This window comes from Pteronotus mesoamericanus, unplaced genomic scaffold (genome assembly GCF_021234165.1).
Source record: "Pteronotus mesoamericanus isolate MK-2021 breed Mesoamerican mustached bat unplaced genomic scaffold, CSHL_Meso_final contig_27, whole genome shotgun sequence".
Classification (NCBI taxonomy): domain Eukaryota; kingdom Metazoa; phylum Chordata; class Mammalia; order Chiroptera; family Mormoopidae; genus Pteronotus; species Pteronotus mesoamericanus.
The window spans coordinates 19558732-20066267 of NW_026555115.1; the positions used below are offsets into that span (position 1 = coordinate 19558732).

Here is a 507536-nt window from a genome sequence, read left to right on the forward strand (position 1 = left end):
TCTGCAGAGCAAAAGAAACTATCAACAAAACAAAGAGAAAAATAACCGAATGGGAGAAGACATTTGCAAATAACAGCTCTAACAAGGGGTTAATTTCAAAAATATATCTCAATTCCTATCAAGATTCCAATGATACATTTCATAGAATGAGAACACACATTTCAAAAATGTGTATGGAATCACAAAAGGTCCGCAAAGCAACAGTGATCCTGAAAAAGAAGAACAAAGTTGGAGGAATCATGTTATCTAATATAAAACTATACTACAAGGCCATAGTAATCAGAACAGCATGGTACTGGCATAAAAACACACACATAGATCAATGGAACACAATAGAGACCCCAGAAATAAATCCATACCTCTACAGTCAATTAACATTCAACATAAGAAACAAGCACATAAAATGAGCTAAAGATGGTTTATTCAATAAATGTTGGGAAAATTGGACAGACTTGTGCAAAAATATGAAACTAGACCACCTCCTTACACCACATACAAGAATAAATTCAAAATGGATCAAAGACTTAAATGTTAGACCCAAAACCATAAAAATCATAGAAGAAAACATATGCAGCAAAATCTCGGATATTGCTTATAGAATTTTTTTTATCAGACATATCTCCCCAGGCAAGAGAAACAAAAGAAAAAATAAACAAATGGGACTATGTCAAACTAAAGAGTTTTTGCACAGCAAAGGAGAACATCAACAATATAAAAAGATGACCCCAAAAATGGGAGAACATATTTGCCAATGCATCTGATAAGATGTTAATATTCAAAATTTATAAAGAACTTACAAAACTCAACACCAAAAAGAAACAACAACAAAAAAACCTATCTAATTAAAAAATGAAACAGGCAAAGGACTTGAACAGATACTTCTCCAAAGGGTATAGATGGTCAATAGACATATGAAAAGATGCTCTACAACACTAATCATCAGAGAAATGCAAATTAAAACCACAATGAGATACCATCTCACACCTATCAGAATGGCTATCATCATAAATCAAAAAACAACAAGTGCTGGTGAGGATGTGGAAAAAGGGGAACCCTTTTGCACTGTTGGTGGGAATGCAGACTGGTGCAGCCACTGTGCAAAGCAGTGTGGAGATATCTCAAAAAATTGAAAATGGATCTGCATTTTGACCCAACAATCCCACTTCCGGGAATTTATCTGAAGGAACCCAAAACACTAATTTGAAAGAATGTAAGCACCCCTGCATTCATTGCAGCATTATTTACAATCATCAAAATATGGAAGCAGCCCAAGTGTCCATCAGTAGATGAGTGGATAAAACAACTATGGGACATTTACACAATGGAATTCTACTCAGCTGTAAAAAAGAAGAAAACTTTACCCTTTGCAACAGTATGGATGGACTTGGAGAACATTATGCTAAGTGAAATAAGCCAGTCAGAGAAAGACAAATACCACACGATTTCACTCGTATGTGGACTCTAATGAACAAACTGAACTAACAAGCAGATCAGAGACAGACTCATATAGAGAGAGCAAAATGACAGCTGGGGTGGGGTAGGGGGTGGAGGGATTGAGCAAAAAGGAAAAAAGACCCACGGACATGGACAACAGGGTGGTGATTGCTGGGGGAAGAGGGAGATAAGGGGTCTAAATGGTAATGGAAAAAATTACAACAAAGATTAAGATTAAATATATATATATAAATCATATATATATATATGTATATACACACACACACACACACACACATATGACAACTCAACAAAAAACAAAACAATTCAATTTAAAATAGGCACAGTACCTACAGACATCTCTCCCAAGAAGACATACAAATGGCTAATAGATATATGAAAAGATGCTCAACTTCATTAGCTATAAGGGAAATGCACAATGAGATACCAGCTTATACCTGTTAGAATGGCTATCATCAACAAGACAAGTAGTAAGAAATGTTGGAGAGGGTGTGAAGAAAAAGGAACTCTCATTCACTGATAGTGGAAATGTAAATTTGTACAGCCATTATGGAAGACAGTATAGACATCCTCAAATAATTAAAAATAAAGCTACCATATGATCAGCAAGCTCTCTTCTGGGGATCTACCCAGAAAACTTGGAAACATTTATTCACAAATATATATGCACCCTTATCTTCATGGTGGGCAAGACACAGAGACAACCAAGGTGCCCTTCCCTAGATGATTGTATAAAGAATACTGCTCAGCCATAAGAAAAGATGAAATAATGAATTTCTAACAACATGGATTAATATTATGCTAAGCCAAATAAGTCAGATGGAAAAAGACAAAAATTCTATGATTTCACTCACATTTAGGATATAAAACAAAAAGCAACAAAGGAACAAAACAAACAGACAACAAAACAAACTCATAGATACAGACAACAGAATTGTAGTTACCAAAGGGACAGAAGAATGGAGAGGAGGTAGAAGAGGGTTAAAGGAGGTCAAATATATGGTGATGGAAGAAGACTGGGTGGTGAACATACAATGCAATATATAGATGACGTATTAATATTATTGAATTGTACACTTGAAACATAATCCTATTAGTAAATGCTACCCAATTTAATAAAATTTTAAAAAATAAAATAGGCCCTGGCCAGGTAGCTCAGTTGGTTAGAGTGTCATCCTGATACAACAAGGTTGTAGGTTCCATCCCTGGTCAGGGCACATACAAGATCCAATGCATGCATACATAAGTGGAACAATAAGTTGATATCTCTCCCCGCCCACACTATTCCCCTTCTTCTGTTTCTTTAAAATCAATAAATAATAAATGAAAAATAAAATTTTGGTTTTGGTTTAGGTTTAGTTTTAAGGTTAGTTTTAGGGTTCAGGTCAGGTTTACGGTTGTTTGGGCTTAAAGCTAGGTTATGTGTAAGATTTTGAAGCAGGTCTAGATTTATACAGAGGGTTAAGATTAGTGTTAAGATTTATTTTTAGGTTTTGTCATCAGGATTAGTTTTAGGAATAATGTTCTATTTAGAGTTGTGTTTAGGGTTAGGGTTATGTTTAGTTTTAGCATTGGGATTATTGTTAGGGTCAAGAGTAAGGTTAGCTTCACAATTTTAGAGTTAAGATTAGAGTTAGCATTAGGGTTAGTTTTTGTTTTTGTTTTAGGTTTAGGGTCATGGTTATGGTTAGTATTAGTTGTAGGATAGGAAATAAAATTAGTGTTGGGTTTAGGCTAAGAGGGAGGATGACAGATTTAGGTAAGGACAAGGTTATGTTTAAGGTTATTCTGATTAGGTTTAAGGTTAATGGTAGGGTTAAAGTAAGTGTTAGAATTAGTGTTAGGTTTAGGATTGAGTTTAGGGTTAGGGTTCCTTTTAGGGTTTTGCTTAGTGCCAAGGTTAGGTTTAGGGTTTGGATTAGGGTTTAACTTTAGGGTCAAGTTATGATTAGGTTTAGGTTTAATGTTAGGGTTATATTTAGAGTCATGTTTAAGGTTAGGATTAAGATTAGGGCTGGTTTATTATGTTAGGGTTAGGATTATTTGGGTTAAATTTAGAGTTTCCATTAGGGTTAGTTTAGGGCATGTTAGGTGTAGGGTGTTGGTTAGGGTTAAAATTAGAGTTGGGATTAGTGTCAGGGTTAGGATTATGTTTTGGGTTATATTGAGGTTTAGAGTTTAGATTAAGTTTAGGGTTTGTTTCAGTGTTAGTATTTAGAGTAAGTCTTGGGTTCAGGTTAGGGTTAAGTCCAGGGTTAAGTTAGAGATAGAGTTAGGTTTCGATAAGTTAAAGGCCAGATTTAGGTTTAAATTTAGAGTGAGGTTTAGTATTTGGTTGAGATTTAGGATTAGGGTTATGGTTAGGGACAGGTTTGGTTAAAATCAGAATATTGGTATTAGAGATATGGGTAGTGTGTTACATTTAGGGTTAAGTTTAGGTTAGGAGGGTTAGGGGTTTAGTTAGGGTTTGCGTTGCGGTTAGATTTTGGGTTAACATTAGCGTTGGGTTTAGGTTTATGCTTAAAGTTAGGTTTAGGTTTATGGTTCAGGTTGGTTTCAGTATGGGGTAGGGTTAGGGTTAAGGTTGTTAGGATTAGGAATAGTTTTAGGTGTGTTAGTGTTAAGGTTAGAATTAGGGTTAAAGTTAATGTCAGAAAAAAGTAGATTTAGAATTAGGTTTAGGGCTAAAATTTTAGGATTAGTGCTATGTAATGGTTATGGTTACGATTATAGTTATGTTTAGTTACAGGGTTAAGGTTAGATTTAGTATTAGGTTTAAAGTTAAAGTTATGGTTACGAGTTTGTGTTAGGGTTTAGAATTTTACAGTTAAGGTTAGCTTTAAAGTTAGGTTTAGAATTAGGATTTGGGTGAGGGTGAGGGTTAGGGTTAGCTTTACATTTCGGTTTAGGGTTAGAATTCTGGTTAATTTAAGAGTTAGTTAGGGTAACCCTACATTAAATTTAAGGTTACAGGTACGTTTAAGGTTCAGTTAGTGTTAGGTTTAGGATTAGGTTTGGGGTTAGGTTTAGGTTTAGATTTATAGTCAGGATTAATTAGGTTTATGTTTATATGTCAAATGCTGGTGAGGACGTGGACAGACTGGGTCACTTACACATGGCTGGTGGGAATGTGAAATGGTATAGCTATTCTGGACACCAGTTTGGCAGTTTCTTAAAACAACACAGCTCATTTAAATTAGAATCCATATCATTTATTTTCTAAATAACAGATATATGTACAGAAGCCATTTTATTTAATAAACTAAATTTACAGTAAAAGCAGGGAAAGACAGAAGAAGTGAAATAACAGAGAATTTCAGAAATATGATTCTTCAGGTTCCTGCCCCTATCATTCCCATTCCCAAGATCATTCTTGCATTCCTCTAAGTGCAAGGGTCCCATGAGAATATAGTGACAATATAGCTGATTACTTATAATAAATGCTGTTGCCAAAACATTTATGACTATGAGGTTCCAAAACTTAAAAACCAATGTGATTCTGGATCACGTATTTGACTTCTTTGGGGTTACCCATTTTGACTGATTTAAACCAGATCACCTGACTTTGTCTATTAAAAAGATGATTCTGGGACCAGATAGTACCTGGTGTGTTTTGGGCTTTTAATTCTAATTCAGAAACATGATTTAAATTTCAAAAGGGGATTCAGAACCCTCTGGGGGTAGAGTCAAGCCTTTTAGGCCATCTCTGGGATGACTCTAGAATCACTTAAAGTTGAAGACCCCCAGAGACCAGTTATATCTCCACTGAAAGAATTATAAAATTGTTTTCAAAATCCTGGACTAGATTATTTTTCATTAGACGTGTTCCCAGTGTAAGTCCCTTGCGGAGGGGCTATTTCAAAAGTTTCTTCCCTCATGCACCATAATGTTAAGTGACCTTAAGATTCAATCTGTTAGTCACCTGCAGTCAAATACACAAAAGCTGTGAGTAGAAAGCTAATCTAAATATGTGTACTTATGGGTATGTATCTCTACATAAATACAAATGCCAATACATAAACATTAAGAATTTTAAAAAAGAATTAAAGATGGAGGAGGACTGAGTGGAAGTCACACTGACCTCCTCCCAGGACCAGTCTGGAATTACAACTGAATTGTGGAGAAATAACCTGGAACAAACACTGAACAACAGCAAGAGAGGAGCCTTATAACCTTGGACAGACAGAAGAATCAGCTTTATCAAAACCTAACTGGTAAAGAGTGCAGTAGAGACTCAAGAAAGTGGGTGAGGCGCCAGTGAACGGCAGCGCCAAAAGGATATTGAAATGGCCAGTTGGAAGAGTGGGGTCTAAACCATAAGCGGGGATCACCAGCCTACAGCACCAAAGCCCAAAAAGTACACAGAAAACAGCCAGCTGCAAAAAGCTGCAGGGTTGCTCTCTGACAGAGACAGGCAGCTGGAGACGCAAAGAGCCATTTAAAGGGCCAACGTATAAATTTTTATTTGCAGCCACTTACCCTGGGCTTTGGCAAAGGCAGGGGCAGAGTGGGCTAGAGACACCTGAGGAGAGACTGGGGAAGGAGGCTTTGGGGAGAGAACTGAGAGGGTAGATGGTGGGATCCTGATGCTGACTCTTCCCCAAGATGGCAGTAGCCATCTGGTTCAGGCAGAACACTTACCTGAGCAGCAACAGTGTGAAAGGACCCAATAACCCTGCTCCCAGGAGGGACTAACTCCGCCCTGTGGTATCTCTAAGCTGGCCTGCTGAGTGCAGAGTGACTACATTAACAACCACAGGACACAGTCACAGACAATAGATTCCGGGAAGTCTCAAACTGACTGCCTAAGGTCACACAGGGTCAACTCATCTGACATCATAAGAGGCAGATCCAGAAAAAAAGAAAAAGGGGTCTCCCACCATAGAAGTTCACACCACAAAGTCAGGAAATCAAGACAGATCAATTGAAGAAGCAGAAGCAAAAAAGAAGAGTCTCATAAATAATAGCAAGACAAAGAAACACCCCCCCGTTGAAGGGAAAGGAGGATCCCCAGAAAGAGAACTAAATTACATAGAGGCAAGTAATCTATCAGATATTGAGTTCAAAACAATATTTTAAGGTTTTAAGGAAGCTCGATGAGTTCAGTGAACTCAAAGAGAATTACAAAAAAACTACAGGGAAACTATGAGGAACTTACTGCAAACTATGTCAGCATGAAAAAAAGACATAGAAACTATCAATAAGAGACAAGAGGAAATGAAGAATACCATTTATGAATTTAAGAACACAGTAGAAGGAATCAAAAGCAGGCTAGATGAAGCTAGCCTACAGCGAGCAGGAGGATAAGAATGAAGAGGCGTTTAGGGAAATGCAGGACAACCTGAAACATAATAATATCCACATAATAGGGATACCAAAAGAAGAAGAGGAGCAAGGAATAGAGAACCTGTTTGAAAAAGTAATGATGGAAAACTTCCCTAATTGGAGGAGAGAAAAAGTCACTCAAGTCCAGGAAGCACAGAAGGTCCCATTCAAGAGGAACCCAATGAGGCCCACTCCAAGACATATCATCATTAAAATGGCAAATATCACAGACAAACAGAGAATCCTAAAGGAAGCAAGGCAGAAAGAGGTAGTAACATATAACGGAGCCTAGGTACGTCTAGCAGCTGACTTCTCAAGAGAAACACTACAGGCCAGAAAGGAATGGCAAGAAATATTCCAAGTCATGAAAAGTAAAGGCCTGCAACCAAGACTGCTCTACCCAGCAAGGCTCTCAGTTAAAATGGAAGGAGAAATAAGGAGTTTCCCAGTCAAAAGAAGGCTACAAGAATACACCTCCACCAAAGCAACACTGCAAAATATGCTAAAGGGACTGCTTTAAGGAGATGAAGAAAAAGGATCTATGAATCCCAGTTCCTTTCACAGTCACCAATACTTGATATTACCAATATTTTTAATACTTAATCTGATTGTGACAATGATGTATTCATTGTTAACTTTATTATTGGTTGAAACTAAACCTGTTTTTGTAGATTTCTGCCAATTTCTATTACATTTTAAAAAAACGTTAAATGACTTTTTGGTATTTTTTATCCATTTTTTGATTGAATGTTTGCAGTTTTCTCCCTAAAAACCTTTTCTTCCTATTAACCCTTTTTTCCCTATTAGCCATTTTTTAGATGTGTTGCAAATACTTTCCTATTCTATTATTTGTCCTTTAACTTTTTCATACGTATATTACTATATAGTCTTAAATGTTTAGTATGGTCATATTGTCAATATTTTACTTTATAGCTTCTGGGTTTGAATATGTTACTTCAGAGTAAGAAAAATATTACTTTGTATTTTCTCCTAAAACTCCTTAGATTTTGCATATTGATTTTTAGCTCACCTGAATATTTTTTATGTGAAATAGGGCTCTGTATTTGTTGTATGTCTAGTAATAGTGGTCCATGCACCTTATTTGTTGAATAAGCCTTATTTTCCCCATTTATTTGAAATATCAATTTAATCATATATTACTTTGTTAGACAGATATATACATTTGTTTCTAGAATGCTCATTTTATTTCATTGATCTACTTGAGCATTTCTCTGCTGGTGTCATATTATTTTAATTGCTGAGACTTTATAATGGATTTAAATTTTTTATTATTTTATAATTGACCTTGACATTTAAAAAATAAATAAAATCAATCTGCATTAAAAAAAAAAGAAAGAAGGAAGGAATTCCTACCTTTTGCGACAACATGGATGGAACTGGAGAATATTATGCTAAGTGAAATAAGCCAGTCGATGAAAGACTAACACCACATGATCTCACCTATAAGTGGAATCTATTCAACAAAATAAACTAATGAACAAAATAAACCACAGGCAAGGAAACATGGAGCAGACTGAAAGTGACCAGAGGGGAAGGGGAAGGGACTAGACAAAGAACATGTATGAATGACCCATGGACATGGACAACAGAGTGGGAACTGACTGTGGGAGGAGAGGGGGACAGAGTGGGATGGGTGAGGAGGGCAAAGGGGGGAAAATTGAGACAACTGTTATAGAATAAACATGATTTAAAAATAAAAAAATTAAGAAAAGGAATTAGGGCTGTAGAGAAAGATAATAGTGATTCTTGCCCCCATCCCCGGAGTCAAAAAAAAAAAAAAAGAATTTTAAACAGGATGAGGATTTCTAGCTCCCATAACAAAGCAGTCCTTCGTAATTCAATAAAACGTTTTACTTGCAACAAATATAAGCTGCTCCCTATCAACAAGGATAAAATGTATATACAAAAAAAAGAAAGTTGCACTTGTAAACAGAATAAAAATTCATCCCCAAAATATAAAGGCACAGAGTTAAATTCTGTGGAAGTAGATATGCTTTCAGGAAACTTCTGGTCATTCTGGTGGAGGCTTATACAGAGGCAGATAAAGAAAGTGACCACCTCCTTCGCTCAGAGATGAAAAGGAAACAAAAGACAGATCTTATCAAAGATGATCTGCAAACGACATTAATCTCATACTGAAGTCATAAACCCACTCAATCAGACCACAGAGGATGCAGGCATGGGGGTGTGGGTGGGTGGATAAAAACAGCAGGACAATTACAATGAGATTTTTTTTTTAAACCTCATTAACCAGCAGAATAGAAACACTACTTATTTTACTGTACTACCATCTCTTTTTGCTAACAACCACTGCCCAAGGTAAAATGAGGCAGAGAGAAAAAGGGTACTGATAGACACTCCTCGTTCACTGAGCCTTTAATTTTCTTCTAACAGTCCACATCAGTGGTTCTCCACAGGGGGCAAGGGGTGATTTTTGCTTCCCAGGTGGACATGTGGCAATGTTTGGAGACATTTTTGACCATCACAGCTCAGGGGAATGCTACTGGTCACTAAAAAGTGGAGGTCAAGGATGCTGCTAAATATCCTATATAGCACAAAACAGCACCCTAAAACAAAGAATTCTCTTTCCCAAAATGTCAATAATGCTGAGGCTGAGAAACCATGTGATGGTTGGATATAAAGAAGAAAACAAAAATCAGCAGTCTCTAATATAAAAGCAATTAATGCCACTTTAAGAAAGATTGTAACAGGAACATTCTCCTCCTTAATAAGATAGCTATAGACCTCCTAAAAGTATCTGATAGATCCATAATGGGAAAACAGAACATGAAAAATATTAGGACACAATGTTTTACTATTTCAAATACTAACATACAAGTAAAAAATGAACCTGAAAAATGGAAAGGACAATTTTTTTTGCTCAATTGATTTTGATCGTCACTGTTTCAACAACAATAAAAGCAAATGTGGCCACACTTCTGATTTAGGTCAAATCTGACAAAAGATTTACTAAATTGTGTCACTGAAACAGCCAGAAATGTTAAGAATAAAAGAGTAACTTCTAGACTATCACAAAAATTAGCCAGTGATTTTTGAGATGCTCAATTCCAGTAAGAGATATTCAAAGTTATTTTCCCACATTATCTAAAAAATACCCTTTTTGTGGTTTTATGCTGAGAAAGAAAAACGTGAAAAAAGAGATGAAATAAAAACTTTTTTTGGTATTTATATTACAAGCCAATATATGCTAACACAGAAAGACAGAATTATTTCCTATGAAATCATATCCACTGAGAATAAGACTCTATATGAAATAGTAGAACAACAGAACAGCTTTCAAAAGATTTTGATGATAGAGCCTTTAACTGGTCACTGAGTTTTGTGAAAAGGACATAAAAAGAAAGAACAAAAGAGTAATATACCTACATAATGGTATTTGACTTATTACAGTAAACAAAACACCCTAACATAACAAAAATATTTCCAAATCTTAATTAATAAAGTTAATGTTACTATATATGTGCATTTATGACTCCATCAAAAGAATTAATCATTTAAGAAGGCAATTAAGCACAGTGAAATGGAATCGGTAGAAATGCAATTTGACCCCTAATTCTATGAAATCTCCCTCTGAAACAGACATATATGATAGCATATCCACTTCTGGCTATTTATCTGAAGAAATCCAAAAACACTAATCTGAAAATACATATGCATCCCTATGTTCATTGCAGCATTATTTACAATACAAGGTATGGAAGCAGCTTCAGTGCCCATCATTAGATGACTAGATAAAGGAGATGTGGTACATGTGAGTACACTATGGAATCCTACTCAGCCACAAAAAAGAATGAAATCTTACCATTTGCAACAACATGGATGGACGTAGAGATTATTATGCTAAGTGAAATAAGTCAGAGAAAGACATATACCATATGATTTCACTTACATATGGAATCTAAAAAACAAAACAAATAAAACAGAAACAAACTCATAGATAGAGAACATTTTGATGGTTGCCAGATGGGAGGAGGGTTGAGGGGTTGGGTGAAAAAAGGGAAGGGATTGGGAAGTATAAATTGGTAGTTACAAAATAGTCCCAGGGATGTAAAGTACAGCATAGGGAATATATAGTCAATAATATTGTAATTATATGTGTGGCTCCATATTATTGTAATAATACGTGTAGACTAATCAGAGTGATCGCTTCGTAAGTTATAGAAATGTCTAATCACTATGCTGTACACGTGAACTAATACCATATTGTATGTCAGCTGCAATTAAAAAAACACTTTTAATGTGACAATATATCATTTCATTGAGGAAAATACAAACAAAATTAGAAAATTCTTCTTTTCAGGTTGTGAATAAGACACATTAAAGCACAATTCTACCAACCTATTTGTGCTTTCTTAATCATCTTGTTTGTTTCTTTGTTTGTTTTGGAGAGGAGGATGTTGTTCCTAAGTCAAAAAAAAAAAAATTCCCTGTAACAGTAACTTCTTTAATTACATTATTATTAACAGCTAGCTATAGGACTTTATATGATAAAATCTGACCAATTGGGAAGTAAATTCATCATTGCTGCCAATCTAAAAGGAACCTAGCTCAAACGTAAGGCAGGGCAAGTAACCTGAGAACAGGTTGTAAGGTCATCAACTGCCTTAAGGCAATTTTACTCCTGGCCAGAAGATACTCACTACTCTTACTCCTCTATATTACTTCTGTCGAAAAAGTTGGAGAGTAGAGGTGTCTCTGCCCCTCTCTGGGCATCTCTGGCTCAGTGGCTCTAGGACAATCATTAGCATGAACACCCTTGGTCACTTCTGTCAGCTACCCACTGCACTTATCTCATAGAGATGAGTAAGACAGGATGGAAATTAAAAAGATACCTAAGTTCTGTCAATTAGGCACTTAATAAAAACAAATGATATTTATGCAAACATCTAAACAGCTAAGAAAGATAAAAAATAGAAGGCAAGATTTATATTTACTGCCTGCATTTTGTTTAAAAAAAGTTACGTTATACCTTAGCCAGAAGTTTTTGAAAGAAATGCTATTTAAGAATGAAAAGATAGGATGTTCTTGTTCCTTAGGAATCAATACCCTTTATAGTTTCATCAGCTAAGATTATTTTCTTCAGTGTTTTTAACACATAAATAATACTCAGATACTGGTTAAACAAGAAAAAAATGAAGGCAATGCTTTTAAACCCAATAAAGGAAAGAACTAATAAGCCTGTCTGAGAATGGACTTACTGAGTTTGTATTTGGATACAACATGAAATAATTATGGCTTTAAATCTAAAATATTAGTGTTTTAGAATTCCACATTTCCTCAGTTATCCTTTCTATTTTTTAGCAATATGAACTTCGAAGAGTTCACTTAGTTTTAAATAAAGGAATATTTTCCATACAATTTTGGAACAAAATGTGAGTGGTCTTGACCCAGGACTATTGATTTGAAGAGTAAACAATTATGTTCCTATGTACCATTAACCCAGTATTTTAAAAAAAGAAGACCCATATCTGTCAAAATATAGTTACAAATGGTTAATATCCTTTGGAATTCACTATAAAACAGAAGATAGAAAAGTTCTGAGGCACTGCTACCTTGTAATCTTTCCAAGGATTTGGGTAAAAAAAAAATGAGGGTTTTAAAAATTTTGTTTGTTGCTGTTGTTGTTTCCAAAAAAGCAATGTTTTTTTCCTCAGGTTGCAAAGCTCATTTTAAATCTCCTCTCAGTCATCATTGTGTTGGTGTTCCTGAGCTCTGTCTCATCTGTATGTGCTATGCCTTGTTATACCAGTGCATGGAGCGCTTCACTGCTTTAACCCAGTTTTCCATACTCGTCTCATATTCTTGCCAGTTCTTCTGTGGCTTGAAAATCATCTCACTTTGCCTCAGTTTCTTTAGTTCCTCCTTGTCTGTCCAAAACCCTATAGATGAAAAAATTATTCTCAAATTTTGAAGCAAATAATGAGTCCATAAAGTTTATCCACAAGCGCATGTGAAATGGTGCAAAAGTACACAATTATTAATCTAAAACACAATCCAAAGTATTGTGCTGCTTTTGAATTTTGTTAAATTAACTATCCAAGGGAATAAATACACCAGGATTTTAAAATCTTTTGGTTTCTAACTATCAGCTTTATTTACATGTGGCAGGGCACCGAGTCATTTCTAGAACGACCACCCCCTCTCATTTAATTTCATGATTTGTTAAGAAAATAAAGTAAAAAATAGTATATTTCCTTTCTATAGAATTAAAAAACAAAGATAAATTAAGAATGTATCTTGAGGGAAGAGGCAACTCCTTAGGACATGCATAAAATTCAAAGTTGGTAATTAATAGAATAAATAGTTTCTTTTGCAAACTATTGCATTTCATACGTTACTTAAATTCCTATTCAAGATAATATTGGACGTCTAGCATATATTGTTCTTTACAAAGAGGATCAGGTGATTTATAATAAGCAGCAAGAAAACACATAATTATGAAGGTAAGTAGTCTGAAATGGTAAAGGTATCTTGTTAATAAACTTGGTACATACTCACTCTGAAGTACTTAGGAGACAAGGCTTTGTGAAGTACACTTTCTCCTACCAATAAAATTGACACATAAAATTCTTCTAAAATTTTCTGTCAGGTCACATTCTTTCTACTTACAAAGATAGGATTTTAGACTCTGTATTTAAAGATATTAATAGAAGTTTTAAAAAGACTAAAAATAGCTTTAATTAGTATACTATAGTTAGGTAAGTCTAACCATAAAAACAAATATGTTCTTAAAACCTTTATTTCCAGTATTTATTATTTACACTAAGGCATATATGTATTTTTAGTCATTTTATTAAATATGTATTGAATAGACCCAGTTTCTGAGTGAATTTTGAAAATACAGAGAACATACATAGCCTTCAGTCTCAAATTTCTGAAAAAGAAGCCATCTAACCAGAAATCTCAGCTGTTCTGAGAAAGTCAAACTGCTTCCCTATAGTTAGTGAAGTATCATAGTACAATACTAGAAAGGCTTGAGATTAAATACAAAGTGAAGTAAATAAAACTCAAGCCACTCTGTTATGTGTATGGATAATCGGCAAGTGTTTGTTATTTACAGTATTTTAAGTGTTCAAGAGAATGTGACATATTTATTCTTATGAAGTGAAAAGTATAGAAGAATTTGATTCTTATGAATAATAAAAGAATTTTATAAGAATTTGATTTACTCTAATTATAAACATAATTTATTCATTTTGCAAGAACTGTTTAAATACATTAGATTTTCCTTGTAATAGGTCTAAACTTGCTCAGTTATGTGTAACTATTTTTAAAAGCCAACTAAATTAAAATTTTAAGGGTTAAAATATACAAAAACCTTTAAATTTGTAAATGGAAATGATCATTTAAGGGAAAGTTATTTTCTTAAACTTGAATTATGCAAATATTAGTTAAATGAGAGTGATTGTAATAATTTTATCCAAATTAACAGATTATTAATAGAATAAAGTTTAAGTTGAACTTACCAAGATTTCATGCTTTTTGGATTTGTAACTTGACTACACTAAGTATCAGCCTGAAATTTTAAACTTTAAAATATTCTCCTCTGGCCCTGGCCATGTGGCTTCGTGGGTTGGAGCATATAGTCCAGGGCACTGAAAGACTATGGGTTCGATCACTGGTTCAGGCACATAAGGGAGGCAACTAATCGATGCTTCTCTGTCTCTCTGTCTCTGTCTCCGTCTCCCCTTTCCTAACTCTAAAAGAGTCAAGGGAAACATGTCCTCAGGTACAAATGAAAAAAAAAAATTCTGTTCTGCACAAACACTCCTTCCTTTCACACAGGAACACAGGTATCATCCTGCTTCCTAAGGAGCCCCTAGCTGGCCTCACACTTCCATTCTTTACCCCTCCAAATTAATCCTTTCACTAACTGTCAAAGTGATGTGTTCAAATGTAGATCTGTCCACGTCCCTCTCCTGCTTCAAATTCTTCAGTGGCTCTCCAGTGCCTTGACAATTAAGCCCAAACTCCTCTTTTTGAGGAATCCACCACACCTGGCCCTCTGGGTACCTGCCCAGCCTCCCTCTTGCTCTCATCATATATCAGCACTTAATGCTTTTCCTGCTGGATAACTCACCTTTTACCTTCTCCTCAGCTAGCTGCCTGTTAGCCCCTTCAAAACTGAGCTCTTTGTTGCCTCCTCTGAGAAGTCTACACCATAGCTGTTTGCTGGTTTTTCACATTAAGTTTAATAATCAGTGGACTTGTCTGTTCACACCAGAGATTCCCATGTAGGGTCTATGTCTTTTAAACTGTATTTCCAGCAGTGACTGTCATGTAGCAAGGTGCTCAACAAATGTTCAATAAATAAAAGGAATGGAGTTGTTTCCAATGTCACAGTTTACCGGGAGACCTTGCCGTGCTAAAGACCAAAGCAGTTGAGAACGAACTGTCCTCACCTCATTCCCAGGACTGAAGGAATGAAGTAAGGCTGAAAGAGGTGCTGAAGACCCACCCACAAAGAAGGTCAAGGGCATATTTTGTGAGCCAGGTGCATATGTTTATGGAGCTTAGTGGACACCAAGGTTTTCCAGACTCTCTCTGTAACTTTATAGTTTGGAAGGAGAAATGCTATTCGTAAGAAATAGTTTGCAACACAGCTCTCATTTTGATAAAACCCACACATACCAACAGCAAGGCCAGCTAGAAAAGCTGCACCTCGGCAGGACATATCAAGGTGGATGGGTCTGTCTATATCCTCATTAATCAGGTCTGAAGTCATCTGCATTACAAAACTGTTCTTACAGACTCCTCCATCTGCCCTGTGGGGAGCAAGATATCCGAGATAAATTACCACAACAAGAGCATACAAATATTTTTTAAGGATCAAATTTTTTTTAGACCTTTGGTTTTACTTTTTAATTCCAAAATTATACGACTTGCATCGACCTGAAAATAGAGGACTTTATTAAGTAATCTTGAAACATTTTTTCTTATTCCTGACATCAGTTTTCCTATCTGCTCTGCTTGTCCTGGGACTAGTTCAAAATAGGCCAAGTAAAGTAAGCCAACAGAAGAATTCATTTGGATGCTCTAGCAAAGAAAATGTGATGCTTCTGTGCCAAAAGAATAGCCACACACGCAAAAAAGAGATTTTAAAGATTTTTATAATGTACATATGGGTGCAAAGATCCTCCCAAATTCCATACTGTGTTATATTCTCCATAAATCCAAAATCGACTTTCCTGTCTAAATTTCTATGACTAAGAAGTTTGTTGCAAAGAAGCTAGGTTTAAGTTCTTCTTGAAATCTTGAATAACCATATGATGAAAATGCTAATAGCAGCTACCACATACTTCTAATTTCAAATTAAATCTATTAGAAACAAGTTTACATACCGGATTTTTGTTACAGGAATATGGATCTCTTTCTGCATCACCTCATATAACTGTTTGTTTCTAGTTAAAAAAATAAGGTAACCATTTAGAGGAAATTGAAATCATAGTAATTCTCTATTTTTTTCTACACTTGAAAACCAAAACCTGTGGTTTTATTTACATTATATATAATGTGTATATATTATATATTCATTATTATATTTAATTTAATAATCAACATATAATTGTATATCTATAATTTTTCTATATTTACATATTTCAGTAATTTAATAATTTAATTAACTTATATTTATATAATAAACATTAATTTATTAATTAATGTATAATAAATTTAATCAACTTATATAGCTAATAGTTTAAATATATTTAATTATTGTAATAAAATTTATATATGTAATTAATTTAATAATTAATATATAACTATGTATGTATATATGTATATATAATTATATATATAATATGCAAAGAAAGTATTTAAGAAATATATTATGCTAACTAGAAGTAGATAACAGGTGCTCAAACAAGAGGCTCAGGGCCTTGTGCTTTTCACTTTGATACAAAAGAGTATAATTTTTATTATTGAACTGAGTTTCATCTATAACAATTCCTACAAATAAAAATATAAGGCAAGCATCCATTTAATAGATAGCTACTAAGAAACATGCCATAAATAACATCTAACAGAATTCACCAAATGTAAAAATAATCATTTCATAACCACAGGAAATTTTAAACATTAAAATGCTCCATATCCACAACAGGCGCATTCTTAGTTTTAATGAACTACACCTGCCCCATCACAAAAAGAGCACAGAAAAATATACATGAAGAATAATTCTGATGATTTAACCTTTGAGTCTCACAGAAGCATATTCAAATAAGATACAAAAACCTTTGAAAGTCCAAAGTTTGAATCCCTAATGCTTGAGAAATTGGATATTTTAAAAAATCATTAAATTGCCCTGACCAGTGTGACTCAGTTGGTTGGGTATTATCTTGCAAAACAAAACGTCTCCAGTTCGATTCCCAGTTAGGGCACATGCCTGGTTTGCAGGTTCAAGAGGCAACTGACTGATGTTTCTCTCTCTCTCTCTCCCCCCTTCCCTTCTCCTCTGTCTAAAAATAAATAAATAAAATCTTTTTAAAAAATTAAAAAAATAAAATATCACTGTATTTTCAGATACTAAATCTAAGTGGTACTGGTACTACTTAGTATGAAAAATAAGAGATGCTACGAAAATTAGCAGTAAGAACATATTGTGTCAAATACAGTATGAATTAAACTAAACATATAAACCCTTAATTAAAATTAAGAAATTTCCAGTTTTAAAAATCAACAAACAACAAGTGCTGGCGAGGGTGTGGAGAAAAGGAAACCGTAGTACTCTGATGGTGGGAATGCAGACTGGTACAGCCACTGTGGAAAACAGTTTAGGATTTCCTCAAAAGCTAAAAATGGAACTGCCTTTTGCCCCAGCGATTCCACTGCTGGGATTATACCCTAAGAATCCTGAAACACCAATTCAAAAGAATATATGCACCCCCATGTTCATAGCAGCACAATTTACAATAGCCAAGTGGTGGAAGCAACTGAAGTGCCCATCAGTAAATGAGTGGATCAAAACAATATGGTACATTTACACAATGGAATACTATACAGCAGAAATAAAGAAACTACTACCCTTTGCAACAGCATGGATGGAACTGGAGAGCATTATGCTAAGTGAAAGAAGCCAGGGGTGAAAGACAAATGCCACATGATCTCACCTGTAAGTGGAACCTAATCAACAAAACAAACAAGTAGTAAAAATATAAACAGCAACACTGAAAGATAAAAAAAAACTGGCAGTAACGAGAGGGAAGGAAGGAGGGGGGTCACGGGGAAAAGAAGGGAAAGGGTCAAATCAAGGAACATGTATAAAGGACCCATGGAGAAAGCCAAAGTGGGGGAGGATTGAGGGTGGAGGGGGGCGGGGGCAGGGGAAAGTGGTGGCGGGAAGGTGGAGACTAATGTATTTGAATAATAAAGAAAGAAAGAAAAAAAGACAGAAGGAAGGAAGGAAGGAAGAGAAATTCGCAAAAACAATTTCCAATTGTATAGAAATTAATAAAAGGAAATGGCAAGATAAAAATGGTGGAGAAAGGAGTTTAGTGCAGGTTTTGGTACCTGAAAGCTATTGACTCCAGTATTGCTCGTACAAGATGGTATTTACTCGTGGAAGGCTTCAAACCCATAAAAGAGGCACATGCACAGGGGTCATTTAATGGAACCTAAAGTAAGAGATAGTAAGCATAAATTATTATTGTTCTCAATTACATCTGTAGACTTTAAGACATATATTGTACAATAAGGACATGCCCATTTTAGAAAAAAAAATCCCTATTAAATAGTTTTAAAATAAACAATAGCCCCAAAATATATTAAATATTATGATAACTTTTAAACAGGACTTAAGCAAGTTTGAGTCACTGATACCAGACTGAGCTGATCCTTGTGTTTGAGTTCATACAAAGGAAAGGAACTAGCTTTATAAATGAGGGAAATGAGAAGTAATCCTGGTATCCACGCCACCTCCTTCTCCAACTGTAAAGTTTCTACACTGAAGTTGTTTACTAAGTAGCTTTTTGATGACATAAATTAAACTCAAGAAAAAGAACAATAATGCAAAAAAATGTGTTTTTCAGTGTCATAACTTACACCCACTGTGTTGTCAGACACTCAAGTTGAGATCCTCAATTTCTTATCTTATAGCCTTATTGCCTAATATGAAAAATGACCCAGCATAACATCTGTCTTGAAAAGAGTCAAAATCTTGAGCTGGATGTATTCATCAGATGAAATTTGTATTCATATTTGTATCCTCAGAAGTAACAGACAATTCTGGGACACAAAACAAAGATTCCTGCCAGAGCTTGCAGTCTCGTGGGGAAGCAGACAGTAGAGTGCCAACATATCTACTACTGTAAGGTTGTGACAGGGACATGCAAGTGCTGTCAGGAACTGATGGTCCGTAGAAGAACACCTGCTAGCTTCAGAGCACTGACACATCCCCTCTTTACCTGGAACACTTCTTACTGCCTCTTCTCCCAGTTAATCCTACTCCCCTCCAAATCTATACTCAGTTTCCTCTGGGAAAGCTCCTGACCCCAAGCACCAGACCACATCTCCAATTATACATTTCTACGGGAGCCTCTAACTTCCCATCATATCATGTGCCACAGTTTATAATTACATATATTTGTGTGATTGTTTATTTAGTACTGTATTGGGCCCTCCACAGGGGATCAATACACATCTGTTGATTGATAACACATTTATTGACTCAATTAATAAACTATGTTTCTTATTACTTAACTGAAGAAAATCTACACTACATCCTTTCTTTACTGTAGCTATGATTTTTCCTCCTATTGTGAATTTATCTAGATCATTTTCAAATTCATTAACATCTTTTGATGATTCACTTAGTAAAAGTTGATTTACTCAGTAAAGCTGGTCTATATCAGGTGATGTAATCCTGCAAAACAAAGATAGGTCAGACTCTGCCAGTTCATTTGGTCCCTACTGTGCTATGGGGTTTCTTTGCATAGAAACCACTTCTTCTGTTAAACTACATAAACTCCTAGAATAAATGGCCTGAAATCGTTTTTGTACAAATAATTATGAACATAGCTTACCATTAATAATAGCTCATTTGAGGGGCAATAAAGTCCATAGAAACCTAAAAATGTCTTGATAGGTTACAATGTCTCTCTATTCGTTAGTCCCAGTGAATCTCTCTTTGGGATGATATGGTAGAAAAAAACACTGGGAAGGTTCTTTCTAGGGCCTGGTCACAACTAGCCAGGGCAGACAGCTTCTAGCCTCACCTCCAATACGTCATTACCAATCCCATTCAGTAAGCCTCACAGAGTCATCAATTAACCAAGAACAGCAAGACTTGGCCAAGCTCAGTTTGGCACCCTAAGCAAAAATAGTAGACTCCTGCCCAGGGCGCTGACTATTTGCCCCCAGCAGGCCCTTGTCACCACTGAGATGTCAGCCTAACCTGCTAGGACTTGCAAGATGGTTAATGTGAACCTGTTTTTTGTCCTAGACAACCTAGACCCTAAAGCACGTTCCTCTCGCACCTATTGTGTACTTCTGTCATCATAGTATTTATGCTCTACCATGAACTGGTATGGCAGAGTGCTTATAACATGGACTCGAGTCAGAACGCTTGGACCCTAAAATCAGATTTGCCCCTCAGTAGCTGTGTGAGACTGGGCAACTGATTTAACAGCTCTAAGTCTTAAGTTTCCTGATCTTCAGAAAGGGATAACAACAGTATCTTGTGTCTTGGTGAGTTACTGAGGAGTAAATGAGATAATGCATGTAAAGAATTTAGGACAGGACTGGGGAAGATGGCAGCAAGATAGGTGGGAGCTGAGCCCACTTACTCGTGCATCCAACTGGGACATGTAGCCGATCTTCCAAAGAACAGAGTGAACAGCCAACAGAATCCCAGCTGACATGAAATTTGGAAGCCAAAGGTTACAGAGGACACTTAAAAAGGGAGGGTAAGGAGATTTTGAAGGCCGACGGGAAGGTCCTCAGACCGTGCACTGGAGACCGTGGCAGCCGCAGGAGCACTGGAGGAGGGCCAGGTCAGTGACTGCGACTTAGCGGCTTCCTCCCCTCCCAGAGCAGGGAAGTCACAGACCCGCGCCAGGAAGGACCTGAACACTTAAAGTCGCTGAGGGGGTAAAGAGGCAGTGAGAGACACACAGCTGGCAGCATACCCAGGCTGGGGCAGTGCTTGCTGGCTGGAACAGTACGAGAGAAATCGGGGAGCCAGGTGACTCCTAGAGCTGGGAGAAGAGATGTGTCGGGATTGGCCTTGACACAGATAGACTCTAAACTGGTCTGAGAGTTGGTCTGTGTGGAAAGCTGGGCGCTTGTTAGGAACTGCAGGCTGTACCCAAGGAGTCTTCTCTCACAAGGGGTTTTCAGCCGCTGTGCAAGGACCTCGCATGCACAGGAACTTTACATGCAAAGGGTCCTCATGAACACAGCAGCCGGGACAGCGAAGAGGAAGGAATGGGGGCACAATCTGTTCCCACTCAGGGTGCCTCACAGATTGATCAAAGTGGGGCAGCAGGGGCTCAGAGAGGAAGCAGCGCCCAAAGAGACTCCATTCAACAGGGGAATTGAGCTGCCCTGCAGGGACTTTGTGTGTGCTCAGCACCCAGGCCAACAAAGGTGGAGAGGCGTGACATTCAGGGTACCTCATGGACTGATCTAAGGGTTGTAAAATGAGGTGGACTATCAGTGCCGGCCTGGCACATAGGAGCAGAGTAGACAGTGCAGGCTGCCTAGTGCTCTGAGGGTGTGGGCTGGAAACTGGGCACCTGTGACGATTGTAGCCCAGACTGGCCCCCATCCTCGAGGAACCACAGGAAAGGAAAAAAAACAGAGCCCAGCCCCACTCTGTCTGCCCACAGGATCAGGGGAAACCTGCAAAACCCACTTTGCAGGTTTAAAGTTAGCAGGAGGCTGGTTCTCTTTTTTTCAAGACTAAGACAGTAAGACCTGGAGCTGCCAGAAAATCAGAGACAATCCAGAAAGAAGTCAGAAGGTGAACACCAACAGCTGGGCCAAATTTCACTTTGCTATCCTTCAGAATATGCATTTTTTTTAAATTTCTCTTCTTTCCGTTGAATTCATTTTTTTGTTTGTTTGATATCATTTTCATTTGTTTTCTTTATTCTCCCTTTCATAGTGCATTTTAATTTTTCTTTCACTTCATTTGTACTCTAATAACACACTACTCTTGGTCTTTTACTTTTATTCTTTTTACTCAGTTATATATTTCTTACCATACTATTAGTATTCCAAATCCCACACAGCACCCTTCCCTGGTCTTAATCTGCTTTGCCATCTTCCTGAGCTTTATAACTGTTATGGTTAACTTTATTTTCTCACATACCATGCCAAGTTTCTGTCCCATACTCTCACTATTTCTCGTCCATCTAACTTCCCATAAGCACTCTGCTTTCTAAAGTCAGTTAACATTCTTTTTCCCTTCTAATAAGAGTGTTATCTCTTTTTCACCTTTTATAAAAAGTGGCTGGTTGGGTAAAATATCACGGTTATTGCTGTACTTCTCCAGAGGAACTCCTATTTGTTCACTATAGTGAGTAAGGAATTTTATCTCATTGTTTCCTCTCTCTTTTCTCTTTCTTTCTTCTTTTCTTTCCCCTCTCTTTCTTTTGTCCCCTCTCTCAACCTGGGCTTTACTTCTTACTCTTATTATTTTGCTTCTCCCATCCTCTCAAAATCACTTTTCTTTATTGTAGACATCTCATATTCACTTTTTACTTTTGCTCAATATTATTATTCCTGTTCCACCTTCATTAAATTTCATTCAACTGTCGTTGCTATCAACCTTGCTGTAAATTTTCCGCAATTTTGCTCCCATTGGCCCAGCACCTTTTCAATTTCACTTCAAATTTCATGGTATACTCTTCCCCCTTCTTACCCCGCTGCTCCTAGAGCGCTTTTGTGTTACACTTACATTGTAAATTTTGCTCTCTCCCTTTCTTCACCTCAGTTCTATCCCAACTCTTATCAAGTCTTCTCCCTTTTACCACACAACAGCATTTTTCCCTCTTGTAGTTATCTCGTATTCCCTTTGTCATATCACATAATATCGACAATCCTTCTTCACGTTTATTAATCTCATTAGTTCTCTTGAGGTTGAGACAGCTGATGTGGTAGGGGGGTTCTTTTTGCTGGCGTAGGTTTGGTGGTCTGGTAATACTGCTTTGTTAACCAACACCTGTACAACAGCACATAAGACATGGTGGGAGTTGTGAAAAACAGTAAACCCACTGGAAGGGAGAACCCACCAACAAAGGAGCCACAAATAGGTAAAGCCCAAGTACAATAAGAGAACCCAAACATATGGAAGGGCAATCCTAGAGCATCCAGATGAGGAGATCAAAGAGACCACAACACTGGGTCCCACAGAACCCCTAGCACAGAAGTTCACCCTATGAAGACAGCTGGCACAGCAGAGGATCTGAAATAGCAGAAACAAACAAAAAGAGTCACCTTAAATGTGGAGACAAAGAAAAAATCTGCAATTGAAAGGAATGGAAGACTCCTCACTAAAAGAGCTAAATGAAATGGAGGCAAGCAAACTATCAGGTATAGAATTCAAAAGAATGGTTATAAGGATGCTCAGGGAACTCACTGACAACTACAAGGAACTTAGTGGGAACTACAATGGCATGAAAAAGAAGATAGAAACTATAAACAAGAACCTGGAAGAAATGAAGACTACAGTACCTGAATTTAAAAAAAAATACACTAGAAGGAATTACAAGCAGGATGGATGAAGCAGAGGACTGAATTAATGAGCTGCAAGGAAAGGTAGAAAGAAATACCCAAGTAGAGCAGCTGCATGAAAAAAGACTAAAAAAGTATGAGGGTAGCTTACAGGAACTGCAAGACAACATGAAATGCAACAACATTCAAATCTTAGAAATACCAGAAGGAGAAATGGAGCAAGAGATAGAAACCCTGTTTGAAAAAATGACAGAAAACTTCCCTAACCTGAGGAGAATCAAGTTAGTTCAGGAATCAAGATGAACCTAAAGAGGTTTCCAAGGCACATTATAATTAAAAAAGCGAAATTTCAAAGACAAAGAGAGAATCTTAAAGGCAGCAAGGGAAAAACAGGTAGTAACATACAAGGGAGCCCCGAAACACCTAGCAGCTGACTTCTCAACAGAAACACTACAAGTCAGAAGGGAATGGCAAGAAATATTCCAAGTAATGAAAGGCAATGCCTGCAACCAAGATTACTCTACCCACCAAGGCTGTCATTTAAAAATGGAAGGTGAAATAAGGAGCAAGACAAAAGAAGGCTAAATGAATACACCTCCACCAAACCAGTACTGCAAGAAATGCTAAATGGTTTCTTTAAGAAGAGGAAGAAAAAGAGTGAGAGAGAGAGGAACACAGGTACAAAATGGGTAAAATGGATAAGTACCTATCAATGTTAATGGATTAACCTTAAATGTTAATGGATTAAATGCTCCAAACAAAAGACAGAGGGTAACTGAATGGATAAAAAAATATAACCCACACATATGCTGCCTACAAGAGGCCCACCTAAGAACAGAGGACCTAACACAGACTGAAAGTGAAAGGTGGGAAAAAAATGTTCCAAGCAAATGGACAGAGAGAAAAAACGGGGATAGCAATACTTATAATGAGACAAAATAGAATTCAAAACAAAGGCCATAAAAAGAGACACAGAAGGACACTTCATAATACTGGAGGGAAGAATCCATCAAGAAGACATAAACATTATAAACATATATGCACCCAACATAGGATCACCCAAATATATAAGGAAAATCTTGGAGGGCTACAAGAAAGATATAGACAGCAACACACTGATAGCAGAGGATTTTAACACCCCACTGACAAAAATGGATAAATATCCCAAACAAAACATCAACCAGGATATTGTAGCATTGAACAATACCCTAGATCAAATGGGCTTAACTGATTTATTTATGTATTTATACACATGCGCGCGCACATACGCACACCACTTTTCATCCCAAAGAAGCAAAATACATATTCTTTTCAAATGCATATGGAACAGTTTCAAAGACAGACCACATGATAGGACACAAAACAAGCCTCAACAAATTCAAGATAACTTAAATCATAGCAAGCATTTTCTCAGGACACAAGGTCTGAAGCTAGAAGCCAACCTCAAGGAAAAAACTCAAAAACACTCAAATTCATGGAGATTGGATAGCATGCTATTAAACAATGAACAGGTTAATAATGAGATCAAGGAAGAAATCAAACAGTTTCTGGAAACAAATGAAAATGAACATACAACAGTTCAAAACCTATGGGACACAGCAAAGGCAGTCCTGAGAGGGAAGTTCATAGCAATACAGGCTGACCTAAAAAAGATAGAAACGTTTCAAACAAATGACCTAACCCGACAGCTTCAAGAACTGGAGAAACAACAACACACAAAGCCCAGAGTAAGTAGAAGGAAGGAAATAGTAAACATAAGAGCAGAATTGAAAGACATAGAGACTAAAAGAACAATTCAAAGGATCAACCAATCCAGGAGCTGGTTCTTTGAAAAGAAACAAAATCGACCAGCCTTTAAGCAGACTCATTAAAAAAAAGGGGGTCGGGGAGAGGACCCAAATAAATAAAATCCAAAATGAAGGAGGAGAGATTATATCTGATGCCACAGAAATACAAAGGATTGAAAGAAATTACTGCAAAAATACTATATGCCAAGAAATCTGAACACCTGGGTGAAAGGGACAAATTTCTAGAAAAATATAATCTTCCAAAACTGATTGAAGAAGAATCAGAAAGCCTGAACAGACCAATAATAGGTTAGGGAAATTGAAGCAATCAAAAAACTCCTGGCATACAAAAGACGTGGACTGGGGGGTTTCACAGGAGAATTTTGCAGAGCATTTAAGAAGACCTAACCCCTATCCTTCTCAGACTATTCCAAAAACTCCAAGAAGAGGGAAGACTCAAAACTGTTTACGAAGCCAGCATCATCCTAATCCCAAACCAGATGAAGACACAACAAAGAAAGGAAACTACAGGCCAATATCACCGATGAACATAGACACTAAAATCCTCAACACAATATTGGCAAACCACATCCAGCAATATATTAAAAAGATCATCCACCATGATCAAGTGGGATTCATCCAGGAGATGAAAGGATGGTACAATATTCGCAAATCAATAAACATATCACATAAACAAAAGAAAAATATCATACAATCATATCAATAGATATGGAAAAAGCATTTGATAAAGTACCGCACCCATTTATGAGAAAAACCCTCAGTAAAGTGGAGTAGAGGGAGCATACATCAACATAATAAAAGCCATATATTAGAAACCTATAGCCAACATCATACTCAATGGACACAAACTAAAAGCTTTCCTACTCAGATCGGGAACAAGACAAGGTTGTCTGCTTTCATCATTTCTATTCAACATAGTATTGGAAATTCCAGCCACAGCAATCAGGCAAGAAAAAGAAATAAAAGGCATCCAAATTGGAAAGGAGGAAGTAAAGCTGCCATTGTTTGCAGATGACATGATAGTGTACACAGAAAACCCTATAGACTCCACCAAAAAACTACTTGACCTAATAAGTGAATTTGGCAAAACAGCAGGATACAAAGTCAATATTCAGAAAATGAAGGCATTTTTGTATATCAGCAATGAAATATCAGAATCAGAAATCAGGAAAAAAATCCCATTTGCTATAGCAAAAAGAAAAACAAAGTACCTAGGAATAAACTTAACCAAGGAGGTAAAAGACCTGTACTCAGAAAACTACACAACACTGAAAAAAGAAATTAAAGAAGACTCAAATAAATGGCAGTATATACCATGTTCATGGATTGGAAGATTTAACATCATGAAAATGTCCATACTTCCCAAAGCAATTTATAGGTTCAATGCAATTCCTATTAAAATACCAATGAAGTATTTCACAGACATAGAACAAACATTTCAAAACTTTATATGGAACCATAAACAACCCCAAATAGCTGCAACAGTTTTGAGAAAGAAGAACAAAGTAGGAGGGATCACATTACCTGACATCAAACTATATTACAAGGCCACTGTAATCAAAACAGCCTGGTACTGACCTAAGAACTGGCACATAGATCAATGCAACAGAATAGAGAGCCCAGAAATAAACCTATGTTCAATTAATATCCAACAAAGGGTGCAGAAGCTTAAAATGGAGTAAAAATAGCTCCTTAAACAAATGGTGTTGGGAGAGCTGGAGAGCTATGTGCAAAAAAATGAGATTCGATCACCAACTTACAACATACACAAAAATAAACTCAAGATGGAGAAAAGACTTAAATATAAGTCATGACACCATAGGAGTCCTAGAGGAGAACATAGGAAGGAAACTCTCAGATATTCCAAGCAGCAATATTTTCCCCCAGAGCAAGGGACATAAAGGAAAGAATAAACAAAAGGGACTTCATCAAAATAAGAAGCTTCTGCTCAGCTAAAGAAAACATCAACAAATGAAAAGGGAACCAAATGTATGGGAAAATATATTTGCTAATGATACCTCAGACAAGGGTTTGATCTCCAAAATATATGAAGAACTCACATGACTCCACTCCAAGAAGACAAACAATCCAATTAAAAAATGAGCAAAGGACCTGAACAGACACTTCTCCAAGGAGGACATACACAGGGCCATAGGATGAAAGGATGCTCAGCATCACTAGCCATCAGAGGAATGCAAATTAAAACCACATGAGATACCACTTCACATCAGTCAGAATGGCCATCATCAAGAGACCAACAAACAACAAGTGCTGGCTAGGGTGGGGAGAAAAGGGAACCCTAGTACACTGTTGGTGGGAATGCAGACTGGTGCAGCCACTGTGGAAAAGTTTGGAATTTCCTCAGAAAACTAAAAATGGAACTGCCTTTTGCCCCAGTGATTCCATTGCCGGGATTATAACATAAGAATCCCAAAACACCAATTCAAAAGAACTTATGCACCCCAATGTTCATAGCAGCACAATTTACAATAGCTAAGTGGTAGAAGCAGTTGAAGTGCCCATCAGTAAATGAGTGGATCAAAAAACTATGGTATTTTTACACAATAGAATACTACACAGCAGAAAGAAAGAAGGAGCTCCTACTCTTCACAACAGCATGGATGGAACTGGAGAATTATGCTAAGTGACACAAGCCTAGTGAAAACATGGGATGAAAAATACGGTATGATCTTACCTTCAGCGGAATCTAATCAACAAAACAAACAAGCAAGCAAAATATAACCAGAGACTCTGAAATAAAGAACAAACTGACAGTAATCAGGGTGGGGATGGGGGGAGAGGATAACGTGGGAAAGAAGGGGAGGGGTGATCAAGGAACATGTATAAAGGACCCATGGACAAAGCCACAGGCAGGTAGGATCTAGGGTGGGAGGTGGTGATGTGCAGGGAGGTGATAAGCGGTGGAGGGAAACTGGAGACCACTGTACTTAAACACCAATTTTAAAAAAATGAATTTAGGACAGAGTAGGAATTCATAGTAAGGTTAGTTACTAGTACCATTTTTTTTTTTTTTTTTACCAAAACCCTTCCCACTACTACTTTCTTTATAACCTTTTCACTGCACCTTCTGAATACTTCCTTCTATTGTTAAATAAATTCCCCTAACCCTCAACAAATTCTGAGAAGCTCCCTCCACTTATTTTATGGTTGCTGTAACAAACCTGGTTCTGGGCTGGACAAATGGCTTCAGTTGTAGCTAGCTGGTGGACGTTCCCAGGCTTTCACAGCACAGGGACCAGAAGGAAATTATACTAACCTCTCCAACCACTCTAGGCCACTGTGTGTCTGCTTTAGCAGACATTTCCCTTCCCCTCTTAGGTCCACATCAACATCATGCTGTATTTCCCTTCACCTTTCCACTGCTCAGACATTGCAGTCACCCACAGAACCAGAGGTGGCATTCGCAGCACTTGCTGGCCACATCCCCTCCTAAGGAAACTCTGAATTCACAGGCCCTGTTTTCTCAAACAGCCATGTGTCATGCCCTAGTTCCACTGCCACTGCTATGACTGTAAGGAGTCAACACACCTGACTCAAAATCTGTTTAAAGCTTGAAAAAAGAAGGTGGTCCTACAGATTCCCTCCCCTGGAAATCTGAACTAGGAAACACTGAAAAAAGGACCATTAATGGCAAAAGGTGGAAAATGTACACACATTTACAAATTGCGAAGAAGCATAAGGAAATAATGACAGTTAAGTAGAAGTTATGAGGAAGAAAGGATACAGAGTAAAGCTGATAATGAGAAGAGAAAAGGAGACCCACAGGGAAGCAGGAACCACAAAGAACACTCAGAACTGCAAAACTGTTTTGTCGACTCTCTTCTAATCCCAGTCCTCAGGGAAACGTGAACAAAGCAGCTCCCCTGATGGGGGACTTGAGGAAGCCTGTTTCTTACAAAGCTAAGAGTCCTCACTAAGGCAGGACTTATCCTTTGAAGACTGGTACTGGGCACACAGTCCCATTCACTCTATTACTGCTACCATCACAGTAACCCTAATGTCAAGTACACAGCTACAGATTCTAGATCTGATACCTCTCATGAACACCCTCCTTGAGTATCCCCCTCCCCAGATCACAGCCCTGCTAGAGCAAAGCCACCACGACTGCACCGACTGATGCCAGCCCGTGGACTGCCTGATGCTCCCACACACCCGTTCCCTGAAGTTGCTGCCCCAGACACCCTCACTCTCCTCCAAGTTTCTTCAATGACCCTTTCTTAGTGGACTTTCTTGAGAAATTAGGCTATGAGGAGCCTTTAACATCCTGCACTCCTTTATCCATAGCTGTGACAATATTCTAAAAGTATCACAGATACCTGCCCCTTCCTTCCTTCCAGCCCTCTATCCCTCGTTTTCTCTAGTTACTGTTATAGGCAGCTTATAGGCCATCTTTCTCTTCTGTTCCAAACAGCTTATCATCAACACACTATTATTGTTTGAATTAACTTTCGGTTTCCTGTTAGGACTTTCATTTTATATTGGAAAATATTGGGCTTTGCAGGATTCCCTTACCCCTCCCCATCCCAACATTCTGCCAGGCTGCAATCATGACAGAACAGGGACATTTTTGTTATCAGTATGAAATTTAAAACTTCACCTGTAATAGTTTCCCCTAATCTTTTGGGCTTCAGAAATACTTAATTTTTTTATTACAATGATTTTTACAGGTATATGAATTGATGGAAAATGAAACACAGAGTTTCCAAGATATAGGCACTAAGTTTACCAGCACATTTTTAAAAATCAAAAGAATTCACAGTAACCTAATTAAATCCTACCTTCGCTGAAAACTATGCACCTAACCTTCTACCTTAAACTTCAATCACACAAACCTGCTTCATTCCCACTTCAGCCCTGAATGATACTTCAGTCACTTCACATCATCCTGAAGAGGGAGCAATGCACTCTCCATAGGCAGTTCAGAAACTTCAGAATACAGTATATAAAAGAAAATTATCGCAGATATTAAAGTAATTATCATTTAAAAATCTAGTTTGGGGAGAATCAAGACGGCAGAGGAGAAAGTGAAGTCACACTGACCTCCTCCCAGGACCAACCTGGAATTAGAACTAAATTGTGGAAAAATCGCCTGGAACAAACAACTGAACAAGAGCGAGAGAGGAGCCTTGTAACCTCAGAGACAGAAGAATCAGCTCTAGCACAATCTAACTGGTAAGGAGTGTGGTACAAAACTGAGAAGGCGGGCGGGGCGCCCACAGGCAGCACCAGAAGGATATCGAAATGGCCAGTTGGATCCCCCTGAGAAAAGCAGGGTCTAAACCAAAAGCGGGATGTTTAGCCCACAGCACCAGAGCCCAAAAACTACACAGAAAACAGCCAGCTGCAAAAAGTGGCAGGCTTGCTCTCTGCCAGAGACAGGCGGCCAGAGATGCAAAGAGCCTTCTATAGGACCAATGCAAAATTTTTATTTGCAGCCTCTTACCCTGGTCTCTGGCAAAGAGGGGGGAGAGTGGGCTAAAGACACCTGAGGAGACACTGGGGGAGGCGGCTTCGGGGAGAGAACTGAGAGAGTAGCCGGCAGAATCTCAGTGCTGGCTCATCCCCCATGCGGCAGCAGCCATCTTGCTCAGGCAGAGACCACTCGCCCTGAGCGGCACTAGCATCAATGGACCCCTAACCCCGTCCCCAGGTGGGATTCCACTGCTCCCTGTGCACTCGAAGCCACCTGCTGAGTGCAGAGTGGCAGCCACAGACAGTAGATACCTGGCTAAAGGGAGCTCAGAAAGGTCTGGAGACACTTACAGAGAGACTAGGGACGGAGGCTTTGGGGAGAGAAGGGAGAGAGTAGCTGGCAGGATGCCAGTGCAGACTCCTCCCCCATAGAGCAGCAGTGTGAGAGGACCCAATAACCCTGCCCCCAGGAGGGATTCCATCCCACCCTGAGCTGTCTAAGGCGGCCTGCTGAGTGCAGAGAGAATAGATTAACAGCTGAAGGGGACAGCCACAAACAGTAGATTACTGGAATTCTCCAACAGACTGCCACAGGTCAGACAGGGTCAACATCTGACATCATCACAGGCAGATCCAAGAAGAAAAAATGGTCTCCTACCACAGAAGTTCACATCACAAAGCCAGGAAATCAAGACAGATCAACTTAAGAAGCAGAAGCAAAAGAGAAGAGTCTCACAAATAATGGGAAGACAAAGAAATACGCCCCACTTCAAGGGAAAGGAGGAATCCCCACAAAGAGAACTAAATGAAATAGAGGCAAGTAAACTATCAGATACTGAGTTCCAAACAACAGTTCTAAAGAAGCTCAATGAGCTCAGTGAGCTCAGAGAGAATTACCAAAAACTACAGGGAAACTATGAGGACCTTACCGCAAACTATGTCAGCATGAAAAAGGACATAGAAACTACCAATGAGAGACAAGAGGAAATGAAGAATACCATTTCTGAATTGAAGAACACAGTAGAAGGAATCAAAAGCAGGCTAAATGAAGCTGAGGGCCGAATCAGCAAGCTGAAGGATAAGGTAGAATAAAGCTCCCAGGAAGAGCAAGAAAATGAAAAAAGACTCAAAAAGAATGAAAGGCATTTCGGGAAATGCAGGAAAACCTGAAACGTAATAATATCCATATAATAAGGATACCAGAAGGAGAAGAGGATGAGGAAGGGATAGAGAACCTGTTTGAAAAAGTAATGATGGAAAACTTCCCTAATTTGGAGAGAGAAAAAGTCACACAAGTCCAGGAAGCACAGAGGGTCCCATTCAAGACGGACCCAATGAGGCCCTCTCCAACACATCATCATTAAAATGGCAAATATCGCAGACAAACTGAGAATCCTAAAGGAAGCAAGGGAGAAACCGGTAGGAACATATAAGGGAGCCCCAATACGGCTAGCAGCTGACTTCTCAAGAGAAACACTACAAGCCAGAAGAGAATGGCAAGAAATATTCCAAGTCATGAAAAGCAAAGGCCTGCAACCAATACTGCTCTACCCAGCAAGGCTCTCCATTAAAATGGAAGGCGAGATAAGGAGTTTCCCAGACAAAAGAAGGCTACAAGATTACACCTCCACCAAAGCAGCACTGCAAAATATGCTAAAGGGGCTGTTTTAAGGAGATGAAGAAAAAGAATCTATGAATACCCCATTCCTTTCTCAGTCACCAATACTTGATATTACCAATATTTTTAATACTTAATCTGATTGTGACAATGATGTGCTATTTTAATTGTTACTTTACTATTGGTTGAAACTAAACCTGTTTTTGTAGATTTCTTGCCTATTGCTATTATTTTTTAAAAAGCTTTAAATGACTTTTTGGTATTCTTTATCCATTTTTTGATTAAAGGTTTGTCGAACTTTTTTCCCTAAAAATCCCCCAAAAGCCCCTCTTAACCATGTTTTAGATGTATTGCAAATACTTTCCTATTCTATTCCTTGTCCTTTAACTTTTTTTATATGTATATTACTATAGAGTCTTAAATGTTTAATATAGTCATGGTGTCAATATTTTACTTTATAGCTTCTGGGTTTGAATATGTTACTTCAGGGTAATAAAAATATTATTTTGCATTTTCTCCTAAAACTCCTCAGATTCTACACACTGATTTTTAACTCACCTGAATATTTCTTGTATAATGTGTGAAATAGGGCTCTATATTTGTTTTACTTCTAGTAATAGTGGTCCATGCACTTTATTTACTGAATAAGCCTTATTTTCCCCATTGATTTGAAATATCAACTTAATCACATATTATATTGTTAGATATATTCCATTGTCTCTATAATGCTCATTATACTTCATTGATCTACTTGATTACTTCTGTGCTGGCATCATGTAGGTTTAATTGCTGAGACTTATAATGGATTTAATTTTTTTTAATATTTTATAATTAACTTTGACATTTAAAAAAATAAATAAAATCAATCTGCATTTAAGAAAGAAAGAGAGAGAGAGAGAGATGGAACTCCTACCTTCTGCAACAACATGAATAGAACTGGAGAATATTAAGCTAAGTGAAATAAACCAGTTGATGAAAGACAAATATCATATGATCTCAACTATAAGTGGACTCTATTCAACAAAATAAACTAACGAACAAAATAAACCACAGGCACGGAAACATGGAGCAGACTGAAAGTGACCAGGGGGGATGGGGAAAGAGGAGAATGGTGGAAAGAAGGGGAAGGGACTAGACAAAGAACATGTATGAATGGACACGGACAACAGAGTGGGAACTGACTGCAGGAGAGGGGTGGGGGTGGGATGAGTGGAGGGGGGTAAAATGGTAAAAATTGAGACAACTGTAATAGAATAAACATAATTTATAAATTAAAAAAAATAAGAATAAAAATTGAAAAATATAAAAAATAAAAATCCAGTTTGGAAATAATGGTATTTTTAGAGATTTAAAGCATTCTGATCTAATTGTTTTTCACCAGCTTCTAAATTCTCTGATCCAAACTTTCAAATTTTGAACTTTTTTGTACCTTATTTTTTATAATACAGTAAGAAATGGACTAGAAGGAAAATTTTATTTTTTGAAAGGAAGCTATTTAGAGTGGGATTAAAAGGTCTGGTATAAGTTTTCTCAAAAAGAAAAAGATAAAAAAAGAAAATTTGTTCATAGTAATATACCTGAAGAATTTTTTTAAAAAAATCTTTGTAACAATATACTAATATTAAAGGTAGTATCACAGGTCTTTCAATTAAATACAGTTAAATATTACAAAATCAAGTCTTTTATGGGACTCACTTTCTGATTAGACAAAGTTACCAATACTCTATCACAGTAAGAAATTTGGATTTTTTTAAATTTAATATAACTTACTAAGAACTGTAAAATACACACATACAGATGTGGGGAAAGGCACATATATGTACCTTTCCATTATTTTTCTAAATCTCAATGATACACTTTCTCTAAGCACTGATATATTTCCCTCCACTGGGAAATGGCTATTTTGATCATGATAAAATAATCCTAGGTCTGCCCTGACTGGTGTGGCTCAGTGGGTTAAGCATCATCCTGCAAACCAAAAGGTTGCTGGCTCAATTCCAGTCAGGGCACATGGCTGGGTTGCACATGGCTGGGTTGCAAGCCAGGTCCCAGGTTGGGGGTGTACAAAAAGCAACGGATGGATGTTTCTCTTGCACGTCGAGGTTTCTTTCCCTCTCTTTCTCCCTCCCTCCTGTCTCTCTAAAAAATATAAATAAATAAAGTCTTTATTTAAAAAATACAATCCTAGGTCTTATGTAAAAGTTCTATGTTAAACCTGCCAACTTTGATTTCCAAAGGGATGAAGTTCTAAGCAAAAGCCAGATGAATTTGCTATGTTCTCTGATGGAATTCACACTGTTAAACCATAGTTACTCAGCCCTAGAATGTACCTTTCACTTTAGTTCTGTTGAGTACCCAAATTTTCGGGTAAGAAAGTGGCAGGTACATAATTTTAGGTGTGGATATGAGAACAGAATGTTTAATTACCATTAAATATTTTTTACTTACCTGCAATCCACTAAAAGATGGAACAAAATAAACTCCTTCAGAATCTTCCAAACTTTTGGCCATTTTTTCAGTCTCAGCAGCATCTGTGAAAAGATCTGTAAACACAAAAACAAACAAACAAATAAAAACTCTAAAACAAAATGAAGGGGTTGGCGAGGGACATAGAATTATGTTATATGACTAGTGTTTACCTGCACCCACATTTATTATAACTTTAATATGAAAGGTTACTCATTTGAAAGGGCCAACACAAAGGCCAATCTGCTCTAGTACTGTCTGGGCCTCATTTTCAGAGCGCATGGAAGGGGCAAGAGAGACAGAGGGCACTCTTAGGCTGCGTATCCAGCCGGCCTTACTTTTCTCTTTAAGGATATTCATGTTGTTTAAAAATATCAATTCTGTATCTTTTTTGGCATTAAAAATGTATTCTCCTAAGGATAATACCCATTCCAGTTTTCTGATGAATATATCTTCTGCCTAGAATAATAAAGAGAATCAACTGAAAAACTACCGGATCTACTGCTCAATAAGGGTCAGGAACATATAGATATATCAAAAGTAAATATTTTAAAAACAGAAAACAAACAAGATCTAATTCATTTAGTGTGCTTTTAACTGATATTGATATATATATATCTATCTATATATATATATAGATAGATATATATATATCTATATAATACATACAGGAAAATACACAAATCCTAAGTGTATAGCTCAATGTATTTCCACAGTGTGAATACACCCATGTAACCAACACCCGGATCAAGATACAAACTTCTTTGTTACCATGCTTATGAGATTCATTTGTTTTGTTACCAGTAGTTGTACTTTATTCATTCTCACCCCTGCAAGGTACCATTGCATGACCATACACAATTGATTAAACTATTCTACAGCTGATACGCATATGAGTAGTTTCCAGATTTGGGGTAATATATAGTTGTATGCCTTCTTTTGGGGGGGACATATGCCTATATTTCTGTTTGCTACATACCAAGGGATGAAATTCCTAGACCTAGGATCTTCATATTTAGGACTAGCTTTAGCAGATACTGCTATACTGTTTTCCAAAGTGGTTCTACCAATTGAAGGCTCCTCTCAGCAGTATGAGAGTTGCAGTTATCGCATACTCTTGCCAACAATTGATACTGTTTTTCATTTTAGGTATTTTGCTGGTATTATATGATGGTTTGGATTTGTATTTCTTTCCTTACTAGTGAAGTTGCAATCCTTTTCATTTGTCATTTGGATATCCTTCTTTGTAAGGTAACACCTGAATGAGCATGTGGGACTGACAACATAGATCAGGTGAAAGAGCTCAGAAATCAGTCATAATAAATATTGCTGGCTTTATACAGCCTTAATTAAGTTGCTTTTATTTTAGCATGTTTTTATTCTTATAATGAAGAATTGATAAAATACAAGAAGTTTAAGAAACATTTATATTAAAAGTCAAGTTAATGAGGACCAATCAATAATTATAAATTTTACTCAAAATGACACTTATCAGAACCATAAGTCACATTCACTTGGTCAAAAGGTCCAGATAACACATCAAAATGTCTGTAGCATTTTAAAAACTAATATTAAAAAGAAAACATTGGTTTTGAAATCTATACTTATAAAAAATCATGTTCAAATGTTTAAATTTTTTAATCAGAATGTGGAAAACATACTAGATGGTTGATTTAAAGAACATTTTTGGTAACAGATGAAGATAGTTCAGCAGATTTTTCTTAAGATTGTTGAAGCTGCAAACATTGATTTCTGAACTAACAGCATTTTTTATAATAAGGATACAGATACAGATCAGCATCATTAGATTATGTAGCACAATTGCCTGAATATTCTTGGAGAAAAATAAATTGAAAGTGATTATTAAGGAAAAAAAAATCTAGTTTATCCACATTCTTCACTGATTGTTCCATTCTGGCTTGAAGAATTTGTCCAAACAATCTTCCACTTAAACTGTTCTTAAATGGATTTATTGATGAAGAGTCTTTTGGGGTAAATAGACTTTATTCTGTCTCTCCCACTGAATACAATAAAGAATCCTGGATGGAACTCAGGGACACATGATCTGAGAACCAGAAGAATAACCCAGCAGGCTGGCAGTGGAACTCTAAGTACCACCAAGCCAGCAGAAATTTTCCTGCTTTTTTACTTCCTCTGCTATAGTCTGGCCTAGACTCAGGACAGCCTGAAATCAGAAATGTGGGTCTATATACTGGGTACAAATAAGCCTCCTCTTTCTGGTCTGAGGAGCAGGAGTAGAACAGAGAGTGGGGAAACTACCCCATTGTGTGTGTGTGTGTGTGTTTCATTCTACCTGAAAAAGGGGGAGGAGGGAGAGAGAAAGAACAAAAATAGAGCTTCAGGGGTCATTAGGAAAATGTCTAATATTTCTATCATTTAAATTCCAGAAGAAGACAAAGAATGTACTTCAGAAAAACTATTTGAAGAAAAAAAATGTCTGTACTCTTCCCACAGAGAAATAAAATGAAGTACTGATACATATAAAAACATGGGATGAATCTCAAAGCCATTATGCTGAGTAAAAGAAACAATCCCAACTGATTATATACTTAATGAATCTAGTTACTGTATATGATATTATGGAAAAGGTAAAAGTACAGGGATGGAGAAAAGATTAAATTGCTGCCAGATTAGATTGGGATAGGGATTGAAAACAAAGGAGTGTATAGGTAACTTGGGGGATGGTGACAGTGTTTAGTACAACAGTCACATTCCTGATTGTGTTAATGGTTATTCAGTCTATATAGTTCTTAAAACCAGTAGAACTATATCCCAAAATACCAAACCAAACACAATCACTATAAATATATAGATATAGTATGTGGATAGATGAAAAGACAGATTGAGTATGATGGTGGTTTCACAGATGTATATTTTGTCAACACTCACTGAACGTTTTAAAAAGGTGAATTTAATTATATGTAAATTCAACCTCAATAAAGTTGATTTAAAATTATTTTGAGAGGGGAGGCAAGACAGCAGAGGAGTGAATGGAAGTCGCACTGGCCTCTTCCCAGGACCAATCTGGAATTACAACTAAATTGTGGAAAAATCACCCAGAACAAACAACTAAACGAGAGTGAGAGAGGAGCCTTATAACCTCAGACAGACGGAAGGATCAACTTTAGCGCAACCTAACTTGTAAGGAGTACAGTAGAGGCTGGAGAAGGCAGGCACAGTGCCCACGGGCGTCAGCACCAGACGGATATTTAAATGGCCAGTGGGATCCCCTTAGGAATAGTGGGGTCTAACCATAAGCAGAAATCCATGGTCTACAGCACCAGAGCCCACAAAGTACACAGATAACAGCCAGCTGTGAAAGGCGGTAGGGTTGCTCTCTGACAGAGGCAGATGGCTGGACACACAAAGAGCTATTTAAAGGGCCAACGCATAAATTTTTCTACGCAGCCACTTACCCTGAGCTCTGGCAAAGGCAGAGCCAGAGTCTGCTAGAGATGCCTGAGGAGAGACTGGAGACAGAGGCTTTAAGGAGAGAACGGAGAGTAGCCAGTGGGATATCTGTGCTGACTCCTCCCAAATACGGCTCAAGCAGACCACTCCCCTGAGCGGCAGCAGTATGAGAGGACCCAATAACCCTGCCCCCAGGAGGGATTCCATCCCACCCTGAGCTGTCTAAGGCGGCCTGCTGAGTGCAGAGAGAATAGATTAACAGCTGAAGGGGACAGCCACAAACAGTAGATTACTGGAATTCTCCAACAGACTGCCACAGGTCAGACAGGGTCAACATCTGACATCATCACAGGCAGATCCAGAAAGTAAAAACAGCAGTCTCCAACCATAGAAGTTCACACCGCAAAGTCAGAAAATCAAGACAGATCAACTTAAGAAGCAGAAGCAAAAGAGAAGAGTCTCACAAATAATGGGAAGACAAAGAAATACGCCCCACTTCAAGGGAAAGGAGGAATCCCCACAAAGAGAACTAAATGAAATAGAGGCAAGTAAACTATCAGATACTGAGTTCCAAACAACAGTTCTAAAGAAGCTCAATGAGCTCAGTGAGCTCAGAGAGAATTACCAAAAACTACAGGGAAACTATGAGGACCTTACCGCAAACTATGTCAGCATGAAAAAGGACATAGAAACTACCAATGAGAGACAAGAGGAAATGAAGAATACCATTTCTGAATTGAAGAACACAGTAGAAGGAATCAAAAGCAGGCTAAATGAAGCTGAGGGCCGAATCAGCAAGCTGAAGGATAAGGTAGAATAAAGCTCCCAGGAAGAGCAAGAAAATGAAAAAAGACTCAAAAAGAATGAAAGGCATTTCGGGAAATGCAGGAAAACCTGAAACGTAATAATATCCATATAATAAGGATACCAGAAGGAGAAGAGGATGAGGAAGGGATAGAGAACCTGTTTGAAAAAGTAATGATGGAAAACTTCCCTAATTTGGAGAGAGAAAAAGTCACACAAGTCCAGGAAGCACAGAGGGTCCCATTCAAGACGGACCCAATGAGGCCCTCTCCAACACATCATCATTAAAATGGCAAATATCGCAGACAAACTGAGAATCCTAAAGGAAGCAAGGGAGAAACCGGTAGGAACATATAAGGGAGCCCCAATACGGCTAGCAGCTGACTTCTCAAGAGAAACACTACAAGCCAGAAGAGAATGGCAAGAAATATTCCAAGTCATGAAAAGCAAAGGCCTGCAACCAATACTGCTCTACCCAGCAAGGCTCTCCATTAAAATGGAAGGCGAGATAAGGAGTTTCCCAGACAAAAGAAGGCTACAAGATTACACCTCCACCAAAGCAGCACTGCAAAATATGCTAAAGGGGCTGTTTTAAGGAGATGAAGAAAAAGAATCTATGAATACCCCATTCCTTTCTCAGTCACCAATACTTGATATTACCAATATTTTTAATACTTAATCTGATTGTGACAATGATGTGCTATTTTAATTGTTACTTTACTATTGGTTGAAACTAAACCTGTTTTTGTAGATTTCTTGCCTATTGCTATTATTTTTTAAAAAGCTTTAAATGACTTTTTGGTATTCTTTATCCATTTTTTGATTAAAGGTTTGTCGAACTTTTTTCCCTAAAAAATCCCCCAAAAGCCCCTCTTAACCATGTTTTAGATGTATTGCAAATACTTTCCTATTCTATTCCTTGTCCTTTAACTTTTTTTATATGTATATTACTATAGAGTCTTAAATGTTTAATATAGTCATGGTGTCAATATTTTACTTTATAGCTTCTGGGTTTGAATATGTTACTTCAGGGTAATAAAAATATTATTTTGCATTTTCTCCTAAAACTCCTCAGATTCTACACACTGATTTTTAACTCACCTGAATATTTCTTGTATAATGTGTGAAATAGGGCTCTATATTTGTTTTACTTCTAGTAATAGTGGTCCATGCACCTTATTTGTTGAATAAGCCTTATTTTCCCCATTGATTTGAAATATCAATTTAATCATACATTACTTTGTTAGACAGATATATATATTTGTTTCTAGAATGCTCATTTTATTTAATTTAAGTATTTCTCCACTGGTGTCACGTTGTTTTACTTGCTGAGACTTTACAATCGATTTAAATTTTTTAATATTTTATAATGGATCTGGACATTTAAAAAATAGATAAATAAAATCAATCTGCATTTAAAAAAAGAAAGAAAGAAGGAAATCCTACCTTTTGTGACAACATGGATGGAACTGGAGAGTATTACGCTAAGTGAAATAAGCCAGCCAGTAAAAGACAAATACCACATGATATCACCTATAAGTGGAATCTATTCAACAAAATAAACTAGCAAACAAAATAAACCACAGGCAAGGAAACATGGAGCAGACTAAGTGACCGGAGGGGATGGGGAAGGAGGAGAATAGTGCAAAGAAGGAGGAGGGACTAGACAAATAACATGTATGAATGACCCATGGACATGGACAACAGAGCGGGAATTGACTGTAGAGATGGGGGTAGGGTGGGATGGGTGGAGGAGGGTAAAGGGGAAAAACTGAGACAACTGTAATAGAATAAACATGATTTAAAAATAAAAATTTTTAAAAATAGTATAGGAAATGGAGAAGCCAAAGAACTTACATGCATGACCCATGGACATGAACTAAGGGGGTGAAGGTAGTGCTGGTGGGAGGGGGTTGTAGGGTGGAGGAAAATAAAGGGGAGAGAAAAAAAATGGGACACTGTAATAGCCTAATCAATAATATATATATATATATATATTTTTTTTTTTTTAATGTAATAAGTCATTACACCAGATCAAAACTCCTTGGGTGTAAAACCAAAGATGCTGCCTGGAGTCCCTAAAGTCACATCCCATGAGTAAGGTGAAACGTAACTGAGGCTAAGAAATGATTTTTAATTCAGTATAAATGGGAAAATGTCTGTCTCTCACCTGCCCCTGCCCACTATCTGCTCACCTGCTATAAAAAGCTTTATGGTTAAAAATGGTTAATTGACTTGATGGATCCATTTTTTCCCTCTGCCTCTCTACTCTCTGCCTCAATTCAGTTACCTCTCTCTCCTCTAAACTCCCATTTTTTTAAATTTGAATATTTCATGCATTGACTAAAGTTGTGTACGTTCCCTCTGTTTGTCAGAATAATGATCCCTGCGAATGCCCACCTGCACATCCCCATAGACTCTGAAGATGTGTTAAGAACCTTGAGATAGTTTCCAGAATTATCTGGGTGGGCCCAATCTAATCATGTGAGTCTTGGGGAAAGAAAAACAAAAACAAAAACCAGAATGTTTCCTGGCTGTCATGAGTAAGAGGAAGACATCATTACAAAAGAAGGGTCTGTAAAATGCAACTTTACTGGCTTTAATGATTGAGGTAAGGAGCCATGAGCCAAGCTAGGCAGACAGCCTGTTCTGGAAGCCAGAAAAAGGAAGTAAATGGATTCTCCTCTAAACTCGGTAGAAAGAATGCAGCCCTGGATTTTAGCCTGGTCAGACTTCTCACCTCCACAACCGTAAGACAATAAGAAAACACACACTTGCCTTCCAATGGACTGTAAACTCTTTGAGAACAGGTGTCTTTTTCTTTGCCTCATAATACTTACTCAGTGCCTAATACAAGGTAAGCAATGTGTCGATGTTATCTTAATCTTGTTTCTCCTTTTACATCTGTATCTGTAGGAGCCACCTGTTATGCTCAGTTGAACTTGGTCACCTTCCTTCAGGGTGCTTTATGATCTTAAATAGTCTCTGTTTTCTTTCAGGTCAGGCTTATGGGGTTGGCAGGCAGTGAGAGATAAGGAAGTGAACACCCTTGGCTCTTGAGTTTGAGTTCCTCAAAGTATGAGGAAGATGAGGCCTCTCCCCTCAGCTTGGACGAAACAGTAGTGATGTCCACTGTTAGCAAGCTCTCCCAGGGCTGAGCAAGCCAGCTCCTTCTCCACTGCTGAGTGGATTTTCTCTTGGCTCAAGAGGCTGGTTGCAATGGAGAACATCTAGAGGGTCCTTACCAGGATCTAGCATTTTCACAATAGCAGACAGGTCCACAAAGTCAATGTTTGCACTCCAGGCTCCCTACATGTCTGGGTTCCACTCCAGCCTCAAGGGTGAGCCTTGCTCAGCTTACTGTCTGTCATGCCAGCAGGACAAGAGGGAGACAGGCCCCTGTACAAAGGCCCGCTCACTAGCAGTGAAACATGCATATTCACCACCACCTACATTAGTTCACATTTGAGAAAATGTTTATCTCATCTCCTCTAATGAGGGAGACTGGCTTTTTGGGGAAGATACCCAGAGAGAAGGAACAAGTTCCCAGTAAACAAGAGTTCTGGGTAATTTAAATGTGTGCTGAAGTCTTATCGGAGTTGCCTGAGGCAGGCAGATGTGACCTGTAGCAATTAAAAGTGGCACTGCTAGGGAAAAAATGTCCCTTGACTCATGCTACTAGAGGACAGCAGAGGTGGAAACTCCCTCAGTTATAGAACAGAAATAGGGACTTCCTTCAGTGCCCTACATAGGTCAGTTAGGGCCTTCCTCACTGGTTCTGTCTGCATGAACTGCTCTTTGACCAACTGCCTCTCCCACCTTCTCCACTTGCACTCTTTCTTCAGGGCTCAGTTCCAACATTACTTCTTTAAAGAAACCCCTGATTCTCTAGGGGTTTCTCTGTAGACAAAGCCCTCTCTTCAGAAAGGTATCACTGATCCCACAATTATGTCCTTCCAGGTGCTCATAATGTCTATAACCTCCATGAGGTCAGGGCTTGACTGGTATCTTAGCATGTTCAGTTCTAGGCACGTAATGAGCACTCAATCACTTGTTAACTGAAAGAAAGCTGGAAGACATAAAAATATTCATAAGAGTGAGATAGTAAAACAGAACAAAGTAAAGGGGAGCAGAAATGAGCCAAATTAAAAATTAAGAAGATGATCACATAGGGACCCAAATGTGGAGGCCAAAGGGAAAAAGAAGTGAGAGAGAACTGGACTGTGTGAAAAAGATTAAGAAAATACACCAAAAAATCAAGATGAAACTGGTTTAAAATAGCTTTTATGCCTGAGTCTGAGTTGTACAACCCAGTAAAGACATGGAAGGAAGCCCCACTCAGTGAAACAAGCTCAGCATATCATACAAGGATACAAAGGCTCATACTACACACCTTCAAGGAAATGACAGTTACTCAAGCTCTTACTTACTGTGTTTCTCCTGAATACATTGTAGTTATACTTTTAGATATACCCATTAAAGGGAATTCTCAGAATAGAAAGATATTCAAATAGATGTTGACTTTTTGTATGAATTTCAGACAGACACATACCAGTAATGTTTAGCTATGCCAAGCATTCAAATTTTAAAGTAAATAATTCAACTCTAAATTCTCTCTCCCTCCAACTAAACCAACAATTCTGTGTTCCTGCCAGAGATGCAACTGGCCTTTAGTAGGGTATTGTGCCTCTACCAGAAATCACATCACTTTTCTAGGTCAGGGCCTTTTAGCTCTATCTCACAGAAAGGAGTTTTCATTACTTGAGAATCACAACAGAGGAGCCTCAGCTCCGATGGGTAGCGAAAATGGTTCTCACTGACATATGCATGTAATGTCATATACAACTCGAGGCTGATCTTTTCTTAAAGATGAACGTGAAATTATTCTGCTTTTTCTTTGCATCTTATGAGAAGAAATAAAATTAATAAAAAATATAACTAACAGAGAAGAAATATATAACCTATAGTTTCTATTTCAGAAAATCTAGAGTTATCTAAAGATACACATCTGAAAAATTATAAGTAAACTTGAGAAGAGTTAAGTGATAAAAAACTTTGAAATAAAATTTATTTCAATAAGTAATCTTACACTTATCATGTAGATGAAGGCTTATAGACAAAGAGAAAAAAAAAGAAAGGAAGAAATGGCTTGGCATTTTCCTCCTAGAGTATATGTTTTCTATTAGAGTATAGTATATTTTTGTCTTTAAACTTATCAGCTAAGTTCAAACAGCAAAGTAGAAAGTCGGAGCCTGCTCCATAATTTAATCATCAGAGAGTCATTGTTAATACTTTGGTATATAACGTCTCACAACTTACGCAAAAAATATGGTTGTGTAATATACAGGCTATTCATTATTCATTAAACAGTAGCGAAAAGGAGGAAACAACCCAAATGTACATCAATTGATAAACTGCAATACAGCTATACTATGGAATATTATTCAGCAATAAAAAGAAATGAAGAACTGGCATATACTGCAACAAAGGCAAACCTCAAAAACATTAGGCTGAAAGAAACGAGTTACAAAAGACCACATATTATATGATTCCAACCATACAAGACTGTGGTAATGGTTACACAACTCTGTGAAAATACTAAAAAGATTGTTCATGAATTGTATCTCAATAAAGCTACTTTTAAAAAAGCAAAAAATATTTACACAGGCAACTGCTTCATCCCCTTTTACATATGTCCCACTATATGGATACACTGGCATTTACTTATCAAATACTTTATTATTAGGTAGGAAAATATTTCTAATTGCTGCATTAAACACCCTTGTATGTATATACTTTTGCACACCTGTCTAATTATTTCTTTAGGAAACCAAAAATAGAGCTGTGGACAAAAGGCTGCATTCAATTATATTGCCTGATGGTCCTCAAGAAAGGCCATACTAATTAATATTCATTCCAATGGAAAACAGTATTATTTTCTCTACAATCCCACTGATGTTGAGCATACTGAACTAATTAAACTCTGATAATAGATGACATCATTTTTAAAAGTGTATTTCCTTGATTATTTAATTTAAACAGCATTTTTAATCATTTGATATATGAAATACTTATACCTCCGTCCTTGTTTTTCATTATCTTCATTAATTTTTCTGACACATGCGACACATAGTTCTCACCAATATTTCTTTTAATTTTGCTTTATGGCATCTCTCTCCATACACACTCTAATATTTTATATACTTAAATCTATTCTTCTTTATCTTTACGGTATCTGGCTTAACACCTAGCCTTTTACTATCCTAATATCCTAAAAATAACATTCTGTATTTTCTTCCAGCATATGGCAGTTTACTTCACATTTCATTTGAGCAATCCATTCATTCCCTATTGATCTGCCATCCTTTAATTCTGGCCTGTGCCATCTGTGTACAGGATGACTTACCTAGTTGTTGAGCCCATTTTATGGCAGTACCAGTGTCTCCTGCATTGCCTTCAGCTAAGCATACAACCTCTTGCCCAATCTTCCACCCAATTAACGGATAAAAGCCTTAAAAACAAACAATGTAATTAATATAGTAAATAATTCACTGGAGAGTCATCTACAATGGAATAATTTAATTAACTAAAAAAATAGCAAAAAATCCGTAAAGTCAGAATGCTTGGGGTCAAATCCCAGTCTTCTTTCCTTTACTGGCTGTGGCCTTAAAAGTTTCTAACTTTTTAGCCTCAGTTTCCTCAGCTAAAATGGTCTACCTCAGAGAGCAGCCTCAGAGAATAAACTGAATTAATACATTTAAAAAATGTAGCACAATGCCTGGCATATAATATGAATAAATATTAGCTTTTATTAGCTTTGCATATCAATGTTTCTGGAAACACAGAAAGAATATTTTAATTAAGAAATAAAAGGTTATTATGAGATTGGTTTGGTTGAGAACTGTCTCATCTATTGCATTTATCTGGTTTCTAAACAAGCCTCCTAGACAGAAACAATCTCATAGAATGATCAACATTTTTTTTTATCCTCCATTTTCCCAGTTAGAGAAAAAGGAAGAGCTTTTGGAAGCCATCCTGGTGGTTACACAATCTAGATTTCTTGATTTATATGTCCCAGGATTTCTCCCATTAGAGAGAACAAATTCTTAAAAATTGTCAATAATATGCAGGGATCACTAGTTGAGAACTATCACCTCCAAAAAAATCACAAAAAGAAAAATAATTTCTTACATATAAAAGATATTTTAGAGACTTAGAAAGATGTTTAAACACATATAACATATTAAAAGCAAATTTTTGGAAAGCTAACCAAAATACCTTAATCCTTCTAAATTTTCCTATAACATCTCTCTCATTTTTTCTGCTTTTAATTTAAAGATAAAGGGAAATGGGGATTAACTGTCTCTAAGAATAATAATGAAAAGTATATTAGAGAATATCCTTAACATACAATGGGAAAATGGTATCATAAAACTTAAATATGCAAAAGTGATATTTTTATTAATAAAGAGGATAAATTCTAATCATTTACCTCCAACGTTCTGCTGAGGGTTATTTCCAGTATTAATATCCAAAAATGTCCCAGTTCCCATAGTTAATTTCACATCACCTGTCTGGAAGCAGCACTCTCCAAACATGGCTGATTGCTGGTCGGCCACCTGCCAAAAATGTTCAAACATAACAACTTTGGGCCCTTAGCATGGCCCAGTTCACTGTATCCCACTGTCTCAGTTAATGTATTCTCATGGTTCAGCATTTTCTTCTCTTTTTCCCTTTTCCTTAAAAAAAAAATCTAGAGAGAACAGGGAGCAGTAACTATAGGATAAGAGTCTCTCTGGGACTAATATTGTATGGATAACTGATGTGCCTCAGGAATTTTTAGTGGCCACCCTACTTCATGAGTTTTAAATATTATAGGAATAATCTTAGAAATAAAGTCAGAATAAAAATTATGCAGAAAAAAGACCAAGATTTTTGTTAACATCTTACAAGTGGTTTCATTCATTAGTCAAATAATTGACCTCACAAATTTGTCTTTTGCAAGAGTGATAAGGGTATGCTTAACTACATCTATCTACCAACCATACATTCTGTTAATACAGTTAAATGTAGATACATATTCAGCAATATTTTAAAGACCCAAACTTATCACTCATCTTCCTTACCAATAGGTAATTCTTTCAGCCATACCTTAATCTAAACCTGAGCCTACCCCTAGATCAAATAAGACTGATCCTCTATAGCCCTGACTCGTGTGGCACAGTGGGTTGAGCATCGTCCCACAAACTGAAAGGTCACTGGTTCAATTCCCAGGCACATGCCTGGGTTGTGGGCGAGGTCCCCCGTTGGGGTTAGGGGCAGGTGAGAGGCAACTGATGTTTCTCTTACACATTGATGTGTCTCTCCCTCTCTTTCTCCCTCCCTTCCTCTCTCTCTAAAAAACAAATAAATCACATAGATAGATAAAATCTCTTGGTGGCGGGGGCGGGGAGAAAAAGACTGATCCTCTCTAAATGACCAGGAATTTGTAACCTGGGAATTAAATTCCCTTCCCCTCACTTTTTTCTGCCACCTACTGTGGCAAATGCCCATCTAGGGACAGACAGTCTACACTTTTTGCTTAAGCCATTACTGGTAATCAAAGGAAGATCCACACAGCCTCTCAATCATGTGGTAAATTTTTGGGATTCTCCAAGTTCTGACTCACTCATCCAGAGAATAAGAGTATAATCAAGAAAGAACCTTCAAACACCAAAACCAGGTAATTGTTCACTCTTCCACAAGCTTCTCTACTGCTGGATGCTGGCTAAGGATTTATGAAGTGTAAATACAACTTACTTCTTTATTTTAATTGCCCTATCATTATTTATGGTTACATTGTATAAAATATAAACTAAGCATTGGCTCTATCAGTATTTTTTTAATCTCAAAATATCAAATATAAACAAACATTACTCAGAATACAACATTTTAAAAAAATTTAACAGTTTCCTGAAGAACAATATGTAGAGAAGTCAGTAAAGGTTATAAAGTGCTTCCATGATGGAAGATTTGCCCAGCTGTCCCCTTCCCAGAATATAGAATACACTTCTGATTATATACAAGGTATTTTTAACTTAAGAAGAGAAAAGATACTTTAATTTTACTCTGCAAGAACCTTTTTTTGTCTCATATCTAATCCCAACTATTCATGTATATTCATTTACTTTGTACTATATAAGGAGAAACCCTCAAATAAATTTTCTACTTACCAAGGCCATTATTGGTATAGGCACACCAAGTATCTCTTCATCCACTGATCCAAAATTGAAGCTTCAAATAAAATTTATTTAAAAGTAAGTTACAGCCCTAGAAATATTAATTTTAAAATTCAGGCAATTGTTTTTAGCATAAGCCAAAAAGTTATATAATGTATGTTCATAAAGGTACCCCAAACATGTAAATTGAATACTGTTTAGTTTTAACCAAATGCTTTTTCCTCACCAACACTAAATGAATTCAGGGACAATTTTGTTGGTTTCTATGTCCAATGTCCACTATTACCTTGTATCTCTCACGGGAGGCAGGAGAGAAAGAGGTATTGAAAGCAGAGAAGTAATTAGGCCACTCCAACACATCTGAACATAAAAACACATCATCAGAATCCAAGTTAAATTACACAAATATTGACCATTCAAAAAGGATGAGAAAACCTTTACCTCATATGGGTCAAAAAGTCCAGTTGTACTTGCATTTGAAAAATCTGTGGCAAATTCAGAACCTAAATTTACATTGGAAATAATCTTTTATTATCAGATAGTATCAACACCTATCCCTAGTTTATAACCTAGACCAATTTTTGCCTGAAAATTTATTCCAAAATGTATATTTCCAGTGCAAAGTATCCAAAGCAATTTCCCACTTAATCTTCATGAACTTTTATAACTTACAAAAGCACTTTCAGATACATTGTCACGTTATGATCCTTAAGTTTAAAAATGAGGAAGGGAGTTCATAGATGCAATGTAATTGCCTATAGTTATACCCAATTACAAAGTGGGAGATATGGTACCGAACACAAATATTAGTAGTCTTGAAAATAAGACTGTTCCTTAGTCTTATATTTGAGGTTTTATCACAATTTTAAAATTACCCTCCTCCTCCAACAAATCTGGAATTAATTTAGCTTTATTATAGTATGTACTTTCTAGGGTACCAAAGGGCAACATGCCTGGTATATAGGAAGAAAAAAAAAGTAATGTTTACTATTTTTGGGTAAATCATTTCTATCAGTTACTTGAGATACATTCTTCAAATCATCTTTACCTTTTGTGAGCTTATGTAACAACCAGGTATCAACAGTCCCAAAGCAGCAATTTTCTTCTTCAATTGCTTTTTGCACCTTGGAAACACAACAGCACAAAATCAATTCAAAAAGGCTAAATTATTAGGTACACGATTAAGTGCCAATCAGTAAATACAATATAATCCCATTTATGATAAGTATTAATATATACATAGAAAAAAAAAGTAATGGTTCTAAGCAATTACTATGGGATATCAAATGGTTTAGTTTTAAACCAAACCAAAGATGTAAAAGACCTGTACGCAGAAAACTATACAACATTGAAGAAAGAAATTAAGGAAGACACAAAAAAATGGAAGCATGTACCGTGCTCATGGATTAGAATAATTAATATCATCAAAATGTCCATACTACCCAAAGCAATTTCTAGATTCAATGCAGTCCCTATTAAGATACCAATGACGTATTTCACAGAAATAGAACAGACATTTCAAAAATTTATATGGAACCATAAATGACCCCAAATAGCCTCAGCAATTTTGAGAAAGACAAACAAAGTAGGAGGGATCACAATATCGGACATCAAACTCTACTACAAAGCCACTATACTCAAAACAATCTGGTACTGGCACAAGAACAAATTCATAGACCAGTGGAACTGAATAGAAAGCCCAGAAATAAGACCAGGTCTATATGGGCATCTAATAGTTGACAAAGGGGGCAGAAGCATCAAATGGAGCAACGACAGCCTCTTCAACAAATGGTGTTGGGAGAGCTGGACGGCTACATGCAAAAAATGGAAATCGGATCATCAGCTGACACCATACACAAAAATAAACTCAAGATGGATAAAAGACTTAAGTATAAGTCACAACACCATAACAGTCCTGGAGGAGAACATTGGCAGGAAACTCTCAGATATCCCACACAGCAATTTTTTCACTGATATGTCTCCTAAAGCAAGGGACATAAAGGAAACAATAAACATGTGGGACCTCATAAAAATAAGAAGCTTCTGCACGGTGAAAGAAAACATCAGCAAAATGAAAAGGGAGCCAACCATATGGGAAAATATATTCGCTAATGATACATCAGATAGAGGTTTGATCTTCAAGATATATAAAGAACTCACTCGACTCCACTCCAAGAAGACAAACAATCCAATAAAAAATCCATTTTTTATGGGCAAAGGACCTGGGCAGACACTTTTCCAAGGAAGAGATACAGAGGGCCCAGAGGCATTTGAAAGGATGCTCAGCATCACTAGCCATCAGAGAAATGCAGGTCAAAACCACCATGAGGTACCACCTCACACCGGTCAGAGTGGCCATCATAAACAGATCCACAAACAACAGGTGCTGGCGAGGCTGTGGACAAAAGGGAACCCTAGTACACTGTTGCTGGGAATGCAGACTGGTGCAGCCACTGTGGACAGCAGTGTGGAATTTCCTCAAAAAGCTGAAAATGGAACTGCCTTTTGATCCAGTGATTCCCCTGCTGGGACTATACCCTAAGAACTCCAAAACGCCAATACAAAAGAACCTATGCACCCCAATGTTCACAGCAGCACAATTTACAATAGCCAAGTGTTGGAAGCAACCTAAATGCCCATCAGTAGATGATTGGATCAAAAAACTATGGTACACATACACAATGGAATACTATGCAGCAGAAAGAAAAAGAGAACTACTCAACTTCGCGACAACATGGATGGAACTGGAGAGCATTATGCTAAGCGAAATAAGCCAGGGGGCGAAGGACAAATACCATATGATCTCACCTAGAAGTGGAACCCAACCAACAATACAAAGATGCAAGGAAAATAAGACCAGCAACACTGAAAGGAAAAGAAATCAACAGAGACAAGAGGGAAGGGGGGGGGGCGGGGAAAAGGAAAGGAAGGGGAAAGTCAAGGAACATACAGCAAGGACTCATGGGCAAAACCAAAGGGGAAGAGGTGAGGGAGGGAAGGAGGGAGGGGGCAAGGGAAAGTGGTGGGGGGTAGGCAGAGACAAATGTATTCGAAAAAATAAATTTAAAAAAATAAAAATAAAAAAAATAAACCAAGCATGTGTTGCTTTTGTGATGAAAGATAAAGTATATACACTTTTTTAGTTCGGACATACAAATATCTCTAAATATAAATAGCCTAAAACAGGAGATGGCACACTATGGCCCACAGGTCAAATCCAGCCACTTGCCTGTTTCTGTATAGCAAGTTAGGAATGGTTTCTAAATTTTTTTTTTGGTTAAAAAGAAAAAGACAGAGACAAGAGTGGAGGGGGGGGGCAGGGAAAGGGAAGGGAAGGGGAAAGTCAAGGAACATATAGCAAGGACTCATGGACAAAACCAAAGGGGAAGAGCTGAGGGAGGGAAGGTGGGAGGGGGCAAGGGAAAGAGGTGGGGGGAAGGCAGAGACAAATGTATTTAAAAAGTAAATAAATTAATTAAAAAAAAATAAAAAAAATAAAAAAAAAGAAAAAGAATAACAAGAGTACTTTGTGACATATGAAATTCAAATTCAGTGTCCATATTAAAGTTTCAGTGGAACACAACCATGCTCATTGGTTTATGGATTCTCTATGGCTACCTTTGCACTAAAATGACAGAGTAGTTGTGACAGAAACCTTATGGCTTTCAAAACCTAAAATATTACTCCCTGGCATTTTACAAAAAATATTTGCCAATCCTTTGGGTAAAGCATGCCAAAGGAAACAAATGTATCAAAACCTCTTTAAACTAGCTAATAGAAAAACTGAAATGCTTGTTAGGATATCATTAACATACTGGAAAATAATTTCCTAAGTCATAATTTATCACCTGTCTTACTTGTCCTTCAAGACTAACATTTCCTGGCTTTGCTGATCCAGCACCCTAGGGCAGTCTTCCATATAGCCATTATTGCACAGCATCATTATTTCCCTACTAGACTCTAAGCTCCTTAAGGGCATTCATATTTATAACTTCAACACGTAAGAGGGTTTCTGGCATATAGCAGATGTTTAAAAAATGCTTGCTAAATAAATGAGATAAAAAGAATAACAAATGGAGACATTTAAGATGAATTATATTTTAACAGTGGAAAGAATCAATAAAGTTGAAAATGCATGACATGAGTTTCAGAAAAAGAGGTCGGTTGTAGATTACTTATACCAAGTATGTTGAAGAGTCCATCCTAGTGTTACGTCACGTAAGTACAGGGTGCTTAAAGTGATATTGTATTCAAACTCATACTTAGAAGTTGTAATTCTAAAATTCATTCAAGATTAGACAAAGGTTAATCTGTATTTCAGTGAGTAGCACAATGCCTGCCTGGTAGTAAGTTCATTTGTTCATTCAGAAAATATTTGACAGCCAGGCCCTCTGATAAGTAGTATGCCCTTGTAAGACTAGGAGGACATAGAGTAGATATCAGAGCTTCCTAACATATGAGGGTAAGATCAATCCTCCTTGCACGGGGTCAAGACTTCAAATGGCACGACCCTAGGAGTGAGGCTCTCACAGTAACTACAACTCAGCTTTGAATCATCTCAATCATTAAACTAGATTGAAATAATCCTGGAGCCTAAAAGAATGAAAAAAACAAACATAAATCCTATCCAGAGCAAGACAGCATTATGTTAAGGCACTCATTATTTCTACACACAATTTTGCAAACACAATGTCTAGCTCATATACACATGCATGCATACGAATAAGTAACCAGGTTCACCAAACTCATTAACTTTTATACATTAAATATGTACAGCCTTTTGTATGTCAATATAATTCAATAAATTGGTTTAAAACTTTAAAAAACCAATTAGGTAACCGGGCATATGAGGAAAAAAGAGAACATGGAGAAAAAGACAAAAAGGAAAAACAGACAATCCATGAAGGCCACAGATACTGCAGTAGTCATGGGCTTTTAAATACGATGATAACTATGTAAAAAAAATCTAGAACTAAAAAATTTAAAACTTAATGGATGCATTTTAATAATGCATTAGAAAGATGTGAAGAGAAAACAGATTTGGAAGGTAGATTAGAAGAAAATACCCAAAATAAAGTACACAGAGACAAAAGAATGGAAAATATGTAAGACAGTGAGAGAGGAAGAAAATTCAGTGAGAAGGTCTAATATACATGTAATTGGAATTTCAGAAGGAACAAAATAAGGAGAATGAAGCAGAAATTACATTTGAAGATAATGGCGGAGACATTTTCAAAATCAACAAACAATATCAAGTAATGAATTCAAGCCACACTAAAACCCCCAAGTGTGTGACCATACCTAGATAAATAAGTACATAAAATGTGACACACCCAGATAATGAAATACTAATCAGTGATAAAAGTGAGCTATCAAGCCACAAGAAGACATAAGAGAAACCTTTAATGCATATTGATAAGTGAAAGAAGCCAGTTTGAAAGGTTGCATACTATGATTCCAACAATACAACATTCTAGAAAGGGCAAAACTATAGAAACAGAACATCAGTGGCTGCCATGGGCTCAGAAGTGAGAGGAGAGGGAAGTGAATACGTGAAGCACAAAGGACTTTCATGGCAGTACAATAATTGTATATGATACTGTAATGGGAGATATATTACATCAATACTAATAATAATAATGTGCCAATCTTGGTTCATCAATTCGAACAAATGTACTACATTAATGTAATATGCAAATAATAGAATAAACTGATGGAGAACTGGAAGAGAGGAACAAGTACTTTCTGCTCAATGTTTCTGTAAGTGTAAAAATTCTCTAAAAATTAAAATCTACTAATTTATAATGGACAAAGACTTACTCAGATTGTCTATATCTTCTTGACACATTTCAGTAGTTTGTGTATTTCTAGGAAATTTTCCATTTTACCTAGGTTATCTAATTTGTTGGCATATACTTGTTCATATTATAGCCTAGTTATGCTTTTATTTCTGTGAGGTTGGAATTAATGTTCTTTCCTTCATTCATAATTATAGTTATTCGGTCTTCTCTTTTTTTCCTTTGTCAGTCTAGCTAATTTTTTTAAATCAGCTTTTGGTATTCTTGGCTTCTCCAACTGTTTTTCTATTCTCTATTTCATTAATTTTCACTCTAATCTTTACATTTCTTTTCTTATGCACACTTAGGGTTTACCTCATTCATCTTCTTTTAGTGTCTAAATTTCATATCATTTTTAATACAGTCTCTATATGTAATGTAATCAGATATGAATCTCCACCTAAACACTGCTTTCTCTTCATCACATTTTGATATGCTGTGTTTTCATTTTCATTCATCTCAAAGTTATTTTATAATTTCTCTTAGGAGGTCTTCTTTTACCCATTGGTGATTTAAAAATGCACTGCTTAATTTCCACATATTTTTGAACCTCCCAAATTTCTTTGTTACTTATTTATAATTTTAATCTTTTGTGTACAGAGAAATACTTTGTATGTTTTCAGTCTTTGTAAATTTATTCAGGCTTCTATTATGATATAGTATATGGTCTATTTTAGACAATGTTCCACATGGACTTAAGAATGTATATTCTACTGTTGTTGGAGTTTTCTATAAAGGTCTAGTTAGTTTATAAGGTTGTTCAAGTTTTGTCTCCTTGTTCGCCTTCTCTCTAGTTGTTCTATACATTATTCAAAATGGGCTACTGATGCCTCTAACTATTACAGTCAACTTGTCTATTTTCCCCTTCACTTCTGTCAGTTTTTGCTTCATGTATTGAGGTGCTGTTATCAGGTGCATATATGTTTATAATTATTATATATTTCTGATGGATTGACCTTCTTATACTATAAAATGCCTCTGTCACAAGACTTTTTAAGAATTGCCTGATATTATTGTACCATTGCCATTTAGCTTCATATGCTTACTATTTGCATCATATATCTTTCCACTTTTTTGTTTTTTTATTCTTCACTTACAGTTTACATTCAAAATTATTCTATATTAGTTTCAGATATACAGCAAAGTGGGTAGACAATCATATGCTCAACAGAGGGATCACTGCTTCCAAGTATCCACCTGTCCTATACCTATTTATCTTGATATTATTGACTATATTCCCTAACTGTAATCTACTCTGTGTCTATTCTGCAACTACCAATTTGTACTGTTTAATTCCTTCACCTTTTCAACTTGACCTCAAACCCCCTCCTCTGAGAGCGATGTCTGTTCCCTATTCTATAAGTCTGTTTATTTTGTTTCTTTGCTTGTTTTGTTCATTAGATTCCACATATAAATGAAATCATATGGTATTTGTCCTTCTCTGGCTGGCTTATTTCACATAGCGTAATATCCTGTACGTCCATTCATGTTGTCCCAAAGAGTAACAGCTCCTTCTTTTTTATGGTCAAGTAGTATTTCATTGTGTAAATGTACCACAGCTTTTTAATCCACTCATCTACTGATGGGCACTTGGGGTGCTTACAAATCTCTTTATCTTTTAAAGTAATGTGTTTTACTATCTCTGAAGTCACAGGTGTTATTTACTTAATGAAAAGAATTAGTATTTAGTAATGATATACAGAGCTGAGGTTTTTCAAATCCCGCTCCATATGAATTAAAACGTGAGTGTGTTGAAACAAGCTTTTTTAGTGTTCTAGAATGAAAGACAGATTGAGGACAACCAGTTAACTCTTCAAGAACTATTTTCCTCCTAGATTTGAGAAACTTGAACAGCTGTGGTCAGGTAATAAGCTTTATATGCATTTCTTCATTACAAAATGTTTATCTGCAGGAAAGCATACGTTACTCAGTACATAGAGTCAAAGGCTCCTTTCTTTTCAAGTGTCTTTTTTTAATCATTTAACTTTTTAAAAATTGTTGTTCAACTACAGTTTTGTCTCCATTTTCCTCCACCACTCTCCCCTGCCCCACCCACCCCCACCTCCTACCCTCAATCCTACCCCTTTGGATTTGTCCATGGGTCCTTTATACATGTTCCTTGACAACTCTTCCCCTTCTTTCCCCTGTTATCCCCCTCCCCCTCCCTTCTGGTTACTGTCCATTTGTTCTTTATTTCAATGTCTCTGGTTATATTTTGCTTGCTTGTTTATTTTGTTGATTAGGTTCCACTTATAGGTGAAATCATATGGTATTTGCCTTTCACTCCTTGGCTTATTTCACTTAGCATAATGCTCTCCAAACCTTGAGTACTGTAAATTACGCTGCAATAAACACAGAGCTCCATATATTCTTTTGAATCAGTGTTTCAGGTTTCTTTGGATATACTCTCAAAACTATAATCACTGACTCATAAAGAATTTCCATGTCTAATTTTTTGAGGAACCTACGCACTATATTTCCCATAGTGGCTGGCTACACCAATCTGCATTCCCACCAAGAGTGTAACTCCACATCCTCGCCAACACTTGTAGTTTGTTAAATTTATTGACGATAGCCATTCTGACAGGTGTAAGGTGATATCACATTGTGTTTTTGATTTGCATTGCTCTGATGATTCGTGATGTTGGGCAACTTTTCATGTCTGTTGGTCATCTGTATGTCTTCTTGGAGAAGTTTCTAATCAGAATTCCCTACTTTTTTAATTGTGTTATTTGCTTTTCTGATGTTAAATTGTAAAAGTTAATCAGAAAAAAAAACAATGCTAAAATGTCAGAATTGTACTGCCTATGTTTTCTTCTAGGAGTCTTATAGTTTTTGGACTTACATTTGAATCTTTAATCCATTTTGAGTTTATTTTTGTATATGGTGTAAGGAGGTAGTCTAGTTTCATTTTTTTGCATGTACCTGTCCAATTTTCCCAACACGATTTATTAAGTAGACTGTCTTTAACCCATTGTATGTTCTTGCCTCCTTTGTCAAACATTAATTGACCACATAGGTGTGGGTTTATTTCTGGGCTCTCTATTCTATTCCATTGGTCTATATGTTTATTTTCATGCCAGTACCATGCTGTTTGGATTCCTATGACCTGGCTAGTAGAGTTTGATATCAGGCAGAATCATACCTCCAACTTTGTTCATCTTTGTCAAGATTGCAGAGGCTATTCAGGGTCTTTTGAGGTTCCATTTAAATCTTTGGATATTTGGCCCTGGCTGGAGTGGCTCGGTGGATTCAGTGCCGGCCTGCAAATCAAAAGGTCACCAGGTTCAATTCCCAGTCAGGGCACAGGCCTGGGTTGTGGGCTAAGTCCCCAGTAGGGGGCACATGAGAGGCAACCATACTTTGATGTTTCTCTCCCTCCCTTCCTCTTTTGGGAGGTTCAAAAAACAAATAAAATCTTTTGGAAAATAAATAAATAAATATTTGGATATTTGTTCTAGTTCTGTGAAATACACCATTGGTATTTTGATAGCAATTGCACTGAATTTATAGAATGATGTAGGCAGTATGGATATTTTAATGATGTTCCTCTTCCTATCCATGAACACAGTTTATGTTTCCATTTATGTGTATCTTTTTCAATTTCTCCAGTATAATTTTTCCTGTACAGTTATTTTACATCCTTAGTTAAACTTAATCCAAGGTACCCTTTTTATTGTTACTGTTGTTGCAATGGTAAATGGAACTGTCTTCTTAGTTTCTAATAGTTCACTATTGGTGTATAAAAATGCCACTGATTTCTGAATATTAATTTTGATCCTGCTACTTTACTGAAATCATTTATCAGATCTAGTAGTTTTTCAGTAGAGTCTTTAGGTTTTTTTATATACAGTATCATGTCATTTGCAAATAAGTTTTACATCTTCCTTTCCAATTTGGATGCCCTTTCTTTCTTCGTCCCTTCCTCCCTTCCTTCCTATCCTCACCTGAGGACAGACTTATTGATTTTAGAGAGGGAAAGGGAGGGGGCGAGTGAGGGAGAGAAACATCAACATTTGCCTCTCTGACACTTCCCAATTGGGACAAACCTACAACATAGTCATATGCCCTGACTGGGAATCAAACCTGTGGCCTTTTGGTTTACAAGATGACACTCCAACCAACTAAGCCACACCAATTAGGGCCCTTTTATTTCTTCTTTTTGTCTAATTGTTGTGTACTTGGTTGATTAAGAGTAGGGAAAGTGGACATTCCTGTCTTGTTCCTAACCCCAAGGGGAATGCTTTTAAATGTTTCCCATTGAGTATGACGTTGGCTGGAGGTTTGTCATATACGGCCTTTGTTATGTTGAGGTATGATCTCTTTATTCCCACTTTACTGAGTTTTTATCGTAACTGGGTGCTGAATTTTATCAAATGCTTTTCTGTACCTATTAATATGATCACGCAATTTTATCCATCATTTTGTTTCTGTGGTATATCACATTTACTGATTTGTATGTATTTTAACAACCCCCCATCCCAAGAATAAATCCCATGTAATCACAGTATATGATTTTTTGATGTATTGCTTGATTTTGATTGGTAATATTTTGTTAAGAATATTTGTATCTATATGCACCAGGACAGTTGGCCTATAATTTTATTTCTTTGTAGTGTCTTTATCTGGCTTTATAATTAGGATAATGCTGGCCTAAGAAAATGAACTAGGGAGTCTTCACTACTCCTGAATTTTTGGAATATTTTAAAGATAGGTGTTAATTCTTCTTGGAATGTTTGGTAAAATTCACCTGTGAAGTCATCTGTTCTAGGACTTTTTGTTTGCTGGGAGTCTTTTGATTACCATTTTGAATTCATTGTTTGTAATCAGTTTGTTCAGATTTTCTGTTTCTTATTAATTCAGTTTTGGGAGATTGTATGTTTCTAGGAATTTATCCATTTCTTCCAGACTGTCCTATTTGTTTGTTGTCATATGGTTGTTCTTAATGTTTTCTTACAATCCTTTGTATTTCTGTGGTGTCCGTTGTTACTTCTCTTTCATTTCTGATTTTATTTTTTAGATCCTGTCTCTTTTTTGATTCTTGATTTCTAGTTAAAGACTTATCAATCTTGGTTATCTTTTCAAAGAACCAGTTCTTGGTTTTATTGATCTTTAGTAGTATTTTTTTAAGAATTTACAAGGGGGAAACCCCGTAAAATGGAATTTATTTATAAAAATTATGTATTTATTCTTACATGTTTAAACTTCAGTCACTTTCAGAGGACTCTCCGTTTGATGCAACACACCTATCAAGGTGTTTTTCCACTGCTCAAAACAGTTTTTGAACTAATCAATTTTGATGCCTTTTAGTGCTTCTGTTGTTTTTTGTTTCACCTCTTCCACATTGGCAAGACATTTCCCTTTGAGGACTTTTTTCATCCACAGAAACAAAAAAAGGTCACTTGGAGACAAGATTAGGTGAATAGAGAGGGTGGGGCATGGAGGTCATGCCATGTTATGTCAAAAACTGCTGAACACTTAGCGTGGTGTAGGCAGGTGTGCTTGTAAATCACCCATCATGAAATGGGTAAATATGTTGAAAGAGTCTTCCAAAAAAATTCACTGAAGCCAAATGCAGCCTCTCACAATGCCAGCAGGTACACTGATACAGATGGGTTCCTGGAATATTCACCTAGTGGGGGAAGCATGTACTACAAGGGGCCCACTCTCCAGAAGGTAATTCCAGTTTTGAGGGGGGTTCCCCCATCATATATCACTTATTTCCACCCTGATCTTTATTATTTTCCTCTTTCAACTCACTTTGGACTTTGGTTGTCAGTCCTTATTTGTAAGGATAGGTTGTTTGAGATCTTATTTCTCAAGGTAGCCGTTATTGCTCTGTATTTCCCTCTTAGGACTGCTCTCTCTGTGTCCCATAGTTTGCGTTGTGTTTTCATTTTCATCTGTTTCAGGGTATCTTTTGATTTCTTCCTTGATCTCATTGTTAACCCATTCACTGTTTAGTAACTTGTTATTTAGCCTTCACGTTTGTGTGGTTTTCAGGTTTTTTCTTGTAATTAATTTCTCGTTTTAAACTATTGTAATCAAAGAAAATGCTTGATATGATTTCAGTCTTCTTGAATTTATTAAGATTTATTTTGTGTCCTAACATGTCTATTCTAGAGGCTGTTCTATGTGTACTAGAAGAGAATGTATATTCTGCTGCTGTGAGGTAAAATGTTCTAAAAGTATCAGTTAAATCTATCTGGTCTACTGTGTTGTTTAAGGTTGCTGTTCCTTTGTTGATGTTTTTTGGGGGGGGGTCTGGAAGATCTATCCATTGATGTCTATTGGGTGTTAAAATCCCCTACTATGACTGGATTACTATGGATTTCTCTCTTCATGTCCTTCATGATTTGCTTTATATATTTAGTTACTCCTATGTTGGGTGTATGTATCTTTACAAGGGTTATATCCTTTCATTGGATTGATCCCCTTAGCATTATGTAATGTCCTCTTTTTCTCTTATCACCTTTTTTTGAAGTCTATTTTATCTAATAGTATTTGACTACCCCAGCTTTTCTTTTCTTTCCATTTGCATGGAACATTTATTTCCATCTCTTTACTTTTAGTCTGTGTGTATCCTTTATTCTGAGGTGGATCTCTGTAGATGGCATACATATGGGTCATTTTTTCTTAGTCATTCAGCTACCCTATGTATTCCGATGGGCGAAGTTAATCCATTTACATTTAAAGTATCACTGATAGGTATATATTTATTACCATTTTATTCTTCATAACTATGTTCCTCTTTTTTTTTCTTTCTTCTTCTTAAAGAAGACCCTTTAACATTTCTTGTAATACCAGTTTGGTGGTAACAACTCCTTTATTTTTTTGTTTACTTTGCATGGGAAGATCTTTATTTCATTTTCAATTTTAAATGATAGCCTTGCTGAATAGACTAGTTTTGGTTGTAGGCCCTTGATTTTCACCACCTTGAATAATCAATGCCAATTCTCTCTGACACGAAGTGTTTATGTTGAGAAATCAGGTAACAGCCTTATGGGAGCTCCCTTGTAGGCAACTAACTGCTTTTCTCTTGCTACTTTTAAGACTCTCTGTCTGTAACCTTTGCCATTGTAATTATGCTGTGTTCTTGGGTTCATCTTGATTGGCCCTCTCTGTGCTTCCTGCACAGGTGTAGGGGGGCTGCTTTGAGTGGTATCAGGAACTGCAGTCCTGCACAAGCTGGGGCCTGGGAGAGGACCCGCAAGAGTTTGCTGGAACATTGGTAATGCAGAGATAAGCAAGACCTGCTAACTCTGAGGACCCCCAGGGGAAATCAGACCTAGAAGTAAATTACACTCTTCGAAGCATGCTTAGTTTCTCCTTCAAGCTCTGTTAATATTATACCAGATAACCAGTGCAAGGCTGGGAAAGAAATTTACAAAATTCCTGGACCTGACCCAAATCCCACCTGGAGCCGTAATGTTTGCTCATCTCGGACAGGAAGCAGTTCGGTGTGTTCCTGCCATTGTCATCTTTAAACAACACCTATTCTCTGTCATCTTAAGCTACCAATGTAATTAGATTATCTATACATTCCTGCTACCTATTCCCCACTTGTAACCCTCTCAATAAAAGCCATTGAGCTCAGGAGCTCGGGGCATTCTCCTTGAGAGAGAATCATCTTCCCCTTTCCTTGACAGGCAAATGGTGTCGGGAATGACTCATTCTTTCATCTGGAGCGAACTGGCGGATTTCACAAGCCAGAGTCCCCCATACACAGGTGTGTCTTTTTCCTTCAAAAATTTAGAAAGTATTTGGTCATTGTTTCTTCAATAAGGTCTCGATCCCTTGCTCTCTTTCTTCTCCTTTCTGGAACACCTATGACATGGATGTTGCTATGCTAGACATTGTCCCAGATGTAAGGTCCCATACACTTCCCTCACTTTTTTTAAATTACTTTTTGTTACTCTACTTGGGTGTTTTCTGTTATCTTGTTCTCTAAACCACGGATTCAATCCTCTGCTTCATCTAACTTGCTGTTGATTCTAGTGTATTCTTTAATTCTGATATTGTATTCTTCATTTCTGACTGGTTCTTTTTTATGGTTTCTATGTCCTTTTAAATGCTTACTATCTATTTAAATTCTCACTGAGGTCATTCATTCTTCCCCTAAGTTCTTTAAACATCCTTATAACCATTGTTTAGAACTCTGCATCTGGTGTCTTGTTTGCTTCCATTTTATTTAATTTTCTTTCTGGGGATTTCTCTCGTTCTTTCATTTCAGTCATGTTTCTTTGTCTCCGTATTTTGTCTGTCTTTCTGTTTTTCTCTCTATGTATTAGGTAGATCTGCTATGACTCCCAAACTTGTTATAGTGGTTTTATATTGTAGGTGCCTTGTGGGTTCAGTGGCACAATCTTCCAGATAACCTGAGCTGAGTGCTTCAGGAATGTCATTTTTGTGGCTTATGTGAGTACTTCTCCTGTAGTTGAGTCTTGAATGATGTTGGCCTGTTCGTGAATGGGCTTTACCCTCATGCTGGCTATTAGGATTGAACCTGACCACACTGTATGAGGTGCTGTGGGGGGCTGCCCCCTAAGACACAGTTATCCAGAGCAGTGTCTAGTGCCCACTGTGATCTCCCTTTGGGTGTGCCATTTGTGTCTAGTTGAGACGTGCTCTAGTAGGATCTGAAGCACACCACTGGTTTTGTTTGTCCTGGGTCCCCTTGGGAGGGATTCAGGTGCAAGTCGATGTCATATGCTGCCTGTAACTGGCCTTGGGCTTCCTGTCCGGAACTATCAAGCAATCCACTCATAGTGGCTGTCTCTACTGGGTCTTGGTACACATCAGAGGAGTAAAGCTGTATACAAAGATCAGCTTCCCACTATCTTCCAGAAGGCATGCATGATAGGGCGGGGTGACTGAAGTTCAGAGGGTAGGTCTAGTGAATCTTGGGCTTGGGGACAACACAGTCAGGTATTCAGTGGGGGGAAAGTGGCCCCTACCCCACAGCCGTACCACTCAGTCTCTGCCTGAATCTCTGACCCTAACTACCCCAGAAAGAGTGTACAGCAGGTTCAGCCTGGGTGCAGTCAGCCAATCCCTCTGCGAGATGTGAGCCCATCAGAGTGGGGCCACAGGGAAAGAACAAGTCAGGACAAAAGAATAGAATAAGTGCATTTCCCACTGGGGGAGGGGCTCCAGTAGCATGCAGGTGGGGATGAATGTCCCCTACACTGGAACTATATAGATCAATGTCTGTCTGAGTCTCTGCCAAGAGTTTGTTAAAAAATATTGCACTGAAAGTCCCAGTGGGGTGCAGCCAGCAGACCTTTCTACAGGACTCGAGCTCAGCAGGATGGTGCTGCCAGGAGTTGCAGGACTGAGCTAGTGCTCATTCCAGGATGGTGGTGTAAGGATATGAGTGCTCTACCCTGAGAAATTGACATCTGACGGTGGATAGGGACTCAGGGATCTAAATGTTTGACTCTCCAAATCTCTCCTTGAAACCACGCCATCCAGATCTTCTGTTTATGACTCTTGTATGCCCTGACTCACCTTCCCACTAACAAAGCCCCATGTGGGTGCCCGGTAACAAAAACCTGTGTGCTGGCCCTCTAAGAGAGTGCTTGGGTTTCTATCAAAATCCCATCTCTCTTAAGTGAGCAGAATCCCCATTAATTTTCACCTCCAGATGCTATGCAGGTGCCTCTTCCCAGCTCCGGTGCTCTGGGTTGAGAATCTAGGTATGGGGTTGAGACCCCTTGCTCCTCAGGGGGATCACTGCAGTTCAGATATCCCTCTGGATTCTAAACCACCACATGTGAGTGCAGGGGCCAGCCCTTTCCATGTCTCCATCCTTCTTACCAGTCTCTATGTGGCTTCTTCTGTAGAGTCTTCAGTTGGTTATTTAGGTTGATGAGTCTTTAATTTAGTTGTAAATCTGGTTTAGTGCTGTGAGGAGGTGAGTATAGCTTCCACCTACTCCACAGCCATCTTGGGATCCCATTTATTTTTAACAAATTTGTATTTTTTTCCAATTTGAATTGTTGAATCTAAAGAAGTATGTCTTCTGCAGACAATATATAGCAGGGTCCTGTTTCTTATAATCCAGTCTAAAATCACAATGAGATACCAGATACAAGAAAAGACTGATAATTATCAATTATGATGGTAAATTTAAAAAAAAAAGTCTCACTCACTGAGGAGGGGTATGCAAATTGTCAAAACCTTTGGAAAAGTATTTCACATTATTCACTAAAAGTGAAGATATATACACATTCATGCCCTAAAAATTCCATTCCTATATGTTGATACAGCAGAAATACATTTACAGCCCTGGCCGGTGTGGCTCAGTTGGTTGGAGCACTGTCCCGTAACCGAAAGGTTGTGAGATTCAATTCCCGGTCAGGGCACATACCTATGTAGAGGGTTCAATCCCCAGTCCGGGAGCGTATGATCCCCGATCTGGGCGCGTATGGGAGGCAACCAATCCATGTTTCTCTCTCACATCAATGATTTTGTCTCCCTCTCTCCCTTCCTCTCTGTCTAAAAGGAATGAAAAAATGTCCTCAGATGAGAATTTTTTAAAGTTAAAAAAAGGAATACATTTACAGGTACATCAAAAGACAGCATTATTTGTAATGGCCCCAAACGAAGTAATTCAAATGTACATGAATAGAATAGAAAAATAAACTTTGATAAAATCATATATTGAACACTAAATAGCAATGTAAATATAAATAATTTACATACAACATGCATATATTTCACACATACAATGTTAAGCAAAAGTAGTCAAATACAAAAGAATAAACACTGTATGGTTCTGTTTATACAAAGGTCAAAATTATTCAGGTAAAACTAAACATTGTATTGAGAAGGAAATATATAAATTGTAAAAGTAGAAAGAAAATGTAATACACAGTATTACAGTGTTGTAGTTCTTCATTCAAGTAGTATTACACAGATGTTTGCTCTACAATATATCACTGAGTGGCACATTTTTGTTTTGTTCATTTTTCTGTATGTGCTATGGCTCACAATAAAAAGGTTTTACAAAATAAACTGAGTAAAGATTCCTTGTCTTCTATCCCAATATGTGGTAAATGCTTAATTTTCCCTCAAATAATCAAATTACTATCCTTATTCCTTGAATCTTCCCCAGTCTCCATAAGCAAGCAAGCAGGCAAGCGTGCGCGCGCGCGCGCACACACACACACACACACACACACACAGGCGTGCGAGCACACACTTTTCTTACCTCAACCAGGTTCTGTAAAATCCAGGCCAATCTCAAAGAAACATGCTGGGTTGTGAAAGTGAACAAACTGGCTGCTAAAAATCGTTTACTTCTAGTGAAAAAGTGAAGCATTCGGCAGGAACTGTGTATTAGCTGTTTTAAAAAGTTTTAGGAAAATACATTTAATAATGGTGTTTGATGTTTCCATATTAATTCCATACATATGCAAACAAACCCATTAACAAACATGTTATTTAACTACTTATTGAATGTCTCAGGACTTAAGAAAATCAAGTAGGCTCAACTACAAATAAAAATCTTTTAAAATAACTATTTTCTACCTCTTTCCCTATTTTTAACTATGAAAGTAAAGGGAAAGAGTCAGAGAAGAAGGCTATACTGATTTTTTTTAAAATGTTTTATTATTTTAATAATATATTGTTATTATTTTTAATGTTATATTTTTAATCAAGTTAACATTAACCCAGGAGCAATTTCCACTACTCATTAAGTAACTAAAATTGGGATCCATAATTTTAATACTATCTACATTTATCTAACGATCAAATTTTAAATTTACTTTTTTACTAAGTATATTTTATTGATTATTCTATTACAGTTGCCCCATTTTTCCCTTTACTGCCCTCTGCCCAGTACTCGCATTCTCCCAGTAATTCCCCACCTTAGTTCATGTCCATGGGTTGTACCTATTAATTCTTTGGCATCTCCATTTCTTATACTGTTCTTAACCCCTTCCCTCCATCTATTTTGTACCTACCAATTATGCTTCTTATTCCCTGTACCTTTTCCCCCTCTCCCCCTCCTTGCTGATAACCCTCCATGTGATCTCCATTTCTATGATTCTGTTCCTGTTCTAGTTGTTTGCTTAGTTGTTTTTTGTTTTTGTTTTTTAAGTTCAGTTGTTGAGAGTTGGCAGTTTGTTGTCATTATACTGTTCATAGCTTTGATTTTTTTTTTCTTAGATAAGTCTCTTTAACATTTCATATAGTAAAGGCTTGGTGATGATGAGCTCCTTTAGCTTTACCTTGCCTGGGAAGCACTTTATCTGCCCTTCTGTTCTAAATGATAGCTTTGCCGGATGGAGTCATCTTGGATGTAGGTCCTTGTTTTTCATCACTTTGAATCCTCCTTGCCAGTCCCTTCTTGCCTGCAAGGATCAGTTGATAGTCTTATGGGAACTCCTTTGCAGGTAACTTTCTTTTCTCTTGCTGCTTTAAGATTCTCTCTTTATCTTCAACCTTTGGCATTTTAATTATGATGTGTCTTGGTGCAGCCCTCTTTGGGTCCCACTTGTTTGGGACTCTCTGAGATTTCTGGACTTGTATGTCTATTTCCTTTGCCAAATTGGGGAGGTTTTCTTTCATTTTTTTTTCAAGTAAGTTTTCAATTTCTTGCTCTTCCTCTTCTCCTTCTGGCACCCCTGATTTGGATGTTGGTACGTTTAAAGTTGTTCCAGAGGTTCTTCAGCCTCTCCTCATTCTTTTGAATTCTTGTTTCTCCTTTCTGTTCCAGGTAAATGTTTATTTTCTTCGTTTTATTCCAAATTGTTGATTTGAATCCCAGCTTCCTTCCCTTCACTATTGGTTCCCTGTATATTTTTCTTTATTTCAATTTGTATAGCCTTCATTTCTTCCTCTATTTTGAGGCCATATCCAACTATTTCTGTGAGCATCCTGATCACATGTTTTGAACTCTGCATCTGATAGGTTGGCTATCTTAGTTCTGTTTCTGGAGTTTTGGTCTGTTCTTTCATTTGGGTCATATTTCTTTGCCTCCTCAAATTGGCAGCTTCCCTGTGTTTCTGTTTATTATGTAGAGCTGGTTTGACTCCCCGTGTTGGCGCACCTGTTACATTGTAAGGGGCAGAGCCTCAGGTATTCACCACAGCGGGGCAACCAGCTTCCCTGCTTTGTGGCACTGTATGTGGGGGAGGGGTCAGAGAGGGAACAATGCTGCCTGCTTGACTATTGCCCCATTTTCAGTCACTTCCCCCATTTCCTGCAAGTGTCAGGTGCCATTACAGCTGCTGCCCTGGTGCTGATTCTCTGAGTAGCTGGGCTTGTGTATGTTCTAGGACCCTGTAGGCCTCTCAAACAGACCCTCTTGAGAGACTAGCACTTTCTTTCATTCACAACCCCTGCTGGTTTTTACAGCCAGAGGTTATGAGGCTTTATTTCCTGGCACTGGAATCCTGGGCTGCACGGTCTGGCATGGGGCTGGGATTGCTCACTCTCCAGTTGTCCCTCCTGGTTTTTATACACTGCATGCAAATATAGGACTACCAGGTGTTCCACCCACCTCTGCCACCACCTGGCCACACATCCCCTCCACCCCGGTTGCCTCTGTCCACCCCTCCTACCCATCTTGATGATGTTTCTTCTTTAACTCCTTGGTTGTCAGACTTCCATACAGTTCAATTTTCTGACAGTTCTGGTTGTTTTTTGTTTTTAGATTGGTTGTTATCCTTCTTATGGTTGTGCAAGGAGGAGAAGGGGCCAGTGGAACATATCTACATATGCCTCCATCTTGGCCAAAAGACCTAAAATTTACCCTTAATAAGCAAAATCTTTAATTTAAAAAAGCCTTATACAGAACATAAGCTCTGACTTTTAAAATTTGTAACACATACTAAAAACAAAAACAAAAACTAAAATCCTTATCCCGCTACCTACTACAAGAATTCAGGGAAGCAGGGTATTGGGCTCTGGCGCTGATGCGGCAGGGGACTGCGGTGCTTGCTTCAGAGAGAGCGGAAAGGAGGGAGAAAGAGAAGGAGAGAAACATCGATGTGAGAGAGAAACATCAGTTGGCTGCCTCTCACACACCCCCAACCAGGGACTGGACTGCAACACAGATCCCAGCGGCAGCAATGTTTCACTTCTTCAGGAAGCCTCCAGAGTTGAAAACACCCTCGACCCCAGAGAAAGAGGCAGATGGGTTTGTCCTTTTAGGAGGAAGATGGTGGAGGAGTGAATGGGAGTCACGCTGACCACCTCCAAAGACCAAACTGGAATTGCGACTAAATAGTGGAGAAATCACCTGGAAAACAATGAAATTATGACAGAGGAGAGGAGCCTTGGAGCCACAGACAGACAGTGGATTCAACTCTCACACATCCCAACGGGTGAGAAGTGCGGTGAAGGCTCGAGAGGGTGGGCTGGGGGCCCACGGGCACCAGCACCAGAGGGACATTGAAATGGCCAGCTGGATCCCCCTGAGAAGAACAGGGTTTGAATCATAAACAGGGACCCCTAGACTACAGCAGCTGAAACCAGAAAAACACACAGACAAAACGCAACCCCGAAAAGCTTAGGGGCGCTCTCTGCCAGAGACAGGTGGCTGGGGATGCGAAGAGACATATAAAGAGCCAATGCAAAAATTTGCAGTAGCAGCCGCCGTCCGTGATCTCTGGGTAGAGGCAGGAGCAGAGTGGGCTGGTGCCTGGGAAAAGATTGGTGAGGAAGACTGAGAAGAGAACTGAGACAGTGGTTGGGGGAGCCCCGGTGATGACTCACCTCCCACTCTGCAGCTACCATCTCGCTCAGGCACAAGGGAATCAATTAACCTGCCTTTTGTGCGCTCTACACACAGCTTGTGCGCATGTGGGCGGGGGGGCTAAGTGCAGACAAGCTGGATGAAATAGAAGATCCCTGGCCAAAGGGGTCACACAGCTGCACAGAGAGCCTTGAGGAGAGACTAGAGATGGAGGCGTTGGGGAAAGAACAGGAGGAGGAACCGGGCAGTCCCAACTCCTCCCTTCGGTAGTCTCCATTGTGCACGGGCAGGCCACGCCCCCAAAGAGTCAAAAGCTGAAAAGCACACAATAGACAGCCCAAAACCACCCCGTGCAGGCAAGCACACACACACAATGAGTGGCCTGCGAGGGTTGGCCAGCGCATGTGTGGACCCGCGACTGTCCGGGCTGGCGAGGGCTCCTGCAAGTTGACGAATACTGGGCCTGCGAGTGCACAGATCTGCAAGGGCAGGCGTAAACCGTCGCGTGCACGGGCCCGCGAGTACAGAGCGCTCTGCAGAAATAGTGGGTCCTGGGCCAAAGGAGTCACAGAGATGCCCAGAGACCCTGGAGGAGAGACTGGAGACAGGATTAACCAGAGAGTCCTGGAGCTGACTTCCTCTCATTTCCGTAGTCTCCATTTTGTGCAGGCAGATGACGCCCCCAAAGAGCCAAAAGCAAGGAAAGCACACAATAGAAGACCCTAAACTGACCAGTCGCAGGGCGCCCACCGGCACGGGCGCCAGACGAGTAAGCGAGGTGAGGAGAATAAGCGCCCAGTCAGGCGGGGAATCCTGCCGGCCAGGGAGTGACTCAAGGAGCCGGCATGAGAGTGCAGAGCGATCCACAGAAATAGTGGATCCCTGGCAGAAGGGGTCACAGAGCTGCACAAAGCAGAAGTCAGACACAGACAGTAGAATCCTGGAAGGCTCAAACAAACAGCCCAAGGTCATATACGCTCAACAACTGACATCATCACGGGCAGGCCATAAAGAAAAGGGGGAAAATAAATAAACAAACAAACAAACCTGCCTACTACCATAGAAGTTTAATCCACCAAGTAAGGAGATCTAGACGGATCAATTGAAGCAGAAGCAAAAATTAATTAATTAATTAATTATTTAACTACTGAATAGACTCTCACAAAAATGGGAAGAAAAAGAAGTTTCCCCCAAATGAGGGTAAAGGAGGAAGCTCCACAGAGAGAGCTAAATGAAATAGAGGCAAGGGAACTATCAGATATTGAATTCAAAACAAGGGCTCTAAGGAAGCTCACTGAGCTCAGCCAGCTCAAAGGTAACTATGAGAAACTGCAGAAAAACTATCAGGATCTTACAGCAAACTATATCAGCCTGGAAAAGGACATAGAAACTATCAAGAAGACACAAGAGGATATGAAGAATACCATTTCTAAATTGAAGAACACAGTAGACGGAATCAAAAGCAGTGTGAATGAAGCTGAGGATCGAATCAGTGAGATGGGGGATAAGGTAGAAAAAAGCTCCCAGAAAGAACAAGAAATGGAAAAAAGACTCAGAAAGAATGAAGAGGCATTTAGGGAAATGCAGGACAACCTGAAGTGCAATAAATCCATGTAATAGGGATACCAGAAGGAGAAGAGGAGGAGCAAGGAATAAAGAAGCTCCTCAAAAAAGTAATGATGGAAAATTTCCCCAATTTGAGGAGAGAAAAGGTCTCATGGATCCAGGAGGCACAGAGGGCCCCACTGAAGAGGGACTCAAGGAGGTCCACTCCAAGACACATCATCATTAAAATGGCAACTATCAAAAACAAAGAGAAAATCCTCAAGGCATCAAGGGAGAAGGAAAAAGCAACATACAGGGGGGCCCCCGATACAGCTAGGAGCTGACTTCTCAATGGAAACACTACAAGCCAGAAGGGAATGGCAACAAATATTCCAAGTCATGAAAAGGAAGGCCCTACAACCAAGGCTGCTCTACCCAGCAAGGCTCTCAATTAAAATAGGTGAAATAAGGGGTTTCCGAGACCAAAGAAGGCTAAAAGAATACACCTCTACCAAACCAGCTGTACAAGATATGCTAAAGGGACTGGTTTAAGAAGATGAAGGAAAAGAGTGAGAAAGATAAAACACAGGTACAAAGAGAAAAAATGAATAAGTTTCTATCGGTAATAACTCTCAATGTGAATGGATTAAGTGCCCCCATCAAAAGACACAGGGTAGCTGAATGGATAAGAAAACATGACCCACACATATGCTGCCTACAAGAGACCCACCTCAGAGCAAGACACCTACCCAGATTGAAAGGAAAGGGATGGAAAAAAATATTACAGGCAAATGGGCAAGAGAAGAAAGCGGGAGTTGCAATACTTATATCAGACAAAATAGATTTCAAAACAAAGGCCATAAAAAGAGACCCAGAGGGACACTTTATAATACTTAAAGGAAGAATCTATCAAGAAGACATCAACATTGTAAACTTATATGCACTCAATACAGGAGCACCCAAATATATGAGGAAAATCTTGGACGACTTCAAAAAAGATATAGACAGCAACACACTGATAGTAGGGGATTTCAACACCCCACTGTCAAAAATGGACAGATCTTCCAAACAAAACATCAATAAGGATATTGTGGAGCTGAATGACGCACTGAATCAAATATACTTAACTGACATATAAAGAACCTTACATCCCAAAGAAGAAAAATACACATTCTTTTCAAATGCTCATGGCAGTTTTTCAAAGATAGACCACAAGATAGGACACAAAGCAAGCCTCAGAAAATTCAGGAAAATTGAAATAACACCAAGCTTTTTGTCAGACCACAAGGGCTTGAAACTCCAAATCAACCTCAAAGAGAAACTTCAAAAACTTGCAACTCATGGAGACTGAACAGTAGACTATTAAACAATGAATGGGTCAATAATGAGATAAGACAAGAAATCAAAAAATTTCTGGAAACAAATGAAAATGAACAGACAACAGTCCAAAAACTATGGAACACAGCAAAGGCGGTCCTGAGAGGGAAGTTCATAGCAATACAGGCTTACTAAAAAAGAGAGAAACATTTCAAATAAAAGACCTAACACTACAACTTCAAGAACTGGAGAAACAACAACAAATAAATCCCAGAGCAAGTAGAAGGAAGGAAATAGTCAAGATTAGAGCAGAACTGAATGACATAGAGATGAAAAGAACAATTCAAAGCATCAAGCAATCCAGAAGCTGGTTCTTTGAAAGATAAATAAAATTGACAAGCCTTTAAGCAGACTGATCAAGAAAAAAAGGGAGAGGACCCAAATTAATAATATCAGAAACGAAAGAGGAGAAATAACAACTGATACCACAGAAATACAAAAGTTCGTCAGAAACTATACTGAAAAATTATATGCCAAGAAATTTGAAAACCTTGATGAAATGGACAAATTCCTAGAAAAAGATAATCTTCCAACACTGAAGGAGGAAGAAACAGAAAGTTTAAACAGACCGATAACACCTGGGAAAATTGAAGCAGTAATCAAGAAAATCCCAGCACATAAAAGTCCAGGGCCAGACAGTTTCCCAGGAGAATTTTACAAAACATTTAAGGAAGAGCTAACTCCTGTCCTTCTCAGACTATTCAAAAAATCCAAGAGGAGGGAAGACTCCCAGACTCTTTTTATGAGGCCAGCCTCACCCTAATCCCAAAACCAGATAAAGACCCTACAAAGAAAGAAAACTACAGGCCAATTTCGCTGATGAACATAGATGCTAAAATCCTCAACAAAATATTGGCAAACCGCATCCAGCAATACATTCAAAAGATTATCCACCATGATCAAGTGGGATTCATATCAGGGATGCAGGGATGGTTCAATATACGCAAATCAGTAAGCGTGATACACCACATAAATCAAAGAAAAGACAAAAACCACATGATCATCTCGATAGACGCAGAAAAAGCATTCAATAAGGAACAGCACCCACTTATGATCAAAACACTCAGCAAAATGGGAATAAATGGGGCATTCCTCAACGTAATAAAGGTCATATATGAAAAACCTACAGCCAATATCATACTCAACAGGCAAAAACTGAAACCTTTCCCACTAAGATCGGGAACACGACAAGGATGTCCGCTCTCACCGCTTCTTTTCAACATCGTAATGGAAGTCCTAGCCACAGCGGTGAGACAAGAGAAAGAGATATAAGGCATCCAAATAGGAAAGGAGGAAGTAAAGCTGCCATTGTTTGCAGATGACATGATAGTGTACATAGAGAACCCTGGAGAGTCTACCAAAAAACTCCTCAACCTAATAAGTGAACTTGGCAAAACAGCAGGATACAAAGTCAACATTCAGAAATCAAAGGTATTTTTGTACACCAGCAACGAAATAGAAAGAAGAAATCAGAAAAAAAAATACCATTCGATAGAGCAAGAAGAAAAATAAAGTACCTAGGAATAAATTTAACCAAAGACGTAAAGACCTATACGCAGAAAACTATACAACACTGAAGAAAGAAATTAAGGAAGACACAAATAAATGGAAGCATATACCGTGCTCATGGATTGGAATAATTAATATCATCAAAATGTCCATACTACCCAAAGCAATTTCTAGATTCAACGCAGTCCCTATTAAGATACCAATGACGCATTTCACAGAAATAGAACAGACATTTCAAAAATTTATATGGAACCATAAACGACCCCAAATAGCCTCAGCAATTTTGAGAAAGACAAACAAAGTAGGAGGGATCACAATATCGGACATCAAACTCTACTACAAAGCCACTATACTCAAAACAATCTGGTACGGGCACAAGAACAGATCCATAGACCAGTGGAACAGAATAGAAAGCCCAGAAAGAAGCCCAGGTCTATACGGGCAACTAATAGTTGACAAAGGGAGCAGAAGCATAAAATGGAGCAATAACAGCCTCTTCAACAAATGGTGTTGGGAGAGCTGGACGGCTACATGCAAAAAATGGAAATTGGATCATCAGCTGACACCATACACAAAAATAAACTCAAGATGGATAAAAGACTTAAGTATAAGTCACAACACCATGACAGTCCTGGAGGAGAACATTGGCAGGAAACTCTCAGATATCCCACGCAGCCATTTTTTCACTGATATGTCTCCTAAAGCAAGGGACATAAAGGAAAGAATAAACAAGTGGGACCTCATCAAAATAAGAAGCTTCTGCATGGCGAAAGAAAACATCAGCAAAATGAAAAGGGAGCCAACCGAATGGGAAAATATATTCGCTAATGATACATCAGATAGAGGTTTGATCTCCAAGATACATAAAAAACTCACTCGACTCCACTCCAAGAAGACAAACGATCCAATCCAAAAATGGGCAAAGGACCTGGGCAGACCCTTTTCCAAGGAGGAGATACAGAGGGCCCAGGGACATTTGAAAGGATGCTCAGCATCACTAGCCATCATAGAAATGCAGGTCAAAACCACCATGAGGTACCACCTCACACCGGTCAGAGTAGCCATCATAAACAGATCCACAAACAACAGGTGCTGGCGAGGCTGTGGACAAAAGGGAACCCTAGTACACTGTTGCTGGGAATGCAGACTGTTACAGCCACTGTGGAAGGCAGTGTGGAGTTTCCTCAAAAAGCTGAAAATGGAACTGCCTTTTGATCCAGTGATTCCCCTGCTGGGACTATACCCTAAGAACACCAAAACGCCAATACAAAAGAACCTATGCACCCCAATGTTCATAGCAGCACAATTTACAATAGCCAAGTGTTGGAATCAACCTGAATGCCCATCAGTAGATGATTGGATCAAAAAATTATGGTACATACACACAATGGAATACTACGCAGCAGAAAGGAAAAAAGAACTACTAAACTTCGCGACAGCATGGATGTAACTGGAGAGCATTATGCTAAGCAAAATAAGCCAGGGGGCGAAAGCTAAATACCATATGATCTCACCTAGAAGTGGAATCTAACCAACAATACAAAGATGCAAGGAAAATAAGACCAGCAACACTGAAAGGAAATCAACAGAGACAAGAGGGAAGGAGGGAGCGGGGGCGGGGAAAAGGAAGGGAAGGGGAAAGTCAAGGCACATATAGCAAGGACTCATGGACAAAACCAAAGCGGAAGAGTTGAGGGAGGGAGGGAGGGAGGAAGGAGGGGGCAAGGGAAAGTGGTGGGGGGTAGGCAGAGACACATGTATTTGAAAAATAAATTAAAATAAAATTTAAAGAAAAAAAGAAAAGTAGATTCATTTATCTAAAAAAGTAAAAAATAAAAAATAAAAAAACCTTTTGGCGTTTGCTTTTTTTACACAGTATAATTCCCTGGAGAGTCCAAGTTGTTTTTTTACTGCTGAGTTGTATTCAGTGTTATAGATAATACTGCCTATTGCAGGACATCTGTGCTTTAGTTTCTCACTATTACAAATAAAGTTGCTACAAACATTCATGTACAGAATTTCGTGTGAACATAAAATTTCATTTATCTGGGATAAATACCTGAAGAGTACACTTGCTAGATCGTATGGTAATTGCAGAGCTTATAAGAAACTGCCAGACTGGTTTCCAGAGTGGCTGTATGTACCATTTATATTCCTACCAGTAGGATATGAGTAATAAGACATGTTTTTATTATTTTAACATCTTTGACATTAGGATACATTTGAACCATTAATTGTATCTCAGTATTATGTCCTAATTCAACTGGCAGGATTTTTTTCTTTTTTGGTGGTACTTCAAATAGCAATTTTATAATCAGTATCTTCTTAGATGATCTCATTTGTTGATTTGATTACTTATTTGTCTGTCTCCTTCCACTAAAAGGTAAGTTTAAGGAAGGCAAGGATTTTTCTTGCATTATTCACTCTGTTTTCTCAAGGCCTAGCACATCTTTGGTACATAGAAGGAACTCAATAAATATTTGTTAAATATATGAACGAAGGTATTAATTGTTCATATGTTGACTAAAAGTGCTAGTGTTGCAACCCCTAATACTTTTTGTGTACCTTCCTTCTCCTCAGGTATCTAAATTTTAACAGAAGATCCCTGAAAGATTCTAAATCTAATTTGTTATAGAGAAAAATGTAATATGCTTCTATTTCATTTGAGGCACTTTTAAACATATAACAAATCAGAAGAAGGACTTTGAGTGGCCACTTCAAATACTTTTAAAAAGTATTATAATTTAATAAATAATATAAAATATAAAGAAATACAGAAGGTTTCAGCACTGAATAAATGAAATGAAATTAGAAGCATACAAACTTTCAATTTTAAGATGAATAAGGTCTGAGGTTCTAATGTATAACATGACTGTGGTTGATAATACTGTGTGTATAACTGAAATTTGTTACAAAGAGTAGAACTTTGTTCTCACAAAAAAAGTGTTAAAAATTAAAATGAGGCTCATTGTTTAAAGGAAAAAGTTAAGACTGAAAACCTCCACATTTTGATTAGTATGCTAAAAGTGAAAAAAGTTAATTCATATTACTATTTTTAAAATAAATAAATCAAAATCTTTATATTTATTTTTTGGGGGGTGGGAATAAGAGAAAAATGCAAGAGTGGGTAAATTCTCCGTAAGTGAATATTGATAAAATATCAGTCTCAGAGTTGAATTGTCCATTTGAATTCTTTTTTTTCCCCACATATACTCATATTTCTTAAGCACATTTTAGGAGTATAGGCAAAACACTTTATAATATTATATTTATTCTACAATACAATTCAAATTGAATGAAAATACTTTCCAATATCAATGTTAGGCCTTAAATACTTCTTGAACATTTTGCAAGTTTGCACAGCATTTTTAGTTAACGCATTTGGGATTCAAAACATTGCTTTTTAAATCACAAATATTAAGTCAGTTGGCATTTCATTTGGCTTCAAAGAACAAATATATATAGTAAGATGGTAAAAACATTTAGTGACAAAAATAGATAACTGTTTCATTTTAAGAAGGAGAATGGAAAATGGGCAAGATCATAAAAGCTTTTCAGGCTAGTCATTGGGTTTCAGCACGGCAGGATGAAGGGCTTCGTTTTAACCATATTCTTCACATTCTTGAGTATTTATGTTGAAACCTCGAATGTATAGTAACAATTCTATACTCTTCCAAAAAAGGAAGACTAATAAACCTTTCTGATTTGCTTAAGCGAAAGCTGAATAAGGAGAGAGATTTAACTCTGGGAAGTAAAAGCACCAAAATATAGCTTAATTAAGCAGAGAAGATAAGTTCAAAAGCATAAGATTTATATTCATGAACTTCTTAAGGGTTATTTAGTTCAAATTAAAAATCATAACAATAAAAAATAAAAATTAGCTGCAAGCCCAAGGCACAGGACCCAACAAACTTCTGGGAACTGAGAAAAGCTTCACATCTGCACTGGGGTAAACTTAACAGCTTCCCTGGGCTAGCATTCCTGAAACCACACCACAGTGGCCTCAGCGCTGAGACGCCATGAGCTAACAGCTTACAGAACTAGGAGGATTGCAGAACCAGGGATGATACCTCAACAGGAATGTTCTAATTTAAGCTTACAGCCCTAGAGTAACGTCAGGATAACTGTGAAAATAATAACATGGATCAAGAAAAAATTTTTAAAGGTGAGGAAGAATAACCCTATACTTGGGAGATAAAGCATACACTGCGTATTTTTAATTTTTTGTCCATTTAAAAAAAATATTTTTTCAAATACATTTGTCTCTGCCTACCCACCACCACTTTCCCTTGCCCCCTCCCCTCCTCCCTCCATCAACTCTTCTCCTTTAGTTTTGTCCATGAGTCCTTGCTATATGTTCCTTGCCTTTCCCCTTCCCTTCCTTGTCCCCCGCACCCCCTCTTTTTCCCTCTTGTCTCTGTTGGTTTCTTTTCCTTTCAGTGTTGCTGGTCTTATTTTCCTTGCATCTTTGTATTGTTGGTTAGGTTCCACTTCTAGGTGAGATCATATGGTATTTGTCTTTCGCCCCCGGGCTTATTTTGCTTAGCATAATGCTCTCCAGTTACATCCATGCTGTCGCGAAGTTTAGTAGTTCTTTTTTCCTTTCTGCTGCGTAGTATTCCATTGCGTATATGTACCATGATTTTTGATCCAATCATCTACTGAAGGACACTTAGGCTGATTCTAACACTTCGCTATTGTAAATTGTGCTGCTATGAACATTGGGGTGCATAGGTTCTTTTGTATTGGCGTTTTGGTGTTCTTAGGGTATAGTCCCAGCAGGGGAATCACTGGATCAAAAGGCAGTTCCATTTTCAGCTTTTTGAGGAAATTCCACACTGCTTTCCACACTGGCTGCACCAGTCTGCATTCCCACCAACAGTGGACTAGGGTTCCCTTTTGTCCACAGCCTCGCCAGCACCTGTTGTTTGTGGATCTGTTTATGATGGCCACTCTGACCGGTGTGAGGTGGTACTTCATGGTGGTTTTGATCTGCATTTCTCTGATGGCTAGTGATGCTGAGCATCTTTCAAATGTCCCTGGGCCCTCTGTATCTCCTCCTTGGAAAAGGGTCTGCCCAGGTCCTTTGCCCATTTTTTGATTGGATCGTTTGTCTTCTTGGAGTGGAGTCGAGTGAGTTTTTTATGTATCTTGGAGATCAAACCTCTATCTGATGTATCATTAGCGAATATAGTTTCCCATACAGTTGGCTCCCTTTTCATTTTGCTGATGATTCCTTTAGCTGTGCAGAAGCTTCTCATTTTTATGAGGTCCCACTTGTTTATTCTTTCCTTTATGTCCCTTGCTTTAGGAGACATTATCAGAGAAAAAATGGCTGCGTGGGATATCTGAGAGTTTCCTGCCAATGTTCTCCTCCAGGACTGTTATGGTGTTGTGACTTATACTTAAGTCTTTTATCCATCTTGAGTTTATTTTTGTGTATGGTGTCAGCTGATGATCCAATTTCCATTTTTTGCATGTAGCCGTCCAGCTCTCCCAACACCATTTGTTGAAGAGGCTGTTATTGCTCCATTTTATGCTTCTGCCCCCTTTGTCAACTATTAGTTGCCCGTATAGACCTGGGCTTCTTTCTGGGCTTTCTATTCTGTTCCACTGGTCTATGGATCTGTTCTTGTGCCCGTACCAGATTGTTTTGAGTATAGTGGCTTTGTAGTAGAGTTTGATGTCCGATATTGTGATCCCTCCTACTTTGTTTGTCTTTCTCAAAATTGCTGAGGCTATTTGGGGTCGTTTATGGTTCCATATAAATTTTTGAAATGTCTGTTCTATTTCTGTGAAATGCGTCATTGGTATCTTAATAGGGACTGCGTTGAATCTAGAAATTGCTTTGGGTAGTATGGACATTTTGATGATATTAATTATTCCAATCCATGAGCACGGTATATGCTTCCATTTATTTGTGTCTTCCTTAATTTCTTTCTTCAGTGTTGTATAGTTTTCTGCGTATAGGTCTTTTACGTCTTTGGTTAAATTTATTCCTAGGTACTTTATTTTTCTTGTTGCTACACCGAATGGCATTTTTTTTCTGATTTCTTCTTCTTCTATTTCGTTGCTGGTGTACAAAATGCCTTTGATTTTTGAATATTGACTTTTTATCCTGCTGTTTTGCCAAATTCACTTATTAGGTTGAGTGGCTTTTTGGTGGAGTCTACGGTGTTTTCTATGTACATTATCATGTCATCTGCAAACAATGGCAGCTTTACTTCCTCCTTTCCAATTTGGATGCCTTTTATTTCTTTTTCTTGACTGACTGCTGTGGCTAGGACTTTCAATACTATGTTGAATAGGAGTGGTAAAAGTGGACATCCTTGTCTTGTTCCTGATCTTAGTGGGAAAGCTTTTAGTTTTTGCTTGTTGGCTGTAAATTTTTTCATATATGGCCTTTATTATGTTGAGGTATGTCCCCTTTATTCCAATGTTGCTGAGTTTGTTTATCATAAATGGATGTTGTACCTTATTGAATGCTTTATCTGCATCTATTTATATGATCATGTGGTTTTTGTCTTTCCTTTTTTTTATGTCATGTATTATGTTTATTGATTTACAAATATTGAACCATCCTTTCATCCCTTGGATGAATCCCACTTGATCATGGTGGATGATCTTTTTAATGTATTGCTGGATGTGGTTTGCCAATATTTTGTTGAGGATTTTAGCCTCTATGTTCATCAGCAATATTGGCCTGTAGTTTTCTTTCTCTGCTGTGTCTTTACCTGGTTTTGGGATTAGGATGATGCTGGGCTCATAAAAAGAGTTTGGGAGTCTTCCTCTTCTTGGATTCTTTTGGAATAGTCTGAGAAGGACAGGGGTAAGCTTTGCCTTAAATGTTTTGTGTAATTGCCCTATGAAACTGTCTGGTCCAGAGCTTTGTGTGCTGGGAGATATTTTTACTACTACTTCAGTTTCACCAGCAGTTATTATCTGTTCAGCCTTTCTGCTTCTTCTTCACTCAGGGATGGAAAGTTATACTTTTCTAGAAATTTGTCCATTTCTCAAGGTTTTCAAATTTCTTGGCATATAATTGTTCACAGTAATTTCTTCCAATCCTTTGTATAGTTGTGGTAGCAGTTGTTATTTCTCCTCTTTCATTTCTGATATTATTTATTTGGGTCTTCCTCCCTTTTTTCTTGACGAGTCAGCTTAAAGTCTTTTCGATTTTATTTCTCTTTTCAAATAATCTGCTCCTGGATTGGCTGATGCTTTGAATTGTTCTTTTAGTCTCTATGTCTTTCAATTCTGCTCTGATCTTTTTTCCTTCCTCTACTCTCTCTGGACTTTGTTTGTTATTATTTCTCCAGTTCTTGAAGCTGTCGGGTTAGGTCATTTGTTTGAAATGTTTCTATCTTTTTTAGGTAGGCTGTATTGGTATGAACTTCCCTCTCAGGATTGCCTTCACTGTGTCCCATAGGTTTTGGAATGTCGTGTGTTCATTTTCATTTGTTTTCAGAAACTTTTTTATTTCTTCTCTGATCTCATTATTGACCCATTCATGGTTTAATAGCATGCTATTCAGTCTCCATGAGTTTCAATGTTTTTGAGTTTTTTCCTTGATGTTGGTTTCCATTTTCAAGCCACTGTGGTCTGAGAAAATGCTTGTTGTATCAATATTCCTGAATTTGTTGAGGCTTGTTTTGTGTCCTTTCATGTCGTCTGTCTTTGAAAATGTTCCATGTGCATTTGAAAAGAATGTGCGTTTTGCTCCTTTGGGAAGAAAAGTTCTATATATGTCAGTTAAGTATATTTGATCTAATGCATCGTTCAGTACCACAATATCCTTGCTGATTTTTGGTTTAGAAGATCTATCCATCGTTGACAGAGGAGTGTTCAAATCCCCTAGTATCAGTTTGTTGCTCTCTATATCTTTCTTGAAGTCCTCCAAGATTTTCCTTATATATTTGGGTGCTCCTATGTTGGGTACATATAGGTTTACAATGCTTATGTCGTTCTGATGGATGCTTCCTTTGAGTATTGTGAAATGTCCTTCTGGGTCTCTTTTTAATGGCCTTTGTTTTACAATCTGTTTTGTCTGATATAAGTATTGCTACCCCGGATTTTTTTTTTTTTTCCTGTCCATTTGCTTGGAATATTTTTTTCCATTCCTCTACTTTCAGTCTTTGTAGGTCCTTTTTTCTAAAGTGGGTCTCTTGTAGGCAGCGTATGTGTAGGTCATGTTTTGATATCCATTCAGCTACCCTATGACCTTTGATTGGAGTATTTCACCCATTTATATTTAAAGTTATAATTGATAGATACTTATTCATTTTTTCCCTTTGTACCTGTGTTCCTCTCTTTCTCACTCTTTTTCTTAAACCAGTCCCTTTAGCATATCTTGCAGTGCTGGTTTGGTGGAGGTGCATTCTTTTAGCCTTCTTTTGTCTGGGAAACCCCTTATTTCACCTTCCATTTTAATTGGGAGCCTTGCTGGATAGAGCAGTATTGGTTGCAGGCCTTTGTTTTTCATGACTTGGAAAATGTCGTCCCACTCCCTTCTGGCTTGTGGTGTTTCTGTTGAGAAGTCAGCTGCAAGCCGTATCAGGGCTCCCTTGTATGTTACTACATGTTTCTCCCCTGCTGCCTTTAGGATTCTCTTTTTGTCTGTGATATTTGCCATTTTAATGATGATATGTCTTGAAGTTGGCCTCATTGGGTTCCTCTTGACTGGGACCCTCTGTACTTCCTGGACTTGTGTGACTTTTTCTCTCCTCCAAATAGAGAAGTTTTCCTCATGACTTTTTCAAACAGGTACTCTATCCCTTCCTCATCCTCTTCTCCTTCTGGTATCCCTATTATATGGATATTATTATGTTTCAGATTGTCCTGCATTTCCCTAAATGCCTCTTCATTTCTTTTTGAGTCTTTTTTCATTTTCTTGCTCTTCCTGGGAGCTTCTACTTTGTCCTCTGGTTCACTGATTCAACCTTCTGCTTCATCTCGTCTGCTTTTGATTCCTTCTACCGTGTTCTTCAATTCAGAAATTGTATTCTTCATTTCCTCTTGCCTCTTGCTGTTAGTTTCTATGTCCTTTTTCATGCTGATATAGTTTGCAGGAAGTTCCTCGCAGTTTCCCTGTAGGTTTTTGTAATTCTCTCTGAGCTCACTGAGTTCATTGAGATTCCTTAGAACCGTTGTTTGGAACTCAGTATCTGATAGTTAATTTGCCTCTATTTCATTTAGTTCTCTTTGTGGGGATTCCTCCTTTCCCTTCATTAGTGGGGTGTTTCATTTTCTTCCCATTATTTGAGAGACTCTTCGTTTTTGTTTCTTCTTCTTCAATTGATCTGTCTTGATCTCCTGACTTTGTGGTGTGTACTTCTATGGTAGGAGACTGCTTTTTTTTTTCTTTCTGGACCTGCCTCTGATGTTATCAGCTGTTGACCCCATCTGACCTTAGGCAGTCTGTATGAGACTTCCAGGAATCTATTGTCTGTGTCTGTCTCCTCCAGTTGTTAATCTAGTGACTCTGACTTCAGCAGTCAGGCTTAGGCACCACAGGGCAGGCCATTGTCCCTTCTGGGTGCAAGGCTGTTGTGTCCTTTCATCCTGATGCTGCTTAGGGAGTGGTCTGCCTGATAGAGAGGGCTGCTGCCATATAGGGAAGGAGTCAGCACCAGGATCCCCCCCGGCTACTTGCTCAGTTCTCCCCCCAACGCCTACATGTCCAGACTCTCAAGCATCTCTATACCACTCTGCTTCCCCTTTAGCCAGGGATCTACTATCTGTGACTACTGCTCTGTACTCAGCACTCTGTCCTGCACAACACTGGGCAGAACACAGCCTCCTGAGGGTGGGGCTTTTATGTTCCTTCATGCTGCTGCAACTCAGGGAAGCAGTTTGCCTGAGCAAGATGGAAGCTGCTGAACAGGGTGAGACAGCACTGGGACCCCGCCAGCCACTTTCTCAGTTGTTTCTCCAAAGTCTTTTCCTCAGTCTCTCCTCAGGCGGCTCCATCCCACTATGCCCCCAGCTTTGCTGGAGACCAGGGTAAGTGGCTGCCACTACAAATTTTTGCGTTGGCCCTTTAAACAGCTCTTTGTGCTCCAGCTGCCTGTCTCTGGAAGAAAGCACCCCCACGCTTTTCACAGCTGGTTGTTGTCTGTTTGCTTTTTGGGCTCTGGTGCTTTAGGCTGGAGATCTCCACCTATGGTTTAGAACCTGCTCTTCTCAGGGGAATCCAACTGGCCATTTCAATATCCCTCTGGGGCTGCCGCCCATGGGCACCCAATCCATCTTCTCGAGTCTCTACCATACTCCTTACCAGTTATGTTGTGCTAAAGCCAATTCCTCTGTCTGTCCAAGGTTTTAAGTCTCCTCTCTTACTATTGTTCCATTGTTTTCCAGGTGATTTCTCCACAATTTAGTAGCAATTCCGATTTGATTCTGCGAGGAGGTCCATGTGACTTCCACTCATTCCTCTGCCGTCTTGAAGTCGCTTGGTATTGATTATTACACCACCAAATATTGCAGGTTTCACCACAGTTGAGGAACTGGAAAACTGTCTTCTTACCCACTCACTCAGTTTCTCACTCAGGAGATGATGTTGATAGTGCTGCTATAGCTGTCACCATCATCATTACCTGCTTACTATGTGCTAGGTATTACGTTAAGAGCGTGTGACAGTCAGCTAGTTAACTATCTCAATATATATACTCCACTTTCTATAACAAAAGATGATGAAATTTGGACATTGCTGCATCTTTTCTGGACATGGTCTGTATTTTTTCCACTTCTCCAGGAACATGAACATGAGTTCTCACTACCATGTGAACCTCTGGACCACCCCAAAACTCCTCAAGACTTTTTGAAGTGTAGAATTAAGTACTTCAATCTACTAGATACACTTTCAGGTAACAATCATTCCATTTCAAAAGTGTGGGAGTGTGCATGTGTGAATTCTCTTATTCATGTCCAAAACAGCATAGGTAGGAAATTTTAAAATGAAGTCTACAGTTAAGGAACATTTACAAGAAAAAACAGTAACACCCAAATTACAGGGAAGAAAAAGATTACCTTCATTGTAAGGGAACTATTCCAAGACTTTACAAGTTCAATAGCTCTTAGATCTTGCCAACTAATGAAGTTGTGAAAATGATTCCCCGTTTTCCTAAGAAAAATGGAAACAACATTTTGACACTCATATAAATCAAACACAATATTATATAAAATATCTGCCACAAGAGAAAAGAAAATTAGAGGCCAAACTACATTCAAAGTATGATTTAATTATATGTGGCTTTCCAAATTACTTTCTTCTCTTTGATTTATAAATTGAAAATAATTTATAACAAATATTATATGATATGGAATATGAAATTTTAATCAGGTAGATCAAAAAAGATATTCTCTTCGAAGCACTACAATGTGTACATTTCAAAGAAAATAATGAAAAAACCTTTAACAACTTGCTTATATACTTCTAGAAGCAAGATGGGGAAGCCATTGCCTTCATTGTACTTATCTTGTACAATCAGATAAAAACCTCTGTACCTACAGAAAAGCTGAAATACTGCCTGAGTCAATTTCTACAACTGTTAACTTTAGGACTGGGTTAGCCACTGGCAACCTACCAGGCTTACCAAAATTTGTCTAATAAAAAGAAATTCAACTCTCAGTCAACACTAAAATAAAAGTACAGAACTATGAACTATAGTATAAATGTCATTTTTCCTTTGAGACTCCTACAAATCAACCACTGACAACCTATCTATTCATTTTCAACATCCAACTCAGGCTTGCTTTTCACCCTATCTCCTGTGTGAATTTAACCATGTTCAATTCTTGAGACTGTCATTTCCCACTCTTATTAAGCAGTACACAGCCATGGCCACATCCTCAATTTTATTAATGGAAACACTCTATTACTGAAATTCTAGCATCACAATAGATTAGGCAACACATCTCACTAGTAGAGTCTTGCCCACTTAGCAACAGGAACATATTCTGAGAAATGCATCATTAGGTGATTTCATTGTTCTGTGAACATCACAGATTACACTTACACAAACCTAAATGGTCTAGCCTACTACAGACTTAGGCTCCAGGCCTGTACCACAAGGAACAAGCCTGTGCTGTAAGCATGTTACTGTATAAAACAACATAAAAATAAATCACACACAAAAGAAAATGATGCAATCAAGAGACACAATAAACAGGACACTTTGAAACTAGCCAGGGAGACTTCCGGCCAAGATGGAGGCATAGGTAGATACACTTTGCCTCCTTGCACGACCAAAAAAAGGAAAACAACAAATTTTAAAACAAAAAAAAAAAACCAGAACTGCCACAAAATTGAACTGTATGGAAGTCCAGCAACCCACGAGCTAAAGAAGAAACATTCATCGAGACCAGTAGGAGGGGTGGAGGCAGGCCGCTGTGGAGTGTCAAGGCAGTGGCTGGCAGACTGGACAGTCCCACATTTGCATGTAGATAAACTGGGAGGAACAGCTGGGGATCAAGAGAGACCACGCACCCCACAGTTCCAGAGCAGGAAAAGAAAGCCTCAAAACCTCTGGAGGTAAAAATATGCGGGGATTGCTGTGGCAGGAGAAACTCCAGTCTCACATGAGAGTCCATTGGAGAGACCCACGGAGTCCTAGAATGTACAGAAGCCCACCGACCTGGAAATCAGCACCAAAAAGACCCAATTTGCTCGTGGGTAGCAGGGGAAGTGACTCAAAGTCAGCCAAAAGCTGAGCAAGAGGCACTGTTCTCTCTCCAAACCCTCCCCCACACACAGCATCACAACACACCGACCTGGGTAGTCACCCTAGCGAATACCTAAGGCTCTGCCCCTCCCAATGTACAGGCACTGCCGAGACAAAGAAATATGGCCCAAATGAAATAACATATTAAAGCTCCAAAAACAGAACTAAGCAATGAACAGATAGCCAACCTATCAGATACACAGTTCACAACACTGGTAATCTGGATGCTCACTGAATTGGTTGAGTATGGTCCCAAAATGGAGCAAAAGTGAAGGCTATGCCAAGTGAAACATAGAAAAATATACAGGGAACCAACAGTAAAGAGAAGGAAACTGGGACTGAAGTCAATGATTGGGAGCAGAAGGAAGAAACAAACATTCAACCAGAACAGAATGAAGAAACAAGAATTCAAAACAAATGAGGAGAGGCTTAGGAACCTCTGGGACAACTTGAAATGTTCCGACATCTGAATCATAGGGGTGCCAGAAGAAGAGGAAGAGCAAGAAATGGAAAACTTATTAGAAAAAATAATGAAAGAAAACCTCCCCAATCTGGCCAAGGAAATAGACTTCTAGGAGATCCAGGAAGCTCAGAGAGTCCCAAAGAAGTTGGACCCAAGGAAGCACACACCAAGGCACATAATTACATTACCGAAGATTAAAGATAAGGGGAGAATCTTAAAAGCAGCAAGAGAAAAGGAGACAGGTCCCTACAAAGGAGTTCCCATAAGACTATTAGCTGGTTTTTCAAAAGAAACCCTGCAGGCAAGAAGGGGCTGGCACGAAGTATTCAAAGTCATGAAAGGCAAGAACCTATATCCAAGATTACTCTATCCCGCAAAGCTATCATTTAGAATGGAAGGGCAGATGAAGTGCTTCCTGGATAAGGTCAAGTTAAAGGAGTTCATCATCACCAAGCTCTTATTATGTGAAATGTTAAAGGGACATCTAAGAAAAAGAAAATCAAAAACTATGAACAGTGAAATGACAACAAACACAACTATCTACAACTGAACCTAAAACAAAACAAAAAAAAAAACTAAGCAAACAAGTAGAACAGGAACAGAATCATAGAAATGCAGATCAGAGGGGAGGAGGAGGGGAAAGAATAGGGGGAAAGGTACAGGGAATAAGCAACATAGATAGTACATACAACATAGGCAAGGGGAGGTTAAGAATAGTATAGGAAATGGAGAAGCCAAAGAACTTATATGTATGACCCATGGTCATGAACTAAAGGGTGGAGGAGTCCTGGAGGGCAGGGTGGTGTTGGGTGGAAGGGAATAAAGGAGAGAAAAAAATGGGACAACTGTAATAGTATAATCAATAAAATATATATTAAAAGATAAATGTGAAAAAAGAGACATGGTAAATAAAAGATATATGAGGCTGCTGCAGGCTAACACCACACACTGCTCAAAGCAAACTTATTTTTACAAGTAGAAAGAGTACACTCTAAAAATGATTTTTAAAAAGTATAACATAGTAAATACATAAGCCAGAAAAAGTCATTTATTATCATTATCAAGCATTATGTAGTACACATAATTGTATGTGCTATAAGTTTATGTGACTGGCAGTGCAGTAGGCTTGTTTACACTAGCATCACCACAAACACATGAGTAATGCACTGTGCTAAGATACTATGATTTCTACTACCTCACTAGGTAATAAAAATTTTTCAGCTCCTTTATAATCTATCAGACCACCATTGTATATACGGTCTATTGTTGACCAAACATGGTTATGTGGTACATTACTGTATTTCAGTTCTCTCCATTTTACTCCCTAAATATCTTCCCTTCAACACACTGCAACCTTTCATCCCTCAAACATTCCTTTTCTTCCTAACCAATAGGTGCTAGGCTTACTTATTTTCCTGACTTCCATGGTCTATCATTATTATTAAGAACCTGCCTCTTTTTTTTTTTTTTTTGTAATTGTGGTAAGATATTCATAACATGAAATGTACAATTTTAACCATTTTTCAGTGCAAAATTTAATGACATTAACTACATTTCACAATGTTGCATAACCACCACCAGTTTCCAAACACTTTGGTTGTTCCCACCTTCTTGCTATTGTGAATAATGACACTATAAACATTGCTGTACAAGTATCTGTTTTCAATTCCTTTGGATATATGCTTAGAACTGCTGGGTTATACTTGTATGGTAATTCTATGTTTAGTTTTTGAAGAACTGCCAAACTGATTTCCACAGTGGCTATGCCATTTTATATTCCCATAACCAACATACAAGAGTTCCAATTTTCCACATCCTTGCCAACATTTCTTATTTTCCATTTTTTAAGTTATAGCCATTATAGTGGGTATAAAGTGATATCTCATTGTGGTATTGATTTGTATTTCCCCAAAGACTGATATTGAGCAATTTTTCGTATTTTATAGACTATTTGTATGTTATTCAAGTCTTTTGTCCATTTATGAATTGTATCATTTGTTGAGTTGTATGAGTTCCTTCGTATATTCTAGGTATTAATTCTTTTCATTTTCTCAATTGTTTCCTTTTTGTTTTGTTGTTCACCTTTATTAATGTAAATCACATCATTCACTTACATCATGAATATGTTATTTCCTTTTCCTTTAGTGATACAGTCACCATTATCATTAGTACAATTCAGAGAAGTGAATCTATTGTTTTAGTCTTCAATCTTAGATAAAAATTACAAACCAAACATACCAAGACACACACCTTACATGCTGCAATGGTTTTCAGAAATCTAACTGCAGATTTGAGATATCAATGACTCTACATTTTCTCAACATTTTAATTTTTTCCAGACACATTTTTTAAATGCAAATTGCACACTATGTCAAAATAATTTCAACATGGCTTTATTTCTTATTATTTATTATTAAATCTAGGGCAAATTTTCTATGTGAGGTTCTAATATAGAAAAAAATTTTAAATAGCCATCATTAATAGATGACAACATCTCAATTACATTCTTCGATGCAAAAAAGGTTTTAATTTTGATGAAGTCCAATTAATCTATTTTTTTTATAGGCTGTGCTTCGAATTCCGCTAAAGAAATCATTGTTAAGTCCATGATCACAAAGACATTCCTCTTTGCTTTCTTCTAAAAGTTTAATAGTGTTGTTTTTTAAATTTATTCTTTGATCCACTATTTGGAATAATTTTTGTATATGGTCCCACTTCATTTTTTAGCATGTAGATATTCAGTTTTCTGAGCACCATTTATTGAAACGGCTGTTCTTTCCCCAGTGCCTCATCTTGGCAACCTTGCCAAAAATCAATTGTATTAGTTTCTTTGGGCTGCCATAACAAAATTTCACAAACAGAATGGTTTAAAACAATAGCAATTTGCCTCCAACAGTTCTGGAGGCTAGAAGTCCACATTCAAGGTGTTGAAAGAGCCATAGTCCCTCTGAAACCTTTAAGGAATCCTTCCTTGCCTCTTCCTGGCTTCTGGTGGTTTGTAGCAATCTTTGGCATTCCTTGGTTTATATATGCATCATTCCAATCCTCCTTCTTCATATGACATACTCTCTGTATCCACACTCACATGTATGGCTATCTTCATATGAGGACACTGGTCACACTAGATTATGATTCCAACCTACTGCATTATCACCTCATCTTAACTACTTACATCTGTAATGATCCTACTTCCAAAGGTCATATTTTCAGGTACTGCTGTTGCTAACATTGGGTTATTTCCCTCAAATCTCCTTTAGTCCTAAATTCGAGATTAAGTCAAAGAGTAAGACAATTTTTCAACCCCTCAACTGTGGTGAAATCTGTAAATCTTGGTTATTGTAAATAACGCAGCAATGAATATAGGTGTGCTTATATTTATCTCAAACTACTGTTTTGTATTTCTTCAGATAAATTCCCAGAAGTGGAACTTCTGGGTCATAAGGCAGTTCCATTTTCAATTTTTTGAGGTAACTCCGTTTTGCTTTCCACAGTAGCTGTACCTATCTGCATTCCTACCAACTGTGCAAAACCTTCCTCTACATACTCACCAGCACTTATTGTTTGTTAATTTATTGATAATACCATTCTGACAGGTGTGAGGAGATATCTCATTGTGGTCTTAATTTGAATTTCTCTAATGATTAGTGGTGTACAGCATCTTTTCATGTATCTGTTGGCCCACTATATGTCCCCTTTGGGAAGTACCTATTAAGGTCCTTTGCCCATTTTTTAATTGAATTGTTTGGGTGTTTTTGGTATTTTTATCAGCTCTCTAAAAATTTTGGGTATTATCCCCTTATAAAATATATTGGTAAACAAGCTCTCCCATTCAGTGGGTTATCTTTTCATTTTGTTGTGGTTTCCTTTGCTGTGCAGAAGCCTTTTGGTTTGATGTAGTCCCAGTTGTTTATTTTTTTTCTTTTGTTTCTCTTGCCCGAGGAGATACATCAGAAAAAAAAAAATTGCTAAAAGAAATGTCCAAGATTTTACTGCCTATGTTTTCTTCTAGGATTTTTACAGTTTCAAGACCAATATTTAAGTCTTTAATCCATTTGAATTTATTTTTGTGTGTGGCATAGAAAAGTTGTCTAGTTTCATTTTTTTTGCACGTATCAGTCCAATTTTCCCAATCCCATTTATTGAATGAACTGTCCTTAGCTCATTGAATGTTTTTGCCTCCTTTGTCAAATATTAATAAACTATAGAGGCATGGGTTTATTTCTGGGGTCTCTATTCGGTCCCACTGATCTGTATGTCTGTTTTATGCCAGTATCATGCTGTTTTGATTACTAGCCTTATAGTATAGTTTGATATTAGGTAGTGTGATTTCTCCAACTTTGCTCTTTCTCAAGACTGCTGTTGCTATTTGGGGTCTTTTGTGGGTTTCATATACATTTTTGGAATATTTATTCTAGTTCTGTGAAATACATCATTGGTATCTTGATAGGAATTGCATTGAATCTATAGATTGTTTGGGTAGTATGTGTATTTTAGTGATGTTAATTCTTCCTACCCATGAACATGGTATGTGCTTCCACTTATTTGTATCTTCTTCAATTTCTTTCTTCAGTGTCTTATAATTTTCCAAGTACAGGTCTTTAACATTCTTGGTTAAATTTATTCCTAAGTATTTTATTCTTTGTTAAGCACATGAAAGGGATTATTTTCTTAATTTCCCTTTCTGTTAGTTCATTATTGGCATATAAAAATGCAACTGATATCAGGGTATTAATTTTGTATCCTGCTACTTTGCTGAATTCATTTATCAGTTCTAGTAGTTTCTTGGTGGAATCTTTAGGGTTCTCTATATACAGTATCACATCATCTGCAAATAATGACAGTTATACTTCTTTTCTAATTTGGGTGCCTTTTATTTCTTCTTCTTATCTGATGGCTGTGGCTAGAACTACGTTGAATAAAAGTGCTGAAAGGGGACATCCTTGTTTTCATATCTTAAGAGGAACGCTTGTAGTTTTTGCCCCGTAAGTATAATGTAGGCTGTGGGCTTGTCATAAATAGCCTTTATTACATTGTGGTATGTTCCCTCTATTCCAACTTTGCTGAGAGTTTTTATCACAACTGGGTTTTGGATTTTATTAAATTCTTTCTCTGCATCTATTGATATGGTCATGTGGCTTTTATTCTTCCTTTTGTTTATGTGATGCATCATGTTTTTTGATTTGTGGATGTTGTACCAACCTTGCACAACCTGAATAAATCCCACTTGACCATAGTGTATAATCTATTTCATGTACTGCTGTATTTGGTTTGCTGATATCTTGTGGAAAATTTAGCACCTATATTCATTGGGTATACTGGCTTATAATTTTATTTCTTAGTAGTGTTTTTGGATTTACGATAATGCTGGACTTGTAAAATGAGCATGGAAGTCTTCCCTCCTCCTGAATTTTTTGAACTAGTTTGAGAAAGAGGTGTTAGTTCTTAGGGAAGTTTGGTAAAATTCACCTGTGAAGCCATCCAGTATAGGGCTTTTATTTTGGGGGAGTTTTTTTTATTATTGCTTAAATTTCAATAGGTGTAATCTGTCTAATCAGATTCTCTGATTCATCCTGATTCAGTTTTGGATGATTGTATGTTTTAGGAATTTACTCATTTGTCCAGGTTGTCCAATTTGTTGACATATAGTTGTTCTTAATGTTTTCTTACAATCCTTTGTGTTTCTTTGGGGTCAGCTGTTACTTCTCTTTCATTTGATTGCATTTATTTGGGTCCTCTCTTTTGTTATTGATGAGTCTAGTTAAAGGTTTGCCAATTTTGTTTATCTTTTCAAAGAACCAGCCCTTGGATTCATAATCTTTTGTATATTTTTAGACTCTATTTTGTTTATTTCTGCTCTGATCTTAATTATTTTCTTCCTTTTGGTTTGTTTTGTTGTTGTTCTTCAAGTTCCTTTATGTGTGAAGTTAGATTGTTTATTTGAGCTTTTTCTTGTTTCTTGAGGTAGGCCTATAATGTTATGAATTTCCCTTACAACTGCTTTCCCAGTATCTCACAGGTTTTGGGTTGTTGTGTCCTCATTTTCATTTTTTTCGAGGTATCCTTTGATTTTTTTCTTTGATCTCAATATTAACTCATTCATTGTCGAATAATGTTATTTATCTTCCATGTCTTTGTGTATTTTTTAGTTTTCTCCTTATTTTTGATTTCTAGTTGCATAGCATTATGGTTAGAGAAGATGTTTTATATGATTTCAATCTTTTTAAATTTACTGAGACTTGTTTGTGTCCTAACATGTGGCCTATCATAGAAAATGTCCCATGTGCACTTGAAAAGAATGTATATTTTGCTGCTTTGGGATGAAATGTCCGAAGATATCAATTAAATCAATTTGATCTAGTTTGTCATTTAAGGCTACTGTCTCATTGATGATTTCTTTTTTGGTCTGGTAGATCAATCCATTAATGTCAAAGGTGTATTGAAATCCCTTACTATGACTATTTCTGTCAACATCTCCTTTTAAGTCTATCTAGATTTCCTTTACACGTTGAGGTGCTCCATTTACTAAGGTAATATCCTCTTATTGGACTGTTCCCTTTATCATTATCATTATTTGTCTCTTACTATAGTCTTGGTTTTAAAGTCTATTTTGTCAGATATATTAAGTATTGCTACCACAGCTTTTTTTCCTTTCACATGAAATATCTTTTCCCATCCCTTTACCTTTAGTCCGGGTGTATCTTTTGTTCTGGGTGGGTCTCCTGAAGACAGCATATATATGGGTCTTGTTTTCTTATCCATTCAGCTACCCTATGTCTTTTTTTATATCCTCACCCTAGGACATGCTTATTGATTTTAGAGAGAGGGGAAGGGAGGGAGAGAGAGAAAGAGAGAGAGAAACATCAACATGAGATAGAAACATTGATCGGTTGTCTTCTTGTACATGACCCGATCTGAGACTAAGCCTGCAACCCAGGTATGCGCCCTGACCAAGAATCAAACCCACGACCCTTCGGTTTATAGGATGATGCTCCAATTAACTGAGCCACACAATTCCAGGCTACCTTATGTCTTTTGATTTGAGCACTTAAGCCATTTACATTTAAAATGATTATTGATGGATATGTATTTATTGGCATTTTATTTTTTTTAACTATGTTCCTATGGGCTTTTTTCTTTTCTTTTCTCCTTCTTCTTCTTAAAGCAAGCCCTTTAACATTTGTTGCAGTACTGGTTTGGTGGTCACAAGCATCTTTAGCTTTTTCTTGTTCGGAAAGATCTGCAGTTATCCTTCAATTTTAAATAACAGTCTTGACTGATAAAGTAGTCTTTATTGTAGGTTCTTGCTTTTCATCACTTTGAATGTTTCATGCCAATCAGTTCTGGCCTGAAACGCTTCTGTTGAGAAATCAGTGACAATGTTATGGGAGCTCCCTTGTGGGTAACTACTGCCTTTCTCTTGTGGCTTTTAAGGTTCTCTCCCTATCTTTAAGCTTTACCATTTTAATTATTATTTGTCTTGGTGTGGGCCACTTTGGGTCCCTCTTGTTTGGGACTCTTCACTTCCTGGATGGGTATGTCTTTTTCCTTCACCAAGTTACAGAAGTTTTTTGTCATTATTTCTGCAAATAGGTTCTGGATCCCTTGCACTCTCTCTTCTCCTTTGGAACTCCTATCATGTGGATGTTGATGCTTCATGTTGTCCCAAAGGTCCCCTAAACTATCTTCTTTTTTTAAATTATTTTTTCTTTTTGCTGTTCTGACTGCATATTTTTTTTTCCACCTTGTCCTACAAATCCTCTGTTTCATCTAACCTCCTGTTTATTCCTTCCAGTATATTTTTTATTTCAGATAGTTGCATTCCTTATTTCTGACTGGCCCTTTCTAACAGTTGCTATGTCTGTTCTCTGTTGAGCATCCTTATATTCATTACTGTGAATTCTATATCTGATAAATAGCTTGCCTTTTTAACTTTTCTTCTGGAGAATCATCTTGTTCATTTTGGGATGCCTCTTTGTGTTTGTTTCTATGCATTAGATAGATTTGCAAGGGCTCTCATGCAGGTCTACAACAGATGCTGCCTGTGATTGGCCCTGGGCAATGTGATTGGAGCTATCTGCGATCCACGGCTTGTGGCTCAATTTCCTGGGCCTGGGGCGGGGGCAGGGGTTCATGAGGAAAGGACCAAGCTGCACACCAAGGCCAGCTTTTACCAGTACTAGACCCAGGGGAAGGGCAGCCAAAATTTCAAAGGACCCAGAGATCGGCATCCACATGCAGGCTGCCTGTTAGGCCTAGGCGCTAAAAGAGCCTCTGGTCATTAAAAGCTCCTCAATGGGGCTTAAGCTCCACAGGATGGGGCAAGAGGGATTTCCATGGGTAGGGCTATTGCTTCCCCCTCAGGGTCATGCCACATGGAGTGGAATGCTCTGCCTGAGAAAGATGGCTTCTGCAATATGGGGTATGACTGAGCACAGGGATCCTGGCAGCTGACCCTTCAACCTTCTGCCCAGAGCTACCAACCCCAGACTCTCTTCATGTGGTTCTAGTCCACTCTGTCCTCCCTCCACGAGAGCCCAGAGTAAGTGGCTGCAAATGAAAGTTTGTGCATTGACCCTTTATGAGGGCGTCTGCATCTCTAGCCACCTTTCCCTGGTGGACAGAAACCTCTCTGCTTTTCACAGCCAGATGTTATGTGGTAGCCTTTCCTGGTTCTAGTGCTCTAGGCTGAGAAGTCTTGCTTGGGGTTTAGACCCCATACTTCTCAGGGGGAACCTCCTGGCCACTGAAATATCTCTCCAGAACTTCAGCTGCCCCCTACCTGTGGGAGCCCAGCCAGGCATCCTGTGCCTCCGTACTTTCTACCAGTTTCAATGTGGTGGCATGTTTCTTCTGTATCTTTGGTTATATGGCTTCTCTCCAGCTAGTCTTCAGTTGGTTGTTCAGGATGTCTTTTCTATTACTTAGTTATGGTTCAGTTTGGTCCTAGGAAGTGGTTAGTGTAGCTTCTACCTACTCTGATGCCATCTTGGATCTCCCTCATCTTAGTTTTTAATAGGTCAATTTACCAAACATTCATAACATGACAAATTCCTTAAGTCAGCCAATGAGATGTTTAAAACTTTTATCCCTTTGAGAATTAATGTGGTAACTCTAGAAATCTAATTTTCCCAGTCCTCGGGTGTTGCTGATCTTTCCTTGTTGAGGGCTGGAGCTGTCAGCTTGTAACCTTTCCAAACTATTTTTGCAAAGTGTTTATTTGTTGTATGGTCACTGAAGTTTCTGAAACTTCTGTTCTGTTATCTCTGTGATCAACTAGTGACCTGAGAAAGATTTTCATAAACGTCTGTCTCCAAAAAACACCTGTAAAGGAAACGGCCCTTTAAATCTTCCAGCAGATGCTGCAAAGGAAGCCACTGCAGCTGAGAGGGCTGAGAGGGCCAGAACCGAAGTGAGCATCAGAACCAGTCTTGCAAGGCACCGCCAAATCCATCAAAGCTTATCAGCTGACTTTTTTTTAGGACAAGGTCCCCACTGCCTGTTCTCGCACCAAGCACTCACACCAGGGATGTGGGCTACTTTCCCCATACCCACAGCAGAGTAGTAGGGAATGGTGGCTGGTTTCACATACCCTCTCATACCTAAGAACAGCAGCCTCTGCCTTCATCTAGCATTCTCCTAGTTGTTATAAGGGCCAATCAGGTTTTAGAGTTCTGAAACAGCTTATTCCACTCTTTCTTTCCAATTTCCTTTCTTTTTATTTATAAATCATGTTTATTCTATTACAGTTGTCTCAATTTTTACCCCTTTACCCCCTCTATCCATCCCACCCCTACCCCTCGCTCCCACAGTCAATTCCCACTCTGTTGTCCATGTCCATGGGTCATTCATACATGTTCTTTGTCTAGTCCCTTACCCTTCTTTCCACCATTGTCCTCTTTCCCCATCCCCTCTGGTCACTTTCAGTCTGCTCCATGTTTCCGTGCATGTGGTTTATTTTGTTCATTAGTTTATTTTGTTGAACAGAGTTGACTTATTGGTGAGATCATATGGTAATTGTCTTTCATCAACTGGCTTATTTCACTTAGTTTAATATTCTCCACTTCTATCCATGTTGTCGCAAAAGGTAGGAGTTTCATCTCTCTCTCTTTCTTTCTTAAATGTAGATTGATTTTATTTATTATTTAAATGTCGACATTAATTATAAAAATTCTTAAAAATGTAAAACCATTATGAAGTCTCAACAATTAAACCAACATGACATCAGCACAGAAATAATCAAGTAGATCAATGACGTGTAATGAACATTCTAGAGACAAACGTATATATCTGATTAATATATGAATGATTAAGTTGGTATTTCAAATCAATGGGTAAAATAAGGCTTATTCAACAAATAAGGTGCATAGACCACTATTACTTGAAGTAAAACAAATATAGAGCCCTATTTCACACATTATACAAGAAATATTCAGGTGAGTTAAAAATCAATATGTAGAATCTAAGGAGTTTTAGAAGAATATAGAACTAATATTTTTCATGACTGAAGTAAAATATTCAAGCCCAGAAGCTATAAAGTAAATATTGACAATATGACTATATTAAACACTTAACTATATAGTAATATACATATAAAAAAATTAAAGGACAAGGAACAGAATAGGAAAGTATTTGCAACACATCTAAAACACGGTTAATAGGTTTTTTGCTTCTTGTGGTTTTTTTAGGAAAAAAAGTTCTACAAAACTTTAGTCAATTAATGGGTAAAGAATACCAAAAAGTCATTTAAAGCTTTTAAAAAAAAATAATATAAATAAGCAAGAAATATACAAAAACAGGTTTAGTTTCAGCAAATAGTAAAGGAGCAATTAAAATAACATCATTGTCACAATCAGATTAATGAGAATTAAAAATACTGGTAATATCAAGTACTGGCAAATCTGAAAGGAACTGAGTACTCGTAGAAAATTTTTCTTCATCTTAAAGCAGTCCCTTTAGCATATTTTGCAGTGCTGGCTTGGTGGAGGTGTATTCTTTTAGCCTTCTTTTGTCTGGGAAACTCCTTATCTCACCTTCCATTTTAATGGAGAGCCTTGCTGGGTAGAGCAGTCTTGGTTGCAGGTCTTTGCTTTTCATGACTTGCAATATTTGTTGTCATTCCCTACTGGCTTGTAGTGTTTCTCTTGAGAAGTCACATGCTAGCCGTATCGGGGCTCTCTCCTACCTTACTATCTCTTTCTCTCTTGTTTGCTTTAGGATTCTGTTTGTCTTTGGTATTTGCCATTTTAATGATGATGTGTCTTGGAGTGGGCCTCACTGGGTTCCTCTTGAATGGGACCCTCTGTGCTTCCTGGACTTGTGTGACTTTTTCCTCTCCTCAAATTAGGGAAGTTTTCCATCATGACTTTTTCAAACAGGTTCTCTCTCCCTTCCTCATCCTCTTCTCCTTCTGGTATCCTATTATATGGATATTATTACGTTTCTGGTTGTCCTCCATTTCTCTAAATGCCTCTCCATTCTTTTTGAGTCTTTTTTCTTTGTCTTGCTCTTTCTGGGAGCTTTTTTCTACCTTCAGCTTGCTGATTCGGCCCTCGGCTTCATTTAGCCTGCTTTTGATTCCTTCTACTGTGTTCTTCAATTCAGAAATGGTATTCTTCATTTCCTCTTGTCTCTCATTGATAGTTTCTATGTCCTTTTTCATGCTGATATAGTTTGCAGTAAGGTCCTCGTAGTTTCCCTGTAGTTTCTTGTAATTCTTTCTGAGCTCACTGAGCCCATTGGGCTTCCTTAGAACTGCTGTTTGGAACTCAGTATCTGATAGTTTACTTGCCTCTATTCCATTTAGTTCTCTTTGTGGGGATTCTTCCTTTCCCTTGAAGTGGGGTGTATTTCTTTGTCTTCCCATTATTTGTGAGACTCTTCTCTTTTGCTTCTGCTTCTTAAGTTGATCTGTCTTGATTTTCTGACTTTGCGGTGTGAACTTCTATGGTTGGAGACTGCTGTTTTTACTTTCTGGATCTGCCTCTGATGATGTCAGATGTTGACCCTGTCTGACCTGAGGCAGTCTGTTGGAGATGTCCAGTAATCTACTGTTTGTGGCTGTCTCCTTCAGCTGTTAATCTAGTCACTCTGCACTTAGCAGGCCGCCTTAGACAGCTCAGGGCAGGGCAGAGTCCCTCCTCGGGACGGGGTTATGGGGTCCTCACACTGCTGCTCTATGGGGGAGGAGTCTGCACTGGCATCCTACCAGCTATTCTCTCCCTTCTCTCCCTAAAGCCTCTGTCCCCTGTCTCTCCCTAAGTGTCTCCAGACCTCTCTGCGCCCCATTTAGCCAGAGATCTACTATCTATGGCTGCCACTCTACACTCAGCAGGCAGCTTAGACAGCACAGGGCAGGGTGGAATCCCACCTGGGGGAGGGGCTACTGGGTCCTTTGACGTTGATGCCATTCAGGGGGAGTGGCCACTTCCTGAGCAAGATGGCTCCTGCCCCGCGGGGGATGAGTCAGCACTGAGAGCCCGCCAGCTACTCTCTCAGTTCTCTCCCCAAAGCCTCCTTGCCCAATCTCTCCTCAGGTGTCTCTAGCCCACTCTGCCCCTGCTTGCCGGAGACCAGAGTAAGTGACTGCAAATAAAAATTTTGCATTGGCCCTATAGAAGGCTCTTTGCGTCCCAGCCGCCTGTTTCCAGCAGAGAGCAACCCTGCCGCTTTTCACAGCGGGCTGTTTTCTGTGTAGTTTTTGGGCTCTGGTGCTGTGGGCTAGAGATTCCCGCTTTTGGTTTAGACCCTGCTCTTCTCATGGGGGATCCCACTGGCCGTTTCAATATCCTCCTGGTGCTGCTGCCGGTGGACGCCCCGCCGCCTTCTCAGGTTTGTACCGGACTCTTTACCAGTTAGACTGCACTAAAGCGGATTATTCTGTCTCTGAAGTTACAAGGCTCCTCTCTTGCTATTGTTTAGTTGTTTGTTCCAGGTGATTTCTCCCCAATTTAGTTGTAATTCCAGGTTGGTCCTGGGAGGAGGTCAGTGTGACTTCCACTCACTCCTTCGCCATCTTGATTCCCCTCCAATTTTCTACTCCATTATTTTGCATATCATTCTCTGCCCCTTGACTGTCAAGTTAACTGTCTGCCTTTTCAACTCCTAACCTGGAATCAATCTAACCTTCTTTGCTCTCCACCTTCAATGCCAGAACAATTGAGAGGTGTTGGAGAATCACATAGCCTTGTGAATTCGTACCACATTTCATATCTATGAAATGCAACCTTGCCTATGTTTTTAAAGTCACTTAAAATTATAAAAGTGTTTCTCTTGTCCTTCATTACTTTCTTCTCCATTCCCCACAAATGGGATGTCCAAATTTTCATGAGATTTCTCAAGCCCTAGAAATCTCAAACAAAATAAAACACAAAAAATACCTTCCTCAACTCCTCCACCAGCTACACCTACAGCCATCACACATTTTCCTTAGTTCAGAGAAAAACCTTTCCCTCTCCAAGTTTACAGCTCACATCTCTACCTGTCCTCTCCATATACATGGCTTCCTGCCTCTTCCATCACTTCATTTAATCAACTATTTCTTCAGTTCTCTTCTTTAAATACCCTTAACCTCTGCATCTTTGAAACAGAACCAAAAACATTTCTCTTGACCCAGGATGCCCCTCACCTAGCTAAGCACCCTCAAAGTTTCCTCATTACCTCCCACTCCCTCAACCAAATACAATTCAGTACAGTCACCAATGTTCCCAGATTTCCAGGATCCATGTCAATCTGACTTGACCTTTCTGCACTAGTGCTCAGACTATCATGTCCTCTGTCCTAAAACTGCCACTTTGTAAGTTTCTCTGATAACCCTGTATTATTTATCCTCCTACCTCTCAAAGCACATCTCCTTGGTTTCCCTTGCAAATTTCATTCATTTGATGGCCAGTAAAATGCTGGTGTTTGCTGGGGGTTGTATCCTTGGTCCCCCTCTCTTTTTATCTAGCTGCTCTCGGTAGAAAATCTGACCCATACTCATGAATGCAGTCATCACAGAACCGCTCACCAATCCACACCTCCAGGGCCAGCCTCTCACTTCAGTTCCATTCCCTCACCAATAGCTGCCTTCCTATATCTCCTAAGATTGTCTCACAACATCTCAAATGCAGCATGTCGACCCCAAACCTGCTGCTCCTCTTCCTCTTGTGTGCCACACCTGAGTCGATGGTATCCTTTAAGTGCTTGGCCCAAAATTTGGGGGTGGAGGGTTCTTAACATCTCTAGAGCTTATAGTCTAATGGGGTGGGTAAGAAACTAATGAGTAAATAAAAATGTTATTTCACATGGCAATTATGCTATGAAAAGGAATAGAGTAACTGGGGAGTAAGGTGTCTTTTTAGATATGAAAGCAGAGACCTGAATAAGCAATAGTCTTCACAGAGACTTCTCAGTCTTAGTTTCATTATCCCCAAATCCACTGTCCACCTTGATTCAAGAATATTCTTTCTAAAATGTCAATTTGGTCACATTACTCTTCTGCTTAACATCTTTTGATAGTTTCCCACTGTTTATGAGAGGCAAACTTCTTACTACAAGAAATGAACTTTCCTGCTCTGGGACCCTACCTTCTTCTCCAGGTTCACCTCAATCTATTATGTGCCAGGTACTCTTCTAGGTGTGAAGGACTGAGCAAAAAACAGGTCAAACAAAAATACCAATACTCATGGAACTTCTTGCTTCTATGAGAGAGATATAATAAAAATGCAAATAAGTAAAAAAGTTTAGATAATGATAAGCGCTATGAAGAAAATAAAATGGTAATATGAGGGATAAATAAAATGGTCAGGGAAGGTCTCTTAGAAGTGATCTTTGAAGTAAGGTCTGAATGATGAGAAAGATAAATCCCAGGTAGGAGAGCTCCAGAGAGAGAAGACAATAGATTCAAAGCTGCTCCTTCCAAATGCAGGAACCAGTGGGAAGTGTTCAAGAAACAGAGAGCAAGCTAGTGTGGCTGGAGAGCACAAGCTAGGAGGAGGGTGGTCAAAAATGAGGTCAGAGCAAAGGAGTTAAACACTTGGGCGTGGTGTTGTCCCTAAATCACCCCTTGATTTCCAAAGTACTTTTGGTGCTTCAGATACAACATTCTCTTGTTCCTCATGCATTTGCCAGGGATTTGCTCTTCCCATTTAGGAAACTCATACTCATCCTTCAACACTTGGCTCAAGTGGCTCTGTGAAACCTACCCTAACTCCTCTTCTCTGTTCTTCAGTCTCCCCGCTCCAGGCTGCATCCCAAGTATCTGTGTGCACATCTGTATCTACAACTGGACTGGGAGCCTCCTGAGGGTACTGTCTGTTCACTTTTAGAGTCTCACCACCTAGTCCATATATGAAAGAAATTAAAAAATGTTGCTTTACCAATAACAACTATCAGATTGTGTTTGACAGATATGACATCTATTGATACAAGATTCTTTGGAGCCATTCTACAATAGCAGCTACTTATACACTTGAATCTAATTTTTAATCACTGATTCAGCAAATATTTATATAGCAATGTGTGCCAGGAGCTGGGGACACAGCTGGGAACAGAGAAACATCTCATCTTTGCCCTTATTAATATATCTTCTACCAAGGAAGTCAAACAAATAATTACTCAATTGCCTACTTATAACGGAAATAAGTCCTACAAAGGAGAAATACTGGGTGCCATGAGTATATTTAACAGGGAGACCCTGCCTACTCTGGGTCAGGAAAGGTTTCTTTGAGAAGTGACAATGGAATTGAGCTCCGAAGGATGCATCAGAACAAACAAGGAGAATGAACATTCCCAACAAAATATATCACATGTTCAAAGTTTCCAAGGCAGGGTGAAGCATAGTAGTTTTAAGACTACTGCAGCTGTAGAACAGAGACAGGAAGAAGATCACATGATGAAAGTAGCATCATTAATTCATAACACATAGAAAACAATCTAGAATACTGATCTCAAGCAGTAGCATATAGTCCGATATTCACTTAGCAGTGATTTAGGTTTATTTTATCTCTGCCAACAATAAATGGAGGAATGTAAGAAAAACATGAATGTCAATACTGTAAATTAATTGCCTCTCTAACACATTATACCATTCTGTGGCTCCTAATGTATTTTGTGTCATAAGTAATTGGTAAGAACCACTGACACAAGTATCAAGTACTACAAAAAAAAAAAGGTATTTTTGGTGCTACGGGAACACATTAGCTTATGTACTTGTATTACGAGACTATAAATTCCTTGAAGACTGGTATTCTTCTTCATCTTTATCTTTAGTTCATCAACCAACACAGTGCCTTACTCCCTCCAATGCACAGTTACTAAGTGCAATTGGTTCCTTTAACTGAGTTTATGGTACTCATTGGTGCACACTTTGATCTGAGGTTTTTTGGCAGAAGCCTCCCTGACAGACAGACAGTGACTAAAGAAAAAAAGGGCTTATGATTTTTTTAGAACAAAGAAATTTAAAGCAACCAAAATGGAGGAGATATCACCAAGAGTTATTTTATAATACACCTCTGATTAAATATATTGGAAAAATTTTTAACCTGAAGAATTTGAAGAAAACTGAAAGACTGAACAGAAGTTAATAAAAAAACAAGTGGTGGGGGGTAGGCAGAGACAAATGTATTTGAAAAAATAAATTAATTAAAAAAAAACAAAAAAACAAGTTTTTTGGCATAGAAGTCCAGGGAGAATGGGGGAACAAGGAGAAAAGGATGTTCAAAAATTTTAGACTCCTTGACAGTACCTAAAGGAAAATAATGTTTCTGTGGTGACAAAGGCAGAAACACCCCCCATTGACACAGGAGGAAAGACAATGAGCTGGGAAGAGAAGGTGCTGGCTGAAACTGGAATGAACATATTCCACAAGGTCCAGTCTCTTTTTTCTGCCAAAAATGAGCAAAGAATGTCAGGGAGCTTGTAGAACCTGCCAGCATTATAACCCACAATAGCTCACTGGGGCTCTGTGAGCAGAAAAGGTTGTTATTTTAATGTAAAAGAAGCATGAAATCTTCTGTGTCTTTTTTTTAATATCCAGTATTTTAGTTCCTACATGCAAAGTTTCTAAAACTCTCAAAAAAAACCAAACATCCCAAGGAAGAATACCGAAGAAGGAACAATTGTTTCAAGAAATCTTACCCTTCTACAACAGCAACACCAATAAGAAAAGTGACCTATCTTGGAATCTGATTCATATTTCCCCTAAAAGTGAGATGATCTGACTGCAACATAAAAACTTTCCTTCCTAATTCTCTGAGCTTCAAGTCATGAATGACCTGATACGGGGTTCTGATGAAAGCAAGCTCTGTGGACAATGACATAATCTCAAAATCCAACCCATCATTATACTTACAATCAGTTGTTTCCCTAAGGAGACTATCCTGCCTCTATTTCCATATCACCCACTTCCCAGATATACCTTGGTCCTGTTTGCCAGCTTTTGCTCCCTAACTCCCTCTAAATTTGGTGTCGAGGGTGGAGAGTGGGAGACTCATTGTCCAAATCCTCTGTCTTTTTTGTAAAGTGTACTTTATTGACTATGCTATTACAGTTGTCCGATTTTTTTCTCCCCTTTATTCCCCTCTGCCCTGCACCAACTCTCCCACCAGCATCCCCCGCCCCGCCCCCATTCAGTTCATATCCATGGGTCACACATATAAGTTCTTTGGCTTCTCCATTTCCTATACTATTTTTATCCTCCCCTGTCTATTTTGTACCTACCATTTATGCTTCTTATTCCATGTACCTTTCCCCCGCTTTTCCACCCTCGCCCTCCCCACTGCTAAATTTCCCTCCCCATGTGATCTCTATTTCTGTAATTCTGCTCCTGTTCCACTTGCTTGCTTAATTCATTTTTGTTTGTAGGTTCAATTTTTGATAGTTGTGAGTTTGTTGTCATTTTACTGTTCATAGTTTTTGATCATCTTAGACGGGACGCTTTAGCATTTCAGATAATTAAGGGCTTGATGATGATGAACTCTTTAACTTGACCTTATCTGGGAAGCACTTTATCTGCCCTTCCATTCTAAATGATAGCTTTGCTGGGTAGAGCAATCTTGGATACAGGTTCTTGCCTTGCATGACTTTGAATACTTCTTTCAAGCCCCTTGTTGTCTGCAAGGTTTCTTTTGAGAAATCAGCTGATAGTCTGATGGGAACTCCTTTGTAGGAACCTGTCTCCTTTTCTCTTGCCGCTTTTAAGATTCTCTCCTTATCTTTAATCTTGGGTAATGTAATTATGATGTGCCTTGGTGTGTGCTTCCTTGGGTCCAACTTCTTTGGGACCCTCTGAGCTTCCTGGATCTCCTAGAAGTCTATTTCCTTGGCCAGACTGGGGAAGTTCTCCTTTATTATTTTTTCAAATAGATTTTCAATTTCTTGCTCTTCCTTTTCTCCTTCTGGCACCCCTAATGATTCAGATGCTGGTATGTTTCAAGTTGTCCCAGAGGTTCCTAAGCCTCTCTTCATTTTGTTGAACTCTTGTTTCTTCATTCTGTTCTGGTTGCATGTTTATTTCTTCCTTCTGCTCCAAATCATTCATTGAGTCCCGGTTTCCTTCCCTTCACTGTTGGTTCCCTGTATATTTTTCTTTGTTTCACTTTGCATAGCCTTCACTTTTTCCTCTATTTCACAACCATACTCAGTCATTTCTGTGAGCATCCTGATTACCAGTGTTTTGAACTCTTCATCTGATAGGCTGCCTCTCTCTTTGTCACTTAATTCTTTTTTTGTTTTTTTGGAGCTTTGACGTGTTCTTTCATTTGGGCCATATTTCTTTGTCTCAGTGCACCCTTTACGTTGGAAGGGGCGGAACCTTACGTATTCACCAGGGTAGAGCAACTCACTTCGCTGTGTTGTGGCACTGTATGTGGGGGAAGGGTCGGAGAGGGAACAATGCCACTTGCTCGGCTCTTGGCCAGCCTTCAGTCACTTCCCCGACAATCCACAAGCAAATTGGGTCCTTCTGGTGCTGATTCCCCAGTGAGTGGGCTTGGGTACATTCTAGGACGCTGTGGGTCTCTCCAGCGAACACTCCTGTGAGGCTGGGAGTTTCTCCCACTGCCACAACCCTACAGGTTTTTATTTCCAGAGGTTTTGAGGCTTTCTTTTCCCACGCTGGAACCCTGGGTTGTGTGGTCTGTCTTGCTCCCCTGTTGTTCCTCCTGGTTTATCCTACACAAATGTAGGAACACCAGCTGCCATCTTGCCGCACATTCTCTCCACCCAGGCAGGCTGCCTGTCTTTGCCCCTCCTACCAGTCTGGATGAATGTTTCTTCTTTAACTCCTTGGTTGTTGGACTTCCATGCAGTTCGATTTTTTTGGAAGTTGTGGCTGTTTTTTGTTTTTTAAATTTGTTGTCTTTCTTTTGTTTGCACGAGGAGGCAAAGTGTATCTACCAACGCCTCCAGCTTGGCTGGTAATCCAAATCCTCCATCTTCTCTCTTCTATCCTTATAATCCCTACCACAGAACGAACCTACTTCTCCAAACTATGCCTACAGAAAGTTCTCAACTAGGAGTGATTGTGTCCCCACCCCCACCCCAGGGGACATTTGGTCATGTCTGGAAACATTTCTGTTTGTCAAAATTGGATAAGGAGGCTACTGATATCTAGTAAGTAGAGGCCAGGAATGTTGCTAAACACCCTACAATGCCCAGGACAGCCCCCAACAACAAAGAGTTACTGGCCCAAAATGTCCATAGTACCACTGTGTAGAAACCCTGATCTATTGTACATTGACGACTTTAATTCATTTATTACTTCATCTGAAAAATATATTATTACCTATTTAAGACTTCCTATGCCTAAGTCACTGAGTAGGGAGTGGGTAGAGGGAGTTTCAGGGGAACTGCTGATGAAGCAACCAACCTGAGGAGCATTATGCCCTGAAAGAAAGAGGTACCCATCTGGAGAAAATGAGCCCTGCCTCAGTCTAAACCAGACCAATGTTCTAACCACTTTTGGGATACCTCCAAATGTACATGCCCCAAGACACACACTTTATCACGTTCTCATCTACCCACCTTCATCACCTCCTAACTCATTCCTTCTCTTATATTCTCAATAATTTCTATCATACATTTCCTCCCAAACATCAAGCCAGAAACACTGTTAAATTTGAACTTCCTCTTGCCTAATACTGACTTAAAAGCCAAGTCCCTATGAATTCACTTTGATTATATTTCTCAGACTTATCCTTATACTCTATATCCACCACCAATATCCCTCATTGCCCCAAATTCAAGGTGCTCTTTGGGGTCTAGTGCTTTGTAACAAAGAAACACTTTACAGTGTTGAAGGCAAATGGGAACAGTGGAAAGAGCATATACTCTGAGATAAAAAGATAATTTGGAATTTTGTCTCTATTTAGTAACTAAATGACCTTGAACAATTTACTTATTTCTCTGAGCCTCAGTTTCTTTCTCCATAGAAATAGGCAATATCAAAATAGCAGGTTTCTTTGCAAGGGTAATGAAACCAAAGGTACTATCACAGATCTTCACCATATGGTAGCTATTACAATATTATAACTGTGTTTAATTTATATATACTTCTTATGCTGTATGTACTTAAATATTAAATTTGGAATAGACTGAAAATATAAACCATAATTATAGTATTGTGTTTCTGAAATCTGTTAGGTTCCCTGAATCTTTTAAGTTATAACCTAATTTTTAAGATCGTTGATCATTTGAAAAAACCAATTCGCACTAAAATAAAGGAATAGATAATTTTAATAACAGCAAAAGTCTTTTTATTGTCATTATTTTATGTAAGTCAAACCCAGATGACGTGCAGGGAACATATTTTAATAAGCCAGAAAGCAGGCTTACTTTCATCTGTCTTAACCAAGCAAACTGTTCTTAATTCACAAATTTAAAACTCCCCAAACAGGTTTCACAGCAGTATTCACTATGGTATGAACCCAACAATAGAGAGCTCATCATACTTACTTGTTCCATGTAATAAAAGTTGCTCTTTGTGTTGAGATGCCAAGACCAACAATTTGATTCATCTCTATTCCTGCAGCTAAAAATAAAGATAGATAAAACACATGTTTAAAAGCCAATGAAATTTTTCTTTATAAATTATAGTATGGAAAAGAAAGTATTGAGTATAATCTTCAGAAAAAAAATCTAGGTTTAGCATTTTTCTTTTTTCTTTTTCTTTTTATTGTTGTTCTATTACAGTTCTCCCAATTTTTTCTGCTGTTTCTCTCCCCTATCCCATCCAGCACCACCTCCACACAGTCAATCCCCACCCAGTTGTCCATGTCTTTTTTCCTTTTTTTAATTGTTTCAACATTATTTTGTATTGATTACAGGTGTACAGCATAGTGGTTAAACAATCATATATTTTACAAAGTGTTCCCCCTGGCATTTCCAATACCCACCTGGAATATTAATAACACAATTGGAGCTAATAAAGAAAGCATTACTGAGATGATGGTGTAGTTTCGCTTTTTTTTTTTTTTTACTTAAAGGGGAAAAAGGTCATATTCTAATAACAAAATGGCCTTTTTGCTTTAAGTGTTAGCAAAAACAAACACTATTAAAAGTGAGATTGTATTTTCTTCTTGATAATACTAAAAGACTGGATCTCAATTTAAGCAATGATCAATCATAATAGAAGCTAAGCTGATAGATGACAACAAAGAAAAGTCCCCAGCAAAACTAGTATCATTATTAAAACTCAGATCTTATTTTCCAAATAAAAAGATGCTAGGATACAGATAAAAACATAGTTGGGATTTTTGTCCAAATATCTTAAAATATATCAAGTTTTTTGTGATGTTCTTTTTAAAAGTGTTTTTACCCCACTGGGCAGATTAGACGAAACTTGAATTTGAGCAGAGGAAGACAAATCACCCCCGACACAGCACTCTTTCCAAAAATTCTTAATCTGAACCTAATCATGAGGAAATAATCAGACAACACCAATATGCAGAACAGTCTACTAAGCTGGTCTATAAGTTTGTAAATTGTAAATGTCACAAAGAACATGATCTAGATTAAAGGAGGTTATACACATTGACTGCTAAATGCAATGTCTCATCTTTAGTTGGGTTCAGGATTGAAAACAAAAGTTATTAATGGCTGGGATAATAGCGAAATATTCAAGACTAAGTATTAGAAACTATTATCGTTGCAGACCCTGAGAAAGAATATACCTACTAAGAAGGGCTCCTGGTAGCTAAGTGGGCTCAATTTTTTTTTTTTTTTTTTTTTTTTTTTAAAAAGAGCTGACCAGCCATTTCTGGTCACAGACCTCTCAAAACTGCATTCCATGAAGAAATCTGCACTAAACTAGCTACCTCTGCACTGAACTGCCTGCCTGCACTGTTTCTGCCATCTGAGCCAGCCCTTATAAGGGAGCTCTGGAATTCTATTTCAGCCAATAGGACTAAGGCTTTCCCTACCCAATTGGAGCTGCACAGCTAAATCCCCCATTACCATCTTCACCGACCAATCAGAGCAGTTCCATTCTGACCAATCAGGGAAGTGTCTTTTGAACTAAGCAAACTGGAAGGAGTTGGAATCCTCATTTGCATGAACAGACCAATCAGGGGCAGAAATCAGGGGCAGGAATTTCTGTCCATATAAGCCAGCTACCCTCTGGCTCTGGGAGTCTACTTTCTACTTTCTCTTTCCACAGACGACTGAAGACTTCGTTTCCCTGGCTGAGCTGAAACACTGAAGATGTCTCACTAGAGCAGAGCCTAGCAGACCAGTGCAGAACAAAGCAGACCGCTGGAGTACAGGAGAGCTGCCTAGCCACAGAGAAGCCTGGCCCCAGGGCAGCCGTGGTGTTTTTACAACCATGCTGTATTACAACTGAGCGGTTCCACAGTTATGCTATTTTCACAGCCTGGCTGTATCACAATTGAGCTGTTTTGCACTGAATGAAGTTTCCTTCACCACACTTCAAAATGGGAATTCTTATTGGCATTGAATTGGCACCAACTACCATCAGTTGACAAAGTATCAATGTTAAATTTCTTGTGTGGTAACTACACTGGTGATATAGGAGAATACTCCTTTTGTTTGGAAATAATGCTGACGTATCTAGGGATAACAGGTTAGTATGTCACAGTCAATCCTCAAAAGGATCAGCCAAAAAAAAAAAATGTGTAGAGGATGATACAATAAACATTACAAAACATGTCTGATTCTCAGAGAAAGGAATACAAGTATTCAATGCACTGTTCTTGCAAATTTTTTATAGGTTTTGAAATATTACAAACCAAAAAGATGAGAAGTAATTCGGCCAGAAAAATTAAATGAAAGATCTTTCAGAATTTACAAGTCATTTTTCACTATGTTTTTTAAAAAGGTTTTTTAACGTTCTAAAAGAGCTAAGAGTTCAGATCACAGCTGCAGCCAGGAAAGCACTTTGCATCAGGAGGCCACACAGAAAAAAAAAAATTATTTTATAATAAAGGTTACTCAGTTGTAACTCCTGCCAACAGGAACTGTGTTGCAGTTTTGTTTATAACCGGCTGGTGTTTTGTACACCACAGGAAATCAAATAGGCACTAGCTACAGCCTGGAATAAAGAAGGAAGATGAACCTTTTAGAATGTGGCTGTAAAAAAGCTTCAAGCAGAGGACAGAGTTGCTGTTACCTTTCCTTGAGAAAGTGGTTCATTATATACTGCAAATGTCCCCTGAAAATTACTGGGAAAGTGTTGTGGAAAAAAACCCAGCAAAATGGAGTTGATATTGTCATGAGAGCAATCTAAAATGGAGCCAAAGGGCCTCCCAGGAAACCTAGCTACTCACACCCTCCACCTGAAATTGAACGTTTGAACTTGGGCTAAACCAAAGGGCTATATCCTGATACAGTTTCTAGAACTCAACTCTACATCACTGAACTCTCTGTTTAAAACTAAACTTTTCACCTAGCAATATACATAAGCAATTAATGGTGTATAGCATAGTGCAAGTTTGCTTATAAGCACCAATCACAGTTCTTTCAAAGCAACTTATATAAGCCTTTTGCACAAGACAGAAAAAGGGCCTGCTTTTTCTTCTTTATAAACTCTGTACCTCTTTCATGTTTGGAACAGAGTTGGGGTTCCTAATCAAATGTATGTTTCTGACCCCCAAATAAGGCTTTGTTTGCCTTGCCATTCCTGATCAAAACTGATTGACACTGTGACCCCAGTAAAATACTATGGGTATAATTATAACTTAGGAAACCCATAAAATCCTATAAACTCCTAAGGAAAACTTTTATTACAAACAAAATATACTTTACTATTTTTCTTTTTATATCCAATTACCTTTGACAGATTCTTTTATTACAGCAACAAATTGAAGCCAAAGAACATCAGGATCAATTTCAACCCAGCCAATTTGAGGACAAAGACACTCTACCTATGGAAAAGAGATTTAGTAAAAACATTAGATCAAGTCACTAGTACCTGGGTGCTAAAATTACTGGTTAAAATCATGAACAGCATGGTTTTACGTACTATCTAATTTATTTTTATTGTTAAGGTAAAAAATATATTTATATGAAATAAAAAAGAATGATACACCAAAATAATACTAGTTTTCTTTATTTCAGGAGTTTACAGAAGATTTTAGCTTGCTTTATTTTACCTTTATTTTCCAAGTTTATCTTTATTTTTCAAGTTTTCTACAATGTAGAGGTATCATTTTTGTAATAAAAAAAGTCAGACTTTTAAAAATGAAAAATTAACAAATAAAATACCAAGTTCTAGTTCAGACTATGCTGGAGCAAGTGTACTGCACCATGTTTCTTCCACTAAATGCAGATATAAAACCGGAACAGAATGCATGGGCAGCTAGCTATCTGTGGACTCAAAGAAGTATACAGGGCTGGCAGAATGGGTTAGAAGACAAGAATTCAATCACCACCCTGACAGATGTGGCTCATTTGGTTGGACGCTGTCCTTTTGCAAAGCAGAAGGTCTCAGGTTCAATTCCCGGGCAGGGCACATGCCTGGATTGTGGGTTCTGTCACCGGCAGGGGTGCGGGCGAGCTCTCAATGTTTCTCCTCCTCTTTTACCCTCCCTCCCCTTCTATCTAAAAATAAATAAATGAAACCCTGAAAGAAAAAAAAAAAAGGAATTCAAGGACCACTGGACTGGCAGTAAGTTTCCTGTTTTTCTTTTGTTATCACCTAGCCTGGACTTAAGGGGCCTGAAAACCACAAGTGGGTCCCAGGATGCAGTAAAAAACCCAAAGAGAAGCACTCTTCTTTTGGCTAACATACAGAGGGAATGGGAAAAAGCCTCCATCTTTCTTTTCTTTTTTTACCACTTGTTTCCATGCTGTTGTATACTGGCTAACCCATAGTGGTGGCTGCAGCAGTAACCATAAGCATCTGAACTACCAAGAAGGGTGAACTTTCTCTCCATTAAAGGAGCTGTGGGTCAAACAGGGTAAGGTATACCCACATAGGTTTTATATCTCTGCATGCTCCTTAAGCTTAGCCCTACATGTGGAAAGTGCCTGGCAAAATAACATAATAAAAGCTCCAGCTTTTGTTCTGGCTGGTGTGGCTCAGTGGATTGAGTGCCAGCCTGTGAACCAAAGGGTCGCCAGTTTGATTCCCAGTCAGGGCGCATGCTTGGGCTACAGGTCAGGTCCCCAGTAGGGGGCGTGCAAGAGACAACCACACACTGTTTCTCTCCCTCTTTCCATCCCTTCCCCCTCTCTCTAAAAATAATTATGTTGGAAAATGCCTGGCCCTGGTTTCAGGAGCTGTAACAGGCTGGAGGGCCCCAAGGCTGGAAATAATCAGGAGGCCTTGGAGAAACAGGTTCCTGAGGTGACTTGAACTGTTACTCTGGGCAGGGGCGTAGCCCCTCTCCCTCTGCTTTGCCTTGGGATGGTCCCTGCCAATGATGTGTAAGACCCCTCGAGAGAGAGGGGCAACCTAAGACAGGTATGGACCGATATGGGCAGCAGATAAGAAATTGGGGGACAAGGAGAAGGGATAAAAAGGCCCCCACACCTCTCGGTTTGGCTTGGACAGGCTGGAATCCTCATTGCAGCCAAGAAGCAGTCTCCTTATCTCTTGGCGGTTCCCTCCCCCTGCCTGGCTCAGGCTTGAAACAGTGCAGGAAAAACAGCCTTAAATCAGATCTGCCGGGTCCGGGGGGTAATCAGGTCTAAAAGTAAATTCTTCAGAGTGTGCTTTGTTCCTCCCTCAGATCTCTGGCCAGCTCATGCTGCGAAGGACCTTCACATTATTTACACCCCTTACCCTTTATCATTAAGGCACTTGCCCTTATGTTCATTCTCTTTTGTTTAGACTGGTCTCCTCTCAGACCCATGTAAATCAGTGAATTCCTGTCACTTGTTTTCTTAAAGGTATCTATTCTCTGTAAAACTTAACATGCTAATATAACGACTATACATATGCATTCCTGTTGCCTAGACCACTGATAAGTTTTTCAATAAAAGCCTTGGAACAAAGGGCGATGGGGCTTCCCCACTAGGAGGATGTACCACGGCCTTCTCCAGTAAGACGGAAGTGCCCTGTCTGCTTTCCCGGCAGAGCAGTGTTTGCAACATTTTGTGTTTATTCCCTGTCATCCGCCACAACCCCGGGAGCAGCTCTGCAGGTTTCGGAGCCCTACTCCCACCTCAGCTGGCCCCTGCCAGTTTCCCTCAGGTTTCAGGGAGCGCTGCGCTCTCTGCCACGCTCCTGCAGCAGCAGCAGCAGCAGCAGCAGCAGCAGCAGCAGCAGCAGCAGCAGCAGCAGCAGCAGCAGGCGGGCGCGCGCGCGCGCGCGCACACACGCAATAATTAAGAGAATAGGAGAAAATGAGAGATGTTGGTTAAAAGCTACACATTTTCAGTTATAAGATGAATAAGTTTTGAAGACCTAATATACAGCATAGTGACTATAGTTGTTAATAATGTATTGTATACGTGAAATTTGCTAAGTAGTTCTCAACACACATCCAAGTGGTAGTCTTGTGAGGTGATGGATATGTTATTTAGCTTGAGCGTGATAATCATTTTACGATGTATAGGTATACCAAACATCACATTGTACAGTTTAAATATATACAGCATTTGTCAATCATACCTCAATAAAGCTGAAAAATCAATTTGAAAATAAAAATATAATAATTAAAATAAAAATATACTGGATGAGCTCAATAGTAGAATGCAGATAGCCAAAGAAAGTCAATAAACTTAAAGATGTACAAATAAAAATTATCTATTCTGAGTAACAGAGTGAAAAAAATAATTGAAAAAAATGAATAAAGCCTAAAGAAAAGAGCAAAAAGCCTAATATTTACATCATCAGAGTCCCTGAGGAACAAAAGAATACTATACAGAAAAATATTACTTCAGGGAAGTAATAGTGCTAAAAACTTTACAAGTTCAGTGAGATTTCGAATATGTACATTCTAGAAGCTGAGAAAACTCCTAACAAGAGTCATACACATCCAGATTCAGCATAATTAAAATGACAGAAACCAGTAACAAAAATTTGTAAGCAGCCAGATGCATTACATATATGAAACAATCATCCAAATGACTATAGATTTTTCATCAGAACCATGAAGCCAAGAAAAAATAGCTCTACATTTTGAAAGTGCTAAAGGAATTATAATCCACAATTCTATATCAAAGTTACAGTAGAATTTTTTGTAGATATAGGCATAATGATTCTAAAATTTATATGAAATGTACAAAGAACAAATAGCTAAAAAATATCAAAAAGGATAATTTTGGAAGAAACAAACGACCCAATTTCAAGACTTACTATAAAGCTATAATAATCAAATAGGTGTGCTACTAGCATAAAACAAAGAGATCAATGGTATAAAATACAGTACAGAAATAGCCCCATGCAAATATAGCTAATTAATTTTTAACAAATGTACAAGGCAATTCAATGGAGAAAAGATAGTTTTTTCAACAGAGTTGGAACAATTACATATTCATGTGTAATTAACTTCACATGAGGTTAGGGAAAAAAATTAACTTCAACCTAACCTCACATCTTACACAAAAATTAATTCAAAAGATAGTAGATCTGAGGGCAGGGAGAGGGGCGAGAATGGGGTAAAGGTACAGGGAATAAGAAGCATAATTGGTAGGTACAAAATAGACAGGGGGAGATTAAGAACAGTATAGGAAATGGAAAAGCCAAAGAACTTATATGTATGACCTATGGACATGAACTAAGGGTGGTGGAATGTTGGTGGGAGGAAGCATGCAGCACAGAGGGAAATAAAGGGGAGAAAAAAATGGGACAATGGTAATAGCATAATTAGTAAAATATATATTAAGAAAAAGACAAAAACAAAACAGTAGATCTAAATGTAAAACTGTAAAACATTTAGAAGAAAAATACAGGAGAAAATCTTTGTGACTTGGCATTAAATGAAAAATTAGATATGACACCAAAAGTATGATTCATAAAATCTAATTTGATTTTTTATCAAAAAATTAATAAACTGCACTCATAAAAATTAAAAACATTTACTCTGCAAAAGATACTATTAAAATGAAAAGACAAAGTGCAGAGACTGAGAATATTTGTAAGTCATATAACCAATATAGGAATCATACCCAGAATATATAAAGAAATCTCAAAACTCAACAGTAAGAAAACGAACAGTGCAATTAAAAATGGGCAAAAGACTTGATCAGGCACTTTATCAAAAAAGAAATATGGACAGCAAATATGCACATAGAAATATTCAACATCATTAACCATTAGAGAAATGAAATATTACTATATCTATTAGAATGCATAAAATAAACACTAATAATGTCATGTGTTGGTGAAAAACAAATGGAACTCTTACACATTGGTGATGAGAATGCAAAATAGTACAGCCACTCTGGAACAGTTTGGCATTTCTTGTTACAACAAATTAGATATTCACTTACCCTACAACTCAACAATCCCACTCCTATGTATCTGTCATAAAGAAATAAAAACTTATGTTCACATTAAAATGTGCACAAAAATGTTTATAGTAGCTCTTCAAATGACCAGAAACTGGAAACCCAAATATACTGCAATAGGTAAATGAATGTACTACTCAGAAATAAAAAGGAATGAATTATTGATACAACATGAACAAATCTCAAAGGAAAAATGCTGAAAAAGCCAGTTTCCAAAGGCTATTTAGTGTATTCTTCCACTTAGATGACATTCTCAAAAAGGAAAACCTATAGTCATGGAAAATAGATTAGCAGCTATCAGAGGTTGGCTGCAGGAGGAGGGCATAGCTACAAAGAAGTAGCACAAGGGAGTCTTCTGTGTTATCCCTATACATGTGCTAAAACTCACAGAATGTATTTACCAAAAAGGCAATTTTAGCATATATTGATTTTAAAAATAAAATAAAAGGAACCTATGGCTTGTACAGACATGTTTTATCTACCATTCCTCTCAAGAATCAGTTGAAATAAAAACATAAAAATGGTTTATGCAGGACAATGAGAAGAGAGCAAGCACATTCAGACCAGGTTTTAAGAAATGGTTTCAATTTCAACAGTGAGTGGGTGCATGGCATATGGCTAAGCACAGAGAAGAAAACTGATACCTCACTCTCCGCTCAAATTACACCACATGTGTGCTCAACCTCTGGCAGAGATTCTACAGTAGAGTCCTGAAAATTACACGTACCTCCAAAGGCTGGGATACCAGATGGAGTTAAACAAAAGATGGTTCAAAGACTTTAGAAGCTCCAATTCACCTTCTCCGGCCAGCTCACTGCCCCTCCCTAACCAGGCAGAAGGTAAGATGTTTACTCTGGGGATGGGGCAGGGTTGGGGGTAGGGTATAAATCAGAGAAGTTCTTTACTTGCAAATACCAGATGTAGCTGAGTAGAGTAAGATAAGGTACTGAATATATGAACAGGTAACCAATCAAAGATCATCATTTAAGGACAATCTTTAACATGTAAGAAAAGGCCAAAATAGGAAAGAAAGAAAAAAAGAACTCTGAGGAAACAGAGGCAATGTGGAGAACATTGGGGTGATATAAAGAAAACAATCCAGTGAGCTCATCAGAAATAAACATATCTAACAAAATCTATTCCCATTTTATCAAATAATATTTTTTACTTTCTATGTAAGACTTTCATGACCACTGACTATAAAGCCTCAACTACAATAAACACTTTCTCATCCCCAAAAAACTCAATGTAGATATCCTTGTTTCAAGACTACAAACCTTCAGGCTTGATGGTTGCACTACATAGTCACTTCCCCCCACTCCACCAACATCCCCATACATGTCACAATACTGAAATCAAACCATACTGAAACTGGCTCAAGCATATAATCAAAGCTAAGAAGAAAATTTGTTTTGTTGATTAAAAACAAAAGATGTTTCCAAGAGTGCACAGAGGATACACAGTAGTGGCAATTACACTGTTTTCTTTGGAGTGGACTTTCTATACTATTCTTTCAAGCAAGATGTTATTTATCATGGTATCATCACAATGCCATGCTGATCCAAAGGGAAACATGAAACTTTTCCCATTTTGAAAAACTAAAAACATCAAATATTCAAATGTGGGATTTTCAACTCGGAATACTGTTTTAAAATATGACACCAATATTTAAGAGTTCATAAAGTTTTTTACTTATTTTTTGTTTTTTTAATTTTTTATCATTTTATCTTCAACTACAGTACATACATTATATTACTTTCATGTGTACATCCAAATAATTAGACACTACATAACTTACTAAGTGATCATCTCAATAAATCTGACACCAATATAGTTATAAGAATATGAATTGAGGACTTCTGGCCAAGATGGAGGCATAGGCAAATACACTTTGCCCCTTCACACAACCAAAAGAAGGACATCAACAAATTTAAAAACAAAAAATAACCAGAACTGCCAGAAAATTGAATTGTATGGAAGTCCAAAAACCAAGAAGATAAAGAAGAAACATTCATCTACACCAGTAGGAACGGCAGAGATGGGCAGCCCATGTGGGGAGTACATGCAGCAAGGCAGTGGCTGGAGAACCAGGCGGGCGAAGTGCTGGCTGGCGGACTGGGCAGTCCCACATTTCCGTGCAGATATATGGGGAGGAACAGCTGGGGAGCGAAGCAGACGACACAATCCAGGTTTCCAGTACAGGAAAAGAAAGCCTCAAAACCACTGGAGGTAAAAACCCGTGGGAGTTGTGGCAGCAGGAGCAACTTGCAGCCTCACAGGAGAATGTACACAAACCCTACACCCAGGGAATCAGCACCAGAAGGGCCCAATTTGCTTGTGGTAGTGAGGGAAGTGACTGAAAGCCAGCCAAGAGCCGAGCAAGAGGCATTGTTCCCTCTAAGACCCCTCCCCCACACACAGCATCACAACACAGTGACCTGTGTTGCCCTAACTGGCGAACACCTAAGGCTTTGCCCCTCCCCATGTAGCAGGCTGCTGAGGCAAAGAAACATGGCCCAAATAAAAGAACACATCAAAGCTCCAAAAATAGAGCTAAGCGATGAACAGATAGCCAAACCTATCAGATGCACAGTTCAAATCACTGGTTATTTGGAGGCTCACTAATTGGTTGAGCATGGTCGCAAAATGGAGAAAAAAATTAAGGCTATGCAAAGTGAAATAAAGAAAAATATTCAGGGAACCAACAGTAAAGAGAGGGAAACCGGGACTCAAATCAATGATTGGGAGCAGAAGGAAGAGATAAACATTCAACCAGACAGAATGAAGAAACAAGAATTCAAAAAAATGAGGAGAGGCTTAGGAACAACTAGAAACGTTCCAACATCCAAATCATAGGGGTGCCAGAAGGAGTAGAGGAAGAGCAAGAAATTGAAAACTTATTAGAAAAAATAATGAAGGACAACTTCCCCAATCTGGCCAAGGAAATAGGCTTCCAGGAGATCCCGGGAGCTCAGAGAGTCCCAAAGAAGTTGGACCCAAGGAAGCACACACCAAGGCTCATCCTAATTACATTACCAAAGATTAAAGATAAGGGGAGAATCTTAAAAGCAGCAAGAGAAAAGGAGACAGTTCCCTACAAAGGAGTTCTCATTAGACCATTAACTGATTTTTCAAAAGAAACCCTGCAGGCAAGAAGGGGCTGGCATGAAGTATTCAAAGTCATGAAAGTCAAGAACCTATATCCAAGATTACTCTATCCAGCAAAGCTATCATTTAGAATGGAAGGGCAGATGAAGTGCTTCCTGGATAAGGTCAAGTTAAAGGAGTTCATCATCACCAAGCTCTTATTATGTGAAATGTTAAAGGGACTTATCTAAGAAAAAGAAAATCAAAAACTATGAACGGTAATATGACAACAGACTCACAGTTATCAACAACTGAATCTAAAAAACAAAAACAAAAACAAACTAAGCAAACACCTAGAACAGGTACAGATTCATAGAAATGGAGATCAGAGGGGAGGGGAGGGGGAAGAATGGAGGGAAAGGTACAGGGAATAAGCAACATAAATAATAGGTACAAAATAGGCAGGGGAAGGTTAAGAATAGTTTAGGAAATGGAGAAGCCAAAGAACTTACAAGACAACCTATTGACATTAACTAAGGGAAGAAGGGAATGCTGGGGGGATGGGTGGTGCAGGGTGGAGGGGAATAAAGGGGACAAAAAAATGGGACAACTGTAATAGCATAACCAATAAAATATATATTTTTAAAAAAGAATGTTATTGACTATATCCCCTACACTACACTTTATACATGTCTATGACTATTCTGTAACAACCAATTTGCAGTTCTTAATCCCTCTACATTTCTCACCCATGCCCCAACCCCCTCCCATCTGGTAAACACCAAAAGCGTTCTCTGTATCTATGAGCCTGTATCTGTTCTGCTTGTTCATTTATTTTGTTTTTTAGATTCATTTGTTGATAGAGATATACTTCTTGCCATTTTATTGTTCATATTTTTATTTTTCTTCTTCTTCTTCTTAAAGAAGACCCTTTAACATTCCATATAATACTGATTTGGTGGCAATTAACTTCTTTAGCTTTTTCTTGTCTAGGAAGCTCTTTATCAGTCCTTCAGTTCTAAATGACAGCTTTGCTAATTATTGTAGGTCCTTGCTTTTCATTACTTCGAATATTTCTTGCCAATCGCTTCTGGCTTACAAAGTTTCTGTTGAGAAATCAGCAATTAGTCTTATGGGAGTGACCTTGTAGGTAACTAATGGCTCTTCTCTGGCTGCTTTTAACCTCTCTTTGTCTTTAACCATGTGCATTTTAACTTTGATATATCTTGATACAGACCTCTTTAGGTTCATCTTGTTTCAGATTCTCTGCCTTCCCTGGACCCATGTTGATTTACTTTACCAACATAGGGGAGTTTTCTATTATTATTTTTTCATATAGGTTTCAACTTCTTGCTCTCTCACTTCTCCTGCCAGCACACCCATGATGCAAATACACTTAAAGTTTTATCAGAGGCTCCTTAAACTACTCTCACTTTTTTGGTTTATTTTTTCTTTTTGCTGTTCTCATTGGGTGTTTTTTGCTTCCTTATATTCTAAATCACTGATTTGATTCTCAGCTTCATCTACTCTACTGCAGATTCCCTATAAATTATTTTTCATTGAGACTTGCACACAGGATTACGATAGCGGAGGAGTGAATGGGAGTCACGCTGACTGCCTCCCCCCAAGACCAAACTGGAATTGCGACTAAATATTGGAGTAATCACCTGGAAAACAATGGAACAATAGTGGGAGAGGAGCCTTGGAGCCGCGGACAGTGGATTCGACTCACACATCCCAACGGGTGAGAAGTGCGGTGGAGGCTCGAGAGGGTGGGCTGGGTGCCCACGGGCACTAGCACCAGAGGGACATGGAAACGGCCAGTTAGCTCCCCCCCAAGAAGAACGGGGTCTGAATCATAAACACGGACCTCTAAACTACAGCAGCTAAAACCAAGAAAATACAGACAAAACGCAACCCCGAAAAGCTTAGGGGCGCTCTCTGCCAGAGACAGGTGGCTGGGGATGCAGAGAAACATTTAAAGGGCAAACGCAAAAATTGCAGTGACAGCCACCCTCCTTGATCTCTTGGTAGAGGCGGCAGCAGGGTGGGCTGGTGCCTGGGAAAAGACTGGTGAGGAAAACTTTGTGAAGAGAACTGAGACAGCGGCCGGTGGAGCCCCGGTGATAACGCACATCCCACTCTGCAGCTACCATCTCGCTCAGGCATAAGGGAATCAATTAACCTGCCTTTTGTGCTATCCACACACAGCTTGTGCATGTGAGCTGGGGGACTGAGTGCAGACTGGCTGGAAGAGCCTTGAGGAGAGACTGGAGACGGAGGCATTGGGGAAAGAACGGGAAGAGGAAACGGGGAGTCCTGACTCCTTCTCCTTGACATAGTCTCCATTGTGCGGGAAGAGGCCACAGCCCCAAAGAGCCAAAAGCCGAAAAGCACACATAGACACCCCAAAACCACCCAGTGCAGGCGCGCACACTCGCGCCGAGTAGCCGGCAAAGGTTGGCGAGCATGTATGTGACCTGTGCAGGCTGGCAAGGGCTCGCGCGGGCTGGCAAGGCATCCCACAGATTGGCACCGATATGGCCTGCGAGGGAGTGCACAGGGCGGCAAGGACAGGCGTAAATTGACCAACCCAGCCCGTGATTGCGAAGCAGCCCACAAAATTAGTAGATCCCGGGCCGAAGGGGTCACAGAGCTGCCGAGATTCCCTGGAGGAGAGACTGGAGACAGGATTAACCAGAGAGTCCTGGAGCCGACTTCCTCCCATTTCCGTAGTCCCCATTTGGCGAGGGCAAGCAACGCACCCAAAGAGTCAAAAGTGGGGAAAACACACAATAGAAGACCCTAAACTGACCAGTGCCGGGGAGCTCGCTGGCCAGGGGGGCCAGACCAGTACGTGAGGTAGCGAATAACCCCACTAGGCTGGGGCAAGTACGCGCGCGCCGGCAGGCACAGGATCCTGCCATACCGGGGAGCACGCTCAAGGAGCCAGCATGAGAGTGCAGAGTGATCCCAAATATAGTCCATCCCTGACCGAAGGGGTCACAGAGTTGCCCCAAGCAGGAATCAGACACAGACAGTAGACTCCTGGAAGGCTCAAACAAACAACCTAAGGTCATATAGGCTCAACAACTGACATCATCAGAGGCAGGCCCAGAAAGAAAAGTAAAGGGAAAAATAACTAAATAAATAAATAAAAAGACCCACCTACAACCATAGAAGTTTAATCCACAAAGTCAGGAAATCTAGACAGCCAAACTGAAGCAGAAGCAAAAATAAATAAAAAAAATAAGTAAATTACTTAACAGACTCTCACAAAAAAGGGAAGAAAAACAAGTTCCCCCCAAATAAGTGGAAAGAGGACTCCCCACAGAGAGAGCTAAATGAAATAGAGGCAAGGGAACTATCAGATACTGAATTCAAAACAATGGCTCTAAGGAAGCTCAATGAGCTCAGCCAGCTCAAAGATAACTATGAGAAACTGCAGAGAAACTATCAGCATCTTACAACAAACTATATCAACCTGGAAAAGGGCACAGAAACTGTCAAGAAGACACAAAAGGATATGAAGAATACCATTTCTGAATTGAAGAACACAGGAGAAGGAATCCAAAGCAGGCTGGAAGAAGGCGAGGATCGAATCAGTGAGATGGAGGAGAAGGTAAAAAAAAAAAAAAAGCTCCCAGAAAGAACAAGAAATGGAAAAAAGACTCAAAAAGACTGAAGAGGCATTTAGGGAAATGCAGGACAACCTGAAACGCAATAATATCTGCATAATAGGGATACCAGAAGGAGAAGAAGAGGAGCAAGGGAGAGAGAACCTCCTCAAAAAAAGTAATGATGGAAAATTTCCCCAATTTGAGGAGTTAAGGCTCTCATGGATACAGGAGACACAGAGGACCCCACTCAAGAGAGACTCACGGAGGTCCACTCCAAGACACATCATCATTAAAATGGCAACTGTCAAAGACAAAGAGAGAATCTTCAGGGCAGCAAGGGAGAAGGAGAAAGTAACATACAAGGGGGCCCCGATACGCCTAGGAGCTGACTTCTCAACAGAAACACTACAAGCTAGAAGGGAATGGCAACAAATATTCCAAGTCGTGAAAAGAAAGAGTCTATAGCCAAGGTTGCTCTACCCAGCTAGGCTCTCTATTAAAATAGAAGGGGAAATACGGAGTTTCCCAGACAAGAGAAGGCTAAAAGAATACATCTCTACCAAACCAGCACTCCAAGATATGCTAAGGGGACTGGTTTAAGCAGATGAAGGAAAAGAATGAGACAGAGAGGAACACAGGTACAAAGAGAAAAGATGAGTAAGTTTCTATCAGTCATATCTCTCAATGTGAATGGACTAAATGCCCCAATCAAAAGACACAGGGTAGCTGAATGGATAAGAAAACATGACCCACACACATGCTGCCTACAAGAGACCCAGCTCAGAACAAGAGACCTACCCAGATTGAAAGTAAAGGGATGGAAAAAAATATTCCAAGCACATGGGCAAGAGACAAAGGCCGGGCTTGCCATACTTGTATCAGACAAAGTAGATTTCAAAACAAAGGCCATAAAAAGAGACACAGAGGGGGACTTTATAATACTTAAAAGAAGAATCTAGCAAGAAGACATGACCATTGTAAACGTATATGCACCCAATTTAGGAGCCCCCAAGAATATAAGGAAATTGTTGGATGATTTCAAAAAAGACATAGACAGCAACACACTGATAGTAGGGGATTTCAACACCCCACTGTCAAAAATGGACAGATCTTCCAAACAAAACATTAATAAAGATATTGTGGCGCGGAATGACACACTGAATCAAAGAGACTTAACTGACATATGTAGAACCTTACATCCCAAAGAAGAAAAATACACATTCTTTTCAAATGCTCATGGAAGTTTTTCTAAGGTAGACCACATGATAGGACACAAAGGAAACCTCAGGAAATTCAGGAAAATTGAAATAATACCAAACTTTTTCTCGGACCACAAGGGCTTGAAGCTGGAAATCAACCTGAAAGAGAAACTTCATAAATTGCTTTAGGTAGTATGGACATTTTGATGATATTAATTCTTCCAATCCAGGAGCACGGCATATGCTTCCATTTATTTGTGTCTTCCTTAATTTCTTCTTTCAATGCTGTATAGTTGTCTGTGTACAGGCCTTTTACCTCTTTGGTTAAATTTATGCCTAGGTACTTTATTTTTCTTCTTGCTATGTCAAATGGTATATTTTTTTCTGATTTCTTCTTCTTCTATTGCATTGCTGGTATACAAAAATGCCTTTGATTTCTGAATGTTGACTTTGTATCCTGCTGTTTTGCCAAATACACTTATTAGGTTGAGGAGTTTTTTGGAAAAATATAAAGCTTCTGCACGGCAAAAGAAAACATCAGCTAAATGAAAAGGGAGCCACCCGAATGGGAAAATATATTCGCTAATGATACATCAGATAGAGGTTTGATCTCCAAGATATATAAAGAACTCACGCGACTCCACTCCAGGAAGACAAACGATCCATTCAAAAAATGGGCAAAGGACCTGGGCAGACCCTTTTCCAGGGAGGAGATACAGAGGGCCCAGAGACATTTGAAAGGTGCTCGGCATCACTAGCCATCGGAGAAATGCAGATCAAAACCACCATGAAGTACCACCTCACACCGGTCAGAATGGCCATCATAAACAGATCCACAAACAACAGGTGCTGGCGAGGCTGTGGAGAAAAGGGAACCCTAGTACACTGTTGGTGGGAATGCAGACTGGTGCAGCCACTGTGGAAAGCAGTGTGGAATTTCCTCAAAAAGCTGAAAATGGAACTGCCTTTTGATCCAGTGATTCCCCTGCTGGGACTATACCCTAAGAACACCAAAACGCCAATACAAAAGAACCTATGCACCCCAATGTTCACAGCAGCACAATTTACAATAGCCAAGTGTTGGAAGCAACCTGAATGCCCATCAGTAGATGATTGGATCAAAAAACTATGGTACACATACACAATGGAATACTACGCAGCAGAAAGAAAAAAAGAACCACTAAACTTCACGACAGCATGGATGGAACTGGAGAGCATTATGCTAAGCGAAATAAGCCAGGGGGCGAAAGACAAATACCATATGATCTCACCTAGAAGTGGAACCTAACCAACAATACAAAGATGCAAGGAAAATAAGACCAGCAACACTGAAAGGAAAAGAAATCAACAGAGACAAGAGGGAAGGAGGGAGCGGGGGCGGGGAAAAGGAAGGGAAGAGGAAAGTCAAGGAACATATAGCAAGGACTCATGGGCAAAACCAAAGGGGAAGAGTTGAGAGAAGGAGGAAGGGGGCAACGGAAAGTGGTGTGAGGTCGGCAGAGACTAATGTATTTGAAAAAATAAATAAAAAATTTTTTAAAAAATTATTTTTCATTTCAGTTAGTGTATCTTCCATTTCTGACTGATCCTTTTTTATGCTGTTGAGTTCCTCACTAAGTTCATTAAGCCTCCCTATAAACCGTGCTTTGAACTCTCCATCTAGTAGATCGTTTGTCCCATTTTGTTTAGTTCTTTTTCAGGAGTTTTGTTCTGTTCTTTCATTGGGGTCATGTTTCTTTGTCTCCTCATTTTGTCAGCCTCCCTGTGATTCTTTCTATGCATTAGGTATAGCAGATATGTCTCCTGGGCTTGGCAGAGCAGTCTAATGTAGTAGGTGTCTTGTAGGATAACCAAGGAACAGCCTCTCCAATCACCCAAGCTGGGCACTCAGGTGCACCCCCATATGGGCTGTGCATACCCTCTTCTTGCTACTGAGCTGTGATTGCTGTTGGCACATCAAGGGGAGGGATTTACTGCCAGGCCAACCAGCTGCAAGAACTGACTGCTACCACTGACCCATGGACCCCTGACCACTGTGGAGCATCAGCTATGAAGGCCCCCAACCCACTGAACAGGACTTACTTTAGCTGGGCTCTGGTGCCCACTGAGTTCATCTTTTGAGTCTGTTGCTTGTGGAGGTGGTTGGGTGATGATGTTTCAACATGGTCTGAAGTTGCCCACTGTGTGCACTGGTCCTGGGGCCTCCTGGGAGATGCAGGCTAAGGTCAGCCACCACCTGTGTTCTGCCCAGGGCCACGCAACATAAGCAACAAAGCAACCTGCAGATAGCTTTTACTTCTGCTGGACTTGGAGCTGCCCAGAAGAGACCAAGCTGTGAACCAATGCCAGCTGCTGCAAGTGCCAGGCCTGGGGCAACTTAGCAAGATGTATGGGGCTCACTGACCCCAGATGCTCCTTGTTTGAGAGATTTTAGGAAAATTGGAAGCATGAGCCAAAACAAGCCATTTGTATGAAAAAGCCACTGAAAACAGCTCGGGTGGGCCCAAAAGTTGGGTGCAGCAGGGCCTTAGAGAATCGTCAGAGTGGGGCCAGTAGTGTTAGCCAGGTTGATGGAGTCTCAGATATGGTGCCTACCTGCTGGCTCTGTGGAGGGAGGACTCATCAAAGGAACAATGGCCTCTGCCAGCACTTTTGTCTGGTAGAAAGCTGGCCCCCAGCACTCAAACTGATGCTGGACAATTCAGTTCCTCCCTGTATGTCTCTGGTGCCTTTCAAGCTTCTGCCCCTATGCTGGAGCTCAGAAGGATCAAGTCCAAGTTAGTCTGTGCATGGGTCCTTTATGAGGAGCTGCCTGGGACTCCAGAAGACTCTGTGTCTCTCAGCCTCAGTCCCTGCTTGTTTTTATAGCCAGAAATTATGAGGACTTCTCTCCCCAGCACTGGGTCCTTGGGTTGGGGTTCTGGAATTGGACTGGGGTCCCTTATTCCCCAGGGAGGACCTCTGCAGCTCAGATACCCCTCCCAATTTTTATCCACCACATGTGGGTATGGAACCAGCCCACTGCACATCTCCACCACCCCTACCTATCTCAATGTGGCTTCTTTAATTCCCTAGTTGTATGACTTCCATGCAGCTCAATTTCAGCTAGTTTTTTTTAAGATTTTATTTATTTATTTTTAGAGAAAGGGAGGGAAAAAAAGAGGAAGAGAAACATCAATGTGTGGTTGTCCCTCATGCACCCGAATTGGGGACCTAGCCTCCAGCCCAAGCATGTGCCCAGAATGGGAATCAAACGGGCAACCCTTTGGTTCGCAGGCCAGCACTCAATCCAGTAAGCCGTAACAGCCATGGTTCAGCTAGTTATAAATGATGGTTGTTCTGTAGTTTAGTTGTAATGTTGATGTGGTTGTAGAAGGAGGCAGGTACTCTTTACCTACACCACCAGTAGGCATGAAAAAATTTTTAATACAAATTACAGAAAAAGACTAAAACTGTGTATCAAAAAAAGTTAAAAAGTGAATGCCAAAATAAAATTGAAGTTTTCTGAGAGATTTAGTGCTATCCTGCTAATGTAAGGATTCATGTTTTGAGTATATAATTTTAACTAAAAGACCAACACAGCCTATATTGTTCCTGCCTCTAAATGAACAGGATCTTTCAGTTGTTCTTTCTCTCTTTTTTTAAAAAAGCTATTTTGGGGGACAATATCAATTGAATACTATAGTAAGAAGGGTTTCTATTATATATTCTTTCCATGATAATATTATCAGAGGCATAATTTTCGACTGAGCAAATAACCACAAGTTCTATGTCTCATCAATACTGCCTCATGAAGCAAACTGAATTTCTAAGTTGATAAAATGCAATTCAATTATTTAGTCTTTACTCATGATGCAATAAGCCAGATGCTAAGAACAAGACTCTCTTTCCCTAAGAACTCACTCCATCTGAAGGACTAGTTGTTGTGTTGTAACTTCTAATTCATTGTGGACCAAAAGTTTTTAAAAAGCAATTAAAATATGTCTGGTGAAGATGGCAGAGTACATGAATGCTTTGCTCACCTTCTGGCATGACCATAACAAAATTACAACTAAATTATAAAACAACCACCCTTGAGAACCACCTAAAGACCAGCTGAACAGAAGTCTTTAACTAAGGATATAAAGAAGCAGCCATGTTCAGAGTGGTAAGAGTGAGAGAAATGTGAAAAGCAGCAAGTTTTTCCTATGGTGTGTCAGTTAAGAATCAGGATGGATATATTGGCTGCAGAGGTCACACCCTGAGGAGCAAGGGGTCCCAGCCCCACACCAGAGCACCAGTCCTTGGGGGAGGAATCCCCACAACATATGGTTGTAAAAATCTGTGGACATTCAGTTTGGATAAGATAAGGGCTGCAGTAGGCTTATGTCCTGGTAAACAGCCCTAGCACAGACTCTCTTGCCTAAACACTTGCCCTAAGCTCCAGCAAAGAGACAGCAGCTCCAAAAGTACCAGGGCCATATGGGGAGGAACTAGAGGACTAGCTCCTTGCCAGACAGAGGTGCTAGTAGCTGCCATTGTTTCTTTGTTGAGACCCCCACTTAACCTGCAGGCACAGGCAAGTGTCAGATTTGAGTTTCTACCAACTTGGCTAACACTGTTTGCCCCACCTAGGTCATTCCCTGAGAGGCAAGAAATCTACCCAATGCATAGCTCAAAACACTGGTTAAATGATGCTCAATGAACTTAAGGGTAGAATAGATGAACTCAGTGAGGTCTTGCACTGAGACAGAAACCACAAAAACAGTCAGAAATGAAGAATACAATAACTGAAACAAAGCATACATTAGACGGAATCAACAGCAGCTTAGATGAAGCAGAATACTGAATCAGCAATTTAAAAGACAAGGTAGTAAAAACCCATCAGAATGACAGAAAGAAAAAAGAATTTTTTTAAAATGAGGGTACTTTAAGGCTCTTCTGGGAAAACATCAAGCATAACAATGCTTGAATCACAGAGGTACTATAGGGAGAAAAGAGACAGGAAAGAATTGAGGAACTATTTGAAGAAATAATTATTGACAACTTCCATAACCTGACAAAGAAAATAGACAAACATGTCCAGGAAGCACAGAGAGACCCAAGCAAAATGAACCCAAAGCAGCCCACACCAAGACACATCATAATTAAAATGCCAAAGGTTAAAGATAAACAGAGGATCTTAAAAACAGCAAGAGGAAAGCAGTTAGTTATCTACAAAGGAGCTCCCATAAGACTATCAGATGATTTCTCAACAGAAACTTTGCAGGCCAGAAGGGACAGGCACAAAAGACTCAAACTGATTAAAAGCAAGGACCTAAAATGAAAATCACTCTGCCCAGCAAAGCTATCACTTAGAATCAAAGGACAGATAAAGAATTTTCCAAACAAGAATTGCTACCAGATTTCTTTACCAAGAAATGTTTAAAAGATTTAACTTAAGAAAAAAAAGATCAAAAATATGAATAATAAATGGTAACAATTACATACCTAACAATAATTAATTTTAATGTGAATGGATAGTATGTTCCACCCAAAAGACAAAAAATGGCTATATGGAAGAAATACAAGACCTATGTATGTGCTGTCTACAGAAGACCCATTTCAGAGCAAAGGAGATGGAATAAGGCATTTCATGCCACAGGAAATTTTTTAAAAGTTGAGATAGCAATACCATGTCAAACAAAATAGGCTTTAAAACAAAGGCTACAGTAAGAGACAAAGAAGGACATTACATAATAAAGAGATCAATCCAAGAAGAGGATACGAGGTCTATCCAGAAAAAGTCCAGCCATTGTTAACATAGTGAGAACAGTTTGTACGACATTGATGTAACCTGGCAGCCAAGGAGAGTGGACTGGAATGCACACACATGAACAATGACAACTTCACTGTACTGTCAGTGGGGGAAATAGACACCACAGAGTGAGCATATGTACTGTGTGGCTATCGCATTCAAAATCCCTGAGCGAGTAGTGAATCTGCATCAAATTTTGCATTTAGCTTTAACATTCCTCTGCAGAAATTATTTGGATGATTCAGAAGGCATTTGGGAATGATGCAATGAGTGCAGTGCAAATAAAAGTGTGGCACAAACACTTCAAAGATGGTCAAAAATCTGTTGAAAGTGACTCACATTCCAGAAGGCCTCCAATAAGCAGAACACCTGAGAATGTTGAACATGTAAGGGCTACAAACCACAAAGATTTGTGACTGACAGTACAAGAATTAGAAGCTGATCTGGGGATTCCAAAAATGACTGTGTCCTAGATTTTGACACATGATATTGGCCTGAAAATGTGTCATGATAAAATTCATTCCAGGGCTTCTGCTATAAAAGTAGAAAGAACATCATACTGCAGTTTCTAATGACTTGATTCAAACCACTACCAATGATTCAGATTTCCTCAAGAAGGTCATAACCAGAGATGAATCATGGGCCCACGGCGATGATCCAGAAATGAAGGTCCAGTTGTCCCAATGGAAGTCGCCTGGTTTTCCATGCCCAAAGACGTAGCAAAATTGCAGCAAGATCAAGACCATGTTAACTGTGTTTTTTGATTGGGAAGGTGTTGTCCATCACAAGTATGCCCCTCCAGGCCAAACAATTAATAAGGCACACTCCCTCAATATTCTTGGCTGGTTGAGAGATACGATACAATGAAAACAGCTGCAGCTATCGGCTACTGGTAATCGGCAGCTTCATCACAACAATGCACCCACTCATGCATCATATCTCATGCAGAGTTTTTCAGAGAAACATCAAATCACCCAGGTGACTCAGTCCCCCTACAGCCCAGGTTTGGTACCTGCAATTTCTGGCTTTTCCCAAAACTAAAATCACCTTTGAAAGGTAAGAGATTTGGGAAAATACGACAGGGCAGCTGATGATGAATCCGACAACGGATTTTGCAGAGTGTTTTGAACAGTGGAAGAGATGCTGGGAGAACTGTGTTAGGTCTCAAGGCGTCATTGTCCTATGTACAATGTTTCCTGTATTTCATATATTCTTCAATAAATGTTTCTATTTTTCAAACTATATGACTGGATACTTTCTCAACAGACCTGTTGTATAACCCTTAGAAACATTAACACATTCACTTAGGAGCACCTAAATATATAAAACAAATATTGAAAAACATAAAGGGAAAGATTGACAATAACACCCAATTGAATCAACAGATCATTCAGACAATAAAGAAAATAAAAAAGGGAACAGCAGCCTTAAATGACATGTTAGACCAGGTGGAGTTCATTGTTATTTATTGAACATTACACTCCAGAGCAGCAAAATACGCACATGGAACATTTCCCAGGATAGATCTCGTGTTAGGACACAAAACAAGTCTCAGTAAATTTAATAAGTTTTAAAACAAACCAAGCATCTTCCCCATTTACAACTAGAAATCAATTACAAGAAGAAAACTGAAAAACACACAAGGAGGCTAAATAACATGTTACTAAACAATGAATGAGTTAACAATGATATTGAGAAAGAAATCAAAAGATACTCTGAGACAAATGATAATGAAAACACAACAACTAAAATATAAGGGACACAGCCAAAGCAGGTCTAAGAGGGCAATTCATAGCAGTACAAGCCTACCTCAAGAAACAAGAAAAATCTCAAATAAATGATCTAACCTTACACTTAAAGGAACTAGATAAAGAAGAATAAACAAAAGCAGAAGTGAGTACAAGGAGAGAAATAATAAAGGTTTGTGTGAAAATAGATGAAATTGAGTCTAAAAAAATACAAAATTCAATGAAACCAAAATCTGGTTCTTTGAAAACGGAAACAATATTCATACTCTTTTAAGCAAACTCACTTAAAAAAAAAAAAAAAAGGAAGAGGTCCTAAATAAATAAAATCAGAAATGAAAGAGAAGTGACAACATCACAGAAATACAAAGGATCATAAGAAAAGACTACAATTATATGCCAACATAGTGGACTATCTGAAAAAATTAGATAAATCCCTAGAAACATACAATAATCTAAGACAGGGTTCATAGTAACCAGAAAATCTAACTACTAATGAAATTGAATTAGTTATTAAATATTCCCAACAACAAAACCCTGGACTAGATGGCATCACAGGTAAATTTTACCAAATATTCAAAAAACAACTAGTACTTCTTCTTCACAAACTATTTCAAAAATTTTAAGAGAAGGAAAGACTCCCAAGCTAATGTTATGAGGCCAGCATTACCTTGACTGCAAAACTGGACAAAGGCTTCACACACACACACACACACACACACACACACACACACACAATTATAGGCTAATATCCCTGAACACAAATACAAAAATCCTCAACAAAATATTAGCAAACCCAATCCAGCAATACAGTAAAAAGACCACACAACATGCGTGAGATTTATTCCTGGGATGCAAGGCTGGTTCAAAATCTACAAGTCAATTAATTTGCTATACCACATAAACAAAATGGAGGGTGGAAATCATATAATCATAGCAACAGATGCAGAAAAAGCATTTGACAAAATCTATCATCCATGTATGATTAAAAAACTATCAGAAAAGCAGGGACAGAAGGACCATACTTCAACATAATAAAGACTACATATGACAAACCCACAGCTAACAACATACCCAACAGTGAAGTACTAAAATTGTTCTTCTTATAATCAAGGACAAGACATAGTGTCTTTTCTATTAAACATAGCATTGGAAGCCTAGCCCCAGCAATCAAACAAGAAAAAGAAATAAAATGTTCCCAAATTGGAAAGGAAGGAGTAAAACTGTCATTATTTGCAGATGACATACTATATGTATAGAACCCTAAAAAAAACCATAAAATTACTAGAACTAATGAATTCAGTAAAGCAGCAAGATACACAATAAATATTTAGAAATTGACTGCATTTTTATACACCAATAATGAACTACCAGACAGAGAAACTAAGGAAGCCATCCTGTTTACAATCACGTCAAAAAAATTTAAAAATAAAACACATAGTAATAAATCTAACCAAATAGGTAAAAGGCCTGTACTTGGAAAATTATAAAATGCTGAAGAAAGAAACTGAGAATGATACAAATATGTGAAAGTATACACCACACTCTTGGATAGGAAGAATTAACATAATTAAAATGTCCACACTGCCCAAAGCAATCTACAGATTCAATGAAATTCCTATCAAAATACCAATGTTGTATTTCACAGAACTAGAGAAAATAATCCAGAAGTCTAAATAGAACTATAAAAGACCCTGAACAGCCAAAACAATTTTGAGAAAGAATGGAGTTGGAGGTATTATGCTACCTTATATCAAAAATATTTTCAAGGCTATAGTCATCAAAACAGCATGGTGCTGGCATAAAAAACATAGACCAACTGAGTAGAATACGTAGTCCAGTAATAAACTCAGGCCTATATGGTCAATTGAGACAAACAAGGCAAGAATATACAATGGGATAAAAATCGTTTCTTCAATAAATGGTGTTAGGAAAACTGGACATATGCATGCAAAAAAATGAAACTACCCCACTTTCTTATACCAGATACACGAATAAACTCAAAATAGACTGAAGATTTAAATGTAAGAACTGAAACCACAAACATCCTAGAAGAAACCGTAGAAATAAACTCTCTGACAGTTCTTAGTAATATTTTTTTGAATATGTGTCTCTTCAAGCAAAGGAAACAAAATAAATAAATAAACAAATGGGACTATATCTAACTAAAGAGTCTTTGCACAGGGAAGGAAACTATCAACAAAACCAAAAGATAATCTACTGAAAGAGAGAAGATATTCACCAATGATAGGAGTTAACATCCAAAATATTTAAGGAACTCATACAACTTAACACCAAAAAGAGAAACAATCTGATTTGAAAATTGGCAGAGAACCCGAATAGACATTTCTTCAAAGAGGACATACAGATGGCCCATAGACATATGAAAAGATGCTTAACATCACTAATCATCAGAGATCTGCAAATTAAAACTAAAATGAGATATTACCTCACACCTCTCAGAATGGCTATCATTAATAAATCAACAACCACTGTTGGCAAGGACTTGGAAATTGCAAATTGATGTGGCACTATGAAAAAGAGTATACAGTAATAGCCAAAAAATTAAAAAATAAAACTACCATAAGACCCAGAAATCCTACTTCTGGGTATTTATGCAAAGCAACCCTAAATGCTAATTTGAAAATATATATTAATTCCTATATTTATTGCAGCATTACTTAGAACTGCCAAGATATGAATGCAATCCAAGTGTCCATCGATAGACAAGTGGATAAAAAGCTGTGGGACATACATACAATAGAATATTAGTGAATATTACTAGGCCATAAAAAAGAATGAACTCTTATCATTTGCAACAGCACTGATGGACCTAGATGGTTTTATGCAAATAAGTCAGACAGAGAAAGCCAAATACGACATGATTTCACTCATAAGTAGAATACAATGAATAAACTGAACTAACAAGGAAAATAGAGACAAGACTCATAGACAGAGAGTGGGATGACAGCTAGTTGGGGTGGGGGTTAGAGTGTGGACAGATTGAGCAAAAAGGAAAAAGGGCTCATGGACATGAACAACAGGTGGTCATGCTGGAGGGTGGTTGTGGAGGTCCATATAAGGGGACGGGAGGTAATGGAAAAATATACAGTGAAAAAAATTTTAATTAAAAGAAAATAAATGAACTAAGAAAACGGAAACAAACTTATAGAGAACAAAATGATGGTTGCCAGGTAGGAGGGGACTTGGGAGGCTAGGTAAAAATGTGAAGGGATTAAAAAGTACAAATTGGTAGTTAAAAAACAGTCATAGGTGTTTTGATCCACTCATTTACTGATGGGCACTTAGGTTGCTTCCAGCACTTGGCTGTTGTAAATTGCGCTGCTATGAACATTGGGGTGCATAGGTTCTTTTTAATTGGAGTTTCAGGATTCTTAGGGTATAATCCCAGCAGTGGAACTGCTCAGTCAAAAGGCAGTTTCATCTTCAGTTTTTTGAGGAAATTCCAAACTGTTTTCCACAGTGGCTGCACCAGTCCCACCAGCAGTGTACTGGGGTTCCCTTTTTTCCACATCCTCACCAGCCCTTGTTGTTTGTTGATTTGTTTATGATGACCGTTCTGACCAGTGTGAAGTGGTATCCCCTTGTGGTTTTAATTTGCACTTCTCTGGTGGCTAGTGATGCTGAGCATCTTCTCATATGTCTCTGGGCAACTGTGTATGTCCTCCTTGGAGGAATGTCTGTTCAAGTTCTTTGTCCATTTTGTAATTGGATTGTTTGTCTTCTGGGAGTGGAGTCATGTGAGTTCTCATGGAAAGCATTATGCTAAGTGAAATAAGCCAGGGGGTGAAAGTCAAATACCGTATGATCTCACCTATAAGTGGAACATAATCAACAAAACAAACAAATAAGCAAAGTATAACCAGAGACATTGAAATAAAGAACAAAGTGACAGTAACCAGCAGGGAGAGGGGAGAAGGATAACAGGGGAAAGAAGGGGAAGGGTTGTCAAGGCACATATCCAAGACCCATGGACAAAGCCAAAGGGGGGTAGATTGATTGTGGGAGGTGGGGTGGGTGGGGCAGGGGAGAGTGGTGGGGGGGGGGGATGGAGACAACTGTATTTGAACAACAATTAAAAAAAAAGTCATAGGGATATAAAGTACAGTATATGTAATATAGTCAGTCACGTTGTAATAACTGTGTATGATGTCAGGTGAGTTCTGGACTTATCAAGGGGATCACTTCATAAGTTATATAAATGTCTAACTACTAGCTGTATACCCGAGAGTAATATAATACTGAATGTCAACTGTAACTGAAAAATGTTTTTAACTTTTTAAAGACAACTAAAACAACTTTCTAGGGAAAAATACATACAAAATAAAATCCCAAGTGTTTTATTAAGGTCAATAATCATAAAATTAGTCTGCAAAATTGCTACACAATTTTCTAAATCTTAGTTTCTTTATCTCAACCCCAGCATCCCAGGAACCACACGTTAGGAAGCACTACTGTAAAATCCTACTGCCATTTGGGAGGCATTGCTATGAACTCCTTAATCTAAGACAGTGCTTCTGCCTTTGAAGCTGGGACTTTCTGTAGTTTTATTTACTCACATATCTTTCCAGATACCACTTCCCCCATCCAACCCAATTTAGAGTCGGAGCAAACCATTTCACTCTCCTGCTACTCACAGAAATCTTGATTCACCCTTGAGATTCTTACCTCATTTGTAAAAAACAAACAATTTGCTCAAATAATATAGCAACTGTGAAACTTTGTATCTTCTAACAATTTCTCCCTTTGGTTCCAAATACTTCAATTCCGTTTTTGTTTTTTTTTTAATCACTGTTTATAACAAATGTACTTTGTGTCTAGAATTACAAGGGAAAACTATTAAAAGTATCATCGGGCTGCTATATAAAGACTTACACCTAGACAGGGGGGCACACAGTTGCTGAAGGGCAGTGTTGGCCTTTCATCTGTCCCCTCTGGTTGGTGTAGGGATGGGGTACGTGGGTGGGTGGGCGGGAGGGCCCTGTTCCTGCACAGGTAGCCAGAGGAGGGGCCAAGGAGCTGCTGTAGTCCCAGCTCACCGTCCTGGTCCCCAGATCAGAATGCCAATCCACTGTTCCCTCAAAACAAATGCTCAGAGTAGTCATTTGGCTAGATCTGTTCCCGGACAACTGCTGTGGTTGGAAAGCTCTTCTAACAGGGCTAAGAGGGGTGGGAACCAAGCAAATGGGCGTTCAGTGCAGCAATGGTTGAGGTAACTAACAGCTCCTGCCCCAATACTGCTAACATGAAACGATGTTGGTATTGGAAAGATGAGTAAATAAGAACACCAAATCCGATCAACATTATTTTTTGTACGTTGGTAATTCTGTAGAAATCTGCACTTCGTTAAACTGGGAACAGAAGAGTACCTGTCTGTTGGTGGCTTTACTAACGATTACTAACAGTAACTAATGTCTTGGTAAGTTTCTCAAACCAGAAAAACATTTTTTAAACCAATTCTCAAAAATGAAAAGGAGAAAAGTAACGACAATATAGCCTTCAAAAGTTGTCCCATACCTCCCATATCCATGGAAATCAGATGCTCATGCGAGGAACCAGCACTTTGAGAAGCACTTAATCATGATACCCGAACAACGCACAATAAAGTTAAATTCTATCAAGATCTGAAAAATTGAAATGCAAATGAAGACGAGGCTGGAGGTCTATCAAGGAAGTGCAGAAAAAAACAAGAAGTCACAAAGCACCTTTTGACTGGATACTGCAGCCTGCCTTGCCCTGCCCTGCGAGCTACTGAGTCACGGTAGTCCCACCCAGTGAGGCCGGAGAGGCGAATGTCCAGGTGACTGGAGTAACAGAGCAAGGCCCTCAGCCTTGGGCGCGAGGGTTTCAGTCCTGCCCAGGAGCAGAATGCGAATATCGGGACACTCCCAACGCGCCGCTCAGCACCGAGGGCCCGCCAGTACTGCAGGTAGCGACACGCAGGCAGGGTAAGACGGACTCGCCCGCTAGCCTTCCGCGACCCTGACCACAGCCCTGACGCCCACACTCCCGTCACCTTCTGGACGCTGGAGCCACGGATCCGCCCAGCGCGGTCATAGACGTGGCAGCGGATCACCGAGCTGCCCACGTCCAGCCCCAGCACGAAGCCTTCGTTCCAGCGCAGCGCGCTCTGCTCCGGTCGTCCATGTTCCGAGACGGTGGACCGCCCAGGCATCCCGACCCCGCAAGCGTGTCGCCGCAGCATTCTAACCAGAGAGCGCGTTATACACACCAGCCTCTCACAGGCCGAGAGCGTCGAACGAGGCCACCGCCCCCGCCCGCCCCCTCCGCGAGCCCCGGGAGGCGGTCCCTCCCGGTTCGCTGCTGACCCCGCCCCGACGCAGTGACGTCACGCGGCGCTGTAAGCTTTTGGAGGCGCACGCTGCCAAGGGGCGACTGAGTGGAGCTCAAGTCCTTGGAGGCGAGCTGGACTCTGGTGGAGCCAGTAGATCGAAACACATGCACACAACCGGTTTTCCAAAGGCCGACCAGTTTTAGCATTGACCTGGCCTTAATTTTAATTGTCTCCCTCGTAAACTCCCTGAGGCAGTGCCTGAGTGTCTCTTAACCCAAGTTGCGTTTATAAATGTCACTTAAGACAAAGAAAGTGAGTTGAAGAGAAGTTCAGAATTGACCCCCAAGACTTATCCCCCCCCCCAGAAAACCTGGTAACATTTACATATATACTACACAACAATAAATATTTGCTAAGTGGAAGACCTTCCCAGCCCTCTGATGGAGAAGAAGGGACCCCTAGGAAAGCGACTTTCACCATTAGGCTCCAGACCAGTGGCTGCTTTTTCAAGAATCTGAAAGTGTCTCAGAAACCCTTTACCCTTCACTGCTGGCCAGAGGGCATGGGCTCTTACAGGCACGTAAACGTGGGCAAGAAGTAGGCCTGTGGAAATTTCGAGATTGCTGCAGCTCCATTTCCCCAGGCTGGAGCCCAAGGGCCTTCCTATGGGGTGATCCAGCTCCCAGGGAAAGGTCCTGATCTTTAGGTAGTGGGCAGGTGTTAATGCTTGCTTGAGCCACCTTTCCACCACCAGCAGCACTACGAAACACCAGTGCCTGAAACAGATTAATATCCTTCTTTGCGAAAATTACAAAACTGCTATTACAAAACATCTCAAAAACATGTGAAAACATACAACAGTGCAGAGCGGTATATCAATTAAATAGTAAAGAATGTTCTCTCTTTTTGAGAAGATGTTTATTAAAGCTGGGGACAGTGAACAAGGAAGGACTTAGGACAGAAAAAGCAATAGGAGAAACACTAGGATGGGCTGCTTTGGCTCACTGGGAAATCAGAGGAAAGGGGGCCTTGGATACAGGTCCAGGGGGTTAGCCCAGGGGCAAGCCACCATTGCCCATTGCTCCCTTGGTTGCAAGTCTTGCTGGTGAAGACCCTTAGAGCTTAGGATATGCGTGCCTATGGGGAAGAAAAGGGAGAAGGGAAAGGCATGGACATGCTCCCCAGATGGAGAGCATGTGCATATTCATTTTTGACTAGATTGTCTTGTTAACCAACTTGCTTTTAGCCAATTTTACCAAATTGGGTTATTTGGCCAAATTACTTGAATCTTGGAACATATACTTGGAAGAGTATGACTTTTTTCTCTTTTTTATATCCTCTACCCATCCAATGGAACTCATTTGTTTCAAATGGCCTTTGGATTGTCTTCACCAGACATGACCATTTTGTTAAGTCATATATGTGTAATCCCCAGTATTATAATTTGGAATAAATGACTAATGGATCATGCACTGGTCAGAGTCCTCCTGAAAAACAGAACCAATAGCAAAGAAGGAAGAGACTGGGATTTATTTTAAGTAGTTAGCTCACATTCTTGTGAGGGCTGACAAGTCCCAAGGCAGGCTGGAAGGCTAGCCATTCAGGTAAGACCTGATGTCACAGTCTTGAGTCAGAATTTCTTAGGGCAACAAGCTGGAAATTCCGGCAGGGTTCCAATTTTGCTGTCTTAAGAATTCTTACTTCTCTGGGAAACCTCCATTTTTGCTCGTGAGACCTTCAGTTGATTGGATGAGGCCCACCAACATCCTGAAGCGTAATTTGTTTTACTCAATATCTATTGATTTAAATGTTAGTCACATTTTTAAAAAATACTGCACAGTAACTAGAGTGATGTTTGACCAAATAACTGAGCACCCACACAATGTGCCCACTATCCTAGCCAAGTTGACACATAAAATTAACAATCACAGACCCCTTTCACAACAGAAAAAGCTGTTTTGTATTCCCTTGTTTTTAATATTTAGCCTATTTTTTTAAAGTGAAAGTTTTGGGCCCTGGCTGGTGTGGCTCAGTGGTTTGAGTGCTGACCTGCGAACCAAGGGGTCACTGGTTTGATTCCCAGTCAGGGCACAGGCCTGGGTTGCAAGCCGGGTCCCAGGTCGGGGATGTGCGAGAGGTAACCACACATTGATGTTTTTCTCCCTCCCTCCCCCTCTCTCTAAAAATAAATAAATAAAATCCTTTTTTTTTATTTTAAAAAATAAAGTGATAGTTTTGGGGCTTCTAGAACCCTGATAATTCCTTTGTGGTCATTTTTATAAATTAAAAGATTCCTTGTGGTTAATTGGGCCCAAACTCTGGTTATGAGGCTTCTATTTACAGAGGCCTCTCACATACACACTGCACATCAGGGGAAAGTGGCAGCCTGAGCTGTCAGCCTCCTGCTCTGCATTCCTGCTGTATGAGCCGACCCTTATAAAGAAGCTCTTGGTATTGTATTTTGACCAATGGGACTGAGACCTCCTCATCTAATTGGAGCTGCACAGCTATGTCTTTAACAACCAATCAGAGCCGTTTCATAACAACAAATGAGAACAGTGCAAAGTGGACCAATCAGGCTGTGCAGATTTGGAGTCCTCGTTTGCCTGAAATTGGCAGGAATTTTTCTCTATATTAGCCAGCCTTCCCTTTGTCTGGTGGAGCATACTCTCAATTTCTACCAAAAGCTGTTTGTCTGGTTTGCATTACAAACTTTCACTTGAGATCTTTCCCCAGAGCTGTTTCACTCAAATGAAGTTTCTCCTTTCATCACCCCCTAAATTGGGGGTTCCTGGTGGCATTGGATTGGCGGCAGCGACCTTTTGATTACAAAACTGAAGTCAAGCATGTTGAATAGTACCAAAGAATCACAGAATGTGAAAACAAGGACCTTAGCAGCCACTTAGTTCCGTGTTTTTCAATGTTTCCAATCTTGAACAATTTTGATACCCTAATAATGCTATCTTCCTCAGAAGTTGCTTAGATGCACAAAATTTGGCCTGTATTTTCAGGTGTGGGCTGTGGTCCTCAGAGAAAGGAGCATGTGCGCCACAGCGCACAAGGCTCAGAAACTCTGAAGGTCCTATTGCTAGTGGATCAGTCAGTTGTTCCTAACTCAAAGGCCACTGCCACTCTGAGCTCCATCACCTGGTGGCCTGCCACTCTTGCTCCTGTCACTTCTTGTACAGTGGTCCCAAGACCACAACTCATTTGCCAGCCTCCCACCTTCCAAAGTAACATGGGTACAGACCCTCAGGCTGGATCGAAAAGTATGCGAGGACCACTATTACCTATCACACCCTAAAGGGAAATGAATGGTGCTTCAAGCCTTAGCCCAGGGACCTTGATGCCCTCCAACCTTCAAAAAAAAAAAAAAGTCATTATCCCTCCCACCTAGAGTGACCACTGCCCTGGTTTGCCCTGAGGAATTTTTCAAAGCACAGGACTTTCAGTGCTAAAACCAGAGCAGTCATCCTCACTACTTACAGACTCTTTGGGACCACAGGTGATTTCTTTTGGGACACTGGCCATATCACGTTTAAATGTCAGCCACTACTTTAGACAGTGAGCTCCTTGATGACAGAGATGGGGCCTCAGTATTTTTTTTCCTCCAAGATACAGAAAGTAGCTGCTCAATGACTGAACGAACAAGTACATTAATATGTATCTGACTCATCTTCTGCCTGACTTGGCCACAAGACATAGAGAGGGCAGTGAGCCCTTCCTAATCCCTGCACTAATCTGGGCATATCATATGACCACGAAGGCATGACTTCCAGTGTGCGATAGGGGGAGGAGCCATGCTGGCTGCGCTAAGTCTGGAATCTGCAATACCAGACCTGACCCTGGACCCCCATGTGCACATCACACCATCTCCTTTCTCCTAACTGTTGTTTATGAGTCCAGCATAATTTGGATTAGGCTCCTGCCTCAATTTCTTGATCTTACCTCCTCCACTGCTGACTGTGTCTCAAGCTCTAGCCTGAACTCCACTGTAGGACAAAGGTGGATGTATTATGAAGTTCATGAAGCTTATGAAGCTTATGCTTCATTTCCCTCATTGCCTGGGCCCTGCTAAAGCCCTGAGAAGAGCCCTGGCAAACTCAGAATCCTTTCTTTATAGCATTTGGAGAAGTGAGTTATTTTTTATCTTTTCTCTTAAAGTGGGTCCCCATAATTGTGCAAGCTTCACATCTCATAAAAGCATAATCCTCCCCACTTTCCTTTAGTCCTCAGAAATTCCTTCTTTCTTAAGGCCTGCACTCCCTCTTCTGACTCTCCACATGGCGGTCTGGAATGCTGCCTTGCACCGAGTCGGAGCACCACACACTCCAACTCACGACTCTGCACCCCTTGAGTACTGACGTGGGCTGAGATCGGGTCTGGCCTTCCTCCATAACTCTGAGTAGTTACGGTTTTAAGTGCTTTCTTCTGTCCTTGGAGCCAACATAAGATCCAGCTCCTGCCCCTTTTCTTACCAATGCTCCGTGGAGGTCCTTGTCTGCACTTGCTATTAAGCCCATTCACTCCCCAAAGCAGTCAGTTAGAAGGAATGAGAACCAAGAACTTCAAATTCTCGGACCTGATCTCCATCAGGGTGTGAAAATAAAAGAGGTCTTTGAGTCAGACCAAAATCAAGAGAAGGATTGGAATTGAAATGTAGAGTAACTATATGAGAAAACCCAGACTAGAAGAAATTATAACTCAAATTAATAAACAAAAACGTAGTTACATGCTTCCTAGCAAACAAAGCATAAAGAGAAAGAAGGAAGTTATGTAACTGCTGTGCCAATCACAGCAATTGTATTTATATGGACAATCCTATGTGTTCTCTCACTTTGTTCTCTCCAGAACCCAATGAGGGCCCCTTTGTTGTCACAGGAGGGAAAACAGCTCCCTCAAGCTTGCAATAGCCAGTACACAATGAAAGCAGAAATCTTCCCCTCTACATGGATTTTTCAGAGCTCCTGAAACATCAGCTTTGTCCTGCCACTTGGTAACTCTGTACAAAACCCACAGCATGGCTGCCAGCATGTGTGTAAGTTTGCTTCCAGCCCTAGCAAAGAGGGGCTAAAGAGGTACATGGCCTGTCTAAACCTTGTGGGGGCCTTAGCAGAAATGGTGGTCTCTTCCTAGTTGAGCAGCTGTGAATCTTAGAAAGGGTTACCATCTAATCTAAGGGAAACCAGAGTTGCACCTGCCACACCTGCCCAGGTACCTGCCCAGGTACCTGCCCAGCTCCATGCTCTTAAAAGACATGCGATAGTGTCAGAAACAAGAGCAGGCTCATTCCTCCATCTCTTAAATTCACCCCTCCTGAAGTGTATTAAGTGACAGGAAATCTTTTCATTTCACTCACTCATCTGTAAGTGTTGTGGGAGGGAAAGAAGCCATGTAATGCACAGGTTTGTGAACCTGCCTGTTAGGTTTACAAATCCCCAGAGGCTGGAAAGTTCTAAGGAGAGGTTATTGCTTAAGAGGAGCATTCTACTTCCTCTTCTCATCCCAATCATCCTGTTTCACTCGTGGTCACTTGCAAATGAGTGAGTTCTGGGAGTTGAGAGTTAAACCATGTGAGAGAATGACTGAAAACATTTTTTTTAATTCATGTATATAAAGCTTCATTTTTTGATGAAAATTTTAGAGCTGTTGTATAAGGCAATTAAAAATCCAAAGTAAAGAATGGTACTGCAGCCCTGGCCGGCGTGGCTCAGTTGGTTGGGTGTCATCCCACAAAGCCAAAGGTCGCCTTTTCGATTCCCAGTCAGGGCTCACGCCTGGATTGCAGACCCGATCCCCGGTTGACTGGGGGTATGTGCAAGAGAAAACGAATCAATGTTACTGTCCCTTTCTCCCTCCCATCCCCTCTCTCTAAAAATAAATAAATAAAATCTTTTTTAAAATAAAAAAATAAAAGAATGGTACGGCAGAAGAAAATGTGGAAAATAAGCCATCACTACTAAGCATTCAATAATAAAGATTTCTATATCAGCTTTTTAGCTAAGAATAAGGCAAAATAAAAAACTCCTCCCCCTGCATATTTTAGCCTCTATTGGCATTATTTTCTCCCAAAATACCACAGGCTTCTCTTTTTTATCGATGTCAGATTTACTGAGATGTACAGCCTGTGAATTTTGACAAAGGTTTTCAGCCATATAAACTCCATGACCATCAAGATAGAAAATATTTCCATCACCCTAAAACCCCCTTTGACCACAGTCCTCTGAATCCTTTACTATGGGCATAAGGTGATGTCATCTGCATATATAACTCAGGATCCTTGGATATAACAGGTTGATCTCAGTCATTTTAAATGCAGCCCATTCCAAAAAGAAGTTGCAGGTTCCAGACGGACTTTAAATGAACTCAATCCTTATGACACATCGGCCAATGTAAAGACCTTCATGTTTTCACCAAACAACATAGTTATGTAGAGCTGAGCATAATAATGGACAGTTCTTAATTCATTTATATGACCTGAGTAAATTCAAACTACTTGATGCAGTTGTTAGCGAGGCATGTTTACTTTTTATCCTGGCAAGGAAGGAAGAGCCCTGTTTTGAAATATAGTTACTTCAGGTTATTTCACAAACTGTAACTCTAAATTATTATGCTTTCATACTATAAAGCTGGTAAAACTTAGAATAAAATCTAATTAATTCAGAACACAAGGGAAAGAGAGTAGAAATAGAGAACCTTAAACAATAAACACTAATTTTTAATTAGCCAAAAAAGAATTACAGTGGATTCTCATTATTTGTACTTCTATTCTGTAAAGTTATCACCAACACTGAATTAGCAAATACTGAACTCTCTCTCCTAGAGGAAAGACACAGTTAGGCTCCTGTTGCCTCTGGTTACATTTCTATCAACTGATCAATGCATAAACTTGTTTTATGTATTTAAAGACAGCTTATTTAATATAAATACAAGGTGGGGAAAAAGGAGGTTTACAGATGTTCATATGAAAAGTAATATGGTAATTAATAAATAATAATAAAGTGTGTTTCATGTACTTACAACTGTAAACCTACTTTTGTCCCACCCTGTATATTGTTGATTCATTAACATTGAATGTACAGCCAGCAGCATCTTAATTTATGCCTGAATTGAGGCTTATCTAATGTACATATTCTCTCTGTAGGGCACACCATTACTTTCTTATGTTTAGGAACACTACAGAGCTTTTCAGGACTCTGCTTGAGAACCATTTTAAACACAAAATCACCAACAAAAAGCACAAACATGGAAAATGTGGCCCTAAAAAGACAGTAAAAAGAATATCTGTTTAGAGTAGAAGAGCTTAAACAAGAAGGCAGCGTGTCATCTCATTTGAGCTCAGCTGGAAATGTGCACACACTTTTGTCTCTGTCTCTCTTTTCAGTGTCCCTGTATCTATATTTAGCAAATTGCTTATCAGTATATCTGCTCAGCATTGTTTTTCATATCTCATTCAAGTTCCATCTTTCTAGGTCTATTTCCTTTTCCTTAGATTATATTAGTAAGCAGTCCAGCGAAGATGTTTGAGTAGTAAAATTTCTTAGTTTTTGAATATCTGAAAATATCTTTATTATATCTGCACCTTCAAAACATAATTCTGCTTGGTAGAGAATACTAGTTTGGCAGTGATTTTCTTTATTCCATTGTTCCATTGGCTTCTAGCTGTTATTACTAATGAGAAGTCTGTTATCAGTCTAGTTCTCATTCTTTTGTATTCTGTCTTTTCTCTCTGGTGGCTTTAAAATTTTCTGTTCAAACTCAATGTTCTGGTTTTCTTAGGTACAGTCTTGTTTCTAATTTATCCTTCTGGAGACATTCTGCTTGTGATCCTTGAGATTGAGGACCTGAGTCTTCAGTTCTGGAAAACGTTCTGCTTTGTATATGTCACCATTTCCCATTGTTCATATTCTCTTTGTAAGGCACTCCTATTAGGTATTTGATTTTTAAAATGATTTTGACACAATGTCAGACTTACAGAAGAGTTTCATGATAGCACCAAGAATTCCCATATACCCTCTACCCAGATTTTCCAAACATTAATATTATATACATTTAGTTTATTCTATTTATCTATTTACCCATTCTTTTGTTTTTCTCATTAAACTTTGTTTAATGGGTCTCAAAATTCTGTGGCAGATCCTTGGTCAAGTTGTTTCCATTAAAAAGTACTGATCTTAAAAATGAAAAACTTAAAAACTGCCACACAGAACAAAAACAAATGGTCCACAAAACATTCTTTTTTCCTTCTGAAGGTTTTACAATGCACTGTAACCATTAACCAGTCTTTTACTATTAAAATTAAATAGCCAATCGAGACCAACAGTTCTGAGTCCACTCTTCCATCACGGATTAAGACTGGGGTGGTAAGTACTTGAGATAATATTCACTTAGCCTTCTGAGTTTTCTGGGCAGACTTGGTGACTTTGCAGCTCCAGCTGCTTTGTTGTCCGCTGCTTTGATGACACCCATAGTAACTGTATTTCTCATGTCAGAAACAGCAAAGTCGCCCAGAGGAGGACAGTCAGAGAAGCTCTAAACACACATGGGCTTGCCAGGAACCATACTGATAATGGCAGCCTCACCAGATTTCAAAAACTTGGGCCATCTCCCAGCCTTCTCCCAGAACAATGATCAGTCTTCTCCTTCAGCTCAGCAAACTGGCAAACCATATGAGCTGCACAGACAGTCCAGCACAGATGCATATCCAGCATTTATTTGGCCTGGATGGTTCGGGATAATCACCTGAGCAGCAAAGACTGCTGCTTCCGTTGCTGGATCATTTTTGCTGTCACCAGCCACATTGCCATGATGAACATCTTTAACAGAGACGTTGTCAACATTGAAGCTCACATTGTTTCCAGAAAGAGCTTCACTCAAAGCTTCGTGGTATATTTCAATAGACTTTAACAATGCCCATGCACCACTGGGGAATACCAGCCTCCACTGGGCCCACAGGGACAACACCAAAACCACAAATTTCATAAACATCCTAGAGAATTAGACACAGGGGCTTCTCATTTAGATATGTTAGTGGAAGGATGCAATCCAGAACTTCAAGCAGTAGGTTCCTCTGGCATTGCCATCTTTATGGGTGACTTCCTGTCCCTTAAACCAAGGCATGTTGGCATTTGGCTCCAGCATGTTGTCATCATTCAAATCAGAAATTGGCACAAATGTTACTGTGTCAGGGTTGTAGTCAATTTGCTTAATGTGGGTGCTGACTTCTTTAACAGTTTCTTCACATACCTACCGGCTGTAGGGCAGCTCAGTAGAATCCATTGTAATACCAACAATTAGTTGTTTCACACCCAGTGTGTAAGCCAGAAGGGCATGCTCACGGGTCTGCCCATTCTTGGAGGTACTGCTTCAAATTTACCAGCATCAGAATCAACAATCAGGACAGCACACTCAGCCTCAGATGTGCCTGTTTTTGATAACTTCTCTATGTCTTAGGGCATCAGTGATGGTCACATAATACTTGCTAGTCTTAATATCAATGGTGATACCACGTTCACATTCAGTTTTCAGTTTATCCAAGACCCAGGCATACTTGAAGGAGCCTTCCCCCGTCTCAGCAATCTCCCTCTCAATTTTTTTGATGGTTCTTTTGTCGATCCCACTACATTTGTATATCAGATGGCCAGTCATGGTAGATTTGCTGGAATTTACATGTCCAAAGGTGACAATGTTGATATGAGTATTTTCTTTTCCCATTTTTGCTTAGCTTAGCCATTGTTCTCAGGACACCAGTTGCAAAAATGTTATTTACCCATGGGTTTGTTTTTTTTTCTGAACTATTTGAAACTAAGTTGCAGGCATGATGCCCATTTGCTCCTTTATAGTTGAAATCAGAATTTCCTAAAAACAAGTATATCCTCTTACATAATTATCATGCACAATACTATCAGCTAATCTAGGGAATCTTATTTAAATTTCAACAATTGTCACAATAGTGTCCCCTACAGAAAAAGAAAATCCATGATAAAGTGTTGCATTCAGTTCTCATGTTTTTTCAGTTTCCTTTTATCTGGGATCATTATTCAATCTTTGTCTTTGGTGACATTGACATTTTAAGGAGTAGAAAGAAGCCAGTTGTTTTGCAGAATGTCTTTTGATTTTGTGTTTGTCTGATGTTTTCTCATTATTAGATTCAGGTTATGCATTTTGGCCAGAATAGCACAGAAGTAATGGTGTGCTCTTTTCAGCAGGGCTGCAACTGGGGTGAGATAAAGGAGGTATCTCGTGCACAACATGTGAGGAGATACTCATTCTCAGCTTCATGAAAATACATGACAGTCAACCCTAGGTGCCGACATCGCTTCATTCTGGTCCCAGCCTTACTCTTCAGTACATCATATTAGGGTGTATGTGGTATCTATTGGTCCCATGTGATGCCTATTGGTCACTTGGTTCAGGTGGTATCTGCCAGATTTCATCATTGTACACTTACTATAAATCCTTTTATAATTGATAAGTATCTTATGAGGGGATATTGGAGACTATGTAAGTATCCTATTACTCTTCAAACTTTCACCCAATACTTTTAGCATCCACTGATGATTCTTGTCTTATTCAATTATTAAGATGGCTACCAAATGGTGATTTTTTTCATTCCATCATTCTTTCTACTTTTATTGGTTGCTGTTATATGGTAAGGAAGAATTTCTATTTTTCCTACTTGTTTGTCTATATAAATGTAGACTCATGGATTCTTTCTTTTTCTTTTTTTTTTTCTTGTTCAGTTACAGTTGTCCCCATTTTCCCACCATTACTCTCCCCTGCACTGCCCACCTGCCCTCTCCCACATTTAATCCTCCCTCCCATTGTCATTGTCCATGGGTCCTTTATACATTGTCCTCAATTTGAACCATTCCCCTCTTTCCCACATTATCCCCCTCCCCACTCTCCTCTGGCGTCAGTTCATTCTTTATTTCCATGTCTCTGGTTCTATTTTGCTCACTTGTTTGTTTTGTTGATTAAGTTCCACTTACAGGTGAGATTATATGGTATCTGTCTTTCAACTCCTGGTTTAGTTCACTTACCATAATTCTCTCCAGTTCCATCCATGCTGCTGCGAAGGGTAGGAATCCCTTCTTTCTTTCTGGTGCATAGCATTCCATTGTGTAAACATACCACACTTTTTTAAAAAATTTTAATTTATTTTTTCAAATACATTTGTCTCTGCCAACCCCCCACCACTTTCCCTTGCCCCCTCCCTCCTTCCCTCCCTCAGCTCTTCCCCTTTCGTTTTGTCCATGAGTCCTTGCTATATGTTCCTTGACTTTCCCCTTCCCTTCCTTGTCCCCGTCCCCGCTCCCTCTTTCCCTCTTGTCTCTGTTGATTTCTTTTCCTTTCAGTGTTGCTGGTCTTATTTTCCTTGCATCTTTGTATTGTTGGTTAGGTTCCACTTCTAGGTGAGATCATATGGTATTTGTCTTTCGCCCCCTGGCTTATTTCGCTTAGCATAATGCTCTCCAGTTCCATCCATGCTGTCGTGAAGTTTAGTGGTTCTTTTTTTCTTTCTGCTGCGTAGTATTCCATTGTGTATATGTACCATGATTTTTGATCCAATCATCTACTGATGGGCATTCAGGTTGCTTCCAACACTTGGCTATTGTAAATTGTGCTGCTATGAACATTGGGGTGCATAGGTTCTTTTGTATTGGCGTTTTGGTGTTCTTAGGGTATAGTCCCAGCAGGGGAATCACTGGATCAAAAGGCAGTTCCATTTTCAGCTTTTTGAGGAAATTCCACACTGCTTTCCAGACTGGCTGCACCAGTCTGTATTCCCACCAACAGTGTACTAGGGTTCCCTTTTGTCCACAGCCTCGCCAGCACCTGTTGTTTGTGGATCTGTTTATGATGGCCACTCTGACCGGTGTGAGGTGATACCTCATAGTGGTTTTGATCTGCATTTCTCTGATGGCTAGTGATGCTGAGCATCCTTTCAAATGCCTCTGGGCCCTCTGTATCTCCTTCTTGGAAAAGGGTCTGCCCAGGTCCTTTGCCCATTTTTGGATTGGATCGTTTGTCTTCTTGGAGTGGAGTCGAGTGAGTTTTTTATGTATCTTGGAGATCAAACCTCTATCTGATGTATCATTAGCGAATATATTTTCCCATTCGGTTGGCTCCCTTTTCATTTTGCTGATGTTTCCTTTAGCCGTGCAGAAGCTTCTCATTTTGATGAAGTCCCACTTGTTTGTTCTTTCCTTTATGTCCCTTGCTTTAGGAGACATATCAGTGAAAAAATGGCTGCGTGGGATATCTGAGAGTTTCCTGCCAATGTTCTCCTCTAGGACTGTTATGGTGTTGCGACTTATATTTAAGTCTTTTATCCATCTTGAGTTTATTTTTGTGTATGGTGTCAGCTGATCATCCAATTTCCATTTTTGCATACAGCCGTCCAGCTCTCCCAACACCATTTGTTGAAGAGGCTATTATGGCTCCATTTTATGCTTCTGTCCCCTTTGTCAAATATTAGATGTCCATAGAGACCTGGGCTTACTTCTGGGCTTTCTATTCTGTTCCACTGGTCTATGGGTCTGTTCTTCTGCCAGTACCAGATAGTTTTGAGTATAGTGGCTTTGTAATATAGTTTGATGTCCGGTATTGTGATCCCTCCTACTTTGCTTCCTTTCTCAAACTTGCTGTGGCTATTCGGGGTCATTTATGGTTCCATATAAATTTTTGAAATGTCTGTTCTATTTCTCTGAAATATATCATTGGTATCTTAATAGGGATTGCATTGAATCTATAAATTGCTTTGGGTAGTATGGACATTTTGACGACATTAATTCTTCCACCTTGAGCACGGTATATGCTTCCATTTATTTGTGTCTACCTTAATTTCTTTTTTCAATGTTGTATAGTTTTCTGCGTACAGGTCTTTTACCTCTTTGGTTAAATTTATGCCTAGGTACTTTATTTTTCTTCTTGCTATATCGAATGGTTTTTTTTTTTTTCAGATTTCTTCTTCTTCTATTTCATTGCTGGTGTATAAAAATGCCTTTGATTTCTGAATGTTGACTTTGTATCCTGCTGTTTTGCCAAGTTCACTTATTAGGTTGAGGAGTTTTTTGGTAGAGTCTACAGGGTTCTCTATGTAGACTATCATGTCATCTGCAAACAATGATAGCTTTACTTCTTCCTTTCTTATTTGGATGCCTTTTATCTCTTTCTCTTGTCTGACCACTGTGGCTAGGACTTCCATATGATGTTGAAAAGAAGTGGTGAAAGCGGACATACTTGTCGTATGCCCAGTCTTAGTGGGAAAGCTTTCAATTTTGCCCATTGAGTATGATGATGGCTATAGGTTTTTCATATATGGCCTTTTTTACGTTGAGGAATGCCCCATTTATTCCCATTTCGCTGAGTGTTTTGATCACAAATGGGTGCTGTACCTTATCTAATGCTTTTTCTGCATCTATCGAGATGATCACGTGGTTTTTGTCTTTTCTTTTATTTATATGGTATATCACGTTTACTGATTTGTGTATATTGAACTATCCCTGCATGACTGGGATGAATCCCACTTGATCATGGTGGATAATCTTATGAATGTATTGTTGGATGCAGTTTGCCAATATTTTGTTGAGGATTTTAGCATCTATGTTTATACCCGAAATTGGCCCGTAGTGTTTTTTGTAGGGTCTTTATCTGGTTTTGGGATCAGGGTGATGCTGGCCTCATTGAAGGAGCCTGGGAGTCTTCCCTCCTCTTGGATTTTTTGGAATATTCTGAGAAGGACAGGGTTTATCTCTTCCTTAAATGTTTTGTAAAGTTCTCCGGGGAAACAGTCCGGCCCTGGGCTTTTGTGTGCTGGGAGTTTCTTGATGACTGCTTCAATTTCCCCAGCTGTTATCGGTCTGTTCAAGCTTTCGGTTTCTTCCTCCTTCAGTGTTGGAAGATTATCCTTTTCTAAAACTTTGTCCATTTCATCAAGGTTTCCAAATTTCTTGGCATATAATTGTTGATAGTAGTTTCTGACGATCCTTTGTATTTCTGTGGTATCAGTTGTTATTTCTCCTCTTTCATTTCTGATATTATTAATTTGGGTCCTCTCCCTTTTATTCTTGATGAGTCTCCTTAAAGGCTTGTCAATTTTATTTATCTTTTCAAAGAACCAGCTTCTCGATTGGTTGATGCTTTGAATTGTTCTTTTCATCTCTATGTCATTCAGTTCTGCTCTAATCTTGACGATTTCCTTCCTTCTACTTGCTCTGGGATTTATTTGTTGTTGTTTTTTCTCCAGTTCTTGAAGTTGTAGTGTTAGGTCTTTTATTTGAAATGTTTCCATCTTTTTTAGGTAAGTCTGTATTGCTATGAACTTCCCTCTCAGGACCGCCTTTGCTGTGTCCCATAGGTTTTGGACTGTTGTCTGTTCATTTTCATTTGTTTCCAGAAATTTTTTGATTTCTTCTCTTATCTCATTATTGACCCATTCATTGTTTAATAGTCTACTGTTCAGTCTCCATGAGTTTGCAAGTTTTTGAAGTTTCTCTTTGAGGTTTTGATTTCCAGTTTCAATCCCTTGTGGTCCGAGAAAAAGTTTGGTATTATATCAATTTTCCTGAATTTGCTGAGGCTTGCTTTGTGTCCTATCATGTGGTCTATCTTTGAAAAGCTGCCATGAGCATTTGAAAAGAATGTATATTTTTCTTCTTTGGGATGTAAGGTTCTATATATGTTAAGTCTCTTTGATTCAGTGTGTCATTCCGCGCCACAATATCTTTATTAATGTTTTGTTTGGAAGATCTGTCCATATTTGACAGTAGGGTGTTGAAATCCCCTACTATCAGTGTGTTGCTGTCTATATCTTTTTTGAAGTCGTCCAACAATTTCCTTATAAACTTGGGGGCTCCCATATTGGGAGCATATAAGTTTACAATGTTGATATCTTCTTGATAGATTCTTCCTTTAAGTATTATAAAGTGCCCCTCTGTGTCTCTTTTTATGGCCTTTGTTTTGAAATCTACTTTGTCGAATACAAGTATGGCAAGCCCGACCTTTTTCTCTTGCCCATGTGCTTGGAATATTTTTTTCCATCCCTTTACTTTCAATCTGGGTAGGTCTCTTGTTCTGAGGTGGGTCTCTTGTAGGCAGCATATGTGTGGGTCATGTTTTCTTATCCATTCAGCTACCCTGTGTCTTTTGATTGGGGCATTTAGTCCATTCACATTGAGAGATATGACTGATAGAAACTTACTCATCTTTTCTCTTTGTACCTGTGTTCCTCTCTGTCTCATTCTTTTCCTTCATCTGCTTAAACCAGTCCCCTTAGCATATCTTGGAGTGCTGGTTTGGTAGAGATGTATTCTTTTAGCCTTCTCTTGTCTGGGAAACTCCGTATTTCCCCTTCTATTTTAATGGAGAGCCTAGCTGGGTAGAGCAACCTTGGCTGTAGGCCCTTGCTTTTCATGACTTGAATATTTGTCGCCATTCCCTTCTAGCTTGTAGTGTTTCTGTTGAGAAGTCAGTTCCTAGGCGTATCGGGGCCCCCTTGTATTTTACTTTCTCCTTCTCCCTTGCTGCCCTGAAGATTCTCTCTTTGTCTTTGACATTTGCCATTTTAATGATGATGTGTCTTGGAGTGGACCTCTTTGAGTCCATCTTGAGTGGGGTCCTCTGTGCCTCCTGGATCCATGAGAGCCTTTCTCTCCTCACATTAGGGAAATTTTCCATCATTACTTTTTCGAGGAAGTTCTCTATCCCTTGCTCCTCTTCTTCTCCATCTGGTATCCCTATTATATGGATATTATTGTGATCAGGTTGTCCTGCATTTCCCTAAATGTCTCTTCATTCTTTTTGAGCCGTTTTTCCATATCTTGTTCTTTCTGGGAGCTTCTTTCTACCTTATCCTCCATCTCACTGATTCGATCCTCAGCTTCTTCCAGCCTGCTTTGGATTCCTTCTCCTGTGTTCTTCAATTCAGAAATGGTATTCTTCATATCCTTTTGTGTCTTCTTGACAGTTTCTGTGCCCTTTTCCAGGTTGATATAGTTTGTTGTAAGATGCTGATAGTTTCTCTGCAGTTTCTCATAGTTATCTTTGAGCTGGCTGAGCTCATTGAGCTTCCTTAGAGCCATTGTTTTGAATTCAGTATCTGATAGTTCCCTTGCCTCTATTTCATTTAGCTCTCTCTGTGGTGAGTCCCCTTTTCCACTCATTTGGGGGGAACTTGTTTTTCTTCCCTTTTTTGTGAGAGTCTGTTAAGTAATTTACTTATTTTTTTATTTATTTTTGCTTCTGCTTCAGTTTGGCTGTCTAGATTTCCCGACTTTGTGGATTAAACTTCTATGGTTGTAGGTGGGTTATTTATTTATTTATTTATTTATTTTTCCCTTTACTTTTCTTTCTAGGCCTGCCTCTGATGATGTCAGTTGTTGAGCCTATATGACCTTAGGTTGTTTGTTTGAGCCTTCCAGGAGTCTACTGTCTGTGTCTGATTCCTACTTGGAGCAGCTCTGTGACCCCTTCGGTCAGGGATGGACTATTTTTTGGGATCTCTCTGCACTCTCACGGCCTCTCCTTGATCGCGCTCCCGGGCCCAGCAGGATACCCCGCCCTCCTGGGCTCTCATGTGCTTGTCCCAGCCCAGTGGGGTTATTCGCTACCTCGTGTATTGTCTGGCCTCCCAGGCCGGCGAGCTCCCTGGCACTGGTCAGTTTAAGGTCTTCTATTGTGTGTTTTCTCCGCTTTTGGCTCTTTGGGTGCGATGCTTGCCCTCGCCAAATGGAGACTACGGAAAGGGAGGAAGTTGGCTCCAGGACTCTCTGGTTATCCTGTGTCCGGTCTCTCCTTCAGGGACTCTGGGCAGCTCTGTGACCCCTTCAGCCCGGGATCTACTAATTCTGTGAGCCGCACTGCAATCGTGGGCAGGCGGGTCAACTTACGCCTGCCCTTGCCGCTCTGTGCACTCCCTCGCAGGCCATATCGGTGCCAATCTGTGGGGGGGCCTTGCCGGCCCGGTGCAAGCATTCTCCAGCCCGCGCGGGTCACACACACGCTCGCCAATCCTCGCCGGCCACTCGGCGCAAGTATTCGCACCTGCACTTGGTGGTTTTGGGGTGTCTATGTGTGCTTTTCGGCTTTTGGCTCTTTGGGGGTGTGGCCTCTTTCCGCACAATGGAGACTATGGCAAGGAGAAGGAGTCGGGACTCCCCCGTTCCTCCTCCCATTCTTTTCCCAACGCCTCCGTTTCTAGTCTCTCCTCCGGGGTCTCTGGGCAGTTCTGTGACCCTTTCGGCCAAGGATCCACCACCTGTGCGGCCTGCGTTTCAATCGCAGGCAGTCTGGTTCTGCTCGCCCCGCTTCTGCCTCTTTGGGGTCATGCTTTTCCAGCCCACAATGGAGACTATGGAAAGGGGGAGGGAGTCGGGGCTTCCCGGTCCCTCCTCCCGTTCTTTCCCCAACCCCTCCTTCTCCAATCTCTCCTCAAGATTCTCCCAGCCAGACTGCACTCAGCCCCCAGCTCACACGCGCACAAGCTGTGTGCAGAGCGCCCAAAAGGCAGGTTAATTGATTCCCTTATGCCTGAGGGAGATGGTAGCTGCAGGGTAGGAGGTGCGTTATCACCGGGCTCCACCGGCCGCAGTGTCAGTTCTCTTCACAAAGTTTTCCTCACCAGTCTTTTCCCAGGCACCAGCCCACCCTGCTGCCGCCTCTACCCAGAGATCAAGGAGGGTGGCTGCCACTGCAACTTTTGCGTTGGCCCTTTAAATGTCTCTCTGCATCCCCAGCCACCTGTCTCTGGCAGAGAGCGCCCCTAAGCTTTTCGGGGTTGCGTTTTGTCTGTATTTTCTTGGTTTTAGCTGTTGTAGTTTAGGGGTCCCTGTTTATGACTCAGACCCCGTTCTTCTCGGGGGAAGCTAACTGGCCGTTTCAATGTCCCTCTGGTGCTAGTCCCTGTGGGCACCAAACCCACCCTCTCGAGCCTCCACCGCACTTCTCACCCGTTGGGATGTGTGAGAGTCAAATCCACTGTCCGCGGCACCAAGGCTCCTCTCCCACTATCGTTCCATTGTTTTCCAGGTGATTACTCCACTGTTTAGTCGCAATTCCAGTTTGGTCTTGGGAGGAGGTCAGCGTGACTCCCATTCACTCCTCCACCATCTTCTCTCCCCCCCGTAAAAAAATGTTTAGTTTGATATAGTGCCATTTGTTTATTATTTCTTTTGTTTCCCGTGCCCAAAAAGACATATCAAGAAAAAATTGCTAAGGGTAATGTTAAAGAGGTTCATGGCCTCAGGCCTTACATTTACATCTTTAATCCATTTTGAGTTTACTTTTGTATATGGTGTAAGAAAGCGATGTAGTTTTATTTTACTTTTCTGCATGTATTTCTCCACGTTTCCAAGCATCATTTATTGAAGAGACTGTTCTTGTCCTATTTTATGTTCTTGCCTTCCTTTCCATAGATTAATTGACCATATAAGTGCAAGTTTATTCCCGAAATGTCTTTTCTGTTTTATTAACCTATATGTCTGTCTTGGTACCAAGACCATGATACTTCCAACTTCATTCTTCTCTTCTAAGGTTACTTTGTTTTTTTGGGGTCCTTTGTAATTTTATATAAATTTTAGGATTATATGTTCTAGTTCCGTGAAAACTATCGCTGGTATTTTAATAGAAATTACATTAAGTCTGTAGATTGCTCTGGGTAGTATGGAGATTTTAACAACGTTAATTCATTTTATCCATGATCACAAATAATCCTTCAACTTATTTGTGTCTTCTTCAAGTGTTGCTCTTCAATGTCTTACAGTTTTCCAAATACAGGTCTTTTCCTTCCTTGGGTAAATTTATTTCTATGTATTTTATTACTTTTGATGCAATTTAAATGGGATTGTTTTCTTAATCTCTCTTTCAGATAGTTTGTGATTGCTGTATAAAATGCAACTGATTTTGAATATTAATTTTGTATCCTGCTACATTACTAAATGTATTTATTAGTTCTAGTAATATGGAGAGAATTTTTAGGGTTCTGTATCTATAGTATCATGTCATCTGCAAATAATGACAGTTTTACTTCTTCTTTCCCAGTTTCATGCTTTTTATTTTTTTTCTTGTCTGTGATGGTTAGGACTTCTGATTTCATGTTGAATAGAAGTGGTAAAAGTGGACGGTCATGTTCCTGTTTTAAGAAGAACACTTTTAGGTTTCACTATCAGGTATGATATTAGTAGTAGGTCTGTCATACATGGCCTTTATTTTGATGAAGTATATTCCCTCTGTACCTACTTTGCTGAGAGTTTTTATCACATATGGATGCTGGATTTTGTCAAATGCTTTTTCTGTATCTATTGATATTATCATATAACTTTTAGCCTCTATTTTGCTTTTGTGGTGTACTACATTAATTGATTTAATGATATTGAACCAATTGTACGTCCCAGGAATATATCCTACTTGATCATGGTGTATAATCTTTTTAATGTATTACTGAATTCAGTTTGCTAGTATTTTGTTGAGGATTTTGCATCTATGTTCATTGGGACTATTGTCCTCTAATTTTCTTTTTTGTCTGATTTTGCAATCAGGGTAATGCAGGCCTTGTAAAATGAGCGTTGAGAGCCTTTCATTTTCTTCAATTTTTAAAAACAGTTTGAGAAGATAGGTGTTAATTCTTCCTTGAATGCTTGGTAAAAATCACCTGTGAAGCCCGTTGGTCCAGGACTTTTGTTGGGAGTTTTATGATTACTGATTCAATTTCGTTAATAGTAATTGGTCTATTTAGTTTTTTGACTTCTTGATGCAGTCTTGGAAGATACTATGTTTCTAAGAATATCTCTATGTCTTCCAGATTGTTAATTTTTGGCATATTGTTGTTTGTAGTATTTTCTTATAATCCTTGGTATTTTGGGGTGTCACCTGTCACTTCTCTTTGATACTGTATCTGATTTCATTTATGTAAGTCTTCTTTTTTTTTTCTTGACGGGTCTGGTTAAGGATTTCTTAACCTTGTTCATCTTTTTAAAGAGCTAGCTCTTGATTTCACTGATCTTTGGTAATTTGTTTTAGACTCAAGTTCATTTATTTCTTCTCTGACATTTTTTATTTCCTTTATTCTGCTCACTTTTAATTTTCTTTGTTATTCTTTTTCTAGTTCCTTTAGGTGTAAGGTTAGCTTGCTTATTTGAGACTTCTCTTGTTTGTTGAGGTAGGCCTTGATTGCTATGAAAGTCCCTCTTAGGATTGCTTTTATTGTGTTCAATTTGGTTTGTTGTGTTTTCATTTTTATTTCTCTCAAGTTATCCTGTGATTTCTTCCTTGATCTAATTATTATTAACCCATTCATTTTTTTTTTTTTTTTAGTAGCATGTTATTTAGCCTCCATGTGTTTGTGGAATTTTCAGTTTTCTTCTTGTAGTTGATTTCTAGTTTCATACTACTGTAGTCAGAGAAGATGGTTGATATGATTTCAGTCTTTAAATTCATTGAGATTTGTTTTATGGCCTAATATGTGCTTTATCCTGGAAAAATGTTCCATGTGCACTTGAAAAGAATGTATATTTTGCTGCTTTGGGCTGAAATGCTCTAAAAATATCAATTAGTTAGATCTGTCTAATCTGTTATTTAAAGCCACTGTTTCCTTGTTGATCTTCCGTCTGGATTACATATCCATTGATGTCAATGGGGTGTTAAAGTTCCCTACTACTATTGTTTTACTGTTGATCTTTCCCTTTATGTCCTTCAATATTTGCTTTATATATTTAGGTGCTCCTACACTGGGTGTGCAAATGTTTTCAAGGGTTTTATCCCCTTGTTAAATAGTCCCTTTATAATTATAAAATGTCTTTCTTTGTCTCTTGTTATAGTCTTTGTTTAAAAGTATTATTTGTCTGTTATCACTATTGTCATCCAGCTTTTTAAAAAAATTTCTGTTTGCAGGAAATATCCTTTCCAACCCTTTAATTTCAGTCTCTGTGTGACTGTTGATCTCAAATGGGTGTCTTGCAGACATCATTAGATTTTGTTTTCTTATCCATTCAGTCACCCTAGTCTTTGTTTAGCATACTTAGTCCATTTTCATTTAACATAATTAACAGTTATGTAATTATTGCTATTTTATTAATTTTTCTGAATATTTGTATAGTTCTCCATTTCTTTCTTATTCTCTTGATCTCTTCTGTTGTATGTTGATAACTTTCTACAGTGCTATGTTTGGATTCTTTCTCTTTGTTTCTTATATATCACTTAGGGTTTTATTGTTTTGGTTTTTTTGTGTGTTTACCATGTGCTCTGTGTATACCAAGCTGTGTTTATAGAAGCCTATTTTAAGTCAATGGCCACTGAAGTTTGAACACAGTCTAAATTCACTACAATTTTTATACACCTCCCCTAACACATATTTACATTTTAGCCATTATTTTTCACGTCTTTTGTGTTTGTGTGTATTCCTTAATTTACTGTTGTAATTTCACATGATCTCTTTTCTTTACAAAATAATCCTTTGTATTAGCTTTATTATTATTTGATCATCTGCTTTTTCTATGTGTTTGCCTTTGTCAGGGAGATTTCTTTCATTCTTACAGTTTCTAATTTATCTTTTTGATCAGTTCTTTTTTACTTAAAGAAATCCCATTAACATTTCTTGTAATACTGGTTTGGTAGTTGTGAACTTCTTTATCTTTTTTCTTGTCTGGGTAACTCTTTATCTCTCCTTCAATTCTAAATGATATCTTTGTTGGACAAAGTAATCTTGCCTTTACGTTCTTGTTTTTAATCACTTTGAATGTTTTGAGCCAATCTCTTCTGGCCTGCAAACTTTCTATTGAGAAATTACCTGACAGTCTTATGAGAGCTTCTTTGGATAGAATTAACTGCTTTTCACTTGCTACTTTTAAGATTCTCTCTTTGTCTTTAACCTTTGGCATCTTATGATGTGTCGTGGTGTAGACCTCTTTGCATCCATCTTGTTTGGGACTCTCTATGCTTCCTGTACTTGTAAGTCTATTTCCTTTGTCAGATTAGGAAAGTTTTTTTGTCATTATTCCTTCAAATAAGTTTTCTGTCTCTTGCTCTATCTATCCTCCTTCTAGTATCCCTGTGATGCTCACACTGGTATGCTTGATGTATTCCTAGAGGTCGCATAAACTACCCTCATTTTTTTTATCCTTTTGTTTCTTTTGCTATTCTGATGGTGTTTTATTCTAACTTGCATTTGAGTTTGCTTATTTTATTCTCTGTCTTTATCAGCTGCTCTGTCCCTCGGTGTATTTTTCATTTTGTTGATTGTATTCTGTTCTGACTGGTTCTTTTTTATGTTTTTCATCTACTTTTATGTTTTCTAGCTCCTTGTTGAAGCTCCCACTGAGCTCATTGCTGTTTCTCCCAAGTTCACTGTGCGTTGTTATAACCAATATTTTGCACTCTGAATCAGGTAGATTGCTTGTCTTTATTTTATTTAGTTCTTTTTCTAGAGTTTTGTCCTGTTCTTTCATTTAGAACATGTTTGTTTCTTCATTTCAGTTGCTTCCCTGTGTTTGTGTCTAGGTTTTAGGTAGGTCTGGTACGTCTGCCAGTATTGACAGAGAAGACTTGTACAGAAGGTGTCCTGTGACGTCCAGTGGCACATTCTCCCCACTCACCTGAGTTGAGTTCTCCAGGGGTGTCCCCTTGTATGGGATGTTTGTACTCTCCTGTTGTAGTTGGGCTTTGATTATTGTTGGCACATCAGTGGATGGGGATGGACCCTCTGGTTAACTGGCTATGAGGTCTGGCCATGACTACAGTGGATGAGCTATTCTATGGGTGCTGAACCACAGAGCAGGAGCGACGTTAGCATGTCTCTAGTGCCAGCGGAGTCTGTCCTTTGGGTGTGTTGTTTGTGGAGCTGGTTGGGCTGTGCTCTGGTGTGGTCTGAAGGTGGCCCTGGATGTGTTGGGTCTGGAGCCTGTTGGGTAGGGCACTGGTGCAGGTCAATGGCAGCTGTTGCTTGTGCCCAGTTTGGAGCCATCTGCTGGGAGCTGCGAAGTGATGTGAACATGGTTGCTGCTTTTTCTGAGCTTGGAGGTACCTGGGAGAGACTACACTGCAATCTGAAGCCATCTGCTACTTGTGCCAGCCTTGTAGTCACTTAGTTGAAGCTATGTTCCAGGACAAGATTAGCCACTGTTTATATCAGGCTTGGGGCCACCTACTGGCAGTTACAATGCAAGCTGAGGCCAGTTGCCACTTGTGCAGGGCTTTGGGCCACTTAGCAAGAGGTACAAGGCATACCAGTGCTGCCACTGCTTGTCTGGAGTATGTGGACCTTTGAGAGATACTGGGGAATTCTACAGCATAAGCCAAAGCAGTCTGTTCCTGTGGAGGAGCAGCTGGAAGAGGCTCAGGCCCAGTGAGCAAGTTGGATGTGACAGGGTCTCGGGCAACCACCAGGGCAGGGAAAATGGCATCATCCAGGTTAATGGAGATCTCAGATTTTGTGCCCTCCCCTGCCAAATCTGCTGTATTAGAAGAGAGTTCACAAAGGAACACTGGCACCTACCAGCACTTCTGTCTTTGGAGAGAGTTGCCCCAACCCCTACCAGGAAGTTAGTCAATTCAGTTCCTTCCCATATGTCCCTGGCTTTTTTCAAGCTGCTGCTCCTGAACTGGAGCTGACAATGAATGAGTTTGTGAACAAGTGAGTCTGTGTGCAGTCCCTTTAAGAGCAGTATTTCAGTCACTAACAGACCTTTGTCTCTCTGGGTCACAAACACCACTAGGTTTCACAGCACTCATGCCCTGGGCTGGGGAGCCTGGTTGGGGACTAGGAGCCCTTGTTCCTCAGAGGGGACCTCTTCAGCTGAGATATCCCTCCTGATTTATTTTATTTTTAGAGAGAGGGAAAGAGAAAGAGAAAGGGAGGGAGAGAAACATTAATGTGTGGTTGCCTCTCGTGCAACCCCTATTAAGGACCTGGCCTGCAACCCAGGCATGTGCCCTGACTGGGAATTGAACTGGCCACCTTTTGGTTCGCAGGCCAGCACTCAGTCCACTGAGCTATACCAGCCAGGGTCCCTCTGAATTCTTAACTGCCACACTGAGGGTGTGGAACTTACCCATTCCATGTCTTCACCCCTCCTACCAGTCTTGTAGTGGCTTCTTCATGTTCTTATTTACAGGAATTCTGTTAAGCTAGTGTTGAGCAGGTTCTCAATGATGGTTGTTCTGTAGTTTAGTTGTAATTTTGATGTGTGAGGAGGTGAGCACAGTGTTTACCCACTCTGCCATCTTGACCTGAAGTCTTATTATTAGTATTATTGTCCATTATGCTCGCCTTACAGTGTCTTTTCCTTGCTTTACTTATTTGATTATTTTAAACATAGTTATTTTAAAGTCTCTTTCAATTTGTTCTATTTTCTCTACCATTTGGAGTTGCTACATATAGTCCCTCACTGTCACAGTGGCACATTGTCTTTTGTGGTTTCTAATCTTGTAAACTGTGAAATGATATTTTACAAGGTTCTTTTCCTTGGAAATTCTGCATGCTGTGGGTTATGGAAACACCCATAGAGATCAGTTTCAGGTTTGCCTACTGTAGGGCCTAAAAGATTTGACTGGCTTAACATACATTTCAATGTTAATTTCTCAGATTGAGGCTTCCACCATATGTGAGCGTTGTGAATTTGGACCCAGTCTGTGCTTATTGGTGGGTGGCATAGTGTTAGACAGTCAAGGACTCCCCAAGCAGCAATGACTGCTTTACTTGCTAGGTCAGCTTGCCACACTTCCATATGTGCAGCCACTAAGGAGACAAATCCAAATGGATTTAGGCACATCAAGCAGCATTAGCTTCATGTCTAATTGGTTCTTTCTGTCCCCAAAGCCCAGGGGGATGCTCTGCATATGGTGGGTCTGCATCTCAGCTGATTAACTCAGAGCTTAGGAAACCCCCAATCTTTTAAGAGGGCTGCTGGCAAATGAATCCAACTTTTACCCCTGAGGACATTTTCATTATTATCTTTATCAGGAAACAACTCTTCCCTCAATCTAGGGGGAGACAATATCTCTTGTTTCCAGGGCTCTCTGCTATACAAATCATCCTTGAATAGACAGTTTGGGACAAAAATTGTCATATGCAGAAATGCCCTATCAATTCAAGTGTACAATTCCATAATAGATCATCTGTATACTGTATTATGCTCATATGTTTTGTACCTATGTTTTCTTCTACATAATTTATTGTTTCAAGTCTTATACTTAGGTCTTTGTTCCATTTTGAGTTAATTTTTGTGCATGGTGAGAAATAGCAGTCTCGTGTCATTCTTTTGCATGTGGCTTTCTGATTTTCTCAGCACCATTTAATGATAAGACTTTCTCTTTTTTACGGTATATTTTTGGCTCCTCTGTCAAAAATTATTGGGTCATATATTTCTCGCCTCTCAAGTCTGTTTTATTGGCCTGTGTGTCTATTTTTTCTGCCAATACCATGCTGTTTTGATTATTGGCGCTTTGAAGTCAGGAAGTGTGATACCTCCAGCGTTGTTATTTTTTTCTCAGGGTTTCTTTGGCTATTTCAGGTCTTTTGTGGTTCCATATAAATCTGATGATTTTTTGTTGTATTTCTTTAAAAAATGTCATTGGGATTTTTATAAAGATGAGTATTAGAAACAATAAACAAATACAGTAAAGTTGCAGGATATAAAATCAATGTACAAAAATCCGTTGCATTCTTATATACTAACAGTAAAATTCCAGAAAAAGTGTTGAAAAGAACAATTCCTTCTGCAATTAACACAACAAATAAATAAAGTACCTAAACATAAACTTAGCAGTGGATGTAAAGAACATATGCAATGAAAACTACAAGACATTATTACAGGAAATTGAAGAACATACAAAGAAATGGAAAGATATGCCACATCCGTCAACTGGAAGAATCAGCTTAGTTAAAATGGCCATATTACCCAAAGCAATATACAGATTCAATCCAGGCATTCCTCTTAAAGGGTCCCACGAACAAAGTTACTTGCTGATGGACTCACTCCCTCTAAGCTCCAGTGATGGGGCAGAAGCTCAAAAGGTGCCAGGGACTTACAGGGAGGGACTGAACTGTCTGGCTTCAGGGCAAGGGCTGGAGGAGCAGCATTTCCCCAGAGAGGTGCTGGCAAAAGCTATTGTTTCTTTGTTGAGACCTCCCTCCACCTAGCCTGCACACACAGGCAGGCACTGTATCTGAGTCTCCATTCACCTGACTAATACTGTTTGCCCCACCATGGTAATTCCCTGACCCCTCATAGCATCCAATTTGTAGGCCCATCCAAGGCTTCTCCATACAAGTGGTCTTGGCCTCTATTTGCTTATGCTGCAGACTTTCCTAAAATCTCTCGAAAGTCCACGAACACCAAACAAAGAGCAGCTAGCCTCCATGTGTCCTGTATCTCTGGCTAGGTAGTCCCAAGCTTGGCAGCTGGCCTAAGTTCACAGCTTAGCCTCTCCCAGGCACTTCCAAGCCCAGCACAAGCTGAAACCAATTGCAGATCACTTTGTAGCTCATGCCAAAGGGGCTTTGGTTAGGGCAAAGGCAGCCCTTGACCTTGGCTTGCAAAAAGGGCCCCTTCCAAGAGGCCCCAGACCCAATACACATGGTGGCCAGCTTCAGACCACACCAGAGCACCACCCAACCACCTCCAGAAATAACACCCAAAGGGCAGATGCAGCAGGCACCAGAGCCCTGCTAAAGCGAATCCTGTTTCGTAGGATATGCTCCGCCACTGTAGTCACAGCCATTCCTTAAAACCAATCAGCCGGATGGTCAGTCCTTCCCATTGAAATGCCAATAAAAATTAAGGCTTCACTATCACAGGAAGAAGGCACACACAACCCACACAAAGAACACACCTGGAGCATCTGGCTCAGATGAACAGGGAGAGTACACCCCTGGACCCCGCAGGACACCTACTACATAAAGCCTCTCCACTGAGACAAGGAGACACAGCAGCTCTACTTAATACCCAAAACAAACACAAGGAGGCTTCCAAAATGAGGACACAAAAAAATAAAACAACACATGTCTCAAATGAAAGCACAGAACAAAACTTCAGAAAAACAAGTAAACAAAATGGAGAGAAGCAATTGACAAGATGTAGAGTTCAAAACACTGGTAACTAAGGGGAAGAACAGATCAACTTAATGAGAACTTCAACAAAGAGATAGGCAACATAAAAATGGAGACAGAAAACACAAAAAGGAACCTGTCAGAAATGAAGAAAAAATAACTGAAATGCAAAATACATTAGAGATAAACAATAGATTAGATGAAGCAGGGATCAAATCAGTGATTTGGAAGTTAAGGTAGCAGAAAGCACCCGATCAGAACATCAAAAAGAAAAAAAAATTTTTTTTAAATGAATGCAGTTTAGGGGGCCTCTGGGACAATATCAAGCAAACCAACATTAGCATCATAGTGGTACCAGAAGGAGAAGAGTGCGAGTAAGGTATTGAAAACTTATTTGAGGAAATAATGATTGAAAACTTCCCTAGCCTGGCTAAGGAAATAGACATTCAAGTCCAGGAAGCACACAGCATCTGAAAAAAGATGAACCTAAAGAGGCCCACATCAAGACACATCATAATTAAAATGCCAAAGGTTAAAGACTAAGAGAGAATCTTAAAATCAGCAAGAGAAAAGCAGTTAGTTACCTGCAAGGGTGTTCCCATAAGACTGTCAGCTGAATTTTCCATAGAAACTTTGTAGGCTAGGAGGGATTGGCACAAAACACTCAAAGTGATGAAAAGCAAGGATGTAAAACCTAGATTAGTCTACCCAGCAAAGCTAGCATTTAGAATTGAAGGATAGATAAAGAGCTTCCCAGATAAGAAAAAGCTAAAGGAGTTCACCATCACCAAACCATTATTATATGAAATGTTAAAGTGACTTCTTTAAAAAGATGAAAAAAAAAACCCCAAAAATATAAGTAATAAAATGGCAATAGCTACCTATCTACCAACAAATACTTTAAATGTAAATGGATTAAATGCTTCAATCAAAAGACATAGGGTGGTTGAAAGAATAAGAAAACAAGATCCTTACATTTGCTGCCCACAAGGGACTCACTTTAAATCACATGCAGACTGAAATTAAAGAGATAGAAAAAGATATTTCATGGTAATGGAAACAACTAAAAAAACTGGGTGGCAATACTTTTAACAGACAAAATAGACTTTAAAACAAAGGCTAATAACAAGAGACATAGAAGGACCCAGCAATTTCACTCCGGGGTATTTGTCTGAATACACCCAAAACATTAATTCAAAAAGACATATGCATCCATATGTACTTCACTGCATTACTTACAATAACCAAGATATGGAAGCAAACTAAGTGCCCAACAATAGATGAATGGATTAAGGAGTAGTGCATATATACAATGGAATGTGACTCAGCCATAAAATAGAATAAAATTTTGCCACCTGTAACAACATGGATGGACCTAGAGGGTATTATGCTAAGTAAAATAAGTTCAACAGAGAAAGATAGATACCAAATAATTTCACTTATATATGAAATATAAAAAAGAAAATAAGAAAAAAACCAAACTCATAGATACAGAGAATATTTTGATGGTTTCCAGATGGAAGGCCGGTTAGGAGGATGGGTAGAAAAGGGAAGGGATTAAGAAGTACAAATTGGTAGTTACAGAATAGTTATGGGGATATAAAGTATAGTATAGGGAATATAGTCAATAATATTGTAATAACTATTTATGGTGCTAGGTGGGTATCAGACCGAACAGGGTGATCACTTCGTAAAATATATGTCTAATCTCTATGATGTACACCTGAAACTAATACAATATTGTAGGTCAGCTGTAATGGAAAAAATTTGTTTAAATTGTAAAGAAATGCCAATTATGGCACATTCTTATGCACTCATAAAATAGGGCACTTAATACATTTTATTTCGTTTAGCACTGACTCACCAGTGGTCACTGGTTCGGTTCCAAGTCAGACCACAGGCCTGGGTTGTGGGCTGGGTCCCCAGCTGGGGGCATGTGAGAGGCAGCCGATCCATGTCTTTCTCACACATTGATGTTTCTCTCCCTCTCTTTCTCCCTCTTTCCCCTCTCTCTAAAAATAAATAAATAAAATCTAAAAAAACAAGATCCTTACATTTGTTGCCCACAAGGTTTTTTAAAATCTTTTTAAAAAAGTGCAGTCAATCTGTACAATGGAATCATTCAGCAATAACAAAGAATGAAGCACTGACACATGGGTGAAACTGGAAGACACAAAACCAAGTGAAAGAAGCCTGAAGAAAAGACCATTATAATACAGTATTTCACAAGTGCTGCCTTGACCCAGTTTTTAAGTCATGGTTAAAATTCTCATATCCTCTTGCTTGACTGCAGTTAGGTTGCTGAGCGTCCACCACACCTACTCCCCTTTCAGGCTCTAACACTCTTGGGTTACAATAAACAACTCCTACCGGCCAGAGGCCCCAAGTTACCTAACACCCAGGGGTGGCCTATTCTTCCCTTGACCCACAAATTTATTTAAAATACCAATTCCCAGGAAGCCCACAAAACCTAGCTAGTCTTACTCTGCTTGTCCTACATATACTGCTCACTACAGTTCCTCCAGCAGCTTTTGTTACCTTGTCCCCAGGGGCAGCACCTGTGGCCCCGAGGGGCAGCCTGCTGTCATTTGAAGCTGTTAGTAATAACAACTCTGTCTTTCATCTATCCAGAGTGTCTTTGTGTGTGTCCTCTCATCCAAAGAATCAACAATTATGCCTAATAACATATAACCATAAAACTGCCACAGACATTATTCCATTTATATGTGATATCCAGGATAGGAAAATACATAGAGACAAAAATCAGACTGCGATTGCCAGAGGCTCTGAGGAAGGAAAGTGGTGAGTGACAAGGGGAGGTTCCCGTCTGGGGTAATGAAAAAATTCTGCAACTAGAAAGCAGTGATGGTTGCACAACACCATGAGTTACTTAATAGCACTCTACTGTACATGTTAAAATTATATAAATGATACATTTTGTTATACACATTTACCACAAAAAAGAACATGGCAAAAAATTTTAAAAGGCAGGGTCCAATACATAAGACTTTCATGTACATGTCTTAACATATTCTAATTTCCTGTGAGTACAAAGAAAACAGTCTTACCAACTTTTCTAAGTGATACTCTACACATCAACAGAATGGCTAACATTAAAGACTAACAACATAGAGGGACATGTGGAGTAAATTGCATTTGCATAATGGTGTTGTTGGGAGTGCAAGATGCTACAGCCCACTTGAAAAATCCTAAGTTTCAATTACAATTCTAGGCATTTACCCAAGATACATGGGAGCAAATGTCCACCGAAAGGCTTGCATAAGAACTTTCATAGCACTTTTATTCCTAAGAACCCATGTGGGAAAGAGCTCCGCTGTCCCTCATTTAGATAATATACAGGTTATGTTCCTCACACAATGGACTTCTATTCAGAAAGACACAGACACAACACAGACAAGTCTAAAAATATTATACTAAGTAAAAGAAAGCTTGCATAAGGATTGCATACCATATTTTTCCATTGGTATGAAGTTCTAGAACTTGCAAATTAATTTTTGGTAAAAAACAATTCATAATGATTGCCCCTGGGCATCTGGGGGTGGAAAGCACTGGAAGAGGTACAAGGGAATTTTCTGCCTGTGATATTCATGTGTCTTGGTAATGATTGAAGATCTAGACCTCATGGAACGGTACAATTAAGATCTGTGCATTTCACTTTATGTAAATTTTATCTCTAAAAATAAAGAGAACCATAAAAATATTGAATACTTTTTAAAAAATATTCTTTAAAGGTTTTATTTATTTATTTTTAGACAGAGGAGGAACAGAGGGAGAGAAGTGTCAGTGTGTGGTTTCCTCTTGCATGCCCCCTACCGAGGGCCTGGCTGGCAACCCAGGCATGTGCCCTGATTGGGAATTGAACCTGCAACCCTTTTGCTTACAGGCAGGTACGCAATCCACTGAGCTCCACCAGCCAGGGCAAAATATTTAATTCTATTTAATGATATGCATGCTGAAGTACTTGGGGGAAAGGATACAGATGTCTACAATTTACTTTGAAATGCATATAAGAATAAGTTGGATTATTAAGTGGAAAAAAGATGGATAGAGGGATAGATAATGATAAGGTAAGAATAGTAAACTTTAGGTGGTGCATATATGGATGTTCACTGATTTTTTTTCTTTTTTACCTTCTACGTGTGTTTAGGAATTTTTTATAGCCCTGGTTGGTGTGGTGCTCTGAGTAGCTATCCACTGGGTGCACAGGCTCTGAGGTATTCCGGGTGGTGCAGACCCCACCTGTGTTCTCCCCGGGGCCACCCTGCCTGAGCTATAAAGCAATCCTAAATGGCTGCTACTTGTGCTGGGCTTGGAGATTTCCAGCCAAAGCCAAGCTGTGAATCTAGGCTGACTGCTGCTAGTGCCAGGCCTGGGGCCACTGAGCAAGAGATATGAGGTCTGGGGGCAGTTTACTGAGGCTGGATATTGTTGGTTTGATAGGATTTAGAAAGTTGTGAAGCATGAGCCAAGACCAGACATTCATATGAAAAGTCACGGCTAACAGTTTGGGGGGGACCGTAGTTGGGTGGCACTGGGATGGAGTCTCAGGGGATCTCCAGGGCAAAGCAAACAGTATTAGCCAGGTTGGTGGAGTCTCAGATATGGCACCAGCCTGCAGGAGCTACAGCTTTGTGGGGGAAGGCATCAGAAAAGGAACAATGGTCTCTGCCTGCCTTTCTGTCTGGGAGAAAGCTGTCCCCCAGCTCCTACCTTGATGCCAGACCCTTCAGGTCCTCCCAGTATACCACTGGTGCCTTTAAAGCTGCTACCCCAGAGCTGGAGTTCAGAGGGAGTGAGTCTGAGTAAGTCCATGTGTGGAACTTAAGTCTTTAAGAGGAACTGCTTGGGACGCCAGAAGTTTCTTCTACCAACTCAATCCCCACTGTTTTTTGCAGCTGGGAACTTATTTTCCTGGCCCTGAAACTCTGGGCTGAGGGACCTGGCTCCTCACTCCTGAATTACCCCTCCTGAATATTTATCCACCACACATGGGTATGGGTCCAGCTCTTTCAGTATCTCCACCTCTCCTACCAGTCTGGATGGAAGTGGTTTCTTTAATTCCGCTGTTGCCAAACTTCCATTCAACCTGATTTCTGACAGCTTTGAGTGCTGGTTGTTCTATATTTTAGTTGTAATTTTGATGTGGTTGTGCAAGGAGGTGAGCCATGTTCACCCATGGCGCCACTTTGACCACAATCCCTTAATTAATTTTTTAAAACAAGTTTACAGGTGGGATGAGCATAAGGCAGGCAACTTCTTTGTGACTTCTGGGCTGCATTTTAGTTCCATTGACACAAATGACTTTATTGTGGCAACTTCCATTCACAAGTATGTAGTCAACAGAGTCAATTTCTCAATAAGGGTTATGATGAAAAACAGTAGCCAACCCATCCTCACCTTTGTTCTTTCTCAGAAGCACTTGGAAATAAATTGTGTTTGGTATCTGCAGAAAAGTTGAAGAACAGTATTCAGTTTTTCATACCCAAATAGTTCTCACTTCAAGAGCTATTGATACTATCTTACCACACAAACTCCATCTTTTTCTACATTTCCTTTATGCCATCTGAGAGTGGGTAGCAGATCTTATGACACTTTATTCCTGAATACTTCAGTATGCATCTTCCAAGAATAAGAACACATCATTGCTACACCTGAGAGAAATGACACTAATTCCGCAACATCATTATAAACAAAGGTGCCTGTTGTTCCATAAAACGTCTTATAATTGTTATTCTTTTCCAAACCTGGATCCAATCAAATTTCATACATTGTATTTGACTGTTAAGTTTCTCGAATCTCTCCCAACCTCCCTTTGAAGAGATGAGACTAGTTATCTGGCCTGGATTTGAGCCACAAATCCCACATTTGTCTATTTCCCTTTATTAGAGTGAAGATAAGCATTTCTGGCCAGAATACCACACTGGAGGTTGTGTTCTTCCCTCTGTATCATGTCAAGAAGCATATGTCAGTCTTACTCTACTACTCTTGGCAACTATTGCCAGGCTTGACCACTTTCTTAAAATAGTGACTGTCAATTATGAAAATACATTTTTCCTCTTTGTACTTAATAAGTAATTCATGGAATTATATTTTTGAGACTATGAGAATGTCTAATTTAAGGATTTTTAATCTCTCAAATTATACTTGAGATACATGTTTCACTAGTCAAATATATCATTTTTCACCTATGGACCATGAGATCATAGGGTGTTGGAACTCAAAGATCTTCTTGGTTGACTGACTTATGGTTTTTATTTTAGGAAGACAAATTAAGTCTTTTTGTATTTCCTTCCATAAATAACATCATTTTTTTTTCTTCCAGTTTTGGGCATGATTTATTGATTTTCACCATGGAAGAGGGCACACATAGTTCTATCCACCACCAACCACATATGTGCACCCTTTTCCATCTTCCTAATACATAATTTTGTTTGGTGCATCGCTTGATGTTTCCATTATTACAACCATGTAAAAATCCATACTGATACCCAATGTATCAGTACTATGCTGTGAATCTTTTGTCTACCCTTTCAGATTCACTCCCATCCTCCTCTACTCTGCTGTCTTGGGAGGCTGGACTCCATCAAGGGCTCCCTCACCCTACAGTTACTCAGTTGGGTCTGACCAATAGAAGGCACCCACAGAACCTTGGAGGGAAGAACAAAATGAGGTCATAGTATTTGTTCCTATCTCTCTCTGGGTTTCCACAGATTAGTTGCTTAGTTCTCCAAAAGGCCACAGCTGTCGTCTGGGAGCACTCTTCACATGATAGTTCCTTCGTGGCCAAATAATGGCATCTTCTTGCCACTTCAGGCTTGGAATGGTAATAGTTACTATATTGTTATTAATCTTGTTAATTTTCCTAAATCCAAATAGCCCTCTAAAAATAATTAGTCTTTTTATTAAACTCTCCTGAATTATGCTATTTTCTGCCGGACATATATTAGGATTATTTTCTTTTTCTGCAAAACTTTTCTATTTTCTCTGGAGTTAATATTTGATCTGATTTATCTGTTCTTCTACAAACTTATTAATTTAACCCAAATACCTTCTATTGTTTTCTAAATCTCCTCTTAAGTGTTCAGAAACACCAGAAATTTTCTCAAATTCATATTCTTGAAGCCATTTCTTCTGGAGGTCTTTTTCCATTTACACTGGTCAGACTCTAGGCCTGATGCACATTCATACTGGCACCTCAGCTTTGCTATCTCTGTGGAATTTATCTTCTCTTGTAAATTGGCACCTTTCTTTCCATTTGGCTGAAATCTTCAATCTTGGCTGTCATTCTCACTTTGTTAGTGCATATTCTCTAGTCATTTCCCAAAAAGGATTCTTAGAAAGTAAATTTTTTATGTTAGAAAATGTTTTGATTTTTATCCTGACATTTTATTGGTACTTTGAACGGGTATAGAATTTTACGTTAGCAATGATTTCTTTTCACTACTTTGAAGATGTTGTTCTCTAGCTTTTGGTATTACCTTTGAGAAGTCTTAAGGTGTTATTATTCTTGATCCTTTGTATGTAATTGTTTTTTCTTAGAAACTTTCAAGAACTTCTTGGTCTCAGTATTCTGGAATGTCAAAATGATGGGCCCTAATAGTATTTTTATTCATTCTGGATACTTGAGGAAAACCTCGATCTGAAGAAATCTCAGAAAAAGCTTCAATCTGCCCTGGCTAGTGTGGCTCGGTGGATTGAGTGCCAGCCTGTAAACCAAAGGGTCACTTGTTCCATTCCCAGTCAGGGCACATGCCTGGGTTGCGGGCCAGGTGCCCAGTAGGGGGTGTGTGAGAGGCAAAGACACACTGATGTTTTCTCTTCGTCTCTTTCTCCCTTCTTTTTCCTCTCTCTAAAAACACCTAAATAAAATCCTTTAAAAAATTAAATTAAAAAAGAAAAAACTTCAGTCTGAGGTAGTTGCCCAGGGTTGATAGGAGGGGTAAATGGGGATTTACTAACCCATGAGCATAAAGTTTTGGTTATGTAAGGTGGATAACTGTAGAGGTCTACTGTAAAATATTGTACCTATAATCAACAATACTGTTACACACTCAAAAATTTGTAAAGAGAGCACATCTCACATTGTTTTTACCACAATAAAATAAATTTTAAATGCCTATCTCACAGTACTGCACTGTGGTGAGAGTTAAATAACACGCTGCTGTAAAGCACTTGATCTGTACAGTATTTACTTCTATTTTCATGAATTGGAGTGATTCAAGACTGGAAGCAGTGAAAACTGAAGACCTTGGCAATGGGCCAAGAGTAAGAGGACCTGTATTAATATGATAACCATGATGTTGGAGAAAAGAGGGTGGTTACAAGAGACAACAATGTCCCAGGACTTGAGAACCAACTACATGTGGGTTGAGGAAAAGGAGGAATCAAAGATGACTCATGTGATGGTGACCTGTGTTATTTATCAGTAGTTAAGTGTAGAAATAGCACATGATGACATTTCAGCAAAATATTATGATTTCCTCCCCATAGTAGGCCCTAAGGAAGTACAACTGGGAAATCACACCCCACGAGCCTCAGACATGATTGGTTAACACTCTGCTGGCATTGATTCAGCTACTGAGGTGGAGAAGTGATTTGTGGGTGTTGAAGTCAGGAAAGGTTTCCCTTGCAGTGGTAACAAAATGGTACCAAATGATAACAAAACCTTAAAAAATGCAAAGATCACAAAAACTGAGGTAATAATTCTTTTCACAGCTTCTGCTGCACTGCATGCAGATCCAGGACTGAAGCTCCTGGTGTCCTTTGCTACATCAGCCTTAGCCTGAGACTGCACATTTGGGCTGTGCACCCTATTGTCAGTCAAGCCTCCTTATGAGGACCCCGACATCAGCCTGTAAAGATTTTTCCTTTCAAGAGGGGAAGATATGAAATCAGTGAGCTGTGACTAATACCACTGTTCTCAAGCAAGGGTCTGTAGGCTCAACCCCTAAAAGAGAAAATATATTATATTGCAGCAAAGGAAAAGGGCAAAATTCTGTCAAAAGTTGCTCTTTGCCTGGAAATTTTGCCAGCTTACTTTTTAATATTCTGATTAAGGAAGTTTCTTCTTTAGAATCTTAAATAAAGTAGGAGCATTGTATAGTCACCTCTATGGGTGGAGTGCAGTCTATATGCTAGCTGAGTCCTGATTTCTCTCCCCTATTCTTTGGAGTTCTACCCTGGAAGCCCAAATTTCCTGACGGTGCCCAGCACAGAGTAGGCTCTCAACTAAGACACGTGGAACTATAATGAAGCATCTCCTTCAAGCAGAGTCATGAGTTCTCCCTTCTGCGCTTCTAGCCCCACTGAGTCTGCACCTGATCCCTTCTAGCATTTCCTCCACTCATTTCTGTCATTCCTGATGGAGCATCTCTGGTGCTTCCCTCTGTTTGAAAAAAGGGAAACAAAAATCCCTTAAAGAAGTCTGGTGTCAGTGATGAGCAAAGATCATGAGCACTGGCTCTTGTTCCAGCAGGTGTTTAGAAAACAGGTAGACCCACAAAGGGGCAGAACCGCCAGTGGCGGAGCAAGTCAAGTCTCAGGTATTTGTTGAGGGAGAAAGGCAAGTTTCAGAACACTGCATAAAGCACAATGCCATTTATGTCAAATAAAAACAAAAAACAATTTTAAGTACTTGTATGTACAGATGGTGTGTACAGTTTCAAAAAGGGCTAAGGACACACATCACATGATCACAGCAATTACCTTTAGGTGGTCAAAGATTTCACTCTTACCTGCCATGCTTTAAAAAGTGCAGGAAATGTAGCCATGTATGGCCTAAGTAAAAATTAACTTAAAAGGAGAAAAGCAAGCTAGATCATGGGTTTTGTGGCCCAACAGACCTCTTTTGTGTTACAGGTCAGCTACATACTGTATCTTTGGGCAAATTAACCTCTTTGTGTCTTAATTTCCTCATTTGTAAAATAATAATATCTTAACATTATTAATGTTCCAAGGATTGAAAGTGCTCTGTAAAGCAACTTGTGCTTAGTAGGTAGCCTGCAGGTAGTAACTGCTACTAGTACTGAGTCCTCAGCACAAAACTTCAGTGCAGTATCCATGGAGACAGAATCAATGACGTGACTTTTGCCTGTGAGCAATATAAATTTGAATGCCCTGTAACTGTTAGTGGAGAAACTCCCAAACTTGGCCATAATGTGAGGGATTTCTCCATCAGTTTGTGCCCAGCTGTCTTCTTTAAACATGGTGTTCTACTGTAATAAGCAAAGAGCACCAGTGCATTCAAGGTTCTGTGGTTGAGAACAGTCCTGACTCCAGTAAGGTGATGCATTCTTGGTAGGAATAGTTTATGTTCCTGATAATCCATGAATATGGTTGCCTAAGGCAGTATTTGTTTGACATTCTAGGAAGTGCCATCAGGCTGAGAAAGTTCTTGAACATAACTCGTATTTCTTAAATAATAAAAAGACTTAGCAGGTCAGATGGGAGAAAGTAATTCTCAGGAAGTCTTCAGTCTCTTGACCAAATACAGCATGAACTGCAAAACACCAGAAAGGGTCTCTGATAAAATATTAATGTGCCAGCTTAAGAGGTGATCCTGGAAACCCTGACTCCACATTTCTTTTCTCTTTGATACCCAACTTACTGAACAATGTAAGAGCTCTTAAAGAGTCAGTGTAGCTGCATTATTCTTACTTGAATCACTAAAACCTTTGCTTGTCTGTCCAATCTGGTCTCCACAATGCCACCAGTTTTCATTTTGAAAGCAAGTAACTGCCTACTCAAAATCATGCAATAGTTTCTATTAGAAGAGCATTTGGGAGACATCCTCGCATCCTAAACTTCTTGCTCTAAAAGAACCCCATTCCACATGAATGGGTCAGAGCAGCCATGATTTTATCAGTTGACATTACTTGCCCAGGCAGAGGTGGACAAAGCCCTTGGAGTTGAGGTGGAGAAATGCTAGTCCTAGGCTGGTTGCTGGAACTGAAGCAATGTACAACTGGAACATGGAAGCTAGGAGTGTTAAATAGAAAGGCAGAGGTAAGACTAGAGAGGTGGGTATCTGTGTTCCTGAGAGCTTTCTTATTCTTGGAGGCCCCTTTGAGACCAGCTGTGCTCCTGTTCTTGGATGTGGGTGATTTTCCTGGATCCATTATGATCAACCTTCCACCCACCACCTTGTTTCACTTTTCTCTTGAGCTAATTTAAGTGGGACTATGTTACATCTAAAAAAAAGAGCTTTGATTGAGCCTTTAGGATGAAATTTAAACTTCCATGGTCTACAGTGTTATGATCTGTAGCTTATTGCCACCTGCATTTTACCTCTGACCTCTCTTAATTGGTATCATAAGTTAATTCAGCTCTGATGAACCTCCTTCTCTTACTTGGGTCTTTAAGTCTCAGTTCCTCCAGAAAAAGAGACCTGATACCTCCTCGCCTGTGAGGTACCCCTTTTCTTTATGCTTGTTATACTGGAACTGCACCTTGTGGTTTGCTCTTCTATTAGACTTTATGAATGTCAAGATTAGGTCTTATTCATATTTGTAACCTCTATGCTTGTGCTAAACCCTTAACAGATAGCAATAAATAGCAAGTGGAACCAAAGACTATATTCATAATAACACTAACTACACAGTGTTGATGTAAAACTAGATAATAAAACCTAAAACCTATAGCAAAGTAGTTTATAGGATTTGGAGTCTGACTCCTGCACTGACAGAGCCTGCACACATGATAGGGTTATGAGGGTTAGAGGGTATCATCTGTGTAAACCGCTGCGGACAGTGGACTGGGACATTAAATTCTTAATAAGCATCTAACAATCAGCAGAGAATCAATATCTATTGATCCTATATTTAGGAACTCAGAGAAGCATGGTTAAGACTCCTACAACTGTATGAATCAATGACTCCATTAAAGCACTGGAAAATTCTATAGGCAACTGTTTTCCAAGATTAAAGAGTTTAACTGGAATTACTCTTTTACAAGCTGTCTGTAAGCACATGATAGATAGTGAGCTCTGGCTACCATCAGGCCATCTTTTATGTAAAAACTATAAGGACTGAATGTGGGTCCTAGAAGCGGTTATTGTTTAAGAGTCTGTCTCTGAGAGGTCAGCATTTCCCTACCAACCCACATACTACAGCTGAGTGAGCACAGACCTCATCTACAGAGTCACAGACACCACAGACCCTATAACCTCATGGAGTGGAGAGTGAATTAGAAGGTAACACTTTGAACAAGGTGGTTTCTTAGAAGCCTCCTTGTATTTCCTGGATTGGATTCTGAGATTGCCCTAAATTCTTACAGCTTTCCCTTCTTAAATTAGCTTGAGTGCATTTCGGCTTTAGTTTTGGCTCTCAAGTCAAAATACTAGCACCACGGTTAAGGGAGCCCAATGACGCTATAGATTGGGGCAGAGAAGGTGGTCGCTGAGGATCTTAGTGTGGGGAGCTGGCAGTCTGGGGAATGAAGCAGAAAAGCAGCGAGCCAAGACTCCATTGGTAATCCTAGACCACATGCCTCTGCTGGATCAAGGTGGACAAATACCAAGTTATGCATCAGTTATATTGTGAGACATGGCCAATATTAACAAGATGTTATTCTTGTAAATTCCCCAGTCTTAGGAGTAGCAATTAAAGCCTCTTCCTACGTGGCTCTGTAAGAACCTTCCCCTGCATGGTAGAAAAGAGGGGATCATGGCAGGAAAAAGGAAGAAGAAAAGAAAATAGCCCCTTAGATGTCCAACAGAAGCATGGGGCCTCTGTATGAAGTGGATACTGGAGAGCAACTCCGTGGAAAATGCATATAGAGATATTTGGCACCATCCAGAGGATTCCATGTTTGAGACCTAGGTAATAGATCTGCATACACATGTGATAAATTCTCATTTACTAACATTTGTAGTACACCTACTATGCACCTAGTGCATAGTACATATTAACAACAAAAGGGGTGTCATTTTCTTCCTTTAGGAGAAAGAAAGAAACTGGGACTAAGACCTTACAAAACTTGCCCATGTTAATATGATAATGACGTACTTAAAACTAGTAAGAAGTAAAGCTAACATCAGAACAGTGGCCATCTGAATCTATAATTCAGACTTTTTCTACCAACCATGCTTGCCAGTTTATGCTAAATTACATAGATTCAAACTACAGGTATGAAAGGATATGGGATTTAAGTGGCTAGTGAATGTTTCTTCTTTTGATATTAAGGCAAACATAACAAGAACAAACAGCTTATGAAATCATTCTCAAGTGTTTAATTAAAATCCATATAGCATTTAACATGTATAACATTTAAACTCTTTCAGTGATTCTTATATTTTAAAACCCTTCCACACAACATTTTGAGGCTAACTTCATGCTATAAATCTACAAATGAACAACTTAACACAAAAATAAGTTCAAAGTCCATCCCAATGCAAGTTTAAAACACTTTAATTGCAGATAATGTAAAGATTTTTTAAAAAAACTACAAAATGAGCACAAAGTCTTCCCTTTTGAATTTTTAATAAAATACTGCTCTGTATAAGATCTAATGAAAAATTCTAGTTACTTATAAAATAGTTATGTGAGAAAAGAAAGGAATTAAGATATATTTGTATGAATTATACTTAATTGTATTGTTTAAATGAAGAAAATGTTGAACACTTTGATGATACAGCACACTCATCATGTACTGTGACCCAAATTCTTACTCTTATTATTTCATTAGAAAAGGTACAAGAATTTGGCTGCAAATTACTAAAACATCTACAGAAACTTATTCAGCTGGGGCAATTTAATAGTATATCAACTGCTGAAATAACCAACAGTCATGGGTGTACTGTTGGAAAAATTTTTACAAGTTTATGTAAAACTTTTATCTATTGGAAACCAGAGTCTCCATCACAAATTGCACTTGAGACAGCTAAATGCACTGACCAAGCAAGGCATTACTGTTGGCTCACTGACATAACACACAAACACACACAAAACTACTTCTGGATTGCTGGTAATTCTCAACTACTAAAACTATTTTATACATTTTTTTTCTCTTTCTCTAAAAGAATGATTGTGATGTCCAAGCTGTTAACTTAGCACACAACAGTGACACTTCCACCCACCGGTCAGCCTGGCCCTGTTGGCTGCCTATTTCAATGTTGTGGGGCCTGAGAGAAATATGAACCAGATCTCAGACTTCACAATGTTTATTTCCAGAATTTTAAGCTTTATCCTGCATAAAAAGGAAGCTCCCGCCAAAAACACTGTTTCACTGACAAAGCTTACCAAATGTAAGCTTTAAAGAACATTGTCAGTTTGGATACCATCACTATATCTGGAAAAATGATCAGGGAATTTCTGTGACTCATTTATTTTTAAAGGTAGAGAATGCCTGTCACAGTCATTTCTCTCAAATAAATTAATTCTCCTCTATAGTAAACATGCAAGTTGGAAGCAAGATGGTACTAAGAAATACAGCAAGCTCAAAAAGCTGGGATGTTGATGTACACAGTTGTTATAAAAAGTGCTCTGAACACAACATGAAGCATTGGAGAACTACAATGGAGAGCTGGATGGTTTTATCTTCAGGTGAAAATTAGACAATCACTATGAAAATGTATGGTTTGCTGATACAAACAGAACAGATGATTTAAAAATGAGTGAATGAAACAGATATTGAAGACTATCTATCTCCTTGAGCTATAAGATATGTTATAACCTGAAAATGCAGTGACTGGGTACATCTTATTTAATTGGTTTCCCTCTTCTAGCCACCTTCTCTCTGTTCCTTCCTCTTAAAGCTAAGAATCTAGGTAAGATTGGAAGTTTAAGCCTAAAACCAAAGCAAATACCTTATCAGAGAAAAGGAAATAAACAACAAAAAAAGCTGCATGGACTTTTTCATCCCTTCCTCAATAAGCAGAAAAAGATCTCTGTATCATTTAGTTCTTAAAAAAAAAAAAAAAAAAAAAAAGGCTTAAATTGAAACCAAGGAGCACATAGAGGAAAATCAATTTTTCATGCAAATGAGTCTCAGATGTTTCAACTTTGGTCTACATGATGTTTAAATCAATCTCTTTAATCTTGACGTGTAAGATGATATGTTTAAAAAAAAGAGTAAGAGGAATAAGAAGAAAACACTTTTACTGTCTATCCATATACGATGCCATCTTGCTCTGCTCAAATACTAGGGAACTATCCTTATGAGTTAAGTGGCACCGTGCTTACTGAAATTTTTCTTGGGAGTTTCCAGATAGCATGAGTTCCTTCCTCTGTAATCTAAGAAAAAATGTGAGCTGTACACTGTTTATAGAGTGGTCACACAGAAGCGATGAGTGAGGCAATTCCTGATTGCTGGAGTTTGTACAGTTACATAAAGGTGAAAAATCTTACACACATTAAGCAGAATATTACTGTATTTAACTATTTGTACTGTAATCCCATAATAGATATTTCCTTTTAAAACAAATAGAGTTTGTGAGGCAATAAGGACAAACAGTGAGAATTACTTGAGCCTTATTACTCAAGTTCCCACTAGAGATAAAGACACATTCCCAACAAGGAAGGAAACTGATAAACATGTGAATATTCACAAACAGAAAATATCACAGAAACTCACATGACTGTAACAAATGACAGACAATGAACATTTATCTCTTACACTAAAGGCACTACTAATATACAGATATCCTATTAACATCTAAAGAAGCTCTGAAATCAGCAGTTAAAGGTGTCCATTTAGTTCAATACCAGCATTTTTAAATAGACCTACTCTAAGACTCCTGGCAGAGTTCCCAATGAGCTAAATGTAATCATATATAAGGAGCAGCTCCATATAAAAATTGTGATATCCAACTTTTTAAAAAGTATAACTTACTTCCTTAAAAATATAAGCACATCACAAAAGCTGAGGACGAGAGAGAGAGAGAGAGAGAGAGAGAGAGAGAGAGAGAGAGAGAGTGTGTGTGTGTAAATAAATACATTAGGCCTTGGTACCACTGATAAATTTTCAAAGATCCTAAAATAATTTCAAGAGCCACAGCTTGAACAATACACACCCACACATGACATGCAAAGACAGAAATGCCAGTCACTTAGCAGTTCAGTATAAAGCTAAAAATATGGAAACAGAATGAGAGGCATTTGTCATGTAAATAATGTACATCATAAAGTGATTGTGCTTCTAATATATAGCACATCTTGGATTTTTTTAAAAAAATTAGAATTTCGTCAGTCCCAGGAAGCACTACATATGGACCAACAATGGAGCTCTTATAGATGTTTAAGTTAGCTCTACAAAAGAATAATGCAATTTTTTAAAACTAACATGATTAATATTTTCTACTTTATTCTAAGATTAATTTGTAATCATTGTACCCTGTAAATTTTGAAACTTAATTTTATTAGAAATTACCAATGCTGGTTCTTGAATAGTCTAAAAAAAATTGTAATTAGTTGCTTAAATCTAGATTGCTATTTATAGTTCTAAGTACTTAAATGAAGTATTCTGATCAGTATTCTAAAGTTGCTTTGGTACAAAATTTAGAATCAAGCAAAACTGGCAGCACCAACACAAGTGTGATTACTTCACAGCAGGTCTAGAGGACCCTCAGAGACAACAGAACATAAGTGAAAACACTTGTAAGAGCCATTCTCCTGACAATTCTGTTACATCATTAAAAAGAAAAATAAAATATACATTCAGTAAATTATACTTGAGGCCCAATTTCCATGCTCCATTTAATTATCCCTCAATGATAGTGTAAAAATATTTATTATTATTGCAATATGCTGTCTAATTCGTACTTCAGGATGCTTCTAATGATGAGGCCAATAGTTAGAGTGGGACGCCTTAATGCTTAGTCCACTTGTATTATTTTAACACAGGATTTAATTTAGTCTTTTTAAAAATAGCTTTATTGAGGTATAATTAATGTAAAGCAAACTGCACATATTTAAGATGTACAATTTGATATAGTCTTTTAAACAGCATGAAAAGTGCCTGACAACTTAAACATTAAAAATTTTCAATTGAAACATTATTTTAAAATAGCACATCCTAATTTTTTTTTATGAAACACAGATATGGATTTCTAAAAAGGCAGGTGGAAGGGAAAGAAATTAATTTAATTCCAAGTACCAAATTCATTCAGAAGGTTTAGCGACGCCAAAATTGACAGCCAGTTTTCTTGATTTTCTTCTTGAAGAAGAGCTTGGTGCTGACTTATGGTGACACATACCACGGCCTTGAGGGACAGCTTCAACTTGACAGGAAGATGTAGGCTGAGTAATCTGAGAAGGCTTTAAGGAAGCTGATGAATTCTCCTGTGGAACCACTTTGGTGACACTGGAAGACCCTGGCTGGCTAGTCTGAAGTGGGGTGGCTTGAGGACTTTGGGCCTCCTTATTCTCAAAGTTCTTTTTGTTTGCAACCCTTTTTTTAGTAACCTTTAAGGAATAAAAGCATCATCAATTGACAATGTAGGCTAAAAAAAAAAAACTAGTCAAAAAATACCATAAATCACACTGCTAATATTTGTTGATCTCTCTTGACTTGTGACTTCCAGTTATAAGTTTCCAAATAGACTTTAGAATTAGAGAAATTTAGTTATGAATATTTAAAAATTCTTCATACCTTAAATATAAAAAAATCATACGCCTGATTTTAAATCACTTTGTGCTAGTGAAGGCTATCATTACTTGTTGTGATTGTTATTTATTAGAACATAAACTCAGAGTGTGGGGGCCAGGTCAGACCGCCCACCATTGGTCATAATATATAAGCTCAGCACCCAGATCTGTAGTGGGCTTCTAGTTGGCACTGAATAAGTAATTCTTAAATAAACACATTTTTACCAATAGTCTTTGAACATTAAAAAAATTATCTTAAAAACCTAACAATTCTATCTCTAGGTCTCACCTGTAGAGGTATGAACTGATTGTGCACACCACCTGCTGCTGCCCCAGCCGTGGGCACGGGCCCGGCATACGGAGTATGATGAAAGGGCTTTCCGGGAACTGGCACCGGTGGTCCCCATGGCATTGAGCCAAAGAGATGAGATGATGAAGGCATTATATTAGCTGTTATAAATCATGGAAAATTTTTTTTAGTAAAACAGTCTCATAAAATCCCTGATATTGAAGACCTCCTTGTGCTACTGTTCTTGGTTTTTTAGCTTTGGCAAGGAGGCATATACTTACCTTATGACAAATCTTGCTTACAACATTCAACCTCAGAAGCCACTCTTATGATTAGGAACAATTTTACAGAAGTCAGCTTATCATTATGCTATCTGGCCTACAACGCCCAAGGATAACATATACTGATATGAGTTTTAGGAGTATTTGTAATACTATTTTAAAAAATCATAAAAGGGTCATTGAAATGTCCCTTTGGGGAGAAAAGACAGGGCACAAAGAAGTAATTCTTAAGGATCTCAACTGCCCCCAATGCTAAGTTGCTTTCATGGTTTTCCCAGTCTACAAAAAAAGAACAAAAGCTCGTCATCAAATGTGATCACTTTCATGACATGTAGAATCTTTCTTTTCACTATTCTAATATTTTTAATTCAAGGATTTTAAAAAGTTATATCTTGTTTCTTATTAAAAGCACATTGAATCAGGAGTTTCCAAACCTGATTTAAGGTTGTATATTCAATCACCTGGGGAGCTTGTCAAGTAGAGATTCCTGGGCAAAGCGTCAGCTCTAACAAGCCAGTCACTCGGGCCCAGAATCTGTACTGTTAACAAGGTCCACAAGTGATTATGCAGTCAGTAACGGTGCAACACTTGGGCACTACTGTATTAAACAGCATGCTTCCACTGAAGAAGACATGTACTATGTTCAAACCTTCTTTTCAGAGAGAGATAAAGGCCGCCAGAACTGTACAACAGTATAACCTAATTATGTACAATTTAGCCACTTAAGAACTTTTTGGATTAGGAGAATCATAAATGCCCAAATTCTGATGAAGAAAACTATGTAGATTTAGAAAATTAGGTCTTGATAATACATACAGGCAACTTTGGTAGCAGTCACAATGTTACGAAGATTCATGCAGAAAAATCAGATGAAGCTGATCCTGCCTCAGGATTTGGAGGCATTTAGTGCTCAACTGCTTTCTAGCTTTGACCTTCTGTTAGACAGTAAAATACCATTTTGATTCTTGAACTTTTAAACGTATTTGCCCCTGCTCACTGACCCCTTTAGGTTATCTCTTTATTACTTGTACTCTTTGAGTTTCTAGGCAATCTGTGTCTCTTTTCATTTATTGCACTAAGTATTTGGTGGTCCTTTCAATTTAGAGATGCATGTCCTTTAGTCCAGGAAGTTTTCTTATTTTCTTCTTTGATACTTGTCCTCCTTTCCATGATCTCTGGTCTCTTTTTCTGGAACTCCAATTAGATGGGTGTTGGATCCATGCACTGCCCCTCTAAACCTCCCTTCTTTCTTATTTTCTACATTTTTTCTTCTCCCTGAGATTTCCATGGCTTTGCTTGGACTTAATTTGCTGAATTTTAAAAATGCAACTCAACATTTGATTCTTGTTCTCCAAATTATGTTTTTTTTTAAAAAAAATTATTGTTTTTATTTTTCGGTTGTAAAATACCATTTTATTTCACTAAGAATATTAATTAAGACTATCTTTGAAGTCTCATTTCCTACATTATCTCTATTTTCAGATCACTTGCATTTCTTTGTTTTGGGTTCTCTTTTAAATTTAGGTATTTTCTTTTCCTGAAGTGTTCAGGATCTCTCTCAGTCTAGTCTCTTATTTCTTTCAAAGAGCAAGACACTAAACAGTGATCAGAAGCAGTGTCTGTGTTGGAAGGGATTAGGCTAGATGACTTGAGATCTTCTCTTTAGGATGATCGGGTAGTGAGCCAGACTTGCGGTTGGGACACTCTCCAAAAGTCAGTAGGTCTTTTCTTTGGAGTTCAGTGAATTTCTCACAAGAACCATTCCCCAACTAACTTCCTATCTGGGATATGGCTGGCTACAGTCAGAAAACAGGATGGGAAAAACAAAATTTACCTTACACTCCATTTTCAGCCTAATATTTCTTTTTTTTTTTTACTCTCTGCCCAGTGTTCCCATATCTAGGGGGCCCTCTGGAGAACACACCTCCAGTCTTTTGCCTAGAGAGGCAACTGCATGGCTGTGTGGGGATGGGATCCGGGGAAGGGGGGAGAGGGTCCTATCATTCCACACAGACTCTGAACCCATCCCACTCTTCCTAGCCCAGGCTTCATGGGAAGCTCTGGCAGCTTCTGACAAAGTCCAAGCTCTGAAATCTCATGGGAATTGTGAGAGACAATCTACTCATCAGCTCATTTGTATCCTCTTCTACAGACACTTTAGTTTGTATTAAGTTGGCCAAAAAGTCCATTTAGTATTTTCTGTAAAATAAAAGGCACGTTTTTCATCTTCACTAACAACTTTATTGATTTGGACATTTTGAGTATGTTGGCTATCTACCACTATTGGCTTCTAGTGGGTACAGAGGCCAGGCGTGCTGCTAAACATCTGCCAAAGCACAAGACAGCCCCACAGCAAAGAACTATTTGGCCAAAATGTCAATAGCACCAAGAAACTTCACAAACCACTCTTGCCACATTTGATCAGTCACAGTACCTACTTCATACACTGCACAAATCATGTTTTGCATTTCAGTTGTTTTTATCTTTTGTGAAATAATAAAGCATAATACCCCAAAAATGTTGCTTGCCTTCTTTCATCTTCAATATTAAAGTGGCTACACAAAAATTCACCATTTCTTATAAGTTTTTTTACATGCACACTGATATGACAGCTGTCACAATACAATCTAACAAAACTGTTTCTGAATGAAGTTAAAGACAACTAAGGGTTCCCAGAGCCATCTTACAGAAAAACCAAATGAACTTTTTGGCCAACTCAACAGCTTAACTCTGCTATGCTAAATTGGTTACTACACTTTTAACTGTTTTTCTTATCACAAACTCCTTTCGAATCTTTAATTTGCTGATATTTCTTCTCTCATCTTGTTGTGATTCTAGGTTACGCTTTAAAAATAATTTGTTTTTTAGTTTAGGCAAAAAGAAGAGATAACTTGTTTATTCAGCATTATTAATTTCTCTAATGTTTATAGTAAGGATCAGATATGGAGAACTGGAATAATACCAGGCATATAGCAGACTCAAAAAAGTAATTTTCTAAACTTGAAACAAACAAGGTATTGGTTTTAAAATGATAATTAGGATATGAAGAAGCCAACTGTCAGGAAAACAAAAGGTTTTCCAAATATACTGTTAAAAGAAGTGACAAATGGTCAATGTTTATCATTTCTAATGATAAAATAAATTTTAGCCTTGGCTGGGTAGCTCAGTTGGTTGGAGTGTCATCCTGTAAACTGGAAGGTCGAGTGTTCAATTCCTAGTCAGGGCATGTGCCTAGGTTGTGGGTTTGACTCCCAGTTTGGGGTGTAGCGGAGGCAACTGATAGATGTTTTTCCCTCTCTCCCTCCCCTCCTCTCTCTCTAAAATTAATAAATATATTCTCAGGTGAGGAATAAAAAAAAGTGTTCAATGAACTTAAGACTTAGAATCATGAAATTACATAATGTTAGTCTCAAAGAGATCTTAGACAAATCCAGCATAAATTAGAAAATGGAGTCCCAAAGAAGTTACATGAGGAAGTCACTAAATGGCCACAGGAAGCACGGAGCTACCAGCTTGATAACTTGGGCACTGACATTTGAAGGAGGCAGACCATTATGAGAGAATATGAAGAAACACACCAGAAAGCTTAACTGCCCCCCACTTTTCATCTCCCTCATCATCAAGGACAGTGTCTTTTATAGCCACAGTTTCGAAGCCTGACCTGTTTTCATTTCCTTCACCTGTCTTCTCCTGACGTGTGTGTGTTTTCTAATCCTCACCCATGGACACTTTTTCATTGTTTTTAGAGAGAGGGGAAGGGAGAGAGAAAAACATTGATGTGAGACAGAAACATCCACTGGATTCCCCACCCCCATATGCAACCGACAGGGGACAGAACCCACAACCTAGGCATGTGCCCTGACCAGGAATCCAACCCGGCGACCTTTTGATTTATGGGACAAAGCTCCAACTGAGCCACACAAGAAGGCCTCCCCATCTTTGTTTTTAATGTCTAACTTAAACCCAAATCCATCTCTTGGCAGCTATTAGGGACTATGGGGCTACCCAGAACAAAGTACCATCCTATTTTACCCACACTAGAGTCTGGAGGAGGAAAAGGATGTTGCTAGACGAATCTGCAGCCTCTGGTTTCAGGTTAACGTCTCACTATGATTTATTACATTCCCTAAATACCTAATTTTTTTTTATTCAAATCGATGCATCTTAAAAGAGCTTTCTAAAAATAGTAACTCAATAACAAATATTTAGAAGAGCAAAATATCTTACCAGTAGGTTGGGGAAAAACTGGAGGAATGGTTCCAGGTGGTACAGCAGGAGGGTAATTTGCAAATATTGGTGGAGGCAAAGGGAAACTCATTCCTAAGGAGCCCTATGGAAGCATTTAAAAGTTATTAAAAAAGTGCAACAAAAATATCTATAGGAATTAATTAAAAATTTATGACAGGAAATCATAACAGTTCTTACCAACTGCTGTAAAGCAAAAAGTGCAGCTTTTTCCTTGGCTTCATTTTCAGAATGGCACTGTGGCCCACGTACCAGTAAGCCATTAGATAATTTTACTTGGCAAACTGTCATTGTCTAGAAGAGAGAATGTGAATGTCTATGAAGTTATCTATCTAGGAAGCCAACTTTCTCCCCCAAATCTTAGTTTAAACGAGTAGAATAATTTCACCTGACATTCTGTAAAAAATAAAAAAATAAAAAAATTCAAGAATTCAGAAGAGGACTACTTAATTTTTGGGTTAGCATGCAAAAACTTTAAAATTTTTGCCTTATCGCCCAATGTTTACAAAATAAAATGCTTTGTAACGTAGCCGAAGGGTCAAGCATGTTAATGCAAATGAAAGCCAGCAAAACTGTTTTCTTCATACCAAGGGTTGGGAAACCAGGACTTCTACTTGCTTTTGCAAATAAGGTTTTATTGGAACACAGCTGAGTCCATTCTTTAATGGATCATCTGTGGTTGTTTTTATACTATAATTGCAGAGTTGAATAGTTGTGATATAGACCACATGGCCTGCAAAGCCTAAAATACTTACTGTCTGGACCTTTACAGAAAAAACTTGCTGACCCCTGCATTACCCCATCCTCCAAAGAGACAATATTTAGCTAATATGAATTAATTACCAAAATCTAAGGCTCAGAGGTACTGATTTTATATTCACATTTAAATTATAACTCTTTACATTACACCACTTTTCTTTTTAAAAGAATTCTCTTTTATTTTTTTATTTTTTTATTTAAATCTTGAGAAATATTTAATATATTCACGTATTATTTAGGTTAAAAAACTACTGTTTCAAAAGGCAGCAGAGTTTAATTCTGCTTTCTGTTTTAGGCAACAATGCACTAAGAACTTATATATAAAAAGAATAAAACAACCGTTCTTGTAGCTAGCGGCACTCAAGGTGCAGTCTGAGGACCCTGAGACCGTTTCTAGAGGTCCCTGGGTCAAAACTATTTTCACAACAGTATTAAGATGCTATTCGCCCTTTTACTCTAATTTTCGCAAGTATATGGAGAACAAAAACTTCACTGATATAGTTTCTAATTCTACATTGCAACAAGCTTTTAAGAAAACACAATGTTTTACTGTAACATCAAAGAATATCCACAATTATATGAAAAGGCTATTAAAATTCTCTCCCCTTTTCAGCTATCTACTATGTGAGGCCACATTTTCTTCACATATTTCAACCAAAACTACATATCACAAGAGACTGATAGTAAAAGAAGGTATGAAAATCTAGCTTCTATTAAGCTAGCCAGGGAAAAGATTTGCAAAAATGTAAAGCAAGGCCTCTTACTAATTTTTTTGGAAAACTTATTTTTAAACATTTTTAATTTCTAATATGGTAAATATGCACATAACACAGGTAAACAAAAGTTCTTTGCCCCCCCGCCCCCACAAAAGTGGGGCGTTTCTAAGATCAGAAAGTTTGGACCAAGATACTTGAAACCAAAATCCCTAGTTCTATCATCTAAAGAATGTTGCCAGGCTCCCTTCTGCCTAGGTTCCTCTGTCAGGCTCTCTCAGGGCTCTGGTTCTGCATACAGGGAACAGCTAGAGTGAGAAGCTATGGATATATTGATGATAAAGTAGAAAAAAAAAGTCAGCCCCATTAGACATTTTCTAGGCAAAGACTTTCATCAATTTACTTAAGCTTAGTGTTAAAGAACTTCTATAAATGAAACATCAGTATACTATACCTGTGATGTTCTAAGAAAGGAGAAATCTGGTGGTGGCATTCCAACAAGGGAACAAATTCTAGAAAGTTCAGTTATGGGTGTGGACATAGGAGGAACCTGGCTGGAAGCAGGCCAACACACATTGTCTATAGACCGAACATGATGGTACTCACTAGCACTGTGAGGCTTGTTTATATAAGATGCTACCAAAAAAGAGAACAGGGCACTTATTAAATGATATCTCAAACTATGTAATTACAGGGTTTCATAAAATACAAGCAAACAATTGTTAAAAGGTGAAAAAAGGAATCTCCTAAGAAGCAAATATAACGATTTAGTGCTGCATAAAATAACTAAGAATTCGATAAAGATTTTTAGGTGATTGAAATTAATGATATGTGATTAATATAAAGGTTTTAAAATACAATAAATAGCTGATAGGCAAAAATGAACATCTTGAGCCATTAATGATTACAAAGTTATGTTACAGGCAAAATTTAAACAAGAAATGGCTCTCTTGAAGTGATATACAATTAATTCTTAAGTTTTGAGGCTCTTGCCTCAAAATTTCTCAAAATTTCATCTTATATTCTGAGACACATTAAATGAATGATTTTGTTGCTCCACATGATGCTTCTTAATTTTTTTCTGAAATTAAGTCTTTAAAGTGCTTTCATACAGAAAATGATTTAAAAGTTCTTACAGTTCACATTTTTCATGATCAATTAACTCACGAATAGAACAAGAGCATACCCCATGGAAGTATCAATCTAACCTTCTTACCATTTTAGACTAAGAAAAGGTTAACTGGCAGAGCCATAGATCTCATTAGTTCTGCAACATGGGCTGGATTCTCAGTTCTTGACTCTAAGGTGTATAATTTTTTTTTCACTATGCTGAGATAGAGTAGAAGTTACTTGTTTTTGACAGTGGAACCATCTCTATCCAATTTTGTTTTAAGTTTTTAATTTGTCCTATTTCAAGAGCACGTGTGTCACTATGGTAATGAGTTTCCTAACAGTTACTGAAACTTTTACTTAATTATTTATCCCAATTTCCCAAAAATATATGGAGTATAAATGGAGGAAGGCTCCAATTTTGTTTCATATTCTGCCCCTTAATAAACAGATCTGCTTATTTCAAATGTTTTTTACCTCTCTGAGAAACTTCTGTCCCCATCTACTTTTCAATTATTGATTCTTCCAGGTAGCCTTTTGCAGACAATGATATAGAAAAAATACTAAAATATAGGGGACATACAGAGTAGGGGCAATGATAGATATTTACTGAAATCCAGGTATGTGTCAGATGTTGTGCCATATACACTTCAGAGATTTCAGGTAAGCACCCAATTTCCAATGCCTGCTTACATTAATTATTTTTAATTGATTTTATAGTTCTTTTATTTTTATGTTGGTCAAGTTACTTTAACATAATGCTAATATTAATTTTTGAAACCTACAATGTGCTAGATACAGTTTTAACAGTTTTATAGGTGTCATATAATTATCAAAACAGTCATCTGAAATTTTATTTTCATTTTGTAAACAGGAAAAAAGAAGTTCAGAAAAGTTAAGTGATATATTTGAGTTACACAATCATTTTTAAATTACTGGGGGAAAAAAGCTAAAATGTGAAAAGCTTTCCAAGTTTGGGATCTACAGAATGAGTATCTGTAATAGTACAATTAAAGTACTCACAAGAAGACATTTAGGAACTATACACCTATTGGTTACAGAGTTAATATACAAATGACAAAAACATAAAAATCACATTCCTATTTGTTACTTTTAATTATAGTCTTTAAAAAATAACAGTAGGGTTTTAAGGGACAGATCGACAGCAATACAATCATAGTAGGGGATTGTAACACCTCATTGTCATCAATGTATAGATCTTCCAGACAAAAAGCCAACAAGGACACAGTGACCTTAAATGACATGCTGGATTGGATAGCTTTAATTGATATTTAAAGAACATTTCATTCCAAAGTAGCAGAATATACATTCTTCTCAAGTGCACATGGAACAGTCTCAAAGAGAGACCACATGTAGGGACACAAAGTAAGTCTTAACAAATTCAAGAAGATTAAAATCATATCATCTTCTCAGATTTCAATGGCACGAAACTAGAAATCAACAACAATGAAAAAAACTCAAAAACATTCAAACACATGGAGGCTAAATAGTATGTTATTAAAAAAATGAATGAGTAATCAGTGAGAACAAGGAAGAAATCAAAAATTACCTGGAAATAAATAAACTGAACAAACAACAACCCAAAATCTGTGGGACACAGTGAAAGCAGTACTGAGAGGGAAGTTCATAGCATTATAGCCCTATCTCAATAGGCAAGAAAAAACTCAAGTAAAGAATCTATGCCTATACTTGAAAGAACTAGAAACAGAACAAGAAATAAAGCCTAGAATGAGTAGAAGGAAGGAAATTATAAAGATCAAGGCAGATATAAATGTCACAGGAACTAAAAGAACAATACAAAAGATCAGTGGAACAATGAGCTGATTCTTTGAAAAGATAAGACTGACTACCCTTCAACCGACTCATCAAGAATAAAAGGGAGAACCCAAACAAATACAATCAGAAATGAAAGAGCAGAAGTAAAAACTGACAGCACAGAAATACAAAGGACTGTAAGAAAATACTATGAGCAACTACATGCCAACAAATTGGACAACCTGGATGAAATGGATAAATCCTAGAAACATACAATCTTCTAGAACAGAATCAGGAAGAATCAGAAAACCTGAATAGACAGATTACAACTGATGAAATTGAAGCAGTAATAAAAAAACTTCCAGCAAACAAAAGTCCTGGAACAGATGGCTTCACAGGCAAATTTTACCAAACACCTATTCTTCTCAAACCAGTCCAAAAAAATTCAAGAGGATAGAAGAATTCCTAACTCTTTTTACAAGGCTAGCATTATCCTAATTCCAAAACCAAATAAAGACACTAGGAAAAAAGAAAATTACAGGACAAAGTCGCTGATGAATATACATGCTAAAATCCTCAACAAAATTAGTAAAGCGGATCCAGCAATATCTTAAAAAGATCATGATAAACTGGCATTTATTCCGGGGAAGCAGACTGGTACACTATACCCAAAAACCAATAAATGTGATATATCATGTAAAAATGAAAAGACAAAAATAATGTGATCAATAGACGCAGAAAAAAGAGTTTGATAAAATCCAGCACCAATTTATGATAAAAGCTCTCAGAAAGTAGGAATAGAGGGATCATACCTCAACATAATAAAAGCCATATAAGAAAAACCTACAGCCAGCATCATACTCAATGGGTAAAAACCGAAAGTGTTTCCCTTGAGACCAGGAACAAGACAGGCCTGTCCACTTTTATTACTCTTATTCACCATAGTACCAGAAATCCCAGCCACAGCGATCAGACAAGAAGAAATAAAGGGTGTACAAATTGGAAGGGAAGAAGTAAAATTGTCATTCATAGAAGACATGATATTGCACATAGGAAACCCTAGAGACTCCAGCAAAAAACTAACAGATCTAATAAATCAATTTGGTGAAATAGCAAAATACAAAATTAATATTCAGAAATCAGTGGCATTTTTATATACCAATAATGAATTATCAGAAAGAGGCACTAATAAAAGAATTCCATTTACTATTGTAACAACAACAACAACAACAACAACAACAACAGTAACAACAAAAAGGTACAGAGAAATAAATTTAACCAAGGAGGTAAAAGACCTGTATTCAGAAAACTATAGGACACTGAAGAAAGAAACTGAGGAAAATACGAGTAAGTGGAAGCATATATTGTGTTCATGGATTAGAAAATTAACATAATTAAAATGTCCATACCAGCTGAAGCAATCTAGATTCAATGCAATTTCTATTAAAATACCAATGGCACATTCCACAGATCTAGAACAAATATTCCAAAAATGTATATGGAACCAGAAAATTCCCCAAGTAGCCTTAGCAATCTTGAGAAAAAAGAACAAAGTTGGAAGGATCATAATACTTGATATTAAACTATACTGCACGGCCAGTATAGTCAAAACAGCCTGGCACTGATATAAGAACAGGCATGTAGATCAATGGAAGAGAACAGAAATCAACCCAAGTTAATTGATATGGTCAACTAATACTTGGCAAAGGAGTCAAAAGCATAAAATAAAGACAGCCTCTTTAATAAATGATGTTTGGAAAACTGGACATGTATGTGCAAAAAATAAAACTAGACCACCAACTTATACAAGAATAAACTCAAAATGGATGAAAGACTTAAATGTAGGTTGTGAAACCATAAACATCCTAGAAGAAAACAGGCAGTAAAATCTCAAACGTTTTTTGTAGCAATATTTTTTTTGATATATCTTCTCTTGCCAGGGGGAAAAAAAACCCCAAAAAACAAATGGGACTATATCAAACTAAAATGCTTCTGCTGAGCAGAAAGAAGAAACCATCAACACAATGGAAAGGGATTCCCCAGTATGGGAGAACATATTTGAAAATGCTACATCTAAAAGAGGTTCATTTCCAAAATATATAAAGAACTTATATAACTCAACATCAGGAAGATAGACAATCCAATCTAAAAAAGGGCAAAGGACCTGAATAGACAATTCGCCGAAGAGGACATACCAATGGCCAATAGACATATGGAAAAATGATCAACGTCACTGATCATTAGAGAGATGTAAATTAAAACCACAATGAGATCACCTCACACCTACCAGAATGACTGCCATCAATAAATCAACAAACAACAAGTGTTGGCAAGGATGTGGAGAAAGGAAATCCTCCTGCACTGTTGGTGGGAATGCAGATTGGTGCAAACACTGTGAAAAACAGTACGTCATTTCCTCAAAAAAATTAAAAATGGAACAGCCTTTTGACCCAGTGATCCCACTTTTGGGACTATATCCTAAGAATCCCAAAACACCAATCAGAAGGAATATATGCACCCCTATGTTAGTAGTGGCATTATTTACAATAGCCAAGATCTGGAAACAGCCCCAGGCCCCATTAGTAGATGAGTGGATAAAAAGCTGTGGTATATTTACACAATGGAATACAATGTGACCATAAAAAAGAAGGAACTCTTAGCTTTTGTAACAACATGGATGGACCCGAAGATTATTATGCTAAATGAAATAAGCCAGTTGGTGAAAGACAAACACCCCATGATCTCACTTATATGTGGAATCTAATGAACAAAATAAACTGAGAAGTAAAATAGAAACCATAGATACACAGAAGAGACTGACAGCTGTCAGAGGAGAGGCAGAGGAAGGGGGAGGACTGGATGAAAGAAGGTGAAGGGATTAGCCAAAGAACATATATGCATAACCCACAGACACAGACAACAGTGTGTGGTGATGGACACAGGGAAGTATGGGCGAGAGTGGGATGGAGGTGGGCAATGGAGGGAGAAAGTGGGGACATCTCTAATAGTGTAAACGGTAACAATAAGGTAAAAAAAACCCAACAAAACACCAGTAGTTTCATCTCTAAAAGACACATGATAAAAAAACTGAATTTTTGAAATGATATTAGTAGTTGTTGCACTTAGTTTTTACTTACTTAATTTCTTATTTTGTTTAGGCTGTGAGGAAGGTACATATTCATCTCTTCTATTAGAGGAAACAGTGACTTCATTACCAAACTGCTTCATTTCATTCTTATGGTCCAGAGGGTCAGAGACATCAATTTTTAGAATTTCTTTAAGCATCCGTGTTCCCTTCTGTTTTGAAAATGGTATGGAGATGATGGGGAAAGGGGAGAAAAGTTAACAGAATTACAGAGCTTACTGATCCTTCTTTTAATGAGTTACATTGTTAAAAATTAAAACAGTAACTATATTCAGATAGAGAATAGGAAAAATCAGTAGCCTAGAGGGGAAAAAAGCCCCCAACATTTTGTACAGGTGAGCTTTTTTGCAAAAAGAAAAAAAAAGTTTATAGTTACTACTTAACTTTTGACCAAATTGCCCTAGTAGCAATGCTTGAAAAGTATGGGAGCTACGTATGGTCCAAAGAGAAAAGAGAAAAAATGGCTTGGTATTTCTCACAGGGTGACAATAAAGATTAGCACACTAGTCTACGTGATAGAGAAGTGTTTTAATAGTTGCATGGGATGTGTATTCATGGTCAACAACAATGAAATTACCATAGTACAAAAGCTCCAACAAAATACAAACCATAGCAAATGACTGTGGTGACAAATGCTCTTCACTTGGAGGCTCTTCATGATGAGATGACTGTACTTCATGTTCTTTGGAGATATTCAAAGATGCTAAAAAGTTCTCAAATCCAGTGTTAGGCTAAAAGAATAACATTTTATGCATGAAGATGAAAGTACAAGGACAAAGAAAAAGCTAAGACTTCTATGTACAAAAATGATTTTTAATTTTCACCCATCATGTAACCAGGTATTAAACTGTGGAAAAACCAAATGAATGAATGTTCATTTACCTTATCAACAGCATTTGGATAACCAGCCCCAACTTTCTGATTTTCTGACACTTCCATACTTTCATTTCTCTTTAGTAGCTTAGTATTACATTTGTCAGGCCGTCCAAACATCTACAACAAGAGTACAAAGGAGTTTTCTGGGCAAATAAAATTTATAATTACTACTTAATAGTGTTCTAAATAAATTTCTATAAACTTTTTAAGTGTGATATTCTCCCATTTATATCATAAGAAAAAAGGACAGCCTATAAAATTGGATGTGGAAAAAAATTACATATTTACATACATTAATTTCTGAATAAGAATTCAGGATTCCTTTACATTATGAAAATAGGTAGTAAGCCACAACAGGGGTGATTCCAATCCTATTTCAGTATATTTGGTTTTTGTTCACATATTATGTACCTTACTTTAGCATTAAATCATTATTCTGAGAAAGAGTCCATAGGCTTCACCAAGGAGGTCCATAACATGAAGAAAATCATAGTACAAGAGTTGCAGAAGAGGGCCTTAAATGTCATATAATTCAACCATTTTATTGATATCTAATATTAATGGATACAACTTCCAGTCAGGATGGCGGCACAGGTAAACACGGCTCGCGTCCTCACAGAACCACTTCAAAATTACAATTAAACTACAGAACCACCATCACTCAGAACTGTCAGAAATCTAGATGAATTGAAGTCTGACAACTATGGAATTAAAGAAACCACATCCATCCAGACTGGCAGGAGGGGCAGAAACGGGGAAAAGACAGGTCCCACATCCACAATGGGTGGATAAAATTCGGGAAGGAAATCTCAGGAGTGAGAAGTCCCAGGCAAACACCAGGCCCTCCAGCCCAGGGTTCCAGGGCCCAGGAGATAATTCCCCACAACTTCTGGCTGCGGAAACCAGCAAGGATTCAGTCATTGGAAGAAACTTCTGGAGTCCTAAGCAGTTGCTCTTAAAGAACCTACACACAGGGTTACTCAGGCTCACTTCCTCTGAGATCCAGCACTGGGGTAGCAGCTTGAAAGGGACCAGGGGTCTACAGAGAGGAACTGAAGTGTGTGAGATAAGGCAAGAGCTAGGGGACAGCTCTTTCTCCCGGGCAGAAAAGCAGGCCGAGGCCACTGTCCCTTTTCTGAACCCTCCCACGCACAGAGCCACAGAGCTGGCAGGCTGGTGCCATATCAGAGACTATATAAACCTAACACTGTTTGCCCCAACATGCAGATCCCAACACTCCATCCCATGCGACTCACAGGCCCACTAGCTGTTAACAGGAACTTTTTCATATGAATGGCTAATCTTGGCTCATGCTTTACAATTTCCTAAATCCTATCAAACAAGCAGCAGCCAGCCTCAGTGGGCCACCAGTCCCAATACCTCTTGGTAAGCGACTGCAGGTCCAGCACTAGCAACAACTAGCCTAGAATCGCAGCTTGGCTTTGCCTGGGAATTCCAAGCCCAGCACAAGTAGGAGCCACCTCAGATTGCCTTGTAGCTCATGCAGGGTGACGCTAGGGAGAACACAGATGGGGGCAGACCATGGCCTGTACCACCCCAAAAAGCCAGAGCCTGTGCACCCAGTGGATAGCTACAGACCACGTCAAAGCACCACCACCCTTCCTCTCTACAGTGGATCTTCCACAGGTTGGTGGTCAGTGGTCATAGCCAGTCCTTGCAGCTGCCTGGCCTGGCTAAATCCCTCTCACTGACCTGCCAACAGCAATCAAGGCTCCACTGCAAGAGAAAGGTGTACTCATGACACCAGCTTGGGTAATAGGGGAGGCTGTGCCACTGGACCCTACAGGACAACTACTACATTAGGGCACACTACTAAGACATGGAATCATTACAGCTGTACCTGATACATAGAAATAAACATAAGGAGGCTGCCAAAATGAGGAGACAAAGAAACATAGCCCAAATGAACGAACAGATCAAAACTCCAGAAAAAGAGCCAAACTCAATGGAGATAAGCAATCTATCAGAAGCAGAGTTCAAAACTCTAGTTGTAAGGATGCTCAAGGAAATTAGTGAGGACATCAAGAACATAAAAAAGATCCACTCAGAAACAAAGGATACACTAACTGAAACAAAGAACAATTCACAGGGAAACAACAGTAGAGTGGATAAAGCCAAGAATCAAATCAATGATATGGAACATAAGGAATCAAAACACAACCAATCAAAAGAAGAAGAAGAATAAAAAAAAACAAGGACAGCATAAGCAGCCTCTGGGACAACTTTAAGCATTCCAACATTTGTATCATAGGGGTGCCAGAAGAAGAGAAAGAACAAGAAACTGGAAATCTATTTGAAAAAAATAATGAAAGAAAACTTCCCTAATTTGGTGAAAGAAATAGACATGCAAGACGAGGAAGCAAAAAGAGTTCCAAACAAATTGATGTGAAGAAGCTCACACCAAGACACATCATAATTAAAATGCCAAAGGTTAAAGATAAAGAGAGAATCTTAAAATCAGTTAGTTACCTACAGGGGAGTTCCCATAAGACTGTCAGCTGATTTCTCACAACTTTGCAGGCTAGAAGGGATTGGCAAGAAATATTCAAAGTCATGAAAAGCAGGAACCTACAGCCAAGATTGTTCTGTCCAGCAAAGGTATCATTTAGAATTGAAGGCCAGATAATGAGATTCTCAGACAAGAAGAACTAAACGAGTTCATCATCACCAAACCATTATTATATGAAATGTTAAAGGGACTTACTCAAGAAAAAGAAGACCAAAACTATGAACAATAAAATGGCAATAAATACATATCTATCAACAATTCAATCTAAAAAACAAACTAAGCAAACAAGAAGAACAGAGATAGAATCACGGATATGGAGAGTGTTTTTATGGTGTTTTTATGGATATGGAGGTGTGAGGGGGTGGTGAGGAGAATGGATGAAGAGGTGAGGGGATAAAGAAGTACAAAAAGATAGTTACAGAATAGCCATGGGGATGTAAAGTACAACATAGGAAATGGAGGAGCCAAAGAGCTTATATGTATGACCCATGGAAGTGAACAATGGTGTGGGGACTGCCTGAGGGAGTGGGGGTGCTGAGGGGAGAGGAGGGAAGTACAAAAAACTGTAATGGCATAATCAATAAAATATAATTAAAAAATAGAAAAAAATAAATATTAATGGATTCTATTTATTGAGAACGTGTTACATGCCAAATACTCTGCTAAGACATCTTTTATACATTTAATATATTACTAGTTATAAGAGATCTAATCTTTTCAAACTCTGCATTAAAATATACATACAAACACATACACATGAAAAGGATACATGCTGATTTTTTTAGATTAAAATTTGTTACAGTTTGATCATACTTCTTATCAAACAGCAAAGGCTAAATATAATAAAACATAAATTACAGCTTCCCCCTGCAACCTAATTCCAAGGAATTAACCATTATATTTACAGTGCTGATTCACATACTTGCACCATATATAAACATTTCTGTACTTACATATATACAGTTATGTACATAGGTATAGTCATATGTGTATATATGGAAGATATATATTGAGAGAGACAAGTAATCTATTTTTATTTCCATTTTAAAGATGAAGACCTTGAGGCTGAAAAATGTAGTGAATTGCTCCAGGCCACCCAATTATCAAACAAAAGAATTAGGGTTTCAGGTATGTCAAGTTCCAAATCCTGGACTCTAGCTGTGCAACCATGCATCCAAATGACTCTCAGGCTACACTTTAGCATCCTCTTGCCACATACCTTATGAATTTGATTGCAAGGGCTGTAAAATTCAGTCTGATGCCACAAAGCCACCAATTGCAATAAAAAGTTGATTCCTAAGCATTTCTATACTTAGCTTACCTGGTTACTTGACATTTTTTGTGACCGACTCTCAGTTTTGGGACTCTTACTCTCTTCTTTAACTAGGGTCAAGAAAATAGAAATTTCGGTAAATGAAAGAACTTCCTGCACACTAATTAAATATGCCAAATATTTACCACTACACGGTACTATGTTAAAAATTCACATAATTCCAAGACGAAGATCCTGATCTTGAGGGGCTTATAATCTGGAGGAGGGGAAGAGGAGCTACTCACAGATAACAACAACAAAAAAGAAGAAAAGATGGCATCTAAATGAACCTTCAAGGATGACAAGTTTCCAATGGGCAAAAAAAGGAGTCTAAGTAAGTATTCCAGGCAAAGGAACTAATAGGAGAAAAGACATGAAAAAGAACAAGGAATGTGTTTCTAAAACTTTAAATAAACCACTTCTGCTGGAGCTTAAGGAGTCTAATGGAGTTTAATTGAACTCAAGAAGCAGACTGGTGCTATAATCAAAGAGGCATTAAAGACTATGTAATTAAACTAGTAGACAAAAGGCAACCATTCACAGAAAGCTTTTCAGCAGACAGTAGTGATCTGATCAGAATTGTGCATTAGGAAGATTAAAATATGGCAGTGGCTGATTAATTAGGAGATTAAGAGGCCAATTATGAAGCTATTTTAGTATTAATGTTTAAAGGGAATTGGGGGAATAACAGGGGAAATTAAAAGAATGAATTAGAAGAGGAAGGGAGGAAGGAAAGAAAGGAAAGGAAGGAAAGAGAAAGGGACAAAAATTATAAAGAGATGGTGAGGAAAGAAGTAGGGGAAGGGGATGGGAGGGAGGAAATGGGAGGGGATGGGAGCAGAAAAAGTAGGGATAAAGCTAGAATAGGAAGGCAGGAGTGGGAACAGATAGAAAGGAAAGAAAAGAGGAGGGAAAAAGGAAAGTAAGAGAAAGAAGATAGGAAAGGAAGTAATTTTGCAAAAAGAAGGAAGAGAAAAAGCGAGTTGACAGGTATCAACATTAAACCTTTATTGAGATACACACACAAGAAAACGAATTAAAATTCCATATGATACAAAAACTTACATACATTTATGTAAACAATAATTACAATATATTTCAATTAAATATAAAAATCTTCAAGCTATATTTATCATATTTATAAGGACATTAATCTGACTTCTGGTCAAGATGGAGGCGTACATAAAGACACTGTGCCGCCTTGCACAACTACAGAAAAAATTACAACTAGACCGTAGAAAAAAATATCACCTAGAACTGTCAGAAAATCAAACCATGTGGCAGTCTGACAACCAACGATTTCAAGAAACCAAATTCATCCGGACAGGGAGCAGGGGTGGAGATTTGCAGACGGGCGGAGAGGTGCAGAGACAGTGTGGCACGGAGAAGCAGCAGAATGGGAGGTGCCATATTCATGTGCGGTGGATAAAAATTGGGAGGGATGCCTTGGGAGCATGGAGTGTCAGCCCCAGGCCAGGCCACACAGCCCAGGGTTCCAGTGCCAGGAAGATAAATCCCCATAACTTCTGGCTGTAAGCACCAGTGGGGCTTGGGGTGGCGAAAGAAACTGCCAGATTTTCAGAAGACTCCTCTTAGAAAGCCCATACAGACTTAGGACATACACAGACTCACCCTCTCTGGGATTCACTACCAGGGCAACAGCTAGATGGGCACCAGTGGCATAGGGGGAGAAACTGAAGTGACTAGAAACAAGGTAAATGCTGGGATGAATAAACCTCCAGAAGCCAGGCAGCGGCACTGTCCCTCCTCTGAACCCTATACCTGCACAGAGCCAGAAAGCAGTGAAACGGGTTGTCCCACCCTGGTGGTTACCAAAAGCTCTGCTCCACACAATTTACAGGTGCCTTTTCTATAACAGGCCACGCTCTACTAATACAGGAAGTCAAAACAGCTCTTTCTAGAACACAGAAACAAACACAGGGAGGCTGCTAAATTGAGGAGACAAAGAAATACAGCTCAAATGAAAGAACAGAACACAACTCCAGAAGAAGAACTAAATGAAACAGATAAGCAATCTATCAAATGCAGAGATCAAAACACTGGTTATCAGGATGTTCAAAGAAATCACTGAGTATGGCAACAGTATAAAAAGACCCAGGCAGAAATGAAGGTTATATTAAGTGAAATAAAGAAAAATCTACAGGGAACCAACAGTGGAGGGGATGAAGCCAAGATTCAAACTAATGATTTGGATCATAAGGAAGAAAAAAAGCATTCAATCAAAACAGCAAGAAGAAAAAAGAATTTTAAAAAAACAAGCATAGTCTAAAGAGCCTCTGGGACATCACCAAACCTACCAATATCTGAATCACATGGGTGCCAGGAGAAGAGGAAGAGCAAGAAATTGAAATCTTATTTGAAAAAATAATGAAAGAACCTTCTCTAATTTGACAAAGAAATCAGACATACAAGTCCAGGAAGCACAGAGAGTCCCAAACAAGTTGGATCCAAAGAGGACCACACCAAGGCACATCATAATTAAAATGCCAAAGGTTGAAGATAAAGAGAGAATCTTAAAAGCAGCAAGAGAAAAGAAGAGAGATCCCTGCAAAAGAGTTCCTGTAAGACTGCCAGCCAATTTCTCTAAAGAAACTTTGCAGGCAAGAAGGGACTGGCAAGAAGTATTCAAAGTGATGAAAAGCAAGCATCTACATACAACCTAGATTACTCTACCCAGCAAAGCTATCATTAGAATGGAAGGGCAGATAAAAGTGCTTCCCTGACAAGGTAAAGGTAAAAGAGTTCATCATCACCAAGCCATAATTATATGAAATGTTAAAGGGACTTATTAAAAAAAAAAAAAAAGAGCAAAACTATGAACATTAAAATGGCACCAAACTGACAACTATAGACAACTGAATATAAAAAACAAATTAAGCAAACTAGAAAGGAACAGAATCATATATACGGAGATCATATGGAGGGTTATGAGCTGGAAGGGGGAGAATAGGGGAAAAGATGCAGGGATTTAGAAGCATAAATTGGTAGGTACAAAATAGACAGGGGGATGTGAAGAATAGTATAGAGAAGCCAAAGATGCGTGACCCATGGACATAAACTAAGGAGGGGACTCCTAGAGGGAATGAGTGTACTGGGCAGAGAGGGGAAAGGGGAAAAAACTGGGACAACTGTAATAGCATAATCAATAAAATATATTTTTAAAAAGGACATTAATCTATATTTAACTTTAAAACAAAAAATTAGATATTGGTACAAAACTAATCTAGCCCTGACCAATCTTAGCTGGTTGGATGTCATCCCATAAAGCAAAAGGTCACCAATTTCATTCTCTGTAAGGGCACATGCCTTGGTTGGGGGTTTGTCCTTGGTCAGGGAGTGTACAATAAATAGGCAACCGATCGACATTTCTCTCTCAAATTGATGCTTCTCTCCCCCATTCTCTCTCCCTTGCCCTCTAAACATAAACAAAATCTTAATATATAGTCTAACTTATCAAATTGAACCAAAGTTATAAAACTACATTTTTTAAAAATCACTTTTTATAAAAACATTTTAAACAACTGATTTTAATGCTACAAGTTCTATATAAATGCACAAAAAGCACATTAGAACCAGGACTACACATCTGATGTTTCCTCTCCTGGGAATCTCTTCAGCTAGCTGTCTGCATAGCTTATCCTATTCCACCCCCCATTTATTTGGGTCTCTGTTCAAGTATTATGTCCTCACACAGGCATTCCCTGACCACCTGTTTAAAATAGGACACCTCTCACTCTATCCTCCTAATCTGCTCTATTTTTCATCAAAGCATTTATCATTACTACAGATTATGGAACATATTATTTCTTTGGCTATGATCAGATTCCAGTGTAGAATGTAAAAACTTATACTCTGGTTTCCCTTCAGATCATATAAATCTTTCATCTTTTACTAAAGAATACCGTGGAGAGGAACAACTCTTGAGTTTTCACTCAATTTTTTTGAGGCCTTGTGTTCATGGGGCTTATTAAATAAAGTAAAAATTTGTCTGTTTGTTCGTTCATGAATTCCCAGCAACTTGCCCATAATTGTTCAAGTAAGAGTCATTGAATAAATAAATAAATGAATAACAAATGAGTCACATTTTAAACATAAAGAGCAATTTGCTGCAGTTGGGTAATACTCTGATCAAGAGAAGAGAAAAAGTAAGTGCAAAATGAAGATTCCCATTTCTGCACCTCCTCTTGTGCCTGGAACACAGTAGATACTACTGCAAAAAGTGAAAGAGTGAAAGTTTACAAACTACGTAACAGAATTATTATTAACAAAAATCTGTAATATAGTTTGGATTAACTAGCAAGTGTTTACACATACAAAATGTAACTGGATTACTTTAAATAAAATCTCAAGAAGTACTTAGTGCTAAGGCATCAGGAAAAATGTCAGAGTAAGGACCTCTAAAAGTTCTCTTTTCCATAAAAGCATTGAGAAAATGGATATAAATTACCAAAATCCAAATTTTCAGAAATATGGAAGTTAATCAAAGGCTTGCAGCAATCGGGGAATAATATTCAAGAAAAAGACAAAATCAGTAAGAACAGTGAACTCTGTGGCATTTTTACATTCCCTAATTCCATTTCCCAGTCTCCAGCTCCATGTAGCCTTCGAAAATAACAGCTAGAACTTTTGGTGAAAACCCACAGAGAGATCAAAAAGAGCTGGAGCTCTTTCAAAGTGTTATACCCAACAGTCTATGATGACAGTATTTCCATGATATCAAAATCAAAGACATCACAAGAAAAGAAAATTAAAAATATCCCCTATGAACATAGGTGCAGAAGTCCTCAAGGAAACCATATGATCATCTCAATAGACACAGAAACAGCATTTGAGAAAATCTAACATCCCTCCAAGAAAAACAAAAAACACCCTAGGAATAGAAGGGAACATCCTCCAATAATGAAAGGCATCTATCAAAACCCCACAGTTAACACTACACTTACTGCTGAAAGATTGAAAGTTATCCTTAAGCTCAAGATAAGAATGTTCACGCTCATCACTTCTATTAACATTGTGTTGGTGGTTCTGGCCACAGCAGTAAGGCAAGAATAAGAAAAGCATCTAGATTGTACAGGAAAAAGTAAAACTATTTGCAAAGGCCACAAAATATTAGGGCTAATAAACAACTTCCAAAAGATAGAAGGACATTAGATCAATACACAACATCAGTTTTATTTCTATATATAATAACGAATAATAAAAAAATTGAGTTCCATTGACAATAGCAGTAAAAAATAAAATACTTAGAAATACATTTAACAAAAGAAGGCTTGTACAATGAAAACTGCAAGACATTTTTAAGAGAAATTAAAGAAGACCTAAATAAATAGACATTTTGTGTTCATGGACAGAAAGACTTACTATCGTTAAAAAAACAGTACCACCCAATGTGATCTACAGATTCAACGCAATCCCTATAAAAATTCAAGCTGCCACTTTTGCAGAAATAGACAAGCTGATCCTAAAATTCATATGAAAATGCAAGGGACCAGAATAGACAAAACAATCAGGAAAAGAAAAATTGGAAGATTGAAACTCCCCAATTTCAAAACAAATGTACCGTAGTAAACATGGTGTGTTGCTACCATAAAGATGGCATATTAAAAAAAAAAAAAAAAAAAAGATGGTGGAGGAGTGAACGGGAGTCACGTGGACCTCCTCCCAAGACCAAACTGGAATTACGACTAAATAGTGGAGAAATCACCTGGAAAACAATGAGGGAGAGGAGCCTTGGAGCTGTGGACAGACAGTGGAATCAACTTTCACACATCCTAACAGGTGAGAAGTGCTGTGGAGGCTCCAGAGGGTGGGCTGGGCGCCCACAGGTACCAGCACCAGAGGGACATTGAAACGGCCAGTTGGATCCCCCTGAGAAGAACAGGGTCTGAACCATAAAAAGGGACCCGAGACTACAGCAGCTGAAACCAGGAAAACGCACAGACAAAACGCAACCCCGAAAAGCTTAGGGGTGCTCTTTGCCAGAGACAGGTGGCTGGAGATGCAAAGAGACACTTAAAGGGCGAATGCAAAAATTTGCAGCGGCAGCTGCCCTCCATGATCTCTGGGTAGAGGCGGGAGCAGAGTGGGCTGGTGCCTGAGGAAAGATTGGTGAGGAAAACTTTGTGAACTGAGACGGTGGCCAGCGGAGCCCCAGTCATAACTCACCTCCCACTCTGCAGCTACCACCTCGCCCAGGCATAAGAGAATCAATTAACCTGCCTTTTGCGCGCTCCGCACACAGTTTGTGTGCGCGTGGGCAAGGGGCTGAGTGTAGACTGGCTGGAAGATATAGAGAATCCCTGGCCACAGGGGACACAGCTGCATAGAGACCCTTGAGGAGATACTGGAGACTGAGGGATTGGGGAAAGAACTGGAGGATTATCTGAGATCCGTGGAAGACAGTTCCTCCCCCATTCCATAGTCTCCATTTGCGCAGGCAGGCCACGCGCCCAAAGAGGCAGAGGCAGGGAAAGCATACAATGGAAGACCCTAACCTGACCAGTGCGGGGGTGCACGCCTAACGGCAGGCGAGCGCTTGAGGTCCGGTGAGCACTCCACGGATCGGGGCTACGGCGCCCGTTCACTCAGGCTCACTCAGGCTCACTCAGTAATTAAACAAATAAAAAAAGAAAAACAGATAGATAGATAGATAGATAGATAGATAGATAGACCGACCTGCCTACTACCATAGAAGTTTAATCCACAAAGTCAGGAGATCTAGATGGGTCAATTGAAGCAGAAGCAAAAATGAATGAATGAATGAATGAATGAATGCATTAAAAAAAATAATAGAATCTCTAAAAAATGGGAAGAAAAAGAAGTCCCCCAAATGAGGGTAAAAGAGGAAGCCCCACAGAGAGAGCTAAATGAAATAGAGGCAAGGGAAATACCAGATATTGAATTCAAAACAAGGGCTCTAAGGAAGCTCAATGAGCTCAGCCAGCTCAAAGAGAACTATGAGAAACTGCAGAGAAACTATCAGCATCTTACAGCAAACTACATCAATGTGGAAAAGGACATAGAGACTATCAAGAAGACACAAGAGGATATGAAGAATACCATTTCTGAATTGAAGAACACAGGAGAAGGAATCCAAAGCAGGCTGGATGAAGCTGAGGATCGAATCAGTGAGATGGAGGATAAGGTAGAAAAAAGCTCCCAGAAAGAAAAAGAAATGGAAAAAAAGACTCAAAAAGAACGAACAGGCATTTAGGGAAATGCAGGACAACCTGAAACACGATAATATCTGCATAACAGGGATACCAGAGGGAGAAGAAGAGGAGCAAGGGATAGAGAACCTCTTCAAAAAAGTAATGATGGAAAATTTCCCCAATTTGAGGAGAGAAAACATCTCATGGATCCAGGAGGCACAGAGGGCCCCACTCAAGAGGGACTCAAGGAGGTCCACTCCAAGACACATCATCATTAAAATGGCAACTATCAAAGACAAAGAGAGAATCTTCAGGGCAGCAAGGGAGAAGGAGAAAGTAACATAAAAGGGGGCCCCCATGCGCCTAGGAGCTGACTTCTCAACAGAAACACTACAAGCCAGAAGGGAATGGCAACAAATTTTCCAAGTAATGAAAAGCAAGGACTGACAACCAAGGCTGCTGTACCCAGCAAGGCTCTCAATTAAAACAGAAGGTGAAATAAGGGGTTTCCAGACAAAAGAAGGCTAAAAGAATACACTTCTACCAAAACAGCACTACAAGATATGCTAAAGAGACTGGTTTAAGAAGATGAAGAAAAAGAGTAAGAAAGAGAAAAACACAGATACAAAGAGAAAAAATGAATAGGTTTCTATCAGTAATAACTCTAAATGTAAACAGACTAAAGGCTCTAATCAAAAGACACAGGATAGCTGAATGGATAAGAAAACATGACCCACACATATGTTGCCTACAAGAGACTCACCTCAGAGCAAAAGACCTACCCAGATTGAAAGTAAAGGGATGGAAAAAATATTCCAAGCAAATGGGCGAGAGAAGAAAGCACGGGTAGCAATACTTATATCAGACAAAATAGATTTCAAAACAAAAGCAATAAAAGAGACCCAGAGGGACACCTTATAATACTTAAAGGAAGAATCTATCAAGAAGACATAAACATTGTAAACATATATGCAACCAACATATAGACCCAAATATATGAGGAAATCTTGGACAACTTCAAAAAAGATATAAACAGCAACACACTGACAGGAGGGGATTTCAACACCCCATTGTCAAAAATGGACAGATCTTCCAAACAAAACATCATCAAGGATATCATGGAGCTGAATGATGCACTGAATCAAATAGACTTAACTGACATATATAGAACGTTACATCCCAAAGAAGAAAAATACACATTCTTTTCAAATGCCCATGGACGTTTTTCAAAGATCGACCACATGACAGGACAGAAAGGAACCCTCAGCAAATTCAGGAAACATGAAATAATACCAAACTTTTTCTCAGACCACAAGGGCTTGAGGCTGGAAATCAACCTCAAAGAGAAACTTCAAAAACTTGCAAACTCATGGAGACTGAACAGTACACTATTAAACAATGAATGGGTCAATAATGAGATAAGACAAGAAAACAAAAAATTTCTGGAAACAAATGAAAATGAACAGACAACAGTCCAAAAACTATGGGACACATCAAAGGCAGTCCCGAGAGGGAAGTTCATAGCAACACAGTTCTACGTAAAAAAGAGAGAAACATTTCAAATAAAAGACCTAACACTACAACTTCAAGAACTGGAGAAACAACAACAAATAAATCCCAGAGCAAGTAGAAGGAAGGAAATGGTCAAGATGAGAGCAGAACTGAATGACATAGAGACGAAAAGAACAATTCAAAGCATCAACCAATCCAGAAGCTGGTTCTTTGAAAAGATAAATAAAATTGACAAGCCTTTAAGGAGACTCATCAAGAATAAAAGGGAGAGGACCCAAATTAATAATATCAGAAATGAAAGAGGAGAAGTAACAACTGATACCACAGAAATACAAAGGATTGTCAGAAACTACACTGAACAATTATATGCCAAGAAATTTGAAAACCTTGATGAAATGGACACATTTCTAGAAAAGTATAATCTTCCAACACTGAAGGAGGAAGAAACAGAAAGCTTGAACAGACCGATAATAGCTGGGGAAATTGAAGCAGTAATCAAGAAACTCTCGGCACATAAAAGCCCAGGGCCGGACAGTTTCCCAGGAGAACTTTACAAAACATTTAAGGAAGAGATAAACCCTGTCCTTCTCAGATTATTCCAAACATTCCAAGAGGAGGGAAGACTCCCAGACTCTTTTTGTGAGGCCAGCATCACCCTGATCCCAAAACCAGATAAAGATTCTACAAAGAAAGAAAACTACAGGCCAATTTCGCTGAGGAACACAGATGCTAAAATCCTCAACAAAGTATTGGCAAGCTGCATCCAGCAATACATTAAAAAGATTATCCACCATGATCAAGAGGGATAGATCCCAGGGTTGCAGGGATGGTTCATATATGCAAATCAATAAATGTAATACATCACATAAATAAAAGACAAAAACCACATGATCATCTCGATAGATGCAGAAAAAGCATTCGATAAGGTACAACATCCATTTATGATAAACCCACTCAGTAACATAGGAATAAAGGGGGCATTCCTCAACGTAATAAAGGCCATATATGAAAAACCTACAGCCAACATCATACTCAATGGGCAAAAACTAAAAGCTTTCCCATAAGATCAGGAACACAACAAGGATGTCCGCTATCACCACTTCTTTTCAACATCGTATTGGAAATCCTAGCCACAGCAGTGAGACAAGAAAAAGAAATGAAAGGCATCCAAATAGGAAAGGAGGAAGTAAAGCTATCATTGTTTGCAGATAACATGATAGTGTACATAGAAACCCCTGTAGACTCCACCAAAAAACACTCAATCAAAAAAGTGAATTTGGCAAAACAGCAGGATACAGTCAACATTCAGAAATCAAAGGCACTTTTGTACACCAGCAATGAAACAGAAGAAGAAATCAGAAAAAAAAAATACCATTCGATATAGCAACAAGAAAAATAAAATACCTAGGAATAAATTTCACCAAGCAGGTACAAGACCTGTATGCAGAAAACTATACAACATTGAAGAAAGAAATTAAGGAAGACACAAATAAATGGAAGCATATACCATGCTCATGGATTGGAAGAATTAATATCATCAAAGTGTCCATTCTACCCAAAGCAATTTATAGATTCAACGCAATCCCTATTAAGATACCAATGACATATTTCACAGAAATAGAACAGGCATTTCAATAATTTACATGGGACTATAAACCACCCTTAATAGCTACAGCAATTTTGAGAAAGAAAAACAAAGTAGGAGGGATCACAATACTGGACATCAAACTATATTACAAAGCCATTATACTCAAAACAATCTGGTACTGGCACAAGAACAGACCCATAGACCAGTGGAACAAAACAGAAAGCCCAGAAATAAGCCCAAGTTTACATGGGCAACTATTAGTTGTCAAAGGGGGCAGAAGTATAAAATGGAGCAACGATAGCCTCTTCAACAAATGGTGTTGGGAGAGCTGGACGGCTACATGAAAAAATTGAAACTGGAGCATCAGCTGATACCATACACAAAAATAAACTCAAGATGGATAAAAGACTTAAATATAAGTCGCAACCATAACAGTCATAGAGGAGAACATTGGCAGGAACCTCTCAGATATCTCACACAGCCATTTTTTCACTGATATGTCTCCTACAGCAAGGGACATAAAGGAAAGAACAAACAAGTGGGACTTCATCAAAATGAGAAGCTTCTGCACGGCTAAAGGAAACATCAGCAAAATGAAAAAGGAGCCATCCGAATGGGAAAATATATTCGCTAATGATACATCAGATAGAGGTTTGATCTCCAAGATATATAAAGAACTCACTCGACTCCACTCCAAGAAGATAAAAGATCCAATCCAAAAATGGGCAAAGGACCTGGGCAGACCCTTTTCCAAGAAGGAGATACAGAGGGCCCAGAGGCATTTGAAAGGATGCTCAGCATCACTAGCCATCATAGAAATGCAGGTCAAAACCACCATGAGGTACCACCTCACACCGGTCAGAGTGGCCATCATAAACAAATCCACAAACAACAGGTGCTGGCGAGGCTGTGGACAAAAGGGAACCCTAGTCCACTGTTGGTGGGAATGCAGACTGGTGCAGCCAGTGTGGAAAGCAGTGTGGAATTTCCTCAAAAAGCTGAAAATGGAACTGCCTTTTGATCCAGTGATTCCCCTGCTGGGACTATACCCTAAGAACACCAAAACGCCAATACAAAAGAACCTATGCACCCCAATGTTCATAGCAGCACAATTTACAATAGCCAAGTGTTGGAAGCAACCTGAATGCCCATCAGTAGATGATTGGATCAAAAAACTATGGTACACATACACAATGGAATACTATGCAGCAGAAAGAAAAAAAGAACCACTAAACTTCACGACAGCATGGATGGAACTGGAGAGCACTATGCTAAGCGAAATAAGCCAGGGGGCGAAAGACAAATACCATATGATCTCACCTAGAAGTGGAACCTAACCAACAATACAAAGATGCACGGAAAATAAGACCAGCAACACTGAAAGGAAAAGAAATCAACAGAGTCAAGAGGGAAGGACGGAGGGGAGGGCGGGGGAAAAGGAAGGGAAGGGGCAAATCAAGGAACATACAGCAAGGACTCAACGACAAAACCAAAGTGTGGAAGGACTGAGGGAGGGAAAAGGGGGAGGGGAGACGAGGGAGGGGGCAGGGGAAAGTGGTGGAGGGAAGGCAGAGACAAATGTATTTGAAAAAATAAATTAACTAATTTAAAAAAATAATAAAATAAATAAAGAGAAAAAGAAAAAAGAAAGTAGATCTTAAAAAAAAACAAAAACAAAATAAGATGGCATATAGATCAATGCAGTGGAACTGAGGGGTCAGAAATAATTCCATAAATCTACGGTCAGTTGGTTTCTGACAAGGGTGTCAAGGTGTTCTTTCAGTGGGGGAAAGAACAGCATTTTAGTAAATGGTGCTGGGACAACTGGATATCCATATGAAATAGAATGAATACAGACCCCTACTGCATAGAAACACTCAAAAATGTGGACGACAAAAACCCTAAGTGTAAGGGCTAAAAGTATAAAAGTCTTAGGGGGGGAAAAAAAACATGTATAAGTCATTGTGACCTTGGGTTAGGCAATGGTTTTTTGATTATGACACCTAAAGCACAAGCAACCAGAAAAAAGCTAAACCAAAATAAAACAAAAAATATCAGATGAGCCTGTAATATAGAGTATGTTAAGAATCCTTCCAAAAAATAAAAAAACAAATAACCCAATTTTAAATTGAGCAAATAATTTGAATAGACATTTCACCAGATATATAAAGAGCCAATAAGCACATGAAAAGATGCTCAGCATTATTAGTTATTAATGAATCATAAGTGAAAAGCACAAGGAGGATTCACTTCACACCCACTAGGATGACTTACAATAAAAAAAATGGACAGTTACAACTGTTATGGAAGATGTGGAAAAGTTAGACCCTTATACACTGCTGGTAGAAATGAAAAATGGCACAACTATTTTCGAGAACAGTTTAGAGTTCCACGAAAAGCTAAACAGTTAATATATGACTCAGTAATTCTACTCATTCATACTTACCCAAGAGAACTGCAAAAATATGTTCACACAAAAACTTGTACACAGATATTCATAGCACCATTATTCATTATAACCCCAAAGTGGAAGTTTCACAAATGCCCATCGATAAACAGATGAATGACAAATAAAATGCAGTATCTGTATAATGTAATATTATTTAGCCATTAAAAGGAATGAAGTATTGATACATGCCACAACATGTAACACTGAAGAACCTTGAAAACATCAGGCCAATTGAAAAAAGTCAGCCATAAAAGGTCACATATTTTATGATTCCATTTATATGAAATGTCCAGAATAGACCAGCCCACAGAGGCAGAATGTAAATTGGCAGTTGCCAGGGGCTGGAGGAGTGACTGCTTATAGGTAAGATATTTCTTTCTGGGGGTGATGAAAATATTTTCAATTTAGATAGTGGCATTGGTTGTAGAACTTGTAAAAATACGAAAAAAACAAACAAACCCACGACTGATTGCATACTTTAAAATAATCAATCTTGTTATGTGAATTATAATTCAGTAAAGCTATTAATAAAAACAAAAAGTAGTTAATACCACACGTATACCTTTTTAACTTAAAACTTACATTTTCTGTGAGTCTCATGTTTTCTTTGCTGACATTTAGCACTGTTGTCATTTAAGCTGGATTTATGATGCTGAGCTACTTGACTTATTTCTTGAGGTAGAACTGTACCCTGAAAATCAAAATTCTCATAAATGATTTAAATCAACTGTTAGCATTATAATTACTTATTTTCTTCAATGTTTAATAATTATTTTTATTAAAACTGTATAGTTTACTAGAAAAAAAATTAAGGAATGCAGAAGAGTATAGAGAATTTTCAAAACCACTCATATTCCACCACTCAGAAATAACCATTATTAACATAATGATCATCACTCAAGATATTGCTCTATACATTACTTAGCAAGATACACAGAAAACTAACATTTTACAAAAATGCTACTTTTAATAGGAAAAATTAAATCTATTTTGCTTGAAGTTAAGACAGAAATTAAAGAAATGATTAAATCTCAGGTTAATGTTTCTTCACAACAGAATTAATGGCCTCTAAAGATTCTTCTAGCCCTGACTGATGTATGTGGCTTAGTGGGTTGGGCATCATCCCACAAATCAAAGGGTCACCAGTTTGATTCCTGGTCAGGGCACATGCCTGGGTTGTGGGCAGGTCCCCAGCTGGGGGCATGCAAGAGGCAATTGACTGATGTTTCTCTCCTTCTCTTTCCCCCTCTCAAAAATGAATAAATAAATAAAATCTTTTAAAAAATAAAAATTCCTCTAGCCTTGCTTAAAAATATTCCTATCTCTGGGATAAGTGGGGTGGGAAATGAGTAGGTGTTTCAGAACATGTGCAAGGTAAAGGATGGGTATCTGTGGGTTTGCTATTCTATTCTCTTGTTTTCATTATTTTAAAATTTTCTATTAAAAATATTATTGAAAATTCATTTCTGCCTCTGATATGAAAATTGAGGCTACTAGCCCTTCTTCATCCCTTTCCACAAGCCCTGATTTTTTACTGGGTTGGCCAAAAGGTTCATTTGGTTGGCTCTAATAGTGCTTAGTTGTCTTTAACTTCAATTGTAAAAATTTTGTTAGATTGTATTGTGACACCTGTCATACCAGCATGCATTATAAAAAAACTTAGCAAAATTGATGAATTTTTGTTTAGCTATTTTAATATTGAAGATGCAAGAAAATAAGTTACATTTTTGGCATATTATGTTTTATTATTTCAAGAAGAGTAAAAATGTAACTGAAACACAAAAAAGATTTGTGCAGTAGTGTATGGAGAAGGTCCTGTGACTGATCAAACATTTCCAAAGTGGTTTGCAAAGTTTTGTACTGGAGATTTCTTGCTGGCTGACGCTTCATTGTTGGGTAGACCAGTTGAAGCTGATACCAATCAAATCAAGACATTAATTGAGAACAATCAATGTCATACCTCTAGAGGGAGAGCTGATATACTCAAAATATCCAAATCAATAAAATTATTGGTGAAAATGAAAAATGTGTCTTTTATTTCAAATGACTGAAGACTATAACCAGAGAGCAAGACTGACTATAAAGCCACAGCAACCGAGACGGTACAGGGATGGACAGAATTTGCAAAAAGGCATGAGTTTTGTCTAAAGATCATACCATATCCCTTTGTTTTCTGAGAGGCAGAGGAGGCCTGAGGGCAACAAGGTATAGATAACTTTCCACACGTGAAGCAGAAGAGGAGACAAAAGCAGAGGCTTTTGAAAAGCAGACGTTCAACACAAATTTATTATTTCACAGTTTTGTTTTTGGTGAGCCCTATTTATTTTCTTCTGAGCACAGACAAATAATGAACACTGGGCACAAAGGGACAACATGTCCTAGTTGGCAGTGAGCATGCTCGAAAACATTTGTGACATGCACCAGAGTGTGAAGGAAGGTCCAATGAGCTCATATGCACAGAACACCCAGGGTTCTTTAGTCTTTAACAGTCAAAAGGACCAAAGGATTCCTATTTGTATACCACAAATGGTTGGTGGGGTTTTGGGCTACAGCAGTACATTATGGGATATTTTGACTCTAAGGAAGGGAATCAGAACAACAGATTGATATGAACAAATATTGTGCAAATGTCTATTATGTGCCAGGCATGGGAAGATATGCTTTGTATTCATTATTTTAATATCATTATAACAATGCTATAATTATAAAAATGCTATGGTAGATTTTGATTCCATTGTACAGGTAACTAAATTCAGGCTCAAAGTGATAAAATAATTTGGTTATAGAACTAAATAATAGGAGAACTGATATTTGACTTCTAACTCTAAAACCCAAGTTCACAGTAATGTTTCAGAGAAAAATGTGTGCCACAAGTTTAATCAGCCTTGACCAGCATGGTTTAGTTGGTTGAGCACCATCCTGCAAAGTGAACGGTTGCCGATTCAATTCTGAATCAGGGCACATGCCTGGATTGCAGGCCCAGTACCTGGTGAGAGGCAACTTGATTGATGATTCTTCCTTCATGCACTGATGTTTCTCTCCCTCTTTCTCCCTCCCTTCCCTCTCTCTAAAAATAAATAAATAAATTCTTTCAAAAAAAAGAAAAAATGTCTAGTTTTGAGTATAGTTTTTTGGGTTGTTTTATCTACATTAAGCTATTTGTGTTAGTCACCTTTTCATATTTTGCCAATAAAAAGCTTGAATTTTTTTTAAAGACTCTTTTTTTAAGGGCAGTTTTAGGTTCGTAACAAAATCGCCTCCTGCCCTCAAACATGCAGAGCCTTACCATTAGCGACATCCCTTATGGGATGGGTTTATTTATTACAATCGATGAACATATATTGACAGATCATTATCACCCAAAGTCCACAGTTTACACTGGGTTTACTCTTGGTGTTTTACATTCTATGGGTTAGGATGAATGCATAACGACATGTATCCAGCATTACAGTGGGGATGAAAAAGGGGCTCTGTAATAAATCTAACCGAAAGTAACCTCACAGGGTGATCTGATCATGAATTCCTAACTGGGCAGGTCAGGGAGGGTAGTAAGCCTCAGGCCTATTTCTTCCCTAACACAAGGTTTATCTTTACCTTAAGCTAAGCTCTGTTCCTTGTTTTTGTGCATCGAGGTTAACACCTCCTTGAAAAGCCTCTTTTTCAGACCTCTGGAAGGATAACCACCATCCAGAGAGCACATAATCTTGTTATCCTGTAACCTAATCATTGGTATTTCTCTGCCTTACTTTCTCCCTTGTTCCTGTAATCTTCCTTATGTTCCTTCTTTAATGCCAAATGAGGAAACAAACTGCAAAGTCATTCTAGGGAACATCTGAGATTTTGCTTCCTGGCACACTGTCCTTTGGCTCAAATAAACTCATAAAAATTCTTCACAGGTTTGGATGTTTCTCTAACGTTGACAACAGTATCACAGAGTATTTTTCAGTACCCTAAAATCTTCTGTGCTCCACCTATTAACCCTTTGCTTTCTCTCTAACCCCTGGCAATGACTGATCTTTCTACTGCTTCCAGTTTTATCTTTTCCAGAAGCTGAATTTTTTTTAATCATGTTGAATTTTCTAGAACCTGTTCACTGGATGATTATCAAGCTGCTTCTTAATGCCTCATGGATATGAGTGTTGTATGTGGTGGCTCATAATTCTTGGAAGATACTGGAGGTAAAACACTGGAGCACACAACTGATATAAATAATAAAACAGTAACCAGTAACAGGAGATGCATGGAGAATATTCTGAGAAAATATAATATAATGTTTCCTCAAGGACATATAGTTGGTAACATCCAGAACACCCTGGCTGAGACTTAAGGGTACTTTGGTAGTGAGAGAGGAAAAGCATCCTAAATGGAAGGAACAAGACGTATAGATGAGCTGAAATGGGATTTACATGTTTGAGGGAAAGTAGAGAGACTAATTTGGTACAGACTATTTCACCAAACACGTGGACATGCTGTATATGAGAATCAGGTAGGGTTAGCTTATAAAAGGACTAAATATTAGTTTGCATAATTCCGGTAGTAGTACTAAACAAGGAGCCCTACACATTCTAAGTATTTGAACAACACTATTTTAGGGCTAGAAAAGACGTCCACTTTGATCTAAGCCCACAAACACAATCTTACGCAGAAGCAGCTCAGAAAAGTTATATTTGCTCAATTTGAGTCACAAAATCAGGCTTCCTGATTCTGAGTTTAATCCCAGATTTACCATACCACACTGCCTCAGGGCATAAACTGAGTTAAAACTTAGGAGCTCTTATCAATTAGAAACTTTGCTCAATTACGCCATGGGGCCAAGACAGATGGAAAGATCTTTGGAAAAGATTGATCAGGCAGTACTATGTAAGAAGAACCAGGAAAGAAAGAAATTAAGAATTAGAAAATGCAGATAGGAGGTTAATCTAGGCCTGGGATCACAATCTAAGGTCCAGCTGTACAAACTGAGAAGGTGTAAACAGTTTGTGGTCTCACTGCAAAACATCATTAGGAGAATAAAATTTTTAATTCCATGCTTTTCAGATTATATCTCTGAGGAAAATGGTAGTTTTAGAAATAAGGATAAGAGAAGAGGCCACAAATGAGGTCAATTCTGTGACATCTTGAGGTTTGAGGGGATGGTGGGTATCCATCTATACCTGTCTTCTAGATAGTTGGGAGACACTGGGTTAGATCTTGATTGAGAGGCTGGATTCAGACATAGATTGAGTGGTAATTAGAAGACAGGAAAGAGCCAAAGTCACAAGCCAAGCAATAGGGCAAGGTAAAAGAAAACTATTCTGGAGTTCCAGGGAACAGTCCTCATGAAAGGCTGGAAGAACAGAGGTTAATAAAGAAGTTAATAGGAAAGGCCAACAGGGAACTCAGATAATGTGTCCTTTACAGCAAAACCCTTGTAAAAACTGCTTATATTGACTGCCTCCGACTTCTCTCCTCACATTTTCTCTTCAGCCCTCTGTAATCAGTATATCACTCCTATCATCATGCTACTGAAATTGCTCTTGTCAACGTTCCCAGTGACCTTTGTGTGCTAAACTCTGTGGGCAATTTTCAGTTTTTATCTTAACTGATCCAAGAGCAACATTTGACACATGGATCCTGTATGATATCCATTCTTTGCTTGGCATCTAGATACCACCCTTTCCTGGTTTTCTTTCTGCTTCATTGGCTGCTATTTCTCAGTCTTCTTTGTCAGTTTCACCTAATCACTCTAACTTTTTAAGGATGTTATTCTCTAAGGCTAAGTTATTAGACCTCTTCTCTATCTACATCTATTTCCTTCGATATAGATAATTAAAGAATTGTTACACAGATACACAGATATACATGCACATACATAGATGATGACTCCCAAATTCTCTCTCCAGCTTGGACATCCTCCATGAGCCTCAGACTCAATGGCCAACTCTAAGTCTGCACTTAAATGTTTAGTACAAATCTCAAACTCACCGTGTCCAAAACTGAACTCTTAATCTCTCCTACAAAGCTACTGACCCACAATCCTCCCCATCACAGCTAACAGTCACTCTGTCCTTTTAGTTACTCAAATCTTAAGAATCACATCGTTTAATCCATTATTTCTCTTTTACCCCCATACCTAATTCATCGCCAGCTGGCAATCCCTCCAAATATGTCTAGCATTTGACCACTTCTCACAGATTCCTATTACCCTGGTCTAAGTCCATATGGTAGGCACACAATAAATATGTGTTGAATGAATGAATGAATGAATGAATGAATGTTAACAAAGCACTTCTTTAGAATGAGTGGTTAGCAGTACCAAATACATTAAAGAAAAAAAGAAGGTTTGAAAATCTGGACATGAGTTATATTTAGATAGAAACAATTTATGGATGATCTAAGGAATACTTATTAATAGCATATTGGCAGAGGATACCTGGGTATTTTGTCACTCTCACTTTTTATGTTTATTTTACTATCATTCCCCTTGCTATCTTCCCCTCTATAACTCTGATAATGCCACCACCACTGGAAGATATAGAATAAATGAGGCCTTTATGGTACAGGATACTGATTTATAAACTTCAAAGAACATTCCTTCTTGACTTAGGCTAAGAAGATAGACCAGTAACATGCAAGAAAGGCCTAGGAATTCATTCCTTTTCTTCTTCTTTGTCTTTTTTTCTCTTTTTTTTTTTTGGTTTGAGTCTACTCTTTTAGCAGAATTTCTTTCCTCTATCAAGGAATGTCAATTTGCTTGCTCATTCATCTTTAAGACAGTCAACTGCCAGCATAAAGCTATATATTCAAGTGGAAATAAATGAGTTAGTAAGTGCCATTAAGGACTTTGTTCAATTTAAACAACAGTGATTATGATTTTGTAAACAGCTGGAAAAATCCAAAACTGATTTAAAAGATAAATTGTCTATATTCTCATTCATTGGTCCAAAACATTTTTTATATGTAGCTGAATGGAAGTATACAGCTTCATGATCAAAACTGTTATTTCTATTTTATGAGAAGATTTCAGAAGAAAATTAATCATTTCATACCTAAAAAAATATATAAAATTAAATCTTTAAAAGTTAAGTCCATCAAAAAAGGTATACTAACCTTCTCTTGCAGAGTTGGCTGGAAGTGCTGAACCTTTCCAGATTCCTGTAAGGACTGCCAAATGTTGCAAAATTCATCATCATCTTTAGTAGGTACCTGGCAAAGCACAAGAAATTTCTTAAGAAACTGAAACATGAACAAATAAAACGTATATTAAAAATCAAATAATTTATTCATTAAAATTATTTAGCATGAGACAGGATATTTGACTTTCATTATCTGAAATTTCAATTCTTTTCTTCTGGGGCTACAGTATACCTCTACGGTATCGTGACCATAGGAATAAAAATGTCTTTCTTCTTATTTACTTGGTTTTGAATGGTTTTATTGTAAAGTATTTACAGTACAACAAATGCTATAAAAGAATATACTGAATCAACATATCACCACCAACAGGTTCTTTTTGTGTTTCAAGGTACTGATATATTATCTCATTTAAACTTAATATCTAATGATTTTATTTTAAAAATCTTCATCTTATATAAAATAGATTAAAAATCAGCTATTACATATGGAGAACTGATTTCATGCAGATTAAAACTCTGCAAACATAAGCAACAAAATTTAACAGTAGTTACCTATGAGATTCTAAAGGATTTTTGCTTCTGTTTCCTTTGTTATTATCTACTTACCTGTGTTTTCTAATTAGTCTATACAATAAGCATGTATTATTTGGATTAAAGAGTGTGGTAAGGTCTGTGGTCACAGAATTGAATAAAGGTAAGTGTCTCACACAAAACAGCTCAATTTTTGTCCCCAGAAAGACAAAAGGGAATTACCCATGAATTACATGGTGAGAACTTGAAAACTGCTTTTGATAAACATGATATAGTCCTCTCCCTTTTGCCTTTCAAATTTCTATAATTTTTATAGCAGATATAATCGGGCATTTGGGTTATATAAAAAAAATTTACTGTTAGTTTTAAAGTAGACATATAAAGAGAAAAGGCATTTTTCAAGACTTTTTAAAATAAACATCTTTCTTCTTTAATATAATTGTAATTTTACAACATAGGTAGAATGCTATCAATGGCATTCTCCACTGGCCCATTAGTTTAAAACAAATCTGGAATTGATTTTGAAAAAAAATTAAGTCAAATTAGGTTTCTATTTACAGTGTGCCTATGATTTGTAAAATGGGTACAGAGAAATTAAAGACAAAGGGTCTTACTTGTGTAGGAACAAAAATTGATTGAGGGGAATGGTTCAGGACTCCCAAATTCCCAGATGAAACTGACGAATTTGAGCTATAGTGATTCACAGCTGGTTGTGGTTTCACAATGGCTGTCAACTTCTGATTTCCAGTTTCAGAACGACTCCCATGAGAAAGGTTCACCAAGGCACTTGTTGGCAGTCGATAACCCCTACCAGGTGAGCACCTAAAAGTATAAAGTTACATCACACTCAGAGTGAAATAATAGTGAATATGCTAGGAAGAAGAATCAAATAATTTTGGGGGGGACAGTCTGTAATTCAAATCAATAAATATTACCTTTTAATTCAATAGAGCAACTTGAAATCATAGAAAAACCTCAGTTTATAAGATGATGCATTTCTGAAGAGTTTCCCTATAGACCATTCAGTGATACTAAGTGGGGAATAAAACTGTTCTAGAGGTGTAGTTATATATGTAAAGGTGAGTATGTGTGTGTTAGTTTGCCCTCAGGAAGGCCTACAATGTAACAGCTGAGAATGACTAAGTTTATGAATTAAATGTCAAATTTCTTAAAAAGATGGTGGTTTGTACAGTCTGGGTTAGGAAATCGCAGAAGCTACCCAAGTGTGGAGCCATTCTCAGTATGCCTCTATCTATGCAACAAGGCAAATGTTGCCTTTTATCACACTTGTCTCCTGATCAATTGTTGATCCAGCCCCTTTTCACCCTCATCTTCCCATCTTAAAGTTCTAGACTTAGAAAGGTTTAAGAGATAAATATTGGTAATTTCCTTCCTTCCTGACTGACCTTGATAGAAGTGTTAAATATTGAAATAAGCCTTCTTTCATCAAAACTTTTCAACTCTATTACCTGCTATTTTCTAAAATAATTTTCTTATATTGCAAGGTCATGAAGAAGTAGATTTATTTTATGAGAATTCTCTGTAACATGTATAGAAAATGGTTCTGTAATAACTATACTTGAAGATTCTGCACTGTAGAAATGAGTATACAGCAGGCAGGTAATCTTTTACACAGTTCTTTATCAGTCAGAAAAAAAATCCACTGCCTCTACCTAGGAGGGGAAAAAAAGACTGAGAAAAAAGTTAATTTATCATAAAAATAAAATTTCAAAATTACTGAGCTAAGGTTATTCATAACCAAACATTTTTAATGAAAAATAAAATCAGACATGGGATGCAGACTCTACTGCTATACTTGAAGAGTGAAAACAGTAAAGTCTTTGGTTAACAGGAACATTCAAATTGCAAAACAACGATAATAGCATTCTAAAGGTGACCACTTGGTATAAGGACTGAAGATTGTGATTTTATGAAATGTGGCTAACAAGAATAATCAATTTTTTGAATTTTAATTACCCACAAATCAAAACAGAGAAGAAAAAGAAAAACTAAACTAAATTTAGTTCAGTTTTCCAGTCAGACTTTGGAAAGGAGAAAAGGAAAACTGGAAAACTTTTCATTTAATCCACAAAATAACCTAATAAAGTATATCTTCATTATACATGAGGAAATTGAGGTTGAGAATGCTTTTAGTAAACATACTCAAGGTAATGCAAAGGTTAAGCAAGAGATTCTCCATTTTCCAATATTCCATGGTACCTCTCATTCTATCATATTTTTTCCCTGGATCTTTAAGCTTTCTTTCTTTAAGCTTTGCGGGGAGCTTCAATGCTCCCCAAAACAGATGTCAGTAAGTTTCACCCATATTAAATTAAAAATAATCCAAATATGAGAAGAAAGCTGGAAAAACCACAAACATGTAGTGATTAAACAACATGCTACTGAGCAACTATTAGATTGAAGGAAAAATAAAATTCAAGAGATATATATAGACAGACAAAAATGACAATACAGCACATCAAAAGTTTTAGGATGCAGCAAAGCTGTACTGAGAGAATTTTAAAGTATCACAGACCTACCTCAAGAAACAAGATTAATCTCAAATGAACAATCTACCATTACAACTTAATAGAAAAAGGAGGACAAATTAAGCCTGAAGTCAATAGACAATAGAAAAAAATTAATGAAACAAAGAGCCAGTTCTTTGGGAAAAAAATATAATCAATGAAGCTGACTAGACTCAATAAGAACAAAAAAAGGCTCAAATTAATAAGGTCAGAATCAAAAGAAGTTACGACAAATATCAAATAATACAACGAAGACCATATGACACCAAATTCAATGTCTAGAAGAAATTCTTAGAAATAAATAACCTTCCCAGACTGGATCATGAAGAACTTAAAAACCTAAATAGACTAATCACTAGTAAGGAAATTGAAACAGTAACCAAAAGCCTCCAAAAAAACAAAAATCCAGGACCAGTGGCTTCACCAGTAAGTTTTATCAAATATTCAAAGATTTAATACCTATTGTTCTCAAACTGTTCTAAAGTATTGAAGAGGGAATACTTCCTTACTCATTTTATGAGTCAAACGTTACCCTGATACCAAAATCAGGGAAGGACAACACAAAAAAATTACAGGCCAATAATTCTGATGAACGTAGGTGAAAAAATCGTAAAAAAAAAAAAAAAAAAAAATTAGCAAACTGAATGCAACAATTCATTAAAAGAATAATGCGTCACAATCTAGCGGGGTTCATACCAAGGACACAAGAACAGCTCAACATATGCAAATTAAACATTGTGATACACATTAACAAAAGAGAAAAATCACAATCATATCAACAGAGGCATAAAAACCATTAGGCAAGCTACAACATCCATGTATAATTAAAACGCTCAATAAAATGAATATTGAAGGTAAGTAATTAAACATAATAAAGACATATATGACAAGTCTGCAGCTAATATCATACTTAATGATTAAAAACTGAAAGCATTTCCTCAAAGACCAGGGACAAAACAAAGATGTCCACTCTCACCACTATTATTCAAATTAGTACTGCAAGTAGTAGCCAAAACAGTTAGGCAAAAGAAAGAAGTAAAACGCATCCAAATTGGGAATGAAGAAGTAAAACTGTCACCATCTGCAGATGACATGATTCTATATACAGAAAACCCTAAACACTCCAGCCAAAAGATTATTAGAAACAAACAAAAAAAATACAGTAAAGTTGCAGGATACAAAGTGAATATACAAAAACCCACTGTGTTCCTATATACTAACAATGAAATAGTAAATTAAATTTTTAAAAAATCCTATTTACAATTGCAACAAAAAAAAATCTGGAAATAAATTTTATGAAGGAAATAAAGAAGCTATACACTGTACACTACAAGACATCGTTGAAAGAAAATAAAGACACAAAGAACTAGAAAGGTGTTCTGAGTTCCTGGATTGGAAGAGTTAACACTGTTAAAATGGTCATATTACCTAAAGCAATAAATAGATTTAATGCAACCTCTATCAAAATATCAATGGCATTTTTCACAGAAATAGAACAAAAAAAATCATCAGATTTGTCTGGAACTGTAAAAGAACGCTGAAAAAGCAAAAAGCAAAAGCAATCCTGAGAAAAAGGCCAGAGGTATCATACCTGACAGCAAATTATACTACGGAACTACAATAATCCAAACAGCATGGTATTGGCAGTAAAACAGACACACAGACCAGAAGAACAGAACTGATAGCCCAAAATATACCCACATATATATGGGCAATTAATTTTCAACAAAAAAGCCAAAAACACACAATGGAGAAAGGAGGGTCTCTTTAATGGTATTGGAAAAACTGGAAAGCCACATGCAAAAGAAAGGAACTAGGCTATCTGACACCATCCACAAAAGTTAACTCAAAATATATTAAAGACTTGATTATAAGACCTGATACAATAAAATATATAGAAGAAAACATAAATACTGAATTTAAAGTCTCAGGGTTGTTTTTTTTTTTTTTTTTTCTTGTGAATATGACCCCAAAGGCAAGGGGAAGTAAAAGAAAAAAATAAATGAGTGGGACTACATCAAACTAATAAGCTCCTGTACTGCAAAAGAAACTGACAACAAAACAAAAGGGCAACCAGCTGAATGGGAGGAGATATCTGCAAATGAAGTCTGTGATATGGAGTTAATATCCAAAATATATAAAGAACTCACAGCACTTAACAGCAACGAAAACAAATCTGATTAAAAAATAAGCAGAGACATGAACAGTCACTTTCCCAAGGAAGATAAAGAGATGGCCAACAGACACATGAGAAGATGTTCAACATCACTAGTTATTAGGGAAATGCAAACTGAAACCACAATGAGATACCACCTCACACCTGTTAGAATGGCTATTATCAATAAGGCAAGACATAGCAAGTGCTGGAGAGAATGTGGAGAAAAGGGAACCTTGGTACACTGTTGGTAGGACTGTAAATTGGTCCAGCCACTATGGAAAACACTATACAGGTTCCTCAAAAAATTAAAGATAGAGCTACCATATGACCCAGCAATCTCTCCTCTGGCTATATACACAAAAAATTAGAAAACACTGATTTATAAAGATATGTTCATTGCAGCATTATTCAAAATACCATGATAGGGAAACTAAGTGTCTTCAACCAAAAATTGGATAAAGAAGATGTGCTACATATGTTATTTATGGATATACTTACTCAGCCATAAAAAAGAAAAAATGTTGCGATTTGTGACAACACAGAAGGATCTTGAGAGTATCATGTTACGTGAAATAACACAAAAACCGTATTTCTCACATATGTGGATATAAAAAAAGCAACAAAAGAATAAACAACACAGACACAGGTATCAGTATGGTCATTACCATAGGAATGGGGGTAGGAACAGGTAGAAGAGGGTAAAGGGGGAATAAATGAGGATGGAAGACTAGACTTTGGATGGTGATCACACAAAATATACAGATGTACTACAGAACTGTTCTTGAAACTTATAACCAACGTCACCCAAATAAATTCAATGAAAAAAAAAGAACACACTTACAGATACAGACAACAAAATAGTTACCAGATGGGAAGGGGGCTAGGGAGAGAACAAAGAGGATAAAGGGGGTGAAATATATGGTGACAAAAGGAGACCAGACTTTGGAGGGGAAGTACACAATGGAATATACCAATGTTATTTAATAAAGTTGCATACCTGAAACTTACACAATGTTATTTAACTGTTACCCCTATAAATGTAATAAAAATTAAATTAAAAAAAATAAATTTAAAAATAAAGTTAAAAACAAAAAATAAGAATCCAATTCTCAACCTCTAAACACCCTAACTTCTCATTATCTTTTCTCCTCTTCATAGTCAAACTTCTCAAGGGTCACTTCAATTCTGTCTCTCTTATGACACCTGCCATTTATACTTTAAACCACCCCTATCTAGCTTGAGCACCCACAGTTACATTAAAACAGATAATGAAGACTTAATATGTTACTAAATTAAAAAAAAAAAAATTTCCATTGCTCATGTTATTTAAACATTAAAAAATGCAAAACTGATCATGCCACATCTCTAATTTTGATGGCTTTATGTTGAATAAGGATGAAGACCAAGATCCCAAGATCCTTAACATGTTCTGAAAGATGGCTAAAACATTCTTATGCAGTGTGGTCCTTGCTTTTCTCTCTCATTCTAATCTTACCAGTTGCTGAAGTTTAAAAACACTTGCATTCTTTTAGTTTTCTGAATGACTAAAAATGTTGCTGTACATGCTTTTCCTTCTTCTTGACTACCTGTGACTGTTCCTCCCTCTTGCCCTAGTTAACTAGTGTTCATTCTTCACGTCCCCTCTTTCTAGAACTATCAGATAGGTCATACTATTACAGAAACCTGAACTTCTCCTTCCCAAAACTGGTCACAATTTAATTAATTAATACTTTTATCAGTTAATTATCTCTCAAACTAAAACGAAGCTCCACGAGGGTAGAAAAAAAAATGTCCTATTCACTGTTACATCCCTAGTAGCAAGTATGATGCCTTGCTCATAACAGGAACTCAGATCGTAGACAAACAAGTAATAGAAAGTCACTGGCCACATGGACATATTCATAAAGTATAATTATCACCTGGAAACGAACCTTATTGTTAAGCCTCCAGGAAATTCTTCATCAAATAATACTTCAAATAGTACATCAGCGTCTCTATTAGCTATTTAAAAAAGAGAGAAAAAAAATCATATGATGAAAAATCAGCATATGAGTTTTTGAAAATGTAAAAAGCATCAGATCTACCAAAAAGTGGTATGGGGAAATACAGAGAGTAAATGAAAAGTAAATAAGCTCACAGATTACCTTACTTGTATTAATTTAAAGTAAAATAATATCTTAGGCAGATGCTATGAGGAATTACACATTTCTTTTTGCTTTAGTATATGTTTGAAATTATTCATACTAAGCTAATAAAAGAGGTAAGTTTAGAGTTTGCAGTTTAAAAGGTCTTCCAGTAAGACAGACAAAAGATAATGAAAATTTGAAAACATAGCAGCAATGAGGGTAGTAGAGTAGAAAGAATGGATATATTAGATAGAATTGGCAGGAGTTTGTGAACCATTTAGGTAAAAACAATGGAGATGCTAAAGATGACTCCAAGGTTCTGGCAGATCATGACTTGCAAGATTATGGATGTCATAACTGAAACACTGAGTTTCATGAGAAAGACATTGGTGCAATAAACTTAGGAGCGAAGAAGAATAAATTTGACAGAGAGCATGAGGAGATACATCCGAAAAGATTAAATTTACCTATAACTCTAAGGTAAAGTGAAAAAATTAGCTATGATGTTTTGAACTCCAAGCGCAAATTAATGAGTCACTTAGCTTCAGAATTGACTGCCACACTCCCTTTCCTCCACCCTCAACCTTCCCCACCTTTCTATCATGCTGGTTGTTTCTTTGACTAATAAAATTTCTAATGTGTTAGCTCCTGATATGGGTGGGAAGATGTTCCCCCATCCCCAGTCCCTCACTGCCCAGTTGAAACTAGAGGCCTGAAGATCTCGTCCAGCTGAACCTTTCAATCTCATACTTTAAAATCTAAACTCAAGAAAGTCCACCTTCTAGGTTCCCATTTCCTGTCTGAGGGAAGGGCCATTTTCTCAAAAGATTATTGACATTTGTTCATCCCCTTAGTGAAGAGATGACTATGGAGATAAGGTCTCCACTGATGGAAGGAATAACAAATATTCCCTTTTCCATTGCATATCCATGACAGACATGGCTAATCAATGATGGAGCTCTTTTCTACTCAGGGTAGATGTAGCTTTAAAACCCTTGTCAATACAAAATTCCAAGCAGCCACTATTACCGATAGGAGTTGTCCAAAGAAAGGAAACTTCCATGTTATCAGATTCTTAAAGCCTTCCTCTGGACAACCTAACTGGCGAGTACAATCCCTTAAGCTCAGTATCTGAAAAGCTGATTCAGGAGCCCAAGCAAACAACAGCAGGAAGGTTTCTTCACTGCACCCACCAGACCCTATCCACACCTACTCAAGAACCCTCCTCTCTCCATTTCCAGCAGCCAGAAATACATCTAAGAATTATTTTTTTTTTTTACATCAGAGAAGAAAATTCTCTTTTAGAGTCAAGTAAGCAGGGAACAACCCAAGAGGATGTGAAGATGAAAAACGTGGATAACCAATGCTCCAGTGTTAGGTAAGAATGAGATGAAAGAGTTCAAATCCCAGTTCTGCCACTTTTCTTTCCAGAGAGGTTGACAGGAAAGTCAACTTCTCAGCTAAGAAAATAACACCTGAGAGATAAATGCAAAATGTTAAAGTGCCTGGCACAGTGTTGGCATTAAATAAGCAGTTCTCCTAGGCTCAAGGCCTGCCTACTCTTCCTCCTTTCTGGACAGGGAAACCAAGGCTGAATGCTTGCAACAGCGAGGGACAGGGCTGCCAGCACTGGGACCCCTCTCAGCCGACAAACTGCTCTATGCTGGGCGGACTTCTTTTAATCACTTTCAGGCACACTGCTCCTTCCCTTTTCTCTCTACTCTCTCTCTCTCTCTCTTTTTTTTTTTTTTGTAAAAAACACAACATAAAATTTACCATCTTAATCATTTTTTAAGTGTATAGTATAGAAGAGTTAATTATATGCACACTGTTGTGCAATAGATTGATAGGTCTGTTTTATATACATAATCTAGTTGTATTCATAAAAGTCAAACTACTATGCACATTTAATTCAAATCTGTTTTTTTTAATGTATTTATTCTTAGGGAAGAGAAGGGAGGAAGAAAGAAAGGGAGAGACATCAATGAGTGGTTGCATCTTGCGTGCCCCTTGCTGGGGACCTGGCCTGCAACCCAGGCATGTGCCCTACACTGGGAATCGAACTGGCGAATCTTTGCTTCGCAGGCCAGCACTCAATCCACTGAGCCACCCAGCTGAGCATAATTCAAATCTTTTAACGGTAAATGAGCTCACATTTCAGGTTTGTCTATTTCTCCACAGAAATCAACAAATTACAGTGACAATTAAGGTAAACTGAGCAAGATTAGATGAAAGCCTAACTAAGGAGAAATGACGAAACATTTCTCTCAGTTTCATGAAAATATGAACATATGCACCAAGGTGTTGTATAATTTTAATGTTATATATAAGATATCAAATTTTCAGCAGTCCTTACTGAACTTCCCCTTCTTTTAATCACTCCTAGATAATTACACAAGACAGAAAAGAATTTTCTCTGAAAACTAAAACAAAACAAAAAATTAACTGAAACATAAAAGGATTTAGTTTCCTCTATTTTACAGTCATTCTCTGCTTAGAAATGACACAGAAATTTGTGTTTTACTTTACAACAAAATGCAGCTAAGGACACAACAAGTATTGAGATATTACCCCCTTTAATTCCTATGATGGTTCCCCGAAGGCCAACTGGCACTGAAAAGTTCTCTCTCACATTCACAACACGGTCAAAGAGACGAAATTCTGCATCCCGATCAGGAATGACTCCGTGTTGCTGTTCTAAAGGCTGAAGAGAAGAAAACTCTAATTATTATTAACCCTAATTTTAAAGTGTTCCAATAATTTACTGAAAACATTTTATTTCTTCTATACTTTCAAAGTAAAAAGAACTTAGAATTTTTTAACAGAAAACTTACTCTGTACAGCAAATGGGGCTTAACTGTCACGCGTACCTTCTTATTATTCTTTCTTTGCTGAGGAAATAAAAAGTTTAAAATATATCTGAAGTCCTTCAGATGCAGTAAGGAGAAATAACAAATTCTTACAAATAACAAATTATAGTAAAAACTTAACAGTATAAGATATATACAAAAATGCAAAATTATGAATATACAGCCTGAATAGTTTTTATAGTATGAGCATATCTATGTATAACCACACCTAGTTTGAGAGACAAAACATTACTTAGCACAATATATGATGGTTGACAGATGGGAGGGGGATATAAGGGAATGGGTGAAGAGGTGAGGGGATTAAGAAGTACAAATTGGTAGCTACAGAATAGCCCTGGGGATGTAAAATACAGCATAGGAAATGGAGTAGCTGAAGAACCTTTACACATGACCCATAGACATGAACAAAGGTGGGCGGAATTGCCTAAGGGAGTCGGGGTGCTGGGTAGAGGAGGGCAATGGGGAGAAATCAGGACAACTGTAATAGCATAATCAATAAAATATAATTTAAAACAAAACAAAACAAAACACCCTGTATTCCCTTCCTTCCCCCTTACCACCCTTCCCCAAAATACCCTCACTTCTAATGCAACAGATTAGACTGGTCTGTTTTGAACTTTATGTAAATGTTATCCTATTCAAATGACTTTTTTAGTCTAAAAAAAAACTGTACACAATGGTCAACAAAGACTTTTTTTTTTAAAAAGTAAAAAATATTGATCTATGACAATACTGTGGGTTTTGTGGCTCCTTATAAAAAGGTGGTATTTGTTTAATAAAATTTTTGCTTTTGGAATCTGTTGTGAAGCTGGCTTTGATGTTTGAATTTTTTTTAAAAAAGATTTTATTGATTTATCTTTAGAGAGAGAGGAAGGGAGGGAGAAAGAGAGGGAGAGAAACATAGATCGGCCGCCTCTGGCACATGTTCCAACAGGGAACCCACACTGGTCAGGATTGCATTTTTGATTACCTAAAAAATGCTGGAATAAGCTCTGACTGGCTCAGTGGGTTGGGTTTCAAATGACAAGCCTAAAGGTCACCAGTTTAATTCTCAGTCAGGGCACATGCCTGGGTTAATGGACCATGTCTGTGGTTGGTGGTGGCATGTGAGAGGCAACTGATGGATGTCTCTCTCCCTCTCTTCCTCCCTCCCTTCCCCTCTCTCTAAAAATTAAATGAATAAGTAAATAAATCAAGCAAGCAGGCTGTAAAACTTTTGTACTATCTTTGCTACTTGTTAGTTCTATCAACTCACACTTAAGTTGAACATCAGCTTCCTTCCATCTGTGAGATGAAAATAGTATTACCTGTTCTATGTAATAAAAATGGGAGAATGGTTTATACCCATTGCAATCTATAGCTACAACTCAAATTAAAATTTTTTGAAGTAAAAACAAAAATGGCAGCAGTATACCTATCTGGCAGTCCCCTAGCTTTAGAACATAGCTATGGAAATAAGTACAAAAGGACATAAAATAGCCCTACATGTATTCATACACTGTAAATCACTTAAACCTTTAAACAGAGCCTATTTTCTTTTATTTTAGAGACAGTTCATTTATTCTTTCAACAAATATTTGCTGAGTTCCATTTATACACCATGTATTGATTTCGATGCTGGGAATACAACAGTGATCTGTTCTTTTATTCTAGTTGAAGGAGATGTAAGAGAAACAACATAAAGGAAATATAGCGTGCTTGAAGATAAAAAGCATAGCGAAAAACAATGTGGGTAAGGGAGATCAGCAGTGTGAGGAGAAAATGCAATTTTAAATAGGGTGAAAAGTGAAGGCCTTTCTGACAAGTTGCCTATGTTTCCAGATCAGAAGGACTAACAAGTAAACTGGTACCCAGTGAAAACAGCAAAAAAGGAGAAAGAATAAAGAAATTTGAAAACTATTTTAAAAAGGAAACCCAAGAACTATGCCTGGAGAATTGCATATTTAAAAAAAACCATATGGCCTAATATATCCATAAGCATTATTGCATTATAGCATTGATTAGAGGGCATGGCAATCAAACCTGATGTATTAAGCAAATCAATAAACTGAGGAAGTTTCAGAGTAAACTTCAACCCACAACTATTAAACAAGAAGTTCTGGGGCCTGGCTACTCAAAATGTGATTACCCTGCAAGCTTGTTAGAAATGGAGAATCTCAAGCCTAATCCTAGAGCTACTGAATCAGAATCCGTATTTTTATAACATCTTCCAGTGACTGTTTGCACATTAAAATTTTGAGAAGTACTGCTCTAGGCATGGAATCTAGAATGTGTGTTTTTTAAAAAGCTCTTCCAGTAATTTTGACAATTAGCCAAGTTTGGGAATCACTGCCCAATATCAAAACTACTAATATTTTTTATAATAATCCTGCATTATAAAAAAAAGTATGAATTATGTTCAGAATGTTGGGCTTGTTTTAGCTTTTTCTCCTTTCCTTTATAATCCTAAAAGGAAAAAAAAAAATCACTTATAATTGTACCTCCTTGACACATTCATAGGTTTTTGGAGTTTTTATTTTATTTTTTTTTTACAAAAACTCCTATTATTTATAAGCACACATATTTTTGAAAAATGCTGTAACCACAACATCAGGCTATAACTTTGTATCTTCTGTTTACAAAATAAATGGAAAATGTGTAAAACATTTTAGAAAGTTCTCTCCATCCAAATGGGTTAAAGTAAAATTTGGAGACTTAAAGATGTAAACTTGTTAAGTAGAAAACTCATTTCAAAAACAATTCATGACAAACAGATTTTTCTCTACATTGAAAGACAATTAAAAAGAAATGCAAAAAAGCAAAAAAGAAAGAAAGAAAAGAAAAAGAGAAATGAAGGCTTACTATCCGCAGCTGAGTATCAATGACCTTTTAAAAAATCCAACTCTTGGCTCTGAGCCTTGTATTTTTTACCTAAAGAGATAATCATCTAGTGGTGATTTCCCAAACTATATTCACAGTTCTTGAGTATGTGATAAGAGAATTCAAATAATAATAATAATAATAATAATAATAATATCCAAAACAGCTAGGCATTATTAGAAGGGGTTTACATGTATCGACTCAATTAATCCTCTTGATGACCCTATAAGGTGGGTGCTGTATGTTATCCTCACTTCATTTACTGATGAGGATACAAAGCAAGAAAGCCTAAGTATCTTGCCTAAGGTTACAAGCATTGAAAGAATGCTGGGGAAGATAGCATCAAAGCCCAGTTCTTAATTTACTCTGCTATTAGAGCACTGTGTTAGCAAAACGACATCATTTTTTCTTTTAAAGAAGGATCCCTCATGTTTCCCTTTTATTTACTTATTTATTTTTAAAAAGATTTTACTTATTTATTTTTGGAGAGAGGGGAAGGGAGGAAGAAAGAGAGGGAGAGAACTATCACTGTGTGAGAGAAACACCTCTCGCACAAGCCCTAACTGGGGAACCCATAACCCAGGTATATGCCCTGACCAGCAGTTGAACTGGTGACCTTTTGCTTTGCAGAACGACATTCAAACAACTGAGCCACGCAGGTCAACAACATAGTTTTTATAAAAAGGCAAATGTGTGAAAAATAAAATCAGAAATTAAAAATAGGAATATAATCAATTCATTTTCTATTACATCAAGGTAGGGGATCAAAATACTTGAAACAGTTAAGCCTACACAAAAATACTTAGTAAATGAATGAATTTGTGAGTGGGAAAGTACACAAAGAATTAATTCTGTAGAAGTTAGTACAATTTTTACGTTCTGTAAAAACATGAACTGTGTCTTTGAAGAACTCAGAATAGAAGGAATGGGGATTAACCTTACCTCTCAATTAAAACTTTCTATTTTGACTAAAATCACAAAATATTAATTCCTAAAATTAGAAACACTACAAGGACATTTAATTTAAATGATACAGCTTTTGTAAATTAAAGTGCATTTATATTTATTAATATATTTATTCATACACACTAATGGCCACTGGAAATGGCTGGAACATTTTTTTAATTATAAGATTATTTTACATAAATCAGAAACCACTGAGTATATGTTTTATTTGGTTGGAACATAAATAAGTTATTTGTAGAAAAATATATAGTTCTTTTAACTTCAAATCTCATCAATATCTCCATTATTAAAAATTAGTACCTTGTGCCTTTCGATTTCTTCCTCAATTTTCTCAACAATAGCTGCATCCAGAATTTGTAAATCACAAGAAGAACGTGACAAAGCACTGACAGGATGTCCCTTTAGCCAAGTAATAATTTCTTGAACTTTCTCAGCACTACATTAAAAACAATAATTGTTTCACATTTATTAAAACTCTGTGAGGGCATATATAAAAGGCCTGATATAAACCTTCTGAAGGCTGTAATATATAAAAGACATCAAATACATGATTAATAATTAATCGCCACACTTAAATGGGACTAATTCTAAATCTAATATTAACATGAACATGTTCATTCTCAGTAATTTTCTAAAAATCACAAAATTAATAAAGTACTTTAATATAAATGAAATAAAAAATTGTCTTAAGATCTTAAAGCAAAAAACAAAACAATACGAAACCCTTCCCTCAAAAGTAATGTAAATAATCCTTGATAAACTACTACTGCGCCTTTCACCGGAACCACTAAGTTGAACTATGAAGTAATAAGTGACACAACTTTTGCTTACCCATTCTCATTTTCTCCAGGCCAAATGTCATCTTCATAGAACACATCCTCTTGGCTATTTTTGGCTATATAACTAAATAATTCTGGAGCTCTAGCCAAACAAACAAAAATACTGTTTAAAAAAATGCATATATATATGCATATAAAATGCATATATATATGGCTAACTTCATATAAACTTCCTTTCAAATAATTTTGAACCTTAAGGGAACACATAAAATATATTGAGGACTGATTATTATACACAGAGTATTAATAAGGGATACAGACTAAAATACTTGAAAGTATTTATAGGTTCTCAAAAACCTTTCAATAGCTGAAGATGAAATGATTTAATTAATAAACTTGTATTTGTTTATTAAACATGTAATAAACTTTAATGATGTATAAACTTCAATTGCTGACTCTATCCCCTTTAGACCATAACGATAAGTGCTGATAAACAGACAAAAATAATATTTACAGGTTCATTTTCCAATTTTTACAACAAAGCTGGAACATCACGAGATAGAGCAAATTAAAATATATTACAAGTTTCTTCTAATATTGCTCAAAACTCCACTACTTCCTTTATAGTGCACGACTTGCAAAGCACAGAGCAGATTGAACACACGTGTTTATCTTGTTTCTTCCCCAACTCCACTATAAGCACAGTAAAGCAAAAAAAAAAAAAAAAAAAGGCATAGATCTACAAAGACACATGAGGAGAGAAACAGAGGATCTGACAGCACATATGAGTTGTTAACAAATTAGAAACTGAAAACTGGATGGATAAATGTAAAGTGATTTGACAGATAGAAATAAACTGTACCCTAAGCCACCAGTGTGGAAAGTTAACAAGAAACAATTTGATTTGAACTGTGGAAGTTAGCAAAAGCTCAGGAATTATGGGTCCCAGGTACATTTTAATGTTACAGTATGGGGTGAAATTTCACAGGCTTTTCGTTGAAAATTCTATATAATTAGTCATATGATTAATCACTTTCCATTTCAGAATAAAAGCTGTAGTTTATATTTATGGGAGAGGTTAACAGGGATGCAGGGACGCTCCAGCCTTCAGTGTATCCTGCACAGCTAGTTAGGTTAGTGGATGGGGTGTGAAGAGGAGAGGATAGGTGCCACCCTGAAAACTCAGGATTAGTGAAGGCATAACTATTATGTCACTAGGAAGCAGGCTAGGAAGTATAACATCTTTAGGAAGCAGACTCTGAGATGGAAATAAGCATACAGGAGGCTTATTAGCAAGTTCTGTGGAATCAACACCTGTGGAAGGGAAGGAAAAAAGGAAGGAGGGAGAATTGCACACAGGGAGAAGTTGGGCTGTGATTTATTTTTAAGGAACTCCATGGCCAGTTCCACAGAGATCTCAAACTGGGATTGCCCTTCAGACCTGTCCTGAACTAGAGCAATGACATTGGCTGGGCTTTTACACCTCCTTGTTGATCGGGTATTGACCTGATGGCTATTGTGGGAAGGGGATATAACTACTTATTGGAGTGGTTCGCTTCCACCAGGCTATTCCTGTAGATAGCTCACAGCTGAAGGGTGTCATAGCAGCATTCTTGCTGCCACAGGTCCTTGGTCCTATGAGAGATCTGGGGTTGGGTGGGGGCAGGTGTCACAGTATCCATTCTGTAATGAGACCCCTTTTGCCAGGTTAATTTCCAGAACACCAGAAGTCAGTTTTGTTCTCCACATTTTTCCTCTGAGAAAAAGGCTGGAGCATACCTCTCTGAGTAGCCAGCCTTAGAGAAAAAATATACATACACGAAGTCTGCCCAGAAAAAGTCCAGCCCTTAATGCTTGCGCGACATCGCTGTATACTGGCAGCCAAGGAGAGTAAACCGGAATGCGCATGCATGAACAATCACGGCTTCACTGTGCTAGTCAGTGGAGGCAGTGAGCATGTGTACTGTGTGGCCACTGCATTCAAAATGACTAAGTGAGTAGGACAACGAATCTGCATCAACTTTTGCATTAAGTTTGAACATTCCTCCATCAGAAAACTATTCTGATGATTCAGAAGGCTGCAGCTCTGGGCAACTGGTGACTGGCAGCTTCATTCGTCACGACAATGCACCCACTCAGGCATTATGTCTTGTGCAGTTTTTGGGGGGAACATCAAATCACCAGGTCACTCAGCCCCCCCACAGCCCAGATTTGTCACCCTGCGAATTCTGGCTTTTCCCAAAACTAAAATCACCTTTGACAGGGAAGACATTTCAGACCATTCATGAGATTCAGGGAAATATGACAGGGCAGCTGATGGTGACTGGGAGAACTGTGTGAGGTCCCAAGGTGCCTATACTGAAGGGGACTGAGGCATCATTGTCCCATGTACAATGTTTCTTGTATTTTGTATCTTCTAAAATAAATGTCTCTGTTTTTCATAGTACACTGCTGGATATCTCCTGGACAGGCCTCATAGGCAGTGATACTTGGAGGCCCTCTGCCGAAATAGCCAAGTCCCATCTGACAAGCCCCACAAACCACAGTAAATTTCTAACCAGCTTTTTAGTGCCTCACTCTCAAATATGATTGGACACCTAAGAACCACCAGAGAAGTAAAACAAAACAAAACAAAACACCACCATTTAACATGAAAGGAAAACTCAAATCAAACAAAAAAAGAGCAATTTGGATAAAACAGAAAATAGAGAAAATAGAAGAAAATCTAGAAATACTATTCTCAGAAAAAGAAAAGGATAATATTAAAAAAGGAATGCCAGAGAATAAGGACAGACTTTTAAATAAAAAATGATTAAGTTACATAGAAATTTTAAAATAATGTAAGATGAAGTTGAAGAAATCTCCCACAGAGTAGAACAGAAGTATAACAATAAGAAAATGGATGAGAAGAGATAAGGAAATTAAGACGATCCAGAAGGTCTATCTACCATCTGGAGTCCCAAAAAGAGAGAACAGAAACAATGGTGAGAAAATTACCACATAAATAATATAAGAAAGTTTCTCAGAATGGAAGGGTATGAGTTTCAAGTCTGAAAGGGCTGAACAGCAAAAGGAAAGAGAAAAGATCCATACCAAGGCATACATTATTAAACAGCACTGTAAAGGAAAAATTCAAGAAAGATTTCAGGAAATGAAACTAGATCACACACAAACATTCAGAATCAGAATGGCAGAGAGATCCTCATCAGCAAAGGAAAGAGAGAACAGAGCAGTGTTTTTCAAATATTCAGAGAAAATAAGTTCCAATCTAGGATTCTACACCCAGGCAAGCTATTGAGCATCAAGGAAGAATAAAGACACTTCCAGACATGCCAGCTTTCTCAGGAAGCTCCTGGAGTTAAGTGCTGCACCAAAAGAGACATTACTCAGAGAGAGTAAAACATGAAAGCCACAACATAAAGGAATCCTACATAGGAGAAGAATGAAGGGAGTTCCTAGGGTGACAGTAAAGGGAAACTTTAAACTGAGGGCTGAACAGCAATAGTCCTAGAGAGCAATCAGTTCACATTGAAGCAAGAAGAGAGGAGATTTTAGGACAGTGTCTACAAGAAGAAAATGGAACTGAGAGATGCCCTGATCTGTACAAATATTTAAATTTTCTAGTGATGGCAGACAGTATATGGCTCAATTAGTTATATGAACAAATGAATAAACAAGACAGAGACAACAAACATGTACAAGAAAGGAAATGGAATTATAATACCCTAAAAGGTCCAGCTGTGACCATTTACATTATCTTAAGTAAATTTAGAATACATATTTAATTAAAAATTGTGATAAAAATATAGCAAGTGGGAAAATATGTATGTGTGTACAGGGAGGTGAAGGAATAGGGAGTAGGGGTAGCAGAAGAGAGCTAAAGCTTTATCTTTCATGGTAGAAAATCAATGCATATGTGAAGTTTAAAAATCAAGAACAAGTAGTCTGAATAGGACATTTTAAAGAAGTACGAAAACCAGCAGAAAAACAATCTATATTTTCAGATGGTAATATGGGACTGGACTGTGTCAACCCCCCAACCCCTCAAATCAGATATATTTAAGTCCCAACTCGTGGTACCACGGAATATGACGTTATTTGGAAACAGGGTTTTTATAGGGATAGTCAAATTAAAATGAGGGCATTAAGGTGAGGCCTGGTGTAATATGACTAGAGTCTTTATAGAAAGGAGAAATTTGGACAGAGAGACAGTCATGCACAGAGGAAGATGATATGAAGATGCACAGGGAGAACCACAGGTGAAGATGGAAGATTGGGGTGATTCGTCTACAAGTTAAGAAATGAATATATGAGGAAATGAGAAGCTAGGTAGGAGGTACAGAGCAGCTACTTCCCTAGCACCTTTAGAGAGGAGGCATGGCACTGCCAACACCTTGATTCTGGACTTCTCATTTCCAGAACTGTGAGATGATAATTTCTGTTCTCTTAAGCCACCCAGTGTGTGGTACTCTGCTATGGCACACCTAGGAACTGCTTACTGTAGGTATCCTCAGATATGATGTTAGAAACCAGTGGAACAACAGAATATTCAACTGCGAATCAAAGGTAAAGATATGTTCTATAAATCTTCCTCCCTGAGCAACTTAGTTAACACCTTGATACTCAATTTTCTCATTTTTATAATGAGTTGAGATTTGTGATTTCTTAGACCACTTCAGTGATAAAATTCAATTCCAGGAGAGTAATCTACTGTCTGGCTGGAATTAGGAAACTCAGGAAAATCTAGTGTGCCAACGGTTGTTCTACTCATCCAAACCAATTCTCTTAGCCCTCACACAGACATGCTTAGTAGTGAATTATTTATGATAGCAAGTTTAGGAAAATTTTAATTAAAAAGAGGCCAATTCTCATCATCCTTTTTCATTTTAAATAACAGCATGTTTCCACTCTATTTTAGCTAATGGCTAAGGAATTCCGTGACACAAAATTAAGTTTATATGTGTGGTTTCATTCAGGATAGTGAATTAGGTAAACACTGTGTTCATCTCCTCTTATGATAACTGCAAAATTACAACTAAACTGTAGAACAAATCAACAATGAGAACTGCCTGAAGACTAGCTACAGATGTTGTGTAACTAAGGATATAAAGAAGCCACGAGGAGACTGGTAGGAGGGGTGGAGACAGAGAATGAGCTGGTCTCACACCCACATGTGGCTGATAAAAATCTGGAGGTCCCCTCTAAGAAGTGAGAGGTTTCAGCACCAAACTGGGCTCAAAGGTCAGGACCCAGTGCTGGGAAGAGTAGTCCCCATGACTTCTGGCTGTGAAAACCAGCAGAGGTAGTGGCTGTTTGAGATGGAGGGCTTCTGGGTTCCCAGGCATTCCTCTTAAAGGGCCCACACACGGACTTATTGGCTGATGGACTCACTCTGAGCTCTAGCGCTGGGGCAACAGCTCAAAAGGTGCCAGGGACATACAGAAAAGAAGTGAACTGTCTGGCTCTAGTGTAAGAGCTGTTGGGATACAAGTGCTGGCAGATGCCACTGTACCTTTGCTGAGCCATCCCCTCACCCAGCCCAAAGGCACAGGCTGAAGTGCTCATAGGGGCCACTGTTCCTTTGTTAAGCCATATCTCCACCCAGGCAGCAGGCGGGCACCAAATCTGAACAACTATTAACTTGGGTAATGCAACTGGCCCCTGCCCTGGTGATTCCTTGAGACCCCTCCCACCCAAATCACAGTAGGCTAGAACCTTTTGCAGCTGCATCAACACAAAATTGGCTGGCCTTGGCTGGAACTGGAGTACCTCCCAAGAGGCCCCAGAACCAACACACTTATTGGCTGGCATCAGAGTACACCAGAGTACCACCTAATCACCTCCACAAATGACACATAGTAAGAATGAACTAGGTAGGCACCAGAGCACTGCTACGGCAAATCCCAGTCCTTAGAGTCAGCCCCTGCACAGCAGCTTGTCCAACGTAGTCAGGGCCATTCCTCACAGCCAGTCAGCCTGATAGTCAATCCCACCGACTGAAATTGCAACAGCAATCATGAGTCAGCTACAGCAAAAGGGCACAAACAGCCTAAGCAAGAAACTCCCCTGGAGTACACAGCTTAGGTGATGATGGAGACTGCACTACGGGACCCCACAGGATACCTACTATATAAGGTCCCTCTCCCAAGATCAGGAGATGTAGAACGTCTAATTAATATACAGAAACAGACACAGGGAAGCAGCCAAAACGAGGACCCAAAGAAACATGGTCCAAATAAAGAACCAGACAATACTCCAGAAAAGAACTAAGTGAAATGGAGACAAGCAATCTACTAGATACCAGGTTCAAAACATTTGTTATAAGGATGCTCAATGAACTTAGGAGAGTAGATGAACTCAGTGAGAATTTTAATAAAGCATGGGAAACTTAAAGAACTAGACAGAAAGGAAGACTACAATAACTGAAATGAGCATAGAGTAGATGGAATCAATTGCAGATTAGATGAAGCAAAAGATTAAATCAGCAATTTGGAAGACAAGGCAGTAGAAAACACTCATCAGAAGACAATTTAGAAAAAAAAGAAAAGAAACCACAAGGATAGTTTAAGGGACTTTGGGAACAATATAAAGCACACTCACACCACATGGGAGCCAGGAGGAGAATACAGAGAATAAGGGAATGAAAACCTACTTAAAGAAATAATGACCAAAACCTTTCCTAACCTGGTAAAGAAAACAGACATGTGAGTCCAGGAAGCACAGAGAGTCTCAAACAAAATGAACTTGAAGAGACCTACGTGAAGACACATCATAGTTAAAATGCTAAAAGGTTAAGGACAGAGAAAAATCTTAAACGCAGCTACCTATTACAACAGAGCTCAAATAAGACAGCCAACTAATTTCTCAACAGAAACTCTGCAGGCCACAAGGGATGAAAGTGATGAAAAGCAAGAACATATAAGCAAGATTACTCTACAAAGAAAGACTATCATTTCTAATTGAAGAAAAGAGCTTCCCAGAAAAGAGGAGTTTGCCAACACCAAACCAGCATCGCAAAAAATGTTAAAGGGAGTTCTTTAAAAAAATAAATTAATTAAAAAAAAGAACAACAACTGTTCTGGCCAGTGTGGCACAGCTGGTTGGAGCATTGTCCTGTGTACCAAAAGGATGGTCAGGGCACATGCCTAGGTTGTTGGTTCAATCCCCAGTCAGTGTGTGTACAGGAGGCAACCAATTGATGTTTCTCTCTCTAAAATCAATAAACATATTTTTAAAAATTAGAAAAAAACAAACCCAGCCTTGGCAGGGTGGCTCAGTTGGTTGGAGCATCATCCCATACACTGAAAGGTTGTGGGTTCAATTCCTGGTCAGGGCATATATATAGCTTGTGGATTTGATCCCCACTCAGAGTGTGTATGCGAGGCAACCAACTGATGTTTCTCTCTCTCTCCACAACCCCCTTTCTCTCACTCTGATATAAACAAAACCTCAGGTAAGGATTAAAAAAAAAAAAGAACAAAAAAGATAAAACATATGAATAATAAAATAACTATATATCTATCAATAATCATTTTAAATGTACATGGATTAAATACTCCAATCAAAACACACAGGGTGAATAAAAAAGACCAATATACATGCAGTCTACAAGACACTCATTTCAAATTGAAAGACATGCACAGAATGAAAGTAAAGGAATGGAAGAAGACATTCCATGCAAATGGGAATAAAAAACAAAGCTGGGCTGGCAATATGTATATTGGAGAAATAGACTTTAAAACAAAGGCTGTAACAAGAGACAAAGAATGACGTTTCATAATGACAAAGGGATCAATTCAACAAGGGGATATAACCCCTGTAACATTTCTGTACCCAACACTGTAGCACCTAAATATATAAAGCAAATACTGATGGACATAAAGGGAGAGATCATCAATAATACAGTCGTATCATGGGACTTAAACACCCCGTGACATCAATGGATATATCATCCAGACAGAAAATCAACAAGGAAACAGTGGCCTCAATGACAGGTTAGGCCACATGGACTCGACTGATACTTTTAGAACATTTCAACTCCAAGCAGCACACTATACTTTCTTTTCAAACACACGTGGAACATTTTTCAGAATACATCACGTGTTAGGTCATAATAAAAGTCTCAATAAATTTAAGAAGAATAAAAACCATACCAAGCATCTTTTTGAACCACAGTGGTATAAAATTAGAAGTTAATTACAAGAAAAAAACTGAAAAACACACTCACACAGAGGCTAAATAACATGCTACAAAACAATCACTGGGTTAACAATGGAATCAAAGAAGACATCAAAAAGTATCATGAGAGGAATGGTAATAAAAATACAACAAGTCAAAAATCTATAGGTCAGAGCCAAAGCAGTTGAAGAGGGAAATTCAGGACTTTTGAGACTTCTGGCCAAGATGGAGGCATAGGTAGATACATTTTGCCTCCTTGCACAACCAAAATAAGAACAAAAAATTTAAAAACAAAAAATAACCAGAACTGCAAGAGAATAGAACTATATGGAAGTCTGAAAACCCAGGAGCTAAAGAAGAAACATTCATCCCGACCAGTAGGAGGCGCAGAGATACGCAGCCTCTGTGGAGAGGACACACTCAAGGCGGCAGCTGGAGGACTGGGCAGTACCATATTTGCATGCACATAAACCAGGAGGAATGGCTGGGGAGCAAGACAGACCACACAAGCCAGGATTCCAGTGCAGGAAAAGAAAGCCTCAAAACCTCTGGAGGTAAAAACCTGTGGGGGTTGCTGCGGCAGGAGAACTCCCAGCCTTACAGGAGAGTCAGTTGGAGAGACCCACAGAGTCCTAGAACCCATCAACCCAGGAATCAGCACTAGAAGGGCCCAATTTGCTTGTGGGTAGCAGGGGAAGTGACTGAAACCTGGCAAAGAGCCAGGCAAGAAGCATTGTTCCATCTCCAACCCCTCCCCAACAACAGTATCACAATGCAGCGACCCGGGGTTGCCCCAACATAGTGAATGTCTAAGGCTCTGCCCCCTCCCAATGTGGCAGGTTGCTGAGACAAAGAAATATGGCACAAATGAAAGAACAAATCAAAGCTCCAAAAACAGAACTAAGCGATGAACAGAGAGCCAACCTATCAGAGGCACATTTCAAAACAGTGGTAATCTGGACGCTCACTCATTTGGCTGAGTATAGTTGCAAAAGGGAGGAAAAAGTGAAGGCTACGCAAAGTGAAACAAAGAAAAATATACAGGGAACCAACAAAAAAGGGAAGGAAACCAGGACTCAAATCAATGATTGGGAGCAGAAGGAAGAAATAAACATTCGACCAGAACAGAATGAAGAAACAAGAATTCAAAAAAACGAGGAGAGGCTTAGGAACCTCTGGGACAACTTTAAACATCTGAATCATCGGTGTGGCAGAAGGAGAAGTGGAAGAGCAAGAAATTGAAAACTTATTAGAAAAAATAATGAAGGACAACTTCCCCAATCTGGCTAGGAAATTAGACTTCCAGGAGATCCAGGGAGCTCAGAGAGTCCCAAAGAAGTTGGACCCAAGGAAGCACACACCAAGGCACATCATAACTACATTACCCAAAATTAAAGATAAGGAGAGAATTTTAAAAGCAGCAAGAAAAAAGGAGACAGTTACCTATAAAGGAGATTCCATAAGACTATCAGCTGATTTCTCAAAAGAAACCTTGCAGACAAGAAAGGGCTGGAAAGAAGTATTCAAAGTCATGAAAGACAAGGATCTACATCCAAGATTACTGTATCCAGTAAAGATATCTTTTAGAATGGAAGGGCAGATAAAGTGCTTCCCAGATAAGGTCAAGTTAAAGGAGTTCATCACCAAGCCCTTATCATATGAAATGTTAAAGGGACTTAGATCTAAGAAAAAGAAGATAAAAAAACTATGAACAGTAAAATGACAACAAACTTATAACTATCAACAACTGAACGTAAAAACAAAAACAAACTAAGCAAACAACTACAACAGGAAGAAAATCACAGAAATGGAGACTAGAGGGGAGGGGGAGGGGGGAGAATGGGGGAAAAGGTACAGGGAATAAGCAACATAAATAGTAGGTACAAATAGGCAAGGAGAGGTTAAAAATAGTATAGGAAATGGAGAAGCCAAAGAACTTATATGTACGACCCTCGGACATGAAATAAGGCAGGTGGGGGCGGGGGGAGACCCTGGGGGGTGGGGTAGTGAAACGTGGAAGGGAATAAAGGGGAGAAAAATGAGACAACTGTAATAGCATAATTGATAAAATGTATATTAAAAAAAGAGGGAAATTCATAGCAATATGGGCCTATCTCAAGATAAAAAAAATCACAAATAAACAATCTAAACTTACACCTAAAGAAACAAGGAAAAAACAAACAAGTGAAGCACAAAGTAAGCAGAAGGAAAAAATAGTAAGGATCACAGCAGGAATAAATAAACTTGTGTCTAAAAACAATACAGAACATAAACCAGTAGCTGGTTCTTCGCAAAGATAAATAAGACTGATAACACTTTCACCACAGTCATGAAAAAGTGAGAGAAGACCCAAATAAAGTGAGAAATGAAAAAACAGAAATAACAATTGACACCAAAGAAATACAAAGGATGATAAGAAAATACTATAAAAAATTATATGCCAACAAACTGTACAACCTGGAAGAAATAAAAGTTCCTAGAAACATACAGTCTTCCAAGACTAAAGCAAGAAGAATCAGAAAATTGAAACAGACTGACTTTGACCTATGAAATTGAGTCAGTAATCAAAAAAACTTCCAAGAAACTAAAGTCTTACACTGATGGCTTCACAGGGAAGTTTTACCAAACATTCAGAAAAAATTTAACACCTATACTGCTCAAACTAATCGAAACTGAAGAGGGGAGAAGGCTCTCAAGCTCACTTTACAGCATTACCCTGATTTCAAAAACTACATAAAGACACTAGAAAAATAGAAAATTATAGGCCAATATCCCTGATGAACATAGATATAGAAGTCTCAACAAAATATCAGCAAACCAAAGTCAGCAATATACTAAAAAGATATCATACACCACAAATAAAGTGGGATTTATTTCTGGGATGCAAGGATGATTTAAGATCTGCAAATCAATTAATGTGATACAGCACATAAACAAAATGAAGGAAAAAAATTATATGAGCATATCAATAGATGCAGAAAAGGACTTGACAAAATCCACCATCCATTTATGGTAACAACTCTCAACAAAGTGGGAATAGAGAAAACATACCTCAACATAATTAAGGCCATATATGACAAACTGAGAGCTAACAACATACTCAATGAGGAATAGGTAAAACAGTTTTTCTTATGATCAGGAACAAGAAAGTGCTGTCTACGGTCACAACTTCTATTCAGCATAGTACTAGAGGTCCTAACCACAGCAATCAGACAAAGAAAAGAAAAGATAGGAATGCAAAATTGGTAAAGGAAAAGGAAAAACTGTCATTGTGTGCAGGTGACATGATATTACAAGTAGAGAATACTAAAGATTCTACCAAAAAAGTATGAGAACTGATAAATGAATTTAGCGAATTAACAGGATATGAAATTAATATTCAGAAATTGGTTGTATGTTTAGACTCCAATAATGAACAATCAGAAAGAAAAATTAAGAAAATCCCATTTACAATTGCATCAAAATATAAAATACCTAGAAATAAATTTAAGCAAGGTCGTAAAAGATCTGTTCTTAAAAGTTATGACATTGAAGAAAGAAACTAAGAACAGGAATAAAAGGAAGCATATACCATTCTCATGGATAGGAAGAATTAATGTTATTAAAATGTCCGTACTACCCAAAGCAATCTATAGAATCAGTGCAATTCCCATCAAAATACCAATGTCATTTTTCACAGAACCACAACAAATAATCATAAAATGAACATGAAACCATGAAAGACCCTGCATAGCCAAAGCAATCTTGAGAAAGATCAACAAAGTTGAACGTATCATATTATCTGATATCAAACTATCCTAGAAGGCTGTAGCCATCAAAACAGCATAGTACTGTCATAAAAACAAACACATTAACCAATGGAGTAGCCCAGAAATAAATCCAGGCCTACATGGTGAATTATTCTAAGACAAACGAGGCAAGAATATCCAATGAAATAAAGACAGTATCATCAATAAATGGTGTTAGGAAAACGACATATGCATGCAAAAAAATTGCAACTATACCACTTTCTTATACCAGACACAAGAATAAACTCAAAATAGCCTGAAGATTTAAATGTAAGAATTGAAACCATAAGACTCTTAGAAGAAACCATAAGCAATAAACTCTCTGACATAGTTTTTAGTAATATTTTTTTAATGTCTCCTCAAGCAAAGGAAACAAAAAAATAAACAAACAAATGGGACTATGTCAAACTAAAGAATCTTTGCACAGGGAAACTATCAACTAAACAAAAAGAGAACCTACTGAAAGAGAGAAGATATTCACCAATGATAGGAATTAACATCCAAAATATTTAAGGAACTCATACAACTTAACACCAAAAAGAGAAACAATCAGATTTAAAAGTTGGCAGAGAACCCAAACAGACATTTCTCCAAAGAGGACATACAGATAGCCCACAGACATAAGAAAAGATGCTTAACATCACTAATTATCAAAGAAATGCAACTTAAAACCACAATGAGATATCACCTCACACCTGTCAGAACGGCTATGAACAATAACTCAGCAACCACTATTGGCAAGGACTTGGAAATTGCAAATTGATGTGGCCCTATGGAAAACAGTATGGGGCCATAGCCAAAACTTAAAGAACAAAATTACCACAAGACCCAGAAATCCCGCTTCTAGGTATTTATGCAAAGCAACTCTAATCACTACTTTGAAAATATAAATTAATTCCTATATTTATTGCAGCATTACTTAGAATTGCCATGATATGAATGCAATCCAAGTGTCCATCGATAGACAAGTGGATAAAAAGCTGTGGGACATACATACAATAGAATATTAGTGAATATTACTAGGCCATAAAAAAGAATGAACTCTTATCATTTGCAACAGCACTGATGGACCTAGATGGTTTTCTGCAAATAAGTCAGACAGAGAAAGCCAAATACGACATGATTTCACTCATAAGTGGAATCTAATGAACATACTGAACTAACAAGGAAAACAGAGAGAGGCTCATAGACAGAGAGCGGGATGACAGTAAGGGCGGGTGGGGAGGTTAGAGGTGGAAGGATTGAGCAAAAAAGGAAAAAGGACTCATGGACATGGACAACAGGGTGGTGGTTGCTGGGGACGGAAGATAAGAGGAGGGAAGATAATGGAAAAATATACAGTAAAAAAATTTTTTTAATTAAAAAATAGAACAAAATAAATAAACTAAGAAAATAGGTAAGAGAATAAAATGATGGCTGCCAGGTGGGAGGGGACTTGGGAGTCTGGGTAAAAAGGTGAAGGGATTAAGAAGTACAAATTGCTAGTTAAAAAATAGCCATAGAGATGTAAAGTACAGCATAGGGAATATATTCAATAATTTGCAATAACTGTGTATGATGTCAGGTGAGTTATGGACTTGATCTAAATTATGTAAATGCCTAATCACTACCTGTACACCCAAGAGTAATATAATACTGAATGTCAACTGTAACTGAAAAATGTTTTTAACTTTTTAAAGACAACTAAAACAACTTTCTAGGGAAAAATACATACAAAATAAAATCCCAAGTGTTTTATTAAGGTCAATAATCATAAAATTAGTCTGCAAAATTGCTACACAATTTTCTAAATCTTAGTTTCTTTATCTCAACCCCAGCATCCCAGGAACCACACGTTAGGAAGCACTACTGTAAAATCCTACTGCCATTTGGGAGGCATTGCTATGAACTCCTTAATCTAAGACAGTGCTTCTGCCTTTGAAGCTGGGACTTTCTGTAGTTTTATTTACTCACATATCTTTCCAGATACCACTTCCCCCATCCAACCCAATTTAGAGTCGGAGCAAACCATTTCACTCTCCTGCTACTCACAGAAATCTTGATTCACCCTTGAGATTCTTACCTCATTTGTAAAAAACAAACAATTTGCTCAAATAATATAGCAACTGTGAAACTTTGTATCTTCTAACAATTTCTCCCTTTGGTTCCAAATACTTCAATTCCGTTTTTGTTTTTTTTTTAATCACTGTTTATAACAAATGTACTTTGTGTCTAGAATTACAAGGGAAAACTATTAAAAGTATCATCGGGCTGCTATATAAAGACTTACACCTAGACAGGGGGGCACACAGTTGCTGAAGGGCAGTGTTGGCCTTTCATCTGTCCCCTCTGGTTGGTGTAGGGATGGGGTACGTGGGTGGGTGGGCGGGAGGGCCCTGTTCCTGCACAGGTAGCCAGAGGAGGGGCCAAGGAGCTGCTGTAGTCCCAGCTCACCGTCCTGGTCCCCAGATCAGAATGCCAATCCACTGTTCCCTCAAAACAAATGCTCAGAGTAGTCATTTGGCTAGATCTGTTCCCGGACAACTGCTGTGGTTGGAAAGCTCTTCTAACAGGGCTAAGAGGGGTGGGAACCAAGCAAATGGGCGTTCAGTGCAGCAATGGTTGAGGTAACTAACAGCTCCTGCCCCAATACTGCTAACATGAAACGATGTTGGTATTGGAAAGATGAGTAAATAAGAACACCAAATCCGATCAACATTATTTTTTGTACGTTGGTAATTCTGTAGAAATCTGCACTTCGTTAAACTGGGAACAGAAGAGTACCTGTCTGTTGGTGGCTTTACTAACGATTACTAACAGTAACTAATGTCTTGGTAGGTTTCTCAAACCAGAAAAACATTTTTTAAACCAATTCTCAAAAACAAGACAGGGTTACACATTATGATAAAGACAATCTCTTAAAGAAATTGTGTTGAGAACACTGGACAGATACACACACACACACACACACACACACACACACACACACACACAAATGAAACCACACCACTTTTTACAGCACATGGAAAAATAAACTCATAGTGCATTAGAAACTAAAATTTAAGTCTCAAAACCATAAAACTCCTAGATGAAAACACAGGCAGTAAAATCTTTCACATCACTCTCAGTAATGATGTTTTTTTTTTAGTATGTGTCCTTAAGGAAGGGAAATAAAAGAAAAAATAAGCAAATGAGATAACATCAAAATAAAAAGTTTTTGGATGGAGGAAAAAAATTATCAACAAAACAAAACAACAACTCATCTAATGAAAGAAGATATTTGCCAATGATAGATCCAATAGGGTGTTAATATGCAAATTGTATGAAGAACTCACACAATTTAATACCAAAAAACCCAAACAAGTCAGTTTTTAATAGTACAGAAGATCTGAACAGATTTTCTCTAATGAGGACATATTAATGGTCAATAAACACATAAAAAGTTGTTCCACATCACTAAACATTAGGGAAATGCAAATTAAAACCACAGTGAGATGTCACCTCACACCTGTCAGAACGGAAAAAAGAGAACTTTTGTGCACTGTTGGTCTGATTGTAAATTGGTGCAGCAACTATGGAAAACAGTATAGAGGTTCTTCAAACCTGCTATGTGACTCAGCCATCCCATTTCTGAGTATTTATTCAAAGAAATCCAAAACACTAATTTGAAAAGACATATGCCCCTCTATATTCAGTGCACCATTATTTTCAATAGCCTAGATACAGAAGCAACGTAAGTGTCTATTGATAGAAAATGGATAAAAAAGATGTGGTACATACATACTGTGGAATATTACTCAGCTATAAAAAAGAGTGATGTCTTACCATTTGTGACAGTATGGATGGACCTAGAGGGTATTATGCTAAATGACATAAGTCACGCAGAGAAAGACAAATACCACATGACTTCTCCTATATGTAGAATCTAAAATATAAAATAAACATACAAAACAGAAACAAGCTCATAGATATAGAGAACATTTTGAAAGTTGCCAGATGAGGGGGGTGCTGTGGGTATGAATGAAAAACAGGAAGGTATGAAGAAATACAAATTGGCAGTTATGAAAATAGTCTCGAGGATACAAAATATAGCACAGGGAATACAGTCAATATAATTGTAAGAAGTATGTATAGTGTCAGGTGGGTATTACACTTTTGGGGGTTGTCACTTTGAAAGTTATATAAATCTCTAATCACTATGTTGTACATCTGAAACTAACGTAGTATATTGCATGTCAACTGTAATTAAAATTTTTTTAAAAAATTAAATAAGTCTCTCTCAATGCCAAAAAAATGTATATGTACACATGTCAAATTTTCCTAAAAGAAATATTTTTCCTCCAAAACTGCTATCAGTAACGTAAAATTATTATTACATTGCTATGTTTCTGGATGCCCAGTAGCATCTTGTTTGGCACTTACCTCTCTATATACTCTGCAAGAAGTTGTTCTGCGGCAGATGAATACATCCACTCATTTCCGACTTTCTTTGTATATCCAGGTACCTCTTCATTTTTTTTGTTGAACTTCAGATTCAAACCCACATTTGCTTTATGGTCTCCATGAGGGCTAAATTTAAAACACACACACATACACACACACACACACACACGCGCGCGCGCACACACACACACACACACGCTTTTAAATTTTGTTCGAAGAACAAAAGGTTTTGCTTTCAATTCTTAGGAAAACTTAGTTTTGATTATCTTCTGTATTTTAGTTATCAGTTATTTCCAAAGTAGCGGTAATTTTAAAAAATAGGGGAAAGGCTTCAAAATCCAAGTTAACAAAGCATTAACAGTTAACATATATTATGTAATTACAGAAGAGAGTGAAATAAGAAAATGCAGGGAAATATATTACTGAGATTCACACACATCTTGATACCTTATTTCAAGGTTCAATTTGTTAGCTGCTAAAAATAACAACGGTCTTTTCAACCACCTATAACGTGTCATTTAGATAAAATATCACCATCAGAGGATTTTATGCATAATTTTTAAGGACAAGTCAGAGCAATTAATGAAAGAAAATATATACTGAAATATTAACCATTTTATCTTTATCATTCAATTTTTTTCCTGCCATTTTTAAGTAAATTTCTTTAACATAAACTTACTTTCTCCTAGATCCTCTTCCAATAAAAATACTTCCTGTAAACCTTGAAACAAGGTATCCACTCACTCCAAGGCGACTGGCCAACACATATCCTGGGTTGTACTTTATAGAATATTTCTTTAAATATAAAAACAAAAAAGTCAATTATAGAAACACAAAGCATTAAATGTTATTTCTTTATGTTTAAAATTGGAGGTAACCAAGACAAGATTAATCATTGGATTGTGGCTATATAAAAATTCTCAAAAGTAAGTGATCACTTCCCGTTTTTTTAAAAGGATCTATGGGCAGAACTTTTCTGCTCCTCCTCCTCCTTAAAGGATAGAATTCTCGAGGACCAGTAAAAGGAAAAGGAAGTATACAGTCTGTGAAACTGTCTCAAGAAATAAACTCTACTTGAAACACTAAATAGGGAACACTGCAGGTAAGAATTATATTTTTCAAAAATTAATTTTTATATCCCAAGTAGGGCTTAGTAAATTACCTGGGACAAAATGAGGCCTTGATAATTATTATAATCAGTAAAACATGAGTATTTCATCAAAATAGCTGCTATTGATCAAAATTAAAAGTATCCTTCATATATGGACATATTGTTTCCCCAAATATTTACAATCACATGAAAATAACAAGTATGTATAAGCTTATAATCAATACAGTCAATAAAATGTAATCTTAAGGGAAAAAATCATGCAGATTGTCAACTTTTTTAAAAAGTATCAGATCACATAATTTTTAACCAGGAAGCAAATTGAAAATCCAGTACCAACTACTACGGTAAGCTACCATATACTTCTAACATAGGTACGTAAATGATCACATTTATTTTATATGGCTTTCATGTACTATACTCATACTAATAGAGAAATAAAATAAAGAAATGTACTGTATTTACATGAATTATGTATTTTATATAAACATTTATATGAATATAAGGATATTTTATCACCAATACAAAACTTCCAGAGATTGGTAAGGAATTAATTCAGCCACGATTATTAAAGATACTATTAAAATACATTAATAGGCTAGCTGCCCTGGCTGGTGTGCATCAGTGGACTGAGCGCCGGCCTGTGAACCAAATGGTCGCTGATTTGATTCCCTATCAGGGCACATGCCTGGGCTACAGGCCAGGTCCCCAGTTAGGGGCGTGAAAGAGGCAACCAGTCAATGTATCTCTCACACACAGATGTTTCTCTCTCTTTCTCCCTACCTTCCCATCTCTCTAAAAATAAATACAATCTTTAAAAAAAAAAAAAAAAAAAGGCTAGTAAAGAATATGAGTTTCTCCATGAAGAACCTTACCGGATTTAGAAACAATACAGACAAATCAAGCATGCTTTCCAGAATAGATAGTAAAAATTAAGGTAGGAGTTATATCTATCACAGATTGTACCACTTTTCTAATAAGGATTTGGTCACAATAATTGGCACAGGCTGCTAGAATTCAGTGTTCAGGAGCCAGGGATGCCAACTGTCCTGCCAGATAAAGGACATAACTGTCCAGCCCAAAATACCAATAGAAATCGTTTTTGAGAAATATTTGGTTATAATATAATTAAAGTTAATTAAAACCACACAAATATCCTAGAACATGTAAAATAAACAGCTTAGAGCATTAGAGAAGAGAAAGAAGGCTTCAACAGAAGTTAGAGGTACTTAAGAAAAATTAAGTATCTTGAAGAAGGCCTATCTAGCAACACTGTACACTAGAAGTGGGCAGACTCCTTCAGGTCTAGAAAAAGTCAGGCATGAAGGAATGAATTAAAGTTCTTTCACATTCACTGACTTCCAGAACAGAACTCCAACTTCTTTACCTCATGGGACACTCACCTGGTTTCCTGACTGTTTTCTGGATTCTTCCCCAAAAAGAGGCCTGATGGTAAGATTTTAGGAACTTTTCTGCTTTCCATAAAGTTTTCTCACAAGTATGCTAAATGTGTAATGCCTTAAATTCATTCCACAGGATATAAAGTTTTGGGTTTTACCATAAGAGAAAATAAAAGTAGCAACAGCTGGCCACTTGTGAATTAATTTTAGTCAAGTTAATTATCCAATCAGTAAGAAAAATGACAGATATCAGCATCCTCACCCTATTCTAACAGGGAAAAATAAAAGGAGGCCAATAAACATCTTTGGAGAAATATGTCCTGAGGAAGGACGCTGTGACCTTACATGTAATTTCCTAATTTCCTCAAGGGACTGTTCATCTTTAGCTGAATAGAGATGTTTAATTTGTGCAGGAAGGCCATTTGTCATTGTAATTAAAAATGTAGGCTTCGATTAATTATGAAACTTTAAAATAATCCCTGTTTGTTCCCAGAGGATATTCTAATCAATGTGCTGCCTAAAACCTTGAATACAATAACCTATAATAACCATAATAGTTTAATAATTGGATTTCAGTGACTTCCCCGCAAAGCTCTACATGAAGTTCTGAGTAGAGTTCGCACTTATTTTTAAATAATCCTAGATGTAACTGTGAGAGACTTTAATCAGTATTCAATAATTATTTCTGCAATAAATTCAAAGAAAGTGGCAAAAATACCCTTCTAATATTTTTAAAGTTCAATTCTGAATTAAACGATATGGACTATAGTACTCACATGCTGGTTCTGTATTAAAGCATCAAGATTGGGTTCACAGGGAATGCTGAAAACCACACGAATCCTACCTTCTGTAATCACGTCCCCTGATTCTTGAACCTTGGAGGAAAAGACATCACATATGTTTTAGTCTGCTTCACTACATTCTATTTACTTGATTTTGCTACTTATTTGAACATTTTATTACTTCTGAGGTACAAGAAGACAACAAAGTTGGATAATGGAAATTCTCTTGGAGAATTTATAAGTGAATGTGATTACACTTCAAATTTGAGTCATCGAACCTTGTTGTTAACCAGTCTTTTTATTTTATTAAACAATTGTATTTACTTATTTTTATTATGATTCAAGTACAGCTGTTTCCCCCCACCACTTCCCCTGACCCCCACCCTCGATCCTACCCCATTTGGCTTTGTCCACGGGTCCTTTATACATGTTCCTTGATGACCCTTCCCCTCTTTTCCCCTATTATCCCTCTCCCCTCTGGTTACTGTCAGTTTGTCTTTATTTCACCATCTCTAGCTATATTTTGCTTACTTATTTGTTTTGTTGAATAGGTTCCACTTATAGGAGCGATCATACAGTATTTGTCTTTCACTGCCCTGGCTTATGAAAGGATGCTCAGTCTTTTTTTAAGTTAACTTTTAATTTGCAAATAATTTCAAACTATCAAAAAGTTGCTAAAACAGGTAGAAGAACACTTGAAAAACATTTACCCAGATTAACCTACTTGTTAACATCTTCTTGAACTTGTTTTAACATTGGTGCTCTGCATGTATATTTCAATATACATAATTATTTTTCTGAACCTTCTGAGGGTATACTGCACACACTGTGCTGCTTACCCCTAAATATTTCAGTGTCTATTTCCTAAGAAGGATATTTCATTATATAATCACAGTACAATTATTAAGTACAAAATTTACATTGATAAAGTACCTTTATCTAAACTGTCCACAGTCCTATTTTGTCAGTTGATCTAAAAATGTCCTTTTTAAAAATACTTTTTTCCCTTTACTATAGGATCCAGATTATGATCAGATACTGCATTTAGTTGTCATATCTCTTTCACTTCTTTCAATCTAGAGTATATCCAGACCTTTTCTTTCTCTTTCATAACATTGTCATTTTGAAGAATACAGTTCATTCCTCCCTCTCCACCCTGCCTTTAAAAAAATAAAAATAAAAAGGTTACTGATTTTGAACTTCTCTGATGCCTCCTTGTGATTAGCTTACGGTTATTTAATATTCAGAGCCAAAATAGTGCACAGATGATGTGTGCTTCTTAGAATATCAAATCTGGAGGTACATGACATAATGAATATGTGTATCTGACCCTCATCATAATATTAACCTTGATCATGCCATTAAGATGTTGCTCAGTTTCTTCACTGTACAATTACAGTTTTTTTTGTTGCCCTCAAAACTAATAAACAATTTGTGGGAAAATGCTTTCAAGACTATGAAAACATCCCACTCCTGATCAAAAATTTCCCCTAAGATTTAGCTTCCAAAGATGACTGTTGCCTAATTCAACCTATATCCTAATGGTTGTAAAATGACAGTTTCCACCTCCAGCACTATCTTCACATTTACCCTTGACAGAATATTCTAAGCAAGAGCTCTTCCCGTCCCTACTTACTTATCACTAAGAAATTATAAATTCCTATCTCCCACATCAATGATTTATAATTCATTACTGTACTTATTTTGATATTCAAACTGTCCCAGATTTGACCAGCAGGAGCCCCTTAAACCTGGTTCCTGTGACTATGTGAAAAGAAAGATCATTCTTTTGAACACTTCCTTACTTTCTGATATAAGAAGAGGTTTCAGGGTCAGGCTCATCTTATACCTACCCTGCCTCAGCCCTGTAGTCAACCATTTCTCTGAGAAGTTCTGTTCTTTTTAGTGGGATATGGTATAACAGGTCAAAATCTGGGCATTACATGTGTTCATTGCTACCAGTGTCTTTGCTTCTTACCCTTTTGTGCAAATAGAGCTAGAAAATAAGTGTATATAGAGGCATACATGTCTATTTGCATGTACTTTTTTCCACATGAGAACTGGACTTCCCCAAAACATCAACACATTTACAATTTCATCAACCCAATAATACATCTAAAATAACTTTAGAATTGATTCATATATACCACCACAATATATCACTAAAGAGAGCAAGATCTGATTTTTTTTTCTCCCCATCTCCAGACCCCAACCTACTCAAGACTAAAGATACAAAGTCAAATACTATGTTCATTAGTTAGATGAAGAATTTGTTCTTATTTTTCCCCTTCAATATTACTTTTTATTTTAAATGAAGAGAAGTTAAAGAATTGTATTAACTTCAAACCAGAAAAAAAAAATTATTAACAGTAACAGGAACTAACTTCTCCAGTACAGCCGTAATAGGGGGTCCCCAGCATAAAGACCATACTTCTAGGAGGAAACAAGTCATCCAATGTTTTGATACTGGAGAAACGGGAATCAAAAGCTCGGATGTCCTATACAGAATGAAATATAAAAGTAAATCATCATAATCAAAATTTCTAGAGAATGCACACCAACTTTTTTTCCTATGGGATTACAGTTGTGCTATCTATAAATGTCAAATTTAAAGAATGTGTACGTAACAATAGTAGTAGGTAAAATTTATTAACTGCTTATATGTCAGATACGTTCTAGGTACTTCATATATTTATAAATTCATTTAATGCCTAAGACAACCCTCTGTGGCAGAGACTATTATTTGCCCCAGTTTATTTTTCCTTTAAAGATTTTATTTGTTTGTTTTTAGAGAGAGGGGAAGGAAAGAAAGAGAGGGAGAAAAACATTGATTAGTTGCCTCTTGCACGCACCCTACTGTGGACCTGGTCTGCAACTCAGACATGTCCCTGACCAGCAATTGAACCAGTGACCTTTTGGTTCACAGGCCAGCGTTTAATCTATTGAGACACACCAGTCAGGTCATCTTAGCCCCACTTTACAGACGAGGAAACTAAGGCACAGAAAGGGGGTGAATTTTGCCCAAGGTCATACAGCTAGGAAGTCTGTGCTCTTAATCACCCTCACTATACTGTTTCCCCAAAATTACAGTATTGCTACATGCTTTAAAAAAACTGTGTCCCTGGTCCACATCTAAGATTACAAACACAACTGCCTTTTCCATTTACTAATTTATTTAAGGCAAACTTTTTCTTTTTTTGGAGAATAAAAATCTAAAAATGCAAGGGTATAAGTTAAGCCTGGGATTTTTCTTTTAGAGAGTAAGTTAACAAATGAATTAAAAAGACTAGTTCCTAACCACGAAGTCTCTGAGTACGTAATACTCCTTTTAAAAACAGTAGTATTTTGGAAATTATATAATAGTCTCCACTAAACACTGCTACATTACTCTTCTATTTATAAATGAATGTTAATTTGATTAGTCTTTTCTTTACACAGTGTGACAGTGAACACTAAGACAGAACTGAGACCTGACGAAGACTTACCTTAACAATAGTTTGATAAACAAAAGGAAGAACTTGTTTTGACCACTGTTTCTCTAGATGAACTTCACCATTTTGATTTATTTGGTATTTACGACCTGTGAGTAACTGAGCATATACAACTGCAGATGTTTCATTTATTATTATTCCTTTTCTTCTCAGGTAGCTAAAGGAAAGAATAAAAAAGACACAGGATGTATGAGTATATATATATTTTAGGATGAGAATCATCATCCCAACCTTCATCTATTAGAGCTTATATAAATTTTAAACAAACATACTAACAGTTCTGAGTGCCTAACTTAAGACTCTTGCATTAGTTTTTTTGTTTGTTTTTTACTCCATGGATACATCTTCCAATGTCTGTGAAATTAAGTGAGAACTCAGCTATAAGAAACTCCTGTGTTCTCACCCTTCAGAAGGCTACATATCACTAAGAGTGAAAACAAGTGTTGGAAAGGATGTGGAGAAACTGTAACACATATATTGCTGGTGGAAGAGTAAAACGATACAGTCGCTATGTAAAACGGTCTGGCAGTTCCTCTAAAAGTTAAACAGAGAACTGCCATATAGTCCAGCAATTCTACTTCTAAGTATCTATCCAAAGAACTAGAAACAGATACTTACATATTTATACATAAATGCTCATAGCATCACTATTCACAACAGTAAAAAGGTAGAAACAATCCAAATGTCCACCAACATATGAATGGATAAACAACACGTGGTATATCCATACAATGGATAAATCAGTAGCCATCAAAAGAAATGACTACTGATACACACTACAATGTGTATGATCTTCAGAAACATGCTAAGGGAAACAAACCAGACACTAAAAGTCACATGTATGATTTCATTTATATGAACCATCCAGAAGAGGTAAATCCAGATAGACAGAGAAAGTTTGAAGGGGTGTTCAGCAGGCTTTTTCAAGCTAAAGAAGAGGTCAGCAACCTACAGCCCTGAGGCAAATCCAGACTGCCTCCTATTCCTATAAATAAAATTCTACTGGAACATAGTCATTCATTTATTTACTGTCTTTGGCTGCTTTTATGCTACAATAGCAGAGTTGAGTAGTCATGACAAACAGTGTAAGGTCTACAAAGCCTAAAATATTTACTGTCAGACCTTTACAGCAAAGTTTTGCTGGCCCCTGATCTGAAGATACAATCATTCATCATCTGAGGGATATTTTCTTATCTCCTTTCTATTTTTTCTTTCTAGAATTCCTGTCAGGTAGATATTAGAAATTCTGATTATACATTTTTCATCTCACAGTTCTTTTTACTAGGTGCTGATGGAATCCCTCAGCTGGTCTTTTAGTCCACTGATTCAGTTTTTAATATGCACTTATTATTATTTAGACCATCTATTGTGCTCATTACAGCAATCATAATTTTAACTTTTGTTATGTTTATATATAAATACATATATTATATAATATATACTATATAATGTTATATGTAGTATATGTAAAGTAACATTATGTATTTTATAGATACTTATATGTTTTGTCCTTAATGGTAGGGTCACTCTGAAATAAGACATGCCATCTTAGCCAGAAACAAACTTTTCCAACGAACTTTTGAAATACAGCATTCTGGTACCATTTTCTAAAAATTCAATGGCATTTTTCTATCACTTTCACTCAAATGTTATTATGTGAGTGCTCTTGTTATCAATAGCTGACGAAGATATTACAAGAAATACAAATATTTGTGCTATAAATAAATTCAGAAAGATAAAAGCTGTAACAGGGTATCTGACTTACACTGTTGGAAGGCAAAAATATGCTCTACCTCCACCCTGAGGGCTGTATTTATCTCCTTCATTTATAGTAGATAGTTTTTTTATGGTCTTTTCAGATTCTCCCTGTTTATTCATCTTTGAATAAGGATATTTTAGCCTGGAATTAGATCCATAATTGTAGAAGAGGTGTCTCCTTGATTTCCCCATTTCTCAATGGATGCTACCGCAGTTTAAACAAGAAGGCTGATGGATATATATTTATAACACCATTTCATGTGCCACTGCCAGTCTCTATTATTCTGTTTTGGTTTAGGAAATCCTAGTGTTTAGATGAACAAAGAGAGGTACTGTTAGGGTGGGATCATGGGACACAAAGCACTCTGGTGACCCTGAAATGTAGCATTCTGAGAAGGGTTACCTTCTAAGTGGTACAAACCCTGTATTTCTGAATTCACGAGCATATGGGGCTTGGGTGGAGGGAGAGTGCATAGAGAGATAAGGTAAGAACAAAGGACAGTCTTTCTTCCTAGTTTCATTACTTAGATGTGACCAAGAAATTCAATGGCCTTTTGGTTAGTAAAACCTAACTCTCAAATACAGGCAACAATCTAGTCACTGTTATTCCTCATATTAAGCAATCACGTCTTTTCTTTTTTTTTTCTTTTATTTCAGTACATAATGAAGTATTTCAGTGATTAACTGGGCAAGGCTCTATCTGCTGCTACCCAGGTATTATTTTAAACTAGAACTCATTACTTTCTTTAGAACACAAAATGAGGATGTAGTCAGTATTCAGAGTGATTACTATGTTAAGTGGAAAATAAGTTAGAGGGTAAGTACATTAGCTCCCATTCCAGTTCTATAATATTAAATACTTTTTATGACACTCACTATTCTGAAATTCCTTGTACTTCTTTGGTCCAGTTAGATTGTTCTTTGTCCCCAAGATAAACTACTTTAGATGGTGGAGCAGTTCTTCCCAGATAAAGCTTCTGTGTTCCTGGAGGTTCTTCCAAGTAAAACCTTAAAAATTAAAAGAAAAATTGTATTACCCCAAAATCTGTGTTTTAATTGAGTTCCAGCAGTATAAACCTTCAAAGTTAAAAGACTTCTAACATGGTAGAGTAGCAAAAAAAGCTTTCTTTTTAAAAACTGTAGTATAAGTTTCAAACTACTTTCTTAAGAAACTCAACTAATACATATTACAAAAATATAAAGATTAAAAAGTACTCTCAAATTCTATAAAGTATTTTTGTTAAAAAGGTTTAACTTGATTCTACAAGCCACCATACCGAGCTCTAGTTCACAGGGAATATGAGGGATGGAGGACCCACTTAAATGACACTAAGAGGAAACAACCAAGTAAATCCAGAATGCTACAAAATAACTGGCTTGCACCCTTTAAGAAAAAAGGCCAGGAACTAAGTTCAGCCAGGTCCCAGGATATAAAAATGAACATACAGAAATTAATTGTATTTCTACATACTAGATGGGGAAAATGAAATTTAAAACATTATACAATCTATAGTTGCTCCAAAGTAATTTAAATACTGATATATAAAGCTAACAAAACATGTACAGGATGTGTATGCTGAAAAACAAAACACTCATGAATGGACCCACTGGGTCAGAAGACTCAACACAGTAAAGATGTCAAATCTCCCCAAATTAATTTATAGGTTTAATACAATTCCTATCAAAATCTCTCCATAATTTTTGCAGCTATAGAACAATTTACTCTAAAATTTCTATGGAAAGGTGAAGAACCATAAAGCTAAAATAATTTTGAAAAATAAAAATGAGGTGGACAGAATAACTCTACCTAAGGTTAAGACTTACTACACAGCTACAGTAAACAAGACAGTGTGGTACTGGCATAAAAACAGACATACAGATCAATGAAACAGAATGGAGAATTCAGAAGTAGATCCACACAAATGTGCTCAACTCAATTTTTTTTAAATCTTTCAATTAGAGTTGACATTCAATATTATCATATTAGTTTCAGGTGTACAGCATAGTGATTAGACATTTATATAATTTACAAAGTGATCCCTCTAATAAGTCTAGTACCCACCAGGCACCATACATAGTTATTATAATATTACTGACTGTATTTCCTATACTCTACTTTATATCCCATGACTATTCTGTAACTATCAATCTGTTCACCTATTTCCCCAGCTCCCCAACCTCCCTCCGATCTGGCAACCATCAGTTTGTTCTCTGAATCTATGAGACTGTTTTTGTTTTGTTTGTTTTTATGATTCCACATGTAAGTGAAATCATACTGTGCTCAACTGTTTTTGAGAAAGGTGTAAAAGCAATCTTATGAAGGAAGAATAGCCTTTTCAACAAATGATGCTGGAACGACTGAATATTCATAGGCAAATGTATGAACCTTGACCTAAACCTCATACTTATATAAAAATTAATTCACAACCAATCATGGGTTTAAATGTAAAAGGAGGAATAAAACTATAAAACTTTTTGAAACACAGATGAAACTCTTGGGAACCTAGGGCTATGTGAAGAATTCTTAGACCAAAAAGCATGATCCATTAAAGGAAAAAAACTAATAAAATGGACTTCATCAAACAGGCAAGCGGACTGAATTCTGATGATTAAAAAAGAATCCTCACAATTTCATACAAAAAAGCAGATACCCACAAAGGAAAAATTCATAGTTATTAAATTCTCATCAAGAAAGTTACATGATAGAACATAATTAAGATATGCTTGCACAGATCTGAGGAAAAATAACTGGGCCTCTATAATTCTAAACCTATGTGGGAGGAAAACAAAACAGATCTTTTGGACATGTAATAACTTAGAAAATATAACATCTCATCCTGGCTGGTGTGGCTCAGTGGACTAAGCACTGGCCTGCGAACCAAAGGGTTGCTGGTTTGATTCCCAGTCAGAACACATGCCTGGGATGCAGGCCAGGTCCCCGGTTGCGGGTGTGGGAGCAACCACACATTGATGTTTCTCAACCTTTCTTTCCCCCTCCCTCCCCTGCCCTCTAAAATTTAATAAATAAAATTAAAAAAAAAAAAGAAAATGTAACATCCCCTCATTTTCTCTGAAAAAAAAAATTAGTTTAGAAAATTCTAGACACGTGAAAATAAAATAAGAAATCAGACCAAGTTTACATGAAATAAAAATAAAAGATAAAGAATAACTTGTTTAAATAATCATTGATAAAATGATTGTAAACTTAAATAAAATGTTAAAAAAATTTTAAATACTGTTTTAAAAATGTATTATTTAAAAGAAATCTAGAAGGGGTATAGTAAAGGTAAGGTTATATATATGCTTTCTTGTTACTAATAGAAATATAGATGTTAAATAATATAATGATAACTGGTAGAAAAGAACTAGGCCATAGAACTTCCAAGCTATTAAAAGGAAAGAAGGCAAAAGGGAAAAAATAATATATGCACCTAAAGCATCTCAAGGGATGTACAATAAACTATCAACAGTGGTTGAACTTCAAGTGGTGTGATTAGAGGACTTTCATTATCACTATATAGTATGAATATTTTTATAATAATTATATCAATTAAAGTATCAGTAAAAGCCATTAAGTAGCAAAGCAAATATAAATTTTTTAAAATTATAAATCAAATCTTACTTGGTTTCTCCATCTGATACACCAACAACTCTAGCTTCTTCAAGATGAGGCCAATTAACAAAGACAGACTTTCCAAGCACTGATGAAGCAACATTTTCTATACTCTTAAAGTAAAAGCAGAAAAATTCATTTATATTTCAGGTCCAGGAGAAAATTTTAAAGCAGCATTATTATATAATTAAAAACTGGACTGTGTTTATAACTATGTATTTAAAAATCTATAAAAAAAACTCCACATTATTAAAACAGATATACCTTTTGTTCATTCAAGCCAATTATTCCCTATAATATCTATTCCCTATAGTTCTCAGTTCTGCTGCTCTTCTCAACATTACTCCAACTTAATCACTGCATCCACTGAAGTTCAGTTAGTTTTCTCTAAGTTGTACCTTAATTGCTAACTACTATTTTCTTTCTAGTACATTCTTCAGGATTTCTGGGATTTTTTAGATTTTAAATTTTCCTTTCCTTTTTTGAAAAACTAGTTTCCAATTGTTTTTACCTGCACGCCTTTCTTTGTCCTTTAATTTAGTATGAATCTGTAAAAGTTAAACAAGTTTACCTTCCTCTCTGCCAACCTCTTCTTAATAGAGAGGCAATATGACTGATTTACAAGTACATGACATTAGGAATCTTGCCTCTTACCCATATTTTCAACAGCACTGGCAGTTACTAGTAGAGTGACCCTCTGATTTTAATTCTGAATGAAATTACTTGCTGAGAAACTATGTTTCAGTAAAATCAAACAGAAGATCACCGACCTACAATACATTACTGTCCATAATAATAGCCGACATTAGCAGAAATAATGTTTAGCAAGAAACTAAAGTTCCTAGTTCTGCTGTTTACTAGCTGACTGAAAGTCCCTTTTGCAATCTCCATTTAAGATTTTTAATTTGTAAAATTAATGAGTTGAGTTTTTACAAAATTCCACCCAGTTATAATATTCTATGATTCCATTATTTTCATGATTATCTTGTTTATTTTTCTTATGGAAATTAGTTTTTAAAAAACAGCAGAAATGTCTAGAAAAGGACTATTATTAGTCATTGTTTCATATCAAATAGTCAAATAGTGTAAAACAGAACCCAAGAAATGATTTCTTTTCACTGAGTGGTTGGTATAATGAAATAAAACACTAGTCTTCAAGTTAGGAAATCAGGGGTCCAAATTTGGGTTCTACCTGTTTTCAGCTACAGATTCTTAGGTGACTCCTTTAATCCCACTAAGTCTCAGTTTTCTTTTATAAGAGGAAGGAATAATGTCTACCTCACAATGTTTATTTGCAGATAAAATAAAATAATATATACAAAAAGCTTTGACATACTATTAAATGGTATAAATATTCTATATGAAATATATGTATTTTTAAAGGTTTACTTTATTCTCCTTTGAGAGAGAGGGGAAAGGAGAGAGACAGAGAGAAACATCAATGTGAGAAACACCGACTGGCTGCCTCCTGCATGCACTCCAACCAGGCATGAAGCCCGCAACCTGGGCATGTGTCCTGACTGGGAATCAAACTGGGGACCCTTCGGTTACAGGACATCACTCCAATCAAGCGACTGTGGCCAAGGCTATATGAAATAATATTTAAGTAAAAATTGTAGTAAAAAATATATATATTTAAAAAAAATTTTTTTAAAAGACTTTATATTTAGAGAGGGGAAGTGAGGGAGAAACAGAGGGAGAGAAACATTAATGTGTGGTTGCCTCTCACATGCCCCTTACAGGGCACCTGTCCTGCAACTCAGGCATGTGCCCTGGCTGGGAATTGAACTGGAGACCCTTTAGTTTGCAGGCCGACACTCAATCCACTGAGCCACACAAGCCAAGGCTTAAGAAAAAGCATTTTTATCTTTGTCTAATCAGTAGGTTAGACAACAACTTCATAGTAGAAACTGAAGTTTAAACACAAATTTTCATTCATTTACTTCTGTTAATTAAGCTTGATCATTATTGGCAAATATTTATTTAACAATCAGAGAGGACTATTTTTAGAGTTTTTCGTGGTAACTTACTTTTATTGATTATATTTAGACATTACTTAATGTGAACATACAACAGAATGACTATTCTGATAAATAAAAGTTTCAACATTAGAACTAGGCTCTATTAATTATTCTTTTCTCTTCCATCTATACATCTATTTCTAATTTCATTCCCTCAATCTTTCCTTTAGTTTTTGAAGGAAAAGTTGTCCTAACTTTCCCAGATTAATCCTTTTATTTAAGCCTTAGACAAAATCCCTCCTAACCAGAAATGGGGTCTTGTTATCAGTAGAAGTCCCTTTCCTCTACAGTATCTTTAATACCTACCTCCTTTTGCCACTAGCTTTCTCCCTCTTCTATGTGAATTTTGCTTGATGAGCTGCCTCTTCTTTATCTACAGTTTTGTTTCTGGACTTCTTTTAAATGATAAACTTCTTAACGAAGGTCTTAATGCCTGCTACCTCTACTTTCCATCTATACAGACCCACACTAATCCTTAGGATCTGGACTCCAGCCTCCACCAACCTTTTAGAATGGAATTCTCAAAGGTCAACAATGATGCCCAAAGCACAAATTCAGACCTTGTTTTAGCGTTTACTCTTGAACTGTAGGCAGCATCCATTCCATCCATCTGTGACACTACTTAATTTGGGAATCATTCTCTCTTACCTCTCAGAACACTACGTCACTTTTACTATTCCTTTCCCGACCTTTACAACTGTTGGTATTTCTTGATGCTGAGGCCTTCAGTCCTCAAAGTTCCTCTTCCTCAGGGAAATGACCCCCAAGGTCTCAGCCATCACCTCCTTACTGGTATCTATATATACCTATCTCCCTCTAAGCTCTAGTTTTTCACCTAAAGTTCAGAATGCTATAAACAACTTGACCATTTTCTCAATAAAGGATATACCATTCTAAATACACTGAAGGTAAGTTAATCCATGATATACAAATGGATGACTTAGGGCCTTAGGGCTTAAATCTCTGTGGAACCCTTATTGAGAAAGGCTGGCAGGGCTGCTCTTCCTAAGTCCTAGTACCACCTTAAAATTCTATCACTATTTATCATTAATCTCCACATACCAGGGACTCTCCTATTTTAACTTCTTTATTCCAGTAAACAGCAATTACCTCCTATTAATTACCTGGATCCTGAGAGTCATATTTAATATTTTCTTCTGTTTTTCAACCCCTAGACTTGAACTATTGATCAAATGTCAATTTTATTTAGTCTTGTTCATCTAGATCGGGAATTTTCAACTGGTGTGCCACAAAAATTTTTAAAACATGCAATATCTGACTATTTAGTCAGGGGCACTGACCTCTTTTCCCTTAGACTGTCAAATTAAAAAATGACAACAGCCAACACAACAATAGCCATTGGTGTGAATGAATCAAAATTATATTTTTGTCAGATTGGCAAAAAATGTATTTTTTGGTGTGCTACAGAATTTTAGTAATTAGTTTATGTGTCCATTAGATGAAAAAGGCAGAAAATCCCCCATCTAGCTAGATCTATTACCACTTCCACAGTTTACGCCCTTATTACCTAATGCCTCTATAACCACAACCTCTGAATTTGAAGGCTCTTCCATTTTTTTCCCACCTCTCTTTTGTGCAGTTTACTCTATTATACTGCCACCAAATTAATCTTTAAGAAAATTCCGATTTCCAGATAACACCCATGGAAAAAAAGTCCAAACTCCTTAGCCTGGTATTCAAGGCCCTCCATAATCTGGCCTTAAACTGTGTTTTCAACATTATCTTCCACTATTTCCCAACACAAAAGTCATCTGTTTCAGTAAGGTTTATCTATTCCGTCTGCTTAAATATATCACATTTATTTGAAAAGAAAAAGTATTAAGAGAAATTTCAGACATCAAGAAGGTTAAAAACAGTAAGATAATGTATCACATTTATTGACTATTCCCAGATCATGTTATTCTTTCAACTAGAATACCTCTCCCCTCCTTTTTTGCTCTTTGCGACAATCTTTCTTTAGCGCCCAGCTCAAGCCTATTCTCATCCATAAGTCTTAGCTCACATTGCTCATCTCCTTTTCAAAGTTCCTAGAACATTTTTTTCTCACTATGTCACAATTATACATGTCCTTTATTGGTGTAAATGTTTCCTTACTTTATCCTCATTTACTGTGAACTTACATAGTTATTACTTACACCTCTTTGATAAACATGTTGCAGTTAGGACAGTTTTATGCATAGTAAGCACCTAATAAATATATAATAAAGAAAATACTTACAAGTTCATCTGATTCTGCATTCACTAAGATTTCCAACATCATGTTTTCTCCACGGCTGCTTTGCTGGAATACTTGAACCGCACTTTTCTTCAAAAAAAACTTTAAAAAATTTCAGGAAATTTCATTTTAATTCTTTCTCCATAATCACTTCATATTCAATAAAAAATTTTTTTTTAAATTCTGAACTAAATAGCCACTGACTTTGTGTTTGATGTGTTTCAGAGTAGGAAATCCACAGAAATATAATGCCTTCTGGTCAACCCTGGTTATTTTGTTCTTGCTTATGTCTACATGCCAAGCATCTAATGATATTATTTTATACCTAAAAAAATAAATCAAGGCATTTAATTTAAAATTCATACATTATAAGCAATCACAGTTTTTCAGCACCCCCTTGAATATTTTGCAAGAGTCATCTTGCTTTTAAACAAGGCAATGACAATTCACCCTCACAAACAAAGAAAACAGAGAGCAGGACAATCCAGATTGTGTTGTTACTGGTGCAGATACACACAATCATGCCTGTAAGTTACTGAATGGAAGTTTTCCCAATTCATTTAAAACAAAACAAAATTTGATACAAACTATATGTATATAAACAAAACTGTATATAATTATTTTAAAAAAATAAAGGGCCATGTTAAGTATATCATAACTCTCCATATCCTCCATCCGCCAAAACCCAGAATGGAAAATAACATTTTATAATGGGTTTTATGGTGTATCTATTCATCTATCTCTTTGTTTTAAAAGAAAAAAAAAATCATAACTGAGAGATGTTCACTTTATCTGCAACTTGACAGCCATCTAAATGCATTATTGGCAGGAAGAAAAGAGAAAAAAACAAGGAAGATGTTTTAATGAGAAAGATAGAGAAGAAGTGGGTAAGAAAAGGAGGAACTCTTTTTTTCTTTTTTCTCGTTGGTTGGCTGTGCCAAAGTTATAGCATGTCAAAAAAAATGCTGGGAACAGAAACTGGCAATGGAAACAAAAATTCACACATTCTTTTGAATAATAATACAGATGCCTTCCGTATTATTCACCCTTATACTACTTAGTATACACTAAGGGGGAAACATTTTTTAAAAAGTTAACAGAGGATGGAGGCAGAATCTGACCAAAGCAGAGGACTACACAAACAATTTCTGGTGTGGGCAGAGGGAAGCTCTGCAAGTTTTTGAAAAATTACCAAATAATATTACCTTGTGCAACATCGTTCTATGGCAGGGAACTTTTCTGGCCATGGAGAGGGGTAGGTGAACTCTGTGCCCCCATCATACCAGCACATTACGCACTCACTATGTTGGTTTCTCTTCCTCTCTTCTTCTGTGAGGGAGCGGTTACACATCTCCATGGCTTCCAACAATCGCTTCTGAATGTAAAGATTGAAGAGACGTTAAAAGTATAAAAATTCTGTAATTTCAACATACAAGATAAATCTTTCTGCTCAGTACACAGAACTGTGTTCTTGAAAAACAAAAATCTTAACTAATGTAATTGCTTCTCATTTCATCACATGAAAAACTAAAGTGCTATTATTCACTGTTTCAAAGGATTTGAATATTGTTAAACTATCACTTGCCTCTGCAAATTCCTCTGAACTATTACTCCAACAGTAGTCAGTAAAGCATGCACAAGAACAGCAGAGAATCAAATTTTAAATGTAAATTTATCATTATTATAGTTTATCATAATTCACAGAGCATTAGTCTCTTACTTACAAATTCTGCAATGGTACAGGAATGTTTGTCTTTCCAAATTATCTTACATTTAACACAATCCCAATCAGAATTGAAATGGTTTAAAACATATTTAAAGGACAGAATGATGTGAGTGTTCGTAGGGAACAATGTGTGAACTGCAAAAGTAACTGGGGACCTGTCCCCAGATCCTATCATTTTTTATGAAGCTACTGTAATCAAAACCTTTTAGTACTGATACAACAAGAGAACCACAGGCCAGAAAAACAGAATATAGAGTTCAAAAGCAAATGCAAATAGGTGTCAAGATCATAGTACTTGAATATTTAAATGATAGTGTTGTCATAACTAGCTATCCAGCTGGGGAAAGAAAGCACATACACTGCCCACTTCATGCCATATACAAAAGCATCAGAGTAACAAAAAAGTCAGAGTAATAAAACAATAACAGTATTAAAAGAAAATGTAGGAGTCCTAGTTGGTGTGGCTCAGTGGATTGAGTACCAGCCTGAGAACCAAAGTGTCACTGGTTCAATTCTCAGTCATGGCACATGCCTGGGTTGAGGGCCAGGTCCCCAGTAGGAGATGCGCAAGAGGCAATGACACACTGATGTTTCCCTCTCTATTTCCCTCCCTCCCCCTCTGTCTAAAACTAAATAAATACAATCTAAAACAAAAAAAGGAAAGAAAATCTAGGAGTATCAATAATTTGGAGTGATAAATTCTTATTTAAGACAAGAAAACCTTAACAGTCTTAAGGGAAAAGATATTTTTATGTTAAAAAAAAAAGTGACAGAAGATGTCATATGCAAATCAGGAGACAAATGCCAAATTTGGAAAAGAATATTCCTACTATATTGGGTTGGCAAAAAAGTCTGTATGGTTTTTTCCATAAAATAAAAGACATTTTTCACGTTCACCAAAACTTTATTGATTTGGATGTTTTGAGTATGTCAGCTATCTCCAACTATTGGCTTCTACTCGGTAGAGGCCAGGGGTGCTGGTAAACATCTTCCAGTGCATAAGACAGCCCCACAGCAGAGAATTATTTGGCAAAAACATCAATAGTACAAAGAAACTTCACAAACCACTTCTGACACATTCAGTTAATCATGGTACCTTCTCCATATACTGCACAAATCTGTTTTTGCATTTCAGTTACATTTTTATCTTCTTGAAATGGTAAAGCGTAACATGCCAAAAATGTTACTTATCTTCCATCTTCACTATTAAAATGGCTGCACAAAAATTCACCAATTTTAGTAAATTAAAAAAAAGAACACTGATATGACAGCTATCACAACACAATCTAACAAAATTGTTTTGAATGCCATTGAAGACAACTAAGCATTATTAGAATCACCATATGGAATAAAGTAAACGAACTTTTGGCTAACCCAACACAAAGAGTTGCTAAAAATCAAAAAAAGAAAATGCGGTAAAGGATAGAAACAGGCAACATACCTATTCAATATAGAAAATGCAAAGAGCAAACATGTAAAAATATACTCAAATTAGTGGTCAGGGGAAAAAATGTGAATAAAATTACATTCTTTGTCATTAAATGAAGCAATACTATTCTGGATTGGAGAAGCTGAGCAGTGGGGACTAAAATATTGCTGGTGTGAATTAAACCAGTGTTCTTGAAAAAGACTCAGGTAATATTCATTAAAACTAAAACTATACATTCCCATTAACCAAGCAATCCACTCTTGAGATTTTACTTGATAAAAATAAAAATTTTAATATATAACAATGCACAAACACACAAATAAAAAGGATACATAAATACACAAGTATTTTTATCACAGCCTTGAGTACAGTGGCAGAAAACAAAGATTAACAAGAAGTTGCAAAATTAGCCCAGAGCAATCCCATGTGCCTTTCACAGAGCTTTCCCCTTTCTTACACATAGACATAGAACATTATAAAATCCAGGGAACTGACATTGGTACAATGCTATTAACCAGAGACATTCAGATTCCACTAGTTTTTATATGCAATTTGTGTGTGTGTGTGTGTGTATAGTGCTATGGCATTTTTATCACAGGTATAGATTCATATAACCACCATGCAAATTGGAATATAAAACTGTTACATCATAAAAAAAGTCTCTCATGTTATCCCTTTATAATCACATTCTATCTCCAACCTTAATCCCTAGCAATCACTGCTGTTTCATATTACAATAATTTTGTCATTTCAAGAGTATTATATAAATGGAATCATATAATACACAACCCTCTGAGATTGACTTTTTTCATCCAAGTTGTTTATATCAGTAGTTAGTGCTAAGTAATATTCCTTTATATGGATATACTACAGTCTCTTTATCCTTCAGTCGTTGAAGGACATCTGAATTTTTTCCAGTTTGGGAATATTACAGGTAAGTTGTTCTGAGCATTCACATACAGGTTTTTGTGTGAACATACATTTTCATTTCTCTGAGATAAATTTTAAAAATCATACTCCAGGAGGGTGACTGCTGAGCTGGACAGTAAATCTATGTTTAACTTTAAAAGGAACTATTGAGGTGTTTCCCAGAGTGGCCTCCTAGAATTTTAGCCCAATAATTATCTATGCCACTTTCAAAGCATTTACAGAAAAGGCTGTAAAAATAGTTAGGAGTTAGTAAAATCTGGAAAAAATGTTGGAGTAAAATAGATAATACTGTACTATAATTTCTTGATTTTAAGATACCATTGGTATTGTAAGGTAAGCAATAAAATTCGTAAAAATCTTTTGGGAAATAAACAGTAAATTATATTTCCATAATTATTTTTTACTAACAATAGTATTTACTTATATCTTATTTTCTTCTCCAATATCACTTATTTTGTTGAGGTAATAATTTACATTCAGTAAAATACATGAACCTAAAGCTTCCGGTTTGAAGAATTTTTGACAATTGCATAGATCCAAATGAGCCAAGATGTTGAACATTTTCATCACCCAGCTCATCCTTTCCCCCTCACCCATTCACTATGTAACCACTGTTCTGCTTTCTTTCTGTAAAGATTAGTTTGTACTCTATTGTGTCTGGCTTCTTTTGCATAGAATGTTTTCGAGCTTTTCCATGGTATTTCACTTACCAGCAGTCTATACTTACTTTATTGCTGAGCAACATTTTACTGTTTGGATTCACCACAATTTTCTCATTGGGTTTTTTCCAATTTTTAACTACTATGAATGCTCAGTACAATAGGTTTTGTTAACATTCTTTCTTTCATTCCCCCTATTGGTAAATAACTAAGAATGGAACTGCTGGATTCTAGGGTAGTTTTATTCTTAACTTTTAAGAAACTGCCACGCAGATGTTAATTATTAGTACTATTTTATACTCCCACCGTCAACATATAAAAATTCCAATTGTTCCACATTCTTGCCAATATTTGGTATTGTGTTTCAATCTTTTAATTTTTCTCCACTCTATTGAGAGTGTTGTGCAGTGTTATGTAACACGGTCATGGTCATCCAACAAGATCTCTCTGATGACGATACGCTAAACACTGTTATATGTGCTTACTGGCTATTTGTATGTTGTTTGTCCAGAAAAAGTCCAAACATTATTAATAACAGTTTGTATGACACTGATGTAACCTGGCAGCCAAGGAGAGTGGACTGGAATGTGCATGTGTGAACAATGATGACTGTGCTGTACAAGTCAGTGGAGGCGGTAGACACATTAAGTGAGTATGTGCACTGTGTAGCCGTTGCATTCAAAATGAGCAAGTAGAGAAAGGAATCTGCATAAAAGTTTGCGTTTCCTCTGCAGAAACTATTCAGATGATTCAGGAGGCCATAGCTATGGGCAACTGATGATTGGCAGCTTCATCATGACAACATGCCCACTCATGCATTACATCTTGTGCAGAATTTCTGGCAAAACATCAAATCACCAGGTGACTCAGATCCCCTACAGCCCAGATTTGGCACCCTGGGAGTTCTGGCTTTTCCCAAAACTAAAATCACTTTTAAAAGGGAAGACTTTCCAGAACGTTGTTGAGATTCAGGAAAATATGACGGGGCAGCTGATGGCGACTGGGAGAACTGTGTGAAGTCCCAAGGTGCCTACTTCGAAGGGGACTGAGGTGTCATGGTCTTACGGACAATTTTCTTGTATCTTCTTCAATAAATGTCTGTATTTTTCATATTACATGGCTGGTTATCTTCTGGAGAGAACTCACATATCATGGTTTGTGAAATGGCCCTTCAAATATTTTGCCCGTTTTAAACATTAGGTTCTCTGTCTTCTTACTATTGAATTGGAAGAGTTGTTTATATAACTCTGGATACCAGTCCTATGTACATACATGTTTTACAAGTATCTCCTCCCAGTGCGTGGCTTTTGAAAAGCATTTTTTAAAAAAATTTGATGAAATCTATTTTCTCAATTCTTTTTTTATGGTTACCATATTCTGGGTCTTGACTAAGATTTTCTCCTAAGTGTGCCTGAAAAGAATTTTACAGTTGTAACTTCTATATTTAGAGCTATTATGTATTTTGAATTGTTCTGTTTGTGGTATGAGCTATGGACCAAGATTACATTTTCTCCACATATATAGACAGCTGTTGGAGCAATAATTGTTGAAAACTTTTTTCTTTATCCACTGAATAACTCTGGTGGCTTAATGGAAAATGAATTAACTAGAAAAGTATAGTTCTACATTCAAACTCTATTTTGTCCCACTGGTCTATTTGTCTATTGCTATGCAAATAACATACTGCCGTGATTACTACAGCTTCATGGTAAGTCATGAAATCAGACTGAAAGTCCTAAATACAGTTCTTTCTACAGACTGCTTTGGTTAGATTCTTTGCAATCTAATAAAAACTTCAGAATCATATTTCCAATTTCTAAACAAAAATCTGCTGGGATATTCACTGGAATTATTTTGAGTCCAAAGAACAATTTGGGAACAAGTTACATTTTAACAATATTTAGTCTTCTATTTCTTGAATGTGACATAGCCCCTCCATTTATTTAGGTTTCATACCACCAACACTATTTACAGTTTTCAGTGTAGAGGGTTTACACATGTTAAATTTATAGTTGTGAAGAATTTAAACATTTTGTATTTCCAATTGTTTGTTGCTAGTAGAGAAAAGCATATCTGACCTTTGCACATATTTTATATCCTGTGACCTTGCTAAATTTACTTACTATAGTATTTTTTTGAAGATTCCTTAGAATTTTCTATATATATGCAAGTGCCACATGCAAATAAAGACAATTTTACTTCTTTCTCTTTAATCTGCATGCTTTTAGTTCTTTCTCTTGACTTAATACATTGGACTTCAGTACAATATTCCAGTACAGTATTAGGGAATTTAGAATGGACATCCTTGTCCTATCCTTGACTGTACAAACGGAATGTTTACGGTTTTAAGTATGTTGTTATCAGGGTTTTTTTAGATGTCCTTTATTTGATGGAGAAAGTTTTCTCTTAGTCCATTTCTATTAAAAACTAGATGTTAAATATTGATAATGTGGTAAATCACACTGTAAATCAAACCTGTACTTCTAAAATAAATCACACTTGGTTATGAGTATTATTATTCTAATGTATTACTGAAGCCCATCTGTTTTTATTTTGTAGAAAGTTCTTCATCTACTTTTAGGAGGATATTGGTCATATTTTTCTTATAATACCTTGCGTGTTACTTTTGGTCTCATTAATTCCTCTCTACTGTTTACTCACTTACCATACATTTCTGTTCCTATCTTTATTATTTCTTTATGTTCCTTTGATTTAATTTGCTATTGTTTTTCTAGCTTCTTATGGGAAGAAGCATACAAAATTTATTTTAAATTTTTTCTTATTTAGTATAAATAAGCATTTGAAACCTAAATTTCCCTTTAAGCCCTCCTTTAAGGTCATCACAGATTTCATTATGTTGTACTTTAATTATTATTCAGATCAAAATTTTTTCAAATTTCCCTTTTATTTTCTTCTTTCACCCATGGGTTATTTAGAAGTGTGTTATTTAATTTCAAAATGTTTGCAGATCTTCCAGGTTATTTGTATTAACTTTTAATTTAATTTGTGTGCTGGAGAACCTCTATGATTTCAACACTTTCAAATTTACAGAGAAGTTTTAGAGGGATTAAGATGGCAGAGGAGTGAATGGGAGTCACGCTGATCTCCTCCCAAGACCAAACTGGAATTGCGACTAAATAGTGGAGTAATCACCTGGAAAACAATGGAACGATAGTGGGAGAGGAGCCTTGGTGCCGTGGACAGTGCTTTCGACTCTTACACATCCCAACGGGTGAGCAGTGTGGTGGAGGCTCAAGACGGTGGGCTGGGTGCCCACGGGCACTAGCACCAGAGGGACATTGAAATGGCCAGTTAGCTCCCTCCGAGAAGAACGGGGTCTGAATCATAAACAGGGACCCCTAAACTACAGCAGCTAAAACCGAGAAAATACAGACAAAACGCAACCCCGAAAAGCTTAGGGGCGCTCTCTGCCAGAGACAGGTGACTGGGGATGCAAAGAGACATTTAAAGGGCCAACGCAAAAACTGCAGTGGCAGCCACCCTCCTTGATCTCTGGGTAGAGGCGGCAGCAGGGTGGGCTGGTGCCTGGGAAAAGACTGGAGAGAAAAACTCTGTGACGAGAACTGACATGGCGGCCGGTGGAGCCTTGATGATAACTCACCTCCCACTCTGCAGCTACCACCTCGCTGAGGCATAAGGGAATCAGTAAACCTGCCTTTTGGGCGCTCCGCACACAGCTTGTGCGTGTGAGCTGAGGGGCTGAGTGCAGACAGGCTGGGAGAGCTTTGAGGAGAGACTGGAGACAGAGGCGTTGGGGAAAGAACGGGAGGAGGAACCAGGGAGCCCTGAGTCCCTCCCCGTTCAGTAGTCTCCATTGTGGGCTGGAAAGGCGCGCCTGCAAAGAGGCAGAAGAGGGGCGCGCACAAATCAGACTGCCCGCGATTGAAACACAGTCTGCACAGGTGGGGGATCCGTGGCCGAACGGGTAACGGAACTTCCCAGAGACACTTGAGGAGAGACTGGAAACCGAGGCGTTGGGGAAAGAACGGGAGGAGGAACCGGGGAACCAACACTTCTTCTCCTTGCCATAGTTTCCGTTGTGCGAGAAGAGCCCACACCCCCAAGAGCCAAAAGCCGAAAAGCACACATAGACACCCCAAAACCACCCGGTGCAAGCGCACACACTTGCGCCAAGTGGCCGGCGAGGGTTGGCGAGCCTGTGTGTGACCCGCACGGGATGGCGAGGGCTGGCACCGGCGGGCAACGCCTCCCACAGATTGGAACCGATATGGCCTGCAAGGGAGTGCACAGAGAGGCAAGGGCAGGTGTAAACTGACCCGCCCGCCCGCGATTGCGGAGCGGCTGACAGAATTAGTAGATCCCGGGCCGAAGAGGGCACAGAGCTGTCCAGAGTCCCTGGAGGAGAGACCAGAGACAGAGTTAACCGGAGAGTCCTGGAGCTGACTTCCTCCCATTTCCATAGTCTCCATTTCGCAAGGGCAAGTAACGCACCCAAAGAGCCAAAAGCGGGGAAAACACACAATAGAAGACCCTAAACTGACCAGTGCCGGGGATTCCGCCGGCCAGGGGGGAAAGACGAGTACACGAGGTTGCGAATAAGCCCCCTGGGCCGGGGCAAGCACGCACGGGCCCAGGCGGGCAGGGGATCCTGCCGCCAGGGAGCGCGTGCAAGGAGCCAGCCTAAGAGGGCATAGCTATCCCCAAAAATAGTCCATCCCTGACCGAAGGGGGTCACAGAGCTGGCCCAAGAAGGAGTCGGACACAGAGAGTAGACTCCTGAAAGGCTCAAAAAACAACCCAAAGACGTATTGGGTCAACAACTGACATCATCAGAGGCAGGCCCAGAAAGAAAAGTAAAGAGAAAAATAAATAAATAATTAATTAAAAAGACCCACCTAAAACCATAGAAGTTTAATCCACAAAGTCAGGAAATCTAGACAGCCCAATTGAAGCAGAAGCAAAAATAAATAAGTAGTAAATTATTCAACAGACTCTCAGAAAAATGAGAAGAAAAAGAAGTTCCCCCCAAATGAGAGGAAAAGGGGACTCCCCACAGAGAGAGCTAAATGAAATAGAGGCAAGGGAACTATCAGACATTGAATTCAAAACGATGGTTCTAAGGAAGCTCAATAAGCTCAGCCAGCTCAAAGAGAACTATGAGAAAATGCAGAGAAACTATCAGGATCTTACAACGAACTATCTCAACCTGGAAAAGGACATAGAAACTATCAAGAAGACACAAGAGGATATGAAGAATACCATTTCTGAACTGAAGAACACAGTAGAAGGAATCCAAAGCAGGCTGGATGACGCTGGGAATCGAATCACTGAGATGGAGGATAAGGTAGAAAAAAACTCCAAGAAAGAACAAGAAATGGAAAAAGGACTCAGAAAGAATGAAGAGGCATTTAGGGAAATGCAGGGCAACCTGAAACACGATAATATCCGTATAATAAGGATACCAGAAGGAGAAGAAGAGGAGCAAGGGATAGAAAACCTCCTCGAAAAAGTAATGATGGAAAATTTCCCTAATTTGAGGAGAGAAAGGCTCTCATGGATCCAGGAGGCACAGAGGACCCCACTCAAGAGGGACCCAAGGAGGTCCACTCCAAGACACATCATCATTAAAATGGCAAATGTCAAAGACAAAGAGAGAATCCTCAAGGCAGCAAGGGAGAAGGAGAAAGTAACATACAAGGGGGACCCGGATATCACTAGGAGCTGACTTCTCAACAGAAACACTACAAGCCAGAAGGGAAATGGCAACAAATATTCCAAGCCATGAAAAGCAAGGGCCTACAGCCAAGGCTGCTCTACCCAGCTAGGCTCTCCATTAAAATAGAAGGGGAAATACGGAGTTTCCCAGACAAGAGAAGGCTAAAAGAATACATCTCTACCAAACCAGCACTCCAAGATATGCTAAGGGGACTGGTTTAAGTAGATGAAGGAAAAGAATGAGACAGAGAGGAACACAGGTACAAAGAGAAAAGATGAGTAAGTTTCTACAGTCATATCTCTCAATGTGAATGGACTAAATGCCCCAATCAAAAGACACAGGGTAGCTGACGGAATAAGAAAACATGACCCACACACATGCTGCCTACAAGAGACCCACCTCAGAGCAACACACCTACCCAGATTGAAAGTAAAGGGGTGGAAAAAAATACTCCAAGCAGATGGGCAAGAGACAAAGGCCAGGCTTGCCATACTTGTATCAGACAAAGTAGATTTCAAAACAGAGGCCATAAAAAGAGACACAGAGGGACACTTTATAACACTTAAAGGAAGAATCTATCAAGAAGACATCAACATTGTAAACTTATATGCTCCCTATATAGGAGCCCCCAAGTATGTACGGAAATTGTTGGATGACTTCAAAAAAGATATAGACAGCAACACACTGATAGTAGGGGATTTCAACACCCCACTGTCAAAAATGGACAGATCTTCCAAACAAAACGTTAATAAACATATTGTGGCACCAAATGACACACTGAATCAAAGAGACTTAACTGACATATATAGAACCCTACATCCCAAAGAAGAAAAATACACATTCTTTTCAAATGTGCATGGAAGGTTTTCAAAGATCGACCATATGACAGGACACAAAGTAAACCTGAGCAAATTCAGGAAAACTGATATAATACCGACTTTTTCTCGGACCACAAGGGACTGAAACTGGAAATCAACCTCAAAGAGAAACTTCAAAAACTTGCAAACTCATGGAGACTGAACAATAGACTATTAAACAATGAATGGGTCAATAATGAGATAAGACAAGAAATCGAAAAATTTCTGGAAACAAATGAAAATGAACAGACAACAGTCCAAAACCTATGGGACACATCAAAGGCAGTCCTGAGAGGGAAGTTCATAGCAATACAGGCTTACCTAAAAAAGAGAAACATTTCAAATAAAAGACCTAACACTACAACTTCAAGAACTGGAGAAACAACAACAAATAAATCCCAGAGCAAGTAGAAGGAAGGAAATCGTCCAGATTAGAGCAGAATTGAATGACATAGAGACAAAAAGAACAATTCAGAGGATCAACCAATCCAGAAGCTGGTTCTTTGAAAAGATAAATAAAATTGACAAGCCTTTAAGGAGACTCATCAAGAAAAAAAGGGAGAGGACCAAATTAATAATATCAGAAACGAAAGAGGAGAAATAACAACTGATACCACAGAAATACAAAGGATTGTCAGAAACTACACTGAACAATTATATGCCAAGAAATCTGAAAATCTTAATGAAATGGACAAATTTTTTGAAAAGTATAATCCTCCAACACTGAAGGGGGAAGAAACAGAAAGCTTGAACAGACCGATAACAGCTGGGGAAATTGAGGCAGTAATCAAGAAACGCCCGGCACACAAAAGCCCAGGGCCAGACGGTTTCCCAGGAGAACTTTACAAAACATTTAAGGAAGAGCTAACCCCTGTCCTTCTCAGACTATTCCAAAAAATCCAAGAGGAGGGAAGACTCCCAGGCTCCTTCAATGAGGCCAGCATCACCCTGATCCCAAAACCAGATAAAGACTCTACAAAGAAAGAAAACTACAGGCCAATTTCCCTGATGAACATAGATGCTAAAATCCTCAACAAGATATCGGCAAGCCGCATCCAGCAATACATTCAAAAGATTATCCACCACGATCAAGTGGGATTCATCCCAGGGATGCAAGGATGGTTCAGTATACGCAAATCAGTAAATGTGATACATCACGTAAATAAAAGAAAAGACAAAACCACATGATCATCTCGATACACGCAGAAAAAGCATTCGATAAGGTACAGCACCCATTTTGATCAAAACACTCAGCAAAATGGGAATAAATGGGGCATTCCTCAACGTAATAAAGGCCATATAGGGAAAACCTACAGCCAACATCATACTCAACGGGCAAAAACTGAAAGCTTTCCCACTAACATCGGGAACACGATAAGGATGTCCACTTTCACAGCTTCTTTTCAACATCGTATTGGAAGTCCCAGCCACAGCGGTCAGACAAGAAAAAGAGATAAAAGGCATCCAAATAGGAAAGGAGGAAGTAAAGCTATCATTGTTTGCAGATGACATGATAGTGTATATAGAGAACCCTGTAGACTCTACCCAAAAACTCCTCAACCTAATAAGTGAATTTGGCAAAACAGCAGGATACAAAGTCAACATTCAGAAATCAAAGGCATTTTTGTACACCAGCAAAAAGATAGAAGAAGAAGAAATCAGAAAAACAATGCCATTCAATATAGCAAGAAGAAAAATAAAGTACCTAGGCATAAATTTAACCAAAGATGTAAAAGACTTGTATGCAGAAAACTATACAACATTGAAGAAAGAAATTAAGGAAGACACAAATAAATGGAAGCATATACCATGCTCATGGATTGGAAGAATTAATTTCATCAAAATGTCCATACTACCCAAAACAATTTATAGATTCAACACAATCCCTATTAAGATACCAATGACATATTTCACAGAAATAGGACAGACATTTCAAAAATTTATATGGAACCATAAACGACCCCGAATAGCCGCAGCAAGTTTGAGAAAGAAAAACAAAGTAGGAGGGATCACTATACCGTACATCAAACTATATTACAAAGCTAGTATAATCAAAAGAATCTAGTACTGGCACAAGCACAGACCCATAGACCAGTGGAACAGAATAGAAAGCCCAGAAGTAAGCCCATGTCTATGTGGTCAATTAATATTTGACAACGGGGGCAGAAGCATAAAATTGAGCAGCAATAATAGCCTGTTCAACAAATGGTGCTGGGAGAGCTGGATGCCTACATGCAAAAAATTGAAATTGGATCATCAGCTGACACCATACACAAAAATAAACTGAAGATGGATAAAAGACTTAAATATAAGTCGCAACACCATAAAAGTCCTAGGGGAGAACATCGGCAGGAAACTCTCAGATATCCCACGCAGCCATTTTTTCACTGATATGTCTCCTAAAGCAAGGGACATAAAGGAAAGAATAAACAAGTGGACCTCATCAAAATAAGAGGCTTCTGCACGGCTAAAGGAAACATCAACAAAATGAAAAGGGAGCCAACCGTATGGGAAAACTTATTTGCTAATGATACATCAGATAGAGGTTTGATCTCCAAGATATATAAAGAACTCACTGGACTCCACTCCAAGAAGACAAACGACCCAATCAAAAAATGGGCAAAGGACCTGGACAGACGCTTCTCCAAGGAGGAGATACAGAGGGCCCAGAGGCATTTGAAAGGATGCTCAGCATCACTAGCCATCAGAGAAATGCAGATCAAAACCACCATGAGGTACCACCTCACACCAGTCAGAGTGGCCATCATAAACAGATCCACAAACAACAGGTGCTGGCGAGGCTGTGGACAAAAGGGAACTCTAGTACACTGTTGGTGGGAATGCAGACTGGTGCAGCCAGTGTGGAAAGCAGTGTGGAATTTCCTCAAAAAGCTGAAAATGGAACTGCCTTTTGATCCAGTGATTCCCCTGCTTGGACTATACCCTAAGAATACCAAAACGCCAATACAAAAGAACCTATGCACCCCAATGTTCACAGCAGCACAATTTACCATAGCCAAGTGCTGGAAGCAACCTAAATGCCCATCAGTAGATAACTGGATCAAAAAACTATGGTACATATACACAATGGAATACTACGCAGCAGAAAGAAAAAAAGAAGCACTAAACTTCACGACAGCATAGATGTAACTGGAGAGCATTATGCTAAGCGAAATAAGCCAGGGGCGAATGACAAATACCATAAGATTTCACCTAGAAGTGGAACCTAACCAACAATACAAAGATGCAAGGAAAATAAGACCAGCAACAATGAAAGGTAAAGAAATCAACAGAGACAAGAGGGAAGGAGGGAGGGGGGCTGGGAAAAGGAAGGGAAGGGGAAAGTCAAGGAACATATAGCAAGGACTCATGGGCAAAACCAAAGGGGAAGAGCTGAGGGAGGGAAGGAGCGAGGGGGTGGAGGTAGGCAGAGACACATGTATTTTAAAAAATAAATTAAAATAAAATTTAAAAAAAGAAAGAAAAAATAAATAAAAATAAATTTTAAAAAAAGAAGAAAAAAAAAGAAGTTTCATATCTCAGCAAATAATCTTGGTGAATGCTCCTTATTCACTTAAAAAGAATGTGTATTCTGCAGTTGTGGGGTGTAGTGTTCTATAAATACTAATGAGTGTTAAGTCTTTATCCTTGCTGATTATCTGTCTTCTTATTCTATCAATTCCTCAGTGAGAAGTGTTAAAATTTCCAACTGTGAGTGTGGACTGGTCTATCTCTCCTTTCAATTCTTACAGCTTTTCTGTTTTTTATTTTTTGTATTTGAAGCTCTGTATTAGGCATTAAATATTTAGAATTTTTATGTCTTCCTGACGAGCTAAATTGTTTCAGTATGAAATATCCTTCTTGATCTGTGTCAATACACCTTGTTCTAAAGTCCACTTTGTCTACCTGGCTGGGTAGCTCAGTTGATGAGAGAGCATTGCCTTGATATGCCAAGGTTTTGAATTCCGTCCCTGGTCAGGGTGTTAGGATGTGTCTGCCTCTCTCTTTCTCTTTTCTTTCCCATTCCCTACCTCGCCAAAATCAATCAATCAATAAATGAACTCTTCTTTGTCTAATATTAGTAAAGCTATTCCAGCCTTCTTATCATTAGTATACCTACAAGTTTTGATGCACACACTAAAGAAAATAGTAGTTAAATCTCATTAACAAAACGTAAGTGGTGATTTAAAGCCATTGCTTATTAACGTACACGAAACAATCGGATTAAGAATATATGTGGATATATAGCTCTTTCATGAACTGACCTCATCAATAAAAGGTATCAGTACCACAGCTTCCCATTCCTGTTGTTTCCCATTTAGATCAGTTTTAAAATCAGGTGGATAATATTCTATAATTGGTGAGTCCTCACTGGTCATCAAATGCTGTGGAAAGACACAATAGTGTAACAGATATAAAACTATCAATACAGCTTATTGTTAATATATTTATAATGTCTCCTCAAAGTTTAAAATTTCTAAGCAAAGCAAAACTAAATTTTTACATCTCAGATACACTGCAATATACTTGCTATATTTTGATGTTCACCCATAACTTCACTGCTACTCATCTCTCTACCATTCCCCTGGTTATAAGGCACAACTGTACTCTGAATTTTAATTTTATCATTTCTATCTTTCCTTGTCTTTTCACTGTACAGACTCCCCTAAATTCTGTTTTCCCATTCAAACTTCAGTTTATTACACAGGCTTCTAACAGTCCTTCCTTTTTAACCTTAAATTAAATAATTTATTTTCATGCCCTAATCAACTGATTTTATTAAATCATAAGTAATATAAGAACTGTCATCTAAGATAATTTAAAAATAAAAAAAATCCTAAAATCCAAGAATCTCTTCACTACTAATAGCAAAGATAAAAAGTCCAAAAACACATTTTTATTAGAGCTTTTGTAATAGAGGTGGAAAATGAAAGCAGAAGAATGTCTTCTAAGAAAGTAAAACAACGTATTTCTCAGAGTAATACTTAAAATATATAGTAACTAGTATGCCATGGGCACACAACAATCAAAACAGACATGGCTATAAAACATGCATTGTTGTATTGCTTCCGAGTAACTGAGTATCAATCTTTAATATATCTAAAGGTAAGAAAGAAGCATCAAAGAAACTTAAGAAGAAAGGGCGACCAAAGGGGCCAGTGTGGAAGTGTGGACGACACGTTGTTTCAGAAATATGCAGAAGGGAGCATGACACTGTTCAAGAAACACAGTACGTATGCATGCCCACGTATGTGTGTCTACTCTAGTTCCTGGGATCAGACGACAGAATTAGAACAGACTTGATACTCTAACTCTAGAAGTTCTAAATGAATTTTACCCCCAGAATCAGCTTAGCAGGCTTTGTGTAATTTTGGTGACTCAAATAAATTGTCCCTAAATATCTGCACCAATATGTAAACTATGTTAACCAGAGAAAAGCCTTTCATTCCACAGTTTGATAAATGAAATGCTTAAAACCCAAATATAAACTGAGGTAATACTTCTGTTGAGATAAATGACCTATCAGAACCTTAACCATTGTAATAGGTAGAAGGTAAAAGAGAACAAGAATGAAATAAGTAAACGTTGGACAAAGCTGGTAACTTCAGATTTTCCCTGACTCAGTTTATTTTCATCAATGCAGAGACAAACTAAAGATTTGCACAGAGGTGCTGAAAATGAAAAGGCTACGCTCTGAATAGTTTGTAGAGTTTGCCTGCATTTTTAAAACAATGCTAACTTTAAATCAGAAATACGTTTGAGGGACTTAAGAACTACTGTATTTGAAAATAAAAATATATTTAGCTATTAAAGAAATTTGAGCGGTATGTCTCCAGGTCTGGAGGAGGAGCTTCCAAACATTAAAAAAGAATATAAGAACATTTAATTCTATAACCCACCTGGTAACATGTAGGAAGTAAATTTTTGCTAGCTGCTGGAAGTACAGCAAGAAGCTGTTCAAATGGCTTAAAAGGCTTTCCTAGTTCAAAATGGATTTTGAGTGTACTGATGTTGCGGATATCAGATAGGAAAGGTGCATAATGGTAAGGATAATACCTATAAAACAAAACTGAGTTTTAAACAAATGGTAATGTTATGAAACAAGTCAATATTAAGTAATATGTGTCCATATTTTATAACACACCAATAACGCTAAAGAAAAAAAAATATCACCCATATTTCTACCACTTGAGTATAAGAAATCAGTAATCTGAAAAATTTAGGTCATATGATGGAGACAAATGTTATATTTACTTAATTTTTAAAGTATGGCTTTACACAATTCCAAAATTGGGATGTACAATGTAACTGAAGGATATATATAACATAAAGGTTTAGTTCCCAAAATGCTGAGTGTGAATTTTCCAATCAATACGTTCTTAGAATAAAGTAATGAGATAATCAGAAGACTCAGTAAGCCTGGGCCTCTGCCATGAAGACAAAGAGAACAGTGAATCTGAGCTTATATGACTCTTACTCGTCAACTCTAAGAACTTTTATATTTGAATTACTATTTATATTATGTTTGTGATAAGGATTAAAATATTTATCAGTCACACAACTATTTTTGTTTTTAATACATTCCCATCTTTATAGGTATAAGTATTTTTTAAAAAGCTTTGCACATACAATTTTTTTTAAATGTCAATATTCTTAATATTTGACTAAGGATACCCAAAAAATGACAAATATTTTTTATAGTCCACAATTATGGCATATTTGAAATGAATGGAAAAGTTCAGGAAGTAGAATGGCATGTGGAATAATGGAAAATGTAAAGACTTTGGAATCAGACAGGCTTAGACTTGATTCTTTGTGGTGTGTATGACCTTGTAAAGATCATTTAACCTCTTTTTTGAGCCTCATCTGCAAAAGGTAGAGAACAAAGCTTAATTTAAATGGCGGTAAGGATTGTATGAGGAAGAATCTGCTTTTTAAGTGCTTGGCTTTAATACCAGTACTATGATAGGAGTAACTTATACTCCCCCACTTAAAAAAGGCAAATCAAGGATTTTTGTCATGAGAAAACTCTTCAAAGAGGTCCTGAGAATCCGGTTAGTTATAGGAAAGATTTTTTAAAAGGCCTTTAGTAAGTGAAATTATAATTAATGTTACAGTATCTTGCTCTGTTTTGTTTTGCTATCTGGTGCTTTAAAATAAAGCCTAGCACAGGTGCCCTGAAAACAAAACAAAACAAAACAAAACAAAACAAAACAAAACAAAACAAAGTTATCTCATTACCTAAAAGTCTCTACCTTTCCCTACATCATTTTTTGGTTTATTTTTCTATTTGAGTGTTTGGTTTGGAAATGTAGATGGGACATGCTGGAATAGGAAGCTTGAGAGAAATGAAAAATTACTATTTCCAGGAAAAGCAAATAATTCTTCTTTCTTCTTTACGTTTCACAGTCTAACATTCAAACAATCCATTCCTCAATAATTACTCCTGATAAAAGAATGTTCTCAAACACAAAAAAGTAGAAAAGAATATAATGAACAACCCCACATAACAATAACTCAGACTCATTAATTCTAAAGACTTTGTCGGACCTGATTCATCATAATAAAGAGTTTTAAAGCCTTAGATTAACAAAAGACTTTTACAATGGGCCATCTGCCAGGGCTGAAAGTATATCTGTTATACCACAGTCTTTTTAAAGCGTTTTAATCTAAGACAAGATTACCTGTATTTCACTTAAACTTGGCTGTATCTTTCAAAAAAAATACTGCCAAAAATAGAAATAAAAGGCAAAGAAATCTCCAAATGAGACTACATTAATGAACCATTATTAAAAGACATTTTCTTTTTGTATTCCCTCACCAGCTCCAGGACTGAACTCCATGATAGTAATAGTGCAAAATCCACTGTATTGCCTGAATATAACACGCAGCTTGATCAGCCAGAAAATCACTGAAAACAGAAAAGAATATTTTCATTATAACATTTTTTTTTAAAGACAGGACATTGTCTTTAGAGCATGATATCTGCTGATACCACATTCTGCCTCAATGTTTTATTTAATCAATGAATAAGGTAAATAATTATAATCAGAAAAACTCCAAAATATTATTTTTTAAAAATTCCATTCTGTCAGATTAAAGGTTTGCCTTATATTTTTCCTAAACTAACTACCAGTATATTTAAACCTGCTGTGCATATTTATTCAGTCAATGAACTATGCTTTGGTTTAAAAGTTGACACTTTAGCCAATGCAGCTTTCCATAAAGTGGCACTACCACTCCCTTAAATAGATGGGGTACTTTGAGAGATAGGGATAGGAATTTTCTTCCTCTGGGAGGATGCCTAAGAGAATCACAGAGAGAAATCAGAAGCATCTTAAAATCTGGTTATAGCAGCTAGAATACACTTTGGAAAGTGCTATATCCATAGACTATTTTCCCTCCAATACCTTCTTCTTTCTCAAAACATGCCATTTAAAGTTAAAATAATTCTGGGGTGGGGGGGAAAGAGCCTCACGCTAGAGCCAAAAGTGCTTATAACCTTGTTAGTGTCTACTACCAAAATTCAGGTGAAGACACACTTAAATATTCCAGATCTCCAGTGTTCAGAGAGGCATACTCTTGAAAATGAAATGTATTACTTTTTTGTTATAAAAGAAATACATCCTCATTATTGAAAATCCAGATAATGAAGAAAAGTATTTTTTATCACCTTATAGCAATTACTATTACATTTTGCTATGTTTCTTTTCAGTCTTTTTTTATATGCCCAGGTTGTTTGTTTTTTTAAATGAGAGTACACTACACACACACAAGCACGCATGCACGCGCACACGACTTTGTGTTCTGCTTTTAAAACTTGTACTCATTAATAATATAAGTATCTTTCTAAATTTTTATGGACTTTCTCTAAGTACAAGTTTAGCAATTCTGCAGATTTTGGTGTAGATCCAGAAATGGTGACTACGATGAGGAGGAAGTGAAGATGATTAGGAAGAACCTCCTTAGTGAAAATGTAGATTTATAATTTTTTTACTGTTATAAAAAACTGTGTAATAAACATCCTTGTGTATAAAAACTTCTGTTTGAGTTAAATTCTTTTATTTTATTGTTTTTTCAATTACAGTTGTCCCTATTTAAGGGTAACAATTAGAATTATTGGGTCAAAGGGGTAAATATTTTAAAGACTTCTGGATATGTATTTTCCAAAATAATTTTACCAATATATATTCTCACCAGTAAATAAGGGGAGAACTCTACCACTACCTCGGACCAGTAATGAACACAACAATTTAAAAAGATTTGTTTATTTGCTAGGCAAATAAGTGGTATCTTATTTTCATAATTCTATATTTTAATATATAAAAAGAAGGGAAATAAAAGCAAAAACTAGTTACCTATCAAATTAAGCATTTAGTGCCAACTGCAGGGACTATAGTTTACATAACTGTAATCAAGGAAATAAGAATTAAGGAATAAAAGATTAAAAGCACAGTTATAAATATTTTATTTCTCAAGTCTCAAAAGTACTACATACTAATGCCAACTGAAAAACCTTCAAATGAGCTGGTGAATTGTACTAGACTTCCTTTATCTCTAGTTACTGGAGGTCAGGATAAATACAGACACTTTTGAAAGACTATGTCTAGGCTGGAAGACAGTCTGAGAGCATATACAGCTACATCTGAAAGGTCAGGTCTATCCCTGGGCAGACTCTATAAAAGATCTAATACTTAGTACTTCATTATATTTGGAAAAAAACTAAAAATAATAGGATAGAAAATATTTTATATTGCATATAACAAGGGTACATAGCATTTCATGAAACTCATTTTACTAATAGAGAAGCAGCCTCATCTTGTGGTTGGGAGCGTAAGTTCTGAAGCCAGACTGTCTATGTTCAAATCCTGGCTATGCCACTCACTACCTATGTCACCTTGAGCACCTTCCAGTCCTTAATTTCCTCTATTGTACAATAATAATAATCCCACTCATTTTAAAGTATTGTTGTGAGAATTAAATGAGTTAATATATATAAATGATTAAAATAGTGCGTGACACTTGATAAGCACTTTATAACTGTTAATTAAAATAAATAAAATACGATCACATGTAATTCATACAGTGGACTGCAGTTTAAAAACAAAAGCTACCATTCTAGAGATTAAGTTTTTAAGAAACTTTTAGATAGGTATTAACCTAGGGTTGAGCCAGGTGCCCTGTAGGGTAAGCGTGACATGAGCTTTAGAAGACAGAAGCAAAAAACTAACCATTTTCTATTTGGCAATTTTATCACAGGAATTCAGCACATGCCAGTTAATATCACCTTCTCCAAAACCATACTAGTTGAAAGATTGAGAATAATTTATGAAACCAAAAAAATCCTTCTTTCCTACTACCTTAACTATAAAAATTATGCTGTTTTATGAAAACCTACAAAATCGAATTATTTCCAAAGTATAAGAATTGGCAAAAACGTACTCAGACACTACGTCAACTCCCATCTTCGTCATGTAGTATGTTCTTTTATATTGCCTAAACTCAGTTTCAAATAGGTCATCATCTTCAGTCTCATCTTCTAAATTTTCTGAAAAACAAGCCAGAAATATAGTGGCTGACAATTACGAGTATTTTGTTTTTCCATCTAAAGCTTTGATAAATACATAGCAAAGCAGGTATTTATAAGCTATCATCGAAATCTGTTCCATCCAATATTATTGACTTAGTACTAATACAGGAGAGATATAACAACCATTCTGTCAAAAAAATAACATATTGAAATGCATAGTTTGTACTCACCCTTGGAAGTTACCGCTTCTCTATTTTTATCTAAAGCAGCCCAACATACAGAGTTTTCCTGGCCCTATAAAAATTATAAATCAATATGAAATTAATGGTAAGTTACATTTCAAAGTGAGACATTTCACAGGGGTATTTCTAAAAATAAAGGAAATATCCTTCAGTGACGCACTATAAAAATTTATTTTTAAAAATAATTTTCAAATACTATGTAAATGTTTTTGGTTTTATATAACCTGTTTCCTAAAGCTATATGTAGAACTTAACATTCAAGCCTCTCAAAAATATGTAGTAATTGCCATAACTAAAATGGAGAAATATAATTAATGACATGTGTTTCGAAGAAAAACACTTCAAGAATATTTCATTTACTTAGAGAAAAAGATACAATCAATATCAAATCCTTTTACAATTTATCAATCTTAAAAATTGTTTTTAAAGATTTTATTTATTTATTTTAAGAGAGGAGAAGGGAAGGAGGAAGAGAGGGAGAGAAGCATCAAATCAATGTGTGGTTGTCTCTCGTAAGTCCCCCACTGGAGGCACGTGCCCTAGACTGGGAATCAAACCCTTTGGTTTGCAGGCTGGCACTCAATCCAATAAGCCACAGCAGTCAGGACAATCTTAACACTTTTATGCGTCAAGTTCTCGATTACCTTTAACACAAAATACTTGATTATGATGGAATCCAATGATTACAAACATCACCTACGTTCTCCGTCTCTGGATCCTGTCATTCTTATGACTCCATTACCTCCCCTCCACATCTAAATTTTTCTCCTTTGCAACTCATTTGCTTTTCTATAGTTCTTCCAGCTCATCACAACCTTCCTATCTTTTCCCTCTCTTGTGGTCTCACCTTTTCTCCCTTCTATTTTCTGACTGCCAGTGACTCTCATTACTGTAGTTCTTCACATTCCCTACCCTCATAATTTCCTTTTCTTCAGGCAAACGAGGGCCTCTGCCAACTTCTTGTGCCTGGGTAGATCCTCCAGTTCCTCTCATTTTACTAGTGTCTCTACAGTTAACCACATATGCCTGGAACACATGTGAAGTTTAAGGACTGAACTGAGGTGGGCAGAACCAGGAATTACTGTTATGTAAGTTTTATGAGTTCAAGTTCCCAAAAAGTTGCAGAGTCTCAGGTGGCTCAGTTGGTTGGAGTGTCATTCTCATACCAAAAGGTCGCAGGTTTAATGCCCAGCCATGGCACATACTTAGACTGCAGGTTCTATCCCCATTTGTGCAGCAAATGGGAGCAACTGATTAATGTTTCCCTCTCTCTTCCTATTCCTCTCTAAAATCAATAAACATATCCTCAGGTGAGGACTGGAAAAAAAAAAAGGTTACAGAGGCTGTTTTCTTTAAGAGAAAAACCACAAAGTAGAATGCAGACTGACTGCTGCTACGTTTCACTAAGAAAAACCTAATCAATTAAAGGACTTTACTAGAGAAAAATCAAGATAGTTGCTCCTCCTGGTACAGGAGTCCTAATTAAAACCAGTACAGCAAGGAAAATACAGGAAACTCATCAATTTCTGAAGAATACAAATTGTTATAGATAAGCTGAGGAAATTTTCAGAAAAGGTTTATTTTCCAAGTTAACACACACATGTAAGACATTCTTTAGACCTTATCAGAGATCTTTTACACAGTACTAACATATTATAACTAATTTATTGAGGGCCAAACACAAGATATTGTGTTATTAATCACTCAACCTGGCTTTTTGCAGTATTATATACATGATTTTATGTACAAATTATTTCTACAGAAAAATCACTGATTTAGTTAATGTCTCATAACATTAAATGCTATATATATATATCCTCATTTTAAAAAGATAACTAACTTCTGGGCTCTTACATTTAGAAACATTTTCTACATTTTTAAAAGAATAGGAGAGCAGTCCTGGCTGGTGTTGCTCAGTGGATTGAGTGCTGGCCTGTGAACTAAAGGATCGCTAGCTCGATTCCCACTAAGGGCACATGCCTGAGTTGCAGGCCACACCCCCAGTAGGGGGCACTCAAGAGGCAACCACACATTGCTGTTTCTCTCCCTCTCTTTCTCCCTCCCTTCCCCTCTCCAAAAATAAGTAAAATCTTTTTTTTTTTTTTTTTTTAAAAAGGAGAGCAAAGGAAACATAATGTTCTTCAAGGGCAAAATAAGAAACTGATTTTTAAAAATCAGATTTAAATGATAGGATCTAATAGAGAAAGAGAAACCAAAACAATTTTTAAAATGTACATACAGAAGAAGGCATGAAAATGAAATGAAGCAACCCCAAAATCATAAGAAAGAAAATGAGAAACAAAGAATATCAGTTTTACCTTTACAGCTAAAAAAATGAAAGGACACCTAAAAAAATGAACACCTTTGATTTTTTCTTTTCCTTGTAGTTCTTGGCTTCTTCTGCTGCAACACCTGCCGCTTCATTGAGGTACTTGTTACCAACTTTGCTTTCAAACCACTTTAGGTCCACAAAAACTTCACTGAAGTGCTCCCGATCAAACTGAACAGAAATATTTAAGTTTATTTAAAAATCATTTAAGTATGTCTGGAAGAATACAAACCAAACCCTTAACATGGATTATACTTCTGGGGCACAGTAAATCAGACAATGTTACTTCTGTATGCACATGGGGATCTCATCTACTACTCTGAAAAATCACAAATAAAAAGCAAAAAAAATAATATAGGTAAAATTATTTACACAGGATAACCAATAGGATGAGAATTACAAAAAATTTTTCTTCTATTATTAAGTAATTGCTAAGTGACCATTTCCAGCTACCCTGGGACAGGAAAACAAAAACTTCTGGTTACTTACATCTGATAATTTCACAAGGTATTTCTCAAATCGAGGTAAGTTGAGGTGCCCACTTTCATTAATGTAACCTAAAAGAAACAAAATCTAAATTTGGACAAAAAGCTGGTATTTTTTCTAAACAATTCAACAAAATTCTTTTTATAAAATACTGAATGTTACATTCTACTAAACAAAGGAAAACACTGTATTGGACTACATATAACTGGCTCTAGTTTCTATGAACTTGCTATTACACTAATATACAATAAATAAGACCTGAAGCAAAATGTAAGAAATTCCAGGTTCACATAATAATAACCTATCCACATTTCCAACATATTGTAACAGTTATTTAAATTAAATATGTTCTAGAATGTAACCATTTGATGTTACCTTGAGAAGAAAAGGATGACTATCCTGTTATTCTGTTTTTTATTCAGCATCACCACTGTTTGTGAATTTCCTATTTTAACTGAAAAATCCTTCCTTCCTATTAAATAATCTAATTGCCTACCCATTCAGAAAAACTGAATTTCTATGCTTAAATATGAAAGAACCTAAGTGAAACCAACAACTTCTATTGAGTTTCTTAAACAATTAAAGGCAGAAACTAATTAGGTATCAATAAATGAGGCTGCACAATTCTAGTCATTTTTTTAGCTTATGAACTATTGAAAACTATAACCTCAAAGCTTGGAACCTTAAATCAAAACAAGACCCTAATTTTTTCCTACTTTAGTTGTGCATGCAATAATCTAATGAACTGAATGACATTTTTAGAGTTAGCTGAGTGCTAAGTTAAAGTGCCACAAATGAATATTAAACTTTGTTTACCCCCAAGTTCTGGCAGGATGTTAATATATGTTCCATAAAGAAGAGGCAGTGCATCATGATTAATATGTAAGTGAGGTAGATGAGGGATAAAATCATTGCCAACAAGAAATCCCATCAAAATCCAATCATCTATTATCCTTTCAATATCATATTTAAATGTGATCTTGTCCTAGAGTAAAATGGAAAAAGAAGTCAAGTCCTATGCAACTTTCTGCATATACATCTTTGGTCCACAGAGATAGTAATACTTACTTTTAACACTGAAAACTCATAGTCAATATATTCTCTCATTAAAGACAAGTGTAGAAGGTGAAATGTGGTTTCTTCTGGTGCACATACCCTGTAATTAGTTAGATGATCAACAGTTAATTATATATATATTTAGAATTAATTATATTTTTAAGGTTCAGACTTCAAAACGTAGCAAGGCTTAAAATAAAACTTATCATAGAAGATAATTTTTGTACACAAGGCATGCAATTTATATGAAAGCTGCAGGGTAATGTAAAAAAATGTAATTGCAATTATAATACATGTATCACAAATTTCAAAATAATTGGTTTACATTATGCTTTCTGTGGAAGGATTCTAAGAATTAAGAAAGCCAGTAATATATAGTAGATATAAGAAACCATGGGGTCTGGCCCATTTAAGGCTGTCCACCAGCAGACAGTAGACAGATAAATGAATATATACTTTTATGTAAATGTACTGCAGTACAGTCCAAAGCTTCAATGCTGAGACACTATTGGTAGGGGAACTCAAGAATTAAAGATTTTAGCTTCAGTTATAGGTGACAGGTTTAAGTGATTAATGCATATTGAAAGCTTTTATTCCAGGAACTGGAACGCATGATTCTAAGAGGTCAACAAGCAAATCAACCTTTTGGTCCTACAGGGTCTGCAAGAGATGGTATCTGAGTCATTGTGTTCCAGACAGTCAGCTTTGGGACTCAGATAAAAAATTGCTGATCAGCAGGTAAATATTAGGTAAATTGCCTCTGGAAGGCAATTAACCTTTTCCCAAATCCCTTACCTACTTGTTCTTTCTTCCTATAAAAAGGGTCAACTTGAGATGAGATGTTATGAGGAATCTGAGGGTCCATAACCTACCACCTTCTCAAATCGCTGGCATCTCAATCAAGTGCCCATAAAGATTCAACATGTCTCTGCTTATTGGTTCTGGCAGTGATAGGAAGCAGGAATGTTGATTTACCTGGTTTCACTGTCACTTCTTATCTTTCCCTGGTTTGTTCTATATTCCTGGCTGTTAGTCTATACTCCAATCTCCAATTACAAGTAAGAATACAAGCTAACGATAGTGTATTAAAAGGATTATACATCAACAGCAAGTGGAACTTATCCCAGGACTGCAAAGATGATTCAACATAAGAGAAAAATTGATGTTAACACAGCACGTTAATAAACAAAGGAAAAAACACCCCATAATCATTTAGCAGAAAAAAACTGTCAAAATTCAACACCCTTTCATGATAAAAAAACACCCAGCTAAGTAGGAATAAAATGAAACTTCCTTAATCTAGTAAAGAGAACTTAAAAAAAAACAACAACAACAAAACATACAGCTAACATCATACTCAATGACTCAATGGTCAAAGACTGAAAGCTTTCTTTCTAAGATCATGAACAAGTCAAAGATGCCCTTTAACTATAGCTATTTAACATTATTCTCTAAGTCCCATCCAGGGCACTAAGGCAGGAAAACATATACATGGCATTCAAAAGTGGAAAAGAAGAAATAATACTATCTCTATTTACAGATGGCATAGCTCTCTCTACATAAAATCCCATAGAATACACAAAAAAGTTACTAGTACAAAAAAAAATTCACTAGATGCAGACCAAAACACAAAAATCAGTTGTGTTCTAACACAGCAGCAACAAAGAATCCAAAAAGGAAATTAAGAAACAATTCCACTTACAATACCATCCAAAAGAATAAAACACTTAGTAATAAACTTAACCAAGGAAACAAAAGGGAAAAAACAGAAGCAAAAATAAATTCAGATATACAGAGAACAGACTGATGGTACTCAAAGGTTGGGGCGGGGGGGCGGGGTTGGTCTGGGGAGCAAAATGAATGCAGATGGTCAAAGGGTACAAATTCCAATTATAGGTTAAGTAAGTCCAAGGGATATAATGTACAGCATGGTAGAGACATACATATAACATGAGGGAAAAAAAGATGAAAAAAATGAAGCAAACGACTTGTACACTAAAACTACAAAATGCTGCTGGAAGAAATTAAAGAAGACACCACATGTTAATAGACTGGAAGACAATATCAAGATGTAAATAGTACCTGAAAAGGATCTACAGGTTCAATGCCATCCCTAATAAAATACCAAGGATTTTTTTTTTTTACAAAAATAAAAAAAATCGATCCTAAAAATTGTTAGTCTCAGGAGACCCTCAAAAAGCCAAAATAATCCTGAAGAAGAACAAAGTTGGAAGCCTCACTGTTCCTGATTTCAAAACTTACTATAAAGCCACAGTGATCAAAATACTGTGGTACTGCCATAAAGACAGACATATGGACCAATGGACTAGACTATAGAGCCCAGAAACAAACCCTTGCATATACCGTGAAGTGGTGGGAAAACTGGATACTCATATGCCAAAGAATGAAGTTGGACCCTTACCTTAGACCATATACAAAAATTAATTCAACATGGATCAAAGACCTAAATGTGAGAGCTAAAGCTACAAAATTCTTAGAATAAAATGGGAAAAAGCTTTATGACTTTGGATTTGGCAATGATTTCATGCACATTATACTACAAGTATAGGAAACAAAAAATACACTGGACTTCATCACAATTAAAAATTTTTGTGCATCACATAACTATCAAAAGAGTGAAAAAGCACCCTCAGAATGGGAAAGAATATTTACAGATTATTTATCTCTTTAGGGATTAGTATTCTTAATTTAATTTCTGCTTTTTTCTTCCAACATATATACAGCATGATTTACCTCTGTGCCTTCTTGCCACCAAACCGAACCTCTTCTCTTAGAAGAGAGAAATGTGCCTCGTGACTTGTTAATCCAAGCATAATCTGTTGAAAAATGATTAATGTTTCTATTCTCTCCCTTTTTACAGCATCAGGTTCACAAAAGCAATCAAATATTTCTATATAGAGAACACGATTTTTTAAAAAAATGAAACAATTTGTTAGCAAATTAAATATAGAAATATCAAAATATGATCAGTTTATAGGTTATGAATGGGGTAAAGTGAGAGCATTTTTCTAGGACAAAAAATGTGTACCTCAGACACTCACATGACCTTAGACACTCACTCTGCCCAACCCCAACTAAGAGAACCCCAAAACCTTCTCCTGATTTTCACATCTTCCCATTTGCCATGGGGGAATGGGTAAGAAATTAAAAGCAGCAACTTTTCCAATAGCATAAAGTAGGACTCTTTTGGAGCCCAGGATACCTCCACTATGTGAAAACTCAGGAAAAAATGAAAAAGGACATTTTCATTTAATTTTCTCACTTAGTATTCTAATCCCCAAAGTAAGTTAAACAGTCTCATGAGATACATCAATCAATTGCAACGTATATTGTATTTTATTTCAGTACTGATTCAAACAAAAAAGAATGAAATATTTATGAAGTAATCAGGGAAATGAGAATACTAAATGGTTATTTATATATTAAACAGTGACTGCTGATTTTTGTGTTCAATAATAGCATTGTGTTTTTTTAAATAACCTCCTTTAGAGAAACATTATGATAAATTTATAGGTTAAATGATACAAGGTCCAAGACGTGCTTCAAGAATCCAGAGAAGTAGCCCTGGCTAGTGTGGATGAGTGGGTTGAGTTCCGGCCTGCGAACCAAAGGGTCACTGGTTTGATCCCCAGTCAGGGCACATAACTGGGCTGTGGGCCAGGTCCCCAGGGCGGGGTGCATGTGAGAGGCAACCACACACTGATGTTTCTTTCCCTCCCTCTCTTCCTCCCTTCCCCTCTCTCTAAAACTAAATAAACAAAATCTTTAAAAGAGAGAGAATCCAGAGAACTAGGAGAAAGGAGACAGATGGTGAAGGACAGGAGTTGAAAATTATTTAAGGTAAATAAAGGACATGAGTAGGTTCATTACACTATCTCCTGAACTTTTGTTTATGTTTGAAAATTTCCAAAATAAAAATTTAAAAAGAATTTCAGTAAAGTTACTTGAGTCATGGAGTTATCAAATCAGGTGGTATTAAAACTTACGTATCAAGCATGAGGATAAAAAGGGCCCTCTACGCTGACCACAGTCTGTCATTCATAGCATCAGGGTCAGTTAGGTGTGAACACTAACTATAGACACCTGTTGTTCATAACATATGGAAAAAAAGCTCATTTTCCAAATGTTTTTGTAATGGCAATAGTAGCAATCATTATTATATCTCAAATATTTGTTTCCACAGCCAGAAAGCTTCTTACATAAAGAATAAGTATGTTAGATATTTAGCATTGGCTGGTATGGCTCAGTGGACTGAGTGCCAGCCTGCAAACCAAAGGGTCACCAGTTCAATTCCCAGTCAGGGCACATGCCTGGTTTGCAGGCCAGGTCCCCAGTTGGGGGCATGCGCAAGGCAATCACACACTGATGTTTGTCTCCCTGTCTTTCTCCCTTCCTCCCCTCTGCTAAAAATAAATAAATAAAACTCTTAAAAAAAAAAAAAAAGAAATGAAGTATTTTAGCTATTTAACTATAATGGCATGAGGTTATAATAACAATAAACATTATACTTACCAAATCAGCATCTAAACCATAAAGACAGTGTCTGGTGTTTGGATTATGATCTGGTTTTGCTTTCTCAGATCTGATAAATTCCATGATTTTATGCTCTCCTTCTCCAGGAGTCTAAATATAAGGTTTTTAAAATTTTGGTAAAATGATATGCATTAGAATATTAAATTAAAAATAACTCTTTAGATTAAAAAGAAAGATAATACCTCATGGCCTGAGAAATAGATGGTGAGTCCTTGCCATGACTTATCTGTAGAAATTTTCATATTTACAAAGTACTTCAGATGTTCATGTAACCTGGCCATGAATTCAGTCCCTATAAATAAAAGTTTTAAAACGTTTAATTTGAGAGAGACATAAAAACACTGAGTTCCCAATGACGACATAAAAGTGAATCTTGTTCAGGGAATAGGTAAGATCTCCAAAGGAAGTTTCCAAAAGCTTCTTATTTATCTAGAAAAGCAAGTAAGTAATGTTGTACGTTTTCCTGGCAAATATCACAACTGTTTATAATTTCACTGGTTACAGGAAAATTAAGTCAGTGTCGCACTGGGAAAGTCAAGGAATGTTACTACTGTCTCAGGACTACAAATATTTTCACACAAGGAAAAAGTTTAAACTTCCAAATAAACGTCAATCTTCTATTACCTCTGCTGGATTCTGAAGTTTTGTTTTGTAAGGCATACAACTTCAATCAAATTGCTACTAACAACATCAACAAAGGCAACTATTTTTATTATTACTGTTAACCTGAAAATTATTAATCTTGAAACTAAGTCTCAATGATTATGTTTTATGAAAAGCCCAGATGGTCAAATAGACAAGGTAATAAATACAGTCTTAAACTACAATCAGGATTAAATTGGTTATTAAGTCAAGCAATGTGTGATTAGGGCGCTTACTGCAAAGGAAATTATCAGAGTTAGTAAAGAATTCATGAGAAAGTAATATCTTAAGATTATTTTTCAAAGCAAAGGATTATAATGATATTAAACGAAGCTCTAAGAAGTACAGAGTATGTTGTTGCATGTAAAATTAATCTTAATACTGATAAGTTCATTTATCCCTAAAGTCACAGAAGTCTTAAGTGCCTTTGAGATGATGAATAGTTAAGCACTCTGGACTAAAAGAATAACTTTCTTATTTGAAACACAAAAAGCTAGCTACATGAACTTGGATGAGCCACAACCTCACTGAGTCGGTCTTCATATAATAAATAGCAACAAACAGCTTTGGAAGATGGCAGTGAAGCGGGCAGAAGCTATACTAACCTCCTCCCAGGACCAAACTGGAATTACACGTAAATTATAGAAAAATCATCCTGAATACCCAAATGAAGACTAGGTGGAAGGAGGCTTTTATAGAAACAAGGACTTACAGAAGAAACCACATCACCACAAAGAGACTGGTAGGAACTGCGGAGGCGTAAGGAGGCTGGCTGAGATCCCACGGGTGGCAGCTGAAGTTCCAGAGGAATATTTCAGCAGCCAGGGTGTATCCCCCTGAGAACTGTGGGATCTAAATCCCAAGCTGAGCTCCCAAGACTACAACACCAGAACCAGGAAAAGAACCCAAGTAACATCTGGCTGTGAAAAGCAGTGGGAATTCTGTCCAACAGAAAGAGATGGCTGGGTGCACAGATAGCCTCCTAAAGGGCTAACACACAAAATTTCATTTGCAGCCACTTACCCTGAACTCCAGCAGAGGCAAGACAGAGTGGACTACAGCCATATGAGGAGATTCTGGGGTTGGTGGCTCTGGGGAGAGAGCTGAAGGGTCAGCCACCAATATCCCTATGCTGAGTCATTCTCCATACTGCAGAACACAACTTTCTTGGGCAGAGCACTCCCCTCCATGTGGCATCAGCCTGGGGGGAAGCAACATTCCCACCAGCAAGAATCCCTCTTGCCCCACCCTGTGGAGCTTAAGCCCTGCTGCTGAAGAATAGATGGAGATTCTACCAATGATTAAGCCTGAAAGACAACCTGTAGGCAGAAGCAGATCTCTGGGAGCTTTGAGACTTTAGCTGACCCTTCCCCAGGCCAGCACTGGTAAAAGTCAGTCTTGGCACGCAGCTTCATTCCTTCTATAGGCACTCAGACCCAGCAGAGGGAGCCACAAGCTGTGGATCGCTGCTAACAGCTCAAACAGGTTGCCAAGGGCCAGTCACAGGTAGTGTCTGACATAGGTCTACACCAGCATCTTTGCAGATCTACCTAATATATAGAAACAAGCACAAAGAAGCAGCCAAAATTGGAAAACAAAGAAAGAATCCCCAAATAAAAGAACAAGAAAATTCTCCAGAAGAATTGCTAAATGAAATGGAGGCAAGCAATTTACCAGATATAGCATTAAAAGATTATAGAATGTTCAACAGCATGAAAAAAAAACACCCAGAAATCATAAAAGGATGAGACAGAAATAAAGAATATCTGAAATACTTAAAAAAATGACACACTGGAAGCGATAAACTGTAGTTTAGATGAAGCAGGAAAATCAAATCAGCAATTTAAAAGACAAGGTTAAAAAAAAACACCCCAATCAGAGAGGGAGAAAAAAAATTCAGGGTATTTTAAGGCACCTTTAAGACAATAGGAAGTGTAACAACATCCACATCATGGGAATACCAAAAGAAGAGTGAGAGCAAGGGATCGAGAACATATTTGAAAAAATAATGACCAAAAACATCCCCAACATGGTGAAGAAGAAAGACACAGGCCCAAGTAGCACACAGAGTCACAAATACGATGGACCCAAAGAAGCCCACACCAATCACATCATAATTAAAATGGCAAACCTTAAAGACAAGAGGAGAATCTTAAAAGCCACAGAGAAAAGCAGTTACTTACCTATAAGGAAGGTCTCATTGGACTGTCTCCTGATTTCTCAACAGAAACGATTCAGGCCAAAAGGCCTAGCAAGAAATACTTAAGCTGATGAAAAACAAGAGCCTACAACCAAGGCTACTTTACCCAGAAAAATTTAAAATTTAAAATTAAGAAATATAGAGCTTCCCAGACATGAAAAAGCTGAAGGTGTTTGTTACCACTGAAACAATATTGCAACAAATGTTAAAGGGGTTTCTTTAAGAAGAGGAAGGGAAAAAAAAGAGAAAAATAATTAAATAATAAAATGACAATACATACATATCTATCATAATCACTTTAAATGTAAAACTTCCTAAATGATCCAACAGAAAGACATAGGGTAGCTGACTGGATAAGAAACAAGACACACATATATGCATGCTATCTTTGGGACACCATCTGCAAAACAGAAAACAGAACAGAGTAAAAGTAAAGGGATGGGAAAGGATTATCATTAAAACGGAAAGGAAAAAAAAAAGTTGGGGTAGCAATACTTGTATCTGACAAAATAAACTTTAAAATCAAGGCTATAGTAAGGATACTACATAATGATAACGGGAAAAATCCAACAAGAGCATATAACCCTAGTAAACATTTATGCACCCAACATAGGAGCGTCTAAATATTAAAGCAAATCTTAATGGATATAAAGGGACAGACTGACAGAAATATAGTCACAGCTGGTGAACAAGATAGGAAAGAAAGGACTCTCCGCTTTCACCACTCTTACTCATCATAGTACTAGAAGTCCTAGCCATAGCAATCAGGCAAGAAGAAGGAGAAATAAAAGGCATCCAAATTGGAAAGGAAGAAGTAAAAGTGTCATTATGTGCAGATAATATGATACTACTGAGAAACTACCAGAACTGATAAATGAAGTGGGAGATTACAAAATTAATATCCAGAAATCAATTCCATTCACAATTGCTTAAAAAAAATAAAATAACTAGGAATAAATTTAACCAAGAATGTAACAGACATGTATGTGTAAATTATAAAACACAAAAGAAAGACAGTAAAGAAGATACAAATATGTGGAAGCATAAACCGTGTTCACAGATAGAAAGTATTAACATCATTGAAATGTCCATACTAACAAAAGCAATCTACAGACTGACTGCAATTCCTATCAAGATACCAATGACATATTTTACATAACTACAACAAATATTTCAAAACTCTATGTGGAACCACAAAGGAATCTAAATAGCAAGAGCTACCTTGAGAACGAAGAATGAACTTGGAGGAATCACGCTGCCTACTACCAAACTATACTATACAGCCATAGTAATAAAACATCATGGGACTGGCATAAAAAGACATATAGATCAATACAACACAAGAGAGCCCAGAAATAAACCCACGCTTTTATAGTCAATTAATGTTTGACAGAGGGGCAAACACATACGATGGGATAAAGACAGTTTTTTCAATAAATGGTATTGGTAAATTGGACAGCTATGTGCAGAAAAATGAAACTAGACTACCTTCTTAAATCACACACAAGAATAAATTCAAAACTTATTGAAGACTTAAATGTTAGATACAAAACCATAAAAATCCCAGAAAACAGTGGCAAAAAAATCTCAACATCGTTCGTACCAGTATCTTTTCTGATGTATCTCCTCAGGCAAGGGAAACAAGAAAAAATAAACAAATGGAAGTACATCAAACTAAAAAGACTTTGCACAGCAAAGGAAACCATCAAGAAAACAAAAGACCCCCACTAAATTTGAGAACATATTTGCCAAAACATGTGATTAAGAGTTAATATCCAAAATTTTTAAAGAACTTAAAAACCCAAAACACTAATTAAAAGAATATAAGCACCCCTAGGAACGCTGCAACGTTATTTAAAATAGCCAAGATATGGAAGGAGCCCAAGTGTCCATCAGCAGCAGAGTGGATAAAACAACTACGGGACATTAACACAATAGAATACTACTCTGCCATAAAAAAGAAAAGAATTTTACCCTTTGCAACAGCATGGAGGAGCCTTGAGAACATTAAGCAAAGTGAAAAAAGCCACTCAGAGAAAGACAAATACCATATGACTTCACTCATATGTGGGATCTAATGAACAAACTGAACTAACATGCAAAATAGAGACAGACTCATAGAAAACAGACTGACAGCTCTTAGGGAGGGGGGGTATTGTGGGGTGGAGGGATTAGGCAAAGAAAAGAAAGGACTCATAGAGACAGACAACAGTGTGGAAAATGTTGGGGGTGGGGGGCTAGGTGGGTGTGTGGAGGTAGAACAGGTAATAAGAGGAATAAATGGCAATGGAACAAATTATAATAAAAAAACTACTACTGGTCAAGATGGAGACATAGGTAAACATGGCTTGCCTCCTTGCACAACCACATCCAAATAACAAGTAAAACATAGAACAACCATCACTCTAAACTATCAGAAATCACGTTGAATGAAGTCTCACAACTATGGATTTAAAGAAACCACATTCATCCAGATTCAAAGAAGGGGCAGAGATGCAGAATGGGCTGGTCCCTAGTCCATGTGTGGCAGATAAAAACTCAGGAGGGTTATCTCAGGATCAAGGAGTCCCATTCCCGAACCAGGATCCCCAGCCCAGGGTTCCAGTGTCAGAAGTAAGTTCCCATAACATCTACTGCAAAAACCAGCAGGGATTGAGTTGGTGGATAAAACTTCTGGAGTCCCAAGCAGTTCCTCTTAAGGAACCCACAGACTGACTCAGACTCGCTCCCTCTGAGCTCCAGCATGAGGGCAGCAGCTTTCTCCCAGACAGAAAGGTGGGGAGAGGCCATTGTCCTTTTTATGAACCCTCCCCCAACAGAGCCACAGAGCCGGCAGACTGGTGCCATATCTGAGTTTCCATCAACCCTACTCTGTATGGCCCAACCAGGAGATCCACAGAGATTCTGTCCCAACCAGGTTATGGGCCCACCCAAGCTGCTTTTCCATATGAATGACTGGTCTTGGCTCATGCTTCTCAACTTCCTAAATCCTCTCAAACAAGCTATAGCCAAGTGTGGCAGTAGGAGGAGAGAGAGAGAGCAAGCAACTGGAAATCTATTTGAAAAAATAATAAAGAAAACTTCCCTAATTTGGTGAAGGAAACAGACATGCAAGTCCTAGAAGCACAGAAAGTCCCAAACAAGATGGATACAAAAGAGACCCACTCCAAGACACATAATAATTAAAATGACAAAGGTTAAAGATAAAGAGGGAATCTTAAAAGTAGCAAGAGAAAAGCAGGTAGTTACCTACTGGGGAATGTCCATAAGACTTCCAGCTGATTTTTTAGAAGCAGCTTTGCAGGCTAGAAGGGATTGGTAAGAAATATTCAACATCATGAAAAGCTGGGAGCTACAGCCAAGATTGCTCTACCCAGCGAAGCTATTGTTTAGAATTGAAGGGCAGATAAAGAGCATCCCAGACAAGAAAAAACTAAAGGAGTTCATCATCACCAAACCATTATTATATGAAAGATTAAAGGGACTTATTTAAGAAAAAAAAGATCAAAATTATTAACAATGAAATGGCAATACATATCAACAACTGAATCTAAAAAATAAACTAAGCATACAAGAACAGAGTCAGAATCACAGATATGTAGAGTGTTTTGATGTTTGCTAGATGGGATGGGCTTGTAGGGGAATGGGTAAAGAGGTGAGAGGATTAAAAAGTACAAATAGGTAGTTATAGAATAGCCATGGGGATGTCAAGTCCAGTACAGGAAATGGAGTAGCCAAAGAACTTATACACATGACCCATCGGCATAAACAATGGTGTGGGGGTTGCTTGAAGGAGTAGGAGGGAAGGGTGGAGGGGGCAAAGGGAGAATATTTGGGAGAGCTGTAATAGCATAATCAATAACATATAATTAAAAAATAAAAAATAAACTAAAAAATAAAATAAAATCTTGACTCCCTTGTAAGTAAGTAAATAGTGACATGAGAATGAATCTTGTAAGTTCCTTTAGGTATGAAATTCTGTACATCTGAAAGAGTCCACTCTATAGTTGCTCTCATCAACATCTGTAAATCCCTAGTGGTTCTTCATAGGAGCAATTAAAGACCAAGGCAACCAAACCATCTCATGAGGAGACAAAAACTGAAAAAATAAAGCAAATGGAATCTTAAAGACAAAATAAATAGAGACTAGAAAAGAAAAAATACATTTGAAAAAAATTAAAATTTCCATTTTTAATCTTTTAGAACTTTTTTCTTAGTGAATTTACCTGGTGTAATACAGTTCGAATCAAATCTGGCCTCTGTAGGAAGAGTTTCTCCTTTCTCTATTGCCTTTTTTATTTTGTCTTCTGCCTCCTTTGCTGACCTTAAAGGATAAGGGGAAAAGTACCTTATACTTTCTGGGACAAAAGAGAGATCTTTATATGAAGTAAACTGTTATTTAGATGCTTTTATAACTAAAATACTAATCCATCAATTTTAATGTTCAAAACAAGTTTTGAAATAAATTATAATTGATAAAGATGAGCCTTAGTACTGTTTGTTTTAATATATTTAAAGAATTGAGTTTTTCAGATAAGGATTATAGTAGTAGAAGAATAATATAACAATATAAAACTGACAGAACATTACAAATACTTATAAAGTAATTCTCATCACAAGTATACAGCAAATTGATTCTAAAATCAAGCTCAAAAGTATAATATTAAACTTTCACTATACGGGGGGGAGTAGTTTTACAGTTGTAAGTACATGAAACAGTTTATTCTTCTATTATTATTTATTAATTATTGTATTATTTTCCATATGAACTGTTAATCTACTTTTGCCCCACCCTGTATGCACATTTAATAATATCAATCAATAAGTACATTCTTAACCTAATCTCTAAGAATAGTACATAAAAATAATTATAAAATCGTAATGTGTATCTTTAGGTTTCTTTATAAAAACATTTAAAATAAAAGCTTAATAACATTAATGGCATCAGTTGGTACAAACATCTCATTTTTATAACAATCAGATTTACTAAGAAGAACATGAGTTTTAGAGTAAGATGGACCTAGGTTTAAAAAGAAGCATCTTGATTGCTGTCCAGTTTCTCCTATCACCCACTTGTGGCACATTAACATGCTAAGAGGCATACAAGTTAGAAAGCTCTGCTTTACGTACATTTTCTACGGTCTTATTACTGTGCCCTGTGGAATTCTATTTCTGTGACCAACTTTTTTCTTCTTGCACCTCTCTCTCTCTCACCAACCTCTTCAATATAACAAAAACTCTGAAGATATCAACTCATCTGTAATCTCTCCAATGAAAACCGTTCTTTCCTCTTTTCTCCCCTTCCTTCTTATTACTATGTGACAGTTCTTGGGATATAACAAAAGAGAAAAATTAAACAGCCATATAATATTTATTGTGGTTAAAATAGAATGTTTGGGAAAGAGACAAGGTAAGACTATTAAAGTAATCTTAGTCACAGGTTACAGTGGCCTAGGCTGACATAGTTAGCAGTAAAAATGAAAGTAAATAGATATCATGATTTTTAAATTGATTTTAGAGAGAAACAGGAAGAGGTGGAGAGGGAAGAAGAAATATCAGTTTGTTGTTCCTCTTATTTATGCATTCATTGGTGCTTCCTGTATGTGCCCTGAAGGAAGACTGAACCTGCAACCTTGGAGTATCAGGATGATGTTCTAACTCAGTTACCCAGCCAGGGCCTACATATGCAAATTTTTAAGAGACTGGATAAAGAGAAATGAGGAAAAGGGAGAAATCCAAATTACTCTTGGACTTTTGAGTTGAGCAGCTATATGCTTGGTGTTGTCATTCATTGAAATAGACAAAATAGAAGACAGTTTTGAGGCAAAGATGAGTTCAGTTCTGAACATGTTAAGCCTGATATGTATCTGTGGTATCCAAAAGGAAACATTTAGCAGGCATTTGGATATACAGGGAGCTGTAAAAAGACATATCTACCAGAAAGATAAATTTGTGAGTCACCAACACTGACACAGTAATTGAAGTCATTGGATAAGATCACTGAGGACCCAGAAAAGAACCTTAAAAAAAATCAATATTTAAGAAAATGCAGAGGAAGAGAGAGTAACAAGGACACTAAGAAGGCACAGTCAGAGAGTGTGTAGTTACATAAAGGTCAAGGAAAGGAAGTTCAAGAAATAGAGGTTAACTTTGTTAAAATACCACAGATAAGTGAAGTAATATAACTCAGAATTATTCTTTAGATTTAGGCATAAGGAGTTTATTCAGTATTTTGTTAAAATCATTTTGGTGGAATGATGGGGATGGAAGCCAGATGACAGCATATTTTAAAATGAGTAGGAGATGTGGAAAGATTATGAATGGAGAAACAGTTGCTGTGGAGAATGAGAAAAAGCTGGCTGGAGGATTGGGGCACTGGGAGCACTCTGCCAGAAAAGCACTTAGTAAATGCTTGTGGTGGTAATGGTGAATTGGCCCCCAGAATCCATTGCCAGTTGGCCTTCGTGTACTGGAGAGGTTGGAAATCTTAAAAAAAAGAAAAAATTAAACTCTTGGGCTTTCCCGCAGCTAGGTTTCTGGACATAACTTAGATTTTGTCACATCAGATACCTCCAAAAAGGTTTAGAAGGTAGAAGTGTGGTAAAGTATGCATGACAGCTGAGGCACTGACGTTGTGGGGTTTCATCAACAGAAAAAGAGACCTCAAAATTCAGCAGCTTTGTAGGTGCTGAGAAGCAAGGCGCAGGGCAGGGCATCTGTCATTCTGATACAGATCTAGCTAACAGATACAGATGCAGTGTTAGATTCTTGATTGCTGATTTTAACTAGAGTGATGTATTCTTGGAGTCAACAGCTCTGGTTGTAGTTTGCTACTCTCTGAATCACAGCTAAAGGAATAGGTTCCAGGAACCACCTGTTCCAGTGGGAACCTCTTAACTTCTCACCTTCTTGAATGTAGTAGTAGCAGTGCCACGTACTGGTTAGTCAATTGTATGGTGTGTTTTTGGAGTCTCCTTTTTTTCTTTTTCTTTTCTTAATCCTCACTCAAGGATATGTTTATTGATTTTAGAGAGAGGGAGAAAGGGAGAGAAACATCAACTGGCACCTTCTCATACACACCCTGACCCGCAATTGAACCCACAACCTAGGTATGTGCCTGGACCAGGGATCAAACCCATGATTCTTTGGTCTGTGGGACAACGCTCCAACCAACTGAGCCACACCAGCCAAGGCTCTTACAACAATTTTTATGTGCACCTAATTCTATTATAAACCTTTCTGCTTAAAATAGCTAGGTTTCTATTACCTGCAACTGAATACTGACTGACAAAACAGGCTTATTGGTATAATCCTTTCTCAATACTAGATTTTCTAGCCCAGTAGCTCCCAATAACTAGTTTAACAAATACCAGGGGAGTCTGGTAAAAATAGTTTCCAGGGCCCAATTTTTAGAGACTCAGGTTAAATAAGCCTTGGGTGGTACCTGAGAATTTAAATTTTGGTAAGAGATGGCCCTTGTCTTCAAAGACTTTACAGAGGTTCCAATATTCAGTAACTTTTCTCTTTTGACATTTATTTTTAAATTTTTGAAATTTATTGATTTGAGAGAGAGAAGTGGGGGGAGAGAGAGAAAGGAGAGACAGAAATAGAGACAGACATCAATTTGCTGTTCACTTATTTATGAATGTGCTCTGGGGATTGAACCCACAATCCCCATCACCCTGGCATCTCTTTGAACAACTGAGCTACTGCCTGGACAGGACTCTTTTGATATTTAAATTAGTACTTTTGACCATCCTCCTCCCATTCTCACTGCTAGCCTCAAAGGTACTCTCTCAGGTTCTTTGATAACTTCCACATTGGATTCTCAGGTGCCCTTCCCACTACTTCACAGGCCACTGTGGTGAAAGGGTTTACATGCAAAACCCATCAAATATGCAGAACTCAGGGTTTCTTTCCTTCAATTCTAACAACCCTCTTATCTTTACTACTCACAAACAAGTACACAACATGCTCATTGTTAATTGAGAAATATTTCACATGCCCAGGATTTTGACTTTAAAATCCTATCTGTGTGTAACCTCTTCTCATCCTTTTACATCTACTACCCAACTCACAGGGCTGATAATATAGTGTGGGACAAAAGTAGGTTTACAGTTGTTTGTAAGGAAAAATAATACAATAATAAATAATAGTATAAGAATAAATCAATCATCTTCGTCATCAATCACCTTCTAGTCTCACTGGCCCTGGACTCTTGCTCAATCAGAGTCAGTATCTAGCCCAGAATCTGGACGTTCAAGACATGCTTATTGAATTAAAGTAAAATGTCAGTGATATTCTGATTAAAACAATCAGTTCATTCTGCAATTTCCTAGCTCAAGGCATACTACTATAGAACCTTTCTCTACTACTACCATTTGCAAATTATCAATGAGATGTTTGAAAAATTTGTGACTGTGGAAGAAAAGGGGCCACATGTAAAACCTGACAAGCTGAGGGGAAGACTGTGTATCAGCATTACAAACTCAGAGACCTAAAGTAACCACATAGGATGGTCTGAAATTAAAACTTTCTAACTAAAAGCAGTTCATGGCAGGTAGCCACGTCCCAGGCTGGTAAGCTTTCCCTAACAAAGGTCAATCTTTACCTTAACTTAGCCTTAATAGGACAAAGGCCACTTTCTCAGGCTCTCTTTCCCAGAGCTGACTGGACCCCATAAAGCGTGGCTGACTCTAATTGTTTTACCAGTCTTTATCCTCAGTACTAGAAAATTACCAGAAGTTCCTTGAAGGCACAGAGGTTCCAGGAAATAGGGAACTTCCTAACAGGACACACTAGACCAACTCAGACCAAACTCTGAACCCAAAGATAATATCGATAACAAGTTGCAACCCAACTGAAACATCCTGCTCTACAATCACCCCTTCCCCCAATAAAAGCCCAAAGTCCTATGAGGGGTGTCCAACCCTCAGCCCACAAGCTGCATTGCCGCCAAGGATGGCTATGAATGCAACCCAACACAAAATCGTAAATTTACTTAAAACCTTTTTTTGCGGCTCACCAGTTTTCATTAGTGTTGTGTATTGAATGTGTGGCCCAAGACAACTCTTCTTCTGGCGTGGCCCAGAGGTGCCAAAGATTTGGACACCCCTGCCACCCCTCAGGGCTAATGCATTTTTCCGCACCTAGCCCTTTCCCTCCCTTAGGAAAGTAAAAATAAAAACTCTCACTCTCTGCACTTTCTTCTCTTTGTGAATTCTTTCACAGTCCATGTCACCAACCACCCTTAACAAGACTGTCTTGCTGTCTTTTTGCCATTTAGGATAACATACCTCTGGAATGTCAAATTTCCTTTTTCTGGACCCCTCAAAGCACAGGCACTGCACAAGGGGGAAACAACAAATCCTCCCTTTGCTACTGATATCATTTTAATTGTTGACTGTTAACTATCCTGTACCCACCTATGCATAAGACGTGTCTATCATTTTACTTTTTATCCAATCCCAGAGGTTTCCTCACTTTACTTCCTCCCACCTCTCTAATCTATCACCAATGAATTTCATGGAACCCATTTACATCTCCTCTTTTGATTGTAATGTATACGTTAAGATGAAACTGCTATTTTTTGGAGCAGTATCTCAACTGATAGAGGTTTTGCTCCCCAATAACTGTTGTCAATTTGGCTCAAATAAACTTACAAAAATTCTCTACAGGTTTGAATGTTTCTTATGTTGACATGACAGAAAACAACAGAGTAACTTTATACAGCCCAACACAGGCTTTGAGAAATGACACCTCACTTGAATTACTCATTTGTTTACTTGATTGATAAAATGTTACATTATAAGTATATTTCCATTTCTGGGGAAATTTAAGCAGAAAAGAAACATTAACAGAAGATGCATTCATTATGTTCAGTTATCATTAAAATAATGTATTATTTTATTAATCTAATAGTATTCTAAAATAAAACCATAAATGTTTTACCTAAAACGCCTTCCACGCTGCTGGTTCATTTTTGCTCGAGGAGCCACACCATCAACAGCCATAAAAAACACTTTTCTAGGCTTAATAATGCGAAACAACACTTCTAAGTAGTGAAAAATATCAGTAAAGATTTTATCATCTGAAATTCTGAAGTGAACATCATCATCATTAGGATGGGAACACTGATGTATAATTCCATTCATATCAAGGTACAAGTTGTCAAATTCAGGAATCTAAAAAACAAGAAGAAATAATTCAGATCATTATTATAATCAACCATGGATATCTAAGCAGCTGGGCAAAGCAGCTCATAAAGAGCAGAATATTAGGTTATGCTTATTATATAAAAACTGAGTGAACAACCAGTTTTCTTATTTGAATAAAGAAAGTAAAGAAAAAAACAGGAATAACTAATAAGCTGTAGACATATTATACGGTTACATACATTCCATAGCAATTGGTTTATCAAAGTAACTATAGGAAATTATCTGTTTATTTAAAATAAGATAACCCAGGAAAATACCAAAAAGGAAGTACTTGGTTCATTTGGTACTCAGAATATTAGTTTCTTTTCTTCCGACCACTTGACATTAACTCTCAAAGCCTCAAGTTTCTCTATAAATGGATAAATAACAACCGTTTATATCAAAAAGCTGTGTATACATGGTCATTGAAAAGTTTTACAAATGATTTAAAGCCTTATTGTATATTTGGTTTCACTAAGGCAGTCATTAATTTGGTTATATGAATTTTAAAAACTTAGATTATGCCAAGTAATTTAGGAAATTCTACAAACTGATATCTTATTTTTGATATGTGAATTATAATTTCTAAATTTTGACCAAGTATCTACTTTTAATAAAAGACTTTCAAGGCTCTGGGTCTCATTTATTTTTCCTCTGCTTAAATGGAAACAAGTAAGGGAAACACTACTGAAACAAATATACATTGACTAGGAACTTAAATGCACACAACTTAATAGGTACATTATCCATTGTAATTAAAGAATTTTTAGAGCAGTCTGCCTTACATACTTACAAAAGAAAAGTATTTTGAATTTTCAAACAAAATAAACTGTCCTTATATAAACTTAAGGAGAACCACCTTTAAAACAATTATTCAAGTTTTACCAGAGGTACAGGTAACAATATATTTTCCTATTATTGAGAAAATGACATGCCTTTGAGGATTTTTTAAGGGGGGGTGAGTAAAAATTTTTGGCCTCTGGATCAATAAACACTATTAAAATATTTCAGTAAAACACCCATTTGTACTACTACATAAAAATTTTAAATGCCCCTACTGAATAATAGACTCAACTGAAATGACAACTGTAATCATGAGATTTTAAAAATACATTCAGATTTACTGTTTACTTCAAGATATCTGAAAACCCTCAATCAAAATATAAATGGATCTCTTTGAGGGAGTGGGGATGCTTATGATTACAAAGCTGCCCTAGGAGAATAAACATACAAAAAATATTAAAAAGACTAATGAAGAAACATCTGTCCTACATATTAAAAATTATAAAACAGCCCCCTCTGGCTGGTGTGGCTCAATGGACTGAGTACTGGCCTGCAAACTAAAAGGTCACTGGTTCGATTTCCAATCAGGGCACTTGCCGAGGTTGCAGGCAAGGTCGCCAACTCGGGGCATGTGAGAGGCAATTGATCCAATGTTCTCACAAACATCAATGTTTCTCTCCCTTTCTCCCTTACTTTCCCTCTCTCTAAAAGTAAATAAACAAAATCTTTGAAAAAACATAAAACATTTTGACCGAACCAAAAAGTTTAGAAGTAGTCTAAGTGTATACAGAAATATAGTATATAAGGTACATTTCAAATCAGTGAAAGAAAGGAATGGGGCACCTCACCAATTATTGGAAATAAAGTTATTTTATAATGAAGTAATTCCACAAGAATTACAAATTTTGAGAAATGCAAGTAAAAAATTGTATACAAATGTTCTGCTAATCTCAGGATCGGGAAAGCCAGAAATCATAAACCAAATGGTGGGTTGGCTATCTAAAAATATATTTTTAAATCTATAGGGTTAAAAAAAAAGAACCATAAACAAGAGTATGACAAAATGCAGGGAAAAGCTTGCAAATTAGAACAAAAGTCAGCATTTCTAATATACAAAAATTCTGAAATATAAGAAAAATAGCAACTTTTAAAAGCATGGAAAAATGCAAAGTACTTCAAAAAAGAAGTAACACAAAAGTCTAATAAACATATGGCAAGATATTCAACATCCCCGAATTTCAAGTTAAAATAACACATCATCTTTCCCTTCGTGTTAACAAAGATCATAAAGATTAATGTTACCCATTATTGCTGAAGTCTGGGGAAACTGCAGACTTCCTATGTTACTAAAAGTAATAGCTGGCCCTGACTTGTGTGGCCCAGGGGCTTGAGCGCTGCCCCGCAAACAGAAGGTCACCAGTTTGATTCCTGATCAGGGCACAGGCCTGGGTTATGAGCCAGGTCTCCGGTTTGGGGCAAGCAAGAGGCAACCAACCGATGTTTCTCTCACAGGTAGATGTTTCTCACATTTCAATGTTTCTCTTCCTCCCTTTCTCCCTCCCTTCCAACTCTCCCTAAAAAAATAAATAAATAAGGTCTTTTTTTAAAAAAAGCAACAGTTGCCATTTATTAAGCATTTTTAGAGCATTTATATTCATTCTCTCACTTAATTATAACAACCTTAAAAGAGAAATATTTATATTCCCCATTTTACAAAAGAGGAAATTCACAGAGCTAGAAAAGAAAGAGATGGCATTTATACTCAGTAGTCTGGAATGGGAATAATAAATTGATATAACTAATATGAAAGTATATATCAAAATTTAAAGTACGCACATCTTTCTTTGACCCAGGATTTCTACTAATGAAAATCTATCCTTGTCCAGTCATGATGGCGGTACAGATAAACATGACTCACCTCCTCCCACAACCACATCAAAATTACAACTAAAATACAGAACAATCATCACTCTGAACCATCAAAAATCAAGTTGACTGTAAGTCTGACAACTACGGAATAAAAGAAACCACATCCACCCAGATTGGTAGGAAGGGTGTAGACGTGGAACAGGCTGGTCCCACATCCACATGCGGCAGATAAAAGTTCAGGAGGGATAACTCAGAAGTGAGGAGTCCTAGCCCCACACTAGGCCACCCAGCCCAGGGTTCCAATGCCAGAAGTCAGTCCCGTAACTTCTGGCTGCAAAAACCAGCAGGTTTTTGAGTCAGTGGGAAAAACTTCTGGAGTTACAGGCAGTTCCTCTTAAAGAACCCACACACAGGCTGACTCAAACTCACTCCCTCTGAGTTCCAGCACCAGGATAGCCGCTTGAAAGGCACTAGTGGCATACATGGAAGAACTAAAGTGGCCGGCATCAAGGCAAGGTCTGGGTGACAGCTTTCTCCCAGACATAAAGGTGAGCAGAGGCCACAGTCCCTTTTATGAACCTTCCTGCCACAGAGTCTGGTCTTGGCTCATGCTTCACAACTTTCTAAATCCTCTCAAACAAGCAATAGTGAGCCCCTAGCCACTGTACCTCTTGCTAAGTGGCTGCAGATCCAGCAATAGCAGCAACCAGCCTAGATTCACAGCTTGGCTTCATCTGGGAATCTTCAAGCCCAGCACAAGCAGCAGCCATCTCAGATTGCTTTATAGCTCAGGCAGGGTAGTCAGGGGCAAAACAGATATGGGGGCTAACCTTGGTCCTAGCTGTACTACCCAAGCTGTACTACCTGGCAAACCACAGAGCCTGTGCACCCAATGGACAGTAGTAGATCACATCAGAACACCACCACCCGGCCCCCACACAGCTGATCCTCCACAGAAGGCAGAGGTTGGTGGTCAACAGTCACAGCCAGTCCTTGTAGCTGACTGGCCTGGGTAAATCCCTCCTCCTATTGATCTGCCAACAGCAATCAAGGCTCAACTACAAAAGAAGGGTGTAAGCTGCCCACACACAGGGCGCACCAGGAGTACCCAGCTTGGGTGATAGGGGAGGCTGTGCTACTGGACCCTGCAGGACACCTACTACATTAGGCCACACTACCAAGACATGGAGTCAAAGCAGCTCTTCTTAATACATAGAAATAAACACAGGGAGGCTGCCAACATTAGGAAACAAGTAACGTGGCCCAAATGAAAGAAGAGATCAAAACTCCAGAAAAAGAGCTAAACGAAATAGAAATAAGCAATCTATCAAATATAGAGTTCAAAATACTGTTTATAAGGATGCTCAAGGAACTTTATTGAGGACATCAGCAGCATAATAACAGAGCCAGTCAGAAACTAAGGATACACTGATTGAAATAAAGAACAAAATTTACAGGGAAACAACAGTAGAAGAAAGAAGCCAAGAATCAAATATGATTTGGAACATGGAGATGTAAGAAACCAAAAAAACAAGGAGAGTGGAAGAAGCCTCTAGGACAACTTCAAGAGGTCCAACATTCGCATCAGGGGGTGCCAGAAGAAGAGACAGAGCAAGAAAATTGGAAATCTATTTGAAAAAATAATGAAAGAAAACGTCCCTAATTTGGTGAAGGAAACAGACATACAAGTCAAGGAAATACAGAGAGTCCCAAACAAGATGGATGCAGAGAGGCCGACTCCAAGACACATCATTATTAAAATGCCAAATGTTAAAGATAAAGAGAGAATCTTAAAAGCGGCAAGAGAAAAGCAGTTAGTTACCTACAAGGAGTTACCACAAGACTGTCAGCTTCTTTCTCAAGAAACGTCCATTAGAAAAGTCATGAAAAGCAGAGACCTATGGCCAAGATTGTTATCATGTAGAATCAAAGGCCAAACAGAGAGTTTGCCAGACAAGAAAAAGCTAAAGTTCATCATCACCAAACTATTATTATGTGAAATGTTTTGTTTTGTTTTTTTAAAAGATTTTATTTATTTTTAGAGAGAGGGGAAGGGGGGAGAAAGAGGGAGAAAGAAATATCAATGTGTGGTTGCCTCTCGCAGGCCCCCTATTAGGGACCTGGCCCCGCAACCCAGCCATGTTCCCTGACTGGGAATCAAACCAGCAACCCTTTAGTTTGCTGGCTGGCACTCAATCCACTGAGCCACACCAGGCAGGGCTATTATGTAAAATGTTACAGGGACTTATTTAACTAAAAGAAGATCACAACTTTGAACAATAAAATCACTATAAATACATATCTATCAACAATTGTATCTAAAAAACAAACTAAGCAAGCAAGACCAGAGGCAGAATCATGGATACAGAGAGCGTTTTGATGGTTGCCAGATGGGAAAAGGGTCTGGGGTAATGGATGAAGAGGTGAGGGGATTAAGACATACAAACAGGTATTTACAGAATAGCCATGGGGTTGTAAAGTATAGTATAGGAAGTGGAGTAGCCAAACAACTCATACGCATGACCCATGGACAGGAACAATTGTGTGGGGGTTGCTTGCGGGAATGAGGGATGCTGGGTGGAAGGGGTTAAAGGGGGAAAAATTGGGACAACTGTAATAGCATAATCAATAAAATATAATTAAAAATAAATTATATTTTAAAATGTAAAAAAGGAAATTTATTCTAGGAAACAATCATAAATGTGCATAAAGATATGAGTACAAGAATATTCATGTCAATACTGTTCAGAAAACAACTGAAAGGCTTCATAGGAAATGATGATGGTACATCCATACAATGGAATAGTCCACAGTTACAAATTATGATACAGATTCATATTTGGCATGGCATGATATGTATAATACATATATGGTCAAGTGACAAAAGTAGGTTATATGGTAACAGCTATATTATTATCACTTTTTATAAAAAATACCTACACATATATTCATAGAGAAGTTAGTATACAGGGAGTTCTGGCCAAGATGGAGGCATAGGTAGATACACTCTGCCTCCTTGCACAACCAAAAGGACAATAACAAATTTAAAAACAAAAAAAATAAACAGACTTCCAGAAAATCAAACTGTACGGAAGTCTGACAACCAAGGAGCTAAAGAAAAAACATTGATCCAGACCAGTAGGAGGGGTGGACACAGGCAGCTGGGGGCAAAGAGGCCAAGTGGCAAGGCGGTGGCTGAAGGACCAGATGAGCGAGGTGGTGGCTGGCAAACTGGACAGCCCCACATTTGCGTGCAGATAAACCAGGAAGAACAGCTGGGGAGTGAGACAGACTGCGCAATATAGGGTTCCATGCAGGAAAAGAAAGCCTCAAAACCAATAGGAGAAACTCCCAGCCTCACAGGAGATTTCAGTGGAGAGACCCACAGGATCCTAGAACGTACACAAACCCACCAACCAGGGAAATCAGCACCAGAAGGGCCTAATTTGCTTGTGGGTAGCGGGGGAAGTGACTGAAACCCCGCCGAGAGCCAAACAAGAGGCATTGTTCCCTCTCAGATCCCTCCCCAACATACAAGATCACAACAAAGCAACCTGGGTTGCCCTGCCCTGGCAAATACCTAGGGCTCCACCTCTCCCACCTAACAGGCACGCTGAGACAAAGAAATGTGGCCCCAATGAAAGAACAAATCAAAGCTCCAAAAACAGATCTAAGAGATGAACAGAGAGCCAACCTATCAGATACACAGTTCAAAACACTGGTAATCTGGATGCTCACTCGATTGGCTGAGTATGGTCGCAAAATGGAGGAAAAAGTGAGGGCTATGCAATGTGAAACAAAGAAAAATATACAGGGAACTAACAATAAAGGGAAGGAAACCAGGACTCAAATCAATGATTGGGAGCAGAAGGAAGAGATAAACATTCAACCAGAACAGAATGAAGAAACAAGAATTTTAAAAAATGAGGAGAGGCTTAGGAGTCTCTGGGACAACTTTCAATGTTCCAATATCCGAATCATAGGGGTGCCAGAAGGAGAAGAGGAAGAGCAAGAAATGGAAAACTTATTTGAAATAATAGTGGAGAACTTCCCCAATCTAGTGAAGGAAATAGACTTCCAGGAGATCCAGGAAGTTCATAAGTGTCCCAAAGAAGTTGGACCCAAGGAAGCACACACCAAGGCACATCATAACTACATTACCCAAGATTAAAGATAAGGAGAGAATCTTAAAAGCAGCAAGAGAAAAGGAGACAGTTCCCTACAAAGAAGTTTCCATAAGACTAGCAGCTGATTTCGCGAAAGAAACCCCGCAGGCAGGAAGGGGCTCGCAAGAAGTATTAAAAGTCATGAAAGGCAACGCCCTACATCCAAGATTACTCTATCCAGCAAAACCATCAGTTAGAATGGAAGGGCAGATAAAGTGCTTCCCAGATAAGGTCAAGTTAAAGGAGTTCATAATCACCAAGCCATTATTATATTAAATGTTGAAGGGACTTATCTAAGAAAAAGATGAAGATCAGAAACTATGAGCAGTAAAATGATAACAAACTCACAACTATCAACAAACGAATCTTAAAAAACAAAAACAAATATAGCAAACAACTAGAACAGGAACAGAATCACAGAAATGGAGATCAGAGAAGAGTGGGCAGGGAGAGACTGGGGGGAAATGTACAGGGAATAAGAAGCATAAATAGTAGGTACAAAATAAGCTGGGGGGGGGTTAAGAATAGTACAGGAAATGGAGAAGCCAAAGAACTTATATGTGTGACCCATGGACATGAACTAAGGAGGAGACAAATCCTGGTGGGATGGGTGTTGCAGGGTGGAGGGGGAAAAAAAAAAACCTAAAAAAAAAAAAGTTAGGAGCATACAGAAACAAGACATTACTGGTGCTTAAGCCTTGTATGACAGATTTTCAGTTATTTTTTACTTTCCTCTACCAGGGGTATTTAACCTTTTGGCATCTCTAGGCCATACTGGAAGAAGAGTTGTTTTGGGCTACACATTAAATGCACAAACACTAATGAAAACAAAAAAATTTCATAATGTTTTGAGTAAATTTATGATTTCGTGTTGGGCCATATTCATAGTCATCCTGGGCCGTATGCAGCCTGTGGGCCATACATTGAACACCCCTGCCAGACTATGTAACAGCTTTCACATCTTTCTGTATTATATGAACTTTTACATAATGGGCTCATATTACTTTTATAACTTAAAAAGAACTATAATTTTTATAGAAAAAATATTTTTAATTCTCTTAAATTTCATATCAATAAGGAAGATACAGAATGATTAAGTAATCATCGGCCAGTCCAGTAAAGAAAATGGGAACACACAGTTGAATCTTGTCCTGTAGTAACTAGAAATTATAATAGAAATTTCAAGGTTACCTTATACTTTGCCCTCCCACTCAATCCCATACCTAATTAGTCACTGAGGCTTTTTCTTTTTTAAACTTAACACCCAAAATGTTTTTACAATTTGACCCTCCTATCCATTCCCATTGTTTCAGACAATCTCATCTTTTTCTCTATCCCAATTCCCTGCCTCCATTTTCCAAATGGACTGTTTGCCTCTGGTTTTCTCTTCCACAATCTAAAACACCGTTATCATGTTGCCTCCTTACTTAAACCAATACTATACTACAAATACTCAATACCATAAAAGGTCCTGTATGATTTGGGTGCTATTTTTTTCCACCAACCCCAGGTTCTTCCCTGTTTCCAATATATCCTACAAGCTAATTACATTAAATTAGAGAACTCTAAATGTGCTAGGCTGTTTCAAACCTCTGTAACTTTACAGATGTTCTCCCTACTTCCAGAAATTCTCTTCTTTTCTACTTGTTCCTCTCTTCACTGATCTTATAGATTGATCCAGCATTCAAGATCCAGTTCAGGTATCTTTGTCTGGAAGCTTTCCCTTCCTCACCCAAGAGGAGACGATGCTCCTTCCTTTATGTCATATCATATTTGTTTTTGTGTTCCCAATAAATGCAGGAATGACAGGCATGTAATAGGTGCTCTACACATTTCTGCTGAATGCCTAAGTGTAATGTCTGTCCTTTCTTGTTGAACTGCGAGTTCCTTAAAGAAAGGTCTCTGATTTGGTCCTGTTTAGAACTCTTGGCACACGGCCTGACACAAAGTAGTAAATCAAAAATATTTAATGAATTAATAAACAAATAAACCTTTCCCTCTCCTGAATGTGACAGCACATGTAGCCTTTACCACTCACTTGGAATATGCCATTCACACTGCTTTCATCTATAATTAAGTATTGAATTAACATCTCAGTATCTAATTTTCTCAAAACACTAGTTTCTTTTTGTTAGTGTAACTTTGTATTCTACTTAGTGCCTTTTATCCTACTTACTGCCTTTTACCTAAAGACAGTATCTGTTTAAAAGAGCTGTTAACAATTATTTTTCTCTAGTTCTTTAACACTATTTACCTTATATAATCCCAAAGTTTTGTTGCTTCACTTCATTTTTAATATACTCTTTTAAGATATACTAATATGCTCTACATATTTTAATAAACTTTTAATATATGATGTTTTATACACACTTTGTTTTACAGATTATGTAATATGTTGTAGTTAAAAATTTCATTCTTCAATAAATATTTACTGAAGACCTATTCTGTGCCACACATTATGCTAAGGGCTGGGAAACACAGTAAACATAGTAGTGTAGTAAACACAGCAAAAAATAAAACAGATAATGTCCCTACACAAGAGCAATACTTTAAAACAGAAATGTCAGCTACAAGTTTGAAAATTTATGTTTTTGTAGTCAAGAAGCATTTTTTGGCAAAATGCATAGAAGACTGGTTTTAAAGTACAGGCTCTAGCACAACGATCTGAATACACTTAACACTGCTGAACTTCAAATGGTTATGAAGGCAAATTTTATGTTATGTATATTTTACCACAAATTTTTTTTAAGTACAGGCTCTACAGTATGTATTATCAACAGAAACTATATGGCTCCTGAAAAGTGCCAAAACTGTTGGGGAGAGGGTACATAATAAAGTGTCAGAGTACATAAACAGATAATATAGCTGTGGCATTAAATTTCCATGGAGGAGGAGAAAAAGAAAAAAGCAAGTCTAAAGAGCCACGTGGAGGAGGGAACATAATAAAAGAAAGGTTAAGAAACACTACTCTGGAGCAATTTTGCTTAGTTTCAAATTCAGCTCCAACACTTACTCTACTAGCTGTGGAGTAAAGTCAATCGTTTTGTGACTCAGTTTTCTCAGCTATTAAAGGGAGACAATTCTAGGGTTGCTACAACTAAATAAGTGAATGCATATAAAACACTTAAAAGTGTTTAATACATGGCATGTGCTTCACAAATCTCAACTATTAAAATAGCACTGTATTAAATTGTAATCACAAAGAGAACTGCCTATGCTCTAAGAGATAATAATTGTTAATTACGACTTTTGGTTAGTAAAGGTTACATTTTCATCAGTTATTCAGGATGGGGCAAAAGTAGGTTTACAGTTGTGAGTATGCAAAAGTTTACTCTTGTATTATTATTATTATTGTATTACTTTCCATATGAACAACTATTAAACCTATTTTTGCCCCACCCTGTATATGTTCCTTATTAGAACTTAATCTCTACTTTGATCTCTATTACTCATTCATTACATCAGCAAATATTAACTTAAACAACTGCTATTTGCTAGACAAATGAGAGAAATGAACCACTTAAGAAATATGTAAACAGTTCCTGTCCTTAGGTATAACAAAGTGAGAGAATACAGAAAAATCAACAGCAACAACACCATGCGTGCATCTTTCCATGTAAAGCATGGACTGGTAAAACATGAAGGAGTTAAAGGCTTCCTTGAGGAGACTGGGAAGAAGGAGATGTCTACCAGATAAAGAAAAGGTCTTTCCAGCAGGAACTACAAGAGTTAAGGCAGAAGCATGCCATCCATGTATTTGGGAAATGAGCAGGTTAGGGAATCATAGCATAGGGATATATGGGAAAGGGGCAGGTGACACTGGAAAGATGCTAGTTGCACATTACCAACAACCTTAGTGGAAACTGGACCACACTATGTGGGCAATCTTGTGGTTTTCTAGAATAATCAATGTTATTGGTCAGTGGTTTTGTTCTTCACCATCCACCCCCTTCACTAAGACATGATTAAGTATACAAGATTGGTCCAGAAGGCATCCAGCCATGTACTATGAAAAATAGAGACATTTACCGAAGAAGATGCAAGAAACATTGTCCACAGGACAATGACACCTCAGTCTCCTTCAAAGTAGGCACCTTGGGACCTCACATAGTTCTCCCAATCGCCATCAGCTGACCTGTCATATTTCCCTGAATCTCATCAACAGTCTGAAATCTCTTCCCTTTCCAAGGTAATTTGAGTTTTGGGAAAACCCAGAAGTTGCAGGGCACAAAATCTAGACTATAAAGGGGCTGAGTCACCTGGGTGATTTCAAGTTTTGCCAAAAAATTCTGCATGAGCAGGGGTGCGTTGTTGTGATGAAGCTGCCAATCACCAGCTGCCCATAGCTGCAGCCTTCTGAATCATCCGAAAAGTTTCCACAAAGCAATGTTCAAGCTTAATGCAAAGTTTGATGCAGATTCATTGCTCTACTCGCTTAGTCATTTTGAATGTGATGGCCACACAGTACACATGCTCACTCAATGACATCTAACACCCTCACTAATACAGTGAAGCAGTCATTGTACATGCATGCACATTCCAGTTCACTCTCCGTGGCTGCTAGATTACATCGATGTCACATAAACCTCATGCAAACTGTTGTTATATTAACAATGGCTGGATTCTGTCTGGACAGACCTTGTACAGTGCGTGTGCAACTTCCCTCTTGAGTTTTGTTTTCTTTTTGTACGTTGTAATCTCCACATTCCGGTCTAGGCTACTTCCCTTGACTCTAAGAAAAGTGTCTTTTTCTTAAAGGAGGCACTGTTTTGTTTGTTTTGCTTTGTTCTTGCAATTACTGTTATCATTACTATCATTACTACTTAACTCCTTCCTCACTCCTAGCCCTTCACTACACAAGAAATATGGTTACACTAATATAACACCAACACAATGTAATATCGTGTATCTTTGTATTCTTCAACCCTATGGTACATAAGCTTTACACTGAATGCAGATTTATGAAAAAACTAATTTTATACTGTCATAATGTATTTCCATCAAACTACTGGAAGACTCAATTGACTTAATTATTGAAAATAGTTCTAGGTGTGTATTTTACACATTCAAACACCAATATAAGTCTTGGATACATTATCCAGGTAAGGAATTCTCTGAAATAGAAATAGAGGTAAGCTCTTTAGGTTGGTTACCTCACATTCTTTCTTTTTTCTAATATTAGCAGCCATTGATGTTTAATGCCTCTTTTTATTAATTCATTTGAGGTTGCAAAATGGTAATATACTATCATTTCTTATCATCTAGAATATTTTATAAAGAGACCATTTTACTATTTGATAATCTAGTGGTACAAGAAAGTTAGAACAAAATGCTTTCTTCCCTTTATCAGTTTTGAAGATAGGAACAGTCCCTATCATCTTTGGAAGGGGACTCTTTTTTTTTTTAAAGTACCACTATGAACTCAAGGATTTAAGCATATTTGATGGGTTTTAATACACTGGATTATTGAGTCTCAAATTGTCCCTCTTGGGGCCACTGCAAGCCTTTTCCAGTTGTCTCTTCAAATCCTTTGACATGTGTCTAGTAGTCTTTGGTAACTTCTTTGCTGTATGGTATGACAAGGGTTTCCAGGCTCATCTAGAAAACTTCCTGACTGATCTAGAATCTGTCATTTCTTGAAGAAATCCTGATATTTTTAATGAGTAAAGGTATTTAAAACCTGTAACCTGGGAACTAAGGGTATATATTGCTACTGGATTGATCATTGTTTCTAGGACTGTTCCATGGACAGGGAACAACAGAGGAACAGAGGCAGGAAATTTACACACATGCAGTGTGCGTTTTGTAAGAGGTAACTTTGTAAACTTAAAGCTTTCCTGAATTCCCTCACTCTAAAAGTTCAGGAAAATTAAATTCACATAAAAATGAGCAATAAAAAAGTATCAAGGTCAAAGAGCATACAAAGTTATTATGGGGTGGGGGGGAGAACTAAATAATATCCCTACAGACAATTAAAGCTTGTAACAAAAATGTATAAACAAAAAGACCAAAACAATAACCTATTACTGCAGAATGAGCAAGAAAGCACTAAGAAAATGACCTAAGACATGAAAGATGCTTTCATATTGATGTTTTCAAGTTCAAGCTGACTTTTGCTGCTTTTTTGTTCTAGAGATAAATATATTTAATGTTCACCACTGGTCCTTATGTTGATGTCTCCCTAGTCATTTTGTCTGAAGCTCATTCTCTAGTAGATTCCTTGAGAAAATTCTCAAAGGAACAATATTCCCTCAATTCTTGTATTCTGATAGCAGTTTACCAGCTTAAGGATTATACTCAAAAGTCAGTTCAGTATCATGTTACTTCTAGCACAATAACTGTGATGGAAACCTAATTTTCTTTTCCTTACAAATCGTGTGTTCTTTTCTTCTTACCAACCAAATTCTTGTTTGTTTTTTTCTCCATTTTCTTTAAAGTCCAGTAACTTCACTAGGTCTTGGTATTGATCATGTGAATCAAACTTCTTATTCTTTCAACATGCACCTTCAAGTTTTTTTTTTATTTCAGGAAAGTTTTATAATTTTAGTATTTATTCTGTTATGTTGCTTTGATTTCCTTTCTCAAAAACCCCTATTACTTGTCTTTCTTATGCCTGTCTCTCGAAACTTTTTTCTTTTAAAATTTCTTTTCACTTATTTTCTTATGTCATCATTTGCTCTTGCCTTGCTGTTATTTTAGGATTCATTTCTGAAATAATTTTTTCATTTATGTTTAATTTTCCCTAAGTCTGTCACCTTATTCTGAATTTTCATAATTGATTTATGTTGTTCTTTCATGCCTTATGTCTTTTTCTTAGTGCCTTTTTGCTCATTCTGAAATAGTACGTTATTGTTTTGGTCTGTTTTGTGTACAAGCTTTTATTACAAGCTTTAATTTCTGTAGGATATTATTTAGTTCCTTTTTCCCTATAATAACTTTGTATGCTCTTTGACCTTGATACTTTCCCATTGCTATTTTTTATGTAAATTTAATTTTCCTGAACTTTTAGAGTGAGGGAGTTCAGGAAATCTTTAATTTCACAAAGTTACCTCCTCTGCTGTTTTGGGAGAGTGCTAAAAATTCGGAGAGAGGGTGCTGATTGGTGGTTTGTTTCCTAAGGTTTCTTGACTCTGTAACCCTCCCTCTTTTATTTGGACCTTCTCCTTCTCTTATCTCTATTTATCCCTTTTCTAAAAAATTTAATTTCACTCCCAGCAGTTTCTCCTTAGGCTAAGCTCTACCTTAGAATGGTGTCTTGGCAACTCAGTTTTGAAAGTTCATAGGAGGTAGACTGCTCCTGACCATTAAAGCTTCTCAGTTACAGCTACTGCTATCTAATTGGCCCTCACAGTCTTTTAGTGAATATTTTGGAGTTCTGTTCTCAGATCCATCAGATGTTGCCCCATTGCTTCTTTTTTCCTCTTGCAGAAATGCCAACAGTGACGGGGTCTAAAGGCTCCTGGAATTTTGGGGTTTGTAGAGATACTCTGTTACCTGGTTTTGTTGTAATTATTCTATGTATTTTAAATGTTGCTAATTGCTCTTTCTGCTTTTATGTAAGGATTCAGAGACCAAAAACTGTGTTACTATTACCACCATCACTATCTTTCCAGAACCCACCTTCTTCCCAGCCCTTCCCCCTTAGGATAGCTTTTGTACAATTGTGACTCACTTAAGCATTACCATCTCTCAAGTACTGCTTGAGAGAGTAGCAAGGTAACCCCTTTATAACATCTGCTTTTGTTGTTAATTACCAGCATCAAACAGCTTTGAAAGACATCACTCTGATAGACAACGTTTAAACCTATCCTTAGTGTTCATACCATAAAGCTACCTTAAAGACGTTACTTTTGTCCTTTAATAACAAAATTCTCAGGATGGAGAGAATCAGAGATGTTTTCACCAAATTCTATGCCAAAGACTACAGAGTAAAAATTATTACTGAACAAATTATGTATTATCAAGCGAGTCTGTGTAACAATCTTTTTTTTTTTTTTCCACTTGAGAGATAAAGTGAATGATGCATGGCAGGTACAAATATTTCCTGAATGAAGGATCACGAAATGCCAAAGTTAGTAATCTCCATTTCTGCAATGTACTAATAACCTTTTTTTACCCTCTTCTCTGGAAACAAATATCTTCCTAAATCTAACTCAACCCATGTTTCAAGTAAATTAAAGATAAACTGCCATTTTGGAATTTTTGTAAGTTTTTTCCTCATATACCAAATCTGATTGTAATCCAACAATAAAAAATTGTTTCAGGAAATTTAACCCTACCTTCAGGCTTATGGTACTTTTTTAAAGGATTAAGCTATATGTAACTTCATAGAGAGCTCGATGTTGTTCCCTATATTGATAACCCCTCCACTATGAATACGTTATCCATCACTAATAATTCAATTAGCTATACACATTTCAAAACTAATTTTTTCTGTAAAATATGAAATGGACAAGAGACATACTAAAATCATTAAATGGGAGAAACACTAATCTATCGCCCCAAGTCTAGCAGTCTGGATGACTGCTTTCCATTATCTTTTCACAGTTTCAATATATTAGTGCCCTAACAATCTCAAACCACCGCCCCCGCCTCGCGCGCGCGCACACACACAAGCATCCCAATAACGTGCCCTGCGCCGTCTAAGTGCATGTCTGTTCTTTGGGAATGGGAGATTGGTACTGTCTTCGCAACAGAAAAAGTGTAACAAAAGGTATCACAAACAGGAACCAACAACGACGCCAAGAAGTGCAGGCGTTGAGGTGGATGGGAAGAGGCTCCCCCAGGAAGTAAACAGCTCAGACAGCGCAGGCGGTGCTAGTGGCTAGTCTGCGGGTCTGCGCTCCGGCTCGGTTGGCAGGTCCTCCGAGGACTTGCTCTCCGGCTTCGCGACCTCTAGAGGGGAAAGTGCACCCTGCAGCTCCCGGAGGATGGGGCGCTCATTGAAGCCGGCCTCCCCAGGACTGAATATAGGGATCGCGGCAGGCTCTGCCGGCTGGGAGCCGTCACAACCGCCGCGGTCAACGGAGCTCGGCTGCAGAAGCGCTACCTGTCCTCACCCCTACCGAGATCGCTGGGTGTTCTCAAACCTTCGGTCTCCTCCTTAGCCTCTTATCCGTCGGTAACGAGCTGGAGGCGGAGACCGGAAAGCCCCGTCCCAGGGCGGAGAGGGCGACGAAGCCCAGGTCCTCGGCCTTCTAACCGCTGGCCCTTGCTGACCCACCTGATGCTCTTTCACCACTTCGCTGAGGCAAGGGTACCGCTCGGAAATCCATCGGTAAAACTTGGGGACTCCCATCCCCACTGTCAACACTTAACTCCACCAAACCGAAACCAAACGCCCCGCCGGGGCCTACGCCGCCTACGCCGCCGCCGCCAGCCGTCGCTCCGCTGACGACAGCACACCTCCCGCCCGACCATAGAGAGCACCCGCCTGATCTAGAGCGGCCGGTCAGAGGCCGCGCCCGGGGCGGGGCTCCAACTCCAGCACCAACGCGCTTTTGTTTTGGAGCGCTCGGGCACTTGCGACACGTGGGTCGCTTAGTTCTAGTTTTCTTAAAGCATGTTATAGTATATATATTTCTTCTATTACCATTTATCCGCCCTTATATTCGCCTCCGCCTCGCAATCACCGACAGTTGGTTCTGAAAACCAGACTTCTGGAAGACTACCGAACACTGGATTTTGTACTGTATGCTGTAGTCTCCCAGGGTGCTCATCTAAGTATTTTTCAACAGATTTGGAAAGGTCTGGAGATTTATTTGATTTAGTTTGTCCTGGTAGAAGGTGAATTTTTTTTTTCTTTGAAGGAAACATACCTACAGCAAAGTTTCTTTTAAAAAACGTTCTTTAACAATCTATTTAAAAAAATTTCCTAATTTCCTAACTACCTCCACACCCAACCCCATCCAGCCTCTTCCTTAATTCTTTAGTACAGTATTAGGCCTTCAATTGGAAATTATGTTAGTTTTCACATCCATATAGCTCTTGGCTTACCCTGTTTTCCCCATCACACTTTCAACCGTGCAAAACGGAATTCTCTCAAGTGAACTTAAATGAAATCGTCTGTCATAAGAGTTTTCCATTTATTTGAGTGTCATAACCTCATTACTTCGTAATTATCATGAACTATTTTAAATCCTCTGCAAGCAAACACGAAAAAATTTAACCACGTTAAACATTTTTTAGATTTTAAAATCTCATGAAATTTTAAGTATTACTGTCTTCCAAGACACTACATTCTGGTACACTTTTAGTATGGCAGTGTCTTTAAAATCATGGAATGTTTATGTAGTTTCCATATGCATGGTTTTTGTCTTATGTGTTGTCCAGATCACACAGTGCAACCATACAAAAAAAAGAATTTTATTAAGTGAATGATATGCTATTTATATTTATATTTCTGGACTGTCAGTTCCTAGAGAGCAGGGGAAATAAGCTCTGTGCACAAATTTAACACAGTGCTTTGTCCACAGAATTTATTCCATATAATTTTTTGTTGTTCAAATGAATCTTTATTCTAATGACTACTTAAAACTAAAAGTTGTAAAATGGCTTACTTCCTGTAAATACATTTTTTTATTTTTTAAAGATTTTATTTACTTATTTATTTTTAGACAGAGGGGAAGGGAAGGAGAGAGGGAAACATCAATGTCTGGTTGCTTCTTGTGCACCCCGTACTGGGCACCTGGCCCACAACCCAGGCATGTGCCCTGACTGGGAACTGAACCAGAGATCCTTCACAGGCCGGCACTCAATCCACCAAACCATATCAGCCAGGGCTATACACATTTTTATAGCATAAGAACATTTCATGTTTTATTTCTCTTGTGGTTATAATACACAGTAGATAGTGAGGAAAGCAGTTTATTTCTTAATAACATATATTATTTTAAATATTAACAATCAGGGAAAAATAACCAGTTGTTCTGAGAACATAATCAACTTACATTGTACTGTATTTTGGAACTGAACAGATAAAAACACAGATTAATACCAAATATGTTAATTTTGGATTAACGTATTCTTTGAAGTAATTTCACATATATGGGGTCCAACCAAGATACATTTGGCATAGTAAGTTTTCATCAGTAGCTTCTTGTATGAGGTAATGTACATGTCCTTCAATAGATAAAGGCAGCCCTGTCACTCTATTACGGGTCTTGATTACACCTTGCAGTCGCTGCTCGATATCAAGAACATGGGTCTTGGCCTAAAAGGAAAAAATTGAAAACTATAAGAAAGGCAAGGACCTAATGCCATGTGCATGTTGATAATTTGGAATTACTATCTTTCTATTATTTAACAAATGTTAATGCCATTTTACTGACCATTATCCCTTTTGTAAGAGCAAGTACAAAAGAGAAGAAATGAAACAAGTACAATAGTGAGATTGATTTGAAGGCCTCCAATGTTGATCCAACATCAACTATTTAGTCATTTTTCTGGACTATGTGAAATAGCAGGGAATATTAGTAGGGAGTGAATTTTTTTTTTTAACAATGTTGATAGAAGAAATCATTTTTAATGTGTACTGACATACTCAGGAGCTGAGTGAATACGTTTGTTGCTACTTAACAATCCCGAGCTGTTAGTATGTTAGTTTTGTTTCAAAGTGGTCTTTCAACTTTGTTTCCTGTTTACCTACCCGTGACATCTGTTATAAACTAACTGTTGTATTATAACAGTGTTACATGTCAGTGGTGTGATTAGTCAATTTACTATGTCTTAATTCAACCTTTGTAAACCTTCCATTTTTAAGTGCTTAAGTAATATTTTGCAATAAAAATAGAGTGATATAATTAACCAGCCATTAAAAATTTACTTCTACAGAGTGTCAACTGAGTTCATATATTACGTACTTAATATATTTCTTATGAGTAATGTAAAATTAGAGTAGTTACAATATTAAAGTTGAGACCTGCTGCTCTGTAAGTTATGCAACTTGTGTTCAAGTTTTTCCCACTCATAATTGTAATTGTCCATAGTTTAAACAAGCATGTCCTCAACTCTGCTTTTATTATACAAATGATAACAATGTTAATATTACTAGTGACAATAAAGAAAACTTAGGGCATTGATGTACTAAAGAACTAGATTTCAGAGTATTCAACAGTCAGTCACTGAGAGTATTGAGGATCAGTTCTCATTTGTAGAGATATACAGTATCAGCTCACATCACCTACACCTTCTACTAACCTTTTCATTGACAACTTCCCCAGTTTCATTTAATGGTGCTTTGGAATGCCCTTTCACGGGTTTACTCCATTCCACAAGAGGATCATGAAGAAAAGTCTTTAAGACACTAAAATGGAAAGAAAACATGGTAACAATACAATGTTATCTTTGTCAAAAGAAATCTTGATAAAATTGACACTACGTTAAAGACTAAGTGAAGGATGAGAAGCTAATGGTAATGCTCTTAACAACACATCATTACTCTTTCTGTAAATTATGTGAAATTATTGTTTTTGGGATGAGGGAAGGGAAAGAGGTGGCAGGGAAGAGACAGGATGGAGAAGGGTCAGAGGTTCCTGGAGTAGAGTAAGATGTTCTGTGTGCTCTCTCTGAATGCTTACTGTAAACTAGTTAAGGACTATTTATTGAATGAGTAAATTTCATCCTCTGCCGCATCTCCACAATGACCATAAAATAACCTATAGCTACCATATAGGCAGACCCCACCACATATTTTTCTAACATGCTCTAGACATCAAATCCAATTACCTATGGGAAAAATCCACTTACATATCTTGTAGGCACCTCGAATTCAATATTTTCAAAAGGAAATTCATGACTTTCCCTCAAACAATTTCTCCTGTATTCTTCATATCAGCAAAGAACAACATCATCTATCCACTGGCCCTGAACAAAAATCTAGGAGTCATCCTTGCCTCCTCTTCTTCTAAACACTTAATTCTGTTTTCAAAGTCTCTTTAGAATATCTCCATTTTTACTGTCACTACTTCATTCAGTGCACCATCACTGTTTAACTGGGTTACTGTAACAGTCCTCTAACTAGTTTTCTGCCCTCAAACCCAAACTGGAATTAAGCTTTCTATAGTACAAATCTGATTATCTCATTTCCTCTTCCTTCTTTATTTTCTTCTTAAAACTCTCCAATGACTTCTGGCTGTTCTCAGGACAAAGTTTAAATGTATAAAGTGGCCTCACATGGACCTTCCATACCCTTGCTCTCCCTCTACCTCCTAGGAATAGAGTACTTGAAGTCTACCATCTATGATACAGTATTGCATTTCTCAGGCAGGCCGTGCCTTCAATAGCATTGATATTTCTATCACTCAGAACATTCTTTTCCCATTTGTGTGGTCAGTTCTACTTATCTTGAAGATCTCAGCTACTTCTTCCAGAAATTATTTCCTGACTTCTTCCAGACTAGGATAGGTGCTCCCAATTAAGTGTTCCACAAGATGCTACACTTCCTCTTTCAAGAATTTGCTTTTACTTATGGCTAACTAACCAACGCATTCTATGATAATGTCTGGTAGACAACTTTTAAATATAAAAAGGCAAATAAATTAGTTTAAGTCCTTTTTAAAAACTACAGTTGACCCTTGAACAATATGGGTTTGAACTATGCAGGTTCACTTATATAAGGATTTTTAAAATAAATATGTACAGTACTGTAAATTTTCTTATTAGTAATTTTCTTTTCTCTGCTTTACATTATTGTGAGAATATAGTATATAATACACATAGTATATAAAATGTATGTTAATTGACCATTTATGTTCTCCAGTAAGGCTTCCAGTCAACAATAGGCTGTAAATAGTTAAGTTTTGGGGCAAGTCAAAAGTTACATGTGGCATTTCCACTGTGCAAGGGGACTGGCACCCCTAACCTCCATATTGTTTTAGGGTCAATTGTATTTCCTGAAGCTAACATAATATTTAATGATGAAAGATGAACTTCTTTACCCCTAATATCAGGAACAAGACAAAGATGTAGACTTCTTTCCATGTTTACTTAACATAGATCTAGCTAGGGCAATTAGGCAAGGAAAAAAGGCATTAAGATTGGAAAGGAAGGAATAAAACTGTATCTGCAGATGACATGCTGTTGTAGAGAGAAACTTTTAAGGTACTTACAAAATTAACTATTAGAAGTAATAAGTTCAGCAAGGTTGCAAGATACAAGATCAATATACAAATGTCAGTTATATATATTAGCAATCAACAATTCAAAAATAAAATTAAGAAGATTCCATTTAGAATAGCATTAAAAAGAATGAAGGACTTAGAAACACATTATTAAAAAGAAGTTAAGCAGAAAACTTGAAAACTAAAAACTACAAAACATTGGAAGAAATTAAAGAATTAAATAAATGGAAAGAAATCCTACATTCACGGATTAGAAGATTTAATATTGTTAAGATGACAATACTCCCTAAATTACTTTACAGATGCAATGCCATTCCTATCAAATCCAGGCTAGTTTTTTCTTTTTTTGCAGAAATTGACAACATGATCTTCAAATTCACATGGAAATGCAAGTGACCCATAATAGCCAAACAATCTTAAAAAAGAAGAAAAAGCTGCAGCACTTACACTTCCTGATTTCAAAACTTACTACAAAGCTACAGTGAGGAGACAGTGTGTTGTTGGCCTAAAGATCAATGGAATAAAGCTGAAAATCCAGAAATAAGTGCTTATAGATATGGTCAACTGATTTTCAACAGTTACCAAAAAAATTAAATGGAGAAAAATAATCTTTAAAAAAACGCTGCTGTGATAACTGGATGTGCATATTCAAAAGAATAAATATGGACCCCTACATTTCATACTAGATAGAAAAAATAACTGAAAATGGTCAAGGATCTAAATATGAGAGCTTAAAAATATAAAACACTTAGAAGAAAACATTGGTGTAACTAACTCTTCATGACTTTGGATTATACAATAGTTTCTTAGATATGATAGCAAAAGTACAAATAACAAAAAACTAAAATTGGAATTTATCAAAAATAAAAACTTTCATGCTTAAAAGGACATCATCAAAAAAGGAAAAGACAACCCATATACTAGAGAAAATACTTGCAGATCATATCTTATAAGAATCTAGTATCTGCCTAGGTAAAGAACTCTTACAACTCACCAATAAAAAGACAAATAATCCAATTTAAAATGGGATTTGAATAGACATTTGTCCAAAGAAGATATACAACTAACCGACACATGAAAAATGTTCATCATCACTGGTCATTAGGGAAATGCAAATTAAATACACAATGAGGTGTGGATAGAAGCTAGACATGGTTCTCTTGGGCAAATCCCTGACTTATCTGTTGTGTCCTGTCAGTAGATGGCAATACTTGGTGTCAGATGGCTCCAGCCCCAGGCCTGGTTTGGACTCCCCCGACACCTAGGGACTCCTGCCATGCCCAGGCAAGGTGCACAGAAACAAGTACCAGCCAAGTAACATCAAATGCAAGCCCTAGCATGGCTTAATCAAGCATATGAGCTCTCAGACCTGTGCCCAACCCACCTACCTGTCTCCCTTAAAGCATTTCCCTTGCCTCAGACCTCTCCTGCCACTGATATCATGGGAGGTTGGGGAGAAGTCTGGGATTGGAGTGGAAGAGGGAGTGGGAAGTCACACTTGCCAGGTCCCTTTTTACACTCTTGGATTAGGAAGAATTTCGAACATATGGCAACAGTCCACAGAATAGTACAGTGAACCCCCCTGCCCCGACTGTATACCCACCCATTTCTGGCCACCAATTACCCACAACCCATCCTGCCCCCTCCTGTGTATTTTTTTTTTAAGCAAATCTCAGGCGTCCTCTTTTTCCTTCTGTAAATATTTAAGGATGCATCTGTCCAAGATAAAGGCCCTTAAAACACAAAACTTTTTAAACTGACAAAAAGTCAATGATTTCTTAATATCCTTAAATATCTAGTAACTGTAAAAAATAAAAAGAAGAACAAGCAGCAGCTCACAATGCGATACCATTTCACACCCACAAGGATAGATAAAATTAAAAAGACATACAATCAAGTGTAGGTAAGGATGTAGAGAGGCTAGAGCTCTTAGACAGTGCTAGTGGGACTGTAACATATTACAGCTGCTTTGGAAAACAGTTTGAAAATCCCTCAAAATGTTAAACTTAAGAGCTTACATAGGACCCAGTAATTCTACTCCAAGGTATATCCAAAGAACTCAAAACATATATCCACATAAAACTAATATACGTAAGTTCAAAGACACACTATTCCCAATAGCCAAAAGGTGGATAAACCAAATGTTGATTAACTGATGAATGGATAAACAAAATGTGGTATCCATACAATGAAATATTATTTGGCAATTAAAAAAATGAAGTATTGATACATGCTACAGCATGGATAAACCTTAAAAACATTATGCTAACTGAAAGAAAACAGACACAAAAGGCTACATGTTGTATGATCCCATTTATATATGAAATGTCCAGTACAGGTAAATCCCTAGACACAGAAAGTAGATTAGTGGTTGCTAGGGAATGGTAGGGGAGTAAGGATGGGGAATGACTGCTAACTTCTTTTAGGGGTAATGAAATGTTTTATAAATAGATAGCAGTGATGGTACACAATCCTGTGACTAAACTAAAAACCACTGTATGTATATTTTAAAAGAGTCAATTTTATGATATATAAATTTTATGGGCCCTGGCTGGTGTGGCTCAGTAGATTGAGCACGGGCTTGTAAACCAAAGGGTTGCCAGTTCGACTCCCAGTCAGGGCACATGCCTGGGTTGCAGGCCAGGTCCCCAGTAGGGGGCGCATGAGAGGCAATCACACATTGATGTTTTGCTCCCTGTTTCTACCTCCATTCCCTTCTCTCTAAAAATAAATAAATAAAATCTTTTTTAAAAAGAATCACATATTAAATAAATAAATAAATTATATCGTACATAAATTATATAAAGCTATTATTTAGAAAAATCTGCTTCAACCAATGCAAAGTGGCTTCTATAAAAAGAAAACATACTTAGGAACCAATAACTGCATTCAAAGTCACTCTAAATTGTTTTCAAGATTTAAATGATTACCTCATTAAAGGCTCCCTCTGATCTCGCATCAGCCTCATTGTAACTTCACAAGCTCTTCGAAAAAGACCTTCTGTTCCCATAGGACCCATTCCATTAACCATATTATGAGTCAGGCGAAATGGAACAATTTCTGGAACTTCAAAGGTTTCTCCCTTAAAACAATGAATTTCATTAAAAAACTATAATGTTAGAATTTTTAAATCTTTATGCAAAAAATTTTAAACTTCATGTTTAGGCTCATTTAGCAAAGAGCACACATAACGTCAAAGTACACACACACACACATATGGGATATATACACACACACACACACACACACATATATATATATATACACACATACAAATATATAGGCTTCAATGATATAGGCTTCAAAAATAGTTACAAATATATATTTGTAACTATTTTTGAAGCCTATATCATACAGGATCTAAATTACTCTACCTTTACTTGGATAAGGTCTACAGGATGGATGGACTCACTTTTTATTGAATTACTATGGTAAACAGCATTATGGAGAAATTTGAATGCATTCAATATTTACTCATATTAGCTTCCTTTATGTCCTTCCTTGATTAATACAAAGTACATACAAATATTGTCATATTTTCTTTTCTTTGAGACTTTCACTTCAAAACAGCAAAGGAAATGATATAGCCAAGTATAGGTGCTCATATCCCTTAGACAAGAAACGTAACATGAAATATAATGAAGTCCATCCAGTTCTTTTTCTTTTTTGGCATTTTCCAACCTGCCTTTGCTAAGACCTTCTCATCCCTTCACTCAGCTTTCCCAAATTCCTCTTTCGCATAATTTTACCTCTGACAGTGGTGTATCTCTGATTTGTTCTGTTTACTCTGTGACCTTTCTTGGTTTCTAGTGATAACTGAAGGCAACTCAGAGAGAATGATGATGAAGAAAAAAGTGGTTTTACCTGCCAGTCTGCTTTCCAGGATCGCAACATAGGAAAATTGGAGGAGGTCTTAGGGAGACTCCAACTACCTTAATTTATTCCCAGACCCCATTCTGGACCTACAGAATCTGAATCTCCTGGGATGTTTCCTAGGTATATGCATTTTTATGAAAACTTTTAAGATGATTCTGATATGCTGACAGGTTTGGAAACCATCACATTATCCTATTTCTCTAAAAATAAGTCTCAGTAAAATCAATAGCTTTGTCCATGTTAATATAATTAAGAACTGAATCAGAACTTGAACCTGTTTTTGGACTTCAGTTCAGTGCTAGTTTTATTATATTACTCTTTTGAGTTCTCTCCATCCTAAGTTCTTCATTGAGGGCAAATGGAATATGTGACTCAACTGTGACTTCAACTGCTATTAATGGGTATGTCCAGGAAGAACAGTTGCTGAAGGACGAAAATTAGGAGAAAACATACAATTAACTAGAGTAAGTCACATCACATACCTTATTGAAGAGACAGTTGAAATCCACATGTACACATTCTCCAGTCAAAGAATCAAAGAGAATGTTTTCACCATGACGATCTCCAAGGCCCAGGATATAACCAACCATTGACATAACTGCGGTGGAGCGGCAATATGCTGATCTGCTACTGTACCTAAAAAAAATTCAATGCCTATCAAATATCCTTATGCATATCAGGCAACACATTTAAGATACTTTTTAAATTCCAACCATAATAATGTATTATAATCTTGGTCACTTACCATGACGTTGGATCAGGGAATGTTCTCAGAAACCACTCATGAAAAACAGGAGGATGCCTGGGCAGGAGAAATTCTTGGAATACTTTGAGTTTTTCAGACAAAGCTGCTGTCTTTGGTAGCATACACTGGCGAAGCTCCTTACCTGTCATATAAACTCCTGAAAGGCAGAGTGATTTCCATTAATCACACAAGCCAAATGAAGAAACGGGCATTTGTTGTTACCACTGTTGTTAAAATAGGACAGGAAACATCTACCTTTATTCAAGTTGTTGTTCAAAAGCAAGAATGGGAAATTTTCAATTATGCATATGTAAATTTGTCTTCTTATTGATTATAACTAATGTCAACTAAATCCAATGTTTGGAATCAAGTAACACCTGAAGATAGCACTCAGAATAAGTCAAATAGGAATGCTGCAGCCCCCACCAAAATTACAGTGATCTCTCTGTTAATCAGTACATAGTGTAGGTCCATACTGGATCATTACTATGAAACTTACTATGGTGCTCTGAAATAATTTACTCTCTGTGAAGGCTAGTCTATAAGATTTACAATATACCTGGTTCTTAAATTAATCTTGCACAATGCACATCATCTGGGGAAGCAGAAGAACTTTTCCTTGATATATTTGTGAGCCACATTAGATGACTAGTTTGAGTGAAATCTATCAAATGCCTTTTAGGCCTACCTTGGTTTGGTGCTTTTTATACCTAAGGCACAGCTAAGAGTTTTATGGACATATTTGCGATTTGAGGTTCTTAGAGTCAAATGTTGCATAGTTCATGTGTTCATGATAAGGTAGAAAAAAAATACATATATATTTTAAAATCCAGTAACAGTAACTAAAACTTATACAATATTTCATCTTTCTAAATAAAATAGTCAACAGGAAGTTCCTTGAAACCAGATTCAAATATGTCTGAACTGAAGTTCTGCAACATATTAGCTATGTGAACCTGTATAAATTACTCAACCTCTCTGGCACTGTTCATAAAGAAGAAATAATTAGGCTTGTTAACAATCATAAATATAAAATAATGTACATATCATACTTAACACAATACCCATAATAATTTATCAGTTTTACTTTATGTTATGGGTTGAATCACATTCCACAAAAAATATTTTGAAGTCTTAACCCTTGTGACCTTATTTAAAATAAGGTGTTTGTCCATATAATCCAGTTAAGATAGCCATTAGGGTGGGCCCTTAATATAGTATGATTGATGTCTTCAGAAGAAGAGAAAACAGATATAGACTTAGGAAGAATGCTATGACGACTGAGACATAGAATGGACTGATTGAAGCATCTATAAGCCAAGAAACATCAAAAGTTGCTGGCAACACCAGAAGAAAAAGGTTTGGAACAGATCCCCTGCCTAGGGCCTTCAGAGATAACATGGTCCTACTGACACTGTGATTTTGAACTACTAGCCTCAAAAGTTGTGAGAGAATAAATTTCCAATGTTTATACCCAGTTTGTAGTACTTTGTTATAGCACCCCTAGAAAACTGATACACTTGCTTTCTACTTCACTCTAAAAAATTAATATATATTTTAATGTATTGCATCACATGCATTTAAAAACTATTTAGAAATAATTTTAGAATTATAAAATTTGCATAAAAGATACAAAGAGTTCCCACGTATTCATCACCCAGATTTTTTATTATCTTTCTCGTAATAGTACAATTACCTAAACCAGAAAATTAATTTGGTATAATACTGTTTAATTAACCTTCAGATCTTATTCAAATTTCACCAGCTGTCCTACTACTGCCCTTTTCTGGGTCAGAATCCAATCCAGGATACCATATTGCATTCGACTCCATAATGTTCTCAAATCTGGGAAATTTCTGTCTTTGTCTTTCATTATGTTGACATTTTTAAAGTGTGAGCAATTATTTTTGTACTGTAAAGTTACTATTTTTTCTCTTTGTAATTAATAAGCTATCTTGAGGGGATATATTTTGAGACTCTGTAAATAACCTGTTTCCTGTCATACTATCCCTATTAATTTCAGGATCCATTGAAATTCACTTGCCTATAATAATTATATACGATGGCATTTACTAATTGGTGGTTATCTATTTCCATCTCTTCTGTATTTATTCATTGCAATTCTACTGTAGGGAAGAACTGTTCATACTTCCTTATTTATTCAAGTATTTGTTTACAATGGTGTCAATTTGTAATCTAACACTATCATTATCTATTTTGGCGCTCATATTATCTCAGGTTTGGTCTGTGGGAGGTTCCACTTCTAATCTAATACTTTCAGTTTCATTCTAACCTTCTTTTTCCTTTTCTTATTCTGACAGTGAAAAGCTGGCTCTCATTAGCCACAACCTATTTACCTGTTTCCTAAAGTCTAGTACACACATAAAGTAGTTCTAGAATTGCTAACCACTAACTCTGTGAAAAACATTTTCATATACATTTTTGCAAGCTACCTCAATCCTTTTGGGATGAAGGTAAAGAAGGAATTAAAACACAATGAATGAAAGAGGGAATGAGGAAGGACACTCAAGTACTTCTGTATATAGAATCTCATTTGAACAGAAATTTCATCAGGGTTTATACCAAAAAAATATACAATGGCATATATTAATAACAATTACATCCATATTATATGAGGTCCATCCAGAAAAAGTCCAACCATTGTTAATATAATGAGGACAGTTTGCACAGCATTGATGTAACCTGGCAGCCCTGGAGACTGGCCTGAAATGAACATGTGTAAACAATGACTTCACTGTACTGTTTAGTGGGAGTGGTAGAGGCCTTTGAGTGTGCTGTGTACTATGTGACCATCACATTCAAAATAACCAAGCAAGCAGAACAACGAATCTACATCAAATTTTTCATTAAGCTTGAACATTCCTCCATGGAAACTATCTGGATGATTCAGAAGGCCACAGTTATGGGCAAAGAGTGACTGGCAGCTTCATCACAACAATGTGCCCTCTCATGCATCACATCTCATGCAGAGTGTTTTGGTGAAACATCAAATCACCCAGGTGACTTAGCCCTTCTACAGCCCAGATATGGAGCCCTGTGACTTCTGGCTTTTCCCAAAATTAAAGTCACCTTTGAAAGGGAAGAGATTTCAGACTGTTGATAAGATTCAGGGAAACACAATGGGGCAGCTGATGGCAATTGGGAGAACTGTGTGAGGTCCCAAGGTGCCTACTTTGAAGGGGACTGAGGTGGCATTGTCCTATGGACAATGTTTCTTGTATCTTCTTCAATAAATGTCACTATTTTTCATAGTGCATGGCTGGATACTTTCTGGACAGACCTCATCTATGTTAGCAGCTATTATATGCATATTATTTATTTATATTGTAAAAATTAATTTTGGTACCCTTTTCTTTATATAGTTTGGTGAGAATAGGTCTCAAGCCAGCAGTGTTGTTAACCCATTCAATAATCCCACATTCATCATTCAATGGAATAACTGCATATGTCCGGATATGAAGTTCTCTTCTACGAGATTCTGCATCTTTTCTTAAGCACTATTAAGAAAAAAACACATAAACTTAAACTTAAAAATTTCTTAATGTTATGTAAAATATATCTAAAGATTATTCATTTCATAGTAATAGAAGGTCAATGAAAGTTTACCATTAGTGTTGATGAGCCAGGAAATTACTTGAACAGTATCCCTAATCTCTTTCCAATTCATTAAACATCACCTGGGTAAGTCCTTCTTTTCAATTATTAACCAAATATGACAAGAATATTGTGTTCAAAAACATTATAGTTATGTTAAATGTCATTTTGACATAACTATATGTCAACAATTTGTTAAATTGTTATTTAACAAAAACATTATGTTAAATGACAATACACTCCTTTATTTTTATTGCTTCCAAAATATTATTGAAACACTAAGTACTCAGGCACAGAGACTGCTGTTTAATTATTTCAAAAATGTATAAATAAAAGAGTATGAGTTTTATGATAGTCTCAAAATATATTTCTTATTCTTTTAGTTTAATATTACAGTTTCATTTGAAAAATTCTGTTCTAGTATAAAAGCTTTTCACATCTCATCTGATTAATCTTTAAATATATTAGGTAAGGGTAAAGCTTATTTTGTTTAATTCTGGAATGGTATAAAATAACCTAAGCATACATACCTATAATTGCAACCTGTCAAATTCTATATCCCAATCATGACCAAAAACATATTTTAAACATTAGGAATAAGTAGGCTACACAAATGTCAATAAAACAGTATGACATTAGGTTCACATGTAAAGATCAGTATGTGCCTCCTAGACCAATAGTGAAACTCTAGTTTTTCACAATCAGGCTACTTTATTTGACCATGTTAATGTAGGGGAACAGGAATGAAATAATGTAATCAGTAATAAAGCTGATTAAGATCAATATATAAATTAAAGCTAGGCCACTTGATATGCTCAACCAGAAAATCACTCAGAGAGCTTCAAGGATGAACATACTAATAGTCATGAAATTAATAAATTAATTGAAATATTGTTATTGAAATTAATGAAATGTTATTGAAATTAATTGAAATGTTATTGAAATTAATGTTATCAGTTCACCAAAAAACATTTTAAATAAAAACAAATTCATTCCCTTCATATTGCCTTTGAAATGGGTTTTTAATACAGTATCAATATTTAAATTACTTTTACAAATGCTTTTCTTAAAAATCCTCACCTGATTTCTGGTCAAGATGGAGACATAGGTAAACATAGCTCACCTCCTTGCACAACCACAAAAAAAATTTCAACTAAGTTCTAAACAACTATCATCCAGAATCATCAGAAAATTGAGCTATATGGAAGTACAACAACCACAACTAAGGAATTAAAGAAATCACATTCATCCAGACAAGTAGAAGGGGCGGAGACATGGAGACATGGAACCAGTGGTCCCACAACCACGCGTGATGGATAAAAATCTTGAGGGATACCTTGGGAGCAAGGAACCCTAGCCCCACACCAGATTCAAAAAAGAAAAGGAAAAAAAAAAAGAATAAGGTAAGGAGCCTCTGGGACAATTTCAAACATACCAACATCTGAATCACAGGGGTGCTGGATGGAGGAAAAAAAGAGGAAGAAATTAAAAACTTATTTGAAAAAAATAATGAAAGAAAACTTCTCTAATTTAGTGAAGGAAATAGACATACAAGTCCAGGAAAGACAGAGTCCCAAACAAGATGAAAACAAAAAAGTTCCCACCAAGATACATCATAACTAAAATGTTAACGGTTAAAAATAAAGAGAGAATCTTAAAAGCAGCAAGAGAAAAACAGTTACCTACAAAGGAGTTCCCATAAGACTGTCAGCTGATTTCTCAAAAGAAAATTTGCAGGCAAGAAGTATTTGAAGTCATGAAAAGTAAGAACCTACATCCAAGATTACTCTATCCAACAAAGCTACCATTTAAAATAGAAGGGCAGACAAAATGCTTCCCGGACAAGGTAAAGCTAAAGGAGTTCATCATCACCAAGGAATTTTATATGAAATGTTAAAAGGACTTTAAAAAAATAAGATCATAACTATGAAAAGGTGCAGGGATTAAGAAGTACAAATTGATAGGTACAGAACAGACAAGGGGATGTTAAGAAAAGAATAGGAAATGGAGTAACCAAAGAACTTATATGCATGGCATATGATTATGAACCAAGGGAAAGGGCTTGCTCTAGGGAATGGTGGGTACGAGGTGCAGAGAGCAAAGGGGGAAAAATTGGTACAACTGTAATAGCATAATCAACATTACATATTTTAAAAAAAATCCTCACCTGAGGATATGTTTTCATTGATTTTAGAGGGAAAGGAAGGGAAAGAAAGAGAGAGAGAGAAACATAATGTGAGAAATATTGATCAGCTGCCTCTTGTACACATCGTGTGAGGGAATGAACCTACAACCTGTATGTGCAAGGACTGGGAATCAAACTCACGTACTTTTGGTTATGGGACAGTGCTCCAACAAACGGGGCCACCCAGCCAGGGCATTTTTAACTTACTTTTGAATAAACTAAGCACAAACCATAACTGTCTTTTATAAAAAATGAACTAATCTGCTGCTATATCTTTTCTATGTTAAAAGTCCCTAACTTTTCCAGCTAATAAAAGGGGTACCAGTGAAATGTGGGAAGAAGATGGAAAATAGGGACAAAAAGCTTTGATAAAAACAATAAGGTTTCATCCTTCAAATCCTTCAACAGTATGGTCTATTTTTACCAATAGAAAAAGAGTATCTGTGTGTTTATAATATTTGGCTGTAAAATAATTCAAAATACCTAAGATCATATATTTTTAATAACCCTTTAATGAGATTTCTCATTATCATTTCTGAAACAGAAATCAAGTACTTACCAATAAAACCCCCAAAAATACTAGTGATCACCTTTAAAAGTGTGTTGATAAAAACAGAAACTAACATTTTCTATACAGCACTGAAACATACATAAATCTGATATAACAAGTATATTATAGATTATTGAAACACTAAATAGAAAAATTTCCCCTACTTAGTATACTTTATACATTTTTCTCAATATAATAATAGAAGTATCTTATTTTAAAAAAATTTAGTGAAACCAGTGCTCTTTACACACTGGTGTACCTGCCTGGATTGGCTGTTGTGATGGATGAGGAGGAGGAGGAGAGGGGGGCTGAGGAGCAGCATCAATTCTCTTATCAACAGACATTTGAAAAGAAGCACAATTAATACAGAATATGTGAAGGTCTTAGCCAGGAGAAGTAATTCATAGCTAACATACATCACAGAGAAAACTGAATAGATCGCTCAGTTTAACAAAGAACGAAAACAAAGAAGAAAAAGAACTTAGAGGATGAAAAAAATTCAGCGGAGCCAGCAAAGGTTGAAGGAGTTGAAACTGAGAATTAAATTCTATCACCATTTGGAAAAAGCAGACCTCAGCAGGTAGAGCCACCAAAAACACACACTGTCACGAAGGGAATTTTGAAGAGATAAGTGGAGATTTAAAAAAAAAAAAAAGGAAAGGAGGCTTTTTTTGTGCTGTATTCCCCAAGACAGCAAAAGCTACTTTAAAAGAGAGCTGGAAACTCAAGCAAAATACTTCCCATCCCATGTCTTTCTGAAGTGGTTTGGTATATATTGGAAATTATATGTATTGCAATTAATAAAATTGTGTTAGCAGTTAAAAACAATTAAGTGAAACCAGCAATTCTACTTCTGAGTACATACACAAAAGACTGAAAGCAGGTACTCAAACAGACATTTGCAAACTTATGTTCATAGCAGCATTGTTAACCACAGCCAAAAGGTAGACGCAATCCAAGTGTACACTGATGAGTGAAAAGATAAACAAAATGTGGTACATATACATGCAATGGTATATTATTCCACATTATAAAAAAGAGAAATTCTGACACACTGTAACATGGATGTATATTGAAGCCATAATGCTAAGTGAAATAAGTCAGTAAAAAAGCATAATAGTATGATTCCACTATTAGGAGGTATCTAGAATAGTAAAATTCATAGAGACAAAACTTAGAATGGTGGTTAACAGGGCCTGGGAATGAGGGATATAAGGAGTTATTGTTTAGTGGATACAGAGTTCCAGTTTGGTAAGATAAAAAAGAGCTCTGGAAAATACTATATAATTTCACTTAGGTGTGGAATCTAATGAACAAATTAAACTAACAAGCAAAATACAGACAGATCCAGAGAGCAGGATGTTAGCTATTGTGAAGGAGGGGAGGTTAGAGGGTGGAGGGATCAAGCAAAAAAGAGAAAGGACTCATGGACATGGACAACAGTGTGAAGACTGTAGGGAGGAGAGGGTGTAAGGAAATAAATGGTAATGTAAAAAATATAATAAAAAAAATTTAAAAACAAGTTCTGGAGAGAGATGGTAGTGATGGTTGCACAACAATGTGAATCTACTTAATGCCACTAAATTAAACACTTAAAAATGGTTAAGATGGTTAATTTTGTATGTATTTTATCTCAATTTTAAAAACTAACTAAAAGTCTAATGAAAGGCAGTACACTTCATTCCCTCTTTCTGAGAGTGATCTATTTGCATACTGAAAAGCTCTTATCACAGGGACAGTAATTATAGTTAACTCTAAAATAAAAGCAAGCTATCTCCAAACCTTATTAATCAAGGAATTGAATTCCATTAGTCTACAATCCTTTCTCAGGTCATCTTTTGGCTTACACATCATGATGTAGAACTTTCCATCTGATCCTTTTAAAGATATCTTCTTTGGTTTCTGAAGAGAAGCAAGGATTTCCACCTAAAAGATGACAAGTTACATATACATTAAGGTCAAATTTTTATTTAAATATTTATATATATTGTAAATAGTGTTACCTAACAATAAAAAGAATCTATACTATGCAGTAAATTTATTATTTTATCAATTTCTTTTATCTTAATTATCTATGACTTATGAAAAGAATGGCTGCCCATGACTATAGACATATTTTCACCCATTAGGAATTACTATGAAGTAAAAGGATTTTTATCAGCAATGTAGGTACATACACATCCAAACTTATACACCCCTTTAAGCAGTCACAATGTTTAAAAGATTTTTGTATTACTAGGACCTTTCTTCAGAGGCTAGGACACTTCTTATATGTCTTTAATGGTAAGAAATTTTTATCAATCGAAGGTAACTTGATTTAAAAAAAAAAAGAAACTGCTTCAAAATCAAGTCTACTTAAACGAGGTGAGTAAATAAGCTTAATATTAAGTTAAAAATAAGGCATGACTCTAAGTAATTAAAAATGATTGCATTATATGGTTTAATAACTGGCTCTGAAGAGGTTAAATCAATGTTTGGAGTCAGAAATACTGGAATAAATAGAGTTTTCAAAAGTATTTATTAAGAAGCACTCTACTACCATTTCTTTAAAACAGTCACAGATCATACTTCAAAAAAAGAATCAAGTTCTTCCTAGCTGAATTTCACTTCCTTCTGAAATACAAAAAAGCAAACAAACAAAAAAAAACCCAACTGTTATTTTTTCCTTCTGTTCTCCATATTTAAGACAAAAGAAGAGTATGCAAAAATCAAATTGTGAAAAAAAATTAAGATTATAGTCATATTAAAACAAATGTGAGCATGTGAAGAATCAAACTACATACTAGGTTAGACATGGGATTTTTGTCACTTAATTTTGTTTCATCAGTACAAGAGAATTTTACTTTTCTGTATTTCCAATTACGTTTTCTTTGCACATGAAATTCATTTAATCTCTGAGAAAAACACTGTTAAACTTAATTTGAAATTTTAATTTAATTAAATTTTTTAAAAAACATAGCTACAGTTACAGAAAACTGAAATTTACCATATCATCAAAACTTGCAATATAAGCCCAATGCCCAGGAAATGGATCGTGATTAGCATGGGCACCCGGAATCGATGGAAGAGTAGGTATCATGACTGATTGCAAAGGAATGAGGATTTCACTAAACGTTGCTTCTTCTACCAGCTTTTTAAGCATTTTAAAATGAGTGCTCATGCTTAATGTGGAGCTACTTCCATCAACCTAGGGGGAAAAAAGTACATTTTAATTTTTCTGTTTACCTTGAATTTTAGAACTCTTAGTTTCACCCAAAATAAAATTTCAGTTCTACAGTATATTAATTATAATGGCTCCATAGTCTGTAGTTTTCTAAATATTTTTTATACATTATCTCATTTTAATCTCTCTGTACTCTTTTACCTAATCAATAATAATACCTACGTCATAAGATTGTTAAATGACTAAAGGAGATAGTAAAGGGTATAATCCATTATCAGATATTACAAAATTCAAACTCTGTAAATTAAACATTTTTTGGTACATTCATGTTACAACAAAATAGTATCTAAATTTCTCAGTGCAAAGATTAAGATGTTGCACTACAGAAATAGTTATCTAATTATGATACTCAATATAAAGTACAACATATGCACTGCGTTCCCTTTAAAAATCTCAAAAATTTGGAATTCTTAAATGTAGGTCACAAAAGTTTCAGATAAAGAACTGGAAACTTGTAAAAATGACAGTGTTTAATAAATGTTGGCCATAATATTGGCCAACTTTTAAAGTATTGACTATCATAACACTGTTTTTTTTGACAGTCAAGTACCTCAGAAATCAAATAGAATTACTGCAGATAGCAAAACAGATTACACTTTCACAATGTTTATTGTTGAAGAATAGTCTCTATTTTCCTACCTATAGACAGTTATTAGTGAGTATTTGCAAAGAGAAATATAACTATTAATCTTATAAAGAGTATCTCTCTCTCTCTCTCTCTCTCTGTGTGTGTGTGTGTGTGTTTATAACTAGCCCTAACCGTACCTTTGCCTTTCTGTACATTCTTTAGGATTTTTTTTCTCCCTCCAATTCCTTAGGTAGAATAGTGGGTCACTCCTATAAGCATGTCCATATTCTACTCACAAATTTACTGAAAAAAGTAGTTATCATGCTAGATAATAACCATCTTCTTAGTCTCCAATAAGACCATGAGCACTTCAAGACAGGAGAACATATATTATTCATCACTGTTTCCCTTAGCATAGTGCTTGTCTCCTGGTAGGTAATAAAATGTGTACTGAAAGAATGAAAACCAAAACTCCAATCTTCTTTCCTCTTATCTATGCAGGTTAATGTATGTAAGTTTTGAAAGTTTAAAGAATAAGAGAAAACAATCACAGGCACAACTTTAATTGAGTATTTTACATATAGCTTATTTCATATCCTCCACTTAAAATTATTTTTTAATAAATATGAATAATTTACTACAAGGAGAATTTATATCAAGAACTTTTAGAAATTTAGAGGATATTTGATAGAGGGACATGTGTTAGAAATTTTAAAAACAGCTTTATTAAGGTAAACGGCACGTATTCTAAGTATACAATTTGATGACTTTTGAAATCTGTGTATACCAATATTCATTAGAATTTTAATTTAATCAAATGAAAGGAACCCTGCTAAAATCTTAGAGAAGTTTTATAAAAAATTATCCAACACTGGCCTATAAAATAGTAAGATTTATGATAATACCGGTTTATTGCACAATTCAAGAAGTTTATCTGTTAGACGAGTTGCATCTCCAACAAACTTTTCTAAGGATTTTTTCATATGAATAGCTTTATTTAGGATTTCCTTGCATCTGTTCACACGCATGGGATAAGAAGACTGCCATAAAAGAGAAAGTTAAATGCAATTTTATACAAGATTTTAAAAAGATAACAACAGAACTTTTTTAACAACTATCAACTTTAAAAGAATTCATGATGAAAGTTTATACTGATAAAAATTTTCTGGAAATCAATTTAACAATACTATCAATTGTCATAAAAATGCTGCTGTCTTATGACCTTCTTAGGATCTACCCGGAAGAAGTAATCAGAAATTAGAATAAATATGAATAAATGTGTTTAGATGTAGTACAATATCAAAAAACTGTAAACAACTTTAATGATCAGCAATAGTTAAAATATAGATGGCTAACTACTATAGACTTCTGTACAATTATTAGAATTGTACCTTAAAAGAGTATTTAATAACATGTCAACATCTTTATGGTAACAGTATTAAGTGAAAAATATGAAAATATAATTCAAATTAGGGCAAAAATATGTAAAGAAAATAAATATATTAAAAATCAATATATTAATGAATTGGAGTGAAATTTTTCTTTTTTATATCTGTGTATCTTTTAAATTCTTTAAAATATTTATTAAATAAACATATTTACCACCCTGGCTGGTGTGGCTCAATGGATTGAGTGCCAGCCTGCGAACTAAAGGGTGATTGGTTTGCTTCCCAGTCAGGGCACATGCCTGGGTTGCAAGCCAGGCCCCCTGCAGGAGGTGGTGGCAGAAGCAACCACACATTGATGTTTCTCCCCCTTTCTCTCTCCCTCACTTACCCCATCTCTAAAAATAAATAAATAAAATCTTTAAAAAAAAACATATTTACCAACTTGTAAAGTTCCATTAATAATGCAACAAAATTTTATTACTATTAATAAGTTCAGGTACTTTGAATTAAAACACTTGAAAAAAATTAGATTGCCAAGGGTAGCCACAGATAGTAGATCCCTGCCTAAAGGGGACACACAGTGAGAGACACTTGAGTGACTGGAGATGGAGGCTTTTGGAAGAGAACTGAGAGAGTAGCTGACATGATCCCAGTGCTGACTCCTCACCAATATGGCAGCAGCCATCAGGCTCAGGAAGACCACCCGCTGAGTGCCAGCAGCAGGAGAGGACCCAATAACCCTGACTGCAGGAGGGACTCTGCTCAGCCATGTGGTGTCTAAGCCAGCCTGCTGAGTACAGAATCATTAGATTAACAGCTGAAGGAAAAAGTCACAGACAGTAAATTCCAGAAAGTTTCTAAACAGACTGCCTAAGATCAGGCAGGGTCAACATCTGACATCATCAGGGGCAGATCCAAAAAGAAAAAACAGCGGTCTCCTACCATAGAACGTTCACACCACAAGGTCAGGAAATCAAAACAGATCAACTTAAGAAGGAGAATCGAAAAGGAAGACTCTCATAAATAATGGCAAGACAAAGAAACAATCCCCAGTCGAAGTGAAAGGAGGAATCTCCAGGAAGAGAACTAATGAAATAGAGGCACATAAACTATAAGATACTGATTTCAAAAAAATGGTTCTAAGGAAGTTCAATGAGCTGAGTGAGCTCAGAATTACCAAAAACTAAAGGGAAATGACAAGGTACTTACTGCAAACTATATCAGCATGAAAAAGGACATAGAAACTATCAATAAGAGACAAGAGGACATGAAGAATACAATTTCTCAATTGAAAAACACAGTCGAATGAATCAAAAGCAGGCTAGACGAAGCAGAGGATCAAATCAGCGAGCTGGAGGACAAGGTAGAAAAAAGTTCCCAGAAAGAGAAAGAAAATGAAAAAAAGACTCAAAAAGAATGAAGAGGCATTGAGGGAAATGCAGGACAACTTGAAACGTAGTCATCTGTATAACAGGGATACCAGAAGGAGAAGGAGAGGATGAAGGGATAGAAAACCTGTTTGAAAAATGATGGAAAACTTCCCTAGTTGGAAGAGAGAAAAAGTCACACAAGTCCAGAAAGCACACAGGGTCCTATTCAAGGGGAACCCAATAAGGCCCACTCCAAGACACATCATAATTAAAATGGCAAATATCAAAGACAAACAGAGAATCCTAAAGGAAGCAAGGCAGAAAGAAGTAGTAACATATAACGGAGCCCCGATACGGCTAGGAGATGCCTTCTCAATAGAAACACTGCAAGCCAGAAGGGAATGGCAAGGAATATTGCAAGTAATGCAAAGCAAATGCCTGCAACCAAGACTGCTCTACCCAGCAAGGCTCTCAGTTAAAATGGAAGGCGAACTAAGGAGATTCCCAGACAAAAGAAGGCTAAAATACACCTTCATCAAATCAGCACTGCAAGATATGCTTAAAGGGAATGCTTTAAGAAGATGAAGAAAAATTTCTATGAATATCCAGTTCTTTTCAGAGTTGCCAATACTTGATAATACCAATATTTTTAATACTTATTAATCTGATTGTGACAATGTGTTATTTTAATTGTTACTTTATTATTTGTTAAAACTAAATCTGTTTCTGTATATTTCTTGCATATTCCTATTATTTTTAAAAGTCTTTAAATGACTTTTTGTATTATTTATCCATTTTTTGATTAAATGTTTGCAGAATTTTTCCCTTTAAAAAAAAACCAAACAAAAAACTATTAACCCTTTTTTACATGTGTGGCAAATATTTTCCTATTCTATTATTTGTCCTTTAACTTTTTTTATATGTATACTACTGTATAGTCTTAAATATTTAACATAGTCTTATTGTCAGTATTTTACTTTATAGCTTCTAGGATTGAAAATTTTAATTCAGGGTAAGAAAAATATTATTTTACATTTTCTCCTAATAAAACTACTTAGATTTTACATATTGATTTTTAACTTACCTGAATATTTTTTGTATAATGTGTGAAATAGGGCTCTATATTTGTTTTATTTCAAGTAACAATGGTCCATGCACCTTATCTGTTGAATAAGCTTTATTTTCCCCATTGATTTGAAATATCAATTTAATCATATATGCCATTGTTAGACGAATATATACATTTGTTTCTAGAATGCTCATTTTATTTCATGGATCTACTTGATTATTTCTCTGCTGGTGTCATGTTGTTTTAATTGCTGAGACTTTATAATGGACTTAAATTTTTAAATATTTTATAATGGATTTTGACATTGAAAAATAAATAAATAAAATCCGCATTAAAAAAAAAAGAAGAGAGAAGATAGGGGAAGAGTGAATGGGAGTCACTCTGACGTCCTCCCAAGACCAAACTGCAATTGTGACTAAATAGTGGAGTAATCACCTGAAAAGCAATGGAATGGTAGTGGGAGAGGAGCCTTGGAGCCGCGGACAGTGGATTCAACTCTCACACATTCCAATGGGTAAGAAGTACGGTGGAGGCTCGACAGGGTGGGCTGGGTGCCCACGGGCACTAGCACCAGAGGGACATTGAAACGGCCAGTTAGCTTCCCCCAAGAAGAACGGGGTCTGAATCATAAACAGGGACCCCTAAACTACAGCAGCTAAAACCAAGAAAATACAGACAAAATGCAACCCTGAAAAGCTTAGGGGCGCTCTCTGCCAGAGACAGGTGGCTGGGGATGCAAAGAGACATTTAAAGGGCAAATGCAAAAACTGCAGTGGCGGCCACCCTCCTTGATCTTTGGGCAGAGGCGGCAGCAGGGTGGGCTGGTGCCGGGGAAAAGAATGGTGAGGAAAACTTTGTGAAGAGAACTGACACGGCGGCGGGTGGAGCCCCGGTGATAACGCACCTCCCACTCTGCAGCTACCATCTCGCTCAGGCATAAGGGAATCAATTAACCTGCCTTTTGTGCACTCTGCATACAGCTTGCGCATGTGAGCTGGGGGCTGAGTGCAGACTGGCTGGGAGAGCTTTGAGGAGACACTGGAGACGGAGGGGTTGGGGAAAGAACGGGAGGAGGAATCGGGGAGTCCCGCCTCCCTCCCCGTTCTGTAGTCTCCATTGTGGGCTGGAAAGGCGCGACCCCAAAGAGGCAGAAGAGGGGCGCGCAGTAACCAGACTGCCTGCGATTGAAACGCAGGCCGCACAGGTGGTGGATCCTTGGCCGAAGGGGTCACAGAACTGCGCAGAGGCCACTGAGGAGAGACTGGAAAAGGAGGCGTTGGGGAAAGAACGCGAGGAGAAACCAGGGAATCCCATCTCCTTCTCCTTGCCCTTGTCTCCATTGCGCGGGAAGAGGCCACAGCCCCAAAGAGCCAAAAGCCGAAATGCACACATAGACACCCCAAAAACGCCAAGTGCAGGCACGCACACTTGCGCCGAGTGACCGGCGAGGGTTGGCGAGCCTGTGTGTAACCCGCACAGGTTGGGGAATGCTTCCACCGGCCGGCAAGGCGACCCACAGATTGGCACCGATATGGCCTGCGAGGGAGTGCACAGAGGGGCAAGGGCAGGCGTAAGTTGACCCGCCTGCCCGCGATTGCAGAGCGGCCCACAAAATTAGTAGATCCCCGGCCAAAGGGGTCACAGAGCTGCCCAGAGTCCCTGGATGAGAGACCGGAGACAGGATTACCCGGAGAGTCCTGGAGCTGATTTTCTCCCATTTCCGTAGTCCCCATTTGGCGAGGGCAAGCAACGCACCCAAAGAGCCAAAAGCGGGGAAAACACACAACAGAGAACCCTAAACTGACCATTGCCGGGGAGCTCGCCGGCCAGGGGGGGCCAAACGAGTACGTGAGGTCATGAATAAGCCCCCTGGGCTGGGGCAAGCACATGCGAGCCCAGGCACGCGGCGGATCCTGCTGCACCAGGAGCGCGCTCAAGGAGCCGGTGTGAGAGTGCAGAGAGATCCGAAAAAATGGCCTAGCGCTGACCGAAAGGGACACAGAGCTGCCCCAAGCAGGAGTCAGACACAGACAGTAGACTCCTGGAAGGCTCAAACAAACAACCCAAGGCCCTATAGGGTCAACAACTGACATCATCAGAGGCAGCTCCAGAAAGAAAAGTAAAGGACAAAAATACCTAACAGACTCTCACAAAAATGGGAAGAAAAAGAAGTTCCCCCCAAATGAGAGGAAAAGGGGACTCCCCACAGAGAGAGCTAAATGAAATACAGGCAAGGTAACTATCAGATATTGAATTCAAAACGATGGTTCTAAGGAAGCTCAATGAGCTCAGCCAGCTTAAAGATAACTATGAGAAACTGCAGAGAAACTATCAGGATATTACAGCAAACTATATCAGCCTGGAAAAGGACATAGAAACTATCAAGAAGACACAAGAGGATATGAAGAATACCATTTCTGAATTGAAGAACACAGTAGAAGGAATCCAAAGCAGGCTGGATGAAGCCGAGGGTCGAATCAGTGAGATGGAAGATGAGGTAGAAAGAAGCTCTGAGAAAGAACAAGAAATGGAAAAATGGCTCAAAAAGAATGAAGAGGCATTTAGGGAAATGCAGGACAACCTGAAACGCAATAATATCCATATAATAAGGATACCAGAAGGAGAAGAAGAGGAGCAAGGGATAGAGAACCTCCTCGAAAAAGTAATGATGGAAAATTTCTCCAATTTGAGGAGAGAAAGGCTCTCATGGATCCAGGAGGCACAGAGGACCCCACTCAAGAGGGACTCAAGGAGGTCCACTCCAAGACACATCATCATTAAAATGGCAAATGTCAAAGACAAAGAGAGAATCCTCAAGGCAGCAAGGGAGAAGGAGAAAGTAACATACAAGGGGGACCCGATATCACTAGGAGCTGACTTCTCAACAGAAACACTACAAGCCAGAACGGAATGGCAACAAATATTCCAAGCCATGAAAAGCAAGGGCCTACAGCCAAGGCTGCTCTACCCAGCTAGGCTCTCCATTAAAATAGAAGGGGAAATACGGAGTTTCCCAGACAAGAGAAGGCTAAAAGAATACATCTCTACCAAACCAGCACTCCAAGATATGCTAAGGGGACTGGTTTAAGCAGATGAAGGAAAAGAATGAGACAGAGAGGAACACAGGTACAAAGAGAAAAGATGAGTAAGTTTCTATCAGTAATCTCTCTCAATGTGAATGGACTAAATGCCCCAATCAAAAGACACAGGGTAGCTGACTGGATAAGAAAACATGACCCACACATATGCTGCCTACAAGAGACCCACCTCAGAGCAAGACACCTACCCAGATTGAAAGTAAAGGGATGGAAAAAAATACTCCAAGCACATGGGCAAAAAAAAAAGGCCGGGCTTGCCATACTTGTATCAGACAAAGTAGATTTCAAAACAGAGGCCATAAAGAGAGACCCAGAGGGACACTTTACAACACTTAAAGGAAGAATCTATCAAGAAGACATCAACATTGTAAACTTATATGCTCCCAATATAGGTGCCGCCAAGTTTATATGGAAATTGTTGGATGATTTCAAAAAAGATATAGACAGCAACACACTGATAGTAGGGGATTTCAACACCCCACTGTCAAAAATGGACAGATCTTCCAAACAAAACATTAATAAAGATATTGTGGCGCTGAATGACACACTGAATCAAAGAGACTTAACTGACATATGTAGAACCTTACATCCCAAAGAAGAAAAATACACATTCTTTTCAAAGGCTCATGGAAGTTTTTCAAAGATAGACCACATGATAGGACACAAAGCAAGCCTCAGCAAATTCAGGAAAACTGAAATAATACCAAACTTTCTCTCGGACCACAAGGGATTGAAACTGGAAATCAACCTCAAAGAGAAACTTCAAAAACTTGCAAACTCATGGAGACTGAACAGTACACTATTAAACAATGAATGAGTCAATAATGAGATAAGACAAGAAATCAAAAAATTTCTGGAAACAAATGAAAATTAACAGACAACAGTCCAAAACCTATCGGACACAGCAAAAGCACTCCTGAGAGGGAAGTTCATAGCAATACAGGCTTACCTAAAAAAGAGAGAAACATTTTAAATAAAAGACCTAATACTACAACTTCAAGACCTGGAGAAACAACAACAAAAAAATCCCAGAGCAAGTAGAAGGAAGGAAATCGTCAATATTAGGGCAGAACTGAATGACATAGAGACAAAAAGAACAATTCAAAGCATCAACCAATCCAGAAGCTGGTTCTTTGAAAAGATAAATAAAATTGAGAAGCCTTTAAGCAGACTGATCAAGAAAAAAAGGGAGAGGACCCAAATTAATAATATCAGAAATGAAAGAGGAGAAATAACAACTGATACCACAGAAATACAAAGGATCATCAGAAACTACTATGAACAATTATATGCCAAGAAATTTGAAAATCTTGATGAAATGGACACATTTCTAGAGAAGTATAATCTTCCAACACTAAAGGAGGAAGAAGCAGAAAGCTTGAACAGACCGATAACAGCTGGGGAAATTGAAGCAGTAATCAAGAACCTTCCGGCACATTAAAGCCCAGGGCCGGACGGTTTCACAGGAGAATTTTACAAACATTTAAGGAAGAGCTAAACCCTGTCCTTCTCAGACTATTCCAAACATGCCAAGAGGAGGGAAGACTCCCAGACTCTTTCCATGAGGCCAGCATCACCCTGATCCCAAAACCAGATAAAGACCCTACAAAGAAAGAAAACTACAGGCCAATTTCCCTGATGAACATAGATGCTAAAATCCTCAACAAGATATCGGCAAGCCGCATCCAGCAATACATTCAAAAGATTATCCACCACGATCAAGTGGGATTCATCCCAGGGATGCAAGGATGGTTCAGTATACGCAAATCAGTAAATGTGATACATCACGTAAATAACAGAAAAGACAAAAACCACATGATCATCTTGATAGACGCAGAAAAAGCATTCGATAAGGTACAGTACCCATTTTGATCAAAACACTCAGCAAAATGGGAATAAATGGGGCATTCCTCAACGTAATAAAGGCCATATATGAAAAACCTACAGCCAATATCATACTCAACAGGCAAAAACTGAAAGCTTTCCCACTAAGATCGGGAACACGAAAAGGATGTCCGCTCTCACCGCTTCTTTTCAACATCGTACTGGAAGTCCTCGCCACAGTGGTCAGACAAGAGAAAGAGATAAAAGGCATCCAAATAGGAAAGGAGGAAGTAAAGCTATCATTGTTTGCAGATGACATGATAGTGTACATAGAGAACCCTGTAGACTCTACCCAAAAACTCCTCAACCTAATAAGTGAATTTGGCAAAACAGCAGGATACAAAGTCAACATTCAGAAATCAGAGGCATTTTTGTACACCAGCAACGAAATAGAAGAAGAAGAAATCAGAAAAAAAATACCATTCGATATAGCAAGAAGAAAAATAAAGTACCTAGGCATAAATTTAACCAAAGATGTAAAAGACCTGTATGCAGAAAACTATACAACATTGAAAAAAGAAACTAAGGAAGACACAAATAAATGGAAGCATATATCGTGCTCATGGATTGGAAGAATTAATATCACCAAAATGTCCATACTACCCAAAGCAATTTATAGATTCAACGCAATCCCTATTAAGATACCAATGGCATATTTCAGAGAAATAGGACAGACATTTCAAAAATTTATATGGAACCATAAACGACCCCAAATAGCCTCAGCAATTTTGAGAAAGAAAAACAAAGTAGGAGGGATCACAATATCAGACATCAAACTCTACTACAAAGCCACTATACTCAAAACAATCTGGTACTGGTACAAGAACAGACCCTTAGACCAGTGGAACAGAATAGAAAGCCCGGAAAGAGGCCCAGGTCTCTATGGGCGTCTAATATTTGACAAAGGGGGCAGAAGCTTAAAATGGAGCAATAACAGCCTCTTCAACAAATGGTGTTGGGAGAGCTGGACGGCTACATGCAAAAAATGGAAATTGGATCATCAGCTGACACCATACACAAAAATAAACTCAAGATGGATAAAAGACTTAAATATAAGTCGCAACCCCATCAAAGTCCTAGAGGAGAACATTGGCAGGAAACTCTCAGATATCCCATGCAGCCATTTTTTCACTGATATGTCTCCTAAAGCAAGGGGCATAAAGGAAAGAATAAACAAGAGGGACCTCATCAAAATGAGAAGCTTTTGCACAACAAAAGAAAACATCAGCAAAATGGAAAGGGAGCCAACCATATGGGAAAATATATTCACTAATGATACTTCAGATAGAGGTTTGATCTCCAAGATATATAAAGAACTCTCTCAGTTCCACTCCAAGAAGACAAACGATCTAATAAAAAAATGGGCAAAGGACCTGGGTAGACGCTTTTCCAAGGACGAGATACAGAGGGCCCAGAGGCATGTTAAAGGATGCTCAGCATCACTAGCCATCAGAGAAATGTAGATCAAAACCACAATGAGGTACCACCTCACACCAATCAGAGTGGCCATCATAAACAGATCCACAAACAACAGGTGCTGGCGAGGCTGTGGAGAAAAGGGAACCCTAGTACCCTGTTGGTGGGAATGCAGACTGGTGCAGCCACTGTAGAAAGCAGTGTGGAATTTCCTCAGAAAGCTGAAAATGGAACTGCCTTTTGATCCAGTGATTCCCCTGCTGGGACTATACCCTGAGAACACCAAAACGCCAATACAAAAGAACCTATGCACCCCAATGTTCACAGCAGCACAATTTACAATAGTCAAGTGTTGGAAGCAACCTAAATGCCATCAGTAGATGACTGGATCAAAAACTATGGTACATATACACAATGGAATACTACGCAGCAGAAAGAAAAAAAGAAGTACTAAACTTCATGACAGCATGGATGGAACTGGAGAGCATTATGCCAAGTGAAATAAGCCAGGGGGCAAAAGACAAATACCATATGATCTCACCTAGAAGTGGAACCTAACCAACAATACAAAGATGCAAGGAAAATATGACCAGCAACATTGAAAGGAAAAGAAATCAACAGAGACAAGAATGAAGGAGGGAGGGGGGGTGGGGAAAAGGAAGGGAAGGGGAAAGTCAAGGAACATATAGCAAGGACTCATGGGCAAAACCAAAGGGGAACAGCTGAGGGAGGGAAGGAGGGAGGCGGCAAGGGAAAGTGGTGGGGGGTAGGCAGAGACAAATGTATTTGAAAAAATAAATTAAAATTTAATTAAAAAAAAGAAAGAAGGAACTCCTATGTTTTGCGTCAACATGGATGGAACTAGAGAATATTATGCTAAGTGAAATAAGCCAGTCCGTGGAAGACAAATACCACATGATCTCACCTCCAAGTGTAACATAGTCAACAAAATAAACTAATGAACAGAATAAACCACAGGCATGGAAACATGGAGCAACCTGAATGTGACCAGAAGGGATGGAGAAGGAGGACAACGATGGGAAGAAGGAGAAGGAACTGGACAAAGAATATGTATGAATGACCCATGGACACAGACAGCAGAGTAGGAATTGACTGTGGGAGAGAGGGGTGGGGTGGGATGGGTGGAGGAGGGCAAAGCAGAACTGAGACAACTGTAATAGAATAAACATGATTTATAAAAAGAAAATAGATCATCAAGCACTAACAATTTATGTACTTTACAAAGAAAAGTCATGCTGAATTCTTTGCTCTTAAACATACTAATCACTTCATTTGATATGGCAAATATTCCTAATTTTAAAATGAAACATAATGCTATAATTTCTTTTTTAAGTATTTAAAATTTACGTTTTACTACAATCCTAATATGAGAAAAATCAGGAAACTTACATCTACATGTTAGCATTAAATAATCAATGCCATAAAAATGGCAAAAAACACTGTTATGATCAATACATTACCTTTGATACAGCTGTCATCATCCACATTGCTTGCTGAGGATAGGCCAGAAACACTTTGGCTATAATTTCCATCAAGACAACAAAAACTTCATCATGAGAATGACAAATTCGGGAGATTAATTGTGAAAAAGCAGTCAAAAACTGATATGGAGCTAACTGACTTGTGTGGTCTGTGATAACTTTGTTTATTTTTGCTAAATCATTTCTCATTTGTACACGATCAGAACGGCCAGCTGGAAGAAAAATCAAAGTTAAAAAAAAGAGTAAGAAGTTAAAAAGAATAAAACAGTACAACAGTTCATTTCACAGAAGAACAATTCTGGTTTAAAAACAGCTTTAAGATATATAGTAATCCCCTCTATCCACAGTTTTGGTTTCCACATGTTCAGTTACTGACAGTCAACTGCTGCCTGAAAATATTAAATGGAAAATTCCAGAAGTTAACAATTCACAAGTTTTAAATTATGCAACATTCTGAGAACCATGATAAAAACTCACGCCATCCCTGTTCCATCCTCTCCAGGGCATGATTCATCCGTTTGCCCAGCATCTTCACACTGTTCATGTTAGTCACTTAGTAACCCTCTCACTTATCAGATTGACTATTGAGGTACTGCAGTGCCTCAGTAACCCTTATTTTACTTACTAATGTCATTAAAGCACAGGAGTAGTGATGCTGGCAATTAATATATGCCAAAGAGAAGCAACAAAGTGCTTCCTTTAAGTAAAAAGGCAAAAATTCTTAACAATATAGAAAGAAAAAATAATGTATGCTGATTGCTAAGATCTACAGTAAGAAGACTCTTCTATTCATTGAGCTGTGAAGAAGGAAAAAGAAATTCATGCTAGTTTTGCTATCGAACATCAAGCTGCAAAAGTTACAGCCACAACATGTGAGAAGTGCTTGGTTAAGACAGAAGAAGTATTAAATATGTGGGTAGAAAACATGTACAGAAAACCTGCTCCAATTGACAGCAATGTGTTGCACCAGCAAGCATTGAGCCCATACAAAGACTTCAGCAATGGATCCCCTGAAATGAGTGACACCAGGCCATTTACTGCAAGTAAGGGATGGTTACAAAGACTCGGGAATACGTTTGTACCGAAAAATATAAAAGTTACCGGAGAGGTGCCTTTGACTGGTGTGACTTAGTGGGTTGGGCTTTGTCCCACAAACCAAAAGGTCGCTGGTTTAATTTCAGGTCAGGACACAATGCCTGGGTTGCGGGCCAGGTCCCAGGTGGAGGCTCTGCAAGAGGCAACCCATTGATGCTTCTCTCGCGCATCAATGTTTCTCTTCCTCTTATACCCTCCCTTTCCCTCTAAAAATAAATATTTTTAAAAAGAAAAATTACTGGAGAGGCTCTGTCTGCTAACAAAGATGCTACTGCCATATTTCTAGCAGAGCTGAAGAAGGTGATTAGATTTTGGTACCATCTGGGGGATTTGGAATGTGTCCCTGTGGATAAATATGGACTAGTGTATGCTATTCTCATGTACCAAACCAGGCCACATGCCACTTTGCGAAAATATAATTTTCTCTGTCCAAGTAGGAAAAAACACTTATTTAGGACTGTTGAAAAATCCAAGGGCCATTAATTGTCACTAAAAACAAACAGAAGAAGCCACAATCCACTGTAATTTTTATGGTAAATTATTTGGCTTTAATTAATATTTTTCAATAGCTGTTAGCTTTATCAAGGAAAGAGCAGCTTTTCAATTGCAGGCTCTGAACAGCAACTACGTAAAGACTCTATGCTCAGTTATTAAAAAAACAACAACAACAAATAAAACACAACAGAAACAGCTTCATACACATAGACAGCAAACTGATGGTTGCCAGTAGGGAGGGAAGTACAGGAGGGGAGGACAAAAAAAATGAAAGGGATTAAGAGGTACAAATTTTTGGTTATTAAATAAATAAGTCAGGGGGGTGTAATGTACAGCATAGGGAATACAGAAATAATATAATAACTTTACACAGTGACAGATGGGTACCAGATTAGTCATGGTGATGACTTTGTGAGGTGTATAAATGTTGAGTAACTATTTGGTACACATGAAACTAATAGAATATTTTAAGTTAACCATATTTTAATTTAAAAAGTCTATGTTTAGTATTTCCTGTTTTTAACATTTAGTTTCTGGCTCACACATAAAATACTTTTAAATTTATTTTTCAATTACACTGACTTTTTTAAATTTATAAAATCTAATTTACCAAATTAATTCTTAGCTTTTAATAAGTTAAACTGCGAAGCTAAATCTGACTTCATACAAAAATAATAATTTTTCTTGGTTCCTTAAAATTTTACATATGAAATTATACCTTTTTCCCATTCATATGCCTTAGCACCAAAATCAAGCCATAATGATAACATCCGTGGCATTGACTGATATATGAACTGATTTCCATACTGTAGAGATCTGCAATCATAAGGAGAAGGTATTATTAACATAGTGTTCTTTGTTTATGTTATGTAAATTAAAATCCTAAGATTTAAACTAGTACTGGAGTAATATATAGCCTTCAGACAAAAATTATGCTATCAGTATTTCTTCTTAGTAGAGGTTGTATTTTGACTCCTCTTTCCCCTTTATTTCCTACTATATTCCTCTCTAAGCTTTATATTGCCTGTACCAAAATTAATGCAAGCCATGACCTAGTCAAAATCTTGTCGCCCTGACCGGTGTGGCTCAGTTGGATGGGCATCATCCCATAAAGCAAAAGGTCACTGGTTAGGTTCCCAGTCAGGGCACGTGCCTGGGTTACTGCTCAGTCCCTGGTCCGGGCACATGTCAGAGGCAAATGATTGATGTTTCTCTCACACACTGATGATTCTCTCCCTCTCTCCTTCCATTCCCCTCTCTCTAAGAATAAATACATAAAATCTTTAAAAGAAAAAAGAACCTGCCTATACTTCTTTCAAATTGTCCTTAGCATTTGTGTCTTCAATTCCATTCCACGGCCATCAGCCTAGGTCAGGCTCAGTCACTCAATTTCTGGAAAATTATAACTTAGTCGCCCTAATTTTACATTTCTGTCCTTAAATAAATTCCACACTAATATCCTTTAAATTCCAGTTTTATTGTGCTCTTCTCATGTTCAAAAAAAGGAACCAATTACCTATATTTTAAGACCATATGAACAACTCTGCCTAGGATTCAAATATTCACTATCTTGTTTCTTTATACCTTCTCAATCTTAAGGCTCTTACTAGTCACCAGCATACATCTTCCATCAAGTCCAATTTCCTCACCATCCTCTGAACAAACCATTCAGATCCTATTTCTCTGCCAAATTTGTAAAATGTTAGCAATGGCCTAGTCGTTCTTGAATTTAATTACCTTTCAAATCCTACCATCTTCATGAGGCCTAACACACTACTATAGCAATGCAGTATAAAAAAGGTATATGCTGTTCAAATCATGAAGCCAGGGGCTTATGTTCTGACTTCAGATTTGCCCAAAATTTAGGACTTCTGGACGTGTTTAGTTTATTTGCATATTTGTTAATATCAAAAAAGGTTTTTATACTTTTTGATACCTTATTACACGTTCTATTATGTACCATTATTTAAATGTTTTATGTGCTGCTTTGGCCAGGTGGCTGAGTTAGCTGGAGCGTCATTTTCGTACACCCAAGGGTTGTAGGTTCAACCCCAGGTCAGGACACACACCTAGGTTGCAGGTTCAGTCCCCAGTTGAGGTACATTTGGGAGGCAACCAATTAATGTTTCCCTCTGACATTGATGTTTCTGTCTACTTCTCTCCTTCCCCCCCACTCCACTTCTTCTCTCTCTAAAATCAATGAACATATCCTCAGGTGAGGATAAAAAAAAGTGTTTTATGTGCTTACGGTTCCTCTGTCTAATTGCACTGGAGTTCCCTGAGGGCAAATACTGATGCTTAATTAGTAATAACAGTCATTCAATCACTCAGAATAAAAATTAGTCTATTTTTTTTGACATTAACAAAAAACTTATTTGAGAATTTTCCATCTTCTCTAGGTAGGTCTGTATCACTATGAAGTTCCCTCTCAAGACAGCCTTTGCTGTGTCCCATAGGTTTGGGGTTGTTATGTGTTAATTTTCATTTGTTTCCAGATACCTCTTGATTTCTTCTTTGATCTCATTCTTGTTGTTTTTTCTGGGTTAATTGTATTTTTTATTTCAGTAGTTACTGCGAAACTGTTCTCCAGAAAGAGAACAGTTTTACCCAGTTATACTACCACATATAATATATAAGACTAATTATTTACAAGGTCTAAGCCAATACTGGGTACCAATTTTTTAAAATTTGATCATCTGAAAGGGAATAAATGGTATCTTGAAGCTTAATGAAGCTGTATTTTTTTTCTTTTGTTCAAATACATTTGTCTCTGCCTTCCCACTACCACTTCCCTCTGCCCCCCTCCTCCCTCTCCTTCCCCCAATCCTTCCCCACTTTGGCTTTGTCCATGAGTCCCTGATATATGTTTCTTGACTTGACCCTTCCCTTCTTTTTCCCCACCCACCCCTCCCTCCTTCCCTCTTGACTCTGTTAGTTCCTTTTTTTCTTTCAATGTTGTTGGTCATATTTTCCTTGCATATTTCTTTTGTTGGTTAGGTGCCACTTACAGATGAGGTCATATGATATTGGTCTTTCGCCCTCCAGCTTATTTTGCTTAGCATAATGCTCTCTAGTTCGATCCATGCTGTTGCGAAGTGTAGTTTTTTTTTCTGCTTCATAGTACTCCATTGTGTAAATGCACCATACTTTTTTGATCCAATCACCTACTGATGGGCATTTAGGTTGCTTCCAACACTTGGCTATTGTAAATTGTGCTGCTATGAACATTGGGGTGCATAGGTTCTTTTGTATTGGCGTTCTGGTGTTCTTAGGGTATAGTCCCAACAGGGGAATCACTGGATCAAACGGCAGTTCCATTTTCAGCTTTTTGAGGAAATTCCACACTGCTTTCTACAGTGGCTGCACCAGTCTGCATTCCCACCACGAGTGTACTAGGGTTCCCTTTTCTCCTCAGACTTGCCAGCACCTGTTGTTTGCTGATATGTTTATGATGGTCATTCTTACCAGTGTGAGGTGGTATCTCTCTCACTGTGATTTTAATTTGCATTTCTCTGATGGCTAGTGATGCTGAGCATCCTTTCAAATGTTTCTGGGCCCTTTGTATGTCTTCCTTGGAAGAGTGTCTGCCCAGGTCCTCTGCCCATTTTTTAAATTGGATTCTTGGCCTTCCTGGAGTGGAGTTGTGTGGGTTCTGTATACATTTTGGAGATCAGACCCTTGTCCGAGGTATCATTGGCAAGTATGTTTTCCCATACAGTTGGTTCCCTTTTCACTTTGCTGATATTTTCTTTAGCCATGCAGAAGCTTCTTATTTTGATAAGGTCCACTTCTTTATTCTTTCCTTTATGTCTCTTGCTTTAGGGGACATGTCGGTGAAAATATTGCTGCAGGTGATATCTGAGAGTTTCCTGCCAATGTTCTCCTCTAGGACTTTTATGGTGTTGTGACTTATATTTAAGTCTTTTATCCATCTTGAGTTTATTTTTGTGTACGGTGTCAGCTGATGATCAGATTTCAATTTTTTGCATATAGCCGTCCAGCTCTCCCAACACCATGTGCTGAAGAGCCTATTTTTACTTCACTTTATGCTTCTGCCCTTGTTGTCAAATATTAATTGACCACATAGACATGGGCTTACTTCTGGGCTTTCTATTCTGTTCCACTGGTCTATGGGTCTGTTCTTGTGCCAGTAGCAGATTGTTTTGATTATACTGGCTTTGTAATATAGTTTGATGTCCGGTATTGCGATCCCTCCTACTTTGTTTTTCTTTCTCAAAATTGCTGAGGCTATTCGGGTTCGTTTATGGTTCCGTATAAATTTTTGAAATGTCTGCTCTATTTCTGTGAAATACATCATTGGTATTTTAATAGAGATTGCATTGAATCTATAAATTGCTTTGGGTAGTATGGACACTTTGGTGATATTAATTCTTCCAATCCATGAGCACGGTATATGCTTCCATTTATTTATGTCTTCCTTAATTTCTTTCTTCAATGTTGTATAGTATTCTGTGTACAGGTCTTTTATCTCCTTGGTTAGTTTTATTCCTAGGTACTTTATTTTTCTTGTTCCTATAACAAGTGGTTTTTTTTTTTTTTTCTGATTTCTTCTTCTCCTATTTCATTGCTGTTATACAAAACTGCCATTGATTTCCGAATATTGACTTTCTATCCTCCTGTTTTTCCAAATTCACTTATTAGGTTGAGTACTTTTTGGTGGAATCTACAGGGTTTTCTACGTACACTATCATGTAATCCTCAAACAATGATAGTTTTACTTCCTCCTTTCCAATTTGGATGCCTTTTATTTCTTTTTCTTGTCTGATCGCTGTGGCTGGGACTTCCAATACTATGTTGAATAGAAGTGGTGAAAGCGGACAACCTTGTCTTGTTCCCGATCTTAGTGGGAAAGCTTTTAGTTTTTGTCCGTTGAGTATGACGTTGGCTGTAGGTTTATCATATATGGCCTTTATTACGTTGAGGTATGCCCCCTTTGCTCCCACTTTGCTGAGTGTTTTGATCACAAATAGGTGCAGTACGTTATTGAATGCTTTTTCTGCATCTATTGAGATAATCATGTGGTTTTTGTCTTTTCTTTTATTTATGTGATGTATTACATTTATTGAATTGAGTATACTGAACCATCCTTGCATCCCTGGGGTGAATCCCACTTGATCATGGCAGATATCTTTTTAATGTATTGCTGGATGTGGTTTGCCAAAATTTTGTTAAGGATTTTAGCGTCTGTGTTCAGAGATATTGGCCTGTAGTTTTCTTCCTTTATTGTGTCTGTTTGTCTGTTTTTGGGATTAGGATGATGCTGGCCTCCTAAAAAGAGCTTAGGAGTCTTCCCTCTTCTTGGATTTTTTGGAATAGTCTGAGAAGGACAGGGGTTAAATCTTCCTGAGATGTGTAAAATTCTCCTGTGAAACCGCCCGGACCAGGGCTTTGGTGACCTGGGAGTTTTTTGATTACTGCCTTAATTTCACCAGCTGTTATCGGTCTGTTCAAGCTTTCTGCCTATTCTTCACTCAGTGCTGGACTATTATACTTTTCTAGAAATGTGTCCATTTCACCGAGGTTTTCAAATTTCTTGGCATATAATTGTTCATAGTAGTTTCTGACAATCCTTTGTATTTCTGTGGTATCCGTTTTAAGTTCTCTTTAATTTCTGATATTTTTTATTTGGGTCCTCTCCCTTTTTTTCTGGTTGAGTCTGCTTAAGGCTTGTCGATTTCATTTATCTTTTCAAAAAGCCAGCTCCTGGATTTGTTGATCCTTTGAATTGTTCTTTTCGTCTCTATGTCATTCAGTTCAGCTCTGATCTTGATTATTTCCTTCCTTCTACTTGCTCTGGGATTTATTTGTTGTTGTTTCTCCAGTTCTTGAAGTTGTAGCGTTAAATGATCAACTTTCTTCTTTGGGATGTAAGGTTCTATATATGTCAGTTAAGTCTCTTTGATTCAGTGTGTCATTCAGCGCCACAATATGTTTATTAACGTTTTGTTTGGAAGATCTGTCCATTTTTGACAGTGGGGTGTTGAAATCCCCTACTATCAGTGTGTTGCTGTCTATATCTTTTTTGAAGTCATCCAACAATTTCCTTATAAACTTGGCGGCACCTATATTGGGAGCATATAAGTTTACAATGTTGGTGTCTTCTTGATAGATTCTTCCTTTAAGTATTATAGTGTCCCTCTGGGTCGCTTTTCATGTCCTTTGTTTTGTAATCTATTTTGTCTGATATAAGTAATGCTACCCCAGCTTTTTTTCTCTTGCCCATTTGCTTGGAATATTTTTTTTCCATCTCTTTACTTTCGATCTGTGTAAGTCCTTTGTTCTGAGGTGGGTCTCTTTTAGGCAGCATATGTATGGGTCATGTCTTCTTATCTATTCAGCTATCCTGTGTCTTTTGATTGGGGCATTCAGTCCATTCCAATTGAGAGTTATTATTTATAGAAACTTATTCATTTTTCCCTTTGTACCTGTGTTCTTCTCTTTCTCACTCTTTTTCTTCTACTTCTTAAAGCAGTACCTTTAGCATACCTTGTAGTGCTAGTTTGGTGGAGATGTATTCTTTTAGTCTTCTTCTGTCTGGGAAACCCCTTATTTCACCCTCCATTTTAATTGAGAGCCCTGCTGGGCAGAGCAGTCTTAGTTGTAGGCCTTTGCTTTTCATGACTTGGACTATTTCTTGCCATTCCCTTCTTGCTTGTACTGTTTCTGTTGAGAAGTCAGCTGCTAGCTGTATCAGGGCTCCGTTGTATGTTACTACCTGTTTGGCCCTTGCTGCTTTTAGGATTCTTCCTTTGTCTTTGATATTTGCCATTTTAATGATGATGTGTTTTGAAGTGGGCCTCATTGGGTTCCTCTTGAATTGGGGACCTCTGTACTTCCTGGACCTGTGAGACCTTTTCTCTTCTCCAGTTAGGGAAATTTTCCATCATTACTTTTTCAAACAGGTTCTGTATCCCTTGCTCCTCTTCTTCTCCTTCTGGTATCCCTATTATTGGGATATTATTGCGTTTCAGGTGTCCTGCATTTCCCTAAATGCCTCTTCATCCTTTCTGAGTCTTTTTTTCCATTTCCTGTTCTTTCTGGGAGCTTTTTTCTACTGTGTCCTCCAGCTTGCTGATTTGATCCTCAGCTTCATCCAGCCTGCTTTTGATTCCTTCTACTGTGTTCTTCAATTCAGAAATGGTATTCTTATTTTCTCTTGTGTCTTCTTGATAGTTTCTATGTCCTTTTCCAGGTTGATATACTTTACAGTAAGTTCCTCATAGTTTCCCTGTAGTTCTCATACTTCTCTTTGAGCTTCCTTAGAGCCATTGTTTTGAATTCAATATCTCATAGTTCACTTGCTTCTATTTCATTTAGCTCGCTCTGTGAGAAATACCCCTCATTTGGGGGGTATTTCTTTTCCTTCCCATTATTTGTAAGAGTCTTTTTTTTTTCTTCTACTTCAATTGATAAGTCTTGATTTCCTCAATTTGTGGATTAAACATCTATGGTAGTTGGCAGGTCTTTTTATTTATTTTTTCTTTTCTTTTCTTTCTGGGTCTGCCTCTGTATTGTCAGTTGTTAACCCTGTCTGACCTTAGGCTGTTTGTTTGAGCCTTCCAGGAATCTACTGTCTGTGTCTGTCTCCTGCAATTGTTAATCTAGTCACTGTGCCCTAAGCTGTCAGGCTTAGGCACCACAGGGTGGGGCAGTGCCTCCTGAGGGTGGGGCTATCGTGTCCTTACAGGCTGCTGTCACTCAGGGGCATGGTCTGCCTGAGCAAGATGAATGGGGAGATCATGGAATGGGGAAGGAGTCAGCACCGGGGTCCTCCCACCAGCTACTCCCTTAGTTCTCTCCCCAAAGCTTCCGCCTCCAGTCTCTCCTCAAGCGTCTCCAGGGAGCTCTGTGTCCCCTTTAGCCTGGGGTCTACTATCTCTGCAGGCAGCTCTGCACTCAGCACCAAGGCCCGCACACAACTCCTGTCCAGGCTAGAGTGTCCTGAGGGCAGGGCTATTACTTCCTTTCCCTCTGCTGCTTCTTTGGGGGCGTGGTCTGCCTGCACGAAATGGAGACTACGGAATGGGGAAGGAGTCAGCTCTGGGAATCCCCGGCTACTCCTCCAGTTCTTTCCCCAGCGCCTCCATCTCGAGTCTCTCCTCAAGGGTCTCTAGGCAGCTCTGTGTCCCCTTTGGATAGGGATCCACTATAAAAATTAGTCTTGATAGCTGAGTGTACTCCCTTAAGCACCCAATGTTTTATTTTAACTACTATGGATCAAATATGTTCTAACATCTCCTTATTTTCTCAAACTATACTTATAAATATCTCATACTGTATCTAACAGTGTTATGCATATCAAGGACTCTAAATAACTCCGTTTTAGAAGAAATGTATTAAATAAATTCTGTTTACCAATGTACATGATATATATTAATATTAAAGAGCCAATGAAATCTATTATGCATTTTGGAAAAGAAAAATAACTACCACCTGCTTATGCTTCCACTTCAAAATGCCAATATGCCATAAATTCTGCCTCAATAACAAACAACCAATAATCAATAAATAAAATTAAGTTTGGGTTTTACAGAACTTGAATTCCATCTTGGGAGGAAAGGCTTGACTAATCTTGCAATCTCATCATCACCAATAAACAAATATTGCTTTGACTCCTGAAAATACTAAGTTGAGGAGTCAAAATATCTAATAATAGGCAACTTTAAATAGATTTATTGCTCTGAAGTAAGTTACCCTTCAATGTAAAGCAATGGTAATAAGCACGATAAAAAGAATGAGTGGCCCTGGCCGGTGCAGCTCAGTGGATTGAGTGCCAGCCTGGGAACCAAAGGTGCACCAGTTAAATTCCCTGTCAGGCACATGCCTAGATTGCAAGCCAGGTCCTCAGTAGGTGGCATGTGAGAGGCAACCACACATTGATGTTTCTCTCCCTCTCTTTCTCCTTCTCTTCCCCTCTTGCTAAAAATAAATAAATAAAATGTTAAAAAAAAAAAAAAGAAAGAAAGAAAGAATAAGTGGAATGTCATTATTACCTCTTAGGAATTAACAATTTGTGACAATATAAACAGTAGGCATGAAATAACGCAATCTGACTACCACATACTAATATTTGAAATTAAGTTATATTTCACTTGTTATCTAGTTTAAGATATAAGCCTATCTACAAGTCCAATATCAAAACCATATATAGATTATTTCTTAGTAAAATGGGCTCACAGGAAAGAGTCTACTGGCAATTACATACAACCAGAAAATGTATTAGATTTAGAGTCTTCTTGCATTCTAGGGAGGGGCACTCAGGAGATGAATGTCTAAAATGGGAAGGACACTTAATTTTCATTATGTATCCTTGGTACTATTGAATTTTTAAAATATATGCACCCTTTACTCCATTAAAATAGTTATTTTTAAAAGGGAAGAAAAAATGTATAAAGAAAAAATTAACAACATCTCTTTTAAGGTGATATGTAAAACAGAACATCCTGAATATGTCAATATCTGTGATAACAGTTCAATATCAACAGTCACCCTCACATATAAGTATTTACTCAACAAACTCACAGTTCTCACACTCACACTCACCTTCCAAAATGAAGGACTATATACCGAATGAGATCACCCTGCTTTTCCATTTTGTTGTCTGTGACCATAGGCATCAATTTGTCATAGTACTTAGCAAGGTAGAAATGCCCATCCTCCCATTCTGGCAGGAACAAGGTCACATCCTGAGAAAAGAAAAGACAGGACACTCAACTCAGAAAACCTCACACTATGCTGGGAAGTAAAATATGAATAGATGATTAGAGATCAAAAGGATGAAATCCACATCTTACTGACTCTTTGATGCACGTAAGTAATAGCTAACTACTTTCTTACAAATGTTTTTCTCAAGATGGCTGGTCGGTTTTGGTGACTATTCACTGATCTAAATTTCACAATAATCTGACACTTTATATGAGACATCAAAATAATCTCCAGATGGATTAAGGTATTTTATGTATCTGTATATACGTATCTTTTTATTATTAAAAAAACTCAAAGAAAGGGGAGGTAGTATCAAATCACTGAAAATGACAGGATTTTAAAAGTATAAAAATGTGTTTTTAAAAATATCACGTCTTATTTTTCTCCAAGGACTCTGTCTCGTTATCACTCTCTCTCTCAACCCCTTCCTAATCAGGCTTCTATAAAGAAATCTCCACTTTACAGTCATTCTTCAAACTATTTCTTGTGGGCTTCAGTTTTGACCACTCTACAAAGCTGTTCCCTAAACCAAAGAGACATTTTCCAAGTGTGATCTCATCTGAACATTCTTCAGCATTTGTTTCTGTTCTCCACCCATTTTCTCTTTGAAACACTTTCTCCCCTTGACTTCTGTGAGGCCACAATATTCCAAGTTTTCTCCTACCTTTCAGGCCATTCCTACTCCGTCTCCTTTGTCATTTTCTTTCTCTTCCCTTCCCCTTTAAGTATTTGTGTGGTTTATTAACTTTTTAATAATATTTGAAATGTGATGGAAACAACACAGAAAGCTAACTAAAAAAAAAAAAAATTCTTTAAATGAATTTCCACTCTTAATCCAAGCAAGTCTGAGAACACAATTTAGTCCAGGAACCTGCCTGTGGGGAGGGGATTGGCATGACTAGATGTAAGGAACAGATACTGGCCCAAACAAGCCACAGGAATTAGGCAGCCAGTGTGTCTCTCCTATTTAGCCATTGGAGAAGCAAAGGGAACAACAGAGAGTAATAATTAAAACGTCTTCCCCCAAAAGTATTTTTAATCTGTTTTTATCATCTTTCTATCTTCCTTGCTTCCTTTCTTTCCCTTCCTCCTTCCTTTCTGGTTTAAGTTCAAAATTTTTATCTTAGAAATTAAAATTTACATACAGAAAAATTTGTAAACCTCACATGTACAGCTTGATCAATTATCACAAAGTGATAACACCCAAACAAAAACTCCAGAAATGTGAGTCCCTCCACCCACCCTCCCAATCATCACTCATTTTCTTTTCCCCCAAAATAACCACTACTATAGGCTGAACGTTTGTGTCACCGCCCCTTACCACCACCCAACAAAAATTCTTATGTTAAGGCCTCATCTCCAGTGTAACAGAGTATTTGGAGGTGGGGCCTTTTGGACATGGTTAGGTCACAAGATGGAACCCTCATCATTAGGATTAGTGCCCTTATAAAAGAGACCTAGAAAAAGTTTCCTTGCCCCTTCCACCATGTTATATTAAAATGAGAAGACAGTAGTGTAATGAACCAGGAAGCAGGCCCTCACCGGACATGGAACTGGCCAGTGGCTTGATCCTGGACTTTCCTACCTCCAGAACTGTGAGAAATAAATGTTGTGTAAGTCACCCAGGATACGGTATGCTTGTTAACCAGCCCAAACAAACTATGACAACTACTGTCTTTATTTCTGCTATAATGACTTTGTTTTGCCCATTTTTGAACTTTATAAATGGAATCATAATACACATATCGTTTTGTACCTGGCTTTTTTCATTCAACATTATGGTTGTGAGATCAATCCAAGTTGTTGTGTGTAACTTTGGTTTGTTGCTTTTCATTGCTATATATAAAGTACTATATTATAACAATATCCTACCATTTGTTTATCCATTCTATAACCAATTGACATCTGAGTTACTTCCAGTTTAAAATCTACAAATAATGTTATAAACATTTTTGTGCATGTCCTATGGAGACATATTGAGTATTGGTACAGGGATAGGTCACAGTATTACTACCTTTAGTAGAAAATGTCAAATTGTCTTCTAAATTATACTTCCAATTAATACTTCCAGCAACGCCCTGGCTGGTACGGCTCATTGGACTGAGAGCCAGCCTGTGAACCCAAAGGTTGCCAGTTCTATTCCCAGTCAGGGCATGTGCCTGGGTTGTGGGCCAGGTTCCTAGTTGGAGGCATACGAGAGGCAACCAATCACACATCATTGTTTCTTTCCCTCTCTTTCTCCCTTTCTTCCCCTTTCTCTAAAAATAAATAAAAGCTTTAAAGAAAAAAAAAAAATACTTCCAGCAGCATTTCATGAGTCTAAGTGCACTCCAGTCTTTGTAACATTTGGAACTGTCAACCTTTAAAATTTTAGCCATTCCGATAGGTATATAGTGTTATATTGTAATATGATTTTAATTTCTATCTATTCTTGTCTACTACATTTAACAAGTTTTCTTTTTTCTTTTGGAGGGTCATTCATACATTTAGTTCTGTGAAATGTTCTACTCTATTTCAAAATTTAGTTGTCTGTATTTTTCTTATTGACTTTCAAGAGTTCTTATTATATTCTGGACATGAGTCTGTTATCATTTATGCATTGCAAACATCTTGTAATCTATGGCTTGCTTCTACATGCTTAATAGTATATTTTGATAACCAGAAATTCATAATTTTAATTTAGCGAAATTTATCAATTGTTTCTTTCATGGTTAGTGCTTTTCATCTGTTGAAGAAGTCCTGACTTACCCCTAGGTATGAAGGTACTCTCCTATATTAAATTTTGGGAGCTTTATTATTTTATCTTTCACACTTAGATCTACAATCTACCTGAAGTTTATTTTTGTTTATGGTGTAAAGAAGAGATCAAGTTTGATTCCTTTTCCCTATAAGAAATCGAAATGACAAAATACCATTTATTGAAGACTATTCCTCACTATTCTACAGGATTATTAGGAATCTGTTTCTGGGTTCTCTGTCCTGTTGGTTTATTTGTCTAACCTTATGTGAATATAAAATCATCTTAATTACTACACCTTTATAGTAAGTCTTAATACACACACACACACACACACACACACACACACACACACACACACACGTTATTCTCAGCTTGCCCCTCCAGATATACCCATACTTGTCACACTTTACCTTTGTGTCCCGAAAGATTAGCACTGATGATTTACATCAATGTGCCTATTTACCCTCCGAATATTGTTCTTCCCAGAGTTCCCCATAATTGTTCTTTCAAATTGGCTGCTATTTCCACCTGGGCCTCGTAGAGTTTTGAGTTATGCATGTGCACCATGGTACTTAGTCAAAAACTCAGGAAGTTTCCTATGCAGATCTAGAACTTTTGGTCTAACTTCTCTTTCTCAGTTAATTGGCCTCACAAATTCTAGCTACCGGCTCTTTCTTTATTAGTTCTTATCTTCTACATTCTTTGTTATTTTTATTTTTTATTTTTCAGTTCCTTTTCTAACATTTTGAGATGGATACTAAGGCTCATTAATTTTGAGCCTTTATTTTCTTCTAATACATGTAAATAATACCTTAAATTCCCATTAAGAATGGCTTTAGCTGCATCACACAGGTTTTAATGTTATATTTCTATTATCATTCAGTTCAAAGTATTTTTAAATTCCCATTGCTATTTGTTCTTTGACCCATGGGTTACTGAGAAGTATCTGTCTTATAACACCATCTACGTAAAGCTTAATAACTAGTAAGAAAGGTATACAAGGTCTGTCCAGAAGGTATCCAGCCATGTAATACAAAAAAGAGACATTTATTGAAGAAGACAGAAGAAACACTGTACAAAGGACAATGATACCTCAATCCCCTTCAAGGGAGGCACCTTGAAACCTCACGCAGTTCTCCCAGTCACCGTCAGCTGCCCCATTATATTTTCCTGAATCTCTCTGATGGTCTGAAATATCTTCCCTTTCAAAGGTGATTTTAATTTTGGGAAAAGCTGGAAGTTGCAGGGCACAATATGTGGACTGTTGTGGACAATAGGGGGGCTGAGTCACCTGGGTGATTTGATGTTTCACACAAAAACTCCGCACGAGATGTGATGTGTGAGCTGGCAGTTGTTGCGACGAAGCTGCCAATCACCAGTTGCCCATGGCTGCAGCCTGCTGAATCAACCAAATAGTTTTTGTGGAGGAATATTCAATCTTAACACAAATTTTGATGCAAATTCATTGCTCTGCTCACTCAGTCATTTTGAATGCAATGACCACACAGTACACACTCAACTGCTCACTCAACAGCATCTACTGCTCCCACTGGCTAGTACAGCGAAGTTATCATTGATCACACATGTGCATTCTAGTCCATTCTCCTTGGCTGCCAGGTTGCATCAATGTTGCGCAAACCATTCTCATTATATTAACAATGGCTGGACTTTTTCTGGACAGACATCGTATACTATGTTTGTTCAAAAATTTTCAGGTTAATGTGTAGTTAACCTTGGGGAATGAGGGTGAAAGGGCAGGCTGTAAAGTGTTAATAATATTCTACTTCTTGACCTAGGTGATGATTTCATGAGTATATTTACCTTGTTTTAGTAAATAACACATACTTACTTATATACTTACGCTACATACTCACTAAAAAGTCAAAAAAGTTTACTGGCTATTTTTATACGTGTATTTTTCCATTTGGACTTTAAAACAATCTTATCTATTTTCAAACACAAAAAGAGTGAGTTTCTACTTGAAATTGCATTATACACATACTTGCCTTATACTTTTTCATAACTGCATTGCTTTCAAAGTTAGCTGTTTCCTCCATAAATCGGCCTACTAGTAGCATAGCTCGACCATGGATTAACATGTCCTTACTCTCAGTTAGAGTTTTATTTTCAGGGAAACATAATTCAACACCCTTTTGAAGAACAATTAGTGCCTGGTGAACATCACCCTAAAAGAAAAAAAGGTAACAACAAGACTTTTAACTTAAGAACGTATTTCCATTTTCTGAAAAACAAATAAATTTGTTAGGATTTAAAAGTTCGTTAGATATTTTATTTGTAAATCCATCTGAATTTCATGTTCAGTTCTTATTTCCATCCTATGAAAGTAACATCTTAAAAGGAAGCATTGCTTCATTTCATGTAGAACACATTACTTATTTACTCATTCATTTTATAGTCGAAGTGTAGAGAACTGAAGGTATACCTATATGACTGGGGATGAACAATGAATAAATAAAAATCTCTGGCTTAAAAAAGTTCATCAAGTAAGGAAACAGACTATGTAAAATCACAAGGTAATGTGCTAAATGCTATTAACAGAGGACTGTACATGGGTATTATGGAGGAAAGAAAAGGGAGTTCCCTAAATCTACATGAAAATACAGGAAAATGAAGGAAAGTTACAGTCAGGAAAGGTTACCCAATGAGGATGGTCTGAATTTGTTCTTAAAGAATGAATATAAATTTTCCTGGCAGAGAATTCAGTGACGGGCATTTTTGGTAGAAGGGAAAATAATTTTAATTGGAAGACAGTTAAGTACTCTGATTTTAGCTGAAGTCTAAAGGGTTTGTGAGAGAGTGACAAATGAAACTGAAGAGGGAGACTGGAACTTAATCACAAAGAGCCTTGTGTGTACTTTCAAACATTCAGGCTTAATCCTAAAAGCATAAAGAATACTTTGAAGGATTTTAATCAGGGGAGCAACGTGATTCAACATGAATTTTAGAAAAATCACAGACTACAGTAATGCATACAAAGATATGGTAGACCCCAAAAAAGGCTATTAATATTGTTATAGGCTACAAATGGCATGAATTAGAGCAGCAGAGACAAATAAGTGGGAGAGAAGTCAAAAGACATTTCTAAGGTAGATTTAGTCTCCAACTGAATGTGGAAAGAGAGGGAGAGTAAGAAGTTCAGGATGATGCCCTGATTTCTACCTTGGATGAGAATGCAATAGAGTCCTACTTAGAAAAATAATGAATATGGGAGGAGAAATACGCATTGAATGTTAGGTGATGAACTGCATTTTTAACATATTGAGTTTCAGGTATTACAACATATAGATTAGCACTAGCTCAGAAAATGACCAGGTACAGGCTAATGCAGCCTGAATTATTACTTTCACTTTCTATCCTGGAAATATCTCCCCTCCTGTCCTTTCTCAGCCACCGTGAAGCTGCTGCAATCAGAGGTGGCAGCAACTGTAATTGGTAAATGTCAATTTCAGAACACCTATGCTTACTACTAATTCTGAACTAGTGGCAAGCATGAAGAGATATGTAAATAATAACCATTTAAATCTGGGACATAAGCTTTGCAAATAAGATATTTAAAAAGCCCTTTTCTCATTACTGTAGCTTTAATCTGAGAACTGCTGGAGACTTTTGTTCCTAACAGGCTAGATTAATTAGAAGTGAATCTTGACAGTAATATTGGTAAGTCCACACAAAACTAATTCTCTGCCGAGGATATAAGGTAAGGACAATATTGTGTTCATTTAACAAATATTTTTTGAGTCCTTACTACACACACTCTTTATACATATAGGAGGTTAAAACAAAGTAAAAATTGATCACTTACCTCAAGAAAAAAATGAAAAATAGATGAAAACTGAAAGAACTACACTTTCAGTCTTGAAATGGACAACTATTTGGGACCTTTAGGATAGAAGAAAGTTTTTTCCCAATTATGGTAGATAAATAACAAAGAAAAGGTGAGAGAAAAAGGAGGTCCTGAATTTAGATCAAGGACTGTCTGTCACTCAGCCCTTTATAAGAAGTACATAATCCACAAAAGAATACATACAGATGACATTCCCTTAGTGGTTACCTTGGACCACAACCACTTTGCCCTTTCCACATACAGTTCCGCAAGTCGTGATTCTCCAGCATTAAGCAGAGCATTGTAAGCTGTCTGGTGGTGACCAGCCTTTCTAGCTACTCTGGCACTCTGTAGCCAGCATTCTCCAACCATTTCACTGTAATCTTGTCTAAAGAAATGTGACAAAACAGGAAGGAAAGGGCATTTTTAAGTGTATTCAACAACAATTAAGATACCTCTTTATAACAGGGAAATTCTTAATATACCATTCAAAGGAATCAAAATTAATTTGTTAAAACTTTTTAATTTTCTTAAAGTGCTCCATCTTTATAAATGATGGGTCTATGAAGACCTAATAATGGCTTATATCTGTATCTCCCCAAGATAAGTTTTTAACATTAAAAAAAAGATATATTGCATGTACACATAATTCTTATGTTCTAGGTTCATTTCAACTATATGGAGTAGCCTTGACAATTAAAAATAGAAAAATATAAATTCAGAGAGAAAATTAGGAAAAATAAATACAAGTAATATGCAAATACAATAGTAAATCCACAATAATTGACATTTTTTAAAAAGTATGAAAAAACCTTTTACTGAGGCTTAATAAAGCTCTCCGGAGAGCCAGAATGGGCTCCTTGGCTCTATAGGAATTCTGGGTCATTTCTAGTCGAGCTGCCCAGTTTAGAGAATCTTCTTGAGAATCATCACCTGGAGACTGCTGAAAAAGTGGTTTGATGCTATGCTCCAATTCACACAACATGTGTAATCTGAAGACAGAGAGAGCCTATGTTAAAATGTTACAATATTTATCCTTATTAATCTCATATACAAAGCATGTACTTTAACCATGAAGCAGCAGAAATGAGCAGTTTCCTTTGGAAGAACTTTAACCCCTGTATATCCTGAGTAACTATAAATAGTAACATCTTTTCATATTGGGTATAAATACCAATTTATGTTGATTTAAATATTTAGTGCTTTGCTATGATCCCCCAATTCCTATTAATTAGAGAAGGGTATATGAAACTAAATTCAAATGTATGAAAATCAAACTTTATCACAGATAAAAGAAAATATGGATCCATTATATAGCAACATAAATATCTGCACATAAGAGGACTTGGCATAGATGACAGTAAAATATGGGAAATGATACAATTTTAATTGTTTTTTTCCTAAGAGTAATAGAAACACTCATGATACTTTCACACTAGATTTTTTTCCCACTGTATAATCGTCAGCATCTATGATTCAGTCTATGTTCAAGAACACAGCTAGCTATAGCTCTGGCCCATGTGGCTCAGTTGGTTGGAGCGTCACCCATAAACCAAAAGGTCACAGGTTCAATTCCCAGTCAAGTCTGGGTGCATATGAGAGGCAACCAATTGATGTTTCTCTTTCATATCAATATTTCCCTCTCTCCCTCTCCCTCCCTTCCACTGTTAATGAGAATGTACTCCAGTGGGAATTTAAAAAAAAAAAAGAAAGAAAGGAACACAGCTACAGAACAGAAATAATCTGAGTGGTCCAATCTCTGGTTTCATTAAGCTCTTACCAAAGGGGCTTCTACAAAATACAGTAAATTCTTCTAACTAAAAAAAATTGCTTACTTATTTTTTTTATTCTTTAATTTTTTTTTCGGAAAATGTTTTTCATCATGTTCTTTCTTACCTCTAAAAGTTAATATTCCTTTATGGTAATGCAATGCTTACATTTTTGGGGAGGGGATGACTGTCAAATGTCTTTTTAAATGAGAAGAAGAAAAAGGGACTTACAAATAGAAGGCACCAAGGTGCCAAACACAGGTGTCTAGATTATTTAGGTTAGTTGTACAAAAAATAAACTATGAATTACTTCAGGATAAATGTAAGATATTTTTGTTATTTTTTTTAGAAGTTTCATAATTGCCTTTGGAATTAACAGAACGTATATTTGAACATTTTAAAAAAACTATAGGGTGATTATGAGTTAAAAAATGAAAAAGTCATTTTGTTTAGCTGTGCATAATAGCAAACATACTATCAGTTATTTCCTGATCAAGAAATTCTAAGCTTACTAGAAGGTAAAGGGGTATAAGAGGACTAAAAGGTAATGTAAAAAAAAAAAAGAAAAGAAAACAATAAAGGATGACAAAATTTTTAAAAAATTCTAGGCCATCAGATAATTCTTATAGACCAGGAATATAAATATAGAAACCTTGAAATACCTCACAATATATTCATATCCTCTTTGGTAAGAGCCTCTTTCAAAGCTTGCAGCTGAAAGAGGTACAATTTGTTCTGCTCTCACTAGTTTCAGTGTATCATAAAAAGCTGTGGAGTCTCTTTTTTTGGCTGATAATAATAGCTGTCCCAGTCTGACACTCCATGTGGTAGATTTTCCATCTGAAAAACAAATGAAGAGTCAAGGAATACCATTAGAGCTGGGTCTAAGAACAAGCTTTACTTCACTTGGTCAAATGGTCAGAAGGAATACTGAACAGATGGTTCCTTTCTATTACGAAAAACTAAACCAGACTATCATAATACAGGCTGAGAGATTAATTACCACTGTTACTTCGCTACTTAAGTCTGACAATTTATGGCATATTAAAATTGCTTATATTTTAAGAAGTAATTTACCTGTTGCCAAATAGTTTTCCACCAAATCCCACTGTGACAATTTCCAAGCTGCTTCCACTCTGTATGTGTTTAATTCATCTGTCCATTCAGACCTATTAAAAGAAACTGTATCAACTAAGCTTTTATTCATTTAAATTTAAAGATTATTTTCACTGGTTTAGATACTCTGTTTATTGTATTTATTTATTGTTCTATTTATTATATTTGTACTGCATTATATTTCGTACTTAGATACAAAATAATTATGTCTATTTAAAAGAACCTCCCAGACTTTAATCTGCCCATCTACCAAGAACATTTCTTCAATAATTACTCCTGATAGAGCCATTTAAAAATGCCATTTCTTGATGAATTAAATCGTGTCAATTAGAGCAGAATTAATACCTGGAAAACTACAAAGTGTATCTGTAAGATTAGCTCCATGTTTAACCTGAACAAAGGGAAAGGAGGAAAAAAAACCAACTGAACATACATGCATTAAGAGGTAAACAATTCCAATAACTTGGGATTATTAATGAAATTTAAGATAAAATTACAGGTGGTACAGTGGCTCAGGTGCAGGTTGTGAGTACACAGGACACAATAAATAAGAGCAATAAGAAAGTTACAAATGATGCGTTAATGGCATAACAAAGGATACAAAATTAGCTAACCAAAATATATATCTATTCTTAAACTATTTTCAGTAACTTTAAAATTTGAGTTTATAAAATCAGTATGATATAGGTAATTATTTTTTATAAGTATTCTATTTATGTGAGACTAAGCTAGTGATGTCTTACATCATGACTACATAAAAGAAGTTAGACTTTCCTCATGTTTCTTCTTTATTAATCATACCATTTGAATACATACTATATGCTAGACCCTGAGTTAGGCACATTTTTCCATTTAATTAACTAACAAAAATGAAAGGCACACTTATCCCCTAGTATTGTAAAGAAGGTAACATGACTCGGAGAGGCTAGGATCAGTACCCTTAAAAGTCCTCCTTGCTCTTTCTGTAGCAAAAACACACAAAGAAAATATAACAAATGAGTTTTATTTTATTTAAAAAAAATCTAAAATAGCATAAATATTGAATATTCCCTAATTTCTAAATATGAATACCATCATAAACAATTTAAAACAAGGCTAAAAGAACTATAATAGAAATATAATTTTCAAAAATGTAATTTTTAATAACTTTATAAGTTTATCACCAGATGCCAAAATATCAAAATCTCAGAAGAAAAATCTGAGGAGAATTAGCATGACTGGCATCCAGAAGGAGTGTGCACCAAGTATTAAACGAAAAGCAGTACCAAATGGCCATGAGGATAAGGTTGTTTAGGACTTATCCCCATAAAATGAGTACATTTAAAAGAATGATTATGCAGGTCAAGCACAATTAATAATTTTGGAGATACATTTGTTTAAATGCGAATATTACCCTCATGGAAAATACATACCATTAATGACCATTTGCTCCAATATGATACAGACTCATTTGCTGAACATTGAAACTCGCCATTTCACAAATCAGATCCAAAAAGTAGACAAGAGGAGTCTAACTGTCCAGTGTTCATTGTAAGCAAACCTGATACCTCTGCCTGGGCCATGACAAACTGTTCCAAATTCCTGCAAGCCCTTTATTCATAAGGTTTCTCAACTAATCTGGAGAAATGTATCTAAAACATATAATCCCTTCTTTCCATACTTCTGCAAAGTTTTCCCCATTGTTTCATAAATTCCACTGTTATGAAACCATCTGACCAACAGTAAGCTTCTCTGCTCTTAGACATTGCAAAATAGTGGTATTTACAAAACACAGTTGGAATTTATAGAAACTGAACTTTGAAGAACTGCTTTCAAGGTAGTCTAACTAAAAACAGGAGCCTGTGTGCTCACTGATTAACTAAGGTCCCATCCCTTTTGATCAGATATCATTGCCCACAAAAGTCAGTTGGGGTCTAGTAAATATATTAAGGACAAGGCTTTTCAGTACTCAGAGTACGGCAGCTTCAAAAACAAAACCAACCTCCACAGTTATTCTTAAAATTGGAAGAACTGTGTGGCCTTCATGTTTGCCACATATAAGGACTATTTTTTGTTTCATATCATTGGGTTTGCTATAGTAAACCCATTTTCTGCAGGAAAGGAAAGCTGCTTTCACTTTTATCAATCCTTTAGGGGTAAATCAAACCCACACTTTAGTCACAAAGGCTCACTACCCAACACAAAAAATAACTGGTGCTAATAATGTAGGAGAGCTTAGATATCTTTTGAAGTGCCTGTATGAGCCTCACCAAGAGTACATGAATTCTGGAAGGTTTCTGCCTTAAAGCAGATCTAATTCAAGGATGATTCTTTGGACAGAGGATAAGCCATTAAGTGCTAGATCAACGTATGAAGAAGTAGAAAAATATGTATGTTTTGGTACTTATCTCCAATGCATGAAAACATAAAAAAGATTACTTTAGTAAACATTATGTCAACCCAATTCATTAATTTAAAAACTCCCCATTAAGCTAAAACAACAAAAGAAAATCATTACTTGAAAAAATATTACCTGTTAGCATGCACTCCATTCACCTGAGTGATTACAGTAGATAGCTGACCAAGGCCTAACATGGACTTCACTACACCATGATAATGAATGATCTAAAAATTTAAAAAATATTTAAAGTAACAGTGGTCACTTATAAATATGTGTTGGGAATCAAAAACAGTTTAATATTTATTTTAAAAAATACCATTTGCCTCATTGAGCCTATGAATCTTAAGTTAAACAGCCAACTTGCTTGGTATATGGCAGAGACTCCTACCAATGTCATACACACATCTGAATAATTTTTTAAATGCAGACAACCTTTAAAAACTCAAAATTATTTTTTCCAGATTTGGTCTAACTTTGGGTTCAGATCAAATATAAAAATAACAAGTACACTTTAACATTTTGTTTAAAGATTATCTGTCATACTGTGACATACAAAATGAAAATTCAAGATCATTCTATTATTAATATAGATTTGGGGCTTTAGTAACAAAAAAGTTAAATAGAATTATGTAACATTCTTTAAAATTGAAAACAAGATTATAAAAAATAACCCTGTACATTGAGCTTCTGAGAAAATGAACATGTCAAAATATGACAAAAAGCAATACTTCTAAGACTAGGAGAATTTAAGCCAAGATTATAAATCAATGATTCTAAACCTCTTTCCTGTCCCAATAAACATATAGTATATAATGTAACCCCCACGGGTAACTTTAGCTCACTGATTCTGAGGGACCATTTCAGAGATTCACAGACATTGGTAGGCAACGTGAAATCTGAAGAGGTTTCTCAAACTAGAAAATCATTATTAAAAACTGATGCATTATCTTATACTTTTAATAGCAAACTAAAATTATATAAATTTTAGAGTAATTTAACATGCAGTTTAATATAAATATACTCTGCAATAAATCTCATTCATTTGGGCATATCTAAAGTTATAGAAATTTGGCATTGGAAGGAATCTTGGAGATTAGTGTAGTGCGAGTCTCTAATTTTATCAACCAGAAAATTCAAGCTCAGATATGATTAAATAGTTTCCAGGCACACTGGGACACTGATACAGACAGCACTGAAGCCAAATTTTCCTGAGTTCCTAGTATAGGGCTATTTTCATTGTGTTGCCTTTCATGTATCATCTTACCTGGTCTGGTTCTAGCTGAATAGCCCTGTCATAACAAGCAGTGGCATCCCTCAGTAAGCCAATGCTCTCATGCTCAAGGATCTGTTCTTTTAGAGATGGTTCTGCCTTTCGAATTGCGCTGACGCCAGCCACTCCATCTGGTTCATGCATAGCAGCGTATAATTTCTTTGTTCAACCAGTGAAAAACAATCAAATTAGGGGAAAAACACAACTGAAAATAAAACTATAAAACCACCAGTTGATATGAAAAGGGCGATGAGAATTTTTTCTCAAAGCAGCAATGAGTTCTTTTTTCAAGGCAGACTCACAACAAAATTAGTATTTTATTCCCAGCCTTCCTATTACCACAACAGTCATTCCACTTGAATATAACCTGCATCAGTAACTGTTATTGATAATAAGAGCTGTAAAGAACCTCAAGGTCCTAGACTTTCTTTAAACATAATTGAAAATAAATTCTGTTGAGTATAGTTTATAAGTGTTGTGTTGAATTTTAAAACAAAAAAATTTAAACAAGCATATATTGGTATTTGGATGCCTTCAAGAAACCCAAAACATCAAATATGGGTTTGAAAGAAATATTCAGGCTGAAGATAATAATTTAGGAGCAATTAACACAAAAATGTCAGGGGAAAGGATGGCATGATTTAAAGAGAGAGAAGAAAAGAGGTCCAAGTAAGGAGAGTAGTATATTTATAAATAAGAAAGAACTAGCAAATGAAACTGAGAGCAGAAACCAAACTAGTTTGAGAAAACCTGGAGAATGTGGTATTCCAGATGTAGGAAAACCGCAAATGCCTATTTAAAAAGGAGTGGTCAAATGATGTTGTAAGGTGAAGAAAATCAGGGCTGGAAAATATTGATTGGATTTGGTAGCAAGAGACCACTGATTTTCTTAGCAACAGTAGTGTCAGTGAAATGGAGAAAGAAGTCTTGCTGGAATGGGCAAAAAATGAATGGGATAAAGAAGTGAACATAGGGAAGACAGACAACTCTTTTAAAATCCGGCTGGCTATAAAGGGAAACAGAGATAGGAAGTATCTTGAAGAAGTATCTAAGATCAAGCGAATTATAAAAAATTAAAATAGGATAAACAAGAACATGTCTGTATACTGCATATACTCTGGTTAAGAAAGAGAAAATAATGATATCTGAGAAAGAAGGGACACCTGAAGGGGCGGAATTCTTGAAATTGAGAATACAAGTAGGACTGAATTTTGGCAGGAAGGGAATCCTTCCTTAGGACTAACAGAAGAAAAGAACAAGAACATGATGCAGAAGCCAGTGTATTTTCAGATTTGGTAGACATTTGGTTTCTATTTTCCTAATGAACAATGGAGCAAAATAATCAGTTGAGAGTGAGACAGAAGATGAGAAATGAAGAAAATGTAAAAAATATATTTATCTTGAAGAGTGAGAAAGTGGGTTTAATAGAGAAACATTTTGAAGAGCTGAAGGCAGTGTTAAAGAGTTTGGCTTATGTTTGCTATTAGGAACTTCAAAACAGTTAAGAACCAATACTGTGACTGTGAGATTTTTCTTCAGCGATGTTCAGCTGTTACATGCAGACACTGGGAAGGCAGAGGTGAGTTTATTCAGGGTTGGAGTTTTACAAAGTGAGTACAACACAAAGGAAAGGGAGAAAGGCAAGGAAGTTGAATGTTCTTTAGAGGGAGTGATTTTGACAATGAACAACAGACCCAAAGCTAGAGAAGGAGGAAGACAATGACAGAAGAGGGCTAATATTTATCCTGACTACAAGCTACTAATTTTCCAGTTCTCTCACCATACCTTGTTTTTCGACCTGAAAAGAGCCGACCAATTTTGACCTCTTAAATTAAAATTCCACTGCATTAGCCCCACCTGCCCTTAATTTTCTTGTCTTTTCCCCACAGTCATAACATTATCACCTAATCCATTTTTCACCAGCACTGTCATGGCTGATTCCTGTTATAACCAGTATATTCCCCTACCCACACATCCCCAAATTCAAGCCCACATTTCTCAGAACAGTAGTAGTGGCCTGCTTTGACTTAAAATAGCCCCTTATACTCTGGTTTCTCTTCAGATCGTATAAATCTTTCGCCTTTTAAAATAGCCCCTTAAACTCTTTTCTCCATGACTGCCATAGGTAAATAGCTAAAATGCCACTCTGACTAAAGCACTTCCTTGGTTCAAATCCCCTATGAATTCTGGGAGACTTAGAGGTCCTCCGTGATTTATTTCCTCTGTCCAAATTTCTATCTTTCCTCTGCCATTCCATATACATACTCTTTCCTGAATCCACCAGGATGCCTCTGCTTAAAATGTCTTGCCTCTTCCTTTTATCTATCATTCATTCTTCAAGGCCCCTAGATATCATCTTCAAGAAGCCCTTACTGACCCCTTGCTTACCCACTCCTATCTCTCACCACACTCCACAAAGAAAATGAGTTAAATGTCCTTACTCAGGGCATATCTATGTCACTGCACATAAGACACTACACCAAATTGGTCTGCATAGTCTGTAATTGCAAATCTCTCCCCACTAATCTGCAAGCTTCAGAAGTATTGGGTTTGCCAAAAAGTTTTTTCCATAAAATAAAAGATGCGTTTTTCATTTCCACTAATAACTATTGATTGGGATATTTTGAGTATATCGGCTATCTCCTCCTATTGGCTTCTATTGGGTAGAGGCCAGGGTGCTGCTAAACATCTTCCAATATATAAGAGCCCAACAGCAAAGAATTATTTGGCCAAAATGTCAGTAGTACCAAGAAACTTTACAAACCACTTTTTACATGTTTGATCAGTTGCAGCACCTTCTCCATACACTGCACAAATCTTTTTTTTCATTTCAGTTGCGTCTTTACCTTTCTTGAAATAATGAAGCATAATATATTGATAATGTTGCATATTTTCTTCTGTCTTCAATATTAAAATGGCTGCACAAGAATTCACCAATCTTTATGAGTATTTTTTCAATGCACACTGATATGACAGCTGTCACAATACAACCTAATAAAATTGTTTAGAATGAAGTTAAATACAACTAAGCACTGCAAGACCCATCATACAGAAAAAGCTAAACGAACTTTGTGGCCAACCCAATACTTAGAAGAATCTATTTCTTAACACAGCATCTCAAACACTCAATAGAATGAACAATATAAATTTAATAGATTAGTAATAAACATTATTAAATTCACTATATGAATTTCAAACCTGTAAAAATCCAAGATGTGCTTGAATATCCTGCTTATTTTCTGTAATAAATGATTCAAAGTGCATTACAGCTCGTGTGTATGCTTTAGAGCGAAAAGAAGCTACTGCCAGGGTATCCTGAGGTATAAGGTCTAGAAAACGAGTTACACTCTGATAGTCTTCATGATCCACAGTAGATACTAGATTAAAAAAAGATAATTAAAGACTTAGAAAATGAAATTTTAAAAGTGTTCATTTTAATTTCAATTTATTTTAAACTTAATTTATTTCATTAACAAAATTATCAAAATGCACTTGGGATAATATTTAGAATGTAAGTATCACCAAGATGATTGCTCAGAGGATTCTTGCTTCAACTGCACCATTATTACCTTACCTTGTACAGTCATTTACCTTATTTGAGCTTCAGTTTCCTCATAAATAAAAGGCAAGCATTAGTACCTATACTATCTTCCTTACAATATTGTGGTGAGGAGTAAGTATAAAACTATATTAAATGTTGAAAAGAAATAAGAATGATACAAAAGATATAAAGATGGGTTATTTATGATAGATAACTCCAAAAACACTTAAGTGTATAACTATTGGTAGGAAAAAAGTAGAAATATTAAAATAACCATTTAAATTTTAAAGTTGAGAATTTTTTGTTAAAAAATATCTGGTTTTTTTCCTTGTGTTGTCATAAATACAATACCAACTATTACAAGGGAAATTTAAAGTAAAAGTGCATTTGAAGTAAAATGACAAATATTTTAAAAGGCCCCCCCCTTTTTTTTTTAAGAACCTAAGACAAGACATAAGTTGGAAACTTTAAATGAGGGCAGCCCCATCTGCGAATTCTTAATTAAAACATATTAATTTTAATAATGATTCATAACAGTATGTGGAAAACATGAAACAAATAAATTTCTCTAAAATTTAAATAAGATAGTAAATTTAGAAGAAATTATATTTAAAATAAGTCCCTCCCATCAAATGTATATCATTTCAAGTTATAAAAATGGTAAAGGTATTATACTTTTGAACACTTACAAATATTATTCTTAAAAGCTAAAATTTCCATTGCAATGATAGTAGAAATGGTGATGAGAGAGCTTATGCTTGGTTTTATAGTACCATTTTCATATGGAGAAACAGGAACAACCTTTAAGTGTTAAATTAATGGAAAATATATTAACCACATTCCAGACAAAAAATTCTCCCCAAAAGATAATTATACCCAGTTAAAAAATTTTAGGAAAAAAACTATTGTGCTTAACAGCAAGAACGTATGTGCTTTCATAAATATAGGAACAAAAGAGAGATGTTCAAAAATTGACAACTGTGATCAGGGGTATCCAACCTTTTGGCATCTCTGGGCCACACTGGAAGAAGAGTTGCATTGGGTCACACATTATATACACAAACACTAACGAAAACTGATGAGCAAAAAGAAACGTTTTAAATTTACAATTGTGTTGGGTCACATTCATAGCCATCCTGGGCCGTGGGTTGGACACCCCTGACTGAAGATTTCTTTAAGAGCTGTTAGTCAATGTTTTCAATTAGCCTCAATGCCTGGAGGGAAAACATACAATGACCAGTAAAATGGGTGACATATACAGAAGTAGACAGATTGTATACTTCATCTATTTCCTGCAAGAATAAAAAAAAGGTTCAAAGACATTGAATATCTATTACTGTCTTAATAATACAATTCTTCTCACCAAATGCTTGTATCATAGGGGAAGATGTCATTTCTAACTCTAATTAGATTCCTCTTTTAGTCACCTTAGTGGGAGTTGTAATATCACAGGTTAAAAAAAAAAAAGAAAAAGAAAACAGCACAGAGTTCTATCAGTAATGGGAGCTGACAGCAGACCCCAGAAAGCCCTAGGCAGCCCCTCCACCACCCCGGGAGGAGCTGCAGCTGGCCCTAGTCACCATCACTGCAACCATGAGCAGCAAGACCAGGACCCAACAGCCACCCTGCGCAGCCACCAAACGCATCACCACAGGCAGCCGCACAGGGAGAGGGGCTGGGCGGCCTCACACTGGCAGGAACAAGGTCATGGCAACAAAGGTTCTGGGCACAGTAAAATGGTTCAATGTAACAAACAGATATGGTTTCACCAACAAGGATGACACCAAGGAAGATATATTTGTACACCAGACTACCATAAAGAATAATAACCTCAGGAAGTACCTCCGCAGTGCAGGAGATGGAAAGACTATGGAGTCTGATGTTGTTGAAGGAAAAAAGGGTGCACAGGCAGCAAATGTTTCAGGATCTGGTAGAGTTCCAGTGCAAGGCAGTAAATGTGTAGCAGACTGTAACCATTATGGACAGTATCCACATGGCAGGGGTCCTCCAGGCAATTACCAGCAGAATTACAAGAACAGTGAGAGTTGGGAAAAGAACGAGGGATCAAAGAGTGCTCCTGAAGGCCAGGCCCAACCGTGTGACATGCAAGTGATGATTCCCATCTTAATAAATGCAGAGATCCTATGGGCTTCAACCATAGTATTCCAACCCTCCTGTGCAGGGAAAAATGACGGAAGGTGCTGACAACCAGGGTGCAAGAGATCAAAGTAGACCAGTGAGAAAGAGTATGCATCGGGGCTACAGAACACAATTTTGCAGGGGCCGTCTTTATCAAAGACAGCCTAGAGAGGACAGCAATGAAGAAGACAAGGAACATCAAGGACGTAAAACTCAAGAGTAGCAGCCACCTCAATGTCGGTACCACTGTGACTGCAATTACAGAGTATGCAGACACCCACAAAAACCTAAACCATAAGATGGCAAATAGAAAAAAGCAGCTGATCTACCAGCTAAGAATTCATCTGCTCCCCAAGGCTGAGCAGGCAGGACTAAGTAAATGCCTGTTTATCATCTCTATCATCATCTGGTTTTGTCATCCAACAAGAAATGAATATGAAATGACAAAAATAACAAATGAACAAAAGATTGAAGCTGAAGACCTTGAATGCTTGCTTTTTACCCATTGGTCAGATAACTAGAACTATGTGCATTATCTATGCCGCATGGCATTTTTATTATTTTTATCTAAAGACATCTCTTTTTGGTAATGACAAATATGTATGTGTTTTTTTTTTTTAAGTTAAAGGTTTTTAAATTGTTTTATACCTGGTCAAGTAGAGATTTTTAAGAACATTAATTTTAATTTGTAATAAAAGTTTGCAACTTAATTTTTTTCAAAAAAAAAAAGTCAACAAACTGCAAGCACCTGGTAATTAAGGTCTTAAATAATACAACAAACAAACAAATAACAGCACAATAGTAGGCACAGCCAGGTGTAGCGAAGTAACATGCTACATACCAAACACTGCCAGAAACAGGAAAACAAAAAGCATGATACAAATTAAATGAAGAAAAAAATGGGGGGAAAAGGTCATGAAATTAAAATCTCCTTTGAAATTTGAAACTTAAATGTGGAAAAAAAATGCAAAGAGTATTTCACAAACGAAAAAGGATAAAGAAACACTTCAATACACATGTATGTATATGTATGGATACAAATATGTTATATGTATATACACATGTACAATACACTGAGGCGACATGGAACAAGTGAGTTAACAGTGAGGGGAGGGTTAATAACAATATAAATGCGGCATTCATTTCACACTTTACAATTTCTATAGTCATCATCTTAATCTCCTCTCAATCTTCTAAGAGAGATAATACTAATCCTATTTTATACAAAGAAAAATTAGGTAAGGGTCTTACATATGGAAATGAAACTGAGCACTTAAGAGAGAGGTTTTCTAAGTATAAATTCACTACTTTCAGTGAAAAGGCCACCTGAAGAAAAAAAAGTATGCAAAAAAGTATAGGTCTTTTAAAAACTAATGCTTAAATTATAGAATTGATACAGACAATTAAAAATGAATAGAAGTTATGACTTACCCGCTGAGTCTACCTTCTCTCTGTTTGATTTGCTTTGTGGTAATTTCTCAGCATTCAGTGCCTGAAATTTGTGCCTTGACCATTGTGTGAGATGGTCAATCATGGAGAACACAGTCTGTGTACTAAGCTGACAAAGATCAGATGCACTGTCTTGGTTACTTATGTTATGCTGATCATCATGCTTTAGAACTGCCATAATTTCTGCATAAACCTGAGAAGAAATCATTTTATAGTTAATAATATGCCTATATAATATCATTTTCCTAGTATCTAATATATGAGACTAACCATTCTAAGGCAAAAATTTTCAAAAGAAAAAACCCCACCATAGATAATAATAAATTCTTACCTATAGTTAAGCAAATGAAAGGTGACCTAAAAAAATCTACTGTGAAAGAGGCATAAATGTAAATACAAAAATCTTATAAATTCTTCTATACCAGCAATTTTTAACCAGTGTGCCACAGCATACTGGTGTGTTGCAAGAATTTTTAAAACATGCAGTGCTTGACTATTTAGTCAGGGGCACTGGTCTCTTTTGCCTTAGATTATCAAATAAAAAATGACAACAGTCCACACAACAATATCCATCGGCATGAATTAATCAAAATTATATCTGGCTGGTGTGGCTCAGTGGATTGAGCACCACCAGCCTAGAAACCAAAAGATTACCAGTTTGATTCCTAGTTAGATCACATGCTTGGGTTGTGGGCCAGGTCCCCAATGAGAGGTAAACAATTGATGTATCTCTTTCATACTGATATTTCTCTCCCTCTCTTTCTCCCTCCCTTCCCCTCTCTCTAAAAGTAAATAAATAAAATCTTCAAAATTACACCTATTTTTTGGTCAAACTGGCAAAAAGTATATTTTTTGGTGTGCCACAGAATTTTAGTAATTTATGTATGCCATGAGATGAAAAAGGATTAAAATTGCTGTTCTAGATTATTCATTAGGTTCTAATGAAACTATTTATTAACTAGTAGCAAAAAAACTTGAAACAATATTTTCACACTATCCACAAAACCAATTTCATAGTAACTAAAGGGCTAAATGTAAAATCAAAAGGATTTTTTAAAATGTAGGAAGTGTGTTCATGACATTGCATTAAGAGAAGACATCAAGTGAAAGGCTTAAAAATTCAAAAGTTGTAAGAGATTAACACATTTGGCATTTACATATAAAATTTCTCCACAGTAAAAGATATAAACAAAGGTTAAAAAGAAAATCACTAACTAAAAGATTTTTGCAACATACGACTGGCACAAATTCATATCCAGAATATATACATTAGGTACAACCAATTCATCAAAAAGGACACACACATACCCACCAACTACATAATGGACATCAACAGATAATTAATAGAAAAGTAAAGCAAATGGCCAATGAACAAAACTACTGGGAATAATAAAAACAGGAACTTAAAAATAAAATGAGTTTTTCCATTACTCATCATATAGCCTAAAATTAATTTTTTTAAAGAATTTATTTATATATTTTCAGAGAGATGAGAAGGGAGGGAGAAAGAGAGGGAGAGACACATCAATCTGTGAGAGAGACAGCAACTTATTGCCTCTCACACAGTCAAAACCAGTGACCTGCCAGCAACCCAGGCACTTGCCCAGGCTGAGAATCAAACTGGTGACTCCTTGGTTCACAGGCCAGTGCTCAATCCACTGACCCACACCAGCCAGGGGATACTGCCTAAAATTTAAATGTTTGAAAATATCAAATACAAGCAAGTATTGGGAAACGGATAGACTTATGAACTGCTGGTAGAACTATAAATCAGTATGAACATTTTGCAGTCTCTAATAAAATTTTAAATGTACAAAGACTTCCATCCACGATGGAGGTGTAGGTAGATACACTTCACGCTCACAAAACCACAAAAAGGATACCAACTAATAAAAAAAAAATCAAAACCCGGAACTGCCACAAAATCGAACTGTCTGGAAGTCTGACAATCAAGGGGTTAAAGAAGAAACATTCATCCACACTGGTTGGAAGGGAAGAAATGGGCAGCCAGGGCAGAGAGGATGCACAGCAAGACAGTTGACCAGCGTGAGAGGCAACAGCTGGCACACCAGGCATCCCAATTTCATATGAGGAAAAGCTGGGACAAACAACTGGGGAGCGAGACATAACCCAGGGTTCCAGTGCAGGAAAATAAAGCCTCAAAGCCTCTGGCGGTAAATACCGGAGGGGGCTGCAGCAGTGAGAGAAACTCCAAGCCTCACAGGAGTCTGTTGAAGAGACGCATGGGGGTCCTAAAACATACATAAGCTCACCCACCAGGGAAACAGCACCAGAAGGGCCTAATTTGCTTGTGGGTAACAGGGGAAGCAACAGAAAGCAGGGAGAGAGTTGAGCATGTGGCATTATTCCCTCTCTGATGTCCACCCAACATACAGCGCCACAAGGCAGGGAAGTGGGTAGCCCCACTCTGGCAAATACCTAACGCTCTGCCCCTTCATGACATCATAAGTGCACGGAGACAAAGAAATATGGTCTAAATGAGAGAAGAGATCAAAACTCGAGAAAAACAACTAAGCAATGAGGAGAGGGCCAACATATCAAATGCATAATTCAAAACAATGGTAATCAGGATGCTCACAGAAATGAATGAGTATGGACGCAAAATAGAGGAAGAAGTGGAATCTATGCAAAGTGAAATAAAGGAAGATATACAGGGAACCAACAGAGAACGGAAGGAAACAAGGACTCAAATCAACAATTTGGAATAAAAGGAAGAAATAAACATCCAACCAGAACAGAATAAAGAAACAAGAATTCAAAAAATAACAGGAGACTTAGTATCTCAGGGACAACTTTAAACGTTCCAACATCTGAAACATAGGGATGCCAAAAGGACAAGAGGAAGAACAAGAACTTGAAAACTTGAAAACTTTGAAAAAATAATGATGGAAAACTTCCCCATTCTAGCAAAGGAAACAGATGTCCAGGAAGCTCAGAGAGTCCAAAAGAAACTGGACCCAAGGAGGAATATATCAAGACACATCACAATTAAATTACCCAAGATTAACGATAAGGAGAGAATTTTAAAATCAGCAAGAGAAAAGGAGACAGTTCCCTACAAGGGAGTTCCCATAAGACTGCCATCTGATTTCCCAAAAGAAACATTATAGGCGACAAGGAACTGGAAAGAAGTATTCAAAGTCATGAAAGCCTAGGACCTACATCCAAAATTAATCTGTCAAGCAAAGCTATCATTTAGAATGGAAGGGCAGAAATAACTCCCAAGATAAGGTCAAGTTAAAGGTTTTCATCATCACCAAGCCCTTACTGTATTAAATGTTTAATGGGACTTATTCTAAGAAAAGGAAGAAAATCAAAAACTATGAACAGTAAAATGACAACAAACTCAAAACTATCAGCAACTGAACATAAGAAAAATAAATACAAATTAAGCAAATAACTAGAACAGGAACAGAATCACAGAAATGGAGATCACGTGGAATGTTATCAGCAGGGAGGGGGAGGGAGGAGAATGGGTTAAAGGTACAGGAAATAAGAAGCATAACTGGTAGGAATACAATAGACACGGCGAGGATAAGAATAGTATAGGAACTGGAGAAGCCAAAGTACTTCTGTGTATGACCCATGGACATGAACTAAGGGAAAGGAATACTGGTGCAATGGGGGTACATAGTGGAGGGGGAGAAAGAGGAGAAAAGAATGGGACAACTGTAATAGCATAATCAATGAAATATACTTAGTGCTCATTTGGACAGCATATATACTAAAAATGGAACAATACAGAGAAGAATAGCATGGCCCCTGCGCAACGATGACACGCAAATTCATGATGCATTCCATATTTTTAAAATAGAAATGAGGAATACAATTTCTGAATTGAAGAACATAGACGAAGGAATCAAAAGCAGGCTAGACAAAACAGAGGGTCGAATCAGTGAGCTGGAGGTCAAGGTAGAAAAAAGCTCCCAGAAAGAGCAAGAGAACGAAAAAAAGACTCAAAAAGAATGAAGAGGCATTTAGGGAAACGTAGGTCAACCTGAAACGTAGTAATATTCGTGGAATAGGGTTACCAGAAGGAGAAGAAGAGGAGCAAGGGATAGAGAATCTGTTTGAAAAAGTCATGATGGAAAACTTCCCTAACTGGAGGAGAGAAAAAGTCACACAAGTCCAGGAAGCTCAGAGGGTCCCATTCAAGGGGAACCCAAGGAGGCCCACTCCGAGGCACATCATAATTAAAAGGGCAAAATATCAAAGACAGAGAGGCACCAAGGGAGAAACACACAAGGGGGCCCCAATACGGCTAGCAGCAGAATTCTCAACAGAAACGCTACAAGCCAGAAGGGAATGGCAAGAAATATTCCAAGTCATGAAAAGCAAAGGCCTGCAACCAAGACTGCTCACTGCTCTACCCAGCAAGGCTCTCAATTAAAATGCAAGGTGAAATGAGGAGTATTCCAGACAAAAAGAAGGCTAAAAGAATACACCTCCACCAAACCAGCACTGCAAGATATGCTAAAGGGACTACTTTAAGAAGGAAGAAAAAGAGTGAGAAAGAGAGGAACACAGGTAAAAAGGGAAAAAAATGAATAAGTATCTATCAATAATAACTTTAAAGGTAAATGGCTGAAACGCTCCAATCAAAAGACATAGGGTAGCTGAATGGATAAGAAAACATGACCCACACATATGCTGCCTACTACATGAAACCCACCTCCGAACAAAGGACCTACCCAGACTGAAAGTAAAGGGGGGGAAAAAAAAAAACCCCGAGCATAATGGACCGGGGGGCGGGGGGGCCGGGAAAGGCCGGGGTACCAATACTTATATCAGACAAAATAGATTTCAAAACAAAGACCATAAAAAGAGACCCAGAAGGACACTTCATAATACTCAAAGGAAGAATCCATCAGGAAGGAACAAACATTGGAAACCTATGTGCGCCCAACACAGGAGCACCCAAACATATAACGAAAATCCTAGAGGACTTCAAGAAAGATACAGACAGCAACACACTGATAGTACGGGATTTTAACAACCCCACTGTCAACAACGGATACATCTTCCAAACAAAACATCAGCAAGGATATTGAGGAACTGAACGACGCGTTAGATCAAATGGACTTAGTTAACTGACCTATGCAGAACCTTTCATCCCAAAGAAGCAAAATACACATTCTTTTCAAATGCACATGGAATATTTTCAAAGACAGACCACAAGATAGGACACAAAACAAGCCTCAACAAATTCAAGAAAACTGAAATCATAACAAGCTTTTTCTCGGACCACAAGGGCTCAAAACTGGAAACCAACCTCAGGGGAAAAACTCAAAAACTTCCAAACTCGTGGAGACTGAACAGCTTGCTATTACACAATGAATGGGTCAATAATGAGATCAAAGAAGAAATAAAAAAGTTTCGCGAAACAAATGAAAATGAACACACAACAGTGCAAAACCTATGGGACACAGCGAAGGCAGTCCTGAGAGGGAAGTTCATGGCAATTCAGGCCTACCTAAAAAAAAGAGAGAAACATGTCAAACAAACGACCTAACCCGACAGCTTCAAGAACTGGAGAAAAAACAACAAACAAAGCCCAGACCGAGTAGAAGGAAGGAAATAATCAAGGTCAGAGCAGAACTGAATGACACAGAGACGAAAAGAACAATTCAAAGGATCAACAAATCCAGGAGCTGGCTCTTTGAAAAGATAAATGAAATCGACAAGCCTTTAAGCAGACTCATCAAGAAAAAAAGGGAGAGGACCCAAATAAGTAGCATCAGAAACAAAAGAGGAGAACTTACAACGGATATCACAGAAATACAAAGGACTGTAAGAAATTACTATGAACAGTTATATGCCAAGAAATTTGAATACCTCGATGAAATGGACGAATTTCTAGGAAAATATAACCTTCCAACACTGAATGAAGAAGAAGCAGAAAGCCTGAACAGACCGGTAACAGCTGGGGAAATTGAGGCAGTAATCAAAAAACTCCCGGCACACAAGCCCTGTCCGGGTGGTTTCACAGGAGAATTTTACACATCTCAGGAAGACCTAACCCCTGTCCTTCTCAGACTATTTCAAAAAATCCAGGAAGAGGAAAGACTCCCACGCTCTTTTTATGAGGCCAGCATCATCCTAATCCCAAAAACAGACAAACAGACACAATAAAGGAAGAAAACTACAGGCCAATATCGCTGATGACCACAGACGCTAAAATCCTCAACAAAATTTTGGCAAACCACATCCAGCAATACATTAAAAAGATCGTCCGCCAAGATCAAGTGGGATTCATCCCAGGGATGCAAGGATCGCTCAATTTTCGCAAGTCAGTAAACGAAATACATCACACAAACAAAAGGAAAGGCAAAAACCACATGATCGTATCAACAGATGCGGGAAAAGCATTTGATAAGGTACAGCATCCGTTTATGATAAAGACACTCAGCCAAGTGCGAGCAAAGGGGGCATACCTCAACGTAATAAAGGCCATATATGATAAACCTACAGCCAACGTCATACTCAACGGACAAAAACTAAAAGCTTTCCCACTAAGATCGGGAACGAGACAAGGTTGTCCGCTTTCACCACTTCTATTCAACATAGTATTGGAAGTCCCAGCCACAGCGATCAGACAAGAAAAAGAAATAAAAGGCATCCAAATTGGAAAGGAGGAAGTAAAGCTGCCATTGTTTGCAGATGACATGACAGTGTACCTAGAAAACCCCACAGACTCCACCAAGAAACTACTCAACCTAATAAGTGAATTTGGCAAAACGGCAGAATACAAAGTCAATATTCAGAAATTGAAGACATTTTTGTACACCAGCAATGAAATATCAGAATCAGAAATCAGGAAAAAAATCCCACTTGACATAGCAACAAGAAAAATAAAGTACCTAGGAATGAACCTAACCAAGGAGGTAAAAGACCTGTACTCAGAAAACTACACAACACTGACGAAAGAGATTAAGGAAGAAACAAATAAATGGAAGCGTATACCGTGTTCATGGATTGGAAGAATTAACATCATCCAAATGTCCATACTACCCTAAGCAATTTACAGATTCTACGCAATCCCTATTAAAATACCAAGGACGTATTTCACAGATATAGAACAAACTTTTCAAAAATTTATATGGAACCATAAACGACCCCGAATAGCTGCAGCAATTTGGAGAAAGAAGAATAAAGCAGGAGGGATCACAATACCTGACATCAAACTATCTAAACAGTCTGGTACTGGCATAAGAACAGACACATAGATCAATGGAACAGAATAGAGAGCCCAGAACTAAACCTATGGTCAATTAATATCCGACAAAGGGGGCAGAAGCTTAAAGTGGAGTGAAAATAGCCTCTTCAACAAATGGTGTTGGGAGAGCAGGACAGCTACCTGCAAAAATTTGAAATTACGCCATACACAAAAATAAACTCAAGATGGAGAAAAGACTTATAAATGTAAGTCGCGACACCATACACGTCCTAGAGGAGAACATAGGCTGGAAACTCTCAGATGTCCCGCGAAGCAGCATTTTCACCAATATGTCCCCTAGAGCAAGGGACGTAAAGGAAAGAATAAACAAATGGGACTTCATCAAAATAAGAAGCTTCTGCACGGCTAAAGAAAACATCAGCAAAATGAAAAGGGAACCAACCGTATGGGAAAACATACTTGCCAATGATACCTCGGACAAGGGTCTGATCTCCAAAATGTATAAAGAACCCACACGACTCCACTCCAGGAAGACCAAGAATTCAATTTAAAAAATGGGCAGAGGACCTGAACAGACACCTCTCCAAGGAGGACGTACGCAGGGCCCAGAGACATATGAAAGGATGCTCAGCACCACTAGCCATCAGAGAAATGCAAATTAAAACCACAATGAGATACGGCCAGCATACGGTCAGAATGGCCAGCATAAACAAATCAACGAACGACAAGCGCCAATGGGGTTGTGGAGAAAAGGGAACCCTAGCACACTGTTGGTGGGGATGCAGACTGGTGCAGCCACTGTGGAAAACAGTGTGGAATTTCCTCCAAAAGCTAAAAATGGAACTGCCTTTTGACCCAGCGACTCCACTGCTGGGATTATACCCTAAGAATCCCGAAACACCAATTCAAAAGAACCTATGCACCCCCATGTTCATAGCAGCACAATTTACAATAGCCAAGTGCTGGGAGCAACCTAAGTGCCCATCAGTGAATGAGTGGATCAAAAAACCATGGTACATTTACACAATGGAATACCACGCAGCAGAAAGAAAGAAAGAGCTACCACCCTTTGCGACAGCATGGATGGAACTGGAGAGCATTATGCTAACCGAAATAAGCCAGGGGGTGAAAGTCAAATACCATATGATCTCACCTGTAAGTGCAACCGAATCAACAAAACAAAGAAGCAAGAAAAATACACCCAGCAACATTGAAAGGAAAAAGAAACCAACAGTAATGAGGGGGAGGAGGGGGGTAGGTAATTGGGGAAAGGAGAGGAAGGGTCCAATCAAGGAATATGTATGTATAAAGGACCCATGGCTGAAGCCAAAGTGGCGACGGATTGAGGGTAGGAGGTGGAGGTGGGTGGGGCAGGGGAAAGCAGTGATGGGAAAATGGAGACAAATGTATTTGAAAAATAAAATATATATATATATAAATTAGAAATATATATATATACACACTTAAAAATATTTTTAAGAATGTAAATGGACACTCCATATCACCCAACAGTTTTACTTTTTAGAATCCACTCTAAATACACCTACACAAACTCTTTTTAAGTAAGAATTGCCATGGTGCTTACCATAGCATTGTCTGTAAAAGCAAAATATTGGAAATAATCATTATTATCATGGGAATAGATAAATAAATTATGGTACGATTATAAAATGAAATTATATGATGCAGCACCAATAAAACAAAGGGTGGCACACTATTTCTCTTAATTAATAAAAGAAAGCAATTTGCAAAACAATATCTACAACAGGATTCCATTATTTAAAAAAAAAACAAAAAAAAGCCGATTGCATTAAAAAAGGCTCTGAAAAAATATATATCAAATTACTAACTGTAACGACCTCTGAGGATAATATTACTATGGTAGCCAAAGAGCACACTTTGATCTATTTGTATAATTTGAATTTTTACATTAAGAATAGAGTAATATGCTACTTATACTATTAAAAATAATCACTTTTTAAGTGTTGTATGTATGTGGTTAAAAAGTGAAACTTAACAAACATTATAAAATAAATAAAATATTCTCTTTCCCCTACCTTAACTCACAGTAACATTTGCCAGGAAAATACACTATCAATTGTTTCTTATGTATCCTTCTCTAAAGTTCTGAGCATGTTTCAGCATGCATATATATATATATATATATATATATATATATATATATATATATAATATACTTTCTAATTTTCTGCACTGTTATATAATTTTTTGATAAATACAAAACTAAAGAGGATGTTATAAGCCTTTAGACATGTACATACATAGCATTGATCTACATTTCCTACTAATATGCAGCCTTTCTAATACATTGCATAAATGTTTGGACAAACAGAACCCAAGTAAAATGATCTCTCTCACCTCCTGCTGATCTTCTTGATTACAGCCCAACAAGACATATACTAGAATATGTGGAAGAAGATAGATGGTCACCTTGAAATCATGCTTCATCATAATGCTACAGCAGGTGAAGATTTTACTGGCAAGGTCATGCCGAACCTGTAAACTCAAATGGTTGAGGTAGACTGAGTAGTTTTATACATTTTATTCTTTAATTAATGTCACAGTAAAACGTGTGAGATTATTTATTATTGCACAGTGGGTATACTCATACAGAGAGTAGCATGTTCCCTCAAGCAGGGAAGATTTCAGATCATCACCTCTCTTGTAACTCTAAATACCTGCAAGTGCCTTAACTACTGGGATCCCTAAAGGCAATATCTACCTGGGCTGCCAACTACCTCAGCGTAAATGGACTTCCCCACTTATAGTTCATTTTTAAAAATTGTATTGATTAGGCTCTTACAATGGTCCAAATTTTTCCCCCTTTGCCCTCCTTTACCTGGTACCTCCATTCCCTCAGGCCATTCCCCCACCACTCTTCATGTCCATGGGTCATACAGATAAGATTTTTGGCTACTCCATTTCCTACACTGTACTTTTTACATCCCCATGGCTATTCTTTAACTACCTATTTGTGCTTCTTAGTTCCCTCACCTCTTCACCCATTCATCCACAACCCCCGCACCATCAGGCAACCATCAAAATATCCTCCGTATCCATGATTATGTCTCTATTTGCCTAGTTTGTTTTTTAGATTCATTGATTAATAGATATGTATTTATTGCCATTTTATTGTTACTAGTTTTAATCTTTTTCTTAATTAAGTCTCTTAAACATTTCACATAATAATGGCTTGATAATGATGAACTCTTTTAGCTTTTTCTTGTCTGTGAAGCTCTTTATCTCCCCTTTGATTCTAAATGATAGCTTTGCTGGGTAGAGCAATCTTGGTTGTAGGTCCCTGCTCTTCGTGACAGAATATTTCCTGCCAATCCCTTCTAGCCTGTAAAGTTTCTTTTGAGAAATCAGCTGACAGTCTATGGAAACTACTGGTTTCCATATATGTAACTTACTGGTTTTCTCTTGTTGCTTTTAAGATTCTCTCTTTTTCTTTAACCTATGGCCTTTTAATAATGATGTGTCTTGGAGTGGGCCTGATTGGGCTCCTCTTGAATGTCACCCTCTGTGCTTCCTGGACTTGCATGTCTATTTCCTTCACCAAATTAGGGAAGTTTCTTTCATTATTTTTTTCAAATAGATTTCTAATTTCTTGCTATTTCTCTTCTCCTTCTGGCCCCACCATGAGGCGAGTGTTGAGCCTCTTAAAGCTGTCCCAGAGGCTGTTTCTACTACCCTCATTTTCTTGGCTTGTTTTTTCTTCTTCTTGTTTTGATTGGTTGTTTTTTGTTTCATGTTCCACATCATTGATTAGATTCTCAGCTTCATCCCCTCCACTGTTGTTTCCCTGTAAAATGCTCTTTATTTTAATTAGTTCATCCTTTGTTTCTAACTGGATCTTTTTTATTCTGTTGAGGTTCTCACTAAGTTCCTGGAGCATCCTTATAATCAGTGTTTCAAGCACTGCGTCTGATAGGTTGCTTATCTCCATTTGGTTTAGATCTTTTTCTGGAGTTTTGATCTTTCTTTCATTTGGGCCATGTTTCTTTGTCTTCTCATTCTGTCAGCCTTCCGATGTTTGTTTCTATGTATCAGGTAGAGCTGCTATGACTCCCCCGTCTTGGTGGCATGGCCTAATGTGATAGGTGTCCTGTACGGTCCAGTAGCACAGCCTCCCCTATCACTCAACCTGGGTACTTGAGGCGCGCCTTTCATGTGCACTGAGTAGGCCTTCCTCTTCCAGTTGAGCCATGATTGATGTTGGCAGGTCAATAGGAAGGATTTACCCAAGCCAGTCAGCTGCAAGGACCAGCTGTGACCACTGACCACCAACCTCCCCACTCTGTGCAGGCTCAGCTGTGCAGGGTAAGATGGTGGTGCTCCAATGTGATCTGTAGCTGTCCACTAGGTGCACAGGATCCAGGGTTTCCTGACTGGGGTGGGCCAAGGTCAGAATCCTCCTGTGTTCTGCCCTGGAGCACACTGCATGAGCAATAAAGCAATCTGAGATAGCTGCTACTTGTGCTGGACTTGGGGATTCCCAGGCGAAGCCAAGCTGTGAACCTAGGCTGGTTGCTGCTAGTGCCAGGCCTGAGGCCACTTAGCAAGAGGTACGGGGGCTGCAGGCTCACTGAGGCGGGCTATTGCTTGTTTGATAGGATTTAGGAAGTTGTGAATCATGAGCCAAGGCCAGCCATTCATCTGGAAAAGTCATAGTTAACAGTTTGGGTGGGCCCATACGTTGGATTAGACAGAGTCTCAGAGGATCTCCAGGATGGGGTGAACAGTGCTAGCCAGGTTGATGGCATCAGATATAGTACCCTCCTCCTGGTTCTGTGGCTGAGGGGAAGATTCAGAAAAGGGACAATGGCCTCTACCTGCCTTTCTGCCTGGGAGAAAGCCTTCCCCCAGCTCCCACCTTGATGCCAAACACTTGAGTTCCTCCCTGTGTGCCACTGGTACCTTTGAAGCTGCTATCCCAGTGCTAGAACTCAGAGGGAGTGAGCCTGAGTAAGTCCATGTGTCGGCTCTTTAAGGGGAACTGTTTGGGACTCCAGAAATGTCTTCTACCAAATCAGCTGCCACTGGTTTTACAGCCAGAAGTTATGGGACTTATCTTCCTGGCACTGGGTCCAAGGTATGTGGTGCCTGATGTAGGACTGGGACTCCTAACTCCTGAGATGTCCCTCCCAAATTTTTACCTACCACATGTGGAAATGGGACCACCCTGTTCCATCTCTCTACCCCTTCTACCAATCCAGATAGATGTGGTTTCCTTAATTCCATAGCTGTCAGACTTCCATTCAACTCAATTTCTGACGGTTCTGAGTGGTGGTTATTCTATATATTAGTTGTAATTTTGATGTGGTTGTGAGAGGAGGCAAGCCTTGTTTACCTATGCTGCCATCCTGACTGGAAGTCCAAATGAATTTCTGTAGTTCATTTTTTAATACACCATGTTTTGTTACAGATAAACGTCCCTAATTACAGAGTACTTTACTTAGCTAACATTAGGTTTATTGCATTAATTCCCTGAGCAAATAGATGAGTAAAGTAACCAAAAAATATGCTTCAGGTCAGCGTATTAAACATAAGATTAACATATTTCAATAAGTAATAAATGGTGATTAACTACAGGAAAAAATAAAAGTTAAATTACTTGGGGTTAGAGTCAAATTTTATTAATATGAACTTACCTTTGATTTACCTACATTAGTGTTCTGTTATAAAAATTTAAAGGCTTTCCTTATTCAAATACATATGTGACACTTCAAAAACAAAAAACGCCCTGGCTGGTGTGTGGCTCAGTGGATTGAGCACTGGCCTGTGAACTGAAAGGTCACCAGTTGGATTCCCCATCAGGGCACATGCCTGGGTTGCAGGCCAGGGCACCGGTTGGGGCTGTGCAAGAGGCAACAGATTAATGTATCTCTCACACATCCATGTTTCTATCCCTTTCTTTCTCTCTCCCTTCCCCCCTACCTCTCTAAAAATAAATAAATAAAATCTTTTTTTAAAAGACTAAAACAATTCCAGAGTTGAAGTAACTCTGTTCTACATGTTACATATTATATTTTCCATGTTTATTTTAAAATGAGAGAAACTTCATTAAAATTGCCTGATATAAATTATATTTTAAAACATTAATTAACAGAAATGAATTTTTTTGAAGTGAATTTTTAATATGCCTTAAACATTTTCTTGGAATACAGAGGACCTTTTGTCTGTGGGCATGCAGAAACTCATCATATTAGTAAAACATCATAAATACACCTCTATTTTTTCATGAAATTTCATTTTTTAAAAGATCTTTATTTTTATTGTGGAGCAAATTTAGATCACGTATCTTCTTTTAAAAGTAACCAATAATGGGTACCATATGTTATTCTTACATAAGAATCTTTTTATTATGTAGTAAACTCTGATGAAGCATTAAATTCCTTTTAAACAGTATTTTACAACCTAAAATTAACAGATAAAATGTAATAGACATTTTACAAACACATGAAGACATAGTAATTTGATAAAATAATTACCTTCTTAGTCAGAATATGTATTTAGTAGCAATAGAGAAATTATTACCTTTTATTAGTACACATTTTCTACAAAAATTTCTATCATTATGAACACAAATATTTGAATGACTTCTGTGTGTGCTATTCATTCAGATAGATATTCTCATTTCCTTTAGAATTTCTGTCCAGGTAACAAATTCTGAACAGATTTCTCTTACCTTTGTTATAAGATAACCTGCCCAAGATGCTGACCATTCTGCAAAGTTATTACCTAATTTACTTAAGTAAATTGGCTTCTTTACTCCAGACCAATCTGTTGACTTCTGAGAACTCTTGTATCTGTAATTTTGAAAATCTGTGTATTAAAATTATATAACTATATATCCATCTATTAAGATCTTTAGTAAAAACAGCTTAAGAAACTATCAACTTTTACTATCCCATTAGTGCTTTGCCTTTAATGAAATCTAGTTTTCCTATATCCTTTTTGTTTACTGATTGATTTTAGAGAGAGAAGAAAGAAGAGAGGAAAGAGAGAAACATCAATTTAATACTCCACTTACTGATGAAGTCATTGTTTGATTCTTGTATGTGCCCTGATTGGGGATTGAACTGGCAACCACGGCATATCGGGATGGCACTCTAACCAACTAAGCTACCTGGCCAGGGCTGTCCTATATTCTTCTTAATGCTGAAGTAGAAGATTATTCTTAAAACATGCCAAGTACTTCGAAGGATTCCAGTCTGCCTCTTCCTCAATGCTCCTTTCCAATCCTTTGAAATCCCTTCTTATCTTCCGTAAGAAAGACCTTTTCCTTTGAGTTTCAAGCCACCCACATATACTATTTTCTACTCTTCATTACGGGCATCTACCAAACTCATTGATTAACAAACTCATTCATAACTTTAGTACATTGATCAGTGTTTTCTTTCTTCCCCAAATCTTACCATCCTGAGTGACTTCATCTAATCAGACTCGAAACTTCTCAATGACTTTCTCTTGTACTCCTTTATCAGGACTCCCTTGGCTATACAAAGAAACTTTGTCACATCCAAAACAGATTATTTAAACACCTTACTCTGTGGCCACAGTTTCCCAAATTTCCAGTTCTTCCCAGTTACTCTAACACATCTGTTCTCTCTCTCTCAGATCTTTTGTCCCTTGACCCAGCTAAACTAGCCTTATCTATAATACCTAATGTCTTCCTTTTGTTTATCCCTTTCCCTAACTAGCTTGGTTTCCATGACCCTTTATTTCAAGCACTTTCTTGGTAATGTCCTCTACCCGCTGCTCCACCACACTGTCTCTACCAGTTGTACTCTTCTGCGAACCCCCCCAACCCTCAATCAATCTATATGTCTGCTTGCACGGTAATGATATCTGGGCCACTGAGCAGATAAATGAAAATCACTCAATTGCTTATGAGATCAGTACTACTATAGATTCTTAATTTTCAACCTCAGTGGACCTTTCTGCTGCCCAAAAATCCTTCTAAACTTTCATTATTACCTCTCGCTTCTGTTCTCCACAGTGACTATTTCAAATCATTACTCTCCCCATATTACCTATACCAACTCCATTGCCACTTGAACCAATAACCTCATATTCTATACTTCATACTTCATGAAGAAAAGAAATCATTGCTTTCCATAATCACATCCATAAACATAGCTGAGTTATAACCATCATTTTATCTTCCCCTATTACAAAGAAAGGTTTTACTTCCTCTAGGTCTAATCTCCCATTAGGGATATGGCTGCCATTCTGGATGTTCCTCAGGCTCTTTATGTCAATTATCACTTCTCTTTCATAACTTCAACATCATTCTATTTGCTCCTCAGCATTAACATTTAAATATGTTCAAGTAGCTCTCACCTTATAACTGCATGTGTGTACCATTTTTTGAAGTGAATGGGTTCCTTGTCAATCACCAATTAAGGTTAGGAAATAATATAATAAATACTCTATGCTCAAGGTCTCCAGCAAACATTATGTGTTTCACCATATTCTAAACTTCTAAAACCGGAAAAATCCAGTAATCTCTCAGTTAACCATCTTTAATTCATCTGAATGATGAATGCAATTGTCTCTGCGGTGTCCAACATTTTGGCATCTCTGGGTCACACTGAAAGAAGAGATGTCTTGGGCCACACATTAGATACACTGTGACACATAATAACAAACAACATCTCATAATGTTTTAAGTAAATTTATGATTTTGTGTTGGGCCGCATTTAGCCATCCTGGGCCACATGCGGCCCATGGGCTGCAGGTTGGATACCCCTGCTCTAGACGATTTTACCAAGTTTTATAATGAACTTAGCTAGAAAACTGATAATACTAGGGTACAAGCCAGGTTCTATCTAGCCAGAACCAAATGTTTTTCCAAGAATTATTTTGATGGCAACTTTGAATTACAGTCAATCTATCTAGTTCTAAAAATCAAAGCTCCCAAACATAGCCATCCTTTAATCCAAGTTAATGATGGCATATAAATAGCTCAATTGAAAAAAATTAAAGGAGAATATAGAAGTTTAACTTTAAGGCAGCAAAAACAAAAACATGCTTTTAAGAAAATGCTTTATTTCTCCCAGGCCCTCTGAAGTCCAAGCTATAAAAGTGACCTATTGATTAATCAGGTATCTTGGTATTTTATACAAAAGTTTTCAAACAAATGTGGGTCAACTCAACTAATATTGCTCTCTACAGACCTCTTATTTTTATGAAGCAACAATTTCAACAAGCAGATCACAACCAGATAAATCTCCTAACATCCACCACTGAGAGACCATCTCAGAGGTTCCTTAAAGCTCTCAGATATAAAAGCAGAAGCTTTTATATATCAGAAGCTCATTGCTTTGCTAAGATCACTCTTATAAATGACCATTTAAACATTGCATCTTATGAAAGAATAACAAGTAGGCAGACAATGTTGGCTTCTTATGAAAAATTAAACTGAATAGCAAGTAGGCAAAAATGTTAACTTCATATGAAATAGGCAAGCCACCATACCCCTTTCAAAAAAAAGCAAGGCATTTATTCAACAAGATGAGATTGAAAAAGCATTTATAATTGAGTATCAATTAAATATTAGGCACTCTACTAGGCACATTTTAAAATTATCTTCTTTATTCCTAACAATGATCATTCAAGGTAAATAAAACTACCCACATTTTCAAGATGAAAAAATTGAGGCTTGGAAATGTTTAGTAACTTGCCCAAGACATCAGAGCTAGCAAATGCAGAGCCAAGAGTCAAACTTCAATCTATGTGACTCCAAAGGCCATAAACTTTAAACTAGATCTCAGAAACTCCTAAGCATCTATCGATATAGGCTATAAAATATACCTAAATACTTAAAGTTACAGAATTTAACCAATGAGCAAACTGTACTTTCATTTTAACAAGAATATAAACATAAATCACACTGGAAAAGACATATTAGAACATATTTTTAAAACTCTGCATGCTAAAATATTATATGAAAAATAAAATTAATCTTATAAAGTTATAAACAATTTTATGAAAATAGTTTTAATTAGTCTACCAACCTAGTGTTTAGATGAGGTTCCAATATTTCCCGAACATGCTCAGGAAATTTCCTCCATAATTGGTGACCTGGGCTGTTGGTGTGCATCTCTCTACAGTCATAAATAGAAAGTAACTCCTACAAACACATATTTTACATTTGTAAATCCACAGTGAAGCAGATAAATTTTTATGTTCATCAACATTCTACACGTTATAGTTATAAAAATGCACAGAAAAATATGTAGAATTACAAAATTTGGGGGTTATGAACTTGCTTAAGACATTTATTTCAATGTTTAGAAACATTTATGCTGCAAAGCTGTGGCAGTGCCTGAACATGCAGTTTGCATTCTATATATAATATGTATTGAAATATAAGATTAAGGGCTACTTGGAAGAAAAAGATTAAAATTTTCTATATTTGCATAAGTGTAATTCTTGGAATCTAACCTTTTTGAATTTTAATGAAAGCAACTACAAATCCAAAAGAGTTCAAAAATTCAAGACATTCAAATTCTACATATAAAATACTGGTTCCTGGCAGGGTAGCTCAGTTGGTTAGAGCATCAGCCTAATACACCAAGGTTGTAGGTTTGATCCCCAGTCAGGGCACATGCAAGAATTAACCAATGAATACATAAGTAAGCGGAATAACAATCTGATGTTTCTATCTCTCTCCCCCTTCCTCTCTCTAAAACCAATTAAAAAATAAAAATAGATATAAAATACTGAGCTTAAAATTTTGAAAATAAGATGCAAATGTTAAAGACCAATTTACTATTCAATGCCAGGAATTAAATAATTATATTTTACTGTCCTGAAAATAAAACAAATGGGATTTTATACAAGAAGAAAAAAATCTTTCTCTCTAATATCAATCTTCAAAGTAAGACAACTATGTTAGGGTAGTATATCTTCCATCATCTATTACTCTTTCTTTCCAATTTCACTGAAAATGGCTATATGCAATAGATTTTTCCTAATATTTACAAAATATAAGTACTGCCCAGCAAAATATGTACTTTATACTTATATTTAATACTGTATTTTTAAATAAAAGGAAGTATATCAGAAGTTCAAATACAAAAATATCCAAAACTCACTTTCATTTAACTTTAAGGTGTTACTAAAATTTTATTTGAAGCCAGTTTTTTTGATGTTTGGGAAACTGCTCTAGCTAACAGAAGCTCTCTTCATCAACCTCCAATGACAGGCTTAGTAATTCCCTAACTTTTTGGTTTCAGAACCATTTATACTCTTAAAAATGCTAATATACTCAAAATCGTAGACCTTGCTTCATATTCACTGAGAAAACAGAAGCATTTGGGCAAGACCTCTACACCTTCCATCCTCCTATCTACCTAACTGGGCAATGTCAGTGTCAGTGCCCATGTGCTCGTTCTCATCTGTTAATACAGATGAATTGTTTTTGTTGTTAAGGTTACCCCTTTCCCTTCTACACTGTATTCCACATCTTTTTATGTACTTAAGATAGTACTGCATTAACTGTCTCCTATATCATCACTTGTCCACTTTCTGCTGAATTGTTTCCAACCAACAAATAAACATACTGTTATTTTTCCCATCTTTACTCCTTTCTTCCCCAGCCACTCTCATTCTTCTTCAACAATCCTCAAAAGAGTTTCTGCAATTTCTCTATTTCCTGTCTTCCCACATGTCCTTAAAAATACTCTAACAAGGCTTTCACTACTCCACTGACACTGCTCTTATCACGATCTCATGACTTTTATGTTACTAATGGTCAAGTGAATTATCAATCCTTAAAGTATTACACTTGTGATCAACATTTAATAAAGTGGATCACTCCACACTTCTTAAACACTTTCTTATCTTCCATATTACCACATTTCCTACCTTATTGGTGGTTACTTTTCAGCTTTCTTAATTGTTCCCCCTCTTCCCACTGACCCCTCATTATCCAGATCTCATTTACTAGAACCTGGTTATCTATATTCCCTCTCTTGATGTCATCTAGAATTGCAGTTTTAAGTACCATCTCTACAAAAAAAAAACCCTCCAAATATTTATCTATTACAGAGACTTCTCACCAGGAACCCCAGACCTGCATATCTAACTACACTAAGAAATTTTTAAATGAAAAGAATAAAAAAAACGTGAAAAGGGCAAAGAAAGCCAAACTGGAAAAATATTTATTACATGTATGATAGACAATGAGTTATTTTTCATTATATCCAAATAGGTCTTATGTATCAATAAAAAATAGGCCAATAACCAAGAGAAAAATGGAAAAAGACCTAGAGAAAATTTTAAAAAAGCAATACAGATTATTGCCTCTCTCATAATTAAATGCAAATTAAAATAAAATGGTACCATTTTTCATCTGTCACATTGGCAAAGATTTAAAATTTTGATAAAATACATTTGTCATGGGCATATAAACTGGTGAAACTTTTTTGATAAAACTCTGTACTTGTGAAAGAAAAAAGAAACCAACAGAATCAAGAGGAAAGGAGGGAGGGGGGTGGCAGGGAAAGGAAACGGAAGGGTCAAGTCAAGGAACATGTATAAAGGGCCCATGGACACAGTCAGAGTGGGAAAAGATTAAGGGAGGGAGGTGGGAGGGGGGCAGGGGAAGGAGGTAGTGGGAAAATACAGACAAATGTATTTGAGCAATAAAAAATAAAAATTAAAAAATAGACCCTCGAAAGATGGCGGAGGAGTGAAAGGGAGTCACGCTGACCTCCTCCCAAGACCAAACTGGAATTGCAACTAAATAATGGAGTAATCACCTGGAAAGCAGTGGAGCGATAGTGGGAGAGGAGCCTTGGTGCCGCGGACAGTGGATTCGACTCTCACACATCCCAGCGGGTGAGAATTGCGGTGGAGGCTCGAGAAGGTGGGCTGGGTGCGCACGGGCACTGGCACCAGAGGGGCATTGAAACGGCCAGTTAGCGTCCCCCCGAGAAGAACGGGGTCTGAATCATAAACAGGGACCCCTAAACTACAGCAGCTAAAGCCGAGAAAATACAGACAAAACGCAACCCCAAAAAGCTTAGGGGCGCTCTCTGCCAGAGACAGGTGGCTGGGGATGCAAAAAGACATTTAAAGGGCAAACGCAAAAGTTGCAGCGGCAGCCACCCTCCTTGATCGCTGGGTAGAGGCGGCAGCAGGGTGGGCTGGTGTCTGGGAAAAGACTGGTGAGGAAAACTTTGTGAAGAGAACTGAGACTGCGGCCGGTGGAGCCCGGGTGATAAGGCACTTCCCACTCTGCAGCTACCATCTCACTCAGGCATAAGGGAATCAATTAACCTGCCTTTTGTGCGCTCTGCACACAGCTTGTACGCCTGTGAGCTACGGGGCTGAGTGCAGACTGGCTGGGAGAACCTTGAGGAGAGACTGGAGACGGAGGCATTGGGGAAAGAACAGGAGGAGGAACCGGGGAGTCCCGACTCCCTCCCCGTTCAGTAGTCTCCATTGTGGGCTGGAAAGGCGCGACCCCAAAGAGGCAGAAGCGGGGCGCGCAAGAACCAGACTGCCTGCGATTGAAACGCAGTCCGCACAGGGGTTGGATCCTCGGCCGAAGGGGTCACAGCCCTGCCGAGAGGCCCCTAAGGGGAGACTAGAAACTAGAGACTAAGGGGAGGCACTGGGGAAAGAACGGGAGGAGGAACCGGGGAGTCCTGACTCCTTCTCCTTGCCGAAGTCTCCATTGCGCGGGAAGAGGCCACACACCCAAAGAGCCAAAAGCCGAAAAGCAAACATAGAAACCCCCAAAACACCCAGAGCAGGCGCGCACACTTGCGCCGAGTGACTGGCGAGGGTTGGCGAGTGTGTGTGTGACCCACGCGGGCTGGCGAACGCTTGCACCTGCCGGCAAGGCCTCACACAGACTGGCACCCATACGGCCTGCGAGGGATTGCACAGAGGGGCAAGGGCAGGCGTAAATTGACCTACCCGCCGCGATTGCGGAGCAGCCCACAAAATAAGTAGAGCTGCCCAGAGTCCCTGGAGGAGAGACCAGAAACAGGATTAACCGGAGAGTCCTAGAGCTGATTTCCTCCCATTTCCGTAGTCCCCATTTGGCGAGGGCAAGCAACGCACCCAAAGAGCCAAAAGCGGGGAAAACACACAATAGAAGACCCTAAACTGACCAGTGCCGCGAAGCTCGCGTGCCAGGGAGGCCAGATGAGCACGGGAGGTCGCAAATAAGCCCCCTGGTCAGGGGCAAACACAGGCGAGCCCAGGCAGGTGGGGGACCCTGCCGCGCTGGGAACGCGCTCAAGGAGCTCTCGTGAGAGCGCAGAGAGATCCCAAAAAATAGCCCAGCCCTGACCGAAGGGGTCACAGAGCTGCTCCAAGCAGGAGACAGACACAGGCATTAGACTCCCGAACGGCTCAAACAAACAACCCAAGGCCCTATAGGGTCAACAACTGACATCATCAGAGGCAAGCCCAGAAAGAAAAGTAAAGGACAAAAATACTTAACAGACTCTCACAAAAATGGGAAGAAAAAGAAGTTCCCCCCAAATGAGTGCAAAAGGGGACTCCCCACAGAGAGAGCTAAATGAAATAGAGGCAAGGGAACTATCAGATACGGAATTTAAAACAATGGTTCTAAGGAAGCTCAATGAGCTCAGCCAGCTCAAAGAGAACTATGAGAAACTGCAGAGAAACTATCAGGATCTTACAGCAAACTATATCAGCCTGGAAAAGGACATAGAAACTATCAAGAAGACACGAGAGGATATGAAGAATACCATTTCTGAATTGAAGAACACAGTAGAAGGAATCCAAAGCAGGCTGGATGAAGCTGAGGATCGAATCAGTGAGATGGAGGATAAGGTAGAAAAAAGCTCCCAGAAAGAGCAAGAAATGGAAAAAAGACTCAGAAAGAATGAAGAGGCATTTAGGGAAATGCAGGACAATCTGAAACGCAATAATATCCGTATAATAGGGATACCAGAAGGAGAAGAAGAGGAGCAAGGAATAGAGAACCTCCTCGAAAAAGTAATGATGGAAAATTTCCCTAATTTGAGGAGAGAAAGGCTCTCATGGATCCAGGAGGCACAGAGGACCCCACTCAAGAAGGACCCAAGGAGGTCCACTCCAAGACACATCATCATTAAAATGGCAAATGTCAAAGACAAAGAGAGAATCCTCAAGGCAGCAAGGGAGAAGGAGAAAGTAACATACAAGGGGGACCCGGATATCACTAGGAGCTGACTTCTCAACAGAAACACTACAAGCCAGAAGGGAATGGCAACAAATATTCCAAGCCATGAAAAGCAAGGGCCTACAGCCAAGGCTGCTCTACCCAGCTAGGCTCTCCATTAAAATAGAAGGAGAAATACGGAGTTTCCCAGACAAAAGAAAGCTAAAAGAATACATCTCTACCAAACCAGCACTCCAAGATATGCTAAGGGGACTGGTTTAAGCAGATGAAGGAAAAGAATGAGACAGAGAGGAACACAAGTACAAAGAGAAAAGATGAGTAAGTTTCTATCAGTAATCTCTCTCAATGTGAATGGACTAAATGCCCCAATCAAAAGACACAGGGTAGCTGAATGGATAAGAAAACATGACCCACACATATGCTGCCTACAAGAGACCCACCTCAGAGCAAAAGACCTACACAGATTGAAAGTAAAGGGATGGAAAATAATATTCCAAGCAAATGGACATGAGAAAAAGGCTGGCGTTGCCATACTTGTATCAGACAAAGTAGATTTCAAAGCAAAGGCCATAAAGAGAGACCCAGAGGGGCACTTTATCATACTTAAAGGAAGAATCTATCAAGAAGACATCAACATTGTAAACTTATATGCTCCCAATATAGGAGCCCCCAAGTTTATAAGGAAATTGTTGGATGACTTCAAAAAAGATATAGATAGCAACACACTGATAGTAGGGGATTTCAACACCCCACTGTCAAAAATGGACAGATCTTCCAAACAAAACATTAATAAACATATCGTGGCGCTGAATGAAACACTGAATCAAAGAGACTTAACTGACATATATAGAATCTTACATCCCAAAGAAGAAAAATACACATTCTTTTCAAAGGCTCATGGCAGTTTTTCAAAGATAGACCACATGATAGGACACAAAGCAAGCCTCAGCAAATTCAGGAAAATTGAAATAATACCAAACTTTTTCTCAGACCACAAGGCCTTGAAACTCGAAATCAAACTCAAAGAGAAACTTCAAAAACTTGGAAACTCATGGAGACTGAACAGTACACTATTAAACAATGAATGGGTCAATAATGAGATAAGAGAAGAAATCAAAAAATTTCTGGAAACAAATGAAAATGAACAGACAACTGTCCAAAACCTATGGGACACAGCAAAGGCGGTCCTGAGAGGGAAGTTCATAGCAATACAGGCTTACCTTAAAAAGATAGAAACATTTCAAATAAAAGACCTAACACTACAACTTCAAGAACTGGAGAAACAACAACAAATAAATCCCAGAGCAAGTAGAAGGAAGGAAATAGTCAAGATTAGAGCAGAACTGAATGACATAGAGACAAAAAGAACAATTCAGAGGATCAACCAATCCAGAAGCTGGTTCTTTGAAAAGATTCATAAAGTGGACAAACCTTTAAGCAGACTCATCAAGAAAAAAAGGGAGAGGACCCAAATTAATAATATCAGAAATGAAAGAGGAGAAATAACAACTGATACCACAGAAATACAAAGGATTGTCAGAAACTACTATGAACAATTATATGCCAAGAAATTTGAAAATCTTGATGAAATGGACAAATTTTTAGAAAAGTATAATCTTCCAACACTGAAGGAGGAAGAAACAGAAAGCTTGAACAGACCGATAACAGTTGGGGAAATTGAAGCAGTAATCAAGAAACTCCCAGCACACAAAAGCCCAGGGCCAGACGGTTTCCCAGGAATATTTTACAAAACATTTAAGGAAGAGCTAACCCCTGTCCTTCTCAGACTATTCCAAAAAATCCAAGAGGAGGGAAGACTGCCAGACTCCTTCTATGAGGCCAGCATCACCCTGATCCCAAAACCAGATAAAGACCCTACAAAGAAAGAAAACTACAGGCCAATTTCGCTGATGAACATAGATGCTAAAATCCTCAACAAAATATTGGCAAACCGCATCCAGCAATACATTCAAAAGATTATCCATCACGATCAAGTGGGATTCATCCCCGGGATGCAGGGATGGTTCAATATACGCAAATCAGTAAGCGTGATACACCACATAAATCAAAGAAAAGACAAAAACCACATGATCATCTCGATAGATGCAGAAAAAGCATTTGACAAGCAAGGTACAGCACCCATTTATGATCAAAACACTCAGCAAAATGGGAATAAATGGGGCATTCCTCAACGTAATAAAGGCCATATATGAAAAACCTACAGCCAATATCATACTCAACGGGCAAAAACTGAAAGCTTTCCCACTAAGATCGGGAACACGACAAGGATGTCCGCTCTCACCGCTTCTTTTCAACATCGTATTGGAAGTCCTAGCCACAGCGGTCAGACAAGAGAAAGAGATAAAAGGCATCCAAATAGGAAAGGAGGAAGTAAAACTACCATTGTTTGCAGATGACATGATAGTGTACATAGAGAACCCTGTAGACTCTACCAAAAAACTCCTCAACCTAGTAAGTGAATTTGGCAAAACAGCTGGATACAAAGTCAACATTCAGAAATCAAAGGCGTTTTTGTACACCAGCAATGCAATAGAAGAAGAAATCAGGAAAAATATACCATTCGATATAGCACGAAAAAAGATAAAGTACCTAGGGATAAATTTAACCAAAGACTCAAAAGACCTGTATGCAGAAAACTATGCAACATTGAAAAAAGAAACTAAGGAAGACACAAATAAATGGAAGCATATACCGTGCACATGGATTGGAAGAATTAATATCCTTAAAATGTCCATACTACCAAAAGCAATTTATAGATTCAACGCAATCCCTATTAAGATACCAATGACGTATTTCACAGAAATAGAACAGACATTTCAAAAATTTATATGGAACCATAAACGACCTCGAATAGCCGCAGCAATTTTGAGAAAGAAACACGAAGTAGGAGGGATCACAATACCGGACATCAAACTCTACGACAAAGCCACTATACTCAAAACAATCTGGTACTGGCACAAGAACAGACCCATAGACCTGTGGAACAGAATAGAAAGCCCAGAAAGAAGCCCAGGTCTCTATGGACATCTAATATTCGACAAAGGGGGCAGAAGCATAAAATGGGGCAATAACAGCCTCTTCAACAAATGGTGTTGGGAGAGCTGGACGGCTACATGCAAAAAATTGAAATTGGATCATCAGCTGACACCATACACAAAAATAAACTCTAGATGGATAAAAGACTTAAATATAAGTCGCAACACCATCAAAGTCCTAGAGGAGAACATTGGCAGGAAACTCTCAGATATCCCACGCAGCAATTTTTTCACTGATATGTCTCCTAAAGCAAGGGACAGAAAGGAAAGAATAAACAAGCGGGACCTCATCAAAATAAGAAGCTTCTGCACGGCTAAAGAAAACATCAGCAAAATGAAAAGGGAGCCAACCATTTGGGAAAATATATTTGCTAATGATACATCAGATAGAGGTTTGATCTCCAAGATATACAAAGAACTCACTCGACTTTACTCCAAGAAGACAAACGATCCAATCAAAAAATGGGCAAAGGACCTGGGCAGATGCTTTTCTAAGGAGGAGATACAGAGGGCCCAGAGGCATTTGAAAGGATGCTCTGCATCACTAGCCATCAGAGAAATGCAGATCAAAACCACCATGAGGTATCACCTCACACCGGTCAGAATGGCCATCATAAACAGATCCACAAACAACAGGTGCTGGCGAGGCTGTGGACAAAAGGGAACTCTAGTCCACTGTTGGTGGGAATGCAGACTGGTGCAGCCACTATGGAAAGCAGTGTGGAATTTCCTCAGAAAGCTGAAAATGGAACTGCCTTTTGATCCAGCGATTCCCCTGCTGGGACTATACCCTGAGAACACCAAAACGCCAATACAAAAGAACCTATGCACCCCAATGTTCATAGCAGCACAATTTACAATAGCCAAGTGTTGGAAGCAACCTAAATGCCCATCAGTAGATGACTGGATCAAAAAATTATGGTACATATACACAATGGAATATTACGCAGCAGAAAGAAAAAAAGAAGTACTAAACTTTGCGACAGCATGGATGGAACTGGAGAGCATCATGCTAAGCAAAATAAGCCAGGGGGCGAAAGACAAATACCATATGATCTCACCTATAAGCGGAACCTAACCAACAATGCAAAGATGTAAGGAAAATATGACCAGCAACACTGAAAGGAAAAGAAATCAACAGAGACAAGAGGGAAGGGGGGGCAGGGAAAGGGAAGGGAAGGGGAAAGTCAAGGAACATATAGCAAGGACGCATGGACAAAACCAAAGGGGAAGAGCTGAGGGAGGGAAGGTGCGAGGGGGCAAGGGAAAGAGGTGGGGGGAAGGCAGAGACAAATGTATTTAAAAAGTAAATAAATTAATAAAAAAAAAAATTAAAAAATAAAAAATCAGTAAGTATGTTCTTGGATGAGGATAAAAATAAACAAATAAGCCAAAAAAAATAACTCTGTACTTGCTCTGAGACATATTTTAATTTCTGGATATTTATATTATGCCATATTCACTCCAGTGCTCACACATATAAGTATGTTCTCTAAATCATTTTTTTGAAAAAGTAAAACATTAAACACAACCTAAATGTGTTAAATTTCTTAAATAACCACATACTCCCATTGAATATTAAGTCATTGAAAAAAATAAATTATACTAACATGAAAATTACCCATGGTGGACTGTTAAACACACAAAAAAATCAAGTTACAGCTTGTCATAAGTAATATGATCTCCTTGTTTGGTTGAGAAAACATATATATTCATACATACATGGAAAAATTCTCAAAGTACCTAGAGCAATCTGTTGAGAAGGTATGCTCTGTACACTGAAATTTTTATCATGAACTTGCATTACTTTGATAATAAAAATAACAGTTAAAAAATAAGAATTTCCAAAGTACAAAATTTCTTACCAGAAGACAATACGTAAAGCCAGTAATGACTATATGCACTGTTACCTGAATGGCATAAGCAGCTGAATCTTGAGCTCGGCTGTTATCTGCATATGCAAGGTAAGCTCTTGTTAGTTCCATCAATAATCCATAGGCAAAACTTGGATCTTCCACTCCAGTCTCAGTAAAAATAAGAAAAAAATTCGAGGATAATTTGTATCAATTTTTCTAAAGTGTACAGTATCTTTCATGGTGAATTTAACATAGGAAAGGAAAGAACAGTAAGGTTCAAACTAAGTTAGGTACCAAAGCTAAAATATAATCTATAGCTAAGAAGCTAAATCTAAGGCTTTTAAGGCTATTTATAAGGTATATTAGAATCATTAAACTTTTATATAATTCCAACAATTTGTCTTTTTTGTTTTCTAACCCTGAGGGAAAAGAACTGTATATATGTCATTTCCTATATTGCATTCTGTGGACGTCTGGTCACTTGAAAAGCTCCAAGAAATAATTTTAGCACAACTTCCTCTTGGAGATTGACAATGTGTACCAATATATTAAAAGTTTGTTTTATTTTCTTTTAAAGGATTTCCCAAAGTCATGCAACCATAGAAATTTTTTTATACACACACAATTTGAACACCCTGGAAAATTACTTTCCCATGGAGCTATGGAGCAATAGTGTTTAAACAGTAGTTTTTAATTAGTTAATTAAGTTTTTAAGTATTTGTCAAAATTAGATTAGGAAGCCTATTTAAAAGAACACAGCACACCAGACTGGGCTCAAACTTTGTTTTTGGTTTAAGAACTTTGTAATAGCATTAGGGAATAAATTCAGAAGTTACATAAATTGTCTAGTTTAGATCAACTTCCACAAAGATAAACTGAAGAGTTCTTTATAAATGGAATATAGAAACCCCAGGACAACAGAGAACTCTTCTCATCATTCCAAATTACTATTACTTACCACAAATGTAAAATCTTTTCCTTGGGTTTCAGTTGTTGAGAAATCTAGCCGACCTGGATCTATTGCCCCCAATTCTCCTAAACATTCCCCACAGAGCAACCGAGCTTGACAATTTGCATCTTGGCAACCTTTCAAAAGCACTGTCACCAGCTGTGAGATAACAGGTTCCACTGTTTCACTATCTGTTGCATATTTTATTAGTTTTTCCTAAAATAAAAAAAAGAGAAAGAAACTGGATATATAGCTTCTACAAACTAGCGTATTTTCCTAACTAGAAAGCTTAAAAATATTAATGAATATGTAAACAAATATGACAAAATTAAATTCCCTGCAGTCTTTTCAGCTAGTATTTGGTAAGTGCATGTAATATAGTTCACAATATGTTGCATGGTATTAGAATGATTAAATGTGTTTGAAAGTTTTAATCATTAATCCATTAAACAAAGAGTTACTGAGTATTACTACATCAGCATAAAAAAATGGGATATAGTTCTTATCCTGAGTTCATAATATAATGACATGAGAACAAATTTAGAAAAATACAAGAGACTATTCTCAAGCCAGTTAAGACTTAGATATTATACTTGTGTGACCACTTTAGAACTACATTTATTTAATTTTCTTTCTAGCAAAAGTAAAACATATATGAACATCTCAAATTCTATGTTAAAACTGTGATTCAAATTAGAGTAATACATTTCAAAAGAAAAATAAAAAGACATTTTATCTCATCCAAAATCTTCAATATGCAATCAATTAAATAACATTACAGGTTAATTCAGACATAAATACAGAAAAAGAGGAACCAGTAATCAATAAATAGCTAAACTAATATTAAAAAATTAGACATTAACTCACTTGCTAAAATTAGAAAACAGAAGGGAAAAGAACATTTTAACTGGCAAAGATAAATGCAGTTCATATTGAAGACAATACAAATTATGAAATACCAAATGAACGGTAATTTAAAATATATACAATAGAATACTACTCAGCCATAAGAAAAGATGAAATACTGCCATTTGCAACAACATGAATGCATCTTTAGAATATCATTCATGCTAAGCAAAATAAGTGAGAGAAAAAGTCAAGAACCATTTGATTTCATTCATATGTGGGATATAAAACTGAAAGCAACAAATAAACAGAAACTCATATACACAGACAACAATATGGTGGTAATCAAACAAAAGGGGAGCAGAGTGGGTAATAAGGGGTATGGGGGTTGAATATATGGTGAATGAAGGAGGTTTAATTTATAATTTCCTAAACAAGTATAGGTTCAATGCATCTATTTAGACAGGTTTTTATTAACTGCTGAGATCCAACAGATCCAATTCTATGATCTTCCAAATGTTTAATAAGTTGTCAAAATAAATCCACATTTGCTCCAATTATTTGAAATGTCATTTTTATCATATACTAAAAGTCCATATACACTTGGTTCTATTTCTAGACTTTCCATTCTTTCCTACTGGTCTGTTTGTTTATGCACCAGTATCAGTAAGTGTCTGAAACAACTTTATTATGAATTCTCTACAGTTTTCCAAGCACATTAGTATATTATCTGCAAATAGAGTTTTACATCTTCTCTAATTCTTATGCCTCCGTTGCCTTCCTTTTGTCTAAATTTATTGGCCAGTACTTCCGACTGAGTGTTAAATTGTAGTAGCGTTAATGAGCAAACTTGCTTTTAGTAGGAATGTACCATATTTCCCCATTAGTATGTGTATGTGTGTATGTATGCATATATACACATATGTAATACACATATTATAAATGTATAAATGCATATGTTTATAATATATTGAAGTAGTGTCTATCAATTCCTATTTTTTTCAAGTACTTTCATCTGAAGTGGATGTTGCAGTTTGCCAGAGGCTGGTTCAGCATTTGTGGAAAAAACAGTATGATTTTTTCCTTCAATGTATTAATATTAATATGGTGAGTTATATTAATGGATTGCCAAATATGAACCATTCTTGCAATCCTGGAATAAACTGCAATTGTTCATGGGTGTTTTCTTAATATAAAACTGAATTCTGTTCAATATTACTTCATTTAATTTTTTGCTTTGGTATTTGTATGTAATAATGATCTTTAACTCTATTTTATGTTATCTTGATGAGGTTTAGTGAAACTTATAAAACTTTCCTAAAAAAATTGAAAGTGTTCCTAAATTGTTCTAGAAAATGCTCTAGAACAATTTAAACAGCACTGGGACTATCTAGTTTTTAAAGATTTGGTAAAAATCCCCCTGTAAAACCACTGGGCCTGGTGCTTTGCTCATAGCTCTTTTGTAATATTCTCTGTTTCTTTACAGAAATTAGTCTTTTAAGCTTTCTATTTCTACTAGAGTCAATTCTAATAAACTATATTTTCCAGGAGAATATCCAACTTTACCAACGTGTTTGTACAAAGGGTACAAAGTAGTTTCTGTGATTTTTAAAAAATATTTCCTTTGTTTCAGCCGTTACTTCTGTCTTATCATTTCCTCTTTGCACATTTGTGATTTCTGCTTTTTGTTCTTCTTTAGGTTAGAGATTTATCTACTTTTATTTATTTATTAGAATAAAAGAACCAGAATTTTTAATTATTCATTTGTTCCATTTTTCTCTTTTCTACATCATTAACTTCCACTTTTATTTTTTATTACTCCCTTCCTGTGCTATCATTTCTTAAATAAACGGCTTTATCAAAATATAATTCACATACCATAAATTCACTCCTTTGAAACATAAAAACCAGTTATCTTTATATATTCACAACATTTAAAATATTTACAAATACAATCATTACTTCTATTTAACTCCAGAACATTTGATCTTTAGTTTTCTTCTTACCAACTTAAAGTAAATTTATCCAGGTACACACTGATACTAAACTAAATTAACCCTCACTTAAAAAAATGTCCTTTAACAATCTGTGGCCATTGTATCTTATTCAGACTACTCAAAATGACTGCAAGTGCATTTACCTTCTTAAAATATCTAGTTAACCTATTACCATTGGGGCTTAACATTAGAGAAGACTTGTCAGAGAATTATCTGATGTGATTTATCTTTTATGACACAGGTAGGAAGAGTATTGCAGCTGTGGCTTCTTCCGAAGAATATAAGAAATCTTGAGTTCTCAGATTTGGTCATTTATGTCTAAGAGGTGATGACCAATATGAAGTTTCATTAGTTAGACCATGACCATGTCATCTGCTTAGAAATAATCTAAGTTAGAAAACCTCTTTACCAAGAGAAGAGACCCTTTGCTATTCATACATACTTACACTAAATTAAAAAGCTTGAGACCCACTGACATATTAGACCTACTAAAGGCCATGTAGCTCAGCATTTTTTTTTTACTTCTGAAATACACATTTTAACTATTACCTACCAGAAATGTCATGCTCTAAAATTCCAAAATTATATTCAGCAATAGATCTGATTTTAAAAGATTTTCAGATAAGAGTCTGCGCACTCACTGTCACATTCATGCTTGTCTTTGTCCATCCCAGACAGACAGTTCTTTGGGCACCTCCTGTCCTGTCATTTTGTTCTTTGGGCACCTCCTGTCCTCTCATTTTGTTCTTTAAGGTCACATTTTTAGCTGTACCATTTACTTTGCCTATTTTCCAATGTTGTAGATTTCTACTAAAACAAAACTCCTCTAATTTACTAATCTGTTCATAATTTTGCTTTTGACATAAAAAGATGAATTTTTGTGAGTGACACCACATGTATATGTAAACATTTCATTAGTTTTGATTTAATGTTCTTTTGCCGTTTGTAATCAGAAGTAGCAAGTCTTCTAGGCAACTGATTATGTCAACTAAAGCTGTTATATGAAAAACATAGGTAAGAAAGGCCTACCAAAAAGTACAAATAAGTAAACATTAGTTCCTCCATTAAGGTAATATTCACATAAGGGCCCAAGAAGTGATCATGCAAGGGAAGATTGCTTTCTCCACAAGATGGCTCTTGATAACATCCTATGTGAGATGGTTCCCTGACTCTGTGGCAGAAGTCAAGCCTTGCCTCTTTGTGAATTTTATTTTATGCACACTGGTAAGCAACCAATTGAACTCTTCAGCCCTGAAAGAAGAGAATTTGCCTGCACCAAACAATCTTCCCCTTCTGCTAAATACTACCCTTGAAGAGAATAAATTCTTTAATCAAATTCTACAAGTGGGAAAGTAAAATCTATTTAAGTCATTAACAAATACAGGAATTTTAAGGTTTCAAATTTCACTACAGCCAAGGTTGAAATAAAGTTTAAATGGTGTCATTTTAGTCATTGCAGAAATGAGCATTTTGTTGCACCTTAAAATGGTTTTTAAGAAAAAATGATATTACAGCCTGGTAAAGCCAGCTATGCAATACAGACTGATTATATCTAGAAAGAGTCTATGTAAATGCCATGTAATTTTAATTTTTGATAAATAAATGATATCTGTATTTCTTGGAATTTCTGTGCAAAGAGAAATGAAAATGTAGTTATAAACACACATAAGTAGACAGCTTGACATACAAGTACAGACATGTTGACATGACTAAAACCAGTCAACTTAAAGGTAATTATTTCCTCTAAAATTTAGAATCAAGTAGAAGTTAGTTTTAAAATAATGATCTGAAGATAAAAAAAGAAAAAATCTATATTATCATTCTATGAATTAAAAACTGATTGTTTCATTCTGGCCAGTTAGAATGGTTAGAGTGTCAACTCGATATGCCAGGGTTGCAGGTTCGATCTCAGGTCAGGGCATGTACACAAAGCAACCAATGAACGCATAAATAAGTAGAACAACAAATTGATGTTTCTCTTTCTCTCACCCTTCTTCTCCTTCTCTAAAATCAATAAATTTAAAAAAATGTAACTGAATTTTTAATCATTATTTAAACCACATTTGTATTTTAAAGTAATCTTAATATGTTTATTAACTAATTAGACTCAGTTTAGCCATATACAGTGGCAATGTAGCCCTGAAATACCTGATGATTTCAGTTCAACATAGATGAGGAAAACGACCTCTGGACAGCTTCATCCCAGAACTTATACTTTCCTTGCTGCTGGTGTGGAAACATTTAAGTGAAACCAATGAATACATTGGTCCTATCCAGCTCTACTTAATAGAGGCAGACTCAAGAGTAAATCTAGCTAAATGAGGAGCCAAAGAAATGTGACTATACCAAAGTACCTCAGCCTCCAACTTAAGTTATATTAATCAACTTACAGATACTCACATTATAATTGTCCTTTGTTAGATACGATAGCAACTAGATTGAGGAATATATCATTTGCAGTGATTGTACTGGTTTAAAATATAGGATTTTACTATTCTAAAACATTTCACTAAAATCATGCTACTTCTTACAAAAAAAAAGCTAGGTGTTAACTATGGAACCCACGTAGAGGTTTGGAGCAAGGGGTAAGCAAAGTAGTTTCAATGTTGTATGGGGCAGAGAATGAGGCTTTAACACTGACAATGTAGAACCACAATTACAATGGCATAAATCATACACTCAAGGAGATCCAAGGCTCCTCACATGTAGTAGGGTCATCTCCACATTGACTGATCCCCACATTGCTTATACAAGCTCAGTGACCCAGAAGCATGTGCTCATTACCATTATGTTTATCTTCTGTCCTAAGTAAATGCTTCCTTCTATCATGAAAACAAACATAACACTAACTCATTAAGAGTCTTAGATTGTCACATCTTATCATATAGGTTCTTGATATGCAAAAATAAGTATCTCAGATTTTTCCATTTTATTGATTTATAGTGATCTAGTCTTTTAAATTCAGTTATCACTGTCATCAAGATAAGGGACAATCTACTTTATATTGACAAAAAAAAGAATAAAGTTCACTGGCCTGATGAAAAAGTAAACTTAAAAATTTAGCTTCAGAGAATCAAAATGGCGGAGGAGTGAGTGGAAGTTACACTGACCTCCTCCCAGGACCAACCTGGAATTACAACTAAATTGTGAAACCAATTCTGGAACAAACAACTGAACAATGGCGAGAGAGGACCCTTGTAACCTCAGAGACAGAAGAATCAGCTTTGCCGCAATCTAAGTGGTAAGGAGTGTGGTACCGATCTGAGAAGGCGGGCGGGGCACTCATGGGCAGCAGCACCAGAAGGATATTGAAACAGCCAGTTAGATCCCCCCACACCCCGAGAAGAGCAGGGTCTAAACCAAAAGTGGGGATCTCTAGCTCACAGCACCAGAGCCCAAAAGATACACAGAAAAACGCCAGCTGGAAAAAGTGGCAGGGTTGCTCTCTGCCAGAGACAGGTGGCTAGAGATGCAAAGAGACTTCTATAGGGCCAACACAAAATTTTTATTTGCAGCCATTTACCCTGGTCTCCGGCAAAGGCAGGTGAGAGTGGTTTAGAGACGCCTGAGGAGAGACTGGGGAAGGAGGCTTTGGGAAGATAACTGAGAGAATAGCCGGTGGCATCTCGGTGCTGACTCATCCCCCATGCAGCAGTGGCCATCTTGCTCAGGCAGAGACCACTCCCCCTGAGCTGCACCAGGGTCAAAGGACCCAAAAGCCCTGCCCCCAGGTGGGATTCCACACCGCCCTGTGCTGTCTAAGGTGCCTGCTGAGTGCAGAGTGGCAGCCACAGACAGTAGATCCCTGGCTAAAGGCCCAGAGACGTCTGGCAACACTTGAGGAGAGACTGGGGACAGAGGCTTTGGGGACAGAACGGAGAGAGTGGCTGGCAGGATCCCAGTGCGGACTCCTCCCCCATACAGCAGCAGCTTGAGTGGACCTAATGAAACGGCCCCCAGGAGGGACTCCGCCCCACCCTGAGCTGTCTAAGGTGGCCTGCAGAGTACAGAGTGAATAGATTAACAGCTTAAGGAGACAGCCACAAGCAGTGGATTACTGGAAGTCTCAAACAGACTGTCTAAGGTCGGACAGAGTCAACATCTGACATCATTAGATGCAGATCCAGAAAGTAAAAACAGCAGTCTCCAACCATAGAAGTTCATACCAGAAGTTCATACCACGGAGTTAGGAGATCAAGACAGATCAACTTAAGAAGCAGAACCAAAAGAGAAGAGTCTCACAAATAATGGGAAGGCAAAGAAATATGCCCCACTCGAAGGGAAAGGAGCATTCCCCAGAAGGAAAACTAAATGAAATAGAGGCAAGTGGATGTCAGATATTGAGTTCCAAACAACGGTTCTAGGGAAGCTCAATGAGCTCAGTGAGCTCAGAGAAAATTACAAAAAAACTACAGGGAAACTTTAAGGAACTAACTGCAAACTACAGCAACATGAAAAAGGACATAGAAACTATCAATAAGAGACAAGAGGAAATGAAGATAACAATTTCTCAATTGAAAAACACAGTCGAAGGCATCAAAAACTGGCTCAATGATGCTGAGGACCGAATAAGCGAGCTGGAGGACAAGGTAGAAAAAAGCTCTCAGAAAGAGCAGGAAAATGAAAAAAGACTCAAAAAGAATGAAGAGGCATTGAGGGAAGTGCAGGACAACCTGAAACATAATATCCGTATAATAGGGATACCAGAAGGAGAAGAGGGTGAGGAAGGGATAGAGAACCTGTTTGAAAAAGTCATGATGAAAAACTTCCCTAGTTGGAGGAGAGAAAAAGTCACACAAGTCCAGGAAGCAGAGGGTCCCATTCAAGAGGAACCCAATGAGGTCCACTCCAAGACACAACATGATTAAAATGGCAAATCTCAAAGACAAACAGAGAATCCTAAAGGAAGCAAGGGAGAAAGAGGTAGTAACATATAAGGGAGCCCCAATATGGCTTAGCAGCTGACTTCTCAAGAGAAACACTGTAAGTCAAAAGGGAATGGCAAGAAATATTCCAAGTCATGAAAAGCAAAAGGCCTGCAACCAAGACTGCTCTACCCAGCAAGGCTCTCAATTAAAATGGAAGGCGAGATAAGGAGTTTCCCAGACAAAAGAAGGCTAAAAGACTACACCTCCACCAAACCAGGAATGCAAAATATGCTAAAGGGACTGCTTTAAGATGAAGAAAAAGTTTCTATGAATAGCCAGTTCCTTTCAGACTTGCCAATACTTGATACTTCCAATATTTTTAATACTCATTAATCTGACTGTGACAATGATGTTATTTTAATTGTTCCTTTACTATTTGTTGAAACTAAACCTGTTTTAGTATATTGCTTGCCTATTTCTATTATTTAAAAAAAAAGCTTTAAATGACTTTTTGGTTTTCTTTATCCATTTTTTGATTGAAAGTTTGTAGAACTTTTTCCCTAAAAAAAAGAAAAAAACCTTAACCATGTTTTAGATGTGTTGCAAATACTTTTCTATTCCTTGTCCTTGAACTTTTTTATATGTATATTACTATATAGTTAAATGTCTAATATAATCATATTGTCAGTATTTGTAACTTCTAGGCTTGAATATTTTACTTCAGGTCATGAAAAATATTAGTTCTATTTTCTTCTAAAACTCCTTATATTCTACATATTGATTTTTAACTTACCTGAATATTTCTTGTATAATGTGTGAAATAGGGCTCTATATTTGTTTTATTTCAAGTAATAGTGGTCCATGCACCTAATAGTGGTCCATGCACCAACTAAATTAAGAATTTACTTATCTAAAAGAAATCCTTCTTGGTAAGAAACACAAGCTTCCCTTAACTTACAAAAGGCTACATAGCCTTGAACCAGGTCTATAGATTATGCACATAATTCACCTTTTCCTTACTTGACCGCTTATTCTCTTATGACTATGTTGAAGTTATACATTAAAGAAATATAGTCTTCAGAACCATTCTTGGGGTCTGCAGTAAATACCTCTGCTATTCTGACCCAAAGTCACATATCCTACTTTGTATCCTTATTTTACCCATTGATTGGAAATATCAACTTAATCATACATTATATTGTTAGATATATACGTTTGTCTGTAGAATGCTCATTATATTTCAATGATCTACTTGATTATTTCTGTGCTGGTGTCATGTTGGTTTAATTGCTGAGACTGTATAGTGGTTTTAAATTTTTTTAATATTTTATAATTAACTTTGACATTTAAAAAATAAATAAAATCAATCTGCATTTAAGAAAGAAAGAAAGAGAGATATGGAACTCCTACCTTTTGCGACAACATGGATGGAACTGGAGGATATTAAACTAAGTGAAATAAGCCAGTTGATGAAAGACAAATACCATATACCATATGATCTCACCTATAAGTGGACTCTAGTCAACAAATAAACTAACGAACAAAATAAACCACAGGCATGGAAACATGGAGCAGGCTGAAAGTGACCAGAGGGGATGGGGAAAGAGGACAATGGTGGAAAGAAGGGGAAGGGACTAGACAAAGAACATGTATGAATGACCCATGGACACGGACAACAGAGTAGGAACTGACAGTGGGAGTGGGGGGCGGGGTGGGATGGGTGGAGGAGGGCAAAGGGGGAAAAATTGAGACAATGGTAATAGAATAAACATGATGTATAAATAAAAAAATAAATACATGTTTACAAAAACAAAAAAAAAATTTAGCTTCAACAAAACTAATAAATTCAGTTAAAATGTAATAAGGGAAAATTACTAAAATTTTATACGATAAATATCTATAGGAAATCACATGAGAAGAATCACAGGAACTGCTGCTATTCAAACACATACACTCTTACTCAGGAAGATACAGAACCCAAAATATAACCATCCAATCGTGACCCTTCAAACACATCAAAAAAAAAAGAAAATCCTATAAATCACTGATATTCAGCCTCAAAAGACATGGATTACTGATTCTAAGTCAGATCTAATAATCTAGATAAAATAAAAATCATTTCTTTCATTGAATCTACTGAATCTCAAGCAAATACAACAATCTGTCAACTTGTCTTTAAATTTCCAAACTTTCTTTTGTATAGGTTTTTCTTTATATCTTAGTATACCTGATTTTTATACAAGGTTTCCTTCAAGCTTGTTAGAGCATGAATACGAACATCAACATTTTCATGCTGAATTGCTTTCATGGATAGCTGAAGAGCTGTCTGAAGATCAGTACTCTTAGAGGTTTCCTATATAAAGAGCACAGAGAGATACATCTAATTAACTGACCACTTCGGGAACCATTCGGAAGGCCTGGAGTCCCTTTAGAGGTATCATTAAAGTAGTTCAATTACATCTCAGTAGTTAAATAATAAAGTAGTTTTAAAATATAATTTCCATCTCTCACCTTGAATAGCACAGGTCATTTTTTAGTAATTCTCTGTAAAAGGGATTTCATTCTAAAATCTTTAGAGCTGGAGAAATACATTTTTCCAACTAAATTAAGAATTTACTTATCTAAAAGAAATCCTTCTTGGTAAGAAACACAAGCTTCCCTTAACTTACAAAAGGCTACACAGCCTTGAACCAGGTCTATAGATTATGCACATAATTCACCTTTTCCTTCCTTATTTTCTTATGACTATGATGAAGTTATACATTAAAGAAATATAGTCTTCAGAACCATTCTTGGGGTCTGCAGTAAATACCTCTGCTACTCTGACCCAAAGTCACATATCCCACTTTCTATCCTAAAATTCTGTCAAATCACCATTAATATTTTCGTAATTTCAGAGTTCACTGGACTTCAAGATGATGGAACTACAGATTACTTCCCTTCTAAAGCTCAGGAATCAGTCAGATATGAATTTCCATACCATAGTTAATAGTAGTTTATAGCACAATAAAATTGGAATCATCCCACAGCTTTTCACTCTTTACTCATATCACGCAATTATGATAGCTTCCTCTTTTGGGGACTACAAGTAGGACATATTGACCTGGCTAGTAAAGGCACAAGAAATGAATTTTTTGCTCTGTGTTCTATCTAAGGCTATCCTATCTTTGATCTAAATGCTAAAACTTCCTTCTAAAAATCATCGATTCATGATAGATTATCTATCACCAGAAATTAGCCATCAGATTGTGACTATAGCCCTGGCTGGGTGGTTCAGTTGGTTGGAGCATCGTTCCGCACACCAAAAGGTTGTGAGTTCAATTCCCAGTCAGGGTACCTGCCTAGGTTGTGGGTTTGATCTCCCGTGGGGGAGTGTACAGAAAGCAACTGATTGATGTTTCTCTCTCACATTGAAGTTTCTCTCTCTCTCTCTCTAAAACCAATAAACATATCCTTGGGTGAGGATTTAAAAAAAAGAAGAAATATGACTATATTCTCCCTAGATATGATTCTAAAGAATCTCTTTCAATGTATTGTAACTTGGGAACAATTTTGTACAAACAATCTCCTAAACCGTAAGTAAAAAATTAAATACCTTTCTGTATTGCTGTAGAACTGCTTTTATCTTTTTTAATTCTAGATGGTCCGGTAAAAAATATATTTCATGAAGAAAATCTTGTACAGCATCCCTAATAGTCAATTGGAAGAAAAAGAATTACTTGCAAAGAGAATGCACACTAAAAATATACAAAGCAGAGGCTGAAACTAAGGCCAACTTAACACATATTTAAAAGTGCTAGTTAATTATTGACATTCCAAGTGTTCTTCCTAATAATCATGTTTAGGATGCTCAGTTAATTAAGACAGCAAATAATCAAACTTAAGAAAATAACCCTGTGGCAGTCTGTTAAATTGGTGGCTGTGAATAAAGTATACTTCTTGGTACACACATCCATGTATATTCACTTCCCCCTTTAATTTGTGCTGGGTGTGTGATTTGCTTTAACAAACAGAATATGGCAGAAGAGATGCTGTGCCAGTTGGGGGACTAAACGTTTAAAAAGTCTGACAACTCCTCAGTGGGTTTGTGCTCATAAGAATCCCAAGTCACCACATAAGAAGTCTGACCACCAACAAGGACAGGTTACATGGACTTGGAGAGGCTACATAGAAAGAGAGGCTCTGAGGTGATAGGGAAAAGAGAAGAAGTCCAACCAGGTCTACCAGGAGGCTGACTACAGCCATACCTATGACCATTAGCAAGACAAGCCAAGGAATCAACCAGCTGAACACTGCTGAGATTGCAAAATTATGAGTAAATTAAAGTGCTCGTCCTTTTAAGAAACTATGTTTTGGTGTGTCCTGTAACACAGCAACAGAGAGCCAACCCAACTCCAAAACAAATTCTCCTAAAGAGTTTTAGAGAAAAAGTCAAATAATTCCTATTGAAACAATGATTTTTAATTTCCTTCAAATATAATATTCTAATCTTTCTGGGTCCAAATAAAGTGTTTCTAAATTCTAGTCTTCATTAACTCATGCAACAAATATGCATAAGTAACTACTATGTGCTACTATATGTTAGACACTGAGTTTGTAACAGTAAAGAAAGCTGAAGTAATTCCTTCATTCAGGAAGCTTAAGATCTTCTATCTAGCACTGAGTGAAAGAGAATTTTTTTCCATTTTTTAACAGCTTTTTGACATGGAAATGTAAGGTATATATGGTTAAAGTGTATAATTTTATGAGTTTTGATATATCTCTGTGTTCATCAAACCATTCTACAGTTCTCTCTCCCTCTTCCCCCTCCCACCTCTAGTCCCCAGGCAACTGCTGATCTGCTTTGTTTCAGTACAGATTATTCAAAGTTTTAGTATTTTCTAGAAATGAAATTGTACAGTATATGCTCACTTTTGACTACCTTCTTTGAATTAGTATATAACTTTGTTGTTTATTCATATTGTTTCATGTACCAGTAATTATTTGTTATTTGCAGAGAATATTTTTAATGATATGAAAAAGGTAGAGAAATGATTCCTCTATAATAAACAGCAAAGATACACTATTTGTATGATAATCCAAATAGTATTTGAAAAGTGATGTAGATCAATGATTGTGTTGTTCTACCATGTACAAAATATCAAAGATAAGATTTTAATTAAAAAATAACTACATTAGCCTTTTCTTCTTTACTTTCTCCCTGATTGGACAGTTACTAATAATTATCATATTTTGCCATGTACAATGCACACTTTTTTGCCCAAATTTTTTGGGAAAAATAAGGATGCACATCATACATGGGTAGTACTAATTCCATTATCAATATAAATGTTTTTAATTCTTTTATTTATGCTTATGTATTAAAGTGTTAACTCTAGAAAGCAATAACTATATCCATATGCAAAATGATACCCTAGAATACGATAATTGGTTTTGTTTCTAAATATAAATAAATAAATGATTGAATTAAAAAATTAAGACAAAAGAGCTTTTTCCTGAAAGCTTGGGCCAAAAATGCAGGTATACATTATACACAGCAAAATACAGTAATGAGGATAGCAGTAGTATATAAGTAAGTAGATATATAAGTAGTACTTAAATCCTAACTTTTCAGAAGCAAATGAACTATGATACACAACAAGTACAAAAATTGGAAAAAAATTTAAATGTATAGGAAGACGTTCTAGGCTAAAAAGTAGCCGGTGTGAATAATAAAAATGGAAAGGAATAATCTATGTTCTCGTAATAGCAATCTGGATTGGTAACAGCCAGGTGTCTATTTTAGAAAATCCTGGGAAAGGACTGATTTTTAAGAAATAAAATGTGACCAGTTTTGGAAAGACTTTAATGTCAAGACAAGTAATTTGGAATTTGTCAGTTAGGAAATGGAGAACCACAAAATGTCTCTGTATGATGGAATGATAAAGAAATGCTTTTAGATATGAACAATATGAAAAAATGTAATAAAAGCTTACAGGAAAGGGACTGGTATGAAAGGTAATCTAATGAAGTAGTAGAAGTTTCAATAAGTAGATGGATATCTACTAGTACTCAGCTATCTGACTTTTAACTGTAAAAGGAAAGATAAATTTACCCCACCTTTTTCCAAAATTGATGAATAATTGAGTTGCTGACCTACTAGTTAATTAATTTAAAATCATTATAATGGAAGCCATGTCACAGCTGAAATAGTATCAGTTCATTATGTATTGTCCTAAAGTATGTCAATTACTTTTGTTTATTGATGAACTCTAAATTTAAGCCATTATTATACAAAATGTTAAAGTGACTTATTTAAGAAAAAGATCAAAAGTGTGAATATTAAAACGACAATAAATTCAATGATCAACAATTGAATCTAAAAAAACAAACTAAGCAAACAAGCAGAACAGAAACAGAATCATAAATATGGAGATCATTTGGAGGGTTATCAGTTGGGAAGGTGAAGGGGGAAAATGGGGTTAAAGATGCAGGAATTAGAAGTACAAATTGGTAGTTACAGAATAGACAGGGGTGTTAAGAACAGTATAGGAAATGGAACAGCCCAAGAACTTATAAGCATGACCCATGGACATGAACTAAGGCAGGGGAGGATTGCCATGGAGAATGGGGGGTACTGGGTAGAGGGGACAAAGTGGGAAAAATTGGGACAACTATAATAGCATAATCAATAAAACATATGTAAAAAATAAGAAAAATTCAAAGTAAAAAAAAATATGAAGTTTATACATTATCAACAGTAAGTAATCCTAGTGCCTTGAGACATAAAAATACAGTAATAAAATGTTGCTTGCTATCTTTATCAATTTCAATTACAATACCTGTTTTCAATTATGAGATAGTGAAATATAGCTGCAGTTTCTTTAGGCTGGATATGTATGAGAGGCAACAAGGCTACTATTACATGACTAAGAAGGGAGCCTAGATAAGCATGATCCAGGCAACGAACAAAGCAGTCCCACGCTCTATGAAAAAACAACAAATGCAAGTTAAAAATACACTATTTTTATTATTTGTAAAGTTCCATCAGTGAGTTATTAGCAAAGAAATAATGATACAAGTAATAAAATTACAAGTTATCTGTAAAAACAGCTCAAGTTGTCTGTAAAATTACAGGAATAAAGATCAGCACCACATACTCAAATACTTAATATTTTAAGTCAAAAAAAACAAGGTGAAAACAGTGCTTATAATATGCTACCTTTTGGGGCAGGGTTAATATGAAAAATAACGTATGTGCAAGTGTGTGTACATTTGCTTACATTTTTAAAAAGGGGAGTTAAACAAAAGTTAATAGAAATAGAAACCTGCAGGCTTTAAGCATGGAAACTAGACTCTCTAAGTGTAGGTTAAAACAAATTTGAATTTGGAACAATGTAAAGTGTTATATGATTTTGAAATTAAATACAATAAAGGGTAAAAGCAATCTCCAAAAATTTTAAACAAAGTGACATGAATAAACCTAACGATATCAACCTAGTGGTACCTGCACGCGGGAAACAGTTATTTCACATGACTTTAAAACATATTTTGACTGCACATCTACAGTAAGTAATATTCTTATGACATATAGAGCCTCCGAGAAGTTTAAACTGCATTCATTAGTTGTATTATTACCAGTAATATTTACATTAGATTAGTAATCTGCCAAACTCTACAAATCTCAATGGCCTAAAAGTAGTGTAGGGAGGAGGCTTAAGCGGCATATCTGTTTAGAAGAGATACTTAAGGGTCCAAAAAACCAAATGTTTGACATGTGCACCTTATCTGGATTTTGATTAAAACCAACAGCTTTGGGGAAAAAACCTTTGAGACAATCAGGGAAATCTGATTATAGACTGAGTTTAGATGATATTAAGGAATTCCTATTAATTACTATAACAATTCGTGAAAGTTACATCTGAGCTATGTACAACTACAACGATGGAATACTGAGGTTTTCATTAAAACATTTCAACTAACAATAAAAAAAAGTGAAGGTGGAAGATTACATAAGATTAGCAACATTCATAACTGCTGAGGTTGAGAAACGGGTGTGCACAGATTCATAATATTATTCTAATTCTCAATATGTTAAAAGATTTCATAGTAAAATGGTTTTAAGGAAGTAAACACATTCTCTTTTCAATACAAATAGCCTTTCTAACTTAATTATTTATGGTTTGAACCCAATTTCCCTCTGAGAGATAAGGATACAAGTTAGTGCCCCTGTGAAATCCAAAAAAATTTAATGAACTCAGGCAGTCACCTGCAACACAATTCAGGAAAGTCATCCTTGAATCGAAGGCCAGTTCTCAGCGTTGTCATCATCTTCACCCTGACAGAACTGACATGTTTGGGTCCCATCAATTTCATCAAAGACATCAAACTGTTCAAGGCCTAAAAAGTAAGTAGGGCTTTAAAATAAAGCCTATAAACAAGATGACAGGAGGAGAAGTTTCATAAAGAAAAGTACATACCATCGTAATTTCAGAGTAATTACCTATTCTCTGGCAACACAGGATCTAATAAACGTTGGCCAGTTCATTTCATCCAACTTCTTATGCAGGAATTAATAGTTTGAAAAATACAAGTTCTGTTTTGTATTTTTCCCCCCTTGAAGGTGATCTGTTATTTTAGTCCTGGTGGTGCTCGGGCCACTGATTTTCAAATTTATTAAGAATACAACACCTGCCCTGGCTTGGTGGCTAGGCTAGTTGGAGCGTAGTTCTGTGCACCAAAAGGGCACGTTGGATCAGAGGTTAGGGCACAAGCCTAGGTTGCAGGTTCTGAGGCATGTACAGGAGGTAACGGATCAATGTTTCTCTCTCAAGTTGGTCTTCATTCCTTCCTTTCTTCTTTTCTTCCTCCCTCCCTCCCTCCCTCCCTCTCTCTCTCTCTCTCTCTCTCTCTCTCTCTCTCTCAACACCTTTCTTCCTCTCTCCCTTCCTTTCTTTCTAAAATCAATAGACATATCCTCAGGTGAGGATTAAAAAAGGAATACCTATTATTTAATTTTCTTTGTATCCATTCCAAACTGCTATGCAGTACATGCATTTTCATCCTAATGGTACTAAATTCAGGATGTTCTGAATTTAGTAAAACAAATAAGTAACTGATGCCATACCCAAATAATGATACATACATTCTATTGCGTGTGAAACACAAAATCAGACTTGTATCAACAGCTCCAGATTCTAATGAAGGGGTAAAGAAAGTCTCTAGTCAACTTTAACTATATGCAAAAACATGCAAGCTTTTTATAGTTTAAAACAAATTCTAGTTTTCTTAGATTTGAGATTCTCTCACATGGGCTAACAATAAGAAAGATTCCATGCAGATGAACTAGAGGTTGTCTGGGAAATTAAATTTACCAGTTGACACCAAAGAACAACTGGTAAGTAGTGGCTGCTTAAGTTTATAGAGTTTAATATTGTATCATGTCTTTCTTGGCTCCTTAAGGTTATTAAGAGAAGGGTAATTCAGACGGCAATAAAATTATATTCATAGATTTTTACTATAATTTTACAGGCTGCAGAGGTAGAAAGTAAGTCAATATTTAAACTTCTAACCCAATCTATGGACAAAAATTTGCAGTGGTTACCAACTGTTACAGCAATCATAATGAAATTTTCTGTACCAAATGCATTTAAACATAAACTGACAAATAACTGAAGTTACTTTACTTACTATAGATAACCCAGCATTTTTGTTCCTCAAAAGCACCACAGGACATGACGCACATCATACAAATGTGGACCAATAAATTCAACTGTGCAACTTTTCTTTTCTATCAGTGACTGTCCTTCTCTTTTTTCCTATTAAACTAGATGTTGTGACAATATGAGATTGAAACCATTGGGGCCATCACCTGGCACTTAAGCATATAGCCAATCCAGGGGAATTTGAGCTAAGAAATTAATTCTGAGAACACTGTCCAAAATCAAGCAATACCTAAAGCTACAGTATCCCTCTACTTTTAGTTACAGGGCCAACAAATTCCTTTAGGCCAGTTTCAGTTAGGTTTTCTGTTCCTATTTAAAAAAAAAAAAAAAATTGTAAATAATATAATTCCTCTTTTTAGACTACCCAACAACTGATACAAGTTGTTCAGCAATAAAGAATATCATGTTTAATTACTTCTTATCTTTGAATGTTTGTAGATAGTAGCAGAAATCATGTCCCTGCATAGTCAATACAAATTTTATTCCAGCACTTTTAAGACTCAACTATCACTACCTACCATTTTCTTATCTTCAATGCCGACACTGGAGCTTAGTAACTGCATGTTAAAAAAGGCCAAAATGCCCAACAACTTGGGTTGCAAATAATCAGCCTAAGGGAAAAAAACATAAAACAGATATTATATAAACTTTATACAGATCAAATTTCATAAACCAACGGTTTAATTATTTAACTAACATCATTTCTATTTTACCAATTAGAATAACAGAAATAGACACTTGGTGAATTAAGTTCCTCTAAATGCCGATATTTCCACATCTAATATTTTTAAAAATTTGTGAAACTCATTTATAATAACAATAGCAAAATATGATTAAACAGTATTGTACAAGGAAATCATAAGGAGTTCTGCAGTGGGCTGGGGTGGGATCCTCAGGATCTGATTCACATCAGGATCCAGAGAGAAGAGGATGTTTATCTTAAGAAGAATAAGAAAAGACACCTGACTGTCATTCTAGAGCATTTAGAGCTAAACTGGAAAAGAAATAAAGGTACCTTGCCAGAACAGTGGTCTGATCCAGGGGTCAATATCCCTTGAGGTAATAGTGGTAAAGGACTAGAGGGCGATAGACATCAATAGGTATAGACTAGGTATCAGTGACCCTATAAAGTACTTTATATTAATTCTTTCTTGAAAACAGGTCCTAGAGGGGAAGATTTGGGCTTTAAGCAAGTCAGACCTGGGTTTGATTTCCAATTTTGATACCTCCTAATGTGTGATTTTGGATGAGTTACTTAAGTCCTCTGAGTCTTTAAAATGGGAACAATTAAAGCACTTATTACAAAAAGACTGCATAAGGTCAAACAGGGTCAACATTTGACATCATGAAAGGCAGATCCAGAAAGAAAAAACAGCGGTCTCCTACCATTGAAGTTCACACCACAAAGTCATGAAATCAAGACAGATCGATTTAAGAAGTAGAACCAAAATAAGAGCCTCACAAAGAATGGCAAGACAAAGAAACAACCCCTAGTTGAAGGGAAAGGAGGAATCCCCAGAAAGAGAACCAAATGAAATAGAGGCAAGTAAACTATCAGATACTGAGTTCCAAACAACGGTTCTAAGGAAGCTCAATGAGCTCAGTGAGCTCAGAGAGAATTACAAAAAACTACAGGGAAATTACGAAGAACTTACTGCAAACTGTATCATCATGAAAAAAAGACATAGAAACTATCAATAAGACACAAGAGGACATGAAGATTACAATTTGTGAATTGTAGAACACAAGAGAAGGAATCAAAAGCAGGCTAGAAGAAGCAGGGGAATGAATCACCGAGCTGGAGGAAAGGTAGAAAAAAGCTCCCAGAAAGAGCAAGAAAATGAAAAAAGACTAAAAAAGAATGAAGAGGCATTTAGGGAAATGAAGGACAACCTGAAACTTAATAATATCTGTATAACAGGGATAACAGAAGAAGAAGAAGAGGAGCAAGGGATAGAGAACCTGTTTGAAAAAGTAATGATGGAAAACTTCCCTAATTGGACGAGAGAAAAAGTCTCACAAGTCCAGGAAGCACAGAGGGTCTCATTCAAGGGGAACCCAATGAGGCCCACTCCAAGGCACACCATCATTAAAATGGCAAATCTCAAAGACAGAGAATCCTAAAGGCACCCAGGGAGAAATAGGTAGTAACATACAAGGGAGCCGCGATATGGCTAGCAGCTGACTTAAAAGAAACACCGCAAGCCAGAAGGGAATGGCAAGAAATATTCCAAGTCATGAAAAGCAAAAGGCCTGCAACCAAGACTGCTCTACCCAGCAAGACTCTCAATTAAAATGGAAGGCGAAATAAGGAGTTTCCCAGACAAAAGAAGGCTAAAAGAATACATCTCTACCAAACCAGCACTGCAAGATATGCTAAAGGAACTGCTTTAAGAAGATGAAGAAAACAAGTTTGAATACCAGTCACCAATACTTGATATTACCAATATAATACTTATTAATATGATTGTGACGATGATGTGTTATTTTGTTAATTTATTATTTGTTGAAACTAGACCTGTTTGTGTATAATTCTTGCCTATTTCTATTATTTTTAAAAAGCTTTAAATGACTGTTTGGTATTCTTTATCCATTTTTTGATTAAGTGTTTGCAGAATTTTTCCCTAAAAAAAAAAACTAACTCTTTTTAAGATGTGTTGCAAATACTTTCCAATTCTATTACTGGTCCTTTAACTCTTTTGTATGTATATTACTATATAGTCTTAAATGTTTAATATAGTCACGGTGTCAATATTTTACTTTATAGCTTCTGGGTTTGAAAATTTCACTTCAGGGTAAGAAAAACATTATTTTGTATTTTCTCCTAAAACTCCTTAGATTTTACATAATGATTTTTAATCATCTTTAAATTTTACTATATGATTTTACATATGGATATTGCTTATATAATGCGTGAAATAGGGCTCTGTATTTGCTTTATATCAAGTAATAGTGGTTCATGTACCGTATGTGTTGAATAAGCCTTATTTTGCCCATTGATTTGAAATATCAATTTAATCATATATTTACATTGTTAGATATATACGTTTGTTTCTAGAATGCTCATTTTATTTCATTGATCTACTTGAGTACTTCTCTGCTGGTGTCATGTTGTTTTAATTGCTGAGACTTTATAATGGTTTTAAATTTTTTAATTTTTATAATGGATCTTGACATTTAAAAAAAAATAAAAGCAATCTGCATTTAAAAGAAAAAGAAAGAAGGAATTCCCACCTTTTGTGACAACACGGATAGAACTGGAGAATGTTATGCTAAGTGAAATAAGCCAGTTGGTGAAAGACAAGTACCATATGATCTCACCTATAAGTGGACTCTAGTCAACAAAATAAACCACAGGCATGGAAACATGGAGCAGACTGAAAATGACCAGAGGGGATGGGGAAGGAGGACAATGGTGGAAAGGAGAAGAGACTAAACAAAGAACATATATGAATGACCCATGGACACGGACAACAGAGTGGGAACTGACATTGGGAGCGGGAGGTAGGATGGGTGGAGGAGGGCAAAGGGGGAAAAAAATGAGACAACTGTAATAGAATAAACATGATTTTTTTTAATGTAAAAAAAAGCACTTATTACTTAGAGATGATGTAGAAGTTAAATAAGATAATACACATCAAGCACTGAGATAATAGTAAAGAGTTAAACATATTTTCCTCTGACTGGTGTGGCTCAGTGGATTGAGCACCAGCCTGTGAACCAAAGGGTCACTAGTTCGATTCCCAGTCAGGGCACATGCCTGGGTTGCAGGCCAGGCCCCCAGTAGGGGGCATGTGAGAGGCAACCATATCTCTTTCGCCCTCCCTTCCCCTCTCTCTGAAAATAAATAAAACCTTTTTAAAAAAGAGTTAAACATATTTAAATTGTTAGTATTACAACAAACTGGGAATGTGAGTAGTCTGCAAAGAAGAATATTCCTCTCGTTCAAAATCTTTATATACAAGCAGGAAAAGGCAAAGGCAAAGGCAAAGAACTGGGGAAGAGTAGCAATTAAAGCATTTTCCAACTCTGAAAGACAAAGTTGCATTGCTTGATGGTGAGGCACCTGATTTCGGGATTTTCAGATTACTTACGCTGCAAAGGGGAGAAGTAGGGAGAAGGAGATGTCTACTAGCACATAGTAGAAAAGAAGTTAGGTATCCAATATATTTCTCCAGATTAGATGCTCAGATAAACTTTTCTCTTGCCAAACACAGAGAATCATCTGTCTTTCAAGCTTAAATTACATTTAATTTGCAAACTTCTGATTTGGATAAAGACTTATTTTTAGGCTTAATGATCCATAATCCCATGATTCCAGCTCCTGCTTCTTAAAATAACAAGGAGGCATAGGTGACACTCACATAGTCTATGTCAACATTCTAATTTTAAAGCTCTTGAATTAGACAAATAGTTCATTCATCTACCACTCACCAATTATTTATTATCTATGCCTAGAATACTATGCCAGGTTCAGGTGTAACAAGATAAGCTAAGTCACTTTCTCCCTACTAATATGAGTGGAAGACATTAAATAAGAAATACGTAAATAAGGTTGCAATAAGTGGTATATAGAAATCAATATAATCACATGATAGAGAAGAACTGGGATGAGGGAATTTAGATAGGATGATCAGGAAACTCTGAGATCTAAAGAATGAGAAAGATCCCAGGAGATGATTTCAAGTAGTAGTATTACATTAGACTATCTAGGGCAAAGACTGTACAGCAGGAAAAAGTTTGACATGTTAAAGAAACACAAATAAAAAATGCTAAAAGACAGGGAGAAAGGAAAAGAGCTGTACAATATGGGGGTTGAAGGGTACACAAATCACATACATGTCTTACAGATTTTACTTAAAGAGCAATGAAAACCTCATAGAAGGAATTTCAGCAAGGAAATGATAGGATTTTAAGTTGTAAAGAGAGAACTTTGAATGGTATGTAAATAACTGAATACAGATATAGAGAGGGAAGAAGGAAGACAACAGTTAGGAGGTTTCTGCAGTTGTCCCAGGGAGAGATGATGGTCACTTGTATGAGGGTAGTGACAGCAGAGATGGAAAGATATTTTGGAGAGAGATGTGATAGGACTTATGGAGGGTTCATGACTAACTCCCAGATTTTGATTTGAGCAAGTAGGTTGATATTGGTACCATTTCCTGAGACAGGGAAGGCTCTGAGATAAACAGACTAGGGAAGGAAAATAAAAATTTTTAATAAACATGCTATATTTATACTTGCTTGAGATGCTTTTAAGAGAGGCAAGTAGAGATGACAAAGAAAAAGTTGGATGGTCTCTGTCTACCACTCTCACCCTCATATCCATTTGCTGCCCTTTTCTGCACTGCTCTGCCTAGAAGGCTTACCAGATTTCATCATTCAATATCCCTTTCCCTCTGGCTTCCCACTGAATTAGTCAACAGGAAGCACCAATGGAGGAACAGAGGGCAGGAGGAAAGAACATGGTACTTAAATTTCCTGCTCTGTCTGGGTTTTAAGGTGGTTCTGGCAATGACTACGTCCCCCTACAATGAGAGACCTCCCCCCACACCACTTCTGCTAGCCCAGGACTAATGGGAGCATAAGTTTTCTAGTCCCTGGGATCTTTCACATTTCCTGCTTGTTCTCTTAACCTTGCCCATAACAATGAAAATAGCCCCCTTTATTGAATTATTTTCAGTTCAAAATTTTTGTGTGTACCATCTGTTTCCTACCATGACCTAACTTGTATAAATCCACAAGTACAAAGCTCCAGAGAGTCTGGACTGGAACTTCAACTATGAAATCATCAAAATATAAATCATACTAAAGCAAAAGGGCCAGATGAGGCCAGATTCTCTTTCACTGAGGGACAGAATGTTGATAGAGAAAAAGACCCAATTACGTAAGTCTTAAATCAATCCAACATTTAGAGGATAAAGTAGAGGGATAGAGCCAATAAAGACTAAAAATAAGTGGACAGTGAAGCAAAGAGGGAATCAGGAAAATGTAGTATCACAGATGCTATATAGGAAAGGATCATCAGTTGCACTCAATGCTACAGAAGGGTTGAGTAAATTAGAAAAAAAAGTAAAAACTGGATTGGACAGCAGAATGAATGTTTTTGACCTTGGCAAAAAGTTCAGTGGCACAGTGAGAACAGAGTCAGACTAGAATGAGCTAATGAATGAAAAATTCATTATGAATGAATGGAGAAGGAGAAAGCAGAGACAGAAACCTCTCAAGGTGTATCACTGATAATCTTGAGAGTCTTTTGAAAGAATGAGGACAATCAAAAGGAAAAAAAAATAACAAGCCTAAAGATTTTTTATTTTTTTTAAATGCAAAAATAAAATAGTAAAGTGATTGCAGATACAAATTTAAGATAGGGAACAATAAAAAGGGATAGCATATCTTCTGATTTCCTTTAAATCCAACAATGGATCTAAATATAGTCAATAGTTAGAACTAATAAGGTTAATATGTTGTACCAAGAAAGGAGTAATTGGGGATACAAATGTATTCCAATCTACAGTAGTAAAGAAAAACATTTTTACTCAGGAAAAAATCTAAAATCATTTAAAAATATATTATTTTTCAATGCTAATATATGTGTTAAGTTCTTGCTGTGACCATAGAGTTTCAATCATCACCCTTTCCAAAATAAAAGCCTCAGCCCTGGCTGGTGTGACTCAGTTGGTTGGCCATCACTCTGCAAAGCAAAAGGCCGCAGGTTCGATTCCCAGCCAGGGCACATGCCTGGGTTGCAGGTTTGGTCCCTGGTTGGGGAACAAAGGAGAGGCAACTAATCAATGTTTCTCTCTCACATCAATGTTTCTCTCCCTCTCTTTCTCACCTCTTCCCCTCTCTCTAAAGATAAATAACCTTTTTTAAAAAACACAAAACAAAAATCCCAATTTAAAATTTAACCTCTCGCATTTGAAAATGCACAAAACACTTCTTTTTCCAATTTCATAATTAAGCTACAAACAGGAGGGAAAAAAAACCCATAGAACATATTCCTTACCATTAGTTCAGGTGATATGATATCTTTTGGGCCCTGATATGGATCATCACTAGACGCAAATGAAGCAAGTATTGACAAACCATTGAAAACTTGTTGATAGTGTTCTCCAATGCGTAGCAATAATTCATTATGCAATCCTTGGAAATCTTGTCTCAACAAGCTCCCCAGTTCAATATCTGTTTCATTCTAATCCAAAGACACATTTTTTAAATTTAAGTTTTTTCTCCATACTAACATTCTAAAAATAAGTATACTGATTTTTTTAATACACTATCAGTAAATCAGGAGCTCTACACCAGGTGATAAGATTTCCTAATGATATTTTTTAAAAGTAATGTAAAATTATTCTAATCTTGTTTTCTCCTGATAGGGAGAAGTTGGGTTATAGGTAATAAAGAGAAATGATCAGATTTTATTTGGAAATAAAATTTAAAAAGTCCTAGTTTTCTATAAGGTCTTAAAATGCCATCAACTCATTATTCACACACACACAATCCCTGAGAAGATATAGCACAGCAGTACAGCACAGCCTTTCCAGTCAGACTGATGGAAATTTAAATTCAAGATCTGTCACTTATTAGTTGTGCTGTGACTTGAACAAGTTACTTCATCTGACCTTTCTCTGCCTTTGTTTCCTCATCTATAAAATGGAAAAGTAACAGTATCTTTCCCTCTTTAGGCAATGATGAGTGAAATGATAGATAAATTGTTTAGCAAAGTTTCTGATATGTAGTAAGTACTCAATAAATATTATTATTATTCCATCTCTATGATACAGATTATCTTTCTCAAAATAAATATACTCACTACTCAATAACTCCCATATGAAAATAGACCTATTGCTGGCAGATCATAAAACACATGAAATAAATTAACAACAGAGGAAATTGTAAAGTCTCATATGCATATTATACAAGTCCTTTGTTCCCATATAGTCTCATATTGTTCAAAACCACCATTGCTAATATGACTCCAAAAAGATGCACAAGCTATAATTTTAAATTTCAAAACTAGCAGGAAACTGATCCAAATTGTAATCAGTGCTAAGTAAACTAAATGCTGATCTTATACTATATTTGAAGGAAACTGCCTCTTCCTACAGATATAATTATTTACATTGCATTAGTCTACATATAGTTCCAATCAATTAAAAAATTCTAAAATGAAATTGGCTGAGAACCTGACCCACGAATGATTACCATATGCCATTAAGGTGAAATGATCAAATAAAATTACAAAAATAATAAAAAATAATAATTCTATTTAATAAGCTCCTCTAGGCCCAGGACAAAATTTATTTACATAATACCATTTGAACTTATGTTACACTAGGATAGGCTATAAAGTACCCACTCTCTACAAGAATGTTTCTGCAGCTTTCCTTTAAATGCTAATTTAAACAAGAGTAAAATATATATAAATATTCAATTACCTTTAGATAATGAAGGGCACGTTCTAACTCATCCTTGGAACAGGAACAGACCAAATGAGAAAAAATATATTTGAAGTTATTTATTAAAATCTCTCTACGATTGACATTTAATTGTTTTCCTAAAGTTCGAATGAGAGCAGAAGCTGCAGGGCTTGCTTTGGCAGCAAGGTCAGGTAGCAGAACTTGTAATGTCCTCTGAAAAAAAAAAACACTACAATTACCAAAAAGTACATTTGTCCAGGTGACAAGACACTCACATAAGGCTCTGTGCAAAAGTACCTTAAAATGCCACACAAATTTGAAGCCCAAATATGACAGAGGTATGTGATTCAGATTTATCATTTATTCATTCAACATATGTGTACCAAGCATCTACTATAATGCAGGCATTAAAGATAAAGTGGTAAAAAAAACAGGCAAGGTCCCTGATGACTGAGTTTACACTGTATGGTGGGAGAGACAGGCAATAAATATGCTAATGTATAGGTAAAAATGGTATGTTTTCATGAGTACGTGTTAAAATATATTCATCTTCTAAGGATAAGTTCTATGCCTGATTTATTATTTCCTTCCAGGATTTGACCAATTTACAAGCAATTTAAGTTTGTTAAAATATAATAATACTGTAGAAAAATCCTGTATAAATCATTATTACAATTTATTAGCTAAGGTAATAATAAACTTTGCCTTTGGGAAAAGGTAAGAAAAGAAAATCTGCTACATCCATCTTTCAAATCTCAGCCCTAAGAACTTTTCAAAGGCTTCCCAAACCACTCCATATTTCAAATTGTCATCTAAATTCATAAAAAATCATCTGTATCACTAGTTTTATATTGTATTACTCCAACCCCTTAAGGGTAGAAATAATCATATTAGACTTTGCCTTACCAATAGAATCAATCACAGCACTAAAGATATAAGGCCTCAGTCAACTGAACTAATTAGCATTAATCAATTAGTATTAAACTTTCAAGATAGCTAATCATATAGAGTAATGACTCAAATCAGCATGAACTTAAATTTTATACCACAAGTAACGTCATCACATCAAAGTCAAAATCAAAATTTGAAAATCTAGGGTCTATGTCCTCAATGTACTTGCCAGATTTTCTTTTAAAAAATCTAGAATAAACACAAAATACTACATTGAAAACCTCAATTAAGACTACTATGCAACTTACAGTAAGGAAACGATTAAGATCAGGAAAGTCAAAAACATTGGCAATTTCAGACAAGGTATTTAAAGCCATTTCTCTCTGGTGAGCCACATCCTGTTTGCGCATCTCAGCATTCTGGCATGGAGTACTAGGAAGTGCTGTCACCTGACTGGAGTGGAGGGATTCCACCAAAAACTAGAGCAAAATGATTGGTTAGTTTTCACACAAAGGAAAAAAATTAACTAATATTTTTTAAGGTAACATAAAGGAGAGTATCAGAGAGTGTTCTAAACATATTACCCGAATTAACACTCATTTAATTGTTGTAACAGCTTAATGGAATAGATTATGTATAATCTCCCTTTTACAGGTAAGTAAACAGGCCTAGTTAAGAAACTTGAATATTTTGCTTAGGGTTATACCAACACAGGACAAAACCAGTATTTTAATATATCCTAACTTTTCAGTCATAAAGTGAACCAACCTTTTTAAAAACAAAGTTCCTTATCAATAAAATCAAAGCATGAAAGTTTATCATTGCTAAAAGAAAGGCACCACTTAACAGATTAACAATAGAGCATGATATAATCCAATATATTGGGTGAGCCAAAGAGTCCGCTTAGTTTTTTCTGTAAAATAAGACAAATTTTTCATTTTTGTAATAACTTTATTAGTTTGGATATTTAGAGTATGTCAGCTATCTCCCACTATTGGCTTCTAGTGGGCAGAGACCAGGGATGCTGCTAAGCATCTTCCAATGCATAAGACAGCCCCCAGCAAAGAATTATTTGGCCAAAATGTCAATAGTAGCAAGAAATTTCCCAAACCACTTCTGATTCAGTCACAGCGCCTTCTCCATACATTGACAAATCTTTTTTTTGCATTCCAATTGTATTTTTACCTTTCTTGAAATAATAAAACATAATACACTGAAAATGCTGCATATGTTCTTTCATCTTCAGTATTAAAATAGCTGCACAAAAATTCACAAATTTTGGTAAGTTTTTTTAAAAGACATGCTGATATGACAAATGCCACGATACAATCTAACAAAATTGTTTCAAATGAAGTTAAAGACAATAAGCACTACTATAACCATCATACAGAAAAAACTAAATGAACTTTTTGGCCAACCCAATATTATAATAAGATGATTATATAAACCCTCTCTCATTTATAATCTATATCTTCAGTCCAAGATGCTAAAATATAAAACTGACAAGATTTAGATTCTCTTAAACTGAATACAGTTTTTAAAAATGCATCTTTTAAAGCAAGAAAAATAAAACACATATATGTTCTTTTTTTAACTTTTACAAAGCATTGCTATTTCCTATAGTCAAGGCCAATGCTGACTCTTACCTGACAGATGGGTTTCTTATACTGGCTGAAAAAGTTTTGCAGTTTAACACTTTTAGCTGCAACCAGAGCTCTAATTTCTGTATATGCTGCTCCAGAGACAGATGCCGACTTGGATAGTAAACAATGCAATAAATGCAAAAGTGCAAAAGGTACCAAATCTCCTTTTGCTGCCCTAAAATTTAAAAAAATAAAAAGCAAAGTTATCATCAATGTCTCAAAAATAAATGGAAATCCACAAATAAACGCATGCTGGTATCACAATTCTTTCTGTAATATCACATCCCTCATATATCATTTCAAACACCAGGCAAATTAAAAAAGGAGAATGGCCAAAATAAATAAGGAAATATATAAATGCTGCCGTATATACCTTCCAATATCTCCTGTTGTAAGAATCAAGGTATCCTTCAGCTCATTATTTCTTGAGATTTGAGCATGTGTATATGCTTCCTTCATTCTTAAGACAAAAAGCTAGAACAATAAAATTAGTTAAAATTCTAAGGCCACGTTTATGAAAACACAAATGTTTAAATATGAAAATTATCAAACCTCTTTTATAAATCCATCTTCGGAGTCCAAGGATTCCAATATGTGTTTGATATTTCCACTAAAAGCCACTCTAACATCTTTGTCTGGATCTTCCATTAAATTTAATAAAGTTCCAAGAACTGTTTTAACATCTGTTTCATCTTCTCTAAAATCAAGATGCTTACAAAGATGATATAGATTATCTATGAAAGCTAAAGGGCAAGAACATATTAATACCTAATTTAACACATTACAATTCATAATTTTAGTGTAAAAAGTAATGTCAATAAATAATATGCTACAGAGAATTCTAAGTTGCCTTATAATGTCAATGTTTAGTATTTAAATTTATAGAGCATACAGAATTATAGAGGATTAAAATTAATTTATAATTTTAAATATTATATTTAATAAAAGTTGCCTGAGGGAGTGGGGTGTGTTGGGTGAAAGAGGGCAAAGGAGGAAAAATTGGAACAACTGTAATAGCATACTCAATAAAATATATTTTTTAAAAAGTCATAATTTAATCTAAAATAAGTTCTAGAATTTTTTAGGTTGTTAAATAACTAGTCACTTAGATTTTATATGTTACCAAGATAGGCTTAAAAGTACATTTCACTAATCTGAAGAACTGTGAATTCAGGGCAGTCTTAGTCTTACTGTTAATTTCACGTTAAAAGATGTAGGAAGTCCTAGAAACTACCTATCACATACTGTTTTTGAAAACTTGAGAAACCAGATTGCAAATCAGAATCCAAACAAATGGATCTTACAAGCATTTATATAAATCTCATGCTCCCAACTAACCCACGCACAATTACCATTGAAAAATGGTTAAGAAGATACAACCTATAGAAGAAGATGCAATATTTGAAGTTCTGAAGGTCCAAGGTAGTGATAGGGAGCACATGAAGAAGGTCCCTGGTGTCACCAAAGAGGATGAAGAGTATTATACCTGCCCTGGCTGGTATGGTTCAGTGGACTGAATACCGGCCTAAGAACCAAAAGGTTTCGGGTTTGATTTCTAGTCAGGGCACATGCCTGGCTTGTGGATCAGGTCCCCAGCTGGGAGTTGTGCTCACTGATCTTTCTCTCTCCCTTCCCCTCTCTCTAAAAGTAAATAAATAAAATCTTAAAAAAAAAAAAAAACCCAAATATTGAACCTCATTACACTGAACCAAACATCAGGTATGCCCCATTATACTATCAAATCACAAGGGCATTTTAAAAATCCAAATATTATTTCCCTTTTTAGTTCTAAGATACAGTTGCCCATTTATAAAAATAATCATTACATAAGCACTGAACCTGTCAAGTAAGTCTAATTTTTTAAGGCTTCAGGCTAATTCTATTACTGATTTTAAAAAGAGATTAAGAATTTAAAATATTAAATAACAAGTCACTCACCAAGTTTCACTACACTAGACACATTTTTTTTCAGTAGGAAAAGGAATGGCTTGAAAACAGAAGCTCTTAGTTGAGAAGACGAACATTCGTGTTGAGAAGTGACTTTTAGGCTCTTACAGAGGAGGTCATTATGTCCATGATCAGAAAAAGGTTCTGTTAAAGAACTTGTCAAATAAAACATGCCATGAAGTGTACAGACAAGTTGACCAAGTACAGAGGCAAATTCTTCTTTAACAATATCAGAATCATCTTTGACTTTATCTCTGGGGATAAAAAGAAAGATACTAAACCTTCTTTCTTAATTCTGTGGTCTAATAGTCTTGCTTAATTTGCGGCAAAAGTACTAGTAAGACAAAGCCTAGAAGAAAAAATATTTAAATTCTAAAACTAAAAACAACATTTGTTCTATTAACATCAGCATTAACATTAATTTACATATATGATTTTTCCAGTTAAGGTATATATTCAAATTAAAATATTAATACATACATAAGAATCTTGGGAACTCTGTTCCAAGAATTCTGCTTCTGCAGTAAGATAAAAAATCCATTAACACAACTAGTTCTGATTACTTCATGGGAGCTCTGCAGTGCCCAGGTATAAACTGCTGTTCTCCATTCAAGGAATATTCTTCTTGGAAACAGAGTTAGAAGAAACACACATCGTGATTGTGCCTGTGGTGCTGAAAAATTAAGTCTATTAAGTAAGATTACTAAATGCTAATTTTATTTATATACATACACACATATATTCATTCTTTGTTGTACATCACTAACATCTAAAATACAGATAATATTTGACTTCTGGTCAAGATGGCTGGATAGGTAAATGTGGCTTGCATCTTCGCAAAACCACATCAAAATTACAACTAAAGTATAGAACAACCATCACTCAGAACAATCAGAAATCAAGTTGAATGGAAGTCTCACAACTACAGAATAAAAGAAACCACACCCATCCAGACTGGTAAGAGGGGAGGAGACATGGAACAAGCTGGACCCAAATCCACGTGTGATGGATAAAAATTCAGGAGGGGTATCTCAAGAGCAAGAGTACCAGTCAGTTTCTGAAGCCCCAAGTATTTCCCCATAAAGAAGCCACACAGACTTATGCAGACTCACTTCCTCTGAGCTCCAGCACTGGGGTAACAGCTTGAAAGGCATCAGTGGCACACAGGGAAGAACTGAAGTATCTGGCATCAAGGTGGGAGCTGGAGGACAGCTCTCTCCCAGACAAAATGGCAGGCAGGGGCCATTGTCCCTTTTTGACACTCTGCCACAGAGCCACACAGCTAGCAGGCTGGTGCCAAATTTGAGACTCCACCAACCAGACTAACCTTGTTTGCCCCACCTTGGAGATCCCCTGAGACTCCACCCCACCCAATTTACTGGCCCACCCAAGCTGATAATCATGACTTTTCCATATGAAAGGCTGGCCTTGGTTCTTGCTTCACAACTTTTAAATCCTATCTAACAAGTCAGAGCCAGCCTCAGTAAACCCCCAGCCCCCATACCTCTTGCTAAGTAGCTCCAAGCCCAGCAGTAGCAGCAGTGAGCCTAAGTTCACAGCTTGGCTTCACCTGGGAATCTCCAAGCCCAGCCAAAGTAGCAACTATCTCATTGCTTTATAGCTCAGGCACGGTGGCCCCAGGAAGAACATAGGTGGAGGCTGACCTTGGCCTTCACCTCCTGGGAAACCCAAAGGCCAGCACGCCCATTGGAAAGCTTCAGACCACGTCGGAGCACCACCATCCTGTCCCTGCACAGCCGATCCTCCATAGAGGGCAGAGGTTGGTGGTCAGTGGTCACAGCCAATCCTTCCAGCTTACTGACCTGGGTAAATCCCTCTCATTGACCTGCTAACAGCAATCAAGTCTCAACTACAAGAGGAAGGAGTACTTAATGCACATGAAGGGCACACCTCAAGTACCCAGCTTGGGCATAGGGGAGGCTGAGGCACAGGACCCTACAGGACACCTACTACATTAGGCCACTCTACCAAGCCTTGGAGACGTAGTAGCTCTACATACTACATAGAAACAAACACAGGGAAGCTGACAAAACGAGGAGACGAAGAAATGTGGCCAAAATGAAAGAAGAGATCAAAACTCCAGAAAAAGAACTAAACCAAATGGAGACAAGCAATCTATCAGATGGAGTTCAAAACACTGGTTATAAGGATGCTCAAGGAACTTAGTGAGGACCTCAACAGCATAAAAAAGATCCAGTCAGAAACAAAGGATACATTAATTGGAATAAAGAACAATTTACAGGGAAACAACAGTGGAAGGGATGAAGCCAAGAATATAATTAATGATTTGGAACATAAGGTAGCAAAAAACAACCAATCAGAACAACATGAAGAAAAAAGATTCTTAAAAAACAAGGATACTGTAAGCAGCCTCTGGGACAACTTTAAGAGGTCCAACATTTGGATCATAGGGGTGCCAGAAGGAGAAGAGAAAGTGGAAATCTATCTGAAAAAATAGTGAAAGGAAACTTCCCTAATATGGTGAAGGAAATAGACATGCAAGTCCCGGGAGCAAAAAGAGTCCCAAACAAGATGGATCAAAGAAGCCTACTTCAAGGCACATCATAATTAAAATGTCAAAGATTAAAGATAAGGAGAGAACCTAAAAAGCAGTTAGTTACCTACAGGGGAGTTCCCATAACACTGTCAGCTGATTTCTCAAAAGAAATTTTGCAGGCAAGAAAGGATTGGTGAGAAATATTCAAAGTCACGAAAAGCAGGGACTTAAAACCAAGACTACTCTACCAGCACATCTATCATTTAGCACTGAAGGGCAGACAAAGGGCATTCCAAACAAGAAAAAAATTAGTGAGTTCATCATCACCAAATCATTAATACATGAAATGTTACAGGGACTTATTTAATAAAAAGATCAAAACTACAAACAATAAAATGGCAATAAATATATATCTATCAACAATTGAATCTACAAACAAACTAAGCAAACAAGTAGAACAAACATTCATGGATATGGAGAGCTTTTTGATGGTTAGGTTACCTGATGGGAAGGGAGTGTGAGTAAATGCGTGAAGAGGTCAGGGGATTAAGAAGTATACATAAGTAGTTACAGAATAGCCTCAGGGATGTAAAGTACAGCACAGGAAATGGAGTAGCCAAAGAACTTACACACATGACCGGTGGACATGAAGAACGGTGTGGGGATTGCCTGAGGGAGTATGGGGTGCAGGGTGGAGGGGAGCAAAGGGAGAAAAAATTGGGACAACTGTAATAGCATAATCAGTAAAATATAATTAAAAATATAAAATATATATATTTAATTAAAAGCTCCTTTCCAAAAATGAAACGTTCCAGAAAAAGGTGTATGTACAATATCACTACATAATCAGGAAAATGCTATTTGAAAATCATACCCATCAGAGTTAAAAAAAGAACTGTTTTTATATAGTTATCTCCTCGAGATTCGCATTTTTTCTCTTTATTTTAGATAGCAAAAATTTTAAAGAGAGGATGTGAAACAATGGGAACTCTAATATTCTGCTAACAGGATTGTGAACTGAAATGACACTCTAAGAGAACAATGTGACAGAATGGAGTTGAGGATGTGTGTAAATCCTACAATTTTTAACTTTTTATATATCTAACTTGTTTTTTGAATTATTAAAAATGTACCTCCTCTCTTAATTACGGAAAAAATAGACATGCAGAAGTCCCACATAGAGATGAGTTAAACCAAAACAAAGCACACATAGAATTTTGTGCCACTTACAGAAGCTATCTGAAATCCTCTGGCTTAATGTTAGAAGATCAGTGGCAAATGTAGTCAATTTTAAAGAGTCATCATCGGAGTGGGAATAAATCCATGGAATTGAGAGCATTCCACATAAATCTTCCAGAATATGATCTTCAAATGAGGTTTTTACTACAGAAACACACAAGTGATTAATCATATCTTTTCCTTAATCATATTTACCTTTTTTCAATAAAAACAGATACTCTAAACATCAAGTGGAATTAGAATAAATATTCAGCTAACAGGGGCTCTCAACATAGAGATGATGTTTTGAGGCCTGTGAACCTAAACAAATTAAACGTGACTTCATAAAAATATACACCAAAGTATTTTTAAAGACCTTAGCATTCTTCAGATTCTCAAAACAATTTAAAAGCTATAAATAATTTCTATTGACTGAAAAAGAATAAAAAATCAAAATATTAACACACATGAATTTGGAAGTTGGAAATCAATGACAGCTTAACAGAATTGAAACCAAGTAAACTTTTGGTTATTTCAAACATTTGTACATTTGCACCTTAGGCAAAACAGATTTCTATATTGATTATTTCTAAAGGTTATTTTGATTTACTGCTTATTTGTACTCACTTTGAATATAAATCAAGGCATCATATATTTTCATCACTTTATCAATAACTGCCTCCAGGTCAGGTTTCTGAACAGATTCCAACAAATTCCTACAGCTCTTAAGCACTTTTGTGTAAAAATCCAAAGACATCCAAGTTATTACTACTGGTTTCTTCTTATACTCTTGTTGACAGTCCTTGAAATTATTACTGCAATTAATACATTTTTTAATAAACAGATTAAAATGAATTGTTAGTAAAATAGTAAGCCAAAAGAAATTGGGAGTATATAACTGGCATGTAACTTTAAACCAATTCAAAGTAAATATGTAAATCAGTTAATGTCATTATTATTTTAAGTTTAATCTTTTTATGTCTTTCTAAATCACTCTTAGGATTTGGTAATTAAAATTAATCTAAGATACTTAAATCTGACATCACAGGCTTAAAAATGACTGAAGCTATAACTGCATAATTATTAACCTGCTTAGTAAATCCCTTCTTAATAACAGGACAAGGAGAGACCTCGGCATGATTAAATATTCCTTCAAGTTATTTGAAATTCCAAATTTAATGCAACATGAACTAGTATTTTCTTTAAAATCTCCTCCACAACTTTGTATTGCCTAATTAAAAGAGTGAATCATTTCTATGATGAATCAAACTAGCTCACTATGATTTACATAATGAAAATATTTAAACACCTGAGGCGGGGGAAAGAGTGAATCAGGGAAGAATTGTCAGAGATGTAGACTGCAGGACAGGAAATATAGTTGATATTTACTCAAAACATCAGGTGTATCCACTCTGTAAAGTACATGGTTTTCTAACCACTTTGCTGTACAAATGAAACTAACACAGAATAATACTGAATGTAAACTGTAATTGGAAAAAAAATGAATGAATCAGGAAATACAGAATAAATGATCATGTAAAAAACGAATAAGGAGTACTGGTCTATAATGTGGCACTAAAAATAAGACTAAATCTTCAGAGAGAGCTTCACCCCCTATTGTTTCTTCTGATAGAATAATTAACCTGTATTAAGAATACTGAACAAAAAATATATCTTTAACAAATTCTACATTCCTCCTCTTATTATCAAAAGTAAATGTTCTTTTAACTTAAGGTTTGACTAAAATAAAATTGGCTTTTGAGTTGCATAAAAATGTATTCTGCTACTTCATATATACCCAGGAGTTAATTTTGACTTCAGATAAAAAAGGAGCCTCAATTTCTCTGAGCCTCAGTTTCTAATCTGTAAAGTAGGCATAATGGCATTTACCTCACAGAACTGTTGTAAAGATTAAGTTATATATAGTACTTAACACAATACATAGCATTTAGCAAGTGCACAATAAAAAATAAATTTCTATTTCAGTACAAAGTTTGTGTTCTAAGGTCACACAAAGCAAGTGAATGAAGTCTCCTAAACAATAAATCCAAATTTATTACAGAAAACCCACCCAGAAAATACAAGTTGTTTTACCAGGCCATGTTCTGAGGAGAACAATGAACAGTACACAGAGCAGTCAGTTGTAGGACAACAGCAATTCCTTCTAGAGTCTCAATAACAGGATTCTTTAGCCTATCATATTCAAGGAAAACCTGAAGGGATTCAGCTTTCTGTTTCAGTGCACTCCATAATAAGCTCTTTTTGTTCATATCCACATGATTAATTCTGTAATTATAACCACAGTATAAATATACTTATATTTAATGTAAATTTGGTTCAAATGTGAAAAATACTTACAACAAAAAATAACATGTAAACTACTGAAATTTATCCTAAGATGTAAAACAACTTTCATGGCTGTCTAAAATATGGGAATTCTTTGGCTGCATGACAAAAAAATCATTTATTTGTTCACATTTTAAAAAACTGGTATTTGAGGTACAGTCTCAGATTTTTCATATATTAAAAAGTTAAACTAGACGGGCAAGTAAAGACTTTCAAAAGTCTTTTAAGTAACCATATTTATCCAGGAAATTTTTCATACTAACCCTATTAAAATGTTAAGCATTTCTTTGACTACCTTTAGAAAGAATAAATGTTCTTTGTGTATTTAAGTAGAAGCACTTAACTAAACGCAATCTTTAAAAGTAAATAAAAGTTTACTAAATGACTAAGTAAAAACTGAATAAAGGTCATACTCTTCAGTCTGTTTTGTTGCTCTTTTGGAAGAGTTTAGAGATGAGCTGAGTCGACGTCTTTTGGGTGATAGTCCATTGCTTTTACTGTTGAGGTTTTCCTGTTGAAGTTGGCACTCAATCTCCTGAATAATTTCAGTACTTTCCATTTTTAGGGCTGCATAAAGTGGGCCCAACAAATACTGAGAAAGCAAAAATAATTTCAAAAACCATCTCTTAGAAAAAGTTTATATTATTCACACACAGCAAAAATGCATTAGGTATTAGTTGTAAGTTTTCTAAAACGGTAAACTACTTCAGGAGTCTCATCAGGTAAAACAAAGACCTAAATTAATCTATATTATTTTACAATCTACATATAATTCTATATCTAGAACTATGGTTCTATAATCTTAGAAGGCATAACAAATCTTTCTCCTTATACCTTGTTTTTCTCTCTATCCAAATGTCACAAAAAAATTCTAAGGGAGGGGAAGAACTGAGGGAGGGAAGGTGGGAGGGGGGCAAGGGAAAGAGGTGGGGGGGGAGGCAGAGACAAATGTATTTAAAAAGTAAATAAATTTAAAAAATAAAAAAAAAAAATTCTAAGGGAATTATTAACTTATTTCATACTACAAACCCAGCAAGCCTTATAAATAAAAATTAACTAAAATATTTAATCAAGTTAGTGCATATTTATTTTATTGCACTGCCTTTCTCCCACAGTTGAAATAGAAAAAGAGGCATGATTTAGCATTACTAGTACTATGTACCCATAGGTTTTCTAAAAGTTATTGATTATAAACTGTCAAAAAAAACCTGTAAGTGCAATTAAGTTATTAACTTATCCACTTTTAATTAATAATGCTACAAACACGCGTACACTTCACAAATTCCACTTTAAAACATTCAACTCCTTAGCATTTCATCACCAACTTAGTGAACAAATTCTTCTGAAATCAAAGTAAAAATCGATTATAGGGAGCCAAAGTAGGTTGCCAAAATATTAGTAAAGATAATATTACTAAGATATTCTATATTCTCATTATCATATCTTACATACACACATACACAAATTATGAAAAAAATACATACTTAAGCTTAAAAATGACTTACCTCTGCATCTACCTGGACTCCAAGCACATCTACAAGAGCTCTACAAATCTTTCTCACATAAACCTTCCTAACTTGTAATGCAGATTCATACCCAGCTGGCACATATTTAAGGAAATACTGCAGTAAGTGGCAAAAAGCTCCTTTTAGCAAATGAGACTTAAGCCGCATAAGCACACCATTTTCAAACATGACACAGAGTTTTTCCAGCAGCATATTTAAATAGACAGGTTCGATATTTCTGTAAGCTTCTGCTTCAAAAGAGAATAGTGTCTTTATCAGCTTTGATAATGGATCGTCATAGATTTTCAATTGGTCAGCATCCATTTCTACAAGGTGTTTTAATAATTCCAAAAATGAGCTGAAAAAAGTGCTGGCTGGTTGTGCTGGAAGTCCTCCAAGCTCAAATAGCTCAGTTAAAAGGCTAACTGCCAAGGATTTAATTTTTGGACTACCATACTCTAGCAGAACACAACCTATCCGCCAAAGTAAGAGTTCTTGCCTTCTAAAAAACACAATTGCAATAATACGAATAAGAATTGTTAATAAAGTGGCTTCAATAAACTCTAAATTTTTCATGTTCATGAACTGCAAAGGAGCTGGCTGTAAATATCCCACATGTTCATCTAATTGACTTAAAAATCGGCTAACTACCACTGGCCATTCCACAAAATGTCCCATTGCATTTCTTCTGTGAAGGTAAATCAAGTCTTCAAAAAGATGTAATAATTCCTTTGTCAGTACTCCAAAAATAGCAGGACTCTTGCTTTTAAAAAGAAATAATAATGAGCAGATGACTTCACAGATCTTCTTGTGTAACATATGACAGGATGGAGTCGCTGCAATCCGTAGAAGTCTTCTTATGATCCAATTACTGAAGTCTTTGAAATAAGCAAACAAAAATGATATTAAGTAACTACATCGGAAATACTAATTACTTTGCTAAATACCTGATGATTTATTTTTAAAGTGTAAACTTCACTAACAAAGTAGTCTAAAATGTTCCCTATAAAAAGGAAGTATAGTAATTTTAGAATACCAATTATGCAGTCAGACAGACAAGTTCCTAGCATTCCACTTTACTAGTTGTGTGAACTTTTCATTTATCTGAACCTCTAACTTCATCTATGAAAGGGGAATGACGACATCTACTTTGTAGGTTACTGTGAGGATCAAGTAACATGATATATGTGAAATTCTCAGCATAGTGCCTGAAGTTAAATAAACACTCAATAAATAGTAGTTATAGTTATTATCACCCCTTGAACAAATATTTATTGAGTGGCAAGTTTGCCCAAGTGCACAAGAACAAATCAGACATAGCCCTGTCCTCGTAAATCCTATATACAGTTTCTGGAACTTTTTGACTAAAGCTATGAGATACATTTTATAGCTTGACCCAGTACACATAGGCATATTTATTTAAATGTATGAAACAAAAGTTTCATGAAATAGTATTCATTCTTATTATATGCAGTACATTGTAATACTTTCTAGTCTATTACATTTCATTCTCATAATCCACTAATAATGGGTCACGACCTTTTGTTTAAAAAACAATGTTTTACAATAAATTTAAAAACCACTATAAGAGGAAAAATGGTAAACACGCTATTAACAGAGAATTAAGAAGGAGCAACTAACCCAGTCCTAAGCCACACAGTCACAAATAGTGGCCAAAAAAGACTTTTTGGAGGACATGTTATTAAACCTCAGTCTTGAAATTCAAGCAAAAAAAAATGTAAGTACTTTATGCATTGCATATACATTTTTAAAAAATGCTTCATTTACACCTTTTTAGGAGGAAGCCAATTAAAAGGACAAGTAGTGGAAAAAATGAGGATAAAGTCTAGGGAAAAAGCTTCATCTAGAACAACTATCAGCAAACTCTTTTTTCTTCTTTTTTATTGAATTTATTGGGGTGACATTAGTTAATAAAATTACATAGGTTTCAGGTGTACAGTTCTATAATACATCATCGGTATACTGTATTGTATGTTTACCACCAAAAGTCTAGTCTCCTTCATTTACCCCCCTATATGCTCTTTTACCTTTCCCTCTAGTTATCACCATTATGTTGTCTCTGTCTATGAAAGATTTGTATGTGTGTATTATTGTGGGGGTGGGCGAAAAGGTAAAATGATTAAGAAAAAAGAAAAAGGAAACTCATTCTTAAAGGGCCAGATAGGTTCAAGGGCCATGTGTTCCATGTCAACTACTCCATGTTGTTTTAGTAGTTGCAAACAATATGAACAGGGCTGTGTTACAATAAATTTATTGTTTACATAAACAGCCAGCCAGCCTGTGGGCAACTGTTTGCTAATGCCTGATCTAGGAGAAAGAGATCACCAAAATCAGAAAAAGAAAATAGCTAAAGTTTTCAATGGTAAATAAACAAACTTGATTATTTTGGTCCCATTGTCGGTATCTAGTTCGTAACAAAAGAAAACAATAAGGATGCATGAAATAAAACTAACTAAAATTTGACTAAAACGTTTATTAATAAATATATTATACTTCAGAGAGAAGGTCAATTTCATAAAACAGATTGCAAATGAATGTACAAATAGCAGGGCTTACCAATACAACTGTCTTTTGCTTCATTTTGCCCACGGCTTCCATTCACATTTACAAACATAAGTGGCGAGGATTTCATAATATGCTGGATGAAATCAAGCAACATCACAGAAGTTGGCTGAGAATCAGTTTTCTTTATGAGTTCTAGAGCAACTAAAAAATACAAGATTATTTTAAAGAGTTGTGACAATTTAAACAACAGTGTTTTGTTAGGAAACTAGACTTTGGTGACAGTAATTCCAATGCTCATGTTAACTTAATGGGGCTAACCATGAAAGTCTTATCTTCCTAATTTTAAATGTTTAATAATCATGTTCACTCATCTATTATACATCCATTCACCAAATAAATACTGTAAGCCTATAATATGTCTAGCACTGTGCTAAAATCTGAGTATAAAAAAAAATCTCAAAATCAGGTGACAAATAAATAATTATAATACAATATGTTAATTGTACTAATTCAGAGTGAAGGAAACAAAGTATGTGGGAACATGCTATGAAGGCCTTGATACCTAGATGATGAAGAGTTAGTAAACAAAAAGGAGGATGGACTGGTGGTCTAAACAGGAGCACCACATGAAAACACATCTTGCAAGTATTCAGTGTATCTCTGTTATTTTTCAGCAACTTGTAACTTTACTGATTGAAAAATGGAAGGGTAAATAACTATCACAAGTCATAAAACTTGTGCGAAATGTGGAATCAACTCTATAAACCACGATTCAAATAGTATCTATATTATACCTTCGATATAATTTTTACAATTATGGATGTGACACATTCTTGCTAAGTTTGTAATTTATCTTTTATATTGCCGCAGACAGGGAAAATAAACAGGAGTTCATTCAAAAACTTACAAAGTCACAAGCTGTTTATAGCATTTGCTATTTCTCAACCACTGGCACAAGACCTACCTAAAATAGAGTCCACTTCATTGGACTGGACAAATGTTTTCTATCTATAATAATATCCTATATCAGAGAACACACATTAACCAGCAGAAATTCTAGATAACAAATAGGAAAACATATTTCCTATAAAATTCTAATTCACATCATGTAGTATAAATTGTTTGAAAATAACTATCATAAACACCAATTCTATAAAACTGCATAGAGAAAAAAGCTTGCAAAATGTTGTACAGAGAAGAAAACAACCTAATTTATAAAGTTTATATAACAAATAATTATTTCTTACCAACATTTACATCTGTAAGTATTCGGTCAATAAACTGACATAGAATTTGTCTTGGCTTCTGTACAACTGTATTATACTCCTCTGGACTGGCACTAAAATAAAAATAAAAACTTTTCAACCTTAAAGGAAGTCACAATGTAATTTGTAAAAAATTCTCCAGACTTGAAGTTATCAAGTGTGTTTAATTTTAATGTTGACATTCGTAATATTCTCCTGCTTCAAAATGAAAAGAAATGGCTCAGCAGGCTCCACTGAGGCCCAATGTTGTGCAAGCCAGACTGTTGAGTACCGGGGGATCACTGACACTAGATCCCTGGCTAAATGGGGCACAGAGTAGTCCATAGAGACACTTGAAGAGAGTCTGGACACAGAGCCTTTGTGGAGACAACAGAGGGAGTAGCCAGCAGGATCCCGGTGCTGACTCATCCCTCATATGTCACCAGCCATCTTGCTCAGCCAGACCACTCCTCTGAGTGGCATCAGCGTGAGAGGACCCAGCCCCAGGAGGGTCTCTGCCCCGCCCTGTGGTACTTAAGCCTGACCATTGAGTGCACAGTGACTAGACTAACAACTGAAGGAGACAGCACAGAGAGTAGATCCCTGGAAGTCTCAAACAGACTGCCTCAGGTCAGACCGGATCAACATCTGACATCATCAGAGGCAGATCCAGAAAGAAAAAACAGCGGTCTCCTACCATTGAAGTTCACACCACAAAGTCAGGAAATCAAGACAGATCAACTGAAGAAGCAGAAGCAGAAAAGAAGAGTCTCACAAATAATGGGAAGACAAAGAAACACCGCCCAATCGAAGCAAAAGGAGGAAAACAGGAAAGAGAACGAAATGGAATAGAGGCAAGTAAACTATCAGATATTGAGTGCAAAACAGTCGTTCTACTGAAGGCTCAGTGAGCTCAGTGAGAATTACCAAAAACTACAGGGAAACTACAAGCTACTTACTGCAAACTATATCAGCTTGAAAAAGGACATAGAAACTATCAGTAAGAGACAAGAGCAAATGAAGAATACAATTTCTGAATTGAAGAACACAGACGAAGGAATCAAAAGCAGGCTAGACAAAACAGAGGGTCGAATCAGTGAGCTGGAGGTCAAGGTAGAAAAAAGCTCCCAGAAAGAGCAAGAGAACGAAAAAAAGACTCAAAAAGAATGAAGAGGCATTTAGGGAAACGTAGGTCAACCTGAAACGTAGTAATATTCGTGGAATAGGGTTACCAGAAGGAGAAGAAGAGGAGCAAGGGATAGAGAATCTGTTTGAAAAAGTCATGATGGAAAACTTCCCTAACTGGAGGAGAGAAAAAGTCACACAAGTCCAGGAAGCACAGAGGGTCCCATTCAAGGGGAACCCAAGGAGGCCCACTCCGAGGCACATCATAATTAAAAGGGCAAATATCAAAGACAGAGAGGCACCAAGGGAGAAACACACAAGGGGGCCCCAATACGGCTAGCAGCAGAATTCTCAACAGAAACGCTACAAGCCAGAAGGGAATGGCAAGAAATATTCCAAGTCATGAAAAGCAAAGGCCTGCAACCAAGACTGCTCACTGCTCTACCCAGCAAGGCTCTCAATTAAAATGCAAGGTGAAATGAGGAGTATTCCAGACAAAAAGAAGGCTAAAAGAATACACCTCCACCAAACCAGCACTGCAAGATATGCTAAAGGGACTACTTTAAGAAGGAAGAAAAAGAGTGAGAAAGAGAGGAACACAGGTAAAAAGGGAAAAAAATGAATAAGTATCTATCAATAATAACTTTAAAGGTAAATGGCTGAAACGCTCCAATCAAAAGACATAGGGTAGCTGAATGGATAAGAAAACATGACCCACACATATGCTGCCTACTACATGAAACCCACCTCCGAACAAAGGACCTACCCTTTGTAAAAAGTAAAAGTAAAGGGGTGGGAAAAAAAAATATCCCGAGCATAATGGACCGGGGGGGGGGGGGGGCCGGGAAAGGCCGGGGTACCAATACTTATATCAGACAAAATAGATTTCAAAACAAAGACCATAAAAAGAGACCCAGAAGGACACTTCATAATACTCAAAGGAAGAATCCATCAGGAAGGAACAAACATTGGAAACCTATGTGCGCCCAACACAGGAGCACCCAAACATATAACGAAAATCCTAGAGGACTTCAAGAAAGATACAGACAGCAACACACTGATAGTACGGGATTTTAACAACCCCACTGTCAACAACGGATACATCTTCCAAACAAAACATCAGCAAGGATATTGAGGAACTGAACGACGCGTTAGATCAAATGGACTTAGTTAACTGACCTATGCAGAACCTTTCATCCCAAAGAAGCAAAATACACATTCTTTTCAAATGCACATGGAATATTTTCAAAGACAGACCACAAGATAGGACACAAAACAAGCCTCAACAAATTCAAGAAAACTGAAATCATAACAAGCTTTTTCTCGGACCACAAGGGCTCAAAACTGGAAACCAACCTCAGGGGAAAAACTCAAAAACTTCCAAACTCGTGGAGACTGAACAGCTTGCTATTACACAATGAATGGGTCAATAATGAGATCAAAGAAGAAATAAAAAAGTTTCGCGAAACAAATGAAAATGAACACACAACAGTGCAAAACCTATGGGACACAGCGAAGGCAGTCCTGAGAGGGAAGTTCATGGCAATTCAGGCCTACCTAAAAAAAAGAGAGAAACATGTCAAACAAACGACCTAACCCGACAGCTTCAAGAACTGGAGAAAAAACAACAAACAAAGCCCAGACCGAGTAGAAGGAAGGAAATAATCAAGGTCAGAGCAGAACTGAATGACACAGAGACGAAAAGAACAATTCAAAGGATCAACAAATCCAGGAGCTGGCTCTTTGAAAAGATAAATGAAATCGACAAGCCTTTAAGCAGACTCATCAAGAAAAAAAAGGGAGAGGACCCAAATAAGTAGCATCAGAAACAAAAGAGGAGAACTTACAACGGATATCACAGAAATACAAAGGACTGTAAGAAATTACTATGAACAGTTATATGCCAAGAAATTTGAATACCTCGATGAAATGGACGAATTTCTAGGAAAATATAACCTTCCAACACTGAATGAAGAAGAAGCAGAAAGCCTGAACAGACCGGTAACAGCTGGGGAAATTGAGGCAGTAATCAAAAAACTCCCGGCACACAAAAGCCCTGTCCGGGTGGTTTCACAGGAGAATTTTACACATCTCAGGAAGACCTAACCCCTGTCCTTCTCAGACTATTTCAAAAAATCCAGGAAGAGGAAAGACTCCCACGCTCTTTTTATGAGGCCAGCATCATCCTAATCCCAAAAACAGACAAACAGACACAATAAAGGAAGAAAACTACAGGCCAATATCGCTGATGACCACAGACGCTAAAATCCTCAACAAAATTTTGGCAAACCACATCCAGCAATACATTAAAAAGATCGTCCGCCAAGATCAAGTGGGATTCATCCCAGGGATGCAAGGATGGCTCAATTTTCGCAAGTCAGTAAACGAAATACATCACACAAACAAAAGGAAAGGCAAAAACCACATGATCGTATCAACAGATGCGGGAAAAGCATTTGATAAGGTACAGCATCCGTTTATGATAAAGACACTCAGCCAAGTGCGAGCAAAGGGGGCATACCTCAACGTAATAAAGGCCATATATGATAAACCTACAGCCAACGTCATACTCAACGGACAAAAACTAAAAGCTTTCCCACTAAGATCGGGAACGAGACAAGGTTGTCCGCTTTCACCACTTCTATTCAACATAGTATTGGAAGTCCCAGCCACAGCGATCAGACAAGAAAAAGAAATAAAAGGCATCCAAATTGGAAAGGAGGAAGTAAAGCTGCCATTGTTTGCAGATGACATGACAGTGTACCTAGAAAACCCCACAGACTCCACCAAGAAACTACTCAACCTAATAAGTGAATTTGGCAAAACGGCAGAATACAAAGTCAATATTCAGAAATTGAAGACATTTTTGTACACCAGCAATGAAATATCAGAATCAGAAATCAGGAAAAAAATCCCACTTGACATAGCAACAAGAAAAATAAAGTACCTAGGAATGAACCTAACCAAGGAGGTAAAAGACCTGTACTCAGAAAACTACACAACACTGACGAAAGAGATTAAGGAAGAAACAAATAAATGGAAGCGTATACCGTGTTCATGGATTGGAAGAATTAACATCATCCAAATGTCCATACTACCCTAAGCAATTTACAGATTCTACGCAATCCCTATTAAAATACCAAGGACGTATTTCACAGATATAGAACAAACTTTTCAAAAATTTATATGGAACCATAAACGACCCCGAATAGCTGCAGCAATTTGGAGAAAGAAGAATAAAGCAGGAGGGATCACAATACCTGACATCAAACTATCTAAACAGTCTGGTACTGGCATAAGAACAGACACATAGATCAATGGAACAGAATAGAGAGCCCAGAACTAAACCTATGGTCAATTAATATCCGACAAAGGGGGCAGAAGCTTAAAGTGGAGTGAAAATAGCCTCTTCAACAAATGGTGTTGGGAGAGCAGGACAGCTACCTGCAAAAATTTGAAATTACGCCATACACAAAAATAAACTCAAGATGGAGAAAAGACTTATAAATGTAAGTCGCGACACCATACACGTCCTAGAGGAGAACATAGGCTGGAAACTCTCAGATGTCCCGCGAAGCAGCATTTTCACCAATATGTCCCCTAGAGCAAGGGACGTAAAGGAAAGAATAAACAAATGGGACTTCATCAAAATAAGAAGCTTCTGCACGGCTAAAGAAAACATCAGCAAAATGAAAAGGGAACCAACCGTATGGGAAAACATACTTGCCAATGATACCTCGGACAAGGGTCTGATCTCCAAAATGTATAAAGAACCCACACGACTCCACTCCAGGAAGACCAAGAATTCAATTTAAAAAATGGGCAGAGGACCTGAACAGACACCTCTCCAAGGAGGACGTACGCAGGGCCCAGAGACATATGAAAGGATGCTCAGCACCACTAGCCATCAGAGAAATGCAAATTAAAACCACAATGAGATACGGCCAGCATACGGTCAGAATGGCCAGCATAAACAAATCAACGAACGACAAGCGCCAATGGGGTTGTGGAGAAAAGGGAACCCTAGCACACTGTTGGTGGGGATGCAGACTGGTGCAGCCACTGTGGAAAACACTGTGGAATACACTGTGGAATTTCCTCCAAAAGCTAAAAATGGAACCGCCTTTTGACCCAGCGACTCCACTGCTGGGATTATACCCTAAGAATCCCGAAACACCAATTCAAAAGAACCTATGCACCCCCATGTTCATAGCAGCACAATTTACAATAGCCAAGTGCTGGGAGCAACCTAAGTGCCCATCAGTGAATGAGTGGATCAAAAAACCATGGTACATTTACACAATGGAATACCACGCAGCAGAAAGAAAGAAAGAGCTACCACCCTTTGCGACAGCATGGATGGAACTGGAGAGCATTATGCTAACCGAAATAAGCCAGGGGGTGAACGTCAAATACCATATGATCTCACCTGTAAGTGCAACCTAATCAACAAAACAAAGACGCAAGAAAAATACGCCCAGCAACATTGAAAGGAAAAAGAAACCGACAGTTATGAGAGGGGACGAAGGAGGTGGGTAATGGGAAAAAGAAGAGGAAGGGTCCAATCAAGGAACATCTAAAAAAAAAAAAATTTTTTTAAATAAATAAATAAAAATGAAAGGTAAATCTAAAACATGTTACCAATTTACAAAGATAATATCACATGCTAAATGACATCATAGGCATCCAGTTTTTCAAAATGTAACATGCCCTGCCCCAGTATGTAGTCAGTAGCTACATGCAATTGGGATTTAGCCCTTGAAATATTAGTCTAAATTGAGTTACACTGTAAATATACAATACCCATTCGATTTTGAATATTTGGTACAGAAAAAGTACATTTCAGTAATAATTTTATGTTAATTACATGTTGAAATGTTATCTGGATACATTACTGAGTAAATAAAACAAATTAAAAATTAACTTCACCTGTTTCCATTTACTTTTTATAATGCGGTAACTAGAACATATACGGCTTGCATTCTATTTCTATTGAGCAGAGCTGAGCTACACTTTCACGCTTTAAAAATCTATAAAACACAGTTTCCTCAACAAATAAATTCCAAGGAAAAGACAGTCTATAACTAAGACTCAAAAACCATATCAACTAATTACAACGCATACAATGATCCCCAGCTGGATTCTGATTCAAACATTTGAACAAAGGCTAGATATTTGATATAATTAATAATTATTCTGGAAAGAAAAAAGAATTATTCTTCAGTGTGATACTAGGACAGTATGTTTTAAGTCTTTATCTTTTAGAGACAAATATTGTTTTTTACAGATAAAATGACCTCTGGAATTTGCTTCAAAGTATTCGGAGTTGAGAGGAAAAGGGCCATGAATTGATGGAACTGGAGAGCATTATGCTAACTGTTCTACAACTATCACCACCATAATTCTCCTGAGATTTTTAACTTTCCCAAACTGAAACTATACTCATTAAACAATAACTCATTTTCCCCTTCCCCCAGCCTCTGGAAACCAATATTCCATTGGTATTTTCTGTCTCTATGAATTTGACTATGTCACAAAATTAAATCATATATGTCTCTCTGTGACTGATTTGACATAGCATAATGTCTTCACAGTTCATCCATGTTGTAGCATGTGTCAGAATTCCCTTCCTTTTTAAGGCTGAATAATATTCCACTGTATTATATACCTTACTTTGTACATTCATCCCTCCATAGACACTTGGGTTGCTCCTACCTTTTGGCTAATGTGAATAATGCTCCTATCAGCACGGGCGTACAAATATGTGTTCTAGTCCCTTTCATTTCTTTTGGGTGTATACCTCAAAGCAGAATTTGGGGGACTGTTTGATAATTCTGTGCTTAATTTTTTGAGAAACTCCCATTCCATTTTCCACAATGACTATACCATGTCACATCCCTGCCAGCAATGCACAGAGTTCCAATTTCTCCCTCCCCACCAACACTTGTTATTTTCTGCTTTTTAAATATTAGCCATCTTCAGTGGTATGGAGATATTTTACGTTTTGAGGGATTCTATGTCTTTGAAACTCAGTGGGCATCCTACATTTACAGCACACCTCATTTTAGACTAGCCACATGTGAGGTGATCAGTGGCCACATCTGGCTTGTAGCAACTGTATTATAGGACATTACAGATTTAAAAATACCAAAAATTTTAAATCTAAAATACAAGATAACATAAATTGTCTTAGACAAAGTCAGAAGATTTTGTCATAAACCAAGTGTAATTTGGCAAGTGTCATTTAAAAAAAAAAAGAATGAGGAGGTATTTGGGGAGAGGAACTAGGACAGTGGTTGGTGGTCGGTTTCCTACACAGCTTAATTTTGAATAAAGATGATGCTTTCATGTGTTATTTGTGTAATTTTTAAAAATAAGCTTTTAAACAATGTGAATTAATTATTCATTAGGTATACTATCAAAATAAAGGAAATCATGGGAAAATGAACATTTATTATTTTGCAACCTCTACTTTGGAATATACTGTCAAGATGGCAATATAGGTAAACGCAGTACTTGCCTCCTCCAATTAATCACATCAATATTACAACTAAACTACAGAACCATTGTAGGGTAAGTGGAGGCAGTCTGGCTCCCTCACCCAGAAGTGTGGGTAACTGGAGGGAGCAGCTTCTCGCAACCTTGAAGGAGTCTGATAAAGCAGTGTTCCCACAGCCTTGAGCCTGGGTCTCACAGCCTTGAGCACTGGGTGTGATAAACTGTCCCGTAGCCTTGAGTAGGCTCACGTGCACAACTCATGCGAGGGTACTTCACTTTCTGGCCTGCAGCCTGCTTTGTTTTGGGCTAGTACTTAAGGGGTAGAAGCTTTGGACAAGGGAGGGAGTCGGGGGCAGGTAGAGACACGGGCTTGTGGCCTGTGTGACTCCCCAGACACAGGCTTGCAGCCTGTGCGATTTCCCTGGACACAGGCTTGTGGCCTGTATGACTCTCCCAAATAAAGGCATGTCAAGCATCCCCAAGGTTCCACGCATCTTTTTCTCTCTACCACAGCCTTGAGTGGACCTGCCCAGCCTAGAGAGGCTTCAACACAACCATCATTATTTAGAACTGCCTGACAACTGGCTGAATGGAAGTCCCACAACTAGGGAATTAGAGAAGAATCCACATCAAGACTGGCAGGAGGGGCAAGGGCTCCCTATGGGCTGGTCCCACACCCAAGTGTGGCAGGTTAAAAACTGGGAGGGATATCTTGGCTACAGAGATCCCATCCGAGGAATGACAGGTCCTAGCCTCACCTCGTGCCCCCCAGCCTAGGGATCCAGTACCAGGAAGAGAAGTCCCCACAACTTCTGGCTGTAAAATCCAGCAGAAATTGAGGCTGAGGAAGGAGGAGGTGGCTGAAGTATCTCTTAAAGGACCCACACAAGGACTTACTCTTACTCCCTCTGAACTCCACAGGAGAGCAGCAGCTTCAAAGGCACCAGGGACAAATGGGGAGGAAATGAACTGTCCAGCATCAGGGCAAAAGCTGGCTGTATGCAGCTCTATCCCAGATGGGAGGGCTGGCAAAGGCCATTGTTCCTTTGATGAACCTTCCTCCTGTAGAGCCAGCAATGTGGGCACCATTTCTGGATTTCCATCAACCTGGCTCCCACTGTTCATCCCACCCTGGTGATTCCCTAAGGCACTGCCGCACCCAACTTTTGGGGCCACCCAACCTGTTTCCAGTCATTTTTCCATAGGAATGGCTTTGGTGCTATATATACTATTTAAACCAGCTATAAAATCAGATACAAAATGAAACAAATATAAAATGTCTTGGCTCATGCTTCAGATTTTCCTAAAATCTCTCAAACAAGCATCATCTGGCCTCGGTGAGCCCTGTACCTCTCAGTAAGTGACCTCAGGCCCAGCACTGACAGCAGCCAGCCTTGCTTCACAGCTTGGCTCACCTGGGCACCTCCAAGCCCAGCACAAGTAGCAACGATCTGTTGATCGCTTTATAGCTCATGCCAGGTAGCCCCGGGAAGAACACAGGCACTGGCTGACCTCAGATAGCACCTTCTGGGAGGCCCCAGAACTAAGTGGCGGAAAGCTTCTGACTACATCAAAGCTCCACCACTCAACCACCTCCACAAGCAACATATACAAGGGGCAAATTCAGGGGGCACCAGAGCCCCACTGAAGTAAGTCCTGCTCTGTGGGGTAGGCTCCCACACAGCCAATCCACCATGGTAGTCTGAAAGCAGCAGTCACAGCCATTCCTTGCTGCTAAATGGCCTTGGGGTAAATCCCTCCCATTGATGTGCCAACAACATTCACGGCTCAACTATAAGAAGCAGGTATATATAGCCCATACAGAGGGTGCACCTAGAGTACCCAGCTTGGGTGATCAGGTGAGGCTGTGCCACTGGACCCTACAGGACACCTACTACATTACACCACTCTACAAGCCTGGGAGATATAGCAGCTCTACCTAATATACAGAAACAAACAAAGGGAGGCTGACAAAATGAGAAGACAAATAAACACGTCCCAAATGAGAGAACAGATCAAAATTCCAGAAAAAGAACTAAACAAAATGGAGACGAGCAATCCACTAGATGCAGAGTTCAAAGCACTGGTTATAAGGATGCTCAATGTACTTAGTGAAAACTTCAACAGCATAAAAAAGATACAATCAGATATTAAGAATACACTAACTGTATCCCTCACACAACAATAGAGTAGATGCAGCGAAGTATCAAATCAGTGATTTGGAATATAAGGAAGCAAAAAACACCCTATCAGAGCAGCAAAAAGAAACAATTTTTTAAAAATGAGGATACTGTAAGAAGCCACTGGGACAACTTCAAGCATACCAACATTTGCATCATCAGAGTGACAGAAAAGAGAGAGCAAAAAATTGAAAACCTATTTGAAAAAATGATGACAGAAAGCTTCCCTCACTTGGTGAAGAAAATAGACATAGAAGTCCAGGAAACACAGAGTTCCAAACAAGATGAACCCAAAGAAACCAAGACACATCATAATTAAAATGCAAAAGGTTAAAGAAAAAGAGAGAATCCTAAAAATAGCAAGAGAAAAGGAGTTACCTACAAGGGAGTGCCCATAAGACTGTCAGTTGATTTCTCAACAGAAACTTTGCAGGACAGAAGGGATTGGCAAGAAATATTCAAAGTGAAGAAAAGCAAGGACCTACAACCAAGATGACTCTACCCAGCAAAGCTATCCTTTAGAATTGAAATACAGATACAGAGCTTCCTACACAAAAAATAAATAAATAAAAGAAGAGTTCATTAGCACAAACCAGTATTATATGAAATGTTAAAGGATCTTCTACCAGGAAAAAAAAAGATAAAAAATATGAACAATAAAATGTCAATAGTTCTGACTAGTGTGGCTCAGCTGATTGAGCACTGGCCTGTGAACCAAAGGGTCGCTGGTTTGATTCCCAGTCAGGGCACATGCCTGGGTTGCAGCTATTATTGAATGTTCTACCTTATGTTACCACATGGGCACTGGTGGTGGCAGAATCAATTAGAAAAGCCCAGGACACGTTGTTGGGTAGGAAAAAAAAAAAAAGTTGCATAACTGGCACATGAATATGATCCCTTTTGTAAAAAATTATTTTTATTTCTACATCTATGCATCAAGAGATGTCTATTTAATTTAAGAAAAAAAAAAGAGAGAGATGTCTAGAGGGATGGTTATCCAAATGTTAGTAATGATAATTTCTGGATGGTAGAATTCTTTCTTCTATACAGTTGAAAAAGTTATTATTTTTGAGCACGAAAATAAATAAAGAGAAAACCTTTGTTAAACAATATTACAATTCACACCAAGAATTATTAAAGCATTTGTGCCCTCTAACCCAGCAATCTCATTCTTGGGAACCAATCTAAGGAAATAACTCAAATGAAGGAAGATGCATTCAGTTATTAACTCAAAATGAATTATATTAAAAACATGCACTACAACATTACTTATAATACAGGAAAACTTACATTAGGGTAATAATTCTTATTCACTCACTGGGACACTGTGCAACAATTTAAATGAGAATGATGATGACCATATATTTATGGAAGGATGAGAACCAAAAAAGGCAGAATGCAAAATTAATCTGTGCCAGGAGCACTACTGGGCAAAGATCCTACATGTATTTGGACCAGGGCTAGAAGGGAATACAGGCAAATAAAAAGTTTAATTTGGGGGGGGGGGGGGAAATATATATATTTTATATTTTTTATATATTTAATACATATATATTATTTGTGTGAAAACTTTAGTATCACGTGAACCTTTAGTATATTTAGCAAACACAAGCACATTCTTTGGGTCAACTATTAACTACCAGGATAACCAAGATACTGTGCATCTGCCCTAAAAGAATTTTTAAATTAAAGAACAAATCATTTTAGCACAGTATGGTTAAGTCTTAATAGAGCCAAGACAGAATACAAAAGGGGACACTCCGCCTTGAGAAGGGCCTATCAGTCAAGGTTCCCTGGAGGAGGTGATATAAAAAACTGAGTCCCTAAGGAGTAGGCAGGTAAAATAAGAGAAAGAAGAAAGGTATTCCAAGTGGAGGAAACAAAGGGTCAAGAATAAGAACACAGGGTGTTCTAAAAACTCCAGAGACTACACGGCCAAAGAAGAAGGGGGCAATAATTGAAGGGGAAGATAAGATCAAAGGATGAACTAAGGAGTTTCGATTTCGCACTGATGGCAATGCGACATTGAAGGATCTTAAGTAGAAGAGAGGTTAAACATGTTTTTAAAACTTGAATTCATATGTGTTATTTCCCTGTTTGAAACATTCCAATGGTTTCCTGCTGTACTTAAAACCCAACTCCTTATCCTGGCCTATAAGATTCTAAAGGATCTGGTCCCTGCCTACTTCTCCCTCCATCCTTAACTAATACCACCCCCTCTTTGCTCTCTATGTTCTAGCCTTCTTCCTATTCCTTAAAAAGTAGGTTCACTCCCATGTAGGGGCCTTTGTACTTCCTATTCTACCTAGACACATCTCCCAGTTTCAAATGACTGGCTTCTTCTTACACTCCAATGTCCTCTAGTGGCTAATGTTGCTGCTCCCCAGACCCTTATCTCCCTCCCATTGTCTCATCTAATATTTTGATAGCAACTATCACTATCTGAAAATACCTTGTGATTACAAAGTAATTTTAAACAGGAAGGTCAGAGAAAGCCCCTCAAAAATGAGGCCTGAATGGAACCAGTCAGTGTTCAGACAGAAGAAATAGCAAGTGCAGAAAACTGAAGGCAGGAATGACCATCGTGTACACAAAAATAAGGCCAATATTATTGGAGTAGAATGAGCAAGGGAGGGATACAAGGCCATGAGGTCAGAGACAGGCAGAGACTGTATCATACAAGAATTTAGAGACTTTGGTTAAGGAGTATGGATTTTATTCTAATTGTGCTGTAAAGCCAAAGGAAGGTTTGGTACAGAGGAGTGATGTTATATAATCTAAAATATGATTTACAGTCATAAAAATCACTCATTGCTGAGTGGGAAGTCCATTGTAAATGGGTAAAAATGAAATGGATAAATAAGCTAAGAGGCTATTGCAACAGTCCAAATAAGAAATTACAGTGGTAGCAATGGAGATGAGAAGTGTATTTTAAAGGAAGTGTTGACAAAACTTGCTGATGGATTGTAACGGATAAGGGAACGAATCAAGGATAACTCCTAGACTTTTGGTTGGTACATTTACAATGACCTGGGGGGAAAGAACAGTAAATCAAGAGATCTGCTTTGGATATGTTAATGTTCATTTCTGGGTATAGATGTTGAGTAAGCAACCTAATTTATATTTCTGGGCTTGTGATACAAATTTGGGAGTTATCAACATATAGATGATATATAAAGCCATGAGACTAAATAAGAGTTACTCAGGAAGAGAGTGAAGATGAAAAGAGAACCAAGGATGTAACCCAGAAGCACACAGGGAGTGAAGACTGATTCCCAGATTTCTGGTTTGGAAAAATTGAATGAACATGGTATCCTTTACTGAAATATCCCTACCTCAGTGAATGAGAAGAATTTAAAAAAAAAAAAAAAGGCTTGGGAAGTTTGAGGTATGAGGAGAATTTGTACTGGGTATGTTAAGTCTTTATATAGGGACACCCTGGTAATACTGCCAGTATACAGTTGTACATATAGTTGTATTGTAGATAGATATGGTTTGGCAAAACACATCTGGAGTCATCAAATAGCAGCAGACAGCAGGAGGACGGATGCGATCATCCAGTAAGATCATGCACAGAAGAGAGTGCTAATAGCAAAAAACAGTGGAACAAAATTTATACCTGAGAGATAGAGGAAGATAAACCCACACATGAGAACCGTGACATCTCACTTTTTTCAGAAGCCTAACTGCCACAATCAATTAAAGAAAAACAAACTCAGGATGAAAGGCCTTGAGGACTTGAATCTGAGATGGCTCTGATAACTACTATGGCTTTGCCTTTAGTTCTTCAACTTTTGTGACTCCATTTCTCAATAGTGATAATATTTGTCATGTTCTATACCATGGAGATACTGTGAGACCAAATAAGCTTGAGTGACAGTTGCAATGAAAAAGTCATGACAATTACAAATTATTATTAGACAATTCCCTGTGGGTCAGTTTTTCTATTCATTCTTTTAGAATGGCTACAAATGAATGAAAAGAAAGGCAACTGTTGATGAAAAAAACTATAAATAAATCTTATACTATTATTTTTATCAACAAGTCTCATAAAGGAAAAGAGGAAAAAGAAATATTAATATGCTAATTCTACATTAAAGCAAAACATACTGAGCTTCACATTGAGCCTGGAAGATGAAATCTGTACATCAACTTACTAAAGTGAGCACTTGTATTCATCTTCTTTTAGAAAGGTAGATGTTACTTTACAAAATGTTAATACAAAGTATGCTTGCAGTACTCTTGCAAAGTGAAAAAATTCACACGCACAGAAACAGGTAGATTCAGTTAAGACAAGCATGGTCCCTTCATTTATACTCTTATTATGTAATTGAGGAAGACTAAATGCCTTTGTGCTGCCAACAAGTGGAAATAAACACAACTGCACCAAAAAGAAGGAAGGAAGGAAGGAGGGGAGGGGAGGAGAGGGGAGGAGAGGGAGGAAAGAAAGGCTATTAAATATTCCACTGGCTTAATATTAGTTTTGACTTTGGGTGCTAGGTTTTCAAACAGTTTAAGAAATCGGGAAGCAATTATTCCAACTGAAGTGCAGGAGCGGTATCAGCCACTTATTTCTTGTTGGCAGTGGGACACAATAGAGAGAGAATACACACAGTGTCGTCCTGCCTTCCAGTGCTTGGGCCAGGATGTGATGGGACGGGGGTGGGTTGCTGGGGGGCAGGCAGCGGGAAGGCGGTGACCTGGTGGGGAAAGCAGCCACCAACATTTTCCCCTCTTCGGGGTGACAGTGGTTTATAGTCCCTCTTGGGTTTGCAGAAAACAAGCTTGTACAGCTGAAACAATATTAGATTGTTTTCAGGTTTTGGTCAACATTCTGTGCATTTTGTGGACGCTGTGGCCGACCCCTGGGCTTTCTGACTACAATAACGGACTGGGACTGGATGATCAATACAAAAGAGGTCTGATCTTCAGAAGAGCCTGAGGTTCCGCTTGGAAGAAAGAGGGAAATTGCCTTTTCTAGCAACTAGCCTTCCTTGTACAGAATCATGGGTAGTTCTGGCTCAAAATGTGGAGCTAAAATCCCAATTTCTCCATAATCGATCATAATAATAAAAACTGGGCAAGTCCAAGGGTCAAGCCCCTCATCTAAGAAAAGAAGACAGTGAGCGCAGTGCAGCGACCGGGAAGTGACGAGAAAGTCGCCCCGCGTGCGGGCAGGCTTCTGCGGCGCGGAGGCCTGTCTCCTTAAATGGTTCCCGCAGGCGCACAGCGACGCTTAGCGTCCTTCTCGGCCTCGCTGAAGGAGAACTGATACTCAGCCCCGCAGCACCCCTACGGAGGAGCCGGAGCCGCGGCCGCAGCCGCGGCCGCGGCCTAGGGCAGCGGCCTGGGAGGCGTGGCCGGCCGGGGAGAACACGCGAGGGGACGGCGTTGGTCCAGAACCGCCTGCCAGCCTACCTGCCCAGCTCCCGCAGGGCGGGGATCATGGACGCCAACTCCAGGCCGGGCTCGCCCATGCTGAGGAGGCGCGGCGCTCGTCCACGACGCGGAGGCGGGCTCGCGGCGTCTCCACAGCCACTTTTAGGTGGGAAGTCTCGGCGCGCAACGGGTCTGCGCGGGTCCCAAAGCTCTTGCCGGAAGCAGCGTCGCGTTCCGCGCGCCAGGCCTTCCTCATTTCCGCGAACGCCGAGCGCAGAAGACTCAGCAAAAGAGTTCCCTGCATCTAAGGAGGAAAGTGGCCTGGAGGGCACCAGGCTAGGCTCCTCGTGTCACTCCTGTGAAAACTGAGATAGTTCAGCGGGTCAAGTCCAAGACTAGACCCCAGGTGTTAGGTTTCTTGTGTTCCTCCCACTCTTTTGGCAGCGTTTCTGAGACAGTGCAAAAGGGGGGCTCCACCCTGTCCTTTCTGATTCAGCAGATTTTTTCAACTTGAAGTCACTTAGGTTTCCTTGAGGTTGAATTGTATTTATAGATGTCTCATCAAATCAACAGCAATACTGTGTTGAAACCTTAACGGACGTCTAAAGTGAATCAATGGATTCTGGCTGTAGACTTTCTCTAGCTCAACCTAATTTGTTTATATTCGAAAGATAGCCATGGTAAGAGACTGTTAGCATGTCAAAAGTATGCATTTAATCAGGCAAAGCGATGCACTGTGCTTACATTTGTTCTTTGGTACAGGAGTGTTAATACAGCATCTTTAAAAAAATCAAACTTATGGAAAAACAGCCATATATGCTCCTGCTCCAGAGACTTTGCATTTGCTGTATCTTCCTTTCCTTGACCTTGAACATGCTTTCTCATCACCTCTCTTCAGATATTTGCTGAAATGCCACCAAAGAGCCTCATATAAACTAGCACACTTACACTGTGTTCCCCTCCATCTGCTTTATTTTTCTTCATAGCACTTAGAACCAAAAGATATATTGCATACTATTTTATTGACTATGTCCAAAGAAACTTGAGAGCAGGATGTTTTCTGTCTTAGTCACTGCTTAGATACCCAGGGCCTAAAACAATGCCTGGCACACATGTGGTGTTCAGTAAATATCTGTTAAATAGTTGAATTATATAGTGGAAAGAACATATGATTAGGAATTAGATGCCCTGCACAAATTCTCATTCCATCTTAGAAACTATATTATCTAGGTAAAGTTACTTAACCTCTCTGTACTTCCGTTTTTCATCTATAAAATGGGATTAATAATATCTACCTCACAAGATCATGGTAAAGATTAAATAAGACGTGGTAGAATCATACACTAGAATATCATTTCATAGTTAAAATGAATGAAGTATGCAACACCGAGATAAATCATGAAAGCCATGTTGAGGGAAAAAGGCAAATTGCAAAGGAATACGTAACAGTACATCATGTACATACCATTTTAAAACCACAAAAAAAGACTGTGAGTTATGTATATATATACATATATGCTAAAACTATAAAATTGGGAAGCATATACATCAGTTGCAGAAGAGTTGTATCTCTGGAAAAGGCAACAAGGGAAGGAAATTATGAGGCTTCAGCATACCTGTAAAGGTTTTCTTTTAATAAGGTATGAATTAATCATGACAAATTTAACATTTGCTGTATTTGGGTGGATGTTATATTACTGTTTGTATCTCTATGATCAAGATATCCCAAAATACATTAAAAATATAATTTTAAAATTTAAGTTGAAAACCAGCTTATCAACTAAAAAGTTACAAGTATTGGTTATTATTTTGGTTCATATGAAGAAAGATTATAAAAATTACAATATTCAGTGGTAGGCAATAGCTGAATAGCATTGTCATTCTAAAAGAGAAGATTAGAACAAAAATTAGAAACGATAAATAGGGAATCGAATTTAATTCAAAAAGATATTTTTGTGCAAAGTATTGTGTTAGGTACTGTGACACAATGATGAGGAGGACCAAGTCAGTTTCAAATATGTACTATCTGTGGATGTAGGAAAGATATAATAACCTGGAAAATTAAAAGCAATGCAAAATCCAATGAATGTCACAAGAAAGAAAGAAATAGCATACATTGGAAAATAGAGGATGGAGAGGTCATTATCTATTCTGCTGGAGAGAAGGTAGATCGGGAAGGAGCTCAGGGAGAATGTGGCACTACATCTGAGATAGTGATAAGGGAACTCAAATGGTTAAAGATTTTAGATCCAGTCATAGGTGATAGGCTTTTAAGAGCTTTATTTTTCCTATGTCTATCTTCCAACTGCATTTTTTCCCTTGAATTATTCCCAGACACTTTAGTTTTGTTTAACTTTTTATTGTGGAAAGATTCAAATATACAAAGTAAACAGATAAAGAACACCCTTTGTTCATCACCCAACCTCAAAGTTATCAGTATTAAGCCAGTCTTTTCTTTTTTTTAAGAAATTATACTTTGACTTCTGGTCAAGATGAAGATATAAATATGCTTTGCCTCCTTTAACAACTACAGGAAAATTACACCTAAACTATAAAACAAATAACACCGATTTCTGTCAGAAAATCAAGCTGTACGAAAATCCAAAAACAAAGGATTAATTTTATTTATTTATTTATTTTATTATTGTTTTTCATTGTTCAAATACATTCGTCTTCATTTTCCTACCACTAAATTCCCCTGCCCCACGCACCTCCACCTCCTACCCTCAACCCTTCCCCACTTTAACTTTGTCCATGAATCCTTTATACATGTTCCTTGATTGGACCCTTCCTCTTCTTTTTCCCATTACCCACCTCCTTCGTCCCCTCTCATAACTGTCGGTTTCTTTTTCCTTTCAATGTTGCTGGGCGTATTTTTCTTGCGTCTTTGTTTTGTTGATTAGGTTGCACTTACAGGTGAGATCATATGGTATTTGACGTTCACCCCCTGGCTTATTTCGGTTAGCATAATGCTCTCCAGTTCCATCCATGCTGTCGCAAAGGGTGGTAGCTCTTTCTTTCTTTCTGCTGCGTGGTATTCCATTGTGTAAATGTACCATGGTTTTTTGATCCACTCATTCACTGATGGGCACTTAGGTTGCTCCCAGCACTTGGCTATTGTAAATTGTGCTGCTATGAACATGGGGGTGCATAGGTTCTTTTGAATTGGTGTTTCGGGATTCTTAGGGTATAATCCCAGCAGTGGAGTCGCTGGGTCAAAAGGCAGTTCCATTTTTAGCTTTTGGAGGAAATTCCACAGTGTATTCCACAGTGTTTTCCACAGTGGCTGCACCAGTCTGCATCCCCACCAACAGTGTGCTAGGGTTCCCTTTTCTCCACAACCCCATTGGCGCTTGTCGTTCGTTGATTTGTTTATGCTGGCCATTCTGACCGTATGCTGGCCGTATCTCATTGTGGTTTTAATTTGCATTTCTCTGATGGCTAGTGGTGCTGAGCATCCTTTCATATGTCTCTGGGCCCTGCGTACGTCCTCCTTGGAGAGGTGTCTGTTCAGGTCCTCTGCCCATTTTTTAAATTGAATTCTTGGTCTTCCTGGAGTGGAGTCGTGTGGGTTCTTTATACATTTTGGAGATCAGACCCTTGTCCGAGGTATCATTGGCAAGTATGTTTTCCCATACGGTTGGTTCCCTTTTCATTTTGCTGATGTTTTCTTTAGCCGTGCAGAAGCTTCTTATTTTGATGAAGTCCCATTTGTTTATTCTTTCCTTTACGTCCCTTGCTCTAGGGGACATATTGGTGAAAATGCTGCTTCGCGGGACATCTGAGAGTTTCCAGCCTATGTTCTCCTCTAGGACGTGTATGGTGTCGCGACTTACATTTATAAGTCTTTTCTCCATCTTGAGTTTATTTTTGTGTATGGCGTAATTTCAAATTTTTGCAGGTAGCTGTCCTGCTCTCCCAACACCATTTGTTGAAGAGGCTATTTTCACTCCACTTTAAGCTTCTGCCCCCTTTGTCGGATATTAATTGACCATAGGTTTAGTTCTGGGCTCTCTATTCTGTTCCATTGATCTATGTGTCTGTTCTTATGCCAGTACCAGACTGTTTAGATAGTTTGATGTCAGGTATTGTGATCCCTCCTGCTTTATTCTTCTTTCTCCAAATTGCTGCAGCTATTCGGGGTCGTTTATGGTTCCATATAAATTTTTGAAAAGTTTGTTCTATATCTGTGAAATACGTCCTTGGTATTTTAATAGGGATTGCGTAGAATCTGTAAATTGCTTAGGGTAGTATGGACATTTGGATGATGTTAATTCTTCCAATCCATGAACACGGTATACGCTTCCATTTATTTGTTTCTTCCTTAATCTCTTTCGTCAGTGTTGTGTAGTTTTCTGAGTACAGGTCTTTTACCTCCTTGGTTAGGTTCATTCCTAGGTACTTTATTTTTCTTGTTGCTATGTCAAGTGGGATTTTTTTCCTGATTTCTGATTCTGATATTTCATTGCTGGTGTACAAAAATGTCTTCAATTTCTGAATATTGACTTTGTATTCTGCCGTTTTGCCAAATTCACTTATTAGGTTGAGTAGTTTCTTGGTGGAGTCTGTGGGGTTTTCTAGGTACACTGTCATGTCATCTGCAAACAATGGCAGCTTTACTTCCTCCTTTCCAATTTGGATGCCTTTTATTTCTTTTTCTTGTCTGATCGCTGTGGCTGGGACTTCCAATACTATGTTGAATAGAAGTGGTGAAAGCGGACAACCTTGTCTCGTTCCCGATCTTAGTGGGAAAGCTTTTAGTTTTTGTCCGTTGAGTATGACGTTGGCTGTAGGTTTATCATATATGGCCTTTATTACGTTGAGGTATGCCCCCTTTGCTCGCACTTGGCTGAGTGTCTTTATCATAAACGGATGCTGTACCTTATCAAATGCTTTTCCCGCATCTGTTGATACGATCATGTGGTTTTTGCCTTTCCTTTTGTTTGTGTGATGTATTTCGTTTACTGACTTGCGAAAATTGAGCGATCCTTGCACCCCTGGGATGAATCCCACTTGATCTTGGCGGACGATCTTTTTAATGTATTGCTGGATGTGGTTTGCCAAAATTTTGTTGAGGATTTTAGCGTCTGTGGTCATCAGCGATATTGGCCTGTAGTTTTCTTCCTTTATTGTGTCTGTTTGTCTGTTTTTGGGATTAGGATGATGCTGGCCTCATAAAAAGAGCGTGGGAGTCTTTCCTCTTCCTGGATTTTTTGAAATAGTCTGAGAAGGACAGGGGTTAGGTCTTCCTGAGATGTGTAAAATTCTCCTGTGAAACCACCCGGACAGGGCTTTTGTGTGCCGGGAGTTTTTTGATTACTGCCTCAATTTCCCCAGCTGTTACCGGTCTGTTCAGGCTTTCTGCTTCTTCTTCATTCAGTGTTGGAAGGTTATATTTTCCTAGAAATTCGTCCATTTCATCGAGGTATTCAAATTTCTTGGCATATAACTGTTCATAGTAATTTCTTACAGTCCTTTGTATTTCTGTGATATCCGTTGTAAGTTCTCCTCTTTTGTTTCTGATGCTACTTATTTGGGTCCTCTCCCTTTTTTTTCTTGATGAGTCTGCTTAAAGGCTTGTCGATTTCATTTATCTTTTCAAAGAGCCAGCTCCTGGATTTGTTGATCCTTTGAATTGTTCTTTTCGTCTCTGTGTCATTCAGTTCTGCTCTGACCTTGATTATTTCCTTCCTTCTACTCGGTCTGGGCTTTGTTTGTTGTTTTTTCTCCAGTTCTTGAAGCTGTCGGGTTAGGTCGTTTGTTTGACATGTTTCTCTCTTTTTTTTAGGTAGGCCTGAATTGCCATGAACTTCCCTCTCAGGACTGCCTTCGCTGTGTCCCATAGGTTTTGCACTGTTGTGTGTTCATTTTCATTTGTTTCGTGAAACTTTTTTATTTCTTCTTTGATCTCATTATTGACCCATTCATTGTGTAATAGCAAGCTGTTCAGTCTCCACGAGTTTGGAAGTTTTTGAGTTTTTCCCCTGAGGTTGGTTTCCAGTTTTGAGCCCTTGTGGTCCGAGAAAAAGCTTGTTATGATTTCAGTTTTCTTGAATTTGTTGAGGCTTGTTTTGTGTCCTATCTTGTGGTCTGTCTTTGAAAATATTCCATGTGCATTTGAAAAGAATGTGTATTTTGCTTCTTTGGGATGAAAGGTTCTGCATAGGTCAGTTAACTAAGTCCATTTGATCTAACGCGTCGTTCAGTTCCTCAATATCCTTGCTGATGTTTTGTTTGGAAGATGTATCCGTTGTTGACAGTGGGGTTGTTAAAATCCCGTACTATCAGTGTGTTGCTGTCTGTATCTTTCTTGAAGTCCTCTAGGATTTTCGTTATATGTTTGGGTGCTCCTGTGTTGGGCGCACATAGGTTTCCAATGTTTGTTCCTTCCTGATGGATTCTTCCTTTGAGTATTATGAAGTGTCCTTCTGGGTCTCTTTTTATGGTCTTTGTTTTGAAATCTATTTTGTCTGATATAAGTATTGGTACCCCGGCCTTTCCCGGCCCCCCCGCCCCCCGGTCCATTATGCTCGGGATATTTTTTTTTCCCACCCCTTTACTTTTACTTTTTACAAAGGGTAGGTCCTTTGTTCGGAGGTGGGTTTCATGTAGTAGGCAGCATATGTGTGGGTCATGTTTTCTTATCCATTCAGCTACCCTATGTCTTTTGATTGGAGCGTTTCAGCCATTTACCTTTAAAGTTATTATTGATAGATACTTATTCATTTTTTTCCCTTTTTACCTGTGTTCCTCTCTTTCTCACTCTTTTTCTTCCTTCTTAAAGTAGTCCCTTTAGCATATCTTGCAGTGCTGGTTTGGTGGAGGTGTATTCTTTTAGCCTTCTTTTTGTCTGGAATACTCCTCATTTCACCTTGCATTTTAATTGAGAGCCTTGCTGGGTAGAGCAGTGAGCAGTCTTGGTTGCAGGCCTTTGCTTTTCATGACTTGGAATATTTCTTGCCATTCCCTTCTGGCTTGTAGCGTTTCTGTTGAGAATTCTGCTGCTAGCCGTATTGGGGCCCCCTTGTGTGTTTCTCCCTTGGTGCCTCTCTGTCTTTGATATTTGCCCTTTTAATTATGATGTGCCTCGGAGTGGGCCTCCTTGGGTTCCCCTTGAATGGGACCCTCTGTGCTTCCTGGACTTGTGTGACTTTTTCTCTCCTCCAGTTAGGGAAGTTTTCCATCATGACTTTTTCAAACAGATTCTCTATCCCTTGCTCCTCTTCTTCTCCTTCTGGTAACCCTATTCCACGAATATTACTACGTTTCAGGTTGACCTACGTTTCCCTAAATGCCTCTTCATTCTTTTTGAGTCTTTTTTTCGTTCTCTTGCTCTTTCTGGGAGCTTTTTTCTACCTTGACCTCCAGCTCACTGATTCGACCCTCTGTTTTGTCTAGCCTGCTTTTGATTCCTTCGTCTGTGTTCTTCAATTCAGAAATTGTATTCTTCATTTGCTCTTGTCTCTTACTGATAGTTTCTATGTCCTTTTTCAAGCTGATATAGTTTGCAGTAAGTAGCTTGTAATTTCCCTGTAGTTTTTGGTAATTCTCACTGAGCTCACTGAGCCTTCAGTAGAACGACTGTTTTGCACTCAATATCTGATAGTTTACTTGCCTCTATTCCATTTCGTTCTCTTTCCTGTTTTCCTCCTTTTGCTTCGATTGGGCGGTGTTTCTTTGTCTTCCCATTATTTGTGAGACTCTTCTTTTCTGCTTCTGCTTCTTCAGTTGATCTGTCTTGATTTCCTGACTTTGTGGTGTGAACTTCAATGGTAGGAGACCGCTGTTTTTTCTTTCTGGATCTGCCTCTGATGATGTCAGATGTTGATCCGGTCTGACCTGAGGCAGTCTGTTTGAGACTTCCAGGGATCTACTCTCTGTGCTGTCTCCTTCAGTTGTTAGTCTAGTCACTGTGCTCTCAATGGTCAGGCTTAAGTACCACAGGGCGGGGCAGAGACCCTCCTGGGGCTGGGTCCTCTCACGCTGATGCCGCTCAGAGGAGTGGTCTGGCTGAGCAAGATGGCTGGTGACATATGAGGGATGAGTCAGCACCGGGATCCCGCTGGCTAGTCCTTCAGTTCTCTCCCTAAAGCCTTCTTCCCCAGTCTCTCCGCAGGTGTCTCCACCCTACTCTTATCTCACTTTTGCCGGTGCCCAGGGTAAGTCGCTGCAAATATAAATGTATGTGTTAGTCCTTTAAATGGCTTTTTTAGCCTCCAGCTGCCCATTTCTGACAGAGAGAAAGCCTGCCAGTTTTCGCAGCTGGCTGTTATCTGTGTACTTTTTGGGCTCTGGTGCTGTAGGCTGGAGATCCCCACTTATGGTTTAGACCCCAATGTTCTCGGGGGGATTTAACTGGCCATTCATATATCCCTCTGGCACTGTCACCTGTGGGTGCCCAGCCCGTCTTCTCAAGTCTTTCTTGTACTCCTTACCAGTTAGGTTGTGCTAAAGCTGAGTCATCCGTCTGTTTAAGGTTATAAGGCTCCTTTCTCACTGTTGTTCTGTTGTTTGTTCCAGGTGATTTCTCCACAATTTAGTTGTAATTCCAGAGTGGTCCTTGGAGTAGGCCTGTATGACTCCATTCATTTATCCACTATCTTGCTTGTATCACAGCAACCAAGGATTTAAAGAACCCACATTCACCCAGACCGTTAGGAGGGGCAGAGATGTGGAGAGACATGGAAAGGCAGTGGAGTGGGCAGTCCCACATTCATGTGTGATGGATAAAAATTGGAAGGGAGATCTCAGGAGCAAGTGATCCCTGCCCTAGTCCATACCACTCAGCCCAAGGTTCCAGCCCATGAAGGTAAGTCCCCAAAACTTCTGGCTAAGTACCAGTAGGGGTTGGGGCTGTGGAAGAAACTTCAGGGTGTTTAGGAGACTCCTCTTAATGGGCCTACAAAGGTCTCGGGGCTTACACAGACCCTACTTTTGCCCAGGGCTTCAGCACCAAGACAATAGCTGGAAATGTGCAAATGGCATATGGGGAGAAAGTGAAGTGATTCCAACAGGGTGAGTGCCAGCAGACAGCTTCCTCCTGGACAAATCTCCAGAGGCTAGGCAGGGGCATTGTCCCTTCTCAAGCCCTACATTACACAGAGCCACAAAGTGGTGACACATATCCCACTTGGTGATTTACCTTAGGCTGCACCCCATGCAATTTATAGGTGTCTTTTCTACAATAGGCCACACTATTAAGGAAGTCAAAGCAGCTCTACCCAATACACAGAAATTATATTTTATTGATTATGCTTTCTCAGTTGTCCCAATTTTTCCTCATTTGCCACCCTCCACCCAGCCCCCACCACTCCCTCAGGCAATCCCCACTGTTGTCCTAATCCATGGGTCATGCGTATATGTTCTTTAGATACTCTATTTCCTATGGTGTACTTTACATCCCCATGACTATTCTCTTACTACCTATTTGTACTTTTTAATCATTTCACCTTTTTTGCCCATCCCCTGGAATCCCTTTCCATCTAGCAACCATCAAAACATTCTCTGTATCTATGATTCTGTTTCTGTTCCACTTGTTTATATTTTGGGGGTTTTTTTAGAGTCAGTTGTTGATAGATATGCATTTATGGCCATTTTATTGTTCATATTTTTTATCTTTTTCTTCTTAAGGAAGACCCTTTAACATTTCATATAATACTATTTTGGTGATGATTTTTTTTAGCATTTTCTTCTCTGGGAAGATCTTTATCTGTCCTTCTGTTCTAAATGATAGCTTTTCTGGGTAGAGTTATCTTGGTTGTAAGTCTTTGCTTTTCTTCACTTTGTATATTTCTTGCCCACCCCTTCTAGCCAGCAAAGGTTCTTTTGACAAATCAGTTGACAGTCTTATGGAGGCTCTCTTGCAGGTAACTAACTCCTTTCCTCTTGCTACTTTTAAGATTCTCTCATTGTGCCCTGGCTGATGTGGCTCAGTAGATTGAGTGCCGGCCTGCAAACCAAAGGGTCACCACTTCAATTCCCAGTCAGGGCACATGCCTGGGTTGAGGGCCAGGCCCCCGGGTCGGGGGGGGCACATGAGAGGGAATCACACATTGACTGGTGTTTCTCTCCTTTTCTTTCTCCCACCCTCCCCTCCTCTCTAAAAATAAATGAATAAAATCTTTTTAAAAATGATTCTCTCTTTGTATTTAACCTTTGTGGTTTTAATTATAATGTGTCTTGGTGTGGGTCTCTTTGGGTTCATTTTATTTGGGACTCTCTGCGCTTCCTGGACTTGTATGTCTATTTCTTTCATCAAGTTAGGGAAGTTTTCTTTCATTATTTTTTCAAAGAGATTTCCAATTTCTCACTCTCTCTTCTCCTTCTGTCACCCCCATGATATGAATGTTGGAACACTTGAAGTTGTTCCAGAGGCACCTTACACTATCCTCATTTTTTTTTTAATTCTTTATTCTTCTTACTGTTCTGGTTGGTTGTTTTTTGCTTCCTAATATTCCAAATTTTTGACTTGATTCTGGGATTCATCTACTCCCTGTAAATTGTTCTTCATTTTACTTAGTAAAATGTAGTATGTCCTTTATTTCTGACTGAATCTTTTTTAGGCTATTGAGGTTTTCACTAAGTTTATTGAGCATCCTTATAACCAGTGTTTTGAATTCTACATCTAGTAGCTTGCTTGTCTCCATTTTGTTTAGTTCTTTTTCTGGAGTTTTGTTCTGTTCTTTAATTTGGGTCATGTTTCTTTGTCTCCTCATTTTGTCAGCCTTCCCATGTTTATTTCTATGTATAAGGAGAGCTGCTACATCTCCCAGGCAGAGTGGTCCAGTGTAGTAGGTGTCTTATAGGGTCCAGTGACACAGCCTCTCTTATTACCCAAGCTGGGTACTTGAATTGCACCCACTGTGTAGACTGTGTACATCCCCCTGTTGTAGTTGAGACTTGTTTGCTCTTTGCACCTGTGTTTTGTCTGGGGTCACACAATATTAGCTACAAAGCAATCTTCAGATGGCTGATACTTGTGCTGGGCTTGGAGATGCTTAGGTGAGGCCAAGCTGTGAGCCAAGGCCAGCTGCTGCTAATGCCAGACCTGGAGCACCTTAGTGAGAGGTACAGAGTTCATTGACTCCAGATGCCACTTGTTTGAGAGAACTTTGGAAAATCTGAAGCATATGCCAATATAAGCCATTTGTATGGAAAAGCTGCTGGAAACAAGTTGGGTGGGCCCAAAAGTTGTGTTGGGCAGGGTCTCTGGAAATCACCACAGTGGGGCAAATAATGTTAACTAGGTTGGTGGAGTCTCAGATATTGCCCTCACCTGCCGGCTCTGTGGCTCTGTGGCGGGGGGTTAAAAAAGGAACAGTGGCCTCCACCAGCACTTCTGTATGGAAGAAGCCTTCCCCCCAGCTCTTGTCCCAATGCTGGACAATTCAGTTCCTCCCCATATGTTTCTGGTACCTTTTAATTTGCTGTCTCCAGTCTGGAGCTCAGAGATAGTGAATCCAAGTAAGTCTTTGCGTGAGCCCTTTAAGAGGAACTGCCTGAGACTCTAGCATTTTGTCTTCCACAGCCTCAATCCCCACTGGCTTTTACCACCAAAAGTATGGTGACTTCTCTTCCTGGCACTGGAAATCTGTGGGGTGGGGCCTAGTGTGGGGCTGGAATTGAATCCTTCACTCCTGAGATATCCCTCCCAATTTTTATCTATCACACAGGGGCGTGGGACCAGCCCATTCTGCAATCTGCCCTTCCTATCAGTCTCAATGTAGTTTCTTCTTTAATTCTGTAGTTATAGGACTTCCATTCAGCTCAATTTCATATTTGGAATGGTGGTTGTTCTATAGTTTAGTTGTAAATTTAATGTGATTGTACAAGGAGGCAAGCCATGTTTCCCTATGCCACCATCCATCTTAACTGGAAATGGTCAGTCTTTTTCATCTATAACCTCCCCACACCATTTTTCCTCTCCTTGACTAGATTATTTAAAATAAATAATAAACCAGTCAGAGAAAGACAGATACCATATGACTTCATTCATGTGTGGAATCTAACAAACAAAGTGACTTAACAAGCAAAACAGAGAGACAGACTCATAGATTGAGAACAGATGACAGCTAGTAGGGGTAGAAATTAGGGGATGGTGGGATCGAGCAGAAAAGAAAAAGGGTTCATGGACATGGATGACAGTGGGTGATTGCTGAGGGGAGGGAGGTATAAGAGAACTAAATGGTAATAAAAAAATAAACTAAAGATTTTTTAGATTTATTTTTTATTGTTGTTCAAGTACAGTTGTCTCCATTTTCCCAACACCACTTTCCCCCTCGATCCTTCCCCACTTTGGCTTTGTCCATGGGTCCTTTATACATGTTCCTTGACTTGACCTTTCCCCTTCTTTTTCCCCATTACCCTCCCGCCCCTTCCCCTCTGGTTACTGTCAATTTATTTTTTATATAAATGCTGCTGGCTATATTTTTCTTGCTTGTTTGTTTTGTTGATTAGGTTCCATTTATAGGTGAGATCATATGGTATTTGTCTTTCACCCCCTGGCTTATTTCCCTTAGCATAATGCTCTCCAGTTCCATCCATGCTCTTGCAAAGGGTAGTTAAAGATTATATATTTTTTAAAAATTTAGGCAGTATAGCTGTGCAAGTTTCATCGTAGTGCATTGGATTTATTTACTTCATTTGTGATATTACATCAAGATTTTGCTGTATAATTAATATTATAAAGTAAACATTAAAATGGAAACCTTTTAAAAATTAGATAAAAATCACAATTTTATGAGTCCCTTTCTACACCTGAATGAACTTCAAAATATACCTCCTTGGTACACACACATTCAATAATTTGCATTTTTAATAATTTTAATAATTTTTAAAAGTATTTTATTATTTAATAGTTTGCATATTTAATAATTTTTAAAAGGTAACTCCTAGTTAATGCTGATGTTGTTTGAAATTGTTCTACACAGCAGACAGAGCAACCTTTTCAAAATCTGAATATAATTATGCCATTTCTCTGCTTCAATAACTTCACTATGTATTGAATATTGTCAGACAGATTAATGGGTAAGAAGGAGCATATGTCTGTTGATTTTCATTGTATGAAGCCTCAAATAACATACCAACATAACCACAAGTCAATATTCTGAAACAAAATGGAACAGAATAAATGATCCTGGATAGCCAAGCTGCACAAATACACGTTTCCCATTTAATAGAAACACTCGGAAAAAAAATAAAGACATTACAAAAAAAATCTAGTTTTCATAGGGGAACTTATAATATTTAAGAAACTCAAGAGTAAAGCTACTGGTTATCCTCTTCATTTGGCAGTTTCACATCTACTGAGGCTATGTTATTCAACTAGGACTCCACTATATTTGGAGATGGATCAGAAATAAAGACATAGACTACTTTTCCATTGGTCCAGGAAATTTCTATCTCAGTAATGAGTTATTGTCATTTATATTGTTAAGTATGATGCTAAAATTATATAAAATTTGGGAATGATTATTTGCATTTGCAATCATTACTTTAATTTTCCTCAAAATTTCATCTATTTCATCTGTTTCATCTGTTGTTATTCTCCCAATAGCTCTGTAATATAAATAAAGGCTAAGGAAACGTTCCTTTCATTTTTTTTAAACAGAAGAAAAATAAAAATTTTAATACATGTCCATAGAGATTCACATATTCATGAAAATTCCAATGACAGTGAGGCAACATTGGGTATATATGACTTTTTTTTGACAAAGGAGGGGAATGAAATATTAGATTTAAGAAGTGAGAATGGTTCATTTACAGGTAGTTGAGGAAGAGAAGAACACACATGGCAGGCAAATTCTTGCTAGGCAACTCAGAAACAATGGAACACAGGGGTGTGTAGTTGATAGGCACCTGCCTCAAGCCTGAGGACAGAGGTTTCTGAGTTCTCAAACTTGAGAATGTATCAGAGTCACATCGAGGTCTTATTAAAAGAGATTCCTGAGCTCCAAAGATTCAGATTCAATGTGTATTGTAAGAAACTCAATCATTTACATTTTTAACCCTCACCCAGCAATATGTTTATTGATTTTAGAGAGAGAGGAAGCAGTGGAGAGAGAGAGGGAGAGAGAGAGAAATATCAATGTGATTCAACCTACAACCTAGATATATGCTTTGACCAGGGATCAAAACCATAACCTTTTGGTATTTGGGATCCTCTGCAACCAGCTGAGCCCATTCAGGGCAATAATTTGCATTTTTTTTTTATTAGAAAGAGGGAAAGGGAGTGAGAGAGAAGGAGAGAAACATCAAGGAGAGAGATAAACTTGATCAGTTGCCCCCTGCATGCACCCCACCCTGGGATTGAACCCGAAACTCAGGCATGTGCTCTGACTGGGAATCAACCTGAGACCTTTAAGGGTACAGGATGATGCTCCAGCTAACTAGGCCACACCAACCAGGGCAGTAATTTGCATTTTTAACAAGCTCCTTCCTAAGTGATGCTGATGTTACTTGTCCACAGTCCATACTTTGAGTTAATGTTTTAGAGAGCAATGGTTCTTAACTTTACCTACACACTGAAATTATGTGGGTGGGAAGCTATTAATTCCAGAGATTCTGATTTAATTGGTTTTGAAGTAAGGCACTTATATATATTTATATGCATTTTTCTACTTACCACCAAGTTCAAGTCTACTCATATGTCTTTTAATCATTTGGATTTTTTTCCTTATAAATCACCTATTTAGTACTCTAATCAATTTTAATTTGGTTATGTCTTTTTATTGACTTACAGGAGAATTTTAATAAATTAGAGATGCTAACCCTTTTCTGATTTATATTCTGAGAATATTTCCTCTTAGTCTGTTACTTGCCTGTTGTCCTAAAGAAATTTTAATTTTTATTATATCAAATCAGTCCATCTTTTCCTTTATGGCTTCTGGGTTTTTAGTCTTGCTTAGGAAGGTTAACTCCAAGGTTAAAAGTATTCTGTACTTTTTACTGAGATTTTTGAACTTCAGTTTCTTAGTATTCATTTTCTCATTTATTTACTGATCATTTTGGAGTAACACAACTTGTTTCCCAAATGGATAATGCCTTTTTCAGGATTGAAGTCCCTTTTGCTAAAAGAGGTTTGTTAATAGATGATATACAGAATCTTTGGGAGAAACAGACTTTATCATGAGAATTCAAGAAGACCCCAAATTACCTGTAAAAGAGGTTGCTAACTCTGAAAGGGCCAGGAAACTGCCAAAAGAGAACCATGCCTTACCTCAATTTTCAATCAAGTCTTACATGACTTGTATCTGGACCCCTAGCTACAAGTCAATCTGGGAAATGTAATTTGGGCTTGCTAGGACAGCATCCAAGGAGAGAGTTGGGGCAATCCACAGTATCTGTTACTAACTAGCCCATAATTTCCCATTATTTTGATATGCCATCATGTCATAAATACAGGCGTTTCCCACTATCCAAAAGTAGATCCTTCCTATGAAAGCTTTCATATGTCAAAATGGAGTGAAGCAAAGAAACAAATACCGTTAATTTATATGGAAATATTTTTTTAGCATTCCCAGGCCTCCAAAATAACCTTCCAATTCATATGAAATACGCTTAGTTATTTCAAGTTTTACACTAAACGTAACATCCTGGCATGCTCTCTTAGGTTTTTCTGATACCTTTGGGCAGCCTTGGTAATGATGCACAGAATAAACTGAGGTAAAGTCCAGATGCTCCCAGACAGTTCAAATCTATGGCAGCATGGTGCAGAGATGCTGAGTATGGTTCCTGGAAAGGGAACTTCTGGTGCCAGTCTTGCTGCTCAGGTGCACATGTTTCTGTAAGGGCTGCTCCAAAACAAATGCTAAACACTGTTTTCTCTTTCCTTTCCTTTTTCTAAAAGCAAAGGTCCTCTTCAGATTTCTTTCAGTTAACAGAAACAAGTACTATTTTAGGTCTTTCATAAGTGTAAAATGGCATAATGAGAACTTTTCAAAAGCAGGATTACCCATATATCATAAACAAAAAGATATTTGGGGTCAATGAACAGTTTCTGCCACCCTCTACAGCTCTTTTTATACTTCCCGTCTGTTTCAATTAATGTTGCACCTGATTTTTTTTTTCAAATAAAGATGGACAAGGTGTGGGGAGGATGTAGGATGTAATAAGCTGCCCTGATCATTGCCCCAAAGGCCATTTTTGCCCCCAAATATGTGACAATGTTTAATTATCTGTTCAATCTTGTATTTTAGAATCTCTGCTGACTTTGCCTTTTTTTATTACCTGAGCCATCCTCTGCCAGTTTGAGGTAAGGAACAGCATTCAAAAGACAAGGAGGTATTGGCAGCTTATCTTCAAGGTGTGAAAGACTAGTGTTCTCCCTAAAGTTAGTAGCTCCTGAGCCACAATTTAGAACCAGTGTGGAGGAGAAAGTTGTTGACTAGTCTAGCTGCCTTAAACCTCTTTCTCCACTTAGCCTGACCAGCTCCACCACAGTGCCCTCTCCCCTATTTGATCTGCTAACTCAGCTTGCTACCCTTCCTCCAAATTCTCCTCCTCTGTGTGATTTGAGCTGAACTTTCCTTCCATTTTGTTTTTCTGAGATGTCATCCTATCTAAATTCTGTCTTTTCTCAGTATTTCTAGTTTACTGATGGCAGTTTTTCTTGTTATCCTAGGATTTTTTTCTTTCTTTTAAAAAGTATTTTCTCTATCATTTCATGGGATTTTATGTGGTAGATAGGGTATAGGTGTGTGTGCTTTGTTAGCTATGTTGATCCAATCTATTAAATTGAGTGTGTGTGTGTGTGTGTGTGTGTGTGTGTGTGAGAGAGAGAGAGAGAGAGAGAGAGAGAGAGAGAGATGGTTTAGCTTATTTTTTGTATTTTTATTTCTCAGATTATTTTCTCCTCCAAATGATGAAAAAGAAATAAAGCCAGAGTTGAACTGAATCTTAGCTTTTTCTTACACATATATTTTTTTCTCTATTCCTTATATTCTGGGAAAGTGGCCAAAGTAAATATACGAGGTCTCTCTGGAAAAGGTCCAGCCATTATTAATATAATGAGAATAGTTTGCCAGACATAGATGTAACCTGACAACCAAGGAGAGTGGACTGGAATGTGCCTGGGTGAACAATGACAACTTCACCGTACTGTCAGTGGGGGCAGTAGACGCCATGTTTCTTGTATCTTGTATCTTCCTCAATAAATGTCTCTCTATTTTTCATATTACATGTCTGGATACCTTCTGTACAGACCTTGTATTCCCATCATACTTCCTGGTGTTACCTAACATCATTCAAAATTTACCTACTTTCCCTCAAATTGGAGGTAAAATTGGTGCCCATGAGTAGCAGCTCACTTTAGATTTAGGATTAGGGCTGGGTGGCAGTTGGGTGTTATGATTGTAAGCATGTTAGAAACCATAAGGCTCTAGGGAACTAACACTAACCACATTCAGAGACTCACTTTATGGAACAGAATGCTTAACTGGTGTTAAGAGTATGGGATATATTATAACTTTGTAGGGACTACTTATGACAAATAGCAAATTTGGAGTTGAATTCAAGTTGGAATCCTGGCTCCACCATCCATTCAATCTCTCTGTTACTTAGTATTTCTGAATCTCCACTTTTGTCCTTGTGAGCATTAAATAAGAGAAAGACTAGGAAATTTTTGGCATAGCAGCTAGCACGCAGGGAACATGGAATAGAACATTAGAGATGATTGTGAAGATGATGATGGTGGTGACTACTAAAGGACTGGTCTTCATGGTCCCCTTCCCAGTATCAATGAGTCTGGGAAAATAAATAATAACCTTTGTGAAGTGTGAAACCAGCAAAGATTGTATTTGTAAAAGACTGTTAAATACATTTTTCAATTCAGTTTTTAGTCTTCATTTAGTTGTATTATTATGAGAAAAATAATTACTTTGTGCCTTCCTTACCTATAAAATAACTCATTAGGGTTGTCATGGATAGTCAATAAAAAAATGTTCTAAAGTGCTTAAAACAGCTATTGGTACATAGTAAAAACTAAGTAACTCTTATTTATGTTATTAATATTTGCTATCACTAATATTATTATATTGCTAATATCCTATATAAGCTATAGAAGAGCCAGAAAATTACCCCCATTTCAATATAAGTTGATTTTATTTTTTTAGCCATCAACTGCAACATATGATTAGACATAAATTCCTTAAAACTGAAACTTGGTTATTATAGCTAGAGTGTATGCTTTTGATGGCCAGGGTGCTTGTGCCCACCAAATACATCAATTTTCTCCATGAATTCTTCCCAGCTCTTGCCATTGTTTTTCATTATCAGTGAAACCCTTTTATCAAGTAAAATCTCAGAGGATATCCTAATATGGAAGTAATAGAGTGCTGGCTGGACTGGGGCCCTTGACCCAGAGCCCTGCTCATTTTTCATCTCTACAACACCCAGGCTCTTTGAAACATAGTTGAAAAACTTTATTTCTCATTGTCAGTGAGATAATCAGTTCAGCAATAATTTTCTTTATAATTATTATTCACTGGTGTGCATTTCTAATATACTCTATTTACTGTATTATATTTGGGGAATACTTCTGGGAAATAAGTTAGTTTTATCAGCAATACATTTACAAGCTACACCTTGGAGTTTGTAACTTTTAGAAATGCATCGTTCCAGGCATTTAATTTAAAGTGTACGATTTGTCCTGGCTGGTGTGGCTGAGTGGATTGAGTACCGGCCTGAGAACCAAAGGATCACTGGTTCAACTCCCAGTCAGGGCACATGCATGGGTTTCAGGCCAGGTCCCCAGTATAGGGTATGCAAGATGCAACCACACATTGATGTTTCTCTCCCTCTCTTTCTTCCTCCCTTCCCCTCTCTCTAAAAATAAGTAAAACCTTTTAAAAAATAAAGAATACAATTTACTTTTGAGAGTCTATGAAATCTTCACTACAACTAAGAGAAGATTTTCATGATCTTGAAAATATTTTTACTTCCCCTTACTGATTTGCTCTTTATCACTATAGTTTGGTTTGGGTTTTATATAAAAATGTAATCACACATTTGTCTCTGGCATCTTCCACTGGGCATAATGATTTTCAGATTTATCCATGTTGAAAATGTATGAGTAGGAAAATCAAGATGGCAGAAGGGTGAAAAGAAGTCACACCAGCCTCCTCCTAGGACAAACCTGGAATTGCTACTAAATTGTAGAGAAATCACCTGGAACAAACAACTGAACAATAGCAAGAGAGGAGCCTTATAACCTCAGACAGACAGAAGAATCAGCTCTAGCACAACCTCACTGGTAAGGAGTGTAGTAGAAACTCGAGAAGGTGGGCAGGGTGCCCACAGGTGGCAGCACCAGACGGATATAGAAATGGCCAATTGGATTCCCTTGAGAAGGATAGAGTCTAAACCATAAGTGGGGCTCTCCATCCTACAGGACCAGGGCCCAAAAAGTACAGAGATAACAGCCAGCTGCAAAAAGCAGCACGGTAGCTCTCTGCCAGAGACAGGCAGCTGGAGAAACATAGAGTTGTTTAAAGGGCCAACACATAAATTTTTATTTGCAGCTACTTACCCTGGGCTCCAGCAAAGTCAGGACAGAGTAAGTTAGAGACGCCTGAGGAGAGACTAAGGAAGGAGGCCTTGGTGAGGGAACTGAGAGAGTAACCAGAGGATCCTGGTGCTGACTCATCCCCCATACAGCAGTAGCCATCTGGCTCAGGAAGACCACTCCCCTGAGCAGCAGCAGCATGAGAGGACCCAATAACCCTGCCCCCAGGAGGGACTCTGGGCTGCCCTGTGGTACTTAAGCCTGACCATTGAGTGCACAGTGACTAGACTAACAACTGAAAGAGACAGCCACAGACAGTACATTCCCGGAAGTCTCAGACTGCCTAAGATCAGACAAGATCAACATCTGACATCATCAGAGACAGATCCAGAAAGAATTAACAGCGGTCTCCTACCATTGAAGTTCACACCACAAAGTCAGGAAATCAAGACAGATCAACTGAAGAAGCAGAAGCAAAAAAGAAGAGTTTCACAAATAATGGGAAGACAAAAAAACACCCCCCAGTCGAAGGGAAAGGAGGAATCTCCAGAAAAAGAATGGAATAGAGGCAAGTAAACTATCAGATATTGAGTTCAAAACAATCATTCTAAGGAAGCTCAATGAGGTCAGTGAGCTCAGTGAGAATTACCAAAAACTACAGGGAAACTATGAGGTACTTACTGCAAACTATATCAGCATGAAAAACGACATAGAAACTATCAATAAGAGACAAGAGCAAATGAAGAATACAGTTTCTGAATTGAAGAACACAGTAGAAAGAATCAAAAGCAGGCTAGATAAAGCACAGGAATGAATCAGTGAGCTGGAGGATAAGGTAGAAAAAAGTTCCCATAAAGAGCAAGAAAATGAAAAAAGACTCAAAAAGAATGGAGAGGCATTTAGGGAAATGAAGGACAACCTGAGACATAATAATATCCATATAATAGGTATACCAGAAGGTGAAGAAGAGGAGCAGGGGATAGAGAACCTGTTTGAAAAAGTAATGATGGAAAACTTCCCTAACTGGAGGAGAGAAAAAGTCACACAAGTCCAGGAAGCACAGAGGGTCCCATTCAAGGGGAACCCAGTGAGGCCCTCTCCAAGACACATCATCATTAAAATGGCAAATAGCAAAGAGAAATAGAGAATCTTAAATGCAGCCAGGGAGAACCAGGTAGTAACATGTAAGGGAGCCCCTATACAGCTAGCAGCGGACTTCTCAACAGAAACACTACAAGCCAGAAGGGAATGGCAAGAAATATTCCAAGTCATGAAAAGCAAAGGCCTGCAACCAAGACTGCTCTACTCAGCTAGGCTCTCAATTAAAATGGAAGGCATAATAAGGAATTTCCCAGACAAAAGAAGGCTAAAAGAATACACCTCCACCAAACCAGCACTGCAAAATATGCTATAGGGACTGCTTTATGAAGATGAATAAAGAGTCTATGAATACCCAGCTCCTTTCACAGTTGCCAATACTTGCTTGATATTACCAATATTTTTAATACTTATTAATCTGATTGTGACAATGATGTGGTATTTCAATTGTTACTTTATTATTTGTTGAAACTAAACATGTTTTATATATATATCTTGACTATTTCTATTATATTTAAACAGCTTTAAATGATCTTTTTAGTATTCTTTACCATTTTTTGAGTAAATGTTTGTAGAATTTTTTCCCTGAAAAAACCCAGAAACTATTAACCCTTTTTTAGATGTGTTGCAAATACTATACTCTTCTATTACTTGTCCTTTAATTTTTTTATATGTACATTATTGTATAGTCTTAAATGTTTAATATAGTCATATTGTCAATATTTTACTTTATAGATTATGGATTTGAATATTTTACTTCAGGGTAAGAAAAATATTATTTTGTATTTTCTCCTAAAACTCCTTAGATTTTTACATGTTGATTTTTTACTCACCTGAATATTTCTTGTATAATGTGTGAAATAGGGCTCTGTATTTTTTTTATTTCAAGTAATAGTGGTCCATGCACCTTATCTGTTGAATAAGCTTTATTTTCCCCATTGATTTGAAATATCAGTTTAATCATATATTACATTGTTAGATATATACGTTTGTTTCTAGAATGCTCATTTTATTTCATTGGTCTACATGATTATTTCTGTTCTGGTGTCATGTTGTTTTAATTGCTGAGACTTTATAATGGATTAAATATTTTAATATTTTATAATGGATTTTGACATTGAAAAAAATAAAACCAATCTACATTAAAAAAATAAAGAAAGAAGGAACTCCTACCTTTTGCAAGAACATGGATGGAGCTGGAGAATATTATGCTAAGTGAAATAAGCCAGTTGGTAAAAGACAAATTGTTGCCCAGTGCAGCAGCTAGATGTGGCGCCCTGCCACGGGGGTGCACCGCAGAGAGCACAGTGCTCCCCGAACCTGAGGGAAACCTGCAGGGGCCAGCTGAGGTGGGAGCAGGGCTCTGAATCCTGTAGAGCCCGTCCCAGTGTTGTCATGGATGAGGGGGATAAACACAAAACATCGCAAACACTTCTCTGTTTGCTGGGAGAGCAGACGTCCTTCTTAGTGGAGAAGACCGTGGCGCATCTCTCTAGTGGAGAGGCCCTATCATCCTTTTTTCCAAGGCTTTTATTGAAAATCTTATCAGTGGGACTAGGTAATAGGAATGCATACATTATCTCATTACATCAGTATGATAAGTTTCACAGAGAATATATGACCCTTTTAAGAAGACAAGTGACAGGAGTATACTGATTTACATGGGTGTGAGAGGAGACTGGAATAAAAAATAGAGGCTATAGATAAGGGGATAGTAGACTTAAAGGCACCTTAAAAATATAGGGTAGGGGGTGTAAATAATGTAAAGATCTGCCACAGCATGAGCTGACCAGATATTTGAGGGGGGAACAAAACACACTCTAAAGAATTTACTTTTAGGCCTGATTACTCTGGCAACCGCCAGACCTGATTTAGGGCTGTTTTTCCTGCACTGTTTCAAGCCTGAGCCAGGCGGGGGAAGGGAACCACCAAGGGATGAGGAGACTGCTTCTCGGCTATAATGAGGACTCCGGCCACATCCAAGCCAAGCCAAGAGGTGCAGGGGCCTCTTTGCCCCTTCTCTGTGTCCCCCAATTTCTTGTCTGCTGCCAATACTGACTGAGACCTGTCTTAGGTTGTTTACCTCAGCTTGAGGTAACTTACCCATCATTGATCACCAGTCCTCCATGGCGAACCAGAGAGGCAGAGGCTATCCCCCTGCTGGTGGGTACTGATCAAGTCTCCTCAGGAGCCTGTTTCTCCAAGGCCTCCTGATTATTTCCAGCCTTGGGCCCCTCCAGCCTGTTGGCAGGGTTACAGCTCCTGAAAGCAGGCAGGGTGTTTCCCAACAACAAATACCATATGATCTCACCTATAAGTGGAACCTATTCAACAAAATAAACTAATGAACAAACTAAACCACAGGCATGGAAACATGGAGCAGACTGAAAGTGACCAGAGGGGATGGGGAAGGAGGACAGTGGTGGAAAGAAAGGGAATGGACTGGACAAAGAACATGTATGAATGACCCATGGACATGGACAACAGAGTGAGAACTGACTGTGGGAGCGCAGGGTGGGGGTGGGTGGGATGGGTGGAGGAGGGCAAAGAAGGGAAAATTGTAACAACTGTAGTAGAATAAACACGATTTAAAAAATAAAAATTAAAAATAAAGAAAATGTGTGAGTAATTATTATCTTTCTTTTTTTCTGAGTTGTAGTCCATTGCATAGATATACCACAATTTGTTTATCCATTAACCTATTGATAGACATTGAGTTCCTTCTGGTATGGGGCTATTGTAAATAAAAGCTGCTTATAAACATTCATGTTCAAGTCTGTGTGTAGATAGGTTTTTTTTTTAAGGGAGATACCTTTTTTTTTATTTTAATCTTCAGAAGACAAGCTTATAAATTTTAGGAAGGAAGGGAGGGAGAGAAACACTGAAGTTAGAAAGATCAATCGGTTGCCTCTCCTATGTGCCCCAACTGGTGATTGAACCCACACCCTGGTAGGTGCCCTGACTGGGATTTTTTTAAGTATATTTTATTGATTATGTTATTACAGTCCAATTTTTTTCTCCCCTTTATTCCCCTCTGCCCTGTACTCCCCCTCCGTTCCCCCTTAGTTCATGTTCATGGGTCGTACATATAAGTTCTTTGATTTCTCCATTTCCTAAACTATTCTTAACCTTCCCCTGCCTATTTTGTACTTAATATTTATGCTTCTTATTCCCTGTACCTTTCTCCCCATTCTCCTCCTCCCCCTCCCTTCTGATCTCCAATTTCTGTGATTCTGTTCCTGTTCTAGTTGTTTGCTTTGTTTTTGTTTTTGTTTTAGGTTCAGTTGTTGATAGTTGTGAGTTTGTCGTCATTTTACTGTTCATAGTTTTTGATCTTCTTCTTTTTCTTAGATAATCTAGCCCCTTTAACATTTCATATAATAAGGTCTTGGTGATGATGAGCTCCTTTAACTTGACCTTATCTGGGAAGCACTTTATCTGCCCTGCCATTCTAAATGATAGTTTTGCTGGATATAGTAATCTTGGATGTAGGTCCTTTCCTTCCCTGACTTTGAATACTTCTTCCCAGCCCCTTTTTGCATGCAAGGCTTCTTTTGAGAAATCAGATAATATTATCGGAACTCCTTTGTAGGTAACTGTCTCATTTTCTCTTGATGCTTTTAATATTCTCTCCTTATCTTTAATCTTGGGTAATGTAATTACGCTGTGCCTTGGTGTATGCTTCCTTGGGTCCAAATTCTTTGGGACTCTCTGAGCTTCCTGGATCTCCTGGAAGTCCATTTCCTTTGCCAGATTGGGGAATTTGTCTTCATTATTTTTTCAAATAAGTTTTCAATTTCTTGGTCATCTTCTTCTCTGTCTGGCACCCCCATGATTTGGATATTGGAAGTTTTAAAGTTGTCCCAGAGGTTCCTAAGCCTCTCATTTTTTCTGAATTCTTGTTTCTTCATTCCGTTCTGGTTGAATGTCTGTCTCTTCCCTCTGCTCCAAATCCTTGATTTGAGTCCTGGTTTCCTTCCCTTCACTATTGTTTCCCTGTATATTTTTCTTTATTTCACTTTGCATAGCCTTCACTTTTTCCTCTATTTTGTGACCATACTCAACCATTCTGTGAGCATCCAGATTACCAGTGTTTTGAACTGTGCGTCGGATAGGTTGGCTCTCTCTTCGCTGCTCAGTTGTTTTTCTGGAGTTTTGGTCTGTTCTTTCATTGGGCCATATTTCTTTGTCTAGGCACTCATGTTATGTTGTACGGGCCAGAGCCTTAGGTATTCACCAGGGCTGGGCAAGCCACGTCCCTTCATTGTGATGCTATATGTGGGGGGAGGGGTCTGAGAGGGAACACTGCCTTTTGCTCGGCTCTAGACAGGCTTTCAGTCCCTTCCCCCACTACCCACAAGTAAATTGGGCCCTTCTGGTGCTGATTCCCAGGTGGGTGGGTTTGTGTACGTTCTAGGACCCCGTATGTCTCTCTAGTGGACTCTCCAGTGAGGATGGGAGCTCCTCCCACCACTACCCGCCCCCCCACCATGTATTTTACAGCCAGAGGTTTTGAGGCTTTATTTTCCTGCGCTGGAACTCTGGGTTGCACGGTCTGTTTCTCTCCCCAGTTGTTCCTCCTGGCTTATCCACATGCAAATATGGGGTCATCCAGTCCTCTAGCTGCCACCTTGCCCCATGTTCTCTCTGCCCCAGCTGCCCATCTCTGCCCCTCCTACCAGTATGGATGAATGTTTCTTTAACTCCTTGGTTGTCAGACTTCCATACAGTTCGATTTTCTGGAAATTCTGATTGTTTTTTTTTTAATTTGTTGTCCTCCTTTTAGGTTGTGTGAGGAGGTAATCTATATCAACCCAAGCCTCCATCTTGGCTCGTGATATGATGCTGACTGGGAATTGAAACAGGATGATACTCCAACCAACTGAGCCATACTGGCCAGGGTTGAACATATGTTTTATTTTATTGTTTTTTAATTTTATTTTTTTATCATTCAAATAAATTCATCTCCATTTTCCTGCCACCACTTTCCCCTGCCCCACCAACCCCCACCTCCCACCCTCAATCCTTCCCCACTTTGGCTTTGTCCATGGGTCCTTTATGAACGTATGTTTTAATTTCTCTTGAGTAATGCCTATGATTGTGTCTATTTAAGAAACATCCGAACTTGTATAATCTCTATATGAGTTTATTTGAACCAAATTTAGGACAATTTCAGATAAGGAAGATTCAATTGTTCTGGGAATGATTCATTTGGAATTAGAGAGGGAATAAAGGAAGACTTTATGGAAGTGAGAGAAAGGAAGGCAGGGATTCAATTACAGAATAGTTAATAAGGTTATGGGCTTTCTTGAGGTTGGTTGCTTCAGAAGGGTCTGAAAAAAGAGGACTATGAAGAGGGACCCCCTCCCAAAAAATGGAATTGTCTTCTGGAGAATTAGCCCCTTGTAGTACAGACTTCTCCTGCTAGATGAGTGTTGTAGGAACCCATCTGTATCAGCATACCAGCTGGTATTGTTGTGAGAGGCTGTTTTTGGCTTCAGTGAATTTTTTTCCAAGGCTCTTTCAAGACATTTGCCCATTTCATGATGGGTGATTTATGAGTTTACCTGTCCATACCATGCTGGCTCTTTAGCAGTTTTTGACCAAAAATAGCATGACACCCCCCCCCCACCTCATCCTCCCTATTCACCTGATCTCACCCCCAGTGACTTTTTGGTTTGTTTGTTTCCTGAGATGAAATAAAATCCTCAAAGGGAACTGTTTTCCTGATGTGGAAGAGGTAAAACAAACAAACAAACAAAAAAAACAGCTGAAGCACTAACAGGCTTCAAAACTGACAAGTTCAAGCCTTGGCTGGTGTGGCCCACTGGATTGAGTGCTAGTCTGCAAACCAAAGGGTCACTTGTTTGAAACAAAAGGTTTCCAGTTTGATTCTCAGTCAGGACACGTGCCTGGGTTGCCAGGTCCCCAGTTGGGGGTGCACAAGAGGCAACCACATGTTCATGTTTCTATCCCTCTTTCCCCTTCCCTTTCTCTAATAATAAATAAATAAAATATTTTTTTAAAAAAACAAAAACAAAACCCTGACAAGTTCAAAACTGCTTTGAATAGTTGAAAAAAGTCTCAATGGGCATATTGTATCAAATGGAGAGTACTTTGAAGGTAACTGAAGTTTAAATATGTAAGAATAAAGACAATTTTTCATAAATAAATTCCAGGTTTTTTGGGGTCCCCCCTTATGAATCTCCTGCCCATGCCACTTGTCATCTGAGGTCAACCAGAGGCACCTAAAGGATGTGACCAGCAGAGGGACCCCACTGACCAAAATTTCAGAATAATTCAGAGAACCCCAAAGAATATCAAAGATTGTGATACTAATTTTTTTAAAACAAACTTCAACACTTGTTAAAAGCTATAATAGGGTCTAGGTAGTTTTGCAAATTCTAAACTGAGGCACAGTGAGGTAAATTCTCCAAGATCACACACAGTGGCAGTTTTGACCCTAGACAGTTACACTGTCAACTACATAAAAACTCATTAACTTCATTCTTCTAAGGACTGTTGATATACCGTAGTGTAAGTAAACATGTACAAATGGTCTGCATGCTTGAAAGATATGGATGTGAAAATTCATGGACAGATGCACATACAAATTCTCTCACCAGTTTATTGTGTCTTGCCTTTATTACTCAGTGAGGTCCCCAGACCGCAATTCATCTCCTATTCAACTCTTGTTCTTTTCAACTGGAGCAACATTTCAGGCAAACATATTGGACTTCTGAGACAGGACTGGCAACAAATTCAATGCATACTCTTCAGCTTTAAAAAAAAAATTGGGGAATTAGCTCAGTTGAGTAACAGGTTTTTACTTTGGTTCATGTAATCCTTACAACTCTAAGAGGTAATATTTACACTTTACAATCAAGGAAATGAAGATTTAGAGAAATAAATCTCCCAAATCTAGACGGCTAGTAAACAATGGAGCCAGGACCCTAACCCAAGTCTCACAGCTTCCAAAGCTCAAGATTTTAGCCACGATTAGCTCTGAAAGCATTAATGCTCTGCGTTGCTTGTTTTTTACCACAACCTTCAGCAGCTGACACTGTACTTAAGAGAACAAGCTCTCTGAAGAGTTTGTTAAGAGTAAGTTAAGAGAGCTAGACTTCCAGGCTGGAAGAGCACTCTGCCAATACAAGTTGATAGACATCAAGCAAGTTACAAAATCTGAATTGCAATAACACCCATATATAAAATGGGGCTAATACTGGTACCTATGCCTCATGGAGTTATGAGAGACAATAGATTAAAAAGAAAAACAGTACCTAACATGTAGTAAACAAATATAAACCATGCTAGAAATGCCATGCTCAGAAAAAAAAAAAAATTGAGCCCTGACCAGAGTGGCTCCATGGATTGGGCATCGTTCTGCAAATCAAAAGGTCAATGGTTTTATTCTTGATCAGGGAACATGCCTAGATTGTGGGCCAGGCCCCTGGTTGGTTGTGGGTGTGTGAGAGGCAACTGATCAATGTTTCTCTCTCACATCAATGTTTCTCTCTCCTTCTTTCTCCCTCCCTTCCTGCCCTCTAAAAATAAATAAATAAAATCTTTTTAAAAAAATCTAAGTATAAAAAAATAGTGAAATATAACTTAGCAACAACAGCTTTTTTGGGGGGATTTATGAATACTAAACCCCAAAATCTCCATTAAGACCGCATTACATGTTCTACAGAATCCCCACAGCAAGTTACTATTGCTCTATATTCCAGTTATGGTTTATTTATAAAGGAAGAATAATTCTCAAATTGTGTCTTTTCATTTCCTGACCTACACCATCAGTAAGGTGTTTTTTCCTCTGCCACTTACTCTAGAATTTATTCAATAAGTATTTTATTCTTCCAACCTTTATTAAGACTTCACTACTCCTGAAATTTAAGGGCTCAATAAAAAATGAGCCCTGACTTGTGTGAACCAGTTGGTCAGGCACCATCCCACAAAGGGAAAGGTCACCAGTTCAGTTGCAATCAGGGCACATGGCTGAGTTGCTGGTTCAGTCCCTGGTAGGGGCATGTACAAGAGGCAACAGATCACTTTCTCTCTACATATCCCTTTCTTTCTCCCTCCATTCCCCTCTCTCTACAAATAAAATCTTTAAAAAAATGAATAGCAAGATAATTTAAATTTTACATAGAAAATCAGTAGACACAGGACAACACTCAAGAGGCTTGTAATCTCCACATTCTTTTATTCCTCATTCTTTGACCATAGGAAAAATTAATTTTGCAGCTTCCTGAAGTATACTGTTGACTGAAAGCTAAAACAGTGAGTTGAAGGTAGCCATTTATTCAGCAGATAATGAGTGACTTCACTGTACAGCATGCCAAGTATAGTAGCACCTGAGGGTACAGCAATGAAGAAACGAGAATCCCTGGCCTCATGGAATTTACATTCTAGTAGGGGAAAACACAAAACTAAGAAAATGAGCCTTTCTGTTTTCCTCTCTTCTGTTCAGCAGAAGCTACAGAGGTCCTCTTCGAATTTCGCCCTTGTAGACACCGAATCCGCGATATCATAGAAGCCAAAGCTGCACCTCCCCCATGGCTCCTCCTGCCAGCCGGCAAGCTGGGCACCTCAGATGAGAGCTGAGCCCAGACCAGTACCAGCAACACAGCCGCCAGCACCGGCTCCACCATCTGGTATTGGCTCATCTGCTGCTGCACCCGGGCAGCCAGGTCTGATGGCCCAGATGGCAACCACTACAGCTGGTGCACCTGTGGGCTCTGCTGTCGGGATGCTAGGTCATGCCACCGTTGGGGGCTTCGGTGGAGGAAGTAATGCTGAGCCCTCAAGGCCTGACATCACTTACCAGGAGCCTCAGGGAACTCAGCCTCCTTGCAGTTTGGCACGTGCCAGTATGAGATGAAACAGTTTGGGGAGTGTGCCCAGACCAGGGTGACCTTAAGCTTTGTGAGGGTTTCAGGGAGATGCTGGAACAGTGGAGATTTGTGAAAGGATTAGCTTACTCAAGAAGTTCAAATTGAAAAAATGGAAAATCATCTCTCATGACCAAGTTAATTTGGTATAAAAATATATTTGTTAGTGAAAGTATGAAACTACCAGTTAAATTTCTCCTCTATCAAAATGAACAAAAAAACCCCTCTCCTCTCTGTCTATAATAGTTTCCTTGCCTTAGAATTGCAATGTAAGAGGATGTTCTTACTGTATAGTTCATTTAGCTGGTATTGAGTTTGGGACTGGGCAAATGAATGTGTGGCCGCCTTAAACCAGCTTTTGTGATGTTATTGTTTGTGAATCAATTAGAATAAAGCAATTTCCTCCCTCCCCACCAAAAAAGAAAGTAGATTGTCAGATGGTGATGCTATTTCCTCAGCTTAAAATAAGCGTATCTGGGTGTATAATAATGTGGCTAGACAGACAAGAAATTTAGGTAAGCAAGCACAATTACCCTTCAGTTCTAACTTTAACTTTGGCCAAGCTCTCTGACTTACCAAAGGAGATTGAGGTCATTAGTTTTCACTGTCGTGTAACTTCCTGTGACCCAGGCATATGCCGTGACTGGGAATCCAATTGGCACTGTTTCGCTTTGCCCGAACATTGCCCAAGCACCTGAGCCACACCAGTCACGGTGCAAATAGAAATTTTTCAAAACAACAGAAGAAAGTATAAAGACTGAAGAGACATGTTAGCCAACTGCAATGAATAAAATATGAACTCTGACTTGAAGAATGTATTTTTGAAATAACACTAGACAATCATGAAAATTTTAATACTAGTTTCCTAAAGAAGTATGGTATTACGAATTTTTTAGAGTTCTTTTAAAGATACACATTGAACAATTCGTTGGTTAAATGTCTGGGATTTGGTTAAAAAATTTGGGGAATAGGAAAATGGGAGTATGGATAACAGTATTAGCCATGAGGTAGTATCTATTGAAGTTATTCTGCTTTTGTATGTTTGAAGTTTTTCATATTTTTTAAAATTCTCCCCAACATGACATAGAACTTAAAAGGACTTACAAGTGTGTTCTCCATTAAATGAAAGAAGCAGGTAACAAAACAGCATTATCGCATTATATAAATACATTCCCAAAGGTCTATAAGGGTGTATGCCAAGGAAGTTTCCCCCTTGGTATTATCCAATACAACTTCCTGTGACGAGGGCTATGTTCTACAATCTGCCGTGTTCAAAACAGCAGTCACAAGACACACACATGAACTCTTAAACCATGACAGTGCAAAAGGTAAACTTTTAGTTTTGTGTACTTTAAATTTGAATAGCCACAGGGGGCTAATGGATACCACATTGGACAGTATGGGCAGATGATAGAATTATGGATGATTATTTTCATTTATTTAAACATTTTTATATAATGAAAATGCATTGTTTTGCAATGAGCAAAAAGCAGGCTTTGTTTTAATTTAAAACATTTACTGATTAGTGGTATGTGCTGTCTTTTTCAGAGAACTATTCTGAAAATGAAATGAAGGGGAATAAAGCAAGTTACACAGAAAAGTTTTACATGTCTGATTTCAATTAGCTTTTAAAGGCAAAATCAGGTGATTCACTTCCAAATGTGTTCTTTCCATCCTTCAGTCGCAATTTATATAAAAACATGTTTTTGTTTGTTAAAAGGACTGAGTGCGAATGTGTTGTGTAGGTTAGAAACGTCAACATGTATGTCAATCATAATAGAAAGAAAGCTAGAGCCCCCCCGAAATCTTTGTGGTTTTTATTTAATGAATTCAGAAACACACAACTGTGTGAGCAGGCAGAAGAAAATTTTTAAAAGATCAAAATAGATTTCTTTACTGAAGCAATCAGGAAACAGGAGCAATCTTGATGATTCTGACAGGGTTGGAAAGGAAAATAGGACCTTAAACATGACAGGTAAGTCTGCAGTTATAGTTTACAATAAAGTGAAAATCTGAGCATAAAAGAACTATGCCAGAGGTGAAACTTTTATTGACCCATAATTTTTTCAGCATACAAAGTATTTATCCAAGTGTAATATATACAATTCTTACATAATGTACATTTTAGAATAACTATAATGTACTTTGTTCCATTTACAGTGACAAACTACAGTAAAACCACATTCACAAATTAGATATAAATCCTCTACATACTAATAACAAGTAAATGATGTGTTGGTTATACATTCTTTAAAATACACCTTTTCACAGGTAGTGAGAAACATTACATGTAATGTCTTTATGACTGGAATGATGCAAAAAATACCACAAAGCACAAGTAAACACAGAGAAAAGTAACTCACCATTTCCAAAAGCTAACCTTTAGCCTTTGTATAAAATAAATGTCAATAATCTTTATAATGTAGCAAGCTTTCCCTGTTTAAAATTAATACCCAAAATGTGTGTGTGTGTGTGTGCACGCGCGCCCACGCGCGCGCGTGTGTGATGGGGGGGGAGTCTTCAGGAAAAGTAAGAACACCTATAACATAAAATAGTGAAAAGACCAACACAGAGAGAAGTTTATTTAATCATATCTTGCTTTCCTCCCCCCATTCTCTCATTTTAAGTAGATAAATTTATGTAAACAAAAAAAGGATGTCCACAAAATCCTATCTGTAGATGTTAGGATTCAACTAAACTGAACCCAAACTATTTTAGTTGTCTTTCACCAATAAATTTGTAAGTCCAGGCATACCTCAGAGATATTGTGGGTTAGTTTCCAGACCTCCACAATTAAGCAAGTATTGCAGTAAAGCAAGTCATAATCTTTTTTGCTGGTGGAGTGTCTTGCTTTCAATTTGTAGAGACGCAACATCTGTGAAGCCCAATAAAGCAAAGTGCAATAAAATGAGATGTGCCTGGATATGGTAAATTAAAATTACCTTTGTGATGTTTTCCTCATTAATGTGTTATTGCAAAAATATACATTTTCCATGTCTTCATATTCTACTAGAAAAAGTGCTATTCCTTCAAGATAATTTTATATCCAGGTTCTCCATAATATTTGGAGTCTTTATCAAAACACAAGGAAAGCTGGCAGTCATTATCAGATTTTGCTGTTTTACAATGATTTCAAATGAATTCATGAAACAAAGAAAGTGTCTTCCACTAGTAGTCAGACAGGGGTTCTGGTGCTATGTCACCGAACTGCAAATCAGTGACCCCCTCAGTAAAACAAGAGGAGTAGCCCAGATCAAAGAGACAATATTGGCGTTCTTAGAGTAAGAGAGAAGAAGTCCCACTGTGAAATCAGGTGAGATAAAATTATGTCTAAGTACATTGTGAACAGAACAGTATATAAAGGGATACAGTCATAGTTTCTCTTTGTTTCATCGTATTCATTTTATTTGTGAGGAGCTCTGAATCCAAAAACAACAGTTACTACTAGTTAGTGATCTTTCCATGATGTCATGTAGGTGGGAGGTCATTCCAGACAAACAATTCTATAAAAACATCATTTTTCCAGCTTATTTCCATGATAAAAAGTGCTATCAAATAGAAAAGTTAATTTGACACCCTAAGAGTAATATGAGAACGTCTTATTATTCAAATTGGGTAGTAAATTTAGTCTTAAATACAATTTGGTTTCTTGAAACCATACTTTCCATATATGAAATTATATTTCTAAAATACTGCTTAACGCATCACAAATCTGAGTTGTCCAGATTATAAAGGTATAATTTCCCCCCCGCAAAATGTACTCATGAAGAACCAAAGTTCATATTCTAAATTAAATCTATTTGTTTTGTAAAGCAGATACCAAAGTTCATTAAAATCTATAGTTGAAGACCAGTATATTTAGGCAAACACTTTAATGTAGTGAATCCCTGGAAATTTCCTGATTCCTAAGGATTGTACCAAAAGTAATTTTTAAAACCTTGCAAATCTTAAACATGTGTTACACTGAAGTTGCAAATAACTACTCAATTACCTTTAGTCTAGTTCTAACGAAACTGAACCTAATGAACTGTTCATAGTGCAAATAATATTCTTATTTTGATATTAATCTAACTTAAGTCAATGAGCTAATGATATGAGCTAACAGAATAATGAGAAGCAATCAAAAAACACTATCAGCAGATCAGTTAGGGAAAGAAAACAAAAGGGCAATCACATTGACCTATGAAGCCCAAGAGCAGGATTAACATTGTTTACA

At 37.5% G+C, this 507536-nt stretch overlaps 3 protein-coding genes, 3 non-coding genes and 3 pseudogenes across 6 annotated transcripts; 5 read left to right on the forward strand and 4 right to left on the reverse strand.

The window, feature by feature from the left end:
- Positions 1 to 12008: 12008 nt before the first annotated feature.
- Positions 12009 to 137046, reverse strand: GK5 (glycerol kinase 5). Its single transcript, XM_054575089.1, has 16 exons — positions 136793 to 137046; positions 110701 to 110794; positions 107370 to 107445; positions 84282 to 84375; positions 65328 to 65459; positions 49324 to 49399; positions 48717 to 48778; positions 48562 to 48635; positions 48270 to 48330; positions 46550 to 46676; positions 45464 to 45568; positions 34804 to 34898; positions 18331 to 18434; positions 16164 to 16223; positions 15454 to 15587; positions 12009 to 12701 (listed from the first exon to the last, which is right to left on the reverse strand). The coding sequence occupies exons 1-16, from the start codon at positions 136979 to 136981 to the stop codon at positions 12553 to 12555; spliced, it is 1632 nt and encodes a 543-aa protein (XP_054431064.1). The 5' UTR covers positions 136982 to 137046; the 3' UTR covers positions 12009 to 12552.
- An 8408-nt stretch (positions 137047 to 145454) lies between these two features.
- LOC129071689 (elongation factor 1-alpha 1-like) lies at positions 145455 to 146785 on the reverse strand (annotated as a pseudogene).
- Positions 146786 to 179048: 32263 nt separating this feature from the next.
- Positions 179049 to 325968, reverse strand: XRN1 (5'-3' exoribonuclease 1). Its single transcript, XM_054575090.1, has 42 exons — positions 325780 to 325968; positions 309494 to 309726; positions 303769 to 303866; positions 296883 to 296992; positions 296680 to 296790; positions 294901 to 294983; positions 292159 to 292246; positions 291907 to 292075; positions 291094 to 291161; positions 290638 to 290775; positions 288264 to 288327; positions 287946 to 288051; positions 285325 to 285414; positions 283403 to 283559; positions 281768 to 281887; positions 267409 to 267578; positions 266408 to 266528; positions 266207 to 266305; positions 261956 to 262059; positions 259210 to 259341; positions 256570 to 256732; positions 255469 to 255582; positions 253079 to 253177; positions 250474 to 250589; positions 249774 to 249920; positions 233459 to 233548; positions 232928 to 233063; positions 228767 to 228823; positions 228504 to 228636; positions 225738 to 225807; positions 219735 to 219942; positions 218564 to 218659; positions 212057 to 212165; positions 198763 to 198824; positions 194918 to 195028; positions 194644 to 194766; positions 194028 to 194187; positions 188459 to 188640; positions 186713 to 186826; positions 186515 to 186617; positions 182007 to 182167; positions 179049 to 181534 (listed from the first exon to the last, which is right to left on the reverse strand). Exons 1-42 carry the CDS (start codon positions 325852 to 325854, stop codon positions 181232 to 181234), a joined length of 5193 nt encoding a protein of 1730 aa, XP_054431065.1. The 5' UTR covers positions 325855 to 325968; the 3' UTR covers positions 179049 to 181231.
- LOC129071865 (U5 spliceosomal RNA) lies at positions 202622 to 202739 on the forward strand. Its single transcript, XR_008529291.1, has one exon. It is a non-coding gene; the product is annotated as a U5 spliceosomal RNA (small nuclear RNA).
- A 1378-nt stretch (positions 325969 to 327346) lies between the features above and the next one.
- On the reverse strand, positions 327347 to 474096 carry ATR (ATR serine/threonine kinase). The gene is made up of 47 exons (XM_054575092.1): positions 473867 to 474096; positions 458649 to 458740; positions 457453 to 457602; positions 454876 to 455753; positions 453784 to 453962; positions 453119 to 453310; positions 451652 to 451839; positions 451037 to 451189; positions 447769 to 447961; positions 447280 to 447542; positions 445894 to 446084; positions 445715 to 445815; positions 445345 to 445516; positions 444007 to 444177; positions 442826 to 443020; positions 441394 to 441579; positions 434903 to 434995; positions 432929 to 433059; positions 431502 to 431645; positions 428276 to 428369; positions 426908 to 427033; positions 416979 to 417185; positions 416075 to 416188; positions 405974 to 406089; positions 402640 to 402760; positions 398307 to 398444; positions 388712 to 388922; positions 384799 to 384977; positions 381595 to 381759; positions 380463 to 380554; positions 377912 to 378003; positions 377497 to 377674; positions 375878 to 376057; positions 375294 to 375453; positions 373228 to 373407; positions 368320 to 368462; positions 359474 to 359571; positions 357145 to 357377; positions 346344 to 346478; positions 344634 to 344834; positions 343430 to 343573; positions 338665 to 338815; positions 335298 to 335454; positions 335035 to 335188; positions 333607 to 333758; positions 328755 to 328860; positions 327347 to 327768 (listed from the first exon to the last, which is right to left on the reverse strand). Exons 1-47 carry the CDS (start codon positions 473923 to 473925, stop codon positions 327595 to 327597), a joined length of 7932 nt encoding a protein of 2643 aa, XP_054431067.1. The 5' UTR covers positions 473926 to 474096; the 3' UTR covers positions 327347 to 327594.
- LOC129071609 (Y-box-binding protein 1-like) lies at positions 386735 to 387641 on the forward strand (annotated as a pseudogene).
- On the forward strand, positions 392451 to 392557 carry LOC129071868 (U6 spliceosomal RNA). Its single transcript, XR_008529294.1, has one exon. It is a non-coding gene; the product is annotated as a U6 spliceosomal RNA (small nuclear RNA).
- LOC129071887 (small nucleolar RNA SNORD29) lies at positions 452276 to 452342 on the forward strand. The gene has a single exon (XR_008529308.1). It is a non-coding gene; the product is annotated as a small nucleolar RNA SNORD29 (small nucleolar RNA).
- An 8534-nt stretch (positions 474097 to 482630) lies between the features above and the next one.
- LOC129071648 (coiled-coil-helix-coiled-coil-helix domain-containing protein 2-like) lies at positions 482631 to 503428 on the forward strand (annotated as a pseudogene).
- The last annotated feature ends 4108 nt before the right edge of the window (positions 503429 to 507536 follow it).

What these genes read in the sequence shown, in the direction of transcription:
- GK5 (XM_054575089.1), bottom strand. Translation starts at nt 136,981, where the DNA reads ATGCTGCGGCGACACGCTTGCGGGGTCGGGATGCCTGGGCGGTCCACC. An exon ending in GTGGCTCCAGCGTCCAGAAG is followed by an intron (nt 110,795 to 136,792) that starts GTGACGGGAGTG and finishes TCTTTTCCATAG; the next exon opens with GTAGAGTGTCTTTGTCCTCA. An exon ending in CCTCCCGTGAGAGATACAAG is followed by an intron (nt 48,331 to 48,561) that starts GTAATAGTGGAC and finishes TTTTATTTGAAG; the next exon opens with CTTCAATTTTGGATCAGTGG.
- XRN1 (XM_054575090.1), bottom strand. Translation starts at nt 325,854, where the DNA reads ATGGGAGTCCCCAAGTTTTACCGATGGATTTCCGAGCGGTACCCTTGC. An exon ending in CAGCGTGGAAGGCGTTTTAG is followed by an intron (nt 303,867 to 309,493) that starts GTAAAACATTTA and finishes TTATCCTTTAAG; the next exon opens with GTCAGCAAAGGAGGCAGAAG. An exon ending in ATCCAAATGCTGTTGATAAG is followed by an intron (nt 194,767 to 194,917) that starts GTAAATGAACAT and finishes TTATTCTTTTAG; the next exon opens with CCTAACACTGGATTTGAGAA.
- ATR (XM_054575092.1), bottom strand. Translation starts at nt 473,925, where the DNA reads ATGGGCGAGCCCGGCCTGGAGTTGGCGTCCATGATCCCCGCCCTGCGG. An exon ending in AAGATGGATTTATAAAAGAG is followed by an intron (nt 445,816 to 445,893) that starts GTTTGATAATTT and finishes TTATTGTTCTAG; the next exon opens with CTTTTTGTCTTAAGAATGAA. An exon ending in CAGCTGCTTATGCCATTCAG is followed by an intron (nt 406,090 to 416,074) that starts GTAACAGTGCAT and finishes ATGTGTTTGTAG; the next exon opens with GAGTTACTTTCTATTTATGA.